A 576,716-nucleotide genomic window follows, 5' to 3' on the forward strand; every position below is an offset into this window, starting at 1 on the left:
ACTCTTCCTGAGATTGTTGCGCCGCAGAATTATTCGTCGTTGATGCTGTTTTCGAATGCTATACCAAAAAAAGTGAGTAAATAAAATTTTAAATAAATTTGTTTACGCACAGGCTATTCTAATTGTTCAATTCAAAGTGCAAGCTTGTAAAGTACCTGATTTGGGTAGTACCTATACATATGTATTTCAGCGGGTGAAATATCGCTCTTAATGTCAATTTGATGATAGCTCGTTGAGTGTGAATACCAGGAAATTCTTTTTGTTATTTCCTGTTCTCTTGTTTATATTTTTCCTTTCTTTTTCTTCTTTTTTTTAAGGGAATAGCAAGACGGCGTGCTGCACAGCTGACCTTTCCCCTTTCTTTTTTTATTATTTTTTTCTGCCAATAAATCCCCCCCCCCCCCCAGGAAATTCTTCCATCTCGTTTTCAACTAATTTGGTTGGCGACTTCGGTGCAAATTACTGTCATATCTGTGTGTGTTTAATTCTTGTGCCGAAGATTGCATTGTCCTGTATAGGGTTATGTGGTTCTTGTGCAATGTTTTCAGCTGCATTTATAATACGGATTGCTACTTCTTTGATATTCCAAAGATAGTTACATGTTGCTATGCGCTTATTTTCGCGGGCATTCACCTGGGTGGTTGAGGACAGTAAATGGGGAAGGGGGGTGAGACGTCGGGAGAGAGTGTTAGCAGGACATAGCACGGCGCATAGGACGTGCGCAACTGCTTTTAGAGGACAATCCTGGAAATTTATTTCTTCTTGTCATCATTTTCAGTTGTTTATTTTGCCTCGTTTATGTGCAAGTTCACATTTTCAACATTTGTCTGCCGAGTTTCGGGAAGATTTTTGTCATGTCATGTTATGCTTTCGTTAAGGTGCTTCTGCCTTCTGCCGGAGACTATACTGACCTGTAGCATTATTTGTCCCCGCTATATATCCCAACAGCATTTATAATGCGTATTGCTTCGTTCTGATCACTCTTTATTTCCCGGCAAAAGTAATCTGTTGCTAAGCGTTCTTTTGGCGGGCTCATTCCTGATTGGTTGAGGGTATAGTAACGGGGGACGGGGGAAAGTGTCGTGACAGAGGGTCAGAGAAACGTAGTGTTTGGGCACGCCCTGCTTTCGTTATATTTATTGGCCATCATATTTTTGTACTAGTTGTTTATTTTGCCTCGTTTATGTAAATTATATATGTAGGTCGACAATATAACTGAACACATTATTTCCATCCTTTCAGGCACGAACAACATGGCAGATCCACATCAAAATTTGACAATTATTCCCAAATTTCACGTGTTCGTTCCCAATTGGCAAAGTTCATGGTGCACAGTGACAAAGTTCACAGTGCGACGAAACTGGACATTGGAAGCAGCTGAAAACATCTACAGCATAATGTACGTTGTGGTGCTGCACATAGTGATATTCGGAAGATGTGTTTGCCATCTCCACCATCGTCTTTCATTATCTACAATTCGGACTTGGTCAGCTCCCAGCCTGTTGGACAGCATCAGCTCCATCTCATCAGCATTTCTGTGTGTGTGTGTGTGTGTGTGTTTGTGCTGTGCTGTGCTGTGCTGTGCTGTGCTGTGCTGTGCTGTGCTGTGCTGTGCTGTGCTGTGCTGTGCTGTGCTGTGCTGTGTTGTGCTGTACTGTACTGTACTGTACTGTACTGTACTGTGCTGCGCTGCGCTTGTGCTTGTGTTAGTGCCACCTCGAGCTACGCGTAGAAGATCTGTAAGTGGCTTGTACATTTTATTAGATGTAGCATTCAGTGGTGATGCAGAACCCGACCGGCCTCTTCGGCTTTCTCGCACCTGATAGAAGTGCATGTCAGCTGTTAGTATGTGCTAAGTCACAGGAAGTGCTTATTGGGAAAGGGGGAAGCCGTGACCCACGGGATTGGGATTTGTGTGGGTTGGGTTCTAGCTCCGGCTTGTGTGAGAGAGTTTGGGGTGTCCGGTCTGTAGATAACGGATCACATACCGTTAAGGTTACTATTATTAATGTGTAGTGGGTTCTGTGTTTTCCACTGGTCAGGATTGATGTCTTATATTGTTTTGTGGATTTGTTTAGTGAAGAATTCTGCTTCGAAGAAGAGTTCGGCGCAGGACACCTTCGCTTCGCTGTGCCTGAGGTGTTTACTGTTTAGTTTTTAGCTTCAGGACTTCATTGTGTTTGTGTCCTGTAATTCAGGGAATGTAAGGCTAAGGGAATGTAATTGGACCCAAATTGTGGGCATCACTATACCAGTAACCACCAGTAGGAATGACGTAAATGGGATCTTATAAATGATCTGATGGGTATGCTCCCTCTTGGGTATAACTTACATACTCTCGTCGAAATTATGTTCCTGCGATAACTCAATGGCACAGGTTTCGTAGCCTAATGTATTATAATTAATACGGTAAATGTTATTTAAGAGAAATCTTCCGTGTTGCTGAATTATATTATTTTCCCCTATAATAAGAACATTCCTCCCTATTCTCTGTGGTCTCGGTCTTCCCTGAAATGCACGGCATTGATTGACTGATGTGTTGTGCTGGTAAAGGCGCGTGAATTAATTTACAATATTCGTATAATATTACCTAGCTGATTAATTTTAATGTAGCACGCTGCTGCGCGCAGTAGTTAGCAGTCAGGAACGTTTGCAGCAGTCCAGCCGGAGGAAGCAGCTGATGGTGTCGCAGAAGCTGAAGAAGACATAGCTCTTGTAGGGCATAATTGCCAGTGCCGCAGCAGTTAGAAAACCGCGCTATTAATTTTAATTTAGTACGCTGCTGCGTGCAGTAGTTAGCTCTCAAGAAAGCGATCAGCTAAGCCCTTCCTGCAGTACGACAGCCGTGCAACCAGCTGATGGAGCAACAGTATACAGAGCTGATGAAGACATATCTGAGTGCCGCAGCAGTTAGAAAATCGCGATTCTAGTTAATTTAGTACGCTGCTGCGCGTAGTAGTTAGCAATGGGGAACGCAATCTGTCAAGCCCGTCCATCGGAGGAACCAGCTGGAGTGGCAGCATGCAGAGCTGAAGAAGACATAGCTGTTATGGTATAATTACTAGTGCCGCAGCAGCTAGAATATCGCGCTTATATTTGATAGTAGTACTTGGTGTAGTAGTAATAGTATTTGCATAGTGTCGGTTAGGATAATCTCTTAGTGGTAGAGAAAACGTTCAGAATTCAGTACCGCAATTGGCATCTTTCGGTATTGAGGACTTCTTGGTTCGTTGGTGGGAGTCTTTTGGAACTATCCGTGTAGGTGCGTTCCAGTATATGCTGTGTCTGAACGTTGAAAATCGCCACTGGGAGAATTATCAGGCAGGTTAGTGAGGTTTATATAGGCAGTATATGTGATATATGCAGGTGTTGTGTACCTGACTACGATATATAGGAACACCTTGGGCACAGTGTTGTAAGCATGAGTCTTGCACATACTCTGACGTGAGGCTTTTTTATGTGAGCCTGGAATAATCATAAAACCTCCAATTAATATGCATAGTGTATTAAACGTAATATAATAATAATTACTAATAGTTGCTGCACGAATGTGGCTTCTTCGGATATATTTTCCATTACATTTTATATATTGGCCTTACATAATTTAGGAAAAAAATTATAAGGACAACAAAGCCCTATAATGTCACGAGGGATTAGTTCTACGTTCCTTCTCACAAAATCATTTTATTACAATTACATATTTGTGCATGCTGCAAGCCTCATGTTCTTGTCTATCTCAATAGTGTGTCTGGCTCAGCTATGTTTGAACTTACTTCTTGTGATGCACGCGTACTGGGAAACGAACAGGGTGGTGTGAGCTGCTGAGAAGAAGAATAAGGTTAGGGGTCAGCTTAGGCTATCTCTAGCATTAGCTTGTCTACAAGAGACGAAGAAAAGAAGACACAAAGGGTCACGGCGCGCGGATAATGGGGACTGCATCTTTCAATTTGGGAATAATGATGCCAGTGTTCTCATATAGTGTTTGTGTAATGATGTTGCGATCCCTACTCCAGCTTTTAATGTAGTCTGACACGCGTGGTACTCCCAGGCAGAACACCTTCGCGCTCGTACGCTGGTAAGTATATGGTAGCCTGGGACGCGTAGGATGCTACCGGTATGGGAATGGAAGGACCTGCCACCGCTGATACCGGGCCCGTCCGCTGGGAAGGGTAGCGAGGCCGATGGGAGAGGGCGTTAGCGCTAGCCGTTTAGGGTAGCTGTCTCTGACCTTTAGGCAGCTGCGAAGCGGACGGGTGGTGCCGGTTAGCTTTTACGATTGTGTAACGACAGCCGTGGCGGTGCAGGTCCGGGGTGTGTCTGTTTTGGGAGTTACTAGGGAGTAAAGAAAGCGCGATGAGGGAGTAAAATTTGCTTCCCTGTTTCTCGAAGAGAGAGAAACACGCGCTTCACACCAGGGCTAATGATATGGGAACTTGTGTGAATCAACGAAGTTATGCGTAAGAGTGAAAACAGTATGTTAGGGAAAATGCCAAACTCTTACAGGCAGTGATTTATCCAGATCCACCCCTCCTCCATACACCCCTTTATATCTGCCAGCACCCCCTCCCATTTCATGTGCATCCCCTTGCAGAGGAGATACACGTAATTTCAGCTTTTAAACACGTCCCCCACCCTGTAGTCTCGAATCTGGATAAACCACTGCGTCATGGTCAAAACTGGTGATGAACACAAAAGTAAGTTCCAACAAAGACTTCGATGGATGGACATCATCGAGGGATGGACGTAGCTAACCCTTCCGTCGCTGGACCGGTGGGGATCTAGCTCGGACTGTCGGTCGGAGTGTCCGCGTGGTCTCCGTACACCAGCGCGTGATATACCACAATATTCTTATCGTGTCGCATTGGATCAATCTGAACGCCAAAGAAACAGCAACGATTGCTATACGAAGGGAAAATGTGACCGGTATGACCAGGCCGGCGCACAGTGAAGCCTCCCCTATACATTCAGAAATTGGTGACGGAGTCTTCGCAGGCATTCGAGGCCGGCGGCGGGCGGTTAGCAACTGATGTTAACCGTCCGTCATACCATGTTGCCAGACGCGTGGTTATGCCTCTCCATTGTGTGTTAGAGGAGGGGGTAACATCCTAGATTGCGCACGTGTTAGGCTTAGCTCGTGCACGTTCTCTTTCAGGGCGCACATTTTGCTTTCTTGTGATGGAAATAAAATTTTTAAAAGGTGGCGTTCGTGATGCAAAATAAATGTAATGTGTGTCTGCGTGTGTCTCCTTTATTGTGTCCGTGTCTCTTATTGTTCCTTTTTTTATGTGTCTTGACCGAGGGGTCAATACACGTCAAATATATATATATATATATAGCTTACTGGTAGTCACTGCAGGACGAATCATGTGGTGACTGGACAGACGATACCTAACCTCGATAACCTCGATACTTCCTCGATACCTCCTCGATACCTACCTCGATAACCTCGATACTTCCTTTTCGGCATTAACCACGTGACCCCTATTCTTTTTCAGGCATTAATCCCAACGTTTCCTTTTCAGCAATTTCTAGCATTTGTCGGTGTGGTATTTTAATCGTTCTGCTTGTATTTTCCAGGGATGCTGTTTGGCGTCGTCCTCAACGCTTCCATTTTACTGGACGTGCGTTAATATGTTTTTTTATTGCAGGGTGAAGTTGCATGTTCAAGCAGTATACCAATGTATCGCACGCGCTGGTCGTGGTAATATTTATGCAGTATTTTTAAAATGCAGCCTGTCTTCATCTTCGACTGTTTCAGAAGGATATGACCCAGAATACGGTCTCAGACCCCATTTCCTGGCTTTGAAGGCCTCATCCATTGTGTTTGAGCCAGTCGAATAGTTATGTCAGAGCTGGTTGCAATAGTATATAGCGACCTGATCCAGATTCTTTTTTAATTTTGCGAGCAGATAATATTCTGTTAGTACTAACCCAGACAGAAAGGTCGTTTTTCGGTTGCAGCACCTTCACTGGTGAACAAGAAATAACTGAGTTTAGGGACTCAATTTCAGTAGTCAATAACTAAACTGTATAGCTGCATGGTACGGACTGAATAACGAAATGGCTAGTTTAAGTATCGGACCTCATTCTAACTGCATTGCCACGATGCCCTTTCTTGCACTTTTGCTCTCTTTGGTTGTTTCTGTTTTTCAGCACTCCCCCTTTGAATGGAATCTTGGATATTGACACCCAAAGCTGCCTCACAGGTCATTAAGCCTCGCCGACTGCTCCTCCTGGCTATAGCAGTACTGGTGATATGATTTTCATTATTTTATAATGTTGTGAGCATATATGAGAAGACAAAGTAAAGATAGGTGTAAGTTACTTGCCTTTTAAGAGAGTACTTGCCTGAGAGACTCCCCCGATGGACCTGCTGAGTGATTTATGTTTACGTATAATTAACCGAGCATGATTAAGATAACACTGACACTGATGACGATGTGACCATATGGTGGCGACTTGTGCCAGCATTAGAGTTATAGAGTTAATCAGCACAAAGCTGTATCCGGTAAAGAAGAGCCAGAGCAAATTGCACAGAACTAATTTTGTATCGAGAGATAGTTTCTATTCCATTCAATTCAATTCAATCTTAAAGTGGCACTTGCTTCGTGTGTTCTGCCTCTAATTTTTGTCACTGTTGCAGGAAAATATTTCGACGCAGCTTCTGAGCCCCAGCGTCCCTGACTATATGCTTGGCTTCTTCCTTTATCACTGTTCGTGAGATTGTGCCTCAGAATTATTCGCCATCGGTGCTTGTGGATGGATTGGAAAATTGGTTAGAACGTTACCTAAAAAGTGAGCAAAGAAATGTTTAGATGAATCAGTTTATACATATTGTAATCGTTCTATTCAAAGCGCGACTTTGTAAAGTACCCGCTTTGGGTAGTATATGTTGTGGCGTGCCACGCTCCCCTATCTTATCGGGTGAGCCACCACGAAAGCCGCCAGGGGGCCGCAATCACTGGGAGGGCGTGGCGTTAAGCTACATAAGAGGCCACATGCCTCTTCGGAGGCTCTGTTTGTTCCCTACTGGGAATTGAAGCTGTTGCTTGCGAATAAAGCCGGTATGTTAGTTTGAATTTCTGGTTGGTGCTGCTTGTTCCTTTGCGCGCGGAACGGACGGGCTGACGCCCCGAGGTTGTGGGAACTTACGTTTCCACAATGTATAGAATGAAAATGTAATCCGTCTCGTGTAGCATTTACCATATTTGCTCGCATAATTTGCGCACTTTTTTTAACAAAAAAAAAAAAAAGAATGACGCAAATGTTGGGGGTGCGCAAGTTACGCGTGGCATTAACAAAAAGACTTGAAAAACGTGTGCAAAATCTGTCAAAAGATGTTAAGTTTCTGTTAAAAGATGGGCATTCGGGTGAATAATGCAGTAGAATTTCGATGACACGAGTCTCGCGGGGTAGCGGAAAACATTCGTGTCGTCCGAAATTAGTATCAAAAGGATTACACCAAAATAAAAATTTAGGCAAGAAAATAGACGGTGACTGTTCATTTTCCATTCCTGTCAGTGAAACAGGTCGGTCGTACCAATGTTCTCTCTTCGTTTTTGGCCAGTGCTGCCGAAATTTGCGAGATAATTTTACCACGCTTTTTTCTAAAGCGAGCTTCTCCTAAAGCATGCAAGCGTTAGGTGAAGCCGCTTTGCGGAATGCTGACGTGTATGTTGCCAGAAGCTTTCCTGATATGTTCCTTCCATTTATTCAGGTCGTTGTTTACCTCCAGTGCGATGTTGCACAGCTTCGCTGTTTATTGTTGCGAGGAGGGTAAAATGGTCAAAACAGAGAGAAGGTTCCATGCCGTGTAACCCCTTTGATGTTATCTCCTCCACCAAATGGAGAGTCATTGCTTGCATTGCATTGTACTGTGCATCTGTGACGTCGTCAGAAATACTAGCATTAAATAAATACCAGTCGCGGGATAACGCGACGATGTCGCGTACGAAAGTAGGAGTGCGCAAGTTACGAAAATTTTTATTTTCACAACTTTTTCAAGGAGAAATATGGGGGTGCGCAAATTATGCGAGTAAATACGGTATTTACGTTACTGCTCGTCACTGAACTAATCACTGCTGAATTACCTTTCAGTAACTCTGATTATTTTCTCGCTAAATACAGGACCAAATTGTAATCACTCTCAAAGGCATATATTTGCAATGGGTGTGATTTTGCCCTTCAGTGCATATAAAATGACGAAACATGCTGCCCCCAACTCAATGTTCGATGATAATCACTATCTTTTTTTTCTTTTTTTGTATTAAGGATCACTGCCTTGCAAGTTGTGAGCACCACCTGTCACCAGCACCCACTATACCACCACCGGCTCTTATCACCACCACGCAACACACCCCTGGTCTCGGAATGCTGCACCTTCGAGAACGTCTACTGCGCAGCTTCGCGTCTTCACAGCACGCCCCGGTTGGGACTTCAAGAACTTCACGCAGACGACATAGGACCACGGACATTGCACTCTGCTGGATTAGACACTGGCCTCTACTGAATTTGACAGAGGACTCAACTGGATCGCACATTGAGCCGTTTGCTTGTACCCCGAATGTCGTTTTGTTAGACTCTGCTTTTTACACAGCAAATGGTGTCAGCATTGCAGGCATGTACAGCTTTAGCCATGTCTGTCCTAAGATACAGCACTTGTCACTTGTTTTCCGTTTTGATTGTAATTTCTTACTGTAAATTTTACTGTATTTTTTGCTGTATATTTTTATACATAACTGTATATTTTTTATAACAAACTCGTAACTTTTCTGTTCGTTCTTTGATAACTGTTTGTTTCTAACTGTATATATACGTACATGGTAACTGTAACATTTTGTAGACTTTTGTAAATTTACTATAAATCTTGACTTTTTTTTGTATAGTTACTTGATATTGGACTCTACAGGATTGGACACTGCTGACCAACTGACGTTAATTTTTACGGTATATTTTTATAACTAACTTCACTGTAACTTTTTGATAATTGTTCGTTTATAACTGTGTTTTTGTGTATTTTACTGTACTGTCAATTTTATTGTATTTTTGTAAATTTACTGTACATTTTGACTGTAATTCGGCCCTATTAAATCTCCTCCTACGAAGCCACTTTGACTGGCACTCCGTCCATTAGTGTGCAGGTTGCTGTTGGCCTGCTTGCATGCCATATATGTGAATGTTTGTATGCGTTCATCAGAGCCCAAAAGAAAAATAAATTGTCGTCACACTGCAATAACTGAGCTCATCTCAAATTGGTATCCCTTTTGGTCTCTCGATGTGCGACGTGTGTGCTGCTCTCCGTGTGAATGTTGTGTGTGTGTGCGTACGTACGCAAATGTATGCATGACCTTGTTCTCTGACTAACTACTAACACTTCCTGGTCGACGGCAACCCACCAAATGGACTGAGTGCAGCGGTGAAAGTAGCACTAATTAATTCTCCAAATAACTTTGCAAGATCTGCAGACACGTTTAGAAAGATAATTTATTGTGTTTTGTGGGTGTTTACTGTCTGCTGTGCCACTTCTGTCAGCATTGCCTATATTACATATAATGCTTCATATGTAATATGTGTATATAATGTATAACATATACGTAATGTTTGTGTAGTAAAACTTTATAGACTTGACTGATTTGATTTAAAAAATGTTCTCTGACAACTGTGTGTTGTGTATATTTACATTTGCTCATTTTGGATAAATCTATGTTTTCTGCATACATATAATGCTGTGGTAAACAAACGGTTCATCTGTGTCTATTAAAATTATGATGTATAGCAAGTGGTTGTTTGATTTTAGTTTTAAAATATCCTCTATTAACTGTATGTTGTGCTATTTCATATGTGTGTACTTTAGATAAATGTGTTATTCATCAAAAACTACTTTTTTTCATAATTTAAAAACTCGACACTGGGATTGGTTTGTTTTCTGCTTGAGGTTATTGAGGTAAACAAATTGTCTGCCTTAAAATTTCGAATGTAATAAATACATTTAATATGTTTGATTTAATAAATGTGTTTGATTTGATTTTAAAATGTTCTCTAATACCTGTGTTGTACATTGTTGTATGTGTGTATTGGATAAATGTTACACGAGTCAAATACCGTTTCTGTTCGTACATTCTGCATGTGTACAGTGTAATAATAAACATGTTATCCACTTTAAATTTTGAGGTATGATACATACCTGTTTGGGTTTATTTCAAAAGTGTTTTACTCCAGCTAGTGCATTTTGAGCATTCCTGTATGTGCATATTCTACATATAAATATCTTGAATTAAAACTGTTTTGGTTTGGTTTGCATTTGCAGCTTGTGCATGTTTCTGTAGACAAGTCTTCTGTGTACGCCTATCCACATTTTCATGTATAATAAATGCTTGCATTTTATTTGTACATTTTTCCTTTATATTTTATTTCACATTTCAATGTTCTGACAACTTGTGTATGTTTCACACATATTGTAATGAATATGTTTGATAAATGTTCAAGAACTGGTTTGTTTTGTTGTTGGCTATGATGTAAGACAAAAATGGCAAACTTGGCAAATATTGCACAAGGTATACAAAAGATACAGAGCTGCAAGCTCTTGTATGTAGAATGGCTTGCAGTGGCATAGCCTGGGGCAGGAGTTCAACCCACATCCCTCAAAATCAAGGCATTTTGGGAAAGGGAAATGAGGGTGAAATCCTCCACTCCCATATAAAGTCCCTAATACAACCCACCTCCAAAATATTTTTCTGGCTACACCGCTGACAGCTAGCGCAAGCGGCTGATTGTGTAAATATCTGCAGTTCCCTGCAGCACGCACAAGCTAGCAGAGACTTCCAATACTAAAAGAGGTACCAGTCCAGAGCTAAACATATTGCCAGAAATAACAATCCAATCAATCTAATCAATAAAACATTGGTACCTTAACGAAAAAAGTCTGAGCATAATCACAAATAGAGCAGGAGACACAAATCACGAGGAACGCAGACGACAAGGTAGAAACGGAGCAGAAGACAAATCACTATGAATGCAGACGACAAGGTGGAAATGGAGCAGAAGACACATATCATGAGGGTTGCAGACGACAAGGTAGAAATTGACGAAACTGTTGGTGTTTTCCCTCCTGCACACTGTACCATGCCTTCACTTTATGTACTAATATCTCCATTGGTACGCACACATTCAACATCAACTGCCATGACTTGCAAACATAGTCACATCTAGCCCTGGCCAATCTCTCTTGGTGGAAGAAAACGAACGCCAGAGAGTGAGGAAGAAAAAGCAGAAGAAGAAGAAGAAAAATGAACCGAAGGAACAGCACTGTTCCGCTGTCCAAGTTCTTTACATCTGACCAGATCACCGAAATTCAACGAGCATTCTCCCTCTTCGACCGTAATGGTGATGGTGTCATCTCGAAAAACGAGCTGGAAATCGTCCTCAGAGCCCTGGGTGAGCGGCCGACACCTGTGGAGATGGTGAGAATCGTGCGGCAGATCGACCGCAACCGCAATGGCAGCATTGACTTTCAAGAGTTTCTCAGCTTCATGGGCAGGAAGATGTCTGCGCAGTTGAGTTCACCCACCGACATTATCAAGGCCTTCAAAGTGTTTGATCCTGAGGGAACTGGATATCTTACGAGAAAGGAGCTCATGAGAATTCTTACCGAGGTAGGCCCATCAACACAGTCATAGTCTCCCAGCCAGGGCATCTAACCAAACCAATGAACCGGATTAGATCATTGGTTTTTGGTTGTGAGATAGAACATGAGCTCGGTCGACGTTCGGTTAGTTGGACAAATACAATTTTTGTGGAAAAGAAGAGCTCGCCAGATTCAGAACCAGAAAAGTTGGTGTTATGTTCGTAACCTTTCTTACACACGACCGTGCACCTGGAATCGACACCACACAGCTGAACACCCGGTTCAACCGTCATACTCTTTTATAGAGAGGGGGGAGAGAGACAAAACGTTAACGCGTACGTCCCAAGACAGATAGCGCCCAAGGAGAGCAGATAATACCAGCACAACAGTGGGTGACATAAACTGTGTGTTATTTTAATCAGCACATGCCGTATTTGGTCTAGTACTGACGTTTAGCGGACATCCTTGGGATTTCCAACTCGTGACGAATCACAAAATTACAGGAAGTCGGAGGATTTTTGTCTGATGCCTCGTCCTTGTGAAATAACAGTTTCCACATAAAATTCACTAACTCTTCCAGGTCGGCGAAGGCATGAAACAAGAAGACGCTAACAAAGTCATGAGCGAGATCGAAGGAGACAGCCACGGCAGGATAGACTACAAGAAACTGGTGCACAGATTAATGTCTGATGGAGAACAGGTCAAGGGATAGAGTCGTTTAGGCACTGCTGGAGGTTCAAGAGAATTGTAAAAAACTTCAGTTTATCACTTGTTGTCAAGTTTAAAAGTTTGCGAATGGCTTGTTTATTGGACATGCAGAGTTTGAATGCTTGTATATAAAGACAGAGCCAGAATATGAAAAGCATAGAAATCCACCAAGTTGAAGTTGGCATCAACGGATAAACGTGAGGACATCAGTGCCTTAGAACATCGCAAGGTTGAAAACGAGGCAGACAAACGTCAAATTAAGACGTGTTTGTTCGACGTCTGCCGGTCTCTGACTTTTTTCCACGTCTGCCTTATTTTCAACCCTTCAAAGAAAGCGTGTCTTTCAACCCTCCATATTCATGTTACTGAGCACAAGAACCATTTTATTTACATCTCATCGTTTGGGCCACGAGGTTGATGTTCCATGGCCTTTACAAGATTTGTTACTGTAAGTGTGGCTCTTGACTTGCTTCTTCGTCCTCTTTCTTCCACCCTGAAACAATGAAGAGTTTCATGATGTTGTGCAACAAACTCCGTAAGGGTCTAGTACGTATAGAGCCTTTGTAGGCCCACTTGGTGTCACTGCCAATTTGGGCCCAAACACAGAAAGACAGGAGAGCCAAACCCACTAGTGCGCGAGCCACTTGTACGAGCACGGGTGAATATAAAATAGTTATAGGACTTACCTTCATGTCTGGTCCACCTTGCTGCTGAGGATTAAATGTCCACTTCTTCTTCTTTTTGCCTAAAATGACAAGATTGGGTACATTGTAGCGAAAGATACAAGAACGTCGACAGAAATTGAATTCTACCCGTCGTCTGCGATTCCGTAGCTTGAGCATCGACTGCTGCCCCCTGGTAGTCGAATGGATGAAAACCGGCATCGCCGCTCCCGGGTCCGACAGCCTCGGCATCATCCTCTGGTTTCTGGTTCCTCGCGGCATTGCTTTCCCCATGAGCTTCGTCTTTCGAGGGTACCTCCGGCTGTGATTTCCTCTTGGCTGCCCTTCTTCCTCTTCGTGTCTTCGAAGGAGACTTGTGAGTGTGATGGAAGATTAAATGACAATTTTGCTTTGCAACAGTGCAGCAAGAAACCAGATGTACCAGTACCGGTAACAGTACCGGTTTGGTAAAGCGGTAATAATAAAGATGGCTATCAAATAACGATGTTCACTAACGTACCTGCTGTCTCAGTGGCTCTGTGAGCTCTCGTTCTTCGTAAGACATCTTCGGACGTTCCTTATCCGTCTCTTTGTCGGTGGCCGTCGTCTTCCCGGGGTTTTCAGAGGCTGCTCCTTCCGCCTCTTTGTCAATGCTTTGCTCAGTTGCTGGCCGACTGTTCACGAGGGATTCTATGTGCTTGTGTACCTAAATTTATTTTCAATTTCCGATTTAAATTTATTGGTTTACCACATTACATGGTGGGACAGCGAAGCTAAAAGTTACTGGAAGTAACTTGATGTCAATGTGTTTCAAAATATTTCTCGCAACTGTCACACTTGCCATCAATGACTTTCTTCGTGGCACTTGAATACAAAAGACATTCACTTTTAAGGCCTTAAAGGAAGACCCTGTCTTGAAATCGGTTTTGAGGTATTTCCTTGGAGGGCTCTGAACAGATGGTTGCTCGTTGGATTCATCTTCAACATTAAGCAGCAAAGAGAAACAGACGACAAGGGGAGATGTGAACGGTTCGTGCTCTGTTGCCAGCATCTCTTTACTGTTTAGCGTCAAAGACCTGGGACAGACTTGGGAGGAAAACTCATGTGACAAAAAAAAATCTCTGATCGAATCACGGGGTGGTCTCAAAAGACTTCTTTCTTGCCCAAATGGGAACTTCCCAGCAAGGACCATGGCCAGTTAAGCCCCAATAAGCACGAAGTTCCCCAGTTTACTTTAGTATGCATGCTGGGCTGACTTCAGAAAGAACAGCAGGTGAAAATTCGTTGAGGTACAGAGCCTTACAGTGCCCAGAGATGTTTAAGGAAACTTCAGGGGGAAGTTTTCTAAGCACAGCACAGCCGAGATTCAAACCCTTGCTGGTCTCATTGTATCTGCTACATGCTTTCAATTCAGATGAAGCTCGGGAAAAAGATTCTTACCCTCTCTGCGTGAGAGCTGTCGTCTGCTTTCGCTGTCTCTGCTTTTTCGTTCTCCGCCAGTTTTGCATTAGCCAATGCAGTCTTGTACTGTAAAGCAAGTGAACAATGACTACATCTTTCAACCCGTAACTGCATGTCATCGTACAATGAAAAAAAAAAAAAAAAAGGCTAGTATCCTGTGGTCACAACAGAGAATCCTAGAGAAATGAGTCTGTGAGAACATACCCTTTGGTATGGGAGTACAAAAACGGGTCTTCCCGCTGGTACCTGTTGCTTTTGTTGCGACACTGGCTTCTGTGAATGGATAGGGTGGGAGGTGAAGTATCGTACGGAGCGGTGGAGAAGGCAAACTTACTTGTGTAGATGAAAGTAGTGGTGCATGCGTGAGGACTGACAGTATAGGAGCTTTTTTCAGGCTTAATCCTACAGCCTCTCTACAGCTTGTGTCTTCATGTGCCATCATGGCATCGTCGTCTGCAAAGAAAACCACCAGTTTCTAATGTGATTGTGGACAATGTGCGAAGCAGAAAGTTCAACTTGAGTTGACATTGGTAGCATCAGTCTCAGTAAGGTTAGCTTAGCTTAGCTTAGGTTAGGTTAGGTTAGGTTAGGTTGGGTTGGGTTAAGATCTATTTCACTAAAGGAACAATGACGTGACATTTAACATGACTCGGAAAAAGAAAAAACTTGTCTTATCCGTTAAACCGTACATCAGGTGGCACCATGTAAAATAGTTTTGCTGTGCAACGTATATTGTCACCTTGCCATCAAACTTACAAAAAGAGCTTCAAGAAAGGAATTTACGACGTTCCCGTCGTCACAGCAAAAAACTAATAACAAAGTTCTTGGGGGAGGGGGCCTCACTTGACTTTTCCTCTAAGGTTACTGGCATTGAAAGGGAACTACGCAGGTAATGGTGATATGCCATTGATATTGATTGATCGTGATATTACCTAAGAGAGTGGGCAGTGACAGTGTTGGATCGTGATGGCGAGGTGCGTCGTGGACCCTGTGCAAAATGCTGTCCAGATCGACCTCGTTTTGGAGCACTTCAAACACTGGCTCCGATGCCTGTTCGCTTTTCTGAAAATTGTGTCACGAAAGAAAAAGTTTAAAACGTGCGTATGGTCTGACGCTGCACCGACATGTTCAAAATTTCATGAATGAAATTCAGTTTCTGAATACTGTACTCTCTCAAGAGTACCTCAAATGCCTGTACCGAAGGTTTTAGCACATATAGCGACTGAGGCAACATTGATGTCCTGTTCAGACCAAATTCAATTGAACACACTGGCATGTTAATTTTTTTTTAAATTGAAACAGATGCAATATTGAAAGTTAATTCACCACTACCAGTAAAGACACAGAATATATTTATGTTGCTCGTATACTAATTAAACTAATTTTGGACATCCTTTGTCTACAAACATATCAACCGGCGCACAAAATCCGATGGACATCTCAAGGAAATATAATAGATTTTTGCATCATGCAAAACAGGCCTACATTTGCGATAGTAGTGTAATCTTGTGTCTCCTCGATAAAATATAACACCCTGGTACTGAGTTCAAACAGAAATATATTAGGTAAATGTTCGTACAGTTCAACATAAAACTGCAATTCCGACATCGACGTTGTCCTAATTCAATTATCAAAGCATCTTCAATAGAGCCCCTAGCTTTCAGCAAAATTTTGCAGCGTTGGTCATGTCTAGCAAAACCGATATGTTACAGAAAAGTGTAAACATTTCAATCGATCTACAACATTTTCACGGGTTAAACCTGCCCACTGGTAACGCCGGCACTTACACGGCTGAACACTGTGCCACGCCGAAAGAAAATTTAACAACAGGAGAGAGACTGACAGAGTTCAGTCCGGTTTTCGTTGTGCACTGAAAAGTTACGAAAGGCTGGAAAAGAGCGCAGGGCCACTGAGTGTGCAATCCTGGAAGAATGCTGCATCTTTTTGTTGCTTGGTTTCTCCTACCTGCAGAACCTCGCAGATTTGTAAATCCCATCTTGCGGAAAAGAAAAATCTCTCGCGGCAGAAAGCTAGGGGCTTTAATCGTCGCGTGAGCAGGGAGGATACAGATGAAACGTACCTGTCTTGCACCCGTGAGTTCCCTCGCTTTTCGAATGATCGTGTGGAGCTCGTTCAGGTTTTGCCTCACCAACGGCGGACAAGGATTGCAGCAGGCGATAATTCCCTGGTGGTCCCTGGACGTGAGCCACAAAGAAAACATAATTTCACACTAATGCTTTAATTAATTAATTCTAACACTTAATTAAACACTATGTATAATTTATTTATTTATTTATTGGTATTTTTATGGTGCACACGAACAGCAGTTGCCTACTGATGGTGCACCCCCAAACTGAAACACAAAAAACAACATAATAGAAACTAGTAAAGGTAATAGTGGCACATCTAGAACATAGAAGATACTCAAGTGGGCAATCACAACATAATGAAGTCGAGAGAAAATCATACTAGAGTCGCAATTGTAGAGAAAAAAGATCTAAAGTTAGCAAAAATGTCCAAATCGCACTCACGAGAGACATTATGAAAATTAGTCACGACACACGATAAAGGACAGCTACCACAATGCCTATCGACGTGAAACGCGCATAATACGAGGCACAGTGTGACATTAAAAGGGCACCAAACAGCTCGACGGACATTCTCCAATTATTATGCTCCATGAAAGAACGTGGCTCGCGATATCCAAAGATGGAATTCATTTACCGCACATGAAATGGAACATTGTGGGCTTTTGTTACCGTTTCATCTGGCTACCTTGGCGTTGACATGTGGGAATAGGTTTAGAACTGACCTCACTTTCCGATGTTACAACAAAATCAATGTCTAAACAGCTGATGACGCGCGACATCAAAGTGACGTGTGGCTATTGTCACCGGGGCACCACAGGGCAGGGGCATGAGAGCGAAAGAGTGGAGCGGATATTCGGTCTGTTTGAAGCCATTATTTACTTTTTTCGCAACAACAATTTTTGTAAAACGTCTACCGTAGACAATGAATCGCACTGGATTAGAAAAAAGTGCACCTTGTATAGCTGTTTATTGCCCCTTTACGCGATAACACATTTTTGCGTTGGAAAGCAAAATCTCACCTTGGTAGAATTTCGGAGATCTGAAGCAACATGTGGTTGGGTAGGACGTACCTAAAGTAATGAAATATTGAGTGAGACATTGTCAGTCACTCTCACTGCAAGCACAAAACTGAATAAAAAAGGAAGGGATAGCAAAAGGAAGGGATGCAAAACTTCAAATATTTAAAATGTCTACAGAATATGATGAAGCATTCACTACAAGAATATGTTTAACCTATGGAAGCACCCTTTATGAATCTACCGTTCACACGGCCCTGTCATTGACACAACATTACGGTAATTCACTAGAGGACTTGATGAGAGCTTTGAGTGTAAAAAAAAAAAAGCCTAATGCAATGAAATTCCTTGTGCCCTTCGAAAGGGTTCATAACATTTTTAGGGGAAATCATTATCTTATAATAATGACTTGCACACACTTTAAATTTTTTCTAGCTCCATTGTAATTTTCAACCAGTTCATCCACATCTTTAGCGCAGTTTGACAAATTATAGCCACAGTTGACTTCTCGACCAAAAAAAAAGAAAAATAAAGGAAACATGCAAATCAACATCACAGTGAAGCTGTACAAGTGCTTGTTATATGAAGTGCAACTCAAGATTCAAAGGACATCCGTCTCAACTGAGACAATCAATAAAGCAACAAATGAAACTGGGTTGCTCAACATTCAAGCAGTTAAGAAGAGCAAAATGTATAATTGGATTAACTACCCTGTGCTTTCGTCTTCGAGTCGCGCCATTCGATCCCTCCAGCTGTAGAGATGCTTGAGGGCATACTGCTGCTTGCTGTTGAACGACTTTTTGCTTTTCTTGCAGAGGTCCAAGTACCTGTCTTCGTCAAACAGGGGCTTCTCGTACCTCTGCAGTCGGAGTTTGGAGATGTCAACCGGTTAAATAAATGCAGCAAAACAAATAGAAACATCTGGGAAACAACAATAAATGCGGAAAATATTCTCCAAGATAAATATGTACCCTTCCTCAAGTCATATCAAGGTGTGGCTTCGGAACTTGGCAAACATGTGCCTTTCAAATTGTGCGAATCAATACAAGAGGTGTGCAAATATTCGAAATTTCGAATATGAAACAAATATCTGGTACTATTCGAATGCTATTTGCAACCTATTTTCGGTATTCAAAATTTTCCAATATTTTTCGAATAGTACTGAAGCGAAGTATCGTTATTGCCATTCTGTAAGTGGGCTTTGCCTCATTACATACAAGAGTCATACATACAATATCATTTCAGATGATGGTTGGGTAGGAGTGTGCTATGCGGTGAAGTTCATTTCTAAGAGTGTGAGCACAACGCCACAAAGTATATTTCATCACGAGGTATTCAAAATTATTCAAATTGGGCCTTTTCTGATTATTCGAATTCCTCTGCTGTGTAAGTGAAATATTCGTAGGCTATTCGCAAGGAAAATTTTGCGATTCGCACAGCTCTAATAAATACTCTAGATGCAAACACGTGCACAAAAAGCGTGACGACGACATTGTCTTCTCACCTTTAGGCAGACCTGTTTGCTACGCTGAAAAACTGACAACAGTAAATTCTTCTGCGCATTGCCCGCGTCGAGGAGGTCTTTCCTGAGTCGATCGTATATATACAGCAAGTAATGGGTGTCCTCCCGAGCATAGCGCACCATCTCTCTCGGTAACGGCCTGCGGAAACAAACAAACGATCCATGACGAAAAACCCGAGACTGGGAAAAAGACGAAAACAGACGACACGACACAAAGTCTCAAAAACTTCAACCATTTTATCTGTATCATACAAACGAGTTAGATTTCAACAACAATTAACGTGACATGACTAGGGCCTGACTTTTTCGGGGGGTATTTTTGGGGGGTATTTGGGGGGGTTTTAAATTCGGGGGGTAAATATCGGGTGATATTTTTCATTCGAAAATTCGGGTGTATTCGGGTTAAATCCCGTTACGGCATATTCTGTCGTCAGGAATTCGGGTGTATTCGGGTGATTTTTTTTTGTTTAATAAAAATTTGTCTTAACATGGAACTAATGTTTAGCAATGTTATCAAACTTTATTGTAATGCACGCTTATGAGTGTGCCACGCGACCCGGATGTTTTCGGGTAGATTCGGGTTAAACCCGAATTTTACAGATTTCGTTCGGGGGGTAAATATCGGGCGGATACGGGTTTAACCCTAAAAAGTCAGGCCCTAGACATGACTAGCAAGTCAACTATGAGGGCTTCCCCGACCCTCTCTTGAGTCTCAGCTCGGCTAAATCCCTAACACAGCCAGGAACTTTGCAATGTACTCAGACACTTGTGCTTTCTGGTTTTCTGCATTTTATGCCGGTTTTATGACAGATGCTGCAAAACAAGGTAAAATCTGGTGATATCACACACAAAAAAAGCAGATTTCTGGATGGAAAAGGTACGCGCGAATATGAAAGAATACGCAAGTTTACGAAAAGGCAGCACCGTGTGCGAAGTATTTAGTGTCTGCCTGTGCTGTACAAGTGGCTGAGTTTACACTTTGGCAGGTTTGGATTTTTCCCAAGTTTTAACCAGAAATGACAGCGATGAAAATCCAACGTTAAAGCAGGTTGTACGGGGGTTTAACCCCGGAACACGAAGCTCTAATTGTAATGAAGCACAGCATTATGCCCAAAGTTCCTATCTTTCTGCAAAGAAAATTTACTTTTCCGCAAAGTTGGATTTACAAGTCCACGGTGTCACGATTCCCATCAATCCAAACACCATTTTCATTCAAGTTTGCGGTTGTTGATGGTTAGCAGATTATGATCACATTTTTTGTCGTCATTGGCTATGACGTCGCTAATTTGGCTCCTCAGAGAAGGTGGCGACTGGACTCCGTTACATCACCTGATGCGCCAGTCAGCGAGTTGGAACTGCTTGTCTGGCTCAATTCCGCAGTAATGCCGCAACAGAAAGGCGAGCGAGAAATGTGAAAAGTTGAGAACGCGGGCCGCCTGTCCCGTGTCGAACAGTCCCACCAGGTAGATGCCAAAGTCCCTCTGTAACCACTGTACGTCCATGTCTGCACCATGAAAGACCTGAGACAGAACGTGAAACACGACGTGAGGATCACAAAAAATATGAAAGTGCGAAGCAGCATTTTCAAAAAGTGTCCTGTGGTCAGGTTGTTCGCTTATGCATCGAGCCCGAAGTTTTAGGGTTTAACTTCGGATTCTTCCCCCCAAATTTGCACCCCCGAATCGAAGGTTGCCTCATTAGGGTGAAACCCAATTTTTACCCGGCAAATTGCCCTCACTGGGACATCTGTAACTGAGCCACATTTCTTCCCTAATTTGGCTGGAAGTTTTTTTCATCCAAACTTGCATGAATTTAGAGCACACGTTTATTTACCCAATTTTTACCCCTGAACTTAGAAAAAAAATATATATATTTCCCAAAAACTTATGGCTCTACTTATGCACAACTGGAGATGGCTTTGCACTTGACAGCCTCTTAGTTGTGGTAGGACCAGTCTCGATGGATCAGTTAGTATCACGTGTCCGCCTCGCAGGGTTTCCCATTCGGACCTGGCTGCCGGTAACATAGTGGGTACATAGTGGGTACAAGCTGTGGGTACAAGCATATGGTGTGCCCTGAGGTTTCGGCACGCATTAAAAGACCCTCAAGGGGGCAAAATTAATGCTCAGATCAACCACTCTGGAGTCACTCATAGTCATGCTTATTAATAGCTGCCTAAATCTGAAAGTAGTTGGAGATGTGGGTGGAAAGTTTGCACTAATAATGTGAGTAAAAGTCTAATCCACGCAGCCTAGCAGACGACAGTATAAGAAACCCTGGTGGAAATGTCCGTAAGTCTGCTATTTTGGCACTCAAAAACGTGAAAGTACATCTTGGAAAAAGCCTAAGTCACGTTCTACCGTTTCCTTTGACTGTCGTCTGCTACCGAACTTGAACGGACGTTCTGTACGTTTCTACCAATAACATTTCTCTTTCCATTTCCAGGCACAACCAGCTTTCCCTTAGACCAAAATTACCGCATAATTACCGCGCACAGCAAGTTAAACGCGGGAATCTTTCAAAAATCGTGCCACCCAGAAGGGTAACGGTCGTTAGAAAATATCGTTTCCTCCACCTTAATTATCTTGGGATGGGTAAAAATCTCGTTGAGTACGTGCAGCTCGTGTCGCAAGGCCAGGGTGTCTACGATGTAGTCTGTCTGCCTCGTAGAGATTTGCACCAGGCAGGTGATGCCTTGGAATGTCCGGTAGGAGTGGTGCTGCAGAGAAACAGAAAGAAAAAGAAACAGAAAAGGAATGTAACATTAGCTTTCTTAAAATTTTCTTTACAATATTCTTTAAAAAAAGAGCGGTAACATTTAGCATCCTAGATATATAATCTAATTCAAGTCGTCTTTCCCCCGTGGACTCCCTGTGACATCTGCGTTTATTTCAACTCATATCATAGTCTTATTTATCGAATCATAGTCTACATCGTATTTCTTGTCTTTCCTGTAAGGGTGGTGAAGATGTTGATATCGATTTTTGGGTGGAAGAGTGACTACAACTATGATGTACCACTCAGTGACAAGCAGGAGCGTCAAATAGTAGTTTAAACATTAAAATTATCAACATAAAAGGAAAAAGAAATAGGATTATGCATGTGCTACAACTCAATGTACATCTGTAACAGTCACAATGGCAGTCATTACCATTATTGTATTGAATTATAAATCACATATAAATTCATGTTCAATTAAAAATGGGATATAACCGATATCATTAAAAGCTCCCCATAAAGACGAAAAGCACTCACTTCGACGTCCACGGCAATCTCTTTCTGCTTCATGAGGTCCTTGCACATCTTCTGCAGGTCCTCCACCGTGCTCACAAACATATACGGCGTTTCATCCAGCGGAGGGGGAATCTAAGTAACGGAGGACATAAAAAAACACGTAGTAACACTTTCTTGTAAATTCGGATACCGCGAACTATAAAATTTTTGCTGAGCTATAAAAAAAAAAATGCTGAGCAAAGGTGGCATATTTTTAAAGAAACAGGTACAACATATTCGCTCAGGTAACATCCACTAATCCTCTATCTGCTGTACATGTCTAATCTGTGCAAAAAATTTTACTGTGGAATTTCTTTTTACCTATAACAAATTTAAATATCTAGAGAATTTAAAAATTAAGACATCAAAATCTTGAAATAAAAAATTTCAAATAAAAAGAAAAACACAAAAATATGGAAAGTATTAATTTACATACTTTCTCAATTTTAATGTAGTATAAGGATACGTGCTGCAATATCTAAAATATGTATTTACGTATATATGTTGTTGTACGATATGTAAGATATGCGGTACACATGGTCTCCTACACAGTAAATACGTTTGGAAGATTTTTAGGCTCATTCTTAATGTACCTTTTGATGCACCTCAAGCTGTTCAGGAGTTGGCTGAAAGTGCTCTATCTCACACTCGTACGGATGACTGTAGCTGGAACATGTGAGTAGAAAATTAATTAAAATCAATTACAAATAATAATTACAGATGCACCACAAACGGCACACGGCACCACAAATAATTTCGATGCTTCGAGCGTAATGCAATATATCAGTCGTCCTCGACGTGAAACCGTGTTGAGGTTATACTTTCAATTACCATTACTTACAATTACTTACACTTACAGTTACTTACAATTCTTCCGATCCATCCTTCTCGAGCAAGATGGCAAGGGGCTTGATGGAGTTTGGCTTATCCGCTATGATTGGCACAAATGGTGTATTGCTGTTGTCAACCTTGGTTTTGAAGGTCAGCTGCGGCCTCAGGACATTTTTCGCCGCAAGCAGATGGTACTTTGCTGCAGATTCGTTGTCCTTGTTCGTCTTAAAAGATAAAGGGACAGGCATATGACTAAAACGAGTTTCTGTTCCCTGTCCTTACTATCCCTCATACTTACAATGATCTTTATCTTAAAAGGTGAATTCCTAAAGTTTATTTAAAAATTGATAATAAATCGACAATATACCTATAAATGAAGACCTAAATAATGTTTCAAAACAGAGCATGGCAAACAGAATACGAAAGAAGATGACATCCAAAATGTTGACGAATGATTGATGTTGTTTTCTCTCCGAGTGTGATAGAGCAAGATAACCACAGACAGGAAAGTGATATAATGATTCATGCAAACATACTCCTAGTTAATGTTGAAAAAAATGAAAATGCACACTGATACAGACATGGGTACGTATTTTTCGAACCCGTTTTATACAAATAAAGAATTTAATTTAGAAACCCGATACAGATGGTGCAGAAAGCAGACAAGTTCAGCAGGTTGACAATGCGGCACTCAAGTAAACCCAGTTTATCACGAGTCAGTTCTAGATGGGTGACGCCTAGCAGGGTGTCACATCCAAGCACCCTCCATTTATTGGAAGTTGCTTCCTCACCTTTTTATTCCAGCTCGTGTGTATGGGCCGGCTGGTGCTGACTGTGGTGAGGACAACGTCACTCTGTTTCTTTTTTATGCCATCCGCTTCATCAAGGTTGTTACCCTGGTGTAGTATCGACGGGTTGAGGTCAGGTCAGTTGTCACCGTCGGGTTTTCGGATTCATCCACTTACCACTCGCTCCAGAATCATGTCATTGACATCCGTGAGCAAATCAAATTTCTCCTCCAGGTCAAGTCCTTCGTACCTGCCTCGGCCAACTTGCTGAGCAGTCAAGGACGATATTCTGTAAGAATCAGACATCATGCTCACATGACGAGTAGACTTTTTTTAAATATATATATATATATAAAAGCTTACAAGTTTAGTATGTCTTTTCCTTCTGCAAGCATCACTTGGCGGAAGCTAGAAAAGCTGCTGAAAAATTCGTAGTCCTCTCCTGATGCTGGCATCGCGTTGGATGCCTTAGTGGCATCCAGTACTGCACGCAAGACATTCTAAAAAGTAAAAGAAAAATTATCAGTGATCCGAAAATGATACTGCCTAGACGCTACTTGGGGCAGCTTCGAATTTGATTATGTCACGGACGTTCAGACTTATTTCTGTACAGGCTTCTTGATTTTGAACGACGGCCACTACTCAATACCATTCACCCCTGATCACTCTTGAATTCTTCAACAAAATTTGTACTGGGATCAACGCACAGATTGAACGTGCTGATGCTGTTATTTCGCGGCATACGTGATACGCCGTGGCGATACGCACCTCTGCATATTCATTTGAATCCTTATAAGAGTCTAAGAAGATCGGCGGGCGTCCCTGGACACTTATTTCACTGTTTTCTTCACTCATAATGCTCAAAATATTCTTGAACGCACGGGCATGGACATGCTTTCTGCTGTAGCACTGCGCACTGCCGCGTCGCCTGTCGGTGTTCCGAGATGTCTTAAAATAGTTAAAAATAAATTTTACACCGACTAATTGTTACCACATAACATTTACAGCAGCTCTCAATTAATTTAAAATCATAATCGTGTTTGTTGATAGATGTACACCCTAAAAAAAAAAAAAAAACTGAAGAGGCTCACGGTCACGGTCATCAACTTCAAACATGGCTGCTCCCATGTAGCGCAGAAATATCGGAAACATTCTTCGAACCGCAACATGCAGAATATCTTGCGGCATCGTAAACAAACCGTTGCACAGGGCGCAGGAATGAAGCACAACGAGCAAAAGTCGTCGTCCGATCGGCTACCAGAAGTGTTCAACGTACAGTTTCCACGAACGGTTTACTACATATCGTCTGTCATATTGGTCGGTCTGCTACTAATCCTCGTGGGTGTGCTTGAACTGCGAAAGCTCACGCTAAACCACCAGCTCATACTGCAGAGTTCGTTGTGGAACTCGGGTGCGGCGTCCCACGAGAACCAGTCCTGTGATTCTCGGCCAGTTGTATGGGTACGGGGCAAGAATATCGAAAGCGGGTACTTGAAACATGTTATCGCTGTGTTTGAACAGCTGGGATACCGCGTTGGTGATAAGACGGACGACTGGTCAGTTCTCTGGTCTCACGAGTACCCTTTTGTGGACTTGCCGCACGAAATGACTCATTTAAAACCGCACCAACGTGTCAATCACTTCCCGGGGTCGGGGTACATCACGAACAAAGTCAGCCTGTCGACGGGATCTAACTCGGAGCACGTACCCAAAGCCTTCAAGCTGCCCACGCAAAAAGAAGACTTTTTATCGGAAGCCCAAGGGCATCCGAGCAAGTTGTGGGTTCAAAAAAGCAACCACCACCGCGGAATTCGGGTAAAATCCCTAAAAGATCTTTCACTGGACCAAAACGGGACGTTCGTTCAAGAATTCATTACAAATCCGTTATTGATCGACGGGAAGAAGTTCGACATCGGCGTTTACACCGTGATGACTTCACTGAACCCCTTACGAGTTTACACGTACAGCGGGGATGTACTTTTACGGTTCTGCAGCAGGCCCTACAATGACCCCTTCGATCCAGAAGACGTCGACTCCTACGTCGTCGGCGACGATTACACTCCAGTTTGGCAAATGCCATCTTTGAAGAACTTCTACGTAAACGGCAGCCTGTCCATGAAGGAGTCTTTGAGTCTGTACCTGAGAAAGTCGAAGAAAGACGAAAAGAAGATGTGGACGGAGATCGAGAACGCAATAGCCGACGTCTACTTCGAGAAGGAACGGGACATGATCAACGCAGCTTCGAAGTACAAGGCCTCGGGAGGAACGGGACATTTTTTCGAACTCGTCCGTTTCGACTTCGTCGTCGACGAACACCTCAGGGTGTTCCTCATGGAGGCAAACATGTCTCCGAACCTGTCGTCCGCACATTTTTCGCAGAACAGGATACTGTACGAGCAAGTCGTGTACAACGTATTGAGCGTGATAGGCTTAGGAAACAGGGCTACGAAAGGCACTAAGGACCATCACGACTCCGTCGTGTCCGACAAGAACATCATGGTTTTTCCGGACGCGTGTTTCGCTCATACTTGTCAGAAGTGCGCGTCAGACGTGAGGTGTAAGCTCTGCCAGAAGTGCCTGACTCGTACTCAGAAACAGACGTTGAAAGACACGTTTGTGGAACATCTTAATAGAGGAGACCTGACGAGAATCATTCCTGCAATGAATAAAGGTGCCTTGAGTCCCGCAAACGAGTTGTTGTGGACGTGGTTCGAAGGGAAATGTCAGCTTGACCCCCATTTTTGTGCTTAGATCCGAGAAAAGTACCTCGGAGGAATAGCGTGTAATTCAAGTAACTCGAGGGGGAGGTGCTGATGCCAGGACCTAAACACAGAGCACCTCAAGCACCTTCTTCCCGAATCACTGTAATTTCACGCGTATTAGCCGTGGCTTATGCGTGATTTTCTTTTCAAGCAGCTTTAACGAAAGTAGTGGCAGTGATTCGTGTCTTCTGGAAGGCCACTGACACATCAATCAATGAAAAATGCCCAACAAGGGCACAATCCGATCTTGGCAGAACACTAGAACTGACCTCCTTTGCTGTACAGCATGCATGACCTCGGAGTAGGGACCACAGGGTTTACGGTCTTTTTTTGTCTCGCAAATCAGTTGCGTCGTATGGCCCGCGACTTATCTGCCGAAAAATGTTCAAAACATTCCTAAAAACGGGCCCTGCAGCTTATCTGCGGTGCTGATTATTCGCGTGAAATTACAGTATTTGAATTGCGTTTGATGTTGAAGGATATGTTTGTGTTGTCCACGTTTGTAGCCTGCCTTGACCCTTCTTGTTGTGTACAATGACATGTATTTTTATACTGTTTTACATGCTGTTTAACATTTTTGTACATATCTGCACGTCTAATTGCGATGTTTACGTGCAGTCTGAATGATTCTGTTGTAGCTATTTCTTATACAATTTTATATTTTTTATAACCTTTAGACAATCCACAGTTCTGTACTCATATTTATTACACTTTTTACTCTACGAATACATCATTTTACATTGTACCGTCCATTTATGTAACTTGAAAGGGAAGAGTATATACAAGCAGTTCTTATCGAGTCTAATATTTCCACTGCCACGGGTCATTGACATCATTAATGTGGTATTGGTACTGTGATATGAAAATAAAATTATTGTGTTTTGCCTAATGTCCTGAAGTGAAGTGCCTGTATGAACTTTGTCAGAATATTGTCAAAGCTGTGACCTGAAGAGGCAGAGTCGTTTCATCCCCAGATATTCCTGGACGTTTTGAGACATGGCTGGGACGAATATTGGCTCAGTTGTCCATGAAGTCTGCCCAGGATGCACGGTTCCACAAAGGCACACTGCAAGATGCGCAGGAGTGACTAGTACATTCACAGGCACCATGAAAGCGCGTGAAAATTGCAGAAACGCGAAACAACGTTGCTTTTTAGGAGGCATTTTATTGATTTTTTTTTCTTTTTTGTGGTGTGTGTGAAAGTTATGTTTGCCGTCTGCCTTTTGGCCTGAGTTTCTGCTTGTAATGTCGAAGCGTGTGTCGGCAGCAGCCGCACTGAAAGAAAAGAATACGCAGAAAAGGTCCGCATAATAATAAGCTCCAGCAAGCCATAGCCTCCTATAGGAGGCTATGTTCTAGCTAGCGACTACTTCGTTTCCCAACCATGTGCTTTATGTAAGCCGATCATATCCAATCCGATCCAAGCCACTATTCCTCGGAAGTTCGTTTGTTTGAGAAGTCAAGTTTGGGTGCGTTCATGTATCTTACGAAACTCATCCTCTGCGTGAATGAAACCGATGGCTGTGCAGATAACAGTGGAACTAAACGCCGACCCCGTCACGGCGGAACTAAAATTTCCCGTCGGACTTCCGATTGGATCGACGCTCAACCTCATCTTGCAACGAACGCCGAACTTTCAACCGCACACCAGATGCGAGAAGGAGTTTGTATTACGATACGCCTACGTAAACGGCAAACCCGTGCCTGTAGCTAGAAGACAGTGCGGTTCAAAATGCAACATAGCAAGGGCTATCAAGATAAGTTCGCCGGAGGTGAACGGAAGAACCGTTTGCGTCTTAGACACCAAGTGCCGTGTAAACGATCCTAGTTCACTACTCAGCATCTTTGGAAAGGTACCTCGGTACCGGGGCGAAAGTACCCGCAATGAAAAACACGAACTGTTAGGGGACAACGACGACGATGACTCTACCCCGGTTTATGGTGAACCGTCCCCATTTGATCCCACACTTCACCATTCTTACAGTTCACGCGCACCACCGCCGACGATCCAGTTTGTGGAAGCATCGGACCGTCATAAGAGTTCCGATGAATGTGAGGAGACTCCTACGCCTCAAATAATAAATGTGATGTCCGTCGCTGTTAACGCTTGTACATCCATCACTTGCAAAATGTGTCATAGTGACTTCGAAGGCAAGGAAAAATTTCTAGAACACGACTGTCCAAACGCACCAGTGTGGTGTTTCAAGTGCACGCAGTGCACAGAGAGTTTCGACGAAAAACGTCTATTAAGAAGTCACATGGAAAACGTTCATTGCATAAAATACAAAGACAGAGCTTGGTCTTTGCAAGAACTCGTCTACATATGCGGTACGTGCAGGTTCCAGACACTGGGCAGAGAAGATGCCGTTCAACACTCGAAAGAACACCTTTTGGATGACGTAGTCGACGACGAGCAGATCAAGCTCTTCGCCGTTCTCCGACAGGAACCAAAACCTTGCAGGGAAAAGCCTCGCGTGCCAAAATCGTCCGAGATGCGTCAGCCAACCAATTGCGCGCCGGGAGAAGGCGTAACGGAGACGGTCAACCTAGGGGCGCGTAGATGCGACGTCTGCAACAAAGAATTCAGTTCGAATCAGCGTCTTCAGAGCCACATGTGGACGCACAAGATAGACAAGCCTTACAAGTGCGAAGTGTGCGACTGCAGTTTCGTCCGCAACAAACAGCTCGCGGCACACATCTACGTGCACACGGGCGACTGGCCGTACAAGTGTGCCGCGTGTCCGCAAGGGTTTCTCAAAGAAGACCAGCTGGCCGTGCATCAACGACGCGCGCACGGGGCGTCGTGCTACGTCTGCCACATCTGCTCGACGAGGTACCTCTACGAGGTGAACCTCGAACAGCACATGTCGAGGAAACACGCCGAGTGCGCGCTCTTCCGCTGCGCGATCTGCGAGAAGCCGTTCTTCAACGAGAGGTTCTTCAAGAAGCACGAGGAGAAGTGCGTCGAGGAGTGCAGCAGGATGACTTCGAAAGAGGATGTGCGCAGCTTCCTCTGTTCGTACTGCGACGGCGTGTTTTCGACTTACAAGGAACTGTGCGACCACGTCGCAATACATCCCGAGGCGACGGTGTTCAAGTGCCAGACGTGCGGAAAAGTGTCGTTGCACTCGGGGATCCATCAACAACACCTCCTGTCGCACAGGAAGAAACGGGCGCAGCTGAAACCCACCTATCCGTGCGATTATTGCGACCGCCAGTTCAAGAGCCGGAAGGGGATTCAGTCGCACATGAACTTCCACGCCAACATTCACCCGTACAGCTGCACGCTGTGTGCGGCCTCGCTGTCCTGCAGGAAAAACCTGGAAACGCACATGGTGAGTATCCACGGACATCCTGGGGACGACGCGAAATGTCCGCACTGCCCAAAGGTCTTCAAGTTGAAGCGTTCTCTCAACATCCACGTCAACACAATGCACGGCCAGAAGTTTGAGCACAAGTGCGACGTGTGCAGCAAGAGGCTGGCCACGGAGCGCAAGTTGCAGAAGCACAAGGCCCTGGTCCACATGAACGACGCGGAAGGGCTGAAAGACGGGGAAGAAAACCCGTTCCCGTTGCTGAAGCTCCTGGCCTGCGGGCAGTGTCCGTTCAGGACGTTCAGCTACGTGCGCATGGTTCGCCATAGGTGTGTGTTTTTGTTGTTCAGCTTAGGTATTTTTGCAAGTGCAGCACTGGAGAGTGAAACATCCCGAGAATGCGGCTAAGGTCCAACACATATTTAGGGAGTGACTTTTTGGGGTTAAACCCGATTTCGCCCGGTTATTCCCCCAGAACTGACCTCCGACCAATTCTGGTTAAACCTGATTTCTCCCCGAATTCCAGTCACTATGAAGTCCTCAAGCGACGTTTCCACTGGAGACGAAAAAAGGTTGCCACGTGTAACACGTATATGAATGGGTCACATACGTTCCCAGCAATACGCCCATGTGTGTCAACACTGTTTATGCCTTCGGGGATTGCCACTGGAAGGCACGATCCTGCAAAAAAACAACAACTAAAGAACAAAAAAAAGAGGGATTAGGAAAGGACTTAATAGACAAGAGGAGAAACAAAAACACCCGATAACACCTGAAGGTACAATTATCGCTCAATTTCTCCCCGAATGACAGATTCAAAAATAGTGCCCGATTTTAACCCCCCGAATCTGAGAAAGGCATTTAACCCGAAAAAGTCACTCCCTACACATATTCTAGGAACAAATTGTGATTTCTTAAAGGTACTGTGAAGCAGCAGCCCCAACAACACTGAATATCCTTAGGATGTAGGAATAATACCCCTAACGAATTCGTACGTCCTATGGATATCTGAGTTACATCCATCGGACGTATGAATTCGTTACAGGCATTATTCGTACATCCAGAGGATATTTACACATGTTTATACATGTAACAGGGTACGCGGATATTTTTAATTTGCTAGTTAAATTTTGGTAAAACTGCTCCGGGCAACGTCTGGTGGGAAACAATCCCCAAATTGACTTTCTGTTCATGATGACTATGTAGCCGAGACATAGCCGACTTCTTTTGTTTTAGACACAGCGTTATATGCGTCGTATTTGGTCAGCAGTGAGCAGTTGGTGGCGACTTCAACACAGTATTGGACGTAATTTTCAATTCCAATTTTCTAAAAAAACTGCGAGCGCAATCGGAACAGAAATTGTGACAAAAGAGAACTGATGGGCCATCAAATAAATTTTCAGGGATTGCAGCTCTACTTACGGTAGCTTTAGTGAGCAGTGAAATGCTTTAAAACCATCATGATCATTACATTTCTAGGACCAAGAGTTAAAACTGCACCTGCACACACCTCCAACTATAATGACACTCAGCAGTTCCCCCTGATATACAAGTCATTAGTCCCGAATCGCTCGTGTAAATCTACAGAATCCCTCGGTTCCCTAGGGCACCTCGACCGTCCCTTAGCTGCACCCTCAGTGGAAACGTTAATGTTCTGCCGTGTTCTTCCAGAGTCAACCACACCGGCATCTACCCTCACCAGTGCACTGAATGCGACAAGCAGTTCGTCTTCAAGGACCAGCTCACCCGCCATGTCAGGCTCGTCCATCGACGCGGACGCCTCTCCTGCCCGCACTGTCCGCGGCACTTTGTCGCGGAGCACCTCTACCAACAGCACCTCGAGGTGCACCGCACCAACCAGGGCCACCCCTGCACCGTCTGCAGTCACTACTATGAGTCTGAAGCTGCGCTTGAGCACCACAGCCAGTGCCACATAGAAAGTTTGCCATTTGAATGCAACACCTGCAAGCAACGTTTCAAGTTCTCGCAGGGCCTTTCGGTTCATCAACGGTTCCGCCACGGTGGTACAGACAAAAATGATTTCGTGGGCGACCACTCGTGGACGTACTCCTGCAACGTCTGCCGAACGCGCTTTAAGTACCAGAGCAGCCTGGCAGCCCACCGACTCAACAAACACTCCGCGGAACGGAAGTTGGAGTGCAACTTCTGCGGCAAGGCGTTCAACTCGCAGTGCATCCTGTCGCTCCACATAAGGACTCACACTGGGGAGAAGCCGCACGTCTGCAAGCATTGCGGGAAAGCCTTCAGGATTTCGACAAACCTGAAGAACCACGTCGTTACACAGCACACGAAAGAGTTCAAGGTGTTCTGTCCGCTGTGCAACAAAGGGATGGTGAGCAACATGAAGTTGAAGCAGCATCTGGTGCAGTCGCACAAGGCAGTCAGCGGACGTAGAGGTGGAAAGAAGGACAGCGCAGCGGCTGAAGATAAGATAGTGTGCGCCCCAGGATCGTTGATGCACGTTGCAGTAGAGGATCCGGGGGTGTTACTGACGCAGATGATTATGTGATTGACAAGGGTGTCTTGGGCCTCTTATACTTTGCTTACGTAATAAATACTTTTGCACGTGCAGTAGAGCCAGGAATGCAGAAAATGGCAAGAAAGAGCAGAGACAAGCATGTATGTTGCAGTGGCAGCTTGTGGAAGCAATTTTTCGTAGCTATTAGAACAGCCGCGACATCAGTTGGGCTTCTTGATGGAATTGATTATGGAGGAAAAGTTGAAATTTTGTAACTTTCATTTTGCTTTTTTTGACAGTAAGTCGGACGTCAACGAAAAACAAATTCTGGAATTAGCACACAACTTGCTAACTCATACTATGCCCCACGCACGTCAAATTCAGAGGTCAACTGAGTGTGGGCCCTCTTCGAGGATCTTTATTGCCACAGATAAGTTGGAACATAGCACGCGTATACTGTTGATAATTTTTAGTGCAATCATCAATTGCTCTCCTTTTCTTCTTCTTTTTTTCGTTTTAGCGATTACCTTTCCAACCCGTTTTGTTGAAAACGGGGATTAATACAGGAAACGTGGAGCCTGGGTCGCGAGCAGGTGAAGTCACTTTACAAGATCGGGTGTCCGTCACAAACATATCGTTGCTAGCGCCCTCTCATAACGCGCCGCCATTTCCCTTTCAGTATCGCGGTTGCGTTGGCATTGCGCTGCCATATTGTTTTTTGCTCTCTTATGGTCTGCTACTATGTACTATCCGAAGAGGGAGGATTCTGAATACAAGTTTTGTGTGGTTTTGCGTAAAATAATGCGCACGTCATAAGTCCATTAACATTGCGATTGAGGGCACATTCGCTTCTTCGTGACGTCGCAGTCTGCAAACGCAGACGAGCTTTCGATCATGGGTGTGAGCATCAAAGTTGATTTAGACATGCGTCCCATGTCCGTGGACTTGGTGTTTCCGAAGGGTATCGAGGAAGGCGGCAGGGTGAGTTTGAACTTTTGGCGCTCGTCGTGGAGGTACGGATCACTCGGAGAAACTACGCAGAAAACCACAGACCGCTCCCTGTGTAGAGGCAATCAAGTAGCGGTCGTACGAAAACGATCAGCACCGGAGCGTTACGACCCAGCGTACGTGCGCGAGAAAATTAAAGTGGTCAGCTCAGATGACGACAATGACACGCTGTGTTACATGTCCGAAAGTGCGGAAGTGTCAGCAAAGAAACAGAAATGCTCGCCTTCGGGTGACGTCCAAAGCCGATCAGATGGAGACGACTCTGCTTCGAGAGACTCGTGTTATGACGCTGGCATGGACGCTAGCTTACCTGATATTCTGTCTTCTGACGAAGGCGAAGCAGCTCCAGTGCTTTTGGAGCAACAGCAGGAAGTGGAGGTCCTGGCAGAGCCCGAGGAAGTGCCGATAACGCGAGCATCTTCAGGCGCGCAATTAAATCTTGACGCGCTGGTACAGTCCTTGCTAAGCAATGAGTCACAACAACCAAACGAGGTACCGGTATCACAGTCACTGCAGAAGGGTACAGAGCCACTTGAGGCCACATCTGTAGAAGTAGTGGAATTAGGTAATGTTACACCCAGTGAGCAGCCAGTGGTACAGGAGGAGGTCGAAGAACCCAGTCCAGTGAGTACAGAACCAGCTCCGACTCCACTGAACGTACTTCCCCCTACCAAGACTGAAAGATTGAAACTCCCAGATCCAAAGAAATCTTCGACGCCACCGAAAACGACCAGCATAATATTCGTGTGCTCCTACTGCTCTTACAAGTGTAATAACAGGGATGCGGCCATCGAGCATTGCAAAGCGCACATTGGCCAGGGCAATCACACGTCTACAGTTTCGGCGGGACCCAATATAGTCACGCTGTCCACGCCTAAGTTGAAGTCTTCTTCAAATGTGACCAACAAGCCGCAGAACGCCGATTCGGCGGTACCGCTCATAAGCAGCACATTTTCCCTGAACACTCAAGCGAAGGTTGAGGTCACTGCCGACACCTCGGGGTTGATTTTAGCCGGTGACAGCGGAAAGTTCAGGCTCGTAAAATCGAGCAGCACTTCTCAGGGAGGTGCCATATTCATGGCAGTGCCTCTTTCCGACACGAGCAGCCCTGCACAGAAACGCGCTTCCCCGTCGGCCTCTCCCGCAGCTGCGACTCCCCCGAAATCGACGAAGTCACCGAAATCTCTGCTGACAAAACTGAAAACACCTTCGCGGGGCACTCCCCCAAAAACTCCTCCGCCCAGCACGAAAGTTCTGTTCAAGTGCTTCAAGTGCGACCACCAGACTTTCGACCGTGCCGTCGCGATACAGCACTTGAGCTTTCACACGATCGAGAAGAAAGCCGACCCGGCTTCCTCCGCCAAGCCCAAGACGCAAGAATCCTACGCCTGCGGAAAATGCGGGAAGGCCTTCAGCGTTAAGAACAGCTACATGAAGCACATGCGACGCCACATAGCTCCCAGGCAGCTGTTGGAGTGCACGTACTGCAGCCGTCGCTTCAACAACCGGGCCAACCTGGACGTCCACGTCCGCACCCACACGCAGGACTACCCCTTCAAGTGCGACCACTGCGCCAAGGGCTACATGACGGAGCAGCAACTCGAGAAGCACCGGGCGCGGTGCCACTCCGACCCCGTGTTCTGCACGGACTGCAACCTGCCCTTTAAGCTGGAGCGTAACCTGACGTACCACATGATCAAACACCACGAGCTGCAGACGTCGTTCAAGTGCGACAAGTGCTCCAACTACTTTCCCGACCAGCAGGACCTGACGAGGCACTCTGAGAGGTGCGGGAAACCGAGCCGGGCCGACACGTTCCTGCGGTGCCTCTACTGCAGCTTCGAGGGGCCGACGTACGCCGACCTCACCGGCCACGTCGTGCAGTGTCACCAGGACGCGACCATCTATCAGTGCAGTACCTGCGACAAGGTCTTTGTGCACTCCGAGAAGCTCAAGGCCCACGAAAAGAGTCACCGGGAGTCTGGGTCGTCCAAGAAGACCTCCTACAAGTGTCCGGTGTGCAGCAAGCAGATGCACACCCAGATAGGACTTCAGTCTCACCTCTGCACCCACAACCAGGTGCGTCCGTACAAGTGCACGGTGTGCAACGCGGCGCTGACGTCGAAAGGGAACCTGCGGCTGCACATGCTGAACACCCACGGCACGAAGAAGTACATGTGCGACCAGTGTCCGAAAGTGTGCACCTCCATGATAACGCTCCGGCGGCACGTGGCAAAGACGCACACGCAGACGCTGTCGCACGAGTGCGACCGGTGCCACAAGCGCTTCAACAGCGGACAGCGTTTGCAGAAACACATGGCCCTAATCCACATGGGCGACACGGAGATGATAACCAAGGACCACAACCCGTTCCCGCTGATAAAGCCCTTCACGTGCGACGAGTGCGAGTTCAGCACGTTCAGTCCGTACAGGATTAAGGCGCACAAGATAATGCACACGGGAATCATGCCGTTCCAGTGCACCACCTGCAGCAAGTCCTTCGTGGTGCAGGACGAACTGACGCGGCACATGGCGCTCTCCCATTCCCGCGGCCGCGGTACCCACCCCTGCACACAGTGCAAGCGCGTGTTTGTTGCCAAGCAACGGTTCGACTACCACATGCAGCTGCACGAAATGGGGGGCGGGTTTTCCTGCCCAGACTGCGGGTACCTCTACGAGTCGAGGTCGTACCTCGAGCACCACATGCAGAGCCACTCCGCGGTCGAGAGCTTCGCGTGCAACCTCTGCAGCCGGACGTTCAAGGTGTCCAGGGGGCTCACCATCCACATGTCCCAGTCGCACCCGGAGACGAGGAAGTGGCACACGCTGACCGTGCTGCGGTCCCTCAACTACCCGCACCCGTGCGACCAGTGCCTGATGAAGTTCAAGACGACGGCGGAGCTGAAGGCGCACAAGCTGATACGGCACCTCGGCGTGCGCCCCCCGCCTCCGCACACGATGAAGCGCTACTCCTGCAGCCACTGCCCGAGAATGTTCGCGTTCAACTGCGAGCTGACCCACCACATGCGGATCCACACCGGGGAAATGCCCTACACGTGCGAGCACTGCCAGAAGAAGTTCCGGTACGCGCACTCGTTGCGTAAGCACAACGTGGTCGTGCACACCAAAGACTTCAAGTTCTTCTGCCCCCTCTGCAACAAGGGTTACGTGGACAACGCCAAGGTGAGACAGCACTTGAAGAGCGCGCATAAGGCCGTCGGCGGCTCGGTGCAGTCCAGGAAGAGGTCTTCCGCAAAGATGGTTGAAGACGAGAACGGTCCTTCCGAGCCGCAGAAGTCGGCGGGGGCAACGAGAAGAAGGGTGTCGAAGACGCCCAAGGGATTGCCGGTTGCGATGCAGGGCGGCGGTGTTACGGACGACACGGAAAGCGCTGTGGCGTTGTTGAAGACCCTGTTCTGAACCAATTTTGACGCGACCGCGGAAAGACTTTCTGGAAGTGCCATGAAAAGTTGTGTCGGGTTATCAAAGTATTGAAACAGTTTCGATATCTATTACAATTATATCGAATACATATCAACATCGACATACGTGTCCGGATGCGGGCAGTTGCATATCGACAGTTCCCTCTACAGGGATCGTCGCGTTCTTTTATTAACAGGTCGGCAACCTTGCTTCATACTGGGTGTGACTTGCGTCAAGACGTGCAACTTGAGTTTCTGTTGAGCAACTTGAGCAACATCTTCCAGTTTTATGGTTTTGCATTGCTGCACGATAGAGTGTCATACTCACGATGCCGTCAGAAAGTTTGCATGCACATTTTTTATGTGTGTGAATCATATGGTTACTTCATGGACTTCATGGACTTCACTTGGACTTCATGCTTGAAAGTAGTGGAGCCTTACGTTGTATGAGATGTTTCTTTGTTTATTAATGAGACAGGATGTCGCGTGGCGTACAGTTTGCTGGAAGGAAATGACAGTTCAGTTTTGACCGTTTTCTATGAAATGAATGCATAAATAATGTGCTTCAAGCATGAAACACTTGAGAAGTGCCTCCTTGTTGCATCTTGAACTGGTGTACCAACATAATTGGATGCTGAAGAAGTGTTGAGTGGAAGGTTGGATAGGCTTGTATTGAAGCAAATACAGCTGAGTAGTTGTTCGCTATCCTTTTGACATTGTCCCAATGCCCCATGGTCCCACATTGATATCAGCAGTCAAGAGGGCAGGTTATATATTTGAGCAAATATGCACATTTATTTGCCTCGTGGCGATAATATCAGGAAGGTGTTCTGATCGAGTGCCAAATTATGGCAGTCTCGTTTGTACCATAACCCGAGCAACATCCATTGTTTTGAGACCATTCTCGGTTGTTGGGAAACATTCGTTGTAGAAAAAGAGGATAGAGGTAAAAGTGGATATATTACTTTTGGATTCCAACACTCCCACAGAATGTGATATATATTTCCTTTGGTGGTGAACCTTTGGTATGTAAGGAAGAACAGCACACATCACATCTCCACGATGAAACCCTGAGACTGGGGTAGAAACACACAGATCTACCCCAATTCCACCCCAGTCTCGGGGTTCGCTATCGAGACCAGATATATCACAAGCTTGCCTGCTTTGTAGCCGCTATTTACACACAAAATATTACGTGGATATGATGATTTTGTTATTTATGTCTCGAAATATAGCTTTTAGCTTCTTATACAAAAAACCTCGGTGTCTTTTCATTGGCAGTTATTGGAGAGTTTATAGAGGTAGGGTGTCAGACTTGAGAGAAAAGTGGTGGAGCTTGCTGGATGAATCCTGTTCATCTGAACTGCACACATACGTTGACTAGCACTCTAATGCACCTAGTTTCCAAATAAATAGCAACATTCAGACAAACACAGAAAGAGAATGACTCGAGTAACGCAATACCGCAAACGTTTGTGGAACGTCATCACTGTCTGCAGTAGCTTGAATGCGTCCCCATGTGGAGCGCTACCGCGGTGTCCACGCACACACTTCACTTAGCACTTCGGAGCACGCTCTTTCTTGGAGCATCCGTTGAGTGAGGCGGGAAGTTTCTGTTCACAACACCTTGGCCTCGATGAGGATAGCAACCGTCAAGTATGTGGCGTAGACGACCAGGAGGTACGCACCGAAGGCACGTCTGACCGTGAACCGCAGGATTGTCATGACGACCAAGGTGGAGACCAAGGTTTGGCATATGGTTCCGTAGAGCACAGCAATCATGTTGCTCCATCTTAGCTGCAAAAGGAAGAGGTGTTTCTCAGCTCACGGGGACATGCACAGTTGTGAGGCTTACCCTTAGCACGCCACCGGTTTGTACCAGTTTTAGTGTGTATGGTATGCCAAATCCTAGGAGTAAGTCTGAGGACGTTTGTTAAGAATACAACTGGGCTTAGGGAGGGGGGGGAACTGCCGATTTCCGTTTAGAGCGATCCCGCTTATTGCGTTATGTCGTAAAGTCGGCCAATCGCGGAAGACGATTTTGAAACACAGGCTTTTTGTGGCTGGCAGTGGCTGCCCATGCGGCTGCTGACGCCTCGTTTCCATAGCACGCATAGCTGAAAGCACGGTCGTGATTGGCGGACTGTTAATTGTTACGTCACGTCGCTCAAGCGATCAGGCCTTGTCTCTAGGTGGCATTGGCCGTTGCTAGGAGACAGACACCCGAGCTCGCGGTGACGTCATCTACTCTTGGAGAATCCGAAACTATGAAGTCTTGCGGGTTCTTCCGAAATTTCGCAGACGCGCGTAGTGCTCACTGACGGATTTATATTTTGAGTTCCGAGTGTTTGAGCGACGTTGAAAAACTGGGCGGGTATTTTTTTTTTAATGCAGAGTTTTTAATGCATTTAAGAGTTTTTACAAAAAAAAAAACGATAAGAGCGCATGACCCTTCCGACGGAGGCTTATCTGGGCTAGAGTGTACTATCTTGGCCGCAAAGTGGTCGAGCACGTGGCCTTGTGACGTGAAATGAGCGCTGTACTTGTTGTGCCCCCAGGCCATGCTTATTGCCTCCTCTCCCATCTTCGCTGCGTGAACATATAAAGTCAGAATTCGTCTGCTACCGCGAATCGCCGTTCTGCGAATTCAAGAACTCGCAAATGATTGCAGCTAACTTGGAACCTGTAGACCTGAATCTGTAGACAAAGAAATGCAAGACGCTTTCCGGAAAATCAGTCTTGAGAAAGATATGGGTCCGTTTTGCGCTTTATATTAAAGTTTTCCCATTTAGTACGCGAGGACGTTCAATCACAACTCGCAGACGACGGTGGCTCGTGTCCACGGAAAGCTCTTTCATGATTGGCTACCGCCGTTGAAAACCCGACCCTGATTGGCTGACTCATAATTGTTACGCCACGTCGACGAGTAAGCAGGCTTTCTCTATCTAGGGGGTGTTGCCCCAGCGCTCCCGATCGGCGCGGTTTTGGTTTCGACTCATTTGCGTAACAAAGTTCGGCGATAGATATTTCAACGCATGGTGTGCGTTTAACGATTATTTAATAATGGAATGGCCTTCAACGAGGATTGTCTCCCATTCCGCTATATCGCTCTTGCTCGAAATCCCCTAATTAAAGAGTTAATTAATGAATCGTAAGTAATTAGTCATCTTGGGGTTGCATGCTCTCTTCAAGAGGATCTCCGCCTGGCCGAAAAACTCAACCGCAAAAACGACATTTATGCTACTCTCACAGTTGTTGTTTTTTTTTTTTTTTTTGCAAAAGATCTGTAAAGGACTTTAAAGAAGGACGCTCTGCATAATTCGAAATAAAATAAATAGCTTTCTGCAGTTCGGAGAGCCAATCCTAAACGAACATCCACAACCATAGGTAGACACGAAAAATTCCTAGGTCGTAGATAAGGTTACTAGCACGGAAATTTCAGTTTCACTTCTACTTGGTCACATTTCATTTCCTATTATTCTATCAATAGGAGAAAGGATACTAAGAAGAGGTCCGCCATAGCAGGCTGATATGGCCATCCTTGGGTAGCCTTGCCTGGCTACCGCCAAATTAGATATAAAATCTACAAGAAAAGAAAAAGCATAGAGTCAGCAGCGTTGTTCCATCAAAGTCATTTTTCCTACAAGGTATTTATTGATAGTTCTAAATAAATAGTTGGAACAGATGAAAGTACGCGTGGTGCCGAACCTGGAATTTTCTGGAACTACAATAATTGGATGGTTTTAATGTGAGACAGAAGCATCAAAATGATATTGCGCCTTCTTTCTTGTGTCCGTCAACCAAGCATAATCTATGTTGCACAAAAAGCTATGTTGTTGACAACGCTGCGAAAATCACATAACAAAGGTACGCACTAGAATTCGACTCGCGGGAAGTGCCGATCCGGCAAAGCAACGACAGAACTATCGTCAAACGCTGTCCCAAATACTTTCGTGTTATCGCTTTCACAATTGACTTGACTCGTATTGGCCAATCGTGTGGCTGCGTTTCCGTTCTCTACGCGCCGTCCAGTGACGCACTTCCGTCTATCCCTTTGTCTGAAAAGGGAGAGGGTAGGATAGTGCTTTTTCGAGGATGATCGTACGTACCTCCTATGCTGTTTCCCCAGGCAAGAACAGTCATTCCCAAGAAGGCATCGCTTAGGCCTATGACGATGCCCACGGTCTGAAAGACGCGAGGGAAAGTGAAAAGAACGGATACGTCAAAAACTTTGTTTTATAAAGTTTCCAGCACAAGTGAATGGCAGAAGTAAAAATGGTTCATCCGGGATAATTACTCCGTTAAACCCATCTATGAAACAGATACTACAATGTTCAGCATCGGCCGATATTCAACTTGCCGTGACGTCACTCCCTAAGAGGAGGAGTGAGAGGGTATCACTCAGAGGAGAAAGGCGCCGTCCAGACACCCGCACCGACGCGGCCGTGGAGGCCGTGCTCTGATTGGTGGTGTGGGGAACGACATTTTCGCGCCTTTTTCCAGAGAGGGAATTCCGGCACACTCTCAACATCCGGAGCAACATCTTTTACGCAGTCGAGGCCACGTGGAAAAGGCGCCAAGGGAACGCCCTCATGTCTTCACGATGTCGTCATACTGACGTCACGCATACGCCTCTCTGCGCGGGAACTTGAAACCGCGTGGATTCCAATGAGTTATAATGCCGAAGATCGAAAGCAAATGTTGGCGAAAAGTAAAGCAGGGACTCGATAGATACCGTATTTTTTTGTCCATAACGCGTACCCCTTCGAATTTGTGTTTTTTTTTTTTTAAATCGGTGTATAACGCGCACCACAGTCACGCAATTCCCAGTTCTTTACTCTTGAGGAGGAACTAGGCAGTGTACACCCTCATTGCATACTACATAGCAACAGAAGCACGCACGCCGTGTACAAGTATCCTTTATTACCTATTATTATTATTATTTATTATAATATTTTTTTCTTATTATTGTTAGCGTTTATTTACCTACAAGGTACAGCCTCTATCTTAAAGTACAGGTCCACCACCCGAGTGGTCATCTAGAGAACGTTGAGCTCGCGTGAAAACACCAGGACACACCACTAGTATTCCGAAGTCACCTGGGGTCCCTGACTCCCAGCTGACTCATGCATGCTATGCAGCTGCAAAGGGAAGCCGCTATCCACCCAGGACCCAAATAGCCTAGCGTCCTTTTTTTTTTTTTTTTTCTGTGGGAGGTCTACGTACCCCTCGTAACCACCTAAGAGGTTTCGTATTGACTAACCCCACGCGCGGCTATTCCTAGGCTACGAGTCGCTTGACTTCCTCCTAAAAGTGGACCTTCCGGGAAAAAGCTCCGATGTGTAACGCGTAGATACCGCGGTTGCGCCTCTTCGCGACACTTTTTTCAACGCATAGCGCCGTTATACACCGGAAAATCACCTCTCTCTGTCTCTCTTAAAATTGCTTGGTGCCTGGCCAATTGCAGCTCACGAATGCTCTGCCCTCAAGGCTCTTTTGACTTTTTTTGGACACCATAGGACTTCTATATCCTTATTGTGAAGGGGCTCATTATTTCATTCCCCACATCATCACCAGCAATGGGGCATAGAGTATCGTCTCTGGCGATGAAACTCCTCGCATTCATCATCTCAAAATAAAGTTGTTCTTGTACACCGGAAAGTCAGAAAAAAAATTAAGAAAAAAATCTTTAAAAATTCAGAAAAAAATTTCTGAAATATCAGACAAAATTCAAAAAATTTAACCAACACCGGAAAATTTAACTTCAGAAAAAAAAATTTAAGAAAAAATCTTTAAAAATTCGGAAAAATTTTTTCTGAAATTTCAGAAAAATTCAAAAAATTTTAACCAACACCGGAAAATTTAACTTCGGAAAAAAAATTTCTAACATGCGAAAAATACGGTAAATCGGAGTGCACTACCGGTGGAAACAGAAATTTACGAATTGGTGCTTGGAGGTCGAGCTATCCTTTTTAGCAGCAAGAATTATCGCCATTAAAGTGTTACACGTTATCTCATTTTTGGCGTTAGGAAACACCTTAAGAAGTCTTCCGAATCTCTAAAAGCTGTTATCACGAGCATATGTGATGCTTTCGTGATTTAGGCTTTTAAGCTTACAGAATCGATTTTTTTTCTCTCTCTCTCCCATTCATTTTTATTGCTTTCGTGTAGCTTCCAAAAGATACTATACCTTGAGCAATGACACCACTTCGTTGGCAAGTCCGTATATCCAGAAAACTGCTACAAAGAACCCCAGGTAGGCAAAAATCCAGTGGTACTTCGGAGGCTCATCGTATTTGGACGTGAAAAATACAACGAGGGCCAAGCATGCAGCTACTAAGAAGACGATCACTGCGATTGGGAAACCCGCTACTGTGATGTTCACAACTGTGGGAGAGAGAGTGGAAAGAGTGTGTAACGATTTAAATACATCGTTGTATACGTGTGCTTCGATATACGGAAATTCGTTGTAGTGGAATGCTAGCGAAATTATTCGTTATATGCGTTATTTTTTGAATATGCAATATGCGGATTATACCGTGTCATGCACGAATCCGCATCTGGCGTGCTTTCATTACCTTGAGTAACGAGCAGAATGAACATGGGACTGATGACGCAGTGAAGGCTGTTCAGAAGACGGCACCAATTGTTTTTATCGTTTTCATAATCCACAACGGGAGTAGTTAAGGTCAGGATGAAGTAGATGGGAGCCTGTAACGATCAACAGGTGTTCATACGTCAGCACGTTAACGTTTAAAAGAAGTAATTACCTTGCATACTTCGTAGAGTTTTCCGTACCACTTTTTCTCCGGCCACTCATTCAGATCTATGGGCAACAAGTGAAGGCCCAGTTCTCGAAGCGGCGACAGCTGAGGTGCTTCGAGGTCTTCGACAGATGCGGCTATGGATACCAGGGCGGAGAGGCTGGACGCTGCCTGCGGGCTAAGCATCACTGCAGGCATCCCATCTATATTACGGCGGAAATGTGCACGTATCGTTAATTGGTCAATAGATAACTATGTTATGTGAACATATAGATCTTAAAGGGACGGTCGCATCCGTTCTAGACGATTTCGAAATTATGTGCCATTTTATTCCTCGTTGAGCACACTCTTAAAAAGTGAACTTCACCGCATAGCACGCTCCTAGCCAACAATTATCTCGAATGATATCGTTATCTGCTCTGATTTGTTGAAAACGGGGGGCGTACGCCATTTCTGTGACACTTATGCTGTTCATAATTGTCACAGAAAAGGCGTACGCCCCCTGTTTTCAACAAATCAGTGCAGATAACGATATCATTCGAGATAATTGTTGGCTAGGAGCGTGCTATGCGGTGAAGTTCACTTTTTAAGTGTGCAGAGACCATATTCCACGCGATATAGTGGCGTAGTTTGACTTCCATTCGGTGGAATGCATGGCGAAAGCAGATGCCGGATGTTGAGAGTATGCAAGATTCCCTCTCTGGAAAAAGGCGAAAACGTCATTCCCTACACCACCAATCAGAGCACGGCCTTGAAAAAAAAAAAAGACATATGCCGCAGCGGTGCGGGCAATCCCTCTCAAGCTACGTTCCCACTGCCGAGCGTGCGCTCTCGGAGAGGGGAGAGGAGAACGGCGAGAGTGTCCACACCGAGGTTCGCCATTCTCTCGAGATTAAACCGACGAGGAGCGAGGAGAGCGAGACTATGGTGGCTAGATGAATATTGTATATATTGTATATATTCATCTAGCCACCATAGCGAGACTTCCACGCGCGCTACGAGGTTTGATTGGTTGGTCCCTGCAGTCCGCCGTCGTCAGTCCTGCAAGGACTGCAAGCTCCCGTGGCTCAGTGGTTTGTGTGCTAGCTATGTCACAACGAGACTGGGAGGTACCCGGGTTCGAATCCCGGTGCCGGCTGTCCTGTCTGGGGTTTTTCCTGGCTTTTCCTCAGACGCTTTCAGACATATGTCGGCACAGTTCCCCTAGAAGTCGGCCCAGGACGCACATTTCCCCAGGGCGTCAGTCGGCTGACAACGGCAAGCCCTTTCACCATCACCACCGCCTGCAAGGAGCAACTGCTTGAACGGTCCAGAGAACGTGCCTCCGGCGGCCTCCAAGTGACGTTTCTGCCGTTGCGGGCGTCTTTCTGAGCGGTGGGAACGCGCCTTCACTCCTTCTGTTAGGGAATGACGTCACGCTGACATCGTTGTTGCCAGAGCCCCCGCAGCTGCGGAAGCAGCGCTGATCTTTAAAAAATTCGTTTATTTAATCGAAAACATTTGCCAAGTAGATTGTGGGTCAATACCGAACATAGCTGGTTCACAGATGGGTTTCTGGACGCCACCGTCCCTTTAAAGAGTAGAACATATTGTCTGTACTCACTCTGATTGGATACACTGTCACGTCGACTAGATGCCTTACTTGACGCGCGGCTTCGAATCTGCGCCATACGCTCCTGCTCCGAGGCGGTAATCATGAAGATGGAATTTCTTCTGTGGTTGTGCAGGTGAACCCCCGTCACTGTGGGCCTCCTGGTACGATGAGATATGCTTTCACGGAAACTAAAACCTGCACGCGCATAGAAACCCAGCAATAATGCAAGATGCAGCAAACGCTATATATATATTCACGGGCCTTACGTCGTAACATGATGCCCATGTCTTCTGGTTCTGGTTCTGGTTCTTCGTGGGCAGCCTTGCTGAATGTGAGTGGCACGGGCGGTGGAGCTTTGGACAAAATCATATGGACAAAATCATATGGACATGGACATGGATATGGACAAAATCATATGGACAAAATAAAAAAAAAGTCAAAGGACAAAAAAAAGACAAAAAAGACAAAAAAAATCACATGGATATATGGATATGGACAAAATCATATGGACAAAAAAAAAAGTCACCTCATGGTTGTGAAATAGAAAAAGCTGAAACTGGAGTTGATAAGGTGTGCAAGAGCGGCTTATAACACGGAGAACAGTAAACACGTAAAAATTGTGCTATACACCCACCAAGATAGTTTCCAGTCTGATCTCCATTCATCTGTTGATGAATGGTGCTAATATGCTGACTACATTTAGATAGCTTTGCTTCTTCGGCCTTTGCAAGTTCTTTCTCTTTCATGTGTTGATAAACAACTCGACTGGTCACCACAAAGGCAATGAACATGATGTACAAGATGATGAACCCTGAAAAGATAAAGTTTATGAGCGGCAGGTGTCGTTTTCTTTCTATGTCACTACCCGGTACACAACTACCCACTCAACTACCACAGAGCCGTTTATAGGGAGAGTTTGGCCATTCTGTGATCTTTTGCCGCCCGGAGATTGGGGAGCCGCCGTGACGTCACAGACGTCATCGCTCCGCCCACTTGACCGGCTGTACCGACTTCAAGGCTGTGCCTCTGCTCCAAAATGGCGGAATGGGAGATTTCAAGGCGATAGCCCTGATCCAAAATGGTGCCACTGGTCTTGGCGCCGCCCATCGTGTGACGTCAAATGGCGCGCTTTGGGACAGGCTCCTCCCAATGGCCAAACTCTCCTAATAAACGGCTCTGAACTACCATAGCTGATAGCGCCACCTGTAGTGGCTTGGGCGAAGTGAGTGAATGGTCATGCCCTGCTGGGACTACTTTCGCACTCTCCGTGAATACCCTTACCTATCGAATGATACAATGTCATCTTCTGCGTATAAAATATGTAAAATGCCCAATAGGTGGCGCCTATGTAGAAGATGATGTCCCTCAAGAATGGACGTTCCATGATCTTGAAGTCTTGCGTCAAGCATATGGATCCGGCCACCACGCATACTACGTAGATGCCAGCACCTGCACGTGCAAAAACATACCGACTGTGTAGAAGAAAGACTTTACGTAACGCACATAGACGATGTTTGAAACGCACCAAATAGTTCACCGATGACCAGATCAGGCCTGGCTTGCTGGATGCCGGCGAGGGAAGATATGATGTCCGGTGCTCCGTTTCCAAACGCTAGAAATGTGATGCCCTGTGCGATATGTTGGTTAAGGACTGTGTTGTTGATGTGATTGAATCAAGATGAATGATTGAATCATAATCAGTCAGTCTTCCAACATGGCGTGGAGAACGGAGACCGGGAAGGTGTCGATGACGTCGTTATTGGAGAATCCGAAACTGTGATGTTTCGCAGATTCTTTCGCAAATTCGTGTAAGCCAATAATGTTCACTGATGGCATTTTTGTTTTGCGTATTTACTCTTTGAGTGAAGTAGATTTCTAGTATGAAATAAAATATTTTTTTTAGTCCGCAATGCAGCTTTAAACCAACTTATTAAACCAATAGACCTCTCCCTGTTTGTAAACAAAGACGTCATAGTGTTCGACAGCGCCACCAATTTGGTAGAGTTGAACTACGTTCAAAGCTAGAGGCGAGTAAGGTCGCGCCCGAAAGCCACGGTCTTGGGGGGATTACGATGGTCCCTGAAAGGGACGCGATTCCATTCGTGGAACCCGGCCCTCCCCGTCTGGTTTGTTTCGGTTTCGGTTTTTCTGCCAACGTCATGATGACGTTTCTTGGGTAGAGGTTTATTTAAACTACTATAAATTTTAGCACATTTGGATTGGCATAATTTTTCGCGAATAACGATTTACAGATATGTGCTTTATTGCGCTGTGTATGTAGACGTGCAGGTCCAATAGACCTCTCCCTGTTTGTAAACAAATGACGTCATAGTGTTCGACAGCGCCACCAATTTGGTAGAGTTGAACTACGCTAGAAGCTAGAGGCGAATAAGGTCGCGCCCGAAAGCCACGGTCTTGAGGGGATTACGATGGTCTCTGAAAGGGACGCGACCTTCGGTCCTACTTTTCTTTCCGATCTGTTTCGGTTTCAGTCTGTCTACCAACGTCATGATGACGTTTCTCGGGTAGAGGTGTATACGGCTCTCGCTAAAACGTACCTATGAACAGAGTAAAGACACACAAGGAAAGGATACGGCGATGTTTTGTGAAAGACGAAGTGTGTCAGAGATGACGATGAGAGCTGGAGCGAGACTGTAAAGCAGGAGTTAACATTTCTCTATCTTGACTGTGGACGAAAGGGCAGAAAACTTACAAGTCGTCCGCAGTAATTCCTAGGCCTACGAACATGGTAAGAAGGGCTATTACCTGCAAGAAGGACATTAACATATAAGAGAAAAGAACGTAAAAGATCGGAAGGAGCGTGTAACATTGGCTAACGTGCACGGGGGTCTAAAAAAAAAACATGGTGCGTCATAAGCGAATAAAAAAACTACAGAATATTGTACGACGTCGCGTGTTCCAACCGCCTGTATTTTTTCATTGTGGCCGACTAATTAATTAAGCGCAATTAATTGGCTGACTTTTCTTTTTAATTGTACGCGTCTAGGGACCGAGATGTGAATAGACGGTTTTAAAAAGATGCGCGCGGCGCAAAGCAGCATGGGAAGTTTGAGGGACACTGCTCCGTCGTCTGCATCGGTTATGGTTCACCCCGGCTGACGCTGCTGCTGCGCACACGGGAATGTTGTTGTTCTTCTTCTACCTCCGCCTCTGGCCGTCTCGGAATGCTCTAAGGCGCTCCAAGTTCCCATGATCCCTTGCATGCCACAGGTGGCGCTTGCATTTGTAAAAAGGTATTTTAGAAAGTTGCAGAGCGTGTCGAGAAATACCCATCGCAAATCTTTCCTACAGCGTACGCCATGTGTGGAGAAAGAACTACATCCGTTATCTGCCGAGAAGCGACCTTCAGGTCAGAGCTCACTTGAAGGTTGCTTCACGGCAGATAAGGTAGTAGTTCTCCATAGTTCTTCTGTACGCTTGAGAGCTGTGAAATCGAAGCGCGCGCGTTGCTGCGCTCCCCTCGTGTCACGTGGTACACTTTCGGGTTTCGCGGGGCCAGTAAAAGCACTCCACACTGCGAAGGAAGGAAAAATTTGCCATGGGTATTTCTCGACACGCTCTAAAACTTTCGAATCCACATCTCGGCCCTGAGACGAACAATTAAAAAGTTTGTCAATTAATTGCGCTTAATAATTAATAGGCCACCATAAAAAAATACGGGCGGCTGGAACACGCGACTTCGCGCAGTATTCTGCAGTTTTCATTCGCCTATGACGCACCGCGGTCTTTGTTTTTTCTTTGACCCTGGTGCACGTTAGCCTGGACACCCTGTATAGGAGTACTGGTACACATCGGAACATCCCGAAGACGCAATGACGGAACGGTTTCTTTAATTCGGCTTTAAGACCACGAAACAGCATGCAGTCTACAGACGTGGATTTCGCATTTGTTTTCAGAAAAACCCTTATTTTCGAGCTAGCAACATTTTTAGTACAAGAAGAAGAAGAAGAAAAAGCGATTGTTATAGAGTTTCCGGAGCCCCTCTACCTACTCCTACCGAATTTTGCGCTTCGCGCTTTTCCATCGTCCAGAAAGTTGACTCTAGGGAGCGCTCCGTTCGCGTGTGGTTACTCGGCGTGCAGATGTGGCGTAGCTTTTTCTCCGCAGCACAAAAGGCGGAACGCGGAACTGAGAGTTTTACCGGTTTTGTAACAAAGTCAAGGCTCGGATCCCCCTGCATCAAGCATACATGCGCGAGATCGTTATTGACTGCACCGGAATAAACACGGTACCAGACTTCTGGGCCCGCTATGTCGAAATCGCTACGCCGATGGGAGCTCGTGATTTCGGACGCAATCTGGACGCCTTCTGGGATGCCGTCGAAGGTGGAGGCCCTGGCTATCCCGGACCTTGCAAACTCGTCTTTACCAATACGGACTCCCTTATTCCTCTACGCCTACTCAACGGTGCGTCGTTCCTGGAAGCACTGAAAGAGATTGCCCGCAGTGCGACATGTGATGTCCGTGTGATCATCCTTTAAGTGTCGTTCATGGTATCGCTCCATTCCGTGGCCGGCACGCGACGGCCACGTGGAAATAAATATTGGCGCTGTGATCGCATCTGCGGCTGAGGGTGAAGCATTGTCGTCTGCTAAGATGTCGTCTGCGTGGCGGCCGCTAATAAGACTTGTACACGCTACACTAAAAAAGAAAAAGAAGTAACTAAATACCGTTACTCGTTACTAACGAGTTACCTTTCCGTTACAAAGGACGTTGCAGAACGCCAAATTATGAAGTCAACATGCCTTTATTTTCATTTACACTTCATACTGAATTTATTCTCGGTAGCAGTTGTTGCTCAAAATGGCCAACGGTTTTATTTATGCGTTTTCTCGAGAATACATCGGCGGCGAAACTGAGCAGGCGCTCAACGGAAGCACTTTGAAGGAACAGGCGTGTTCAGCATCAGAAAAAGTTCATGCACACGAGGGAAGTGGGCTTTCATTGCGGAAAGGTCCCCCGTAGTTTCAAGAAATTCCGCCAGTTCCTGGTCATCGCAGGCTGCGGTGCAGTTGCGAAGCCCTCGCGCGCAACAACAACAACAACAACAAAAAAAAAAAATATATATATATATAAAAAAATAAGGGTTACATAGGAGATCGCCTGTTTCAGCAGGTGCGTCACCTGGCGCGGGTTTTACAAAGACATAGAATGTCCCCATAAGCTCGAAAATTGTTAAAAATTTGGCTGTTCGGTATTTCATACTTTAAAAGGGTAAAAAAAAAGGGCTGTTCGATGTTTCATACTTTAAAAGTCTGTCAATAAAAATTTTGTTCGTCAGTCTATGCTGTGTCGTCTTTCTGTTTGTTTCCGCTTTTTTATCGCTTCTAAAGTATGTCCATAAGCTCATTTCTATCTTGCAATGGGTCAGGAAGGAAGACCACTACGTGGCTTTTCCGGAAGGGTGTACATATGTCAGTGACGTGGATGCCGGGAACCTGCTGACTCATCATCCAGGTCCGAGCACCACAGAGTCACTCTAGTCCATATATAGGCGAAGGGGAACGGCGGGAAAAAAGTAACAAAATAGCTTGAGGTAACGGGATACCAATTTTTGTAACGAAATACGTTACTAGTTAGTTTTTTGGAAAGTAACTATGCCGTTACTTCGTTGCCAAAAAAAAAGAAAAAGTAACGCATTACGTACAACTCTGCCGCTAATACATTGACCTCAAGTTTATGACACGGATTATTAGTTTTCCCGTTGGATGAAAGCTACCTAAATTATAGGAGCTCGTACTATTGAATGTAAGTGTGATATCTTTGAGACAATGAGGTCTCCACATGTTTTGATGTTTTTACTTGTCTGTTCAGTTCTATACGAAACTACTGCCCCTTATTTCAAATATTGGGGAGCTTTAGGAAGTCGTAAACGCCCTCTGACTCCGTATCGCTGCCAGTCCTATCGGCAACGTGACGTCACCCAGTCCAAATGAATCAGGCGGAAACGTTCGACATTATCGTGAAACTTCAACGTTTTCCTGAAAACTATTTTCTCCCCTGTGTGACTTCCACCATAACAAAGCAGACGACCACCCGTCAACGCTTCGTTTCGTGTTGCGCCTCTCGTAATGAATAATACATAACACGACACGATTTTTGGCTGACGCAGAAAACGGAACTGCGTGACTGCGCACGGGAAAGTTTTGGCAGGAAAGCTGCAAACACGGACATTTCTAACGCATATGTGTATTTTTCTGCGGGTTCATACAAACGGGCAATCGGGCTGCGAACGTGACAATTTCCTTGTTGTTGGCGGCTGTATATGCAGCGTGATACATTGTTGCGCTGTGTACTCTGCAACGCGTACATTGCAGCGGAAGTCCTTTGGAGACGGTAAATTGTGTTCCTTGAGCTAGTCTGGCCGTGTATTCACACGAGCGATATCCTCGCGGAATATTCTAGTGGAAGAAAAAGCAAAAACACTGCTTACAGTGACGAAGTTCCGACCCGTGTTATGTGAGCATTCACGCGGTGCAGAATATCGGGCGTGCCGTACTGCGCATTTAGCAGACGACACTTAGCAGACGACACCGTCAGCATGCTTTCCTGTCGTCTGCTACGGAATATCTTGTGCCGTACTGCGCATTTAGCAGACGACACTTAGCAGACGACACCGTCAGCATGTTTTCCTGTCGTCTGCTACGGAATATCTTGTGCCGTACTGCGCATTTAGCAGACGACACTTAGCAGACGACACCGTCAGCATGTTTTCCTGTCGTCTGCTACGGAATATCTTGTGCCGTACTGCGCATTTAGCAGACGACACTTAGCAGACGACACCGTCAGCATGTTTTCCTGTCGTCTGCTACGGAATATCTTGTGCCGTACTGCGCATTTAGCAGACGACACTTAGCAGACGACACCGTCAGCATGTTTTCCTGTCGTCTGCTACGGAATATCTTGTGCCGTACTGCGCATTTAGCAGACGACACCGTCAGCATGTTTTCCTGTCGTCTGCTACGGAATATCTTGTGCCGTACTGAGCAATTAGCAGACGGCACTTCGCAGACGACACCGTCAGCGTGTTTTCCTGTCGTCTGTTACGGAATATCTTGTAGCTGTGTAGCAGGATATTACCCATGGTTAGCAATGTACGTGAAGACACGGCGTTGAGCGCTCGCGCACACGTGACAGCAGAAAGCTATGACGCTTTTCGCATCTTCCGCTTCTGGAGGAATGTCGCTCGTGTGAACTGAGTCGCCACGGGGTCGCTAATAAGTCCGAAACTATCGGATCCCCGGCCTCGATGTATGTTCGTACGCTAATTACTTGAAGCACAATTAATTGCTGTACAGCGGAATTACTCTAATACATACTCGGCATTTACTTGGTGCGTCATAGGAAGTGTATTTAATTACTAACACGGTTCCGGAACAATCAAGCTTCTCAAGTATGGATGCGCAACGAGAAGTAACTACATACTGGAACCGCTGCTCAAAAAAGAAGCGCATTTCAGTAATGAGTTACACAGGGCAAATCATGTTACAGTGTTGACGCTAAACTTTTAAAAGTCATAGCCGTAATCATGTACAGCAACTGCAATACTATAATCTTTTTCTGTTTTTTTTTTCGTGGTTATGCTCATGAATCAGTTGCGTTTTCCTTTATTTTTCGTCTCTTGCGCATGAATCGAGAATATTGCAACGAAATCGCTGTTTCACTACGGTTGACTGCTGGGATATCCCAGGACTTTCAACTCGTGGTGTGTTTGTGTGTGTGTGTGTCTGTGTGTGTGTGTGTGTGGGGGGGGGGTGACACCCATATTTGCAGCTTTTCTGGCTATTCTTACCCTTCTGGCACGCAAGTTGGGGGTTGCAAGATTATTGGGGGGGGGGGGTGCTGGGAAAATCCCTGGCTAACTGGCAGTCAAACAATGCAATCACGTGCAAGAAGGCACAGCTCCATTTCCAGGTGCGTGATCGAAAATTGTGTTTCTTACCGTTCCTGTTCGATAGCTGGTCGTCATGGCAACGGTACGATGCAGTGAAAGTGAATAGGGAGAAACACTGAATATCTGTTCTGTATAGTGTTTGTTGGTTGGTTTAAAACAGGGAAAAAAATATGGGCGTATAGTGCTAGCTATTGGTTGGTACCGTAAAACCGAAACGTCAATGTCCTTCTGGGGGCACCCCATGGGTATCGCACTGATGTCCCAATACTCAGGACGTTCGCGACCTTGTACGGACGTCCTAGGGATATTAATGGTTCACTGGTCAGCGTCTGTAGACAAATTATGTTCACGCAGTAATCCGCTCTGTATTCTTCACGTGAAGCCCTGCCTATGTTCTCCTTAGTTCATGTTCATGTTCTCCTTTAGTCGAAGCTACATTAGAAGTTCCAGACAAGAAGCATCGCGTCGGGCCGCGAAGTGACGTCCAGAAATCGTTGCCTGTGGGTGGAGTCACCGATATTCCGCCAGGATGACGTCACGGGTTTTGCGTGAAGAAATCACCATACGCAGTTACCGCTTACGTGGCATAACGGTCAAGGTGAAAAATCTTGAGATACGGTGCGCCAATATCTCGATAAGAAAGCGAGCAGGCTCCAAATAGCTAGCGCATGGTGAAAAGCCTGTCCACCGCGGGTCTTCAAGAACGATAACAGTGATAAAGACGGGCATCGCGTGTCTATACGTTCAGGAGCTCGCAAGTATTTTCCATATATGAAGAACTGCTGAATTCGCATAGCGTCTGTAGCAATGGCACCGTCGGTCTGTGGACCCAACCTGCGTCGAAATCTCTACGCACCGACCTTCACGGAGGATATGGCCACCAGCAATAGAGCTCTTGGAGGTGTAGCTAAAATTCAATCTAAAAAGCTAGGTGTAGCTAAAATATATTTCAGGAGGTGTTCTATGGGGACTTCACATTAGGGAGGAAGATTTCCTCCTCTCCCAAATGCACTACCAAAGGTACGATTTCGGAAGGGGGAGCCTGTCAGCCGACGCGTTTTTCCCGCTTCAAAATATAACCTAGAACCAGTTTTCTCGTGACGTCACATGTTTGTCAACAGAGGGTCGTCATAGTCAGCGACAACTTAAGCCCTACACTCTTAAAAATGAACTTCACCGCATAGCACGCTCCTAGCCAACCATTATCTCGAATGATATCGTTATCTACCCTGATTTGTTGAAAACAGGGGGCGTACGCCTTTTCTGTGACAATTATGAACAGCATAAGTGTCACAGAAATGGCGTACGCCCCCCGTTTTCAACAAATCAGGGCAGATAACGATATCATTCGAGACAATGGTTGGCTAGGAGCGTGCTATGCGGTGAAGTTCATTTTTAAGAGTGTACAATTGGAACCGCCCAGTCATTCGTGGAAGGCTCGTGCGATTGGCTACCAGCCTTTGCACGACGCCCCCGCTCCGCGATGTAGTGCTCTCTCTCTCTCTCTAGTCGCTACCCCCCCCCCCCCCACACACACACACACTCGGCCGCGCGCACTACATTCGCGCGCGCGGAGCGATTCTTGTGTGGGGGCGGGGTCTAGTGTATGACTTATGTTGCCACTAACTACACTCTTAAAAATTAACTTCACCGCATGGCACGCTCCTAGCCAACCATCATCCCGAGTGACAACGTTCCCGCCCCTGATTTGTTGAAAACGGGAGGCGGAGCATATTTTGTGTCATTATGCAAGGCACAGAATAGGCTCCGCCTCCTGTTTTCAACAAATCAGGGGTGAGAACGTTGTCATTCGGGATGATGGTTGGCTTGAAGCGTGCTATGCGGTGAAGTTCATTTCTAAGAGTGTAAAGTCGTGTTCAAGTTAAGAAGGAAAAGGAATCTAGTCCGTCAACTAAATACGCCCTTTGGAGATAATGAGGCGCAAGAGCGCGCCAGGAGAAATAGTGCAGCGCCAGTCAATATACGGAAGCAGAGTGAGTATGATGGGTTACATTATCTCACAGAGGAACGAGCGTGACCTCTCTGTGTCGAGCCGTCCTATTCATGCGGCGCAGTAATATTTTGAGAGCTGACGGACTAGATTTCTTGTCCTTCTTCAGTTGAACACGACCATAATTTTAGTAAACCGTTGATAACGTCACCGTGAAGTTATCGCATCTACCGGAGCCATATCCGCTGATTGAGTGCAGTAGATCCGGTTATACTTCGAAGGCCACGTTATCAACTCTCTACCAAATACCAAATACTCCAGTAGTGCACGCAGTACTGTTGTATATCGCCGAAAGTTGCAAAGGTTGACAAAACGTCCACTTACGAGACATACTAATGCTGGCGGCGTATTTCCCGATCCGAAGGCACAATACACGAACGTCATGTAAGGGATGAACTGTTCGTCTTCTTGACACTGCTCGCATCCTCGGACGAAGGCACACTGCTCGCTGGAATTGAAGTGATGCACGCGCTCACACTGGAAAAGACACAAAGAATAGACGTTAGTTGCTGTTTCAGAGTATATACAGAACAACAACAGCAACAACAACTAAATCATGACTATGGCCTGGGGTGATTCACCGCTTGGGAGCAGTACACTACCCCATTACACGAGAAGTGTGAGATGTGAAATATGAAAATGAAGTTATGTGCAAGTACAACTCTTGAACTCCCGTCCTCTGGTTGCGCAACGCTACGTCACACAAAAGGAAGAAGCACATGAAAGAAGCGCCAATGGTCCTTGAGATGCAGGGGAGGACCCTACAGCGTCTGGAGCAAGCCGGTAGCCAAGAGGAATTCCAAGAACATCAGAAGTCCTCGACGGTGTTGGACATGGCTCTGACATGGGCCAAGAATTGCAGCCAGGTTGATATACAGAACAGATATCCATCATCTGGTAGAAAATAGATTTCTTCACCTCTCACGGAATGTCTTATTTTTGTTCTTCGGTGAACTAAATGCCATTTACCACACATATCACTTCCGTACGTTAAAGGGAGACTTCGGAAGGATTCGAAAAAAATTAGGTGAGCATCATACCGAACACGGACTGCTCCCTTGATACCGAATACAACATTCGCATTCATTTTGTGCGAGTAATTATTTCGTACAAATGATGAAAATACCAAACCGAAACCAACATGCAAAGCGCACAGCGGTTCGCCCGGAGGAAGATACTGTGACGTCATCCGGCATTGTCGTCTGCTACGAAGCTTGCATTCTTCCATGCAGGATGACGCCGGCAGTGTTTCTTTCAGCGCCCTCTAGCTTCACAGAGGCGAAGCGCTCACTTCGTAATATAATTCGTTCGAATAAAAACTGCGCACTTTGTGAACGCAATACTTCGTATGTATGTTTCTGACACCGCAAGGGTTACTGCTATGTCACCATCGTTGTGGTGATTTTGTTGCGGAGTCCGTACAGTCAGCACCGTACTTAGCTTTAACAAGGCTGTAACCGTGCGTTCCCTCACAGTTCAGCGTTGTGCTATAATATTCTGCTCTTTTCTTTTCTTCTTTTTTTTCTTTTTTCTAGCTCGAGGAGGAAAGGACGTGTAATGAAGAGAGTAGCATGCAGATTCGAGGACATTGGATGTGCTACGACTACGAACCGAAACGAAGCAGCCACAGAGCTTCAAAATATCATGCCTGGACGTTGCACGTTTTTAGCCACCCATACAATAAACGGGCATTCATGTCCACTTTATTTACGTGTATTAAACTTGCTGGTGCTAGAACGCTAGGGACGAGCCCGAGAAAAGATCTCGTTCTTTCCGCGTTGCGATAGCCACAGTCTCACAGTCTCCCCAAGGCCAACAATTTTCTTTCAGAATGCTTCCGACGGCAACCGCCCACGTGAATTACGCATTTGTCGTTCTTTTGCGGAGACAGAAGTCATCACTGCGTGTCCTGATGTCATAATTGCGCCTTGGAAGATGTCTTTGTATATCACAGAGGTTCTTATATGTAGTCGGACGTTTCGGTTGTGCAGTTCGGTTCTTTTGTGACACAAAAGGGTTATCTTTTCTCTCAGAGCGCCTTTGTAGTGCAGATTTTGTAACCAGTAAGGCAAGACCGCATGGACCGGCTATTCTTTCTATAGAACCTCCCCTAAGGACATAGACATTACTTGAAAAGGGCAGTATGGCCACACTTTGTACTGCACGCTAGTGTATTGAGGGAAAGGAATTATGTTTATCTACATATACTACTTAGCGGTGTTTCAGGAATATCCCCCTGTTGAATAATACGTCACCAGTATGCGCTATCGAAAAACTTTTGTTTTCACTGAGCATCCCTGAGACATCGGCCAAGAACTGAGCAGTGAGCAACTCATTTGCGTACGCTCATTAATTTAATAAAGGTACTAAATTTTGAATTTTACTTCGGGCGCTTTCGGAACCCCCGTTTTACGGGGGTTCCGAAAGAAAAAGAGAAAGAAAAAGAAGAAGAAAAAGAAAAATCCGCGCCGGTCGTGCTGTTATCACTTCTATAAACGACACAAGGAGGAATACAAATAGTAGACGAATATGACCTGCAAATCAATGTCATGCCCTGGTTCCTTCGCCTAGCGATGCCAGCGACCAGATGTGCAACTGTGCCACACATGTGAACAGAGCGGTACCGTGGATGGCAATGTATACGATCAAGAGCAAAGTGCAAGTGTCTGCTGTGGAAATGAAAAGGATATGCCAGAACAAAACAGAAGACCGCATAACGGCCAGAGTAATAATTTCTGGGTATATATTTCTCATTTATTTCGAGGAGGGGGGGGGGGAGGGGGTATATGTATATATGCATTGGTAGCCGAGCTAAATGTATTGGGCAATCTCAGAAATTTCAGTGGGTGTTGAGAAACAATAAAAAATAAATATAAAAAAAGAGAAGGGAGGGATGTATGTTGGGGAGTCACTGGGCTATAGGGCAGTATATACCCACTTGCTCATCTTTGTTTGATTTGTGTGTCAGTACGCTTATTCTAATGACATTGACATGACATAGCCTCTAACGTTTAACCTTGAGCAGACAATGTATTTTGCCATGACACACCGAGTTCCCACCACATGGGCTGTCATGGTGCACGCGCATAAAAAACAAACAAAAAAGAAAACACGAAAACAGGCGGCGCTACGTTTCTAGAATTCAGCCTGAGGTTGGGGTGGAAATGAAATACGTGTATGGTGTCGCTTCTTTAGGTTATGAAGTTGAAGGGGGATTTGTGACTCTTTGATGTTTGTGGTCCATTACATCATTCACGCATTCTATACTGAACGACAGGGTACTCATTACTCAGGAAAAAAAGGACCATTTGCCTGGGTGTCGTCGTTTGCGAGCTACAAACAGACACTGAACGCACGCTTTCAACTGTTTATTCACCAACAGGCCCAAAAGGCAGTTTTACATACAAACCTTTGGACAAGCTTCCCCGTTCAGCTCTGACGCCAGAGGATTGTGAATTGTGATAACCCCATTCTTATTGGTTCTCGTAAACACGTGACCTCGGCCCGCGGCCGCCTCACTGGCGTATGAGTTTCGGGGTACTTTGTGCCGATTTTCAAGCGTCTATACTCACACTTCTTACATTGACATTTATACTGCAAATCTTGGGGCCAAGTGTAATAAGCGCTTATATCCACAAAGAGGCCACCGTGGCGTCGATTATATGCATATATGCTCTGCAACACAGCACCACGAGGCAGCGGCATCTGGTGAACACGGCGGAAAGTAACTTGTCTGTTATAACGACCAAGTCATAATCGGCAACCCCTATGAGGAGCCTGTCCGCGCGATCCGCTAGGGGCGCTACTCATCGGCCCGCGAGATCTACAACATGATTGGACAATGGAAATTTGAATTTTGAACGCGCAGAAGCGGACGTATATACGACTACCGTAGCAGACGACAGCAACAACTCCTATGAAAACGCGTAGAATGAGTGATGATCATCAACTATAAAATGAGACATCTTCCGTGGGACATCCACCGCTTGTACACAAATACTAAGGTAAGCTGAAGTACAAAGTATTGTAGAAGTTGAGGAAGCAATAACCGAGCCGATGAGTGGCGCCGCCGCTAGCTTCCAAATGCGGCGCAGGGAACGAGTCCGTATGACATGGTCGTTATAATCTGGTAGGTTGTGGTCTGGGGCTGGGGAACACAAACAGACGACCACAAGCCTACGGTGTAGTGTTTAGCCCGGCAATCGAGAGGTACGTGGTTCGACTCCCTCCGCTGCCTGGCTTTTTCGACGACCGCCGTATATATTTCAATCTTCCATGGTTTCGGGCGTCTCGAGATTTGTGTGTTTGTGTTCCAGACTGAGAACAGTTACTTTCCAACAAGTCGTGTGTTCAGCTTCGATAGTGTTATCAACTGGAGAGAGGGTTGACTACACGACTCAAAGGTCTTCGAAACGCATACAATAGATCTTGCAAGTGGCGCACCTCTACGAGTACCTTGTATGTTTTCGCTCCTTGATTGTCGTTGACTCGTTTCTTATCTGTACCCGTTATTGTTATAGAAGCACTGGCTTCTTTATTTTGGAGTACGTTTTCGCACCGCGAAACAGCAGTGGCTATGCGCCGTGGACATGACCACTTTTGCACACCGAGACTGGGAAATGACACTGGTTCGAATCAGTGGCGGATCCAAGGAGGGGGGGGGGGGCGATCGCCCCTTAAATCGTCAGTTTATACATTGGATTTCCCTCTCTCCCCTCCCCCACTGCACCCCCTCACCCCACCCCGAGCAACATGCGCCACACTGTGCCAGGCCAGGCAGACTGCTGAGAAATGACGTCATGAAAGTGTTGGACGAATGGCCTGCGATTCTTCGTCAGGGTGCAGGGTGCTTTTGTCGTCTTTCCTCCCTTTTTCACTCTCTCTCTCTACTAGATCTGGAGTTGTCTTGTCGCGCTGTGAGCGGGCTCACATCTCCATGAGTATTTTTTCTCCTACCATCATAATCATCATCAGCAGACACAACAGAACGGATCTACTCCGGTGGTACAGAAACCCTGTATAGAAATATACTCTCTCATGCCGTAGAAGCGCTATGGAAGAACCCTTTGTTGCCAGACAAGCTGTGGCTACGCAGCATTCTGCCAGTACCTTATACAGTAGTATTGTTCGTCGCATTCCAGTTCAATCGAGTCCCCAATCCTGTCACTATATATGCATATGTCGTTCGCGCGCGTGAGCTGATTGTTCTTGAGCAGCAATAAATAAAATTCATTGGACGTGCTCCCAATAGCAAACGTCCGCATTGCACGATGACCTTGTGACGCGCACTTTGACAACATTCGCAGCTGGACGAGACCCGTGACATAACGTTATGCTACGGGGCTACTACGCCAGCGGCACAGTAAACACAGCATCCACTCGTTCGTGGAACCTCCAAAGTCACGCAATGTGACCGTAACCGTGTATTCGCACGAGCGACGTCCTCACGGAATATTCTAGTAGAAGAAAAAGCGAAAACACTGCCTCACTAGAGCCAAGTTCCGTCCCGTGTTATGTTGAGCATTCACACGGTGCTGAATATCGCGAGTGACGTACTGCGCATTTAGCAGACGACACTTAGCAGACGACAGCCGTCAGCGTCTTTTCCTGTCGTCTGCTACGGAATATCTTGTGGTTGCGTCGCAGGGTATTCTCCATGTGGGTAAGCAGTGTAGGTGAAGACACGACGTTGTGCGCTCGCGCTCACTTCACAGCGGAAACCTATGACATTTTCGCATCTTCCGCTTCTTGGGGAATGTCGCAGGTGTGAATACACGGTAAAGAACGCAATCCGCCTATCTGGTTTACGGTGCCGTATTCATTGGAAGGCGTACCTTTGTTCGCCTCACCAGAAAGCGTGGCATTTAGAGGTAAAGGGACCTGTACGAAATTGAATTGAATTGAATTGATTCTCATTTAACTTCACCGCGATTTGCGAAAGAACATTTTTCCCCCTTTGGGGAAGATATCTAGAACAGGGAAGCTGCTAATGATGACATCATCGGTGGAAAAGCAACGGCCGTAACGTTCAATTAGCCTGTGAATTACTGAGCGAGATTCTTTAATTATTAATTTGCCGCAATTACACTATATACTATATACAGCCTATACGAGCTGCTCGTGTTCCTATACGAACTGAAACCTCCCTCGGTAAAGTAGTGTTGTCTGTGCCCAGTACTGACTCTTTCGTTCCGTTACAGCATATAACGGCGCACGATTGAACATATCGGAGGGGGGAGGGAGACGCGTATATACTTGCCCGTTAACATAACTCATCGTATAGCTCCTCAACACGTGCTACATGCATGTGCATGTACATTTGGCGAACAGACTGCGTGTAGGCAGGTGATGCAGAAAACGACAACAGTCACGTTTCTATGGGGCAAAAGGCACAACAAACTAAATGTATTCTCTGACGAAGCGGACGAAGACCACAACGCCGGCTCTATGACTTCTAGTAGTAATGCAATGACTGCATGCTGGTATATATACAACACTCCGCTTCAGTTAGATTCATTCAATTAAGGTCGATGGTATGCACCACAAAGAATCTGTCGCCTTTATCGTTCATGCACTCTTAAAAATGAACTTCACCGCATAGCACGCTCCTAGCCAACCATTATCTCGAATGATATCGTTATCTGCCCTGATTTGTTGAAAACGGGAGGCGTACGCCTTTTTTGTGACAATTATGAGCAGCATAAGTGTCACAAAAATGGCCTACGCCTCCCGTTTTCAACAAATCAGGGCAGATAACCATATCATTCTGGATGATGATTGGCTAGGAGCGTGCTATGCGGTGAAGTTCATTTTTAAGAGTGTGGGTCAAGTTGGAAACATATACGCTCTGTACGAATTATAATTAGGGCCCGGTGATGGTGATGTGACAAAGAAGAAAAAAGGGCCAGGGAATTTTAGTCATTTGCCTATAAATGTATATAAACGCCTAAATGCAGAATTTTCGGGGTTGCCTGCCCTCTTATGGACTCTATTAGATTGTGGCCTTTTTTTAGCGTTTTTAGATGCTATAATAGCCTTTTTCGGAGGTGCAAGTGCGCCATCCACATCATCATCATCATGCATTCATCTATGTTGTTGTTGTTGTTGTTCAGGCTCATACTGACGAGCTGCATTTTGCTTGTCGTTTCTGCGTGTTTGCGTCTTGTGTTCCTTTTTTGCGTTTGGTTTCTTTCAGTACCTTGGTTTGCTAGAAGGAGTTCGTGCATATTTGATCGAAAGATTTGGCCTTTCTTAGCCTTTCAAGATATTCGAGGGCGGAGAACTAAAAGTATTATTCGATACAGCGTGGTTCTTGGCCGCCTCGGCATTCCTGTACACTCTTAAAAATGAACTTCACCGCATAGCACGCTCCTAGCCAACCATAATCTCGAATGATATCGTTATCTGCCCTGATTTGTTGAAAACGGGAGGCGTACGCCTTTTTTGTGACCATTATGAACTGCATAAGTGTCACAAAAAAGGCGTACGCCTACCGTTTTGAACAAATCAGGGCAGATAACGATATCATTCGAGATTATGGTTGGCTAGGAGCGTGCTATGCGGTGAAGTTCATTTTTAAGAGTGTACCAGAAGAATTCCTGAAGAATTCCCGCGCCATTCTGAAACACCAACCAGAGCAAAAGAGCGTATACTCTCTAAAAACTGAACTTCACCGCATAGCACGCTCTGCGCCAACCATTGCCACGAATGATAGGGTTATCACTTCTGATACGAAGACAGATGGGGGCGTACGCCTTTTTGTGTCAATTTGGATACATGATAATTGACACAAAAAGGCGTACGCCTCCGTCTCTCCTCGAATCACAAGCGATAACCCTATCATTCGTGGCAATGGTTGGCCCAGAGCGTGCTATGCGGTGAAGTTCAGTTTTTAGAGAGTACGCTCTTTTGCTCTGGTTGGTGTTTCAGAATGGCGCAGGAATTCTTCAGGAATTCTTCTGGTACACTCTTAAAAATGAACTTCACCTTTCACTTTTCAACCACTTTACAGAGTGTACCCGATTAACGTGCCCATTTTTACATTTTATTCCTCATTTTGGTGTTTTTTAGGGCCGTTCAGGCTCTCCGTCCTGCCTATTCCCGTCCTTTCTAGCATAGATTGAGAAGTTACCCGTCAAAAAGAGTTCGTTACGAGTTAAGTTACCCTGTGAAAAATGTAACTAAGTTAATAACGAACTTCTTCAGCCTGAAATGTATGTAACTCGCAGTGACGGAGTTACTCTAAAAAGAAAAAAAAAAGGACGAGTTACTTCCAAGTTACTTCGGACACAAAATAGCATTACGCAGGTGCAGCGCGCGTGAGCAGCTGAGTTAGACCTTGAGTTATTCTCTGCGGAGGAGTCGTACAACACGCTTATATCGTTTCCGTTGCTTTGCATCTTACTCCCTGTGGGCGCACAATGGTTCAGCTTCATTTCAATGGCAGCGGTTCTTACTTCCTGAATAAAATACTGTCATTGATTGAATATCACGTTTTATGGCAAAAAATGCCACGAAGGAACCGGAGAGAAAGCAAGAAAATATGTGGACGTGAGTGAAAAGCAAACTAAAAGTAACTTGGAACTTAAGTTACTTTGGCAAAGTTACCTGAAAAAGAAACGAGTTACTCTGAAAGTTACCACGGCGCAAAAGCACCGATTACCAAAAGTTACCAAAAAGTTACCTAAAAGTTACAAAAAAAAAAAGAACTTAGTTACAGTAACGAGTTACCCCGAACTCTGCTTTCTATAGAGCCTAAACTTTCGGGCCTTTAATTATAAAAATAAATTGGAAACAGTCACTGCTGGCGAGTACAGCGATGCAGCATTAAACAGTAAAACTAAGATGAAAATATCACTATATCTAAAGAGACCGCAGCAAGGGCACAGCAGTCACGGTTCTGCCTCGTCCAACGTCTTTGCTAAACGTTATGACGATGTTTTCTTTCTTTTTATGCGAGATCTTCTTTCTCCGTCTGGGTTCCGGCTTGGCGTATTGATCATCTGCCTCGGTATACCTCATGTGCAAGCTACCTATATAGCTATTCGGCTGTTTTAATGCGCGTGGAGGTACATAGGCGACACGGAACTGGTATATCTCGGACGATAAGCGAGCATAAGACGGTCTCTCCTGGTTGTAATGTTCTCATCGAGGTTACACCTTGAGATATAGCTACTGGAGAGACACTTGCACATATATAGTTCCAGTATATGGGTCATCATAAAGTATACTTCACATAAACGAAGAGGCAGTATGATCTGTTCAGTGATATACGGTAAGACGGTCGCGGACGGCTAACAGTGACGTTGACACTCTTAAAAATGATGGTGGTGGTGGTGGTGGTGGTGGTGGTGGTGGTGATAGGGCTTGCCGTTGTCGGCCTCTTAAAAATGAACTTCACCGCATAGCACGCTCCTAGCCAATCATCATCCAGAATGATATGGTTATCTGCCCTGATTTGTTGAAAACGGTAGGCGTACGCCTTTTTTGTGACAATTATATGAACAGCATAAGTGTCACAAAAAAGGCGTACGCCTCCCGTTTTCAACAAATCAGGGCAGATAACCATATCATTCTGGATGATGATTGGCTAGGAGCGTGCTATGCGGTGAAGTTCATTTTTAAGAGTTGTGACGTTGCCCACATACGTGAGGCCGACAACGGCAAGCCCTATCACCACCACCACCATCATTTTTAAGAGTGTGAAGCTATCCGGAGTCTTAAAATGTTCTTAGAAATTTAATTTTTTAAAATTTTTTTAAATTTGAAATTTTTTAAATTTTTCTATATTTAAAAAAATTAAAAATATTTTTTAAATTCTGTGTGAGCGCCGCGAAGCAACTGTGGCCATGAGCGGCGTACAGACTGGGACAGATGGAGAGAGAACAGCAGGAAGGAGTGGGGGACAGGGGGGGTTAGTATATGCATCCTGGGCCGACTTCAGGGGGAACTGTGGCAACACATTCGTCAGGAAAGTATTCGGAAAACTCGGGGAAAACCTCAGAGACAGCACAGTCGAACCAACCACTTCCCAGTCATATTTGCAGTTTTTCTGGCTTTTTCTTTTTTTTTTTTTTTTTTTGCCTTTCTGGCAGACAATTTGTAGGGGTGTTGCCAGATTGTGGGGGTGGTTCTTAGGGGGGGTGTAGAGGGGGTTGCTCGGAAAATCCCCGCCGTACTCTCATATTGTGACGCCAAAGATACATACGCCGAAATGTGTCGTACCAAGAAGAGTGACGTTCTATTTCATTCCCAACGCAGGCAGAATTCTAGAAAATTTTTGCAGCGCGTATATATACCATGAAATGCCATGCAGTGGTGGTATGGACCTTGGTGCACATGATAGATAACATGAGACTGCGGGAATCAGGCTGTGTAGCACCTGCTAGCACCTGTTCCAAGAATGTACTTGACTGTGCTGACATATGCAACCAACTGTCACGCGTTGCCGAAAACATCCTCTGGTTATAATGCAAAAACCAGCAAGATGCATGGTTAAAGGGACGGTCTCGTACAGATCGAGCGATTCCGAAACTTAGCTGAAATTATATTTCCATTCATTCATTTTTTTTTTCATTCATTTCATTTTATTCATGTTGTATTCATTGTATTCATGTTTTATTCATGTTGTATTCAAGAGTGCTACAGAAACACAGTCGCGAAGTTTCAACCAGAACAACGAAGTCGTTTTCGAGAAATTTGATTTCGAGAAACAACGCACCACGCACGACAAAAACCCACCACCGACTTGCGCTGTCAGAGGTTTCCCTGTCGACTTTCTAGGCAGATGTTGGCCCCCGAAGCCGGCCCCGGACGCGTACTAACTCCACTTATCTCCTTCCTGCTGTCCTCTCCGTCAGTATCTGTAGCCGCTATATTATCCCAAATGTACCCAATTTGTTCAAATGTCCCAATTTTCTATGTACTTGTACCGTACAGCTCCGGTCAATCTTAATAATAACACTGGAAAAAAAAATGTGGTCTCGTTCCCGAGCGCGATTACAGCAACCTTATTTGGTGCCGTGAGGAAATCTTAATTTAACAAAATTATTCTGTTAGTTCAACGCGAGGTGTTTGTCCATTTACCATTCCCCCAGTGCTCCAAGGGCAGCTGTTATCGCGCTGGGAAATGGGACCGAATTTTTTCCAGTGTTGTTATCAAGATTGACCGGAGGTGTACCATTTCTAAGCAATAATAAAAATTTTTAAAAATGCGGTAACGCGAAAACTTTCTGACGGAAAACGTGTTACCAGCAAAAGCGCCACAAAAAAAAAGTTTTTCGAAAAAGTATGAACTCAATAAATAAATTATAAAAACTACACTCTTAAAAATGAACTTCACTGCATAGCACGCTCCTAGCCAACCATAATCTCGAATGATATCGTTAACTGCCCTGATTTGTTGAAAACGGGAGGCGTACGCCTTTTTTGTGACCATTATGAACAGCATAAGTGTCACAAAAAAGGCGTACACCCTCTGTTTTCAACAAATCAGGGCAGATAACGATATCATTCTAGATTATAGTTGGCTAGGAGCGTGCTATGCGGTGAAGTTCATTTTTAAGAGTGTATACAAATTATAAAAAATGATAAACTGAAACATTGTGAGTAAATTATAGAATCATGTAACGCATATATATGTATGTACGTGGTATGGGTGACGCTTAATTGCAGATACGGAACACTTCCACTGCAACTGATCAGCGTTGCCAGGGCTTTCTGACTCAAAACAAAAAAACAAAAAAAAACCGTATCTTTCTGAGCCCCACGTCAACAATATGACAGTTGCTTTGGCGTGTTGAGGGCAAGGAGGTTAAGGGTGAAGCTCGTTCCTCTTTCCTATATAGCACTGTACGTCGCTTCGTAAGATTGGTTTAGTCTTTAGTGTCTGTCTTGCAACCAACACTCGTTTGTGCTTCTACAGAGTTGGAAGTACACGCTTCAAGCACTTCTCCTTACGTAACTGTTACACAAACAACAAAAGACGTGACTATGGAACACCGAGTTCATATTCAGAAAAGTACAAATACAGAAAACGAAGTGTTAACTTTGGGGACGGGAACTTCTAAAGCAGTTCCACAGCTTTTTTCCCCCCATCTCCACATCGTAATGATGCAATTGAATTTAATTGAATTGAATTGAATATTCGATAGTAGTACTAACGCGTAGTATACGGCATTCCGCCTATATGGACGACCTCTGCAAGCTGTACTTGATTGTCACTTGCGGTACAGACGCGGCGCCTCTTAAAGCAACTTGTATATCAGTTTAGTGGCTTCCGGTTTCGAACCCGCAACCTTGGGTGCGTAGCCTGGGTTTGGAAACCTTATCGTAGCCGTGCCCCACTGATAAGGAACTTCCCGCCTTTCAGGGTAGTTTTCTCTTACCGGTGTTGAAGGAAATTCCATGGCTACCGGTGTCTTTGCCCGTCCGTGATAACAGAAATGACAGCTGGTCAAGGATTATATAAAGTTGAGAAGGGATCTATGGAACTCATTCATGGAACTTGAAGTGCTTTAAAGGGGCAGTGAAAGCCTTTTTAGGCTGCGTGCAAATTAGAGAGAGAGAGAGAAAGAGCGTTTGGTGAGCAGCGCCGCACCGCGTCCGTATAGCGAACGAATTAAGTTACTCAAAAAAGTAAAGTTACTTTTTTGAGTAATTTAAGTCCTCCCATTTCATCGAAAGCCGTTTCATCGACGCCTGACCAAGATTATAGGTCAGGGGAGCCTTTTACGTATTTCACACGTTGCCGCAAGAAAACATCCATTTTTCGACGAAATGGCGTACACTCTTAAAAATGAACTTCACCGCATAGCACGTTCATAGCCAACCATCATCTCGAATGATATCGCTATCTGCCCTGATTTGTTGAAAACGGGAGGCGTACGCCTTTTTTATGACACTTATGCTGTTCATAATTCTCACAAAAAGGCGTCCCCCCCCCCCCCCCGTTTTCAACAAATCAGGGCAGATAACGATATCATTCGAGATGATGGTTGGTTAGGAGCGTGCTATGCGGTGAAGTTCATTTCTAAGCGTGTGGGAAATATTGCCTTACTTGAGTAACTTAGTGACATTTTACAGTTACTTTAACCGGTAACTATAGTTACAGTTACAAGTTCCTTTTGTAGAGAAGTTGCTATTCAAACAAAACAGCGCGAGGGGCCACGAAAGGGACAAAGGACGAGACAAACACAGCACTGTACCGCCAACCAAAAACTTTTATTTGAACTGGCTAGTAACTGGCTACTGCAAAAATTAACTATAGTTGGTTGTACAAGTTACTTGTAAAAGTGACGCGCAAGATTACGATCTTTAATTTTGGAAAGAGGCTTTCAAATGAGGCTCAAGTACAGGAAGCCACAGCTGTTACCGATTCTGCAGCAAACATTGGCGATAAGGTCGTAAGTGCCCCGATTTCATCACGTCGGAGTCAGCTTCTTGTGATGTAACCAGCGACGTACCGTATACCCGAAAGCGTTTCATCGCAATTGGTTCCCAGGCTCTTTCGGAAATGCATATTAATTAATCTATAGAAGGTGGTGATGGAACCGCTTATCGTATAGTCGCGGCCGCGCTCAGGAATCTAATCTAAAGAAATTATTTTTATTTTATTTTTCGATCCAAGTGCACATCCGTTTATGATCACTAAAGTTTTGTGACTTTTCTCCAGACGTCACAGTTGGGCTGCGTACAGCGCCTTCTAGTGTTCATTCTATAAAACACAACACAACCGCGTTCGAGTGCGCGCGCAGTGTCTGTGCTTAGAAGAGTCCTGGACATGTCAAGAACGTGTCCTAGCTTCTTTCTCGCCCCTGGCAAGGAGATGGGCTCTGTCCTCGTAACAATGGCGGCTTGAAATCGAAACTAGATTTAAAACTGGCTTCCCCCTTTCATTTTTGACAGAACAGGCCATTGGCCTCATACTTCTGTATACTGTCCACATAGTTTTAGGTACTCGCACTAACCTTAGCTATTTCCTATCATTTGAGGGTTAATTTCAGCAATATCCTTTCTTTCTTGATTGATTGATTGGTAAAAGATTTCTTTCTTGTCATTTACATTGCGAGTCACCGTCAACTGAACGCGTGAAAAGACCAGCTCAGCATACTGCACAAGTAAATGATCGATGAGCGTTCTGATCACGACCTGCTACATTATAACGACCATGAGATCCGCACCACGATTGGACGATGGAAATTTGAATTCAGAACGCGCAGAAGCGTATGTACGACTACCGTAGCAGACGACACCAATAGCTCCTATGAAAACGCGTAGAATGACGATGATAATCAACCTCAGAATGAAACATCATCCGTGTAATATCCACCGCTTGTGCAGAAATACTAAGGTAAGCTGAAGTACAAAGTATTGTAGAAGTTGAGGAAGCAATAACTGAGACGATGACTAGCGCCACCGCTACGCTCCGGAAATGCGGCGCTGGGAACGAGTCCGTATGACATGGTCGTTATAATCTAGTAGATCGTGGTTCTGACACAGCTAAACAGTAAACACCGACTTCGTTTAGAACAAGATTTGCCGCCAAGTCAGTCTCGGCACCTGGAATCGGGATCTCCTCTCAAATGACGAGGATGTCCAACTGGAGAGCCTGATATGAATTGACCATATCTGTCCGGGCATCGATTACCTAATGCCTACACGTGCTCAAGTCGCTCGTGTAGAGTGTGCATCACGATGCGCGTAACGGCGAAATTGGGAACGCCGATCATTAATCGTCTTTATAATCGTCAATAATAATCGATAATATAATGTGGTTAGCTACCAAACAGTAGCTCATAATTAGCTCTGGGTCACGTGCACCGTGCGCATTAGTTTTAGCGATTTTAAGAGGATGACTGATGATATATTGTAAACAAATAGATGAAGTAAATAAGTTTGTTTCACAGCAAACGGCGTTACCACAAATGCCTGTCCCTGGACTATTTTGGGACTTCAATCAACGTTAGCAGCGGTTGATCCTTGTAAAGGATATCCTTGGTTTACAAGAGGCGTTGCTATGACAATGACGCGCTTTCTTGAAAGCAATGCTCCGAGCAGCAGGAGTAGCAGTTCTAGTTAATCGCAAAATTTCATTCCTTTTTCTCGAAGGAAGCGCTATCGGCTCAACATCAAACTCTACGGGGATAAGCACAAGACACGGCTCTGATGGAATTACACCAATAAACTCGATTGCTGGAGTCCTCATATAAGACACAGAACGAAAATGACTTTGACTTTGGACGACCGGAACTGTACAAAACAATTAGTACAGAGGTTACACGCCGTAAAAAATGGGGAAGAAATCTACGCGGTTCTTAAAAACAAGCAAATAAAAATAGCAGAATGGATAAGAGCGTGTGTAAAGTCGGTCGGAGACCCGTCCTGGAGTAGCCAGTTCCGAGTAGTTTGGGACTAACATCTCCATTTTTTTTTTTTTTTTTTTACCAATCAATGAATGGAGACCAGATAATGTCTGTCGCTTGTATACCTGTAAAACAGCCAAGTTCTGTTCTTTCTTTTTTATTATTGCTATGCAAAGGCGAGGAACGCTAGTCGTTAAACGTAGCCAATAAGTCACTCGTGCCAAAAACAAGGTTACGCATGCCGCGCAACCTTGATGAACACTCTCCGCTTCAGAAAGTTCGTCAAACCACATTGAAAACGAAACCAATCACCCCATTCCAAACGAAGCAGACACCACACACTACCCCCCGTCGTGACTTCGCGTAGCAGAAACCACCCCAAAAAACGAAGCAGACGACAGGGACTATCCGCAGTGACTTCGCGTAGCAGAAACCACCAAAAAAAAAAAAAAACGAAGCAGACGACAGGGACTATCCGCAGTGACTTCGCGTAGCAGAAACCACCCAAAATACGAAGCAGACGACAGGAACTATCCGCAGTGAGTTCACGTAGCAGAAGCCACCCAAAAAACGAAGCAGACGACAGGAACTCTCCGCAGTGACTTCCCGTAGCAGAAAGACACGCGTGCAAAAAGAGAAGAAAAAAAAGATATACGAAGCTTACCGGATTCACGAACTCCTCCATGTTCACTCTATAAAATCTTCACGTCGATGTCTTGCAGTAAAATCACGCAAGCGGATAAGAAGGGCTTTGCTTTTCCAGCACTTCGAAGCGAGACTTTGCAGCATTACCGATATGGTCTGCTCAAGCGGCTCACTGGCACTGATCTCGTCTGCTCTAGCTGCGCACACGGCTCAATAGAGAGATCTCATTCAGACGCACGTCTGTCACAGATTTCAGGGTGGGTGGGGGTTATCGGCGAAGCACATCCACACGATTCGAGAAGGCCTTTCGTTGACACTCCATTGGTGGCGGGGCGCTCGCCAGATTGGCTACCGGTCGCGTTCTCATTTCACAAACACAGAAAAAAAAAGAGAGAGCGCTGGCAACATCAACAGGTGTGTGTGTGCGTGCCGCTGTTTCGACTCGCGTAGAAGCATGCCGCCCGCACGACAACAACAACAACAAAAAAGAAAAGTCGCTGTCGATAGCGATAGTTGAAGCGACGTCGGGCTTTCCGGCGTTTGCGCCGCCGTTGGTTCCGTCTTGTTGGGAAATATTGCGATAAACAGAATCGTGGAGGGGAAGAGAATTTTTCGTTGTGTAGGCATGCGCGAAAGAAAGGAGATGTTGGAGCGTGACGATATGTACGCGCGCGCGTCAGTTACAGCGTATCGGCCGGTGCAGTTCTGTGTCGTAGCTTAATTTGTGAAGGCTAACCCTGACCTCGTGAGGATACATTTGAAATGCGTAACGCTGGACTGTAGAAAGTGAGGCTTGGGGGGTTGCAAATTCCGGGCAAAGCGGTCTGATGTTTGCTGCCGTCAAGTGATTTATCCAGAATTCCAAGCACGGTGAGAGGGGGGTTGCAAAACATCAAAACATTGGAGAGTGTTAATTCATTATTACAGTGACGTCATAACAGCCTAATGTATCATAACCAACATGTTTCTAAAGCTGAAATAACAAGCCCCGCCCCCCTCCTGTAGGGGGTGTACAGGTAAATAAGTTAGGGGTGTCGTCAAACATTTGAAGGGGTGTAAGGTGAACAATCGCCCAAATTGACGCGTCCTTGCCAGCACAATGCAGTGCGACGCCCCTGAAGCTTCCAGCCTCCCGTTGGCAGCTGCCCTGGTAAAGGTCAGGTGCTTCTGAGGACAAATAGGAACGATGGAAGCCTCTCCGTTGGCACTGCGCGGAGCTGTAGGGTCTGCGGGCCTGCCTCGTTAGCTACACAGCTACGTGACACAGAAAAAGTCATCTTTTCGTACTCATGATTCAGATATCATTGCAGCCCCATGAAGTTACAACTGACCATAATGAAATTATTTTTTTGTCACTATGTCACAACTCCATCAACATCTGTAAGATCTTTAATTGTGCAGCTGCAGCCGTAAACGTAATGCCGCTCCACGTTTCTTTTACGTTACATTCCATTACATTTACGTTATAATCATGATGATGGTGGACGCCGCGACATGAAACAATAAATTTTTTAAGGATTCTGAGACGAAAAAAATCAACGAGAACAATGACCGATTATCGAGATACCTACCATAATTTATCGGCAAACCAGGGTGTAGTGGACGCGAAATTCTCAGCACTGGCACAGGTTACTTGAGCGTCATTGTTGTATTTCGCGTCCTTCGCTTCATTCGGCTCCTTGTATATATATATATATATGTGTGTGTGCCCGTCTTCTCGTCCGAGGTTTTCCCACCTTATCATTATTGCACCGTCTCTGTCCGCAGACATATATAGGGAGAAACCTTCGGGTGAAATATTGCGAATGGAACATTCTCTATAGCTTGCAGTGCGGAAAGATAAGTGTCGCAATCACAGGACAAATCACAGGACAAATAAGAGGGGAGTTGGGCTATTAAAAACACGGGCAGTGGTTTTTCAAGAACCCAAAGCACTGGGGGTGTTGCAAAAATATCGAGGGGGGGAGGGTCATTAATACGGTTTCGTCATAACAGCTTTACGTACACTCTAAAAATTGAACTTCGCCTCATAGCACGCTGTGCGCCAACCATTGCCGCGAATGATATGGTTAGCGCTTCTGATTCAAAGAGAGGGATGGGCGTACGCCTTTTTGTGGTAATGATCATATATCCAGTTTGCTACAAAAGGCGTACGCCCCCATCTCTCTTCGAATCAGAAGCGATAACCATATCATTTGCGGCAATGGTTGGGGCACAGCATGCTATGCACTCTTAGAAATGAACTTCACCGCATAGCACGCTTCTAGCCAACCATCATCTCGAATGATATCGTTATCTGCCCTGATTTGTTGAAAACGGGAGGCGTACGCCTTTTTTGTGACAATTATGAACAGCATAAGTGTCACAAAATAGGCTCCGCCCCACTTTTTCAACAAATCATGGACGAGAACGTTGTCATTCGGAATGCTGGTTGGCTAGGAGCGTGCTATGTGGTGAAACTCATTTTTAAGAGTGTGCGGTTAAGTTCCGGTTTTAGAGTGTATGTCATTCCTTACCGACATGTTTCTAAAGCTGGCACAGCAAGGTCCCCTTCTATGGGGTGCACAGCTAAAAAAGTTAGGGGCTGTTGGGCGGGCGCACTCTATAAATAAAAAAGCAGTAATTTTCAGAAAATTACTCCCTATACGGAGTAAATGTACGGGACTATAGATGAATGTCACAGAGTGGGGTCCGCGCATAATTCGTGTGTATATGAATGAAAGTACTTTGAATTAAACCGTCAACCGTGATATGTCGTGTGATGTAAAATCTTGCGATTAATTTCCGCTTTGTGTGTGCAAAATTGCTAAGTTAGCTAAGTTATCTAGCCGAAGTTCACTGACTATTTGCAGTCCTGAGGAGTATAATTGAAACCTAGGGGACTGGGAGCTACAACTACTTCCCATTTTACTCTTTTTCTTCTTCTTATATTGTACATAGGGGGTGTGGATAAAATCACTGAAGACGCGTTGCATTTGATTGACGGGCTTCCATAAGACTATAGTGTATTTTATTGCATAAGCAACGCGAAAACTTCTCTGGTATTTTTTTATTTCTTTTTCACGCGTCGCTTTTCACCGATAATGTTTCTCGAAATGACGGTGGTGCAGTCAAAATCTTCGCTGCGCGCAGAATCGTCGTGTATTTTGTGCGCGCGGTGTCAGACGCCATCCATCAATGCTGTTTTTGACAGCTACGTCGTAACCTAAATCGGTGTCGCGTAGCCGTTTTAGGACACTGCACGAATTGCAGTGTACTGTTATTTGCGGCGCGTAAGTCCGTAGAAAATACGCACGCACTTCAGGCAGGTGAACGCATGCGCGCGCACGGCGACTCCTCGCGCGACTCGTGCGACCTGCGGCAACGCCACCTAGTCAAGCCAATCAAGATGGTGCTTTCAGCGGCCGTAGCCAACCACGAACGTGCTTTTAGCTGTGGTAGCTGTGGTAGTAGACGAGCCGCCGTAAGCCGCTTAGGCAGCCACTGTCGTCTGCGAGTAATGAACATCCCCCGTGTGCTAAATGGGAAAACAAAACGTAGCGCAAAACGGTCCCATATTTTTCTCGAGACTGATTTTCTGGAAAGCGTGTTGCTCTTGTCGACAGGTTCAAATATGCGGAGAAAGCCTGCGCGGTCAGCGACGTGACGTAACAATTAAAAGTCAGCCAATCACGAACGTGCTTTCAGCGGTCGTAGCCGTGCAGACGAACCACTGTCGTCTGCGAGTTGTTATTGAACGTCCCCACGTACTAAATGGGAAAACTTGGAAATAAAGCGCAAAACGGTCTGAATGTTTTTAAAAACTGATTTTCTGGAAAGCGGCTTGCGCTTTTGTCTAAACAGTATTTAAGTCTGCAGGTTCCAGGTGAGCTGTGGTCATTTGCGGGTTCTTGAATTCGCAGAACGGTCTTACTCTATCTATATATATAGGTGGTGTTGGTTGAGTCCTCTCGTCCGCTAAATTTGACGGAAAATCCACTAATGTGTTTGTCTGCCTGTTTTTCGGAAGTTCTCGTAGCCAGAAGCCTGTGAAGCGGAAAACAAAGGAAACTAGCTGTTGGAAGCCGTCTGCCAAAAGGCTGTTTCGAGATTTCGAACTCCGGGTTTCGAATCGAGTAGTTAATTTTTTTTCTTTCTTTCTTCTGTTTTGACGCGTTGTTACTAACTCGATAGGAAGAATGAAAGCTTGAACACAGGGTCACTATGCCCATCTTAGCTCTTATACCCTTGCTCCCATTTCATGCAAGCACTGCAACAACTATATTATGATCGCTCCAGTGCAATACGTTATCTTTATTTGTGATGCGTCTCCTTTAATGTTCAGAGCTGAACTGCGATAACGGGTTACCTTTATGGGTTCTAAAAGGTCTAAAAGCACGTCTCACGGATCCTAGACTGCAATGTCTACAGAATACTGGGCGCTTTTATGTCAACGAACATTGTTTGTGGGACGAATTCCAGCTTTCTGAAAGCACGGTCACAAGGATAAATAAATAAAATGTGCGGCAGTCCCGCATAACCATGAAAATCATGGAATGAGAGCTGATATCTTTGCATATGTGTACCGCTTGCCGCACAGCCTGTTTAGTGGTAGTAATATTGATATCTGAACTTTGAGAGGGAAGAGTATATAGGTCGTAGCAGACGACAGCCTGTGGCCGGAGACAGGGTGGTACAGAGGGTGGGACGAGAGGGGCGACCGCCCCCCAGAAGGAACGCTGGAGCTGGACGACAGGTTTCTTCACAGTAGAATTAAAAATTTAGAACAGTCATGCAAATATGCAAACTGTTATGTGCACTTGGCTAAATTTCAGAATGGAACAGCTGGGTACATGACTAATAAAACCTGGAGCTCGTGTAGTCTTGCTCCTTGTCGTCTGTGTTTGCCTCGCTCCAGGTTTTATGTATCGTTATATTTTGTGTCAGTGGATCCCCCCCCCCCCCTCGTTTATTGTTGTGCAACTCCTTTAATTCTGCGCTGGGGGGGTTCACACTTATCCTGCCTATACCAGGACATCAGCTATAGCGATAGGCTCACCCTCGTTCAGGAGGCGGCGCTTACTCGCATCGCATCGGTAACAGACGAATCCATTGCCCAATGAAACCGCGTCTTGTGTTGACGTCACGGTAGTAGCATCCTGACCACGCCTCCCGGGTTTCGCCTTTTCGGGGCATACAGTCTAAAAACAGAACTTCACCGCATAGCACGCTGTGCGCCAACCATTGCCAAGGATGATAGGGTTATCGCTTCTGATTCGAAGAGAGACGGGGGCGTACGCCTTTTTGTGTAATTTTCATATAACCAAATTGCCACAAAAAGGCGTACGCCCACCTTTCTCTTCGAATCAGAAGCGATAACCCTATCATTCGTACGTGGCAATGGTTGGCTCACAGCGTGCTATGCGGTGAAATTCTGCTTTTAGAGTGTACTTGTAAACTGATTGCGCGGTGATAAGGGATGCAAATTACACGGTCGCTGAAATTAGTAGGAGGCTTCACTGTTGAACACCGCAGTGCTGCGGCGAAACCATTCTGCAGAAATTCCAGGGTGGAGGCCTCTGAGGAATGTTTCCACTTCTACAGAACAGCAACCAGGGCCAGACATCGGCCTAGTTTGCCCAAGTTTGTAGTCAAAGCCCGTCATGAAATTGAAATGCCCAGTGGTATTGCGATACCGAATGAGTCCAGCACGTATTTTCGTTCATTGGGCCATTACCGACCAACAAGCATATAACGATCCCGCTTACGGCGACATATCGCTTATAACGAACATCCTGCGGTTAACTCAGATCAGTTTGCACGGTCATCTGGGAAGCGTAGGCGTGAATTGATGAGTATTTGTAGTTACTTGTTTCTGTTTGTTTCAGCCATCTCTACACTCTCAAAAGTGAACTTCACCGCACAGCACGCTCCTAGCCAACCATTATCTCGAATGATATCGTTATCTGCCCTCATTTGTTGAAAACAGGAGGCGTACGCCTTTTCTGTGACACTTATGCTGTTCATAATTGTCACAGAAAAGGCGTACGCCTCCCGTTTTCAACAAATTAGGGCAGATAACGATATCATTCGAGATAATGGTTGGCTAGGAGAGTGCTGTGCGGTGAAGTTCATTTTTAAGAGTGTACAGGAAAGCAGCATGGAAACATACACATACCAGAAAATACATGTACTGCTATGCTCTATGTCTCGTTTACTGCATGTCTCTAGTCTATCCATCGCGACCTCTGGCGTAGCGATAACAACGTTATAGTGGTCTAACACAGTCGAGCCCGTTTATAACGATATTGACGGGAGCGCGAAATCCGATCGTTGTATCAGGGTGTCGTTATACGTAAACTTTCGCGAAATCGCCGGTCAGGATCACGTCAACGAAGTAGAACGCCTCTGAACATGCACGTTCGGGAGCACAAAAGCATTTTATCTAGCTCCAGATTAACGCAGCTTTGTGTCTAAACCAACAACTTTTCCACGGACAACATAACCGCCTATACCACGTGAGTCTTCGCACATCTTGAGGTCGACGACCTCCATTGCTCGTCATCATCCTCGCTGTCAGCAATTGTCCAATACAACGTCCAGGGATAATTCGTCGACACGTGTTTAACTGGACGGTAGAAGGCACGGTACTTCGCATCGGTACAAAATCCGTCGAGCACGTGCAACCTCCAGTGGAGCCATGTGCCTTGCCTGATCAGCCCCGGGACAATAATAATTGTACCATTATTACTGTTCCGGAACAGCAGGCGCCATCGTAGTACGCAGCAAACCAAGAGAAAACTTAAGGGTGAGAGAACGAAGTAGAGAGGGAGCAGCTTTCTCTACTTCTCGCGAGCGCCTTCGAAGTCACGCGCGTCTAATACGGGCTGCCAGGTATGCGCGAATGAAAATGACTCAATTTGTTTTCCCGGTTAAGCAGCATACGATTACGATTTTCACGCGTTTTACCGGCCGCCGGGCTGACCGCCATACGCGAGCGAACGCCTTTACGACGATCGTTATATCGATGTCTCGTTTACATAGCACTTCAATGGGTGAGATGACGGGAACCAGCAATTTCACCGTAATACGGGTGTGTCATCGTTATGTCCAAGATCGTAATAAACGGGCTCGACTTAGTCGGTTTCCGTAAGCTGTGTGCAGTTATGTACATTAAAAAAAAAAAAACATGACCATCGTGATAGCTGTCATGAAGAACTGAACTGCATACAAAAATGACACAGTCGCTGACTTGGTTCAACATAGATTTCACCACTGGCTGAGGTTGAAAGAAACTACTTCTACTAATTTGTTTCTACAGTCAAACTCCTTTACAACAAAAACTCAGGGGACAGCGAAAAAAAAGAAAAAAATGCAGTAAAGGTATTTTCGTTACAAAGGATGTCCATTGTTGGACCTATAGGGCTCCAGCGGGACCACAAAAAAATTCGCTGCAGTGGTATTTTCGTTAAAAATGCGTTCGTTATAAAGGAGTTTGACTGTACTTGAAAATGCTTCGCAAGCTCGCATGCAATGACACTTGCTATAATCGTAATACGTTTCCCTGAATATCTCCAAAAATGGGCCAGACTGTACACAGACTCAATCCACATTTAATGCTTCATACATTAGCAACGTGAACAGCAGCTCCACCTTGTGCACGTCCACTCCGCAACGCAGTCTCGACATCAGCTTATCAACAACTATGTACATCACCAGCGGCAGTGCACTGCCGAACTTCGACGGAGACGAAATATATATTAACACCGAGGTCCTAAAATGACGAGAGCAACACTCCGCGACTATGCCACGCTTCTCAGTAGTCCTGAGCCTGCAGTTCTGCACCCAGAGACACAATTTCTCCCGTCGTCATCTGCCATCCGCGCTGCGACAGGCTTCGGGTGGCGCGTGCCCTCCGCGAGAGGGCCGACCGTCGTCCCTCCTCCTACCGTACGACCGTCCTCGACGGTTGCTGTGATGTTCGTGTCCGCGGGCATCCCCTTCTTGCCTCCTCTCCGATGCGTCGTCTCCAAAGACGCCGAAGCCCGGCCCCGCGGACCTCCGCGTAGGGGAGTGTGACTTCTTCGGGCGCGGTCGACTCCCTTCACCATTTTCGCAAGCCGCCGGTTCCGCATGTCTGGAGGGTGGGCGAAAGTTGTTTTGTTGCCTCAAATTATCGAAGGCCCTCGGAGGTTTGCTGGCCACTCCATTCCATTCGTGCGGCTTGCTTCCCTCGAAACCGGGGAAGTCGTGCCTCCTGCTGTGCGCCGGTTTAAAGGCGGACTGTCTGTACCCTCTCCCAAACGGTTTGCGTGGCCTGTACTGTCTGTCGCTCCTCCGCGACGGCCCCTCTCCTTCCGCGGGACTGGTCGAGGAATCGTCGCGGTTGCGCTCCGCGCTGCTGCTCGTCGTCTCGCCGTGTGCCGGCCCCTCCTCGTGACTGCGGGGCGGAAGGTTACTGCGGTGTTGGTGACGCGGGTGATCTCTCCTCGGCGGACGTTTCTGTTGGGAGGGGTAACTCGAGCCGCTCTGGAGGGGTCGGTCGGTCGTGGAGTAACAGGTGGCCCTGTCTTCTGACGAGAACAGGAGCGTGGGAGTTCTGACCGGGTTGTGGTGGCGGTGTTGGATTTCTATGGTTCCTCCTGCACTGCTTTCCGGTGCCTGTTTGTTAAGAGGATAATAAGTAATGCTTTAATACAAGGTGGGGTGTACCTAGCCTCTCGGTAAGTGACAGTGGTGGAGTAGTAATAAGTGCCCGTCCTTGCAACAATGAAACCCTGTTCAACCACGTGCCCTAAAGAAGGAGTTCCATGAATATGCAGCTTCAGTGAGCTCCAGCATTTGTGTGCAGGTTTGGCATTTGGGGGCCTGGGGCCATTTGTGTGGCACTTGCTAGAGATGCAAAATTTTTGGAAATTTTGAATCGCTCGAAAAATTGGAAAAAATGTCATCAAACACGGTTAGTGCTGAGTCGAAGCATTGCCGGCCAAGCCACAGCATACAATGTGCTAGAAACTTTAGTAGTGTTCACCATCTAGGCATAAATGCGGAGCAGAGCATCCCATGAGACTGCTGTCTACTCAGCGATAGGTAATTGGAACAACCTGTCCACTCCGACGAGAAGTCCGACATTATGTGAACGCGACGGCGATCGCTTGGAGCGGCCAGACGGAGCACTAAGTTGCTGGTTGTTGGCGGATTAGAGGCACCTAAGGCACTGTTGGCGGGTTGGACCGAAAATTTACATTTTTAAATTTTGTCACCTGGAAATTTTTCCGGAGACGAGAACCCCCCCCCAAAAAAAACCTATTTTTCCCCAAAAATTTCCGGGTTTTTTTCGGGGCATCGCATCTCTAGCCGCACTTCACATGACATTTCACTTCAAGTATGCGTAAAGTGGACATATGAACTCACAGGCTTTCTTATTACCTGAACTATAGTTCCGATTCAGACCCTTGGTTTGTCCAAGTTCCACATTTCGCATTTCGTTCAATGTCACACAAAGACCTCTACAGCACTGCAGACGCCAATATTTGAACTTTAATGAGTCCTGGTATATGAGACGGAAACTCGCAGTTTTAAGCGTTATTCTCAGGCATCTTTTTCAAACAGGCTGGAAAAGCCTAACAGTTACTTCTATCTCTCCTTCTCTAGGTCTCTTTTACATACAGCGCTTCCTCGCTCTAGACGCTCTTTACTTACGGCCGAGATTTCCAAGAGGAACTTGTTCTTCTCATCATCCACGTTGATGATGCCGCCTTGATTCTGCTGCCTTAAGTAGAGCTCCGCCATACCCTGCTGCAACTGGAGCATTTCTGGAGTGAGAGAAAAATTGGGCTGCTTGGTCATCTCCACCGGAGGGGGATAGTCCTTCTCCGCCATGTCTTCCGGAGATATTGGCAGACGGCAGACCGGACACAGAACCTGGAACAGCCAGGGGGGCCCACACTTAGCACCAGGCGCAAAAGCGTATCCACGAAAATTGAAGCGAAGCAACACGACACAGGCAACTCACGTAAGCCATCAAAGTTCTAGTACACATAAAGCTCTAGCTTTCTGGGGTGGAAAATTAACGTTTCCGCAAAGTGGGATTTACAAATGTGCGGGATTCCTATATATTATATTCCAATAACTCATTAAACGCAGTCATTTTTGAGCAACTAGTTTTATATAATATAGAGTGTTCCTTCTACTCTTATGTATTTCTTCTTTCTTTCCTTTTGTTCAAGATGTTCCAACGATTTGTATCTGGGGAATGCCCTTCCTTCTACAGCATTATATGCCACAAGTATCATAAATAAAAAAATTAAAAAAAAGCTAAACCTAAGCAAAATTTAAATAGTGTGCCGCGTCTTTGATTGCACCGTCGAAGTCAAACAGTGCCGTCGTCTGCTTTGCTCTCCCTCTGTTCATACTGTAACTCCTCCCCAGCATGCCTCTGAATTGCTGGCAACCTTGTCTCGCCAAACTTGCGGCCAACACGCGGACATTTTGCGCCGAAAGGGACGGAGGGACGGCTTACTTCGGACGCTGTCGTCTTCTCCAGGCAGGGCGGCCTCTTTGAACCTTCTTCTTCTTCTTTGGAGATCTGATCCAGTGCGTGCCGTATGTACCGTGCTAAGCAGTGAGAGTGGAAGTAGTGGTAACACTGGGTCTTTGTGAACACGTCGCCTTCCACGAATCCATACAGGCAGATCGTGCACTGGCAGCAGGGAACGTTCTCTTCCGTCAGATGGTCTTTGGCCACCTGGTGACAAAACCGTGAAACATCTCTGAGTTGCTTGACATAACTGGTGTAAGATGTGACCCAATCAGGTACTGTCACGTGTTCTCCAATTATGCTCGGAGCTACTATGGAAAAATATTTACCTAAGTTTGTAGACAATTATTTGTAAATTCAATATAGATTTATTGTAAATTATATTGATCCATATAAATTATATGGATTATTGAAATTGGGATTTAACACAAAGGAAGGAACATGCGGTCCTATATTAAAACAGTTATGCAAAAAGATCGTAAAAAAAAATTGAAATTTTGTTACTGCAAAGACTATTCACAAGTAGCCTTTGTTAGGAATGAAATGCTACTTCATCAAACAACATGAAGAATGTTCACTAAAGAGCATGTTCCTGTGCAGGTTAGTGAACATATGGTCCTAGTAGTGAAAATGTTGCATTATCTAGTGAGAAATAGTTCTAGCAGTGAAAAGAGTGGCGTGTCATGTGGCATTTCATTCTAAAGTGAACCTCGCATACCTCAATGAGCTGGTACAGCATGGGACAGCCGACATTGCTCTCCGCTGTCTCTTGCAGCTCTGTCCGTATCTTCTCGATCTTCTCGTCCGACAGACCGCGTGGGTTGCGGATGGCAATGTCAGGCAGGGTTTCAGGATACTGGACAGTGTCATGTAAGTATTATTTGTTAGTACGGCACACTCCACAGCCCTCAGGACGAGTTACCCTGGCTGGGACGTTGAAGACGAGATCCAGTCGTACATACTGTTCGTCTGCATTGTCCGCTGTTGCCGGATGAAGGGAGACCTTAACGCTTGTCAGTTGGTTGCTAAAAACGCGAGACATTTAAAAAACGAGCTCAAAGGTGCAAACACTTCACTGTCCGAATAAATCTCACCTCTCGCTTCGGTCAACTGTCAACTCGTGAATGTAAATTGCCTTCAGTGCCTCAATTTCTACTTCGAGGGGGCTGAAAGCGATAAAATACATGAGGTGGTACATTTTTGTAGCGATAACACTGTAAAGTTAATCCCACTTTTTTCCTTTCCACACACTCCATCACACACCTGCAGACCTTTAGGTCTCTGAGTACAAAGATCTCGTGAAATCGACGAATTCGATTTTGACGGGAACGTAAACTTTGGCACTTGTCCAACATACGGGGCGTAAAGTAAGCCGTAACACTTAATGAGTTTCATGATTGCAATGTTTACAGCAATTACAGCTTCGCAAACTGCCAACGAGGCAGTAGATTGGGCACGGATCTACAGATCTATCGGCAAAAAAATGAAGCAATTCTCGATGTGCTCGATGAATGCGATGGTCCGGACATCTTTCGCATAACGGTTATAAGAGCACATAGGTTGTATTTCATACAAAAATTTAGCTTAACAGTCACCTTTCTTCTTCGCTATTCATTTTGCTGGCCGTCGACTAGATTGCGCCTGCAATCAGCGCATAGGACTGGAGGATGAAATGTATTTGACGTCTTCCGCAGCCCAGTTCGCGATACCAACCACACGCAAAACAGAAATGAAATAAATATTATAATGCATCCTCATCCGTCATCTGTTTTGTATGACGCCGCATCGTCATTATACAAGTCGTTTAATATTTAATTTGTTCGACAGTTTTATGAAGAAATAAAAACATGGAAAACGTTAACTTGACATAACTGTATAGACAGTCATATTATAGAGCATGTAAAATCTAAAGAAATAAGATACTAGATTTTAATGCTCATGCAGGCACTGTAAGTCGTTTGGATGGAGAGCATCAATATCAACGTCAGGCAAACTGGTATTAAATGGAGCTAATGTACTCGTCATTAATGGCGTTGTAATAGTAACAATGAAGCCTAAAAAACCGCAATTTCGTACCCTGTTTTATATTGTTGACTAAAAGTAACTAGTGGATGGTCGCTGCAATTTCCGTCAGGCCTACCATCTGCCGAATCACGTTTTCGAGTAGCCACGAAGTAGTGCCGGTTTTGTGGTTGTGTCTGCTCCACGTGAGACTTTATTAATCACGCATAAGAAAGGACTTTTCATAGTTTTTATTAGGAATCGACTAATTTAACAACCCAATATGAGCGGAATACTCGAGAAGATCGCTGCAATTGAAGCAGAAGTAAGTACAATTGCAATTTACGGTGCTCTGACATGGCATGCTTCTTTCTCAGCACTGTACGACTTCACTAGATCGCACTGCGATCTTACTCTAATGCTTTGCTACTTTAACGATATGCATTTCGTACATGCATTTCTAAACTGAAGGAAGCCACGAAGCGAATCAAAATGGCTTATACCCACGTCAGTGAAGCAAAAATCTTGGCAGTCTGTTTTCACGTAACGTTTCCGAAGACGAGATGATCATGGAACACTGTGGAATGTTTCAGATGGCCCGTACTCAACGGAACAAGGCCACGATGGGTCACTTGGGTCTTCTGAAGGCCAGGCTGGCGAAACTTCGCCGAGAGCTCATCACTCCGAAAGGTGGAGGTGGGGGACCGGGTGAAGGGTTCGACGTTGCCAAAACAGGAGACGCGAGAATTGGTTTTGTAGGTGAGTGTGTCAGCCACGTTTCATTTGCATTCGCCTCTCGTTATAACTGAGACTTTGTAGACAAAAACATGTTGACATCGCCGAGAAAGTAGGTCATTTTTTGCAGATAGGCACCTGTGACCGCACAATTCTGATCCCTGAAAAATGCTGCTACAGCAGCCATAGCACCTTAGACAGATCTTTCAGTATCTTACACAGATAACAGACATATCATAGTGTATTGGATGCTCAGCATCAACTCTTTGGTAAATCAGTGGCCTTATTGGATCAGTGGTCAGTGTGTCTGTGCACTGACCCAGATGTTCCAGTTGTGAACGTAGCAGAGTACACAACTACTGTACACCACTGATAGCACAATGTACGTGGCCCAACAGGCCTCGAAACGTAAGATGCATATTTAAAAGGTGAACGCACGCAGCAGGCTGGAACGAAAGACACCAAAACAAAACCGCGGCACTTCCTCACGTGCATTTGTTTTCAGCTGGTAGCAGACGACGTTCGAGAGGGCGCCACATCTCACGAAAATGGTCCCTTAGTCCGCAGGCCAAGCACTATAACGTCACTAATGATCAGAATTGTCTCACTTGGCAGCACAAGAAAAAGATATTTGCAGAGGATTGTAGAAGGGTTTTTTTTTTTTGCAAAAACAGCCGATGTTGCCATATTGCAAAAGGGGAGAGCACAACACACAGCAGACGACACTGACAAGCTTAGCTGTCGTCTGCCGTGTTTTGTGATCTCCCCTTTTGGAATATGGTCCCATAACAACATACCCGTCTCTTAACTCTCAGAACCGATGTTGCCTCAGATTTTGAAGAGTCTCAACATATTTATAATGGCTGGTGATTTATAAAATCAACATCTGCCGACCTCTTGACGACCTCGAAGCAAGTTGGTCTGGCAACACCCGTTGACAACGTCCGCTCCTTTGCGCAGGGTTCCCATCCGTGGGCAAATCCACTCTCATGAACACTCTGGCCGGCGTGTTCTCCGAAGTGGCAGCGTACGAATTCACGACGCTGACCACAGTTCCCGGCGTGATCAAGTATAAGGGCGCCAAGATACAGCTGCTCGACCTGCCTGGAATCATAGAGGGCGCAAAAGACGGCAAAGGTAGAGGTCGGCAGGTCATTGCAGGCAAGCACAGGTTTTTCTTCTTCTTCTTCTTCTTCTACTACTACTTTCTTTCAGACCTCGTCGAAATCGTGCTTAAAGCCCCTAGCTTTCTCCGGTGGAAAGTCCGCGGGATTCCTTCCGCTGGCAAGAGAAAGAGAGAGAGAGAGAGAAAAAAGTGCATCATTCTCTCAAGATCGCGCGCTGACTCATCCCGGATGCTTTTCCAGCAGTTCATAACTTTTCGGTGCACAAAGAAAACTAGACACGATCGCGCTGTCAGCCTCTCCAAGGGTGTTGCTGTCGTGAAATTTCTTTTCATTGCAGCGCATTAAGTCCAGTAAAAGCCGGCATTATCGGCGCTGTCGGACATTGCTGCTGCAGCAGGTCGGTTTGAATCGCGGAAGTGTCACAGCTCGATTGAAATCCTTACATAATCCTGTAGGATATCAAATTTTCTGAAAAAAAAAAAAAAACTGACGATTCTGACGGAAAACAGCAGGTTCCGCGAGACGTGGCCATTTCCGCAAAATTTCGTGGATTCACGGAAAGCTGGGGGCTCCGGTTATGGGTGTCTGCAAAGTTTTGTGAATTAAATGTGCGCGACACTGTGTTGAATAGTTGGGGCCTTTTTAGAACACCTAGGCCTTCTGATTACAGTGGCTCGAGTGGAATGGTTCGCTCCGCTTTCAATACGTACGGAGTAGCTCAGTTGGACACTTGTTGTTTTCTTTCAATTCTCCAAACAGTGGCACGAACATGCAGTCTCATTTTCGTCGTCCTGGACGTGCTGAAGCCTCTTCAGCACAAAAAGATAATCGAAAGGGAAGTGGAAGGATTTGGAATTCGCCTCAACAAGGAACCGCCAGGGATCACGTTGAGGAGAAAGGACAAAGGCGGAATCAATCTCCAGATGCTTGTAAGCTGCTTTGACGTATTTATATCGGATATGTTCAAAAATCTTTACCAGAAAATGGTTTGCTTTATAGCCTTGTGTTTTGAGGTAAATAAATGTAACATACATAATAGTATCCTAGAATGGTATATAACAACTTCTGTTCTGCACAATCTATTTGCAAAATTTCTTTAATGTCCATAGTTTAATAGTAGTCTTTTGTTTTTAGTACTTATTTCTAGTGATTTGTCTTTAATTTGTGTGGCGTTTTATGTTTACGTTTTGGTTTCCATGGTATCCCGTCATACACGTTACAGTGTTGCCTCATACTGGTATCATTTGTATTTGAATTAAAAAAAAATTCTTTAATGTCCATAGTTTAATAATAATTTTTACGTTTTTAGTCTTTATTTCTAGTCATTAGTCTTAAGTTTTTGTAGCGTTTTATGTTTATGTTTTAGTTTCCACGGTATCCGGTTACATGCCTTACAGTGTTGCCTCATACTGTTAGCGTTTGTATGCACAAAAAAGTCAGTGAAAAGGATGATACATATTTGTTTTCTAATAAGGTGAGCCAATCAGAGCTGGACCTGGATACCGTCAAGACGATTTTATCCGAGTACAAGATCCACAACGCGGACGTGACGCTGAAGTACGACGCGACGTCTGACGACCTGATTGACGTCATAGAGGGCAACCGCATCTACATCCCTTGCATCTACGTCCTTAACAAGATCGATCAGATATCCATAGAGGTCAGTGGGTGCCCTTTAAGTTTACGGGGATTGGAACCGTTTTCTCCTTCTCCGTGTTCCATTGCGTTTCCAATCCCTGGCTGTTAAAGTGCTACTCTGGAAGTAAGAAATGCAGTTCCCTTCCTTTTGTATTGTAAAAAAAATCAATCAATCAGTTTTGCGTCACAAACCAATCTATGTACCATTCATTATCAATCTCCTAGCAATATTGCAAGCCAATTTGTGTGCACCAAACGACCTCGTTGCTCGGGACAAAGTAGTATACTGTGTCTTCAAATTAATTAATGTGATTAGTCAATTAATTTTATATTATATCAGTCATACTGATTGATTGCAAAGTGACACCCGAGACAAGGAGAACGGACAAATTCTTGTCACACAGCTGGGTAACGAGAATTTGTCTGTACTCCTTGTCTCTGGCTTTACTTCGAAGTCATGCACCAGCTCGTCAGCACTAGTTTGCTTTGATTGATTGATTGATTGATTTTATCTTATATTAATCTTAATTTCAATTAATCATATCTTACTCATATCACAACAATATTTGAAGGCAGAAGGAGATTCAATCTTTGATTGATTGATTGATTGATTTTATCTTATATTAATCCTAATTTCAATTATTCATATCTTACTCATATCACAACAATATCTGAAGGCAGAAGGAGATTCAATCTTTGATTGATTGATTTTATCTTATATTAATCTTAATTTCAATTATTCATATCTTACTCATATCACAACAATATCTGAAGGCAGAAGGAGATTCAATCTTTAATTGATTGATTGACTGATTTATATTAATCTTAATTTCAATTAATCATATCTTACTCATATCACAACAATATCTGAAGGCAGAGGGAGATTCAATCTGGAGTGGCACATTCTTGTTGACGCATTTCACGAGGGCGTGGCATTAAAATGGCCCCTCTTTCCTTTTTCCCCCCACCCCCAACTGTGACCGAGCAGGAATTGGATATTATCTATAAAATCCCACACTGTGTTCCCATCTCAGCACATCACAAGTGGAACTTCGACGACCTCCTCGAGAAGGCTTGGTCCTACCTGAAGCTCATCCGGATGTAAGTGCCCACAAAATAAGTTTTAGTAGTACATATATGGTTGTCTGAGTGCAAAGGATGTCCGCCGCCATACGTACCATTGGCCCTGTTGCCTCCCGCGGAATGTGTCGTGTTTGAGCTGCAGCATGCTCCCCATAGTTAGAAGAACGCGAGAAGATGCGACTTTGAGCGGCGGAGGAAAACCGTAATAGTATTTTGGCATCTTCCGCTAGAACATTCTGAGAGATGTCGCGCACGCGAATGCGCGTTGATGCCTCGGAAAGCTCTACCAGAAAAGAAAAAAAACTCTGGGAATGTTTGGGACCTACATGTTACGCGATGCACGCAGATACACGAAACCGAAGGGCCAGCTTCCAGACTATGAAGCTCCCGTAATCCTGAGTCAGGACCAGAAAACCGTGGAGGACTTCTGCAACAAGCTGCATCGCACCATTCTCAAGGAGTTTAAGTAGTAAGTCCAGGATGAGTGGAAGTCCGGGAGTAAGAGATGGGTCCAGGAAACGCCTTCGTTTCTAAATTCGAGTCTTTAATCCTTCAATTTCAGCGCCCTCGTCTGGGGATCGTCCGTCAAGCACAACCCGCAGAAGGTGGGCAAGGATCACGTCCTCAACGACGAAGATGTCGTGCAAGTAGTCAAGAAGTAAGTTTTTTTTTTCTTCTTTCTTTAAAGAATAATAGTCGCTCTGTGCATCTTGTTTTTTTACAAATTTGGTGGGATGATTGGTGGGTGATGTCAGTGTCTGACAAGAAAAAAAAAAAAAGCCAAGTACTGTATTGTTGCAGAGTTATCGAGTAATTATGTTCTCGTAAGACTTTGGACTGTTCATGGTACGTTTTATTGCTCTTATCGCGACTCGTAGGGATTTATGAATAGAGCCTGAAGTTTTGGGGTCTAACCCGATTCCTCCCCAGATTTGCGCCCCGAATTGGAGGTTGCCTCTTTCGGGTGAAACCCGATTTTTACCCAGCAAAATCGCCCTCACTGAGACATCTGTAGAAATGCACACTAACTTGCTTCGCAGCAAATGCAGTTACATCACCAATTCACCATATGTACCAAGCCAGTAGGGTTAGTTTCTTTCCCCCTGTTAGAGCCCGATTTCTCCCTGAATTCGGCGTACGAGAAGTTTTTTTCACCCGAATTTGCACTAATTTTGAGCACACGTTTATTTATAATACGAATTTTTACCCCACCAAATTTAGGAAAAAATATTTCCCGAAAACTTCAGGCTCTATTCATGAACGATAGTGCTCGAAACAAGTCCAAAGCTGTTATTGTGCTAAATATTAACGCAGATGTAACGTAACAATTTGTGTTGCATGGCACGTCTTACATACCGTGCTCACACGTGGTCCCGTCTCGTCTCGTTTTTCCGCAGGGTATGACAGCGGCCTTCCATCGCCAGTCGTTCAGTGGAGATTCACTGTGCTGGGTCCATCGATGGTAATCATGTACATACGGTACTTTGGTTAAGAATGAAGTGTGTCTTAAAACTGACGCCTTTCTCGATATTATTATGTCGTAGTGTCGATTGGGTTATCAGGTGCACCGCGTTTTCGAAGCTGATCGAAAGAGGGGAAAATGGGAGAGATGTCTTCTCTCTCCTTTGTGTCTTCTCGAAGGTCGGAGCGGTTGTGGATGATATGTCACCCGTATATGTGGCTCATATATACGGGTCTTGTACGGGGCATATACGGGACATATATGGGGCTCTGCTATAACAGAGTGCAAAAAGTGAGCACTTTTTCTCTTACGTGCTCATTGAACATTCACACACGTTCCAATTATTGTTAGAATGTAACTCTTAGAAACGCGTGCTATAAATAGCTATTTGATTACCCTTAAACGTATAACATTTTACGCTTGTTGCTATCCAATCACGTTGTCACCATGTCCGGCCATGCAGCCAGTGCCGTTGCGGTAAGCAAGTAAGCTGAGCCGGGCACAACTTTTCTATGGGACCGTTGTGAAGCTTTCTGACCTGGTGTAATACACGTAGGCCTGGGTTTAGCGTTCTCCACTGCCCATATGGGTAGTCGAACTTCCACTTTGACAGGTTCGTTATTCCCCCCCCCACCGAGTCTTACCAGAGGTGACGCTAACACAAGTGGGGGTGGGAAGCAGGTTTTAGCGCAAAACATGAGGCTCAGAGAGTAAATCGTTTATTTGTGACAAAGATAGTAAACGAGAGTTTCTTTACAAAATATTTCGTACTCATTTACAACATTTACCGTCAAACCTTATTATAGCGAAGCTTTGTGGTAACTACAAAATTGTTTGTTACATATGATTTTCATTGCAAGAGTACAGTACTGAAAACAATAAATGCTGCTCACAAATTCCGGAACATAATGCCAGCCATATCGGCAGCCGACATGAAGCCGACAAATGAAAAGAAGCGAGAACTTAAAAAGGTCTATCCAACCAGCCTTCTTTTCCTCTTTCAGCTGATGATGCTCATCTATGGTAATCGGTCATTTTTGACATCGACCCTTTGGCCGATGTAATCTCTGCTGCAGGAAAGGGGAATTCTCTAAACAATGTTATCAATAGTATATTCAACATGTCGGCTTTTTTTTTCTCTTTTTAGGGCACACTCCCAGGTGTTGCATTAAGTTGACACGGTTGGATTCGGTAATTAAGAAAATTGAAGAACGTGTTAACATCGAGGTAATTCTTTTGTCCCCGCATAAATTAATTACCTTACGCGACTGTGCACGTATGTTATCCAACTACTATTCTACTTTCTTCCTTTACTAGTGGTTTTAAGTTTTTGAGGGGCATTGGAATTTGAAATGTTCTGTAGTTTTATATTCGCAGTATCAGACATCTTCATATATCATCTCACTAGCAGTACTTAATTTTAATTTGTCATATTACTATCAGTATTTTGGCGCATTATGACCTTTGTCGTCGATGAGCCAGCAAAAACTCGAATCATCATCATCATCATCGTCCGTCATTCAAATAAAGTTTTTTTTTTTCTGCAACGAAACACCGGACGCAGGCAAATTCCTTGTCCTCACATCTTCAAGCCACCACAGGAGGGCCCCCCTCCTCAAATGTTCAGGAAACAAACATTAGTGTTCGCCGTAACGAGGTTAGACTGTATTTGACATGATATGTGTGTAACTGGACGTTACAAGATTATAAAAATTCTATGTTAACAGCGGCGACGACTACATTCACCTAAATATTTGTCGCGCTAACGCTAGTGCTTCTATGATTGGGCATTTATCGAAACCTTTTATGGTGATAGAAGCACCTCTTCCACATTAATACTGCAAGTTGATTTGCGGTGCTTCAGGTACCTGCACCTGGTTTTCCGCTTACGCTTTGCCTCTCGAACAACCAGATTTTTCTATAGTTCTACTACTTTGAGAAATCCCAAATCTTTCAGGTTCGTCGTCTGAGTGCTATACAGAAATTGGAGGATATGTCACAGGTCGCGGATTAATGTAAATGCCTCGTACTACATCTTGTAATGAGCCCCTAGCTTTCAGCGACATTTCGTGGAATTGGGCATGCCTGGCGGAAACCTGCTGTTTCCCTCAGAATCGTGGGTTTTTCGCGGAATATTCGATATATTACGGAGTTACGTGGGGATTTCAACCGAGCTGCGACATTTTTGCGGGTTAGACTCGATCAGTCGCGACTTTGCTGTCAATTATGGTGCTCAACGTGCCGCAACTAAAAAAATTCGACGACAGGAACGTCCGGAGTGACATTGTCAGAGTCGAGTCAGATTTTCTCTGCGCGCTGAAAAGTGGAAAAGCGCGCGGACGACTCACTAAGCGATCTTCGGAGAACGCTGCCACATTTTAGTAGCTTGGGTATTCTTACCCGCGGAATCCCGCGGATATTCGTAAATCGGAGTTCGCGGAAACGTTACTTTTTCGCAGAAAGCTAGAGGCTTTCATCTTGAAAAACATACTCATTCAAAATTAATCACATACATAATGGACATGACGCAGTAATATGACATGACATAGTGCACCCATATATTCTGATGAATATATATATATATATATATATATATATATATGAGATATGAATTTTCTGTATTAAGCTCAAAATTTTGCCAACTCAAGTTAATGTTTTTGTTGCCAAAAGTATACAGTCCATGTGGGAGATACCCCAAACCATTAAAAGATACAATGTAGATACATAAGCCTGGGAGGATGAAAGATCAACACATGCAAGACTCAGTCACATTCCCTATTGCACTGGCATTGGAAAATAATCATTCTGTGTATTGTCCGAAGTCATGTGTTAGTTGCAACTCTAGTTTGAGGTCGTAATGCCCCAACAGGGAGTTTCCATTGCAGCGTTGGCAGCAGTCATATGTGTAGCTCGGAAACTGGCCTCGTAACTTTACAAAATAATGAGCTCCCTCCAGGTTGCCGGACAAATTAGAGCAGAAAATGACACTTTGTCCCAAGTTTTGAGAATCCTCAGTTCTTACACATTGCATGAGACGCGAAGACAACTATCTCTGAGCGCTCCGTGTAAATAGAAATTTTTGTGTCCCTGTAACCGTGTATTCACACGAGAGACATCCTCACGGAACATTCCAGTGGAAGAAAAAGTGAAAACACTGCTCGCAGAGCCGAAGTTCCGTCCCGTGTTATGTTGAGCATTCACACGGTGCGGAATATTGGGAGTGGCGTACTGCGCATTTAGCAGACGACACAGTCAGTGTGTTTTCCTGTCGTCTGCTGCGGAATATCTTGTGGCTGTGTAGCAGGATATTCCACACTGTTAGCAGTGTACATGAAGACACAGCAGAAAGCTATGATGCTTTTCGCATATTCCGCTTCTGGGGGAATGTCGCTCGCGTGAATGCATGGTAATGGATACATTCCGTTTTTCCGGATTTTTGTCAACCCTGTACAAAAAATTTAAAAAAAATACTAAACGGCGATGATAATCATAATAACCAACCACTACATCCAGACTATCAACAGCGGCAGTGTGCGCTTCAGAGTACCATCCGCATGAACATCTCCTTTAGCAACTTTTCGTCAAACTCTAACTGTAACTTGATGTGCGGAACCTTGTTGTGCCAACGATAGCTGGGCCTCTGATCTAACACCAGCATCCCCCTGGTGGTTGCCCCGTGCAACTCCACCCAGGCGGGGTAGCTCTCGCTCCGCAGTGTCACCGACGGATCCAGGACTGTGGCCATCGCCTGCAGGTCGCAGGACGTGTAGCCGTGACGCTTCAGCGTGTCACGCCGCCATTCTGCAGACTGCGCAGTGATCTTCTTGACGAAGTCGGAGTTTTTTGTTCCGCAGGATGTCCACTCTCTGTAAGAGTCCTGAGATGAAGAAAGCGGTTTATTGAAGAGCAGACCTCAGCTCTTAAACTTCTTCGCAAGACAATAGAGAAAGTTTGTTCGCACAGCGCTCAGAAACGGCGTAAAATATCGTCAAAACAGAAGTACTGGCATGTTCTCCTTGTATTACCCTCGTCAATGACACATTTTGTAGAATTCCAGGACTCCATCCGTCGATTTGTATCGAGCCCGAATTCGCAAATATTTTAGTGTTCGACACACTATCGAGGTGGCAGCACATGTTCAAGACGCACCAAACTTTAATTTATTAAAAATCTACGGCTCAACCTCATCTCCTAAAAAATATGTGATTGACTAGGGAAAAGCTAAGAGAACACGCCAGTACCAATGCTATGATGATCGTTTAGAGCATTCACGTGTCTTGCACGAACGAAAATCGCCCATACATTTCTGAAGAAGTGATTCCGCCTTCAGAATGAATTGCTTCCGTCGTCAAGAGCGTGCTTGACGCTTTAGTGGACGGTATCACGACTCTCTTGGCCCTGGGGCTGCTACTTAACACCGATTGAAGCAATACTGAAACTACAACAGTGTGTTGCTACCATCAGACTTGTCGGAAGGGGTAAGAATCGAGTAAATGAACACGTGCTCTAAATTTGCGCAGTTTGGGTGGAAAAACTTCCAGCGTGCTAAATCCAGGGAGAAATCAGGCTCAGTTAGTGAACCTAACTGTACTGGATTGGTACAAATGATGATGTAACTGCATTTGGTGCAAACACAAGTTAGTGTTTGTTCCTACAGACGTCTCAGTGAGGGCAATTTACCGGGTAAAAATCCGATTTCACCCTAAGGAGGCAACCTTACCATTTCATGGCACCTGAAATAAAACCCGATTTTTGCACCCTGCCTCGATGTATATAAAAAAAACACACATAAAACCCTAACTAAACTTGAGATGTGGGGTAGTTGGCAGCTGTACAAGCTTAATAAGATGCAATAATCCATTTCCTTTTTAAACATTGTCTTACGTATTAGACTTACGCAGTCGTCCTGTGTACCTAGTCCTTTTCACACACACACGCACACAGAAAGTGCAATATTACAATATATTGGGCTAATATTAGCTGAGTATCAGCAGTACTGGTGTAATATTGGCCCTATGTTGGGCCAATATCTTATATATAGTGAAAAAATTGGAACCAGAGAAAGGGACAGAGGAGGGACCACACGACACGTTCTCAAGCCTGCAGCTGGCCTGTACCCTTGCCCTTTTGCCATCTTATATATATACTAGTTGACAGTCTTACAAAATGACCAAGCCTACTGTAGACACGGGGCCTTGCCCCAAGCAGCACAACGTTTTTGGCAAAATGTTGGCACGATATTGGCCCAACATAGGGCCAATATCGTCCCAAGATTTTGCCAAAAATAGTTTCTCTGCACGCAGCCTAGAAGCCATATTAATCTGTAATTTTTAATTTCAAATATGTCTAGTGTCATTTACTTGTTTCTTTAATGGCTTTTTTTCCCCCTTCATTATACATGTATACGATATTGGCCCAACATAGGGCTAATATCGTGCCAAGATTTTGCTAAAAAAAGTTCCACTCCTCGTGCAAGGCTACAGTAGGTTTCGCCATTTTCTAGGACTGTCAACTTTGTTATACACTACGTATTCTGTGCACATACCCAGTCCAGCGAATGTTTCAAGCAGGTCTCATAAGGCACGAGACGCGTCTTGCACTCCTGTTCACTGAGCACGATGCTCGCAGCTTCTGGGTCGCAGGCAAAGTTGAATTCTGCCGCAGGGTGTTCGTTCCCCTTGCCTGTACAGAGAACGTGATACGGCGCACAGAATCAGATAAAAGATCAGACGAAATTTAATCACGATCTAAGCACTATTTTCATGCACGTGTCGTACGTCCGCGAAATGTACTCGTGGAAATATTCTTCAATACACGAGTCGCAGCGGGAAAGGCATGCGCAACTGTATCCGAGGATCCGTTGCGGATATCTCATCGTCACGGATATTGGCATTGCTATCCGCAAGTAAGCACTGGCCGGAATGGACAGCACTCAGCGGCGGCGGCCGTGACGTTCTCGTGCATGCAAGACAACGGGGTGACACAATTTTTGCGTGCTCGGGAGTAAAAACGTTTGTCACCTATCACCGAAGTGTTTCAACATTTATGAGTGGGGGTTGCACTGAAATTAAAACGTCGGTTGGAAGTGAGTTCCCCTTCCGTGTCCTGTCTCCGTCGCACTGTTTTATCATGCATGCTGGTTCAAGGTCAGCCCCAGTGACAAGAGGACCAGGGCACCGGCGAGGTGCACATTTCTTAACGGCAAAACTCGACATAGAAGGAAGGCAAAAAAAAAAAAAAAAAAGCGTCAGTGTTTCGACCGTATCGGTAAGACCGGGGGTGTCGTTACCTTCCACCGTACCACCCATGACGACCAGTTCCTTGAGATTGGGAAGGAAATTGGGATCCAGCCTCTGTGCGATCGCGACGTTGGTCAGGGGCCCCAGTGCTACCAGCGTCACCGCACCGGGATGTCTGGCAACAATGTGCGTCATGGCGACGGCGGCATGATCGCTGGGGACCTCTAGGTCGTCCTTCGGCAGAGGGAAGTCTTCGGCCACACCGCCGAAGCCGTCGTGCCCGTGGGGTGGATGCGCGTTCTCGTGGAAAGGAGTTGCATGATGGATGAGCGCTGTCTTGCAACCCATGTACACGGGGATGTTCTGCAAAAATATATCCCTACATATTTATATATGTATGAAAGTATAAGTTAAGGTTGGATACGAGTGTTTAAGCGCTTGTATACTGATAAAAAGATTCCCGATTTAAGGGACACAGGTTTTGATGAGAGAGTATAATGTAAAACGACGATAACACCTGAGACACGGAGCAGGAAAAGGCGATACGACAGAGAAAAGTCGCACGGAATTACTTTAAGGGAAAGTGACTTACTTGTACTTGCCCGCAGAAGTTGAGTAGCCTCAATACATTTGTGTAAACCGTGCTCAGCCCAACATTGCCAGCTACGCAAGTAATCGCAACGACTTTGCACTTCGAGGGATTGGACAGTGCCAGCAGAATGGCCAGAGCATCGTCAACGCCAACGTCGGTGTCAATGATAAGCTGATTTTCACTCATCCTCCTGATCTGGAGAGAAAAACACAGACTACAATCATCAACAGCTTGCTAAGCGGCGCCAACAAAGCGACAACTGAGCTGTTAGTCTCAAGCCGTCTTATGTACCCCACAAAAACTTCTCCCGTCGACGTGTTCGCGGATATCGCCTTTCAGTTCAAGCAGACGACGCAGCCACGCAAGTCATAAGGTTACAAAATGAAAACCGTTTTAGATTAGTCGCTTGTCTCACTTTGATCGATGCCACCGTTTATAGCGCATGCGATATCTTGTCTCGTTGGGGTATCTTGTGAGTGTTGCGCAACGCAGATTTGTGTAAACAAGGCCCTCCCAGCGGCTGTGCACGTGCTAGTCTCCGGCTGGCTGGAGTCGGCTTAAGACGTGGCTAAGACTCCCAGCGATAGCGATGACGCTGCTATACCCACGAAGAAGTCTGCTATATTCTTTCATGCGTCTATAATGCGTTCCTGCGTCTCATGCTGCGTCTCCGTGCGTATCTTTCATTTCGGATTTCGACGTGCGTGATTTGAAATCGTGAAATTGAAATTATTTAGAAGAGCGGCGTGGCTCACTTTGTTTTTCTAATGGTAGGCGACGCCACAAGGACACCACGCACGAGAGATCTGACGTACACCACGCTCCACGTCATTCTACGTCATTGGCGACATAATAAAAAAAAGAGAAGGGTGATTGTATGTCTTTGTACTTTCTATGTGTTCCAGCCTCAGTACAGCAATACCCATCAAGAAATGGGTGGCGTCCTCATTCATTGGTTCAGCGCCGGAGGTCACGCGAACATCCCTCCACGATAGGCTTCTATGGCAGCTTCGTACGCCTGGCCACACATCATAATAGACCTCTCCCTGTATGTAAACAAATGACGTCATACTGTTCGACAGCGCCACCAATTTGGTAGAGTTGAACTACGCTCGAATTTTAAAAGCGCTAAAACCACAGTGCAGGTGTGCAGTGTTTATCGCTTTTTAACCTACGCACGAACAAGGTCGCGCCGGAAAGCCACGGTCTTGAGGGGATTACGAGGGTCTCTGAAAGGGACGCGACCTTCGGTAGTGGAATCTTCCCTTCCTATCTGTTTCGTGTTGAATCTGTCCACCTACGTCATGATGACGTTTCTCGGGAAGAGGTCCAGAGAGGTGTGGACACGTCGTATAGCGCTTTCACAAAATAAAATAAAGATCAATAATCTTTTGTCCCCTAATTATAAAGAGTTTTCATTAATTAATTTTAGGTAATATTAGTCATCTTGTCGTTGCATATCCTCTCTTGGAGGGGATGTCAGCCTGGCCGTAGAACTCAACTGCTAAAACAGCACCTATTTCCCTCTGCTAGTTTTTAATAAAAAATTATGTAACGAATAAAAATACATTCCCTTTTATATATACTGCAAGACGAACATGCTTTCGAAAAGAGTATGTAACTAATAGATGACCAATTGCCTAAGATTCATTTAATTGACTACTTTCGGGAGAAAGTGAAATGGCAGCAGAATTGGAGACAGTCATTCCACTTAAAAAAAGAAAAGAAGAAAGAAACACCCTGAAATGAGCATGTAATTTCCATCGTTCGATTCTGTTTGAAAGTCACCCCACCTTTAAAAAAACACGCACGTGCGCGAAAATATCCATCCCTGGATTTCGATATGCACGGGAGCACAGCTAACGCCAATCCAGGCGAACGTCCCCTTTCGTGGGTACTGCCGTCCCCTCCGCTCAAAAAAACTGATCCGTTTCATTCTTAGAACTGTACTCCACACGCGTAATACGTATAATGTCGTTGTGATAAACACAAAGATAACACTCGCAAAAAAAAAAATCCTTATTTATTGCGTTTTATACAGCAACCTGAAAAGCGATGCCCGCTGCGAGCAGCAGACATAAAAATCACTAACGAGAGGATAGAAAGGTATCCAGCAAACCGAAATGGGCGAGCCGAAAAAAAAAAAAAAAAAGAAAGAAAGAGAGAAAGAAAGAAGAGAAAGAGAAGAGAAAAACCATAGTAATCGGTGATGTTTGGATGATCGGTGATGTTCGGTCTGTTTGGATCGACGATGAAAGATGAAGAATGTTGTTCCAGCCTCAGAACATCAGTTATCTCGTGTGTTTGCGCCAATTGGGCGCGGAATGACACATGTCCCATTTACTGATACAGTGAACCCTCGTTATTATGACCATGGTCGTTCCCAAAAATTTTGGTCATAATGCGGAATTGTCATATTAACGGGGGGGATTTGCAGAGGTTTCACTGCATTGTTCCCCAGGAGTATGGTCGTAAAGCGCGTATGTCAGATTATCGGGGGTCATATTAACGAGGGTTCACTGTATATCTTATACGTCGTGTTTAGTTTCGTAGTTATAGTTTTCGTTCGTTTCATTCAGCTTTTATTTCGTAAGTGCTGTAAAGGATCGGAACAATTCGGGTCCCCGCACAATACCCGAACGCGGTTACCGTAAATAATTTTCGTTTCCCTTTATGTTTGTGTGCGACATCCGTTTCTGTTACCGTTACTGTTATACCGTCATGTTTTCGGTACGATACCATTCCCGTTTCTGTTACCGTTACTGTTATACCGTCATGTTTTCGGTACGATACCATTCCCGTTTCTGTTACCGTTACTGTTATACCGTCATGTTTTCGGTACGATACCATTCCCGTTTCTGTTACCGTTACTGTTATACCGTCATGTTTTCGGTACGATACCATTCCCGTTTCTGTTACCGTTACTGTTATACCGTCATGTTTTCGGTACGATACCATTCCCGTTTCTGTTACCGTTACTGTTATACCGTCATGTTTTCGGTACGATACCATTCCCGTTTCTGTTACCGTTACTGTTATACCGTCATGTTTTCGGTACGATACCATTCCCGTTTCTGTTACCGTTACTGTTATACCGTCATGTTTTCGGTACGATACCATTCCCGTTTCTGTTACCGTTACTGTTATACCGTCATGTTTTCGGTACGATACCATTCCCGTTTCTGTTACCGTTACTGTTATACCGTCATGTTTTCGGTACGATACCATTCCCGTTTCTGTTACCGTTACTGTTATACCGTCATGTTTTCGGTACGATACCATTCCCGTTTCTGTTACCGTTACTGTTATACCGTCATGTTTTCGGTACGATACCATTCCCGTTTCTGTTAACTTTTTCTTGGGTGTGTCAACCTATATTTGTGCCGCAGGGAATAAGACGCGGACAATTTCGACCAACCGCCAATAACTAATTAATTAGTTAATTAACTAGCAGGGACACTCATGATAGTTCGCCTTGAAAACCTCACATTTTTTTCACTTCCTTTATTTATCTTATTTTTTTTGTATATATTTTTGACGAGTATTGGTCGCACGTTTCGGTGGTCGTGGTTTCGACAATGACGACGACGAAGAGCACGTGAGGCAGAAGAGTGAAGAAGAAGGAAGCATCACACCGCGAGCTAGGTCGTTCGAGAAGCGTCGTTTGTTCGCAGCTTTGGTCGTCCGTTCAACCTGTCCGAATCATCATGGAGGAAAGTTCAATGATGTCCGGAATTGGCGAGTCTGCCATGTCGGAAATGTCAACAGTGGACGCCAAGGGAGAAGGGACGCAAGAGGACAGTTCGAAATGGAAGCGGCGAGCTGCCATCCTACTCGTCATAGTGGGACTTCTGCTTTTGGCCGTGGCCTTGGCCACCCTCATGCTTTCTGGAAAGTCGAAAACGGACGAGGAAAAAGAAGATACTGAAACGGAGACCTACGGAGACGTCGCGCAGGCTTACACAACGACGGAGGCCGCGCAAACTGCAGCGCCGACTACGTCACAAGGAACGACATCAACACCACCCACAACGGCCCCGACGACGTTGGGTACTACCGCCCCCGCCACGGAGAGGACGACGACGTCCACCACCACCACGAAGCAGACGACGACGTCAACGACGACGAAGCGGACGACGACGCCCACGACCACTACGACGAAGCGGACGACAACGACGAAGCGGACCACGACGTCCACGACGACGACGACGACGACGACAACGACGACGACGACGACGTCCACGACGACGACGACGTCCACGACGACGACGAAGCGACCGACGAGGAGGTCGACTACAACGACAACCGAACCTCCACTGCCGCCGGGATCGCTGAAACGAAAGCGTCTACCAGGGCAAATCATATGTGAAATTAACATGACAAATCCTATGGACTTCATGAGGGAAGTGCAAGTCAAGCTCGGTTCCTGTGATGAGCCAGGCCCCGGCGAAGACTACGGCGATCCCCACGACGAAGACGGCGGCGAAAGTGCCCTGTGGTGTGACCCGTACAATCCAAGGATGAATATTATCTCCAAAGTTCCACTCGAATGCGATGTCCTCGTTGTTGACAGTGGCCTAACCCTGATTCAGAGGGCAGTGCCGTTCATCCCGTCCCTTGACGTGTACGACCTGGAACCGCTCCTGAGGCCGACCCACAAGAAGCAGCTGGGCACACTCATATCCTGGGGGAACACCTCGGTGCTGTTTCGATACGTCATGTACGCTGGCGGCTTCTACGGTAACATTCTCTACGACACCCAACGCTTGGTGCGCTCCTTCCGGAGAGTGCTGACCACGTCGTGGAGAACGGTCGACGGCATCCTGCTCGAGTTCAGGAAGCACGATTTTGACTTCTACTACTACTGCATGCCGTACGATGCCGACTACCTGAGAAGCTGTCACCCGGACGGGCAGATGCACGACAACGCCGTGCGGTTGTTTCAGGATCTCCGCAACGAATTCCAGACGTTTCGGAACGCCCACGGTCAAACGATGAAGCTGTACTATATTTACACCTTCGTGTGTACAGTGCGCGATCACCTTGCCATCCTGGGGGAAATCGTGGACAACGTGGACTTCCTCGTGAAGAGCATCTACGGCGCGAGCACCAAAGAGATCAACAGCTTTTCGGAAAGGTTTGCGCACCACGAAAAGGGCCTCTCGCTGGACGAGTTCCTCGACGACGTGCAGGAACTGAATCGCCGCGGATACGGTCTCCGCACCTTCGGAGTGGCCGTTGGGGTTACAGCTTATTCCTGTTACAAGGACCCGGTCACTGACCCCGAGGCCACATGCATCAGTACCTTCAACGACAACGACGGGACCATCTTCTGCTACTCTGATAACGGTGCCCAGTGGGACAACTTCAGCATGAGGGTGTCCGGAGACTACTTCTGCTCAAATAATTATGGAGACGTTGTCTGGGGCTTGTGCTACCCGAGGGAAGAGATACACAGATTTCAACTGAAGCCAGATATTTTGGGTAGGCAAGTCAGATCGGCCTACGCGAAGGTACGGCAGATGGGTTTCAACATGGTGCTGCACTTTAGAGACCTTCGCAGGGACGATCCCGATGCGTTCACGCACCCCATGTGCCCCGACGACGACTCTCTGTCCACTGTTCAATTCCCTTACATGCTCGAACTGGTGAAGGCGGTGCGTCCCTGAATCTTGAGCTCTGACCCCCGAAATTAAAAGACCTCAGTACCACCTTCAGGGATGTGTGTATACTCTTACTCTCACAGGGCAGCACAAGCCCTTTAAAGTAGCACAGAAGATGCCAGTAACCGTGCATTCACACGAGCGACATTCCCCCAGAAGCGGAAGATGCGAAAAGTATCACAGCTTTCTGCTGTCACGTGAGCGCGAGAGCTCAACGTCGTGTCTTCACGTGCACTGCTAACCGTGGGGAATGTCCTGCTACACAGCCACAAGATATTCCGTAGCAGACGACAGGAAAAGACGCTGACGGTGTCGTCTGCTATGTGTCGTCTGCTAAATGCGCAGTACGCCACTTCCGATATTCCGCGCCGTGTGAATGCTCAACATAACACGGGACGGAACTTCGGCTCTGTAAGCAGTGTTTTCGTTTTTTTCTTCCACTAGAATATTCCGTGAGGATGTCGCTCGTGTGAATACACGGTAAGATGCACAATGCGAAGCAGTTCACACGACAGAGTCATAATTATCGCGGAAATTGAATTCAAAGTACGCCGCCGTGCGCAACGGTATAGTGAAGAGCAGTACCAGCCTGTGATCTGCCTGGAACCTCGCGCTGATGCTATAAGGAGAACGCTCGCTGATTGGTCTAGTGAAATGTCTGCTATTCCGCTGTCGTCTGCTACTCGGGGTTCTGATAAAGCCTTCCTCCTGGCTCGGTAATGATTCGGCCCCTCCTCCTATCCCCAATTCTCCGGGAGAACTGGCAAAACTGGTTTACGGCGGCAAAGGGAGAAGGCGCTCCCAGAAAACTCCCGCTGACCGGCGTACCAGAACTCGTTCTCCTTATAACGTCATCGGTGACGTGGCATCATACCTTCTCATCCTCGTTATACCTGGAGTGTTTACCATGTTTATGTGAGTTTTTTTTTTTTTTTTGAAACAAATTGCACATATCAAAACCTTTCGCGCTATTCGGTAAAATGACACACACACTTTCATCAGACGTCTTAACCTGAAATTTTTTTGGATGGCCCTCCGTACTCCTTTAAATGGGTTGAATCGTTGGCAAACTGCCAGTAACACAGAACGCAGTAGAGCACTGTCAGCATAGCTTTCTCAGGTCGTTGGCTCTAGGTTACAAACTGCAGATTTCTAATATTATTTTTTGGGAATTTGCTGCGTCATAACCGAGCCGTTGCCATATGCCAGACTCAAGACCTGCGAGCCGATGGGAGGCCGCCTAGACTTGGCTAGCGAGGTTAATTACGGTGGCACCAAGAGGCTCCATCCCCGACTGCCTGTGCAGTACCCATAAGTGTGTAGGCTGGTCAGCGTATAGATTCCTTCTCAAAGTAGCCGCAGGCATTCTCTACCCAGTCGACAAATTGCAGCAAGCAGATGCCCTGACGACGTCTGCAGGATATCCCATCTTGGACAACAGGACGTACCTGGGAGCAGCTTGAATATCCCATAGACAGCCATGCGACATCCGGGAGACCAGGATACGGTACAAACGGTACGGTTACGGTTTGAACGTTTCGGGTACAAACCTACGCTGGGGCAGGGCCGAATGGTGCAGGACACTGTTTACACTTTTACTGCTTCTCCCCAACTTGTGCTTGCACGTGACGTTTCAGGCAAGCGGGTCGAGTGAGTAGACCATTTTAGAAAAGCAAGCGCCACCTGTGTGTATTGCCATCAAGCAGGAGAGCTACCTATGGAGGTAGTCCCCTTTGGACAGACTTCACGTTACAATCCTACGATCTATAGATAACAACAAGCGCCTGTGCGCCACCTGCGGCACGCAAGTAAGGTTGGTCCTTCACTGATGCGTTTTGACGCACGGGTATCCCGGTATCCGTCAGTGACAACGAGCTAACGGAGAGCTCCCACGCACGGACGTACAAGAGTTGGCAACGGCTCAACTTTTACGCACAGCAGTGCGTTCGACGCGGCAAGGAGACCAATCAGAGGGGCGAACCTGACGCATGCGCAGTTTGTGATTGGTAGGTAAACAGCAATGGCGGTCAACGGAGCAGCCATGAAGAAGACCGAGAGACACGGACACAGTGGTTTTATGTATCTCGTGATGCCATAGGAGTTGCAGTGCAATGAATGCTTTGCAGCAGAATAGACGGGGCTAGATTATAAAAAGGCAGTGCAGCGTGTTCTTGTCTCCTTCCATTTGTGCTGCAAGAGCAGGGGCGCCTAGGAATACTGGGCCACAAGAAATTCAGCGAAAGCATCTCTGAGCGTCACCACAGCACGCAAAAAAAAAAAAAGCCTTTAAAAAACGATGTTCAATCGTAAAGCCTTCGTCTGTGCTGTTGTAGGGGCATACACTGAACCCACGTTGGTGCGCTTCGTCGAGCGCATGTGTCAACCGACGGACGTAGGTCCGTGGCAGTGAGAACATGCACAAACTGCGCACATCCGCATGCGTCAGTTTCGCTGCGTCGAACGCACTGCTGTGCGGCAAAGTTCAGCCGTTGCCAACTCTTGTACGTCCGTGCGTGGGAGCTCTCCGTTAGCTCGCGTTGTCATGGTAACTGACGGATACAGGCCAACGGAACGGATGCCTGTGCGTCAAAACAAAACGAGAAGACAGATAAGACTTCAGAAGAAGTACTTATAGAAATCCTGCGTTGTAATCATGATCATCTGAAAGACGTCTCTGGCGGTATGAGAGACGGGGGATACCTGCTATAAATCGCATGACTCGATCGTTTTCGGTGAAGAAATAAACCTATGTTGTTTTTCGATGCGGATGACAATAACTGATCCATATTATACCATTAACGTATTGTAGACAGCCATCTTTACACACTTTGGGAAGATGTATCGACTTAAGATAGCAATGGCTCTCATGGGTTCCCTTTAAAGATAATGCGCATGATCATCTCACGATAAGAACCCTTCAAGTATTCTTACTCTTTTTGCGGCTTGGACTGACTGACCAACCAGTTGTAATGAGGAATGAGATTCCAACACGATTCAAGCCGGGTTACTAAATTAACGGGATAGAATTTCCGCTTACTGAAGTGTGGCCCTAATAGCACTTTCCAACTATAGAAATTGGCTGACGAGATTCAGGTGCCAAATTCATCGCGTTGGACATTGCCTCGGCGTATCGGTCAGATCAGTTCCAGGACGTTCCAATGAACAAACCATTTAAAATAATAAAATTGTGGCGGTGTGTGCCGCTAGAGGATCGAGTTTTATTTGGGAGCGGCCACTGTGCTCATAGCTCGGAAATAAAATTTTAAGACTGGCCAAGAACTACATTTACAAGAACAATGTTGCAGTATCTGGTGACAAATAAATATAATAACTGGAAAGAGATGAGTAAGGGCAAAATGCGGAAAATTTAATGAGTCAGTCTTTCGCTTGAAAGTATAACGATGAAAGCCAAGGAAACGATATTTTGCACTATACAGCACTATACACGGCCGTGAATGAGCTCCAGAGTCTGTAGTGTATGGGCCGCAGACAATTTTTCACGCATTGCAGATCAGAAAGGAAAAAGGAAAATGAAAAGGTAAAAAGTGAAAACATCACCCATTCCCTTTCCCCGCTTCCGATACAGCAAAAACGAATATATATATATATATATATATAAGTTCAAAAAAAGACGCGGAAACAGATTTTAGGGAAGTTAAAAACACTAGTTTATTACATGGGGAGACGTTAAAAAGAAAAATGGGCAAGGGGTCGACGTTTCGACAGTGGCACTGTCTTCGTCAGGACAAAAGGACCTTTTGTCCTGACGAAGACAGTGTCGAAACGTCACTGTCGAAACGTCGACCCCTTGCACATTTTTCTTTTTAACGTCTCCCCATGTAATAAACTAGTGTTTTTAACTTCCCTAAAATCTGTTTCCGCGTCTTTTTTTGAACTTCTGTAAAACTTCGTGGCCGTTTGATAATCCTTTTACCTCACCCTATATATATATATATATATATATATACGCGGGTACGTAAATGGGTGTGTAAACGGGTATTAGCTAACTTCGTTTACTGTTACATCTTTCCCCGCAAGTTGTACCATAAGAAATGTTATTGTATCGACATCATGTTGAAAGATCTATCGTTTGAAAACTTTACGGTTCTCATAGTGTTTGATGCTCCACAAATCATGCTCATCGCAGTGTACACCTCCAATAAGGCTATTAGCGAACGTTTTGTATTTATTCCCGTATACCAAGTCATCGCTGTTTTTGTAGACAAAGAAAAAAATACTTTCATTCACTTCTCCTCAAGTCGAGGCTCCCCTTCCGCGAGGAATATAGTCGTACCAAAATGCTGCGTGCTCGTATCGGTCTCCTTCATCTGTGTAGATCATTCTTACACACGATACAGAGTGCAAAGATTGCAGTAAACTTCGAGGATATTTAAAAAAATGTCTCCCTTCGAACGCATGGAACCGTTACTTTTTTCGGTCACGGTTTAACCGGTTCATGGGCAGTAATTTTGAAACGTGAAAGCGAGCTTACGCTCACCGTACGCGGTTGTAAGAGAAAGGTGTGAGATAACTGTTTCGGGTGAGTAAAAAAAAAAAAAAAAAAAAAAAGTCGGCCAGTAGTGCAATGATTTCACCTCTGAACCGATTCCCGAACCGGTAACCGTACGCATTTTTTTCGGTTTAGTTCCGGTTCGGTTCGGGACAAGCAAAAAAATTGTTCGCACAGATGATGAACTAGACACACACACATACGAAGCTCTACGAAGTTCGGTTTCGTCAGAAAATGACGTTTTCTTCCGGTTTTCGGTTCAGGTTCGGTTCCGGTTCCGATCCCTGCTTCAGAGACAGTGCTTTTAAAAGGACGTGCGAGGCGCAAAACTCGTTCGTTGTTTGTGCGTGCGCTGGAGGCGTTGGCTGCTTTTGGTAATAAACCTTCCTTGTTTGTTCATTTGCTGTGTTGTGTTTTCCCCTCGTTGCTGAGGATTGACGGTCCTCAGGGTATCTACCGCTGAGGGTCCTCGGAGAGTGGGAACCTTGGTTCCTATACGACGCCCGTACGGCTTCCCTCTAGTAGGTGCGTTCACGTGTGATAGTTCATGCCATGAGAGTGACTCAATGTTGCAGGGCAGATTTTCTCACTTCTGTGCCTTCTCTGCAGAATGTGCGTGCTTACGTGTGGCTTCCCGGATGTGCAGAATGAATGAATTGTGCTACCCATTGTTAACACTTGCCAGTGTGTGCCTGAACGTGATATTTCAGATGTGCAGAATGAGTGAATTCTGCTCCACAGTGTCTGCACTTGAACGGCTTCTCTCCAGTATGTGTTTGCGTGTGACACTTCAGGCCGTTAAGAGTTATGGAATGCTGCGGGGCAGAGTACGCATGTTTACGGTCTCTCTACAGTGTGCGTTTGTGTGTGACTTCTCAGATGTGCAGACCGAGTGAATTCTGCTCCACAGTGCCTGCACTTGAACGGCTTCTCTCCGGTGTGTGTTCGTGTGTGACGTTTCAGGCGATAAGAGTTCCTGAATGCTGCGGGACAGCGTTCACACTTGTAGGGTTTCTCCCCAGTATGTGTCCGCATATGATATTTCAGGTTTCCAGACACACTGAATGCTGCAAGACAGAGTTCACACTTGAATGGTTTCTCCCCAGTGTGCGTTCGCATGTGACATTTCAGGCTTCCAGACATACTGAATGCTGCGGGACAGAGCTCACATGTATACGGTTTCTCCTTGGCATGTGTTTGCATGTGACATTTCAGGCTGTAAGGCACATCATATGCCATAGGACAGAGTTCACACTTGTATGGCTTCTCTAGAGAGTGTGTTCGCATGTGACATCTCAGCTGTGCAGGCTGTTTGAAGTCTGCCCCACACTCTTTGCACTTGAACGGCTTCTCTCCCGTATGTGTTTGCGTGTGACGTTTCAGGCCGTTAGAGTTCCTGAATGCTGCAGGACAACGTTCACACTTGTACGGCATCTCTCCGGTGTGTGTTCCGATGTGCCCCCTCAGGTTTGCGTACCGAGCGAATTCTGCTCCACATTGTTTGCACTTGAATGGCTTCTCTCCTGTATGCGTTCGTGTGTGACATTTCAGATTACCAGAGCAACTGAATGCTGCAGGACAACGTTCACACTTGTACGGCTTCTCGCCGGTGTGTGTTCGCATGTGTCTTCCGAGACCTGCAGACTGAGTGAATTCTGCACCGCAGTGTTTGCACTTGAACGGCTTCTCTCCCGTATGTGTTCGCGTGTGACATTTCAGGACATGAGAGTAGTTGAATGTTGCCGGACAGAGTTCACACCTGTATGGTTTCTCGCCGGTGTGCATTTGTGTGTGACTTTTCAGATGTGCAGACTGAGTGAATTCTGCTCCGCAGCGTTCGCACTTGAACGGCTTCTCTCCCGTATGTGTTTGCTTGTGCAGCTCCTCTAAGGTATGTGCTGGCATATGAGGCCTCAAATCTGGATCTTGCATGGTGCATCTTTCTTGCAGTTGATCCTGTCCACTCAAGAATGCAGTTGGCTCAGAGGGTACCTCTGAGACGTCATCGTTCACTCTGCCCGAGGTACACTGATGGAGAGAACTGTCCCTGAACTGTGTAGTTGAGGAGCTGCAGCTTGGGTTGAGGCTGCCGCAAGAGTCCTGACATTCTTTTTTAATTTGAAGCACACCTCTGGCCACTACCTGTCCTGAAATGAGAAAGTAAAACTCGTTGGAAGAAACTGCTTTGTCTAGGGGCAACATACGTAGTTGCAATGTCTTCAAAGGCAGGGTCACCACTATCGTAAGTTTTGAATAAAACAATGCCCCACCTTGAACGCCGTCCGTGATAATTTTGCCACTGTGTTCATGATGGTCTAGAACGGGGTAGCTGGTGTTGTAGGGTTCAGTCTTGACACAGATGGAGACACCAGCACCTACTGTGGTTCCTGAAAACCAGAAAAAAAAAAACGCTTTTTACATTTTCCAAATTTGAAAAACACAGCCACGTATTGAAGATGTGCGCCACCGCAAAGTTCACTTTTGGTCGAATTCGGGTGGTCGTTTCGTAGCAACCTTTTCTGCCAGATCCAGAGCAGTCATGTTCGCTTGGTCAGAACGAAGCAAATCTCGCATGTTTGCGTGGTGCTTTCCGAGCGCTCAGAATTTGCCAGCTAGCACTTTTTTTTTTGCCCGGTCTCAAAACGATCGAGCAGCGGATCGCTCAACTATATCCAGTGTCGTGGCCCGCACGTCGAAATCACGTGGTTTAGCAGACGACAGAACTCGAAGACGGGCAACCACGATGCCCCTGGCGTTACCCAAGTAAACTAAATCCGCTAGATCCCTAGCGCTGATGTTCGAGTGGCAACGGTCACGTGATACAGCTTGGCCTCCGACCTAGCAATTTCCCGAGCGCTAGGCCATGTTGCCACGAAATGACTGCTCGAATTCGCCCTTTGAAATCCGAGTATTTTGTATGTCTGCGTATGTGCCATCGGCTAATATATTACCATCAAGAGGGTCCAGACCTCGACTGTCACTGACTCGCATGTGGCTATGTAATTTATGTATAGATGGGCCGCCGGCATAAATGAGAAATTTGTATACACTACAATTTGTTACAGCAAAAGCTTCTTCTCTACAATAACATTTTCGTGGTGTTCCAGTGTTGTATTCATATGTGCACTTGTATATCATAGCAGGTATCTTTACATAAAACTTTGCATTTTCCTTGATGCGCACTAGGCAAGCGTGCACTTGTCCATTGAGTTACGACTCTCAACGTGTAAGATTATGAAGAGCTGTACAGCACACATCAAGCAGACGACGCCCTGTCTAAGCTGTCGTCTGCTCGGATCTCCTAAGTCCTGTGGCAGCACATTCTTGGAAGCACACCGTGCCATGTAAATACATGTAATATAATTTCAATGGCCATTATAACCACTTAGAAAGTACTCCAAATATATTTCACGTCAAGATAAGCAGATAAAGTGTTTGGGAGGGATATACTATCCAGCACAGCAGTTTTCTATCCAGCAGTTTTCTTCTTACAATAACGACGAGGCTGCGCAAGAAAGTTGTTCCCATTTCCGTGGGTTGAACTCCCAATTTTCATCACTACCAAAACATTACGAGACTGAAACGAGATCTATAAATATCTCACCCGAGATGTAATCTGCTGTGATTTCCTCCATAACACGGACACCAGGCACAGATGAGAAATGCGAGCGTTTTCGACAAAGATTGAGTCAGTACACTGCCTACTCCAAAGCTAACTGCATCTTATGGGCATATTGCGTCAATCATTTGGCACAATACTTAGCAGTCTATTCGACTGGTATACAGCTTGCGCAGCCATACATGTCACAGAGAGATTTGTGCTTGTTCGTTGTCATAGCAGAAAGTAGAACAGCTTCAGAAGTCGAACTTACTATCGATGGTCTCTCTCTTGACTTCCATCATCATCACTACGAAGCGAACAAACATCTGATCGGTAATGTGAATGTCTTGCTTTCAAATTCTTTCTTGAGCGAGATGAAATCGCACGCTTATATTCTAAAAACAGAGCATGGCGTTGCTGTGCGGACTAATTACGAAGCAGTGTTCGTTCAAAGAACTAAGAAATTACCGAAAACACAACTCAAACTACAGCGCGATGAAGTACGAAACGAAACGACGAAATCATGAAGCGTGGCGTAACCAGCGTAACTGCGTAACTATACGTGGCGTAACCATGCGTAACAGGCACCCGTATCCGTGCACTGTTGCCGACCCAAAAGTGCGACTTGGATGTTTCCAAAACTTACAAAAACAAAAAGAAAGAAAGAAAGGGCAGAGGAAATGAAAAACATAAAGCGAGTGTTGTGGTCCGTTGCCACATACTTGCCGAACAATCGCCTCTCCCTGTTTATAAACAGATGACGTCATAGTGTTCGACAGCGCCACCAATTTGGTAGAGTCGAACTACGCTCGAAGCTATAGGGGGCGAACAAGGTCGCGCACGAAAGCCAGGGGATTACGATGATCCCTGTAAGGGACGCGACATTCGGTCATTCTTTTCTTTCCATAGGAGGCAGCGAACAAGTGTTCATTCGTGGAACCCCCCCTCCCCCCCCCTTCCGATTCGTTTCGGTTTCAGTCTGTCTACCAACGTCATGATGACGTTTCTCGGGTAGAGGTCCATTCTTCGCGCGTTTTGCTTTCGTTCTCCCGAGCACCGTTCAACACAAGCGTCATAACCCGGAAAGCGGTTTTGAGTAGTTTAAGTGGTTTAAAGTTTTGATTTGACCAATTGATTTTGTTTTTAAGTTCTGCACTCTGTCATCTCCCTTTGGGGCCTCGTTTCCCACTTCGGGAAAAAGACCGAGCCAATTTCTAAAGAGGAGTGCGGGTGCGGGTATACTCGCGGATACCCGCCCAAGTTTGCTCTTCGCGGGTACACATATTTCTGTGTCGTCGCGGGCTGCGGGTAAGATGCGGGTAGACCCGCACTGCCTTCGTGGATTACGCGGGTATACCCGCGATACCCGCAGGCGCAAGTCCGCCCCTCCGGCTTTTGGTGCACGACCCGACTCATTGCGAATATTTGACCCAAACTACTTTCCAAGACGTTCCATATCCAGACCTTCCGTGGTGCGTGAGATGATGACAACATTGTCTGTGGTAACCTAGAATGGGATGGTATGCTGCGCGAAGGATGAAGTCGTGTCGGGACGACGGGCCTGCCGACAGGTGGCTACCACGGGCTGCTTGCGCGGTCGTTTCCAGCGCCCTCTCCGTCACGTGATACTGTGAACAACATCTGAGCGCGTTCTCCGGAGTACAGCACACGAGAAAAAGAGGTGGAATCTAGCGAAAATAGAAAATAAATAAAAGCGAAGTGTGCACGTGCTCATAGCTGTCTTATACGCACCTGCTGGGGGTCGTAACAAACTACACCAAATGCAACAACTGGAGGCGATATTGTCTGGATTCTTCTTCTTTGTAGGGGGTGAGAGTTGTCAGCCACAGTCCCACGTCGGTGCCGGCGGCAACGAAAGGGCGGACCAGCTGGCGTCCTCGGCACACCTGGGCTGCAGCAATATTTTGCCAACTCCGGACGACACCGACAGGCAGATGGTCGTTCAGCAGCTTGTTGAACTGCGCAATACACCCTGGGATCCGGGACATCACGCACCATCATCGCCCCTTTCTTCCCACGAAAAACCTTCCTCGAAGCATACAGACCATGCTCCATATAGGCTCCGCACTGGGTGTGCGTTCACCAACTCTCAACCATTCAAGATCGGCTCTAGGGGTGACGCCACTGTCAACAACCCGAAACAATCGAACACATCCTGCGAGACTGCCGAGCATATACCATTCTGCGCTCGAAGCCCATCTCCCTCGCTCCACCTCGAGCACGCTGGCGGACATGCTCTACCCCCGGTGGTTCTTCTGCCGAACGTTCCGCCAAAGCAAGAAACCTCATTCTCTTTCTGCAGAAGGCAGACCAGTGCTCAACGACCCTTTTAACACTTTGCTCTCCCCAACGAACTCATGCACCCTCTACACATCTCTACCCTTCATCCTTCATCCTCTATCCTCCATCCGTCCGTCCTTTCTTTGTGGTTTGTTTGTGTTTTGTGTTCTTTTTTTTTTCGCTATAGTCGTGACGACGCCCACCTCTGTGTGGCCAACAACGACGAGCCTATCCTGCCGTTACCCCCCCCCCCCCACCCGCCGCAACAAATGCACTTGCAAAAGACAAATCGTGTGTCCTTCAAACATAAGCGGAAACGACAACGTGCGAACATCATTTGCACGACTGGTGAAGCACACAAATAGAAACTTTACACTCTCGCACGGCTTTTTACACACACACACACACAAAATTATGCTGCGTATCAATTGGGTGAGTTAGTATCGATGTGTACTGTGATGAGCGGCCTTACATTTGCAGCTGAGGCAAAGGTGCGTATCGCAAATAAAGAGTCATCATGAGACATATTGCATCTTTGGAACAAAATTTTGGTAGAGCATCTTCGTGTATACGACGAAACCGATCAACACGAGCTGACAAACTACTCGGTAATGGAACGTGTCCCACGCAGTACATCTCAAAGCGTATCAACGGAAAGGGTTCGTGTAGAGCTCTCACGAAAAGGCACGATTTAAATGGTTTTCCCATCAAAGAGAATCGAGAGGAGGAGGAGGAGTGTCGTTGGGAGGAACCTGAGAGGTCTGCCTGCCTGATTAGGCGGCATGTTTCTCGGGAAGGGAAAGGTGGTGGAGTGGAGGAGAGGAAAGGGTGAAGTGGAAGACCGAGCGGAATCCGCTCGGGGGGAGGATAGCTGCGTCCATGGGCCGACTTCAGGGGAACTGTGCCGGCATACGCCTATTACACATCTGAGGGAAACCCAGGAAAAACCCCAGACGGCACAGCCGGCCCGCGGATTCGAACCGCGGACCTCCCAGTCTCCAAGCGCACGCGTTACCGCTGCGCCACCGGAGCTGGTAGAATCGAGAGTGATGAAGAATAACGAGCATTGTGTCCTGGCCTAATGCGCACAGTGACAGTGCAGATACAGGTGTGTGTTACACATGTATGTTAAAAAACAACAACTTTATTACCAGATGATGAATGGGGAGTTTTATCTTCAGGGGCGATGCTCTACCACATTGCTGGTGGTGATGTGGGGAATGAAACAATGAGCCCCTTCACAATAAGAATCCAAGTCCTATGGTATCCAGAAAGGCGAAGAGAGCTTTGATGACAAAGCGTCGGTGAGGCTGGATGTGTGTGTTTCAGGTATTGTTGTCAGGCGATCTTAATTTTCTCGTCTGGCTTCTACCTAATGTCTCGCCGAAACTGCAAAGGATGAAAATAATGATGATGGTCACGTGCATGTCGACGTGGACGCTTCATAGCAATAGCAAAGAAGCCAACCGTTCTTCTGGGTTTCCCGACCAACCGTGTCCCAATAAGTACGCGTACATATTGGGTGCACGCTTAGAAATGAACTTCACCGCATAGCACGCTCCTAGCCAACCATAATCTCGAATGACATCGTTATCTTCCCTGATTTGTTGAAAACGGGAGGCGTACGCCTTCTTTTGTGACAATTATGAACAGCATAAGTGTCACAAAGAAGGCGTACGCCTCCCGTTTTCAACAAATCAGGGCAGATAACGATATCATTCAATGTTATGGTTGGCTAGGAGCGTGCTATGCGGTGAAATTCATTTGTAAGAGTGTACGTATACATATTGTACGCGTACACTTACAGGTATACCTGTCGAGCCGAAATGGTACAGATGGCAACAGGTAATTGAAAATGAGGGAACACAGAGACAACAAAAGTGAACACGACTAGAGTAATTGTCACGAAAATGTTATACCCATCTATACCACAAACTTGTATTAGTTCAATTTCTACGTTCAAAGTGATCCCCTTTGTATTTGCAATGGCAGCTGTATAGTCTTTCTTGAATGTCACGGCATTAACTAGTGGCCATTGCCGGCAGAATTTAATCAAACGCTCGGACGGGATCTCATTTTCTGTATATCGTGTCGTAATAATAGTTTCGGAAATCGTGACATTCCCAGCCAGTTAGACAAAAGAGCACATTGAACGTAGAAGTATAATCAACTTTAATTACAATTTATTTATTTATGAGGTGCCCGTGAACAGCCGGTAAATGGCCTAGGACGCGTGCAAGCAAGTGGTGTATGTTGCAAGAAGGTAATCATATCTTGAGAACGGCTCTTGTCCTATTCACTTTGTGTTCTTTAATGTCCCTGATTCTCGAGGAAAAGGCTCTTGTACATTTATTTGCCCGTGCACGTCACTTGAAACCTTGAAGAAAACAACGGTTGGCTTCCCTGCTATCAACTGTCCACGTCGACATGCACGTTGCCATCATCGTCATCATTGTCATCCTTTGCAGTTTAGGTGAGATATTGGGTTGAAGCCAGCATAGGAAGTTTCCGTTCAGTAAGTACGCAGTAGTAGTAGTAGTAAGTTAAGGCGGACTAATTTCTTAAGAAAGTCTATGGGGATTTTTTTGTTCGCAGGGTTCTCGTAAACCTCGTTAGATTTCTACACGAAATATCTACAGGCGTGTTCTGCTCGCGTTTATCTAGGGAATGACACATTTTTGAAGGTCTGACGCGATCCACTGATTTTTTTTTGCGAATTAAAGTTTGTCAAATTTTCAATACGTGGGAGATGCAACGAAATCGCTTCTCTCGACCCCAGCGCTTCATATTTAAGCCAAAATGGTGTCATTCCCTAGAGTAGCGGTCTGGGTATTGATTGCAGTCAACAATTTCCACAAGCTTGCTGCGGTTTTCCCGATCCCTGCGAATGAAAATAACGGGTTTGTCGTTTGCTAGCGCGTTCTGCACGCTGGCACCGATTATATTACTTCATTAGAGCGCTAGAGAAAAGCAAAACTAAGAAAACAATTTTGAGACGGTGTAGCCAACAATCTCCGGAAGCGAATGTTGACTATATATATCGCATGAGTCCGCCTTAAGCCACCCAAAAGATAGTGTGAACTTGCCGGATAAGCGATGGGTTGTTTACCGTATTGCATGCCGGGATTGCACCGCAACGTATATAGGGGAAACAGGTCGAAAGGTAAAAACAAGAACGAAGGAGCATAAATATCATATAGAAAGAAACGCGCGAACAAACGAACAGAGTTATGCGAGCACGTTGAAAAGACCGGTCATAGGCGGTTAACCTATAGATAGCCCCGATATTCTAGCTCGTGAAGGTCGCTGTGGAGTAAGGAAAAATCTGGAATCCTGGCACATCAAAACAAGTCCAAATTGCATCAACAAGCATCCAGGACCGCTTTCCGATAGGTACGCCCCCATGTTTAAATAGCTGACGCGTGACGGATGAACCTCATTCTGATGATGAGGCCTGGATAATGGCCCCGAAACGTTAACACTTACTGTATTTTAAGTCTTGTTTTTATTCTGTTGTGCTGTCGGTAATGAAAGTAAGTACGCATCGTAACCAGCCTCCTCAACATTTAGGCATCTTTTCAGATGTGATATTGGTGGCAGGCCAAAACTGTAGATTTCCTAATGGTAAGTAGTAGTAGATTACGTTACACTAGCAATTTTTCGTGATACCGTTTTACTGCGGTATGTATTGCGTGCTGTGATTCAATACATTTAGGGTCGCACCTTTTCGGGTGAAATGCGCTTTTCCCAGTGGTTTATCCAGAATCTCAAGCACGGAGGAGTTGTTGTGAAAAAATTGCACTCATTGTGACCCCAGCAGCGCTCTCGGACATTCTCACCATCACGATCACGATCAGGATCTCCAACGCCGCTCCGATCATTCCCGTCATCTCTCATCGTCATCGCTCATCATCGTCACCACGCATATATGAGACCCCCTAGCTAGACCCCAACTCCTGAGTGGAAAACCTCCCCACTTCATCATCAGAATATATATGTTGTTGTTGTTGTTGTTGGAAAAAATTCGGGGGGGGGGGGTCATCATTATAGTTACGTCATTACAGCGTAACGTATCATTACCGACATTTGTCTAAAGCTGAAATCTCAAGGGCAACTCCCATAGGGGGTACACAGGTGAAAAAGTTAGGGTGATGTCACTGAACATTTGGGAGTGTTGGGGGGTGTAGGGGGGGGGACGGGGGGGGGGGGTCTGGATAAATCGCTGGCCTTTCCGGATGGACCGGAAGGAGCGACCATCAGGCGTTACTTCGAAATGTAATTCGTGATAACAATTGTCGGATGTTAACGTCCGCAGTTGAAGGTGCATATAAAACATGCATTCCTCGCGAATTTGCCCCAAGCGTCACATGATATTTGAAGCGTACGTTTGAATGGAAACATTTGGCTTCGTGAGTGGGTGCGTTAAGTAGGCGCCCCCGTGCGCGAGTGTTTCAGCTTAGGGTCCAGTCCAGTCCACTGACATGCGACGCAAGCGCCACTTGCGCGCCCGGAAGTGTAAGACCCCGTGCCGCTTTTCGTGCTCCTTTTTCATTTCGGTGCATGCTGTAGAAGTGATCAACGCAGCACGCGAGGTGCCCCTGTTCTGCACACGTTCAAAGATCCTGCACTCGTAAGAAGATAAGGATAAGATAAGATAAGGAGGGATAGTCGTGACCTATAACGTGGTCCCCAGCACGTGGCTCATGAGAGCGGAACGGTGCGTGAGATGGAGAAGAAAGCAACCAAGACAAATGAATACGATACCCTCCAAGACTTTCGTATGAAAAGTTCCAAAGTAAACAAGGTTGAAACTGGTTGCTACGCTTGCAGTAGCTCTCGTAGTAACAGTATCTCGACTTACACTTGTTACAATGTTCTCTTATCGCAAGATTGTTCACAACGGAATCTGGAAGTGGCTTGCCAGTATGGCCAGACGGAATCGTGGTACCGAGACAATGACAAGTCAACATGTGTGCAACGTCCATACAAGAAGTGTGGATCCAATTGCAACAACTTCAAGACAGCAGGCCAATGTGAAACATCGTGCAAGCCCGTCGGGTGGTGGTGGAGGCGCAAGTGAGACGAAAATCACCAACAGACGGCCGCACCTGCGGTCGAATCATGGTGGAAAGTAACAAAACGTATTAACTGAATGCGCGAATAAAAAAAAAAGTGTGAATTATTGTGTAGTAATCTACTCTGTACCCCAAAGGAACACATCTCCCGTATTCGCAGGTGTTAGCCTAATTGTCATTCGCCGATATAATTAACTTAATTCATACGTGGTGCTAGAGCGAAGTGTTCGCTCCAGCCCCTTTTACGACGAGACTGCACTCTAAAAACAGAACTTCACCGCATAGCACGCTGTGATCCAACCATTGCAATGAATGACAGGGCTTGTAGGGTTTGGGCTGGTTGGTGCATGTTTAGGTTTTTAATCATCTTTAATGATAGTCTTATCGCTTCTGATTGCAACAGAGAGAGGGGGCGTACGCCTTTTTGTGGCAATTTTCATATATCAAAATTGCCACAAAAAGGCGTACGGCCAGCTCTCTCTTCGAATCAGGGTCGATAACTCTATCATTCGCGGCAATGGTTGGCGCACAGCGTGCTATGCGGTGAAGTTCTGTTTTTAGAGTGTGGGAAGCGACATGGGTTCGAATCCTCGCACAGGCTGTGCTCTCTGGGTGTATTCCTCCTCGAACGGTAAGACAAAATGCTCGAGTCCTACACTCTTAACAATGAACTTCGCCGCATAGAACGCACCTAGCCAACCATTATCTCGAATGATATCGTTATCTGCCCTGATTTGTTGAAAACGGGAGGCGTACGCCTTTTTTGTGACAATTATGAATAAGTGTCACAAAAAAGGCGTACGCCTCCCGTTTTCAACAAATCAGGGCAGATAACGGTATCATTCGAGATAATGGTTGGCTGGGAGCGTGCTATGCGGTGAAGTTCGTTTTTAAGAGTGTACAGCTGGCTAACCTTTTCAGTGACGTCCATCTTTCATCATCTTTCGTCTTTCACATGTTGTTGAGTTCGTTATACGTGGAAATGTTACACGAATATTTATTTACGCAATTAATTGGGCGTAGATTGCGGAACCATGTAGTAATCCATCACTTCTCTAGAGCTCTTACGAAAACCGACGACATGCATTCAGAAGATGAGATCCGTAGGAGCGTATAATATAATTGTAAATTATTTCGGCAATCGCTAGTAAAGCCGTGACTTTCAAGTGATATATACAGCTGACACGCAAAGACAAAGGAACACGTTTGAAAGTAGGATGCATGCAAGTTAGTGGTAGATCCAAGAAGGTATTTCTCTTTCTCTCTCTCTCTCTCTTTCCCTTCATTTGCAATTACATATTGCCATCTGTACCATTTCGGTCTGACAAGTACCTGTACCCGTTTGCTGAGACACAGCTCGTCACGGGAAACCCTGAAGAAAACAACGGTTCGCTCCCTGCCTCTCAAGCGGCCATCACATCGACATGCACGTTGCTATCATCATCATTTTCATCCTCTGCAGTTTAGGTGAGATATTAGGTTGAAGCCAGAATAGGAAGTTCAAGCAGCCAAATTTTGGCACGGATGTGTCTGTGCTGTTTGCGTGCGTATATAGGTTCAGATACCAAACTGTTCACGCCCAGGCGGTACTCCAGTATTGACCCAATATTGACAACAGCCAAGACTAGCAGTATTGGCCCAATGTGGCAAATGCAAAAGGGGAAAGGACGTTGGCCTGCTGGCGCATGATGAACGAGGGTCCGAGGATTCTGTTTGTCGCAGAAAACAAGGATCTGGCGTGTCAAGACAGAAGTTTTAAATTGTTTCCTTTTTTTTTATTTTGCGGGGGGGGAGGGGATGGGGAGTCCTGGAAGCAGATGCAAATGGTGCCATACCGACCTCGTCATTGAATCACTTTGTGTGCCTTTGTCCTCCGTGTCCTTCCTTTGTCCTTCAGTGCCTTTGTTTGTGCCTTTGTCAAGCATTTTGGCGCTTTCTTGATATTACGTAATCATGATGTACCAACTACCAGCAGACCCAAAGGAACGTTCTTCTTGAATCTCAGTGTCCTCCTTCACCGAGTTTTTGGCGTACTGTGGTAGTAACGACAACAATAAACGAAGGAGAAGTGATGATGCCATTGGACATTTTCCCGTGGTAGCTACAGGACTCTACCCCACTTCACAGCGCTTAATATGAGAGGATGAATTATGGTGAACGCGAAGCGACGAGAGGTCGGAGTTCTGTTTAGAGATCTGCGAGGAGTCCAGTAGCTTGCATGAAAGTAAAAAGGCAGCGAAGAGTCCCGCGCACTGATGCGCAGGGGAGCTTCATGGGCCAAGTACTTTGGACAAGCTGAATGGTCTATGGTCAAGGAGCTCAAGTTGGCGTCGAAACACCCGGCGCTCAAACGTGTACCCGGTCACAGTTGTCGATGATATGGAGGATCGTAGCTGGGTTGTGGCAAGCTGGGCGCAAGGCTGTTCATAATTGTCACAAAAAAGGCGTACGCCCCCCGTTTTCAACAAATCAGGGCAGATAACGATATCATTTGAGATGATGGTTGGCTAAGAGCGTGCTATGCGGTGAAGTTCATTTTTTAAGAGTGTAGTGTTGGACGGTTACTCTTCGGCGGGGGGCAATCGATAGGTATTTCTCCGGCATCGGCGATCACCATACGCGTCTCAGCGCTGCGCACTGCTTTACAGATACAGGCTGTCTGACATGATTAGGCCGAACATATTTTGTCTGCCACCACTTGGATGTTGGTAACGACCGCCTAATTTCACAGGTGTTTTTGCCCGCTCCCACCTGGCAATGTTACATTTAGTGAGCGGCAGGTCATGGTTCAATTCATTTACGTGAAACCGTTATATCTTCCCACTGCGATCCATTGAGATCCGTGTCCGTTCAGTTAGTACGCATGGAACCAGCCTTCTCAACATTTGGGCATCTTTTCAGAAGCGGTACTGGTGGCAGGTGTCATGTGTAGATATCCTCATGGTAAGTAGCCCGCATGATTACGTTACACTCGCAATTTTTCGTTGTAGACTGTTTTCGCGGCATGTATTGTGTGTATAGTCATTCAATATATTTAGGGTGTGATCTTTTTCGGGTTAAATGCCCTTTCTGGATGCGGAGGGAGGATCGGGTGCTATTTTCATCTCTCCACCCGAGAAACGTCATCATGACGTTGGTAGACAAACTGAAACCGAAACAGATCGGAAAGGGAGCGCTGGGTTCCACGAATGGGCATTTGTTCGCTGCCTCCTATTGAAAGAAGAGTAAGGACCGAAGGTCGCGTCCCTTTCAGAGACCATCGTAATCCCCTCAATATCGTGGCTTTCGGGCGTGACCTTGTTCGCCACTAGCTTTTGAACGTAGTTCAACTCTACCAAATTGGTGGCGCTGTCGAACACTATGACGTCATTTCTTTACAAACAGGTAGACAAGTTTCTTTGTGAACCAGGTAAAAAGCGGTGTTCTGTCATTCTTGATATAGTGTCTCGACTGAGATCTGCATTTTATCTTATCTCTAGACTGTTCCCATCGGAATGTGGAAGTGGATTGCCAGTATGGCCGGGAGTGGACGTGGTACCGCGACGGTAACACATGTGTGAAACGTCGACGGTGGAAGTGTGGATCAGGTTGCAACTCTTTCAACTCAGAAGGCCAATGTGAAACATCCTGCAAGTCCATCTGGTGGTGGTGCAAGTGAGACGAAGATCACCAACAGACGGCCACACCTGCCGTCGAATCATGGTGGAGATTAATAAAACGTATTAACCGAGCGCGCGAATTAACGACCCTCTGAATTGTTGTGCAGTACACTCTAAAAACAGAACTTCACCGCATATAGCACGCTGTGCGCCAACCATTCCCAACAATGATACACTCTTAAAAATGAACTTCATACATATGATGATGATATGATGATGATACATATGATGATGATGATACACTCTTAAAAATGAACTTCACCGCATAGCAGGCTCCTAGCCAACCATAATCTGGAATGATATCGTTATCTGCCCTGATTTGTTGAAAACGAGAGGCGTACGCCTTTTTTGTGACACTTATGTTGTTCATAATTGTCACAGAAAAGGCGTACGCCTCCCGTTTTGAACAAATCAGGACAGATAACGATATCATTCGAGATTATGGTTGGCCAGGAGCATGCTATGCGACGAAGTTCATTTTTAAGAGTGTACACTTGAAAAATGAAAATGAAAATGGGAGGCGTACGCATTTTTTGTGACACTTATGCTGAATTGTCACAGAAAAGGCGCACGACTCCAGTTTTCAACAAATCAGGGCAGATGACGATATCATTCGACATGATGGTTGGCTAAGAGCGTACTATGCAGTGAAGTTGATTTTTAAGAGTATAGGGTCATCGTTTCTGATTCGGAGAGAGAGCGGGCGTACGCCTTTTTGTGGCAATTATCATATACCCAAACTGCCACAAAAAGGCCTACGCCCCCTGTCTCTTCGAATCAGAAGCGATGACCCTATCATTCTTGGCAGTGGTTGGCGCACAGCGTGCTATGCGGTGAAGTTCTGTTTTTAGAGTGTAGTCTGGCTACTACACTGTTAAAATAGAACTTCACCACATAGCACGCTCCTAGCCAACCACCATCCCGAATGACAACGTTCTCGCCCCTGATTTGTTGAAAACAGGAGGAGGAGCCTATTTTGTGCCGTGCATAATGGCACAAAATAGGCTCCTCCTCCAGTTTTCAACAAATCAGGGGCGAGAACGTTGTCATTCGGGATGGTGGTTGGCTAGGAGCGTGCTATGTGGTGAAGTTCATTTTTAAGAGTGTATCTGGGACACATTATGCTTGTCCCAGTAGGCCCCTCCTCCTCTTTTGAACGAATCATATCACACAGAATTATATCATTTGGTATGGTGGTTGGCCAGGAGCGTACTATGTGGTGAAGTTCATTTTTAAGAGTGTAGGCGCCTCCAGGGCCATTTTCAGCAAACAAGGACACATAATGATATCATTCGGAATGCCGGTTGGCTAGGTGCGTGCGATATGGTGAAGTTCTGTTTTCACAGTGTATATACCGGAACGAACACGTTATCTCGTGCATTCGCAAGTGCTATCTACAGCTAACCGCTGACATAATTTAATTCATAGGAAGCGTTAGCGAAGTGATCGGTCGAGCCCTTTTACGACGGGACTGCACTCTAAAAACAGAGCTTCCCCGCATTGCGCGCTGTGCGCCAACCATAGCCAAGAAAGATAGAGTTATCGCTTCTGATTCGAAGACAGGTGGGGGGGGGGGCGTACGCCTTTTTGTGACAATTTCATATATCCAAATTGTCACAAAAAGGCGTACGCCTTCCTCTCTCCTCGAATCAGAAGCGATGACCCTATCATTCGTGGCAATGGTTGGCGCGCAATGCGGGGAAGCTCTGTTTTTAGAGTATACGACGAGGCTGGGAAGTGACCCGGGCTCGAATTGGCGACTAATTGACGAGTTCAGAAAATCCCAGAGTGCTTAGCGTGGCATTGAACTGTGGGAGTTTACTGATAGAAAAGAAACGGACGGCCTCCAAACTATTCCAATTTGCCGACGGTGACGTGCCCGTTGGCTCGTCCGTTCTATCGGCAACGTCCATGGGACGAAGCATTCGGGTTGAGTAGCTCTCCAGCACATCCGGGACATTCCGTCATCGCCGATCAGGAGTCATACATAGGGGAACACTAAGTCATCTGCAATTCCACGATGAAGAAACCCCCGAGACAGGAGAGACGATGAAAAACGGTCGTCTTTTTGTCGTCTCCCTATATACAGTAGCCCCAGTGTTGTTTCATCGATGTATTCTAGTCACCAGCTCGCCTGCTTCATGGACATTCTTTCATAGATGGGACGAATCCAGACTCTTCCGAATCCAAACAAAAAATTCAATCCAAAGAATACAAAGAAGGTTCTGCGAATTCACAAATCTTACGAATCCGAAATTTTTCGAATACCTTCTTAAAAAAGAGTTGAACAAGCCGAAAAACAAACAAACAAACAAAAACTGCTGAAAGGCGTTTTGAAGCAGAATTTAATAACTTTGTATGTAATACTATAAAATAAAACTTTCTAATAATAATTTAATAACGAAACACGAATTAAATAATATTTCACTTTCGGAAGAAAACATACCGATATACATAATGTAAAAAAACCCGAGACTAGGGAACACATCTTCATCAGCTCGCTTGCTTCCTAGCCATTTTTTCATTGTCATATACCGGTATACTTCTTAAATATAATTTATTTAATACGTTGTTCATCGACAGTACAGGAAATATTCTCGAGCTCACCTCTTATCCTGACGTCACTTGCTCCACGCTTCTCTCCTCTCACTTGTTTATCGTCCTCCTCCTCCTCTCTTTATCATCATCATCTCTTGCACACTCACCATAGTTCTGGCGCTCTTCGGCCTTTGCCGCCTTTGTGCCATTAAACATAACCTCTCTCTGTCTCCTCTGTTAAAGAGTCGTACACTCTTAGAAATGAACTTCACCACATAGCACGCTCCTAGCCAACCATCATCCCGAATGACAACGTTCTCGCCCCTGATTTGGCGAAAACGGGAGGAGGAGCCTATATTGTGACTATTATGCACGGCATGGACTAGGCTCCACCTCTCGTTTTCAACAAATCAGGGACGAGAACGTTGTCATTCGGGATGATGGTTGGCTAGGAGCGTGCTGTGTGGTGAAGTTCATTTTTAAGAGTATACACTGTTAAAACAGAACTTCACCACATAGCACGCTCCTAGCCAATCATCATCCCGAATGACAACGTTCTCGCCCCTGATTTGGCGAAAACGGGAGGAGGAGCCTATATTGTGACTATTATGCACGGCATGGACTAGGCTCCACCTCTCGTTTTCAACAAATCAGGGACGAGAACGTTGTCATTCGGGATGATGGTTGGCTAGGAGCGTGCTGTGTGGTGAAGTTCATTTTTAAGAGTATACACTGTTAAAACAGAACTTCACCACATAGCACGCTCCTAGCCAATCATCATCCCGAATGACAACGTTCTCGCCCCTGATTTGGCGAAAACGGGAGGCGGAGCCTATATTGTGACTATTATGCATGGCATGGACTAGGCTCCACCTCTCGTTTTCAACAAATCAGGGACGAGAACGTTGTCATTCGGGATGATGGTTGGCTAGGAGCGTGCTGTGTGGTGAAGTTCATTTTTAAGAGTATACACTGTTAAAACAGAACTTCACCACATAGCACGCTCCTAGCCAATCATCATCCCGAATGACAACGTTCTCGCCCCTGATTTGGCGAAAACGGGAGGCGGAGCCTATATTGTGACTATTATGCACGGCATGGACTAGGCTCCACCTCTCGTTTTCAACAAATCAGGGACGAGAACGTTGTCATTCGGGATGATGGTTGGCTAGGAGCGTGCTGTGTGGTGAAGTTCATTTTTAAGAGTATACACTGTTAAAACAGAACTTCACCACATAGCACGCTCCTAGCCAATCATCATCCCGAATGACAACGTTCTCGCCCCTGATTTGGCGAAAACGGGAGGCGGAGCCTATTTTGTGACTATTATGCATGGCATGGACTAGGCTCCACCTCTCGTTTTCAACAAATCAGGGGCGAGAACGTTGTCATTCGGGATGATGGTTGGCTAGGAGCGTGCTGTGTGGTGAAGTTCATTTCTAAGAGTGTACTTCACCGCATAGCACGCTCCTAGCCAATCATCATCCCGAATGACAACGTTCTCGCCCCTGATTTGGGGAAAACGGGAGGCGGAGCCTATTTTGTGACTATTATGCATGGCATGGACTAGGCTCCACCTCTCCTTTTCAACAAATCAGGGGCGAGAACGTTGTCATTCGGGATGATGGTTGGCTAGGAGCGTGCTATGTGGTGAAGTTCATTTCTAAGAGTGTACTTCACCGCATAGCACGCTCCTAGCCAATCATCATCCCGAATGACAACGTTCTCGCCCCTGATTTGTTGAAAACGGGAGGCGGAGCCTATTTTGTGACTATTATGCACGGCATGGACTATAGGCTCCACCTCTCGTTTTCAACAAATCAGGGGCGAGAACGTTGTCATTCGGGATGATGGTTGGCTAGGAGCGTGCTATGTGGTGAAGTTCATTTCTAAGAGTGTACTTCACCGCATAGCACGCTCCTAGCCAATCATCATCCCGAATGACAACGTTCTCGCCCCTGATTTGGCGAAAACAGGAGGCGGAGCCTATTTTGTGACTATTATGCATGGCATGGACTAGGCTCCACCTCTCGTTTTCAACAAATCAGGGGCGAGAACGTTGTCATTCGGGATGATGGTTGGCTAGGAGCGTGCTGTGTGGTGAAGTTCATTTCTAAGAGTGTACTTCACCGCATAGCACTCTCCTAGCCAATCATCATCCCGAATGACAACGTTCTCGCCCCTGATTTGGCGAAAACGGGAGGCGGAGCCTATTTTGTGACTATTATGCACGGCATGGACTATAGGCTCCACCTCTCGTTTTCAACAAATCAGGGGCGAGAACGTTGTCATTCAGGATGATGGTTGGGTAGGAGCGTGCTATGCGGTGTTGTTCTAGCCTCAGAACATCAGTTCTTTCACGGGATGTGCTCGTTCGGGTAACAAAGTAGACTACTACACAACAATTCAGACGTTCGTTAATTCGCGCATTCAGTTAATACGTTTTATTACTTTCCACCAGGATTCGGCGGCAGGTGTGGCCGTCTGTAGGTGATTTTCGGCTCACTTGCCGAACCACCGATACCACCAGTTGTAGGGCCCGCACTTCATTTCACATTCACCTTGTCTGATGAAGGTGTTGCAACCGTATCCACACCTCCACGGTTGACGCTGCACACAGTTCCAACCGTCGAAGTACCACGTCCGCTGCAGGCCACACGGACCCACTTCCACATTAGGATAGGAACAGTCTAGCGATAAGATAAAATGCAGATCTCAGCCGAAACACTGTCAAGAGTGACATGGCACCACTTTTTACCTGGTTCACCAAGAAACTTGTCACAATAAGGCATTGAAGGGTAACGTAACAAATTAAAGCCGAAACTATACAAAACTCGTCTGTCCTGTATCCTGTATTCGACGTGAAACCTCGGCACCTTTCTGATCATATTCATCGAGCGAACTTCAAGTGCAATTTTGAATGGTTGCCACCTACTATCCGGACAATGCGAAAAGTCTACACTCTTAGAGTGAATGAAGAAAATGACATGACCCGCTTCGGGGGCAGTCTTTTTCTTTCAAGTAGAGCAGAAGTCATTTTTAACACCCTGTTTTTCTTCCTATAAAATTGTTAAGTAGGCCAGTAAGATGCACCGTGCGAAGTAATTCACGCCACAGTCATAATTATCGCAGAAATTGAATTTAAAGTACGCCGCAAAAAGCGACCGTGCGCAACGGCTGTGAAGAGCACCTGTGATCCCACCTGTGATCTGCCTGGAACCTCGCTCTGACGCTATAAGGAGAACGCTCGCTGATTGGTCTTGAGAAATGTTGCCTGCTACTTCTCTGTCGTCTGCTACTTGGCTGTTCGGGGATTCGGCCACTCCTTCTATCCCCAATTCTCCGGGAGAACTGGCAAAACTGGTTTAAGGCGACACAGGGACAAGGCACTGACCCCCTACTCATCTATAGCCACCATACCCCCACTGACCGGCTAACCAGAACGAGTTCTCCTTATAACGTCATCGGTGACGTGGCATCATACCCCGAATCTCAGAAAGGGCATTTAACCCGAAAAAGATCGCACCCTAAATATATTGAATGACTATACACACAATACATACCGGGAAAACAGTTTACAATTAAAAATTGCGAGTGTAACGTAATCATGTGGGCTACTTACCCCGAGGAAAGGCACACACCAGGAAAGTCGCCAATGTCCCTTCTGAAAAGATGCCCAAAGGTTGAGAAGGCTGGTTCCATGCGTACTAACTGAACGGAAACGGATCTCAATTGATCTCAGTTGAAAGACATAACGGTTTCACGTGAATGAATTCAACAATGACCTGCCGCTCACTAAGTGCAACATCGCCAGATTGGCGCATGCAAAAACAGCTTCGAAAGCAGTCACTATATCATCACGAAACTGTATTGTGACAGACATAATGTTTTCGGCCTAATCATGTCCTGTATAGCTCTAAAGCGCGAGCATGTTTACTCATGCACATTACTCATGTTTACTCAGCACACTACTGATGATTTTCACATACTACAAAGCCCCAGACACAGGTCTAGCCTCCTAGCGGCTGTCCAGCGGAACACGATGTGCGCGCGCCAAAGCACAGCCAAAGCAAAGCACAGAAGGGTTTGTTTGCGTCATTGCTTTTTTCAAAGTAAGTGTATAATAAGTGCGTAATTCCAGTGTATATAGCGTTCATGCAATTTCTAACATACACACACACACAGGAACATATGTTTCCTCGCATTAACTTGAGCTCTCTCTCTCTCTTTTCCTGTGTGCGCTCTTTCATCCCTCACCCACCTCCCTTCCCCGCGAGCCTTTCCTCATTACTGTCTATTCCACCTCCTCTCCCTCAGCCAGTATTTTTCACTACGAAAGGTGACAGTGCCCTGGAGCGACCTTGGCTCGAATGCCGCTCCAAAGCTGCCATTGGAATACTCCAGAACTGTTCCCAATCTGCCAATCGAACAGACTTGCTCTCGGCGGAGCAACAAAACTTGCTCCGGAGGCGCTCCGAATCTGCCATTGGAATGCAACATAAGTCACCAAGAGGCAGCACTACCATCTCCGGTGCTGAGACAGTCTGTCTACGATGGACAGCCATTGTTCTATAGGATCCCAATTTTCACTGACCGGTCGACATTAAAGTCTGTCTCTGAATTTGTTGTACCACGGCAGAGAAGGAATGGCAGGGCTGTCCCGTACAGAACATCGTCGACAACAGCGGAATTAGTAGCCATACACTCTTAAAAATGAACTTCACCGCATAGCACGCTCCTAGCCAACCATCATCTCGAATGATATCGTTATCTGCCCTGATTTGTTGAAAACGGGAGGCGTACGCCTTTTTTGTGACACTTATGCTGTTCATAATTGTCACAACAAAGGCGTACGCCCACCGTTTTCAACAAATCGGGGCAGATGATGGTTGGCTAGGAGCGTGCTATGCGGTGAAGGTCATTTCTCAGAGTGTGGCTTCTGCCTAAACTAACTCACCTAAACTGCAAAGGATGAAGACGATGACGATGGCAACGTGCATGTCGATGTGGACACTTGATAGCAAGGGAACCAACCGTTGTTTTCTTCAGAGTTTCCGACGAGCCGCGGCCCAGCAAATATATACACGTACATAACTTCCAAGCGCCTATCGGGCCGAAATGATACAGATGGCAACATTTCCTCGAAAATGAGGGAACAAAGGTGTTTGTGTTCTCGTCAGCGAAGAACAGGGCACACTGTAGCATTATCCTCCGTACCGAAACAGGACGTTCCTTCTTAGTCACACAGGGCAGAAACTAGCGTTATTCCTCCTCCTCCTCCTCTGCTGTCGTCCATTACCATCTCGTCTACAAAATAGAACACAATCGTAATGATATTTGGAGTAGATTTAGGCGTAGGGACAGAGACAGAATACAAAGTAAAGAAAAATGTACATATTCTTGGAATCTACCATCAGCTTGCACGCGCCTTATCTTCTACGTCTCTGCAATGCCAGCTGTGGCTTGAATGTCACTTCTTCCCGACAGAACAACAGCAGCGATTCCCGGCAGAACAACAACGGCAGAGAGAGAGATGAGGATGAGAGATGACATACACGATGACGATGATATGGGGATGACTTCCGCTCATTGAGCAGAATGCCAACCCACACTCTTATGCGAATTCGGGTGGTCATTTCGGAGCAACCTTTTCTTGCCAGATCTGGAGCAGTCATAGTTCGCTTGGTCAAAATGGAGCAAATCTCGCATGTTCGCGTGGCGCTTTCCGAGCGCTCGGAATTTGCTAGCTGGCACTTTTTTTGCCCGGTCTCAAAACGATCGAGCAGCAGATTGCTCAACTGTATCCGGTGTCGTCACATCCGCACTGCAACGGTGGCGAGTGCCCTCATTGGCCCGCATGTTGAAATCACGTGGTTTAGCAGACGACAGAACTCGAAGACTTGCGACCGCGACGCCCCCAGCGTGATCCAAGTACCTAAAACCGCTAGATTCCTAGCAATCATTTTCGAGTGGCAACGGTCACGTGATCCAGCTCGGTCGCCGACCTAGCAATTTCCGAACGCTCAGCCGTTTTGCTACGAAATGACCACCCGAATTCGTTATTAAGGCTACGGTCCCACCCACTGATCTCTATAGTATAGGCTGGACTGCGCATAGGGTGCTCCACAGCGTGGTCACCGGCCGCCATATTGGTGGGCCCATCGCATCCTGTCGTCTGCATTTAATTCAAGCGGTGCTGCCCGTATTTTTAAAATTTTCTTTAAAATTAAAGGGCGTGTCATGCCAGTTTGTTGAAGCTTTGAGTACACTTCACGCGGACAGAGAAAGAGGGATAATTTTTCACAAGTAAGCTCTTTATTTTGAAGAAAAATATGTTTATTCGTATCGCGTGCATCTGACGACTCGGACTTGTTTGTATTTCGCTGGTGCCATTGCGTACTAAGAAAGTATGTGTGACTGCTCCTACAGATCTCAAGGCTATGTATTTTCTATAAAGAATGCGCTTGTGCTTGCAGGTTCCTCTCACAGTCGCTCAGCTGTGCCGAAGAACCGGATGCAGAACCTACGCCGATATGCCAATTTGTTCCACTGTTCTTTTAATCTGTGAGGTATACAGTGGAAGCAAATAAACTGCTGTGTTAACCTCGTATTTGCAGTTGCTCCTACAGCGTGTGTGATAAGTCATGCATGTGCATGCGCTTCGAATTTCTGTAATGAAATACGCTGACAGCTGAACAACTGCAAAGCACTCGTGACAATAACGTTATTTTCAGATGAGGAATGGGGAGTTTCATTGCCAAGGTCTAACCTCATTGCTGGTGGCGATGTGGTGAATAAAATAACGATCGAGCCCCTTCAGAATAAGGATCGAGGTCTTATTGTAGCACACACACACAGACACTCGTAGAACATAATACGATAATGGAAAAAGTCAAACGAAAACCGTACAATACCAAATCACATAACAACGAACGAGAACCGCGGAACAGCACACGAAAACCGAACAACGAACGAAAACAAACAAAAATATAAAAACGGAGGTACCTTACAATAACAGACAGTGTGAAACCTTTCTGAGTAAAAATAATTAACCTTATAGGTTGACGTTCACCAAATTCACCTTCATGCGTACGCGCCCTGTGCACGACAGTTACGACCCCTATATTCGGAATACATATGCAGCGGAGAAGAAAAAGAAGGCAATTACCATTAAAAACTAGAGGAACACGGCTGAAGCACGTTTGGAATACATCAGCACATTGATTCTTAAGAAAGATGCGTTCTAATCAGCAATGAGGAGCGTTTAAAGCGCAATAAATACTCCAAATCAAATCGCTTCCCATTGTTTCCTATGGGAGCAGCCGGCGCCAGTGGGCCCTCCAACATGGCGGCCGGTTGCCGCACCTCTCTCCCACGAGCCCCTCTCCTATGCGCGATCCAGCCTTTATACATAGAGATCAGTGGGAACAGCAACAACAACTTTATTTTGACTTGGGAGAGTGGGAAGGTTCATCGCCAGATGCGATACTCTACCTTATTGCCTACATATTGGGGAATAAAATAACGAGCCCCTTCACAATAACGGTAGAAGTCCGATGGTGTTCAGAAATGTCAAAAGAGCTTTGAGCTCAGATCGTTGCTGGGCTGGATTGGGCCATCAGGGACCAAGCAATTTCGATAGGGAGAAGGGGCGAGAGTCCAGCTGGCGAAGAGACTCGGAGAGAGCGGTTCGGGAAGGTTGGTAGTGGGAGAAGAATGTGCTCCAGATCCTCAAGAGCACCACACTGGCAGCAGGTGGGAGAGTCAACTTGTCTCAAGCGGTATCGCCACTGGGCTGTAAAGGCCACATCGAGGCGCATTCGGTGGATTAATGCAGCATCTTGACGGGAGGTGTTTCGTGGCATGCGGAAAGCGAGCGTTGGATCAACTCTGCTCAACATAGGGGGGGGGGGGGGGAGAATGTCGGTTGTCCATTGGTGGGAAGCCAGGGGTATCACGAGGCGTCGCAGAATGGAACGGCGGTCTCCTCTCAGCAGAGCAATACTGGTCCGTTTCCGATACGAGAGCGCTGCTTCTGCGGCGCTCTTTGTAGGCGGAAGCATTGCATGCAGCAGTCGTATACCAGCGACATGTAGGAGAGCGGGTATAAGCGCTCCCGCTCATTGGTTCGCTGAAGTCTGGGAGGTGGTGAGTTCGAATCCAGGAGCAGTCTTCACGTCAGCACAAATCTTCGAACCCGCATGGTGGAGAAGAACAAGTATCTGTGCCCCTTCGTGCAAACAGAAGGTAATGCAGGTATGTATATGCAAGGCAAGCAGCTCAGATAAATTGGTGGTTTGTGTAACTCAAGGCACCTTTTATATGTCCGAAATTGGTAGTGTGTGTGTAAGAAACCATTGTTGCTTGCTTGATACTATGTTACTCTATCGATTTGAATCCTTGTTGTCTCGCTGTCCCTAGTGTTAGGATTTGATACATTCTTAGGAATGGACTTCACCGCATAGCACGCTCCTAGCCAACCATCATCCCGAATGACAACGTTCTCTCCCCTGATTTGTTGGAAACGGGAGGCGGAGCCAATTTTGTGACTATTATGCACGGCATGGACGAGGCTCCACCTCTCGTTTTCAACAAATCCGTTGGCGCTAGGAACTTGCTATGTGGTGAAGTTCATTTCTAAGAGTGTACTCTTAGAAATGAACTTCACCACATAGGACGCTCCTAGCCAACCATCATTCGGAATGACAACGTTCTCGCCCCTGATTTGTTGAAAACTGGAGGCGGAGCCTATTTTGTGACTATTATGCACGCATGAACTAGGCTCCACCTCTCGTTTTAACAAATCAGGGGCGAGAACGTTGTCATTCGAGATGATGGTTGGCTAGCAGCGTACTATGCGGTGTTGTTCCAGCCTTAGAACATCAGTTCTTTCACGGGATGTGCTCGTTCGGGGTACAAAGTAAACTACTACACAACAATTCAGACGTTCGTTAATTCGCGCATTCAGTTAATACGTTTTATTACTTTCCACCAGGATTCGACGGCAGATGTGGCCGTCTGTTGGTGATTTTCGTCTCACTTGCGCCCAAACCACCCCCACGAGCTGTAGGACTGGCACTTTGCTTCACATTCACTTTCTTTCATGAAGTTGTTGCAACCGGATCCACACTTCCATTGACGTTCCACACATTGTCCACCGTCGTAGTACCACGACCGGTCCCGGCCACAATTCTCTTCCACATTAGGATGGTTACAGTCTAGCGATAAGATAAAATGCAGATCTCAGCCGAGACACTATCAAGAGTGACAAGACACCACTTTTTACCTGGTTCACCAAGAAACTTGTCACACCAAGGCATTGAAGGGTAACGTAACAAATTGAAGCCGAAACAATACAAAACTCTGTCCTGTACCCTGTATCCGACGCGAAACCTCGGCACCTTTCTGATCATATTCATCGAGCGAACTTAAAATGTACTTTTGAATGGTTACCACCGATCCGGACAATGCGAAAAGTCTACACTCTTAGAATGAGTGACTGAAATGACATGACCCTCTTCGGGGGCAGACTTTTTCTTTAGAGTACCGCAGAAGTCATTTTTAACACCCTGCTTTTCTTCCTATGAAATTGTTAAGTAGGCCAGTAAGATGCACCGTGCGAAGTAATTCACGCCACAGTCATAATTATCGCAGAAATTGAATTTAAAGTACGCCGCAAAAGGCGACCGTGCGCAACGGCTGTGAAGAGCACACTCTTAAAAATGAACTTCACCACATAGCACGCTTCTAGCCAACCATCATCCCGAATGACAACGTTCTCGCCCGCGATTTGTTGAAAACGATAGGCGGAGCCTATTTTGTGCAGTACATAATGGGACAAAATAGACTCCGCCTCTCGTTTTCAACAAATCGCGGGCGAGAACGTTGTCATTCGAGATGATGGTTGGCTAAAAGCGTGCTATGTGGTGAAGTTCATTTTTAAGAGCGTAGAAGTTATGTCCAAATTACGTCAGCCAGGATGACGTGTGGACTCTTCCAGGATGTCTTGGGATGTGACACCGGGAGGTCCAGGGTACGTCCCACAGACATTATAGCCCATTCCCCAGGACGTCCTGTAGCTCCCGTGGTGGACGCCTTTTGAAGTCCCCTGTATATCATTGTGTTGTTTGGGTTATGATAGTTCGCGAGCAATGCATTTGACCGTGCACCTAGCTTTGTCTAACTGCGAGCGCTTGTTTTGCAGAAATAAATAAAAAGAAAAAAAAGAAAAAGAAAAAAAAGTGAGCACCCCAGTGTACGTAAATAGATATAGTTTTTAGGAAACCGTTAAGTGCCCCCCGATTCATTGCGTATCGCTGTCACTCAATCAGATATCAACAGCGTGACGTCACCCCTTCCAAGGGAATCGCGCAACAGGCATATCATGCTTTTTGGGGGAACGTTATCGTGCAACTTCTACGTTTTCCTAAAACTGTCCAATAGCACCCGATTTCACCCCGAATTACAGGGTGCAAAAGAGCACACGGTGCCTCCTCCGCATCCGCAGAAAGGGCATACCCGAAAGAGATCATATCCTAAGTATATTTAGGGAGTGACTTTTCCGCACGGTTATTCCTCCCCCCCCCCTCTCACCGAACTGACCTCTGACCACTTCGGGTTAAACCCGATTTCTCCACAAATTCCAGTCACTATGAAATTCTCAAGTGACGTTTCCGCTGAAGACGAACAAAGGTCGCCACGTGTAATACATGTAAGAATGAGTCACTTACGTTCCCAGCAATACACTCATGTGTGTCAACACTGTCTATGCCTTCGGGGATTACCGCTGGAAGATCACGATCACTCAAAAACACCACAAAAAAGAGAGAGAGAGAGAGAGAGATTAGGGCTTAATATACAAGAGGAGAAACGAAAACACCCGATAATACCCGAAGGTACAATTATACAATCGCCCGATATTTCTCTCCGAATTACAGATTTAAAAATGTCGCATGATTTTTACCCCCCAAATCTGAGCAAGGGCGTTTAACCCGAAAAAGATCGCACCCTAAATATATTGAATGACTATACATACAATACCTACCGCGAAAACAGTTTACAACGAAAAATTGCGAGTGTAACGTAATCATGTGGGCTACTTACCCCGAGGAAACGTACACATCAGGACAGTCGCCAATGTCCCTTCTGAAAAGATGCCCAAAGGTTGAGAAGGCTGGTTACATGCGTACTAACTGAACGGAAACGGATCTCAAAGGATTTCGGTGAGAAGATATACTAAGTGTTTCACGTGAATGAATTGAACGATGACCTGCCGCTCACTAAATGTAACTTGCCAGATGGGAGCGGGCAAAAACGCCTGTGAAATTAGGCGGTCGTTACCAACATCAAACTGGTGGCAGACAAGACATGTTCGGCCTAATCACGTCCGACCGCCTGTAGCTGTAAAGCAGCGCGCAGTGTTGAGACGCGAATGGTGATCACGACGCCGGAGAAATACCTACCCATGCCTCCCGCCGAAGAGAAACCACTACGGAAGAGGAACTATTTACGGTTGCTCGCTCGCCACCGCCGTATACCCTCTGGTTCAAAAGCTAAGTACTGTATAAGTAGTAATTTTCGCGAGGACCTATTTTTCGGGAAATTCGCGAACGCCCTTTTTTTTCGCGAATTTGAAGTCCCGTGAAATATTCGAACCAATGACAGAAAAATACGTGTACGAAATATATAAGAAATTTGACCCAGGACGCGGAGGCAACTTATGCACACGGGGTTTCTTACGCTATTACACTGCATTGTCTCGCAAAGTGCTCTGTTCGCCGCTGCAAATGGAGACAGTAGTCCCGCCTTCCCGTACGAATCACGTGGAGATGTAGGCGTCCCATGATTCCAGTTGCTTGTCAGCATGGATCATCCAGCAAGCGTGTATACACTCTGCCACGCGCAGAGTAATTGTATTTGTAAAAGTTGTCGCATCACTATCGAGCGCCAATCGCACCTGCTCGATGCGATGACAAGAATGACGGAAGACAGGGCAGTTCGGGCAATGGCAGAGGTACAAGTCGAGTAGGACCCCTAATCGCAGCCCTTTCACTCAGAACTGCTCAAAAGGAAGACAAACTGAACGAGTTGCACAGTTGTGATACCTTTTATATAGCTTCTTCCAGGAAGTTCAAGGTGGAGGGCCATTGTCGACGCACCGCGGTACCGCGAATTTAAGGTTCCGCGAATAATTGTCTGATCCTGGCTTCTCACAAATTCGCGAATTATTGAGCCCGCGAATTTAACCACTTATACAGTATATTGTATAAGTAAGTAAAAAGCACTGCCAGTCTTGGCTGTCAATACTGTAGACGAAGAAAACAATGAAGAATGTCGAAGTCACAAAGGTACGCTTGAGAATGGAAGACGTAGGAAGCATCCAAAATTTAGAGGTTTATTACGAGCTTTCAAGCAGAAAGACTGCCCTTCTTCAGGTGCTGTAGACCTGACCTGACCTGAGAGGGGGAAAGAGCACACTGTCGCCTCTTGCGTCCTGGTAAAAGACTAACAGAAAATGTAGTCCAAGATAAGGGCAGTTCCGATAGCGTCGCCCGATACATACATGTGTTTTTGTTTTCTTTCCGCAAGTTAAAGCTCATCTTGGACGCATGAGTCTTCTTCACCATTTCACGTTGGGGGGGGGTGAAGGAAAGACGGGTCTCCGAAGATGCGCATTGAACAAAATAAAGAAAAAAATGGTGTTCCTTCACGATTTTTTGCGGACGATCCACCGAAAGGAACAGATGTTCTCATTGGGACAGCTTCGTAGCTTTTATAACTAAAAAGTTAATTAACGATTTTTAGATAATTAGTGATTAGACGATTGAGTAGCATATGGCCAAGAACGTCCGCTGGCCCAGAGAGATGATAGAAGTGAAAACAGCGTGTCTATAACCCTTATACTTTTTTTATGAAAAATCTGTATCGCCTAAAAAAAAGACACCCTGTATATATGCACGCAAACAGCACAGACATCCGTGACAAAATTTTCACGCTTCAACTTCCTATTCTGGCTTCAACCTAATACCTCACCTAAACTGCAAAGGATGACAATGATGATGATGATGGCAACTTGCATGTTGACGTGGACAGCTGATAGCAGCTAGGAAATCCCAACCGTTGTTTTCTTCAAGGCTTCATGCGACGTGCCCGTGCAAAAAAACGTATACAAGAGCCTCTATATATGGCGACCTTTCCTCGAGAATCAAGAACATGAAAGAACACCGAGTGAGGAGGATACGAGTCTTTCTCAAGACACGATTACCTTCTTGGAACATACACCACTTGCTTGCCCGCGTCCTAGTCCATTCACCTCAAAAATAAATAAATTGAAATTGAATACAATATACTTCTACGTTCAATGTGCTCTTTTGTCTATACCTGCTGGAATGTCACGATTTCCGGCATCATTATTGCAGCAATTCAAAAAATGAGATCCCGTCCGAGCGTATAATATAATTGTAAATTCTGCCAGCAATCGCTACTAATCAAAGCCGTGAGATTCAAGGAATTATATACAGCTGGCATTACAAATACAATGGGATCACGTTGAACGTAGTAATTGGATACGTACGAGTTGGTGGTATAGATGGGTATATAACATTTTCGTGACAGTCAATCTCATCATATTCACTTTGCTGAAACAGAATTTCCCCACATAGCACACTCCTAACCAACCATCATACCGAATGATACCATACTGTGTCATCAGTTGTTCAAAACAGGGGGAAGGCGCCAATCTGGGACAAGATAATCTGTCCCAGATTGGCGCCTCCTCTCATTTTCAACAAATCAGCGCACAGAATGATATCATTCGGAATGATGGTTGGCTAAGGAGCGTGCTATGTGGTGAAGTTCCGTTTTAACAGTGTACACTCGAAGAAGATAGAACATTCTCTACGTTTTTTTTTTTTTTTCTTATAATGTAGCTTTCATAGTGAGAAGGGAGAGCTTCATGATTTCGTCTACTAGTTGCGTTATCCGTGCTCGCACAGGGCCCCGCAGTTTTAGTCGATCCATGACTGGTGAGATCCTCTATCAAGGAAGGTGCGGCTCCCGGGTTTCGGCACCAAAATGTTGGGAAAACGTACGTTGGAAAAGAACTTCACTCTTAAAAATGAACTTCACCGCATAGCACGCTCCTAGCCAACCATCATATCGAATGATATCGTTATCTGCTCTGATTTGTTGAAAACGGGAGGCGTACGCCTTTTCTGTGACAATTATGAACAGCATAAGTGTCACAAAAAAGGCGTACGCCTCCCGTTTTCAACAAATCCGGGCAGATAACGATATCGTTCGAGATGATGGTTGGCTAGGAGCGTGCTATGCGGTGAAGTTCATTTCTAAGCGTGTGCCCCAACTGGACCACACGAAGGTTTACTGATCTGACTGTTTAGGGACTATATGGAACTATAGCAACTAAACGAAGAACAACACGCGCGCAGGAGCAGGGGGTGGCAGGGGCAGGGCCTCGTTGTGTTCCACAGTTCTTACGATGTATGTACAATTAATGGAGTGTAGATTGCATGACACGTAATCTATCACTTCTCCAGAGCTCTGCGGAACCGATGAGATTCAAAAAATTCCGAGCGTAATTGCAAATTCTGCCGGTAATATTCTGCTACCCCTTGTTGACCTGTACCTATGTTTCGGTCTACCGCAGCTGGTGCCCTGGCATTCCAACACGCGAGAGTGCAGAACAACCACGTCCACTTCGTCGCTTAGCGGTGCCGAAAAAAGGATTGCGCTGCCGCACCTGCAGCTCGGTTTTATTTCCCCCCATAGAAAACGAAGTTATGTACAATATATACAGGGTTGCCAACGTGGCTACCAACACTGGACGGTCATTTTGAACTTCCACGTCGGATAGTTTGTCCCGTCCAGCTTCTCGGTGAAGGTCGTGAAGGTCTGCACTGGAGCTGCCATCCCCTCTGACGACATTTCTGACGGCGACTTTTCACGTTCTCTTCAGCGATGAGGTCCCCTTTCCTGGACAGGTCCGAAACGAGCGATTCCTGGGAGACATTTTCGAGGATGCTGAAATTGCTTCTATTACCCTGCAAGGCTTGCCGCGGCCGTACCATGGAGTGGCAAGAAGTTTCGATGCCTGCCCCATGTCGAATATCACCCCGGAAAGGGTGAAGTATGCCCTGCTACAGGAAGAGGCGCGCCGTGGAACTTCGGCGCAAGATGCGGCATGTAAAGTGAGACTTGCTCCGAACAAGCCGCTGGACCGGAAAGGACGCTCCTTCAACTGCTATCAATGCGGAAAACCGGGACATATAGCTCGGGACTGCTATGCCAAGAGAGACCACAGAAACTTTGCCGGAAGCAGCGGAGGTAACAGGTATCGACAGCGGGACCTGAGGCAAGAAGGGCTGAGGCAAGGAGCGAGGTTCGCGCAATCATCTCAGAACCCTGAGGTCACGGAAGAGTACTTCGCCTTCGGCGCAGCCATGGATAGCATGGAGCAGACAGGGATTGACTGGTCCATTGATTCCGGCGCGAGTACCCATATGACCGGAAGAAGAGATCTTCTGAGAAACTTCAAGGCGGAGGCTCCGAGGAAGGTGACGCTTGCAGATGGGAAGACCATGGAGTCTTGCGGAACCGGGACCGTGACCTTTAAGGTCCAGAAAGGAAGCTTCCTGAACACGTTAACTGCCGAAGCAGTCTTGTACGTCCCCGGAATGGCGGACAATCTACTATCGGTGTCGAAACTGACTGACAGTGGCATAGTGGTAACCTTCAGCGACGAAGTGGACGTGGTTGTTCTGCACTCTCGCGTGTTGGAATGCCAGGGCACCAGCTGCGGTAGACCGAAACATAGGTACAGGTCAACACCCCTATGGCAATGCACTCTTTTTTTTTTAAAAAAAAAGGGGTGTACTTTAACTCTTTTTTCTTGCCACATATATCACTCCCTCTTGGAGAGAACAATTACTCTGAAAAAGGAGTCTAACTCTACTGCTACTACTATTACTCTACACTCTTAAAAATGAACTTCACCGCACAGCACGCTCCTAGCCAACCATCATATCGAATGATATCGTTATCTGCTCTGATTTGTTGAAAACGGGAGGCGTACGCCTTTTCTGTGACAATTATGAACAGCATAAGTGTCACAAAAGAGGCGTGCGCCTCCCGTTTTCAACAAATCAGGGCAGATAACGATATCATTGGAGATCATGGTTGGCTAGGAGCCTGCTATGCGGTGAAGTTCATTTTTAAGAGTGTATACCCTAAAAACAGAACTTCACCGCATAGCACGCTGTGAGCCAACCATTGCCAAGAATGATAGGGTTATCGCTTCTGATTCGAAGAGAGTGCAGGAGGGTGTACGTTTTTTGTGGCAATTTGGATATATGAAAATTGCCACAAAAAAGGCGTACGCCCCCGTCTCTCTTCGAATCAGAAGCGATGACCCTATCATTCTTGGCAATGGATGGCGCACAGCGTGCTATGCGGTGAAGTTCTGTTTTTAGAGTGTAGTCTACTCTAACTCCTACTGGAGCAGTGGAGAGTAATATTACTCTCCGGTAGGAAGCAAGGGAGTAATGTTACTCCCTTGTGAGAGTGAGGGGAGTGAGTTTTTGAGAGTAATTGTACTCTCCGAAAGGGATGCGTATACGAAGAGGGGAGTCAAGTCCTGTAGATCACATAAACAAAATACAGAAGCCGACACTGAAGATTTTTGTTTAAGTTTAATTTGTACAAGCTTTCGCGTGGAGGTCCACGCTTCCTCAGGTACAAAGTGAAGTGGTGACACACATAAGTATATATAGTATAGACACTGCTGTACAAAGAAAGGGAAGAGGAAAGGAGATATGGTGCCACATGTCTGTGTACAATGAATAGCTGGGCAGACGGATAAGTGACCTCTAACCGTTTAAGAACAGTAAAAGGTGTTGTGAACAACAACACCTTTTACTGTTCTTAAACGGTTAGAGGTCACTTATCCGTCTGCCCAGCTATTCATTGTACACAGACATGTGGCACCATATCTCCTTTCCTCTTCCCTTTCTTTGTACAGCAGTGTCTATACTATATATACTTATGTGTGTCACCACTTCACTTTGTACCTGAGGAAGCGTGGACCTCCACGCGAAAGCTTGTACAAATTAAACTTAAACAAAAATCTTCAGTGTCGGCTTCTGTATTTTGTTTATATCTCCGAAAGGGAGTGATATATATGGCAACGTTTTTTTTTTTTAAGAGTGTGGGGTAGCATTCTGCTCAGTGGGCGGAAGCCAGCCCCATATCACCGTCATTGTCATCTCTCTGCCGGTAATTGTTTCCGGTCGTTGTTGTTGTTGACAGAATTGTTGTTGTTCTGCTGGCAATCGCTACTAGCAAAGCAGTGACATTCAAGCCACAGCTGGCATTGCAGAGACAAAAGAACATATTGAACGTAGAAGAATAGGATGCGTGCAAGGCTGATTGTAGATTCCAAGAATGTGCCAATTTTCTTTACCCCCCCCCCCCCCCCTCGTGTTGTCTATCTATCCTTACGCGTAAATCTACTCCAGTTACCATTACCATTGTGTTCTCTTTTTGTAGATGAGAAGGAAGTAAGGGTAATGAACGAAAGAAGAGGAGAAGGAATAACGCTAGTTTCTGAGAGGAACTTCCTGTTTTGGTACGGAGGATAATGGCTAAGCTACATGCGGAGCTACACTTATATATATACGGGGTGTTCAAAATTTCAAAGCTTTCACGAGCACTACGCACACACAGCGATGACAGGAAACCGGATGATAACTTTACGCTACATGTGTAAGAAACAGGTGCTGCTAATTATGTAGCACCTGTTTCTTACTCAAGGAACAGAATAAATAGCACCAGTTTTCTTTTGTTCGCCTATTTATAAAGTGCTAGTGAAAGCTTAATTTTGAACACCCTGTATATATATATAATATATATATTTATGATGATATGATTTATGAGATGAGCGTGCTATGCGGTGAAGTTCATTTTTAAGAGTGTACCTTGTCAAACATACACACTTAAAAATGAACTTCACCACATAGCACGCACCTAGCCAAACATCATCCCGAATGACGACGTTCTCGCCCCTGATTTGTTGAAAACGGGAGGCGGAGCCTATTTTGTCCCCCCCTCCCCCCCCCTCAACATTATGCACGGCACAGAATAGGCTCTGCCTCCCGTTTTCAACAAATCACGGTCGAGACGAACGTTGTCATTCGGGATGATGGTTGGTTAGCGGAGCGTGCTATGTGGTGAGATTCATTTCTATAAGAGTGTACACTCTTAAAAATGAACTTCACCGCATAGCACGCTCCTAGCCAATCATCATCTCGAATGATATCTTTATGTGCCCCGATTTGTTCAAAGCGGTAGGCGTACGCCTTTTTTGTGACACTTATGCTGTTCATAATTGTCACAGAAAAGGCGTACGCCTCCCGTTCTGAACAAATCAGGGCAGATAACGATATCATTTGAGATGATGGTTGGCTAGGAGCGTGCTATGCGGTGAAGTTCATTTTTAAGAGTGCACTCTTAAAAATGAACTTCATCACATAGCACGCTCTTAGCCAACCATAATCTTGAACGATATCGTTATCTGCCCTGATTTGTTCAGAACGGGAGGCGTACACCTTTTTTGTGACACTTATGCTGTTCATAATTGTCACAAAAAAGGCGTACGCCTCCCGTTTTCAACAAATCAGGGCAGATAACGATATCATTCGAGATTATGGTTGGCTGGGAGCGTGCTATGCGGTGAAGTTCATTTCTAAGAGTGCACTCATTACGAGAGCCGGCTACTCCAGATCACTTAGGAAAGCACAAATGGCTATCTACAATAAAACCAATGAGTGACAAAGACTCTCAGTCAGTCACTCACACACGCTGCCTACACACGCTGTCAGTCACACTGTGTCCACCAACTTGGACCCTCGACGAAAATTTGACTAAATCCGACTTTTCTCGTAATATTGCCGATTGCCCCATTGGCAGGCAAATTTCGGATAATTCATGGTTCCTTCAGATTCTTCTCCAGCAAGGGGGAAACCCACACCAACGGGGACGGGCACTTTTCGCCGACGATAACGCCTTCCGGATGGCTGGTTTCGCTCAAACAAATCAGAGGTCGCGATTAGAGAAGCTAGATAGCGGGCAATGATCACTTCTGTCAACATAGTCATATGTGTGCGACAAGCAGGGCAGTCGTCAAGACTGCTGTCCAAGTTTATTAAGCGTCCCGATAACTGAGAAGGTTCGTGGAATCCGTTCTGCCGTCATATATCGTCGCGGCCAAGGTAAGATATCTCGCTATAATTCCAACTTGTATAGATCGTGGCAAGACACAATTTAAGGTCGAAAAGCAACACCGGGCTTTGCTTCCATCCGCTGACCCTTGATGCGGAACTGTAAGTATATGGAGCTCGTAGGCCTATATATTCTTGCTTCAAATTCGCCCTGGTTAGACTGTTGGCGTCGTGACGATCGAGGCGGTCCTGAGAAACAATTACAGTGAACACTCGTTAATATGACCCCCCGATAATCTGACATACGCGCTTTACGACCATACTCCTGAGGAACAATGCAGTGAAACCTATGCAAGTCTCCCTCCGTTAATATGACAATTCCTCATTATGACCAAAATTTTCGGGAACGACCACGGTCATAATAACGAGGGTTCACTGTACGTGTATTCGTTGGCAAGAGATTCGAAGGTGCGCGTTAATAATGTTGCCGTCGTCCGTTAATTGCGGTGGCCACAGTTCGGAGACAGGTCCATCACGTAACTGCAGTCGTCAATAATGGAACCAGATGTTCACTTTCGACAATAAATTCCGATTATTCGGAACAGTGGAAAACAGCCCGAAAAACTGAACGGAGAGAACAGACACGTACAGACAAATAAACCAGTGCCCGCCCGCTGACTCACGAGTGAGGGTTTTATCCATCTCCAAACACGAGGACGGGAAGAACTGAGGAAGAACGAGAGAGGTAAGAGAAGCACACTCAAAATCTGGTCAAAAACGCCGCCGAGAAACGGAGGTCCAGTCCATGCTGACGCATTGTCCTCCAGGATTGTGAATGATGTAGACCAGCGAACATCCACAGTCACGGCAACGTAGCGCGAGATTTTTCCCAGTGCCTGACCCAACTCTGAGCCTAACTTTCAGGCAGCGGGCCGTCTCCCCTATAAGTAAGTTTGTCTACAAGTTAATGGTATATGTCATACACCCTGCCGACATTCAACGAAGTACTTCGTGTGCTTCTTTTGACACGCGGTGGCCGGGGGATCATGAGAGCTCACCCTTCATACTCTAAGAAAAAAAGGGTATGAAAAGGTGCTAACTTCTATATAGTTATCACCTACACTCTTAGAAATGAACTTCACCGCATAGCACGCTCCTAACCAACCATCATCTCGAATGATATCGTTATCTGCCCTGATTTGTTGAAAACTGGAGGCGTACGCCTTTTTGTGGCAATTATGGACAGCATAAGTGTCACAAAAAAGGCGTACTCCTACCGTTTTGAACAAATCAGGGCACATAGCGATATCATTTGAGTTGATTGTTGGCTAGGAGCGTGCTATGCGGTGAAGTTCATTTTTAAGAGTGCACACACTTAGAAATGAACTTCTCCGCATAGCACGCTCCTAACCAACCATCATCTCGAATGATATCGTTATCTGCCCTGATTTGTTGAAAACTGGAGGCGTACGCCTTTTTGTGACAATTATGGACAGCATAAGTGAAGCGGTGAAGTTTATTTCTAAGAGTGTAGGCACAAGCGTCTAAGAAAGCGAATTGGGAATTTTTCAACGAGAATTTTTGTGAAACTCTTCCCAATGCAAGTGTTACCAATTTTTTTCCTTTTTCTTTTCTTTCCTTCCTTTTCTTCTTTTTCTTTTTTTTCTTGTCACATAGCCGATGACTATGACTCCCTCTTATTGTGAGCCTTATTAATGCCCTAGAAGTATTTTCGCGAGGAAGTCAGAATAAAAATGATTCTTATGGTCGCCTATTTCTTCCCTATTATAGTTCCGGAAAACTGTCAGAGTGTACATGCACACGTGCCCATCTCTGAGCACGAGCTCCTGGAAGCACATGGTGCACTCCAGACTTTGTTGTCATATCTATCGCTAACAAGTGCGACGCGAAATCAGCCGTTTTTGAGCAGTAAGCGTCAGAATAAGCACTCCTTATCGAGAGTCCTGCGATCGGCGACAGTCTCTTAGTAGTCAGACAATATGCTAACTCTTTCAGAGTTTGCGCTTCAAGTGTTGTTTGAAAGGGAACGCAGAAGTGCTGAGCCGGCTTCTCACGACGGAGTCGAGAAAAACAAAAGAAAGAAACCTTTCCGAGATAGACGTTTAAGCGAGCTCTCGGTAGCAGACGACAGTTTCGATAAAGACACAGGTTCAAGAAACCGCAGGAGAATCGCTGGTGAACTTTATTATCAGCTACCAGCTCAGCTTCACGAGCTCCTATTATTACTATAATAATAAGGATAACAACCTTTGTCATTATCCTAATATTAGGAGCTCGCTTAACCTGCTCATCTATTCCTGAAGATTACAAAAAAGGGGTCTAACAGCATCGAAAATGAGAGGGGCACAAGAAACAACGAGACAATACATCTCCACCCGAGAAACGTCATCATGACGTTGGTAGACAGACTGAAACCGAAACAGATCGGAAGGGGAGGGCTGGGTTCCACGAATGGGCACTTGTTCGCTGCCTCCCATTGAAAGAAAAGTACACTCTTAAAAATGAGTTTCACCGCATAGCACGCTCCTAGCCAACCATCATCTCGAATGATATCGTTATCTGCCCGGATTTGTTGAAAACGGGAGGCGTACGCCTTTTTTGTGACACTTATGCTGTTCATAATTGTCACAAAAAAGGCGTACGCCTCCCGTTTTCAACAAATCAGAGCAGATAACGATATCATTCGAGATAATGGTTGGCTAGGAGCGTGCTATGCGGTGAAGTTCATTTTTAAGAGTGTAGGACCGAAGGTCGCGTCCCTTTCAGAGACCATCGTAATTCCCTTCAAGACCGTGGCTTTCGGGCGCGACCTTGTTCACCTCTATGGCTTCCGGCGTAGTTCAACTCTACCGAATTGGTGGCGCTATAGAATACCATGACGTCATTTGTTTACAAACAGGGAGAGGTCTATTGCCTGACGAGCTCCATTTACTTTTACCTTCATGGGTAGATGCGCGTGTGAAACTCGAGCTCCGAATATATTAGGATAATGCTAACTATCGCTGCCTCGATATAGGCGAGGTACGATTGCATTTGCAGGACACAGAGCGTACGAAAGACAACATGCGGCTCGTCCTGGACAGACACCTGATCATCGACACCGACTGCGGTATCGACGATGCCCTGGCCATCATGCTGGCTCTCAACTTGCCCACGTCGGTTGAAGCTGTCACGTGTGTGGCAGGAAACACGGATGTAGACAGCATCTGCGAGAATGTCTTCAGGGTCCTGCATCTCTGCAGACGGTCAGATGTACGGTTTCTTTCTATGTCCTTTGTCACAGTACATGCTTACAGGTACCATGTAACTTAAACTTTACATGGCACTATAGCGTCCACGCATTCTCTTTTTGATCGTATGTTCAATCAACAATGCAGACATCTAGAAACCCCAGGAAAGGAAATGCATTGGAGTGATCCCTCATTACAACGAAATCGCTTATTTCGAATGATCGCTCTATTTGAAGTCATTTGTTGTAGCTGAAGATTGAAGGAGCTTTATGAACACAAACAAAAACTAGAACAACTTCGTTGCATGATTTCTTGTGAGTCAGTGTGCAAAGTATTTTTGTTAAATTCGTAGCGATTTGGCGAGCCGGCGGAAGGCCGTACGAAAACAGCGCCAGCTTACGTCTTCGTTAAATTAAATTAAAAGGATCCCAGGGCGCTCACCACCAATATGTATTTGCTTAGTTGAATGATTAATTGTTTTAGGGCCCCTGTAATGTTTCCGAGCGCCTTCCGATGCTACGGTCACTGTGTTTGTGGCACTTCCGCTTTTATCGAATTTCCGCTTATATCGAATTTTTCCGGCCCCATCTTTCTTCGTTATAAAGACATTTTACTGCATTGGCTTCGCAGTCATATTGAAGATATACCCGGATTAATAGACATAGCGATGAAGGAGTCATGGAATACGGTAGCGCCACACGGTGGCGGGTTATCGAAATGCACTTTGTTGTCCCTCAGTGGAGTGTGCCTCCTCGAAAGTGATTTGCGCGCCTTTTTGCCTTGTCCTTCATACCACGTATATGACACGTCCTATACTTAGATCCCTGTGTACCGTGGCTGCGAACAACCCCTGGGAGGACCTTACGATCATGCTCATCACTACCATGGCACCGACGGCCTGGGAGGAATCGCGGAGGAATATCCCACCGGGGAAATGCAGATAGAGACAACGCACGCAGCTGTGGGCTTGGTCTCTATGGCCAAGCGGGATCCGGGGAAGTACACGCTGGTTCTCTTGGGACCCGTCACCAATGCAGCAGTTGCCCTAACGTTAGACCCCGGATTCACCAAGAATCTAAAAGACATCTTTGTGCTTGGTGGAAACGTCGCAGGTACGTGTGCAAACCACGACCTACTAGATTATAACGACCACGTCACAATTAGCAAACCCTATGAGGTGCCTGTCCGCACGATCCGCCAGGGGCGCTACTGACGCACCCTGGCAGACTGGCGCACGATTGGACGATGGAAATTTGAATTTTGAACTCGCAGAAGCGTATGTACGACAACCGTAGCAGACGACAGCGATTGCTCCTATGAAAACGCGTAGAATGATGATAATAATCAACCTCAGAATTAAACATCTGTGGAAGTCCACAGCTTGTACAGAAATACTAAGGTAAGCTGAAGTACAAAGTATTGTAGAAGTTGAGGAAGCAATAGCAAGGACGATCAGAAGCGCCACCGCTGCCTTCCAAAAATGCGGCGCATGGGAGGGGTGCGCCTGACGTGGTCGTTATAATCTAGTAGGTCGTGGTGCAAACACATTATTTGGGCTCCTGAATGACGTAATTGTGACGCATAAAGAAGCGTTCCGCGCCATTTCGTTTCCGCGCCCAAGAATGTTGGTGAAAGAGCCATCCATATAGAACACAGTGCGGATAGCGAAGTCGGCAGCGCGTCTGATTAGTCTCCGATTCACTTCGCGGATTCACCTATAGGTAGCGCTAGTGTGACACCAAGTTAGTTTCTGCTAAAACGATTGTTGCCCTTTTCAGGGAGAGGCAACGTTCTACCCGGTGCAGAGTTCAACTTCAAAACGGACCCACAAGCCATCCACGTGTTGCTTGCACGTGCAGAGTGTCCCATTACCATCGTGCCTTGGGAAGCCGTGGTCAACTCTACAATTCCGTGGGTGAGAAAAACATTGACGAAAACAGCGGATGAGCGAACTACCTGTTACAAATTTAAACGGGGAAGTGTCACTCAAGTTCGTGGCACGTTATAGATATCGGCAAGCCATGGAGCTGACTGATAACATCGTAGCCCTCATAAAGAAAGACAATTGTTGTCCCTTATGTCCCCGGCACACTGCAAAGTGAATGCCATTTCCAGCGTGTACGACATTCAGTTCACGCCATTCATTCAATAGACCTCTTCCTGTTTGTAAACAAATGACGTCATAGTGTTCGACAGCGCCACCAATTTGGTAGATTTGAACTACGCTGGAAGCTAGGGGGCGGACAAGGTCACGGTCTTACGCGACCTTCGGTTCTACTTTACCTTCAATAGGAGGCAGCGAACAAGTGCCCATTCGTGAAACCCAGCCCTCCCCTTCCGATTTGTTTCGCTTTCAGTCTGTCTACCAACGCCATGATGACGTTTCTCGAGTAGTGGTCTATTCGTTTTTTCTTCTTCTGTTGCTTTTGAATATGACATGGCATTCGCTGAAAATTGTATTCAATTTCCAGTTGGCACTTGAAATATGACGTCAAAGGCAGTATAGGGATTGGTTCACACGAGAAGCCAATACAGTGCCATTATTCAATTTCAAGTAAATACACCTTTGCTTTGCATGCAGGACATATTCGAGGAAATGTGCCGTCGAGAGACGTCAAAGAGCAACTTCTTCAAGACTGTCACACGTCATACTTTGACGTACCACGACGAAGTGTCCAGCGACGGCTTCCAGCTGGGAGACATCTTGGCCGTCGTGGCTGCCCTCGTGCCAGACGCCATTTTGGAGTCCAAGAAGACTCGCGTTGCCGTGGAACTCTCGGGTACCTACACCAAGGGCCAGTTGGTTCAAGCCTGGACGCCAGATATGTTGCCAACAGTGAAAAGAACGGTAGACATCGCTAGTCGGTTCGACAAGCGTCTGCTCTCAGAGTTGCTTGTCCGAATGCTGGTGTGACGTCATGTAAAGCTTGTTTTTAGAGTGTGTTGCAACGTTTCAATATAGAGGGGTGTTTCTTGGGGAATCCAGTTTTGAATTGAAGAAGGACACTAGAGAAAGCTTTGGGCAAGCCTGAGGGACAAGACGCGAACGCATCATTACACACACGAGCGTTAAGTTTTACATTTCAGTCCATGTTACTTGATTATCCGAGAGAGAGAGAGAGAGAAAGAGAGCACTCAAATTTAGTCGTATAATTGACGCACCTCGAACTTGTGCACCCAAATGTTTGTACTTTTTCTGACATCCGTGGGCATTTAGCAGCGTCGGATGCCATATCGACACGGTGGTGGTATCGAGAGGACTGAAGTATAGGTCCCCGACGAGACCGCTGGATGTTTCTGCCGAAAGCTCCATCCATAACTTTTCTCTTCTTTTAATCGCACCGTTAATTCCAGTTGGCATCACTCTGTGACACATATACAGTACGTAGAGTGCTAGTAGAAAAAGTCGTTTTTTTTAAACAACAAGAAAACCGCTAGTTTTTCTAGTGTTCCAAGAGTACACAACACAAGTAGCGCTGCGTCGTGTACGTAGCGTGCGAATTTTCTGTGCGAAATGAAACCTGATCGCACCTGACTGGCTACGGCGCGTCACACTAATCGACGTCACCTCCAGAGATGAGGACACTTCTAGTGCAGGGTCATTGGTATGAAAGCAACCTGCGTGGCACCTGGGAACTCAATAAACTTCTCATCACCTTCACAACATTTGTGTTATTTGGGCACATCACTGTGTGTTTATTTTCTTTGTGCCTGGATGGGAAAGAGAATGATAGCTGGGAACGATCTGAAACCAGCTTGGGGCATCGCTGATTTGGTGTACGCCAGCTGTGTCCGACTGAAAAAGAGAGTACAAAAACAATCTCGAAATTCAGATTTCATTGAGATGTGCTGGCTGCTCAGTACCGCGTACAGCACCACGTTGCATCATTTGAGTCGTCTGCATTTCGGTTGCGTCTGGAGCAGAAAATATTCTGCGTCTATATTTCTACAAAATAAAAAAGAAACGATCTGATGAAACAATACAACGTCTTTAGCAAGATTTATCAAACAGCAAGACAGCGCAAGTCAAGATGGAAAATAAGGATTCCCATCGCGAGTGGCATTGTCTCTTCTCACAAACATGGCGTCCTCCATGTGATGGGAAATGTGATGTGATTTCGAAACACGGAATAGTTCATTCAGCACATGTGGTGATATGTATAACTCGGCTCTGCGAAGATGTAACCACACCCGTGAGGACATCCTTGCTCTTAAAAGGCTTCTGCTATCTTCCACGTGTCCTGACAGGTCCTTTGGTAGCGAAGGCTGTTCGCTTCTCGCGCGGAGGTCAATCCCGGCGCTCTCGTTAGGTATGCAAAAAAGTGACCTTCCTTAACGTTGTCAGCTTTTTCACATCACGAGATTTAGACTTTAAGAGAGATTGAAACATAACGTCAATGCGCGTAACATTGTACGAAATATGATATCGTTTCGTAAAACGTTTCAGAGAAGAAATACCGACTACGTATACGCTTTCATGCGCGTGTGTCGGCTCACGATCGTAATTCGACTATCTTCATCGAAATGCAGGGCAATGCCAACCGGCTTCGCGATATTCCACTATTGTGGAGCCATCTTACAAGATTCAAGAGCGAAGGACGAAGGTTGGAAAGCTACGGAGCAGCCAGTACAAGCAGCTAATGAAAGGTAATGCTGGACACTTCGAAAGAGGTTACAGTTTGATGTTATTTGTTGCTCCCACACTGAAAAAAAAAAGAAAAGTGAAGTTCCAGATTTGTTCCTGTAAAATAAGGTCGACTAAACGATCACACTATCCTATGCATTGTCAGTTACTTGCTCCATCATCCTTCTGAGCCTTCGTGGTATTACTGTTGCCATGATATGAACTCTAGATGGCATATTTACTCGCAGTGAAACAACAAAAATGTGCGTTATATGTTAATAATTCACACTGTTACGAGCCTAAGGATACCCAGTGGATAAAGTTGGTTGTACTTGACTCTAAACCAAGAGTGAGGACACAATAAACAACAAGCCGAAACAGCAGACAACGCTTGTTCGGTATTGTTTATTGTATGCCCTGTCTTAATTGAGAATGAACAGTCCCGTGTGCATATGAAGCTTTGCGGTTGAATTGTTAAGAGGTTAGCGTGTTTTTTTTAACATTCACAATTTGTATGAAAGGGGAAATAAAACAGTTGTCAATTTTCTTGCAGATTTTGACTGTCGTATCTTCCAGTGTATGGATTAACAAGCAGCCTTTCAAATGTATTTTTTGCAGTCAGAAACACTGTGCTGTTTTTTTCCCCATTCGCTCGTAGTTCGTTCCAGTGGAGTAACAGTCTCGTATTTGTCTCTACATCTTTCTTGCACTATGTAGTAATGTTATAAGTTCCACATACGTCAATGAAGTGCATCACAGCACAGCACACTGTATGCTCTCGCAGTGCTAGAGGCCCACAGAGTCCAACTACAGGGTGCAGCTAGCAACTACCAGAAGAATGAAGTGATTCTGACCATCCCTTCAACCTGCAATGTCATCACACTCCCATCGACCGATTTTGTTCACAAGATCACGTGCGAAAGACCGGATGAGTCCTGCCAGCCGTCGCCCTCGGACAACTTTCTTCACGTGTCTAAAAGTCAACCGAAACGGTTCTCCGCAGGAACTAAGAAACTGGCAGCAGGTAAGATTTAAGGAGTTAAGAGTTAGGAGTTAAGAGGAGTTAAGATTTAAGGAGTAAGATCTAAAGGAGTACAGAGGGCCGCCCCAAAAATTTTCAGATTAAGGCGTCCAATAAAAGTGTGTGTGCTATTTTACCAAATAGTGCGAATGGTTTTGATGTGTGCAGGTTGTTTCTCAGAAAAAAAAAAAAAGAAAACTCACATAAATATGGCTCCACGCGTTCACCCTGAACTCCCCACCGCAGGTGTAACGAGGGGGAGAAGGTATTATGCCACGTCACCGATGACGTTACAGGAGGAGCCCGTTCTGATTCGCCGGTCAGTGGGGGGTCAGCGCCCTGTCCCTTTACCACCGTAAACCAGTTTTGTCAGTTCCGCCGAAGAATTGGGGATAGAAGGATGGGCCGAATCATTACCGAGCCAGAGCAATGTTTTTTTTTAGAACCCCGAACAGCCGAGTAGCAGACATTTCGCTGGACCAATCAGCAAGCATGTCCCCTGTAGTGTCAGCGCAAGGTCCCATGCAGATCGCAGGCTGGTTCTGCTCCTGACCGCCGTTGCGCACGGTCGTTTTTTTGCGGCGTACTTTAAATTCAATTTCTCACAATTACAATTAATCTTGCATAACACTAGCATCTTATAACCTTTATAATACTAGTGGAATGGGAAAATGCGGTAACGCTCGCACTCCAAGTTGTCCTACTGCTAAAAATAGCGAATCATCAGTCATGATTTCGTTACAACCGAAATACTAAAAACACTAACGAAACGTCCCACGATTTAGGCACACCCGATGCCTGCATCGAGCCAGTGGAGGATCTGCTCTGCTTCGGGGACACTTTCGCGTCTGAGTTTGGCCTGTCCGTGCACCACTTGGACACTGAGCATTTGGGAGCTGCGCTTCTCGAAGAAGAGAAGCAGGAGGCCCTGGAGGAGAAGGTTGTGCTTCCTGACCTGAACATCGCGCAGAGTAAGAAAAGAAAGACCAAGAAGTCGGGGCTGAAGCTCTCGGCGTCACAAATGGAAGCCGTCGCCAAGGTGAAGAAGGAGGAACTAGAGAAGATGGCTAAAGCGGCACAGTTGCAGGCGGCGCTGAGGGCGTACGTCGACACGTGCATTCAGGCCAATCTGGTGAGATGAGACCTGCTGTATAGCAGCGCCCCCTACGTTTGATGCCCATGGTGATTATGTTGCGCTTGGGTGGCGGTAGTTATAGCAACTTGACTTTTTCAGCGATTTGTTCTAGAAAAAGGGAGATGGTGTACGGGGTAGTTAACGTTACTTTTAAAAAGTATCTGAGTTACAGCTACGGATACCTCCAAAAATGTACTCAGTATTTTTACAGTTACTTTTTCCATTATTTCGATCGAGCCAATTTAGCGAGCCAGTGTGAGTTGCACTACGACTCATGAAGCAGGTCACATTGGGTCACCTGGTGTTATAAACGCGTAACGCTTTTTATTCATTCTTTTCTTTTCTTCATGGGTTCTGCACGCATCCTAAACATGTATCTATATTCCAAGAAAATAGGCTCGGCACCAACCAGATAACACACACGATCAAACCAGTAACTTATCTCATCTGTTTGCTTTCTTTCTTGACATTTCTCTTCATTCTTCTTCTTCACTTCTGCTATATTTGAGAAATTCAAACTTCAGCACTGGGAATGATTGCAAAGCACTCAGGCCAGGTTTCCTAGCCAAATTGCACACCTGTTCATGACAGTTGTTGCTCATGTTTTCTTGTATAATGAGGAAAAAAAGGAACTTTGAAAATGACTAAAAGTTACTGAAAAAAAGTAACAGAGTTGGAGATAAAAGTGCCTTCATGAAAGCAGCCTATCGGGAGCATTATATAAAACCTTATAACCCTTATCTGTGTTTTATCTCCAGCTGGATCAAGCCCATTCAGCCTTGCATTTTCATCGCTACAAGTCCAGACACCAAAACAACGGAATCTCGGTCGTCGACATCCACGTCTTCAACAGTCTCATGCGGGGCTTTGCTCTCAAGGTAGAGGAACTGCTAGAAAAACCTCTGCGTGTCTCATATTGTATTTTTACATGATACTGCTTCTCTGTGTGACATGAAAGGTATGCAATATTTAATTCTGAGAAGGAAGATGACGTGGTATGATCTGGGCAACACTGTTGCTACAACAGTGCCACCACCTCCAAAGTCTTGCGAAACCAAAACTAGTTGATGCTTCCTAGTTCCTCTTTAGTGATTGCGTGGTCCTCATCGTCCTGCTGCATAAAGCCATGCAGTACCAAAAACAGTTCGACTACCAACTACCCCAACTTCATACTCTTGCGCAGTTAATTTCGTAGTTTTGTCAAATGTCTGTAGTGAATTTTTAAAAAACTAGCGTCCTTTAACTTGTACTGGTGATTCTTAACCGACCTTTCCTCCACTAGGGCAAACTGTCTCGATGCCTGGAGCTGCTGCACACAATGGAGCACGACAAAGTTGAGCCAGACTTGCATACGTATCGGAGCCTCTTGGAAGTGCATGCAAGGCAGGCAACCATTTCAAAGCAAGAAGTGGAGAAGTTAGTTCAAGCACTTGAGGGCAAGGTCAGTACTTGTTTATTTATTTATTTATATGTGTCTACTAACAGCCTAAAGCCTTACCAGCAGTACACAATAAAAAACACACAACATAGGAATGTATTAGTACAATAAAATTAAACATTCATGGCACAATGAAAAAGCAGCTCGCATTGGCCATACTTATACAAACATCAGAGTTCACATGCGCGACGAAGAGCTGATTGGACGCTTCTCATATTACTATTAATTGCTCGAATATATTATTAATAATGAATTAATGTGAATTAATTACTTGGAACCAATGATCTCGGAAAGGAGTGTTGTCGGGGCAGGTTTTGACGGCGATTCACTTTGTCCGGCATTGTAGTATGTACCGTAATACTATATAACAATATGCAGTTGTGTTATGTCACCTTACATGATCTGTTTAGCGACTCTTGAACTGTTGAAGTATTTCTGAATCCGGCTGTGCTTGAATACAGATTTATTCTCTGCACTGTAGGGCTACACACTCGAGCAGCTGGTCACCGAGGGCAGGTTCCTCGGCAATCAACGAGAAAAGCTTTTGGAGGTATGCTTCGTCGTCAGTTTATGGTAACTTAAATATATACTTACTTATATAAATATATACTTAAATATATACTTACTTATATAAAGGTATTCAATAAAGATCAGAAGTGGAGACGGTGCTTCTACAGGACAAGGAATAAAAGGGGAACTTTATTAAAAACTAAGAGGGGGTATTCGACGTTTCGACAGCAGCGCTGTCTTCAACAGGAATGGGATATTATGGCGACGCCACTTACTTCTTACTTATATAAATATATACTTAAATGTTACTGTGCGACTTATCTGAGTAAATGTTCTTCCTGGAAACTTTTTCACACAGTTCCAGCAAGGACTAACGAACCCCCTTTTTATGTGACCATGCGTCTCTGAGGGCAACTCACCTCATTCCGTCATTCCCTTTCTTCTTCTGGGATAGCTAAAGCTCCCTGTGTTGTGTTTATGTAGTATTCACTTGCACATTCCAGGCCATTCACGTTGCGGTACCAGAGTTCGAGCCTGAGCCAATGAAGTACCCGAGAGACTACGTTTGTTCTTTGCTCAAGAGACTGGAAAAGCAGGAAAAGGCAGTGAGTGGACTGTATTTCACCGAACATTCTCTGTGCCATGGACATTTCATATTCGGTCGCCATATTTGCTTGACTGCAGTGGACACACGTGAACTCAATCTTTATTGAACGACAGAATTAGGTAAAAAATTATTAGGTCAAAAGTGGTCAACTGATTCCTCATTACTTTCAAAACAAAGCAAAAGATAGCAAAAATTTAATTGCGCCTCGTGTGGTAGTACCTCACGAAAATGCATACAGGAGAGGCTGTGGCAGGTTGTTTTCAAGAGGCATTTTATGTAGAAATTAGGCTCATATTAGCTACGTAAAGAGGAGATAATGCCATTGCAATCACAAGCAAAAAACACGTCTTTCCTTAAAATTGGATCATTGTAAAGCGTGTCAAGATTGCAAAAAGTGCAGAAACACAACAAACTTTGTGTCCTCGATTCGGCTGCACTTTGTGAACAAGTGCAAACTGTGCAAGTTCCCACAGTAGATTCAGTGGAGGTGCAGCTTTTGCATTACACTTGACCACATTATTGGAAAAAGTGCCACAAGTGCAGCACGTGTTGATGAAAATGTCCAACGTCTTCCGACGTCCATGCAACATTTTGTGCGCCGCTGAGCAGACAACGTATATAGGGTAGCTGTAGATTACGGTGCTTGTTGGTGATGTTTCACCATTGACCTGGTGTATACTGGCAATCAGTTTTGTTTAACAAATAAATAAATGAATGAATAAAAATCAATGAATCAATCAATTTTGGCAGGTCCTTGCTCTTGCAGACATCTGTGACAACTGATCTAATAAGGCCCACACTTTTCTATTCAATTGATACTTAGCGTACTTTGCATGAGGGAAGTGCATGCCATGGATATGGTTTGCGCTCCTTTGCACTGCCCTATGCACTTTGTCTCAAATCGAAGGCAGCTTTTATCTCTGCACACCCTATGTGTTTATGTGTAAACCTGGCGTAAACCGCCCGTCTGCATGCTGCACCGCTATAGACAAGTTCGACTTTATTTTCCAGCACGATGCTTACAGTAATTCGAAAGGGGTGATGTCCATGGAAGAACTACGCAGATGCGCCTCCGAGCAGCTGGCCTGGGAGGTTGAAGGACAACTGACGGTCAAGTCTGTGGCAAGGGAAACTAACCCTTCAGAGAAAGTCATCTTTCTTGTAAGCGTTACTCTAATCAGGAGGATTGCTGTTACCTAATGCATGACCAAACTTCGTAAATGCCCATGTTTCTTCAGATTAAATCAGTGTGTCGCCAGACCAATTGTGATTCCCTAAATTCACGTAATTGAAATGCCCTAAATTACCACCAATGTATATCTCCTTGATTGTTGTCAAGTCACTGCCATTCCCTAAATTCACTCAACTCTTCAGCCAAATTTTATCTGCTTGGCGGTTGCCACATGAACTGTCACTCCCTAAACTGACAAGATTGTTCCCTAAATGTGTGTCTCTTTTATTGTTGTCAAATCAGCTGCCATTCCCCAAAACTCACTAAGTTATTCTCCAGAATCATGTCTCCTCACTAGTTGAGTAATTGTTGGTCGGCTCTCAGTTTCTAGATTCCCTAAATTCTTCCCAAAATTTTTACCTGAAACAGGAAATCTGCTTTTTGACTTAAGCTGGACTGTTAACAGAAAGTTTTTGACATTTATCTGCAATACTTAATACTTAATAATATAAAGAAACATGAGACAGACATAGTATAAGAAAACAAACTTGATGACCAATACTGGTTTCAGTTGTATACATGTTCCTCTTGTGTAGCGAAAGCAAGTGGAGGCCACAGAAGCTGCCTGGAAAGTGAAGTTGCGAGAATCTTTTCTTCAAAACATGAAGGCTCTCTTCAGCCATTCTTATAGTAAGCGATCTGCCCTGTTAACAGTTGCTTACTTACGTAATTAAATTAATCAATATATTCTTTGTAAAATAAGTACTGAGTATCGCTGATTGATTCGCATGCTTCCAGTGATACGTGGCATGTCGCTTTACCCGTACCTGAATGTGCTCGAACCTGACTGCTACGTGAACATCATGCTGCAGGTAGGTGCAAGGCATTTCGAGAAAACGTATTTCGCAGTTTTTAATGTATATTTTATGTATATTTTACAGTTTTTAACGTATATTATATTTTACCGTTTTTAATATATTTTTATGTATATCTTATAGTTCTTAACCTATATTTTGTATGTATATTTTACAGTTTTTAACGTATATTTTATGTATATTTTATAGTTCTTAACGTATATTTTTATGTATATTTTAGTTTTTTATGTATGTTACGTAACATTTTGTACGCATACTTTTACGTATATTACAGTTTGCAACGTAAACTTTAGTTACTAAGTATTGATGTGCGTTTCTCGGTACAACACAGGAAATGCGTGCCTTAGCAATGTCCTCGGAGACGTTCAGCCCGGCCATCGGCGTCCTTCATCACGGCATAGGAGCCAAAGTGATGACAAGATATATGACTGCCGTCAAACAGAATAACGGAATCGCAGAAAAGGTAGCCATCTTCCGTGCAGTACAGTGCAATTTCACTAATTTCAAATCATTTAATGGGACGGTCACATGCAGAAAATTTTTTTTTGGTTGCAAAGACTAATTGATAAAACAAATACAGAAGTAATGGGCACTCGGGTATCAGTAGCTGAGCATTAGCTTGTTCATGTCACAGACCTGTTCTGTGTGTTTAGTGCGAAAGGTCTCCTATAGAGGGCATGACACTCACTAGAAAATGGTTGCAGATCACAGCGCTGTACGAGAGGTATTTGGAATACTTCACCACACCTGAGCTGCGGAGCAGGTACACCCCTCGGGAGTACTGGCAGACGCTGAAAGAGCTGAATTCCTCAGGCCCTTCACTGGTAAGGTGGACATTTTTTCTTGTTTAGTTGTTGGCAGACGATCGTCTGCATCACCAGCTTGATGTTTGTTGGCAGACGATAGTTTGGAAGTAGCAATCGCAATTTATCTGCTGCACAACATGTGTTCTCTGAGGTGTCTTCTGCATACGATTTAGTGCCATATGTGAAGGTCAAACTGTTAAGTCAGCTAATAAGCTGACAGCCGTTGTTCTGAAGGGCGCTGTGGCTATCTTTGGTAGAATATGACTCCTGTCGCATAGGTTGCAGCATCTGCCTTTAACTTAAAGGGTAACATGAAGTTGGGCTTGGCAGTGTGATGGGATGTGGTCCTGGTACTGCCCAGCTTCATGACAGGCATTCATGAAACACTTTTCTATTTTGAAGCAAATACTTTTTATCTTTTTTTTTGTAAAGCCTAGACATGTTGTAGTAAATGAAGTGACATAAAGAAGGTTGTACCTTCGGTTTTAAATAGGACGGAGAAGTCAGCCCCTGGCCGTATTACACTCTCCTTGGGGTACGTTTCATCAGTCTCTCTCTCTCTTTTATTGCTCAAGAAGAATTTGCTCTCTGCAAGAGGTTAAAATTTCACCTCTTACCTCTTAGGTTGGACGTTTCCTCTACGATGTCATCATCCACGAGGCCAAGATCGACATCAATGTCACGAGGCATTCATCCTCAACAAAGTATGCGCGTTAAAGTGGAGTGCCTAATAGTGTCTATATAGTGTGAGTGCACGCTAACCTTCTCTTGTTATGCAGAAAGATGATCCCAGCGTTCTACAACATCTACAGAACGGTGGGACCTCGAACAAAAGAAGAGATCAAGGTACAGTCCTGTGTTGATAGTACAAGTGGAACATGAAGGCTGAAACTGAAACTGAAACTGGAGATATTTGTCTCAGAGAATTTCTGACAGATCCAGCACTGTGGGACACATGCAGGAAGGGCACCACGGCATGTAGAGTTGTGTGGATGGCAAAATTTCTCTTGCGAATAGTTTGCGAATATCTCACTTACACTGCAAATATGTAGTTTACAAATGTTTCACTTACACTGAGAATAGTTTACAAATATTTCACTTACACTGCGAGTCAAATACAAATAATTTCGTTAGATGGCGAGTTAGATGTCGAATAATCAGAAAAGGCCAAATTCGAATAATTTTAAATACCTCATGGTGAAATATTTTTTGGTGTTGCGCTCATTAAAATGATGCTCTGCTCCAAACATGTGAGCCTTTTCACCCAGCATAACATATCGTGAGAAAAGGGTCCCTCTCTGTTATGTAAGGTAGACTGCATTAGTGGGATGAACTGCATTGAGAGTTAGTGAACATGCTCCATGCAGCCTGCTTTGTGTGCATCTCCTCATTTCTATGTTTACATCGTGAGTATCCTGTGAGATCGTGAGAACATAACTCTCAAATTTGGGAGTACACTTACTGGAACTTGCAGTGCCCAGAGTATGGTGTTGACCATGAACTCACAAAATTTGTAGACGTTAGTGACAGAATATTGTAAACAATGTAAAGCGGGCTTCACCTAACGCTCCAGAGCAATGAGGTGAAGCCGACTTACGGAATGGAGCTGCCCGCACACCAGTTGAGCAATGGCATTAACGTGAAGTGGGCTTCACCTAATCCTTATATGTAATGAGGCGAAGCCCACTTGCAGAATTGCAGTAACTATACCGCGCTTCAGTGCTATGTATTCGAAAAATATTCGAAAATTTCGAATACTGAGCATAGGTTGCAGATCGCATCAGATATTCAGTTCATATTCGAAATTTTGAATAGTTGCACATCTCTAACAGCATGTGATTCTGTTTTAAACAGCGTCATTAATATGAAATTAATATGAATTTAAATTGATTAACTCTTTAATTAGAGACTTTCGAGCAAAAGTGAGATGGAAGAATGGGAGATGGTCCTCGTTCAAAGGCATTCTATTCTTTAAATGTCCTTAAATAAGCGCGTAATTTGGAATATCCATCACCAAATTTTGCCATGTGAATGAGCCGAAACCAAAAAATTTCAACATACATGCTCATTTCAGGATTTTGGGATCTCATTTCAGGATAACCCACATGCAAAAACAGCATCAATGCTGCTCTCGTAGCTTTTCTTTAAAAATCGGGTGCAGCTAAAAAATGCTATATATCTTTTAATGTAAATGCTTGGTTATGTGATCAAGTTGATTGGTTTAGGTTTGTGTGTGTTTTGTTTTCACAGCCCCATCCCCTGTTGGCCAAACTGTACAGAGGGGCTTTGCTGGAGGAGTTGTCATTCGACGTTGGAGTGGTACCCATGGTGTGCCCTCCGTTACCTTGGTCGTGCGTGCAGAGCGGAGTTTTTCTTCTCACACAGAGTAAGGGATGGTATTGCATTCTGTACTGCTGTGTATATAGTTCAGTGTGTATAGTTTTATACTGCATAGAATTGACAGACTGCAGCAATTAATGTTAAGCCTTGTCAGCAAGCCTGGCCTCCTGAAGCTGATTCAAAACTATCAGGGCTAAGCAAAGTATATATATAAACTAGAAAATGTCCAGATATGTGTCCCATCTGGTCATTGGAGAGTTGTCAAAATAAATTTGTGTTCAAAATGGGTCGTGACATTTTTAATACCATCTTTCTGCTTATGGCACACACCCATTGACATCTGCTGTCGTCTGCATCTTTTTCCTGTCATATTTTGTGACTCCCAATTTTCATTGGATGCCCGTGTTCAAATTTCATGAATAACAAAGTAAAAATCAATCAATCAATATCAATCAAAGAAAATTTGGTACAGACATGTACATTGCTAAAGCAAATATGCACGGAAATGTAAAGACAGTTACAAAAGGGAGTGTTCCGTACAAGACACCAAAGCAAGTACCGATTAAAAACAAATGGCAGAGCACATTTATGAGATTCCAAAGCGATTATGATTGCACATTATTCAACATTTCAACCCACAGTCACATTTCTTGCATTGAATAAACATAGATCTGACTGCATTTGTTCCTCTTGTCATTTCTGTTTTCGTATCATTTGAAGCATCTGATTTTCATCCTTTTTTTTCACGTAGCACCATTTGTCAGGCTCCCAGAAACAGCTCAGCAGCAGAAGGCAATCCTCGAGAATACTCCGCCTGAGCAGCTTTACCCATCCTTTGATTCACTCAACATTTTGGGGATGTGTCCATGGAAAATCAACAAGCCAGTGAGCATAACAGTTCCAGTGCTATTGAACTCAAATTAGAGTACATGTACTCTAATTAAGGTCCCTGGTTTTCTGCTGCACAAATTCAAAATTCCCGGCACCGACTTGTAAATTCCGCGATTCTACGCTGCAAGGAGTCGACGGCTGCATGAAACGGGAAACACTTTATTTTCTTGCATAATGTTGGAACAAAAAATATTTTATAAACTCACAGATTCAAAGCACTGTTGTGGCTCAGCATTACATGATATCTTGTGTTCTCCTCTGACAATGAATGCCGTCTGTCGCCTACAATCATTTTATACCTGCTGAAAGATCTTTCAACATCTACAGAGTTTATAGGAATTGACAATGGGTGTGCTAAAGATGTAACTTACCCAGGGCATGAATTGTGAACTCCTGCCTATAAAGTTCCTATAAGCTCTGTAGATGCTGAAAGATCTTTCAGCGGGTATAAAACGATTGCAGGCGACAGACACATTGGTGACATCTGTCAGTAGTGATTGTGTCGGTAGTAGACCACGAGATCTTTTTCTTTCGTTTCACTCGACCCCACTGTGTGCTTTTTACCTTGTTCTCCACTATTCTTCATATATTTCACACGTAGTGCGTAAGTATGTAACATAAACGTGTTTCAGATGCTCGACCTGGTCACAGAAGTTTTCCTCAACAAGGGAAGCAACGAATTGGACATCCCTATGCCACCTTCAGAGTGTAACGCAGCACCAAAGTTTCACCCGTAAGTGCATTTATCTTCCTGGCCAGCTTGTTGTTTTCGTCTCGCTCTCTTTTGTGTCTTGCGTGCGTGTGCATCGTCGCACATAAATAATGTGCATCATTTGCGTGTCCAGAGGCATGAGCAAGACCGAGAAATTAAAGGTTGCCCGCGAAAGGATGTTAGTCAAGCGAAAGAAGGCAGAGATGTACAGTCTTTGGTGCGACGCCCTCTACAAGCTCTCCATTGCAAACCACGTAAGTTCCGCAACCTCGGAAAAGGAAGGAAAAGTTGAATGTTCAAAAGTTTAAAAGGAAACCTATCATGGAACAAGTTATGGAACTTGTTATTCAAGCTGCCATCACTTTTTAGGACAGTCTTTGACCCTTGTTTTTTTTTACATACACAAAAGAAGAATTTGATACAATGGCAACCCTTCCTCGATAATTTTTAATGCGTGCAGAATTGTGCCATGCGGTAGATATAAAGTGTGCCATAAGCTTTACTCCAATTTCTCTAGCTTGCATCTCATACAGAGAACAATTTTGTGCTCATTCTACATTCAGGATGTTTTAAATCTGCATTTGTGCCATTCCAGTTCAAAGAGAGAACCTTTTGGTTCCCACACAACATGGACTTCAGGGGGCGTGTGTACCCATGTCCGCCCCACTTCAATCACCTGGGTGAGCTTTAACGTCTTTCGATCTTGTGCCCTTTTGCAATAAAGGGCTTCCCATTTTTATTCGGTTATAAGTCGCATAATCTTTCTATTGCCTTCATAATGTTATGTCATAATGACTTAAGTTTGTTTCAACTGTCCCACGACTGCCATTTCGGGATGTTGGTTATTCGTCGGACATCCACTGGACCACACATGAAACAATTGGGTGGCTTATACCCGAGTAAATGTGGAAACTTGTACCGCTTTTAATTGCCTCTTTACTCTATTGACTGATTGGCTACCCACTTTTTTCTTTTTTTTGTCCAGGTAGCGACGTTGTCCGTGGTATCCTCCTTTTCGCCGAGGGGGAGCCGTTGGGCAAGAACGGCCTCGATTGGCTCAAGATCCACCTGATCAACCTTACAGGACTGAAGAAGAGGTGATAATCATTATGATTAGAGCCTGAAGCTTGAAGGTTTAATCCGATTCTTCCCCGAATCGAAGGTTGCCTCTTTAGGGTAAAACCAGATTTTTACCCGGCAAATCACCCTAACTGGGATGTCTGTAGGAATGCACTGACTTATTTGTTTGGCAGCAAACGCAGTTACATCACAGTTTGCACCAAACCAGTGCAGTTAGTTTGAGTAACTGAGCCCGATTTCTCCCCGAATTTAGCAGCATACTGGAAGTTTTTTCACCCGAATTCGCACGAATTTAGTCCACACGTTTATTTACCCGATTTTTACCCCCCGAATTTTTGAAGAAAATATTTCTCGAAAACTTCAGGCTCTACAGTGATGTAGTAACGTTGGTGGATTTCCTTTCCAGGGACCCGGTTGAGGAAAGGTTGAAGTTTGCCAACGAGGTCATGCCGTTGATCCTCGACTCTGCGGACAACCCAATGAACGTGAGGCCCCCCCGTCTCTAGATTGTTCCAGTCTAAAAATATACCTTTAGGGTCAGCGGTGGTGGACGCTCTCTGAGAAACCCTGGCAGACGCTCGCCTGCTGCAGGGAAGTGGCCAATGCTGCGCGGTCGGACAACCCCGAGGCCTACGTCTGCCATTTCCCCGTGCATCAAGATGGCTCCTGCAACGGACTGCAGCATTACGCCGCGCTCGGGCGAGACCACGACGGTGCAGTGCAAGTGAACCTCCATCCCTGCGACTTTCCGCAGGATGTGTACAGCGGGGTTGCAGCTCTGGTAGGCATTGAATCAGGGAGCAGCTTTAAATTTAATTTAATTTAATTTAATTTTAAAATTAATTTAAATCAAATTTTGCTCACCTTTTAGGGCACAAAACCAGGTGCACGATTATTTTTGTTTCGAAGTTTGTCCACTAATATGGGAACCTTCATTGCATCATGTACATGCATGAGTATGCAGTTCTCATACTGCATTGCTGCAGTTATGGTTCCACAATTTGAGATGTTGAGACAAAGGATCAAAGTATTGGTAAAATTTATAAAAAAATAATTGTTTTTGTGAAAACCACAGTTTCTTCATGATGACTTACCATGCTGTGTCCAACGTGCTTTAATATACAGTTGCGCTTAATTTTTTTTAATGGATGTTTTTACTGTATTGTGTGTGTTACGCTTTATAGTACATTTATAGTGCATGTTACTTTTTTCTCATTTCAATGTTTTTACGTGTCACATTGATTTGTTCCAAATCAAAATTGCTTGCACGTTGTGTGGTCGGTGCCAATGCCCAACACGTACAGCTAACACTGCCAGACTTCATTGTGGGAGTAATACACTCACTCACTCTTAGAAATTAGTAGAAATTAGGAACTCTTAGACTTTCTGCAAAAATGCAAACTCCGCAAAATGTCCACTGAATCTGGTCGGAAATAAAATCAGCAAAATTCCAGCCCTTGAGGCGAAAATGATGTGCAAGTCCTCGACGTAGAGCACACAAACTGAACCTAGCTGAGATATGTTAGGCACCTTAACAACTGTTTCCAGATTTAAAAAAAAAAAAATTTAAATTTTTTAGGTTGAGAGGGAACGAACGAAAGATGCAGCTGGTGGTCTCGAAATTGCCAGGGTCCTGGACGGCTTCATCAAGCGCAAGGTGGTGAAGCAGACGGTGATGACGGTCGTGTACGGTGTCACACGTTTCGGAGCACACCTTCAGATCATGAAGCAGCTCAAGGACATCCCAGACTTCCCTCAGGAACATTGCTGGAGTGCCGCTCACTACCTTGTGCAGAAGACCTTCTTCTCCATTCAGGAGATGTTCACTGCCACACGCGAGATACAGGTACGAATGCACGTAACTAGAGCCCCTAGCTTTCTGCAATTCCGTGAGTAAGGCCCCGGGATTTCCGCAATTTCCGCGAGATATCACGGAATCCATAGTTCATTGCGGAATCCGTCATTTGGCATGGAATTTCATGGAATCCCTTATTTTTAGGGGTGTCAGATATTCGAGTTCTCGAATTCAAATTAGAAAAATTGCAGAATTTTCGAGTCTGTGCCGCAGAATTTTGAATTTGCAGCAGCAGAAAACCAGGGGCCTTATCCGTGAGTTTTCGCGGAATTGTCCCTGTCTCGCGGAACCTGCCGTTTCCTTCAGAATCCTGTATTTTTCGCGGAATGTTTGATGTACTGTATTACAGCATTACGTAAGGATTTCGATCGAGCTGCGACATTTTCGCGGGGTAAACCCGATCAGTCGCAACTGCAATGCCTGACACTACTGATACTGCTGACTTTTACATTGCTGAATGGATTTTACACGGATTTACACGACTGAACGTGCTGTGACAGAAGAAGCTTTAATGACAGGAACGTCCCGAGAGAAACTCTCAGAGAGTTTAATCTAATTTTCTTTACGCACTGAAATGTTGTTATAAAAGGCTGGAAAAGCATGCTGCTCAAGCCAGTAAGCAACCTTGGGAGAATGCCGCAACGTTTACTTGCTCGTTTTCTCTTACCCACGGAGTCGTAAATCCCGCTTTTGCGGAAACGTTACTTTTTCACCGCAGAAAGCTGTGGCTTTGTACGCCAGCACTACAAATGTGTTTCCGAACTGCACACATCATTTGCCCGCATCTCAGGTTCCCTATTTCCTCTCAGTATGTGCACTGCCCTAGACACCATTTTTGTACTATAGTTTGCTCTCTGTGCTAGTAAGACAAACATAGGGGTATGCTATTGTGCTTGTCTGTTTATTTGCTCTTGTTTTTTGTACAGATTTGTTTTTCTTTTGCTCTCTCTCTCCTGTGAACTTACAGGACTGGTTTACCCATTGTGCAAAGCTCATCTCTCAAGTGTGTGGCCAGCCCGTGGAGTGGGTCACCCCATTGGGACTTCCGGTTGTACAACCTTATCACAGGTCAACCACAAGCAAGAGTCCCATTTCATTTGTAAGTTCGCTGTTTTCTAAAGCTTCAGTTCAGGTAACTTTGCAGAGAGCACTTTTAAAGCTTCAGTTCACTCGAGTTCAGTCTAAAGCTTCTCTAAAGCTCTAGTTCAGTTCAGAGAACTCCGCAGAGAGCACTTTTAAGGTGCAGTGGCATCTCGATATGGTGGAGAATTCCGTGGCACGTCAAAAGTGTCGGAACCCCTTTTCCCAAATTTTGCCATTAATCTCCCAAAAAAATTTGTAACAGTGGAAAAAAAAAATACAGGCATCAGAATTTTTGCACCAAATGAGTTTTAACGAAGTTGAAGTGACACTTGCGGCGCTCTCGCTACTTTAGTTATACATTTAGTACGTCTGACTTAACTCGATTTTTTATTTTGATTCAAGTAACGAGGACAACTTTTGACTGCACTCATTCTGTGTGTGTGAGAGACAAAGCCCTTTTTTAATTTGTGCAATGTTCTTCTTTCTTTCTTTTTTTTTCAGGGTGACAGAATACCCCAATCGTACAGCACAAACTTTGAAATGTACCAGTAAGTAGTGTTGAAGTGTTGGTGCTTCCCTTAGTTCTTTAGTATTTAACGGTATTATTCCCTAACCCCGGGTTCTGTTTCTCTGTCTCTGCACAGGAGGCCAAACATCATGAAACAGAAGAACGCATTTCCTCCAAACTTCATCCATTCCTTGGACTCGACACACATGATGTTAACTTCACTCTACTGCCAGAAGTAATTGTTTCACAATACTTTACTTTTCCTACCTAACATATGTGCCTTTGCTTCATTTGTGGCATTGATCTCTTCTTTTATATATTTATTTATTTATTTTTTCAGGGCAGGCATAACTTTTGTGTCTGTGCATGACTGTTTCTGGACCCATCCAAACACAGTGGATATCATGAACAAGGCAAGCCCTTAATTTATTTTACTTTATTGCTTAATAGTTTATAGTTATTTAATAGTTTGCTAAATGTTAAATAGTTTGTTCAATGTTAATAAATAGTTAGTGAAGGTAACATGCCAGTGGTTTGTTCTTTGGTTGCAGTGACCTTCTTTGTAAGCTGGCTGGGCCTGAAGTGTACTATATGTAGTGTAGGGGCAAGCACACTTTCACAATCTCAATCACATGTTGGCCCATGTTCTTACACACATGGAAACATTGGACACACGTTCTTAACACAGCACATGTTTCTTACGCAGTTTAAAATTTAACCACGTTACTTAGTGTAGATGCTCACTATCGAGATGGATTTGAGCCACGCTGTGCCTGCAGTATGGAAATACATCAAATTCAATATGTGTATGCCTATTTTTGTGAAAAAATTCCCTCTACCCTGCATTTTATTGTTAGTAAGAAGAATGTAAAAAATGATTCGCAACATACTCTTTTTGCATTGGCAAGAAGTAACTTTAACCAAATAACTATTAAAAATAACAAATTATAACAAATTAATAAATGAATAAAATTAAATAAAAAATAATAAAAAATATAAATTAAATAATAAATAAAAATAATAATCAAAAACAAAAATAACAAATAACAAAAATTGATTCTGCATCGCCGGAAACTTGTACATTGTTTTTTCTTCACGTTCTACAAATAACTATTACTTAAACAGTTTTTTAAATTTCAAATGGCACATATCTTTGTGGAAATCGCAGGTGGTCGGCACGCTTTTTTAAAATTTTGGAATGTGTGAGTTGCCGTACAAAATTGTATCGAATTGAATAGTGATTCTTATTACTTAAACTTTAGGTATGCAGGGAGCAGTTTGTAGCCCTGCATAGTGAGCCAATCCTGGAGAACTTGTCTGCGTTTCTGGTCAAAACATTTGGCTACAAGGACAGGTGTGTACTGCGACTGTTGAGCATGATCTCTGGTTGGGAGAAATATATAACCATCAGAGCTGCTAAGTAACTAAGCAAAAAATTACAGTCATGAATTGCATTTCGAGTAGATAGCTAAGGCAGGAAACAATCATGGACTTGTTGGCTACATTTTGCTTGCCATGTATAATGGATGCATCACACTTCAGGAAAGCACCTGCTGTATAAAGAAGCTGTAACATTAGTCTAGTTACTTTTCTCAACCAGCATTTGTTACTTTTACTGTTGCTCTTTGGTATCGCAGATATTTATTTGAGCTTTTGCTTGTTGTGTTTTTATTTCTGATTTTTTTATCTTTATTTTTTTTCTTCCTTTTAAGTGAGTTATCGCGCGATGGTTCCCTGGGAGACCTGGCAAAGATAAAGCTCAATCGGATCTTGACCCAGATACCGCAGAAAGGTATAGAGTCTTTTCCTCTTTCCGTTTAGTTAAGTGTTGTCCTTCCTGTTAGAGTAGTTAGTCACTGTGAAGGTTGCCTGACTGACTTGTGTTTATGGAACTGGAGCAGACTACTACGTGTACTCGTTCCTACAGTATTTTCTGTGAAAGATACAATGTGACGCGTCAGTCAATACCGTTAAAATACAAAATTGCAAGAGCGACCTGTGCACAGGGCTCCAGTAAATTATAAATAAGAGTTTTTTTGCCTTGAAACCCGGTGTTGCAAAGAAATATAAAAAATTCAGGGTTTGCCAACCGCAGAAAAACTGGCCTTAAGGGTGCATTTTTTAGTGTAGTTTTAAACCCTTAGTGAGCAGTAAATGTCTGCAAAATTTTTACGACATTTTTCTTTTTGTTTTTCTTTCAAATTCTCATTTTTCCAGGTTCTTTCGACCTGGAAAAGGTGCTGGACTCTGTCTACTTTTTCAGTTGAAGCCTACAAAGTAAACTGCACATAAATAGAAGTGTGTCAAATGTACCATTAATGTAAGTATTGTATCATAGAAAAGAGCCTTAGAATAATAAAGAAAGAAAGAAAAGATAAATCACGCAGAGGCAAACATTTTCAAACTAACGTGCATTTGCCTGCTATGTACAGAAATGTTGTGACTATGCAAAGACTTCAGAACCACGAATCTCCCTTGGCCTTCTTGTACTTGATGTGCTGCAGATGAATGGCGTTGGCTATTTGTTTGGCCGTACGGTTTTGCCCGTAGTAATCTACGAAATCGCCGTCGGGATCCACCAGGTACATGATGACGGTGTGGTCGACCTGAAGCACAGAAAAAAAGCATTCTGTAACTCTGCAAGTCATTCGAATCACGTTCTTGGATGGACTCTGCGATAAGTCGTGCTTGGTGATGAAAGGTGACCTATTTATTTAAAGGGGGTTATGAAACCATTTTCCAAACTTTTGAAGTAGTGACATTGTAAATATTGAGTTGTGTGTACTAAAGCTATTGCACTCCCAAGGTCACTATAGAACTACAAAATAAAATTCTGATAACAGTCCTGTCTGTACCCGAGGCACACCTGCATGAAAAATGATATAATCGTCTAATTGCATTCGGGTCCACAAATTACATTATTTACGTGTTTCTTTGTAGTAACATTAAATGCCATGATATTGATGCAGCCTACTCACGAAGTAAAATATAAGTTAAGCTGCTTTAAACATGTTGAAAACACACGTAATATCCTCAAATATAATTATCAAGTTGGTCTTCATGTGGAGCAGTTCTAATGTACTTGAAAAACATGGTCAGTCAATGTATTTGCCAACCGGTGCCGAATCCAAAACAAGCAATATGGCGGCACGGCCACCTCAAGATGAAAATTTCTAAAAATTTGAGACTTCTTTTGTCAAAAGATGGTTAAGCTATGCTGAAATTTTTCAAATCGCATTGTGTTTACAGCAGAAAGTGGTTTTATGCAAACTAAAATTGTTACCGTGTGCTAACAATGGGAGAATGATTTGTGGCAAACTCAGTAAGCATAAAAAATGGCATTCAGAGAAGCGTCGTTACATATCTCCACGGGGCACCACACAAATGACATTAAGGGTGAAGCCATTAAGCGCTTAATGTCATTTTCCTTGCGTGTCGAGGTTCTGGTGATGCTTACAATGTAATCTTCCTCCTCGTCCCTCGGTCCGGCGCTGAAGTACACCCTGAACGACCTGGACGCTTTCTGTACTTGCTCTATAGAACCCGTGAGTCCCAAGATCTTGGGGTGGAACTCTGAAAGGTGGGTACTCGCAACATGGCATAAAATCCGCAACGAACGGCGCAAGTCCAACACTTGCCTTTCACGTAAGCTGCAACCGCCTTGACGTCGTCCCGCTCTGGGTCGATGCTTATGAACAGGGGCTGGATTGGAAAGTCCTTATCTTGTTCACCTGAACAGACAACACAATGCATCTGAGAGTACTGTTACTTTTTTTTGGGGTGGGGGGGAAGGGATAGATAGATATAATTGTCGCTTGTCGCCAGAGACCGTTGCCGAGCATGTGCCCAAATCGGCTAGATTCGGCTGATATCTAAATGGAGCGATCTTCGAGCTCCATCTTGGAGCTCAACTGGTCTTGGTTCTCAACTGGATACTGGTTTGGGATACCGGTTGGTGTGTGGTGATGCTTGGATACGAAAAATGGAAATAAATGCATAAAAAAAAAAACGTAAGTAGGAGACCTTGTATTATTTTTAGTGGCTACCTCTAATTTTGTAGCATATTAAAACCTTGAACCCGTTTACAGCCTCTGAACCGGTTAATCGAACTCGAATCAAATATGTGAACTCCGGTGCTGAACCGCAATCTTAACCTTTATGGTAGAACACGAAACAAATCGGAAAGCGTTTCGGTTCGACACTCTGGTTTCACCAGCGACAGAACCCGTAGTGTATTCGCTTGTTATGGGATATGCCCTTTATAGACACAAAGAGACGCGGTCGGCCTCTCTTTCATACTCTGAAGTGTCCCTGATGTAGTCGTTCAGGGCAATCGCATTTACCTAAGGTGTCAATAACCTTGCCCAGCTTCTCCAACTCGTCGGGACAGATGTCTGGGCAGTGGGTAAATCCAAAGTAGATGAGGAGCCATTTCCCAAAGAAGTCTTCGCTCTTCTTCGGCTGGTTGTTGTGATCAACAAGTTCAAAGCGGCCTCCAATAGAAGCCTTACCTAGTGCTCGTTTTCGTTCCTTCTCGATCGCTGAAAAAAAAAAAAAATTGAGATTTCGTGCGTAAACGCGGATTCATCGATTGATTGATAAACGCAATTGATCGAACGACAGTCGAGGTTACCTAATCGTTTTTCCCTCTTCACGTACATCATCCAGGCTAGTATGACGCCCCCGACAGCGCAGGTGTAGCCCAAACTTTTCCAGGTCACCGGCTGGGAGAAAATATGAGAGGAAGTAAATATTGTATCGTGAAGGCACCACGGAGATCGTGTTCGGATACCGCCGAGTTTTTATTTTTTCATTTTTTTCGAAGTATGATCAACATACCACTTTCCACCTTTTGTTTTTGTCGGTGCTTTGATATCGTCGACATTCGCAGAAAGCTGTTTTGTTCTCGACTATTCTTAAGACTTCCGGCTGAAAAGACACGAAAATTTTGTGTTCAAAAAACCCAGCCCACACTTTGCGATCGCCCCAAGATGAGGCCAACTGCGTGTGATACACTAATACGCACCCTGTAAGCTGCTTTATGAGAGGAACACACCGCTGACGTATAAAACCTGGGAAGAGAACGTGATAATAACTTAGATAACATGCTTTTTCTGTGAAATAATGTGTCACTTCGCTGGTACCGAAACTGAAAAGTTTACGAGCGCGTGGGTACGTAGTTGCCAGACTGCCTTGCGGGCGCCGCTAGTGAAACTATTGCTGAACGCTGATCTTTTCTCTAAGCCTGCTTTGTTTATTATTAAAAATATCTCAACACGTGCACCTAAAAATGTGTGTTAATAACAAGTGGCTCGTTCTAAGTAATTCCTGTTCTTTTAGAAGGCACTACAGAAATGCGTCCCTGAACTGTGGTTGCGTCGTCTGCACGCAGTTCCTGTACAAGAAATAACACCGTGGTACGCCAGACGCGTTAAAGTCTGAACAATATTTTGTGTAGTCGAATTTTAAAAGTTTAAATTGTGTCTTTGCGGCTTGGCGGTGTTGCAAATCGTGTTTCACACTCGACCTGTCTTGACATTCTGGAACATGAATGAAGAAGTGCAGTTCACTAGAGAACTCCCACTCGTGGGCAAGGACTTGCTGCAGGATGTGCTATGTACTCTTGCAAAGAAAAATGATTACGCTGTGAACCACCCAGAGGAGTTTCAGGTAAGGCAATGACGTGTGTCTGTTTATGGAACATGGAAGGAAAGAGGGTTGTAGAACGAAGTAAAGTTGTTTGGGAATTGGCAGTTTTCGTCTTAGGGCTGCTCTAGACAACACCTGATGGAGGAGAAGCACTTTGGCAATACTGTTTTTTTCATTGAATGCCTCTTTTGTAACATAAGAGGGGCGAACGCCCCTTTGCTTCCTCCCTTTTTGAGCAGCGAGCGTATAGTGATGTACTAGTACACGTCTTTCTTTTTCAAACAAGGGTTTTTTGTTCCACGTGCAGGACCATCTGTCACATGGCCAGACAGTGGAATTTATTTTCCAGGCATGTACCAGATGGGACCTACCTCTACCTGCCCACTTTCTTGCTGTTGAGTACTTTGACCGGTAAGTTTTCATTTTGTTTATGTATATAAGCTCAGAAATGTGTATAGCCATAGGATTCTCAGGCAGTTATGTTGACGGGCAGCTTTACTTTGCTGACTGCCTTCAGTTGAATAGCCAGGAGGGTTCCCCTCCCCCAAACTGTACCTTAGGTATATAGTGTTTTTGGGAAAGGTAAATGAGGGGTGAAATCCTCCTCCCCCATGTGAGGGTCCCATACAACCCCTCCGCCCAAAATATCTTTCTGGCTATGCTGCTGGCTTCAGTTACATTTACCTGGAAGCACGTACGTGTGCACCTTTAAAAATCAGACTTGCACATTGCATGATGACAGTTCCTCGAGTGTCAATACAGCTTCACAAATTCCCTATGAAGCTCATAAGAAATACTGTGCATGGCACCATCTGTGCTTTGTGCGTTATGGTCAGAGCGTCAAACTGAACCTGAACACAAAATAGAATGAACAGTAACTTTTAGCTGGAACTGAACCGGAATTCACAGCGCCATCTTGGAGCTGAACCGAACCCGAAACAAACCGATAAACGGTTCGGCTCGACGCTCTGGTTACGGTGCTCTAATCGTGCCTTACAGGCGTAATAAAGGCACACAGTTATTGATTTGCCTACGTTTCTTTCAGGTTCCTAGTACGTCACATTCGGGACCTCCGACAGGACGTTGCTACCTCGAATGGACCTCGTATCACTTGGGAGAGCGTGATGGAACGTGTGTCTGAGCAGGTGGTTCTTCGAGCCCTGTCGTGCATTCAGATTGCAAGCAAGATGGTGTCCAGTGGCAAGGTGCATTTATTGTAGCACATTAAGTGTTATGCTTCGCGAATGTACTGGGGACCAGGCTACAGGGTGTCCAGGGTTTCTGTTAACTCTCCCGCAATCTTCGTGCAATGATCGAACCCGGAAAAAGAAAAAGCTCGTTTGCTGCTTTAATTTGGGACAAATTTATTTATTTATTTAAGTAGCTAGTTAAATTAATTTAATTAATGCCGTAATTAAATTAAAATAATTAGATAATTAATTTTTGATAAATTTAATTTTTATTTTTTGAATAATTTTAGTTAGTTTAGGTAATCAGTCATCTACTAGTTACACATTCTCTTTGATAGAATGTCTGCCTGGCCATAGAACCCACCTGTGAAAACTGTATCTTGCTGCTCTCATACTTAAACAAAAACAAAAAAACTTATGCAGCGGAAAAAAGCGTGTTTTTTGTCCAGCGGATGTATAGGAACACGAACCGCTAGATCTTGTGACAAATCCAGAGTTGAAGCGTTTCACTATTTTCCAGGCAGTGACCCTAAAAGACGTGCATGCCCTGGTTAAGTCATCAGGACACGTCTATTCCATGAACAGCGTTCTGATGTCGGAGTTGCGGGTCCTTCGTACCCTGGACTACAGGCTCCAGATTGATTCTCCCCTGGACTTTATTGAGATCCTTCTCGATATCATTAGTAAGTAGAGTCTTGCATTACAATTTTGTATTTTGTGAGTCAGTGAGATCCTTGAATCTGTTATTCTCATCTCTCTCTCATCTGGAACACACTGTACATTGGAAGAAATTTCTCCTAAGTGCATTTTCCTTCTCTGCTGCAGGCTGCAATGATGCTGATTTTTCTCCTAAAGACGTGTATCCTGTTGCCCTGCAGTTGCTTCGTGCCTTTTACTTCATGCGAAAGGAAATCTACGCGAAGACTGCAGGGCTACTGCGCTTCGAAAGCTCGCAGGGTAGCCAGGATTCTTCCAGGTACTACAGCGATTTTATCCACATGTGACATATGGGAGTCATTTCTAGTAATGAAAAGAGTAGAAGAAATTGTAATTTGAGTTTTTTGGTACTTATTGCCAAATGGGCGTTACAAAGCCGTTTCTGTTTAGACGTGACAAAATACATTTATTCTTTATACGCTTTGCTGATTAATGTGACAGTCTGTCTATTCTCTCAAAGAACTGCCTCGAATACATTTGCATCGGACAAACTTCTCTTGGCAGCAGCGATACTGGTGACGGCCGTCAGACTGCGCACACCAAAGAAGCATGCACAGGTATGCAGATAGGCATACGATAGGGATACGATAGGCATGACGAAATTCGGAACTTGCGAGATCGTAAGGCAAAGATACGAATAAGTCTGGAAATATGTCAGTTTCGAGCAAAATGCTCACACAAAAGTTGTGTTATAGACGCTCCTAACCGACATATTTATTATTATTTTTATTTATCTATTTAGTATTTTTTATTTATGTATTTATTTGTACTTCTGGGCAAAATCTCTTTCACGTTCACTAGCTTCCAGTAAAGATGTGCATTTTGTCTAACCCCAACGTTTCTATGTTTGTTACCCCTTTGCACCTCCTCTCACAAGCGCTATGGTGCGAATGCCCGCGCCACTCTGTCCACCACCCCTGCAGAAGAGCGTGAAAGTGGGGCGTAGCCCATGTCACTGTTACTACAGTCGAAACCCGAATAGAGTCGAACCTGTTTATTATCTTTTTACCCTTGTTATCTTACACGGAGAACTCTGATCGCTATACACGAGCAAACGTTTTTCGTGGCGATCGTTATGTCGATGTCTTGTTTCCCCGTACTTCAGTGAGTGAGCTGACGATTTGATCAACGATTTGATCGCAATATCGGGAGTTATCGTTATATCGAAGATCGTAATAAACGGGGTCGACCGTACAACGATACTCTGGTATAGCGATCAGATCTCTCATTGTCGTCAATATCGTTATGTATGGGCTCGGCTATATATGAGATGCAATGGAAGTGACAAGGACAACCATTGGACCTGTATACCACTTCAGTAGCACAACACACACCCATAGAACTTTGGTTGTGTGTTCAGGTTGAACTCCTCTTCTCAAAACGTACAAGAAAGAAATCGTTTCGTAGCCCCTTTAAAACTTGCAGCCTGTTTCTCGCATTTATTTCGGGGGATATGTAGCCCAAATGTCCTAATGTGTTGGGTACTTTTTCCCGCAGTTTTTGGCCAACGTAACAGCTGTCACACGCTTTGTCGACGATGAAGTGGAAGATTTCAGCGTCGTCATTCTGTCCGTTCTCTACAACGAAAGTCCAACCGTTTCCGAAACAGTTTTTCCGCACCATAGCGGTTAATAAATGTTCACAACCAATGATCTGCAAGGTTTTCCTATTAGATTGTGATACCACATTGACCGTGGAATACGGCGTAGTGTTCTAGACTGCGAAACTTCACGGAGAAAATTCAGGATGCGCTTCATGTTGTGTTGCCTGACGGGAGATGGTGTAGCGTTGTTTGATGTCTGGACTTGAGTCCAAATTGTAGTGTGCTAAGTATCTATGCTGAACGTCAGGTGGATTTGGAGGCTTTCATTTTTTTTTTTTTTGCTTGAAAAAATGGTAAGACTTTCGGGTCTGAATGGTAAGAGGTGACGCGGTTTCGAATCCCGGTACCATCTGTGCTGTCCGAGGTTTTCTCTGGGATTTCCGGCAGACTTTACCGGACGAATGTCGCTACAATTTCCGGTGAAGTCTACCCAGGACCCCCCTTTGTGTGCCACTCCTTCCGTGTGTCCCCTCTCCATCTAGTCCCAGGGGCAGTCCCAGCGAAGTACTTTGGGGGGGGGGGGGGGGGGGGGCGACGTCTGCGAGCCTTTAGGCAGTCGCTATCCATTTGGGTGCGTAGGGGGGGGGAAGGGTTCTGGACACTGGCTCAACCTTATCTCGCACGAAATCCTATCACTGGTAATCCATTTTAGGTCCCATTTAGGTCTCTCTCATTGAGAGTGTCACAGGGAAAGAGATGAAAACTGGACCAGGCTATGCTTTGCCCTGAAATTAAGCCCTCGTGCTCAGTGAAACGAGCTCTTTATTCTGCAGGTGGAATGGGACAGGAAGCAGGACAGTCGAAGTATGACCTCAGAAAGCACCAAGAGGTTAGTCTTGCCTTCTTTTCCATTGTCAGTGAAACAGTAAAAAATGCTCTTTGGCTGAAATTAAGCTCTCGTGCTCAGTGGAAGGTGCTCTTTATTCTGCAGGTGGGATGGGACAGGAAGAAGGACGGTCGAAGTATGATCGAAAAGAAACCAGGACAGTGGGGTGTAAGAAATGTGACCGTGGAGACTTCAAGCTTCATGTCAATTCGTTTGTAATGGTTATTCAGTTCTATTCATGTAATTAAAAGATATCTCTCTCATCTAACGTTTAATAAAATGGAGAGAATGTAAAGCATGAGTCATGATGGAAAAGTGCAAAATGTATGGTAAACTCTGAAAGTGAATTTAACAAAACAGTGCTGGTTGTAGGAAACTGACTGGACTTTCCAAATGGCTAGAGCTTCGCGAAACAAATTGTGTAACGTCTACCCCGTTACGAAACTGCAGCACCGCCTCTCATGAAACTGCTGCAAAAATTCTAGGTTAGGTTGGGTTGGGTTAGGTTAGGTTGGGTTAGGTTAGGTTAGGTTGGGTCGGGTTAGGTTAGGTTGGGTCAGGTTAGGTTAAGTTGGGTTAGGTTGGGTACGTACGTTGGACGACTTCATTAATGGACTCGTCCGGGGGGGGAAAGGACACCCCTTCGACGAGTTCATTAATGGACTCGCCCGGGGAGGGAAAGGACACCCCTTCGACGAGTCCATTAATGAACTCGCCCGAGGGGTGTCCTTCCCCCCCCTGGACGAGTCCATTTCCCAGAAGTCACCTTGATTGACCTCTACGTGACCTCTATTTCACCTCTAAAACGACCTTCAAACACCGAACATTTTGTCGAAAAACGGCCCAACAAATTTAATCCCGTTTGACCTTGATTGACCTTGTTTGACCTTGGGCAACCTTGTTTGACCGCCAACGTGGCCTTGAATTAGTTCCGGACGTCCCCGCTAGGGGGCCCTATGCGGTTTGCACGGAAACTGCAAGATTTGGGCGCAATGAGTGCATGTTGTGCATATTCTACTGAGCATATCAATGGACACGACCAAGGGGTGTCCTTCGGCTCCATGCTTGACGTCCCTGGATGGATTTAAACAGGGGGGTAAAGTCTAGTTGTCGCAACGTGGGAGAGGTGTGCCTATCCTCCTCGTCCTTGTCGTAGTTTTTGTTTCAAGTATTTTCTTTTTTTAAATGTTTTTTTGCATTATCTAGGCTAGTGCCGCACACCGTTTTTGATTATGGATGTTTTCTTCAGGAATAGTGTTATTAAATTTTATTCCACAATACAGAACAGGGTGTACAAATTTTAATAGAAAGACATTTTTCAGAGACAGACATTTTTCATTTTTGTCTTCACTGATCCTTCTTCCTGCACCATTCCACCTGTAAAATAGGTTCTTCTACCGCCTTAGCTCCACCTGCAAAATAAAGTATACTTCTACTGAGTATATGTGCCTAATTCCAGTTCATTCTGAGCACTTTGCTGAAAATGAAAAAAAGGTAAGACTAACCCCTTGGGGTTTTCTAAGACCAAATTTCCGAGGTTCTTCTACTGCCTCAACTCCACCTGCAAAATAAAGAGGACCTTCTACTGAGTATATGTGCCTAATTCCAGTTCATTCTGAGCACTTTTATTTTTTTGCTGAAAATGGAAAAAAGGTAAGACTAACCCCTTGGGGTTTTCTAAGACCAAATTTCCGAGGTGGTTCTACTGCCTCAACTCCACCTGCAAAATAAAGAGGACATTCTACTGAGTATATGTGCCTAATTCCAGTTCATTCTGAGCACTTTTATTTTTTTGCTGAAAATGGAAAAAAGGTAAGACTAACCCCTTGGGGTTTTCTAAGACCAAATTTCCGAGGTTCTTCCACTGCCTCAACTCCACCTGCAAAATAAAGAGGACATTCTACTGAGTATATGTGCCTAATTCCAGTTCATTCTGAGCACTTTTATTTTTTTGCTGAAAATGGAAAAAAGGTAAGACTAACCCCTTGGGGTTTTCTAAGACCAAATTTCCGAGGTTCTTCTACTGCCTCAACTCCACCTGCAAAATAAAGAGGACATTCTACTGAGTATATGTGCCTAATTCCAGTTCATTCTGAGCACTTTTATTTTTTTGCTGAAAATGGAAAAAAGGTAAGACTAACCCCTTGGGGTTTTCCAAGACCAAAATTTGGAGGTTCTTCTACTGCCTCAACTCCACCTGCAAAATAAAGAGCAGCTTCTACTGAGCATATGTGCCTAATTCCAGTTCATTCTGAGCACTTTTATTTTTTTTGCTGAAAATGAAAATGATGCTGAAAATGAAAAAAAAGGTAAGACTAACCCCTTGGGGTTTTCCAAGACCAAATTTTCGAGGTTCTTCTACTGCCTCAACTCCACCTGCAAAAGAAAGAGCTGCTTCTACTGAGCATATGTGCCTAATTCCAGTTCATTCTGAGCACTTTTATTTTTTTGCTGAAAATGAAAAAAAGGTAAGACCCTTGGGGTTTTCCAAGACCAAATTTTCAAGGTTCTTCTACTGCCTCAACTCCACCTGCAAAATAAAGAGCAGCTTCTACTGAGCATATGTGCCTAATTCCAGTTCATTCTGAGCACTTTTATTTTTTTGCTGAAAATGATGCTGAAAATGAAAAAAAGGTAAGACTAACCCCTTGGGGTTTTCCAAGACCAAAATTTCGAGGTTCTTCTACTGCCTCAACTCCACCTGCAAAATAAAGAGCAGCTTCTACTGAGCATATGTGCCTAATTCCAGTTCATTCTGAGCACTTTTATTTTTTGCTGAAAATGGAAAAAAGATAGGACTAACCCCTTGGGGTTTTCTAAGACCAAATTTCCGAGGTTCTTCGAGGCTATCAATTCTGGAAAACGCGATAGGCCTCCATTTTGACAAGAAGTTTGACGCTGTTGATCATAATAAAGTCGTGCTACCTTGTAAAGACGCTATTATCTGTAACACATGTTATAACACATTCTTTGCTGAAAATGAAAAAAAAAAAAAAAGGTTCAGACATGTTCTAACACATTTGCTGACGAGGAAAAACACAAACACGCACTCAACGCGTGATGGGGTCAAGGCGCTCCAAACCCTTCTGCTGAGCATCTGTGCTTAATTTGAGCTCGTTCTGGGCATATTTTTTCCCCGAAAATGCGAAAAGAGGCAAGACACTTTCGTCTTTTCTGATGTCAAATAGTTATCTATCAACCCTGTAACATAGAGTGGGCCGGGCTATATGTCAAGATTCTCGATTGATTAATTGCAATACTAGGTTAATATTGAGGCGATGAACCTCCCCACTCTCCTTCTCAAAATAAAGTTGTTGTTGTTTGACTTCTTGTAGGTTGAACAGTTAAAAAGAGAAGGACAAAAATATCAGACCGTCACTTAAGAAACTACGGCATTTATTTATGACAATAATTTAACGAAAACAAAAGACAATTGTGGCGATGAGGATGATGTTATACACAGAATTAAGATGCCAGTTTGGGACCATTTTCAACGGCACACTTCACATGTTCAACAGAAATAGGAACAGTTCTTTCTTTGCACCCGATGGCTTTCTTCCGTGGAGCCCGAAGCTGTAAGGAACCCTTAGCAGACATAGTGCAGGTGACAGATTCCGGGTCCACCTCTTCTGGCAGGACGATACGTCTGGTGACCTCTCGATGGAAGTAACCACGGTCATCCGACTTCTCTTCGTGCTTAGCATGGATCTCAATGCAGTTGTCCACAGTCTTAACAGAAATCTCTTCCGGAGAAAAGTTCCTGACGTCCATGTTGACCGAGAACTCTCCCGACGCGACTCCGTCCGATACGACTGATTGGTTCATTTCCACGTTTTCCTTTTCATCCGGGTTTCCTCTTAGCGGAGCAAGGAACAAACGGTACATGTGTGGAGAGAAGATGTCGCCGTCGTCGATGGAACGTTCCCTGAGAAACTGTTCGGCGATACCCATAGCGTCGAAGATAATACCACGCGGACAAATGGCCACGTAAGGGTGAAGTCGCTTGCGCAGAGAGCAAACACTCTTCGGCATTTTGCAGTCAGGTTTCAAATTGTTGCGCTTCAACAGCGCGCCTCGCCTTTTTATACTGCTCGTCAAGCTTTCCGGGAGGGCGGAGAAGATTCCAGAAGCGGCTGTTCATTGGTTGCAAAGGGTCACGTGCTCAGAGCGCGCGCTTCGCAAGAGTGGAGAAACTTCTCGAATCTTCTCGGACTCGTGTCAAGAAATATTGTCGTACCGTGCAAACTCTGCTTGTAACACCACTTTTATTGTTCGATTCAGCAGCGCTTACATATAAAAATGAAATTGTGCTATTTTATTAGGCGACCTGACGTTGTTCTACGACCGCTAGCAGACGACGCGGAGATAAGGTCACGGCGCGTGGATCATTCAGGAACAATCTAGCGCTTGCTCGTCTGCTCGTCGTGACGTTAGACAGTAGGCGGCATGTGGTTCGTCGATTCCATTCTGGGCGGTTGCCGACGGTTCGCGAAGGCGAGAGCGCTATATAAATAGCGCTAGCTCGCCCTGGCCAGCAATCATTCAGAGAGTAACGCAACGCTTTTCAAAGCGAGTTCAACGTTATCCACGCACACCACAGAATGCCTTCACGAACCAAGAGTGGAGCCCCGGCCATTGGCATCGACTTGGGAACCACGTATTCCTGCGTCGGTGTTTTCCAGAATGGTCGTGTGGAAATCATCGCCAACGATCAAGGCAACCGGACGACTCCGAGCTACGTCGCCTTCACCGACACCGAACGGCTCATCGGAGACGCTGCGAAGTCACAAGTCGCCCTCAACCCTGAGAACACAGTGTTTGACGCCAAGCGTCTCATCGGACGCAAGTACGACGACCCCAAGATCCAGGGGGATCTCAAGCACTGGCCCTTCAAAGTTATGTCAGATTGTGGCAAGCCAAAGATAGCCGTCGAGTTCAAGGGGGAACAGAAGAGGTTCAATCCCGAGGAGATCAGCGCAATGGTCCTAACAAAGATGAAAGAGACGGCTGAAGCGTACTTGGGTCAAACAGTGACTGACGCAGTCGTCACCGTCCCAGCCTACTTCAACGATTCCCAACGTCAGGCCACGAAAGACGCGGGAGCCATAGCCGGACTCAACGTACTCAGGATCATCAACGAACCAACAGCTGCTGCTCTGGCTTACGGTCTTGACAAGAACCTCAAGGGCGAGAAGAACGTCTTAATTTTCGACTTGGGCGGTGGAACTTTCGACGTATCTGTCCTCACCATCGATGAGGGCTCCATGTTCGAAGTCCGCTCCACAGCGGGAGACACTCATCTAGGAGGAGAAGATTTCGACAACAGGATGGTGACCCACTTCGTCGAAGAGTTCCAGAGAAAGCACCGCAAAGACCTTCGTAAGAGTGCCAGAGCTCTACGTCGTCTACGAACTGCCTGCGAGCGAGCCAAGAGGACTCTATCCAGCAGTGCAGAAGCGAGCATCGAAATCGACGCCCTCTTCGAAGGCGTCGACTTCTACAGCAAGATCACTCGCGCTCGCTTCGAAGAGCTCTGCATGGACCTCTTCCGCAGCACGCTCGAACCGGTGGAACGGGCCCTCAACGACGCCAAGATGGGCAAGTCTCAGATTCACGACGTCGTCCTCGTTGGCGGCTCGACCCGAATACCCAAGATCCAGAAACTGCTCCGCGACTACTTCAACGGCAAAGAACTGTCGATGTCCATCAACCCGGATGAAGCCGTCGCCTACGGAGCGGCCGTCCAAGCTGCGGTACTTAGCGGAGACAGCAGCGAAACGATCCGAGACGTTCTTCTGGTTGACGTCGCCCCTCTTTCCTTGGGCATCGAGACTGCCGGTGGCGTCATGACGAAGATCGTCGAACGGAACAGCCGCATCCCGTGCAAGACATCGCAGACCTTCACGACCTATTCGGACAACCAACCGGCAGTCACGATCCAGGTGTACGAAGGCGAACGGGCCATGACCAAAGACAACCACCTTCTGGGAACCTTCAACCTCAACGGTATCCCTCCGGCTCCCCGAGGAGTTCCGCAGATCGAAGTGACGTTTGACCTCGATGCCAATGGTATCTTACACGTCTCTGCTCGGGACAAAAGCACGGGAAAGCAAGAATCTATTCGCATAACGAACGACAAAGGACGGCTGAGCAAGGAAGAGATCGATCGGATGCTGAGCGAGGCCGAAAAATACCGCCAGGAAGATGAACAGCAACGAGAACGTGTGGCTGCCAGGAACGGACTGGAATCCTACGTGTACTCCGTCAAACAGGCTGCTGAAGAGGCAGGAAGCAAGTTGGACGCGGCTGACCGGGATAAAGTCCTGTCACTCTGCAAGGACGCAATCAGCTGGATCGACTCCAACACACTGGCTGAGAAGGAAGAATATGAGCACAGACTGAAGGAGTTGCAGCAGGCTTGCAGCCCCATCATGAGCAAGCTTCACCAGAGCAGCGGGGATGGTCCCAAGCATTCGAACTTCAGCAGTCAGAAGTCTGGCCCAACTGTTGAAGAAGTTGATTGATGAGTGAAAGTTCATTTGAGAAAATCTGAAGGCCTCTGCCGTTTTGTCAAGAGGTGGTTCAGGTAGTAATTTATTTGTGAATATGTAAATATTGTACAAACCACAAAGTATTTATTTGAGCAATAAATACCTGCTGTTACCTGATGACGTGGCCTGGTTAAACTCATACTTGACTAACGGCGTGCAATCGCTTCAGATGATTGCACGCAAGCATAATAGCGCAAGCTGTCCATAGGGCATACACTAAAGCTCTCCACTCGCACTGCTTGCTACTAGTATGCTAGATAAGGTCTACTGTGACGCTTCCAGAGCCTCGGTCAATGCCTTTGTCAAGAACCCCCCCCCCCCTCCTTTTCTCTTTCTGTGCACTCCCTATGGGGGTGCCCTTATTTCAGCTCTGTTTATTTCAGACACATGACAGCAACGAACACATGTCGTTAGCTGTAATCGTGAGCCCATCCCCAACTTTTTATAAAATACCCCCGAGTTAGCGATTCTAATCCACAAGCTTCCATCTTCGAGGATCACTCTGTGGATCAGGATAAAGTCGTGTCTGCAAAGACGCCATTTTCTGTACCGATTCCAACACATTTGCCGAAGCAACACATACTAAATGCGGCCTTGCAGCTCCCCACGATGAGCAAGTTCCACCAGGACAGGTATGATGGACCAATTTCTTCTTTTTGCTTTGCGGAAAACAGAAAAAAAAAAAGGTAATACGAACCTCTGTGTTTTCTGAGGCCAAATTTCTATGGCCTTTCTTCCCCTGCAATCTTCTTCTTCTTCATCCTCGGGGAAATGGCCGTTATCCACTAAGGGCGATTGGCCAGTACCAATCCCTGCAATCCCTCCTGCAAAGTGATAAGAACGTCATTGTCTTCAGCTCAATCTGAGCACTTTATGTCGATGAAATAGCATAAACGCAGGTTAGCTGGTGGGTTTTCAATTTGTCGCTTGTAACTATCATCGCTTTAAACGTACTTTCTTCCGCTTTTGTAATGCAAAATAAATAGCAAACCGTCACGACAACAACAACAACATAGATGAATGGATGATGATGATGATGTGGGATGTTTGCCTGCGTTGAGTGCAGGACCCTACCCCATTCCAAAAAGTTCACAACACCTTCACGAAAAACTGCCAAAACTATACCCTGTCTAGGTATGTCTGAGACGCAGAACAAAAAGTTCTATATTTTTCCCCGGCATACGGTGAGCATAACCGTGGTGAGCATTGTGGAGAGGGCGCTGCAGGACGCACCTCAGACCGGGGGCTCGGCAGGGGACCCGTGGGGGACTTACTGAATACCCTCCCCCCAGGCTACCCCCTGCCGTTGCCACCTGACGGTCCTATCTTACCCACCCTCTCCCTAGGCTACTTCCTGTCACCCCTATTACACCCCCCCCCCTTAGAGCTATCCCACGCGCCCCTAACCTTACGACAGAGAGATCCCCTTTCGAACCAAGGTCTTTCTGTACAGCAGCCAAGCCCTGAAGCAACTGAGCTATCCACCCGCGTGACAGGAATCCCTTATTAATGCAGCGCTTGATAGCACACCGCGTTGTATCTCAACGCTTTTCGCTTCACATAAGAGATGGCGCTACTCGTCCTCAATGCATTACACAGCAACTGCACTTGATTATTAGTAATGATTAAAGTAATTAAAGTAGTATGGCCGCGGGTGGCGACAGCAGGCAACACTACCCCACTGCGTTGCATTGCATTGTTACTGCTATTTATAACTTTCGCATTTGGGCTACCCCTTCGACTATTGTCTTTAGATGGTTTTTCTTTTATATTTCTACAATTTGAGCTACTACTTTTGCTTTCAGATTTTTCTGCCAGTTCATATTGCCTTTCTGGTAATTTTTTACGTCTATTTCGTGATCATTATGCATTATCTAGCTGCGATCATTTGTGCAACCTTCCGACACTTCTGGCTATATATATATATATATATATATACGGGTTGTGACCGATACTCCTAGTTTTTATTGGTTGCGGTTACCTTTTATGAGCGTGCTTGTTTTCCCAGGTATGGTCAGGAGAGGTACTATTAACGTGGTCCACAGAAGACTTCCTGAAAAGGGGCGACAACGTTGATATGTAATATATGTTTAGGTTAGGCTTAGTTAGGGCAGCACGTGGACAGAGTATACCTTTTCATAACGCTCGCCGACCTCCAGAAAGCCTTGTCCTTTAGGCAAAAGCAATAATGGGGAAAATACCTCCAAGCATCAGTGCTTTTCCCACAGAACTGGGAAGTGCCCCCCTTGTAGGCCTGCAGAAGATGCTTCTCTGTGCTTTCCTAATTGGAATCATTCAATTCTGGGGCATGTGTGTTCAAAACGCTTTGCCAGGCTAGGAAAAGAAAATAACCGGAAAAACGCCCTGTACAAATCAAGGTCACTCACACCTTGATAACAGCCCGATAATGTACGTGTCCTATGAAACTCTGAGCTGATGAGCCGCGCCCCCCAAACAGATATGACTTTTTTCTTTTTCAGCGTTGTGACCGACCACACCTTCCTCTGGGGTATACCTTGTGCTTCACAAGCGATAAACGGATAAGGTTCTGTAATGTGGAGGGAAAGTGAACTGTGGCTTGGTTATCAATAAGCGTTATCAAGAGCGAAGCAGCGCTGTCTGCGCAAAGGGGAAACACGTGCTAAACGTTGTGGGGGCGCTGCGATACGAGAGCCCTTAAAAGACCGCGCGCTGCTATGCAGGGGGCTCTTCCTTGTGATCTTTGGCGGCGGTGAGTGGATCTCTGCTAGTAAGGTATGAAACAAACCTTTGTACTTGCAGGAAGGGAGTTGCCTCAGGACAGAAGCCGCCGATATTTCTAACAGAGGCTGTTCTTCTTCTGAGCACCGTCCTCATCATTGGCATGGTATTTAAAGGGTTAGGTGTGACGTGTTTAAAGGTTTACCTAAAAAACCTTTAAAGGTATAAGGTTAAAACTTTAAACACGTCACACCTAACCCTTTAAATACCATGCCAATGATGAGGACGGTGCCCAGAAGAATAGTCTCTGTTCGAAATATCGGCGGCTTCTGTCCTGAGGCAACTCCCTTCCTACATTCTACCGGTTCGCTGGATTTCTACCCATCTACTTTGTACTTGCAGTGTGGCATCTTCCCTTGTTACTTGACGGACGGGCCGACGCCTCGAGAGCGAGAATCCGAGTTCCAGCTTAATGGATACAATGCCACGACCTTCCCGACGAAGACCCAACACTTCGCTACGACGGAGTTTGTCAGGACCACCACTGACAAGGTCGTCACACAGGGCTCCGGCCCCTCCGCGACAGCGGCGATGTGGACCAACGTCCACGAGTATCGACCTTTAGCCTGGGCATCCCATAGACGGTGGACCGCAGGCTCGCCCTCTTCGAGGTGTTAACCCCTCGAGGACCACCCATGACGGACCGCCATCCCGGTGCACCAACCCTTGCCATTCACGGAGGAAGAAACAAGGATCCTCTGCCCTGTTTGTACGGTACCCCAGAACCATCGGACCACCCACCGGCGGGGCGCCCGCCACCGCTCGAGGGTGGGTGCAGCACGTTCTACGGACCCCGACGTGGCTTCTGCGCTGGTCACCCACATCTTCTGCGGCAGGACCCCCTCCGCCCCTTGACCAGAATGACGCGAGGGCACCACCCGAAGACATCATAGTAGACATCGACGACAGACTACTCGTAAAACACTGCATGTTTTGAACTGTTTTGGTTAAGGAGTGCGTGGGGAAACTGAACACCGGTTATCAATAAACGTTATCAAGAGCAAAAGAAGGCGCAAGGTATGCAATAAACCTTTGTTTGCACTTGCTGCGTTGTCTTCCCTTCCTACTGGACGGAGGAGCCCACGCCCCCGAGAGTGGGAACTCTGCATGGTTCCTATACAATATACGAGTGATGAAAGTAACTGAAAAGGTTAGCCAGCTGTAGGACTCGAACCCACATCTTCTGGATTACCTTTTCAGTGACTTTCATCGGTAATTTCTTAGGCAACTTGAGGCCTTGTTTGTGATTGTCCCTTCTATGTTGTTCCCAGCCTCAGAACATCAGTTCACTCATATACGAGTGAGTTTATTGCAATGGACATAAGAATTTATCAACGGGCTGCTCATACGGCTTTCTCCCAATATACTAACTCGATCTAAATCGAAGAAATCCTGAGCTATCTTCCCCATTTTATTTGTACTGTATTTTGTTATGAACGGAATCTCAACATTAAGATGCATACTTTCAACCGACAAACAAGACTAGCACCTTGTCTCACGAAGCTCAATAAACACCTAGCAACCAACGGCGAAGGACAAGTGCAATTGACCTTGAGAGCGCACACGAGGCCTTTCTTCGGCACACCGAAAAAAAAAAAAAAAAAAAAAAAAACTCACGAGGGAACATCCCTACGTGACGCGAAGATCGTGTCGACCGTTCGCGTCTGTTGGATGTCGCCTCATGGTTCCTTTAAAGTTAAACAGTCGGACCAAAGAACTCTCGATGCTAGTCTTTCCATTCAGCTGGAAATATGCAAATAATGCACAAATTATTTGCGCAACAAATATACTTGTGCAGTTTCATGCTCGTATGGCATTCGGCATTAGAGATTTGCTCTTCAGCTGAAACCATTACACTTGCAATGTGAAGCACATTGGACAGATGGGGTAGTGGAAGGTTAGTATGCGTCTAGGGCAGGCTTCAAGGGGCACTGTGGAACTCTGGGAAGCACCAAAACGGGTGGGAAGAGTCAACATGTGTATTAGGGACTGGGGGCAGTGTTTTGAGACCTGGGCCCACCGGTACTGTACGTGGAAGGTCTCTCTTACTTTTCGCTGTACAGCCGAGGTAGGGGTTCACAAAGCCAAAAACCCTCGCATTTTATTGTACTACAACTTGGGCCCAACTAATGAATTAAAAAAAATAATCTAGACCTCAAATCTATTGTTGATTCATCCAACTCCTAGAGCCACTGCTGAAAAAGTACTAAGGTACAACACAGGATATCCATTGATATCCACAGGATATCCGGTGGTTTATCCAGAATCAAAAGCAAGGGGGGGGGGGTCATACATTGCAATAGTTATACATGTATCATTTACTGACATCCCTCTAAAGTTGAAATAACAGAGCCCCCCCCCCCCTATGGGAAAGTGCACAGAAAAAAGTTGTAGGGGGGGGGGGGGGGTCCAAATATATCATTGGTAAGACATTACAGAGACAACAGTACCTGCTCTATCCCCAGACCATTGCTCAAAACAGTTGATCTGATGCATGCTTTACTGGAATCTAGCCTTGTCAGTGTCAAGAGTTTAGTAACCACTGTTCAAATGCAAGACTTGAGATACTTGAGATACTTTTCCTACGCAACGAAACAGCTGCGAGATGCTTTGCAGCACTTCAGCACCATCATTCATTCTGTTCTCCTGTCAACGACAGTTCCCGAAATGACTTCTCAACACCACAGTGGTTAATACCTGTTTGCAATAAATAATCCACAAGCTGTCTACTCTTTGACCCGGTACCCTGCCCAATTACAACGCTGCATGGTGTCCGACTGCCTGTCAACTGCTGTGACTAAGCAATTTGTACCATGTCAGCAAAGTGCTACGGTTGGGTTGAAATATGGAGGGCCGAGAGTTGTTCAATGCTTTGTGTCACAGGTAATAATAATAATAATAAAGGACGAGTCCGCTGCCAAAGGCTAGTAGTGCTTTTATTACTTAATTCCTTCTAAGTTTTCTTAAATATATCAACAACATCATCATAACATCACAGGCATCTTCCAAGTTGCGAAGCCTAATTCAAACCCATGGAAACTCGTGAAACACTCCGAGAGAGAATGGTGGATACGAGAGTAGGGCTAGTGGTACATACCTTCCGACTGTATTGTACACCAATATATATATATATACACACGTGTAATATGTATATACATATATATTTACACACATATGCTGCTATACAATAGTTACCATGTGAAGAGTTTATATATATATATATATATAACGTTTTCCAAAGAGCAAAAGGGGAAGTAGGGAGACGTTTTCGTGGACACGGGACACAGCTTTTTTTTTTTTTTTTGTTCCTACTGTTCACTTCACCTATAGTGCTTTTTTTTCCTGTGTGCTGGAATTATAGACATCAGTTACAAGCCTGAATACAAGACGACCACAGTCGAATCAGGAGGCGCACAAATCGTTTCTCTGTAAAAGAAAGTCCGATAAAGCAGGCCGAAAATGCAGTCACGTTCAAACATATCTAGCTCTACAGAGAAGCTAAACATTTTACTGGTACAGTGTCTCAGGACCGCTAGGGCAATCGGGGTGCAATGGAATAAGTTATGACTTATCGGCCACAATATCCGATTGCTTGTAGTACGGGCAAAGAGAGCAGTCCACATATACTGGTCTCGGCACTATTCTTCGTGCTGTGTAAGGGTACGATTGGTATACAAGCCCCATGATGCCTACGTGTGATTTGTCTGTGTCAAGAGAGGGCCCCGCAACAGTGTGCCTGCTCGATTTACACCTTCATAGAGATTTAATCAATTCATTAACTCATGACTTACAATGGAAGGGAATTCTATAAAACGAAAAACTTCACAATAAATACAAAATGTACACGAAGTAGCTGGAAAAGAAAAAAAAAGAAAATAAGAAAGACCCATTTTCTAACACTACAACCAAGCAGCAAGCTAGCCGAGGCTTCGTGTACGACGTTCTCACAGTCTCCAGTCCTGTAAGCCGACTGACACAGTCCTGCCGCAGCTAATAGCATCAAGAAATGGCGGCACGGCCCCTCACGAAAAGCGCAAAGCAAGGCGGTGGGTGGTCATCTGCTGCTCCCTGGTGGTCATTCTTTCTTTTTTGTGGTTGTTGTTACAGAGTAGACTGAAACACAAGCGCATGTTACAACTGTGTGCACACAACGGCAAGTCATCGTGGTGTACGCCCCCACACCGAGCGATAAACTGACTCTGATATGTGCGCCGCACCAGTGCACCGCTGCTGAGATTCAAGCCGCGCAAGAGGTATTTTTTGTCAACAAAAATAAATTTTGAAATCAATCGGAAGCGAGTCGCAGACCTGACGTGGCTGCAACAGCGGGGAATGTATCTGCCGCACCTGTCCATTGTAACATATGCTTTCTGACAGAGCTCGACGTAAGTAACAGAGCAGAACAGAAACAGAACAGTTCCTCACAATAAGCAACACAGAGCATGGTGTGCTAGACAGGTTGCACCATCAAGCCTGCATCACCGAACCGCGCAATGTCAGGGACCTACTCGAACAACGTCGAAACTTAAGGCAGCGCCCTGTTTCTCGAAAATTCGCAATTTGTCGATTACACAAAGCCCTCCGAGCACTACATCAAGAGAGTACTGTCTAAACTGCCAGTGCTTCTCGTACCAAATATAGCCAACAATACCTTGAAAACTATTCAGTTCAGTTCAGTTCAAAAAAAAATAAAAAATTGCTGAACTTTGAACTGTGCAAAAATTATTTGGTACAATTCTGCACAAACTCTGAGAGAAGAGGCGAAGTCTGACCAACAAAACTTTCAAAAATGGCTTTTTGCGAGGAGACAAGATTTACACAAACTATGTTAATCTGTGCACCAAAAAGACTACAACATAAACTAGCAAAAGTATACACATACACAAAAGTCTAACATTTGCAAAATATATGTCACTGCCATACTGATTAAGAAAATTGTGTACAGCAACTGAACACCACTGTGGCAGAAAGCCGGGAATATCTTAACCTACACAATAGTGTAAGACTCCTTCAAACAGCCACACGTCTGCATTCACACCGGAATCCAAAAGTAACAAGTATAGCCATATTGCACACCACGTTCGTACAGAATATGAACGGCAAGCAGACGACAGGACCGGACGTACCAACATTGAACAAGATGGACAAGACCTGACCTTAACATTCTCTTCCTGAAAATGGAAAATCATAGGGCATAAAGTGTTTCTTTCTTTCATTCATCTTTTTTTTTTTTTTTTGAGGTGACATGTCGTTTTTGTGCTCTTCCGCTCTTTGGGTCTTTTGTTCTAAGAACGCCGTCTGCTTTCGTCATGGCCGTTCGACAAACATACTAGTGATGAATTAGCCGCTCGCAGCCCAGGCTGTTGTGGAACGGGGAGAAAAAAAGAGAAAAATGCTATATGGAACATAAACTGCAGAGAAAGTACACAAAGAATGATAGCGATAACAAGAGACGAGTACATGTGCACATTTAGACTGGCAAAACATCTCTACATGCACGCAAGTCATTCTGAGTCACTGGACATTATCCCTACAGAACAGATTCTAAACATACATATTGTCTCACATGTCCCAGTATACCACAAAAGTCCAAAAGACGTCCAGGTCTCACCTTGTGTAGGATATTTTCATATGCAGATTATTTTTCGTGAATGACTGTTCTGAGCAATTTCGCTGACTCACATTCACCAATCGGGTATTTTTCTGATAGAATGCAGCCTGAACGTGCACAGTGACTCGCATATCCCAGCAATCCCATAAATGTCCAAGACAGATCCGGGCAACGTCCAGCTCATTATATTAAGTGTGAATAATCAGATTTGCTTCATCTGCTAGATGAGGCAAAGGCCCAATATGGGAAAGACACTAAATTTGCAATGAAAACTTTAACATTAATGTCATAGTGGTGGACCCAACACAGATGTCTGGGCACAACACTCTGCTTTTATGCCTCTTGGACACTTATGGTTTACAGAGATATCTCTAGCACTTCCCTAGACAAGTAATCCACACACCTTCACATAGCTAATGTTGAATCCATTCACTACAATGTCAGGAACACTAAACTTAACTGTATGAGTTGATGTTATAAACTTTTCCTTCACACAGCCAATGAGGTAATGGTTAAGAAGCAGTACTAGGCAACATTAGTAAGGACTAGGTAGCATTAGTGCATAAATTTTGCAACACACACATCTTAAGGTTGCGCACAGGTACAAACCACAGTTTGTGGCACAACCTATTTTTTCACACGCACGCACACACGCAATCACATGCTCCAGCAAGCAAGGTGGTACCAGACGTACACAAAAACAGTGATACAGCTCGTAAAGTCGTATACATTAGTTACAAGCAAGTTAAGCCCCCCCAGCAAAAATAAAGAACGGGAACTAACAAAAAAAATGCAGCAGCAGACACAACGAATTGTCATCTGGTCAGAATTCTTGCAAGAAGCACCTATACCGATACAGGATGCCGACAGCCAAGTGAGAAAAGCGCGTACAACACACACCGGCAACCCCCAATTTCCCAGTCGACAGTCACCCTGCTTGTCGGTAGGTGGCGCCAACAGTTAGGCCTAACATGAACAGCTAAGCAACCTTTATGACACTGAAAGATGCAAATAATAAAGTGCTCTGTTCAGGAATTCTTCCGGCCGTCCAATTTCAATCAATTAACTTTCTTCTTCAATCCATTTGCAGGATGATCCAGTAGCAGGAATGATTGATTGATTGGCTAAATTGATAGATTTTGAAGAACTGCATCGCACCGATACAAGAGCCAATCCAAGCCAACTGAATATCTACGCAACCCAATCTGTTACGCCACAACTCACATTTACTGTCTGTCACTGTCTGTATATTTAATATATCGAGCGTAATCGAGGTCGTCGTAACAAAACCGCAACTTTTTTTCTTTTCCCCTTGCGACTTCCTTATTGCGCCAAACTTGCACTTCGAGTGTCTTCGGCTTCCCCAGGTCTCAAGGGAACAGGCCTTTTTCACTGAACAGAGCACCAAAAACGTACTGCACTGGGCAGCAACATACAGACAGAGCTTGACAGTGGTTAGTAGAGAGGGCGCCGAAGTCAAACGAAGAGAGTCAAACTAAACATTAAATAAGAGAAGTCCGAGGGGGTGTGGCAGCGATGGGCCTCGGATGCTGGGTTGGGCCCACCGAAGCAATGTAGCCCCTCGGTCGTTTACGTCATGAACCACGCTGCGACGGGAGAGAGAGAGAAAGGGGGAAAGGGGGAAGAGAAGCATAGGACAGAAGCTCCATTGAGACACGTTGGAAGGCAGCAACACTAACCTATTCTCGACGGTCTTGAGCAATGACGAGGACACGTCATCATTGTTTTAAGTATTGTTTCGGTCAACATGTTTAGAGCCTCTACTAGCTCTCTGCGAGTGCGCAAAGTTTCGCGGAAATTGGTCGTATATCGCGGAATCCTGCAGTTTCTCTTGAAATCGTGTCCGTTTTTCTTTTGGAATATTCGATATACTACGGAATTACGTAAGGGTTTCGATCAATCTGCCTCATTTTTGCGGAGTAAACACAATCAGTTGCGACCGCAGCGCCTGACGCGACTGATTCTGCTGACACTTACACGGGTGAACATGCCGCAACGAAAGAAAACTTAATGACAGGAATACCCGGAGAGAAATTATAGTCTAGTTAGGTTAGGTTAGGTTAGGTTAGGTTAGGTTGGGTTGGGTTATGTTATGTTATGTTGGGTTGGAATAGGACAGGACAGGACAGGACAGGACAGGTTAAGTATAGGATAGGATAGGATAGGATAGGATAGGATAGGGCAGGATAGGACAGGACAGGATAGGAGCTACGAAAGGCTGGAAAGACGTGCGAGGAGAGTCCGAAAGCGATCTGGGGGAATGCTACAAAATGCTACAGAATCTAGCGGATTTGTAAATCCCACTTCGAGAAAATGTTAGCTTTCCACCGCAGAAAGCTAGGGGCTTCAAACATGTTGGTGATAAACGGGAAACATTTTCACACAACCGTGATGGCAAAAGTGAGCAGAGAAGAGCTGATGAAACGCTTTTGCGTCGTTAAGAGGTTGCCAAATATTGAAATGCCAGATTCCTCAAAGGTGCGTCCAGTAAGACTGGACGTTTTCGTGCAAGACTGACAGAGAGTGCTCCGTTTCGGATTCCTAACTCCCACTGTTGCATCAAAGGGCTTAGTCACCACGGTGTGTGCTCCTGTGAGGGCCACACCACTGAAAGTTTCGTTTCAGGCAAATGCGATAAAATGCACAAATTTGTGAACAGTGCCCATGTCATGTGCTCAAGAACAATCAAGATCCACAGAAGACCTATGCCTCAGAAAGCACACACAGAAAGAGAAGGAGAAGAGAGAGAAAGAGATGGAGCAGAACACATTAAACAACATCAAAAAGCACATGCTTCAACATGCTCGAGGTGGTCAGAAAGCATATACAATTGGTGTAATGAAATGCATGCTTACCGTGTCCGGAAGCATCATGCAGAGGTTACTCAAGCTGGTTGCAATAAAGCCTCATTATAAGAGACAGTGTTGTTGTTGTCACGTTCAGATATTGGCAGACATTTAGACGAGGCTTAGAGGCATTAAAGGTTGCAAAGGAATGTCCTTAAATCACAACTAAGCCATTAATCATTAAGAGATGCGAACGCCAATTTTAGAAGTCTCTGGTCACGTTAAACAGAACTGAAATCAGAGTTTTAAATCTACCTGCCATATCTCAAAATTTTGCATCCTTAATTTAAGTTTCTGATTATTAACGTATTATAATTTGTCTCTTATACCGAGGTGCAGCATATTAGCAGGCTATGGTGCATAAGGGTGTGGCCAAATATTAAAATGTTCATGCAAGAATACGCTTTCATAAAGCAAATGGCGTCATCGATCCATCTTCAGAGCAATCAAGTAGCTTCACAGCCATTCACGCGTACAGGAACGTGTCTGTGTCAATAGCGTGCACATGAACATTTATTTCGTTCCATTACCATACTTTGATGATGATGATTGAAAAAAAAAAAAAAAGGGATTGTAGCCCTCATCACGAGGGCCGGCACGCACATACACGAAAATCGGCGGAATTTGAAAAATGACCAGTGTGTATAACGCACATCCATGCATAACGCGCACCGTGGAGATGAAAATACGTCTCCGTTATTGTCCACGGTAATTGGAGCATGTGCATCGACTGAGTACTTTTTACGACAGCTATCACCGACACGGTGCAACATCTTGGTGGGTTAAACCCGACCGGTCGTGACTGATGCAGCTGACACTTACACGGCCGAGCGTCTTGTGACGGAAGAAAATTTAACGACAGGAATGCCCAGAGAGAAAGTGTCAGAGTTGAGTTAAATTTATTCTTTGTCCACTGAAAAGTTACGAAAGGCTGGAAAAGCGTGGACGAGTCGGTAAGTCATCTAACTGCAACGCATTTTTGTCTGTGCTCTCTTACTTGCGGAATCCCGCAGGTTTGCAAGTCCCACTGCAGAAAGCTAGGGGCTTTACTCATCATCCAGTTTTCCTGAGCATGACACTCAGTTGAATGAGTACCTGAAGTAGTAAGCAACTGGACCAAGGCACGAGGCTAGTACTTCCTTGACATCTAACTTGGGAGCAGTAAGGAGGAGTAAGGACAGTCTTACGGGAAAAGGTTTTATGTATAGCTCGCACCAGCAGATAATGCCCACTGCGTCCTGTCGACTCCTTATAGTACAATGCATAACATGTGCGTTATACACTGGAAAATATGGTAAACTATGCAGCACTTAATCGTAACTTAATCGTACATAGCAATTGTAGGTTTAGAAATCATTACAAATGTAATTTAATGATAAAAATTGGTAATACCAAAACCAATGTTACAATGTGTTTCTGCACCGTAAATGACTGTGAATCCACTTCAAGATGCTAGACACACTTTACCATAGCACCGCATTAACACGAATGTGTGCAGAGGCATTTTCTCTGCAACTTGTGGCCTACAGTCACACTTCTACTGGATTTTGACTTATAAAAGACAAGTAAAAAAAATAAACAGTTGCGCGTTTCCATGTGGACTGAACTTAACATTCCATACTGAATGAACTGAATGACCGTTCAGTGAAAACTGGTTATAATGCTCCCAGCAGAGTACCAGCAGAGTATTCAAGGAGTACCCACTAACAACCCTGTGCGTGACACCCTACACCAATTAATTTAGTCTTTCTCCCATGCATCTTTGTTCGCTCGCACATTTTCACAAAATATCCTCCTGAAGATAGCCCATTCAGATAAATTATTCCTCCCAGACTGTCTCAGCTCTTTTATTTAAAAAAACTGGTTAATAAAACTAAATTTAACGTGTGACAAAACAAAATACTACTAAAATACATACTACAGAGCAGGCACTCTCTACAAGTGTGTCTATGGTAGTCTTATTCATACCTACAAAAGCACATTAACAATCTCAATACGCAACCTATAACATTAACCAGTTTTCACTGTAGAAACTATGCGACCCTTAAACTTACACAAGAAGTGATCATAAATAAAAACTTGAGAAATGGCAAACTATAATCTGAAAGAGCAATTTTGTTTGAACCAAAAGGCATAAAAACCAAACAAAACTTACCAACAATAATGATAATAATGACCACAATAACACCGATTAAGATTGCCCACATCTGAAAACCAAAAACTCAATCAGGCAAACTGAAAACTACGCTCTCGCACCCTCAAATGTGTTCCATCTAGACCAGACAGTTTGGGAATTTTTGAGGGAATAAAGGGGGAGAAGAGATGCAAAAGGAGGAGGCATGCACAAAGAAGGGCAATTACTTACCGATTATAATCACTACAATAACTACCCCAATGCCTACCATAATGGCAATCATCTAAGAGCCAGCATTAGAGGGAAAGACAACACACCAATAGTTAGGTTAACGTGTCAATACTTCGGACCTTCATTTTATGCTGCTGTCCCACGGGCATTTCAGTGGCATCTAATACGTCCAAAATTAGAAACTGAATACCCTCCATCCATTTGTGATCCATTTCAAGATTATCCCATCAAAAAGTTGGAAGGCATACAGAAACATGCAGCCAGATCCATTTGTTTCGATTATTAATCTGATACCCGTGCATCTAGGCTCTAAAATGAAAGATGATTGAACTGAATGGTGATTGGTCGCTGCTACACTTTGATTTTCGATCACGATCGAGTCTGACGCTCCTCGGTTCGATGGAGGATCACGTGCTTTTGTTTAGGGCTTAGTTGTTCACTCAGCATGATGCAGTGAGTGTCACTCATTCCAGTACCCTTAACTCTCATCTCCATTCATTTCAATCGTTCATTTCAATCGTCACTGAAGTGCACGTGTGACAATCGTTATAACACATTCACCAATGTAACAATTGTTTTGTAGCAACAATACGGGGCTAGTCTGAAGGAAGACTGCCGATTGCACATTTATTTCTCGAGATGCTTAGGGTTGCCACCCAAAGCATCGCAGTGAAGCCAATTACACAACATTATGCGTAGAGCTATACGAATAGCAAAATTTCAAAGTCAAATCCAATACAAATAGATCACAGACACTGAGAATCAAATCTAAATTGTTCGTTCAAATTGAATTCAAATATTCCCCAAGGGCCCAATTAGAATATTTCGAATGTCACACTTCGGAACATTTTTGTTAACTTTGTGCCCATTAGGGGAACTGCTGCTATTAATGGGGAAGCCCACAGCTTTTCAGTCGGAATAAACTATAGGAAAAGAAGCCCATTACTTCAGATGTTGGCACACACATTACATCGCTCGGATGTGCATTCTCTAGTTTGTTTCCATTTGTACTTTGCTCTTTCTACAAACTGCAAATATTTCCCTGTGTGCTACTGTACGTGATTCTGGAAGTTGTGAATACATTACAGAGTAAGTTAGTCTGTATACAGACTAACCCAACTAAACTGATCTAACCCGATAGAAGTGTTGTTGCCGTACGCGTTGAAGTACGCTATGCTCCTGGTTTCAGTTTGAAATCTACTTTGAATTTTTGTGGCTGCCTCGTGTCCACAATGCTGACGTAAAAGTGCACCAAGGAAGGCACAACACCTTATTTCAGCAATATTCAAAAATTGCAAATACTCAAAATCACCTACGAATACTGTTGAATAGCATTACCTAACTCATCCATTATGCACTCAATTCAACCCACCTTGCAGTTTTTCCACCAGAACTTCCTCTTCAGTTTTCCAGCCTGTTGCTCAAACTGTGAAGCACCTTGTTGCAGAGCATCTGCAAAAAGATTTGGTGAATACAGTATATTAATGCCACGGACATGTCACTGCAACATTCTGACAGGGTAGGTATGTATTTCCGTAAACACAATTAAATGACTGGTTGAGGAAGCTCTTCACAATGCCTACAGGGATTGAGTGTCTCAAGGGAATGAGCCTGCAGCTGATTTTTACTGCACTTAACGGTAATTTTATTTGTGGTGATGTTCATTATGTGCTTTCTTCAAACAGTCCTGTAGCATTGTGTGTACGTGTATGTACGGCACAGCTAGCTACTAAGGGAATAAATAAATAAAATAAAGAAGGGATTACATTTGTTGTACTGGACAGAGAAAAAGCTATTTAAACCGTATGAGGCAGCAATAAGACACACTGATTGGTTGTGGTCTATTCACGGTGTTTTTGTATGTCACTACAGCGCATGACACTCTTTTTAGGACACAGCATCTCCATAGACATTGTGAAGAGGATGGAACTGGACTCCAAAACGTGTTCCTGTTTGCACTGAGGCGAGGCACACACCTTGGTTCAGAGAAACAATGCTCTGAAGTATGAACAACAATGTTCATCACAGCATTACAGACATTCCCAATGTTTTTAATATCCTTTTCCGTATTGTATTTTAAATGTTAATATAAGAAACACCCCACTGATACTTCTGAGTTTTGTCTCTGTAACAAGGTGCTGGGGGAGCTCTTTTCAGAAAAAGGAAAAACATGCAGAACAGCAGCAACTCGGCAACCAGAATGACTCGAAAAAAGCTTAGTGGGTGGGGAGGTGAGTAGGTGCACACATTTAGTGGGTCAAAGGATCGGCAGGCACACCACTGCACTTGTTAAACACCGCAGAAAACATTGAACACAGTGCACAGGAAAAGGCAAACTTGCGAATGGTTAGGGACACAGTCAAGACTGGCACAAACTTTTGTTTGTTCTTTTTTGCTTTAAATTCACCACTAAAAAGCATAGAGGGAGTTTGTCATCTGAAGAAGCAATTAGACCAAATTTAATTAGTTGCAACACTAAGCTTGCGAAAGTGCACCTGGTAATGCCTTGTTTAGAAACACATGTAAGTGGGCGATTCCATCTCAACCCAGGCAAGGACATCAGGACAAGCAACAGCTTAAAGCATGAGAAAAGCACAGCGTTGTGACTCAGAGGCATCAGGCGCCCAGTCAGTCATAGCCATCTTTAGATTAGATTGATTAGAAAGTTGCTTTATCATGTAACAATTTTCCTCCCAGCTTCCAACACTTGCATGAACAAGAAAACAAGAGCACGCCCACCGAGAGGTGATTTCGCATTGCAGACGACAGAAAAAAGTAAGGTTTATCTTGGGCACCTCGTACAGACAGCATGCATGAATCTAAGGAGGCCGACTTCAGAATTAATTAATTAATTAGTTAATTTGCCAGTGTTACGGGATACAAAATTTCATCGGAACATGCAGAAAAGGTAACACGTCCTTTACCTGCACGATCATCCAGCTCGGACAACTTCTGATCTCGTTCCAGCACCTTTTCCACGTTTGTGCGCATGATATCCACGACCTTTTCCCGAGCGGAGGAGGGGCAAGGGGGAAGAGGGTTGAGAGAGACAGTGAAAGAGGCACGTCAGAAATCGTCACAAACACAACCACGGGACATCGGAAGAAAAACAGAGAGACCTGGACCTTGCGGGTGAACAACCGACGTGGACGAGGGGTTCACAAAATGAGAGGACGTTGTGGTCACATGACGCAGCCATGTTCTGGTTGGCAGATCGATGCTGCTGCTACATGTACGTTATGTATGTGCGACAGAGAAGCTCCTTTCGCCATCTGCTAAGCTGGAAATTTCATTTCGTTCACAAGATGCGGCGTACGTAGGGTTGCCACTTTTCATAGTGAATAAATACCGGCCGAGGGAAAGGAGGAAAGGCTCGCGGGAAAGGGCGGAAGAGGAGCTCAAGACAATACAAGGAAACGTGTTCCTGTGTGTAATAATAATAATAATAATGAAACAACTAATGACTGCGCGGAGTTGGGTCTGTGCTCCAGATTTATTCAAGCTGTAGTGGAATGTTGAAGGGAAAAGCCCCTATGAAAGGTCTTGAGCCACAAATACCGGCAAAAGGTTGCACCGGTATCACCTTCCTACCGGCAACCGGCAGAGCGAGCAAAAAACCGGCCGTGCCGGTATAATACCGGCCTGGTGGCAACCCTAAGCGTACGTAAGTCAACCTTGTAACATAAAAAAAAGGGAAAAAAAAGAAAAGGTTGCGCAGCTCGAGGAGCTTTTCTGTCACAAACCAGAGTTGTTTTTTTTTTGTTTTTTTCCAGTCTGCCACCTCACCTGCTCGGTCGTCCAGGTCCGACAGTTTCTGGTCTCGTTCCAAAACTTTCTCAACATTGACGCGCATAAGTTCCTTCACCTAAGCCAACGAAACAAGGAGTTAAGCTAGACACTATGCTTTGGTAGATGCTATCTTATCAGGGTGCTATCTTATCTGAAACATTTGAGAGCTAACATAGAGCAGGATAGCCATTATTAAGAGTCCCTAGCTTTTTCCCCAATTCCGCGAACTCCCACAGAATCTGCCGTTTTCCCCCTGAATCATCTCCGTTTTCTCGGCTCTGCCGACGCCGGGGACTCTAACGATGGCTGTAGATAAAACGGTGAAGAAGCAGGAAAGCCGGTGGTTTCGGTATTTGTAAAAAATGTCTTTCGGAAACCGGTTTCGGTGACTTGGAATGCCACCATTCCTTGTTTGACCACTTTGTCTCTTGCTGGTAATGGTCGTAAGCTTTCATCTTGAGTCACGATACAAGATAAAAGGCTATCTCCTACGGTCTCGTTAACGCTTTCAAAATTTATTCACACATTTGTGGTTTCCACTTGAATCACCCTCGTATATCTGCCCTGCCCCGAATGAATGCGAGACAATGCTTACGGCAAATTTTTGTAGTGCGCTATTTCATCTTAGAACGCGATTATCAGAACCATCACTAGATTAAAGTTGCTTCCCGTTTGTTTACGGTTTGCAGAATGCTGTATACTGTAGCCAAAGATGCTGCTGATGCTGAGAAAGTAGCAAATATCAACGTATCATTAATGTGAACTGCTATTGTATCCAATGTGCTGGCACAATTATTATCAAAGCTCTCTGAAATGCCCAGTTCATTTCAACTCGTCCTGTCCCGAGATGTGTCGTTCGAAATATTTGACGTGAAAATACACTTGTTCGATGGAATGTCGGATGGTGCCAACAGTGTTGTCCCATAAAAAAAAAAAAGCCAGATTCCTTTTGTTAGAGGAAATGGTTGGAGACTGCACTGTAGGCTACGCAATGTCTGCCTTCCATCAATACACGAAATTTGTGTAATTGTCCGTGTCTCGCGGAACTTGCCGTTTCCCTCACAATCTTCCGTTCCCCGTGGAATATTCTGTATCTTACAGAATTATGTGGGGGTTTCACCCGGTCTGCAGCACTTTTGCAGGTCAAACCTATTCAGTTGCAACTTACACTGCTGACACTTACACGGCTGAATGTGCAACATCGAAAGCGAACGGGTAATCCGCGAAAGAGCCAATGAGTGCCAGCGCCAGGGATTCAACCTGGACCCTACGACGACAGAAAATTTAGCAACAGCCCAGGGAGAGACTCACAGAGTTGAGCTGAGTTGAGTTTTCTGCTGCATTTTTTTTTTCTAGTTTTTCTCTCGCACGCCGATTTGCAAACCCCGCTTCGCGGAAAAGTACGTTTTCCACCGCGGAATGCTAGGGGCACGGAGCAGGAACGACAGCGGGTGAAACTTAACTCTTTCCCGCAACAAGACGGGGAAGGAGGGGAGGACGGAAGTGCGCCATCTGGTGGATGGAGCGGGAAAACCTTTCCCTCGATGTTGCTGCTTGGCAGTCAATCACCACACTGTCCGTTCTCCTTCATTCTCAATGCACTCCACAAGCTATGCTTATACACACACTACTGCCTGCCATGAGAAGAGAAAAAATGATGACGAGATACCGCACCTCATCAACCTGCGCCTGGGTCTGCTGTATCCGCTTGGAAGCGGCCTGGTGCTGCGGATTGGGAGGCCTCGCGCCCCCTTCCTGTTCCGCAGCCCCTGTTGCTGCTCCTCCGGGCTGGGACCTCCGCGGAGAAACAAAATTCGCAAAATTACTCGAGTGTGCTGAGCGCCGCATTATCAGCACGTCCGCAAAATATTCGCAAGGTCAAACGTAAAGTTTATAGCTAACCGAAGGTGTGGGCTTGACGCCCTTTTCGTTCCGTGTCTTGTGAAGTGATTGATTGATTTGAACGCGACGAACAATGTACTTAAACTCTGTAAGCCTTACAAAAAAAAAAAAAAGAGAGAAAGCGCAGCAATTTGCAATGCACACACAAATGCTAAACTGTTGGAACCTTTTAATTCTTTGTCATGCCATAATACCCCTACTTTACTGTTTATTAGTATGATAACTGTCATATGTTTCCCTTTACAGTTCCATAATGGCACATTGCTAAATGAAACAAGGAATAAGAAGAAACAAGGAAGTAAGGAGCAAGGGTTGTGTGCATGTGCACACTTGCCACATAGTACTTCACACTTCCTGATTAACTGCAGGCTATTGTCTCCTAGAACTTAAGGCATTATCACGGAGATGTTGCCTTAGCTTAAGTAGTGCTCCAAGATGCAGGATGCAAGATAAAAAGCTATGTATGCTGCGTTTGCCAGCGTTACCAACATACATGAAACAGGAACACATGTATTGCACACGGACAAACGTGACATAGTATTATGTCGTGTTGGAACTATAAACTGCATGCAAAGGGTTAGTATAAGCGCTGCAATAAAGGAAACACATTTCACGAGGTCTTACAAGACAACTGATGTTAGTGGGTCTTCATTTAATCTGACAGAAGTCCAAGTAATTAGATTTGCACAGTACAGGCCACATGGACAACATGAATGCGTGTTTTGTTTTTACTTACGAACGATACATTTTGAACTGTCACTTGTGCGTTTTTGTGAGCCGATTCTGTGATGAAAAAAAAATGAACGTAAGCAACACAAGCAAACAAACAAAATAAACTGCCCGATCGTAGCAGACGAAAATAATCCCGTCCGAAAAAATGAGTTCTATCATTTTCGATGAGTTTTACTGGTCCTGCTTACGCGGTATACTTGTAAAAAATCGTGAAACCAAAGAGACAACTTCGCCCAAAGCAAACAGCTACCTTACAGCTACCTAGCTCCCATCTGACGGAGCAGCAAAACCCCTGACGCGAACTTGAGTGTTATGAGGACGACCACGGACTCATCAATTCTCATCAAGTAGAGCGCATAACCGCGAATCTTACAACAAAACAAGCCATGTAGCATACGAGGCGTTTCAGGGAAGGTTGCCAAAAATTGATGTTAGTGTACACAGGCCTATCTGTCTGTCTCCTATGAAGACAAGAGCTGTCGCAGCTTGTAATACAGAGCTGTTGTATTCGTTCCAATACGGAAACACAACCACCTCGAATAAATAAAGGGTGCTCGAAACGTATGACTAATGCATGGAAGACCCCATCGATGTTATCGAAGAGCACGTCAAAATGGAGAGACGTTCCATTTGGATGAAGCGAGAGACGAATGTCGTAGCTTTCACGCGAGTTTATTTGAAACTCTGAACGGAACGATTTATAAGGCACGAGATTTTAATATCTGCGGCAACTCGCTGTTCTTGGTCTGCTTGGTTACAACAGCGAAAGAAGCAAAGGCGAAAAAAAAATTGCGGTGGGCAGGACCGGCGGACGGATTAGCGGAAGGTCGGTTGCGGGGACCGTTTCTGCTGGCTGGAGCCTACATCCGAGATTATACTACGCCAAGAGCCCCAGGAAAGATTTCAGAAGGGTTACTTACATATTTCCTTGTCGAAATTTGAGGAAATGTAAGGCTTCAAAGGGCAATAAAGCTAAATGATGGCGACAGTTCTCCGAGTGACGTCACACATCCGGGTTTCTAAAAGGGAGATGCGTACGTTGCGTATAAAAAGTACGAAGCGAGGCGCCACTGTTCAGTCATATTGGCAAACTATCACTACTGGTCGGACTGGTCGCGATCACATGCGTAATAGTTATGAATGTAACCGTGTACGGGTATCAGTCGATACGTTGTTCGTGCAACAAGGAAACGTAGCTGTCGATGTGCACGCATCAAAGACGTTCACTCGTAAATTGCGGTATTCCAATCGATATTGGAACCGAAACAAGAGCGGGCGGAAGTTCGCCATCTCCCATCGAAGTCTGTTCTTTTTTTCTTTGCTTGCCATTGGCGCATAATCAATAATAAAACAACTTAGCGAATAATAAAACTGGTTGGAATTTAGAAAACTTATTTTACGATTAAAGCACGTAAAAAATCAGTTCTTATAATAATTGAACATGGGAGATGGGAGCAGACGACACGCAAAGAAAGTGAAACCGGAACTACTTTCTCCGACACGGCAGCGTATCTACGTCAATCTGGTTTCCAGCTCTTCAGCGTTGCGCTGCCTGCATTAACTGACATGATGGGGAGGAAAGGGAATTAGCGTGTGTCCAGGGACGACTTTAGTGGGAACTGTGCCGACATTCGTTTGGAAAGTCTGCAAGAAAACCCAGGGAAACCCTTGGACACCACAATCGGTGAAAGATGAAAGTCACAGAAAAGGTTAGCCAGCTGTAGGATTCGAACCCACATCTTCTGGATTGCCGGTTCAGGGCTCAGTTCTCTCATGTACCACAATCGGTGTTGGTATTCGAGCCCACCACCTCTGCTTACCTTTGTAAGATCTCACAAATCACTGTCGTTGGTCCTTCCAATTCGTAATCTTTAAAATGTTTCTGCGGAACAAACTATAATATTGCACTAACGTGCGTGCTGCAAATGAACTGCCATCCTCTCATGTGTCTCAATAAAAAAATACTCCAGACTGCATACATAAATAACAAACAAATGTGGGCGAGAAAAAAAAAACTTTTCATTTTACAATAAATTTATCCTATATGCATATCACAAAAAAATCACATGGTGATCTTTTCTTCCTCCATGAGGTTGACCACAGGACACCAGCGACAGAGTCATGCTAAAACTAAAATGTGCTAGCTGAGACAGAATCCAACTGCCAGCTGAGCTCTGTAGTTTGAACTCGGGGACTGCCAGGCGGTCCTTCAGTGAACAAGTGCCAATGCAGTTAACTGTGAAGTTGGAATAAGACGCATGTAAAAAAAAAACAACAAAAAAACTATACGAATATTTGAGCAAGGATGCCGGTCAATATGGCGGTGCAAAGGCCGCCATTTTGGAGCCTCTTAAATCAGACAGCAGAAGGGAATGAACTCTATGGGAAGCACCGGGATTTCAAAATGATAGAGACAAAGTGAACATGAAATTAGTACAAAAGGGCCGGCTAAATGATTGGTGGGGTAAAAATACAGGTCATTATTCCAATCACCAGTTTATTATTATTATTCACAACCCTCTGCTCAAAAGTTGAACCTAAACCATACTTTCTAGAATGGCTTCCGCTTCTTCGTGGAATCCTGTAAGAGAATGAGTGGGGATTGACGTCACTCCGTGACGTAGCGGAACCCGACGGGAATGCGCCGTCGCGCAGCTGGTACGTCACAGCCTCCAAGGTCAAGCCGCTCCACAGATGTCCGATCTTTCAGGGGATTTCAAGGGATTTTCGTGTGTGTGTATGTTTGACATTGTTCAGCACTCTATTTGGGCCTCCGCAGCTGGGGCAGCCTCAGCGGCAAAAACATCATGGCGACGTGTTTTTGTGCGCGCCAATCAGAGGGCAGTGCGCAGTCGGCTGGTTTGGCAGACGATTGTTTGCGAGCTCGTCTGCTCCGCAGTCTCCACACGACAGCCGCTCCTTTGTCAATGGCGTGTCATCATTGATTGGTTGCTGGTAAATTACTGTGTTACTGTTTAACATTTTCGCGTTTTTCCAGAGAAGGAATTGCGCCAAACTCCCAACATCTGACGTGCGCTTTTGCAGTGCATTTCATCACATTGCACAAAAACTATGCCATTAATCCGCATGCATGGGGTTTTCGGCACCATGATCAGTGATCAACGAAGAATAAAATGACACCATATAGTTTCGGAATCTCTTTTAAAGGGGCGATCACGTATAGATCTGGTGATTTCGAAACTGAACTGAAATTATATTCGCAGGTGTATATTGGTAACGCAAAGGTTGAAAATTTCATTCAGAATAGCGAAGTAGTTCCAGATAAATTTGCAAAGACAACCCTCGATCTATGAACGAAAAAAAAAAAAAAAAAAAAAACGTTCATAAATGGAGATTTGGAATAAGGAAGGGGCAATGGCTTGTCCCGAAAAGAGAGCGCCGTTCACAAAACGTGGGAATTCGTAAATAGAGAGTTCTTAAAAGCTTGACTGTGCAGCGCGCCCAAGAGAATTCGAAGCATATTGTTCTGTTTCTCTACGTTTTCTCAACATTCACATGATTATTCCATGTTGCCAGCACAGCTCACAAGAAACTCGTTGCTCTTACTACTTTAATTCCTTGATCTAATAACCGTGGCCTTTTGGGGGCAACGCTTGAAGAACAAAATGGTGTGGCATTCTAAGTAGGTCACAGTGTACGAGACAGTCCCAGATTTTAGGGATTTACAGCTCACCATGAGAAGATATGCCGACGCAGATTCCAGGTGCTATGACGTGATATATAAACAGGAAGCAGACATAATAGAGCAAGAATTTATTTGTAAATATCTTAATTTATTGTACACTCTTCCTTGGAAAACCTATAGTTATCGCATCTCCATTCGCACTCGACCACTGAGACAAGATGAAAGTAAGGTATGCACATGAAAAAGGTGATGGTTTAGAAGGGAAAGATTGTTGACAGGCCATGTCTGCTGCTCTTCACCATTCCAGTTCAGGAATATCTTACCACTATCACACTGTACATTATCACCCTATTTTATTTTCTTGTAATTTCACATCAACGATCTTCTTGTATACCGCAGCTAGACGATGGTGTCTTCAGAAAATTTCAGAATACTGTCAGCCAGCAAGATATAATAGTCGGATGATAGTCAGATTTATAGTTCGCATACTGGAGCTTCTTTTCATCTTTTTTTTTTTTGTAGGCAGTATTTAGAATAAGAGATAATAACACTTCTTGTTCTTCAGTCCTGCCTCAAAGCGTCCGGGGGGGGGGGGGAAGCAGAAAAGATAACATCCACACACTTGACGAAACAACGCTATGTCTGCTAACATAGTCTTTTTTTTTTCATCGTCTGCAAGCTTATATACCCATTTTTTTTAGAGACACGCCATACCGTAATATACAACACATGTATTCTGATTCATCCTCTAATAACTTATGCCTATACATGTTGTAACTATCATACAGTTTTACATGCCAAGAGCTGGAAGCAAATCTTAGCTACAACAATTTCTTTAAAAAATATCCTATGTGTGCCCATTCACCATGTCTTAGCACACACAAGGAAACAGACTACAAAACAAAAAGAAGCAGATGCGTGCAGTAAAAAACTAGAATTCAGTCGTTGCGTATCACAAAGCAAAGCTCCATCCAGTTTGAAGCTGTGTCAAAGAAAAAAAAACAAAAAAAGTAGGTGGTGACAGTCTCGAAACAGTCACAAGTACAATAATTATGAAAGTAGTATTTGAATTTGTGGTTGATTATTTTAAACGCAATCATGTTACAGTCACACCTGGCACCCATAACTGACAGTGACTATGTCAGTGCAATTACGATGTGACCTCTGTGTGAGGTTTCTGCCTTTGCTTGCCAATCTTATGGTGTGGGTACAGTTAAAAAAATATTGAGACATTACTATTTCTTTTCCCATTACTCGAGACCGCCACTAAAGATGTCTGCACTGCCATTCAAATTTGATTATTTTTCTGTACACACACACAGCATACCATAGCAGTATAGATTGTAACAATCCATGGGTATCTTAAGGGTGTTGGAAGCAGCCTGGTTGCACTCGAAAAGCCAGCAGGTTCAAGTATGTGTCTGAAAGCTTTTTTTTTTTTAAAAAAAAGCCATACTGTCCTTACAAGAAAAACAATACAGGTATCACAAAAACTTAAAAACTTAATAAAGCTTCCATATTATTAATGAACCTATTTTGTTCACATTTTCTTGCTATGTACAAATATTCACAGCTGAAGCTTTGGATTAGAAAACATCAGATTCAATGTGGGATGTCGAAAGATTAGGTGAATGTGGCTTAGAAGTAGCATGACATAACATATTTCAACATTACATAACTGCAGTCATGAAAGGTGGCATACAATGTGAGAGAATCACAACTCCACATGAGTCAGAGCAAGTTGTATGATTCGATTTTTTGTTTTGGTTATCTGGTGCAACCAACCGTAGAGCTTGCTGACAGGTTGGCCTTGTAGTTCTTCACTATTTCACAACAGTACCTTCAGTAATATCTTTTTCTTGCTTACCACTGATCAGGTAAGGTGCATTTCGCATCAGAGCTGTGGCCTAGGAATGCATCAACAGCACACGTTTTACACAACATCGCCCATAATCTCGATGCCCATAACCTCGTGATTAATTCTGGATTGTGATTGGTCTAGAATATGTTATCATGTGTGGAACGTGGTTTCCACGGCAAGCCCTATCGCCATCACCACCACCACGTGGTTTCCTAACTAAGGCTGCAGCAGTTCAAATCTGCTACGAATCCGTTTATAACGATATTGATAGGAATGCGAGATCCGGTCGTTATATCAGAGTTCGTAAAATCGCCAGTCGAAATTACGTAATGGAGGTGCCACAGTGCATGCAGAATGTAACTGAGCATGCACGTTTGTTGAAACAACAGTTCAAATTGTAATCGCTATATGCGACTAAGAGCTTTCACGACAATCGTTAGTCGACCCCGTTTATTACGATCGTCGATATAAAGATAACTCCGATATTACGATGCTGGCTCCAGTCAGTTCACCAATTGAAAAACACGTAAACAAGACATCGATATAACGATCGTCGTGAAAGCGTTGCTCGCATATAGCGATCAGAATTCTCCCGGTGACCGATAAAACGCGTGAAAATCGAGAAGCAAGATTTCATTTCTGTTCACTTAAAACAAAGGTGGCATTTTCAAGAGCCTTAGCCTCCGTGAGCATTAAAGTGAGAACGCGGCGAGTTTACCCGCGCAGAACTGACGGGGATTAGGTGCGCGCGTTGCAAGGCGAGCAACCTAGAAAGGGCTCGCGAGAAGTAGAGGAGGTTGCTCCCTTTCCACATCGTTCTCTCGCCCTCAAGTTTTCTTCTGGTTTGCTGCGTGCTACGATGACGTCTACGGTTCCGGGATGCGTTTTGATTAGGAAAGGCGAAGGCGATTGGCTCGACTGAGTTGAAGTTGCACGTGCTCGACGGACTTTGTACCAGTGCAAAACCTCGTTGCGAAGTACCGTGCCTTCCAAAACGGGAGTTGGCAGTTGACTACGGCACTGGATGACGAGAAGTCGATGAAGTCGTCGATCTCAAAAGGTGCGGAGCCTCAAGTGGTCCCTGGAAGAGCTTTCGGCACAAAGCTGCATGAATTTAGAGCTAGATAAAATGCTTTCTTGCATGTTCTGCGGCGTTCTACTTGTACGGTTCTACTTTGTTGACGTGATCCCGACCTGCGATATCGCGAAAGCTCGTATATAACGTAACTCCGGTATAACCATCGGATTTCGCGTTCCCATCAATATCGTTATAAACGAGCTCAACTATATCAAAGTCCTGGTTATGGGTATCTTAAGAAGAGAGTTGATGGGATTCAGTTATGTGATAGTTATTGTTGTATGTTGCCGATCGTGATAAATATGCTTGGCTATAATTGCATTGGCTGTCAACATATAACTAGGGTTCCGGATTTTCGGAGTTTATTTCTGGGCGTTACCGGAGGATGTGTTTCGGAGTTTTTTATTTTATTTTAAGAAACCGGAGATTTTCGGACTTTATGATTTACAGCTCAGCTAATATCCGAAAATCAGGGTACGCCTCGACGTAGTCGCAGGGCAGCTTTCGCTTGCGTCCCATCTTGTTGTCAGCACTGTAACCTGTCGCCCTTTCAAACACACCACTTCGTATCACCTCGGTTCGATGCTTATTTTAGTGCTTAGGTCACGTGTAGGATAAGGAAATTGGGAAACAAACTGGTGAAAAACCCGGGCGGTGAACTCTCGAGATATGACCGCCGAAGAAAAACGCTAGGTCACGAAAATCATTATTATGTTGCCGCGGGGCCGGTATCCGTGGTCTAAAGAAACCCAGGACGCAAAAGGAGTCCGAGAACGATAACCCGGTTTTCAGGGAAAACATCTGCCTGCCGAGTTCCAGCCTACTGGAACCTTCAAAAGCGGAGTTTTTCGGATTAATCCGAATTGCTTAAAATTTTACCGGAGCACGTTTTTCGGATATTTTTCGGATAAATCCCAAAAGCCGGAACCCTACATATAACACTTCGGCTGTGCTGCATTAACGGGTATGTCGGTCATTTTAATCAAGTGCTGCTATGGTTACCACCTCATGTCGCTGTCGTTTCTATCCACGAGGGCTGAGTATTCACCAACTTCCATAACTTACATGTGAGACTTGTAACCCAGGTGACATTGATCAGTTGAGTTCACGAACAATATAGTCAACATGTTGATGAAATCTGCCTGTCATGCACGTCATTATATTACTTTTTAGAAGTTGACACGAAGAGAGCATAGAAGAGACTCTAAGGAAACAGGAGCATCTATCGCTAAAAATCCTGCGTTTGCCCGAAAAATATGTTCAACCAGCTGTTGCGCGCATGATCATAGTCATTGCTAATAAAAATTAAGTTAAATTAAATTATTACAAATTCGACACACGGCTTTCTTTTGAACTACAAGGTCACACGGGTGAAGTTACTTTCGGACCCGTGCTGAAAGCACACCGCTGAACACCTGCAGATCTTGCACTTTGACTAGATGTTACGCTTATAGTAGAAAATGACGCGGGTCGTCGACCTCTGATGCGTCATTTTGGCTCGTCACGTGTTGTGCCACAAACACTGACTAGGATTTCCACCTCGGACTTGTAGTCAGTTCTTGCCCTAACCAGAAAACACCGCTGTGAGATGACTTCTGTTGATGCGCGTGCACCGCCGCCATTTTTAAGTGAGTAAGAGGACCTCTAGTGAGTGGCCCTAGAAGTTAGGCGACGGCAATTCATCGCTACCGGTGGCTCACGACAGTGGAGGAACGTAGACCTCTCTGCACTAGCAGGTTTCTGAGCTTCTGAAGGTTATTCTGGGTGATGGGGTCGTCCGGTTTCAGTCGTAGCGCCTCTAGATAGCTGGATTCCGCTTCCAAAAGCTTGCCGTTGACATGAAGCATTGCGCCGAGGTTCATATGGCTGGTTACTTCCTGCAAAATCAATTCAGTTTGTCATAGTTAGGGTTCTGTGTTCTTGGCAGTGTCCGAAAAATCCCGAAAAAAAACAACCGCGGAATACTTTTTTGGAAATTCGTCACGTTCCGACAAACTCCGAATTACAGTCGCCGACCGATTTTTCGGACCCCGATTTTTCGAACGTGCTCGATTTTTCGGACGTGCTCGATTTTTCGGACTCGTTCGCGGAACGGCCGCGGGTCCCATAGAGTCGATGTGTTGAGAACGTCCAAAATTTCGGACGCCGTGCAGCCCCGTCGCTCGATATTTCGGACTCTGTTTGCCCAACCAGCGAATTTAATCTCTTGGGGTGACGGAAAATATTGGTATCATCCGAAATTCGTATTGTAAGCAATCAGCCAAGTAAAATATTTAGGCTGAAATATAGACAATGGTTGTTCGTTTTCCATTCCTCTGAGTAGAAGAGGTCTGTCGTAACGCTTTTGCGTCTTCGTTTTTAGCCAACGGCTTGATCCAAAAGGCCAACCACGTGCTGTCCGCCCGTGAGTCGCGCGACAGCGCTGTAAAGCGATCTTCACCTAAAGAACGCGTGCGTTAGGTGAAGCCGACTTGCGGACTTGATGACGGCGGTGCTTGCCAGTGTACAGCAACTTGCAACTTGCAAGTTGTGACGACCCTGCATGCTTAGATCAGTAATCGTCTTTTTGGGTTGGAAAGCGATTATAGCTGCCGCTTTTTGTTATGTATTTTTGGCACAAATGATTTAAAATGCCAGAAATATGCAAATTTTACAAAACATATAAATGCCAAAAAACACCCGCCTAATCTTCCCAGGAATAAATGCCGAAAGCTCGTAACCCTAGTCAGAGTCAAACCGCGGTCAAGGGTGAACAGCATCCTCAATTTGCCACACACAGGACTCAGTCAACACCTACTACAAGGGTTCCTACTTCCCCCTCCACCGCTATGTAAAATAAACAAGCCACAGCGTCTACTACGGTGCTGCCTACTGCTTGCTAAACAAAATGAGTGCACCAGAAAAGTGGAAGAGATGCATTAAAAACATGTTCAAGCTTACTTGAGGTCTCAGCTTCACTGCTGCCTGGTAGAAAGCTTCAGCTTCAGCATTTCTCCCAGCTTGCCTGAAAGTTATGTAAATCGTTATATACGTAGTGTTACGATATAGTTATTACATACAAGGCATTCTGCGAGAAAGCGTTATTTATTCTAAAAAACAGGCTACACGACAAAGAAAAATTGAAACCTCCTGAGTGGCACCCATAAAAGCTTTCGCCACAAACTATGGTAGTTTGTATTTGTGTCATACCTCAATCAATATTCAATCAAACTTGAAAGTTAGCCAAGCAAAAACAAAATTTTTCTTCAGGAATTTCGAAGCCAGCGGCCACAACACATTGTTCCAATCAAAATCGCAGATTATTTCATAACAATTCCACAAAAATTTGACAATAGAAACTCTGTCGGTCACTGAAATTTGTGCTTGTATAACTGTTACAGCGTGAAAGTATAATAAAAAGCTATTTTTAAAAAGTTTCCATTGGCTAAATTTGACTATCATTAAGTAAGGGCTTTCGTGCAAATTTCTTGGAATGTGCATAAACCTGTGTCAAGCTCACCTCAAAGTGTTTGCAGTATTGAAGATGATCTCATACTCATCGGGAGAGAGCTCCGCGGCACGCAGGTAATTTTCTGCAGCTTCCATGTGTCTGTCCGACTCAGACAGGAATTGTCCTGCACAACAAAATGATGAAACATTGTTAACAACTTCAACAAAGCTGAGTAATACTTGTTCAATATGGCCAGCATGGGACATCCTAAGAAATACGTAGAAGACCATGTCAGTTGCACACAATGCATCTGCATCAGCACAGCACAGCATCAGCACACAATGCATCAGCACATTTGAACTCAATAATGCTGTTGCCCGCTTCAGTTCATTTTTTGTTCACACCACAACACTGAGGTGGCAAAATGTGACAATGAATGTGAAATTTGGTGGGGTGCACCACCTCATTTAATCCCCCTGAACATAATGCCACTTTGCCCTGAGGAGCATATCGGAACATCAGCATACAAGCTTCTCATTAAGGTAACATAATCAGAACATATATATCTATGTACACTCACCGTAATGTTGGTAAACGCTGGAATCATTCGGCGCAATTCCCTTGGCCCTCAAGAACCACTGTTCTGCCTCTGTTGGACGATTCTGCAACACGTAATGTGTCTCAGTATGAGAAACTAAAACAATTATTTATTTCATTGTAGCATCACTGTCAGAAAACGTGTGAACAGGTAAGACAAGTGAAAGGTGCTGCAGATCAATAGCACAACCAATGAAAAAAATGGCTAGGAAGCAAGCGAGCTGGTGAAGATGATGCATAATGCAAAACCCCGAGACTAGGGAACACGAAGGGACAGACACAACATGAACTGTTTGAACTGAACAACATGACAACATGAACAACAAACTGAACATGAACTGAACACAGACACACACGTGTTTGAGACTTTGTGTTGTGTCTGTCCCTTCGTGTTCCCTGGTCTCGGGGTTTTTACATTATGTAGCATAACCAAGCCAGCAGCTAGTCAATGAGCAGTCATGCTGCAGGTTAGTCAAACGTCAACATTTATACAGTCGACCCCCGTTTATCCGGACGGTGCCGTTCCCTGCAAAATCGTCCGGATACCGGGGCATCCGGATAAATGAAACGACCGAATAGAGACCTCCTACAGAGCAAGGTTTAATTAAAACACAGAAATCTCGTCAATGACAGCTGTTACATAGTAGTGTAGGCACTCGATTCCTGCAAACTTTTGCTAATTGCATAGAGTTGAGCCACGCTGTTGCGCTGCTCGAAGAATGTCAGTGCGGTCGCAAAGTGTCAATGTCCGAGCCTTGTTTCTCACTGGCGTCATCGGCACCGTCTTGCTGCACATGATCGGAGACAACAGCAGCAATCACACCGTCGTCCGCCATAGCTGCACACGCGTCATCATCCTTATCAACGTCAACGTAGTCAGAAACCGCAGCATCATCTACAGCAGTCGCAGTGAGTCTCTGCATCAGGAATCGCAGCTCAACGGGCCGTAAGCAGCAGGCCCTCGGGTTGGAGTTTTCCCCTCTAGAACCGGACAGTTCCTCCAGATATTTCCAAATGACTCGATTGGTCAACGTGACGCACACAAATAGAAAAGGGGGTCATCGTGCACGGTTGTCTCCCCTACGGAGGAATGTAGGTCCCTGACGTGTGACGGGAATAACCCCAAAACAGTGAAAAGGGTGACGAAGTGGGGTCAGCGTCTCCTCTTACTCACGGTAGTCCGGATAACTGAAGCTGGATTACAAGAATTTTCGACTTTCGTTCCCTGGAATTCTTGTCCGAGTCCGGAAGCTGAAGTCCGGATAAACGAGAACAAAATACATGGAGGAAAATCTGTTCCCGTGCCTTTTGTCCGGATACCGCGGGATCCGGATAAATGAAGTCCGGATAAACGGGGGTCGACTGTACTACATCGCGTTTATGTGTTGAATTAACGTTCTGACATTGACACATCCAGAAAGGAGAGACACTTACCCATTTGGAAAGCAGTTTGGCATATGTCAGATGAGCTGGAATGTGGTCGTGCTTTGCTCGCAACGCTTCTTTGTACCAGCGCTCAGCTTCCACGTACTCTCCCAGCTTGAAATAGGCTTCTCCTGCAGACAATCATAACAGCTTCATTAATAATCTTATCTTATATATATATGTATGTATATTAATCTTATCTTATGTTATATATATATATATAAGGGGAAAAGAAATTAGCAGGAGTTCTCCATATACCGTCATCGTGGCATCACACCTCCTCATCCTCATTATAGCTGGAGTGGCGAGTTAAGTGTGAACGCGCGGAGCAATGTTTATGTAAGTTTTTTTCTGGGAAACAAATTGCACAGATCGAAACCTTTCGCGCTATTCGGTATAATGACACGCACACTTTCATCAGATGTCTTAATCTGAAATTTTTTTGGATGGCCCTCTGTACTCCTTTAAGGCTGTGCTAAGACGCACAGTTTTGAAATTACGTTGCGATTTCTATTCAACGATAACTGCACGGTGAACCACGTACACACCAGAAAAATCACCGAAAAACGCAGATTTCATGAAAATAAACAAACACTGAAAAACATACTCCGAATCCGCCGTAACATAAAAACCGAAAGCACGGAACCCTAACTGTAACACATGCTGCGATAACGGCACTGGCACGAATGCATAAACCTCACCTGGTGGCACAGAAATTTGTTGACACAAGTACATATCCTGGGTATAATGATTTTGTCACAAATTTTTATTTAGTATACTCACCCATCATGTTGTAGAGAGACTGTGGTTGATAGTGATCTGGCATCTTTGCAACTGCTTCTTGGTAAACTGTGATGGCCTCCTGGAAAAAGGACACAAGATTAACCATTGTGAAATAGTATTTTTACATGCCACGAATCAAATGTACACATTCGTGTAAATGGAACTTGACGTCAATTTAAGGTAGTCAGCAATTGGCCAACCTTGTATTTTCCTTCGTCGGCATACAGCCTACCAAGGTTGAAAAGGGCCGAGATCTTTGTGCTCTCGTGCATCTTTGGATCCTTGAGACCTGCACTGTCCAGTTGTGCACAATGCCTGTAGACCTTTGGAAAATTAAAAGGAATTAATTATTTAGTTATCATCTAATTATCCTATTAATTGCTGGTTGGTAAAGAATTTATAACTGCATTAATATAATTATAATTTTTTTGCTTATTAGAAGAGCAATCAACTGCTGATTTATCTACATGTAACTAAGGGCAAAAAGTGGGGTCAGAGCGCATGATATTACAAATTAAATCACAGAATTCGCAAAAGGTATAGAGAGCGTACACTTGACCATACTAATCAGAAAGGCAAAATACACTACATTGTGATGTGAAGTCTTGTGTTGCGAAGTGATGGAAGAGGTCAAAATTGTGTGGTTGGTGATGCTGACGGTGTTCTCTGGGAGGTAATTCTGCTCGCCAATGGCAGTGAGAAAAAAATGAGTACAAGCCAGTACGTTGTAGGCGTAATCTGGTCATTAGATCATTCGAGAGAGCAAAACGATTTTCACTGACCATGGTATAGCGGAGAATTTGCATAATAATGACTTACACTGTGCATAATGTGTTTGTACATATTTTAGGCTCATAGCTAGTGCCTTAAGGTCCTCGTGAAAGGGTTCAGCAAGCCCACGAGGTCTTGTACGCGAGACGATTGACATCGTGAACGCATGAGTGATTGTGTACTTTAAGGTATTTTGAAAGTCTCCTGTAACCACATTAAAACCTACATGCACACACCGATGCAATACCTGGAGGCAAGTGAGACATGCTTACCTCTATAGCCTCGTCTTTCCTCCCCATGATTCCGAGTACAAGACCCATGTTGAGGTGAGCCACTGAAAGATGGTAAGATGGAAAAAGTTAAGAATGTACTGTGTACCAGTGATGGCCAGTAGTTAACTACATGTAGTTAAACTAGTAGTTAAACTACCTGATTGTAGTAAAAAGTAGTTTTCAACTACTTGCAGAAATGTAGTGGCAACTACTAGTTAAACTACTATTTCAAGTAGTTAACTACAGTAGTTAGGTTACTGCAGGCGCCTACTACTTCCGATTTTGCCGCAAGCTTTACGGGACGACTGTGCTTCCGACTTTTACCTCGAGCTACTTGTTTGATGAGAACGGAGGTGCAGAACAATTGTGCCGTGCACATGTACTAAATCTTCACTTTTATCGCTGCTTGTGATTCATATTTAGGTGTCCAAGGACACTATAGAATGGGATTGGTGTTGATGGACAACGCTAATTAGTTATAAATGTAATTAAAATACACTGCAGTAGTTAAAGAAGTAGTTTTAACTACCTCCCCTGAAAAGTAGTTGAACTACTAGTTAAACTATTCCATCGTAGTTAGTAGTTATAGTTCAACTACTGTAGAAGTAGTTAGTCGCCATCACTGCTGTGTACCAAGTAGTGACTGGCAATAATACAGTGTGCTTGATTACACATATACTTTGCAATTTGAACTTGCCATACTACCAAAGTTACTTTTGTAATTATAATCAGACTCAACGTACTCGTAATACTAAAATCACAATATTATAATACTATATGATATTCAGAACTTTCTAAGAGATTGTATCTACTTAATCCCATAAGAGAGAGAGAGAGAGAAGTAAACTATTTTTAAGTGTTTCACTGGCATATCCACGTTTACTATAGTTATACAGGACTATGTATCGTTATGCAACAATGAGCAAACTTATAAAAGAAGGTGTAACACATTGTGATTCAGTTAGAATGTTGACTTACTTGCTAACCGGGGCCTGAATTGTATCGCCATCTTATAACTTTGTAAGGCTTCTTCTAAGCGATTCTGTTCTTGTAGTAAAATACCTCTGAAAAAAAAAAAAAAAGAAACATGTCATTTGGTGACATTTCCAAGGACATTAAAATGTTATCTCATGCAGGAAAGCCTCAATTGTCAGTCCAAAGCTTAAAATAAAAGCATTAGCACGTATTAAAGCAAGTATTAAAATATCTTCTAGGATTCAAAATTTGCTTCATCCGAATTTTAAAAAAAGTTCATGAAAATAGACCTTGTGTGGTGTGCATTTCTCACCCTACAGCAGAGCGCTGGATTTTATATTAGCAACAGCTAATGGCTTTTGGCTTAAGCTACCAATAAAAAAAAAATTACAGTCCTGTACAGTACGGTACTATTATGGAAAGTAACTATTCCGAGGCAGAAACACAACACAAATGCCATATTTCAATCTTAGAAGCACGGTTCTACTTTTGAGTAGAGTAATCAACTCCAGGAACTTAAATTTGTTAGTATTTGAATGATATTTTTCTGTGATAAAATTTTTTCTGTGACTGATACTTTGACTGAAACTGATATTTTTTCTCTGTTGATTAGTGGATGAATAACTGGCCAGTGATGAGCCAGTCACATGTAACACAATGATTTTTATGGGCAACATAATGGAAACAGTATTTCATTGTACTTCGAGACAGTGTTGGAAAGCTTTCCAAGCGTCCAGCCTATTAACTAGGATATCAGTAAGACATAATAATGCTTACAAGTTGTAATGCACGTCGGCCATATTGGAGCGATAAGACAGAGCTTTCTTGTAAGCCCACTCTGCTTCTGTCTTGCGACCCCGGGCGCTCAAAATATTGGCTAGGTTGCCGTACGCTGCAAAGAAAGAGACACGTATGTTCAGTGGAGCTCGACACTCTTGCAAGGTTATATGCAAGTCATATGCTGTTGACACAGCACATAATCGTTCCCAGCAGGTTATCTACATGTATGAATTTTTTAAAGAGTTGCAGTGAATAATTGTAGTTGGACACATAGGCGTGAAACACTTCTGGAAGTAGAAATTTTGACTCTTTCCTTCCCAGACGTAATGCAGGGAAATCGAAAATCGTCCCCGACAGTATTCACTTTTGGCGTCTCAGACTGGATACAGAAGCCGACACTGAAGATTTTTGTTTAAGTTTAATTTAAGTTTTAAGTTTTGTTTAATTTTAATTTAATTTTTAATTTTAATTTAAACTTAAACAAAAATCTTCAGTGTCGGCTTCTGTATTTTGTTTATGTGATCTACAGGACTTGACTCCCCTCTTCGTATACGCATCCGTCTCAGACTGGCTAAAACGAGCAGGCATCTTCCATAATAGGAAGTGCTCATGTAGAATTTAACAAACATAGCAATACAATACAGCGTACACAATACAATACAATACAATACAATACAATAGCAGCGTTTTGAACGTTCTGCTAGGAGCATTACCGAACACTTGCGCGCATTATAATGTAGCGTTACGCGCCTGTAAAGCGTGCTTTGCCTGCCGAGTACAGGAGTGCTGCAGTGAAGCATACTTAAGGCAATACTGTGACAAAATTTTACACATTTTGGGACTGATTAGCTTCAGATAACGTCTTTTTTTTTAGTCATAAAAGAACGTACGCAAACAAAGCAAGTTAAAAACACCTGCCACAAGAATGAACCACACTTTCCCCACAACCCTGGAAATACTGTACGTGATGCTTCCCCCTCCCGCACTTTGAAAAAGAAAAGAAAACATTGGGCGCTGCCGTAATTAATGATTCAACTGTAATTAGCTGTGATGCGTTCGTTTATCAGGAAGCTTTGTAGAGGGCACCATTGTTCCACGAAAATAATGAAGTCCCGAAGGCCAGTTCAGCTGTGAGAGACAATAGGGCCCATTATACCCTGGCAACAATGGGGAACGGACTGCGGGAATAGAAAAGGAAGACCCATATGTCACTCTTGTACGTGTCACAATTGACGCCAAATTTGGGCGAAAATGCAGCGAACACAATGGGTTCAAACTGTCGTCTGCAACGTCTGAGTCGCCATATTCCCTCCCTTGGCTATGTATTTTTCTTCTTTCTGTTCTCGGTCGGTTAGTCGTCGTTTATCTATGTAAACACGAATCGTTCTAGTAGGTTCTTATTATTATTCTTTCTAACGTTTACTCATGTTTACTCATGTTACGTTAACACTACTACACACTAGTTGTACTTGGGCCACGCTTGTTTAGGCTAGGATGTCTCGTTGTGTGGGCAAGGACATACAGCGAGGTTATGGCTTTAAGCAACGCTTAGAAGCAGACACGTTCATAACGTCAAAAGTTTGTCCGCTACTGTTCCGGTATAAAAATGCTTTAGAGGTTACGAGTAGGGGGGAAAAAATCAGAGGGTGTTGCGGTCCATGTGAATCATATCCATGAATCCACGCGAACACGTGATCACACAAAGTGACTATCTCGTTCCCATATCCCTGTCTAACATACAGATAATACGTAACACTATACGGACCACCAATCAAACCAAACCAACTATACGGAACATATGCTGGCAATGCTACAGAAATGTAATATGTTGCTTCTTTGCTTAAACTATGCTTCCACTCTGCTTTACGTGTATCATCGCACGAAGGTACTTTGAACGTTTTTTTTTCCTTCTTATTTCGTGGTGCAGAAATCAATCCGAAACTAAAACGGAGATCCCACACCGCTGTCTTCTGCTTTCGCCTCACGCACATTTTACGGACGACAACATTCAGAAAGGGCAATGGTAGTGAAAAGGAAAACCTAAAGGAGAGAAAGAGAGAGAGAGAGAGAAAGAAACAAAAAGGCAGAAACCTAAATCGAGGGCGATGATAAATTTCCGCTGGCTCTCGCTTGCAGACGACAATATAAAAGGAATAAAGACGCAGAAGACGAATGGCGGGTGGAGTTTGATCCGACGTTATTCTTCGCATTGTGCCCATTGCGGCTTTATCGGTCGCCCGATACCCCAAGAAGATAGCCGAGAGAACCAATCAGAGTTAGCTTTTGTAAATATTGAGAAAACGATCGCGTATGAAATAGGGCGTTAGAAAGAAGCGGAGAACAGAGGCAGAGGCCTCCGCCCGTGGCATGAAGGCGTGCAGCGTGCTATACGCCGTTCGGATCAAGCAGGTCAAAGGTAACGTCCGATGGACAGACGTTTAATCACTTAGCCTTTGTTCAGAATGTTAATTGACTTTTTATTACCCGGAGAATATAGAAATTTTCTGATGCATGTAACAAACGTAGGGTGACAGGAACAGTATAAGTAGCATATAGCATACAAAGTAACAAAGAGTAACAAAAATGCATCCCCTGATACCCTGGTGTACTTAATTACTAAATTAAACTTGTGTGCTTAATTACAAGTAAGAAGATTACAAGAATTATTAACTAGCTCATTTACAAAAACGACTTGGATCACCTAAGCCGCGCAACGCGCTTGCATTCTACGATATATCCTGTAAAGTATGCTCCACTGCAGTAATGTTGTGAATTAGGGAAAGACGACTTTGTGAACGCGCTCTGCACGCTGTGCACGCTGTGCACAGCGTGACACTTTCCTCAAGGCAAAGACAAGCAGTGCATCTTGTTCCCAGGAACCGCGCTCAGTTATTGAAAAAAAAAAGTAAGAATTAAATGTTCCATTATAGGTATTTCCCCGAATATATTTCTTAAAGGAGCAACGAGGTGACGTTTAACGTGGCTCGAAATCTTGTCTCATCTGTCAAGCTGTTCATCAGGATTCACCATTCGAAACATTTTCGCTGTGCGCTGTGTGGTGACTGCGAAATGGATTTTACAAAAACAGTCGGAGAAACCAGCCGCGGACGGGCCGATGGGATCCTCCCGTGACAAGGTTTCCTTTCTTCTTTGTTTCTTCCTTCTCAGTTCACGTGCAGCGTCGGTCTACGTCACGTGTCAGGGGAATAGGCTACGTCATGACGTTCTCTCATTCTCCGATACGCTCTTTACAAGAGTGGAGGGTCTTTGAAAGGTGTGCGAAACAGAGACATCGCTCGCTCGCGCGCGCGGTTTAGGACACCCGCGCACGCCGCAGCAGAGTGAAAGGATGTCCAGATTGGTGGAGGTGCGGGTCTTCGGGTCTGCCTGCATTAGAGCCCACCGGACTGGAGTTCCTGGAGTTCAGGAACGCTACATTCGTCACGGAAAATGTCAAACGTGTTCGCCCCCAGGTGGACAGGAGACCGGCCTACACAATTAAGCTAGGCATTAAGGGGCAGCTTTTCTGGTCATCTATAGATTCTCATGCCGATGATTGGTTCGACGGTTATGATCGCGTCAGTGGGTCGACACACTACGACTCGCGAGTGCAAGCTTCTTATCTGAAGGACACGGTGTGCACGTGATTCGACAACCACGAGGATGATCTATCATCATGGGAGGTTTTCAAACAACAATTTAGGAAAGTTTTCACTCGTCCCGACGACCGCCGAACGGCTGCTAAAGCCAAGCTGGATATACGAGCGCAACTACACGGTGAATAATTTGCCTCTTACGTCGAAGACATGCTAACACGCCGCGGACAGGATTGGGGGGGTCACTTTATTACTCCTTCAAGAGAGAGAAACAAGCGTGTATCAATAGAAAGTTACATTCCAGAAATGCAATTTCACATTTCCCTACTTGATGTCAATACACACAATATCCGTAGGTTGGTTCCCTACTTCATGACAATACACATGCTTCAATCTCCCATCGGGAGCGTTGTTATCTGGTATGTAGGATAGAGTTTCCCTCGGTGTAAAGAGGACTATCTCCAAAGGCAGTTCTCCTACTTGATGACAATACACACTTCCCCCAGTCTTCAATAAAAGTCAAGCATATGGCTGGAAGTGCTCGAGAATCTTCAAGGCAATTTTTTGGCAAGGCAAGAGTAGTGGCATCGGTGAAAGTGATGTGGTTAAAGATTGTGTATTGGCCACACTTTGATACGAAAAGAAATTGTTTAAAACGTATATTTCGCGAATGGTACGGGAGACATCTACACATTGAAATGGCGTACGTTGTCCCATTTCACTCGTCAGAGACTCACAGAATGACCACAAGATGCCTCTGTAAGTGGCACTAGGTCGCACTGTAACCGCGCTAGAAGCGAGATAGCGCCGGTCGCACGCTCTGAAGCGACGCTTATTTAGAGAGTGCCCACGTTGTATTGACATTGTAGTTGATATTGGATGCGTGTCCAGTATTCAAGGTTCGAATTAGAGCCAATTCTCGTTACACTATACTACATTCAGACATGTTCATGACATCCCATTTGTGGTATTTCCGGGATGTTTCTGGGATATTAATAGTGCAAGGGCAATTCATAGGGGGAAAACTGCCTTAAGAATATTATGAATTTATGATCTTCAAAAAAGATTCACTGTGCATGGTTGCATTACACAAGTTATATATCCCGTTTGGGACGTTGCGCGGATTTGTTCAGGATATGATGCATTAACGTGTGTCTGACTTATGGACCAACCCAATACGTATTATCTGACATGTACAGGCGCCGTCTCACTTAACAAGAATGCGCGACTACGTGATCCATTCATCATCTCGCAATAAAGTTGTTGTTCTTGACAAGTCATATCCCGTTTGGGACCTTGCGCGAACTTGTTCAGGATATGATGCATTAACGTGCAACTGACTTATGGCCCAGCCCAATGCATATTATGTGGCATGTACAGGCGCTGTCAGACTTAACCAGAACGCGCGACTACGTGATCCACTCATCATCTCGCAATAAATTTGTTGTTGTTGTTGACACGTTCACTCTCTGCACAGTCCAAACTAGAAACTCAGAAAAGGGCGCTCCGTTTTATACTCAATTTACGTCCAAGAGAATCCGTAAGGTTTGCTTTTCCACTTCTTGGTGTCTTTAACATTTTCGACCTTTTGAAGTACAAAGTGTCTCTGATCATGCACGATCTCTTTCACACACCTGCTAGCAGGCACCAGATTCCCGTACAAAATCCTGCTCGGCCTTACCCGCCTAGGCACGACACCAATACACTGCATTTTCCCACGCCTCGAACTAATTATGGCTCACTATCATTAGCATGTTTTGGCAGCCAGACCTGGAATAATCTGCCCCAAAACTTGCGCACAATTACCAACTCCACCGCTTTTAAGTGCAGTATTAAATACTACTTCCGCTCATCTCAATAGATCGCAACATGTTATTGTAATTTTTCCTGTCTTTGTCTTCCCTCACTCTCCTCATCGACTCGGATGTGTTAATGCATTTTTTTTTTGTATCCTAGTTTCCAACTGTACTCATGACAGTGCTCCTCGCCCAGTGTGTTTCATTGAATTGTGTTCCTGCCTGGACTGCATCACAGGGCTTGCCCTCGCAGTCCTGTTTATTATTGTATGTTGTTTTTCGTTGTTTGAGAGCAATAAAAGAAAGAAAGAAAGAACTATGAAGTTGAGGTAACCATACTCACATTTTGGCGGATTAATCTCGATGCCCGACCTATAGAGGTCTTCCTCCGTCGACCAATCCCTATTCCTTCGCACTGTCCGCACAGAGAGTGTCACAAGCACGAAGGCAACGCACAGGAGAAGCACTTTCGTCCTTCTACGAGACTCCCTCTTTCCACACAAATTGTCCGCCCCAATGGCCACTAACATGCAGAAGCCCATAGAGGGCAAGTACAGGACGCGCTCGGCGACCACAAAGCCCACGTAGAAGAAAAGGTTCGTGGCAGGGACGAAGGGCAGCACTAGAAGGGCCAGGGCAATGACGCTGGCGTCCAGATGGCCCGGTATCGGAAGTGACGTGCTACTTCCGGTTTCGGAACAGTCTGAAGATGCGGAAGACACCGACGAAGAGTAAGATGTCGCACAGACGCACGAGTCGAAGTTGTTGTTCAGGGTGCGTCGCGTGGGCTTATGCCAGCTGGTCAGCTTGTGCAGGCACGGGCACGGGAAGCCGCCGAAGGCACTGCGGTGGTCTGGCTGTAAGGAACAATGGTGAGACGGTTTACGTGGGCTCGCCAGAAACTAGCGCGCCCAAAAACGCAGCTGCATGAGATCTTCTGCTCGCAAAATTGTACGGGACACGTCATGGAAGCTGTTTGTTATATTGTGGATAGACATGCGCAACGCTAGTCCGAGAATTTTACTGCGCGCGGGAGAAGACAGTTACCATGTGAGCACGTACGCCTTGCAGCTTCCTATGAAGGGGTGCGTGCGTCGCCTTCAAAGCCAACCCGCATGGCGCGTTTTTGCCCGGGCTCCGCTCGCGTCGGCGCGGCGAGGTTTTGACGCGTGCGCGCAGATTTTCGCCAAAGACTGACTAGAAAAAATAAATAGATAAATAAATAAATAAAAAAACCATCGCCACGCCGCCGGATGCGGGAAGCGGCTGAATGAAAGCTGGCTCAGTAATCACGTGACTGCTGGAGCTTCCGTCTAGTCTGCTAGTCCTACAAGCACGCAGAGCGCGCCAAGGATTATTTTAATGCCTTCGTGCTTAGCAGATTTTCTCTGTGCTCTCGTAGCGTCGGCACGAATGAGAGGTTTTTCTCTTGCCGCATGCGGGAGCACTCGCTGGCGTCGACGGCGCGGAGTTGGTCGCGTTTTCGCGTGCAAAAAGTGGCGGAGTTTCGGTACGCAATACCTTCCTACCGCGGGTTTGCACCGGCATAGGACTTTGCTCGGTATATTCGGGAGGAAAGTCCCCAACAGGATACCTCCAAAAGTGGGAGAGACGTTTCGGACGTTCTAAGGACATTACGGCAATACAAACCTGTGAGGCGAGCGTAAGGCGCTTCACCAACGTAGCGACTAGGTGCAGGAGACCCGCATAGAAGGAGGCACTGATTAGATTCCGAGGGTCCGAGATCCGCTGCACGAGTGGTATGGCCTCCATGGACCAATCGAAACTCAGCCACCGAGGGCACAGCAGCAACCAGGCGTTGAACGCCGGCAAATAGAGGAAAGTAAGCGTCCGAGTCAGCAGACTCTCGCTGTCCGCCGTCGGATTGTCCGCCGGGGCGAAGTCTGGCGGCCTGGAACCCATTAGATGGAGCCGAAGGCCCACCAGGGCGGCACTCGCGCACCCCAGGTGAAGCAGGCCCTCCCACAGGCCTTGGTGCCGCTTCTGGAAACGGATAGAAAGCAGTCGTGAGACACAATGCCCCCAACAGCAAGCTTCCCCAACATTACCGAATATCCTATGGATGTACGAATAATGTCCTAACGGATTCGTACGTCCGAGGGATATCCACGGGATGTATGAATCCATTGGGACATTATTCGGACATCCAGAGGATATTCGGTATTGTTCGGGTTGTGTCATATGCGTCTCGCTAAATGTCCAGGGAATGCCCTTCTCGGGATATTCGCACGTAGCAGGGCCATAATGCGGATGGAAGTTCCCGAACATGTTCGGCTTCTGAATACTGAAGACTATTGCATGTACTATACTTTTACGATGAATAAATGCAAAGACGAGGAGTTGTTAAATTCTTAACGTATGACGTCGAATATCTATGCCACACACTCAAAAATATGATCGTTCACGTGTACATAGACTGCGTTGTGAACAGGGATACGGGATGACATCCCGTTGGTGGTATTTACGGGATGTTTCTGGGACATTAATAGCGCAAGGGCAATTCATAGGGGGAAAACTGACTTAAGAATATTATGAATTTATGATCTTGCAAAAAGAGTCACCATTGCATGCTTGCATTACACAAGTAATATCCCGTTTGGGACCTTGCACGGATTTGTTCGGGATATGACGCATTAACGTGCATCTGACTTTTGGACCAGCCCAATACGTAATATGAAACATGTACAGGTGCCATCAGACTTAACCAGAATGCGCGACCACGTGATTCGTGCATGTGTGCCTACTCGCGCGTTCCGGTTAACTCTCAATGCGGCTGCGCATGCTCTTAACGACTTACACACAACACGTGCAATGCTTCGTACGACGCGAATCGAATGATGGGCATGACGGGAACTTACGCTAACAAGCAGAGCGGGCAGGTCCCGCGGCGCAACCCTGTGGTTAATGAACACGTCGTAGATGACGCAGACTGTGAGCACCGTTATGCCATGCTCCTTGGTGAGCATGGAGCACCCCGCCAGCGCCAAAGACGCGTACAGGTACATCCATCGCCAGCCGTCGCCCGCTTTGTCCCGGTACTTGCAATACTGCATGTACGATAGTAGCGAACCCAGGAAAAAGAGGCACGCCCCGATATCGGCTCGCCCAACGATGCCTGCCACGGCTTCCGTGTGGATAGGGTGGACGGCGAACAGCAGTCCTGCGACCAGAGTTGGAAGCGGCTGGCCTGTAAGAGCGAAAGCGTAAGAAACGTTGAAACGACCGCTTGCTAATGATGCTAAGGATCCGGCACGTTGGTATAGAGTATGTATAATTCATGGTTCGGCAGTGCAAAAGTAGACACGAGACAGAGGGAGACATCGGACCGCCACTCGCTTTCACCTGATTTTATTACAAAGGCATAAGAAAACATGAAAGATGAAAGTCACTGAAAAGGTTAGCCAGCTGTAGGGATCGAACCCACATCTTCTGGATTACCGGTCCAGGGCTCAACCAATTGAGCTAAGCTAACACGCCTCTCCAGGGACTTTCGGGGTGCGTCATCCGAAGGGGCGACAAACCAGCCACTCACTCTCACTCACCCTCCTTTCACTCTTACATTTTTTGCTCACTCATACACACATTCATATGACGGAAATCGACGCAAGCGGCACCTGTTGAACAAGAGAGAAACTGATGTTCTGAGGCTGGAACAAGATAGAAGGGACAGATACAAACAAAGCCTCAAATTGCCTAAGATCTTAGGCAATTTGAGGCTTTGTTTGTATCTGTCCCTTCTATGTTGTTCCAGCCTCAGAACATCAGTTTCTCTCTTGTTCAATAAGAAAACATGTTAGGAACCTCCAATCTCAAACTGGTTCTTAGCACCACGAATTCCCTATACCGGTCATAGCAACAACAACAACAACTACACGAATGACTATGGGATGAGGTGATTCACCGCAACGACCGACCCATTGCTGATGCAATATTCTGATACCCTCGATATGCGTGCCTTCAACCAGTTCTCGTTTTATCGGACTGCTAGATTCGTGGGACACCTGGCATTCATTGAGCAATGGCCGGTGACCACACGTAGTCACATGTTACTTTCAGGTGAATGGTAGGCTACCTTCCTGGATCCGTTGGTGTTCCCTCACCTTCCAGGGTCTCTTGGGTTCTTTTACATGGATAAATGTTTTCTTACGTCTTTGTAATGAAATCAGTTGGAAGAGAGTGTCGGTCCGTTGTCTCCCTCTGTCCCGTGTCTGCTTTTCCACCCCCCCCCCAAACCATGACCACTTAAAGAAGTCCGTCTACAAGACTGGCAGCGATTCCCTGAAGTCAAATGATGTGGATATTCACATGCATCACAAATAACTACCAAAAGTACAACGAGCCATATACCGAAATTCGCTAAATTTAGCTTCTTCTTCTTCGTCACGTCTGGCAACGCTGAGAAGCCCGACTCACCGATAAAGAATTTGGCGACGAGGACAGTGAAGAGACCCGAGACGATCCCGTGCAGCAAAACGTTGAAAAGGTGGTACCCTCGGGGATCGTAGCCTCCGAGAAGGTAATTTAATCGAAAGGAGAGAACGCACAGAGGCCGATAAGACTTGTGACTGCCGCTGTGCGTCAGGGGAGTGCCCCAGAAGTCGTTCCTGAACAGTGACGTCAGCGGCGAACTCGGCAAGAGGTCCTGGTTTGTCCTGATAGCTCGGCTGCAAGGAAGACACAGCGTGGGTTAGGTCTCATTATACGGATGAATCTCGTTTATAACGAACTTGACAGTCGTGCAAAAATTTTGTTATACAGTCAAACTCCTTTACAACGAAACTCAGGGGACAGCAAAAAAAAAATCGCAGTAAAGGTATTTTCGTTAAAAAGGATGCCCATTATTGGACCTATAGGGCGCCAGCGGGACCGCAAAAAAATTTGCTGTAGTGGTATTTTCGTTAAAAAGGTGTTCGGTATAAAGGAGTTTGACTGTATCCGGAAGTTTGTTATAAATGGAGTCTGTCTACACGTACTGAGTTAAATATTGAGCGTCGTTTGCGACGTGTTTGTTATAACCGGAAGTTCGTTATAAGTATAGGGCTGTTATAACCGGGATTTACTGTATTTCCCCTGATAGCGTGCTTCAAATGGCATATCGAGAGTTTGAAAGAGGGCTTGTTCATTGCCTTGTTCATTCGGGATCATTGTCATAGTCGGCAATGATCAAAGTCACCAAAATCATCGCTATGGAACTGACAAGGACGCAGTCCCTCTTGCTCTGGGATATTTGGATAGTCCAAGAGAACTGCCCACCATTGACAGTCGCTATAATCTAGTAGGTCTCGCTGCAAACAAATGCGACTGACTGCTCGCGTCGAAAGATGGCGCTCCTATGCAGAGGCTGGGTTGCCGTCTGCTGCAACCGCTTGCTAACGTGCGCCGAAAACCTCGATGTACAACTTAGTACGATGTACAACGTTCTACAGCGATGTACAACGATTAGAGATGTACAACTAAGTGCTAGTGATATCAAGATGTGTGCTCGGTAAGATAATATGTTTTAAGCGTACGCCTCGTGCCCCCTCCGGGCGTTTCTGCGCTCGCTGCGTTCATGCCCTCGAAACTCGCTGCAAGCAGGATGACGAAGTGGTATCGCCATTTTTCAATGTCACGTGGGTACAACTTCCGGTTCCGGCCAGCCTTGCAACCACTTCCGGCTCGCCAGCCATTTGTTCTCTCTCCACTTCTAATCTAGCGAACTACAAGCGAAAAGTGGCCGCTGATTTATCCAAACCCGTTTTCTTTCCAGCCATGCTTCTACACGGATGAAGATTAATGCAATTCCCGGTCGTTTTACGGTGACAATAAAGCGAAAATAAATGCAATATGCCACTATACATCAAAGATGGGCGACTGAGTAATATGTTTGAAATGGCACAAGGCCGTGGGTTACTATTAGGCTTATAGAAGAAGCTATTCATGCATACCAGGCTGGCTTCTTTCGTTTTACCAAATATAAGGTAATATTATATTGAAATAGATATATAATTTTTAACTTTAGTATTTAATTTTTAATTTTAGATATATAATTTTTATTAAGTGTTTGCAATTGAAATTGCACTGAGATGAAATTCACGTCAGACATTTGGACAAAACCTCGATATATCAGTATAGTGCATAACACAAAAAAGTTTATGGTACATGAGTTTTCAATTAGACTTTTTAGACGTATTAGACTTTTTATGACTGCTTACGTACCACACGAGATTACGTCCGCTCTCAGTCATATTAGTGTTACATATAATGTTTTTAATATGCCTTATGTTTTGTGTGTGTGCACAGCATATTTCAAGAGAAGAGGTCTTGCTTCGATCAGGTCCAAGGAATGCAATAAAAAAAAAATCATAACCAATTTTGTCGTCATTTGAATAAACGCGCGAGAGACTGACCCCTAAAATAGGCACTCGCGTTTTTCGTGACCAGAATTGAATTTTAGATACGCTGAGGCAAAACACACCTGTCGTTTGCCGTTTTGTACATAAAACAAATTTTCCGAAAGCGGTTTGCCTTTCATCGTGACGGGAAAATGGCGTGATCCACATTATACGTAACATTTTATAGCAGAAACAAGTATTAGCGAACGAAGGGGACACGTTGCAACGCGGCGACCACACTCCCAGCACTATGTTTAGCAAAATTATGCGAACTCGGACCTCCCTGCGTGCATATGCGCTGCAGCACGCGAGAACGCCATCCAATTCAAAGTGATTCGAAAATGTGGAATGCTATTGCGGTAATTCCAGTTGGGTCTCGGGTCACGGCAGTTGCGTCGTAGTCTGTGACACATTAAAGCAGGAACAATATGTGGCCCATGCAGTAATACAAGGTGGAGGACACCCAACACTCAAAGTGACGTATATACATAAAGTGTATGTTGTGTGTAGCTCTTTTAGTCCGCGTAACTCCAAGATACGAGCTCGAAGGCGTACTTTTCAGTTCGTCTGACAAACAGACTACATAGGCAGACTATAGACGTATAGACGAGGAGCATATAGACGTTTGGTTTGCTGACTATGTACGAGCTGTTCATCAAGCCAGTGTGCAGGCACGGTAATACTAACTGGCGTGTAGTAAGAAAAATATATCGGGAGAGGGTTGTAGAGGGACTTTACATGGGGAAGGAGGATTTCACCCTCGTTTCCTTCTCCCAAATGCACTACAAAAGGTATGATATTAGGGGGAGGGGGCTTGAAACCCCCCCCCCCCCCCCAAAACCCCTCCTCCGGCTGTGGCACCCATGACACTTACTTTTTTTATAGTTATAGTAGGTCATGTAGGAACTACTCAAAAATTATTTCAACACCTATTCCGGGCAATTCGGCATTGCGAGTACAGCGTATCAAGCGTATAATCAATAAATAAACAAGTAAATAATAAGAATCAATAAAACAGCGAAAATAGAGCACCCACAAATCGCAATTCGTGTACACTTGGGTACGTGCTAACTACTACTTTCGTTCTTACGAATTTTCTCTCCTCGCATGCCACATACTGAGCGATCGCTGTGGCAGCCTGTAAGGTAGTACTTCCATTAAGCCAAAAAGCACAGTCGGTAACCTGATCACCGATGCGTGAAATACGGTAGCACAACTAAGGGCACACACACACACCCCAAGTTAGGCACGGAAAGCACGTACGGAGATACTGTACAACGAGAACGGATGATAAATTAAGGCGCAGTGCGGTGGCTATACGGTCGCCACCGAAAGAAAAGAAGTCAGTTTCATAAATTAGCCGCAAGGGCGGCGCCACTAGGCGTCCCAGGTTGCCCGCTGCAGAAGCCGCGCGAGACGCGGAGATCGTCAATTATAGGCCCTTCAACGCCCCGTCGCTCTTACCACGGAAAACTAACACCTACATTATTTTCGCTTTATCCACACCTTATCTGCTAGATATTTTATCATGCGCTTGATTTTTGTTTACCGATCATGTTTCACTATAACAGCTAACGATTCGTTTAGAGGAATTTGAAGTTTCGGTTTCTGGGCGTCGCCTGCTTCCTGTTTCCCGTCGTCTGCTTTCGCTGATTTCTTGCAAGGAGTGATGGATGTGGTAAGAAGCGTTTCGTGAAAGCTAACACCTTGAAAACTTTATTGTCTTGTTGGCATTTCGTAGCCGAGGTGCTCAATTACCTTTTTTTTTCGAAGCATTTTAATTAACATGTTCTCGCACGGATAAAATTTCGCAGCTTTTAGAAGAATTTTGAGCTTCCGTTTCGAAGCGTTGTGAGACGCTCCCCCGTCGACTGCTTTGTTTCGTCGTCTGCTTTGTTTTTCGTCTGCTTTCCTGAGAGGCTTGTAAAGAATGACGGATGTGGTTGGGAAGGGAACGGGAAAGGTAACACATAGTCTCCTGCTGCTTGCTTGACCTTTGCGTCCTACCATTTCATTATGCGCTTTAATTATTCCGATCATGCCTTCCCACACCGATTAAATTTCACGATATTTTGGCGCTTTTTAGTTCCCGACTGTCGTCTGCTACATCTTACTGTTTCGTCTGCTTTCGCTGGTTTCGTGTTGGGAGTGATGGATGTGACTGGAAACGGAATACTTTTTTTGTTTTATCCACATCTGTCACACGTAATCGTGTGTTATGTGCATATTGAATTGTTCGGAATGTGGATAGTGCTCCCAAATGACTTACTAACTTTAGTGGAATTTTAACTGTTGCTTCTCGACATTGCATTTCTTCACTTTTTATCGTCTGCTTTCGTTGGTGGCTTGCTTGGTGTGACATTTCCTTTTTCTGTGTTGATTTCCTCACCACCTTCGAAGCGCATTTCAGTATCTCATTCCTCTCGTTCGTGATCTTACATTTTCCAACAGGAATAAAATTTTGTTACAGTTTGGAGTACGCTTAGGAAGTATATTCTTCCGCTTAGAACAGAGTAGCTAAGACAGTCTGCTACTTGTTTTCTTCATCAGGTCCCGCGAGCTGCATGCAAGGAGTGATGGATGGGGTTGAAAACGGTTCGGGAAAAGTAACACCGGCGAAAAATAAATAAATACCAACCTCGCATTCTTTTCTTGGCTCTCGCTCTCACATTTTTTTTAACAGTGTGCAAAGCACTATCTCGTTTCAAACCATGTACGAATTTTTGGTTGTTTGTTCCTGGAGTTGGGGCAACCATGCCAACCGAAAATCGCTAGTTCGTGACTTTTTTCGTCGCCAGACAAACCATGATCATGCGCGACGCCACAGTGACGTCACGCTTGGTCACGTGACATTGGAAAGCATATTGCCGCACCGGAGTCACAGTAGGAGGGAATGCCGTCGGTTGGTGCGGTACGCGTGCAAAGGATGTGCGTGACGTCATCAGCAGGAGAACACTGACTGGAGGAAAATCTCCGCACATGGCACACCGTGTTTGTCGTTCATCACGGCAGACGGCGTGTTTGAGCTACTTGTATATCATGCCTCCAAGTTGCTGATCCTTCGCCAAACCTTTGTCAGCCTGTAAAACCGTTGGTGGTAAAAAAAATTACTTCTGAACTATGGGCGGTGTACAGACGTGCACAGATGGGGAGAGGACAGCAGGGAGGAGTGGGTGACAGGGAAGATGGGGGGGGGGGCTCACATTATGTAATTTGTAATGTAATTTAATTACATTTCGGCAGTAATTTTGATGACATTACTCATTACTTTTTACAAAGGAATCGAGTGTTCAGGTTAACGGTTTGTGGCATTGGGAGAATCATTTTTTTTTGCGGGCCCCACCCTCCGGGCAGTCTTCCTGTTGCCGTGATACATTGTGTCATCTTCGTCTCTACATTGTGGAACGATGCGTCATACGTGGCACCCTCACATGTAGAAGAGACTAATTGAAAAGCGTGATTAAGCTCGCAGTAACGTCTTAGTAATGTCATTACTTTTTCGTAATGACGTAGTAATTGTAATGTAATTCCACTACATTTCGATTGCAGTAATGAGTAATGTCGTTCATTTAAGTTCTAACTAGAGTGATGAGTAATGTAATTTAATTTAATTACATTTTAAAAGTAATTTACCAAGGTATGGCGATCATCCGAACCACTATACGCCACGCTAGTTTTTTTTTTTTTTTTTTTCAAACGTTTATTATGGTTCATGGCGCCAGGTACAAGAATGACATGAGTGAATGAAAGTGAATTAGTGAGTGAGTGAGTGATTGAGTGAGCTGGTATAAAAACGTGGTAAAAAAACTGGTAAGAAACACACACACACTAAAATATCGCCAAATTGTGGTGTTACAAAAAAAAAAGAAAGAAAGAAAGAAAGAGAAAGAGAGAAAAAAGGACCCACTCATCCTCCACCGAAACCAGACATTTCAATGCCATTTACTCAGAGTGAACTTTTTCAGAACCAGACCCTCCCTTACAGAACGCGACTGCCCGATAGGGAGTTATTAAGGCCGACGCGTCCGCATCCGTCACGTGATTCCGCCCACCATTTTGAAAGCTAAAGTCGGGTGTGAGCCGAATAATTGATGAGGGCTTCGATAAGGGCCAAATTGGAGACAAGACACAAAACCATTGGCAAGCAGCGCCTGCCCGTCGTATTCAATCGAATTTCTTTCTGCTTTCATTTTACTATTTTTTTTTCTTGTTTCTTCAGGAGCGCCGATAATACGTGGTTGACTTATGTGCCCTATCAGTCGCTATCCAGCTTGAGTTTCAGGATGAGAAAGCACTCCGCTTTCAGTGCCGCTTATTTTTTATTTTATTTTTTTTTTCTATTATCGGACACATGCTTCGCGATGCCGAAACGTCACTTCGATGGATTGGTCTATCGCGAACAACCGAATATGATAAGGGTCTATATACGTCGAGGAATGTATTCGAGAGGACGAGGCGTCCGAAAATGTTTTTGCGGGGCTCTTTGGGGAAGAGCATTAAAGAAGCTTAATTGCGTGACGCATTTGGTGCGACGGAATGTTTGCTGTGATAGCCGGTATCTAGACTGTGGTGGAAAACATTCGAACGATAAGACGGCGTATGTTCGCGTTGCTTCTGGCCGAATGGACATCGTGGATATATACAACATTCGCTCGCTGGTCATGCTGATATGACGGCGGGAGGTGCTCGGTTCGAACCGTACCGACGGCTGAGGCTTTCGCTGGGTTTACCAGAAGCAGAATTTCGAGACCATGGAGGAAGGAAACACGGGAGCGGCCCTTCGCATAGTTTTACATGGAGAGCCGGCGTAAAGGAATAGCAAGTTGGCCTACTACGCCTGACTAACCTTTCCTCCCCTTTTTTTTTGCAATAAACATATCCCCCCCCCCCCCACACACCGCTCGCACGTAGGATTGTGGGATAGTCCCGTCTACCACGTGATCGCACACGTGACCTAAGTAACAAGGCGGCCTCCATGGATGAGAAGGAATCCGGGTGAATTTGGTGTTGTCCGGAGGTCAGTTTTGAAGAATCCGAAAACAAAAGAAACAAAGAAAGAAAGAAAGAAAGGAAGGAAGGAAAGAGTGGCCCCTGCAAGACGGCTATCGGTACGCAGGGTACCCTCGAACAGGGGCGTATCTGGGGGGGGGGGGGGTCTAGATGTCCTGACCCCCGTCAATTTCTCTCGTTACATAGAGGTTGAATTGACCTTAGTCGTGTAATAGCATGCCGTCCAAGGCAGCCTTCCCCCCCCCCTCAGAAAAGTCCTGGATCCGCCTCTGCCCTCGAAGTCGGCCCAGGCCGCACACTAACCCCCCATGCCTCCCATTCTTTTTCTCCATTTGTTCACGTGCCTGTAAACCTCTCGTAGCCACAGTTGTTTCACGGTGCAAAAGAAGAAGGAGAAGAAGAAGAAGAAACAAGATCGAAAGGACATCCCCAAGCAGCACGATGTATTGAAAATTCAAGTACCTACACGGTGTTGGCTTGTAAGTGTCTTATCTGCTTCGCTTCGCAGATCTAAAAAAAAGAAAAAAAAAAAGCGTTGATCCATCCCTATGCATCGGCACTTTTAGTACATTGCCTCGGGGACACATGTTGACGATAAGCACGAAAATATCACCTCGTTTTACTCAGGCATCATCACAACAGAGAAGATGAACACGCTATAACCATCTTCCCATCTTCTATCGATAACGACCCGTCCCGTATTTACAGGGAGCAGCGACAGATGGCGCGGAAGTCACAATTTGGAGCAGTCGATAAGTGTTTTCTCCTCGCGGGCAGCATTTAGAAGGTGAAGTACGCGCGGCGGAAAAGCTGCTGCCATCCGATGCGCGCGATCAAAAAAAGCCTCGTTCCGATGGGAGGGGGAAATCAGTACAAGGGATCCAAGGAACAGCAGCGCCATTCTGCGCTGCCACTGAATACCCAGTATCCTTTATCTTAGCGTCAAACTGATTGCGTGTACGCGGTCGCACGGCGTTGTTGAGCTTGCGTTTCGTTAAAACAGAAAAAATTCGTTCGTTAAAAAAGTTCGTTGCGTTTCGTTAAAACAGAACATGACGGGACGGGACGGGGTTCTGCATTCGGTTACCGCTGTCTGGGTTTTCCCTCATTTTCTGTTTTTCGGTGCCATCCGGCAGGCTTTCCAGGTGGATATCGGTATAAATTTCCCTGAAGCCGGCCCAGGATATATATTAACCTCCCTCTCTCCCGCTGGTCACTGCTATCCTTTCTCCTCTTCTACACTGCTCACCGCTACGGTTGTATCGTGGTGCTAATGCGGAATGTAAAAAAAAAAAAAGAAAAAAAGAGAGAAGAAAAGAAAGGAAGGTTTGGCAGGGGCTGCTGAGATATCTACGCACACGAATTGAGCGAGTCTGTTATTCGAATTCGATATAATGCGATATATTTTAAAGAACGGAAACTCGTGAAAACATTCAGACGTTTTGTGGAAGTAAGCAAAGCACGATATACACGTGGCTTAGGAACGATAACGCACCTCAGCGTTTTGTGCAGCCCCTCGGTATCATATATCTCAGTACTGGTCGGATTTGCACACACAACCTTAGTTTTAGAGGGACAGCGATTCACAATGCTAACCACGGTGTACTGTGTGCGTCCATGACTATATGGCCTAAATAAGATGGACGACTGAGCTTGTTTATAGGACAGCTTATAGGGCCGACCACCACGTGACAGCCTATGACCACGTGACGTGGTCACGTGTTACGGCCACGTGATGACCGCATAAAGCTACCTCATTTTTACGCATTCGGCGCAATATCCGAACACTACGTACACGTATTGTTTACGTAACTGTGGGTATGAGCGGTGTACAGTCGCGTCCATAGACATAGAGAGTATAAAGGAAAGGAGCGGGCGACAAGGAGCTTAGTATGCCTCCTGGGCCGACTTCGGGGGAACTGTGCCGATATCCATCCTGAAAGTCTTCCGGATACCGTGTATTCACACGAGCGACATCATCACGGAATAATCTAGTTGGAGAAAAAGCGAAAACACTGCTCACAGAGCCGACGTTACGTCCCGTGTGATGCGGAGCATTCACACGGTGCGAAATATTGGGAGCGGCGTACTGTGTATTTAGCAGACGACACTTAGCAGACGACACAGTCAGCGTGTTTTCCTGTCGTCTGCTACGGAATATCTTGTGGCGTACTGCGCGTTTAGCAGACGACACTTAGCAGACGACACCGTCAGCGTGTTTTCCTGTCGTCTGCTACGGAATATCTTGTGGCGTACTGCGCATTTAGCAGACGACACTTAGCAGACGACAACGTCAGCGCGTTTTCCTGTCGTCTGCTATGGAATACCTTGTGGCTGTGGAGCAGGATATTCCCTACGGTTAGCAGTGTACGTGAAGACACGACGTTGAGCGCTCGCGCTCACGTGACAGCAGAAAGCTATGACGCTTTTCGCACCTTCCGCTTCCGGGGGAATGTCGCACGGATAACGTAGCGAAAACCTCCGTAAGAAGATTCAGGCAGGATTCGAACGCGACACCTGCGAGTCTTCAACGTGACCCCGGAGCAGCCACAGATGACAGCGGATGCTGCAACCTTATTTAAATCACGCATTACAGCGCCGCGCGACGAAAGGTAACCATAGAAACGAGAAATGCCACGCGCATCAATAAGCAGCAGGAAAAAGAACACGTGACGCACAAGACGTGTACTCCCCTCAATATATTTCCAGTCCCTGTTCTCTGCGGACGATGGTGATGTGTATGTACAGCCCCAGAGGGAGTGTTATTCGCGGTCAGCTCTTCGGGTCGAGTGAACAAAACAGACTGCCCCTCTCTCCCTCTCTCCACCGCTATGCATATTACTCGATGCAGAGAGAGAGAGGGTTCAAGAAAAAGGGGAAAGGGTTGGACCATTGAAATGGAGATGAGTTTCCCCCCGTCTCGGGGGATTAATTTCCGAATCGCGGTTCTACGTTCAGGGGAGGGCAGCCATATTGGATCCTTCTTCTATACCGCCTGGCTCGGCTCTGCTCGATTCGTTTTAGAGAGGGAGAAAGGAAGGAAGCTTCGAGAAGACGCGCGGGAGGTCGCAATGCTGGTCACGCGGTTCGAAAGGATTTAACGGTCCGGTGAAAAATAAAAATAAAATAAAATAAAAAAAAGTAAAGAAAAGATAAAAGCAAGCGTGGAGACGTAGTCGCATTTGTGCTATTCCGTGTTGAATATCATGGTGTACGGATTTACTGTGCGGATAGTATGGCTTCTGTTGCTGAAGTAGTATACTATATGGGTGGTGGTGGAATTGGTTGAGGTAGTCGGCCACGCTCAAGCGGGCAACGTCACGCGACTATCGTACGTCCTGGGCCGACTTCATAGGGAACTGTGCCGACATTTGTCTTAAAGCGTCTGAGGAAAGCCCAGGAAAACATCCAGACAGCACAACCGGCGCCTGGATTCGAACCCGTCATCTCCCAGTCTCGGTGTGGAATGCTACCATCGCTACGGGATGTGGGACAATATATGGGTGTTGGTGGCCGTTGTTCTGGAGTAGCCAGTCCTGACTGGGTTGGGACTAACCTCTCCATATTTTGTTTTCTTATCCAATCCAATCCAATCAGCCTCACAGAGGTGGGCAACGTCACGACCAACGCTCTTGGGGGAATGTGCGTCCTGGGCCGACTTCTAAGGGAACTGTGCCGACAATATGGGACTGGGTATTGGGGCATTCACTTTCAATGTGGTTGTGAAACGCCCAATCAATGTGCGTGTCCATGAATCACGCTGACACGCTAGCCTGCATTGAACGCATACTGGTGCCGTGCATCCCCAAACAACACCGAATGTCCTCTGGATGTACGAATAACGTCCTAACGGATTCGTACGTCCGATGGACATTCTGAGGATATCCAGCGGACGTACGAATTCATTAGGACATTATTCGTACATCCAGAGGATATTCGGTGTTGTTGGGGATAGAATCGTCTATTTTCGAGAAATAAATGCTTACGTCTAAAGCGGCGACGAAGGAAAAAAAAACAAAAACGCCGGCACATCTCGTACAGCACCAGCGTACCTCGCGAACACTCAACGAAACAACTTAAAGACGCTAAGAGCAACAGGAAGAAGGAAGAAGCGGTTGGCGGCCGCGTTACGCCCCCGAAAGCCCCGCGTCGTATACCTTCCTCCGAAATCCACTGAGGTACTGTATCAGAAAACACATACCCCTTTCTTCTCATACAGCACGACAGTCATAGGAGCACTACGGAGGGGAAAAAAAGGAAGCCCGAGTCGTCGAACCTTACCGAAAAGAAGAAGAAGAAGAAGAAGAACAAAGAAGAGGAAAGAGGATCAGCTCCGAATCGCCACTCGAAAATAAGATAAAAGGAACGGCCGTCAATGGTTTGCGAAAAGGGGGATCCCCCGCTTCATCCCATCCATTTGTAAGGAACCGAGTGAAGAAACAGAATGAAAAACACATAGCAACAACGCTCGCGTGTATTATACACAAAAGGATAGGAGCCATCCCAATTACGTTATGATCATCTTGGGTATCGCTTTTGTGTTGCGAGGAGGAGGTCATCATCGAGAGGGAAAGAGAGAGAGAACGCTGCGCGGAGAGGCTGGAGAGTGAGGGTAATGGAAAGGAAAGACCAGCATCATCGTAATGTATGTGGAAGGAAGAGTTTTAATAAGAACGCCGCGTATTATGCGGGGGGGGGGGGAAGAAGAAGTGTGCGAAGAGGTATGCGGGTCATTTGGGCTCGCGGGCATGGGGGAGTTGGGATAAGGCGGATAAGGGATATTGGTGGCATGGGGAAGTAGGGATAAGGCTGGGGGGAGGGGGGACAAGGCGGGCTTCGCCCTCTAGACCGGAAGTGAGGTGCCCTCTAGCGGTGGTACGTTAACCTTTACGCGGAGCTTACGGTGAATCCGGAACTGGCAGGAAACAGTCCTTTTTTGTTTTCGTGTTGTAGCGACATGTTTTCAGTGAGCTACACTCTTAAAAATGAACTTCATCTCCTAGTCACGCTCCTAGCCAACCATCATCTCGAATGATATCGTTATCTGGCCTGATTTGTTGAAAACGGGAGGCGTACGCCTTTTTGTGACACTTATGCTGTTCATAATTGTCACAGAAAAGGCGTACGCCTCCCGTTTTCAACAAATCAGGGCAGATAACGATATCACTCGAGATGATGGTTGGCTAGGAGCGTGCTATGAGGTGAAGTTCATTTTTATGAGTGTAGGTAGTTGTAATGTTAATTAGGGGTTGTACTTCTGCTCCTAAAACTCACGGAAATTCATTCTTCGTCCATAAAGCAGTTAGCTTGCCTACTTCTTGTCTCGTCTAGGGGGCATTTGTTGACCGGTTCACAGAAGGAACACCTTGAAATGTTGCTCGTTGCCCCTTATTTATGAGAGTGACCAATGAGGTCGCTCGGCGGGTAATAGGGGAAAGTGGGAACTGTGGAGCTGCGCAGGCAGGTGACACACTTGCGTAGCGTATACCGATCGAGCTCTGGCGACTTCCTCAATAAGGCAGCGCGGAGGGGTCACGTGCTTAGGACTATCAATGGGTATGGCCGTAGCTCTCACTTCTCAAACGTCAGACCTTGAATGCGTCCTGCGTTCGACGTTCGTTGTAACCTTCCTCGCGAACCACACTTGAAGCGTGAAAAAAAAGCTCGGAAACACAGACTCAATGTGAACAAATGAACTTTTCATGCCAGCGCCACCTATATGTGCAGACGTGCAAAAGGCGAAGCGAGTCGCAGACGAAATAAAGAAACACAGACGTCCGTAGCTATTTCCTTCCATCTGCGACATAATTAGGTGACTGCGAACAAGCTGAGCCCATCCTACCGATCATCCATCATCTGGCACGGTGGCCGCAGTGCACGTCATGGGTCACGTGAACTCGTCAGCCTCACCCCAGCGACCGCCAGGTGGCCTCTCCCTGGGAAGTGATGACGCACGCGAAAAATGTAATTGCGGGCGTCCCGAACTATGTGACATCACGTGTGCAAGTACCCGCATGTATATAACAGCGTTTTTTTGTTTTTTTTTACACCGCCGCGGTGTGAATGAAAGCGGTCTCTGGGATAAACAGAACAGAGGCTCCAGATGCCAGAGTGACAAAAGAGGGTTTCGATTGCGTTTGAAATGAGTGTGAGTAGTGCGTAAGTAAGTGAGTAATGAGTAGTGTATTTGAAAAATACTTCAATGTTATACTGAATGATATACTGCAACGATCATGATAAACGCTTTGTAAGACACAGAAAGACAAGGACCACGAACACTCCACCGAGTGCTTGTAAGGGGGTTTGTAGTCGTCCTGGGCCGACTTCAGGGGCAACTGTGTCGACATCCGTCTGGAGAGCTTGCCATAAAACACGTACAGCAAGAACCCCCAAGTCTTTAAACGTGATCATACCGTCATGCATCGCAAGCCAATGTTGATGCACACAACAAAGTCTGCTTCCCTGCCGTTTTCGAACCGTCTGTTTAGACAGATATGGGCACAGCTCTCCGTGAAGTTGGCCCAAGGCGCATACTAACCCTCCGTGTCTCCTACTTCTTCTCGCTGTCTTCTTCCATATACCGCCATGTGTACACGGCTCATAGCTACAATTGCTTCGCGGTGCAAACACGAAAACCGGGAGACCAGTTCGTCTCTTTGACACTGCAAACTTAATCGCGCACACGCCGCCATTTTCCTGCCTTCCCGGGCCGACAACGTTCCTGCTGACACCTATGAACAAGAACGACGCCGGACAAGAGAGAAAAATGTCGCAGTAAATCAGGAAGAAAGGCGCCAGGAGTTACGTACACTATTATATGGGGCGCGACGAGGGTACGAAATGAAAACAAACATGGCGGCACCGCAGAAGCGCGCTCAACCTTCCTAATCCAATCAGAGCGCAGAAACGAAGTGGCCACGTGGATCAGCGAAATAAAAAGAACACTAAAAGACGGAAAACAAACTGGAAACCGGCGTCATCTCCGGCGAAATTGGGCTATTTGGCATCATCGGCTTTTATATATATAGCAGTTACTTCCTTCTGCTTTCCTTTCCTTCCTGTTATATTTTGTTTCTTTTCTTTTCGAAAGGTGGACACCCTTTCCGTGAGAGAGAGAGAGAGAGAGAGAGAGAGAGAGAGGGAAGAGTTATCAAGCAACGCAATTGTCTTCTCTTTTCATTTATTTGACCCGCTACTTCTTTATGTCTTCGTATGGATGTATGATGGTAAAGCGAGGGCAGAGAGTGGCTTGATTGGCATGGAGACTTGACGTCACTCGAATTCGCCGCCGCATTCCTTGCGGAATACATTCGACACATACCACGTAACTGTCATAAAAATTATCATCTCACCCACTTATTTGTGGTCCAATCAGAACAGCATGAACACCACCACATTAATCCCAAACACGAATCCCTCCCCCCCCTCCCCCCCAAAAAAATCTGCCCGTCTTCTGTCCGATTGAGGAAGAATATTGAACTACGCCCCTCACCCTCGAACCAGCGGCCTTGCTACTCAAATTCCCCGTGATCACGCAACGCCGGGAGAAAGAGTACAGCAATCCAACGTGGCGGCGCAATCCACTATTCGAACAACGGACGGCTCATTTGGAGCGACGTCTCGCGGCGCACAAAGGAAACCTACATGGACTGCGTCGTCTGCTATACGAATGTCGGCCTCGTGAAAGGAATTGGACAGGTTGCAGCACAAAGAAGGCCAAAGGCCTGCCTTGCACATACAGCGCCATTTTCTGCCTTTTTCCTTCTTCATTTTTTTTCTCTCTCTCTTCTCTTTGTTCCGCTTTTGAGTCTCGTCTTTTGGATCGTACGCCTGTAATGGCAGCTGATGGATGGGAAGATTGCTGCGAGACCTAATCAAGCGTACACTTTTTCATGTCGTCTTTCTTTACTTGTGTATATATATATATATATTGCTTTCTGTAGTTTCATGTTTGTGATCAACGTTATTCGTACATATGGGGTTGGTTCCGAGCCGCGTACGATGTCGAGCTTGGATTTTGGATTGGCTAGCGGCTCCGAATGTGCCTCGAAAAAATAGATAACAATGATTGTGTTTGCATCAATGCGGACGTCCGGGCATGAGAGCTGGCTGACTGCATGTAAACGTTAGCTACGTGGACATTAAAGGGGAAGTTCCGCATTATTCTTGGAATACTTATCCCGAGTCTTGGAACGCTATAGTCGACCGTGACGTAGTTTCTGCATTTTCAAGTCGTCTGCGACAGTTCGCTGAAGCAGACGACAGCGTGACTCTACGTGTTCCTGTTGCGAAAGACAGAGAGGAGGTATCGTAAGAGCAAGGGTTGCCAGGTCAAAGCCCTTGAAAAGTCGCCAATGCGCCGTGAGAAGGTAGCCAATTTCCCTTGTATGTAGTCGATACTGTAGCCAGTGGTGTGCAAGCGTCATATTATACGGAAGAAAGGACTCTAACGAATGACAAAACAGTCCCAAGGACATCGTACCGACTGAAAGTTATCCGATCATCAAGGGGAACAGGAGTGACCGGACTGCTTCAGCATTATAGGCGGTGCACGATGGGAACTTTAGGAACTTTAGGAACCGATTTAGGTGCGCAGGAGTCTCAATGGCAGCGAGAAGAAGTATCCACAAAAGTAGCCAGGAAATAGCCAAGTCGCCAGTGCCCAAATTTCGACGCCACCACAGTGAGAAAGTAGCCAACTGGGCGCAAAACAGCCAAATCTGGCAACCCTACACTCTTAGAGAAAAGGGTGGAGCAGTTAGACCTTTGAGGAGGTAATAGTCGTCGCATATGTTGTGCCTAAAAGGTTGCCAAAGTTCTACCCGCTACCTCATTCTCACAACAGAACTTCGCCGCAGTACACGTTATCCGCTAACCAGTGCCACGAATGATAGGGTTATTGCTTCCGATTCGGTGAGCGACGGGGGCGTACGCCTTTTTGTAGCAATTTGGACATACATTCTTAAAAATGAACTTCACCTCATAGCACGCTCCTAGCCAACCATCATCTCGAATGATATCGTTATCAGCCCTGATTTGTTGAAAACGGGAGGCGTACGCCTTTTTTGTGACACTTGTGCTGTTCATAACTGTCACAGAAAAAGCGTACTCCTCCCGTTTTCAACAAATCAGGGCTAATAACGATATCATTCGAGATGATGGTTGGCTAGGAGCGTGCTATGAGGTGAAGTTCATTTTTAAGAGTGTACGATAATTTCTTTTACCACCCTTTTACACCCTTTAACAGACGCTATGTTGACCTATGTGGTAACTATATAAGTTACCACATTTTCACATCCTTTTTTTCTTACAGTGTAGCGAGAACATAGTCCAGAAAGTGTCGCCTGGCGTTGACAGTGCCTAAGCTTCCACCGCACAGGAAATTCCCAAAACGGAAGTGACGTCATACATAACGAGCCCTGCACGTCACGCATGTTCCGCCGAAGCTGGCATTCAGCCGTCTCTCTGTTGTCGTCTAAGCAACCTGTCTCTCGATCTTTTTCTTCTCTCTCGTTGTTCGGAGTGATCCATCTTCTTCACTTCGGCTTGAATAGAAAAGGTGTCTCTCGTTCTCTATACGTATTGTGAACTTCCCAAAGTTTTCTCCTCAGCTTCGAATAATAAAAATTAACGAGGAAATAGAAGAGTGTCGAGAAACACTTATGGGCTCGGTGTACACGCGTGACGAGTTTTTGTGCAGCTCAAAAGCCCTCGCTATGAAGGGCACACATTCTCTGGCGCATTCCTGTAATGTTTAAGAAACTGGAGTGTTCCGGAAACAAAGAAACTTTTTAGGCGTATGGTTCTTGTCTTTTTTTTTGTTTTGTTTTGTTTGTTGTTGTTGGTGGTTTTGCTGCTTGATAGCAGACACGATAGATAGATAAAGGTATATGATTACGGCTGATGTGTGCGCCATTATGGCATGGGCTAAAATATCCTGGTCGAGTGCCTCTGTCGCGAAACTTTGATTTCCCAGTCAGCAGAATGTGACGGGAGAACGATCGAACATTGAAGTTGCTAAGTAAACTCATATCAGCAACCGTCAGATTATCTACTATATTACACTATGGTTTAAGAGTGTTATCACATATTGAAAGACCGTGGTGTTATGTTTTGGCAAGCTCCACAGAGGACGCGAGAGAAATAATACTTTGTTGTTGTTGTTGTTGTTGTTGAATTGAAGTTCCCTCTATTCAAATTTGATTTACGCTCATCAATCTTAAAAATGAACTTCACTGCATAGCACACTCCTAGCCAACCATCATCGCGAATGATATCGTTATCTGCCCTGATTTGTTGAAAACGGGGGGCGTACGCCTTTTCTGTGACAATTATGAACAGCATAAGTGTCACAAAAAAGGCGTACGTCTCCCGTTTTCAACAAATCAGGGCAGATAACGATATCATTCGAGATGATGGTTGGCTAGGAGCGTGCTATGCGGTGAAGTTCATTGTTAAGAGTGCACGTCTTGCAGCTCAGGTAAGAATATTCGTGCATATCGTGAATATTTCCACGTTTCTCAAAACGACATCACAACGTGTTATTGTGCACGTCTGTCAGTCCAAGAATGGAAGATTGAACAAGAAGCATCGCGAGCAAAATTATTAGCCCGTTCTATAAATGTCAGAAAGTACGCCCCCTATACCTATACTCCTTAACAAGTGACGTCACAGTAGAAACGCCAGTCAGTCGCAAGAAGAAAGAGAGACAGAGAGTGTATATATTTTCTCTACGCTTACTCGAACGCGCAGCATACACTCAACCGTGCTTTTAGTTGGAACCATCGAGTTCAGCCAATATACTGTGTTTCCACACACACACACAGAGGAAGGAGAGCTACAGCGCCGCCCTGGTGTCTCAAGCGCGGAACTTTCAATATCCCCTCGGGCGATACGAGAAGAAGGTGGAATGGGAAATGAGCTCGTCTGCAAGAAGGGACATATTGCGATTCCGCAAGAACCCAATCCCGGGGACCGATCTGAGCAGGAAGATCGCTCTCGTATATACTCCGTGCCGCCTATAAGAGTGGGCTTTATTTGGAACGCCTGCATAGTAATTCCGTGTATTTTACTTGGGTGCCTTTTTTTTTACGCGAAGCTATGGAAGCTGCGCGGTGATACGCGGTAAGTGGGTAGTTGAATGTTGCTCGGAGAGAGATGGAAACCGGGACGGAGGTACGTTTAAATGTTGATCGACTTTTTTTTTAAAGGGGTTGCGACATTTTTATATTTTATTTATTTATTTATTATTTATTTAGACAATATTATCGGATGATAGGGCCACAATAGGAGTGGTTACACAGCCATCAACACTCCTAGAAATGAGCTTCACCGCATAGCACGCTCCTAGCCAACCATCGTCTCGAATGATATCGTTATCTGCTTTGATTTGTTGAAAACGGGAGGCGTACGCCTTTTCTGTGACAATTATGAACAGCATAAGTGTCACAAAAAAGGCGTACGTCTCCCGTTTTCAGCAAATCAGAGCAGATAACGATATCATTCGAGACGATGGTTGGCTAGGAGCGTGCTATGCGGTGAAGTTCATTTTTAAGAGTGAAGAACTGAAGACATTTGCACAAAAGACCAGGTCTACCGAAGATACAACTCTAAAGCTGATGTAAAAGCATCAATGTTGCAAGAGCTAATGACACTCAAAGGCAACTGGTCCCACTCCCAAATAGTGCGAGAAAAAAAAAAAAAAAACGAAATCTTGAAACAATCTGCGTAAAATCTGAATTCAGTGAAAACTCTGTCACGGGTATAGATCGCAATGCACGATTTAAGTAAGGTATCAAATACTTCGAGTTATCTATGTGAAATAAGCCTTTATCGAAAGTTTTAATCGATTCACGTCAAATATTTTATCCCACGGTAGAAAAAACCTGCAAAGAAGCGTAGAGAAGAAACCAGACACAGTTGAGCTATACTCATTATAAAATAAAACGAAGAGCCTTATTTCTTCAATTCTTCCAACTTCGTGGATCATTGCACGCTGTACTGCGCACCACAGTACCGAGGAGGAAAACAAAACAAAAAGTCTACACTCTTAAAAATGAACTTCACCGCATGGCACGCTCCTAGCCAACCATCATCCCGAATGACAGCGTTCTCGCCCTTGATTTGTTGAAAACGGGAGGCGGAGCCTGTCCTGTGCCGTGCATAATGGCACAAAATCCGACTCAAAAGGTCCGACGACATTATTCGTGGGGAGTGGCAGGAAAACAAGGCAATCGCAAATATCATAAACAAAAACACATAAACGACGATGATGCGTTTAGTATAATAAGAAACAATGGACAATACAAAACAAATTAGTGGAAATGATATCTGTAAATGAACTAAATGATTAATAATCGAACAGTTAATCGGGTGCGAAACGACTGGTGATCCAGTATTTCTGCGACTTCCAGGGGGAGAGCGTTCCAGTCTACTGCGGTCCGACAGAAGAACGACTTAGAAAAGTTGTCTCTGCGGCAGTGAGAACGTAAGATTTTAAATTGATGGCCTATTCGGAGCAAAATAATAGAGGAACGAGATATCGGAGAATTATCAGGAGGAATGGCGGATGATCATAGGCGAAGTGCCACAATTTCTTTCAGAAGTGCAGAGGCTCTTAGTAATAATTACTTCCTCGTTTTGCACCTCCGAACCCGCAACCTTGTTATCAGTTAGAAGCACACGCTATCCATCTATCCATCATTACATCTATTGAACATCTATCCTATACTCTGTTAAAAAAAAGTACTTCACCGCATAGCACACTCCTATACACTCTAAAAACAAAGCTTCACCGCCTAGCACGCTCAGCGCCAATCATTGCCGCGAGTGATATAGGGTTGTCTCTTCTGATTCGAGGACAGAGGGGGCGTACGCCCCTTATGTGTCACTTTGGATATATGATAATTGACACAAAAAAGCGTACACCCTCCTCTCTCTTCGAATCAGAAGCGATAACCCTATCGTTCGTGTCTGTGGTTGGCGCAGAGCGTGCTGTGCAGTGAAGTTCTGTTTCTAGATTGTAGCCAACCATCATCTCGAAAGATATTGTTATCTGCCCTGATTTGTTGAAAACGGGAGGCGTACGCCTTTTTTGTGACACTTATGCTGTTCATAATTGCCAAAAAAGAAAAAAAAAAGAAAGAAGGCGTACGCCTCCCGTTTTCAACAAATCAGGGCAGATAATGATATCATTCGAGACGATGGTTGGCTAGGAACGTGCTACATGCGGCGAAGTTCATTTCTATTAGTGTAGATATAATAACTATACTGATAAGCATAAGGATATATTATTAGTATTACGGTCACAGGCGAAGTATTATGGTGCTGCCTCGGAGGCGTTACTCACCGTGAACTCAGCACATAATCAGGCGTATATTAAGGGCATATCCGAACTTTCATGCCTGTATATACAGCCGAGCTCATGAATGAGTTGTGTGTTACTTGCATACATGATCTCTCATTATACATAGACGGCGGCGGCGGCATGCATGATGCATGTGTATAGTATATACCGAAGCGGAGACATGTATGCATGCAGACGCAGGCGGCCAATTAAGTAGGGCCCTTCATCACGACTTGGTCGTTACGCTTCGAGGTCGGCCAAAAAGGTTGTCCCCCTCGCCACGTTCCATCTTCCTTTATGGCGCGCTGATTGGCCGAGCGTGGCCATTGTTGTTGCTCGTGCCTCGTAATTTTCGGGCCTTCTATTCCTTTTTTTTTTTTTTGTTGTTGTTCTCGTATGCGCCCAACATGGCCGCACGGCCAATAGCCAAGTTTCCTGGGGTGCTCGCTATATCTTCTGCGCTGGGTTCTTTGTTCTGTGCGGTGCGATTTTGTTCTGGTGTGACAGGAGCAATCCCGAGTGGCGTGATGTTAAAAAAAAACAAAAAAACACTACAATGAAATGTCGTAGTGGTGGTTAACGCCTTGAGTAGTTACCTAGAGTACACTCTTAAAAATGAACTTCACCGCATAGCACGCTCCTAGCCAACCATCATCTCGAATGATATCGTTATCTGCCCTGATTTGTTGAAAACGGTAGGCGTACGCCTTTTTTGTGACAATTATGAACAGCATAAGTGTCACAAAAAAGGCGTACGCCTCCCGTTTTCAACAAATCAGGGCAGATAACGATATCATTCGAGATTATGGTTGGCTAGGAGCGTGCTATGAGGTGAAGTTCATTTTTAAGAGTGTAGAGTAGTTTCTTGCCACAAAAACGCGATTCAAAGAATGGGCGCCGCCATTAGTCCTGCCACCCCGTGGTAGTCACAGGAACTGCGCTCGTGTGAACTGCCATTTGCCGAGTTTCTTCGTTTTCCCGCGTGTTTTTTTTTTTTTTTCGCTCATTTTCGTGCCCGTTCATTTTCTCCCGCTCGGGAACCGGTGTAGAAAAGATATCGCATCGGCAAGGCACGCCTCACGTGAACAACAGTGCATATCGCACGCGGAAGCAAGCAATCTTCATTTTTCCTAGAAAAGAAGAGAAGAAGAAAGAAGAAAGAAGAGGAAGAAGAAAAAAAGGAGTAATTCTTCACAAAGGGAGCAAAGCGTTTGCGTTAAGTGGGTTGTGTATCGTTCCCTTGTACGCCATGATCATCTAAGATCAAGACCAACTATATAGGTCGCATCCACGTTCTTACGAGGAATAGAGACCTCTACCCGAGAAACGTCATCATGACGTTGGTAGACAGACTGAAACCGAAACAAATCTAAAGGGGAGGGCTGGGTTCCACGAATGGGCACTTGTTCGCTGCCTCCTACTGAAAGAAAAGTAGGACCGAAGATCGCGTTCCTTTCAGGGACCATCGTAATCCCCTCAAGATCGTGGCGACCTCGTTCGCCCCTATAGCTTCGAGCGTAGTTCAACTCTACCAAATTGGTGGCGCTGTCGAACACTATGACGTCATCTGTTTACAAACAGGGAGAGGTTTATTCTTCTAGTCATTTTGAGGATTATATGCATCGCGGCAAACATTAGTCCATTTCGGGACTACATGGAAAGGAACCGTATGAATTTAGCGACTATATTGGCAGCGCTGGGGAGTAAATTTTAGGGAGTAGGGAGCAAGGTAGGGGATAAAATCTCCTCAATTTGGCCCAGGGATTTTCCCAGGTACCCTATGCACCTCTACACTCTTAGAAATGAACTTCATCACATAGCACGCTCCTAGCCAACCACCATCCCGAATGACGACGTTCTCGCCCCTGATTTGTTGAAAACGGGAGGCGGAGCCTATTTTGTGCCATTATGCACGGCACAGAATAGGCTCCGCCTCCCGTTTTCAACAAATCAGGGGCGAGAACGTTGTCATTCTTGATGATGGTTGGCTAGGAGTGTACTATGTGGTGAAGTTCATTTCTAAGAGTGTAGCCACACCCTTCCAAGAATCTTCACGATGTGACAAAAAAGGTGAATTTACGTGGCAGCATAGTCAGCTGATAAGGGCGTCGTACCCCCCTTATGGAATTCCAGCAGCGCCCCCTAGGATGGAAACCCTGCGCACATCCCTGGCTAGCTCTACCACGTCCATCTGCCACACACAAACAACGCTAGGAAGAAGTGCGCTGACTCGTTAATCTTTAAGTACCTACCAACCACTCAGCGGTACTTAAACGGGCGTGGCTACAAACAAGGACACCGGGAAATGCATTACATATTGCAGCAACCTCCGTATAGCGAACAACTTATACACGCAAAACAAACCACGTACTGGTAACGCCGCACAGGCGTATAGAGGGCGCTGCTTTAACCGTTCGACCTCCCAGACGCAGCTAAAACTGAACATGTACGAACCAACAAAATATATTTATATATCGTCTATTACGTTCACGGTGATGAAGCTATACTTTGACGCTATTGGCGTTACCGCTGTATATGCGGACTATTTTTTACGACGCCCTCTCGCGGCAGGTTCTTTTTTATTTTTATTTTTTTTCGAACGCAAGAGGATGGACAGCCATAAAAATTTCCCGTGTTTGATTTTCGGCCCCTTTTGAGTGACCGGCTCTCCGGAGATATTTTTAAGTAACGAAGTTGTAAAAAGGAGGGCATTAAATAAAAAAATTAGCACATCAAAGCGGGACGCCGCTACTCATTTGCTACGTTCTGCGCGTGCGCCGTGTAAGCCACGCCTCTTTTCTTTTTTGTTTTTCCCCTAAGTGTAGCAATTTGGAGTGCGCGTAGTGTTTTTGTGACCCGGCTTTTAATGGAAATTAGGCTCGGAAACGAGAGGTCTTTGAGTCGCTGCTGTTGCTTTTTGTTGAGATAATGGGGAAACTTATGCGCACTATTTAATGGCGCGGCATTCGGTCCGAGAGAAAGGCATCTTCTCATGAGACGGAGGAAAGGATTAAGGAAAGGAGGATAGAGGATTAAGGAAAGGTGCATTTTATGGGGCTTGAAAGGGTGAGAAGGACTGGAGTAAGAGGGCAAGCGCGAGAGGACCAACGGCAAGATTATTTCATTTTAATTTATTTCTCCTAAAAATTAATACGACAATCAGAACGTGAGCGTCAATGGAAGACATATCGTAATTGATTTTTGCGTCCCATGCCACGAAACCGTAGTTGGAAAATTGCAGATACTTTATCATTCGGTCATTATCTGACTGTAACCATAGTTCGAACTAAGCAGTCCCAAGCAGCGAAGTCAGTGGTGAGTTTTTGTGCATTGTACGCTACCGCAATGTACGCGATGAACGAAGCTCTCTTTTTTTCTTTTGCGCATGCGCAGAACAGCCAACGCTATTCCTTACGTACGCAAAGGCGGTAGCGTGCGGTGCACTAAATCTCACTAGTCAGTCAGTCAGTCGAAAAAGGTCATTTTTCGCAGTACCTTGAGGATGAACACACTATACTTACGAATGATACAAAATGGCGTCATCGATAAACTCATTAAATTTGTGAAGCACGAGGAGATGATAAACGTACGATTCTATCGTCGGCTCGGTTTGTTTTTTGCTTTTCCCTGTTTGTTTGCTCTCTGCTTAATTTCAACCAGCCAAACCAGTCAACGCCGTTGAGCACGCTCGCCGATGACGTTAAGCGATAAGACCGTTAAGACGAGACGCGAGACAGACGACGCAGATGGACCGATGCGACGACAGTGGATCCATCTTTGGAAGTCCTATAGTCACGTGACCGGAGATCCTGTCTCAGATTAGACAGCTTGAAAGATGGATTGCACGAATCTACAGACGCCTTCGCTCTGGCTAAAAGACACCGCCGTACTTACACCGTCGCATATACGTAGAAGCCACATTGATACATGCGTGTACAGATTATGTGCAGCCGATACAAAAAGGGTGGTTCCGTTCCAATCATTCGTTCCCAAATACAAGTTGCCAAAATTAAGTTGTTGCTGTTCCGTCTATATTATTATTATTATTATTATGTGGCGTATGTTCGTTAAATAGTATGGTACACAGCAAAAAAAAAAAAAAAAAAAGGAAATTTTTCTAAATGGTGTATTCTATACAAGAAGCAATATTTGAAAGGGCAAACGCTATTTCAGGTGTGTGTGTGTGTGTGTGTGTGTGTATACTATTTAAAACACTGTTTCTGATGGGTATTTGGCAAACACCTTTCTCAACTGGCAAAATGCGACAACGGAGGAACAAAGGATACAGACGGGACGGGTCGCGACCTTAGAACGACCTTTTTCAACACCGTTATTAATACTTTCCGCTCAATCAAAAGGGTATTTGATTACGGAAACACTATTTTTACGCTGTGAATGATGTAAAGAAGTACTGTGTAGCTACAATAACATTAGTATTCTATAAAAGATGGATATTACCAGTCCAGAAGTTGTAACCTCGGCACGAGATGCAGGGGGAAAATGGGAATCTTACCTGTAAGGAAAGAAGTACCACTCTTAGCATTCCGTAGCATACAATTTCGCACAACGACATATGCAATGAACTTTCATAAAATTGATTGGGGGTCACCCATGCAGCTCCAGTGCTTGTAAATAAACAGACATTTCCTCCTCCTCCTCAAAAACTTAAAAATGAAATGCGAAAAAGAGGAAAAAGACACAACTACACTCTTAAAAATGAACTTCCCCGCATAGCATGCCACTAGCCAACCATACTATCGAATGATATCGTTATCAGCCCTGATTTTGTTGAAAACTGGAGGCGTACGCCTTTTTTGTGACAATTATGAACAGCATAAGTGTCACAAAAAAAAGGTACGCCCCCCGTTTTCAACAAATCAGGCCGGATAACGATATCATTTGAGAATATGGTTGGCTAGGGTCATGCTATGCGGTGAAGTTCATTTTTAAGAGTGTACGATGAAGCACGGCCGCCGCAATGGCGATTATAAGAGTAATTAAATCTTAATAAAAGTATAAAAATAACGACGGAAATTGATGTTCTGAGGCTGGAACGCCGAAGGCAGGACAACACACAAAGCCTCAAGTGCAATCAAGGCATCGTTCTTTTGCGGTGCACAAATAAAATTCGAATATGTTTAATAACCAGTTTATTAATTTTTTAACTCATGTTTATTTACTCCAGCAGATTGGACGTATACGTATACAGGGCGCAGATTACGCGAATTAAATTAGCAGTAAATCTACGCCCAATTATTATTATTATTTTAATTATTATTATTACACGAAGATTTCGCGCACTCACAGACGCTTCGTGACAACAAACCGCCAACTAAAACTGTCACACGCCCGACGACGCTGGCATGTTCCCATTCCAATCTCACATATTTCCACTACCAGAAACGCACATTTTCCCAAAATATACCCGCACACCTGGACAAGGCATTTAATTTTTTCCTCCCCATAAAAAAAGAAAAAGAAAGAGGAAAAAGAAGGGAGAAGAGGGAAAAAATCCAATCTGAATGGAAATGTTCGCTCGTAAGTCTTGCGCGCTTTTAATCTCGGGCTTAAATAATCAGTTTATCGTTATCCTTTATTTCTTCGCATATATATATACTTGGCTATTTCTCTCTCTCTCTCTCACCCTATGTCTCTGGCGGAAATCTCATTTCCAGCCGAATCCTGCCGACGTAAAAGAAGAACCAGCGAACGCAATTCGATACGAGAAATAAAAAGGCAAAAGAAGAAGAAGAAGAAGAAGAAGGAAAAATATCTGGTCGCATACAGGGAAAGAATGGCATGTCGCCGATCGATTATTTAAATGAATCGATATTTAACTATCTTTTCCCGGTCTCATCCCCCAGCACCGCTGTCGTTCTTGCGCATATTGATACCTCGGCCATCCCCGTTTTAACAGCTCAGATTGATTTTTCACCCTTTTTTCCCCATTTTGTTTTTTTCTTCTCGTCTCTCGAGGTCGAGAAGAGGAGGGGGAGAAGAAAAAAAAAAGGTAAAGATGGGGAGATTTACATGGAGGTTTAAGTATTCCCTCCACGTCGATGTATCTAAGGTGACATCCCGAAGGGGAGAGAGTGACAGAGAGGGAGAGTTCCACTAAACGGCAGATTGGGAACACGGGTAACGTCAAGTGTTTCGGTCGAAAGTTTAAACTTAAAGAGCGGAGAAGGATGCAGAACGGCATTTCATGACAGGAAGAGTCAGCGGGGAAACTTAGGGAACACCGAGGGGAAAAAAAAAGTGCGTTGTGTCGCGGAGTATATATATGTTTGCGCGATGGGTGTAATTTAGCATCTTTCATCATTTTTTCAGAGGTTTGGATATACTATGTCGGTTCTTTTCTTTTCTGTTTCTTTCTTTTTTTTTTTTTTGTCGTTTACGTAATTGCTAAGGTGTCAGGTTTTCTCGAGGGTTGACGTTTAAAGCGAACTCCAACTTTAAGCGTCAACATTGATACAAATACTTTGATGTTTGATGCTTTGATGACTACGTGAATGACTTACACTTACCATAATGCCGTACGTTTGTATTGAATTAATTAATTAATTTATTTATTTGTCATACAGTGACTTCGGCGAGCCTACTACGTCACCGAGCACCTTTTTCTTCGACGTACGCCATCTTCGACACCCTCGTGTTTTAGCAGAACCTTTCTTCGACCTGAGTAGTGAGTACAGTACATCATCTTTTTTTTTTTTTCTTGGTGTACCCTGTTACTGTATTCAGCATCGCCGCCAAAACCTGACCACGGTACGTTTTAATACCTTGCCATTACTTGTTCTAACGTGTCGTGTGCACAGTGCAACTGTGTTTGACGTACCATATCTTCAGCACACTGGCTACAACGATTTCAAAATGTTTCAAAATGTGTTTTCAAGTATATTACGAGTTTATCCCACATGACACGATCAAGGAAAGCCAAAATCGAAGCCAAAGTCACAATCGAATCCAATGAGCGAATCCGAAAGCACTCTTAGCGAATGATCAACGGTATTGTTGTGAAGGAGGTTGGGGAGGAGGAAAGGCCTCCTATTCGGGGAGAAAGAGTAGATAGTGTTATATAAGATACCCCTATTGGTATATCTCATTAGACGAACGCCGGTCTGAAAGCCCTGCAGAGAACGTGACCCATGCCTTTGTTTATTTTTTCTACTGTCTATGGACGTGCGTGTTTGATTCGCTCGGCTCTTGTCCGAGGAAGAGGTGTTTCCTATTATTACGGTAAGTAGGTCTGATGCGAGACTGATCGTGGTGTTGTGAAGGGATATCTGCTTGTTTTGGCTGACGGAACCAATGAGAACAGAACGATGCCGCTGAGGAACAATGGGAGATAAGGAAGCACGCTCCTGTTAGTTTATTGTATTTTACAATCGCGATCGTGTTTACTGCCAGTATCTGTGTATTCGCACGAGCGACATCCTCACGGAATATTCTAGTGGAAGAAAAAGCGAAAACACTGCTCACAGAGCTGAAGTTCCGTCCCGTGTTATGTTGAGCATTCACACGGTGCGGAATATCGGGAGTGGCGTGCTGCGCATTTAGCAGACGACACTTAGCAGACGACACCGTCAGCGTGTTTTCTTGTCGTCTGCTACGGAACAATGGGAGACGGAAGCACGCTCATGTTGGTTTATTGTATTTTACAATCGCAATCGTGTTTACTGCCAGTATCCATATATTCACACGAGCGACATCCTCACGGAATATTCTAGTGGAAGAAAAAGCGAAAACACTGCTCACAGAGCTGAAGTTCCGTCCCGTGTTATGTTGAGCATTCACACGGTGCGGAATATCGGGAGTGGCGTGCTGCGCATTTAGCAGACGACACTTAGCAGACGACACCGTCAGCGTGTTTTCTTGTCGTCTGCTACGGAACAATGGGAGACGGAAGCACGCTCATGTTGGTTTATTGTATTTTACAATCGCAATCGTGTTTACTGCCAGTATCCATATATTCACACGAGCGACATCCTCACGGAATATTCTAGTGGAAGAAAAAGCGAAAACACTGCTCACAGAGCCGAAGTTCTGTCCCGTGTTATGTTGAGCATTCACACGGTGCGGAATATCGGGAGTGGCGTACTGCGCATTTAGCAGACGACACTTAGCAGACGACACCGTCAGCGTGTTTTCTTGTCGTCTGCTAGGAACAATGGGAGACGGAAGCACGCTCATGTTGGTTTATTGTATTTTACAATCCGGTCGAAACGTCGACCATTCTTTTTTTAATCTATGTGTTAAACTGCCCATTAAATAAATTAGTTTTTGTTAACGTTCCTGTAATCTGTAGTCCAAGTCTTATTATTTCACTTTTATTCAACTTCGTAGCCGTCTGATATATTAACCTATTTGTTCTATATATATATATATAAAGTGAGCAGTAAAGTGATAAAATGAAAGAAAGCAACGTTTATGACGCGAAACGCAAAAATACATTCTATCTCAGCGTCGACCCGTATATCTTGATCGCTACACCTGGTCAATGATAGAACAAGAAAAGGACGCTTTTGGACTGCACTCAAACATTTTCTGGACTGGGTTGAATCGGAATTCTTTTTCTATCCAATTCAATCGAATCAAATGCACTCAGACGTCACTTCTAACAACACAGCCAATCACGACAGAGCCGAGTTTTAGCGTTTCGTTAAATGAAGACTTCGCAAGGATTCGAAACAAAAAAAATTGATCCGTAAATGATGACAATATACAAAACCGAAACCGATATGTAAAGCGCACAACGGTTCGCTCGGAGGAACATACTGTGACGTCACCCAACATTGTCGTCTGCTACGAAGCTTGCATTCTTCCATGCCGGATGACGTCAGCAGTGTTGCTTTCAGCGCCCTCTTGCTTCACAGAGGCGAAGCGCCCACTTCGTAATAATTCGTTCGAACAAAATCTGCGCACTTTTGGGAACACGATATTTCGTAGGTATCCTTCTGGTGATTTTGTTGCGGAGTCCCACTTTAAGGGGAACTAAGAAACAACAACAACAAAAAAAAAAAAAAAAAAAAAGAAAAACGCTACCGTCCGTAAGTGGTCTTTGTTTCGCCATTTCCCGCCCCTCAATACATCATTACCGGACTATTTTTCTGGCCTCATTTAACCCATTGTTGCCGGCCTTACACCCTCACTTTTTCACACCTAACCGTCATTAGAGTCACATTCACACGCGCTGTCTTTTCATTTCTCACAAAGAGCATTTCATTGTTGCCAACTTCAACTTAATAAAGATATATATATATACAGGAAAAAAAAAAGTGAGGCCCTCCTCCGGCTGGCTGTGTTGTTACTAATGGCAGTCCAAATTGCGGGTTATAGGCCCCGCACATCCTTTAGGGACCCAACTAGGTCCTCCCTTTCTCCAATTAAGTCTCTCTCTCTCTTTTTCTGGAGGGGATGGAGTGAGGGGAAGGGTCTGAATTGCCCGAATAATGACTAGTTAGCACGCGGTTCGACCCCTGTATCTTTCGAGGTTGAAGGTCAGTTCAAGGACGCACACATACAGAGAGAGATTTCGCCGGTCAAAGTGCATTGGTGGCCAAATTGTACAGACCAGGTGGAATAAGGGAGGTCTTTGTGACTGCCAAAGCGTTTAATGGTATTTCTAAACAGCGTTTAATAATGGTCGGGGGGGCTCCACTAAATGCGCATGAAGCGTTTTAAAGGAAAGCCTTTTGACCTTCATTGCGGGAATTCGTAACAACTTCGCGCTCATCTATCAAAACAACGTGTAATTTAAATCTTATTTTCTTTACCAATGTACGAAAACTGCGCATCCCAAATAGACATAATCTATATACCGAACACACGCGCAGTAAATATACCGCACGCACCGAATATACATTACGTAATAATTCCGGGGAAAATGGCGTCCGTGTCATTCAAACGAAGCGCACAGGGTTTCCAACACAAATCCTCGTTCACAGCCACTTCATCATGAAAGCTTCCACCTGTGTCCTTACCAATAACGATCGAAACTCGTCGGAGCAACTGAGAGAGGGAAAATAAAAAGAATTAAAAAGGGTTGATAATAATAAAAAAAAAAAAGCTAGACAAGAGATAAAGGAAAACATACTCTAATGAAGGCGCAGAAATTGTTCGTCGAATAGAAAATATGCCCCGCCGCACAGACGCTGCTCTTCCAAATTATCGAGCTTCCAAAGTTGAGATAAGAGAATTTAAAACACACACACACAAAAAAAAGTCATAGTTTCCGTTATTTATAGGGAGAAAAAATCGAACGGACAATGCGCGTTTATCGGCTCACAGTTATCGGCCAATGTAGCTTCCCGCCCTAAAGCCATTTACGGCTTATCTCTTGACAGCTTGGAATATTTTCCTCCCCCTTTTTTTCTCTCTCTCTCTCTCTGCTAATAAAGAAAGACAAAATTGAAAGATTAAAGAAGGCTCGAAGGAGAGCACAGAAAAGCACATACTGACATGTTTATCATTGTTTTTCCTTCATTTTTTTTTCTTTTTCTAAATGGGCTTATATCGTTGTGGTGGAGTGATAGAGGTAAATCGAACACGCTTCTTGGTTTCTGTTGGCGAATTGGCCGCGTGGAAGAAAAGCTAGCGAAGCTGATCTGCTTTAGGGCTCTTTCGCACGTCTGTTTTTGTCGTCCGTTCGTTAAAAAAAAAAAAAAAATAGAACCTAAGGGCAATAGAGCCCCCGTAGGTTCTGATGGGTCCGTTTTGCCTCCGTTAGAAACACGAACCAGAAAAAAAGTTCATGCGAAACACGCCTTAGGAGCAATCTTTCGAAAAACTAGCTGAATGGTCATGTGCCATCTTTCAACCGCAGCAAGTTCTTAAAGATATTCTGTGACAGTTAAACCTTCCACAGTCGGGTATTTTATGTTATCGGGTTTATTCACATGATGTCATCCGCAGGAGACCGCCACTGTCGCTAGCAGGCAGATGTGCTGCAATCGGCAGCCATATTCTATGTCCCATCCGAGTAGTTACCCATATCGCAATAACCGTATATTTGGTGTTTTAAAGTTATTGTGCTGTGTGTGATTTGTAGCATATCAAAGCAATTTCCATGTTTTCATAGTCAATATAGTCATGCAAAAACCATAGTGGCAGCGAACGAATGCGGGAACTAACTTCGACGGACCTACACTCTTAAAAATTAACTTCACCACATAGCACGCTCCTAGCCAACTAACACCCCGAATGACAACGTTCTCGGCCTAGATTCGTTGAAAACGGGAGGAGGAGCCTATTTTGTGCCGTGCATAATGGGCAGAAAATAGGCTCCTCCTCCCGTTTTCAACAAATCAGGGGCGAGAACGTTGTCATTCGGGATGATGGTTGGCTAGGATCGTGCTATGTGGTGAAGTTCATTTCTAAGAGTGTACAGTATGACGGCGAGGTGACATCAGTGAACAAACCCTATGTGAATAACCCCACTCACTGAGCACCTAAAGGTGTACCGTAAAGCAAGCAGACAGACAGGTTGTGTTGCCGACGTAGTTAAACAGCTTATTGCTTGTAAACCCTGTACAACAAGTTATACGTGTGACAGACAAGGAATGTTAAATATTTCTAATTTTAGAGTAAAATTGCGGCAAAACTGCTCGGGGCGACGTCTGCTGGAAAATAGTTCCCAATTTGTCGAGCAACAGTGATCTATGTTCCCGACTGGCTTGTTGCTTATGATGGCTACGTAGCCGACACGTTTAGCCGACTTTTTTTGTCTTAGTCACCGGACCCAGAAATTTACTTACCACGGCTGCAAGTACTCAATTTAACCTTCGCAGGCTACATAATATTTTTGTCCTGACGAAGGCGGAGCTTCCGCCGCAACGTAGACTGAATGTAAATTTCCCTTAGCACCTTTTAATGAACTAGTTTAATTCACAATAAACCTGTTTTTTTTTACTTACTACTCCTACTTTTGTTGTCCACGTCTCGTTTATTTTGTGTAAATATATGCAACGAGGTGTTCTGCGATGACAGCCGCTGCAGTGTGGGCTGGAGAATATTGTGTCAAAACTTTCTGTTCTTCGCAAAACCGTCATTTTGATTGCTCCTGCTTAAGTTTCGCAACTTTATACTGCGATTTATTTATTTACGTTAAGGACCCATGCTGATGCGTACTACATGACGGGTTGCGCTGAAAAGGTGCCGTTCCAACTACTACATTGAACGGAACGGAACAAAAAGAAAAAAAAAAGAAAAAAGAGAGAGCGAAAAAAAAGAACAGGATTAGTCAAAGTGCAACTGCCGGGATATCATCACCATATAAGCATAGTATAGCATACATCATATCAGAATACAACAACCAAATTATATAAGCCAATAAAGCAAAATAGATCAGGAGGATTTCATGAAGCATCAGTCTTAGCTGAAGTTCAGTGCGTTCAGGCGTGAAGTTCAGTAGTTGTCCACTTTTTTGTTTAAAAATCAATCAATCAATCACAACAAAACTTGGCACCAAAAGCAACAGTGCAGGAGAGTCCACGTGCGAAATCTCAATGCACAAAAAACAAAGAGCGTCACAAAGTGTCGAAGAGGTCCGTCGAAACGAAAAAATTGCACAAGGGCGCGCATGGCAAGTATGAGCTGACTTGCGAGCCAGCACTTAAGAACCTGTATTGATAGATTTAAAAAAAAAAAAAAAAGAGATGTATTGTTTTCCTTCGTTTCAAACCTATAGTCTATACATCGAAGAGTATTTCGACTCACATTTTCGTGCTGCGTGGAGCCGCAAGATGCGAGCCCTTTTCCGAGGAAGAAGATGGCCTTTATCGTGCGGTACGCAGGCATCCCGTTACCATGGCGACAGCTTTCCGACCGCGCCAGTTGTCATGCCCGTCTGAGATGCTTAGACAACAATACGGCAGAAGAGAAGGCACTCCCTCCTCAACGCAGCGAAGAGCGTAGCGTTGCACCGGTAAACTTCAGTTCCAAATCATCAGTTGCCGACCGCGACTCGGAGAATTTACATTACCACCGCGAAGCAACTGAGGCTACAGGCGGTGTACAGAAATCGAAAGATGGAGAGTGCGCGGCACACTCTTAAAAATGAACTTCACCGCATAGCACGCAACTAGCCAACCATCATCTCGAATGATATCGTTATCTGCCCTGATTTGCTGAAAACGGGAGGCGTACGCCTTTTTTGTGACAATTATGAACAGCATAAGTGTCACAGAAAAGGCGTACGCCTCCCGTTTCCAACAAATCAGGGCAGATAACGATATCGTTCGAGGTGATGGTTGGCTAGTTGCGTGCTATGCGGTGAAGTTCATTTTGAAGAGTGCAGGTTAGTATAGCGTTCTTGGGTTGACTTCAGGTGTACACCCTTAAAAATGAAATTCATCGCGTAGCACGCTCCTTGCCAACCATCATCTCGAAGGATATCATTATCTGCGCTGATTTGTTGAAAACGGGAGGCGTACGCCTTTTTTTGCGACAATTATGAACAGCGTACACTCTAAAAACAGAACTTCACCGCATAGCACGCTCTGCGCCAACTACTGCCAAGAATGATAGGGTCATCGCTTATGATTCGAAGAGAGAGAGGGGGAGTGTCACAAAAAAAAAAAAAAAGGCGTACGCCTTTCGTTTTCAACCGATCGGGGCAAATAACGATATCATTCGAGATGATGGTTGGCTAGGGGCGTGCTATGCGGTGAAGTTCCGTTTTTGGAGTGTAGAGCAGTGCCCACGCTCTAAAAAAAGAACTTCACCGCATAGCACGCTGTGTGCCAACCGTTGCCACGAATGATAGGGTGATCGCTTCTGATATTCGAAGATCGAGGGGGGGGGGGGGGGCGTACGCCTTTTTGTGGCAATTTGGATATATGAAAATTGCCACACAAAAAAGGCGTACGCCCCCCTCTGTCTTCCAATCACCAGCGATAACACTATCATTCGTGACGTCGGTTGGTGCGCAGCGTGCTATGCGGTGAAGTTCTGTTTTTTTTTTTTTTTGTGCACGTTCGACTACACTCTTAAAAATGAACTTCACCGCATAGCACGCTCCTAGCCAACCAACATCTCGAATGATATCGTTACGTGCCCTGATTTTTTTGAAAACGGGGGGCGTACGCCTTTTTTGTGACAAATATGAACAGCATAAGTGTCACAAAAAAGGCGTACGCCCCCCGTTTTCAACGAATCAGGGCAGATATCGATATCATTCGATATGATGGTTGGCTAGGACCGTGCTATGCGGTGAAGTTCATTTTTAAGAGTGTAGAAAGATTCCAGGAAAACACTGAGAAAAGCCTCACCCATCACAGCCGATGGGATAGGATTCGAACCCAACTAATTGCACTGTCAGATTTAATGACACCTTGACTACGACTCTGCTGGCTGTCGTGGATTGTTTCTCGCCAGGTTCCAGTATAAGCTATGGTGTCATATTGATTTCTGCGTCGCCTTGTACAGCTATCAAACGAACCTATAGGTGTGTTGTTCACGCAATGTTGCAATGTTGTTCACGCACCTTCCTGAGGTTGCAGACACCTTTTCCGTCCTTCAAAAATGAAAAGTTCTGCGCAAAACTTTCGACGCAAAGTCCCACGTATACGAGACATCCTTTCAAATACCCAGTGAAACAAAGTCCGTCTGCTCTTTAGCGCAGAAAATAGCTCAAAATACGTTCACGTTGTCAAAAACCAACACTGCAAAGACGCAGAGAGAACGCGTCTTAAAATTGCAGCGAACCCCCGGCGGCAATACCAAAAGATTGCCGCCAAATTGCCCCCGCGTATATTTCAAAAACCGAGGATACCTAAAACATTCTGTGTCTGTCCCTACGCGGCGGCTTAATTGGCGAGAACGATTACAGTGGCCCTGCTTGGGTCACCGTCGTGCATAGTAGTTGCGCGCATGCGCGGAATACTCGTTTTTATAAATGTGTGTCGGTGAAGAAGCCAGGCTATAATAAATAAGGAGTGCCTGTTAAACGGGGTGCTCTTCTGTCGTGGCCTAACCGCAAGCTGACCGCTCGTACCTTCGGGGCACGGCCGCTACGGGGTATTGTGGATCACAGGCGAGCCATATATATCCGAAGCGCGAGGAGTCACAAGAACGATTTGTTTAGCTTTGACAGTTACGATTCGTGGCTTTACATCTTGAGACGGCTAAGATCGTGGTCGGCCCGTATATACATTATAGCCCTCCAATGTTGGGGACTTGAGGAAACAAATTGGATTTAAATGAAATCCGCATTTTGCAGAAGACGCTAAATCTATTCCATATGAAGTTCGGATTTAAATCTGTTCTAGTATATATGAGATTACTTTTTAGATCCGGATTTTTCAAATCCATCACAAATCTGGAAGAGGAACTAACAAACACTGCTGAGCAGCTGTGGAATGGTTTCAGAATCGACCGCAGTTTTCGAAGCTCGGGTTTTTGCAGACAATGCCGAATTCCTAGCAGTTGCATACAACTATAGAAACAGAGGCGAAACATGGAAGACATTTACTTCAGTGGAGCTTAGTGAGTATATACTGCGGCAAAAATAAATGGTACCCAGGCAGCACAGCACCTTGGCCCAATGTCGGCAATGTTGGCCCAATATTGGACCAAGATTGGGCCAATACTGGGCCAGTATTGCCGATATTGGACCAATATTGGCAATGTCGGCCCGATATTGGACCAATGCTGAGTCAGCATTGTCAATATTGGACCAATATTCGCAATGTCGGCCCGATATTGGACCAATACTGGGCCAGCATTGTCAATATTGGACCAAGATTGGACCAGTACGGTGCAAGTATTGCCAATATTGGACCAATATTCGCAATATTGGCCCAATACTGGACCAAGATTGGCAATGTCGGCCCGATATTGGACCAATACTGGGCCAGCATTGTCAATATTGGACTAAAATTGGACCAATACTCGGCTAGTATTGCCAATATTGAACCAAGATGTTGTGCTTGTGCTTGTGCTTGGCTAACTTGATTGCAGGACGAATATTGTGCAATAAAGTAATATTTGGGCTGGCTGCGACTGTCTCTTGTTTCGTCGTCCGTTTTCGTCCACTTTCCATCGCTATACTATGGAACATTGTGCTGCGGGAAACGCCGTGTTAAGTAGTACTTCCTTGTTGCTGGTCTTGGTACGGTACATCTACCACATGATACATTTCTTGCTGTGCAGCATGTACACAACAAAACACTGGACAAAACTGAACTCAAGTGTGAGTCAATCCAAACCCGCCTGCTCATAATGAAGAAGCCAATCAAATCCAAATCAAATCTACCAGCCTCCTTCGTAGATTTAAATCCGGATTTAAATAAAACCCGGTATTTCAAATCCCCAACACTGGTTCCCGCTTGTGATTGAAGCGATGTCGCTTGCCGCCGCGGAAGTAGACGTCCGGAAGTATACACTCTTAAAAATGAACTTCACCGCATAGCACGCTCCTAGCCAACCAACACCTCGAATGATATCGTTACGTGCCCTGATTTGTTGAAAACGGGGGGCGTACGCCTTTTTTGTGACAATTATGAACAGCATAAGTGTCACAAAAAAGGCGTACGCCCCCCGTTTTCAACGAATCAGGGCAGATATCGATATCATTCGATATGATGGTTGGCTAGGACCGTGCTATGCGGTGAAGTTCATTTTAAGAGTGTAGACTTTCAGCCAAAAAGCAGGAAATAAAAAAGCGTGGCATGCGTAACTTTCTTGACGGCGTTCGCGAGAGCTTACGAGACTGATGTTCCTTCGATAAAGGAGATGACGATGTCCGTACTACTGAACTACGCCTGTTCGTTTTTCGTCCGCTAGCTTTTAGGCTATCGGTCGCTTCTTCTTCTGCGTGTTTCCTCGATTATCTGACGCTAGAACCATTAAGAGCGTTAAAAGTAGAACGTAATCGAGAGCAGACGCCCGGAAATAAAAGGAACTCAGCGCAATTACAGGTGCCATTGGACTGGCATCTCTTTGAGCGATTAAAGGCTGATTCACATCTGCTGAGTTTACGGTTGCGCGTGCGTTTACGTCCTCTGACAGCGAATCATCGCAACGGAACATCCTTCCGGATGGAACGAAGGTACACGTAAAACGGTGTACGCAGCCGTAAGGACAGTATAATGTGAACCAAGGAAATATTCCGAACAGTCAAGTCAACCGCGAGACACAAGGAAGTAGGCATAGGTTTGTCGATGTATCGAACTGAATACTTTGAATAATTAACAATCCTTTCCCTTTCAGTAAACAAAGCGTAACGAGACACTAGGAACTAGGCATGTGCGTTTGTCGATATGTCGAATTGAATACTTCGAATAAGTAGCAATCCTTTTCATGTCAGTAAACAAAACGTAGCGAGACACTAGGAACTAGGCATACGTTTGTCGATATATCGAATTGAATAGTTTGAATACTTAGCAATACTTTCCATTTCAGTAAACAAAACGTAGCGAGACACTAGGAACTAGGCATACGTTTGTCGATATATCGAATTGAATAGTTTGAATACTTAGCAATACTTTCCATTTCAGTAAACAAAACGTAGCGAGACACTAGGAACTAGGCATACGTTTGTCGATATATCGAATTGAATAGTTTGAATACTTAGCAATACTTTCCATTTCAGTAAACAAAACGTAACGAGACACTAGGAACTAGGCATACGTTTGTCGATATATCGAATTGAATAGTTTGAATACTTAGCAATACTTTCCATTTCAGTAAACAAAACGTAGCGAGACACTAGGAACTAGGCATACGTTTGTCGATATATCGAACTGAATACTTCGAATAAGTAGCAATCCTTTTCATTTCAGTAAACAAAACGTAACGAGACACTAGGAACTAGGCATACGTTTGTCGATATATCGAACTGAATACTTCGAATAAGTAGCAATCCTTTTCATTTCAGTAAACAAAACGTAACGAGACACTAGGAACTAGGCATACGTTTGTCGATATATCGAATTGAATAGTTTGAATACTTAGCAATACTTTCCATTTCAGTAAACAAAACGTAGCGAGACACTAGGAACTAGGCATACGTTTGTCGATATATCGAAAGGAATACTTGGTATAATTAGCAATCATTTTCACTTCAGTAAACAAAGCGTAGCGAGACACTAGGAACTAACTAGGCATACGTTTGTCGATATATCGAATTGAATACTTTGTATAATTAGCAATCCTTTTCGTTTCAGTAAACAAAACGTAGCGAGACACAAGGAACTAGGCATACGTTTGTCGATATATCGAACTGAATACTTTGTATAATTAGCAATCCTTTTCATGTCAGTAAACAAAACGTAGCGAGACACTAGGAACCAGGCACACGTTTGTCGATATATCGAATTGAATACTCTGTATAATTAGCAATCATTTTCATTTTAGTAAAGAATTGGTAGAGAGGTGTCGAATATAAACGTTGTTTCTTGACCATTATCTATGCTGGGACACATAATGAAATTTCAGTTACACTGATTGAAATACACTATATAAACGCTGTTCCGAAACCATGCTTATACGAAGAAGTTCATAGGTTCAAGTGTAGAGGAGACGGGACAAAACACAACTGACGCGGACAACCGCTGTTTTGTCTCGTCTCTCCCGCACTCAGCATGTATCTGCATTACTAACGCACTACTTCTATTCCACTACTTATAGGAAGAATACTGTAGAAGTGTTTTTTTCCGCGTGGAAAATATTTTCGCGTTTTCGAGCAGAGCTGCTTTGAGGATTGATTCGCGAGAACTTAAATTCGCGACACAGGTTTCCGGGAGTGCTTTGCTCTTGCACATCGCGCCGCCGTCAATACTCGGGCATATTTCGGCACGTACTAAGACAGTAGGTTAAAAAGCGATAAAAACCGGGCTGTTTGGTGGTACATTTAAAAGCGATAAAACCCCAGTGCAGGGGACACAAAGCGACAACACAGACGAAGCACTGCTTGCAGTGCTTCGTCTGTGTTGTCGCTTTGTGTCCCCTGCACTGGGGTTTTATCGCTTTTAAACGTACTAAGACATCCGTTGTTCACGTGGATTGCGGCATTCTAGGTCTATTCCTTTCTTCTCCTCACAGAGATAGGAGGAAAGGTCCTGTCAAATGGCCTTTAGGGACCCTGTAGGAGGCCATAGTACTGGCCGTGTGCAAGTTAGCCAGTTTATTTTAGCAGTTCTGATTAATTATCACTCGGGGCACTGACCAGTTCGGTTGAGATGTGGTACTATCATTCAAGCTGGTTTTGAGAATGCGGGGAAAGGCATGTTCTGGCTTCGTGGTATAGTGGTATATTGCATGTATAGTGCAAAGCATTTATAGGAGTAACAAAAGCATGATGAATTTTCATTTCTTTTCATCTTGCCTGATGGAATAAAACAATCTTCTGCGCTTGCTTAAACTGCCTATGCTATATGGAGTAGGAGTAGAAAGGGTCAGGTAGTCGCAGTATAGCGTCGAACGCCGAACGATTTTCGCCCTCATATGGCCAGAGTTATTCGCGGGAACTTAAATTCGCGATTTTGGAGGTGTGCGCGAAAAACGCGAAAAATAATTCCGCGCGAAAAAAACCACTTCTACAGTATGTAATTTAATATCATTTAGTTGGTCCTAAGGGCCCTACTAACGCATTGCACTGGAGGTGTACAAGGAACAAATACACAAAACGCGGGAGAACACATATTGAAAGACACATGAAAATGATCTATTATGCAGCAGGGAGAACGTAAGAAAAATCCACAAGAGTATGTTGGTCAGAACATCGTGAAAACGGTCAATGGATTGAAAGGGAGATGATTTGTTGCGATCTATCACAGTGCGTGGAAAGAAGGAATAGCAAACGTTCATGTTTTACAATGGCAGCGTGAAACCTTGAGTTGACGATCCATACCTGCAAAGAGTGAATGGGCCGGAACGGTACATGGCAGAGAAGTGCTTGGATGAGTGGAATAGCTTATGAAAAAAGAGAAAGCCTGGAAACGCTCCTTCGATTGGACAAAAGAGGCAATTTCAGGTTTTGTTCAGGCCTGAAATATTGGTGGAAGTGTGTGAAATCGAAGACGATATTATGTCCGCTGAGATAGAACAGATAGCAATGTGACGTACTGAACAATAAAGCTCCTTATGTACATCACCCCCACCAATGCTGAAACCGTGGTCAAAACGAACAAACAAACAAACAAACAGCTGTCTGATTCTGTTTGTAACATATCCTGCACCGCGCAGAACACGTTAGATGACGTCATGTATCCCTAAAAAAAAAATAATAGCTTTATACCCAAATCACTGAATCAGTCAGTATATCGAAATCCGAAACGCAAATCAGTGAATCATTTCGGATAACTGCTCGACAAAATACCAACCGACGCGGCTGGGCGGTCATGCTTCGCGTTGGAAAGTGTGAAGAAAAACTGGCCACCACAGCAGGCGTTTCCGGCGCCCCCCATTCTGGGCGGGACCCCCCCCCCCCCCACTCCGGGGGGTGCCTCGAGACGGACCGCCAATGCCAGAACGTCTACGCCCCCCGTCCCCCTCTTCCTTCGTCCAGCCTACCGAACCGGCTGTGTGTCACGCTACGTTGCGTGTTGCTCCTCCAAAACACCCGGTCTATTCAAATGCTAGCTGCTGAGAACCACCGACGGCTGGGATGATAGACATGCGCCTTCTTCATTCCAAACGGAACGGGTACAGAGTTGCAATGCACATACATTGGAAATTGCATGGAGTGGTTTATTCCGAGACATACTCCGTGTATTCGCTGGAGCGACATCTACACGCAATATTCTATCGTGGAGGAAAGGGGGCAGAAAACTACTCACGGAGCAGCAGTTCCTTCGCGTCCTATGTTGAACGCTCGCTCGATGTCGGAATATTTAGAGGAGTGTACTGCGCGCTTAACAGACGACACCGTCTTTTCCTGTCGTCTGCTACGAAATATCTTGTAGAATATGGGAGTAGCGTACTGCGCGCTTAACAGACGACATCGTCTTCTTCTGTTGTCTGCTACGGAATATCTTGTAAAATATAATAGGGAGTAACGTACTACTCGCTTAGCAGACGACACCGTCTTTTCCTGTCGTCTGTTACGGAATATCTCATAGAATACCGCGAGTAGCGTACTTATCGCTTAGCAGGCGACGCCATCATTTCCTGTCGTCTGTTACGGAATATCTCATAGAACACCGCGTGTAGAGTACTTATCGCTTAGCAGACGACGCCATGTTTTCCTGTCGTCTGTTACGGAATATCTCGTAAAATACCGCGAGTAGCGTACTTATCGCTTAGCAGACGACACCGTCTTTTCCTGTCGTCTGCTACGGAATATCTGGTGGAATATCGTTTGAATACACGGACTACGTGTAATAGGTACCTGAGGAAATTGTTGTACTTTACGTGGCATGTGTATTGATGAAAGGGGGGCTGCTTTTGTACGTGCCGTTGTTGACGAGATACGAACTTCAGCATCGAACTCCCTGAACTGAGAGAAGCGAGAGCCTCTGCCATTTCCTATTGGTTCCCATAAGCACGTGACATCTTCCGCGGTCGGAACACTGACCTGCCGTGATTTCACAGACATATTCCGCGTTCGCAGTGACAAAACAGATAGCAAACTACTGCCAGATGAGATCTCGCAAATATCAACCAACAGAAAGTGTCACGTGACAACCACAGTCGTTGAATTAGGTGACACGTACCGTTGAAAAGTCGTTCCGTTAGTAAGCTTGCTACCCCGAATATGCCTTACGTTGCGACCCCTAACCAGACCCAGCTACTTGAGGACGGCTTCAGAATAAAGCAACAAGAACAACATAAACCGCTTTACAGTACGACGAAGGCTTTCCTTTATAACGATTCTACAGTACGACGAAGGCTTCCCTTTATAACGATTCCACTTTCCATCTGCCAAAAAATCAATTCACCGCCGATTCTGTAGTTGTCTAAAATACGAACCTAGTTCTATCTCTCGTCGAACAGGCACTGCGCACCCTTCGGCAAACTCTGCCCTACCATTACCTCAGCCACACACAGAGGATGGGACGAATAGCAAATCGATAGTCTACTCGGTACACGTGAATCGCTATATCCGTACGTCCATATTCTCTGTGTCCGCAGGGCACTTTCTTCCCTATAGAGATGTGTTTGCGGACCCCCTTGGACTGTGCAAACATTGATGACTTGCTTCATCAGAGCGGGTGGCCGGCCGAGAGCCAACACAAAGCGACAGATGGCGTTGCTACTGCCATAGTTATGTGTCACTCATCGTGTCCCCTTTATGTCTATGTATATGTTTCCGTGTGTATGAGTGGTGTTCGTGTGCGGGTAGCCCGTTCCAGTGGTAACTCTACATGGGGTCCGGTGCCACCGTCAGACTTGGCGGTAAGTGTGGTGGCAACTTTGGGCATAAAGATGGCGGACTGCACGTTGGACTCAACCTTATCAGGAACCACAGCCAAATATTGGCCATATGATTGACGCCGCCATTCTGTGACCCAGTGTTGCCCGGCTGCCGGCTGGAACCGGTGAAACCCGCCAGTCTTGGCGAAAGAAATCCCAATGATGTGATCGTTTCATATTTATTGTTTTCCAATGTTTGTACCAAATGAATGTTTCTAAAATGAGTAAAACGATTACGGACAACGTACAATCGTGTGACGTGCTTTCTACTGTTCCGCTGGAATGTTTCAACCCTTTCAACCGATCGTGAAACGGTCCTGGCTAGTTCTGGCTACGGCGGCTGCGGTTCAGACTGGACTTGGATTGGATTCGTAGCACACTACAATCCGCTATAAGCCAACTTCGGACCACAATGTATACAGACAAGTTCTACTTCGACCCAGATTTTTGAGCGCGACATTTTTTAATGCTGACAACAATTGGTCAGCGTATGACTGCCGCCGGAGTTTGACGCACACAAGCGTGAAATGGAGGTGACAAAATGGAGGTCACAAAAGCGTGAAATGGAGGTGACAAAATGGAGGTCACAAAAGCGTGAAATGAAGGTGAACCAAAAGCCGCAGGGTGCGACATGATGACACCCACCTCCCTCCCATACAGATATACAGACCGCAAAACGACTACATGCCTGAAAAACATTATTTCCGCGGGGTTGTCTGAATTTCGTACTAACCGACACTCAGCAGCATATAGACGGGCCACGATGAACCATTATTCAAAGCGCGTTTATACTAAAGTTGTTATGACAACGACTGAGTTTGAGCGGCTTTTAAAAAGGCTAGCCTTAATCCCATCACATAAAGCTTATAACGAAAAAAAAATAAAAATAAAAATAAACTACATATTCTTCCAACGAAGAAAGAGGAACAACACGAGCGCTCTAACGATTTTTCCCCTAAGTACTCGAACAAATTTGCGTCGGCTGTGAAGACCTTGCAGCTAATTATTGCTATTGATTGTATTATCGATCCCTTTGTGAACACATTTCAGAGGGGAAAACTGCTAGGCAATAGTATGCGTCAGAGAGAGAGAGAGAGAGAGAAAGAAAGAGCAGAGTTTTCTTTGGGTGATGAGCAAATTTGAATGGTGGAAGCGAACTGGTGTATTGTAGAAGAGGTAACATTTCCCTTGAGTTTTGAGGAACACACGATAGGTGTGTAGTCCGCTTCGTCTTGCGTGTTACTCAAACTCAAGGAGATGTTACCTCTTCCTTTGACTGTCTGCAGCTTACTTGCTCCACGTTGGAGGCTGACATGCAGGTTGGAGACGGCGTTTATAGTTGAGAAACATTGTGGTGATGAAAAAACAAAACAAAACAAAACAAAATGTACGTGACAGTTGTGTGAATAAAACGTTTAAGTTGAACGTTTGCTCATCTCATCTTTCCGCTAATGTCATAAATCGGTAATGGTGGATTAAAAGCAACTTTCTACACGCGACATAACATTTTCTAACTTTCTACACGCACATCACAAACGGATGCCCACCCGGGCCATGCCCAATCTACGCTAGATCTGCCACCTACCGTCTCATCGTTCAAACACTTGACGGAACTACAAACATGCCCTACAAACCCTTCAGCACCGTCATCCCCCTAACCCCCCCCCCCCTTCTTGTGTCAACACATCTCAAGAACTTCTCGCACTGAACACAGCGCACCACAGCGTATATTCGCAGAACTGCATTTGGCGGCCTGCCACCAACATAACAGCAGGAGAGTCAAGCAGACACACCGCGGTGTGACCCCCAACCGCTATTCACGAAAGGAGCGCAGCAGTCGGCAATTGTGTTTGCGCTTTTCGCTGCACACGAGAATATATACTCTCACTCGCCGTGGTTCTAGAAGGAAACATTTTCGCAGAAAAGAATAAAAATAAAAAATAAAATAAAAGGCACGATGATGGCGGACTGTCAACAGCCCGTCGTCTGCTTGCTTATGGGAGTGTGGAGACACGAGTGTGCCTCCGGGAGATAATATAGATGGCGCTCGCGGCGCTTGCGTTGCGACGGGTCGTAGAGGGGCGGAAGTTATATGTAAGCTGCGAGTTTGCGTTTCGGCGTGGGGGGATCAAAACGAAACTAACTCTTCTGTTTCAATCACACGGAATAGTTTAGATTCCTTTTGACGGCCCTCCGTGGGTTGGTTGGCAACTTCGTAGCTACTCATCCAAAGGTTTCGGGTTCGAACCTTAGCCAAGCAGCGTAGACGCGTCATATTCTGCGCGGGAGCGCTAAGGACGATGTGCCGTGTGCGGAGATTTCGACACACGCAGCGACCGCGTCGGTCACGATCATTGGTGCCTCACGGTGTAAAGTAACAAATTACAATTACCAGTTTCAATTCCATAATGTTTTCGAGAATCGCTGTATCACGGTTGTTTGTACTGACTTCATGATGGCGTCTTCTGATACAGGATATGGAAAATGTGTGGATATGATTTCCTTTTTTTTTTCTTCTTATTCCGTGTTAGCGACAGCAGGAAGGAGTGGGGGACAGGGGGGTTAGTATGCGTCCTGGACAGACTTCAGGGGGAACCGTGCCGACATTCGTCTGGATAGTCTTGGGAAAACCCAGGGAAAACGTCAGACAGCACAGCAGGTGACAGGGTTCGAACCCGTGTCACCTCCCAGTCTCGGCGTGGAAAGCGATCATCCTAACCTCGACCATGCAGCTGGTGGATATGATTTCCCGGCTGTTACTAATAAGGTAGGAAAGCTAGTTTCACAGGAGCGTACACATACGGCTTAGCTACGCATAAATAAATAAATAAATAAACGAACGAAAAAGATAAACGTGATGCCGTATACGGAGACAGCAATCACTTTGGTTGGCACCCATTAAATAAAAAGCCAGCGACCGGTCCACAACTTTCTACGAAAAACACTATAGATAAGCCACTGATAAGGATTGGAGACCCGAATTTTTAACACCGGCACTTAAGATGCAGCCCCATCTCGGAGCGAGTTTGTCTCCGGTACTTCGACTCTCAAAAGTTTCTCGTGTCATAAAAGCAGTGACCATGAACCTGTCTGCCCGCCAGCAGGCGAATACATAAACACTTCACGACCAGCATCCAGAGTACACACTTGTTGTGGACAATGCATTCTTTTTTCTAGCGTTACGTTTCACTCAAAAGTGGTCACCCAGACAACAGGCAGAGCGACCGAGGCGTCGTACCAGCTTAAGAAAAAAATAAAATAAAATAAAAACAAATAAAAATAAAAAGAAGAGAAAGGCCACCGGTCTTCGGCTTCCTTTCCACCAGGGAGACACGAAAAAAGGCACGCTCACTTCTCTCCCACAATCTAACTCCGGAGCAAACCGAGCGCGGCGCTCGCGACTTGTATTTCTCGCGTCGTTGCCAGAACACAATGCGGCTTTTCTCCGGGTCCAACTCCCCGGAGCTCGCGTTTTTGTCGGAGATAAGGTCAACTCCCGCGCTTTCTCCCCCTCTCGAGAGAAAAAAGGAAGTAAAGAAAAATAACATTTTTTTAAAAATAAATAGTAACAAAAAAGGACGTCTGAAACGGAAGAAAATGCGGAGAAAGAGAAACACGCCACAGTCCTTTTTTTTTTTTTTTGGGGGGGGGGGGGCAGTGAAGGAGGTGGTGAGTTTGCATAAGCATACGCTGATACTACTTATGCGAGAAGAGCTTTCGATACAAACCGCCATGTTTGCTCTTTTTTTTTTTTTTTTAGTTCCATGGTGCTTCTGAGTAGTTCTTCTGCTCGGGAGTTTTTAAAAGGTTGCAAAAGGATTTTTTTTTCCTGGGTATTTCTGCGAGAGTATCGTGGTACGGGCGGAAGGTTATATACGTATAGATGCGTGCAGTGCAGAGCGCGTAGCTGCATCTCGAATGGTATTGAGGTGTTTCATGTATCATGGAACGCGAAGGTATACCATCTTAATGAATACACTTATGATTGAGCTAGTAACCTGCCATGGTCGGCGGACAAGTCGTTTGTAAACAACGCGATTGTTGTATCTGTTTTGTATACCAGTGCTAAGATTTACTCAGTCGAAGCGACTTCGTATAAGCTACACCACGTCGAGTAAAAATCACCGCGCAAATTTACGCGAGCAAAATACGCTCATCTGGTCGTTTGTATACTTGCGGGCTGAGATGTAGAAGATATTACAGAAAAGCATTACATAAACTATGTAATGCCACATGTACTAACTGTATTATGCTTATCAATTCATTTTTATTTGTTTTTTCCCCCTTCATATCCCATGAGTGCTATAATTTCATTTTGTTACTAACAGAAACTAAGCACAGTAAGCTGCTCATTATCATAGATATCAACATGGGGCGCCACACTACCTTGCTATGGACCCTTGACTGTATATTAAGTTAATTATGTATGTACATGTCACAAAAAATGAACAATAAATGATTATAAACGATTTAAACGTTCCACAGGAACGGTAAAAGGCACGCCACAAAGAATCAACGTCGTCTTAAGTAGTTTGATTCACTCATTGTAACTTTTATTTGTTACAAACACTGGAAAACTCCGTCGGGCAACTCTGGGACACAATATGGCGGCTTCCGCCATTTGTCGGCGGCTCGCGATAAGCTGGAGGCACCTGAGTGCATCCCTGCACTTCAACCGAAATACGGCCAGCACAATGGCGATGTCAATTACTCCACGCGAGTCCAGCAACAAAGAACGAAATAGAAGTTAGAAGAAAAAAAAAAAAGTGAGACAGAGACAGGGTTCGATGGGGCCATGTAAAATCGGTCACCGTAAAAGACGTAATAAAATGCCATTTTACGACAACCGATCCCAGTAAGCTATGCAAATGAAGTTAGGGACACTCCAATAAAAGTCTCGTCTCGCCGCGCCGCCATAAATAAGGAGACGGCATAAAATGACGTAAGAAAGTCACCCTGGCTCCTTCCTACGTATGTTTGTATGCTTTTTCCCCTTTGCTTATTGCGTGGAAGAAAAAAAAAAAAAGGTTAAGGAAACAGTTCACAAGATGGCATCGGTGACGACGATATGTTCTTGCTAATGGAAACAGTTCAGATTTATGGCGTTATGTTAATTCTAGATAATGCGTTGAATCGAAGATGTTTCTTCAGATGAATGCGATAAGCACAGGTGTGACCGTCGTAAGCAAATTTAAAGGCGTTATGTGTGGCCGGATATAACGATATATGTCTTTGATTGCGGTGCGATCACATGACAAAAGACGAAAGCAAGAAGAAGAAAAAAATCGAGCGCCGGGCGCACATACACAGTTCACGAATGTGTACGTCACGAGGTCACATGGACACACACGTCGACATGGTTCAGGGTCACGTGTGCGGAGGTATCTCTCGGGCAAGTGAGGTGCCTTGGCGGCGGCATTAAATAGTTAGATGTCCTGTTCACACCCTGTGTTTCAGGGAGCTGCGGGCTGACTTTTTGCTTAGACACTTTTTTGGAATGTTAGTTGCACAAAACCGACGTCTTACAACAATGTGCAATGCAATGTGAAGTTGCATTTTCAATGATTTATGACAAAAAAAAACACACTTTGTAATACAATTTTTTTAATCCATTTAGTTAAACGAGTACACTCAGCAACACTCTTGATAAGGTCGGATCTCTGGTATTTTATTCGCATATCACAAAGATCACACAACACAGGGGGACGGAAGCACAAAACAAGTGTGCTCTAAAGTCATCGGCGCCCAATCATCATTCAAATAGAGTTCTTGTTGTTGTAGCCAAAGTCGAAGTCACAGCCCGAGTCAGCCGTAGTCAGATCCATTATATTTCCGTGTCATACGTAAAATTACTTTGTTTGCAATCTCCGTCGTGTTAAACTTTTTTGTATCAAACAACATGGAGACCACGTAGTAGCTGTACTTTAACCGCCTTTTCTATCCTTCATAATCCTGCTGAACGCCACAACAACTGCAGGCCACGACACTTCCCAGTCGATGTATATATTTCCAGTTTTTCTCGCATTATCCACTCGCATTATATCTCTGGAGCGGTTCCACGTGCTATAGTTATTTTCGGAAACCTTTCTTCCAAAGCACGACCCTCAAAATGGAAAGAGACAAAAGCGAACAGATTCTCTTTGAGCAAAAGCCATCGAAATGTCCGCCACCAGGGACACATGACTCTGCGGCGACCAAGCCACGACTCCCCGAAGCGATGTACCTACAGGGCTCGGGTTAATTGCAAAATCGATTGCTCCTTCCGCTGAAAAATTCCGCTCTGGAACTGCCGGGAGTTTCGTTACAACTGCGCCATTTGCGGAAGTGGTCGACTCGCGTAACAGTGTCTCGGTTAATAAAGACAGACGACGGCTTCGAAAGTTTTCGATTTGAATAGCAATTTTATGCGCGAATTAAAGGCAGATGCAGGATGTTTCATTCAAAATGGCGTGTATGTCACTGGGCTATATCGGATGCAGTCGTGGGACAAGTAACTTTAAAAGTAACTAGTTAGAGTTAATTTTTCGATATAGAACTACTCGTTACACTTCAATTAGTTAACTTCGATTTACTTTACATCGTAGCGAGTGATGTGTGTACTGCGTTATTGACTTCCACCCCAAGCAGCACAACATCGTGTCCCGATATTGGACCAATATTGGCAATACTAGCCCAATATTGGTCCAGTATTGGGCCGACATTGCCAATATTGGGCCGATCCTGGTCCAGTATTGGGCCGACATTGCCAATATTGGGCCAATAAGTTGTGCTGCTTGGGACGTTTGAAATCTGTGTACCAATTAAGCACCACCTATTTTCATATTGCATATGTGCTGCGTGATATGATAAGTCCTACATAGGCACCCCGCAAACCCCCAATCACTCCCGCAACGAAACGCGCTTCATTGTTATGTATCTGATGTACCATAAAAAAGTACGCGTCTATGTAACCTTTTTCTAGGTTTAGCATTGGCTTTCCGGAGACGAAGTAAAAAAAAAAAAGCAACGAAACCTGTTTCAGTTCTGCAGAGCCATTCTATACAACTGTAAATGTCGTTAGGAGGTACTGACCTAGTATTTAAAAAAAAAAATACCGCGACGAGACTGCAGCTATAAGCGGTTACAGACGTCGACAGGTGGAGCGAGATGGAGGATGGAGATGGAGGATGGACAGATGGAGCGAGGAGCTCGAGGTAGGACACTACGCATCCTGGGCTGACTTCAGGGAAAAAAAAAACAAAAAAAAACAAAAAAAAACAGACAGCAATCCCGATCTAACACACGTCGGCTTGTCCTTCTTCACTAAATGCATACATTTAAATGTGATTAGGTTTCATTACGTCACAAAGGCAAACCTGTCCCATCGAAAGCACGGGGGCATCCGTAACAATAATTTCACGCATGTCACGTGTTCGTATGATTACGCCTTATCGTGCATTCTCATCTCTGGCTGCCCGGTTCGTCGGCGCATCGATGACATTCGCACTCGCAACAAAAATATGCGTCGTCCATTTGCAACCCCTCTACCATTATCGCCGCTTTGCATAAAAATCCCGGGATAAAAAATGGGCAGAGAAACGTTAAACTCGGTGGAGCGCGAATATCTCGACCATCTCTACAAGGTTACAGGATTGGGAGGCGACGTTATAGAACGAGAAAAGTATAAAGACATTTAACTGAGCGCGCTCATGTACATATATTAAAGGGATATCCGCGCGATTAGAGTTTTCCAGGTGATTATATACAAGCAGAGCATAGTGATACTGGACGGAGAAATCAATAAAGATGCGCAACCTCAACATAAAGAAGGAGTATACGCGCAGTAATTTTCTCTTAGTGTCAAACAAGAAGCGTCACAATAAGCGGAGTGTGATCGTATCGGTGTAGAATTATACGAGCGATATACTGAAAGGGAAAACGGCTAAAACGTGTTTGCTCACTTCGGCATGTTTGAGCCATTTATACTCTTTTTTTTAAAAAAAACCTAACGATGAAACAATAGTATGGGGGTATACATTCCATGTCATCATCACTTCTTCTTCATTTATTGTTGTTGTATTGTATATGGGTAACTTATAATACCAGGTAATCCTGAGTGATCGTTCTGTTATTCTTTTTTAAACTTGCAGTCATTGCCAACATGTTCACGTCACTTAGGAGATTTTACAGTTACTGTAAGACGCACCTGTAAATGGAGATCTGTCTGTAGGATATATCTATATAGAATGACATCTGGTACGGGGTGGTTTCCATGGGATAGATGGCATGACACGATGACACCTATATATAGGACCTAGTTCGATTCAAGTGCTAGAGAAGATTTTAGAAATGATAAAGAAAAATATCGTGCGGCGGGTAAGAGATCAAAGCTGCAATTAGGTCCTCCTAGGGACCATATACTTAACTATAATAGTTCTGACCACACAAGAAAGTAATGAACTGGCATAGTCAAACAACACAACGAAGTGCGGTTTTATATAGTTGACCTCGACGAGGTTACAGTTACACGCGGTAGAAACAAAAAAAAAATAAATAAAAACGAAGTGTGACTATACACGCAGACCATATCGTCCTGTGCCGTCCGGCCAGAATATCCCCCAAGCGTCTGATTACAGGTCTCCCGAGGCGCATGCGCACTAATTGAAAAGGAGTGGTCGCCTCGGCTATATGTATGTGTATAGTTTTATTACTCGTGAGCATGTCGCCGTGGATATACTGGAATGCCGAGCTTCTGTTCTGCGCCTATTACATGCCCATGGGAGAGGAAGCGGTTGGTTACGTGTGAATGAGACGGGAATGCGGCACGGATGTTTGCGTTTGTTCGGTAAAGCGAGGCCTATTTGCGGCCCGAAAGAGGGCGCTGAATGTGTGTGTGTGTGTGTATGAGAGAGCGCTCGCTGATTGGCCGGATTGATGAGTTGTGTTTATGGCATCTTTCAGGAGTGTTTCTGGATGGGAGGATTCGAGAAGCAACTGCTGCGGTCATCTGCAAGCCTTGATAAGGCGGTGGTTACCTGATAACTTCAAGAATTGATGGACGTTATATCAGCGAGTACTTTTACGAGTGTTATCTTAGAAATGTAAAATGTTTGCTCCACTTGAAGCAAACATGAAATGCTAGATGTAGTTTGACAATTTGTAATGGATTCAAGGTTTCATATCAAAGCACACCTTTAATCATCTTTTTTTTTTAAACCAGCAGTGCAATCGCGGCAGTTTTTTGCCATATCACAAAATCGCTAGCGTCCTATTAACTCACCGGCCACCTGTAGTCCTTCACCTACACTCTTAAAAATGAACTTCACCGCATAGCACGCTCCTAGCCAACCATTATCTCGAATGATATCCCTATCTGCCCTGATTTGTTGAAAACAGGGGGCGTACGCCTTTTCTGTGACAATTATGAACAGCACAAGTGTCACAGAAATGGCGTACGCCCCCCGTTTTCAACAAATCAGGGCAGATAACGATATCATTCGAGATAATGGTTGGCTAGGAGCGTGCTATGCGGTGAAGTTTTTTTAAGAGAAATTTTTAAGAGTGTAGTTGTTTGCTGATACATATACATTGATGTATTTTCCGATTTTCTCAGCGTGATCCTTCGCCCTCCAAAAACAACCTTTTTCTGTTATTTTCCTTATCATGGTCGTCTGCGATCAGTCGACAACTTCGAACCAACAATAAAGAAGGATAATAAGCTGCTGGGGGGATTTTCGAAGGCCCATACTAAAAACATGGACATCATCGATAGGGCGCTCATATTCACGCAGGTGGCCCATCAATCTTAATCATTCTTTGTCTGCATATACTCTCGTTCCCTTCTCATCTGCATGCGGCCAAATATTTTCATGCCCGGCCCCTCAATAGAGATAACAAAAGATCGAAATGAGTGAAAAAAAGAAGAAGAAGAAGAAGAAGAAAAAAAAAGAGAAAACTTCACGATTCATCATTCAGCGTTACACAAACGAAACGCCACGGCGGGAATCGCGATCCTCATTACTTTGGATTGCGTCGTCTGCTTTCTCTGTCGTCTGCTAGCTGTTTCGCTTTGCATAGCAGAAGGTCTCACGAGGACTGTGTATCAGGGGAGAGCATAGAAACGTTGATTTGTATATCTATATACCGCCAGAACTGCTCGTTTATGAAGCACATGAACCTCCTTCAGCCTTGTAGAATAACTAGGACTTATTCAAAGCAGAAGAAATTGAAAGTCGACGGCATCATGCAGCTCTCGCAACTCTATCATTACGAGCGAAAGCGACGACGTGCTTGTGGGGACTTGCATACGAATCCACTCGGAAAGCCAGTCATTCCACAGCTCAATCACGGTTCGCGTGCATGACAAACTTCCATCTCGCATACGACAAGACAAAAAAAAAAAAAAAAAAAAAACGCATGCCGTGCCCTTTCTGCAAAAGCATTAGAGGGCCCCAAATGACGGCGAAACTCACTCGCCGAAGGAAATCCGCATTGCTAGTGCATCATCAACTCGGCATTGTTGTTATGAAGATTTCGTGCTCGGATGTAATGACAAGCTGCAGCCGTTTTTGGCAGGCCCTAGCTCGTCTGTGAGGATAGAAAAAAGGAAGGAGATGATTTTTGTCACGGCTGCCGTCTGCGAGCTTGTTTTTTTTTTTTTTTTTCATTCTCGCAGTTTCGGTTTCAGTTTTGCTATTGCAGATGTTAAGAGGAAAAATATGTGGCATTGATACCAAAAAAAAAAAAAAAATAGCGAAATTCTTTGCCGCGAGGCGTCGCCGAATCGTCCGCTGTATACTGACACCTGCTATAGAGAACGGGCGAAGACGAAACTGACCTTAGGGGACGTTTGAATTAATAAATCATCATCGCGATCCTGTTTCACTGGCTGCGTTTCCGCAAGCTTGGCGACAGCGTGGCTGCGATAGATAGCAGACGTGAGCCGAATGCACGATTCAGAAAGGCATTTGTCTTATTCGCAAAAAGGCTTGTCGAACACTGGGGAATACAAAAGTCAAGCACAGCCTTACTAAGTGGAGAGTATCTTAAGCGTATTAGTTCTGACACACAAAAGGACTTGCGCAGAAGTTTCCCTTAATATGCCATCAGTAACCTTGAAAGTACATGACACTTTTTCCTCGAGCTTTTTTTTTCGATTTTTTTTTTATACCGTTCTTTTGAATAAAGGCGCGAGAAATCTTGCAAGATAAATCGTTTCAGGAAGAAGCAAAGGCGCAGACACACGAAAGCTCACACCGAAGTGCTAATGACCGAAAGACGTCCACACGTAATCCAACGTCGGGACATCTTAAATTATGCTTAACGGTGCAATTAAAAATATATTCGAAAATATCGTGGCTTATTAACAATAAAAGGTTTACTAAGCATTGGCCTGAATACGAATAATGTTACATTGATTTTGAAACTGCTTTAAAAAAAGACAAACAAACGGAAACGTAATACTAGTGATGTCGTCGTCAAGGAAATAGATGTCACGTCAGACGTTGTTGCAAAGGCGTAGTACAACACCGTGGAAGCGTTTTCGTCATCGATCAATCAATCAATCACTTTATTTTTTCATCATGTGATAAAAGGAGGACCGAGAAAAAGTCATCATCTTGAAGAATACAGTTTGCTATGCTGACTCATACCGAAACCATACCCTACTAGAACCGAAACTCATCACGGCAAGCATGTCGGCCAGTGAGATGGCCACGGGAGAAGTCACGTGCACTGGATAACCAATACGAATGGCAGAAATCTCTCTCCTCTGATGTCAGAGCTCGAAGCGGTGGTACGTTCAAGGGTCTGCATCTCGCTGACTATATATGCAGGAAAATAACACTCAATCTTCCCCAGTACTTTGGCGCGTGCATGATGCAGTGAGCAACATTTATGTGAGTGTCAGCAACCCCTTTCATGAGCATGCGCAAGTCATGTGGGCCTTAACGTTAATAGTAAGAAACGATAGGGTAGTCAGGTACATCCAGTTCACAGACTGTGCGAGATGCACGCGACAAGGAAGTTGCCTTGACGGAAATAGATACACGAGGAAGATATATACCAAGTATGTACTATATGGGGCCCCTCGAAACGGGAAAGTGATAGATTACACTTTATTTATTTCTTGGGAGGTTATTATTTTCCTTATCAGCAAGTATAGACAAAACTGACATTACCACCTCGTTTTCTTAGCGACACGTCCCTGTCTTTACATATTTTTCACTTACAAAACGAGACACAAAAAATTCTGCAAATATGACCGCGGAATCGAACTCTCTCGGAGAAGCATGCCTCTCTTATTTCATGCCCCCCCTCCCCCCAAGCACCACCAGCACGTAACAGCCCCCCTCAACCCACTGAAGGAGGCGGCCTTCGAAAACTTCACTCTCAAAAACTACTCCTGACTCCCCCTCCGAGTCAAACTCCCTTCTGACAGGCAACATTCCAGTATTTAGAGCTGTTCGCTGTGCATCGCCGCAGCCTGTACTTCTGCTATATAAAGACTGGCTTTCTTGTATTTTTCGGAGAAAAAAAAAAGAAAAAGAAAGAAGGACTCGGGCGCGACGTTGCCTATCATTAGACGCTTCCCTCCTTGAACTTGGCTGTGTAATTTGTGTCGATTACGCGTTGGAGAAGTCCAGCACGGTTGCCAACTCAGCGTAGACCGGGCGGAAGAAGTAAAAAAATAAAAAAATAAAAAAATAAAATGAAAGTGAAATAAATAAAACAGCGGAGAAGAAGAAAAAGAAAGAAAGCGGAGGCCCTGGCGATCGCTGGCCAGAAATGCCGGCAGAACGCCCGTCTTTCTCGAAGCAGACGATAGATTCGCGAGAAAGCAGACGAACTGTGGATATGTCGTCTGCTACGAACAATGTAGGCATTCTGTGGATGTGTCGTCTGCTACGGAAGGGGAACAATGTACAGGCATTGTGTTTCTGAAAACGGTTTCAGATTTTGAGCTTCATGCGTGTGTGTCTGGGTATTGGTATGTATGTGTGTTGAAATGTTTGAAGTATTCATAAGGTTGGTTTCAGTTTCATGGCGACAGTATTTCACTGTCTGTTTGAAGGGCAGGGCAACTCTTCATGTCGTCTGCGAGAAACGGAAAAAGCTTTTTTGCCAACTCGTTTTGCGTTTGAGGTGAGTTCATTTTAGTCCTTCGGCGTTGAAGTAGTCTTATTTCTTATTATGATTATATATCGTTTCCGTATACTTGTATCGTATTATGTATCTGATTCTTTAGAGATAATAAACAAGGAAGCAAGCAATGTCGTCCTCTAATCATCAGTGCAGTGCACCGCTAGACAGACGGCAGCCGTGCTCCACGTAGTATCCACCTCGCCGAGGGTGTCATAGGTTTCTGATATATTTGCAGCGTTTGTGGAGCTAGTATGTAATCCAATAGGCCTGTTTTAACCCCAACCCCAATCGAACAAAGGTGAAGCCAGATTAATCCAAGTCACGCCAATCCACAATAGTCGTCCATATTATCTAGTAGCCCATCTCTTCCAAGAACTAAGACCGCTCTCCTTCTCTGACTGTACATTCTTTTTTTTTTTTTTTTTTTTCAAGCACTCTTCTGCGGTCAGCCCCGTAACCCTAAACGCCCACGTGTGCATTCCGGTTTCTGCAGCCATCGAAGCTCACATATTTTCGTCCATGTGAGCACACAACAACGAAGCCCGTTCAGTGTTTTATTAATGCTGGCGCAGGCGTTTACGATTATCGCCCCCGACCATAAAACTGGCTAAGCGGAAATAGTCACCAACGATGCGCACCCTCATCAACTTACGAGGGAACGCAAGCCCTTCCCTTCCAAGTAGACGGGAAAGGATGGATGACGTCACGGTACTGCGGAGGCCTGCGGATGGTCGAGCGATCACGCAATCGTGGAGAATAATAGCTCTTGGCTTTGCGATTGTGAGTTCATTCGTTAATTCGTGAGTTAATTCGTTTGTTAATTCGCTCACCACATTACCGCCAGCAATGGAGCAAAGTACCCCCCCAAGCGAGTAAACTTCCCGATCATCATCATTCAAATAAAGTTGATTGATACGTCAGGTTTCCTCAAACACTAGATGTACGAAAAAAAAAAAAAAAAAAAAACATTCTGCAGGCTGACTTATGCCTTGATTAAATTTAAGTAGCTCTGTCTCTGACAATATAAGAGCTTGCATCGCCTATCACAGATTTCTCAGCCTCACCTATTAGAATGCAGAACGCTCTTTAGAGCATCCGGTCGCTCACTTGCAGAAACAACTGGACAGGCGCGAGGCTTAAAGCGATCGTTAAACTGCAAATGATGATTAACGAGGGGGCACACCCAGAACAGGAGCGCTATCCTGTGGCCGAAATGCAAACCAACCTATAAATGCTCCGTGTATCATTTCACACTTACCGCCTCACTCTAACATCAGCCATTTCCACACTGGTTTCATCGCAATCCGGTTGCGTTATCACAACTGTGGTCTTACCTGCAAGGAAAATAGAATATGGTTAAGTACTGGGGTGTGTTAGTGTAGTAGTGTACGGAGCAGTTGGTTTGACAAAACATCTCATTCAATGTCGCCGAAATGAAGTCGTTGTTATTGTTGGTTGGCTCAATTTGGATTATTTTTCCAATGATTACTACTGCCCATCAATTAAAAGAACTGATCCATTTTGAAGAACTACTATTAACGGATCGATTCAGAACCAAAAGGGTAGTTTAGAACTTGCAGTAATACAGTTAATGCAATTATTACAGTGTTAATACTTACACCATTATAGCGACAGGATACATTTCTGCCAACTATAGAACCAATTGTTTGAAGAATCAATTGTACAATCATATCGTAGTCATTCGATATACCTTAGGGAGCATTAAAGGGGAAATGCGTACTAAAAAAGCGCCAACAATAAGAGATGGGTATCACACCGAATCACTGAATAATCCATTTCAATGATTACGTATTTCTATTCAACACAATCGTCGACCCTTCATCTCGAAAACGAATTATTGTTTGACAGTGAGTTCCGGGCTACGTTAATACAGGGTTTTTGTAGATCGAACGCAAAGACGGTAGCGTACGTAAGGGAGAGCGTACGGTACACTAAAACCCGCTATTGTCACAGCGGTTCTAACACCGTAACAGGTGTTACAACTCTGTCACACGGGCAGTCTCTAATGGGCATTGAAACCAACGACCATTGATAACGCGCGTAGCGCCATCAAGTGGGTAACGCGTCAACTTCTCAACGAGCACTGGATCCAACGTTTCCTGATAGGCTGACACATTAAACGCTAGGGAGTGCTACCTCCATTTTTTCAATGGTCGTCGATCTCAATGGTCGTTGAAGACTGCCCGTCTGAAAGTGCTCTTACCCATTTCTGAGCCAGAACACTATACAGGGCGTTTGCTCTAACGTGTCCAGAGATTATATTTAAAGCGAGCGGTAAAAAAGAAAAACAAGTGGTACTTTTCTGCTACTTGAGTAAGAAACAGGTGCTGCTTCACTAGTAGCACCTGTTTCTTAATCAAGTAGCTGAAAAGTAGCTGAAAAGTAGCGATCGTTTCTCTTTTATCGCTCGCTTTCAAGAAAATTTCTGGACACGTTAGAGCAAACACGCTGTATGCTCCGCGTATTACGAATATCTATTAAACAGACCATTAAAACTGTGCACAGACCCTTTTTTTTGTGTGTGTGTTCCCCTTACCCTTTGTCTCCTTTAGTCCACGCAATATAGTCTCACCAGACATAGCAGAAACCCTACGCCGTTCAAACATGGAAACATGTCGCGATCTTCCGCATTAAACCGCGGGAAAAAAAAAAAACTCGCGTCATCGAACGCGCGTAGCGATATGATCGTGTCTGACTTTAGCAGCTGCCAAAATGGATCACAACTGACTTCTGCCGCACCGTGGATCAATAGTATCTTCATCTGAACAATGGGGGAAAAAACACATATATATATGGGAATCTGTTCTCTGCGAAGATGTCATATCCACGCCACAAGGTTATGACAACACGTGGAGGCTTGTTTTTTGTTATATCGATGGAAAGATATGATTATTACTTCGGTATGTATGGTAACAGAGACTGTTCTTTTTTTTTTTTTTGTGAATGGCGTCCCTGCTGTCAGCTCGGGTTTGTCTCTCGGTGGTGGTGCCGTGGTGCGGAAAAGCTGACATTCACAGGCGCTTCGGTGTGGGTTCGAATAAAACATATAAGAAAGATGACGCGAGCATTTTATCAGCGCGGAATTTATCCGCTGCGTTGAAACAAAACAACAACAACAACGAACTAATTATCGCTTCAAAACAGCTTGAAAAAACAAAACAAAAAATTATAAGACTAACTAAAGTATAGAATAGGCAGGTCTCATAAGTTACTACGAGGCACGTCAAAGGTGTTTGAGTGCAGAGTTTTGGATTTTAATTGATATATTTAATATTTTGTTTGGGGACACTTCGTATGTTTGCGACTTTGACTACTGGGTACGAAAAAAAATAAAAATAAAAACTAATAGGGGCAGTAACTTGCGAAGTGGCAGATGACAAGCGTCACGCGAGAGTAAAAAGAAAAGGAGAAATAAGCACGAAATGGAATGCGAGACAGCTTAGGAGAGAAACATTAGGAAACATAATTGAAGAAATTAGTTCGAAGGAAGTTAGGAAGCGAGCTGGCTAGGTTGAGCCATCAATACGAAACGTACGAGATATGAAATAAAAACTACGCTTCGAAAACGAAACAAAAATACTTACGAATAGGAAGGAAGAATAATAAATGTGCGCGAAGGTACGAGAATAGCAAAAATTAATTGCCCTCATATTTTACGAGGTCCGATTACCCCAAATTGGAAGTAACGACCGAGATAACGCGTATATAAGATTTCCTCTTTTCCCCTAAAAGCGGATATCTTCATTATAAAAACTTATCTTTACCCACGAGGAGACAACATCTCCGTCTCAGTAGGGAAGAAGCATCGAAGCAGGGGCACACAAAACGGGGCATCCTTAAGAAAGATGCTCCTCGGAACGAGAGTATATTTGTATGTAGGTATCTGTCACTCGGAGCGACCTCTCTCTGCAGCAGCGGGAAACGCCTGGAGACACGGGTCCCCTCTCTCTATCAGCATCCGTCATCTCGCTCATCTCGCGATATCGAGCTTTAGCGCAAATAAATCATCGGGTCTTCTCGCAAGACGTTTAGGACTTTTACTTCTTTTTCGGTGGGGGGGGGGGGGGGGGACGCCATTCGGGGCTGAGAGTCTCTCAGCCCTGCGGCCAGGTGTCGCGACCGGCGACTACTTAAGTTGACTGGCGCGTCTCCAAAATGGTCGTCCGCTTTATTTTAGAGCAGTCATAAAACGCCAGAGTCGGGTAAACAACCATACAGTCTAAGAGGTTCGTGGTTTCCTTTTTGTGTGTGTGTGTGTGTGTGTGTTGCATGCAGGGGACGAAGTTCAGAATATGAGCAGGGCACTCTGGTGGCGGCCGCGTTCAGAGCAGCAGTTTCACTTTTTTTTTTAATTTCAATTATGGCGTGTGCAATGTAAAAAAGAAACTGTTTTCCCTAAGGAACCTAAAAACTAAAAAAAACCTAAAAACCTTTACTACACCACCTTTACTAACCTTTACTAAAACAACTTTACTAAGGAACCTAGAAAAAAAAGGAAAAGAAAGGAAAAAGGAACTAGCACGCTCTGCGCCAACCATTGCTGCGAATGATGCAGGATTATCGCTTCTGATTCGAAGCGAGAAAGGGGCGTACGCCGTTTATCTGTTTTTAGCCTGCCGACTAGGTTTGGGTTCTTCGTTTTCGGGCTATTAAACCCGATTTTTCGCGATATTTGCACCCCGAACCAATTTTCCTGAAATTCGTGCGTAACCCGATTTCTCCACGAACTTCCGCGGGGTCTTTCAACCGCACATGGCTTCACGGTGAGCCACGAAATAGGGATAAATCACGTTATCAACCTTGATTCTTAAGCACAAAAAAATAAAATAAAAAATAATGAAAGAAATAAAAAATAAAAAGAAAACACCCGAAGGTCCTCCTGTCAGTCACCTCCTAGGTAGTTCCAAAGGCCTGCTTTTTTTTTTTTTTTGAAGACCTGTCGGAATTGTTCATCCCTGCAGCTTGACTCTCACGATTTTAGTTTCACCCGGAAACACCCGACAACGTAAAACACGTTGACAGAACACGCAGGGTTCTTCCCCAAACTTCCTTTCGACAGAATCACCCGATTTTTACTCCCGAATTTCAAAAATAATAAAACCCGAAACCGAAGAACCCTACCTATACGATATTAGCACCGCAAAGCATCTGCGACTACAAACGATGCGCAGCTGTGCAGCGATGGAGAGAGAGGACAGCACGAAGGAATGGTTAGTACGCGTCCGGGGCCGACTTCGGGGGAAACTATGTACTCACACGACAAGAATAGTGCATATAGAATAGAATAGTGCAAGATTATCAGCATCGGCGACAGAAAGCAACGGGACTGATAAAAAATAAATAAATAAAAAGAGACAGATATAAATCGTTCAAAAACAAACAGATGCTAGACGATTTGTCACGTGACCAGTCACGTGACATCATTATGGAGTTCATGTTTCGCGGACCGCTTTCAAACTATACACAACGGTCAATATTCGAGCCAGTCAACTGTGGTGTTGCGAAGGCGAACAACAACAACAACTTTATATTTGGCTTTGGAGAGTGGGGAGCTTCATACATGGTTGCGAAGGATAGATGAGAGGCCCTAGTATATATATCGGACAGAATGACAAGACGATTGAAAAACAAACACCCCTAAATACGTCGCTTCTAATATAGATTAATTTCGTACGATTTGGACGCCTACTAATCTCCCGTCACGTTGCTTCTCATCCCCTGCAATCCATATCTATATATGTCAACAAGATTCATGCGTTTTCATACAAACTCAAGGCTAGACCGCATTCCGTCAGCCACCGAAGAGGACATACGTCAAAACGGACTATACACACCCAGCTCTGTCAGAACCGAAACAGGAAACGACAAAAAAACGAAACTAGAAAAGAAAAAAAGAACATCGCCTGCACGCAAAGTCTATAAAGCGCACACCTTCACTTTAGCGAGATTAGCCATCAATTGATAAATGGCCGAGGCAGTCCCACACGTCCTCCCTACTATATCTACGAGGAAAACAAACAGGCGGAAAAGGAGCGAGGGAGAGAGAGAGAGAAAAAAAAAGAAAAAAAAAAAGAACCGAGAAACTTCGCTCAAAAGCTACGTCTCTCCTCAAAACGCACGCACAGTCGATGCGACTATATATGACGGGGAGAAAAAAAAAAGTAGAAAAATAAAAAAATAGAAAGTAAAGAAAACCAAAGAAGACAGACATGGCAAGTCAGTGTCGTCTGCGTGTTTCGACAGCATTTCTTGCTCGCGTGTCAGAGTTCAATCAGTTTTTCGTCCATATATATATATATATATACGAAACAGTTCTGAATAAATATTATCCGCAGATATAGTGATGTGTGTTTACAGCTACTGCGTGTCGTTCCACCTTTTTTTTTTTTGTTTCCCGTAGAACGGTATATTTGCCCTCTCTGTTTGTACAGATACAGGTATAGACACAGGGTGTTGTCCCCCACACTCTTAAAACTGAACTTCACCGCATAGCACGCTCCTAGCCAACCATCATCTGGAATGATATCGTTATCTGCCCCGATTTGTTGAAAACGGGAGGCGTACGCCTTTTCTGTGACAATTATGAACAGCATAAGTGTCACAAAAAAGGCGTACGCCTCCCGTTTTCAACAAATCGGGGCAGATAACGATATCATTCCAGATGATGGTTGGCTAGGAGCGTGCTATGCGGTGAAGTTCATTTTTAAGAGTGCAGCTCGCGCGGTGCGTTTACAGGTCAGGACGAGAGCTTTCCACGCTGAGACTTGGGAGGTAACGCCGGTCCGAATCTACCCACACCGGCTGTGTTGTCTGTCTGAGGTTTTCACCGAGGTTTTCCAGAAGACTTTCCAGACGAATGCCGGCACAGTCACCCACGAAGTCGGCCCACACTCTTAAAAATGAACTTCACCGCATAGCACGCTCCAAGCCAACCATCATCCCGAGTGACATCGTTCTCTCACACGATTTGTGGAAAACGGGAGGCGTCCGCCTTTTTGTGACAATTAACATTTCTGCATAAGTGTCACAGAAAAGGTGTACGCCTCCCGTTTTCAACAAATCAAGGAAGGGAACGATATCACCCGGGATGATGGTTGGCTAGGAGCGTGCTATGTGGTGAAGTTCATTTTTAAGAGTGCAGGACGCATACTAAAACCGCCCGTGTCCCTCACTCTTTCCTGCTGTCCTCTCTCCATGTGTGTACGTCTGATACGCTCTTCATAGCCACTGTTGCTCCGCGGCGCTAACACGGAATATATATATATATATATATGTACAGTCAAACTCCTTTATAGCGAACACCTTTTTAACGAAATACCACTACAGCAATCTTTTTGCGGTCCCGCTGGAGCCTATGGGTCCAATAATAGACATCCTTTTTAACGAAAATACCTTTACAGTCAAACTCCTTTATAGCGAACACCTTTTTAACGAAAATACCACTACAGCAATTTTTTTTTTTGCGGTCCCGCTGGAGCCTATGGGTCCAATAATAGACATCCTTTTTAACGAAAATACCTTTACTGCGAATTTTTTTTTGCTGTCCCCTGAGTTTCGTTGTAAAGGAGTTTGACTGTATATAAAACTTTCGCGAAGCCCTGGCCCGCAGAGTACATTCAGAACAGCGTACAATACAACTGCCATACTTTTGCTGGAGGGAGCAACACAAAAGAGAAGCATAACGTCGAACAGCGTGAGGCAGTAAATAACATCGCGAAAGAAGGCACATGGTTGCTTCTTGCGGAGAAGCAGCCATAATCAGCTCAAATATCAGGCATGACAGCCAGCCGACAACCCTGTTGTCTCTGTTTTTTATCCGAGCTGTCATCACCATATGCTACACCCCGGCAGGAAGGAACCTTGTCATTGCTTCTGCTTCCACCAGACAAGGTTTGCGTGGTCATCGACGAAAAAGAACCTGGATCAGGGCGCCGAGACCTCCGGCTGTTATTCTGGGAGGCGAACACATATTTTCGGCGAATTTATTACGAATTACTGTCGTCGCAAGGCCATATCTGGATTTGAACGCTAGAAGCAAAATGCAAGCGAGCTGGTGTATACTTGACGTTGACAACATGTCCCTGAGCTTGTCTTTTCTCTTTCTCCCAAGTTCAGAGACATGTTGCCAATACCAATAAAACATCGATAACTCGACCCCCGTTAATTCGGAAATTCGGATAATTCGGACGAGGTGCTGTGTTGGAGGACTTTTGCTGCAGTGCCCCAGGCGGTGCCGAAGCAGTAAAAGCAGAAAAGTTGTTTTAAAGGCTCAGACATCCGGCACAGTCTCGCAGTTTTTTTTTTCACGATAAAGGTACGTTAATAACGGCCAGTTCATCTCGTATTTTGTTGCCCGTTCGATAATTCGACATTCGGGTAATTCGGACATTTGCGTCGATCCCGCGTATGAACAAATTAACGAGGTTTTACTGTATCTTGGTTATTCGGCATGATCAGAAAACCTACCCGATCGAGCGTCATCTGCCATCGTCTGCATTGACAATTTTCTTCAGTGGGTACCACAGACTTTTATAAGAATGCTTGCGGATGCTTAAAATTCGGTTTCGAACCTTTCGTGTGTGTTTACACCGCGAAGCAGCTGTTGCTAATGGTGCCCTAGAAGACAATCCCTGTTTTGTTCTTTTATTTCTCACGCGGTCGACATTCGACAGAAGTAAAAGCAAAAGGAAAAAGAACACTTTTATAGCAAGACATTTATGATCATAAAGCGACGCAATAGTGCATTATTCTCAGTTGTCTCGCGACGTAAACCCCAATTATTAATTAATAGTGCATTATTTTGGCTATGGATTAATTCCTCAACCGACTGCACTTTACTGCACGAGGCTGATGGCGGCGGTGGTGGTGGTGGTGGTACTGACGGAATTGCTTGCCGTACACACTGCACAAGATTGATCCCGACTGATCCGTATAGAGGTTGGTTCATTGAAGAGGACACAACGTTTTGATCTCAGGTGAGGTGAGGTCACTGGGAGGTACCCGGGTTCGAATCCCGGTGCCGGCTGTGCTGTCTGGGTTTTTTTTCCCTGGGTTTTCCTCAGGCGCTTTCAGACATATGTCGGCACAGCTCCCTTAGAAGTCGGCCCAGGACGCACATTCCTCCCGGAGCGTTAGTCGTGACATTGCCCACACCTCCCCACCACCTCGACTTCTTCTTCGTCCTCGTCTTCTTCACTACTTCAGACTATGCTAACTGTCGGGACGGTTGGACTACATAGTTGCACCTCCTCCAACGCACTTTGCGTGAAGGCGAAAAAAAAAAGAGCGAGTCTATACAAGAACGGAAGCTCCTGGTTTCCCATCTGCGTGGCGCCCCGGAATCCCCGCTCGTCCTAATTTACGAGCCCTAACACCTAACAATAAACACCACAAAGCAGAAAACTCGCACGAAGTAAAGATGAAGAAAAGAAAGGAAAGTGGCGCCCCCCTGTTAGACAATCTTCCTTCCTTAGACAAGCAGAAGACCGTCTTTGCGAGTGGGTATACGGATAGGCCAGCACTTCCGCTGCATATGAAGACCCGACGACTCCGGCATTCTTCTAAGGGAACTTGGATAAACAACGGTATACACCACGTATACTGGTCAATGCGCTGGATAAACTACCCTCGATTGTACCCTGCACCTTTGTCAGTGTACCGAGCAGAGTATAGCGCTGGAGGTACATACGATGAAAGCGCAGGAGGTACGATAAAGGGGGTGAAGTTAAATAAAAAGGAACGAAATAAGTTGACGTTTTCCAAAAAGTGACGTATGTTTCATAGAGACAAAAGTAGTGTTCCGTAATTTAGATGCGATCGACAAATCTGCAAGGACTCGAGAAATGTTGCTTTAAGCGCACTGCTATAGGCTAGGTATGATACGTTCATGTATGAAGGAATGACTTGTGGGTACGACATACGTACAACTATGTAGGTACCATATGTTATTCGTGGTACTTTCGGTACATTGTATACGAAAAATTTCCATAATTTTACTGCACAAGTGACTGCTCTGCACTGTCATTCTTATGGGAGCTGTGCACTGTTCACTCCAAACGATTTCTTTGCAATACCTAAGTTACGGCACACATGCCGGCAACAGAGTGGGGATGCCACGATATTCCACCGTTTAAAATCCCAGATGTTCAAAATCCCAGATTTCTAAATTAAAGCTTTAATACGAACCATGGCTGAATGATAGTGTTGAATAATACATATTACTGACAAAGCTCGCAGTATTGCGCGATTTTGACGCCACTTGAAGTCATTGTCGCGAATAAAAACCAGGTTTTTGCCGACCATTAGGCTTAGCAAGGCGGTCACATCGGAGCAGCAAAATTAAATTATTAGAATTTGGTTAGGTTAGGTTAGTTTAGGTGTTTTTTGACAGTTCACCACGCCGTTGGAGGGCTTCCCACAGTTTGGCACGCACGCAACGTATATACGCTAGCGCCGTTTGGGATTTTGAACATACGAGATTCTAAACGGTGGATTCTTAACGGCGGCATTTCGGGATACACCCCAACAGAGTTAGCGGTCACTTTTGAGTAAAATTAGTTTTCTTTTCTCTCTCTCTCTCTTTTGTTTTTGTTTTTTTACAGTGTATGTGATGTGATGTGATGTGATGTGAATAAAGAAAAAAATGGGGATGTGAGTTTCGACGAAGTCAAACTGGCTACCCCAGTACACTTAATACAGAAAGTTCAATCCGATGATGAGATGATGAAAACGCAAAAGGATGATGTCCAGAGACGAACAGAGATGATAATGGAGTTCAACATGTAGGTCAAAAGTTCAAGAGCTGCGCCCAAGTTAGAGTGTATGCCGCGGCTCACGGCAAGATGAGGTGTGCTATGCCATTGATCTAGGTATTTCCTGGAGAATTTAAAAATTTCTGAAGTGTTTAGTCATTAAAAAGTCATCACTCTCCAACCGACCTTCCAGTGGACGCAGAAATGTGTGTCCAACACACCTTCAGCGCCAGTTATTCGCATCATTCCAACGACATATACGACGGAAGGCGACTGATGACAGGTTGCGGGCACTATATATATATATACAGCAAAGCCATTAAGAAAAATTCCGAACGAAAGACACCTTCTTCTTCTGCGGCCCCCCCTTCGCGGTAGCGGAGCCACAGAGTCGCCGAGTTCGAGTTAGCTGTGTGTGTGTGTGTGGAACAGTTTCAAGACGTGGCAGGTGGAAGGTCCGATTCCAGAGGGCGCTATTACCCGTCCCACTTCCTCCGCGCTTCCGTGGAAGTCCCACCGGCGGCGGCGGTGGCTGCGGCGCCCCGATAATCGGTTCTCCGAAGGCTGTTTCTCGGTGAGAGCCAGCAGGAACGCTTCCGCATCGAGTGCATGGCCTTCGGAGCAAACATCGCGTGTGCACATTTTCTTTTTTTACTCCGTTTCAGCGCCGCGAAGCAACTGTGGCGGAACACACATGTGGAGAGAGAGAGAGAGAGAGAGAAAGAGAGAGAGAGAGAGAGAGAGAGAGAGAGAGAGAGAGAGAGAGAGAGAGAGAGAGAGAGAGAGAGAGAGAGAGAGAGAGAATTGTTTTAGGTTCAAATGAATTCGGTTAGGATTCACAGCAAACGTACTATTCGACTATGGTTTAATGATTGTTTGATTGATTAATTTTGGTTCGATAATTGGCCATTGGTTAATGTTCCCCCACCTGAGCCTGCCGGAGAAGGAATGCAATTCCTTCAATTGTAATTCTTTCAATGCAAAATTCCTTCTCCGTAACCGGAGAAGGAATTCAATGAAAACTTAAATGGTTTGAGCTATACTACACTCTTGAATATGAACTTCACCGCATAGCACGCTCCTAACCAACCATCAGCTCGAATGATATCGTTATCTGCCCTGATTTGTTGAAAACGGGAGGAGTATACGCCATTTTTTGTGACACTTATGCTGTTCATAATTGTCAAAAAAAAATAAAAAATGCGTACGCCTCCCGTTTTCAACAAACGGCAGATAACGATATCATTCGAGATGATGGTTGGCTAGGAGCGTGCTATGCGCTGAAGTTCATTCCTAAGAGTGTGCGCTGAAACTTCAATACGACTACACGGAAGACGACGTACCTAAGCGACTTGTACCGTGCCACCAAGTTGCTGCTTCTTGATGATGGTGATTATGATGATGATGGCTTCTTCTACGGAATCCGAACGCAGAACTTACGTATTAACAGGCGGACGCAATATCAACTCATCCGCAACAAAGCAAAATAAAAGACAAATCGTAAGGCACTCACACACAAAGAAAAACAAACACTCCTGGAATCACTACCACTACTAGGTGACTTCCCACTTGTAGGAACACTCTCAACGACAATCGTCATAGCAACAGCGCAAACAACACATGCGTATACGACTGAAGATGTATACCTCAATATTGAACCCTGGGAGCGATACGGAAAGTACTGGGCAGGTTAGCCTTTTATGCCGTGCGCACACAAGGGGGGTAATGAAAAAAGAAGGTTTCATTACTGCCTGCGCATCAACCGAAGCATAAAACACGAACGACTTCTGAAGGGGGAAGGAGGAACACAAAGGGGGAAGTCAATGAGCTTTGACTGGGCAAACATAGAGTCTCCGGCAATAAGAGGAGAGCCCCCTTTGGAAACAAATCGAACATCCGTTGCGATGGGGGACTAACAAAGACAGCGGGGAATTAAAACAGACGTCAGGTTGGAGTGTCAGAGTGGAGTGCTACATACGGGACCTTCCTGTTGAGATTTAGGAGCATACATCCAACGATTTTTTTGCGCTGTGTTCGGGACGCGACAAAGATAGGGGCAGAAAATAAGTTTGTTTTGTTTCGATGTACTTGCAACAGCAATAGTTTAGTCTTGGTGGGTACACCATTGCTGAAGTTATACAGTCTGGTGAAAATGCACTGGCGAATCTCACAGTGGGGATCGAAGTCCTATACAGTCAACCCTCGATTTATGAACCTTCGATTTATGAATTCCCTCGTTTTATGAACACTAGCACGAGGAACGAAACTTTTTACATGCATTTTTCCCTCGTTTTATGAACCTTGATATTCGAATAATGAATGGAATTTCTGGGAACCAACCAGGAGTTGCCCAGCGTTTTTGCCCTCAATTTATGAACGGATCGTTCCGAGGCCAACAAAAACCTTCTAATGGATTATTCGTGGTCTTATGAATGACGCCTGAACAGACAAAACGTTTTCGAGGTGTTGCACCCTCGGTTCTTAACCCCTCGAAATCCGAACAACAAACGGGTTTTTGCAGAAGTGTTCCTGACCTCAATTGACACAGCGGAAGGCATGGTCCAAAGCGAAATTACACAATACATTGCATTATAAACACAATATCAACTCGGAAATACTGTTCCATTTGCTCGATAGTACTCACTTAATGGAATTTTCGATTTATGAATCCCTCGATTTATGAACGATTTTTCGGGGTACCGAGGGTGTTCATAAATCCAGGGTTGACTGTATCTGTTCTGGAAGGAAGATTGGGAGGTAGTGTGTTCGAATCCTACCGCCGGCTGTGATATGTGAGGCGTTCTCCGGGTCTTCCGGCAGACTTCCGAGACGAATATCGGCCACAGTTCCCATTGAAGTCGGCCCAAGACGCCCCTGTCGTCCACTCCTGCCTACTGTCCTCACTCCATCTGTACGTCACTTATAACCACAGTTTCTTCGCGGAGTTAACACGGAATAAGAAGAAGTGCTTTGAAAGCAGTTCGTTGATGTGCTGCGATATATATGCAGCGACATTATTATTATTATTATTACATCCGGTAAAGTTACTGGTACAGTAATTTATAACTTACAACAAAGTCGCAGATAAACTGAAACAGCCTATATAGATAGAGAGTACGATGGTTCAAAGTTTATTTTACCGCCCCTCTGCAAAATGTATGCGTTCTTCGAAACTCCGTCTTGCGCGTGAACCCATCATGGTAAATTATATTCCTCAAAGTATGACGGCGATTTATTTCCTTATGCTGGCTACAATGTGCAGCGTACTGCAGCGCTCTCTGTATAGGGCGAAGCGGCCAGACGATCATCCATCAAATTGGAGAAGGATGAAATTGCACCGAAAGCTTCTGAAAGCCCCAAAACGGAAAGTCGAAGGGCGATCGGCTGCCAGCTCAGAATGCGAGTCTTCAGTAGCGGCTTGGATCGGTATTAGGCACAGTCATGCGCGGATGATAAGGTACCGTATTAGAACTACGTATTTATCTGACTGATTGATTGATTCGTTCGTTGACAGTTGGCTGTTTTTGCGCCGCCCGACCGCTACGATCACTAGCCACGTCACAGTAGTCGGTCTGCGGAATAATTTTGCCCGCCAGAGGGTTCTTGAGCAGACCGTATTTATCCTGTACCAAAGTATACTCTCTTAAAACAGAACTTCACCGCATAGCACGCTCCTAGCCAACCATCATCTCGAATGATATCGTTCTCTTACCTGATTTGCTGAAAACGGGAGGCGTATTTTTGTGACAATTATGCACTGCATAATTGTCACAAAAAAAGGCGTACGCCTCCCGTTTTCAACAAATCAGGGCATATGACGATATCATTCGACATGATGGTTGGCTAGGAGCGTGCTATGCGGTGAAGTTCATTTTTAAGAGCTGTACGACGGGTATCCAAGCAACTCGTACAATGGCGCTAAGCTGCTGCACTCTTAGGAATGAACTTCACCGCATAGCACGCTCCTAGCCAACCATCATCTCGAATGATATCGTTATCTGCTCTGATTTGTTGAAAACGGTAGGCGTACGCCTTTTTTGTGACAATTATGAACCGCATAAGTGTCACAAAAAAGGCGTACGCCTCCAGTTTTCAACAAATCAGGGCATATAACGATATCATTCGAGATTATGGTTGGCTAGGAGCGTGCTATGCGGTGAAGTTCATTTTTAAGAGTGTGGCGTCCTCGGCCAACACCATCTAGAATCAACAAAGCCTGATAGCTTAAATGGTGGTAGCGGTGGTGGTGGTGATGATGATGATGATGGCGAAGGGGCTCTCCGTTGTCGGCCTCACAGGAGTGGGCAACGTCACGACTAGCGCCCTGGGGAATGTGCATCCTGGGCCGACTGCCGGCTGTGCTGTCTGGGGTTTTTCCCGGGTTTTCTGATTGCTTAAATGACGTGACGTAGTCGTTAACAGTCCGCCAATCACGACTGTGCTTCAGCGGCCGCAGCGGCGGTAACGCGCTGCCATGAGCCGTATATGGACATCCACTTGTAGCCAGAGAAAGCCCGTGTTTAAAATCGTCTATAGGTGACGTTACCCCACCAGGTTTTGTGGTGATCGCAGCGGTGTGGTTGTTCCTGTTGCAGAGCCCGTATATATAAGTCTCGGTGTCAGTTAGCGGACACCTTTACAAATGGGAGCTCGTTGAAAGGACCGCTCAAGAACGGAGGATATATCATCGTCTCGCTGAAGGCAGCTCGAACGTCACGCTAAAGACTCGGGGGGCAGGGTTGCCAGATTTGGCTATATTTTGCGCCAAATTGGCTACTTTCTGATTGTCGTGGCGCCAAAATTTGGCCAATATGGCGACTTGGCTATTTTCTGGATAGTCTTGCGGATACTTCTTCGCGCTACATTTCGGACTCCTGTACACCTAAATCTACATAGGATAGGACAAGGGATAGTTTCTGTCATTCACCACATAATGCCGAAGTATACGCCACAGTGCGCGCATTCCCGTTTCCCTCGACGATAGTCCTTTTTGCAGTCAGTATACGTATTTTTATTTTTATTTATCTTTTTTATTTTTTTTTTGGGAATAGCAAGCCGACACCCTGTCTGGCTGACCTTTCCCTCGTTCCTCTTCTTTGTTTGTTTGTTTGTTTGTTTGTTTGTTATCATTAAACATACCCCCCCCCCCCCCCCCCCCAGTATACGATGTCCTTCTGACTGTACTGACTGACTGACTGACTGACTGTACTTCTGTCTGCAGTGTTGTACTTGCACATAACTTCATTTTCATATCTCACATCTCATGTTTCGCGTGTAATGGGGTCGTGTGCTGTTCTCCAGCGGTGAATCACCCTATAGGCCATAGTCACGATATATTTTTTGTTGTTGTTGTTGTTGTTCTGACTGTTAAGTTTGTGTGCTGGCGTTTCGCACTCATTAAAGAGCCTTTCATCGAATACATGATGCCTGCACACCACTGGCTATACAGAATTGGCAACATGCGAAGAAAATTAGATATACTTTTGGCTACTTTCTCATGGCGGGCGACTTTTCAGGATTTTGACCTGGCAACCCTGCTCGGAGGTGTTAGACTCGAAACCCACTACCTGCCGAGCTGCCTGGTCTGAGCTATCCCCGGTAGACTTTCCAGACGAATGAATGTATCGGCACACAGCCCCCTTTGAAGTCGGCCCAGGACGCTTTCTAACCTCCTCTCCACCACCGCAGTTGCCCCACGGTGACGACGCTGTATGAAAAACGTACAGAGCATTTTTTTTTTTTGTTCTTCATTCACACGTCAGTTTACTTTCGTAAATTACAGCGCCTACACGAATCATTGATCATCCGGGAACCGTGACACCTTCCATTCGATCGGCGCCTATAGAAGCCACTTGCACTGTACACAACCTCTTCTCCGAGTTGGAAATCACAATCTCGCTGTGTTTCCGTCGATACGAGCAGTATAAAAGGCATCGAGTCGATCAAGCAGTCAACGAAGCCCAGATATCCTTCGCTGAAAATCAATTTCGTACGCGAAGCCGGTAGAAAGGGCGATACGATAAGAATAGACAGGCACGGGCTGTAGATCAAGGCGGATTTCCAAATCAATGATATCCCGGTTGGTGCTTTTTTTTTTGTGTGTGTGTGTGTCGTTGAATACATTTCCCTTTGGGGAAGCTTGTTAGGAAGACAAAAATGGATGAGGAAGCGAAGCTCATGCGCAGTCATAATACATAGATTTTTTTTTTTTTAGTTCAAGGAGAGTTTGTTCATCGACAAACGGAGCTATAGGCGTGCTGTTTCGGGCTGAATGAGATATGATATCGCGCCGGTAATGTATAAGTACACTCTTAAAAATGAACTTCACCGCACAGCACCCTCCTAGCCAACCATTATCTCGAATGATATCGTTATCTGACCTGATTCGCTGAAAACGGGGTTCGTACGCCTTTTTTGTGACAATTATGAACTGCATAAGTGTCACAAAAAAGGCGTACGCCTCCCGTTTTCAACAAATCCGGGCAGATAACGATATCATTCGAGATTATGATTGGCTGGGAGCATGCTATGCGGCGAAACTCATTTTTAAGAGTGTACGCGAGAAAAGACAACTGGCGAGTGTTCTAAACGAAACTGGCCATGGGGCACGCCAACAATCGACAGCCGTGCATGTCCGTCCCTAAGAGCTGCGGATAAAAGAAAAAGAAAGAAAAAAAAAAAAAAGAAGGAGAAGAAGGGGGAAGGGAAGAGGGCGATAGAAGAGAAGCGAAGTATCAGGACTGGGAAGATGACCACGTGACAATGACCACGCGATCTAAAGTTTACCGCAAAAAAATGGGGGGAGGGGGGTATATGTTTATTAAGAAAAAACAAAGGAAAGGTTAGCCAGGCAAAAAGCCGACTTGCCATTCCGAAAAAAAAAGAGGAAAAACCATGGCTCTTATCAAGCCACTGCCTTTGAACGCGTTTGGCACAATGCCCAAAGGTGTAGACATTTTAATTTTTTTTTACGTATTGCATCCGTCCGCCACGTCTTCGGATAACTGCCACCATTCAGGTAACTATGTTCTTGCAATACTATGAAACGCTCAAGGTAGCGGGTTCGAAGCTGGCCGAGGACGCCAGAAACTTGGTGGAGTTGCCTAGACATTTTGGCTCCTCGCTCATAATCTTACTTGTCTCGCGACGTAAGGTCACGAGTTATCGTTATAGTGTTATTGCTATCATAGTTCGAGGTAACTCGTTACTGTAACTAAGTTCCTTTTTTTTTGGTTACTTGTAACTTAACTCGGTACTTTTGCGCCGTGATAACTTTCAGAGGAACTCGTTTCTTTTTCAGGTAACTTTGCCAAAGTAACTTAAGCTAAGTTCCATGTTACGTTTAATTCGCTTTTCACTCACGTCCACATATTTCCGGTTCTTTCATGGCATTTTATGCCATAAAACGTGATATTCAATCAATGACAGTATTCTATTCAGGAAGTAAGAACCGCTGCGACTGAAATGAAGCTCAACTATTGTGAGCCAATAGGAAGTAAGATGCGAAGCGTTCGACTTGTTGGACATAGACGAAAAACGATCTAAGCGTGTGTCACTCCTTCGCATGCAACTCAAGGTCTAACTCAACTGCCCACGCGCGCCGCACCTGTGTAGTGCCATTTTTATTTTGTGTCCGAAGTAACTCGGAAGTAACTCGTTCTTTTTTTTTAAAAGTAACTCGGTAACTGCGAGTTACATTTCAGGCTGAAGAACTTCGTTATTAACTTTGTCACATTTTTAACACTGTAGCTTAACTCGTAACGAGTTCTTTTTGACGGGTAACTTCTCGATCTATGATTACTATTAAACGAGAACAGACAAACCCTGCCACATTCTATATACTCCACAGTCGGACAACGTAAAATGTGAGACACCTCAACCAACAAACGCAGGTAAACAATGCATCGTGAAGTGCAACTCTTTTAAGGTAAGCCATTAGAGCAAAAAAAGAAATTGAAGAAACTTATAAAAAAGAAAGAAGATGAAAACACACCAGTAGACACAGCAGGCGATAAAGGCGGTCTTGGGCGTTCTCCTCCACAGTCATTAATCCATTAACCTCTGACAGCAGATTAGTATCGGAACACCCTTCTCTCCTCCAGGTGTTCCCTCTCTCTTAATCCCATCGAGAGTGAGGGATGTTCCTTTCACCTGCGGTTTTGTAGGATTACACTACGCGATATACCAGAATAATAGGCTACAATATGAAAATAACATTTCACATGTAGCGGTACAAAAAAAAAAAAAAAAAAAATAGAAAAGTCTCTGTCGTTGTCTTTTTGCTACCGTATGTGTCCCACATCTCTTTTCTGTGCTTCTTGTGAATCACTTCCATACCGATATGTGTTGGCGGGTAAGCTATATTTCAGGAGAACAAAGCCCAGTAATTACACATCCGTGTAATTTCACCGTATAGCACGCTCTTAGCCAACCATAATCTCGAATGATATCGTTATTTTCCGCGATTTGTTGAAAACGGAAGGCGCACGCCTTTTTTGTGACAATTATGAACAGCATAAGTGTCGCAGAAAAGGCGTACGCCTCCCGTTTTCAACGAGTCAGGGCAGGTAACGATATCGTTCGAGATGATATATTGGCTAAGAGCGTGCAATGCGCTGAAGTTCATTTTAAAGAGTGTATACTCTTAAAAATGAACTTCACCGCATAGCACGCTCCTAGCCAACCATCATCTCGAATGACAACGCTCTCTCCCCTGATTTGTTGGAAACGGGAGGCGTAAGCCAATTTTATGACAATTATGAACTGCATAAGTGTCACAAAAAAGGCGTACGCCCCCCGTTTTCAGCAAATCAGGGGAAAGAACGATGTCATTCGAGATTATGGTTGGCTAGGAGCGTGCTATGCGGTGAAGTTCATTTTTAAGAGTGTAGGATAGCTCAAATCATTTAAATTTTCATTGCATTCCTTCTCCGGTTACGTTTTTGAAGAATAAAAAAAAAACGTGCGACCAAGTATACTGAACCAACAAAAACAACGCTATATCTTCAAACAGCACTTTTTCTTCGTAGAGAAAAAGGAAAAAAAAAAAAAAAACGACCGCATCACCTTTTATGATCACACACGACCTGCGATTGCAGCGAGATGTCGTCCCGCAGTACGAGGATCATTTGTCACGTGTGACCGGCGCTGCGCGAAGGATTAGCAGCGCTGACGGAAACGAAAAAACGGGGATATCATGGAGGAAAAGAACGTCTGAACGCCGCAGACATGGTGGGTGCGCGTGTGTGGTAAGACCAAAAGGTTTAGGTCATATAAGGTTCCTTTATATTCGGTTTCTCTGCCTTTCCTTCTCGACTATATATAAGAAGGACGCGAACAAGCTTTGCGCGCGTTTCGCGAGACCCTTCCTCGTGAAATTAAAAACGAAGTCGGGATTTCGAAATGGACTTGTTCAAACAACGACGAATCGTGGCTTTTTACGTGTATTTCAAATAAAAGCAAACTACAGTCAAACTCCTTTACAACGAAACTCAGGGGACAGCAAAAAAAAAATCGTAGTAAAGGTATTTTCGTTAAAAAGGATGTCCATTATTGGACCTATAGGGCTCCAGCGGGACCGCAAAAAAATTTGCTGTAGTGGTATTTTCGTTAAAAAGGTGTTCGCTATAAAGAAGTTTGACTGTATTGATTTCCAAACGTGTCCCCGGAGCTGAGGTCAAAGCAGTGGGTCGGGGATGATGATGTATATCGATATCGATATATATATAATCGAGATTATAGAGTAGTCACCGAGCACACACTATTGGACAAATTATAAAGTAGTCACTGAACGCGCAGTATTAGACTCATTACAAAGTAGTCATTGAACACATAGTATCACTCTAAGAAAAAAAGGTGTGAAAAGGTTGTAACTTCTATATTTACATAGGTCAACATAGCGTCTGGTAAGGGGTGTAAAAGGGCGGTAAAAGCAATTATCATAATTGCTACGAAAAGGCGTACGCCCCCTCGCTCACCGAATCAGAAGCGTTAACCCTATCATTCGTAGGTAGCAGGTAGAAATTTGCAACCTTTTAGGCACAGCATATGCGACAACTATTACGGTACCTCCTAAAAGGTGTATCTGTTCCACCCTTTTTTTCCAAGAGTGTAGTATAGGCAAATGATAAATACGTAAGTAAAAAATGCTTCGAGAGATTTAAGCGCGAACTCTCAAATATAGTCCAAAGGCCGGGGGTAGGGGTGGGTCATGTTTTTTGGTAAAAACGCACACCAGCACTACAACATTAAAAAGAACTAAAAATCTTTAATAGACAAGTAAACAATTCAGCCAAGACACTTGTTTCTGATGATGGGAGCAGTACACTCTTAAAAATGAACTTCCCCGCATAGCACGCTCCTAGCCAACCATAATCTCGAATGATATCGTTATCTGCCCTGATTTGTTGAAAACGGGAGGCGTACGCCTTTTTGGTGACAATTATGAACAGCATAAGTGTCACAAAAAAGGCGTACGCCTCCCGTTTTCAACAAATCAGGGCAGATAACGATATCATTCGAGATTATGGTTGGCTAGGAGCGTGCTATGCGGTGAAGTTCATTTTTAAGAGTATACTGTTTCGGAAACGTCAAGCTTTTAGTTGTTCTTAATGTTGTAGTGCCGGTGTGCGTTTTTACCAATAAACAGAGCTGTCAAATATGTACACATCTCGCAACGTTCGTGTTCACCAAAAAGTACATTCGGTGTACCTCAGCGGTACATGTACTCTCATCATACTTCGTGCAGGTGATCCCCTCCTAGCCAAAAAAAAAAAAAAAAAAAAAGAACAGCAAAAAATAAAATAAAAACTATCCCATGTCTTCCTACGCAACGACTTCTATGCATGCAGGCATTTGAACTGCAGCATACAGAAGTACCCTACAATTAGAGACGCATCGATCGTGTTTACTATACCATAAGAATACCGCCGACAGCGCCCTCTACATAATTGATAACTGGACATGTACCACAGCACCGCGCGCTATTTATGTAGCGTGGATATGCGGTCGCCGTACAAGGGGCGTAATTTACAGAACCGGGTGTACATCATATAGTCTCTGTAGTCGTCAGAAAATTGGGGAGTCGCTTCGTTACTGTAACAATCGGACTGTCGTGAAAGTAACGAAAGTATGCCGATGTATTTTGCGCATTAAGGTTATTTTATAACGAGAAAAATAATGCGATATTTATTCTACTTTTTAGATAGTGGATATCGAAAAGATACCAGTATAATGCAAAATACGGGTAATACAATAGTTGTGCGTTTAGATCCTCACGCAAGCGGGATATACAACGTTTATTTCACTGAAATCACAAAATGGCAATCCGCTGGGATAACCTCTGTCTCTTCACAAACTACTACCATGTAGTGTAGTCACCAGCAAATCAATAAAAACAGCACATGAACAGAAAGTCATGTATGTCACACATGATCAGCCTACTCAAAATAGTTTCTCTATATAGAGTGTTAGTATCAGACACAGCTCTTGCTTCGAATGATGGAGAGTTATTAGGAATCAGTATAGGCAGATCTTTGGCGCATATACAAGATAGTCTTTGTAGCATTATCCAGCAGTTTCCTCGTAGCACCACTACAATTTGTTAGTACTATTCACCTAAAGCCTGCCTGATTGGCATCAGTACCGAGCTAAAGTACCTCACCACCCCCTCCTCCCATGTTCGACTCCTTTTCAGGTATGAAAACATCAAGAGGGAGTTTTAGAAGAACGTCGAAGTTTTACGATAACGTTTCCGAAAACATGATAGGTCAATCGCATGATTCCTTTGCAGTGGCTCACGGCACATTACTGATATATGATTGATTGACAGCGATACGGAGTCAGACTTGGAGGGCACTTACGATGCTCTATAATAATAATAATAATAATAATAAAATTATTTATTCCTTGTCATTCAGATCAAGATACAATAATAATAATAATAATAATAATAATAATAATAATAATAATAATAATAACGTAATAAAGACAATGACACCATATACACCCTCTGCATCCATCCTGGCTTATTACCCGCGCTTGTCTCGAATATTTTATCGCAAATTCGCTACGGAGGAGCAACACTGGGGAAGAAGAATACGGCAGCGATTACGTTCTTAGCGGTACGACTTGTCTTTAGGCTATGTAGCCGGACACGTATGCATTACAGCGTAGCTAATACAATGGCCCGGCTGTCAGTTGTAGATTCCTCGGACAATAGGTGATGTGAACTCCAAGAATGAACTTCGGGGCGTTGGCAGCATCCATTCCTGACGACGTGTGTCAGGACGTGACATGGTGCCACAGTGCATATATTGCAGGGGCTGTGAACAATGGGATGTCGCGCGTGGATGTTGATGCGTGTCGATGATGATGATGATGATGAGGTTAGTTTTTATGGTGCATAAGCGACTATGGCCATAATGAGCCAAACAAGAATGCGTGTCCAGATTTGGACGTTAATACTACCAGGGGTTTCTGTAGTGTAGTCAGGTATGTGGCTATGTTCTACGTGAAATGTGCTTTTTTATTTCACTTCATATAGTTCTTATATCTTAACTCTTTCGTACCTCACACTCTTAGAAATGAACTTCACCGCATAGCACTCTCCTAGCGAACCATCGCCTCGAATGATATCATTATCTGCCTTGATTTGTTGAAAACTGGAGGCGTACGCCTTTTTTGTGACAATTATGAACAGCATAAGTGCGACATAAAAGGCGTACGCCTCCCGTTTTTAACGAATCAGGGCAGATAACGATATCATTCGAGACAATGGTTGGCTAGGAGCGTGCTATGCGGTGAAGTTCATTTTTAAGAGTGCACTTTACCCTCGGTTTGTGGTCGCTACTTAATAACACCACTAAATATGTGTAAGTTTAGTTGAAGATCCCGTTGTGGAGGCCGCACAAATATTAAACATATCTCTTCGAGTTCCCATTTTTACACATTCGTACGTGGGGAAATTTGTTCAAGGCGCAGCCTATTGTCATCCTCGCTTTCCATGTCATATGGTCCGCGCCTCCCGCAATGTTTCTTCACAAGGTCATTCAACGTTAAAAGCTTCGAAATTAAATGGCATTCACTAAAACAGCTCTCAAGCGAAAGTACAATATGTCACGCATATACTGCCTGTCTCCGCTTCACAACACGTTGCACCAAAAGTTCCACAAAGGCAGGAACCAGATGGAATACAATACAAATAAAACAAATATTCAACAGCAAACAAAAATACCCGATAAATGAATCGACGAAATAAAAAACAAAACAAAAGCAAAAAGAAAAGGAAAATAACGCAACTAGTACGTAGTAGTTGAGAAAATTTATTGACAAAAGTGCCACCATGTGGAAAGACTGCCATGTTGTATACTTTCACAGTTTGTATACGCGCAAAACACATCGCGAAGCGAAGCAAAGAAAAAAGAATATTTCTCAGCCGTATATATATATATATATATATATTAAAAGAAGCGTTATTTTAACGGTGAAAGAAGCCATCACGTCTTTATTAGCAGAGAAGAGAGTCTGCAGTCATCGCCTGCTGCGAAAGCGCTTGATTTACGTCCGCAGGTAGACAACAATGGGGAGTGAGATGATGAGGCCGCGGCGAGGTGCCAGCTAAATGTGCTAACAACCATTGTGCACGGAGGACTACCAGGGAATGGCCTTGTAAAACGCTCGTAACCGTGTCGCTGTCTTCGCAGTTAGAACGCAACTGGATATATCAATACGTTCTTCGCCGACTCAATGGGTTCCTGGGACATATATACAGGGTGTCCCGTATATGCGGTACTTTCCTGTCAAGTACTCAAGTGATGAAAGAAGGAAGTACTCAAGTATACCCAAGTAACGGGAAAATATACGAACAAATAAATTTTGTGTCTCGAAGGGGCATTTTTGGAGACACCCCATGCATCGGTGACAGCAGGGGCGATTCCAGACCCTCACTTTGTGGGGGTGGGGGTGGGGGGTTTAAAGCGTGTTGCCAGTGGAGGGAGAGGGGGAAACCTAATGCTTTGGGGGCGTTGGGGGGGGGGGAGATCGCGCAACCGCCCGAACTCCCCTGGGTCTGCCACTGGTTGGTATCATTTAATTCCGACTTCATCGTCTAGGTTTTTAAGAACTGAACTCCGAAATTTGGCAAGTAAAAGCTTTTACTCTTTAGCGTACGCCTTTTTTGTGACAATTATGAACAGCATAAGTGTCACAAAAAAGGCGTCCGCCCCTTATTTTCAGCAAATTAGGGCAGATAACGATATCATTCGAAATGATAGTTGGCTAGGAGCGTGCTATGCTGTGAAGTTCATTTTTAAGAGTGTATAGGGACGTGCTATACTTTTCTGCGAGTATACACTCTTAAAAATGAACTTCACCGCATAGCACGCTCCTAGCCAACAATCATGGCAAGGTGCTGGGCCCATGGTCCAGTCCAGCTCATACACGCCAAGGTCTGCGTCACCTCTGGGACTTCTTGTCATCAACAGGCCTCTCCACCCTGCTTTGATTACCGGACCCCTTATCATAATCATCATCATCTCTCATCACGTACAAGTGGCACTGGGGCAGCGCCCAGCCTGCTGGCCGGCATCAGCCCCATCTCATCATCGTATCTCTATTTGTGTGTGTGTGTGTGTGTGACAATTATGAACAGCATAAGTGGCACAAAAAAGGCGTCCGCCTCCCGTTTTCAACAAATCAGGGCAGATAACGATATCATTTGAGATGATGGTTGGCTAGGAGCGTGCTATGCGGTGAAGTTCATTTTTAAGAGTGTGTGGTGAAGTTCTGTTTTAACAGTGTAGAAGGAGAGGAAGGAAAGAGCGGTGGGGAGAAAGAGGGGGTGGAAGAATTCAACTGATGAGAGACACGAGGAGAGAGAGAGAGAGAGAGAAAAAAAAAAGAAAAGAAAAGGAAAACATGCCCACCGCACGACACAAGCCGCACAACTTTTCCGATCTCGCACTTGTTTCTTGCGGTCATTTAGTTGCCCCTGCATTTCTTCGTAGAACAAAGTCCTCCTTATTCTCTATATAGCCTCGCGGGAGGAGACCGGTCAATATTTTCTGCTCGAGCGCTTTCCGCGTCCAGCGTGATTGCTCCCATGGGGACGACGCGACGAAAACTTAAAAAAAAAAAAAAAAAAAAAAAAAGAGAGGGGATTTTCAAAGGGTGGCGGAAGCGCGTTAAGCAACCGCTCCTAATGATGGCGCGCGACAACAACCAAGCATCCCACAAAGGCTTTACCCTTTAATCCTGCACTGGCCCGTGGGATATGGAGCGGACAGCATAGCGACACCTCAACAGCCCCCCCCCCGCCCCTTTCCCTAAACCACAAGCCCCAGGGTCCCCTGCTTTCCTTATATCCCGCGAAATCCCGCAAAACAAATTGGTCCCTCCACGGCGAGAGACACAAAGCAGCTTCCGTTCGGCTCATTATCTGAGCTCAGGGAAGCAAAGAGGGCGCTGCCGTCGTTGGTGTTGCTTGCCTGTTTTTGAGGATACGAAAGTAGGCGAGTGGGAGTCAGTTTTCGGGTCTTCTGTGTTTTTTTTTTTTTTTAGCGTACAGTATAGAGTACAGTGTGCGAAGTCAAAACTGTATATGGTGTAGTATATGTAATGCCTGGCTATAAGGAAGTCAATGGGACCCGGAAAAATTCGATATAAGGGGCTGTTCGATATAACCGGAAGTCCCTCAAAAAGAGTCACAATGCATCCGGAACGAGCGGAAACAGAGAGAGAGAGAGAAAGAGAGAGAAACCACTCCAGCAAGGAGATAAATATTGGTGATCAGCAGTTTGGCATCCTTTTAATTTAGGTGAAAAAGAAAAACAAGAACGCGAGCTCGTTTTGTCACACTGCCTTCCGTCGCCCCCACACCTCTCTATAAGTGGAGTTGGCTGGCAGCTCAGTTCGAATAATCCGGTTCGAAACGCATGTATCTCGGCCGGGACTGCGTAAAACTTCGAATACAGCGATAATCGGAATAAAGCGGTTTCGTTATAACAAACTGCACGTAGCCAAAACAGTATTAACGTATTAACAAACTCCCTTCCTCTTGGGCCGACTTCATGGGGAACAGTGCCAACATCTGCCTCCTATAGTGCCTGTGTTCCCTTGGATCGCTGTTGTCAATTACCAAGATTGAAATGACTACACGACATGTCGACCTCTCTTTTCCGCTTTAAAAAGAGTTAAAAGAAAGGCGCGCTAAAAAGTGACACTGTCCTCCTGTAATATAAACCGACGCCGCGAGCGTAAAAGCCCCCGTTATCCTCCAGCAACGGTAAGTAACACGCAGCGACGCTTAAAATGCTCGCACTACGGGAAGTTAACGCCAGAAACTCTTCCGCGACATCAACGCGTGTCCCTCGGGGAACATACACCAAGTAGCTTCAAGAACGCTCAACATAAAAAAAAAGAGAAAAGAAAATAGAAACAAAAGCATCAAGAAATAGAAAAGGGAAATACAAGCAAGGCGAGGGAAAAGGAGAGCGGAAATTAATGTGCGATTTTATTTCACGCTTACGCGGGCGAAACAAAATTCTGCGACGATCCGATGAAGCAGAAAGACGAGAATAAGGGTTAGCTATATATATATATATATATATATATATATATATATATATAGGAACTACTTTCTGGAGCGGATGAAGGAGGAGGTCCCGAAGGAGCAGGAGTGATTTGTGGCTTGCGTCGAGCTCCAATTTGGAACCATTTGCTCGCTTCCGTTTTTTTTTTTTCGCTGTCGTCTGTTTGACGTGTCGTCTGTTTCAGCGACCGACGTGTTGCCGTCGGTGTTGTCCGTCGTATCGAACGCGTCCTGTTCACGCGAGTTGAGTTAGTGTATGTCAAAAAACACATTTCACTGTTTCGTCCTTATTATTTGATGACACTGTTGATTGCTAAAACGTTCAACGTTCGTGCGCGTTTTTTGCCGTGTCTTTGTTGTCGTCTGTTTGAAGTGTCGTCTGCATTGTTGGAAAACGTATCCGATGCTATGAGTACAGTGCTGGCGTATTTAACGTATATTTAACCCATTCCAGAGGAGAAAAGCGTTGCGTGTACGCGCGCTTATTTGTGAAGTATGTCCGTATGTCCGTCCGTCCGTCCGTCCGTCCGTCCGTCCGTTTTTGGTAATCAACCTTCTGCTTTTACTTCATGTTTTAAATGTCGTCTCACTGTGCGTCATGTCACATCTTCTGTCACTGAATAACTATATTTTCCGTGTATTCTCTTTATTTGGAACATTCGAAGTATATACTCTATACCCTAAAAGATAAAATCAGAACATCAATCAATCACAATGCACCGTAGGGCCCTAAAGTTATCGGAGCTTCATTATTTACATACTTTAAGTTATTGATTATATACCTGCCATACGAGTTACGGAAAAAAAAAATCCGTTGTGACTTTTAGCTGATAAAAATTTCAAGCAACAACATCGCTATTTTCTTTGACCTATACGAATAAAGTTGTCTGCGGCCACGCAGTCAGAAACAGGATAAAAATAGAAAGCAGGATATAAATATGATAAGAAAGCGAGAGGGCGATTTTGAATCGCAAATGAATATAAATACGCTTCTAGAGCTACAAGATGGATGGGACGGGTGAATAAAAGCGACGCTCCGTGACCATTTCTCAAACTTTGAAACGAACGGCATCAGCGAAAAACGTTTGATAATGGGAAAAGAAATTCGATAGGCGGTGGAAACTCAGCCATATAGCCAGTTTGAAGAAAATATATCTACGTATATATATATATATCATAACAACAAATTACCTTAATGTAAGGAGAGACTTCAAGCTGGTCTCCGATGACGCACGGTTTATCAAATATACACTCCAAGAAAGACAAAAAAAAAGGAGTAAAATGGAGAGTAATTGCAGCTTCTAATCCCCTAGACTGCAATTACTCCCTATTTTAGTCCCCTAACGCCGACATTTACTCCCCAGGACTGCAACTTGTCACTGAACTTGGCAAATGGTCTTCCGATTGCAACAGTCTACGTAAATATGTGCTCTTGATCAATTTGATGGCATAAGGCTGTATAATTCAGCCAATTTAGCAATTTTCCACCCACGCAGAGTAATAAACAGGTATCACTTCTTTCTTATATCTATGTCACCCTATCTATGTCACAAGATTTTATATCACTCGATATATCACGGCTGACGGTTTGACTCAAAGTATTTTCACGCATGCACACGAATTATATGTACCTGGTACTCTTACAACAGCGCGTGAAATGCAGTCTCCACTCTGTGACATTCATTTACTCCCGTGCATTTACTCCCGAGAGGGACTATTTTTTGTGGCAATGCATTTAGTCAGCAAAAGGAGTAGAACTACTCCTTTTTTTTTCTTACACTCTAAAAACTGAACTTCACCACATAGCACGCTCTGCGCCGAAACATTGCCACGAATGATAGGGTTATCTCTTCTGATTCGAAGAGAGAGGGGGGCGTACGCCTTTTTGTGTCAATTTGGGTACGTGATATTTGACACAGAAAGGCGTACGCCTTCTCCTCTCCTCGAATCGGAAGCGATAACCCTATCATTCGTGGCAATGGTTGGCGCAGAGCGTGCTATGCGGTGAAGTTAAGCTTTTAGAGTGTAGGGTGCAGAGATAAGGTGACATGAAATATATAGGTGGTGAGTCATGTGACTTGCGGCTGACGTAAGGTTATTGCTGAGTGATAACATTGTAGCAACGCCCCAACACTCCCGCTCTTTGGCATCCTTAAAAGGATGCCAAAGTGCTGATCACCAATATTTATTTCCTTGCTGGAGTGGTTTCTGTTTACTCACCACTGTTGTCAACGCTATAACTGAATCATTTACGAAAATCAATTTTACATGAACATGTTATCTCCGTGAGGGACGTTGCTGTCAAATCACACTTTCGAACGTGTGTACCCTATAAGGACCACCACGTCCCGATTGCAAAGCAGGAACCAAGACTTGTCCTTGCCCGAGGGCCGCCATGACGAAATTACTGGGCCAAGAAGGAAGCTACGCTTACCCACCAATTTAAATTCCACCGCAATTATCACCGTCCCTCGGTATAAAGAGAGAGAAAGATAGAGGATATACATATAGTATTGAAAAATAAAAGCGCGACAAACAAGAACAGAGGGGAAATAATTAATTTTTCTTGTAGTAGCAAAGCTGCATGGAATCGAAAAAGTACGGGGTGCAAAATATTACGCAGGATGATAACATCTTGTATCTTCTTCTTCATCTTTTTTTATAAATATAGCCGCATTCTGTTCCACCGGTTCACTTTTTGACTGATTCTAAAACCGTCCAATGAGACGGCAGATTGAGACACTCTTAAAAATGAACTTCACCGCATAGCACGTTCTTAGCCAACCATCATGTCGAATGATATCGTTATCTTCCCTTATTTGTTGAAAACGGGAGGCGTACGCCTTTTTTGTGACAATTATGAACAGCATAAGTGTCACAAAAAAGGCGTACGCCTCCCGTTTTCAACAAATCAGGGCAGATAACGATATCATTCGAGATGATTGTTGCCTAGGAGCGTGCTATGCGGTGAAACTCATCTTTAAGAGTGTGCAACTCTAGAATATTATCGAATATCGACAAAATTAAAAACTTCCGGTTCCGTAATTTCGGGAAATTAAAATAAATCACGTATAGGTCAGATTAGATGCGATAAGAAAAGAAGAACCTAGCTACCGTGACTACACAAGATGGATCCGAGGCACAAATATCCTAATATTGTCCATATTTCGACATATTAAGTCTCCAACTGGCAAAAAAAAAAACAAAAAAAAAACACCATAATCAAATACATTTTTCTAAAAGATTCGATAGTGAGGAGGAGAAGGCAAACAGGATAAAAGTAACAAGTTAGAGTAGAAAGCAAGTCTGATGATTACGCAGACTCTGTGACAGAGAAAAACAACAACAAAAAACAAAACAAACGAACAAAACAAACAAACAAATATGCGTGAAGATCCACAGACAGTACCACAATTCATAACTACAGGAATCCACAATAAAAACCACATACCTATATTTTAAAAACAGTTTTTTTCCCGGCAAATACTAACCCTACTACAATTACTAACACGACAGAGATTAACAGTGCACTCAAGCTGTCAGATTGAAACATCTCCATCCTGACCGCACGGAGAATACTCCGTACACACACACAGGGATGGAGGGCCTTTTCTTGTCGACCTCTTTCGATTTTGTACTTTAAAGTCCGCGTGGAAGATCAACAAAGGGGAGGCCTTTGAAGAGTCTCTTGCGTAAAGAGTCATGTGGGTACGCGGGTCAAACACTAAAGTATCCCCCCATCCCGATGGATAAGTGTGGTCGACGACCTCTTCGCTCACACGGGCACAAAGGAGGTACTATATCGACTCCACATGAACCACGTGTGTATAGGAGTGGCGGGAAAAATGAAATATCCGCGAACGCATATACATTCCGAGCGTGACCCATACATGGAGAGCGCGCTGTTCCTGGTATGCTATACGTGGGTTATTTCAGCTCAAAAGGGGATCGCTTATTTCAACGCTGTGCTATGCGAGTCTTTGACTAGCAAACGCTAATGTTGATGATGATGATGATTGAAAGAAAAAGAATGGGGATAATAGCAAACGCTATTTACGCCGTACCATACACTCTTAAAAATGAGTTTCGCCGCATAGCATGCTCCTAGCCAATCATAATCTCGAATGATATCGTTCTCTGCCCGGATTTGTTGAAAACGGGAGGCGTACGCCTTTTTTGTGACACTTATGCAGTTCATAATTGTCACAAAAAAAGGCGTACCAACCCCGTTTTCAGCGAATCAGGTCAGATAACGATACCATTCGACATAAAGGTTGGCTAGGAGCGTGCTGTGCAGTGAAGTTCATTTTTAAGAGTGTATAGTTTTCTGCTTTCGACGACTAAATAATGCACCGTCAGGTTAACATGATCAGGGTCATCAGCGTACGCTCATCAAACAGAGAGGGTGGGGTGGGGTATGTCAAAATAGGCTTGCCGTTGAAGGCCACACGCGACAGAACAGAACTTCACCACATAGCACCGTGAAGGCCAACCATTGCACGGAATGATACCGAATATCGCTCTTCATTTGTGGAAAGCGTGGAGCGTAAGCCTCTTTTTTGTGACAATTAACATAACTGCCCAAGCAGCAGAACATCTTGGCCCAATATTGGTCCAATATTGGCAATACCGGCCCGATATTGGCCCTCTATTGCCAATACTGGACCAATATTAGGACAAGGTGTTGCGCTGCTTGGGTGCATAAGTGTCGCCAAAAAGCGTACGCCTCCCGTTTTCAGCAAACGTACACCCTTAAAAATGAACTTCACCGCATAGCACGCTCTTAGCCAACCATCATGTCGAATGATATCGTTATCTTCCCTTATTTGTTGAAAACGGGAGGCGTACGCCTTTTCTGTGACAATTATGAACAGCATAAGTGTCACAAAAAAGGCGTACGCCTCCCTTTTCAACAAATCAGGGCAGATAACCATATCATTCGAGATTGTGGTTGGCTAAGAGCGTGCTATGCGGTGAAGTTCATTTTTAAGGGTGTAGTCATTCAGAAAACATAGTCATTCGGGATGATGGTGATTGGCTGGCTAGGAACGTGCTATGCGGTGAAGCTCTGTTTTTAAAGTGTAGGATCAGGCGGTGTCATATAGGACATTGAACGTGTGTACTCTCTTAGAAATGAACTTCACCGCATAGCACGCTCCTAGCCAACCATCATCCCGAATGACTATACGTCGACTACTACGAATGACTACTGAAAACGGGAGGCGGAGCCTATTTTGCGCATATTATGCACGGCACAGAATAGGCCCCGCCTCTCGTTTTCAACAAATCAGGGTCGAGAACGTTGTCATTCGGGACGATGGTTGGCTAGGAGCGTGCTACGTGGTGAAGTTCATTTTTAAGAGTGCAGTCTAAAGATAGAGACTTCCGTCACTGGTGTAAAAATTTTACCACCCATCCTTGAACGCAGACAGACGATTACGCGCGCACTCCAAAGAAAATCCCATACGATCCTCGAACCCCTCACCAGAAACCGGCACCGTGCGTAGCCCTCTCCCCATCCAGCCGAAGAATCCATCAGATCGTGACGTCCTAGCATCTGCCACTCAAAATGCGGACTCCTTACATACCTTCGCACCATCAACGCCTCCCTTTCAAAAAAGCATTGTTCACGGTCCCACGTGATCCAAGTTGTCACGTGATTCCGCGGCCCAGCGTTATAATACCTCGTCTATTCGAGCCATAAGCATTGTTGTTGTTTTTGAACGCCGCGGGTGTATATAGTGTTTGGAGCATGCCCTTTTTCGGAGCCGTCTTTCTGGTTATGAAATTCTGGTTCGATTTCGATATTGAAATATGCGCAGAATTTCATGCGACAAACCCTGGTATAGATATTCGCATGAGCAAGAAGAAGGAACCAATCAATAAAATCAATCAATCAATCAATCAAGGAACCACATATGCGTGTCCGGTTCTGGTATTGCAATGCCAGGTATTGCAATGCCAACCGACTTATATGTACTGCAGAGCAGTAGAGTTGCAATCTCAGAAAAATCATCTATTCCATAGCCTCAGCCATCAGAAACTCAAAGTTTAAAATTTTCGTCCAAAACTGCGCTGATAGATTTTTAGAAAATTAAAATTGAAAATTACGGCCAACACTGTGTCGAAGTCGCCACCAACTCGGCGTAAAACAACATTGCATGCGCATGTCGGCTATACGTAGGGAGCAAGCAAGCCAGTAGAGAACATAGATCACCGTGCTCGACAAATTGGGGATATTTTCCCACCAGACGTCGCCACCAGCCGTTTTACCGCAATTTTACTATCAAATTAAAAATATTAAGGCACAGTATGATTAATGCAACCAATTTCAGCTTCGCAAAATAAAACAGTTCCAAGTATCAACACACACACACACACAAAGTTATATTAAACGATTAAAATACTACATCAACTTGCCGAGTACATAACCAAGAACAGGCGTTTCGCACGCCTCAAAGAAATCTCGTTCAATTTGAGAGCTTTCTTCCCGAGACCCTAAGTGGATCTTCCTGACCCCCCCTCTACCGGACATTCTTCCTGCGGTCTCTTCCTGGCATTGTGAAGAACAATCCAAGATGTTTTGCTCTCTCTTGACCTCAGATACTAATGACGACTCGTGCCGATAAAGAGTATACGCGCATAAATGTAATGGCAGGAGTATTCGGAGCTTGGAAAGCAAATTAGCCGGAGCCTCGTCACGGTCGTTTTAATCAGCGTTCCCATGGCAACGTGTGTGCGCCTTGTAATTTTAGCGTCTTCTTGTTCCCGACGCGAAAACCGCGCTACTGAGGCTAACAATGGGACGAGAAAGGGGTTCACCTTCCTCCGTGTTCATCATGCAAGCGCTCGGAGAAAGACCTATTGTGATATCTCTGTTCCATGGGCGCCGTCACGGGGGGGGGGGGGCAAGGAGGGGGGGGCGTTGCTCCCCTGGCTTCCAGAAACGTAGAATTTCTGAGCAAAGACAATGTAGTTGCGGGCACAGTTGACGAGCCACGACCCCAAACATTCTGCCCCCCCCCCCCCCCGCCGAAAAAAATCCTGGCGGCGCCCCTGTCTCTGGCAACGTTACCAACGCTATCTGTTACGCATGCACCAAATAGAGTCGATGCTCATTGGCTACACGCCTGCACCGTAAAATATGACGTTAACAACATATTTTTGGGAGGTGACCTGGGTTCAAATCTGGCCGCCGGACGTGTGCTGTCTGCGTGTTATCCCTGGGCTTTCCTCAGACACCCGTGAGACAAATGTTGGCACCGTTCTCTGTGAAGTCGGCCCAGGACGTACGATACGCCCCCCCGCCCCCCCTTGAGATAGCAGTGACGTTGCCCGACTACGTCAAGCAGTTCCATGACCAGCACCACCAGCACCACCAACAGACCTTTAAAATTCCGAATAAGGAAAACAAATCGATAGCAAATGAAGCGAGCTGACAAAAAAAAAAAGAAAGAAAAAAAAACATTAAAAATAAAATAAATAAATAAATTGCGAGGAAAAACTTAAACATAGCCCCTCGCTTTTTACGCAATTAGTTAGCAGTCAGGGATTGAAATCGAAATGAATATCGGTTCAGTTACGGTTACGGTTCAGTGTCAGAACCCTGAAAACGGTTTCGGATACGGGATTTGCCGTTTTAATAGTGAGTTTTAGTATACCGTTGATAAGGTTATCGTGCCTATCGGAACCAATCGCCATGGTGCGTGACTCAGAATCTTATCCACTGATTGGTTCCGGTTGATATGGTTCGACGCAAGCCACGTTATCAACGTTCTGCTAAAACTCTCTAATATTTGCGGTTACCGGTAACCAAACAGTTGAACAGGTTTTTTTTTTTTTCGGTTTTCTCTAGGATGGTATTTGCAGGCTGCGTGAATGTCGCAAAATGAGCTACAAAGTGCAAACGGGTGAAAATGAACCTATTTATATCTGTTGTGCTCCGAAAGGGTGGTGCAGTGCCGTCTGCCATGTCGAACATACCTGGGTAGTAATGTCATTACTGTAATGAAATTACAGTAATAAATTACTTTTGCTATTATGTAATTTGTAATGTAATTTAATTACATTTTGGCAGTAATTTTAATGATATTACTCATTACTTTTTACAAAAGAATCGACTCTTTGTTCTGTGCTGGCACTTGGCAGAAAGAGAGTTGCCCACTGGTGAGTTAAAAGAATTCCAACGCCCACTATAAACGGTGACGCACTCAATCGGCACAGAATAAAATGTGTCTTCTTTTTGTAACTTAGTGTTGTCTGACAATGAATTTCCACATCCTCAATATCATTGCGATTAAACTCGCAGTAATGACTTTGTAATGTCATTACTTTTTCGTAGTAATTGTAATGTAATTTCATTACATTTCAATTGCAGTAATGAGTAATGTAATTTAATTAAATGCTAACTGGAGTAATGAGTAATGTAATTTAATTAAATGCTAACTGGAGTAATGAGTAATGTAATTTAATTACATTTTAGAGGTAATTTACCCTTTTTTCGACGCACTTAGGCCGCTTGCGATATTCGCCGTGAAACAGTTTGTTGCGGTCTCTATTATCTCGCGCACATTCATTTCTCTCGTGCCGTAAAAAGATACAATGGCAAGAAAAACTGCGCGCGGTCAGCGGTTAAGCAAACAGATATGGAAACAAGAGAGAGAGAGATACATGATGACGATGATATGGGGATGACTTCCGCTCACTGAGCAGAAACAAACAACGTGCAATGATGAAAGATGAAAGTCACTGAAAAGGTTAGCCAGCTGTAGGGGTCGAACCCACATCTTCTGGATTACCGGTCCAGGGATCTACCAATTGAGCTAAGCCAACACGCCCCTCCAGCGACTTTCGGGGTGCGTCATCTTTCATCGTTGATTTCTTTGGCAATTTGAGGCTTTGTTTGTATCTGTCCCTTCTATGTTGTTCCAGCCTCAGAACATCAGTTTCTCTCTTGTTCAACGTGCAGTGCTTCCGTATCTTAAATGATCACAATAATACGGTTCATAACTCACAAGCGACGCACGCAATGCATTTCATACGAAGCGTATGTCGTCCCATTATGGTTCCAAGCGCATAACATGGTACGTTGTCTTCTGAATGAAAAACACATGACGAAGAGATCGACTAGAACTATATAAATAAATAAATAAATAAATAACAGAAGCACGTACTAGACCACTAATCAGAGTTGCAAAGCAAAACAAATATCACATCCGAGGTCGTTCGCGTTCAGGGCTGGCTCCGATTCATATGAACCGGTAACCGCGAAATCATATTTTTCGGTTCAGGTTGCGGTTTCGGTTAATTGCCGATGGTGAATTGCGGTTACGGGTCTTGAAAAAGTTTTGGTTCCAAGCGGTTTTCGGGTTCGGTTCCGCTGTAGTCCCGGTTAGCAGCAGCGACATAGGCCCAATTAATAGTCCCCATGCCAGTTACAAGGCGGCCTGAATATGAGATACCTTATAGTTAGAGTCCGACTACTTCGGGTTAAATGTCCTTACCGGATTCAATCGAGTGTTATCGGGTGACATTTCTTTTTTTTTTTTTTTGTCTGCCCAGCATGCGGCGCGTATAGTTGGAGGAGCACATATTGGTCAAACATGCGTTCCTCGCGATTTATAGTCACAAATACCACATAATCTAACGTTAGATGTGCTTCCCATAGTTTATTGATGCACTCAGATAATATTTTCATCAGACATGTGCACAGATTGCTACTAAATCTTGGACGTGATATACAAGGTAATAATACGTGATTATAGGAATCAGTGAGAAATCGCGGGTTTAACCCGAATTAGTGCGGAACTGATTCGGGAGGGAACAATCGGGTTTAACCCGAAAAAATCAGACCCTGCTTATAGTCGCACCACACATTTCGTCGTTATTGGGAGAACTTCTTCGCCTGTCTTTTAACTTGGAAAATATCTTAACGGAGAGGTTGCCATATGAAACGCATGCCATCGTAATTCATGTATTTCTTTTTCTTCTTGCCATATGAACGGATATGTTATCGGAAACCTAACAGCCCTGATTTAAAGTAGTTGTTTGAGTGTGTTTCGCGGATGAAACGAAAAACGTCACGAATGATTCCGGGCAAAAAAGAAAGAAAGAAGAAAATGATCCGTCACATTGTTTACTATTAGAAGAAGAGCTGTTGTGATCATGTCAACACAATTACGCGACCAAAGAACCCTACTGAGGTTGACGCGTGACTAGAATTATTGTCGCAGGTGACCCCGTATGGACAAACCTCGAATATGGCATGTGAAATAATTATTCTATTCAACTTCAGGTGACTACGACACACACGCACAGACAACATAAACCAACAACAACAAAAAGATAATCAAGTATATGTAATCGCCAATCGCACGTACAAATGCATATGAAAATGTCAGCGCTCGCAGATAACATGTTACATGTCCAAACCGTTTGAGATATGCACTGAGTAGCAAATGTGTAGAAACGTATTCTTAGGTTGTATGATCGTCAGCACTGTAAATTTCCAAAGCACATAAACCACGTTCAAACTCCACCAATAAAGTTTGGAATCGTGCTCTGAAACGTTGGGGAAAAATATAGGCCGAGGATTTGCAACGACTTTTCCGTCCCATTGCACCTATCGGATTGAACGAAGCTTTTGAGCCAAATTTCCGGTTTCTCGGCTGTTTCTCTCTCACTTGAACTTTCCTTATCCCAGTACTCCCCTTCCCTGTAGATCGGAAAAGAGAAATCGAAGCGCAACGGATCCTCAGCAATCCCCGAGATTAACTCAGCGAAGCAGAAACAGCTGTTGACACAGCTCAAAGACAATCCACAGGGATGTGAAAAGCAAATGCGATTTAAGCCGGGTCTGGTTGAAATTGTTCGAAGTATGCCACATGCGATTGCAATTTATGCGTTATGTGCGACCGGTAATTGTAAATTCATTCTCATCACACAATTAGGTCACAGACTAGTCAATTTTACCCAGAATGACATACAAACTAAAGTTGAAAAAGTATAGTGAGCGGGAGAAACGATTGCAGACGACAGCACGTCACAAGCCATCGGAGGAACGATTGCAGACGACAGCACGTCACAAGTCATCTGCGGCCACTGCGGTTTGTTTACATGCAGACACCAACTGAGAGCCTCATCGAAAAAACAAACCTCCGAATAGAAATACTTCGACGCACCGCAAAACACTTCCGAAAGACTAATTTTTAACTTCGCTCACCGAGCGGGTAGGTCTCAGAACGGCGTTGTACTTCGCGGCAAAACAATTCGCCGTCTGCTTCTTAGCAGACGAGAGGGGATCGGCGCCGCCGCGAAAGCCAATCGATATCAATTAACACTGGCAAAAGTTGGACAGTTCTGGAAAGCATTTGGGACACGACTTACCTGTCATCGTATGCGAAGTCGGCATCCAGTGTGTTCCAATAGAGCAGACAAGCCAATCCAGAAACAAGTGCAACAGAACCGTAGTACTCCATGTCGGTGAGTTTGCGGCTCGAACGTGTCTGGTGGCCCGCGGGCTCTCGGCGAGCCTGCGCACGCGCACCGCGCGCCGTCATGACTCCACCAATCAGAGCGTCTGGAAAGAGGAAAAAAAAGAGTGACGTTGAGGGGAGGGTTGTGATTTTGGAGAAAGGGAAGGTGCTACTCTCGGGAAGTATTTTTCGATAAACAAATAAAAAAATACATCGAAGGCAAGTTCTCCGCGCGTCATCTTGGTGTTTTTATCGTCGAGCAGAGAGACAGCACGTTTGATTTTTATCGAGGTGTTTCTGTATCAATTTTTCTGAAGAACGTCACATCGGAAATGGCAATTTTGTTTCGTTATTTGTCACTGCGCCGTTTGGTTTCTTTAGCGGATATGATTATTTTGTTTGCTGCTTCTAATTCAAAATTAAGAAATGTTAGTCAAAGATTTTTGCGCGATTTGAGAACGTGCAAGGGATAAGTGGATAGGAGGTAGACTAGAGAACACGTTTTTTTTTTTTTTTTTCATGTGCGTCTAAATGTACATGGTAAAACAACAAGAACTAAATAATCGTGATACCTGTTGGCCCCTGTTGGTGCTGGCAGAGAGGATCGAAGTTGTCTCGCGACGTAAAGCCCCGAATTATTATTATTATTATTATTATTATTGTTGTTGTTGTTAGTATTATTATTGGCAGAGAGTACCCTTGAAGCTTGGAACCAATAAACAAGCAGCCACTCGCAAATGTCTCAAGTCACGCAGAAGGAACAGAAGACAGCAAGGGTACAGGTGATACTTGTAATAATTTGAAAATAATGTAAGAGTGTTGCGTGACGCCAACCAGACCAGACCCATATCTCCTTCTTCAGCTTTCTCTACTGTCTACTCAACGTGAACAATGTTCATTCGAGCTATCATAAAACCATGCCAAACGATTTCAACTTTTATTTCCAGACAAAATACTGCCGCGTCGCTTTAATCCCACTGTGTATCTATCACCTGTACTCACGGCAAGCCAAGCCAAGCCAAGCCAAGCTATAAATACAACCGTGAAGAGAGGAGACAGAGCGACACCTCGCGAGCAATTTTCTTCGGGTGCTGGGGCGAAAGCAAATTACCGTAGGTGTGATGCTGATAATCTTCCTCCTGTAATCTCTCGCTGGTGATCTCTCTGCCCTAATCCCGACGATAATCTCCTCCTTTGGAAGAAGCACTCAGACTGGGAGACTCCAACACCGGGCAATCAGCGAACAAAGCCGGGGCTTTGTATTGCGCGCAATTGAACGGCAAAGCCACAGCGATTCCTCGTAGAAATATGGACATGCGTAACTGATGAACTCTCCACACGCGCATATAATTTTAGTACGAGGAACTGCAGGCGTTTCCTACGAAATAGTTTCCAGAGTACATTTGGGATCAAATTTTTTATTTTTTTCCCCTGGGGTAGTGAGTCTGCCTTGTAATTTGACCGCCCCTCGGCAAGCGTGCTGTTTTATGTAGCAATATTTATTTATGCATACACAGGATTTCCCAACGCAAAGTTAAGGTATTTCTACCGCTGCGTAGAAAAAAAAACAACACAAAAAAACAATAAAAACCAGAAGAAAAACAGAAAACAATCGCTGGAACTTTCGCCAACGATGCATGGGATATAAAAAAATTGGGTCAAAATTTTCGACTTCCAGATTAATTTCAGTAAATTATGAAATATTAAATATTAAATAGTAAATAGTAAATATGAAATATGCTATTTCTAATAGCATGGCCAATACACTTTTCCGAAATTTCCCTAAACTGTCGGGTAGCGGTGACTCTTTGAAATTAATTAATTCTAGAAAGCATATTTACTACAGGTGCAAGAGCGGAAGAGCATATTACGTATTAAAATTGTAAAAGCGCGGCAAAATAAATATTTTGCCACGCTTTATATAAATATTTCTAAAGTTTCTCCTGATACGAAACTACGCAAAGCCGGGTACGGACGAGGCTTAGCAATCAGTATAGGCTACTATAAATAGAGCACAACGTTTTTTCCCACCCCCTAATTTTCACGATTTATCGAAGAAGCGAAGAACTGGACCAAATGACAATTCTTATTTCAATTATTAGCGGATATGACGTCATCCAACGTATAGTGTGCCACTCAAAAGCTACTTTGATCAATTTGTGTTTCATTTGAGATCCATTACGTAGATTATCTTGGACCAGCTCGCGTGACGTAGTGGATAGGATGATTGATCGCGTTCCATGCCTTAACTGAGAGGTGACACGGCTTCGAATCTCAGCACCGGCTGTGCTTTCCGAGGTTTTCCCTGGGTTTTCCGGCAGACTTTCAAGACGAATGTCGGCACAATTCCACCTGAAGTCGGCCCAGGACGCACATTAACCCCCCCCCCCACACACACACACACTCTTTCCTGCTGTGCTCTCTCCGTCTGTACGCCGCTCATGGACACAGTTGCTGCACATGTGAAGTGTTCATTTTGCCTCCAGGGGGCGTTGCTAAAATGTGCTCTCTAACCCTAGTGCTCTCTTTCTTCGCGACAAAGTAAGCTTCTGAATCCGCGGGTGTAATTTTCTGCGCACTATATCTTTTACACGTCCGTTCAACGCAATCCCGCAGTGTCACAGCCCTTTTTTGTCGTCAGCTCTCTGTGTCGGCAACGTTCTGACACGTCGTACGTTTCCAGCTGCCGACACCATATCGCCTTAGAAGCACAGTAACAGACGAACACCCAACTCAAAAGCACATGGACGCAGCTTACAATCACACCGGTGAAGAAAAATATGAAGACACAGGATGCAAAGAACGCCTCTGCCGATCGTAAAAGGACGAAGCACTTCGCGTAGCGTGCGCCCTCTGAGCTGTTCTGTTTATGTCGTCTGCTTGCTATTTCGCGTCGTCTGCGTCTCTCATAATTTCAGAACGCAGGCGAGCGAGCGCTATTTCAGCGAAAGCTCGCGTCGGACAGAGGGATCCAAAATGAATACTTCGGGAAGTGATAGCAAAATATATATACACAAAAACAGAAAAAAAAGAAACTTCCTGGAGTTTCGTAAATTACGAAGTTTCGCATCTTCGCCAAGAGGGGGAGTTGCGCGGCAAGGCTACAATTATACGCCGCAGAAGTACAGGTTTCGTCTGCCACTTTTCCTTTTTCTTTTTTGTTTCGGTTTCGGTTTCGCGTTCCTGCACGTGGAAGTAACTTTATTATTATCATTATTTGGGTCGTTTCGGCAGGTATTCTGGAAAAGAAGGGGGAAAGGATGCGGTTGTAAGTAGCATGAAAGTATAGTGGTTGCCTAGCTCCCGACTGTCTCTCCACCGCCGGAGAAAAAAAAAATATTCGTTCGCGTTCAGGTAACGCTGAGGTGTTTTTATGTCCTTCTTACTGATGAGCAACGTTTTTCTTTTTACCTTCAAGTCTTGTACTTTTTGTTTACGTTATTCCTCGTCCTTATCCATCATATGCACGTCTTCTTGCGCTAAGGCGGGAGTGTAACATGAAACTTTGGAAAATCTGGACGTGACAAGTCTGTTTCGTTCCTTACAGAGACGATTAATGACTGATTTTTGTGAATCAACCTGTTAAACTCCATTCGACACTCTTATTAAGTAACATTGTTACGACATTACTCCTTCTTTGACCTGAATCGGAAACTAGAGAGGGTATATAGGCCTTGCAACTGTTGCAAGCACCCGAGAGCAGCCTTTTCCGTGACAATCCAGCCTGTTTCCGACGTGTGTATACACCACGAATGAAGTATTTTGTTCAGTATTGAATAACACTCTCGCCCGCAAATTATTGCTAAATCGTTAAATACCCACCGCCTGCATATCTATACTACGTCCTTTTTCTTTTTTTGCGGCGAAACTGTCATAAACTTTGGTGGTATGTGTAGCGCCACAATAGTGGCGTGCGGTGAAAATTGTGTCGTAAAGGCTTTTGCTGCAACAGTAAAAGTAGTTATAGTTAATGGTAAAAAATTAAAGTAAACACGTGAAATTTAAACGAAACTGTTACATTTGTAATACTGCACCGCTTGCTTACGCCTCTATTATACCTCCGGTGCTGAAGACTAGAATTTAGAGATGGCTAAGAAAAAAGCGAGCGAGCTGGTGAGACTTGGTGTTCCCTATACAGTCTAAGAAAGAAAAAAAAAGGTGTGAAAAAAGGTGTGAAAAAAGGTGTGAAAAGGTGTGAAAAGGTGGTAACTTCCATAGTTACCACCTAGGTCAACATATAGCGTCTGATAAAGAGTGTAAAAGGGTGGTAAAAGCAATTATCATATATCCAAATTGCTACAAAAAGGCGTACGCCCCCCACGCTCACCGAATCAGAAGCCGTAACCCTACACGCTTAGAAATGAACTTCACCGCATGGCACGCTCCTAGCCAACCATCATCTCGAATGACACCGTTCTCTCCCCGTGCTGAATATGGGAGGCGTAAACCATTTTTGTGACACTTATGTACTGCATAAGTGTCACAACAAAGGCGTACGTTTTCAACAAATCAGGGCAAAGAACGATGTTATTGGAACTGATGGTTGGCTAGGAGCGTGCTTTGCGGTGAAGTTCTTTTTTAATAGTGCGGCTAAAGGCATACATATGGCCGACAAGGCCATACCACCCTACTATTTAAGAACTATTCTGGACCATAAGACCCGCACTTCTCTCTCTCTCCTTTTTCTTTTTTTACAGCGAAACATTTTACGTCTCCTTCGTGAGGAAAGATGTCGCTTAAAAAGCATTTTGAGTGGCGCAGCTAGGAAGAAGAAAAAGCTCCTTCCAGGCCCCCCATATGAGAAGACTTAATGAGGATCCGTTTCTAAGAAATAAAGTGGAAGCTCAAACAAGCTCTCTTCCTGCTTCGTCATTACCAGACCTGCGCCGCTAATTGGCCGAATTAATTACAACGCCCAAACCGATAAACAAACAGGTGGTAAAGCGAATTAGGAGCCTCATTGGTTCGTGTTTTTGATGGGGGCACGCGTGTACGAGCGCGTAGGCTTTGGGTCACGTGGTTCAACGGTGCCAGCCAATCGAAAGGACAGCGCGTGAGATTTGTTGTATTTATGGGATTTTTGTTTGGAAGGGCGTTTAGTGGGCTTCATAGGGTTGGAATGAACGTCTATTGTGATTTTTTTTTAAATTCCATGTTACTGTAAACTGTGTCTATACACTCTTAGAAATGAACTTCACCGCATAGCACGCTCCTAGCCAACCATAATCTCGAATGATATCGTTATCTGACCTGATTTGTTGAAAACGGGGGGCGTTATGCCTTTTTTGTGACAATTATGAACTGCATAAGTGTCACAAAAAAGGCGTACGCCTCCCGTTTTCAACAAATCAAGGCAGATAACGGTATCATTCGAGATTATGGTTGGCTAGGAGCGTGCTATGCGGTGAAGTTCATTTTTAAGAGTGTATGTACGGGATGCAGACGTGAACAGGTGGAGAGAGGAAAGTAGAAAGGAGTAGGAGACATGGAGTCTAGCGTGCGTCTTGGGTCGACTTCAGATGTCACCGTAGACGTGCGGACATCCGTTTGGAAACCAGCCGGACACGACAACAACAACAACAAACACATTGAAGAAAAATGTATTCTCCATCTGACTTCCGCCTTGCAGCTACATTGTTAGGTGTGCTTTCCAGTTTTTGTTTTTTTTACGAACCAGTTGTCCGTGCATTTTCTAGTCGCTACCAAACAGGGCATGACAATACGAAAAGGCATCTTGCTTTCAAAAACCTGAAGGAAGATGCAACAAAAAGATGAGAGACAGAGAAGATAGAATCGCAGCAGAAGCGTAACGTTGAAGCCGAACCGACCGTCATTGCTGTATATACAACAATGCCTCCCAAAGACACAACAGAAAAAAAGAAGAAAAAAAAAAGAAAAACAAATCCAATGTGGTCAAAGAACCTCTCTCTGTACGTGTAATAAAGGTGTGCGTGCACGGCTTTGTGCTCCGAATGGAATGTTATCGAAGCCTGTTTTTTTTTCTTCTTTCTTTCTCGTAAGCATATATACACTTTCTTTCGACTTGCTACTTTGTCTATTTTTTTGATATCGAAGCGATCTTCTTTCTGTTTGTCTGTCTACAGGAATCTAGCATTTTCTTCGGGGCCGCAAAATTGCACGCGGCGTCTCCCCCGCAATTATATGAGAGAGAGAGGAGGGGAGAGGGGTCAGAATATACGAAACGGACAAAAACGGAAATGGTGCTTATATAGTTTCGTGTGTGTGTGTGTGTGTGTGTCTCTGCGATTGAGACTACCAGTGCAAGACATCTTTCTCCCTCTCCCTTTTTTGATATAGAAAAAAGAGGGAAGCATCCGATATGAAAAGAAAGGCAGGCCAGGAATGAAATCTTTTGGAGCGAGCCGATAGTCTTCTTTTTTTTCTTTCTTTTATTTCTTTGTCAGTGTGTGTTCTTTTAGTGTTTTCTATCAGAATGGTGAGGAATGCGGACAAGAATGAAAAAAGAAAAAAAAAAAGAAGAAAGAAAAGGTGGATTCGGAAGAAACTCCTGTGGAGTTTTCTGGAAAGCATGTTCCTCTGTATCATTTCAAATTGTGCGTTTCGGGTTTTATATTTTCCGTTTCATTCTTTTTTTTGTTTCCCTCTCTCTCAGCGAGGTGAACGTCCGGTCCGAGCTGTTCCTGAGTTGGAATTGGATCACGGATGTGGTTTGAGCTGAGTATTTTTCCCGGCGTGGTAAGTATATAAGCTTATTTGTTTCTTATCTTTCTTTTCTTTTTTTTTAATTCCGTGTTAGCGCTGAGCAGTAACGGTGACTATGAGCGGCGAACAGATGTGTACAGATGGAGAGAGGACAGCAGGAAGGAGTGGGGGCACACGGGGTGTTAGTATAGTATGATGCGTCCTGGGCCGACTTCAGGGGAAACTGTGCCGACATTCGTCTGGAAAGTCTCGGGAAAACCCAGGGAAAACCTCAGACAGCGCAGGCACGGTGGTAGGATTCGAACCAAGCACCTCCCAGTCATTCAGCACGACCTTGGCTAATTTGTTTGTTATCTATTATATCTATCTTATCTCCTTGTTGGAAAATCGCCTCGTAGGTGCGCAAAACGCAACGTACTATTTTATGCAGTGAATGTACATAGTGAAGTTGCGTAGCTCATGCGTATTGGTATATATACGACACAACTGGGTACGTCATGTATGGTATACTACAGAGCTGTTCAAACCACGACCACCACCACCACCACCACATTGTGCTACGGAAAATATACCAGTCATTGTTTTATCATAAAGTATCGTAAAGTATCATATCAAACTGCGCTACCACCGCATCATCATCCCATTTATGTGTGTGTTTATGTGTGCGCGCGCGCACTACGAGGTTTGCATCAAGCACCACACTGCCCCTGAGAGTACTAAACTCGGTAATAGGAAGGGAGTTGCTTCAGGACAGAAGCCGCCGATATTTCGAACAGTTCGAAATATCGTTCTGTTCGAAATATCGGCGGCTTCTGTCCTGAGGCAACTCGCTTCCTATATCTCTACCGGTTCGCTGGATTTCTACCCATCTAAACTCGGAGGTGCAAAACTCTTGTACCACCTAAAGTACCGTTGAAAAATACCACGTGACTTAACGAGCTCCGTGCGCGGCGCACGAGAGTGCGCTATCACGCCGTATTTTTCTGCATTTCGCACGCATACTTTCGCCTTGTGCCAAAAAAGTATTTTAAAAAGATACACAGCCTAACCTTGTCGGAAACACCTCGCTCGGGTGTTCCTCAAGGAGCTCTAGTATACAGCTTTTCGGTCTGTACATGCCGGCCTTCAAACCAATATTTAGGAGGGTTAGCTAATCAGTCCGATCTAATTAGCTAATTAGGCACAATGAAAAAATGCTGGCGAGCACAACACACGTCGGCTGACAACACTGAGTTTGTTTCATTTCTGTGAGGGCGCTCAGTGAGACCCCTCCTTAGGACACCCTGAACGCAAACACATATTCGTTGTGGAGTTTCTTTCCCCCTAACAAAAGCATCTCCTTGTAATGAACACAGGAGGATTCTAGCTCCCTCGGTGTTTCTGGGGATTCCGCTACAGGTGTCTATTCACACTCCCCCAGCGTGTGTCGTGGAAGCGTCTGACAACACTGTAATTTCGGACCGACGTACGAAAGAAAGGAAAAATAAAGCGACCGGGGCGCCATCAAGGTCACCGGCTGTAGACTGTACCACGGTCCCGTGACTGCTGCACGAACGGGAAGAGACAGAACCACTCTTGCGCTCATTTCCTCGCTCGGTCGGTTCGTGGCGCCACCACGCGTCGTGTGTGGGTACTAATGCGACAGGGGGAGATGGTGATGATTGATTGATGCAGCTTCCGCGGAAGACAGCGATGCTTCTTGGGTGTATGTGCAGTGTGTTGAGTGTGTTGGAGTTAGAGAAGCATTAGGAGAAAGTGAGGTCACTTAATGTCATCGCTGCCGACCCCATGTTATGTGAGGTTTTCCTTGGGTTTTCCGGCAGATTTTCATGACCAAAATGGGCTCTCTCCGAGGCCCTATCACGGAATTTAAAAAGTATTGGACGTTTCAACACTTGGAGATCACCTCCTTGGAGTTGCTACACACACACAAAAATAGGAGTGTATTGAAGTAAATTTGCAGCTTTGTCTCCCAGCGTCCCATTAAAACCTTTTTCGTGAATACATATCTTTCATTGATCGGTTGATTGAGGGGCAATTACGGCTTCTAATGCCCTACACTCTAAAAACTGAACTTCACCGCATAGCACGCTCCGCGCAAACCATTGCCACGAATGATAGGGTTATCGCTTCTGATTCGAGGAAATCAGGGAGGTGCACGCCTTTTTTGTGTCAATTATCGTGTATCCAAATTGACACAAAAAGGCGTACGCCTCCCTCTGTCTTCGAATCAGAGGCGATAACCCTGTCATTCCTAGCAATGGTTGGCGCACAGCGTGCTATGCGGTGAAGTTCAGTTTTTAGAGTGTAGATTGTGATGACTTCACAGAACCGCAAATAGTCTCTAAGCTTCGCACAAACTACCGTGCATTTAGTTTAAAGTGAACTTATAGTTGTAGCCATGCGATTACACTCTTAAAAATAAACTTCACCGCATAGCACGCTCCTAGCCAACCATTATCTCGAATGATATCGGTAGGTGCCCTGATTTGTTTAAAGCGGTAGGCGTACGCCTTTTTTGTGACACACTTATGCGGTTCATAATCGTCACAAAAATGGCGTACGCTTCCCTGCTTCAGATAATCAGGGCAGATAACAGATTGATGTACAGTGCCAATGTGTTGCAATGCATACGTGCTCACTCCCTCATGTAATGGCATAAAGGCCCCTTGATGGATCAATAAATAATAAATAATAATAATAAGATAATGATATCATTCGAGATGATGGTTGGCTAGGAGCGTGCTATGCAGTGAAGTTCATTTCTAAGAGTGTATAGACCTCGAAAAGGACTAAAATTACTGTATTTGTTCTTTTTTGTTCTCTTACAGTATATACCCAACAAAGTCTACGACAGCCAGTGCGTCCGAGCAAAAGACGCAAGCGTCGAGCGAACGTCCACATGTATCTCGCGCGAGAATCAAAAAGAAAGAAACACCACGCTGGGACGCAGGGAGACGTAAACAGAAAAAGAGCTTCGTCGACAGGAGCTGCAATCCATTTCCTAGGCGACAAATTCGCGGCACGGCCGCTGCATGGCAATGGGCGGTCACTGGCAGCAGAAGGAATCAAGGAGAATATATATTAGGCGATACCCGCGAGAATGAGCGTATACGTTAATATAGGGACACCGCACCGTACAGAGTGGTTTGCCGTAGTCAAACTATACTAACTATACTAACGGTATAGTTGCAGAAGAGATGGGTTACGGCTATAAGGAGGATGTATATACGTCGTAGGTTTGTAGGAAAGTGAACTTTGAATTGAAATTGATTGCAATAATAGCATTGCATAGCGATAACCACGTGCAATAGCTAATCACCATCGGTGTGACCGAGCGGTGTACTTGGTGATAGCCTACACTCTTAAAAATGAACTTCACCGCGTAGCACGCTCCTAGCCAACCATCATCTCGAATGATATCGTTATCTGCCCTGATTTGTTGGAAACCGGAGGCGTACGCCTTTTCTGTGACACTTATGAAGAGCATAAGTGTCATAAAAAAGGCGTACCCTCCCGTTTTTCAACAAATAAAGATAACGATAACGATATCGTTCGAGATAACGATATCGTTCGAGATGATGGTTAGATAGGAGCGTGCTACGCGGTGAAGTTCATTTTTAAGAGTGCCTGTCATGCTGAAGATTGAGAGGTGGCGGGTTCGAATGCTACACTCGTAAAAATGAACTTCACCTCATAGCACGCCCCTGGCCAACCATCATCCTGAATGACACGGTTCACGCCCCTGATTTGTTGAAAACGGGAGGCGTAGGCCTTTTTTTTGTGACACTTACGCAGAAATATTAATTGTCACAAAAGGGGCGTACGCCCCGCGCTTTCCACAAATCGAGAGCAAAAGAAGCACCACTCTATACAACGGTTGTCCTTCAACGTGCGATGTGGTGAAGCTTTATCTTAAGAGTGAACCACCGGCTGTTGCTGTCTGAGCTTTTCCCCAGGGTTTTCCGAAGACTTTCCAGACGAATGGAGTTCCCATAGTTCCCCGTTAAGTCGGCCCAGGAGGCATACTAACCCCACACTCTTAAAAATGAACTTCACCTCATAGCACGCCCCTGGCCAACCATCATCCTGAATGACACGGTTCACGGCCCTGATTTGTTGAAAACGGGAGGCGTAGGCCTTTTTTTTGTGTGAAACTTATGCTGTTCATAATTGTCACAAAAAAGGCGTACGCCTACCTTTTTCAACAAATCAGGGCAGATAACGATATCATTCAAGATTATGGTTGGCTAGGAGCGTGCTATGCGGTGAAGTTCATTTTTAAGAGTCACTGTCCCCCACTCCTTCCTACTGTCCTCTCTCCATCTGTCCACGTCTGTACGCCTTCATAGCCACAGTTGCTTCGCGGCGTTAACGCGGAATTTAGAGAAAAAAAACAACATCCGTACCGGTATGGAAAAGTGGAAAGGATTGATTTTGCGGGCGACAACGTCTCTAGCAGGATTATCCTCACGCCTCGGCTGGATGAATGAATGTATTATGACGTCAGATATGCGTAATACCGGACGACCATTTGAGATGCGGCCCCCTAGAGTGGCGGGGACGTTGATGACGGCGGGTTGTCAAAACACGTGCCAGAGCGTTCTCGGTCGAGGAAGTTCAAAGGTGTTGACGTTTTCTTGCGTGTTCAAACGTTTGTATTTCTTTCTTATGTTTATAAACATTATTTAAGAATAAAAACATCGACAGTATTATGTCGTAAATATTATACAATATGCGTACAGTGTTTGTATGTACTGTAATTGTGTAATTTGTGTATCGAAGTAGTTGCTATTATGTGCGGTTGGATAAATGTAGCTTTTTTAAAGCGACAGCCTTATAGTGCCAACTCCGTCCGTAACAGCTGTGGAAAGAGTGAAGGAAGAAGAAGTAGAAGGAAGGAAGTTACAATGGCACAGCGACGATTGAAGCTATGAACTATCTATGAACTATGAAGCTAACAAACCAAATTTTTGCCTATTATTTCTAACACCAGACCTCAATATTCTGTACGCATCATAAAAAAAAGATTAGGGCCTTACACGTCTCAAACACAGCGCACGAACCCCACCACCTCTAACCGCGTCAACGTGGACACAACCTACGTTTCTAAGGCATAGAGGCACAAGGCGCCCTGTCGTTACAAAGGATTGGATCGCAGTCTTCATAAAGCACGCTATCACACTGAACGGGCACTCTCCTTATATATACCGGGTGTTTCAGTTAAATCCCCGGGCTAAATAATTCGCGAACCGGTGCACCAATCGAATAACTTTCTTTTTTACAAGTATCTGTCCAATACCGCCTACAAGATGCGCACCGCGTGAATGAGCGGGAGGCGCTCATTATTTAAATAAAAATTCAAATGAGTTTCGCGAAAAAATATAACTTCTAAAGCAGGGCGCCCTCGGCATTAAAATGGGTACTACCCCTTCTGGGACCTTCAGTAGATACCTTTTAGAGAAAAATCTGCAACCGAAGCGGGTCATTTGTTGCAGTAATTAATTGGTTTCGGTTTACGTATTTTTGTCGCGGCTGGTCGCGGTGAAGCGCAAAAAGACGCTCTTTCACTCCCTTATCCATCAATGAATTACGTTCTTACACCAATGAATTACACCAATGAATTACACCAATGAATTACGTCCTTTTGCGCTTCGCCGCGACCAGCCGCGACAAAAACACGTAAACCGAAACCAATTAATTACTGCAACAAATGACCCGCTTCGGTGGCAGATTTTTCTCTAAAAGGTGTCCACTGAAGGTCCCAAAAGGAGTAGTACCCATTTTAATGGTGACGGCGCCCTGCTTTAGAAATTAGCTTTTTTCACGAAACTCATTTGAATTTTTTATTTGAATAATGAGCGCCTCCCGCTCGTTCACGCGGTGCGCATCTTGTAGGCGGTATTGGACAGATACTTGTAAAAAAGAAAGTTATTCGATTGGTGCACCGGTTCGCGAATTATTTAGCCCGGGGATTTAACTGAAACACCCGGTATACCATATACGCTACGTCTAGCGCGTGATGCACACAAACCAACGCGTGCATACATATATAGAGAGGGCAATTTGGGAACCCCGCCGTGGCTGTGAATTCAAATTCTCATTTCAACAACGACTCTCATATTCTCGGAGGCCATCTCACGAAAATAAAGGAAGAGAAAGAGAGAAAAAAAAAAAAGTTTTACGCATTGCAGCGGAGATATGTCGTCTGCTTCGTAAGAATTTGCGCAAGGGGACATTCCGCGCGGTATATATACGCGCGCGCGCGCGCGATCTATACACACGCACATACGTAGGGCGTTTTGTACGCGCGAAATATGGCGAAAAAATAAATAAATAAAGGCAGGGAAACGATGTGCCCAGGGATGGGTCCATTTGCTGCTCATGGCGTATACGAGAGAGAAAATATGCGAAGCGCCGAAAGGGAGGGAAAGGGAAACGAAACGCTTAATGTTCACTCGTTTTTATTGCACTCACGCAAGGTTGACAACGGCGGCTGCGTGTTTTTCTCTTAAAAAAAAAAGGGACGCGTAGCTTTTAAGGTAAAAAGAGGGAGAAATGGGAAGATGTGAGAATTCGGCGCACTTTTTTTTTATTTATTTATTCTTCTACTTTGTTAAATCGAGTTACGGAGGAGGGTTCATTTTTTTTTTTACTGGCGACGGCGAAATTACGGTTTTTAGGTGCGTAATGGGCTTTGAACAAAGAATTGAGATTTACAACGTTAGGAGGGGAGAGGGAGTGTGTGTTATGTGTCTGCGCATGCGCACTTGATGAGGTGGGCTAACAAAGCGTTAGAAGGAGAGAGAGGTCCAACGGGTGAGGGAAGATGGGCATTAACGCGGCAGCCATGACAATCAGTTGCGAAACAATTTGCACAATGATTTCCAAACATCTGCGCGGACCAATATGAAGCATTCCACTCTGACGGAAACATTAAAGGTACTCTAAAGCAGTACACTCTTAAAAATGAACTTGCCCGCATAGCACGCTCCTACACTGTTAAAACAGAACTTCACCACATAGCACACTCCTAGCCAACCATCATTCCGAATGATATCATTCTGTGCACTGATTTGTTGAAAATGGGAGGAGGCGCCAATCTGGGACAGATTATCTTGTCCCAGATAGGCGCCTCCCCCTGTTTTAAACAAATCATGACACAGAATGATATCATTCGGTATGATGGTTGGCTAGGAGCGTGCTATGTGGTGAAGTTCTGTTTTAACAGTGTAGTCAACCATCATCTCGAATGATATCGTTATCTACCCTGATTTGTTGAAAACGGGAGGCGTACGCCTTTTCTGTGACAATTATGAACAGCATAAGTGTCACAAAAAAGGCGTACGCCTCCCGTTTTCAGCAAATCAGGGCAGATCACGATATCATTCGAGATGATGGTTGGCTAGGAGCGTTCTATGCGGTGAAGTTCAGTTTTAGGAGTGTAGAGCTGCAATCTCAGAAAATTTATCTAGGCGATAGCCCGAGCTCTCAGTAGTCCTACGTCACAAGTTGTCGTCCCAATTGCGTTCATAGTTTTTAGAAAATTAAACTTGAAAATTACGGCCAACGCTGTGTCAAAGTGGCCACCAACTGCGCACTGGTCGTCAAGTAAGGCGGCAAAACCACATTGTATGCTCATAACGCTGTGTCTAAAACAAGAGAAGTCAGCTATACGTGTCGGCTACGTATAGTCACCATGAGCAGCAAGCCAGTCGGGAACATAGATCACTGTTGCTCGACAAATTGGGGATTATTTCCCACAAGACGGCGCCCTGAGCCGTTTTATCTCTTTTATTATAGCCAATTAAAAATATTTAGCGTTGCTTGTCACACGTATAACTCGTTGTACTGGGTTTACAACATAACCTGTCTCTATGCTGCTTTACGGTACTTGCCACCAAGACACCCTGGCTCCAATAGCTCGGCTTCAAAATTATTACTCGTGAAATTATTAAATTTTGTGTCGAAAACAAAGTTGTACACTCTTAAAAATGATAGTGGTGGTACTGGTGAAAAAGCTTGCCGATGTCGGCCTCACAGAGGTGGGCAACGTCACGGCTAACGCTCTGGAGCAATCTGCATCCTGGGCCGACTTCTAAGGGAATTGTGCCAACATATGTCTGACAGCCGTCTGAGGAAGACCCGAAAAAAAAAAAAAACCCAGAGAGCACAGCCGGCACCGGGATTCCAACCCGGGTACCTCCCAGCCTTAAAATGACCTTCACCACACGGCACGCTCCTAACCAGCCATTGACTGACCAATGTCGGCACAGTTCCCCCTGAAGTCGGCCCAGGACGCATACTAATCCCCCTGTCCCACACTCCTTCCTGCTGTCCTCTCTCCGTCTGTCCACCTCTGTACGCCGCTCATAGCCACAGTTGCTTCGCGGCGCTAACACCCAATAAAAAAAATAAAAATAACCAGCCATCATTCCGAGTGACATCGTTCCTTCCCCTGATTTGCTGAAAACGTGGGGCGTACGCCATTTTTGTGGCATTATTCAGTCTATAATTGCCACAAAAAGGGCGTACGCCCCCCCCCCGCCTCCTTTCATGAAAACAAGGGAGAGAACGTTGTCATTCGAGATGATGGCTGGCTAGGAGCGTGCTATGCGGTGAAGCTTTGTTTTTATAGTGTAGGTTCCGTCTTCTGGTAATTGTAACCACACAACCTAACGTAACCCAAACCCTAACTAACATACACACACACACACAAAAAAAAGAAAACAAACGCAAAATAACGTTTACATTCTCATCGAGCTTTGCATAGCGCGCCACGGTCACGTGACCAACATCCACCCGCAAAACGTTCTTCTTGCAGTACAGATTCGCGTTTAATTTCCATCTCGAGGTAATTCCATCTTCGTTTGGGTCACCGCAAAAACGGAACCGGAACCTACGTCACCTTTTTTTCCCCCCCTTCCTTTGTTGTAAAGCAAACAGACTATGGAGCGGATGAGTTGAAGTATACGCTTCGGGGGAATAAACAAAAAGTAGTTTTTGCGAGAGAGCGCTCATCCGGCTAATTAAGTTAATAATCAATTATTACCGCAGTTCTCATTATCTATCCGCTTGCTTGGCACATCATGTCGTTGAGGAGAGAAGGAAGAAAGGATGAAGGGAGGAAAGAGGGAAAAAAGGGAAAGTTTTCCCGAGTGCTCCTTCGATTTTTGACGCAGAGACGACATGGGAAGTAGAAAGAGAAATTAGGGAAAAGTCGTGTTCGCTGGTCAGTTAGGTGAGCCTTAGGTTAAAAAGGTGAATGATGCCGCCGGTCTCGTAGGCACGTTGACTGCGAAGAAAATTATCGAAACATCGATCCAAGGCACTAGAGATTTTAGACATTCGACGGTTATAGAGCTACGATCAAGAAAAAGCGCCACAAAGAAAAATACGCGCTACTCACAACTTTAATTGTCTTCGTTCTGTCAATTAAATTTGTGAGCAGCGCGTATGTTTGTCGTTCTTCGTCCTTGTGTTTGTGGCGCTTTCTCTTGATCATGGTCCATGGATAACCGTTACCAGTTAGCCCAATTCGCCACTTTAGCGCATTATAGGGCCTGTTATCGGTGGCGGTGTCCAGTGGGTACAACGTCAGATGATTGGTGACAATTACAAGGTCATGAAACTGCAGTCCAGGGTCAAACTGGAACTTTGTTCGGTTTTTTAGTATAACGGGAAGAAATCAATGCGAACAAATATTAGGCGCGGAGCACCATTCAAAGCGCACTCTAAAAACAGAACGTCACTGCATAGCACGCTCTGCGCCTACCATGGTCACGAGCGATAGGGTTATCGCTTGTGATTCGAAGAGGGAGGGGGCGTACGCCCTTTTGTGTCAATTATCATATACAGTATCCAAATGGACACAAAAAGGGGTACGCCCTCCTCTGTCCTCGAATCAGAAGCGACAATCCTATCATTCGCGGCAATGGTTGGCGCAGAGCGTGCTATGCGGTGAAGCCCTGTTTTTGTTCTCTCTTTGCTCTCCCCGACGAACTCATGCACCCTCTACGCATCTCCACCCTTCATCATCTATTCTCCATCCGTCTTTTTCTTTCTTTTTTTTTGCTATAGTTGTGACGACGCCCACTTCTGTGTGGTCACAAGTCGATCCTGCCGTTACCCCACCACCCCCCACCCTCTGTTTTTTAGATACACTAGATTTTTTTAAAGCGTGTTTTAGGTCTTGGGATATTTGTCGCACAAACTAAACAGTGGACAACCCTTGCCGTATACTTCAGCACGGAAGCTAGAACATGAAAGAAAAAATTTAACATAAAAAAATAAAAGAAGGAAACAGTCCCGCCGCCCCACCACCTTCCTTGTCTCTTTTCAAACACAAAACATTAAAGAAACAAAACAAAAAAAACTTTCAAAGCAACACATTCTGTTCGTCTATATCAGCGCACTATGTGGGAGTGCGAGGCAGGGCGCACGGGCCATTGTTCTAGAGCTACAGCGTTTCTGTATAGCCACAACGGCCCCTACCAAATGCGTGGCCATTGTCACTTCTGCTCAATCGAAGACAAAAGAATGTCCTCTCTTTCTCTCGCTCTCTCTTACAGAGGCCACAATAACACTCTCGCACTGGGAACTGCTTTCAAAATGGCTGCTCGTATGTCAGCTGTTCTTGCCCCGGGAAATGGTGCATCCCAAATTGGTTCAATTTCTAGGCGAGTCTTCGAAAAACTCACGACTGGAACTCGGTCGTTTTCGTTTCGTTTTTGGGGGAGAACAGTTTGACGCGTGTCGAGTATCCGTGTGTATAGTGTGGAATGAGCGAGGAACGATTTTGTTATAGGATACACTTGTGTTGTTCGGGCGAGGCATTGTCAGACGGTTGGTTGAGAGGGTGCACTTTATTGCCGAGCGGTCTGCCTGCTGATACGTATTTCGGAGGTCGTATAGTTGTATAGTGACACGCAGTTGAACTGTAGAGACTGGGCATCGGAGCAACGGTCCATTGCTACATATATGTACTAGACAATCGTATGAAGAAGACTATCTTTGAGTATGTACAGCTGAGACGAATTTAACAAATAATAATAATAATAATACCTTTATCAGTGTGTTAATAATAATAGTAATAATAATAATAATATTTTATTATTGCTCAAGAATGACTGCAGGGGCCTTAATGTTGGCGCATGTAACATCAGACACATTGTGTCACAGGCTGCACATTCAACAGCCAGCGAGCAATATCACACGAAGAAAAAAAAACAAAAACAAAAAAAAACACCGGCATGATGTATGTTAAAGTATAAAAATCAAAAATAGGTAATATGTAAGACACAACAGATAGTAAACTTAGTAATAGTAAAATTAATACATCGCGAATAAAAATACGTCTACAGTAGTCGTTGTTACGACGAACACATGATCACATTTTTGTTTTGTTTTTTTGAAGGACGCATAGGAAGGTGAAAAAAATGTTTATACTTTGTATCAGTGTACGAAAAAAAAGTCTCCGATATAGATTCTCAACACTTTATTACACACCATTTTAGTGATAACGAGAGGATAGAGAGGTAGCAAGCGAGCTGGTGGTATAGATCCCCCAGTTCATCCAAAATATCCACAAATATTATTATTATTATACAAAGTTTATCCACAAAGAACCGTAACAAATGATAATTTTGCGATTTTTCGGCGTATATATTACGACCCGCAACGCGTATAGTTTAGCTCCCAAATGCTTCTTTTCATCCATTTAATCCTCCGTTACAAACCTCGTACATTATCTCGGGCAACTTTTACTAAGCTCCTATGAGTCTCCCAGCAGCACGGAAGCTTGCGTAGCAACAACACACGTTGCATCAGCTTCATTCCAAACGAACCGACAAGCAGCGCTCCCCTGCGTTCGTTTGTCCAATCGATTAGCTTCCGAGTAATCTCCGACACTGCTTCAAAGGGACTGTTCGACGTAAACACGAGCACCTATTGGACCTAATGAAAAACACTCGTTTGAAACGAGTGCGAAATAAGTTAGGGCGACGCGAAAGATTACAAGACAGGGGCGGCGCACGATCGTCTGTCTACAATCCTGGAACTATCCTACTGATTAGCGTGGATTACTAGGAAGAGTCATTACAGGGGAGGCTTTGAATGCAGGGAACGCTCTCTCTGCTCAGTTCCCACATGGAACGGCATTACGTTTCACCTTCTGCCGTGAGGGCTTTTTTAAAGTGTTCTGCGCCGTCACCGCAACGCATCTGTGACTGTCTCGGGGTTTGTACCTTGCCGACTGCACTCTTTTAAAAAATGAGTTTCACCACACAGCACGCTCCTAGCCAACCCTTATTCCTAATGTCAACGTTCTCGCCCCTGCTTTGTTGAAAATGGGAGGCGGAGCCTAATTTGTACCTATTCTGCACGTGCATAATGGATACAAAATAGGCGCCGCCTATTCATGTGTTCACTTACTTCACTAAATGTGTTCACTTACGCTGGATGCACTGAAACAGCAGCAGAACTTGAGGCTACGGGAAGAGTGTAATGTGTGGCCTTACCTGCAAGGAGAAGATAAGACCAGTGTTAGCTGACGTACCTCCAGAAACAATCGCAAAAAAGCAATGTCTTGTCAACAACACATATATACACTGTTAAAAATGAACTTCACCGCGTAGCACGCTCCTAGTCAACCATCATCTCGACTGATAGCGTTATCTGCCCTTATTTATTGAGTACGGGAGGCGTACGCCTTTTTTGTGACACTTATGCTGTTCATAATTGTCACAAAAAAGGCGTACGCCTCCCGTTTTCAACAAATCTGGGCAGATAGCGCTATCATTCCAAATGATGGTTGGATAGGAGCGTGCTATGTGGTGAAGTTCATTTTTAAGAGCGTAGACAAGATCTGACTTATTTCGGACTAAATGCCTTTCAGAAATTCGGCCGTGACGCCAGGGGCTGTATCTTTTGTCTGCACTCTTAAAAATGAACTTCACCGCATAGCACGCTCCTAGCCAACCATTATCTCGAATGATATCGTTATCTGCCCTGATTTGTTGAAAACGGGGGGCGTACGCCATTTCTGTGACACTTATGCTGTTCATAATTGTCACAGAAAAGGCGTACGCCCCCTGTTTTCAACAAATCAGGGCAGATAACGATATCATTCGAGATAATGGTTGGCTAGGAGCGTGCTATGCGGTGAAGTTCATTTTTAAGAGTGTGTAATACGTAATGGGGACGAAAAATCGGGACTATTTCTTTTACATAGAACCATGGGGGTAAAAAAAAATAGGGTTTAATTGCGTTAGCGGAAAAAGTTTTTAGTAACATTTGCACCAGATCACGCAATGAACGAACATACATGGAAAAATGCATGGGGTATTTTTCATTTCTTATCGTTCATACATTATCTTGCTTATCACTTCTTTTCTTATCGTCATTCAAGTTCACGTTTGCAAGTTCTAGCGTTGTTAGACTTATTGAAAATCGTCCAGATGCTCGTATCTTTTTGCTCCGTTTTAGCGCGGCGACGCAACTGCAGCTATGAGCAGGAAGGAGTGGGGAATAGGGGGTCAGCATGCGTCCTTGGGCCGACTTCAGGAGGAACCGTGCCAACATTCCTGTGGAAAATCTGCCTGAAAACCCAGGGAAAACCTCAGACAGCACAGCCGGACGTATGATTCGAACCCAGCACCTTCCAGTCTTGTCACCGACGAGCCGACGCATTTTGCAGAACGAGCCGCGTAATAGTTTGTTGCGCGGCAGTTGTAAACTGAGTGAAGAGGCAAGGCTTCATCGCTCTGTATACGGTTAGAAATGAGATTGCCCAAAATGATGAAGGATGAAGGTAATCCAGAAGATGTGGGTTCGATCCCTACAGCTGGCTAACCTTTTCAGTGACTTTCATCCTTCATCGTTGATTTCTTAGGCAATTTGAGGCTTTGTTCGTATCTGTCCCTTCTATGTGTTCCAGCCTCAGAACATCAGTTTCTCTCTTGCCCAAAATAACTGTAATAATAACCCTCACAATAAAAAGGGAAAGCCGTGATCGGTGGGCCACGAATTGTATAGCGCTCTGGAAGACACTGGAAACTGCGAGAACTGCCATGAAAGGGACCTTTGAGCGTGGCACTTTCGCTTCTTTTTCTTTCGGCTTTCTTTCCGAGTTTTGTCTAAGCGTCTGTTTAATAGCATTTCCTCTACACGCGAGAGAGACTCACTTCAGAGCAGAAGAAGAGAGGCACTTCACCGTTTTTTTTTTCGCCCTCCAGCCTGTCCTTTTTTTTCTTTTTTTTTTCTGCCGTTAAGTTCAGGTTCCATCATGGGTACTCGACTGTTAAATATAGAGACGACGCGCGCGCTCGCGCGCAGGCGCGCGTTAGCCGGGGTGATAGAGGAACTGGCAAATTGCGCGCGACCAAGTTCCACATCTTTCGAGGGAAAGTAAGAAAGTAAAAAAAAAGATAACACGCAGAGGGAAGAAGAACGAATTGCTGGCAACCATCTGACATGGTTTTTTTTTTTCTTATTGGAGTTTATTTCTGATCCACGGAGAGAGAGAGAAAAAAAAGATACATCAAACCGTGGAAGACGAAGAGGGAAAAAAAAAAAAGAAAAAAGATGTTGGCCGGAAAAACGGAATGGATGCCGGCTTCCTTCGGTACTAATGGAGGAACGTTTACTTTTTATCAACCTCTCTCTCTCTCTTTCTCTCTCTCTCTCTCGTCTTCGCGTGTGATTTGTTCCTCCCGCTTTTTTTTTTAAGTTTTATTTTAAGCGACGGAGGTGTAGAAAAAAAAAAAAACGGCAAGAAGTGGAATCCATCTCTCCGAGCCAAGGCGAAAAAGGTTGATTACGGCATGTGCCGGAACACCTTTTTTTTAAAAAAACTCAAACAAAATATGAGAAAGAGCGAGCAAAAATGTGAGAAGGAGCGACAAAAAATAAGAAAGAAATGATTAGTGTGGCGCGCAGCATGAATATGGCACCGTTTGAGTGGTGGAGCTTTCATCCGTGGAGCAGGGGCGGCGTGGAGCTGCAGGGATCGGTGGTCTGCAAGCAACGACTTTTTTTGGCACGCAGCGTTCTTCCGTTTTATTTCGCGTGCTCCTAGATTTTTTTTTACGTGGTGTTATTTTGTTTAATAAATATGAGCGCTGTAAATAAGGCCCGCGATATTTTCGGTGGGACCTCATTCCTGGATCTTTCTGACTAGCGGATAGCCTGACCAGAATAGCCCAAATTACCTCGGAATGAATGTAATATACAAACTAGTTCACGAGAAAGATTTGAAGGGACTGTCGAATCCAGAAACCAATTCACTAAAAACCGATACCACTGTGTTCGGTCCACTACTGGGCCGGTATTGCCAATATTGAACCAATATTGGGTCAAGATGTTGTGCTGCTTGGGCCATCTATGAACGCAGATATCACTATGTTCGGCATCGGCCGACAATCTACGTGCATAGATATTAAATAAACGAATTAAAAATATCAGTGCTGCTTCTGCAGCTGCGGAGGCTCCGGCGACAGCGAGATCAGCGTGACGTCACTCCCTAACAGTAGGAGTGAGAGGGCCTCGCTGAGAGAGGAGAAAGGCGCCGTCCAGACGCCCGCACCGCCGTGGCATCCCTTTCCTCAAGGCCGCGCTCTCATTGGCGGTGTAGGGAATGACGTTTTCGCCTTTTTCTGGAGAGGGAACTCCGGCGTACTCTCAACAACCGCCGTGTGCTCTTGTCAATTCCACCGAATGCAGTCGAACTGAACCGCTATTTCGCGCGGGTTTTTCGTCACCGTGGTCGGTAGTCAACGAGGAATAAAGTGTTTCGAAATCGACTGCAACTGGTGCGACCGTGCCTTTAAAAAGACCGTTCAATGCAAAAACGTACGAAGACATCAACATTCGAGAGCGAGCATTTTTCTTTTTTCTTTTTAAATCAATCGAACGCACGTTCCCGCAAGACATAGAAAACAAGCAAATCACCTTCTATATCTTACGCAACACAGAACCTTCAACGAGCGAAGCTCCATCGAGAACATATTCTTCGAGACCGTAATTCACAGCTCGCGAAGCCCCCTCCCCCAACGTACATATATTACACGCATATCAGGACAAGGAGGGCCCGTTAGATCTCTTCCATTAAACGCTTACAACTTCTTTCCGTTTCAAAATCCTTCATTCGCTGGGGAACATTCTTTGCACACTTTTCCATACTCGCGTGTGGTGGGTTAGGCTTTTTGAGTATATGCTTCACATTTCTCTATAGCTGCTTTTCTTTCGGATTTTTTTTTACCCTCCTTTATCTCTGCTGGGTTACTTCTTTTCGTTGTTGTATATATATATATGCCTGTATTTCGCTTTTCTTTTGTCGTTTTATTGCGCGCCTTGGCAGCTAGGGTGGGGTATTATTTTTCCGCCGTAAGGAGCTGGAATCTGCGAGCGATCGGAGGTCAAATACGAGCGCGCTTGTATCGTTCCTTTTTTTTTTACTTGTCCTATAGGGATTGAGGGAGAAAAGAAAGGGATGAAAATGAGAACAAAAAATGACTCGATGAAATGGGAAAAACGGGATAAATGTGGAAGATACTTAGACTAGCCGCTACGGAATTCCTTTCCTTAGGTGATCTGGGATAGCCGGCCCTCGTGATGAGGGCTACAATCCCCATTTTTTTCTTTCTTTCAATCAATCAATCAATCACTAGCCGCTACGTATGCCGCTCACCGTGTATTCACACGACCGACATTTCCTGCAGAAGCGGAAGACGCGAAAAATGTCGTAGCCTTCCCACACCTTGAGTGTGTAATAACTAATAATAAGTAAATAAATAAATAAATGGCTCTAAAACGACAAGCGGAATTCGCCGAATGATGAAACTAAATAATCTGTATATCACTCAGTCTTCGCTGTTCTTTATAACGAAACAAGCTCTATCCCGGCAGAGGAGAAGCACGAAAAGAGAGATAAGCGCCTTTCATTTGCATAACTGCGCACATAAATATACGCGTCCCTAACGAGCAGAACAACGCGACAATTGCACGTCATACGACCCGCCAGGAAGGGCTTTACCCATCGCACGCATGTATTGGGTTGGTTTAGTCCGAAACGGTTTATGTCAGTCGTTCCAGGTATAGTAATAGTACCGTTGAGGCAGATCTTGAGTGCGCTTCGTAATTGGGGTTTTCGCGTTTTTGGTTTTTGTTTATGAATGAAAATTGATGCGTATGACTTTGGCGTTCACGATTCTGTCATTTCGACTACTTATTTCAAACGAAAACCGGCCCTTTTTTTTCAGGGATGTTTTTCGAGTTTTTCACACTTTATTCGTTCAGTTAATTAGGACGTGCAGGATTTGCAAAATACTGTTCGAACTCGTGTAGCGAAAGCCTAGTCTCGGGTCTGTAAGACATAAGACAACTGTAGATACATGTAAGACATCCTGAATTAAACAATTCTACAAATAGCGTAGCTGTGTATAAACAAACATGTACATAATCATGTAAGAAGAAAAGAAAACAGCAGCAACAATAACATCAACATGGTTAATAGGCAATGTTGACAAATGTACAGAAGACAGGTAGAAGAAACTAGAAAAACTGGTAGCGGCCCCTGGATTTTTGTTCAAAAACAACAATGTCAAGAACAATAAGCGATGTGTGACGTGACATCTACAAAGAATACGTGACTCCTTTAAAGCAGTGGGTGTTGCTTTTCGTGCTCTAATGTCACACTCACGAAATTTCCTTTCGTTTGTGCTTAGTCTCCGCGTTGTACAGATTTTAAATGGTACGCAGTTGCTGCTGAGTGGCACAAAATCATGGCGTAAAACGGCATAATATGGAAGCTGACTACGTTTATTAAACATCCCGCATGTGGATAATGTGGGGAAGAAAGGAAATGAATAGGAAGGAAAAATGGGGTAAATGGGCGAAAAGGAATTAAGAATAGACGAATTAACACGAATTAACAATAATTCGTAGTTTTACATCGCGTCAGAACAACTACTATACAATAAAGTCAATCACCGCCTTCACCTATTCACCTTCATTCACCTATTTACAAACTGCGTTTTGCATGGTGTGCCAATCTAATTTTCAGTAGTGAGCCGATATTAAAAAAAAAAAACAGCATTAATACAGTAATGTCGGCACTCTACTATTCCAGCTAATTCTCTGAACGATTAAGCACAAAAACGCACAGAAGACTGCCGACTGTTCGCTCCATCAAGAGCGAACTAAATGAGGCACACTGTGAAACAGCGCAGTGTACAATACAATATAGGCTCGATTAAAGTCAGCCCCGGGGGAATTGTAACAGCTCGAGCGGTGACGTCATCAACGACTGCGTCATCCAATCAGCAAAGAGCCAGCGTGTGTGTGTGAGGGGTATGCAAATTAGAGGGATTTGGCCAAAGGGGATGTTGAACAATAACGGCTGGTCGTGTAATGCGGGGAAGCCTGCATGATGGTCGATAGTTGCGGAGCTTTGTAACGGGGAGATGGTTAGAGTGAGTGAGTGAGTTGGGGGGGTCGTAGAGTAAGAGAGGAATGTGGATGAATGTTGGGAGCATAAAAGGAGTTTTAGGATGTGCGTTGGGAAAGGAAGGGTGAAGAGCGGGATTGGGGAAGACGGGGAAGAGCTTAGAATGCCTGCAGAGGCGAAGCAAACGGTTAAAGGGTATATCACACTTCGTTCCATGTTATGAACGTCGTCCGAGCACCACGCGCCTCCTGTAACGCTTCAAGTTTCGGTCTAATTATTCGGTTTCAATTCTTGATTTGCATAAATTATGTGGCATTTAACTGGCGAAAGTGCAACTCTCATAGAATTACAAATGTGGAATAGCAGCAAAGTATACTCACAGTGAAAAGGATGAAATGGTAGAACGCCATTTCGGTATATTACTTCCCTCTTATCCGTTTTCATAGCCGGTTTTATGAGGATGCTCTGTTTTACATAAAATGATATGTTGTCATTCAATTTCGTTTAAAATAACGAACGACTGTTATCTATCTCTTATATGAATACGTTTTTGTCACTTTATCGGCCACAGGAAGGTCACGCACAATCTCATCTGAGGGAAAGACACCAAACGCCGCAACGTCCGAACAAACGGCTTTCCCATACAATCCTTCGTGCTAAGCCGCAAACTCCATACAAGAAAAAGGGAGTGAAACAGAACGCCGACACTGCCATCTGTCGTCGTAATAATCTCTCCGATTTTCGCCATGCACGCTGCCGGCCAGTCGTTCAACGGCACGAGCGTAAAAGGACGCCACATCTGCTGCCACACTATACCCAATTCCCCCCTTCTCTCCCACTTCAATCCGCCTCCCTTCCACCGCCGCCGAAAATGTATGAACCGCGTTTTAGCATCGTTTCTGCGTGTGCGTGTTTTGTCGTCTGCTACGAGCCAGCGATAGTCGTCACTGCTAGGCGACGCGTCGTCTGCCACGCTTAGGGGGCGCTGCTAGCCTTGGTTGTCGTCTGCTGCCATGAATATCGAAGCGTAATTTGGGGTAGTTTGCTCGCAGGGCAACCGAGAAAGAGAGAGAGAGAGAGAGAAAGAGAGTCATGTGGGGGGATTGGACCGCGGCGACTATCGGCTTCGCACAGCTGGGCTGCTTTCCCCCTGCGGGCGTTGCTGGAAGTTAGGCTCCGCTGCAGCACCGCGAAGCTGTTTGGGGAAGCTAGCCCTAGAGGGAGGCGTATTTTTCCTTTTTTGGTCCCTCAGATTAGCCGAGCAAGTGGAAACTGCGATCTAAGCGGTCGTTTATAACTTCGTAAATAGTTTGCGTGCGTGTCTGTGTATATATTTCTTATTTCCTCCTTTGGTTAGCAACACAGGGCGACCACGCTTCCTGCGTTCTGCGGTACAGCCTAGCTGCAATTGTAAAACATCAATCAGAACTGCACAAATGTTCAGTGACATTAAAATTGGAAGAAATATCTCACAATATGAACCCTCTTTTGTTATTGGCTGCTTGTCACAGTACAGTAAACTGTCCTGTCAGGGTCGCCAGCATTCTTTCTGTTGTCATTGTCGACACATCACATCACAGTTCATCATGAGACGACAAAAAAAAAAAGTACTTTCGAAACAAAAAAAGAGCAAAACCATAACATAAGGATTGCTGCGGGTTAATAACCGTTGATAACTCCGATGTCGATGACGATTGGTTAGCCGACCCTCGGGGAGTTCCATTTGCACCGCATCACAGAACGTGAGTAGAAATCGCGCGCTGGCGTGTGCAATTTGGCGGCGGTGCACTGAAGCGTCTGTGGGTAGTATAGGGCTCGGAGGAGGATAAGCACAGCTCGACGTTTTGCTGTTCGGTGCACGCCTGGAGGGAATGAACGCGCCACCGGTTCATGAGCACTAACGGAGGGGAAAATAGGCCTTGACGCCCAGCTCATTTTTTGTGCTAGAGGTCCGGGAAGAAAGAAGGGAGTACTCTGAGGAAGGAAAAAAAAATAAAAAAAATAAAATTATAACCGCACAGACATTCAATGATAAAAACGAAGTTATTATCACTACTGCCCGTCGACTGTAAATTGCGGTTTCTTGTTGGTTGCAGTTGTTACTGATTGGTGGTATAAATAGGATATTGGTCTTAATCATTATCTGGGCTGAATAAGTGCGTAACTAGTTCGAGTGGGGGGTACTCAGGAAAAGGGTGTCGACGCGAGGATGCGAACCCAGACCCTCCTGAGGGTCTAGGTCTGAATTATGCCGTCGGCATCCTTCACTTTATTTATTTGAATGTAAACGTTCGTGGGAGTTGGAGGCTCTTTGTGTTCGTACCGTCCTTGGACTAATTCGCATTGTTTGCATTGAGTATCAGATTTGTCTAAGTGATCAGATGGTCTCAATGACTAGACAGACCTAAAGGGAGGTACACTTTTCGGTTCAAGCGACTCGTTGTCCCGAATGAGTTAGCTTCAATTCTTATACCAGAGCGAGACCTACCGATCCTTCTAAATAATTATTTGGTCTAAACGAGCGTGTGTTACATTGGCCTTTAGCCAGAGTCCTATAGTGCTTGTGAAAGAAAGAGCACGCCTCTCTAGACACGACTAGCTCCATGAAAAAAATAAAATAAAAGAATTAAAAAATAAGGAACAATATACTTCGTTCGTTCGTTAAATAGCAAAACATAGGAGATGTGAAGAAAAAGAGAAAAGAGGCTAATATAAAAAAAAGATGTAATATAAGGCAGCGGTCCGTGTTCCCAAACAACAACAACAAGAACCTCAAAAACCTATCCAAGTGTATAGTAGTGCACTTGCCGTCACTCGGTCTCAGGCAAGAGGAAATTGCTTACCTAGCGATAGCGAAGCGCTTAACCTGAACGGCCAGTTCCCGAAGCATTTGAGAGAAAAGGTAAAAAGAAAAGGAAAAGAAAGAAAGGAGGAAAGAAACGAAGAAAAAGGCTGCGGGGGTTGCGATCGAGAGGGATCAATCTGGACACGGGAAAAGCTCCCTGGGATCAAGATCACGCGCCGCTGGAGTAATTTGCTCGCTATCCGCGTCTCGCTGTGTCTTCTTCTTCTTCTTCTTCATCCGTCGATCCTGATCTAGGTTGCATCGTGTTTTTCTTCCCTTTCTTCTCCACTCGCATTTTCCGAGCGCCACTTGAGTCGGTGTAAATTGTTTGTGACAGGGAACGGAAGAAGTTGCGCGAAAGCAGTTGTCCTGGTCCTTGTTTTGTGATCCTTTCGTGCTATAAGTCAGTTTAGGATTGTGTATCCTGTGTTGCGAACTTGCGATTCAAACTGCAGAGCTAGAAGTTCCTTGTTCATTCATTGTTTGTTTTTCATTGTTCTACCGTTGCCTTGTTCTGTTACTGTTTGTTGTGTCTTGTTCCGCACCTTGATGATTCTAAACGGCTGGGGCTGTCACAGACTACTTTATTGATGTCAGGAGGGCCACTGAAGTACCTGTTCAATTCAATGCACTTTATGGCACTTGACAACTTACTGTAAACCGCTCCCAGCTAAGCAGTATATATTATATACTCGGTGTCCTCTGGCACTCTACATTGGATGCGGTCTAGAGAGGGAGCTATCCCGATACGGTATGCAGGGAACGAGGGGTTTAAGGGGAACGTCCAACCGGAATCGGTGGAGTTAACGATTCCAGTGCTCTGGGCGTCCCTGGAGGTATTCCATATGTGAGTAAGGATCTATCCTATGGAGCAGCAGAGCCGGTTTCTTCACGTTCAACCAACCACTTTTATCGGTTACTGTATGTTGCTGTTGCGCTATTAGAATCGAATAAAGGGACTGTGAGACCTTGATATGAGTCGCCCATTGCATTATGCACGCATTGTACTGCACGCAAAAATGCTGACAAAAAAAAAACACTTTTTTTTTGTATGTGTCATACAGTGACGGCACTGAAGTGGTGGTGTCGGTCTCACGGAGGTGGGCAACATCACGACTATAATGCTCTGGGGGAATGTGCGTCCAGGGCCGACTTCAAAGGGAAGTACGCCGACATATGTCTGACAGCGCCTGAGGGAAAACCCAGGAAAAGCCTCGGCCAGCCCAGCCAGCACCGGGATTCGAACCCGGGTACCTCCCAGTCTGGATATGACATGATGGCCAGCGCGCTAACCACTGTGCCACACGAGCTGGTCCGGGGCCCCGAAGCATTTGGGTGCCTCACCTTGAAAGTATTTACACTCTTAGAAATGAACTTCACCGCATAGCACACTCCTAGCCAACCATAATCTCAAATGATATCGTTATCTGCCCTGGTTCGTTGAAAACGGGAGGCGTACCCCTTTTTTGTGACAATTATGAACCGCATAAGTGTCACAAAAAAGGCGTACGCCTCCCGTTTTCAACAAATCAGGCCAGATAACGATATCATTCGAGATAGTGGTTGGCTAGGAGTGTGCTATGCGGTGAAGTTCATTTTTAAGAGTGTAATAACGGAATGGCTACTTTTTTTTGTCTTCTTTTATAAAATCACAAAGACGCGCAGTGCAAAAACATTGATTAAATTTGTCGGAGCTTCAAGGAACACTGCGAGGAGTCGAAGAAAGAAAGAAAGAAAGGGGGTGAAAGATAGGTACATCCATCGACAAGGCGTCCTCTGGTACGGCCTTTTAGCAGCAGCACTCGCGTTGTGCTAACGAGATTACGCGACGGAGCGACGTCAATGAGCGTTAAGAACAGCAGCAGCGACGCTAAGCGACACAGATAGACTGGAAGGAAATGGAGCGGGAAAAGACAAGGACGACGATCAAGTTTCAGGACTACGGGAAGGAAAGCAAAATCATCGCCGAATTTTGCCGCTCCCATGACGATGTTCCTGCGCATGTTTCTTTACGGTTGCGTGGGAACACAAAATGTGATTTTTTTTTCCCTGAAAGAACACTTTCATAAAATCGTATATCCCTCATTGACACGTCGACGAGTGCAATATTCGAGTAATAGAGTATTAATAAAAGCACTTCCTCGAAGAACCAGTTTATTATTATTATTATTATTATTAACAACTCTTAATTATTAGCTCTTAATTATTAGCTCTTAATTAATTATTAGCTCTCTCGGGCTTAGGCAGGACTGTTATGATTCCATGTACCTCGTCACAAGTGTAAATAAACATTGAATTGAATTGAATTGAATTGAATTAAATTATTATTATTATTATTATTATTATTTTGCGCTCTCCAAAGCCATAATAAAGTTGTTGTTATTATTATTAAATTCGGTGTTAGCGCAGCGGAGCAACTGCGGCTATGAGTGGCGTACAGACTGGGACAGATGGAGAGACGACAGCAGGAAGGAGTGGGGGTTAGTATGCGTCCTGGGCCGACTTCACGGGGAACTGTGCCGACATTCGTCTGGAAAGTATTTCAGGAAAACCCAGGGAAAACCTCCAGACAGCTCAGCCGGTGTTCGCGGGATTCGAACCCACCACCTGCCAGTCCTCAGCATGACCTTGGTTACCACCAACGACCGGACGCTTTAACCCATTGAGCCACGCTGCTGGCGAAACATAATTTTCGTGTGTGCTGAATTTCCGTCCTAGAAAAATTTTCCCTCCCGAATTGCAGTGCCATCGTTGGCATGTTGACTAGCGCGTGATTCGCGTAATAGAACATAGATAAAAAACGTTCCTTCGAAGAACGTTTTTATTAAAGTGTTCTTTGTGAAAAACTCGATTAAACATTAGATAAACATTAGATGATAGATTAGATAAAACATTAAATGGCTCTTGGGAGAACCCTTTCATGAAACAGTTCCTAGAGCTCGATTAAATATTAAACAAATCTTGCAAAAGCAATTTTATAAACAGTTCTTGACGAAGAACTCGATTAGACACTAAACAACGCTTGGAAGAACCATTTCATGAACAGTTCTCGACGATGAACTCGATTAAACATTAAACAGCCCTTGGAAGAACCCTTTTATGAACAGTTCTTGATTAAAAACTCTATTAATACATTCAACAACTCTTGGAAGAAAAATTTTATGAACAGTTCTTGATGAAGAACTCGACTAAACCGTTCTTTCAAAAACCATGTATTCAACGGTTTCCGATGGACAACTAGACCGTAAAGCTGGAAACAGACAGGTTATGTTATCGGCTTAGTTTAACAGCTTGTTGCTTGTAAATCCAGAACAACAAGTTAGACATGTGACAGGGAACGCTAAATATGTTTAATGTGCTTGTAAAATTGCGGTAAAACGGCTCGGGGCGACGTCTGGTGGGAAATAATCCCCAATTTGTCGAGCAACAGTGATCTGTGTTCCCGACTGGCTTGCTAGTCATGATGACTACGTAGCCGACACGTAGCCGACTTGTTTTAGACACAGTGTTATGCGCATGCAATGTAGCTTTGTCGCCGTACTTGACGAGCAATGCGCTGCTGGTGACCACTTCGACACAGTGTTGCCCGTAAGTTTCACATTTAATTTTCTCAAAAACTATGAGCGCGATTGCGATGAAAATCGTGACGTAGAACTCCTGTGGGCTGAGGCTATCGAATAGATCAATTTTCTCAGATTGCACCTCTCCAGTTTCGCAGTACCGTTAGCATTTTCTTGAAGAACATTTATTTGGATTTACCTGGGATGAAACTTGGATTTACTTTTCAAGAACCTTTCAAAGGCAAGACATACGACCCTAAAAAGTGCAACAAGGTGTTAGCTTTCGAACAGTGTGTACGTGAGAGTGACGACACACGGAGGATTGGAGACTCTCACGGGGCTCGTTAGGGAAATCGCTTCCCCATGACCTTTCTGGCGGCGCAAATGAGGCGAACAATGGGGACAACGAGTGACCATTGATCATTTCCGATCGTTCTGCCGACTGGCGAGAAAACAAGGCAGAAAATTGCGGCCACAAAACGAAAGCACTGTGTCCGACCGTGCTGTGTGCCTGCTCAATCAGCCGTGTGATAAGGCCTCGACGGATTGGAAGCCACGGAAGCGAGGTGGTCGTGAAAAACGACTGCGGAGGTATTCCGTTAAATATGAATGAAACACATCGGCCCCAATAAAAAAATAAAAATAAAAAAAGAGAGAGAGAGAGAACCGTGCAGCTTTCGGTTGTGCCATTCAGAGTACAGTGAACCCTCGTTAATATGACCCCCGATAATCTGACATACGCGTTTTACGACCATACTCCTGGGGAACAATGCAGTGAAACCTCTGCAAATCCCCCCGTTAATATGACAATTCCGCATTATGACCAAAATTTTCGGAACGACCATGGTCATAATAACGAGAGTTCACTGTATACGCTATAAGTTACATCTGTACCGTCGAAAATCCACGAAGCTTTTCGGATCTTCCATTAAAGGAGCAGTGAAAGCCTCCACCGCGAAGTTTAAAGTCTTTAAACTGGAATGGGCATTAGAAGCTCCGGAATCTATTGAGGAAGCCCGTAAGTGATGGAATGATGCTCACGTCACCCCGTGACGTATGGAGTACAGAGGGTGGATGATTGGCCTATCAGGTGGTTATGCTATACGTCATGTGGACATACGTTGGCACGGTTCCCTTTGAAGTCGTCCCAGGACGCACTTTCCCGCAGGGCGTCAGTCGTGACGTTGCCCACCTCTGAGAGGCCGATAACTGCGAGGTCTTTCACCATCAACCGCCACCACCATCACGTGACCATCACGTGGACGCCATGCGATCGGGTTAGGCATCCAATATGTCACCGCGCATGCACGATTTTGGGTGCAGTTTTGTAAATTAAGTTGCGCAGTGACGCCGCACCGCTCAACGAAAATGTTTTTCACTGCGGCTCCCAACAGAGTGCTTGATGAGCGAAGTGAAGCCTGAAGCAGTGCTAAAACCCCAAATTTCATTTGTCATTTCATTGCTACTTTAAAAAGTCATTGAGAAACATCAATTTGAACCCTTAGTACACCAACAACCCCGTGAAACCTTTCCACGTCTAAGTCAAAAATGTAACACTGCCTGCCAGCCACCCAATTAAACCGGCGGAGGTTTCCGATACAGTCAACCAATACAGGAAATCAATCTTGAAATCTCGGCGCCGAAAGCTCTAACAACGGAACCAAGTATTTCGACACAAGAAGCAGCGAGAACGGGCAATCGCAATATCACCGTCTTCTTTTCTTTCCGTTTTTTCACATTCCAATCCAATCCACTTCTTTTTCTGCATAGTTTTTGAATCCAAAAACCAGCGTATAAAGCAGACGCGTTAAGCCTAGCAAATTGGCCCGTCGTCTGCTACACACACACACACACACCTGAAGAGAGCTCTTGCCGGGGCAGAGATCGTCTGCTTCTTCTTGAAGAGAGCGACATATCGAATAGAAGGGATCGAAGAAAAGGAGGCAGCGAGCGCTCCCTGGGGAGGAGTGCAGAAACCAGAGCGATTGTGATGGCGAACAGCTCAGATTGTTTCTCCGCTTGTCAGCGCGCCGGAGAAACGACACCTGACAGCGCTCTCACAGGAGAGCTTGGTGTCAATGCTCTAGGAAAGATCGTTCCATTCCAGTGGGTTCGCAGTTATAGATTTTAAACTCCAACTTGACGCATAACAGTTGACGGGTTTTTTCCTTTCCAAAGACTAGGCCCGTTCGTTCGCTAGAGGAAGCAGCTGTCCAAATAGAAGGAACAAGAGACTTCAATATCCGTTAGGCAAAAGTAAGCTAGTCATTGGATTATACGCAGGCGGGTCAGGATTTCGTGCTGAATCATCGCGGTTCGATAATACATAGATATATATACGTCAATACCCGTAATAATACCCATAATACGTCAATACCCGAAGACAATCTTTCAAAGACAAGTGAGTCTTCTTAACAAAAAAATAAAAAAAATAAATAAAATAATACTATAAATAAATATAAAAATAAAAATAAAAAATAAAAAATACATATAAATCCCGTGGCATAGTGGTTAGAATGATCGTTTCCACGCCGTGACTGCGAGGTAACACGGGTTGGAATCCCGGCACCGGCTGGGGGCTGTCTAAGGTTTTCCCCGGGTTTTCCGAAGATTTCCCAGACGAATTTCGGCACAGTTCCCCCTGAAGTCGGCCCAGGACGCATACTAAATCCGTTTACCCCACTCCTTCCTGCTGCCCTCCTCCATCTGCCCACGTCTGTACGCAGCTCATAGCCACGGTTGCTGCTTCGCAGCGCTAACACGAAGTTAAAAAAATTCGTTGATTCGCACTGCCTCTGCACTTAACAAAGCCCCAGCGATAGTAGCATCATGATGACGTCGGTCAAGCACACCAATGGGATCGCAGCGCTGGCGATTGTCCCCAAGCTCGTCTACTTCGCGTACGCATGGCAATATACTAAGTGAAAAGTCCACCGTAAATACGCCGACTTCCGCTGATGAGTGTGACTTCTGACGCGACCATGTCGCGTGGAACACGGTGTAACCTTTCCAGCTGTACTTACACGTCCAAACGCAGACCCAGAAGCGACATTCCACATTCCGATAACAGATTTCCACGACTTGCGGGCGCCAACCTGCCTCGCCGGGCGTAAAAGAGCGCTCCCTGATTGCACTTGTTCGCGCGACGCTTTCGCCGATATCCAGAGAGCGAACTCCGCCGTACTCTCAACATCCGGCGTCTGCTCTCGTCATGCATTACATCAGATCGCACAGAAACTATTCGACTAGTTCGCGCCAGAATTCTGGTATTGTTGTCGGTGATGAACGAGGAGTAAAACGACGCTATAGTTTCGAAACTATTAACTAACTACTATTTTGAAATTATGGTGTCATTTTATTGCTCCTTGACCATTGACCGCGGTATCGAAAACCCCGCGCGAAATAGCGCCGCAGTTTGACTGCTCTTCGATGGAATACATGACAAAAGCAGGTGCTGGATGTTGAGAGTACGCCGGAATTCCCTCTCTAGAAAAGGGCGAAAACGTCATTCCCAACACCACCTATCAGAGCACGGTCCTGAGAAATGGGATGCCGCGTCGGTGCGGGCGTCTGGACGGCGCCTTTCTCCTCTCTGACCGAGGCCCTCTCACTCCTTCTGTTAGAGAGTGACGTCACGCTGATCTCGCTGCCGCCGGAGATTCCGCAGCGGCGGAAGCAGCTCGCTGATGTTTTAAATTCGTTTATTTTATATCTATGCACTTTTCGGACGAAAAAAAAAAGAGAGAAAAAACTAGCCAAGTGGATTGTCGGCCGATGCCGAACATAGTGGCATCTGAGTTCATAGATGGCCCAAGCAGCACAACATCTTGGCCGAATATTGGGCCAATATTGGCAACACCGGCCCAATGTTGGACAAATATTGGGTCGCTATTGCCAATATTGGGCCAATGTTGGTTGGCGATTACCAATATTGGGCCAAAATAGGTTCGCTATTGCCAATATTGGACCAATATTGGTTCGCTATTGCCAATATTGGGCCAATATTGTGCCAAGATGTTGTGCTGCTTGAGGGTTTCTGGATGCGACTGTCCCTTTAAACGACACGGCTCTCCCTTCACTTTATTTACGCCGCAAGTACAGCTGCCGACGAGACATCGATAAGACGGAAACACGGTCACACCATTGGCCTATATATCGTCCTGCCGTGCGACGTTGAATGATATCAGCCTCTCCACGGTCTTACGTACTTCCGCAAATCAATTTAGACGACCGCATCGACGCAAGAGGACCAAATCCGCCCCACGGGCAGCAAAACAAACAGTCGGGCTCCGTAATAGCTTTTATTGCAAACGTAGAAGAAGAATCCCCATTCGGGAGCAAACAGAGAGAGAGAGGAGGTAGAAGGGATTTGCGAGGATTAGAAGATTATCTGGATTTCGCAGACACCAACTCCTGCGAGGCATCTCTGCGTGTCCGTTCAAGTGGATGGCATACATTGAACAACACGATGGGAACGTATGGATACGGTCAATAGTGGTATCGATTATGGAACATGTCGGGAAGCAACTATGTTTTTCGTTTTTATTTTTTTATACTTTTTAGCGAGAGGGCGGATTTGTAGAAGTGCTTTTTTGGGGGGTATAAGGTGCACTGTAAACTGAAAAAACACCCTTATGGTTGAAAATGGATTGTCTTATAACTCACACCACTTTTTACACCGTATGGTCTGGAACACCCTTTTTAGAGTGTGTATTCTGTGTTAAACAGCCTTTGAAAGGGTGCATTTCCTTTGAAAATGCCTTCTTTTGCACCCTTTAAACACCCTTCTAGGAGGGTGTAAGATTGTTAAACACCCTCCTAAAAGGGTGTTTAAAGGGTGCAAATGAAGGCATTTTCAAAGGAAATGCACCTTTCAAAAGATGTTTTACACAGAATACACCCTCTAAAAAGGGTGTTCCAGACCATACGGTGTAAAAAGTGGTGTGAGTTACAGGACAGACCATTTACTACCCATAAGGCTGTTCTTCAGTTTACACTGTGGTGCAAGATGTGAAGCGTGGGAGGAGACGAAGAGAACGTCTTCTTTTTATTCCGGGTTCGCACCACGTAGCAACTGAGGCACGTTTGAACGTGGACGGACTCTATAGGTGAACGGGTCAGTGTCCGGAGTCGTATCACTTCTGAAGATGTATTCAGCAAAAAAAAAAAAAAAAAAAGTGCGGATAATCAGAAAAAAAAAAACGATCTGCATTTTCTCGTTTGTCAAGCTCCAACGTCATGCTGAAGACTGAAAGGTAGTCCGGTTCTAGTCCCATACCGGCTGTGCTGTCTGAGGTTTTCCTTCGATTTTCCGGCGGACTTTCCCGACGGATGTCGGACCAAGACGCACTACTAACACCGCTGTCTCCCGCTCCGTCCCGCAGTCCTCTTTCCCTCTGTCCACGCGTCTGCACACTGCTTACAGCCACATTTGCTCCGCGGTGCTAGCACGTATAACACGACCCGCCATTGGACAAAACAGCTAAGAAAAAAAATAAAGCCGCTTGTTCGGTCATTGTGCCAAACGCGTTCGAATGCTGTAGCTTTATAGCGCTATCGTTGGCGGTAAATTTGTGGTCACGTGGTCACTGTCACGTGCTCGGACGGAAGCTACGGACGGACCTACACGGTGGTTATCCCTGCGCTCCAAAAACAGAGCTTCACCGCATAGCACGCTCCTATAGCAAACCACCATCCCGAATGACAACGCTTTCTCCCTTGATTTATTGAAAACGGGGGGGGGGGGGGGCGCACCATTTTTGTGGCAATTATGAACCGCATAAGGCCACAAAATGGCGTACGCCCCCCGGTGACGCGGGTTCCAACACCCCCCCCCCTCCCCCTCTCACCGGCTGTGCTGTCTAAGGTTTTCGCTGCGTTTTCCGGCCAGACTCCATAGATAAATGTCGGGACAATTTTCCCCAGAAGTCGGCCCAGGACCCCACCATTTCCTGCTGTCCTCTCAGTCCTGTGGTCTGTACGCCCCACATAGCCACAGTTGTTTCGCGGCGCTAACGCGGAAAAATAAAATAAAAAATAACATACTCTAGTCCTCAAACTTCCTGCCGTTGGTAGGCACCCGAGAAAAAAAAAAGAAGCAAGAATACAAAGTACGAGACATTGAAAGACATCTTCAAACACGAACTTGTATTCAGACGACATCCATCTCAGGCGCGGCCCCACACGTTATACTGACCGAACCCAGGCTATTCACAAGACGCCGCCCAACAAAGTCCGCGCCGAGACTCTATATAAAAGTCACCGCACGCTTCATCGACTTTCCGCGTATTAAACAAACAAAGAATAATGTAAGAAGACTATTTCCCTTTGAAGCTTTTCACTCATTCCTGCTCTTCGAGAGATTGGCCTCTTGCGTGAAAAGAAGGAAATACACAAACATAGACACGAAGAGAGGTCAGAGGAGACATAATCCCGGGCTGGGGATCGGAGGAAGAAGAAGAAGATTCGACAGACTGTAAAATCGAGGAACCTGGCAAAGTCGCAGGAAAGGCGGTTTTGAAACGCAATCCTCTTTAATCGTCTGTTGCACTTAAAAGAGTGTCGAAAGCTGCAGAAAAGACGGCGTTCTCCACGACAGGGCGCCGACAGTTATTAGCTTAGCATATATGGTAACTTAGCCATGGTTGCGGTAGTTAGAAGCCTTACCCGGGGATAAATGTGTGGTTAGGCTTAGTGGGATGCAGGATGTACGGGGGTTTACAGGGCGTTGTGAAGGCTGGGAGTGTTCGCGACAATGGCGTGTTGCGATGAGGAAGAAAGTGTGTGTGAAATGCAGCTGCAGACTGTAGAGGTAGAGATTTCATGATAGAAAGAACGTTGTTCCTTTTGGCGCGTGTGGCGAGGGTAATACACTCTTGATGCACGAGGCGTGCTCGTGGCCTCCCATCGCCATTCTTTGCATCATCCGCTGTCGTCTGCTGAAGAATCTTTGTTCTCTCTTTGCATCGTCTGCAAACGAATGCGCTGCTGCTGAACGCTGTATCTGCTTGCGGACGAGCACGATCATTCGGCATGTCCCCTATGGGATGGATTCAAAGTGATGACGTAACAAAAAGCAGTCCTTGCCTGGCCTAGATGGCTCTGGGACTCAGATGTATATACCTTACACCAACCATTCTTGCAAACACTTTCAAGCGGCCATGGCAAAATCATCATCTTGTTATGATCATGGGCGCGGCCATCCCTATGGTCACGTGACACGACGTCCTGACGACATTTTGCAATCACGTGTAACCAGGGCCTGCCCAGAGTGCATTGCGTTCGTCTATCATATCTATCACGACTTTTTTTAAACAGGCAGGTAGGACACTCATGGGCTGATGTATCGCGCAAACGACTCCACGTATACCTCGTACGCTTCAGGACAGATGACAGAAAGAATCGCCTTGTAATCAAATCTATACTGTCAACTGTTTTTGCACGACGTAACTATAAACGTCTCCCTGTTTGTAAACAAACGACGTCATAGTGTTCGACAGCGCCACCAATTTGGTAGAGTTGAACTACGCTGAAAGCTAGAGGCTAACAAGGTCGCGCCCGAAAGCTACGGTCTTAAGAGGTGACTACGATGGTCTCTGAAAGGGACTTACTTACTTACTTACTTACAGTGAACCCTCGTTATTATGACCATGGTCGTTCCCGAAAATTTTGGTCATAATGCGGAATTGTCATATTAACGGGAGGGATTTGCAGAGGCTTCACTGCATTGTTCCCCAGGAGTATGGTCGTATAGCGTGTATGTCAGATTATCGGGGGTCATATTAACGAGGGTTCACTGTACTCTTCTTTCAATAGGAGGCAGCGAACAGGTGCCCATTCGGGGAACCCAGCCCTCCCCTTCCGATTTGTTTCGGTTTCAGTCTCTCTACCAACGTCATGATGACGTTTCTCGGTTAGAGATATACATATTGGCAATATCAAGTTCCAAACACTAATTTATTTACGTCCCACGACTGCCAAAATCACGATCTAAGAGGGACATCAAATGGTATAACTAATCTCGCATCTCATCAAAGCTTACAAGCCTGGAACGGTTACAGGCGGGGGAACAAAAATCGATGGATGCAGATATCAAGCTGCACCGTAAACAAAGTTAATACTCCCTTGTTCCGGCACAGTAATTTCGACTCGTGTCAAGCGTGTATTGACATGAGGATGACATCTTCGCGTGGCTATATTGTAGCCCTGTTATTACCCCCCTCGAAACTAGATATCTTCTAGGTCATGAGGAGGAGCTTGCAGGTGAAGCTGCCTTTCAGACTAGACCATTTTGTGATCGATACGAGGACATATCTGTTCGCCGTCTCATATCGTTTTTTTTTTCTTTTTTTCTCTCTTTCGTTCGGAGAAGGAACTCGGACCTTAATATTGAAAAGGTGAAAGATAAAGGCTATGTTATTTGTGGTGAATTGTCACTGCAGATTCGAGAATATGTTTGCATGTCTGTGTATACGAGTCAAAAGCTGCTACGGAAAAATAACGCAAGGAGAAAGGATAATGGAAAGAGAAAAACTGTAAATAGCGCTTGTCGCCAAAGCAAAGGGTTCATGCATTTTATGCGTAGTATTCCTTTTTTGTCGAGCCAAAAATAAACACTTGACTCTGTAGAGTAGTCTCGGTAGTCGCTACGGTCTGTACATAGATCTCTATAGCTACAAAGATAACGATGATGGTAAAGGTATGGCAAGATGCTTCCCGCATTCTTGCAAAAGTTCAAGGTCCCACATATACGTGGGTTATTCTGTTCAGCGTTAGTACCGCAAATCAACTGTGGCCACGAGCAGTATATGTGACGTAAACAACGAGAATTAGCCGGGGCAGGCCAACAAATATGGACGACACGAACACGTAGGCCTCGAACGCCAAGAAAGAAGAACGGGCGGGGGGCTTAATCGCTTGCACGCGTTACGAGCTAACGAGGGGCGGGGCACTCGTCGAGAAGGGCACGTGATAAAACACGTGCACGGCACTCTTCGCGCGATACGTGAAGGGCGTGGTATACGTCACAAGCAATGTGTCACTTGCCCATCTTTTTTTTTTAACTTCCCGCCCGCCTTTTTGAATTTCCCGCCACTCGTTAGCTCGTAACGACCGTAACGACGATGAAGCGATTAAGCTCCCAGGTTCGATTCCTGGCGTCACCACCTTTTCCTTGAGTTGCTTAATACGCGGACAGATAGAGAAAGGACACACGGAAGGCGCGAGGTACAGGTGACTCCCTCAAGGTGACCCCAAGGTGACCCCAAGGTGGTTACAACACACACCAACAGACGCCAACCAACGCCAACTAGATACAGAAGGCCTGCTTATTGCCTCCTCGCCCTCCTTCGCTGCGTAAGTCAGAATTCATCTGCAACTGCGAATCGCCGTCTGCGAATTCAAGGACTGGCGAATGATTGCAGCTAACATGGAACCTGTAGACCTGAATATGCAGACAAAAAGCCGTTGAAAATACGATCCTGATTGGCTGACTTATTAGTTGTTACGTCACGTCGACGCGTAAGCAGGCTTTCTCTATCCAGGTGGTGTTGCACCAACACAGTGACCAATTTTCACACAACCATCAACACCACGCCGTCGTACCCCGAGAACCAAAATCAAAACCGAAACTGCACACAAACACCTCAGCTGGTCACACGCATCGTTGCGCGTCTCTTCATCGGCAGAAGGCAGATATATACACCGCTTGACCGCGCAGCACAATCGCCATCGCCACCACCCTCAGTAAAGCAGACGACGACAAATCGCTTCAATCCCCAGAACGCCTCGGTGCGATACATTTCATCCACCTTCCCGCGTATCTTCCCCAATTTGTCCCTTCGGATGAGTTAGGAGACGACTCTTCTCCCCCTGTCTGCGGTGGGACGCTAACGAACGAGGTTGCTATTCTAGGGTACTCGTTAGCGCTACCAAAGGCGGGATCAAGCTCAGTGAAAAGGGAAGGTTATGAAGAGGGTAGTGCTATGGCTGGGGCGTTGGCGTCACTCGTTAGAGGGAGGTAGGCCATCTTGTGCGGCCCCCTGGTGTCTGGTGATGAAGTGACGCTCGTGAGCAGTCCGCTCCGTTGGTGGAATTGATGTAATATGGTGGTGCCGTTGAAACTCCGGCGTAACCAGAGTTCGAGGTAACTCGTTACAAGTAACTCGTTACTGTAACTAAGTTCCTTTTTTTGGTAACTTATAAGTTATAACTTAACTCGGTACTTTTGCGCCGTGGCAACTTTCAGAGGAACTCGTTTCTTTTTCAGGTGACTTTGCCAAAGTAACTTAAGCTAAACTCCGAGTTAATTTTAATTCGCTTTTCGTTCACGTCCACATATTTTCTTGTTTTCTCTTTGGTTCTTTCATGGCATATTATGCCATAAAAAGTGATACAGTCAAACTCCTTTATAGCGAACACCTTTTTAACGAAAATACCACTACAGCAATTTTTTTTGCGGTCCTGCTGGAGCCCTATAGGTCCAATAATGGACATCCTTTTGAACGAAAATACCTTTACTGCGAATTTTTTTTGCTGTCCCCTGAGTTTCGTTGTCAAGGAGTTTGACTGTATTCAGTCAATGACAGTATTATGTGTTTATGTGATCTACAGGACTTGACTCCCCTCTTCGTATACGCTTCGTATACGCTTCTCCATAAGGGTGTTATATATGTGGCAAAAAAAGGAGTGAAAGTACACCCTTTTTTTTAAGAGTGTGGGGCAAGTTGCCTTTGTAATAAAATTTGAAATAAAAGTGCTTTCCAAAGCGACGAGGAATTTTCCTGCGGAGGAGCAGACGGTCACCATAGCAACACGTACGCCTCGTCCTTTCCCATATGAAGAGGCGCGCGCGTCGTTTCCTCGTAGTGGCAGATTCTTGCGATCTGCAATCACAATCGCATCCTGCATAGGACTTTCTCAGTGTATCCAGGACCCAGATCCCCACACCGGCCGCACATGATTCCTCTGAGTGGGGTAAATAGCTTCACAACCCCCCTTTAAACTTTTAGAAGAATACACTCTCAGGAGTAGTTTCACGAACGAATTGTGAAACCGTACTTGTGAAGCCTCTGCCCTATAGGAAATAGTCGGAAACTTGCTCGGAGCACTACGCGGAAGACTGCTCCGCAAATAACGTAACGTATTTGAAAAAATACCATTTATACACAAAGCGCCGGATGAATAACAAACGCCTTCCAAGAACAAATGTTTCCCCCATTATCAATATTGCTCATCATCTCAAGTGTCATTGTCAATCGATAGAGTGGATTCCCCAAAGCATCATGCGAGGGACCCACCGGAATATTAAACTTCGTAAATCACGCGCCGAAGCACAGACTTCATTTCAAAACGCTCGATCAATAAAAAAAAAACACAACGACCCTATTATAACAAACAAAAACAAGCAAAAGAGAAGGACAGACCCAAAAGAGAGAGAGATTGGAGAGTATCCGATGACTCACGCGTAATGACATAAACCTTAGTTGGATTACTCTCGTCCCCCGGAACTGTACCCTCCGGGAGCGACGGCTGCTCCGTCTGGCGGAGAGAACCGCAACGCATTCGCCGTCGTGAATCAGTGAATCGCGCCAATAGTTTGACTTCCGCCGGGTAAAAGCATGGGAAATGACGACGGCGTGGGAATATGAGAAAAGCTCTCGCTTTGTTTGCATGTTTTACATGTATGCCGAAGGGTGAGGGAGGTGCTGATGATGTGTGTTTTTATAAGGCGTTATTTTACGACGCCTCGTTCATTCGTAACACGCACCAAAAGTGTTGAGGGTGACTGTGTGCGTGTGTCCGATCAAGTTTACTTTTTCTGTCGGATTGGATTTTTATGCTACTTTTTTTCTTGTCGGTTAAGCTGACATTATAGCATCTTGTCAATCACAACCGCGTAACTTATGTTTTAATCAATTCCAAATTATCTTCTCTCTCTCTCTCCCTCTCCCATAGGACATTCTCGCACGCCCTCTTGCGGAGGATTCCTCGCCATCTTGCTACTGTTCGAAAGCACCCCAATCTATAACTACAACTCAACTGCTACTTTTCTTGCATTTCTTTACCTTTACCAGTACCTCTCACACCAGAAAGTACCTTTACCACACCTCTCAACTCCACACACTTTGCCACTTGCACTTCACCACACACCGCTCCGTATTCCTTACCCCTGAACTCCCGAAAAGTCAACACAGGAGCCATCTTGGTTTTTTCTTTCTTTCTTTCTTCTTTCTATCACTTCCTTGAAGTCAGCTCACGTTTCAAAAGTACCACGCTGTTCTTCGCTCGCTATTCTTCAGCAATCGTGTTGGGGCTGTGTGTAGCTTGTTCAGCTTTACTCACAAAAAGATAACAGAAAACACAGAAAGTGAGAGACAGAAAGAAAAGAAGCAGTAAAAAAAAAAAGTGGAAATCCTTTCTGCTTGCAGAGTCGCGAGGCTTAGCGTTTCGAATTGCGTCCGATCTCCTCTGCGTAGTGTTGCCACCGGGCGAATTTTCCTCCCAAGTTGAAGCGGTGTTGACATATGCGAGGTTCGTTGCTGCTATGGATAGGGCAACATTTTCTCCGTTGTTTGCGGCTTTCTACTGTTGGAGAGATGCATATTCGACGTTGTCGTATGATATGCGCCGCAAAATTCGTTGGTGGGACACTTTTTTTTTTTTCACGCGTCCAATCCAATCCAATCCAATCCTGTTCTTTATTTTGTTGCGGGGTGTTATTTGTCTATAGTCGGAGAGGGATTTGTGATTCCGGTGAGCTTCTTGTCTTCTTTCTTGGGATTTAATCCAACCTTTTAGGGACTTTTAGGAAGTTTCATTCCGAAGGTGACAAGTAGCGGTATCTCACATTACGCCGTCGTATCGGTTTAAATCAATTCGTTTCGAATCGGTTTAATTGCGCCGTTCCACATGAATCATTAACGCACCCCTATTTGCAGAAATTTCTGTTATATCTTATCTGTACCTCCGATGCCTGCTTAATTTACGTAACGCTGGGAGGTGTACAGTCCTTCAAACGATACAGCGTCAACGTTACTGCCCGACTTTTGTGCAACAAGAGGTACTTCAAGAGGTACAGAGGTACCAGAGGTACAGTATACAGGGTGCACATGACACCATATCATCGTGTCAGGCAGTCCGAGGGGCTCGCTGCATGACGACCACATCAAAGGCATTAAAGTTGCAGGTCAAGTGAATTAATTGTGATCGCGTTGTATTGTTGACTGATTGTATATGTGTTCTCATAGAATATTTAATTGACCGTGCTTTAACAAGAAACGGCGGTGTCTAAACGTCAGCCAGTGTGAACACGTTACCTAACCTAACCTAACCTAACCTAACCCTACATAACCTAATAGTAATCCCACCATATCTCCAAACACTGTCCAAGTCACTATGCCACTATATGGGCTCTCACAACTCGCGGTTTCACTAAATGACCTTAGGTTCAAAGTATTTCTCCAGGTTTTTAATATTTTTGTCGCTGGTGTTGTCACGTGCAGCCCTCGTTCACTCACTCGTGTGTTAACCCCCTAGCGGACTGCGCGGTAATCACAACATCGTTCCCGACAAGCCATTTCTTTTTTCGTTTTTAGTGGCCTCAACACGAGCTTGTTGCTCGAACACATCACTTTAATTCCATCTTTTCTTTTTACAAAATCCCTTTTTCGATACACCAGTGCCTTTAATTACCAATTGAGTAGTAACTGATACTATAATTACTAATTAGTAATTGAACTCCGCTACTTTTTAGCACCTATAGCCCACAGAAACAAAAATGCGCACACGAACCTCCTCTATACACTTCCTTCTCCTTGTGACGAATTCTTCTTCTTCTTCTTCGTCTTCTTCGTCTTTCTCCGCAGTGGCGCATATTATCTTCTCTCTCTCTCTCTCATAGGACATTCTCGCACGCCCTCTTGCGGAGGATTCCTCGCCATCTTGCTACTGTTCGAAAGCACCCCAATCTATAACTACAACTCAACTGCTACTTTTCTTGCATTTCTTTACCTTTACCAGTACCTCTCACACCAGAAAGCACCTTTACCACACCTCTCAACTCCACACACTTTGCCACTTGCACTTCACCACACACCGCTCCGTATTCCTTACCCCTGATTCCTTACCCTAGATTCAATATCGCTCTATCATTTTTTTTTTCGTCAACATCAACATCAACATCCTTCTCCTCTTCCACTCCATATACTAACATGGTTGCTTTTCCGGCCCAGCATTCTCTTCGCAGGCAGCACCAGGTGCGGCAAGTGCTTCGAAAAGTGAGGACGTGTCTATCCGTTCGCCATGGCGTCGACCTCTGGGGTGAGATCAATATGTTAAGTCGGCTGCGTTCACGGCACGCGTTATTTTTTTTATTTTTTTATTTTTATTTTTTGCTTCCTCCACATTTTCCTTCGTGTACGATTTGGACGCCTGCTGTTGTATTTACATTCGACCAGCATGCATAAACGCAGTCGTCGCATGCAGCATATCTCACGCATCGGCGCTAGGTATCGACCCGAGGTTCTTTCGCGCGCGCGCTTCTTCTATGCACAAGAGGGGAGGATAGAGTAAGTTGTTCTCGGTCTAGAAGGATTCGACGCTGCCGTTGAAAGCGGGATTTTGAAGTGTGTCTATGCGACATATATACCACCCCGAGAAGTCTCGTAATATTTTTAGAAGCACCGGTTTTTTATTGAATATATATGAGAGAACTAATGTTCTGATGAAAGATGAAAGTCACTGAAAAGGTTAGCCAGCTGTAGGGATCGAACCCACATCTTCTGGATTGCCGTTCGATCCTGTAGGGTTCGATCCCTACAGCTGGCTAACCTTTTCAGTGACTTTCATCTTTCATCGTTGATTTCTTAGGCAATTTGAGGCTTTGTTTGTATCTGTCCCTTCTATGTTGTTCCAGCCTCAGAACATCAGTTTATCTAATGTTCTGAGGCTGGAACAACATAGAGAGTAATACAAAGCCTCAAATTCCCTAAGAAATTAACGATGATACAGCTGCCGCTTGCGTCGATGCCGTCGTATATGAATGTGTGTATGAGTGAGCAAAGGTGTAAGAGTGAAAGGAGAATGAGTGAGAGAGAGTGGTTGATTTGTCCCTTCTAGAGTCACTAAATAAGCTACGCTTCAGAGTAACGACACTGAGGCAAAAACAGCCGCCATGTTGTTTCGGATGACTTCCAGCCCCACCTCTATTTTGGCAGTAGAAATAGATGAAGATGAAGTTCAGCAGTGGAAGAAGACAACACTTCGAAGAGCGCTAAATGGATGGCGCTGGAGGTCATCCGAAACAACATGGCGCCTCAGTGTCGATACTCTGAAGCGTAGCTTATTTAGTGACTCTAGTCCCTTCAGATGAGGAGGTCGCTGAGGAGGCGCGTTAGCTTATAGCTCAGTTGGTAGGGCCCTGGACCGGTAATCCAGAAGATGGGATTTGGAGTCCTACAGCTGGCTAACGTTTTCAGCGACTTTCATCTTTCATCGTTATCGAATATTTTTTTAAATGTTCCTTTCCCGGAATATTAAAAAATATTCAAGAAAAAACCCTGTCTTTCAGGTTTTTTCTTGAATATTTCGAACAGGTTTTTTTTTATATTTTTTTTTAATATTCCGGGAAGAAGTTTTGCACAGACGTGGACAGATGGAGAGCAGGAAGCAGCGGGGTACTGTAGGAACAGTATGGGTACTGGGTATATATTTTTGAGAACTGTACCGGTCACTAATCTGGAGGGTTTGCGGGAAAACGTGAGGAAAACCCAGGACCGCACAGAGGCTGGGTATAGATTCCATTCCACTTTCCTCGCAGTCTTGATTCTTCCTTGTATTCTTTGTTCTTCTGAATGTTTTGGAACAGGGGGGGTTAGTATGTATCCTGGGCCGACTTCAGGGGGAACTGTGTCGACATTCGTCTGGACGGTCTGTCGGGAAAACCCCAGACGGCACAGCCGGTGGGAGGATTCGAACCTGTGTCACCTCCCCAGTCTGGTCGTGGAAAGCGTTCATCCTAACCACAATGCCACGGAAGCTGGTAATCTTTTCGGTCATGCGCTTTGTGTCTTTGTGTTTGGGTAAGGCCACAGCTGTGAGCCGTGTTTCTATAACTCTGAGCGTACTTTGTTCTCGATTATTGACTCAACGTGTCCGTGGGAAAGCTTGCATCCTGTCCCGTACGCCCCATTGCGTTACCAGAAAATGTTGGCACAGCTTTTTTCCGCAGTGCGCCGAATCGTTATGAACCCGAATAAACCGGTTCAAAAACCGTTATTCGCGCGCTTTGGAACTGAACCAGAAACGAATCAAAATCAATGAAGCCGTCCCGCGAACCCGTAAATTTCTCCGTTCGACACCCTGCTTCTCGTATACGCACACTCTTAAAACAGAACTTCACCGCATAGCACGCTCCTAGCCAACCATCATCTCGAATGACAACGTCCTCGCCCCTGATTTGCTGAAAACGGGAGGCGTACGCCATTTTTGTGAAAATTATGCACTGCATAAGTGTCACAACAAAAAAAGGCGTACGCCCCCCTTTTACTGCACGTTTACTGTACGCCTCCCGTTTACCCGCATACTGCACGTAAAATATTTCATTTCATTTCATTTATTAATCCCAGGGGCCCGGAGGGCATTACATGGGAGAGTGGCAGAGGTGGCAACGAAAACGGCATATTAATACAATAGAAAATAGGCAATAAAAAGTACATAGACTGCAACATATCAGAACATAACTGAACAAGAGAACAAACATAACAGAATAAACGAAGGAAAAATGTGCTAATTAATGCAGTAATCGATATGTGACACACAAAAATATACACACAAACATTCACACAAGTATAGACGTCGAACAATAACACACACACTCTCTCTCTCCTTCCCTCTCCCCCTAACAAAATAAACGAAAGAAGAAGAAGAATAAACAACCGTCAAGGACAAGGAAGGAAAATACCCACCCGCCCGGTACAAGACAAATGAAGTGTTCGCAATAAAACTGTCACTTACAGCTGCGACAGACGGACAAGATAATACCCTCAAGGTATTACCGCTCCTCTTCTACTCTATCACTACTTTGTTTTCCAATCTCTCGTACTTTACGCCCACGCAGTATTGTACTATGGGACCTTCCACTCAACGAAAGCCCACACCGCGCGCAGATGACTTTAACCCAAATCCCGTCCGTGGAGAGTAACACAAAACGCTCGTCCGCACAGCTTGCACGGCGTCGTGCCGGGTGCCCTTTCGAAGGTGTCTTCTCGGGACCGTCAAGTTTGACGGGGAGGCTGTCACATCGGATGGCAACTAATAAAATGCTCCAGCGAGAGGCAGTACAGTGGCTGTCGAGGGACCTGTCACGGGACCTTTATTACATTTTGGAAAGCTAGCCGAGTCGCTGGAGAATCATTTCGACTTTTCTTTTTTTTTTTCTTCCTCTCTCTGTTTTGTGCGTGGATGCTGTTTCTCCCAAAGTGCGAGCGGTAAAATGCTTCCAATAAAAGCTGTTATTAGAAGAAGGGACTTGGGCATCCCTTTTTGAAGAGGTGTCGGATTTTTTTTTTTTTTTGAGCCGGAATCTTTGCTACCGCGAAGCGACTGTGAACTATGAGCAGTGTATGAAAGTGCACTCTTAAAAGTGAACTTCACCGCATAGCACGCTTGCTAGCCAATCATCACCTCGAATGATGTCGTTATCTGCCGTGATTTGTCGAAAGCGGGAGGCGTACGCCGTTTCTGTGACACTTATGCTGTTCATAATTGTCACAAAAGAAAGGCGTACGCCTCCAGTTTTCAACAAATCAGGGCAGATGACGGTATCGTTAGAGATTATGGTTGACTACACTCTTAGAAATGAACTTCCCCACATAGCACGCTCCTAGCCAACCATCATCCCGAATGACAACGTTCTCGCCCCTGATTTGTTGAAAACGGGAGGAGGAGCCTATTTTGTGTCATTATGCACGGCACAAAATAGGCTCCTCCTCCCGTTTTCAACAAATCTAGAGCGAGAACGTCGTCATTCGGGGTGATGGTTGGCTAGGAGCGTGCTATGTGATGAAGTTCATTTTTAAGAGTGTAGGAGCGTGCTATGCGGTCAAGTTCATTTCTAAGAGCGTGGAGAGAAGGAAGGACTGGGTCATGGGGGATTGCATGTGTCCTGGGCCGAATTTAGGGCGAACTATATTTGTTTCGCAAAAAAATATGCAAATATGACTACTAGAAGTTGAGTTTGCACACGGCTCGCAGAAAGGAGCTTCGCTCCAAATTGTGGACGTTCCACGCGGAAAGCGGTGACGTCATGGCTGACGTAATCGGACACTGCGACATTTTCACCCATGAACGCGTTTTGGAGTAGCCATTTCTGACTGGGTCGGGACTAACCTCTCCATATTTTTCTTTCTTTTTCCAATTCAATCCAATCCAATTACCTACCGAGGAAAACGTTCACTTAAAGAACGTAACACTTCAGTTGTTCAGGAACGCATCTGCTCCGAAATAAAATCGAGAACGAAACCGTTTCGTGATCCCTAACAACATACAGCGAACCCTCGTTAATATGACCACCGATAATCTGCCATACGCGCATTACGACCACACTCCTGAGGAACAATGCAGTGAAACATCTGGAAATCCGCCTCCCCCCCGTTAATATGACAATTCCGCATTATGACCAAAACGTTCGGCAACGACCATGGTCATAATAACGAGGGTACACTGAACAGCGAACCCTCGTTAATATGACCCCCGATAATCTGCCATACGCGCTTTACGACCACACTCCTGGGGAACAATGCAGTGAAAGATCTGGAAATCCGCCAGCCCCCCGTTAATATGACAATTCCGCATTATGACCAAAATTTTCGGGAACGACCATGGTCATAATAACGAGGGTACACTGAACAGCGAACCCTCGTTAATATGACCACCGATGATCTGACATACGCGCATTACGACCACACTCGTGGGGAACAATGGAATGAAACATCTGGAAATCCGCGCTCCCGTTAATATGACAGTTCCGCATTATGACCAGAATTTTCGGGAACGACCATGGTCATAATAACGAGGGTACACTGAACAGCGAACCCCTGTTAATATGACCCCGATAACCTGACATACGCGCATTACGACCACACTCCTGGGGAACAATGCAGTGAAACATCTAGAAATCCCCCCCGTTAAAATGGCAATTCTACATTATGACCAAAATTTTCGGGAACGACCATGGTCATAATAACGAGGGTTCACTGTACACGCAACAACGGCAAACTCGCAATAGACCCTGTAGCGGGTACGAGCGCGGGTTTTATGTCCAACATCTCCCACAGAGGATATATACGTGACGCAAGTAGACAGCGGGCTGATGGAGTTCATTCTGACCAGCAGAAGAGAGCGCACCCTGGTGGACATCGATCCTTAATTAAGCTTCTGTTGGACGGCGAACACGCGGCGATGCCCGTGTAAAGAAGGCACGACTTAATGAGACTTTAATGCCGAACTTCGCCGGCTACAAGCGTCTCGACGTATCCTGTCTTATTCGCCAGCGCTCCGGCGATACACGACCCGCGTCTAATGGATTTTTATTTATTGATTGATTTTTGCGACGGCGGTTATGGAACACTACACGACGTATCCAGAGGTCGCTCGCTATAGTCGTAGACCGCGATTAATGAGCGAGCGCGAGAAATCGATTCCTGGAAATCTTCTACGTGCATGTATTAAGGATATACGTGCCGCCGACGGATAGCTATATGCCCGCGTTGTTCGATGAGAATACGTTGAGGGCGAGATATGTAAAGCGGGCTTCGCCGCAAAAGGTCACTGTGTGCGGTGAAGGAAGCTTTAAGGAAACGATCAACTCGCGGAAGTTGTACCGCATAAAAGGGGTTCTTTTCGCAGGTACAGCTTCCGACAAGCATAAACGAAGGAGTACAGACTGAAAGTTTCAAAATTAGGTTTCCATTTTTTTTATTTCTCTCTCTCTCTCTCTGTGGTAAGCGGATGCATATAACCCATATAGTGGAAGGGGAAGTTTCTGACACTGGTGGGTCGATAAACTTCAAAAGTTAGTATGTCTTCACCAATTTGAGCGCTGACATGCTTCTTTCTACACTCTTAAGAATGAGGGGGGGGGGGGTAATGGCAGGATCGGCTCGCCAATGTTGGCCACACAGAAGTGGGCGTCGTCACGACTATAGCAAAAAAAAAAAAAGAAAAAAAGACGAAGAAGAAGAAGAAAGAAAGAAAGAAAGACGGATGGAGGATTGAGGATGAAGAGTGGACATGAGTAGAGGGTGCACGAGTTCGTCGTGGAGAGCACAGTGTTAGATGGGTCGTTCAGCAAGACCTGCCTTCTGCAGAAAGAGAACTTCACCACATAGCACGCTCCTAGCCAACCATCATCCCGAAGGACAACGTTCTCTCGCTTAATTTGATGAAAACGGGGGGGGGGGAGGGGGCGTACGCCATTTTTGTGGCAATTATGAACGGACATAAAGCCACAAAAATTACGTACGCATCCCGTTTTCAGCAAATCAGGGAAAAGAACGATGCCATTTGGGATGAAGGTTATCATTCGGGATGAAGGAGGAGCGTGCTATGTGGTGAAGTTCACTTTCAAGGGTGTATAGCCTCTATCGGCATCTGTCTTCTTTTTCAGACACCAGAGAAAGCAATACAACAAAAAATGTCACAGCCTTTTCACGCTTATGAACCAGAGCTGTCGTCTGCTACGCAATTTGTATTGAAATGTCCCGTTTTTTTTCGTTCGTATCTTTTTCTTTTTTGCTCGTATTTCCAGCGACAAAAAACTGTACGGTTTCCGTTTGCGTAACTCCCGCGCACCGCACAACGAACACGGAATATCTTTTGGAAGTTTCCTGTGTAAGACAAACAACCTCCAAGGTTTTCGTCTGCGCCTTCCGGCTTCAAACACGGACGTCACATCCATTCAGTACACGTATATTCCATCCACATCTAATGCAATTTCTCTTGTGTCCGCATTCTATGTCAAACCTCGATTTTCAAGAATGCCACAGTGTGTGCTTTTAAAAAGGAAAAAAGAAAGAAGAGTTGAATTCAATATCATTACAATCCCAAGCAGCACAACATCTTGGCCCAACATTGGCAATACTGGCCCAACACTGGTCCAAGATTGAACCAATATTGGCCCGGTATTGCCAATATTGGTCCAAGACTGAACCAATGCTGGCCCGGTATTGCCAATATTGGTCCAAGACTGAACCAATACTGGCCCGGTATTGCCAATATCGGTCCAAGACTGAAACAATATTGGCCCGGTATTGCCAATATTGGGCCAAGGTGTTGTGCGCTTGAGATATAACTCACTTTCAAGGAACACAAAAGCAACACCGTTTTTCTTGTGAGCATGGATTCGAAATTGTGCTAACCGTACAAAATTTCATAGAGCGGCGAGATTGTAACACCACAAACAATCTATCGCTCCTGTCTAGAGACATCGCATTTCAAAAATCCCCTATTGGGACAAATTCCAGCTCTCACTTCCTCTTTTTTTGTGTGTTCCATGTCCCTTTAATACCTCCAGGCTGAGAGCCGCTTGGACCTTGACCTACCCTGAAAATGACGCGCTTCGCCGGCTGCTCTTCACGCGCATAATGGCCAGCTCTATTGAGATGTAACTTTAATGAAACGGCTTCCGTTTATATTAGACTGCTCGACTGGAGTGCCCGTTTCAAGGAGAGGAGAAAGCGGACATAGAAGAATTGGCCGAATTGAACGAAATTAGAAAGCTATTTTTCTCTCTTTATTCCGTACATGACTCTACTCTTTTAATATCCGCTTTCTAAAGCGTTCCTTTCTCACTTCTGTCACCGAAATAGTTTTTTTTTGTGTGTGCGTGTGTGTGTGTGCCAGCGCCGCGAAGCACCTGCTGCAATACGAGCGATATCGGCAGATGCAGAGAGGTGGAGAGAGAGGGCAAGTATAGTGGAATAAAAAAACAGAAGAAGAAAAAACTCTATTAGGGGCAGGTGCCATCAATCCACAGAGTACACTCTTAGAAATGAACTTCCCCGCATAGCACTCTCCTAGCCAACCATACTCTGATCTCGATCTCGAATGATATCGTTACCTGCTGGGATTTGTTGAAAACGGGAGGCGTACGCCTTTTTTGTGACAATTATGAACAGCATAAGTATCACAAAAAAGGCATACGCCTCCGGTTTTCAACAAATCAGGGCAGATAACGATATCATTCGGAATTGTGGTTGGCTAGGAGCGTGCTATGCGGTGAAGTTCATTTCTAAGAGTGTAGGCATCGTAAAATACGTAAGAGCTCATGTTCGAAAACAGGAAGTGACACATTATTTGTTCTGTCAAGTGATAATCGACGGGCACTCATCTACCGATGTTTTATACCAGGTCAATTCATTTTTGCAACAATATGATCGATTTAAATCAATGCCAGTGTCAATAATGCGATTTCGATGAATTCCTTTCGTTTCATGTATTATCCACTCAGTTTATAGTTACTAACTGCTGAACCTGAGCGCTGCTATGGGAAACAACTTTGTAGCAGAACATATGTAGTACATTCTAGATTCTGTATTCGAATGTACTTTATACTAAGAGTCGTTAACTCTCTCACTTTCGGAAAGCTCAAAGGCATGTCAGTAGGGTTGCCACCAGGCCGGTACTATACCGGCACGGCCGGTTATATGTTCGCTCTGCCGGTTGCAGGTAGGAGGGTGATACCGGCAGCGTTTTGCCGGTATTTGCGGCTTAAAAACGTTTCATAGGGCGGGCTTTTCCGGGCTTTTCCCTTCAACATTCCACTATACAGCTTGAATAAATCTGGACCACAGACCCAACTCCGCGCAGTCACCAGTTGTTTCCTTAGTTACTCATTATTACTATTATTACTGTTATTACTGACCCCGGTTAGCGAATGCTGCCCTTCTAGACGCAGGCGGGTTAACTTTGTTGTGCCATTTGCACGTACAAAATACGGATTCTGTCGCAGGCAATGCTACGTACCTCGTATCTTCAATGAACTCCTTGTTGACATTTTCTGTTTGGAGTCTAAGTACAAACTAAAAAAAGCCCTACGGAAACTTTATCATAGGATGTAGTTCTTCTATATGTTCGTATATTGTCAAACTGTATGCTGCTGATTGCCTCAGGCCCAGTGGCACAAGCCTTTCGGCTTAGACGGGCCCGTTTTGTTATATATCTATTTTGCTTTCTTGAATAAAAATTATTATTATTATTATTATTATTATTATTATTATTATTATTACGCACAGGAACACGTTTCCTCTTATTGTCTTGAGCTCTCTCTCTCTCGTTTTCTGCGTGTATTCTTCCACCCCTCACCCACTTCCCTTTCCCGCGAACATTTCCTCCTTTCCTTCTATTCCACCTCCTCTCCCTCAGCCGGTATTTTTCACTACGAAATGTGGCAACCCTACACTCTTAAAAATGAACTTCACCGCATAGCACCCTCCTAGCCAACCATCATCTCGAACGATATCGTTTTCTGCCCTGATTTGTTGAAAACGGGAGGCGTACGCCTTTTCTGTGACAATTATGAACAGCATAAGTGTCACAAAATAGGCACCGCCCCACGTTTTCAACAAATCAGGGGCGAGAACGTTGTCAATCGGAATGATGGTTGGCTAGGAGCGTGCTATGCGGTGAAACTCATTTTTAAGAGTGTAGATGTCAGTGACGTGAGATAAGTAGATAAGGATCTATCCGGAATGAACTACTAAGATGGCGCGAATCCGACTGAACAGGAAAAGAACAAAATAAAAACGCAATGCAGATACACCAGGAGACAAAAAAGGCGAATCACAAAGAAACACAGACGAAAGAAAGGCAACGTCTACAGTTGGTCGAGTAAAAGCAGGAAAACGAGATGGGGAGGGAAACACTGATTAAATCACATCGAGAGAGAGAAAGAGAGAGAGAGAGAGAGAGAGAGAGAGAGAGAAGAGGCAGAACAGTCGTGGCTGAGTGGATGGATGGGTACAATGTAACAGCAGCGCGGGTATTAGCGGGTATATCAGTTGTTAGGAGGCTGACAGGCTAGTAAGTCAGCAGGGATAAAAAGGATGAGGGCGAAAGCCCAGGCGGTTGGGTTCGTCCTAGTGGAGCCGCGGCTGACCCCGCCGCAGAAGATGGTTAGCAACGCTACGATGTCAGTCTTGCGTAAGATGTCATTTGCTGTTGCGTAAGACGACTATGAGCTTGTGTTTGTGAACGTTTTGACTTGTCGAGCAGGATTACTTTTATTCGATGTTTGTTAGCCCCCGCAAAGCAGCTATACGATATGAGACCGTTACAGACGCGAACAGGACCGCAGGATGAAGTAGCAGACAGGGAGGGGGGGGTTAGTATGCCTCTTGGGCCGACTTCATGGGGAAGTCTGTTGGAAAACGTCGATAAATCTCAGACAGCACGGCCCGTGGTATGGGACTCGAACCCACCACCTGTGCCACCAACGAGCAGATGGTGTATGTTCACTAAACCACGCCGCTGTTTCGAGCAGCATTCAGTTATCTGCAGGTCCCCCAAACTCACCTCGGAAAAGCGTGCAACGAAGAAGGCCGCCACTAGATACCCCACTGTTGCCGTTCCGGATCACTTCAGCGCGCTAAGTTTAGCGGCAAAATGTTTTTGTTGTTTCTGCGAATGAATCTAGTCTTTATATGTCCAAATAAAACGTGTATAACAACTTTCTCTGTCGTGTTTCACGTTTTGGTCCCGTTTTTAAACGTGTTGAGCGATCGGAAGGATCTAGCGCACGGCTGCGTGCATCACATAGCGTACCTGTCGTACCAGGCGCCGCAGGCGCTGCAGTCGTCCATTTCTCCTTCGGTGACTTGGCCTAGCTTGGATTGTGCTTCAACTGGATCTTTAGCGCGCTACAATCCACGCAAGCCAACGTCTGGTAACAATGGGGTATCTAAGGGCGGCCTCCGGCATTGCACGCATCGGGATAGGAACAAATACATGGGAAAATGGCGACCTTGGGGGACCTGATTATCTGTCTGTTATCAGTCTAGTTATCTAGTTAGGACGTGACTATAGCGCCATAATGCTCGCAGTGGAGAAAAGTAGCATAATGAAAACGAACGCCGCCAAAAGCTACAATATGACTAGAAAAAGGAGAAAGCGAAGAAGAGTGGCGCAGCAGTATTAATGCACGCATTCTTGAACAACTTCTCTGGCAGACGCAAAAGAATTCGAAACATTCTATCTTCCCTCTCTCCTTCATTCGCTCGGCCGAGGTCGAGACAATTCCTACAAATGCGCTGGGCCGACTCTCTCTGTGTGTGCTTCTATGCCGCCGTGGGAAAGTACAAAGAGGGGAAAAAAGGGCTCCAGTGTTCCCCATTTTTCCACTACAGCAACTCCGCACAAAAGGGAATGATCGGGAAAGAAAGGAGCTACGGAGGAATTTAATTTATGAAACCATGGCTGTCCGGCAGAAGAAGAAGAAAAAAAAGGGGGGAAATGGGGAAGAGTGTCCACGCTTTGTCGTCCGACCGTTGGTTTTCGTGCTGCAGCTGGCGGGGGAGGCATTACGTCATTTTGAAGTGAAACAGCGGGAAGACATGGGAAGGAAGAAGTGCCACGTTTTACACCTCTCGAGGATCGTTCATGATGAGTTTCGTTCGCTCGTAAAGCACCATGCTGAATGTACCGGTTCTCGTCCGATCACATACCGTGTATTCGTACGAGCGACATACTCACGGAAGATTCTAGCGGAAGAAAATGCGAAAACACTGCTTACAGAGCCGAATTTCCGTCCCGTGTTGTGTTGAGCATTCTCACGGTGCGGAATATCGGGAGTGGCGTACTGCGCATTTAGCAGACGACACTTAGCAGACGACGACGCCAGCGTCTTTCGCTGTCGTCTGCTACGGAATATCTTGTGGCGTACTGCGCATTTAGCAGACGACGACGCCAGCGTCTTTTCCTGTCGTCTGCTACGGAATATCTTGTGGCGTACTGCGCATTTAGCAGACGACACTTAGCAGACGACGCCGCCAGCGTCTTTTGCTGTCGTCTGCTACAGAATATCTTGTGGCGCACTGCGCATTTAGCAGACGACGCCGTCAGCGTCTTTTCCTGTCGTCTGCTACGGAATATCTTGTGGCGTACTGCGCATTTAGCAGACGACACCGCCAGCGTCTTTTTCCTGTCGTCTGCTACGGAATATCTTGTGGCTGTGGCGCAGGATATTCCCCACGGTTAGCAGTGTACGTGGAGACACGACGCTGAGCGCTCGCGCTCAGGTGACAGCAGAAAGCTATGACGTTTTTCGCATCTTCCGCTTGTGGGAGAAATGTCGCTCGTGTGAATACACGGATAAAGTAACACAGAAGTGTAATAGAACGAAGAAAGGAGGACCACAACACTTAAGCGTGAGACTTACCACAACGTCAACCAACATTAGCGTGACATACCAGCAGTTCCCGTTGCATGAAAACGTTAGGCTTACCTGGAAGAAAAAAAAAATAACAACAACGACGTATGATCAGTTCAGCGGCCACGTAACTGATACTGGTGAAACACAAGGGCCAATTCTCGCTTGGCCACGTCCGACGCGACGGCGTGAGCGTGCGGCGGAAATAGACGCGCATTTCCGGCGTTGGGAGAGGAGAGACTTCGAGCCAACAAAATTGCCAAGCCGAACTTCTTTCACGACGTCGGCGAGAGCTGCCGAGAATGATATACTACCGACCAATAAGGTGACACAGAAAGGCCACGCCTCCTGATTTTTCGTCTGCTTTGGACGGCGGAATGCCACAGTGGTGGGAACATGAATATCGTGCTGACGGAGCGGCGGAGATGCGTCTCTACTTCCGCCGCCCGCTCACGACGTCGCGACATTACTTTACATGTCACACACATAAACATGCCAGTCATCATGTATTTCGAGCAAACAATACAAACATGACAACCGTTTACGCTTACTCTTAAGCAGTTAACTTTCTGGTGACTTGCGCTTTGTTCGAAGTAATTATTACAACGACGAATTATTCTATAGGAGGCAATTAAAACATGCATAATGCAATTTTTGCAAATATATTGTATACCCAGAATATATGGAACCGGTTGGTATACATGACTTGGAGCGAGGCGACTACACGGGACGAGACAAAACACAGCGACGTCGGTGTGTTTTGTCTCGTCTCGTGTAGAGTCGCCTCGCACCAAATATTGTATATTACGGGTATAGAGTCTGAGAAATGTTGCAGTTAGGCATCACTCTAACAGACTCTAGCCGTGCCCGGATAGTACCAAGACGGCAGCCCATAGCAACAACCAGCGCCATTTCTGAACGTCAAAGTTGTCGTCTGCGTTGTTGAATTTTGTGTCGTCTGCTCGGATGGTATTTCTCGCTGTCGCACTGTAGCTGAAACCTACGGTACTTTTCTTACCGTCGCCCTTCAAGAAATCCTGATCTGAGAAAGCACAAGCTCTAACCAAAAACTCACACGTTGACCATCCATTTTCGCTGTTATGAACCCCATCATAAGCGCCAGCACCCTTTCTTGCGGCGAGAATGCATTACAGAGCGGAAATTGAAAGGCGGACCAGCGCACGCCACAACTATCGTCTGCTGAGTCATTCCGGACGCAGACGGCAAACAAACCGCAATCCAAGCCGAGATGAATCCACCAACGGGAGAAGAGTTATCTCTGGGCCAACCCCATCCTCACAATTATTCGCCGCAAGCTCCGATCTCGATCAGGGACTATGCGTTTCTGCCCGGGGGACCGGAAATGAAAGCGGAACCGGAAGTACAGGGTTGGCAGATTCCCGTATACTCTCGCGAGGCTAGACTGCGCCTGGTGCTTGCTCGGCCACACACCTCAGTGTGAAGAGATATTGCAGAGGCGTTCGCAGCGGAGTGCCATTAGGGTGTTTCATGATGCCGGGCATGCGCAGAACGCACGATTCTAGCCGTCATTGCAGTCTTGGGGGAAATATGGAAAAGTCTGGGTTGCTCGCATTGCAACAAACTTATTATGTTTCTCGTATGGAAGGTACACTCTTATAGAAATGAACTTCATCGCATAGCACGCTACTAGCCAACCATAATCTCGAATGATATCGTTATCTGCGCTGATTTGCTGAAAACGGGAGGCGTACGCCATTTTTGTGACTATTAAGAACCGCATAAGTGTCACAAAAAAGGCGTACGCCTACCGTTTCGAACAAATCAGGGCGCATAGCGATATCACTCGAGATTATGGTTGGCTAGGAGCGTGCTATGCGGTGAAGTTCATTTTTAAGACTGCATACGAGGAGCTTCTTTGCTGAGATCGAACATGTGGACACGATACATCAATCAGAGATAATAAAATAAATAATAATAATAATAAAAACCGTAGTGATTATCGCACGCCGTACGCATATTTTCATTATCTCGGTAAGATTTCCCGAGTCACGAAATCTACAGTCGGCGTGCGACGTATACGATACCTATATACGCAACTGACGTGCGAACCGTCTTGATGGAGAGTGTGTCTTGCAGTGAAGCTGCCTTTATAGAGTGCCGACCATTGATTAATCGACTCTCAGCAAGCGAAGCGTGTCACCGAGAGATAAAGTCCAATATTGATCCCCTCCCCCTCCCTTACACACTCCCCCGCCCGACGAGCGGTGTCGTTCTTAATTACTGGCCAGATCCTCGCAGTATATATATATATACGTACGCATGCATAAAGCGTATTCAGAGTAACAGTACGTGCGGCATGCTTCCAAACAAGCAGCGTGGATCAGATATGCAATGTCCACTGGTACGGGCAGTTCAGCAGAATGGATTTGTGTCGCACGGTATAGGCAGAAGTATATTTGCCTTTGCGACAACTATACACTCTAAGAAAAAAAGGAGTACTTTTACTCCTTTTGGGGAGTAATTGCATTGCCACAAAAAATAGTCCCTTTTCGGGAGTAAATGCACAGGAGTAGATGAATGTCACAGAGTGAAGACCGCATTTCACGCGCTGTTGTAAGAGTCCCGGGTACATAATTGGTGCGCATGCATGAAAATACTTTGAAGCAAACCGTCAACGGTGATATATCGAGTGATATAAAATCTTGCGCCATACTAGGGCACAATTTGCGAAGAAAGATGCGCTAACTGTTTCTTACTCTGTGTGGCTGGAAAGTTGCTACGTTGTCTGAGTTATACAGCCTTATGTCGTTCAAATTGACCAAGGGCACATATTTACGTAGACTGTTGCATTCAGGAGACCATTCGCGAAATTTAGTGACAATTTGCAGTCCTGGGGAATAAATGTTGGGTTAGGGGACTGAAATTGGGAGTAATTGCAGACTAGGGGAGTAGAAGCTGCAATTACTCCCCGTTTTACTCCTTTTTTCTTAGAGTGTAGGGTTTGGCTACACACGAGCTGTTTTCTATCACTGGAATGACAAATATCATGACAAGCTACCTTACAAGAGGGAAGTGGACTTTTAAGAGTAAGAAAGGGAGGCCCCACCTCTAGCTATTCTATGGGGCCCTCACTGCGTACTCTGTTTGGCAAATACTACTAATAAAATTGAATAAATAAAAAAAGAGACGATTTACTCGTTCATAAAAATTGCACTATGATACACACGTTCACGCGAGCCGCACACTAAAAAAGTGGGTAAAAATAGATATAATTTGTGTGTGACTTGACGGAGGTCTCTGGTCTCATACAACATTATACCTATATCCATGAACATATCTATGGTCTAGGTGTCATTTACTGATGTAGGTGTACCTCGAAATAAAGTGAATGAAAGCCTCGCTGCAAAATAAACTACTGGAAATGAACGTTATTTGACTATAAAATGCACAGTCGCGGACTGCCAACAGCAAACTTGGACTTTAACCGGATAGTACACTAGCCAACGCGGTGAACCGTTGTGCCTGTCCCGCTAAGCCTAACGGCCGCTAAAACTTGGCTTTCGTTCGCTAAAACGACTTGGACAGACATTGAAAACCCGTGGATTTGGGTGGTTAAATAATAATACCGTGTTGGTAAAACGCGGCATATATACCATCTTACGAAGCAATAGAGCATTCTCCGAGATTCCCCTTGCTTCGAGGTAGTTCTTTTGCTTGATGACAATACACATTGTTTCTAGAACGGGAATTTCCAGATCGGGGATTTCGCAACCGGGAATATCGAGGTCCGCCCACTGAGGGTAACACACGACACATACACAACGCATACCGACTCAAATATTGTGTATGTGTCTGTGTTGCCTCATACACTCTTAAAAATGAACTTCACCACATAGCACGCTCCTAGCCAACCATAATCTCGAATGATATCGTTATCTGCCCTGATTTGTTGAAAACGGGAGGTGTACGCCTTTTCTGTGACACTTATGCTGTTCATAATTGTCACAGAAAAGGCGTACGCCTCCCGTTTTCAACAAATCAGGGCAGATAACGATATCATTCGAGATGATGGTTGGCTAGGAGCGTGCTATGCGGTGAAGTTCATTTTTAAGAGTGAAGGATATCACACCTAGCTTGCATACTTCTTTCATGCTTTCAACATATCTGGTCCCATACGGTTTAAATTAAATAACCTCCTTATCCCTGACACTTCACCTCAGCACCTCCTCGAAGACCCTCCTAAGGAACACGCTCGCTCAATATCGGCGGAATGAACAGATGAAGACCTCTAAAAAAAACAAAAAAAAAAGAGAGAGAAGCCGGACTTTTCCCCGTCCCTTCAGCAAAAGGGGAGCTTTTGGGGAGAAGGGCCATCACGTAGAGGTTGCGCTTTCCGCTTGTCTGGCTATGGACCGTCCAGATTGGATGGTCCTCGTTATCCTTTCCCCCTCTCCCAAAGAGACATACACGGACGCCACGAAATTCCCAGGCTGTGACGAAGAAAAACACAGGAAATATAGACCCCCTTCTTGCGGTCATTTTGTGGATCCCAGATTGGCAACGTTATATCTCGATACTGCGAGGACCCCGACGTATAGATGACGTACGTTATATTGGTTTCGCGCCAGCGGATGACACTCCAGTGAAGGTGGTCGAGGCGGGGAACTCAGGTGAGATTGTCGGAGGTTCTCGTATAAAAGTATACGTGCAGTGCAGCGGCTATTTTGCTGCGGAATTAGAAAAGCAATTTGGGTGAAGAGTGTAAGGGTATAAGGTGAAAAAGAAGGAAGGCCTCAACGATTTCTTCTCCTGGAGGCGCAGAAAGAAAGTGGTCTAGAATTGCAAGGTATGTAATGGGATAATGGATATATAAAGGTATATATAAGGAATCGGCCGGAATCATGTTAGCAGAAGTATCTGTTTCGTGGCCAGCACCAGCGTCGTCTGCTAGACGCTTTGCGCTGCAGACGACACGTGCACAGACGATAGCTTTGCGTTAATGCATTTCAGATGCATGAATTTCGCTCTCTTAGGTTATCCTATAGACTAACTAAATAAACTTATTAGATTTGCGAAGCTTATTTAGTGACTCTGGGTTATTCTATGTAAGCCAAGTCCGTTCATTTGGCTTCGTTCCCCGTTCCGCCCATTCCAACCTATATCTCGGCACAGTTCCCTTAGAAGTCGGCCCAGGACGCACATTCCCCCCAGGCCGGTAGCCGTGACGTTGCCCACCTCTGTCAGGCCGACAATGGCGAGCCCTTTCATCACCACCATCACCACCACCACCACCAACCTGCTCTTCTTCCCTCACCCGTCACGTCCTATAGGTTTATCTTTGTTACACTTTGTTACACTTTGTGGATTACCTTTGTTAAAGAAGGTAGTGCCCAGAATACATTTCACGCGTTAAACCGAATCAATCAATATACTGCACTTTTTTCGACCCGTGATACTGCACTAATTTTTGGCACGTACAACACCATGCGACGAGGCACCGGGGGTATACAAACGTACTGAAACCTTCAGAGAGATCACGCAATAAGAAAAATACCCGCAGTATATCGCCCCATGATTCATCGTCTCGGCCTCGAATCTATACTTAATATCTCCGACCACATCGCATACTTCTTTACACTGCCCTTGCAAAACAAGGAGAGAAGAAAAAAAAAGAAAAAAAGAAAAAGTAGGAGAAAGAGAGACCCGGTAAAAAACCACAGTTGGTGCAAGCACCACGCATGCACTCCCCACACGCCTTGGAGAAAAAAACACTGGGGCGAAGAAAAAAAAATATCCAAGAAAAATCACGCTTTTCCAATAAACAGGACGATGGCAAGCGGACCCCAGAATAAGTGTGCGTGTGTGTCCCATAATAAAAACCTTTCCACTTCTGTTATATGCGTTGCGTTCTCTCCCCTAATAACCATAATAAGGACCGGCCCGAAGAGACGGCCCCATTTTCCTCACATACTACGCGCTGGTAGACGTAGAAGAAAAAATTAAATAAAAACAAATAAAAACACCGTCGGCGGCGGCGGCGGCGGCGGCAGCGGTTGTACCACAAATGCGATACTAAGCCTCGGACGGTCTCCAATGGCTGTTGGGAGGAAAATGACATGTTGCGCTGAAACCGCAAGAAGAGGTCGCACGAGAAGAGGAAATGAACACGTTCAATTGCTGAAAACTATTTTTTTTTTCTTGTTGTTGTTGTTCTAAGAAGGTGAGACGGTTTTTTTTTTAAATAGAGCTGCGAGTCGGCGATGTCAGATGTGTGCACGAAGTTTCGAGGAATTTTCCTGAAGTTATTCTTTGTCTTCGTTCTTTTTTGCGCGACGCTTTGGGATTTGAAAGAAGAAATGCGAAGCATTGTGGTTTAAAAAAATCGCCGCAAAAAAAATCCCGGACGAAGCTGTGCTGTGGCTATAGTGTGTTGAGCAGTCACCCTGCTCCAGCTGGTGTGGACTTGAATGGTGCGCTTTCTTTATTTTTTATTTTTTTAAGTGCTAAGGAAGGTGGTCGTGCTTCAGAGATATCTTACTTTGGTATGACAATGTACACCGAAATATTATCTCGCTAGCCCTATTCGTCTATAGGAACAGCGGAGGAACCTTTTCCTTTTGTAAGCGGGAATAGCAAGTCGGCTGCTGGAGCCAGGCTAACCTTTCCCCTCTTTCGTGTTTTTTTTCTGTTTTCTTTTGCAATAAACCTATATCCCCCCCCCCCCCCCCCACTGGAGCGGAAGGGCTTCGAGGTATACAGCGTGTTTGCTCTAACGTGTCCAGAAATTATATTTAAAGCGAGCGATAAAAGAAATGAAAAGTAGCTTCACTAGTAGCACCTGTTTCTTAGTCAAGTAGCTGAAAAGTAGCGCTTGTATTTCTTTTATCGCTCGCTTTAAATAAAATTTGTGGACACGTTAGAGCAAACACCCTGTATACCATGAAACATACATATGTACATGTATGTATGCCACTTTTTTCTTTTTTTTTCTTCAGAAATTGTTATGCGTTCTAAAACGCCTATTACTACCTTTCGTCGTATATACACAGGTTCGGAAGAATGATATGGTTTCAGGAATCACACACACAAGATAGAGAAAAAAAGAAAAAAAAAAAGACATCAGCAAAATGTCTGGACGTCTGCAAAACGAATTGACAGATAAACACGGAACGAATAATTACCTGTCCTCAATCACACATGCAAAAAAGCGAGCTAATGACTGCGCCAATAATAGGCCCCTTTATACAATCACCCGCATATAGAGCTTTTTCTAATCCCTACCCTTGTGCGTCATGGTGCGAACGACGTCTAGAGCAGCCTTCGTTTGACATTCGTCACTGGAGGGGGGGAAAAAAGTGGTGAAAAATGATGCATTGTCCCGAGGAGGCGAGATGAATGGCACTGCGACAATTACACCCTCCGCGAGCACCTAGTACCCGGAGTCATTAATTTTCTTGGCAGTTTATATGTTGGAAAAAGAAGATAAAAAACAGAAAAAAGAGTCATATCGTGAAGAGTGCGCTTGCGACGTTACTCTGGAACTACGAGTCAAGTGTCGGACCAACGGACTTGAACGTTCTGTGGTTTGATGGTTGATTGGTTGGTTGCTGGTTGATTGATTGGTTGCTGGAGAGCGTGAAGAGGGCCGACTACTCCAGTTCCCGCAATGACAAGTTAGAAAAAAAAACATCAAAGAAAAGAAGCGGCGGACGAGAGGACCCCAAAAAAATCACGTTCATGGTCACACTAGTATCCCTGCTACACGGACACGAAAAATGACATTAAGTGCTTAAAGCCTTAAGCCTTAATGCCATTTGAGCGGTGCCACACGGAGATATTCAAGGAGGTTTGTTTGAAGGGCAGTTTCCGCTTAATGAGATCGCCACAACTAATTCGCCGATGAAATGCGTACTCTCGCTTCCGTTGTTTGCGCGGGTAAGAGTTTTATTCTTGCATATAAATGACTTTGTATCGTGCATGACAAATCTGAAGTTACACAATTCTTCTTTGATGAAGGGAAAACCTGCAGATGTTTGAAATTTTCGCTGACAAAATCAAAAGGACGCATGACGACGCAAAAGAGGCGGCATCGACATCACGCCGTTTAATGTCACCACAAACTGACGTGTTGCACACGACCGTCATGGATAATGCCATTCGTGAGGACCCTAATGGCATTAGACGGTAATGGCAGTGTCATGCCCGTCTGGCACAGGTCTACCAATTTTATGTCAGTACAAAAAAGAAAAAAAAAAGAAAAACTGCACAGAAACGGTAATAAAGCTGCATGACCTTGGACATGTCAGTTAGCAGGCCGTGGACTCAGTGGATTGTCAACGCTGGTGATACCGTCGGCAATACAGCAACAATGTGTTCTGTATCCTCAACAGTCATGCATATACACACGCGACCAGTTAGGGGAGTCCGCCTTCCTAAGTCTATACACAGTTGTCGTTGACTGTATAGGGCACATTCTAGCGAAGCCGGTGGAACAGTGCTGTCAACCGGTTGATTGGTTAGTACAAGACACGCGCGCCTCTGTAGATCATTTGATAAGGTATCCTCATACTGATGACGTCAGCAACTTAAGTACCAATGGTATGGAGTTCCACAGACACGTCGTCTTCAGCGAGGGGCGTTACATGCAGGATGGCGTGTGCTTCGCTGTAGGCTGGCCCCTTCGTCGATTATTTTTGTCATGGAACGCGTCAAGGCATCAATAGAGGGAAATATATTCCCTGACATACACTCTGGCTCGTGCAAATGGAATGGAAAACGTAACATCTCATGTGTTTCACACAATAGTCAGCAGCAGCTGGCAGAAGTAGACAAGTATACTTTCCTTATATGGATATACCTCTCCCTATATCCTGCCCTCCAGATGAGACTCCGAGTAAGCGAACTTAATTATGCCAAATCGTGCTGTATTTACGTAGCACGAAGAAATCAGGTTTTACAGCGCTGTGCCGGGAAGCCTTCGACAGAGCTATATGACACTGCGTCAACTCATGTACAACGTTTATGCGTCACCATATTTACGAGTACGTCACTATATCTGAAGAGAAAAATACGTACAAATATGTCGAAAGCTGTGTATGCAATGCACAAAAACCGGAAAGCTACTTTGGCCTGCCTGACCACTTCCAGCTTCTACACAGCTCAACACGTTGTACGACGCTGGCTACACAGGGGTGGCACAAAGTTCAGATTTTGCAACCACCCTCAAGCGGTCGCTTGTGGCGAAACCGCCATCTTGTCCTGACCCCCACGTCACGGGAAAGGTCATCCTCAGGTCACGTGACATTGTTTATGTTCCATCTCGGCGCCGGCCGACATTTCCATGTCATATAGAATCGTTAGATGAACGTATTTTGCTGATGTAAGTTACACGCTGCTTTTTACTCTACGTATGGTCAGGTACGGTCACGTGTGTATGATGACGATTGCAATGACGTCAGGCCAGCACCTGTCCAGAATGCGCTGCGTTCCTCTGGCACGCTATCTATCATCCATGGAGCGATATGTGGATAGGTACCAAGACGACGTCCATCAACCCCTCTGCCCCAAAAAAAACTTCTAGACGAGTGTCGCTACGAATTATCACGATGAAAAAAATACACAAAAAGAAAGTCGTAACGAGACGCTGCACGTAAAGACGGTAACTTAAGACACCCTCATTAGCCGTTTGTCCAGAAACGTTTTAAGCGCAAAACGCAGCAGGTTAAGAGAAACAAAACTTCGTCCGGCAATTATTCGTAGGAAGCTCTGTGTGTGTGTGAGAGAGAGGGAAAGTTGTCTTTTCGTGTATTTCTTTTTTCTCCTTTTTTTTCGAGGGAGAAAAATGAAACGCTTCGAACCGGCTTGACCTTCACGGGCACCCAATGGCGGATGGCCCCGGGGGCTCTCGCGGGGGCCCCCCTTTTAATGTCCCTCCTCCTAATGAGGGCCAACCAATCATCGAGTGCTTCCACCGTTGTGGCGTCGTGCTTTGACTCTTATCAAGCGCGCCTTGTCTGAGCGGGACACGCGGAGAATGCGTTCTTTTTAAGATCGTTGGAGTCGCTGCAGAATGGCTCTGAAGGAATGAGAATACACGTCTACAAAACGTTAGTTCTCGGGGGTCTTGGACGTGATCCTTTTGATTGCATTTCGTAATCTCCAGCGTTTGCCCCCTGAATTTGATCCGCAGATCGCTCGCAGGAAAGCTGAAGGAAATCTTCAGTGCATGAGCTTCGGGCACAGGCTACCGTTCTCAACGTTACTCGTTCGCAGAGCACTGGTAAAGCTACCAGGGACGGCTCTGACGGATTCTCTCAACGTCCGTGCAGGCGAACGTCCAAGTCGTCCAAGTCAACGTCCAAGTCCAAGAAGGTGTAGAGCATGTTGGTTGGGACTGGACGTGGTGGCAGAACGCAACAAGGGGCAAGGACGACAAACACGGACAGCCCAGGACTTTCCTGAATGTCCTGGACTTTCGTCCAAATAAATCTGTGCGTGTTTGTCGTCCTTGTCCCCCTGTTGCGTTCTCCCACCATGTCCGTACTAAGTCCCTTCTTTTCTGCTGTCCCCTCTTCATATGTACACGTCTGTTGTACACAGTTCATTGCCGCGCGGTGAGAACAGTGAACTATAAGTGAACAATAACAGCACCATTGTGGAGGAACAAATTTTCGGAAACAATTTCTGTGCACGTACTGCTCGTGCGCTACCGCACCACAAAGACAGGACACAGCCTCTCCTATTTCTGTGTCCTAGCACACGACCAGTATGAGTATCACAAATTAGCCGAACGTTGTGCTTTACTACCTGTGCTCGTCGGTCAAAGGCGTTAAGAATAATTAACACGCATGAAAAGTAGGCTGTAAACTGCTTGTTCAGCAAATATGTCCAGTGTCACCAGAATTAGTGGTACGTGTCCTGGAACTGTCCTGGAACCTGTCCTGGAACGTATCACGTAACATAAACAGGAGACTGGCTTTCCTGAGAACGAAGAAACTTTCTCAGAATAGTTCTAGACATAATGGGACGTCTAAAAGACATTTTATTCGAACATCCTCGTGTGGAATCTCCATCGACGCAAGGTAGAAGGAGAAGCCTAGTCCTGTCACCAGACGAGAGGGGAAAAAAAAAAGAGCCATAACCTGTTTGACGGATTGTGACTGGTAACCATAGCGACGTCAACAAAGACTACTGCTTCCGAGAGGCCTCGAAGTGTCGTATCAGTTTGTGACTTGTCCAAAGTAATTCGGTGCGGCGTTCAAAGAACGAGGAGGCTCCGACATAATTTTCGCACGTGGCGCGGAGGAAGCAATCAATCAAAAGTAATCCATAAACGTAATGTACTGCTGGTCCGCAAGGAAATTGGAGTGTGTGAGAGAGATATGAGAGCTCACGAGGAATAAATATAAAGAATTTGCGAGAAACACGATAAGTTGCTGTCGTTCCATTGGCTCTCCGGTGCTGCCTATGGAAGGACCGACAATTTATTTGTCGTCCTGCTGTTTGCTGTTGCTCTCGTAACTCATTGCCGCGCTGTACTATTTATTGATTGTGAGTAGCGTCGAACTTCGCGTTACAATCACCAAAAATCCGTTGATTTGAATCATGTGTAGCCATTTGTTACACAGTATTGATTAATACAACGACAGATGAGGGGATACCTTATTGACTACCTACAAATCACTACCGTTGTCCAATCCTTTAGTTACTTCGTTCAGTTTATAAGTTCACTTTAATCCAATCTAGATACATTCGTTCCGGACACATACGAGCTGGCTGCAAGGAAAAGGCTACCCGTGACCATACCTGGGTAAATTACTTCTTAAATTTAAAATTAAATGTAATTCAATTACATTACTCATTACTCCAGCTAGAATTTAATTAAATTACATTACTCATTACTGCAGTTGAAATGTAATGAAATTACATTACAATTACTACAAAAAATAATGACATTACAAAGTCATTACTGTGAGCTTAATCGTAACTGTGTTGAGGATGTGGAACTCGCCAGTCGCAAACTCTCTTTCTGACAAGTGCCAACACAGGCTCGATTCTGTTGTATAAAGTAACGAGTAATGTCATTAAAATTACTGATAAAATGTAATTAAATTACATTACAAATTACACAACGTCAAAAGTTACGCATTACATTACAAATTATCCGAGAAAGTAATTCATTACTGTAATTTCATTACGGTAATGACATTACTATACCCAAGTATGCCCGTGACTGTCAAATTACAAGTTCCAGTGACATTTTAAAGAGGTTGTGTCACTGTAATCGCCTGCCGTGCTTTGCCTTATGTGTGTAGGAAAATGCCTCAGGACGACACTCAGCGACTTCTTCAGGGCACCGTCCTCATCATTGCCACGGCATGATAAAGGGAACAGGGATAACTGTGGCCCTCTTTTCTAATAAGACGTAAAGCAATCAACTACTTCATAATCAACAGTATTCTAAAGAGTGATACACTACGTGGCCACCAAAAAGGTGCGACCTTTCTTGGAGAAGACCAACGCGACCGTTTGATGCATGATATGACCGGTAGAGGCGCGCTGTTGCCGTAACGGGATGCGCCGATTTGTCAACAGGGCGGGATCTCGTTTCTCAAGCGAATGGAGCCGCTCTGAGGACGTAACAGAGTGCGCTGTCATCACTCTGTCAGTCGGCAAAAGAGGACACTGCTTGCAATGCCGTATAGTCTGGTACACTCCAAGAAAAAACAGAGTACAGTCAAACTCCTCTATAGCGAACACCTTTTTAACGAAAATACCAATACAGCAAATTGTTTTGCGGTCCCGCTGGAGCCCTATAGGTCCAATAATGGACATCCTTTTTAACGAAAATACCTGTACTGCAAATTTTTTTTGCTGTCCCCTGAGTTTCGTTGTAAAGGAGCTTGACTGTATATACCCAACTCTTATGCAGTGTAAAATCTTTGTCACTGAGATCACTCTTTTTTAGCGTAATGTTCACTCGTTTTTTTGTTTTTTTTTCGAAAGCGTGTTACACTGTCGCACAGGGGTGTAAGTTAACCCTACAAGGGAGTAAAAATTACTCTGCGTGGATGCGGGGTAAAATTATGTTACTATCCTTCACTTACGTTACTTTGTTGCCGCTTTTTGTTTACTGATGAGGAGTGGCCCTTTAACGTTAAGGCCCTGTGCATGACGTCGCCCTGGACGTATACACACAGAAGGATTATATGGACGGGCGTACAGACCTTGAGACTCATACTAACAAAGGATGGCTCACTAACACGGACATGCTCTAGCGATCACTCACAAGCCGCGATTTTAGAGCACAGGTAGTTAACGAACGCGAAACTGCGTATTCAGCGGTGTATATGGCAACGTCACCGTCGTCTTAGCAGAGTACAGAACTACTATCAGTACTATCTACAGAGTACTATCGTAGTCCTCTCTCTTCACTAGTTTAGCACTGTATAGGTTTTCTTCCTCATAGTTTCAGTGGTTCATTGGATGTAATGTAATGTAATGCATGTAATGTAATGTAATGTTCTTCACTGGTTCATTGTATGCACTGTTCTTCACTGTCTCTTTTTATCTACCACAGTTTGTTCATTGTATCTTATTAACGGGTTACTTTGTATATACTGCTGTTATTGATGATGATGATGATGATGATGATGATTGAAAGAAAAAAATGAGGCTGTTATTCATTCTATGCTATCTATACTGGTTTCTCTGTATATACCACTGTCATTCGTTGTATGTTATTAACCGGCTTCACTGTATATACCACTGTTATTTACTGCTTACACTGTACATATCATCAAGTTAATGTAATAAATTTTCTTTATATATATACTATCGGAAGAGCATGGACGGCGTGATTAGAGGAAAGATGGGCTAAAAAAGTGTATTGAAAGAGTGTAAAAGTCATAATTACGCTCCATTTGCTCTTATTTACTGTTTTTGTTTTCTTAGAGTGGGTATGTGGGCGGGATGCCTATTCAATATGCGGTCTTCATTATGTGCCAGTAGCGAAGTATTTGGTGTGATTACGTAAAATCCGCGTGACACACAAATTAAAAGCTATTTTCTGGTTTGATTTCATTCACTCCTTATTATTTTTTGAATTCTAGCAGCCGCTGTGCCGCAGAAAGTTTTCCCTGCATTTTTTCTGCATACTGACCAGAGGAAAATATCGGCAGAGTTCCCCCGAAGTCGGCCCACGAGGCATACTTGACCCCCTTCTCTTGCACTCTTTCCTGCTGCCCTCTCCCCATTTGTCTACGTCTGTATATACGCAGCCACAATTGCATCGTGGTGGCGACACAAACCCACTCCATCCATCCACTACGCGTTCGCACACCGTAGCACACACCCAGCCGCTTATGAGAAACAAGAACGAACACCGTAATCCTATAACAAACCACGTAGCAGTCTACACAACGCGAAGTCCTTCGGTTAATGCGCCATTTGGCTGCATCATGTAAGAGGCGCTCTCTTCAAATCAATCACGAAAGACGATTCATCACGCTGGGGACCGTCCCTTCGCAGCCATTAAGAGATAGGATCACATCTCATCACACTGGGTTTGTTTACTCTACGAAGTTGACTATGGTACAAAATATACGAGATCAACATGTTACGGAGGCTGCACTCGAAAGAGAAGACGGATGCCACTTTGACCGAGTACTTTCATTGATTGCTCGATTTGTTTATGTCGCATGTACTGCGATGAATCACTCTGTATATAATGCGATGCGTGGCTTAGGATTAGGAATTAAAGGCACCGTAAGGAAGCAGACGGGCAGTTTATGTTGACGGCGTATACTTTAACAGCTCGTTGCTCGTAAACCAAACACAACGAGTTACAAATGGGACTATAAGGCAGTAGAGGTGCAATCTAAGAAAAGTCATCTATTCGATAGCCTGAGGCCTCAGTAGGCTTACGTCATAATTTTCATCCCCATTGCGCTCATAGTTTTTAGAAAATTAAAATGTAAAATTACTGGCAACACGGTTTCGAAGTCGCCACGAAACTACGCAATGCCCGTCAAGTACGGCGGCAAAACTACATTGCATGCGCATAACACTGTGTCTAAAACAAAAGACGTCGGCTACGTGTTGGCTACGAAGTCGTCATGAGCAGCAAGCCAGTCGGGAACATCGATCACTGTTGTTCGGCAAATTGGGGATTATTTCCCACCAGACGTCGCCCCAAGCCGTTTTGCCTCAATTTTACTAGCCAATTAAAAAATATTGCTTTTTACGGTGCCTCTAATATTTTTAATTTGCTAGCAAAATTGAGGTAAAACGGCTCGGGGCGATGTCTGGTGACTAATTATCCCGAATTCGTCAAGCAACGACAATCTATGTTCTCGACTGACTTGCTGCTCCAGATGGCTACGTAGCCGACACGTAGCCAACTTCTGTAGTTTTAGACCTAGTGTTGTCTGCATGCAATGTAGTTTTGCCGCCGTATTCACGAGCAATGCGCAGTTGGTGACCACTTCGACGCAGTGTTGCCCGTAATTTTCAATTTTAATTGTCTAACTACGAGCGCAGTTGTGACGGAAATTGTGATGAAAGATACTGACTCTACTGTATTTTTACTAATTTACTAACTAACTAACATTTTAATCAGTCTGTACGCCGCTCGTGGCCACAGTTGCTTCGCGGCGCTAACACGCAGTAAAAATAAATACATAAATAAACTACTGGTGATAAACGTTATTTGACTACAAAATGCACAGTCACGCGCGGGAAACTGCAAACAGCGATCTTAGACTAACCTCGACAGAAAAATGCAAACCGTTGGACTAACCTATGATATAAACTAACCAACGTGGTGTTCCGTCGTGTCAGCCCCACTAAGCCTAACGGCCGCTAAAACGACTTGGACAGAAAACCCGTGAACATGGGTGGTTAAACGGTGATACCGTGTTCTTTTTAAAAACGGCATATACAATCGTACGAAGCAATCGAGCATTCTCCATGATTTTCCTTGTTTCGAGAACGGGAATTTCCAGATCGGGGATTTCGCAACAGGGAATATCGGGGTCCACCCCATTTTACCTCGAAGGTCTTAGCTAGAGATGCGAAGCCCGGGGAAAAAAAAACCGGAAATTTTGGGAAAAAACAGTTTTTTCGGTTTTTTCCGGAAAAATTCCTCAAAATTTTCAGGCAACAAAATTCAAAAACATAAATTTTCGCGCCTTCGATGCGTTCCAACCCGCCAACAATGCCTTAGGAGCCTCTAATCCGCCAACCACCACCAACTCAGAGCTCCGTCTGGCTGCTCCAAGCGATCGCCATCGCGTTCACATAATGTCGGTTGTCGGAGTTGTGGTCGGAGTGGACGGGTTGTTCGAATTACCTATCGCTGAGTGGACAGCAGTCTCATGGGATGCTCTGCTCTGCATTTATACCTAGTGGGTGAACACTACTAAAGCTTCTACATCATTGTATGGTGTGTCTTGGGTCGGCAATGCTTCGACTCAGCCGTAACCGCGTTTGTTTCCATTTTTTCCAATTTTTCGGAAAACCCCCCGAAAGAAACCCGTTTTTTTTTTCGAGCGATCCAAAACTTCCGAAAATTCTGCATCTCTAGTCTTTAGCATTAATAGAATCTAGCGAGCCCCGCCTCCACGCCAAGAGCGCAGCTCCTGCCCGAGATGTCGGACGAAGAGGCACGTAGGCGCGAACAGTGGCTCCATCTGCAGCGAGCCGCCGCAACTATATCCTCCCGCGCCGGTGTGTCGTTCACATCGAGCTTTCCCCTCACGCAGCTCTGGATTGACGTCGAACACGCAAATAACGCCTCGGGAGTACTACGCTGAAGTGAGGCCGAATTGGGGTTAAGCAATACGTGCGTTGTCACGCGTAGCTCTGCGCTAGAATTGCTTGCCGACACGATAATTGCAGTGAAGTGCGGGCGCGAAGGGTTTATTTCCGCCGTCAGCACCGCGAAGCGACTGCGGCTATGAGCGGTGCACGGACGTGGACTGATGGAAAGAGGATATCACGTGAGGGAGGGTTAGCACCATGGTTGCGGAGTTGCCAACTCCGGAGTTGGAATTATTCCAGATTTATCACAGCTCGGAATGGAACTGAAATGGAATGGCGGAAACTGTCCTAGGAATGGAATGGGAATGGAAGACGGCAGTTTTGTCACAGGAGTGGAATTGGAATGGAATGGTATGGAATGGAATTGATGGGATTAACGGAACGGAATGGGGTTGCCAAGCCCATTGCAGGAGTGGGAATTTGGCCATACCTTTTTATTCCGAGGAATTGAAAGGAATTGAATTATCACAAATCTCCATTCCTCGGGATGGAATTGGTGGCCCCGTTCCGCAACCCTGATTAGCACAGCGTACGTCTTGTGCCGGCTTCGAGGGAAACGGAGCAGACATCCGCCGGAAAAAAAAACTGCCGGAAATCTCGGAGAAAACCTCAGACAGCGCAGGAGGGTTGTGGGATTCGAACACACGTCCTCCATGTCCTTAGCACGACGCCATAACGAGCGAATGCTAGATAAAGTGGGCGGAGTCAAGGAATGGATTTACCGTTCCCAACGGGAGGCCTACGTCACTTGAGATTAGTGACAGTGGAGACAAAATCTCCGATCGGAAATAGACACATACTTTACGTGCGGTCATATAGCTTCATATACAGTGAATCCTCGTTAATATGACCACCACCGGTCATAAAGCGAATTGTCATACTAACGAGAAAGGCACAATTCGCTAACCTCAGAGACCGCTTTGTTCCGGCCATTCTTAGGTGCACAACAGCAGCACTGTTGTCACTGGTCACTGCTGTTTTAAGCACCGCAGTGGTTTGGCAGTCCGAAAAGAGCTACGAGTAATTCCGAGGTCAACAACGTCAGGCGTCACCCTAAACCTTGGCGCCCTACTCCAACACGTGTCATCCCTCTGCCTGAGGGATGTGTGTAGAGCCTCTCCCTGGGGCTACTTTGCGGGTCACGTGACGTGGTCATAATAACGAGAATACAATACCTGCGTTTAACCCTACTTGTGACAAAAATCTCAATCATAGTCGGATAAGCGGATTGCCATATTGACGAGATGGATTTATACATGGCGGTGGAACGGTTCCCAAGAAAAACGGTCATAAAGTGGGTATGTCATATTATCGGGGGTCATATTAACGAGGGTTCACTGTAAATACAACAACAACAACAACAACAACTTTATTTTAAGATGATGAACGAGGAGTTTCATCGCAAGAGGCGATATTCTACCCCATTGCTGGTGGTGGTGTGGCGGTCGCATAGGTTTTTCCTCTACGTACATACATATACAGTGAACCCTCGTTATTATGACCATGGTCGTTGCCGAAAATTTTGGTCATAACGCGGAATTGTCATATTAACGGGGGGATTTGCAGAGGTTTCACTGCATTGTTCCCCAGGAGTATGGTCGTAGAGCGCGTATGTCAGATTATCGGGGGTCATATTAACGAGGGCTCACTGTAGATCTCTAGAAGTTACCAGCAGACAAAGAGCTTGCAGGTAAAGACACAAGGCAATGAGGTTTATTAGCACTGACTGGGGAGATGGTGTCGACGACGTTTCGGTAGGCAGCGCTGCCTTCAGCAAGACCGCGGGACGTTGACACGAACACGTGGGAATATGGGAAAGGGAAATTGCGCAACGGAGAGGATAGGCACGCGGCTGCGGCGCCCAAGTGATTTTTCTGGGTTTTCGTCTGGAAGTCAAGTCATCAGGCAGGTCTAAGGCGAATGTAGACTTATAGTTTGCTGCGAAGTCGGCCAAGGCCGCACATCCTTCGAGGAGCATGCCGCTTGTATCCGACAGACTCGGTAGCGAGGACATTAATCACAACTACTAAAAGGTTGCAATAGGTATACACTAAAGGGGGGGGGGGGAGGAAGGAGTAACCTTAGTCCTTTTGAGAGTAATGATTTGGGCTTGTTGGTGGGACATTCTAAGAGATGAATACGATCTGGGGTCCATCACTGCTATTCCCCTCTTAGTCCTTTTATTGATGACTAGACGCCTTGCCAAAACCATTGCCATAGTTTCAGGACTGGATTCACGAAAGTGTATGAGAAGTCTAGCAACTATTTATACAGTGCTGGGGAGTATATTTGAGGGTCACAGGTTTGAAATGGGGAGTAATTGGAATCCAAGGGAGCGTTAGTTTAGTTTATTATTAGTTCCTTAGTTTGTTTTTAGTTTATTTTTCTTAGAGTGGGTACGACGACTTCACGGTGACGTTTGAAAACGGTTCACTAATACCCCGCCTATTATTACCCCTTATCGATCTATGGGAGCCAGACGGACACCCTCAGTCTGGCCTGGATGCATGCATGAATTAACTCAGCAAGCGAGGGGTGGGGGGGGGGGGGCGATGCTTTTTAACAAATTACTCTCTGGTTCCACGAAATTCGTTATTAATCCCCGTGTTAGTTCGCCCACAACGGGAAAGTTAAAGAGATTAATTTTGGGGAGAGGAGCGTTGCCCTCTTCGCCAGAAAAAGAAGAAGAAAAAGAAAAGATTACCGAAACAAGGAATTTCTCCTCCGTCGGACAGCGCGTCATTATTTCATGTGTTTTACTCTAGGTTTACGTTTTGCGTTACGTTTTAAATTACTTCGTTTTACTTTTTGTTACTTTGTTCGAGTCTCGCTTACACGCGTGCAAAGACTGTTTCACATAAATTAAAGCTGTTATTCGTAAGCGTGCTTGGTGTATGCTGTTGTTGTTTAGTCATTATTGTATTGTAATATTATCCCGTTTTGTGTGAGCAATGAAAACACGTGGGGAAGGGTGATGTGGGGGAGAGGGCCTGGAGCTTACGAACCGCAGTCGGGACGGTGTAAGAGCTGTATGTGCACATATCGCGAAAGTCGGGTAACTCTGAATTACGCGAAATTAATTTACGAGCCATTTTTATGGAACCCTGGTTAAAAATAAAATATCCCCTCAAATGGATCAAATTTAAACAACCATATGACTATCATGGCTTACGTGACTCACATGTCCATCGTGGAACATCATGCACCATCACATCACGGAGAATGAGTGATGGTATGTGAGGTGGTGTGATAATGACTTCGATGACGAACGATGGGCAATGGTGTGATATGGGCGATGATGATGACGTTCGATGCTGGAGTAGGTGGGTAGTGTGTTGTGTAGATGGCGTTATGATACTGTTACGTTATGATACTGATGTCGAATGATGTGCTGTGAGTAAGGCCCATCGTATAGTGTGATGATGATGAATGAACTGCTAGAAAAGTGCCAACCGATTATCTTAGCTTCATAGGTACGACCGCTGAAAGCATGATCGTGATTGGCGTGGTTCTTAATGACGTCATTTAAGGGATCAGGTTTTCTCTACCTATATAGGTGGCGTTGGTGGAGCTTTGTACGCGTTGATGTCGCGCTAGTTTTCTCCGAATAAGCAGCTGGGAGGTTGCTCCTATACAGACAGGGAGCGTGACTCTTGTGTAACAACAACAACAACAAAAGTAAGCACACATCTACTGCGGTAACAGTGAAATAAAGAAACAAATCAATCGATCTTGCAACTGAGAAATATGGCAGGCTTAAAACCCTCGTCGCTCACAATCATACACTCTTAAAAATGAACTTCACCGCATAGCACGCTCCTAGCCAACCATTATCTCGAATGATATCGTTATCTGCCCTGATTTGTTGAAAACGGGGGGCGTACGCCATTTCTGTGACACTTATGCTGTTCATAATTGTCACAGAAAAGGCGTACGCCCCCTGTTTTCAACAAATCAGGGCAGATAACGATATCATTCGAGATAATGGTTGGCTAGGAGCGTGCTATGCGGTGAAGTTCATTTTTAATAGTGTACACTCTAAAAACGGGACTTCACCGCATAGCACGCTTTGCGCCAACCATTGCCACGAATGATATCGCTTCTGATTCGAAGAGAGAAGTGGGCGTACGCCTTTTTGTGGCAACTTTCATATATCCAAATTGCCACAAAAAGGCGTACGCCCCCTTTCTCTTCGAATCAGAAGCGATATCATCCGTGGCAATGGTTGGCGCAAAGCGTGGTATGCGGTGAATTTCTGTTTTTATAGAGTGTAGTTATCACGTGGCGTGAAGGAAATTATTATTATTATTTAAGACGAGGCTTCGATCACCGGTTCTATAAGCATGGCGTGCGTTAATGCAGTAAAGGTTACGCAACGGGCTTTTATAAACTGACTCGTTGAAGGCGAGCACATATTGCAGGCGCAAATAGCGTTCCATAACATTGGCTCGAGCTAATCGCATGCTCTTAGAGCGCATAATATAATTACCAGTGTGTTGCGGGTTATTTCTTTATGTTGCCGAGAATACCGTTTAGCCGCAACTTTGTTATATAGTAACAGCTTTCGTCGGTACGATATAGAAACAGCAAGATATGTCGGTGTCTACGATAATAATACGCGGGTGAACAGGACAGAAAACGGCCTCGGTGGTTCAGTGACCTTTCTACACCGATTCCAAGGTCGCGGGTTCGAATCCACACGCCGATAATTTGGTCAGACAGAAAGTTTCTATAGGTACCGTGGCCTAGAGGTAGGGGTCAGGCCTTCGTATTGCCAACTGTAGGATGGGACAAACGAAAGCTTACCCAAATCACATTTCAAAAATAGCACTGCTCTCGCCCTAAAATCGAAGAGCAGGATCAATCATCACATAATGAATAAGCTTGCCGCTGAAGAGGTGAATGTGAATGATGTGATGTGATGTGATGTGAATAAAGAAAAAAATGGGGATGTGAGTTTCGACGAAGTCAAACTGGCTACCCCAGTACACTTAATACAGAAAGTTCAATCCGATGCTGAGATGATGAAAACGCAAAAGGATGATGTCCACTTATCATTGTCTTCGTTAAGAACATTATTTGTACAAGGTTTATGCTCCTAATTCGTAAGTAATCACCATAATGCTATGCTGTGAGAATTTAGTTACTAGTTCTAAGCGTCAGACCAATTTATGTACTCTTTGCCAATTAGTCGCCCTGAACTTAAGCGTTGATGTCGATTGATCATCAATTTCAATTTATTTTGTTACTGTACATTTTGTACGCGTACAGTGTTCTTTCCTTTCTCTTGTAGTAACGTGATGAGTGGTAGAAGGGTAGCTAGTGACCTAGTCAAGCAGCTTCGTGCTGCTTCTTGGCCGCCATAAACGATATCAGATAATTAGTGCTAGGCAGCCAGTCCCACGGACCTTGTATTGCCAACTGTAGGACGGGACAAGCGAAAACTTGCCCACATCACGCTTCAAAAATAGTACTGCTCTCGCCCTAAAACCAAAGAGCAGGATCAACTATAGTGCTAGGCAGGCAGTCCCTGCCAATGCCAAACATCCCTCAGATGCCTTCATTGGGACCTGTGGCACGCGAGGTCTCATGGGAACTTACCACGGACCTCGTATTGCTAACTGTAGGATGGGATAAGCGTAAGATATTCAGACCTTTTTCAACTTCAGACCTTGCATTGCCAACTGCCTTCAGACCTTCAGACCCTTTTTAGAAAAGCAAGCGCCACCTGTAGCACGCAAGGGCTCATGGGAATTTAGAGCGCCTTTAGGCCAGAAATAAAAAGGAGGGCGGTCAGAAATAAAATTAGGCGCTAACGGGGAAATGTTAATGCTAATAAATTGTGCCAGTAATGTAATGTGAGATAAATCAAAATAAATATCTCGGAGAAGTTTTAAAGGTGCCTGGTGCATTGCGCGCCTTTTTATAGTCAGGCAAATAATTGTTTGTAACAAATCTTGCTTCTTGGTTTTGTATCCTCTCTAATTTTCCAACGTCAGAAGGGTCCCACACCGCAACACGAATATTCTAACGTTGGTCGGACATGCGACTGAAAAACGATTTCCTAAATATATCTGGGGGGGGGGGGGGCTCCCTTAAACTTAAAATTAAATTACGTTGTATGAAACCAAGAGTTTTACTGGCATTATTAATAATTTTATCAACATGTTTATGTCATTTCAAATTTTCGGAAATAGTATATAACGTCCAAATATTTACAGCCACACTCTTAAAAATGAACTTCACCTCATAGCAAGCTCCTAGCCAACCACTATCTCGAATGATATCGTTATCTTCCCTGATTTGTTAAAAACGGGAGGCGTACGCCTTTTTTGCGACACTTATGCGGTTCATAATTGTCACAAAAAAGGCGTACGCCTCCCGTTTTCAACGAACCAGGGCAAATAACGATATCATTTGAGATTATGGTTGGCTAGGAGCGTGCTATGAGGTGAAGTTGATTTTTAAGAGTGCATCTCTAAGGCGCTCTCACCAACATACCAAGGCAACTTCACCGGCAAACAGAGATGCGTTGGTCAAACGCCCACCAGGGGCACTGGAAATCTCGTCCTCGGAAATCATTGCAATTTGGATGATTGCGAGGTTTACGCATTGCGGTTGTCCTAACTGTTAATGTATAGCTCCTACGTTCAGACCTCGTAACGACAGTATACTGCGCAAGACGTCACATAAAAGCCGCATCCCACGGACGCGGACACTATATGCTTGAAGATGACAAGAGTTGCAGAGACAGACGCTGTATTAATTGTATGGCCGTTGCGCAGTACCTTATTAAGGCATCACATCAGCTACCAGTGGAAGTCAGTGCGCACTGAATCACTTATCTACGACGTCTTAATGCATCTTAACGCTCGACCGCGTACGAGACTGACGTAATGAGGGAAGACTATGTCTGGAAAGAGTGTATCTATATATAGTCAGCTGCAATGAAGCACCGACCAGAACATCCGACACTTAACATGTCCGTGCAAATAATGGTTCGTCCATTGCGTCCTGCTCGTTGGCTCACTGTGCACTCCGGGGCTTTCGAAATGTTACGAGACGGTTACGATGTACAGCTCGCATCAGAGTTAAGTTGAACGCCATTGCGGCCAGCGGACCCTGGTGGTGGTGAGTATAGAAATAACGGCAGAGGGTGTGTGTACATCGTGTTCTCTATGTGTCTCTCTGTATATACCTTCAAACTTCGTGGAAATTTTACCGTCTCCCCAAGCAGCACATCATGTTGGCCCAATATTGGACCAATATTGGCAATACTGGCCCAATATTGGCCCAATCTTGTGCCAACATTGGGCCAACATGCTGCGCTGCTTGGGTCCATACGATGTACCTTCCAGTCGGGGTGAGGTATTAGGTAAATACGTCACGCGAAAAAACAAACAAAAAATACAGAAGGAAATAAACCGTTCTCACGTCTTCGCACAGACAGCGCGGAAACCAGCGATGATGATGATGATGATATTTCGCGGGTTCACATTGCGATACAAATACGAAGATTTTTTGTCAGGAGTTTTATCTCAAAGTGGGTGTGTTGGAATGCAATAATGGTTCACACTCGTACAGGAAAAAAATAAAAAATAAAAAAGATATACGTGCGCGATACATGACGTCCGTCACAGCCACAGGAAAACGATTCCATTGGTTGTGCACTGTTTGGCACGTAGTACGCTTGGTCGACCACCGCTTTCAATCAAAGTTACAGAAATTGTGGACTGCAATACCAAACGTCCCGAGGTCCCATTGGGCGATGATTGATAACGGCGTAGATCATTTCTCATGCTGTTTATACAAACATTTCGATCTGAGCGCACTCTTGCGTGCTTCATGTGGCTTTTGAATGTCGTATTCTGTTATAGGGCGGTCATCGGAACGCTCGAATCGCGGCGTAGCTTATAGAATGCAATATTCTATACGCTACGTGCTATAGCTATAATACGCCATAGAATGAATACACTTGCGTGTTCACCCAAGGCTTGGTTGTTTGTTTGTTTGTCCTATTTTTCGTAGCTGACCTCTTTCTTTCTTTTTGTTTACCCACAAACGCGTTTTGGAGTAGCCAGTTCTGACTGGGTCGGGACTAACCTCTCCATATTTTTCTTTCTTTTCCAATCCAATCCAATGCAATCCAAGGAAACTGCGGACGAGAGAATGGTATTTCGTGTGCCACGTCTTTTCATAATTTCTTTTTTTAATATTTATTACGCGTTAGCGCCGCGATGCAACTGGAGCTATGAGCGGCGTACAGATGGAGAGAGGACTGCAGGAAGGAGTGGGGGACAGGGGGTTAGTATGCGTCCTGGGCCGACTTCAGGGGGGAACTGTGCAGACATTCGTGTGGAAAGTCTGCTGGAAAACCCAGGGAAAACCTCAGACAGCACAACAGTTTTTTTGCATCTTTCGCACAATTGTATTAATGAGTTTGCTCAAGTTCGCTCGCAAATCATTCATTCATCCAGGATTTGAAATGCATTGCCAGTATATAGACTTCTGAAACATGTTATCTTTTCCCTCTTTCAAAAATGATTTATTTGCATTTTGTTATAATTGATTTATGATCGATAACGCTTTCGTACTATAGTATAATACAACTATAGTGTATTTTCGTTTGTGTGCTATGTTTCGCTCTGGCACGTATTTTATTTAGCCCGGAATTACTCAAAATCTGCTCTCGATTAGTAACACGTGCTCTCCAAAGTATAGCTTTAACTATGTGGTACCTCTTTCGGTATATGTTTTGTAACTGTAATATCTTGCGAAGTATAACAATAAACAAATGTCAAATGAGGCACGTACAGCATGGATGTGGAAGAGGAGTAGAATCTTTAAAAAAAATGTTTATACAACAAGAAGCTAAACAAGAAGCCTAAAGAACGAAATATATATTCATATGCGGTGTATATTCGGAGGTAAACAAGCCGGAGCTCGACAGCTATACGGAGAGAATATGTTTACCTATACTTATTTACGTATTGATGATATTTCTAGCACATGCTGTTCTGTATAGAAAGACGGGCATTTACGTAACCCCGTGTATATTTATTATCGCAGGAAAACAGTGGACAATTCGATTTGTCAGTCACTAACAGATGAATTAAGTTACAACAATGCGAGAAAAACAGACGTCAAAGCAAGATATACAGCAAGATAGATAGCAAGATATAGAGAAGTAAGAATAGCGAGGCTTTTTTGGTGAAAGTTTAGTTTAGTAAATTATTATAAGTTATAATAAGAACTTAACTCATCATAAATCACTAATGTGAATGGTTCTGTAATGAGAACAACGTGATGTCAGCTCTTCTAAAAAAACTATCAATAGGTATATGAAAGATGCGTAACAGCAAGGTACACATGTTACGCGTTTGTTCGTAAAAATAATAAATAAGGAATAATACAGAATAAACTGGAAGAATACTCTATTTTTCGAATAAAGCAAAAGGAAATAAATGGGCAGCACTTATTGCATTGAGTTCGCATCGGACACTATCGACTGCTGAGGACAGTTATAACAGTCATCCATTACAACTGTCCAACGGCCATCCGTTGTGTTATGCATCACGCCTATTCGCAACTGCATGACGAAACCAATGTGCAATTAGGTAATCACATTACAAGATCCCTTTGGTAGACGTAACAATTTGTCAAATACATGGCAACGCTGTGTCGTTCGCGACCCGACTGCCGATTGTATGACAGCCGACTAAGCTATCGAGGCCTGTCAAAGCCTCAGAGACGCCCATAAAAGGCACAGGAAGCGATAAGATGCACTCCTTATCACGAGTCGTGCCGTATCTGCAGTGTCATCTTGCTGATATCGAGCACCTGCCAGAAAAGCAATCCCGCACTTCTTATTCTTTGACTCCGCCTTGCATGACACTGATGGACATGCGTTTGGTCTTTTTCTGTTGGGATTGTGCAAAATAAAGGAGTTTTTAAGTCGACGGAAACTTTCTTCAAATCGTTACAAAGTGGTAAGGAAGACAGTTGCGAGAAAACACACACATGAACTGGTGGAATCGTCACAAGGCAGTTTGCGGCACGCGTTCAGAGGCACAGGACAAGGGATGGAAACAAACCTCACCTGACTCAAAAAGCAGCTCGGATGCTAGCGCACATCAGCTGGGGCCAGTCACGTGCCTTCAGGCGTATCCTAGCTAATCATTCCAGTATTAATCAATTCCACCACAGCACTTTCACGTGCAGAAGCACAACACACTTTTTCACAGCCGAAAAACACACACGCAAATTCCGCCTGCACGGCGAAAAACTTGGCAGACGAGGAGAAAACAGACGATGCTGCGTTAGCAGACGACGGGCAGCACAGTGTTGCCTGGCGCCGCACCGATTCAAAACTGGAGAGCAAACTCTTTCGGGGCGGTCGTTTTTTCCTGGGATGGACCGGAGGGAAGGAAGCAGGGCGGAGAGGTGAGGTAACGTTAGGCCTAAAGAAGAGCAGGGTGGGAGAGAGCAGGTTCGGAGGAGAGGCGGAGGCGGAGACGGGGCTCGTGGTCGTGTCGCCGGCTGGCGGTGGGAAATGGAACTTGCGGTTAGTTTCGGAAGCACGCACAGGAAATCGCAACGGTTGGCTTCCATTCTGAGTGGTGTGCTGGTATTTTGGCGTGTTGAATGTTACTGATCAATATAGTTGCTGTTTGCTGATCCGTAATTTATGGATGAGTTTCCGAGGTATTCTGGCCACTCGGATAGCGTTCTGTAGTACTCCCAACATCTCGTTCTCAAGAGGTTAATCTTAGGTTGTGATAAGAAATTCAGCAGTAAGCATAGCTGGCTCGTCTGCGACTGTTGGAACCAGGCATCTCTACACCCTGCTTCGTGCAATTTAGCTCCTGCGGTCCCAAGACGTCTTATTTTGTTCATTGTTGCTAATAACTGTCACGAATAATTAGCGTGTATATTATCAGTTTCTTCCGAATATTTTTAAGTGATCAATATATCAATGATTGATAGCCCTTAACCGCCATTCTTCCGTACAGGTGACAAAGTATGACATGCTAATCTCTCTCTTTTTTTACACCACAACCACTCTCGACAACGTAAAACTATTCGAAATTTAGTTGTCCAAAACCGGACTATTTGGAGTTCTGTCACTACTTGGTGGAAAGTCACGGTTCTAAGTCTGAAACACACAACATACGAGCACAACACACGCCTCAAGGTGCCCAAGAACACGAACAATTGAAAAATGGCAGCCGTCAAGAAAGCCCCAAGCAGCAAAATATATTGACCCGATATTGGCTACATATCGGCAATATTGGTCAAAGACTGGACCAATATTGGGCAGGTATTGCCAATGTTCAGCCGATATTGGGCCAAGATGTTGTGCTGCGTGGGGCCAGACAGCAGCGGGATTTGAGCCACGCGCAGCTTAGCGTAATTGGACACGCGACCGGCCATCGAGAGGTGCGCGGTTCAAACCCCGTCCGTCTGTCTGGCGTTTTCGAGGGCTGCCATTTTTCAATCTTACCTAGGATCGAAATCCCCTATTTCTTGAAAATACGCTAGATGCGGCTGCGCACATGAAAGTGAAGGGGATTTATTAGTATATATACGCACACTTATGAAGAATATTGATTAGGTTAGATGGGCGAAGAAAAACATGAGGATATTGGATCTTGCATCGGAGGAACCGGCCGCTCTAAATAATTTTTACATGACAGTATAAGTATCATTGTACACGTATATGGTACGAAAACAAAATGAGCTGTTATGGTATGACTTTTATGGTATGATACAAATATATGGTAACTGTTATATATGGTATGGTTATCGTATAAATTAACTGTTACGGTATGGCAGGAAAAGCAAATATCACGATGTAGAAGTAGCCACGGTGCCACGATAAAAGAAATTTCAGCCGCCTCGTGCTCAAAGTTCTCCAGCTTCAAGTGCTCCAGCCGCACGTCGACATAGCTCAACCGACCCCAAGCAACTTCCTCAAGTCCAACGGCCGAGGATCCAGACGGTTTACTGTGCATTATTTACGTTAAGCATCGATTACATTTATTAACGCGCAATTATAGCAGCCCTTTGTCTGCAGTCTGCAATCGCAGACAAAGTCCTTTCGAGCGCGTCGCAAATTGACGTGATGACCCTAATTCCACAACAGCATGTTCGTATAGCACGTCACATATAAACGTATCACCGAAACGCGGCAGCTATACAGCAGCAATTACATTACCACCAGGGGACGCAGTCATTCACAGAACAGGTATTCACGAGTACAACTCATTTCGTATATAGCGTTACAGCCTCCGAACATCTAAACCGTATGAATAGAGGAGGGGCCGGATGAAGACGTAGAATAGTATATATACGCAATTAAGCCGTGTTTACTTGGAGAGTTGACGAGCTACCTGGCTCTGGAAAAGAGCCTCTATTTAAGCTCTCCGGTTACTGCGGCCCTCAGGATCATTAGCAGGGTCTTTGGATGAAATCTGCCCCAGCATTACGGTATACGCAGCTCGAAGCCACAGCGAGGCTTACGCGAAAGTACCCTGGGCTCGAGAATGTATGAAGCTCGTCGGACGGCCACGGCTAACAGTATTTGGAGGGCGGTATATACACGGTTGTCTCTATCCGGCGAACAATGTATTGTCTTAATGCGGGAGAGAAGTAATCAAGGTATATACTGATTTGTTGTAATTCATTACAAGTGTTATCTGGCTCAGTGGCTGGATCTGGCAGTGGCTATCTGCGCTCGGTGGTTGGGTGATGTGACGCATAGGTTTGTATCCCCTCCCAGGTAAATACTACGAGTTTTAGGTTTCGTCATTATTAGTCTTATTAACATTATCGTACTAATATGTCTCTTCAGGGTGGCGTGACACTTTCACATTTACTGCTCAATACGTCATGCAAGCATTGTTCCGCGCGACAGATTGTTGAGGAAAAAAGAACTATTATCTTACGTGACACATCGGTATCGTGATACAAGCCCTTCAACAAAACTTCGGCGCCGAGCTCTGACGTCACAGGAACCAGAGCTTCGGCAGTTCCTATTGGTTCTCAACTTCTCATAAGCACGTGACCTCTCCCGTAGACCCCCTCAGTGGCTAAGATGATTGTCGTGACGTCATAACTCGATGATTTTTGGTATTCGCGGTGCCAATTTCTTCTTCTTCTTCTTCTACTTCTACTGCTTCTTCTTCTTCTTCTTCTTCTTCTTCTTCTTCTTCTTCTTCTTCTTGGGATAACTGGGTGGTTTCTCGAGCTATGTGGTCTCTATATGGTGTCTTGAACGTGCGACGCTCTGACATGAGCGTCACAGTTCCGTATGTATCTATTACTCGATTGCCCGTAAGATACAGATGTTCACTTGAAATTACGATTCACATCAATGCATATAATTGTTTTACATTTATCATTTATATCTTGGAGCGAGGCGTCCCGGACACACAGACAGACAGACACACACAGACAAAAAGAAAAAAAGACTCTCCAGAGATTTTGGGGCTAAATCCTGTAATTTAATTCACTGCCGCGTATTGTCCACAGGGACCAAAGAATTGCTCTGATTGTGAACTGTTAAAGAGGTGTCTAATGTACCGCAATAAAAAATAACTTTCGCAGATACGACCAGTATTCTAATAAAGTATCCTGCTCTGACGTTGCCATTGGATCGCCGTCCCCGAAGACGAAGTTGGGGCAACCTCTCGAAATAGCGTCGATGCAAGTGAACTTAGCCACGCGTGCCATTCCGGTTGGGAAATACTTTTTCTTCATTCGTGCTTGATGTTCGAGGAGCATGTTGCCAAGAGGTCGATGCTGTCGCAATAAACAACCACACACATATATATGCAGGCGCAAAGGAAGGGACGCAGTTTCCCGGCTGAAATCGGCTGCAAGTACACATGCCGGACTAATCGATAAGATGTAATCGATAATCGGTAAGAGGTGTTCGAAAGTGCTAGTAAATCGTTGATAACGTACGTCACCGTGAAGATTATCGTGCATACCGTAACCAATGGCAGCGCGCGTGACTCTTACCGGTTGATTGGGTGCGGTAGTGGACAGGGTGGTCCTCGATATTCCTGGTTGCGAAATCCCCGGTCTGGAAATCTCAAATCTGGATCTGGTCTGGTTCAAATCTGGAAGAGGAACTAACACTGCTGAGCAATTGTGGAATGGTTTCAGAATCGTCCGCAGTTTTCGAAGCTCGGATTTTTACAAAGAATACCTAATTACTAACAGTTGCGTAACTAATAAACAGAGGCGAAACGTGGAAGACATCTACTTCAGTGGAGCTCAAGGAGCATATACTGCGGCAAAAATAGTTATTGTTGTTGTTGTTGTTTTTGTTCTTACTGCGGTAAAAAGAAATGGGAACTTGATTGTCGGACGAACATTGTGCTGCGGGAAACGCAGTGCTTACTACTTTCTTGTCGCGCCACAGCCGCGCCAGCATGCACATCGCTCATGCATATAGGCTGAACTTCATGGCAAATTTTGTCCAAATCCAAATCTTTGAGAAAAAACGCAATTCAATCAAAATCCAAATCTCTAAGCAAAAATTCGATTCAATGCAAATCGAAATCCCGGAGCAAAAGTGTGATTCCGTCCAAATCCAAATCATGTTCATAATGAAGCCGCCAATCAAATACAAATCAAATCTGACGGTCTCTTTTGTGGATTGAAATCCCGATTTAAAACAAATCCGGGATTTCGATTGATTGATTGATTGATTGATTGATTATGTGTTTAATGGATTTCGAGTTCCCAACAATGACACAATACACGCCTTCTGGCGCTATATCCGCGCGTTTTTTCACTTCGCTGTTGGTTTCAACTGTCGTCCAAGGCTGCCCGTGTAACAGGGGTGTAACAGGGGTGTAACAGGGGTCTCTCCCTTAAACGTTAACGCTGCATACATACGCGTGGCTAAACCTTTATTTTTTAGCGTACATTACTCGTTCGAATATGAAGTTGAGCTCCCTAAAACTCCTTTTATTAATTGTACCCTACTTGCAAAGCCTGTACTTCAGCTTGCGTAACTCTGTGCACACATAAAAGAATGAAAATGCACACCCAACCGATACTTATGTAACAAAGTTCCCATGTTCCAAAAAACTCCATAGTTTTCACATACACCCTCTCACTTGAACACAAAAAAAATAAAAAATAAAAGAACGAATGAAAGAGATTAAACGTTTTCTGAACCTGTCAATCATAAACTTCGATTACTAAGAACCCATCTTGCACGCACCTGTTTTTCAGGCACGCTTTTATCCAACCCACCCACGTATTAAGATAACTATCGCCCTGCTATTACTTCCGCCCCCTCACACAAAAAAGTATATATATGTACTGCACGCGGCCCAAAACAGCCTACATCCACAGTTGAACCATATCATTACTTCCCGCGCTATCTAGGAGAAAGTATCTCTTCCAACTCCCACGCGATGAAGATACAAAAGAACATTGCACTTCAGCGTCAGGATATGCTTTATACGCGTATAAATATGCATATTTGGGAAAAACGAACGGCGGACGAGTACACAGCTCACGCAGTTCCCGAATATTCCCAGAGCTCGCTTAGACAAAAGCACAAAGGGGAAGTTGGGGAAGGGAAAGGGACGAGTGGTTTTGGGGAGTACGCGTACAGCGCGCAATATAGGGAAGACCGCGGCGTAGGTATGATAATACGGACCCAGAAGAGCGCGTTCTCATTCCACGGCCTGCCAGCTCATTTGAATATCACCCTCGTATATATATATGCCGTTCGTTTTCCGATGCTAATGAAGCACCCGTCGTCTTGTGGGAAGAAAGGAAAAAAAAGAAATTGCGCACTCGGACAATGTGAGGAAATATGTGGATAAAGGAACAGGCTGTTTTTGAATGTATATATAAACGCGCGAAGAGTGACAGCGGTGATGTGATGCGGTGGCGATGTCGGTGGGACATCGTGGTTTGTGCGACACGGACGTGTGGGGGGGGGGGAGAGGGAGAAAGAGAGGGAGAGTTTATTTTTAGAACTGTTTCGTTGACGGTTGTCGGCTAGTTCTCCCCATTGAAACAGAGCCGGATAGCCTCCTGTACTTTTACGTTCATAATGATAATACTTGTTCGCGATACTTGTCATCGTTTGGAACATTCGAGAACATTTTCTGCTCCCTTAGAATAGACCTCTCCCTGTTTGTAAACAAATGACGTTATAGTGTTCGACAGCGCCACCAATTTGGTAGAGTTGAACTACGCTCGGAGCTAGGGGCGAACAGGGTCGCGCCCGAAAGCCACGGTCTTCAGGGGATTACGATGGTCCCTGAAAGGGACGTGACCTCCGGTCCTACTTTTCTTTCAATAAGAGGCAGCGAGCAAGTGCCCATTCGTGGAACCCAGTCCTCCCTTTCCGACTTGTTTCGGTTTCAGTTCGTCTACCAACGTCATGATGACGTTTCTCGGGTAGAGGTCTGTTGCACATGTGAGTAAGAGGGAGAGGAAAAGCCATACATTGCACTAGTATAAATATGTAAATAAAGAAAGAAATATGTATATATAAATATGTAAAGAAATAAAAAAAAGAGATGTCAGCCTAAGTCGCAGAGCTTTCATAACCCATGTTGCGCCCACGCAGACACATCTGAATCTGTCGACCACCTCAGCTGCTCTGCCGACGCGCCTACGCCACGTCACCGCGTCACGCTCTCCACGCGCCCTCTCCTGTCTTCCTTCCCTCTTCACTCACCGCGCATGCGCGCCGCGCCGTGGCTACAGACAGACCACGCCGCGATTCTTTCGTAGCGAGGACTCTAATGCTGACGCATTAATAAATATCGCACATCAGAAACAACACGAACAGTCGATGCTATGTGACTCCTTTGACGTCAGAACCCGAAGCCAAAGCATGTTAAAGTGTTTAACGATGTTTGGATTGTGATGGTGGTGGTGGTGAGGGTGAGAGTGCTCGCCGTTGTCGGCCTCACAGAGGTGGGCAACGTCACGACTGACGCCCTGGGGGAATGTGCGGCCTGGGCCGACTTCTAAGGGAACTGTGCCGGACATATGTCTGAAAGCGTCTAAGAAAACCATGAAAAAACCCCAGACAGCACAGTCGGCACCGGGATTGTGATGATTATAGATCAAAGGCATCACCACCCAGTCAACCCGAGACGCTGTTTTTTTTTATATTTATTTCGTGTTAGCGCCGCGAAGCAACTGTGGCTATATGAGCGGCGTACAGACGTGGACAGATGGAGAGAGGACAGCAGGAAGGAGTGGGGGACGGGGTGGGTTAGTACGCGCCCTGGGCCGACTTCAGGGAGGAAATTCTTCAGGCCGACATTCGTCTGGAAAGTCCGCAGGAAAACCCAGGGAAAACCTCAGACAGCGCACTGCCGATGCCGGGATTCGAACCCGCTTCACCTCCCAGTCTCGACGATCATCCTATAACCGCGGCGCTATGCAACGCGAGCTGGCCAAGACGTTGTACAAATGTTGCATTAATGTTGCATTAATGTTGCGGCAATGTTTCATGCACAAATGAAGCGTTGGCATAATGTTTCTGTTTCAATGTTGCGGTGTAATATCTGGGCTAGGGTTCCGGATTTTCGGATTTATCCGAAAAAATCCGAAAAAGTATACTCCGGTAAAATTTTAAGCAATTCGGATTAATCCGAAAAACTCCGCTTGGCAGATGTTTTCCCTGATAACCGGGTTATTGTCCTTGGGCTCCTTTCGTGTCCTGGACTTCTGACCACAGATACCGGCTCCACCGCAACATAATAATGGCTTCCGTGACCTATAGCATTTTCTTCGACGGTCATCTCTATACCACTTGAGGATTCACCAACCGGGTTTTTCCACAGTCTGTTTTCCAGTCTGTGTCGGGACGCAAGCGAAAGCTGCCCTGCGACTACATCAAGGAGCACCCTGATTTCGAGGAGTTCACATTCTCCCGTGATCGCGATGCAGAGGCTGTCGTATGTAAGTACTGCCGCATAACAGTGCAGAGCACTGCACACGGAAAGGGTGCATCCGTAATTCCGTAATCCGTAATCCGGGTAAACACCTCAGTGTTCGTCGCACGAAAAGCTTGTGTCTCTTAAATATTCAAGCAATAAACGTGACAACTGCGTTTTCGCTGCATAACTGTGCGTGCGTCGTCAAGTTTCGTCTCCGAATTTCGGATATTAACTGAGCTGTAAATCATACACTCCGAAAAACTCCGTTTTTTTAAAAAACAAAACAATAAACTCCGAAAAACATCCTCCGGTAACGGCCAGAAATAAACTCCGAAAACCCGGAACCTTAAATATCTCAGACGCTGCGTTTCAGTAACATTACGGATACCGTTGCTGAGACAATTATATTGATGTTGGCGGGGGGAAAAAAAATACCCATTTCAAAAAAAAGAAGAAGAAAGAAAAAAAACACGCCTGGGACAATGTTTCACATGATGCGCTGAGCGAACGCTGCAATGAGATTGCAATGCTACTGGAGCAATATCGTAGCAATGTACTTCAAGTACTATTTAATGACACATACTTGGATATTTTACTTTATAAGTACAACTTTGAGGTACTTATTTGCCCATCCCTAGAACGAATCGGCAGAGCACTAACAAATCGTTCATGTTGCACAGAGGCGTTCATAGAATATGGGGGGGGGGGATATGTTTATTGAGAAAAAAAAGCAAGGAAAGGTTAGTCAGGCAAAGGCCGACTTGCTACTCCTTTCGTAAAGAGGAACAGAAAAGGAAAGGGGACGAAAAGATAGGAAGAAAACGAAGAAAAGAATAGAATAGAATATAGATTCTGCATCGTTGCCGCCGCGTATAACCCACGTATCAACACACATTGCAATTGCTTCGACAGCCGTTGCTTTCGTCGCTACTGAAGGCGAACATCAGCAACAATGTTGATGCAACAACTGGTGCTGACTGGGTACCTTCTCCTCTTCAACCTACCAGAAGCTCCGGCGTATATACAAATGACTTTAACCCAATACGTCTATCCGTTCATATTGGACCGTTTTTTTTTCCTCGCAGATAATGCAACAACCATGGCAACTGAAATGAGAGCTGCCTTCCAATATTAGCAACCGAATGCCAAGCAGAATTTAATTACATCTCCCTACAACCCCGCTCCGGTGGCGTTCCGCTCTCGAAGCGCGATTGTGTATGAGACGGAGGATGGGGAACCGAAAAGTTTTTTGGCTCCGGTTTTCCTTTCGGTTCAAAGAAAAAAATAAAAATAACAATAACGATTCGAAACTGGTTCGAACCGGTTCAGTTTCGCATGGTGCAAGGGCAATTGATTGCAGCGAAACTAATCCCCTTTATTCTTTCCAACAGAGAGAGAAATAAAGGGAGGTCACAAGGTCCTACCTAGGTCCTACCTAGGTCCTACCTAGGTCCTACCAAGGTCCTACTAAGGTCCTACCAAGGTCCTACCATGTGACTTATAGATCAAAAACAAGGAGCCACCTTGCGCTCTGGCACATTGTTGTAATGTGAGTTTTTTTTTTTTGAATTTCCTACCCAAATACGGATTAATTAATTTATTTTGCTTATTTTATTTATATAAAACTGCCAGCCCTTGACAGGCCGAATCAGGGTGGTACAAGATAATAAGAGAAAAATAACAGCCCCAGTTATAAGAACAGAGAACAAAATCAAAAAAATGTGTTTCTGTCTAATCTAATACTCAAATCTAATCACATACATCTAGATTCACTCAGCTTAATACACCGATTAATGCCATGAATTTTGCACTTGAGGTCTTGCGTTACGTACCCTTAAGGGCCAAGTAGTAAATTTTCCATTTGAACCGAAAACCGAAAACACATTTTCGGTTTGCCTCCGGAGCATAAAATTTTGTTTCGGTTCGCTCCAGAACCCTGGTGAGACGGCGCGTGCTGAAATATATATTTCCATGGAGCTTGCGCAGTTTTTAGATATAGATGGGTGTTAGATATGCAAAATGTAATCGAAGCAAAGCTTTAGTGGATCGGAAGCCCCTACACTCTTAAAAATGAACTTCACTGCATAGCACCCTCCTAGCCAACCCTCATCTCGAATGATATCGTTATCTGCCTTGATTTGTTGAGAACAGGAGGCGTACGCCTTTTTTGTGACACTTATGCTGTTCATAATTGTCACAAAAAAGGCGTACGCCTCCCGTTTTCAACAAATCAGAGCAGATAACGATATCATTCGAGATGATGATTGGCTAGGAGCGTGCTATGCGGTGAAGTTCTTTTTTAAGAGTGTAGGAAGACAAAGGAAGCTGTCAAATCAAAGATAAGCAGCGTAATATCAGCCTCTTCAAAGGAATAAGGCGATCGACTTATCGTGTTTTCGAAACCGTTATCGTGAACATCTTTCGGTCTACTCAATCTCCCCAACAGCTTCGCATTTTCATATATTTTCGGATAATTCGTTATTGGATAATTCGTGTTTTGGCGTCGTGAGACTATCCCTCGATCATGAGCGACGCGGTCTGTGGATTAATTTTGCCCACCTGAGAAGTCACGTGACCTCTGACGTCTGTCACGTGACCTCAATATCTGAGACCTCAGCGTGCGCTGAAACCTCAGTACATCAACACTTCTGACATGCATTCTTATGATGAGCGGTCACGTTGGAGTGTCGTCTGCAAGACGAAGCGCTGCAACCTCTCTGGCCTTCCATTTTAGCGTTATATAACAAGAGCAGATATATAAGCGCTAAAGAGCACTGTTGTTACTCAGAACTTCCTTCCCAGAACTTTCAACGACCCGCATGAGAATTGCGAAAGAAAGTGCAACAGAGCCAGAGATGCGAAGCCCAGAAAAAAAAAAACTGGAAATTTTTGGGGAAAAAACTGTTATTTTTTTCGTTTTTTTGCTCGTCTCCGGAAAAATAGCCCAAATTTTTCAGGCGACAAAAATTCAAAAATGTTAATTTTCGTGCCTTTGATGCGTTCCAACCCGCCGCCAACAGTGACTTAGATGCATCTAATCCGCCAACAACCACCAACTTAGAGCTCCCTCTGGCCGCTCCAAGCGATCGCCATCGCGTTCACATAATAACGGAGTTCTGGTCGGAGTGGACGGGTTGTTCTAATTACCTAACACGCTTAGTAGACAGCAGTCTCATGGGATGTTCTGCTCTGCATTTATGCCAAGAGGATGAGCACTACTAGCTTGTTTCCATTTTTTTCAATTTTTCGGAAACAAACCCGAAAGAAACCGTTTTTTTTTTTTTTTAGCGATTCAAAATTTCCGGAAATTTTGCATCTCTAATCCGAGGTGATCTCGCAGTTTCTAATGCCGCGAAAACGGCGGCTCTGCAAGGCATCACGGTATAGTGTCTCGCTTGTGCTTTCATGTATGGCTTATCCCGTTTCACGAGCCGGCTGAGTCTGAAAAGGTCCTCGCAATTGTTGCTTTTCTTAAAAAAAACTCTGTGTTAGCGCCCCGAAGCAACTGCGGCCATAAGCGGCGTACCGAAGTGGACAGATAGGAAGAGGACGGGTACCAAGGTTGAGGTGACGGGATGGAATCTTACCCACTTGCCCTGCTGTCTAAATTTTCCTGTTTCCGGAAACTTTCCAGACACCGACACTGGTTCTTCTGAAGTCGGCCCAGGACGAATAACCCCATTAACTCCTATCTCCCACCCTTTACTGCTGTCATCTCCCGATTTGTTCCCATCTGCGAAATCGTTCATATAGCCACAGCTGCTACGCGGTGTTACCTTGGAATGATAATATGATTGATTGTTGGATTGAAAAATAAAAAAAAAATGGAGACGGTAAGATGGAGGAATGATAAGAAAAAATACCTTCATACAATTTACTTCCGATTGTTGATACTTCACTCGCTTTGTTTTATTTCTATCGACAGGGCAGAAAACATGTGACGTCAATGAACCTTTCCTTCTCTGTTCATACATTCCCTTCGTCAAAGAGGTGAAGGAAATACCAAATTTATCCGGTCTGTTTGCACTTCGTCGCGACGTCTGGGGAGGGACCACTTAGAGCCATAATTGATTTTTGTTCCTCCACATTTTGCTTCCCCTTTTGTTTGCACGTTTTCCCTTTCCTTTGACGAAAAAAAAAAGGAAATATAGGACTCCGGGAAATGAGTTGCTACGCAGGATTACAAGAGCCAAGAGTAATCTCTTTGCCTGGCTTTACAGGTAATGTTTGAATGTTGCCTTTTCTGTTCTCCTTTTCTTAGGGAATGTGTGCGCGTGTAATGTTTCCCCATGCGGGAAATAAGGAATCTTATTGCAAAAATACCTGCAGGGAACGAACCTATATCGCTTCACCGCGGAGCTTCGTTGATCAGGAGGCTAAAAGAGATTTTTTTTTAAAGGGATACGCTTTTATTTATTTATTTTCTAGGGATTCATTTGGATTATTGTGCGTAGCTACGTTTTAATAAAGCGAACCTTTCTTTCTGAAATTACATAAAGTGCAACGAGGGGAAGTAATAGCAAAATTCATTATACGTAGCGCCCTCTTATGGTCTTTGACCGAAGTGAGTGTCTTTTTCATTTTATTTTTTAAATTTTTTCACCGCCTGCGAACTTTTGGTGTTAAAGGGGTAACATGAAACGAAGCTTTTTGCTCAACACCGCATCGGACCCTAAACGAATTTCCTTTTGTGTGAATAAACATATACCCCCATACATACATACCTATATACCTATATATCATACCTATATACTATATACATACATATATGGGTGTTTCGTGTAGCGGTTCTAATCTTACTGCACGCGTTGTACAGCTACGGTACAGCTACAGCGATACTTGTTGCGAACGTTCCAGGTGTATACGTGAGTTGCAAAAGGTGCAGCTGGCTACTGCCAGCTATCTGCTTCTCTTCTTCTTCTTCTTCTTCGTTTTTTTCTTTGTGTTGACTCTCTTCGATGCTGTCACTGCTGTGTTCTAAAAGATCTATAGAGCACATCCTTGTTCATTGCCCACACTACGAACCTTCCCGAACCGCACTCTCCCGGTCTCCTAATCAGCTGGATTCTCTCCCCCCTCTTTCTCTCCCTCTCTCTCTCTCTCTCTCTCTCAAAATTGCTTGATGCCTGGCCAAATGCAGCCCACTAAAGCTCTGCCCTCAAAGCTCTTTTGACATTTTTGGACACCATAGGACTTCTATCCTTATTGTGAAGGGGCTCATGCATTTCATTCCCCACATCACCACCAGCAATGGAGTAGAGTATCGCCCCCTGGCGATGAAACTCTCCATTGATCATCTTAAAAATAATGTTGTTGTTGTGAGTTGCGGCAAGGACACGTTCGATGCGTCGCGTGCCGGTTGTAAACCGGCACGCGATTGATTAATTTTAACTATCTAATTTTAATTAGATTAATTAATTTTCGCGAGTCGTGCATTCGCGAGTGCATTTAATTTCGCGATTCCAGGGCTGTTTCCTTTCGCGGGATAAACGTCAAGCTGTGTTCGCGAGTACAATTTTTCGCGACTTTTTTTTTAGCGGTCGCGAAATTCGCGAAAATTAACAAAAATCGCGAATAAAAATAAGTTTACAGTATTTCTTGAAAGAGGAGCAGTAGCACAATACATCTTTCGCACATGTGCATACGGTATGTGTGTATGTGTATGTGCATATCAATGGGGTGGGGTATCGCGCATGGCGATGAAACTCCCCAATCATCATCATCATCATCATCAAATAAAGTTGCTGTGCATATCAACATATATGTACCAATGAGAAAGACGAGGACCGAGGAACAAGTGTGATTGAAAACATGTATCTTATATAACAACTATCGTAATTAATAAAAAGCTACATTATTTCTGTTCCGACCAAGTGAATGATCAAGATGTGCGGGTTCAATTCGTGTCGCTATTTCGCATTTTCGAGGGCTGCCATATTTCGAATCCAGCCTCGCCGAACGATCCTACAAAATGCCTCGCCCTGCAATGCTCGAGGTTATATCATTTCATATCTCATTATCTCATTAATATCTCATTTGTTGCACGATCCTTTCGCTATTTATTTTCCGCCATCGAATTCATCCTCTATATATATGTTTTGAAAAGCCGAGCACTTTTCTGGCGTTTCTCTTGGAGCGTCTTAATTGAGGGCCTGCATTACCAGGAAAAAAAAGAAGAAAATAAGAAGTTACAGTATGGTTGGCAAATAATTAAGTGTACGTGTACACAGGAGGCGAACGAACAAGGAGAGGAATTAGGATGGGAAAGATATATCCTAAATGCTCGGGGCAAAAGCAAATATGTCAAAAGACAGGGGATCATGAGAAGTCATTAGCGAAGAAGGTATCACGTGACTGAGGGAGCTTCGTTTGCTTTCCCTCCCTTTTCTCTTTCCCTCTTGGAGCGACTTTGTTGGCATCAGGAAGACATTTTTTTTATTCTGTGTTGGCACCGCGAAGCAACTGAGGCTATGAGCGGGGTACAGGATGTGGACAGAGGACAGAAGGAAGAAGGGGGGGATAGGAGGGTTAATAAGCGTCCTGGGCCGACTTCAGGGGCAACTGTGCCGACATTCGTCTGCAAAGTCTTCGGAAAACCCAGGGAAAACCTCAGACGGCACAGACGGATGAGCAACATAGGCATATACACTCTTAAAAATGAACTTCGCCGCATAGCACGCTCCTAGCCAACCAACATCTCGAATGATATCGTTATCTGCCCTGATTTGTTGAAAACGGGAGGCGTACGCCTTTTTTGTGACACTTATGCTGTTCATAATTCTCACAAAAAAGTCGTACGCCTCCCGTTTTCATCAAATCAGGGCTGATAATGATATCATTCGAAATGATGGTTGGCTAGGAGCGTACTATGCGGTGAAGTTCATTTTTAAGAGTGTACTTCATTGCACAGTTCTAATCTAAACGAGAGCTTATTTTTTTTCAATCGAAGTCAAGTATAAGACGTTGAGGAATTTCGAGCTTTCCACTTTACGACAATTATATACTAAGCGCTCGCTCGTCCCGATATGCTGATGTAGTGCGCTTTGCCGGGAGCGCAACCACTGAAAGAATAGACAAGGCAAGCCAATTTCGTAGCCGCTGTCGTCTGCAATTAGTCGCGTGAAATGGAGCCTGCACGAGAGGCCACTCTATGTCCAACCGTCGACGTCCAGACACCCATCATTAGAGTGTCCTTTCCACGGTTCCGCTCTCGCGGCGACGGTCTCTTTGTGGCACCTATAATAATGGACGCTCTTTATGATATAGGCGCATTGTTATGCGCCTTCGACGTGATTGGCTGGTCCTAATAATGACGTCGTATTTCACAGAAAGAGAGCGAGGTGCTCTTCTGTAGGTGCGTACGCATCAAGATTCACTCGATGACAATTATTTATTTAGTGGTTTTTATAATATATCGATTGGGGATATAATCGATTGGTTTTATTTCATTTCAATTCATTTATTAAGACCCTTAAAGGCCCGAGGGCATTACATAAGGGGTAAAGAGATAGCAGAGCAACAACATATAAATAAATAGGAAAAAAAACAGAAAATAAATTAGTACTCTGAAGCAAATACATACAATTAATAAAGCCATGAAAGGAACTCAACACATAGATAAATGCGTGATCGAGAAATATAAGAACTGCCGAGGAAAAAGGTATTACGTTAAGGTAAAGGTAAAGGTATTGCGTAAAGATATTATTTATTGATATAAGTCGGCAGTGAGAGCTGAATGCTTAAAGTTACCATGAACCATTAGAGTAGCACTGTATATTCTACCACTTGCAGAGTGCAAAGTAGCGGGCATTTTCATTGGTGCTTTAAGTATCGTATTTCGTATTAGTATTTATTTACTTGTTGCTCTGCAATTAAAGCAGCGACAAATCCGAGGCAAAAGACAAACAAGTTGCCAGATGATAAGGACCTGAGCTCCGTAAGGACACTGCCCTACAAAGTGCCGCATCGCAAATGCACTGCACTCACCAGGAAAGTACATGGCAGGTTTAGTCTGTATATCGGAGTATTGGATGGGAAATTGAAAAACAGGAAAGTGGTGAGTACCTTATAGTACTCAAATGATAACATACACTATACGTGTTTCGATGCGAATGCCTAAATCGGCATTGGTTTCACATATGCCGTCATACTTTGGTAAGGAGCCCTTTGGCCTTGCCCTATTAGCAGGCACACCGAAAGAGTAAATAAATCAATCAATGAGTGAATGAATTGCGTCACAATCAAAAAGGAAAAAAAAAGGGGGAAATAAACACTATCTCAATGTTTGTTGCTCAAGCGGCTGCCTGCCATATTTTTCATTGGGGATACTGGGCCCTGGGTCAACTTCACGGAGAGACTTAACAGGCAACATACCCAGACACCACAGTGATAGCCAGGATTCGAACTCGTGTCATCTCCTACACTCTTAAAAATGAACTTCACCGCATAGCACGCTTCTAGCCAACCATCATCTCGAATGATATCGTTATCTGCCCTGATTTGTTGAAAGCAGGAGGCGTACGCCTTTTTGTGACACTTATGCTGTTCATAATTGTCACAAAAAAGACGTACGCCTCCCGTTTTCAACAAATCGGGGCAGGTAACAATATCATTCGAGATGATGGTTGGCCAGGAGCGTGCTATGCGGTGAAGTTCATTTTTAAGAGTGTAGGCTTGGCGTGAAAGGCGAGCCCCAAATCTACCTTAAATTCGGAAAAAAAATTGTATACTCCAAGCCATCCAGGACAACACGTCTGCGACGTTTTTTATAGAAGGCCATCGTAAAAAATGATCCCGCAAACATTCATCACCGCGATGCATCCTCACATTTTCCTTCCCGACTCGATTGAGGTGCAGAAGTCATCGCCACACACACTCTCAACCTCCCCCCCAGTGCTCATTATCAAAACACTTTCCCACTCGCCTTCTCCCAGTGCCGTTCCCTCAAGATTCGATGATATAGAGCTTTCTCGGCGATCGGTTCGACGAACGCCAAACGAGCATACATTAGAATGTTTTTTGCCTTCGTGGCCCGGATGTTAGCCGGCCTATCCGCCGCCTGTGTTCTATGTCGGTACGAGGCGAGGGCATTTTGATGGCGAAAATGGACGCGAAGACGGGATTGGCTGGCACGGTGGCGTACACGAGGAAAAAGGCTGGCTATATCTGAGTAGTTCATGGAGAAAGTGCGGACGATGGAGTTTTTGAAAGCTTGAGAACGTGCCAGTGTAGCGTAATTGGTTAGCGCGCACTGGGCTGGCAAACCGAGAGGTGCGTGGTTCGACTCTCGCCGCTGTCTGGCTTTATCGAGGACTGCAATGATATTTCAATTTTTCATGTTCTTAAGTACCTTGAGTCCGATGTTGTGTTCCTCTGTTGTGTTTTTCAGCCTCAGAACAGTTACTTTCCATCGCGAACCCCTTCATCAACTTTTCACCCTTTCATTGTTCACCCTTTCACTCTTTACAAAGTGAAGGCACAACCGGAAGTTGCCAAGGGTTCCCAGCGTCAGCTGCTGCATGTGGCGCCACCTCCCGTCACTCATTTCAGCTAAATCCTTTCACTATCTGTAAAAAGTGGAATGGTTTAACTGAAATGAGTGGCACGGCGTGGCGCCACATGTACTCGCTAAACGGTTAGGGAATAGCAAGCCCACACCGTGGCTAACCTTTCCCTTCTCTTTTTCTTACTTTGTATTAAACATATCCCCCCCCCCCCCCCGGTTGTACCTCCTCTTTGTAAACAGTGAAAGAGTATTCCCCGATAAGCACGAAGAACTGTAACTCGAAGCCAAAGTTCTTGATCGACGGTCAAGATGCGTACAGTTACATTTTACAGCTACTTTTACCGGAACTATGAGATAAATACAGTTTCTTATTTTCGCTAAAGATAACGACATATAGATAGCGCTTCTGAACTACTCGCGGGACAGCTGGTCTCCTCAGCAGCCTGGGTCATCGTGGTGGGATAGCGGAACACCTTTGACCCCAGTTTGCCTAACTCTGACTACCCGAGTAGCATTAGGGAATTATTTACCGAGGAATAGCAAATCGTTCTTTCTCGCTGACTTTTCCTCAACAATAAATAGACCCCCCCCCCCCCCAAAGAAGAAGAAAAAAAAAAAAAACATTAATTCGCTGCTGCAACTAGTTACAGAAAAGGTAACTAGTTGTATGTTACTTGTACAGTCGACCTCCGTTTATCCGGACTTCAGTTATCCGGATCCCGCGGTATCCGGACAAAAGGCACGGGAACGGATTTTCTTCCATGTATTTTGTTCTCGTTTATCCGGACTTCAGCTTCCGGACTTCCAAGAAGAATTCCAAGGAACGAAAGTCGAAAATTCTTGTAATCCAGCTTCAGTTATCCGGACTACCGTGAATAAGAGGGGACGCTGACCCCTCTTCGTCACAATTTTCGCTGCGTTTGGGTTATTCCCGTCACACGTCAGTGACTTACATTCTCCAGAAGCGGACACAACCGTGCACGATGACCCCCTTTTCTATTTGTGTGCGTTCGGTCACGTTGACCATAACCCAAGAGGGTGCCGATGACGCCAGTGAGAAAGAAGGCCCCGTTGAGGAAGAAGCCCTCGTTGTGACAGTTGAGAATGCGAGATCGGCATTAAGGACTGCACTGACATTTTTCTAGCAGCGCAACAACGTGGCTCACGTCTATGCAATTAGCAAAAGTTTGCAGGAATTCAGTGCCTACACTACTATGAAACAACTGTCATTCACGAGCTTTCTGTGTTTAAATTAAACCTTGCTCTGTATGACGATTCTGTTCGGTCGTTTCATTTATCCGGATGCCCCGGTATCCGGACGATTTCGCCGGGAACGGCACCGTCCGGATAAACGGGGGTCGACTGTAACTTAGTTTATATCCGATACTGATACCACAAATCGCATAGAGAACTTTCGCCGTCCCAAACTTTGAGAGCCCGTATACAGTTAGTCCTAAACCTCTAAAATCCTTCACTGGATTACGCCCGTATGCATCTGTAGCGGTCCGTCCGAAGCTTTAAGCCTCCAGGCTGTTTGTCCAGCCTGTATTCCTCGCAAAAGTTCGTGGCGCGAATGGTTGAAGCAGTCTAACGTACACCGTCAACAGTGTTGAACTTCGTAGAAGTGGTTTAGTGTTGAGAGAGAGGCGAACACAGTGTTGAGCATAATCATCACCATAGTTGACGTTATGTACGGCCTGATATAATTATGAAAGATTGTGCCCTTAGATCAGTAAGGGTCACGTTCCTAACCGTGTATTCACACGAGCGACATTTCCCCAGAAGCGGAAGGTGCGAAAAGCGTCATAGCTTTCTGCTGTCACGGATATCCTGTTACGCAGCCACAAGATATTCGGTAGCAGACGACAGGAAAACACGCTGACGGTGTCGTCTGCAAAGTGTCGTCTGCTAACTGCGCAGTACGCCACGCTCGATATTCTGCACCGTGTGAATGCTCATATAACACGGGACGCAACTTCGTCTCTGTAAGCGCCGTTTTTTTGTTTTTTCTTCCACTCGAATATTCCGTTAGGATGTCGCTCGTGTAAATACACGGTAAGAAGAAGAAGAAGAAGAAAAAAAAAAGATTTGTTTCCGTACACCTTGTATTGGATTGGATTGAATTACTGGGGCGTTATTGTTATCTTTAAAGTTGGCATAGCCAGCGCCCGGCTGGGTTTCGGTTTCGGTTTTGGAACATGAAAAACGTTTTTGGCAGGCACAATCAGCGGTGCGACTTGCCCGTCGCGCGATAGCACGTGGAGAATTACGGGCGAAGTGTTGGAGCTAACGCGCGTTACGGGATAACGACAAGTTAAAGATCACGTCGAAATATATTCTTTCGTTACAGTGTCACGCTCCTCAGAGAAAAATATATTGCTTCGTTACCATTAGTATAATGGTTACGTTCTGAGGGAAGCGAAGCAGAGATAAGGCACACAATTCTTCCCGACTCTATATACTATCCACATACACATCCGAGACACCACTTCTAAGCATCATCAATTTAAGAAAGTTCCATCTGTCTATATAGGGGACAATCCTCTGCCCAGCCGCAATCTTCCTCTTGTATAGAAAGAAAAAGGACACTTTCGTCGGTACGCTCGATGATATAGTCCGCAGAGACAATAGAGGAAAAAAAGAAGAAAGAAAAAAAAAAGAAAAAGAAAGAAAGGCAACCACGAGGGCGGTCCCGATGAAGAGCTGCTGGAAAGACAAATGACCCGCTCTGATCCGAGCACTGAAGCTGGAATTAGAGGAGAAGATGAATCGGCCTCCTTCGTCACATGTCAAGAGGACAGAGACGTTTCCCAGTGTGTTCTTCGGTTGCATGCATGTGGTGTATTGTTTCCGGCCCTGTGGTTAGAACGTCATCCGTGCTGAGGGTTAGACTCAAAGAGCACCGAGTTCGAGAAAGAAACAGTGAGAAACTAAAAAAGATATATTTTTCTTTAAAAAAAAAAAAGAAAAGAGGGAAGGGCAAGATGAGGGACAGATGCGTGACCTTTTGTTTTCTGTCACCTGAATGACGCGGAAGTCGCGGGTTTTGAAGCTGGCCGAGGACGTCACCACTTTGGTGGCAGGGTACAAGTTGCTTATACACTCTTACGAGAAAAAAAAGGAGTAGTTTTACTCCTTTTGCGGAGTAAATGCATTGCCCCAAAGAATATAGTCCCTTTCGGGAGTAAATGAATGTCACAGAGTGGAGACTGCGTTTCACGCTCTGTTCTAAGAGACCCAGGAACAAAATTAGTGTGCATGCATGAAGATACTTCGAATCAAACAGTCAACAGTGATATGTCGAGTGATATAAAATCTTACTAATGGGGAGTAATTGCAGTCTAGGGGACTAGAAGCTGCAACTACTCCCCATTTTACTCCTTCTTTTCTTAGAGTGTATAGGCACTAGGTACATTATTATATTACGTATTTTACTACAGCTTAGGAAGATTGATCAGATTTCTCAGGTAATGAGGATCATAATATTTTTTGTTTATCTGTAAGCTGTCGGCATTAAAATGGGTGCTACCCCTTTTGGGACCTTCAGTGAACACCTTTTAAAGAAAAATCTGCCACCGAAGCGGGTCATTTGTTGCAGTAACTAATTAGTTTCGGTTTATATATTTTGTCGCGGCTGGTCGCAGTCAAGCGCAAAAAGACGCTCTTCCACTCCTTTATCCACCAGGTATATGCTTTTACCTATATACTTTTACTACCTATATAGTAAAAATCATGTATGGCAGTCCTATGTCTACGACGCAGTCAAAATCATCCGGCGTTAACGCGAGCACAAAAACCTCGCCGGTATATATATAAAGAGCGAGCACGAAAGAACGATCACCACAGCACGAGCGGAATCGGAAATGGGCTCCTGAGCCGGATTTTTGCTCTCGAAGGCGCCATTTTCTTTTTTTTTTTCTTCTTCACAATACGTGGCCCGTGTCTCACCTTGGAAACATTACTGCTCAATGAGACGGAACCAGAAATACTCGAACGCTTTCTTCGCGAAGAAAGGAGCCGGCATCGAAAGAAGGAAAAACCTCGTATCACGAGTCAAGCAGGACACGGTCGGGCATTTCCAGTATCGGTACCGTACAGCTGTAGATGTGTAATCTCGGCAGATTTATTTATTCGAAGGCCTAGTGAGGCCCAGTACTCTTACGTCACAGTTTTCCTCTCAATTGCGCTCATAGTTTTTTTTTAGAAAACTAAAATTGAAAATTACGGGCAACACTGTGTCGAAGTTGTCACCAACTGCACATTGCTCGTCAAGTACGGCGGCATAACTACATTAAATGCGGACAACACTGAGTCCAAAACGAAAGAAGTCGGCTACGCGTCGGCTACGTAGTCATCAGGACCAGCAAGTCAGTGGGAAACACGGATCACTGTTGCTCGATGAACTGGGATATTATTTGCCACGAGACGTCGCCCCGAGCCGTTTCACCTCAATTTTTGGTGGCAAATTAAAAGTATTAATCGTTCTCTGTCACATTTGGGACTTGTTGCACTGGGTCTACAAGAAGCTGTTAAACTACACCGTCAACATAAACTGCTGTCTGCTTCTGTACAGTACCTTTATAACCCGCGGGTCTCAAGAGGAACTGAAGCTGGTCTGGAACACATCCTTCTCCATAGCCCGTATACTACCAACTTTACAGGACTACACTAAATCAGCTAGACCCACGGTTTCTCACGATAAATAAGTTGCTTGATCCGTGGTCAAACCAGGGGAGGATCTAGACCCTCGGTTTGGGGGGGGGGGGGAGGGTCGGTTTCTTTGTCGGAGCGCCTAATGGGTAGGGGAAAGAGGGAAATCCAATGTATAAACTGACGTTTTTGGGGGGCGATCGTCCAACCGCCTCCCCCCTCCCTGGATCCGCCACTGGATCAGACCCTGAGCTCAGCAACGTCAATGGGCCTTGCCTTAAGAGCACTGCTTACCTTGCTGGACACAGCAGGACCTCAGTCCTTTAGATTTCACCTCTCTCGACGTGAAAGGCTCGAAACGTGACGGGCTATTATCTCTCTTTCCACTTTCCAGTGCCAATAAGCGGCCTCCGGGATTTTTTGAAATATAGTCTAATTGCTGGCGCCCTCTGCATGTTTCAGCCCGCAACCCTGAGAGGACTCGAGACACGGCGCAAAATTATTCCACGGACCGACTACCTAGTGGACCCCGTCAAATATTAATCTCGAATTATTAATATCATTACTCGCTCGTCACGGCTAACGTGGCAGCTTGGAAGCTTATATACGTGCATTCCCATCCTTGCTCCGCGAAGCAGCTGGAACCAATGCACGCCCCAGTGAGCTGTACAAATGAGATGAGTCACAACGCTGGGCCACGCTGCGTGACACGCTGCTGGCTACAAACGGGGCGGTGAGGCGCGAGTCACGTGATTGATGGCACGTGGCGCCGCTGACGACTACTATAGGCACCAGCATCCGCACAACGAGGCATAAACTCGTCGTCGTCGTCGTCTCTGCTCGTTACCATGACAAAAGTCTCGGACCCAGGGCTCGGTCCCCAAGGGACGGAAGATCCATTCGTCATGAAGTACGGGGCTCGCGGAATCGGAACGGCTGAAATGTATTCAGCACGATAGTTGTTATCGTGCGGCATTCACGTGGAACAGTTGGGCAAAGTGGAAGGGAAGTATATACGTGTACCGTATGACTGATGTGGCTGCTGGAGAGGAAGCAACGACGTGAGGTTTATCCGTGGCGTTAGAACCCTTTAATAGAGAGTTTTAACAGACCGTTGATAACGTGGCTAGCATCTCACCGTATCAACCGGAACCAATCAGTGGATAAGATTCTGAGTCACGCACGAGTGCGATTGGTTCCGATAGAGACGATAACTTTATCAACGGTATACTAAAACTCACTAATTTCGCGAACGCAGTATTTCGCGAGTCGGACGCACGACATGTATATAGTCGCGCCCACAACGTTTCGCGAAATCTGGACGGCTAAAAGTCGAGGCTTGATTGGCGTATACCATAGATCGAGAAGTTACCTGTCAAAAAGAACTCATTACGAGTTAAGTTACCGTGTGAGAAATGTAACTAAGTTAATAACCAAGTTCTTCAGCCTGAAATGTAACTCGCAGTTACGGAGTTACTTAAAAAAAAAGAACGAGTTACTTCCAAGTTACTTCGGACACAAAATAGCACTACACAGGTGCAGCGCGCGTGAGCAGTTGAGTTAGACATTGAGTTCCCTGCGCAGGAGTGCAACACGCTTAGATTGTTTTCGCTAAGTCCAACAATTCGAACGCTTTGCATCTTATACCCCTGTCACACGGGCATTTTCGATCCTGCTCGACCGAACCTGCTTGAACCCAATGCAGATCGGATGGTGCTACACGGCCGCTTCCAAGCAGGATCGAACTTTGATCCTGCTTGACTCAAGACAGTTCCCATAACAGGATTGAGAATTTCAAGACTGCTCGACGGCCGCCATTTGCATCCTCGACCCCGGTGAACTGTCATAACTTAAGACGGACATGTGCGCGAAGCTACAAATGATGCTTACATCGGTATACGATAAATTACCACTAATATCGCTGTTATATAGGAAACGCGAAATTAATGGGTTCCGTTTATTCATTTGCACAGGTCAGCCATTCAATGCGCATTGAAAGTGGCCGTGTAGCAGCGTCAAAACTCGAGCGTGCTCGGGAAGTTCGATGCAGATCGGATTCGAGAAGGATCGAAATGTCCGTGTGACAGGGGTATTACTCCCTGTGGGCGCACAATGGGTTAGCTTCATTTCAATGGCAGCAGTCCTTATATATCCTGAATAGAAAACTGTCCTTGACTGAATATCACGTTTTATGGCATCAAATGCCATGAAAGAACTGGAGAGAAAGCAAGAAAATACGTGGACGTGACTCTGGCTAACCTTTTCAGTGACTTTCATCTTTCATCGTTAGCTTAAGTTACCACTTTGACAAAGTTACCTGAAAAAAAAACAAAAAAAAAAACAACGAGTTCCTCCGAAAGTTACCACGGCGCAAAAGTACCGAGTTAAGTTACAGGTTACCAGAAAAAGAAACTTATAGTTACAGTAACGAGTTACTTCTAACGAATTACTTGTAACGAGTTACTTGTTACCCCGAACTCTGCGCACGAGATTGTCCTTACCACATGTACCTGCCCCGCAAAGTTGTTCTAATTAATCTGTACAGCTAACCGCAAAAATTAAGTCGCAATTGCGGCAGCCGACACACGCGCCACTTTTCTTTTTCAATCTTATATACGTCGCTATCCAACAACTCATAAATCACGCCGACCTACCACAGAGAGCAGCACAGAAGCTCCATCATGCTAAACGGCCATCTCAAATCACCATCTGGTCCCCCAGCCACACCCGCCGCCACAGGTAATCTATGACCATCTTCAGATGCCGCACCCGTTCTTGTTTGCCGTCCGACCACTATAGCCACGATATGGCGCTAAAGAGCCTGTAATTGTATGTCACTGATGGCTCTTTTTTTTTCTAATTGAACGCAGACGCGCGCCACCGCTACCGCCATATTGCATCCTGTTAGGCTTAGCAGCTGGACGTGTGCATGTATGCGGGTATATAGCCAGGGAATGTGGGGCTATACTATATAGCAGTGGGACTTACGGCTTTTAAAAACTGGTGCGTGTGTTTAAAAGCGAAGTTTTTTTTTTTTTGATTTCGCGTTAGCGCCGCGAAGCAACTGTGGCTATGAGCGGCGGACAGATGCGTATAGATGGAGAGAGGACAGCAGGAAGGAGTGGGGAAAGGGGGTTAATATGTGTCCTGGGCGGACTTCAGGGGGAACTGCGGCGACATTCGACATGGATAGTATTCGGAAAACCCAGGGAAAACCTGAGACGGCACAGCCGGTGGTAGGATTCGAACCCACCCCCTCCCAGTCTTTCAGCACGACCTTGGCTACCACAAATCCAATCCAATCCAATCCAATATAAGAATTGTGTGGTCTAAAACTTTTTTTTTCATACGCATTTCAATAACACCATCTGAAGCACTTCTACAGCAAGAGAAACTGAATAGCTTGGCGTGGATGTGGACGGAAAAATATGAGTCACTATTTAAAACGTGGACTTTCTGTTCAGTTGCTCCTCGTGACAGTCACATCAACATGACAGAACATGGTTCCATGCAAAAAGTAAGAAAATACTTGTCTCGGGCGTGTGTATTTGATCGATATACAGGGTGTTCAAAATTAAGCTTTCACGAGCGCTACGCAAACACAGCGATGACAGCAAACCGGATGATAACTTTACGCTACTTGTGTAAGAAACAGGTGCTGCTAATTATGTAGCACCTGTTTCTTACTCAAGGAACAGAAAAAGTAGCACCAGTTTTCTTTTGTTCGCCTATTTATAAAGTGTATAAAGTGCTAGTGAAAGCTTAATTTTGAACACCCTGTATAGCCGCGATTCGCAACCACATTATTATTGGTCACAGAGCTTCCACACTGATTCCGGCGACGTTTCTCCTTTTCACAGTGCAAGACACATACACAGTATGCGTTAGTATCGTTATCGTTAGTATTGTTGTAGAGTATATTAATATTATTCGTTTTGTGGGTGTCTGGCTACGTTGCCTTGGACTATACAGGCTGTTTGCTCTAACGTGTCCAGAAATTTTATTTAAAGCGAGCGATAAAAGAGAAACGAGCGCTACTTTTCAGTTACTTGACTAAGAGACAGGTGCTACTAGTGAAGCAGTACCTGTTTCTTACTCAAGTAGCAGAAAAGTATACCACTTACTTTTCTTTTATCGTTCGCTTTAAATATAATTTCTGGACACGTTAGAGCAAACACCCTGTATATTCCGTGTTCTTGTTTGTGAGTGCAACGTCTGCTCATTGCAAATAAATAAATAAATAAAATTAATAAACCCCACTGTTTCTCACTGCTTTGTCTGTCCTCTGTTCACGTCTGCATAGAACCGCTCATCATCATTGTAGCTTCGTGATGTGCGCGTACAGCACTACATTCTTCAAAATGAACTTTACTTTTTCTTTCTTTTTCCAATCCAATCCAATCCAACTTTACCGCATAGCCTATTTATCATCTCGAATGATATCGTTATCTGCCCTGCACTCTCAAAACTGAAGTTCACCGCATAGCACGCTCTTAGCCAACATCATCTCGAATGATATCGTTATCTGCCCTGATTTGTTGAAAATGGGAGGAGTACGCCTTTTCTGTGACAATTATGAACAGCATAAATGTCACAAAAAAGGGTACGCCTCCCGTTTTGAACAAATCAGGGCAGATAACGATATCATTCGAGATGATGGTTGGCTAAAAGCGTGCTATGCAGTGAAGTTCATTTTTAAGAGTGTGGTTTGTTGAAAACGGGAGGCGTACGCCTCTTTTGTGACACTTATGCCGTTCATAATTGTCACAAAAAATGCGTGCGCCTCCCGTTTTCAACAATCCAGGGCAGATAACGATATCATTCGAGATGATAAATAGGCTACGAGCGTGCTATGCGGTAAAGTTCATTTCTAAGCGTGTAAAATGTGAACTACGAATCAGGGAGCTATCTTTTCACGAATCACGCTCCAGAAAGAAACAGCTCGTGTAAGTTCTTCTTACAGGATCCGTCATCAGAGCGTTATCAATCAATCTTCCCGCGCCATAAAAGAAACTATTATCAACAGCCGGATTAATTGATCTATCATGAAACGCATCTCATCCTCTCAAGGTGGTCCATCATCATTTAGCTTTGGATCACGTGACTTAATCACGTAGGGGAAGAAAAAAAAACGCGACTAAGTTGCCAAGAATTCCCGTAAAAACGCGCCTCGTTCATTCTTTACTGAAAGAGAGGAGACTGGGGGGGGGGGGGGGGGGGGTTCGAGGGAGTACGTGCGGTTTTATTGCCGCGCGGACGTGAACTCGTAAATTAAGCCATCGGCGCGAGAACAGCTGTGCGGCTTAAAGTCCAAGCTGGAGCTATTAAGCGGCAAATATGTGGACGCTTCCAAAAATGGACTGCAGTTAATTGCGAGCAATGCTGAAACGCTATACGCCGTATCTCTATAGTTCGAAAATATGCCATTAACTCACCGTGTTCGTTGCGTTTGTGCGTTAGCGCCACGAAACAACTGGGGCTATACTAGCGCGACGTGGAGAGACGTGGCCGGATGGAGGGAGGACACCTCCCACAGTCTCGACGTGGAAGGCGATCATCCTGTAACCGCTATGCCGCGCGAGCATGGTTTCGTTGTTGTTGAAACAATGCTGCTGTGCCAATGCCACCTAGATATCTGTTATCTATACGCACCACAGGTTTTGCACGCCTCATTTCTTCTTCTTTTTCTGTGGCGTTATGAAGACATTCGAAAGGTACAGCTCCGGTCAAACTTAATAATAACACTAAAAAAAAAGAAAAGAAAAGTGTGGTCTCGTTCTCGAGAGCGATTACAACAACCCTTGGGGGCCATATGAGGAAATCTGAATTGAACAAAATTATTCTGTTAGTTTAACGCAATGAATTTTGTTCACTTAACATTCCTCCAGTGTCCCACACTCTTAGGAATGAACTTCACCACATAGCACGCTCCTAGCCAACCATCATCCCGAATGACAACGTTCTCGCCCCTGATTTGTTGAAAACGGGAGGAGGAGCCTATTTTGTGCCCATTATGCACGGCACAAAATAGGCTCCTCCTCCCGTTTTCAACAAATCTAGGGCAAGAACGTTGTCATTCGGGATGATGGTTGGCTAGGAGCGTGCTATGTGGTGAAGTTCATTTTTAAGAGTGCAAGGCTGGCTGTTATCGCGCTCGGAAGTGAGACAGCATTTTTTATTTTTATTTTTTTTCAGTGTTACGATTAACTTTGATGGGAGCTGTACGCTCATCGCTTGGAGTTCGTGGAACATAGTCCCGTAAGTTATATATGCACAATACTATAATAGACTACTATATAACACTACTACGCATTGTAGACTACACTGTAAGAAAAATATGCGTAATCTTTATTGTACAAGTGACTGCTAACTCTGTTGCTGGCATATGTACCGTAACGTGCTGCAGAAAATCCGTTTGGAGTGCATACTGCGCAAGTCTGGACTGGGTTTTCGCAGTTTAGTATCCCTTTAATGTAGGTGGCTCTCTTTTCGCTTATGGTAGGTGTGAAGTGTGCACTGCAAAGATTTTTTTTATTTTCCATAACTACTTCACGGCACATATGCCGGCAACAGAGTTAGCAGTGTCACTTGTGTGTCAAACTATAAAAAAAATTTTTTTACAGTGCATGTACACTGTTAAAACAGAGCTTCACCACATAGCACGCTCTTAGCCAACCACCCTACCGAATGATATCATTCTGTGTCATGATACGTTCAACGTAGGGGGAGGAGCCTATCTGGGACAAGCATAATGTGTCCCAGATAGGCGCCTCCTCCCATTTTATGCAAATAAGGACACAGAATGATATCATTCGGCATGGCGGTTGGCTAAGAGCGTGCTATGCGGTGAAGTTCTGTTTTAACAGTGTATAGAGCTATACGAAGCTGCTTGCAATAAAGCTGCAACATAAACTTGAACAAGCTTATCGATAAACTGTAAGCTGTACGCAAACTATACATATATATATATATATATATATATATATATATATATATATATATTATGGTCCTGTCTTGACGAAGGCGGAGCCTCCGCCGCAACGTACACTCTTAGAAATGAACTTTACCACATAGCACGTTCCTAGCCAACCATCATCCCGAATGACAACGTTCTCGCCCCTGATTTGTTGAAAACGGGAGGAGGAGCCTATTTTGTGTCATTATGCACGGCACAAAATAGGCTCCTCCTCCCGTTTTCAACAAATTGGGGGCGAGAACGTTGTCATTCGGGATGATGGTTGGCTAGGAACGTGCTATGTGGTGAAGTTCATTTTTAAGAGTGTAGACAGTCCTCCTATCTAAATACGTTAAATGCAAACATATAACCCCCATTTTTCTTACTTCCTGTACCTTCGTAGTCTGCGTCTCATTTTACATTTTGCCAACATATAAGTTCGCAGTCGTCCGAACCTCTTTCTGCCAACATTTTATTTATGGAGTATATGTAAACTTTAGAACAGTAATTACTCAACAAGGCATTCGAAGCCTGCATTCTCGCAGCGAGGACGCTAAAAGCAACAGCAACAACAACTACAACAATAGATGATGACGAAGAGATGGGGCACGCGAGATATCTACACGGGACCCCACTCTGCGTACCCGGCATTAATTGCGCCGCCAAAAATATGCCCTCACCACTCTTCCCCGAATCAGCGGAGAGAGTAGTTAAAAATCAGTGCCCCAAGTTGATTCACTGTTTCATCACATCTTGCCCTCCTCTCGTCAATAAAATAAAATAAAATAAAATAACGCTCTTACACAAATCGCATAATATACATAAACACAAAGCAAAAGGTCCCACGAGGCGTATCCCGCTTTTAATGCGCCGTGTTTTACGAGCAAAAGTTTACGAGTCCTTTCCAGAGCGAAAAAAAAAAAAAAAAAAAAAACTTCCCAGAGCTGGACAGTGCGACCATTTTCTGTTGCCATTAGATTTACTACCGGCGACAGCAGTGGCCCTGAATAATGATGCGTCCTGTATCATACGCCCGCATTTTTATTTTTTTATTTTTTCCTCTTCTACATATCCTTACCACCACACATGTACTGGTAATGACCGGGTCGCAGCGAACGTGTATATATACGCTATAGTGGTAGTAGAGAGGTATTGGAAAAGTCGGAGAGGCATATAAAAGCAGAAATCGTTTTTAATATGCGACACAGGTTGCCAACCGCCTTTTACGGTTTTTGCCTTTTATCGCTGCGTAAAGTGGAGATGGAACAGTACGCGCAATTTACGTGGAGATGAAATGGTGGAGAGAGAGAGATGGAAAAGGGGAGGGACGGAGTGTGAGAGTTGATGATGATGGTGATGATTCAGGGTATTTATGGCGCACGGACAACTGAGGTCAGTGTGAGGTGAGGTGTGTGAGGTGAGCGTGAGAGTGAGGGGAGGAGAGCTTAATGACGCGTTTAATAATACAAGTAAATTTCGCTCCGTCTTTGCACATTGTGCCAAACACGTTTGAATGATGTAACCTTATAGGGCCGTCACGTGACCACGTCCTGTGGTCATGGACGGACCTACACGGTAAATGGCCTTTTTGTTAGGCTTTCGCTTTAATAAATTCCTAACCAGCGATAGCTAATTACTACGGAATACCAAAAACAGAAACAACACAGCTTTTACTTAGTTTACAAAAAATGGCTTCACTCATATAGTTATACAGCACTAAAAATTATGTTAAGCCATGCCTGTCACTCCCACAAACTGAAAAATGAACTTCACCACATCGCACGCTCCTAGCCAACCATCATTCCGAAAGACATCGTTCTTTCCCCCTGATTTGCTGAAAACTGGGGGGCGTACGCCATTTTTGTCGCATTATGCGGTTCATAATTGCCACAAAAATGTTGTACGCCCCCCCCCCCTTTTTTTTTCCATCAAATCAAGGGAGAGAACGTTGTCATTCGGGATGATGGTTGGCTAGGAGCGTGCTATGCGGTGAAGTTCTGTTTTTAGAGTGCAGGACGCTGAAAGTACTAAGCGAGACAAAAAAAAAAAAAAAACAATAAAAACTACAATGCTGTTTTATCACATAACATGTATATAAGAAATACTGCGTGTAGGAGACGGACTGCGCTCCACCATTTAAGCCTCGCCTGTTAGGGGACACGTGATGGTGGTGGATAGAAAAAAAAAAAAAAAATGGAACACGTATAAATATACAAATACATGACTTGCATAAATGGTGACGCAGAACGCGTGCATCTATATTTAACCGTAAAGATACGTATACAGTGGCTTTTTGCGGACACGCGCAATCTTCCATAACGAACACGCGCGCTAGGAATTGCCACAGCGCTGGACAAACACAGCAAAAAGACGCGACACGTAACCGTTCCGCTTAGGTTTGCGAAAAAAATATTTCCTTCCGCGGTCTGGGAACGTACACAAACACACGGCGGGAAAAAATACGTTTTTCTTTCTCATTTCGGACAAGATGGGACGGAAAAACGAGAAGAAATAAAAGACAGCACACCGCATAGAGCAAACGGCGCAGTTAAATTACATTGGGTGTCGATAAAAGTCGGCATCTCCTGCGAGGAAAAAGGACTTTTCCCGTTGCGGTGTTCGAGAGGAGGAGGAGGAGGAGGAGAAAAAAAAAGGTCCCCCGAGGCGATCGGTTCTAGGAATCCAATAAAGATTTCATTAAGCGTCAATTGCGAAGGGACTTGTTTTCTTCTTCCGTTTCTGTAACCTGCAGCTGAGATGAAGTTTGTTCATATTTAGAAACCGCGTGTACGCTTTGTAGTGGGTTGTGTCTATGGATGCGAGAAGTGGAAGTACAGGGTGTGTGCAGATAAAGTAGCCCCACATTCACGAACTTCCGGTGGCGGTCGACCAACTCATTTATGATATGAAAAGAAAAAAAAAAAATTCGTGGTCACCAAACTCTACGTAATGAAAGTGTCAGAATCCAGACGTGTAATCCAGAAGATGTGGGTTCGAGTCCTACAGCTGGCCAGACTTGTGCCCGTTACTCCAAAAAAGTAATTGATTACCGTTACAAATTACTCGACTCAAAATGTAATTGAGTAACGAGTATAAAAGTTGCGCGTTACTCGGGCCGTTACTTTCAATTCATGCAAAAATTTCCGCTCCTATGTGCTTCGAAAAAAAGAAAAAGAAGAAAAAAAGAAAAGAAAAACAGCTCCCAAGTGATTGTGACAGCTGAAATAGCGCGAAAGAATCACGTGCTATGAAGGACTCGCGCGTGAGACGTAGCAATAATTTTTTTTTCCCGCTTACTACAGTAGAACAGCCGAATAAAGACACAGGAAATTTGTGACAGAGCATTGTTATTTGGAGTCAGACTCTACTTCTAAAGTAATTGATTACTCGGTAATTGATTACTCAAAATTGTAATCGAATTACTTAAAAAATTACTCGTTCAAAAATGTAATTGATTACTCGAAAAATTACTCAAGAAACTAATTGATTACAAGTAACGAAATTACTTGTAACGCGTTACGTACAAGTCTGCAGCTGGCTAACCTTTTCCAGTGACTTCCTTCTTTCATGGTTAATTTTCTAGGCATTTGAGGCTTTGTATGTATTTTTCCTTTCTGTGTGTTCCAGCCTCAGAACATCAATTGCCATCACGTAGTATCCCAGGCTTCGCTCTCCGTGCATGTCCAGTGGGGCATGACGGTGTTTGGCATATAGTTGCGTCTCGCCATCGCTAGGTGCGCTGTGCCATAATTACGCGCCAGAAACGTGCCATAATTATTACCAGAGAGACATAGAATCATCTAATTAAACGAAATAACACTTCGTTGTGCGTAAATATTCCAAAGTGTCCCGAGTTTACGAACTTCCATAAGCGCATAAGCATCCACCATGAAACCTCATTTCGGTTTCTGCACCGGTGGCACCCCTAGCGGTAGCTGGACGCAACTGTGCCGAGAGCGCCATGTTGACATCGGTAAGTAGTTCATTCGGGATGCACGAAGAGGACGCCACTTAGAGCCGAAATATTTTGCAGGAATGTAAAGTGAGACAAGCAGATTTCAGTAACATAACTTTGATAGGGCTCTGAAGAGACGAGATTTAGTCCATAGTGGCACTTTAAAGAGCGCACAGCAAACACAAAAAAATATCCACACCGATATCTCCTTTATGAATGGAGACAATGGGGGCTGCATGCGGATGACGAAGTTTTGTTACATTAACAAAAAAAGAAACAGAACAAAGGTCCTAGATCGCTTCAGTGTGAAAGAAAATGTGGCAAACTCAAACACAGCTTCCCGTCTCCCCTTTTGTCATTGAAATGGAGCCGACGATATAGTTGGAGTTGTATAATTCGCGCACCAATGTCCTCCTGCATATATAGACACTACACGCATTTGCATTTCAAAGTACGCGGAGCTCAAGCGGCGCTGCGGTACGTTAAGCACGCTGTGCGTTCTTAGCGTCATTCCCAACGTATTATTTCGCTGTCCATGACAATCAGGAAATCTGAAAACATTGTTTGCGCTGTGAAGTCCATTGCGATTTCTAGGCGTTAAAGGCACTACTATATCTGTATGTAGTATAAAAAAACAAGAGAAAAAAAAAAGAAAAGGAAGTCGTCCCGAGGTGGCAGCCTCATCGCTCATTTCTGGGATCACCTTCAAAATCATTATGAAGTTGAGTTGAAATTTAAATTTCGCAATGTCTGTTCTGACCGAGCATGACTGGTATGACTCGATAGACTGTGTATGACTTTCCTTTGTGCTTGCTTGCGGGTCGAGTACCTGCTCTAATCAACTGATGTAACATGTTGTGTCTATAATAAATAAATAAAGAAAGAAAGAAGAAAGATTTTCCGCTGTTTGTATCTTTGAATGTCTGGACATAACACCCCCAAGGCCCCCCAAATATTTTGCGACACCCCCCATACTTGCTTACCTGTGCACCCCCTACAGGCGGGGCCCCTTGCTATTTCAGCTGTAATGACAAGTCGGTTGTGATACGTTGTGCTGTTATGACGTAACTGTAATAATGACCTCTCCCCCTCCGTTCTCTTAACCCCCCCCCCCCGCCGTGCTTGGGATTCTGGATAAACCACTGTTACCTGGACAAGAAGACCACGACAAAAAATCAGCTCTCATGTTGGTCCCTTTCAGAGTTAGCTTCATGCGTGGATACGTATATGTGCCTCATTGTAATTAGCTCGCTGCAAATCACCGTTCGGAAAAGAATGGGTTCTCATGGGCTGTTCGGGCTTGTCCAGACTTTCAACGCTTCAGCGCACTATATACAAAGAACCAGAAGTTCTTCACGAAGAACCCGGAAAGAATTTCTTCACATAACCGAGCAGTGACCTACGTGGAACAAGGTTGGTATCAGGAAGTATTTACAGTGTTGCAATTATCAGTCATTTAATTGTACACAAATGTACTCAAAGATTTCATTACCATGTTACGAGCAGTGAATTACTTTCGTCGGGGACAGCTTTCGAACACAAGACCTCTGACTTACACTATCACCACACCACTCGAGATGCTGTGTCAGATGCTGTTTCCTGAATCACCAATTTCTGCTTGACAGCAGAAAGGAGACGGAAAGTTCTCGGGACGAAAAGGTTTTTTCCAGAGGGTGAAGAACTCCCGAAGAACGCTTTTTCCCCGTTAGAGTTTATCCTGTAAGGCGTGCAACAGGATTATTCAGTGAATAATTCATTAAAGCACACTGCATGCGTAAGATAAACTGACGTACTTTTAGGAAGAAAAAAAAAAGAGCAGTAGAAAATGTTTTACAATATCTCACTAACCTTCCCCTAAAACCTCAAAATGCCATGTGATCGAAGGAGTAATCCTTTAACAAACTCCGCAAGAGCATCGTCTAATTTCAAAGCAATCGCAGTCGATAACTTTTTTCCTCTCTCGCAATACAGGTCCGGGTACAAACTATCCGAATCTCCAAAGCTCCTACAAGAGTCACACATTCGAGCAGTAATGTCGTATGATACCGAAGTTGGTCCTTTGCAATATTGAGAAGCAATCTCGCTAAAGTAATAATTAAGCAGTTCGGGCATCACGTTGCGTTCGTTCATCTGAACCAATTCTACAAGAGAAGAGCTGCTTTCATTGCGTATTTATGAACGAACTCGCTTAACAGCGACTCGCCTTCGGTTCACCCCGTCGGGATCGTTCCTCAATTATTCTACACATAAAAGTTGCAGTACGTTTAGGCTTAGGAACGAGGAAATGAGTTGACATACCATACCATGATGTCGATGCTGCTCACGCTGCCGTTTGGAAAAGAACCATTGGCGGAATCTGTGGGATGGCATGCGATGAGACGTGGGGATATAAGCAACATTTACTATATCTGTACTATTATATTACACTCTAAATCTTTTCACACCTTTAAAGGTGTAATAGCGTGCATGGCGCACGCCTTCTTAGGTGTAATTTTGGTAACATCATAATGAAGCACGGTTTCGCACAAATTTTCTTTACTCGAGTGTTGTCTGTCCTCCAAAAATTCAGTCTTGCAATATCTCAACATTGTTAAACAGTATTGTAGACACTTGCGCGTGCTCGATTATCGATAGCGATGCATATATGCATTAGCTCGTACCTAGGATATCCAAGACATAATGAAAGCAAGATTTGCACTGACACTTTATCTTTAGTAATGCTTTCCGAATTTTGTAAAATATCATCCTGGAGATGCAATGTTACGCAACCAGATTGAATGTGCATAGCGCACACCTTTAAAGGTGTGAAAAAGTTTACAGTGTACTATACTGTAAATTACGGTATATTTACTATTCATGTATGTGGAAGCGAGGAAGCTTAAGTGATGCGCAGTTTCTTCACCTAGTGGCATAGGTAGCGCATATGTAGTAATCTTGTCGATCTTTGGAAAATGACGGTCCCACACGGCTGAATGAAAGATGGATTTTTTTTTTTTTTGCCTTCTTGGACGTATATTTAGTATACCGTGTGAAGATGCGAAAGACGTCACAGCTTCCTGCCGTCACGAGAGCACGAGTGTTCAACGTCATGTTTTTTCGTGCACTTCTAACCAGGAGGAATATGCTGCGGCTCAGCCACAAAATATTTTCGTAGCAGACGACACGGCAAACGGTGTCATCTGCTACGTGCGCAGTACGTCACTTCCGGTGTCCCTGCTCCGTGCGCTGTGAAACTTCCGACCGATGAGCAGTTCGTTTTTCTTTCTCTCTCTCTCTCTTTTTTTTCTTCTACTAGAATATTTCGTGGGGATGTCGCTCCTGTGAATACGTGGATTGCTGGCTTGCTGCTCATGATGACTACGTAGCCGACTTATTTTGTTGTAGACACAGTGTTATGCGGATGCAATGTAGTTTTGCATCCGTACTTGACGAGCAATGCGCAGTCGGAGTAGATTTCGAAGCAGTGTTACCTGTAATTTTCAATTTTAATTTTCTAAAAAAAAAAAACATGGGCGCAATTGTGACGAAAATGATGACACAGGAATACTGAGAGTTCAGGCTATCGAATAGATTAATTTTCTGAGATCGCAGCTCTATACTGCTTCACAGCACATTTAAAAAGAACTCTTTCTGGCTAGATATAACTACAGATGAAAGATACCATTCATAACGAGTTCCGAGCCCCATTTCCCCGCGGCGAGAGACCAGCTTTATAAAACATTCGCGCTAAAAGCCTTAACTTCCAAGCGAGCACGGAACGAACTTGTCAACGGCGGAACATTACAACGCCGTCCACGTTTATGTATAGCCCCCTGCCAAGTAAAAGCCAGCCTATTACATATGCATGTTTGAATTATTCGTCGACGCAGTGGTGATTAAGTATTTATGCGTTCACCCAGGAACGGTCGCCATGCATTTCTGAAAATCCGAGCGCACATGTCTCAAATCGCCGTCTGCGGCGCTGCTGCAGCATTCATGAATTGTGAACGAGATTAACGTATAGACTCCCCCCCCCCCCCGCACCAGTGCTCGAATAGCGGAGTTTGGAAGGGGCTTATATACGACGGCATTCGTGTGAGCGATGATAGCAACGATATCGGTCGTAGTTTGTCTAAATAAATCAGCATCCAAATAAGTGCAGCCATGCACGCCGTGCAGGCTGGTTTCCGGAGTTTGTTCGTGAAATATTCGGCCCTTCAGAGGTACCCGGATGGTACGTGCTGGTCACGTGGGTTTTTCCTGTGGGGTATACACTCTTTAAAAAAATGGTGTAATATTACTCCCCGGCAGAAAGAAGGTGTTATGCCACTCCCTTGAGGGAGTGAAGAGACACCCTTCTGAGCGTAATCGTACTCTCCAAAAGGGTGTTATATATGTGGCAAAAAAAAAAAAGGAGTTAAAGTACACCGTTTTTTTTAAGAGTGGAGAGTTACGTACAATGAAGCCTAAATTATCAAGGCTTGGGATTTTACTTGGCGAGAACAATTGCGAGGAAAAAGCCGATGCTACATTGGTCTGTCTATATAGTGAACGACACTTTAAGAATGCTACATGAAAACATTAGAAATCGCCGCAAAGCGTTTGTGTATAGACACGACAAAGTATGCAAGATACGTATACGATACTATCCGTCACATCCTATACCGTCGAATACTACGTTCGTCCGTCGTATATTACGCTCTGAGAAAAAAAGGTGGAGTTTCATATCCAGGCTGGTGGTGGTGGTGGTGGTGGCGATAGGGCTTGCCGTTGTCGGCCTCACGTATGTGGGCAACGTCACGACTGACGCCCTGAGGGAATGTGCGTCCTGGGTCGACTTCTAAGGGAACTGTGCCAACATATGTCTGAAAGCGTCTGAGGAAAACCCAGGAAAAACCCCAGACAGCACAGCCGGCACCGGGATTCGAACCCGGGTACCTCCCAGTCTCGATCCAGGCTGGTAGAACGACAGTTCATCTACCATTTCGGACCAATCCACGCGGACCAATCGGAACTCTCAGAGCGGTCTTGCTCCTTGAAACTTTTCTTATGTTTTTAATAGCATATTTCTTTTTCTTTTTTCTTACATGGGGAGTAATATGTATACGAGCTTTACTCTCTAGTTCACACCCATGTGCGTTTGCGCGTGTTTATAGTGTTTGTATGTGTGTGTGTATGTAGCTTTTTTTTTCTTCTCTCCAAAGGTTATTTTTCTAGTTGCCTCTTCTAAAAATGTGTCGCAAACTGAATTAGAATATACCTTTGCAGCGGTATAGTTTGTGTACCCAAGGGGTATAAATTCTAGACCTCCACTATAGGGTATAAACGATTTATACCTTTCGGAAGGTATAGATTTATACCCTAAAACGTACGAGTTATTGCACGGGCGATTTATACTCCGAAAGGTATAAATTTTCCTAACAGTGTATAAGCGGTGGCGTCCCTTTCCCTTTCCCCCTGCTCCTCTCTCTCACGTTAGCTCCAAGAAACAAACGGTAGAATTCCCTATACGCAAGCTAGAAGAACGACAGTTTCTACTCTGCAGTTATACCCAAAAGGTAAAATTGGTTTGAGTAGAAATGTGGCTGCAACACAGCTCTACCGAGATGGGTAGAAAATTCTTAGCTTTGTTTCTTAGAGTGTAGCATCAGTAGCATCAGTGTGGCCCCTGTAAATTCGGCTTCACTTTTCGCACTGCACTCTTAAAAATGAACTTCACCGCATAGCACGCTCCAAGCCAACCATTATCTCGAATGATATCGTTATCTGCCCTGATTTGTTGAAAACGGGGGGCGTACGCCATTTCTGTGACACTTATGCGGTTCATAATTGTCACAGAAAAGGCGTACGCCCCCTGTTTTCAACAAATCAGGGCAGATAACGATATCATTCGAGATAATGGTTGGCTAGGAGCGTGCTATGCGGTGAAGTTCATTTTTAAGAGTGTGGAACAGGGCGATTTCTCTCATTGCTTCCTCCATCATACTTTGCAGTGACGTCACAGGAGAGAGCGAGAGAGAGAGGAGGCAACGAGGAGGAAACCTTGTGTACGTAAGTTGTGTACTACCTGGGCTATATATCACATTTTTCTTTTAAGCCCTTACTTCACGTGGTATCCTGTGACTATATAATGTACACCGTGTGCCCCGTGTTTTTCACACCTGAAGAAATGTAGTCTGCTACGTGAAAGCTTGTGTCATTAAAGGTACTATAAAGCAGTCGAGGTCAAACCTATGCAATCAGCATGACGTGAGAGTGCTAGACTCAAAGGTTCAGCACAACATGTAATATGCGCAGGAGTTTAATTTTTAATTGGCAAATAAAAACGCAGTCAATAATGTCGGGGCGACGCCTGGTGGGAAAAAGTCCTCAATTTGTCAAGCAACCCTGTAAACAAGGAGACCGATAAACAGATGGCTTTCCTGTTGGTATTTGCAAATACTACCTTTTGAGAAAATGTAATTCGTGTGAAAGAAAATAAACAAAAGCTGAATCTTGCACTCAGTAGCTAAACATCTATACCTGAGCCTTTTTTCAGCACCGTGGCGCTGCTATCGTACGTCGCTCTGTTTGGCCCAGAGTCGTGCGCATGAGACATTTTCGCCGCCGTACTTGGCAGAGTTGGCGTTTCGTCGGTCTGCTTCGCCACAGTGTTGCCAGTAGATTTAAATTTGCATTTTTTCGGGAGCTATAACGTCTATGTGAGAAAATTTTGCGGCATTTTACTCCTGAGCGCGTACCCAATTCAGGGCACACAAAACATGAGGTTGCACCTCGACTGCTTTATAGTACCTTTAAATAAGTTGAAAACTTCAGCGTTGGATTTTTGTACCGTTTTGTGCCTTCCGTGGACGTCGACGAGACCCTTCATCTTTCCTCGTCTGGTCTCAAAGAAGACAGCACTTGATTCGCTGCCTACACTTCGAGCTCAACCCACTCGTGCCACGCCGCACTAATTCGCTTCCGGCACGTCCTTTATAACAGACGAATCCCTCTACGATCGCAGAAGACAAAGAGACAAAAGCCACTTCCCGTCTCTCCCTAATATAAAGGGAAGCGGTCGCAGAAAGCTGTCATTCCATTTGCATAAAAGCCCAGTTAGGATCACTCGAAACGGACGTGTTCGCTGCCAATAAAACGAGCAACAATTGGGAGATGTGCAAATAAAATGCGACGCACTCCGTTAATCTTATCAGGAGAGAATCTGTCCTCTGCTACGGAAGGAATTGGATTAGTTCAGATGCAAGTAAAAGGACGGCCGACTCCTTTCTTGTGCTAATATCACCCATGAGATGGAGGGGAACTCCCTGAACGTCTGTCTGTCTTTCGGATCGTGCGCCCTTTTGTGTAAGGGTGTACCCAGTTATAAAGGGTACTAGACGTGGCGGCGGCGGCTGTGTAAGTATAGAAACGGTTCTGTCGCGTTAATTGGGTTTGTGCGACAAGCGCGCACGTGTTTGTTCCGGATTGAATTTGGTGAGGACGGTGTCTTTGTGCGCGGGACAGAACAGAAAACAAGTCTTGAATGCGCCGTAAATTCGTTGATGACGCCTTTGTCTTAATTTCGTTGCAGCACCGCGAAGGATCTGGGGCTATACGAGTGACGTACAGAGAGGACAATAGGAAGCTGTGGAAGACCCGGGGGTTATATGCGTCCAGGGCCGACTTCAGATGGAACTGTGAAGAATACAGTTCGGGGAATCTGCCGGAAGACGGAAGGAATATCTGAAACAGTACAGCTGAGCACAGCGCCTTTTGAGACATTATTAAAAGTTGTCAGCAGGTTACGTCTGGAGTGGATTGCGTGACTGCTTGGCAGAGCAAAACTGTGACGTCAGTGACTGTGACGAAATATGTGACAGCATTGTTTTAGCCATATAGGGGGGGGGGGGTCCAACCGAGCCAAAGCAAAACAAGGCTGTCACACGATCTCGTATCGTGCAAACAGTTACCCTGCAAAAATATTTCAGTTAAATTCGCAGCCAATTATTCAGAATTGAATTTATCAACGCTGCCACAGTCATGACGCCATTGCCAGTAATTTCCGGTTTCGTTATAGCGGAAATTACCGGAATATATATACCGAACATATAAACCGAATATATAAATACTGAAACCGTTTATTTCGATGTAGTTACGCGTTTCGAGGCGAGAGCTTACTGATTACGTTTTACCGCATCTCAAAACAACCCTGAATCGCCTTCATCTCGGTCGCACGCACTCGTGACGTCCGCCAGGGAGTGATAGCTCCCGCCTACGTCATAGTTAAACCGAAACCGAAAGTGAACATGATGTTCGATTTCTATTGTTTATCGCTCTGCTGGACAAAATTTTGCAATTGGCTCCTGAATCAGTGAACTGCTGAAGGCTGTCCCTTTAAAGGCATCGTAAAGAAACAGAAAGGTTATGTTGCCGGCGTAGTTTAACAGCTTGTTGCTTGTAAAACGCAGTACAAGTTATACGAGTGATAGAGAACGGTAAATATTTTTAATTTGCTAGTAAAATTGGCGATAAAACGGCTCGAGGCGACGCCTGGTGGGAAATAATCGCCAATTTGTCAAACAACAGTGGTCTGCGTTGCCGACTGGCTTACTGCTCCTGATGGCTACGTAGCTGACACGTAGCCGACTTCTTTTGTTTTAGACACAGTGTTATGCGCATGCAATGTAGTTCTGCCGCCGTACTCGGCGTGGAATGCGCAGTTGGTGGCAACTTCGACACAGTGTTGCCCGCCCGTAATTTTCAATTTTAATTTTCTAAGAAACTATAAGCACAATTTTAACGAAAATTGTGACGCAAGAGTATTGATAGCTCCGGCTACCGAATAGATAAATCTTCTGAGATTGTAGCTGTGCTATACTTTACAGTATCACTCTTAAAAATGAACTTCACCGCATAGCACGCTCCTAGCCAACCATCATCTCGAATGATATCGTTATCTGGCATGATTTGTTGAAAACGCGACGCCCACGCCTTTTCTGTGACAATTATGACCAGCACAAGTGTCACAAAAAAAAGCGTACGTCTCCCGTTTCCATCAAATCAGGGCAGATAACGATGCCATTTGAGATAATGGTTGGCTAAGATGGTGCTATGCGGTGAAGTTCCCTTTTAAGAGTGTACCTTTGAGTTGTTTTTACTCTTCACTCTAAAAACTGAACTTCACCGCATAGCACGCTTTGCGCCAACCATTGCCACGAATGATAGGGTTATCGCTTTTCATTCGAGGAAAGAGGGAGGCGTACGCCTTTTTGTGTCAATTATCATGTATCCAAATTGACACAAAAAGGCGTACGCCCCCCTCTCTCTTCGAATCAGGAGCGGTAACCCTATCATTCGTGGCAATGGTTAGCGCAGAGCGTGCTATGCAGTGAAGTTCAGTTTTTAGAGTGTTCGACAAACTCGCCACGAGCTAAAACCCAAGTTCTCCATGTATATTTACTACAGGTGGGCAACAACCTGGCACTTCTTATCGTCAACGCCGATTCAAAGCGTTAAGCACCGACGTGGACGAGGAGTCGTGCATGAATAATCCATGTACAGGCTACACAACACGCCATTGTAATCGAACGAGACATCAGTAGATACCACCAGATGGGCGTGTGTCTCCTCTTTCATTGACGTGTCTTCGTCATTTATTTCCGTATATCTACCCGCGGACATTAATATTTCAGGCACCCGAGTCGGGCAGGACCGCACCCATGCTCGCGGAGTCTTCCCTTCTTCCCGTGTACACATTTCATTACGTTATGTGTACGGGAGGAGATTCTTCTGCCTGTACTTTCCCTGTGTGTTCTCACAGTGAGAGAAGAAACACGGATGGTTTGTGGCGGTGACGCGTGTCCGTGACTTCGTCGGTCGTCCACGGGACGGCACGGTTGTTTAACAACGGAAACGAAGTTAGTCCTTGTATAGACTGGGGGGGGGGGGGTATGTTTATTAAGAAAAAGAAAGGAAAGGTCAGCCAGACGAAGGTCGGCTTGCTATTCCAAACAAAAAAAGGCAAGGGGAAGGAAAGAAAAGGGGACGAAAAGAAAAATAAGAAAAGAAAAGGGGAAGAAAGAAGGAGAGAAGGGGAAGAAAAGAAAAATAAGGAAAGAAAAGGGAAGGAAAGGAGAAGAAGAAAGCAAAGGAAAAGGAAATGAGAAGAAATGAAAAGAAGAGGAAAAGGGTATGATGTACAGACTTGGTGCAGTGGGGTATGTAAAAGTAGGGAACAGTCTTCTCCGCTGAAACCCGACTCGATCCGGTATCTGCCTCCACGAATCGATTATGGTCTGTGTCCCGTTAGACCGGGTTTTCCTCGGTTCTTGTCGGTTTCGTAGTCCGAGGTCGCGTTGCTGGGCGCGTTATAAGCCGGTAGGAAGTGTGGCAGGATGTTACGTCACAGGAACCCAGGTGCACACGAACGAGGGTGTGGTGGCGTGGTATTAATTATTATTAATATAGTATAATTGTATAGTAGTATTGTTGTTATAGTGTAACTGTTTATATATATATATAGACCAGTTTCCGCAGGTGACGTCAGAAGGCCGGTGTGGGCAAAATAAATTAACAGAGAGTCCGGGATAATGAGAATAATGTGACACAGTTTGCCAGAAATTACCATTCGACAACACCTGAATCAATCTGCAATTACATACGGCAATCGGGAGTTGCGCTCGTGTGGTTGCCCACACAACAATGGCGTCTTTTGTTTGTAAACGGAAAGAGGCCTATATATATGGTATTAATCCTTATACCCTCAGGACGTAAGCAGTGGTCACTTATCGACGTGGATCAATACACACACATGAAAGGCATCGTTGTTAGAATATGATAGCGTCAACCCATGCATATACCAGTTGCTAGAAAACACATCCCGTTACGCAGCAGCCGTGTGGCTTGAACTGGATTGGCTATATAGTTTATGTCACTCACAGCAGCAGAGAGCAGACGGGACCCTGTCTCTTTTTTCTCATTTTGACATAATCCATTGTTCGACGTCGATGCTATCATCGACATCGTAGCTTATAGAAGCAATGACATCAACGTAGCTTAGTGTCCCGCTAGGGGGAGCCACGTACCGCCCTAAAAAGGAACTCTTCAATAATTCAGCGGCTGCATCTGCAATGTACGTACGTCGTCTGGCATCGTCTATGGCCATGGAACTTTCGTCCTTCCTTTCTCCCTTTCTCTCTTTTTTTGGGTGGGGTAGGCGGAGTGGAATTGTGGGGTCGAGTGCCATCTCTCCCTCTTTTTTTCTTTTTCGTTGGTTTTCGAGGGGTGTCAGGTGTGTGTAACGACTGGCGTGACTCTGCCGGGCTACGTGATTTCGCCTGTCCGAGGCATTAAACTGATGATCATGCTTTTGAATCGATATGGCTCGTGAAAGATTGAGGGGCGTTTCAGAGATTTAAGCAGGCGCAGATCGCATAGATTCTTTTTTTTTTGCGTCTGTTCCATAGATATACACGAAGGAATATTAAGAACGATGTGAAACATTGTTGGAGTTGAACGGCCGGTTTGGGAAGCGGTGTGGAAAAGGAGAGTCTATACGTGGTGCGTTGTGAATAGTGTGAAAGGAATGGCTAAAAGCTTTAGGTAACGTTACCCTAACGTTGCCAACGTGTAACAGTAACGGCCTTGTGTATAGAAGCCTTAGCTCCGATATTACTGACGGCCAAAATGTCGATACGTTCACAGTTGCCATCAAGTAATTAATCTGTTGTATGAGACGATGTGTAAATCTAATCCAATTTATTAATTAATACGATGTTATAGTACCTTCATCTCACGATTAGCTGTTTTGCGCTTCATGTTTGTTTGATGCTCTTGATACTTTCTACTACAGATACTTACAGATACTATAATACTAATATACTAGCTGTTGTTGTTAGGAGTAGCAGAACAAGTCGGGAGACGAGTTCAATTTCTCCTTGTTTTTTTTTCTTACAAACAAACAAACTAATATACTAATACTAATACTACTAATATAATACGTACTATAATACTTACAGATTGATACTTTCTGTATCAATCATTGTGTACGATGTATTTGCTCGTACCTGTAACGGTCCCGTCAGAGACCAACAGTACGTCAAAATAAGTGAATAAATATACAGAGCGGAGTTGAACAATTGGATAGTGGCAGTTGAACAATCGCATTTTCTTCCTAGACTGCCATTGTATAATGGGTTGGGCGGAAGAGAGACCTTCGTTAATGTATGATTGAGAATGCTCGAGTGGCTTTCATAGCGCACGTCAGGAGGTATTTATGCAGATTCATATATGAATTATGCACATCACATGTACAATGTATTGCATACAAGATTGCAACAGGCGGACATGAGAAAGATGGCGTGAGGTGTTTGTCAGCAAGCACGGTGGCTTTTACCAGCAGGCACAGAGAAGCTTGACATCAAGCACGCGGAGCTGATTGATTGATTGATTGATTTTAAAAGAAAAAAATGCACGCGGAGCTCTCTTACCAGGAAAGCTTGCATTCAACTTATTAGAATTTCGCATAGAGGAAATGTATGCATTTATATTACATTTTATGCATTTATATACATTTTATTTATTACATTACATTTATGAACACGTTAAGAATGACTCAAAAATGTATGAAGCTTGTCTTGCATCTGAACATATTTTTTTACCTTTTAACATACTTTTTACATGACATATTTTTAAACCTATTTTTACCTAAAAACGATATGATAAAGTTGTAAAATGTATTGTAATGTTTCGATACAATTTAAAAACCTCGATCAGCTACACAACACCCACGGCTCAAAACTCTAAGCTGGGCACATTGATTCCCTTATCGTGTAGAACCTACAACATCACTCTTTAAAAGATAAGCTCTAAGCGATGTGCATATATACTACAACATATATTTCAAACCTTATCCTTCCAACAAACAGATCTAGCTCCCACGTTACAATTAATATCACGTATATCAGGAAGACGTTCGTGCATAATGCATAATCCAGAAACGCAGCACCGCTTAAAGAACGTTTGCGACAAGGATCGTTGAGCATGCTGCAATGGAGTCTGGCAACTCTTCTGGCGTCGATCGCCCTGCCCTCATTAGGTGAAATCATTAGCGAAGCTCCTCTCCGGCGGTTAGATACCGCAGCAGCCGCGCGGTAGCAATAAAAGCACCAACAAAAATGATGTTGCTATTGTATGCTACAAGCTGCCTCCGTACCGTGTGAGTTGGCCAAGAGTTCTTTACTTGGTTTGAGGGCCACGATTAAGCGATGTCGCTCAGTGTTGCTGGATGAGGAAACTGCGAGTTCAGATCGTTTAATGAGACAGTGACATGTAGGCAAGCGTTGTTTGTGCTCGCGCGTGCATTCGTCGTGTGTGGATATATTGCTGGGTTACGGATATGGTATAGTGGAAACAGAATTGTGTGGGTTTCTGCGTGTATATTTTATTACTCTGAAGTAAGTAAGTTGAGAAAGAAGACATCTCGGTGTTTTGCCTAAGCGGGAATGCTACATAGGCCTTGGAAGACGGAATGCGGTTATCTTTAGACCAGCAGGTTGGTTCTCCACACATCTAACCTCAGTTGCTCACGTGTTCGTAATTCGTGCACATTACTTTCTTTTTAACATCTATCTATCGTGTGGTCGCATAATGCATTCGTGTAATACATTATGTGCAACGCATCAAAAACCTCCGTAGAAGCTGGTCACAGCACGAAAATGTGAAATAGAAGAAAATCAAGGCAAGGATTCTCCCCCTACAGGCAGTAGACTCTTAAAAATGAGTTTCACCACATAGCACGCTCCTAGCCAACCATCATTCCGATTGACAACGTTCTCGTCCCTGATTTGTTGAAAACGTGGGGCGGTGCCTATTTTGTGACACTTATGCTGTTCATAATTGTCACAGAAAAGGCGTGCGCCTCCCGTTTTCAACAAATCAGGGCAGATAACGATATCATTCGAGATGATGGTTGGCTAGGAGGGTGCTATGCGGTGAAGTTCATTTTTAAGAGTGTAGGAAAGGCTCCTGACCTCTTACTCCGAATCCTCGAATAAGTCTAAGACGACCTGAGTTCTCAAATCGTATAGAGTCGTACAGATTTTACGACATACTTTGACAAGCAACCATCCTTGCGGCAAAGATCCCCAATGTAATAACCGGATTATGTTCTAGGACCGCAGTGTATACGTGCACGGTAACTCGTATAAGACCAGCGACTATTCCCGAGCGCACGCGAAAAGAGCTCCGAGAACATTGTCACCTGCCCACCCATTTCCGGCCATATTTATTGTTTCGTCGCGTTCCAGCTGCTCGCACGCAAAGGCCAATCACGGCAAGTGTCGCGACCGCTTAGGTTCCATCGTCAACCAATCGGCGCCCTCCTCCCGGTAATTTAGGGTCATCCGAGCCCACTTAAGAACATCCACCAGCATTGCGTGACCCCCCGCCATCGGAACAAAGTCACCGCGGGTCCGGAGGTTACGTGTCGATAGTTCAGGCATACGCCACTTTCGCTATGGGTTCTCCTTCTATTGGGTCTTTGAGTGGACATCACGTGTTGAGGTCTTTGGGTACCTATATAGTGTCCGGCGCGGTAATGATTTTTGAACAGTGCAGGGACATAATGGAGGGGTATCACGTGTCCAATGTGGTCTAGTCACGGAATGGGTTGTCACTGTGGAGTGGTAGTCTTGTTTTGCTTTTCTTTATGGCGATTTTTCTTCGTTTTTTTTTTCTTATTTTCAGAAACTTTTATGGATATCCAGCAGTGTGTATTTAATAGACCATCGTGTAGTTGCGCGTGTTGAAAGGTCAGTTACTCGGGAGGGGTGATTTTTTATCGAAATTAAAGTTTTTGAAATAATTTATTCGGGTCTATACAAGTAGTGGTCTATCGTAGCAGGGACCACTCCCAAACAGGCGATAAAGACACCGGTGCTATGACACTCAGCGGATGCGGTGCACTCATAAACTCCACAGAGGAACAAGTTGAGTTATCACCTGAGAAGGATCGCATAATACACACTGCAGGGAACATAAGTTCATCTAATCGTTTTGTGCTGGCAGTGAAATGTCGGGAAGCGTCAAAAGTGAATATAAACACATTCGCATGACGTCGAAGTGATGTTACGTTAGACGTGTGACTAAGACAAAGTGGAGATTTTCCTACAAAGCGATCGCTTGAGGGTAGTTACAAATATGGGGAGTGTTAGGATATCTCTGTGTCTATGCCAACATACATTACTACCCATATGGTGAGCTAGAAAGTGCGCCATATACTGAATACATGTACGAGTGGTAGTGGTGGTGGTATCACGACCGACTATACACTTGTATTTCTACTACCGAACAACAACTACAACAACATGTATGACGATGTATGCGATGTTTCACCGCAGAAACTGCGGTACCCTATCGCAGCACAGCAACCAAAAGTAGCTATATAGCATTATACAGTCAAACTCCTTTATAGCGAACACCTTTTTAACGAAAATACCACTACAGCAAATTTTTTTGCGGTCCCGCTGGAGCCCTATAGGTCCAATAATGGACACTCCTTTTTAACGAAAATACCTTTACCGCGAATTTTTTTTGCTGTCCCCTGAGTTTCGTTGTAAAGGAGTTTGACTGTAGTAGTTACTATATACTATATGCTATTTATACAATAGAGTTATATAGTTGTATGTATACAGTTGAAAGCTAGGCATAGTAACAGGTTGTGGGTGGTATACTCGTAGTACACGTATGCCTAGCGATGTCATATTAGTGCGATGTCGATAACGATGACCCCAACTACGCTCGTATTTGTCCCAACAAGCCTCAACACACGTCCGATCGAACGGCCCAACACGGCGAGCAAAAACCACTCGGCCAGAGTGAGATCGGGCGTTACTGAGACGTGCTGGAAAAAGTGGAGTTGCGTGACAGCGATCCATCGGACGCCATTGGCTCACGTTGGTCGATCGCACTTTATATAGAGGGACACGGGGCGTTAAGCCTTGCGCACAGAGACCCCTTTCTTCCTAATGCACACGACAAATGGGCCGTCGTCGTCGCTCAGAAGCGCGCGCGTGACAACGCGTGACAGGGCAGCGCTCATGCGTGATTCCTCGGCAGGCACGGATGATTTCGTTCGCTCAAAGTGATTACTCGAGGGAAAATATTGGAACACGCTAATCACGATATATCGGAACGCGAGACTGTTCGTGGAATTTGGCTCGGAAAGGGTGGAGAATGGACGTCTACTAATCGCGATATGTTGCCAGCCTTGCTATGCGGTACGTGTGGAAAGATTAACGTGAGGACAAGTTAAATGAAGATTAAAGGAGTGTACCGCAACAACACCGAATATCATCTGGATGTACGAAGAATGTCCCAACAGTACGTATTCGTCAGAACATTATTCGTACGTCCGATGGATATCTGAATATCTAGATATCTGAAGGATATCCATAGGACGTACGTATTCGTCAGGACATTATTCGTACGTCCGATAAATATCTGAAGGATATCCATAGGACGTACGTATTTGTCAAAACATTAGTCGTACGTCCGATGGATATCTGATGGATATCCATAGGACGTACGTATCTGTCCAAATATCAGTCGTACGTCCGATGGATATCTGATGGATATCCATAGGACGTACGTATTGGTCAGGACATTATTCGTACATCCAGAGGATGTTCGGTGTTGTTGGGGTACGTTTTGTTATTCCATTTTTGTGGCGTGCAAGCACCGCGAAGCGACTGCGGCTATATGGGGAGGTGTACGGACGCGGAGAAATTTCGGCAGGAAGAAGACGGAGACTTGAGGGGGGGGGGGCGCAATGGCGTAAAAGCAACTGTTCCGGGTGTGGAACGAACAGATGGACAGACAAACACAAGACAATCCTCAAGTTGCCTAAGACCATATTTCAATACTCAGCATTTGAATTGCATTCTTTTCCATTCAACTTAGCTGCACTTCATCGGTCCCTACGAAGACCCTGTGGTCCATCGTCGGGTTCTTCACCTGTTCATAGACTCCCTATCGTCCGCCATCCAGATTTTTTTTAGTGCGCGCGCGTGTTTTCTATTATTATTTCTTCTCTCATCTTCTTCGTGTACTGTTCCACGTACAATGGGGCAGGGCATCGCACACCGCCGCGGTGAAACACCGGATATCGTCACACCGATCTTGTCGTTGTTGTTATTCCTGAATATTCCTCCATTTCAATGTCCCAATTGAATATTTCTATTCAAAAAAATAAAGAAATAAAAGCCAACATCAATGTTGCAGCTCACACAAGTTTTTCGAATGGCTCTTATTGTGGAGGCGACACATAATTTCCAAGATGAGTTCGTGGACACGCGTCATTCTGAAGGTGAAAAAAAAGAAAAAGAAAAGAGAACAACAAGAAGAAAAAAAATGCGAGGAACAAAACTTTAAAAAAATCACCCATTCCTCGCTCGTCCCAATTTTCCGCTCGCTTCTAATTCGAGCCCACATCAAAAGAGCGTACCGCGGGCTCGCAAATTGGAATCCCCTTAAGTTTCCGGAACGTTAAAAGCTATCTCCCTTAATAGGCTTAACTAAGGTTCTCATACATCCATACCTACATTCGTTCCCTTATACGAACCTCTCTCTCCGACCGTGCCTTTTTCTCGTCCCTGAAAGTCGTTCTTCGCCGCCCCACTCAGAAAGCACTTGGCCGAGTGGCGATGGACCTCCTCTAATTGGAAGGCGATTTCAAGGAGGACGCTTTTAGTGCCTCCTCTTTTTTGTTTCTTTCCTCTCCCACACAGAGAGAGAGACTATCTTCCCGAATAACCATGAAGAACATATATAGCAGAAGCTTTTGTTTCCCCCCCAAGCGATCGATTCATGCCGTAAAAGACTTCTCCTAAGAGTAACTTCCTGCGCGCTCCTTACTTCCCGACTACACTTCAACACAATGCCTCAAAAAAAGGCGGAAGAAAGGAAGGGAAAGTCCCGAAATGATGGGTGAGGGGAGGGGAGGGGAGGGAGAGAAAGTTCCGTCGATGCGACTTTTGCTAGGAATTAAACGCGTTCGATGTTGAAGGGACACACCACTTATACCCCTGTCACACGGGCATTTTCGATCCTGCTTGACCGAACCTGCTTGAACCCAATGCAGATCGGATGGTGCTACACGGCCGCTTCCAAGCAGGATCGAACATTGATCCTGCTTGACTCAAGACAGTTCCCATAACAGGATTGAGAATTTCAAGACGGCTCGACGGACGCCATTTGCATCCTCGACCCCGGTGAACTGTCATAACTTAAGACGGACATGCGCGCGAAGCTACAAATGATGCTTACATCGGTATACGATAAGTTACCACTAATATCGCTGTTATATAGGAAACGCGAAATTAATGAGTTCCGTTTATTCATTTGCACAGGTCAACCATTCAATGCGTATTGAAAGTGGCCGTGTAGCAGCGTCAAAACTCGAGCGTGCTCGGGAAGTTCGATGCAGATCGGACTCGAGAAGGATCGAAATGCCCGTGTGACAGGGGTATGACATATAGTTCACTGACTTTCGGGGTCTTTCGGTCAGTAGAAGTGGCGAAGATGGTAATCCTCAACGTCTTCCTCAAGGCGCTGTATAATGCCAATGTTGGCCGTGTTGGCCGCGAAGTCGGCCCACACTCTTAAAAAATGAACTTCACCACATAGCACGCCCCTATGGCCGATCATCATCCCGAGTGACATCGTTGAGTTCCCTGATTTGCTGAAAACGCGGGGCGTGCGCCATTTTTGTGGCACTACATATATGCAGTTCGTAAATGCCACAAAAATGGCGCCCGCCGCCCACTTTCATCAAACCAAGGGAGAGAACGTTGACATTCAGGATGATGGTTGGTTCGGAGCGTGCTACGCGGGGAAGCTCTGTTTTTAAAGTGCGAGAGGCGCGATCCCTCCTGAGCAACACATACAGCTACACCGGCAGGCAGATGGCTCGGCAACAAAGCTAGGCTATAAGGTTAAAAGCTAGGCTAGTGAAGCCAAGTTGTCTAAGGCTGTTACGCGACATAGTAACCAGGAACATTTGCTATGGCGCCCATATTTGCGAGGACCAACGCACATAGGAACAGTTTCTTTTCCATATCAGGGGCTGAATGGAACTTACTGCCATCGAGTGACTTTGCTGGTGACAACAACAACAACAATTACTACTACATGGGATGAGGTGATTCACCGCAACAATTAGCCACCACCACAACCATACCTCAGTGCATGAACTCCTGCATGAACTCCTCTGAGGTAAGAGGAGTTCAAGCAGGCTAAGGAGACGTCAAGAACAGACAGAATGAGTGCAGGCATTGACGGTTAGAACAAGGTCCCGAGATTGCTGGCGAGATTGAGCATATGTGGCGTTAATTTAGGACGGTGTTATTTGGCGGTCAGTGTTGGTTATTCTAACACTCGTTGCTGTCGTATCGATAGGTTGTATTTCTATCGTATTTGTATTATGTTCCACCCCTGCTTGCGCCAGGAAGGCTCGCAGTGTGTATAAATAAATAAATAAATAAAATAACGCACCAGTCAGTCAACTTAATGATCAGCCACAAGCGTTCACCTGCATCGACGTCAACAGTTTTTTTCGGAATCCTTGACAAGCGCTATAGGGCTGAAGAAAGAGAGCTCTTTCTTACGGCTGGATGGACGACGACACTAATCCCTCGCGAGTTGTGGCTGCTGTGACCTCCCGATAGGAGCAAGACATAAGTGTTGATCGCCTCATAAGTCCGCACTTAATCTCGCCCCACTTAGCGGCTTTACTGCTCTCAATGTTGCCAGCTTGCTCTTCAATTAGTGCCTTGCTTTCAGCGGCGCCACCTAAGAATGTGCGGGATTTGGCTGACCCTTTTACAGCGTGCATAAAAAGGCTACAGAGCTATATAGATAAAGCGATAATCAATCAATCAATAAAGTGTTGCGTGTAGGAGAAAAGCACTGTAAGGATAACGTATGGCGAGGCACGCGGTTAAGTTCTCATCGTCGCCTGGCTTGTATAGTATAAGGTCCGCGCAAAAGACACTCGGTAACTGTTGACAGTCATTTCGTGCCCACAACAGTTCAATATAGTGTAATTTTTGAGAAGCTACAGCACTACAATTCACTGCCACTTGAGTGAGGTAAGAGAGAGTTTTAGTATACGCCGCGTACGCAATCGCCTTGCGTACGCAGGGAAGTAGGGGTGCATGCTTCGCATGCGCAGGACGTGACTGACGTGAAACTTACTGCTCTAGTACTGAAGCTCACTGCTGGAGCGCTGACAACAACAACAACAACAAATAAGTAATGATGATGAAGTGGGATATTTCGCCGCTGAGGCAGCACCCTATAGCCCATTGCTTGAGGGGGAGAAGATGGTGAGTGCTGAAACTAACTGGTGTAGTACTGAAACTAACAGCTGTAGTACTGAAACTAACAGCTGTAGTACTGAAACTAACTGCTGGTAGCACTGAAACTAACAGCTGTAGTACTGAAACTAACTGCTGGTAGCACTCAAACTAACAGCTGTAGTACTGAAACTAACAGCTGTAGCACTGAAACTAACAGCTGTAATACTGAAACTAACTGTTGTAGTACTGGAACTAACTACTGGTAGTACTGAAATTTACTGCTGTAGTACTGAAGCTAAATGCTGTAGCGCTGACAACAACAACAACAACAAATAAGTAATGACGATGAAGTGGGATATTTCGCCGCTGAGGCAGCACCCTAACCCATCGCTTGAGGGGGAGAAGATGGTGAGTGCTGAAACTAACTGGTGTAGTACTGAAACTAACAGCTGTAGTACTGAAAATAACTGCTGTAATATTGAAAAGAACTGCTGGTAGTACTGAAACTAACAGCTGTAGTACTGAAACTAACTGTTGTAGTACTAGAACTAACTACTGGTAGTACTGAAACTTAGTGCTGTAGTACTGAAGCTAAATGCTGTAGCGCTGACAACAACAACAACAACAAATAAGTAATGATGATGAAGTGGGATATTTCGCCGCTGAGCAACACCCTAGCCCATTGCTTGAGGGGGAGAAGATGGTGAGTGCTGAAACTAACTGATGTAGTACTGAAACTAACAGCTGTAGTACTAAAACTAAGTGCTGTAATACTGAAAATAACTGCTGGTAGCACTCAAACTAACAGCTGTAGTACTGAAACTAACAGCTGTAGCACTGAAACTAACAGCTGTAGTACTGAAACTAACTGCTGTAGTACTGAAACTAACCTCTGGTAGTACTGAACGTAACATCTGGTAGTACTGAAAGTAACATCTGGTAGTACTGAAACCAACTGCTGTATTACTGAAACTAACTCATGTAGTACTGAGACTAAACTAGTACTAACCGAAACCAACTCTGCAACAACTAAACGGATAATTCGCAAAAAAAACTCGACAACATTTCTCCCTCGTATTCCGGCACACGCTGTCTCCCGTCATTTTCCCCTCGCGCTCCGAACGAAGAGAACGAAGGAACAGGAGCGTGATATCGCCACTTCTTCAAACATCGGGGACACATAAAGACGTCCCATCAATGGATTCGTGCCTCTACATTGTCTGGCGGCGGGAAAGCGGAACGGAAGACATCAACGCATTTCGATTTCTCGCTTCTCTGCCAAAGTACACATCGGGTGACAAACGCCCCCCCTCTCTCCCTCTTCACTGAGCAGCCGAGAACTCTATGACGTGGAAGGCACAGCTGGAGCAATGGCGCGGAAGGCGCTGCAGTTGCAGAGATATGCTGCATTTGGAAGGAGAGCACGTTTCTCTATAGCTGAAGGAAGGTTATATGCCATACAATAAATTCGCGACGATATCCAACAATAAACTTTCACGGTGATCTCATAGATTGAAGGACAGTATAGAGCTCGAACACTCGGTGCTGTTTTACTGAGCGAAGAAGATTCAACTGAAGGAAACAGAACTGTGACAGCTTAACAGAAAACAAAGGACATAGAGGAGGAAAGACGGCACCGAGAGCTGGTAAAAACGGAACACATCGTGGGCAAAGCCTCGTGCCAGTTATAACGAGTCGAGACACTAAAATCCAATCCAATCCAATGCAATCCAATCCAAGAAACACCACTTTGCTGAGTCACAGAGCCAAAGTGTAAGTCAAAGTACACTTTGTTGTCATTTATGACGTGCCATAAACCCCTTTGGCTTACTGGCTACGATGATCCCCTTCCAAGCCGAATCTTGGGAACCTGAGTTCGAATGTCGGCACCTGTCGTGCTGTCTGCGTGTTTCTCTTGTTTCTTAATGAAGTCAGCCCAGGACGCATGGTTCCCATCTCGAGCAGGCCTGCAGAAAACGCCACCAACCCGCAACCAACCAGCATAAACACAATGCTAAAAAAAAAAAAGAATTGCTCGAGCGACATCTATCGGAAGCAATGGAAACGACACCGCCTTGACAGAAAAAGTTTCTTACGGCTCTGCTACTTTTATCTGCATCCCTCACCATCCATTCCTCCCCCCCCCCTCTTCTCGAAGCGTCCCATCGGCGCCCGTCCCTGTGACGGTCGCTCACACACACACACACTCCTGGCGCGCGTCTTTTTCTCCCCCTGTCCCGTTTGTCTCTAATGGAAAAATCAATGCAGGAACACACAACTATCGTCCTACTCCATTGCTCTCCTCGTCCTCACATCCATCTCTCCGTATCCTCCCGATATATATATACTTCGTCTGTATATTTTCACCCTCAAGAACCCATGTTTATTCTTTCTTCTCCCGGGCCATCTTTGTGTTGACACAGCAGATGCTGTATTTGGTACTTCGCGCTCTTCTTTTTTTTTCCTCTTCTTTTTTCTGCGTCACTATATGGCCTATTTGGTAGCTCCTCGATGCGTAGCGACTCTTACGTATGTGTGCCGATACATGGCGGAGTCGAGCATCACTTTTGTGCGACGTCCGCCAGGGCGGCGCCGGTGCTCTCTGCGTCTTTTTTTTTTTTTTTTTTCGATGTGACAGTCTATTTTTCGTGTCCGCTGCAGAGTAGACAGACGATGATGTCGGATATGACAGGACTCGGGAAATCTGTCTGGATTGTCGAAGAGGGGATGTGATTCGTGGATTGCTGCGTATATAGTTGCGCGATACTATATCGATCATAAAAGAGTTACGCAAGCGAGATTTTATAAAGATGACGTGTGATGAAAAATAAAACGCAACACGCTTCAGGAACACTCTAAAAATGTTCATCAAATATGTATGGTGTGCTCAGAAATATTTTAAAGGGTCAGCGTTCTTCCTTTTAATTTTCAAGATTTTTATTTTCTTTTATCGCAAATCCCTCCCTCCCCCCGACCCCGTCCTGCACTCCTTCCTGCTTTAGTCGTACCTCTAGTCTATAGTCTATATATAGTCTATAGTCTATAGTGTAGTATATAGTCTATAGTCTGTAGTCTACCTCTGCACGTCTGTGTGCCACTCATAGTTACAGTTGCTTCGCGGCGCTAACACGCAATACAAAAAAAAAACACACACTGAAGAACTGACCTAGCAATTATGTGACACTGATACGACACTAGGAAATTTGAGCCCCTAACACGTCTTCCAGCGTTACCTCCCCCCCCCATAGACCAACCTCTCTCATTCAGTTTCTTTTCATCCGGGATCGGAAGTTGCGCTAAACGTCAACGATTGAAGGGCCATAAAGACAGCTCACGTGAGGTAACAGCGATCTTCTTTCCCACGCTCCATTCATCAAAGTGACGCGTCGCCGACCAATTGCCATGCGTCGCACAGAGCAGAGCCTTGCGGTAGAAGAAAGCGTTAGGACGGAAGACCCGCGGAAAAAGAAATAGATTATCGCGGCTGTCGCGAAAGAAAACCTCGTCTAGAAAGACTAATACTTCGTCATACTGCGCTGACAGCCGTCCTAATATTTGGTCGACGACGTCCCCTCGCGGCCATCGATATAAACAGAAATGGGGGGGGGGGGGTTATTCGACGTCATCGTGACTGATGACGTGTGCGATTGTGGAAGCGCAAAAGTGGGTCGTTGTGGTGGAGAGGGAGATGGTTAGGTTAGTCTAGGTGCATCTTTTGTTTTGTTTTTTTAATTTGGCGTTAGTGTCGCGAAGCAAGTAGGCTATGGGCGGCGTACAGGTGGAGAAATGATAGCAGGAAGAGAGAGCGGTGGCTGAGCGTCATGGGCCAGCTTCAAGAGTGACTGCGCCGGCAGGTCGTCTGGAAAGTCTGCATTGAACTGTGATTCATTGCTGTGGTAATGTATCTAATCCCTAAAAAAACTAAAAATACTCTTTTATCTTTTTCTTCTTCTTAGAGGGTGGATCAGAACGTGTTGACGATGACAGTTACGACAACATGACAAGCTAATCGCAATCGCCTGGACCCTTTGAAGCGGCTGACATCGTGTTAAGGCTCGACATGTTTTGCTCAAATCATGTTAAGGTACGAAGAGGGCACACTTCCTTGAGCTTGAAGAAGGAATGACAGAGAGACTAGATGTGATCACACATCAGTCCCATAGCATGCCATATGGGGTACATGGGATCCTATACCAAACTCTTATGGTGTGATATATGACATATGGAATCCCGCGTCAGTCCTATAAATGGAATGTGATCCCACCAATCCCATAGAGACCCATATAAACCTATATGCCTTTTTCCAATAGGGATAGAGACATGACACAAACAGGCTTGTTCGTGTCGTCTCTCAAATCTCTGTGTCATACCATCTTTAAGCTCAAGTATGTTGCCCTCATGAACTCACACCATATTGATAAGCTTGATAAGCTTGTTAAGCTTGATAGCTTGATAAGATTGATAAGCTTTGCATAGCGCAGCAAAGCGGGCGGCGGACAAACACATAGGAAGACACAACGCGACCACTGCGACGGTTTTCGTGTCGTGTCTGCCTCTGGCTTTGTCCCTTGTTTATACTTTGCTGCGCTATGCCAAGCTTATCGAGATATCAACTACCCCCCCCCAAGTCTCCAAGCTGTCACATCACCTCGCTCATCCTTCCTTTATCTTATCTGTTTTCGTAGTGTGCTTCTCATCAACTAAAACACCCTAATATTCAGTGATGGCCAGTAGTTAACTACATGTAGTTAAACTACTAGTTAAACTACCTGATTGTAGTTAAAAAGTAGTTATCAACTACTTGCAGAAATGTAGTGGCAACTACTAGTTAAACTACTATTTTAAGTAGTTAACTACAGTAGTTAGGTTACTGAAGGCGCCAACTACTTCCGATTTTGCCGCAAGCTTTACGGCACGATTGTACTTCCGACTTTTACCTCGAGCTACTTGTTTGATGAGAACGGAGGTGCAGAGCAATTTTGTCGGGCATGTGTACTAAATCTTCACTTTTAATGCTTGTCTAGTGAAGCCTCATTTGCTGCGAAATAATTCTGCAACTTAGTTTATCGCGTAGGCACAGAAAGAATTTCGCCGCAAGCTTTGTATTTGACGATCGTAGCAATGGCTGGAGCCAAAGTTTATCATTGCTTGTGATTCATATTTAGGTGTCCAAGAACACTAAAAGGGATTGGTGTTGATGGACAACGTTAAGTAGTTGTAGATGTAGTTAAACTACATTGCAGTAGTTAAAGGAGTAGTTTTAACTACTCCCCTGAAAAGTAGTTGAACTACTAGTTAAACTACTCAATCGCAAAGTAGTTAGTAGTTATAGTTAAACTACTGTAGAAGTAGTTAGTGGCCATCACTGCTAATATTACATCATTCCGTCGTCCCTTGCATTGGGAACGAGAAATTGCTGACACGGCGTTACGCAAGGAACCTCGCCAAGACGCCCTTTCGGCGAATCTAATCTCCGCGAGGCCCATTTTTAGTTCTCATTTCTTCACGACACGGGATTCGAGGGCACGGTTCGAGTGCCGGCGACGACGAAATTCAGCACATCCAGCGAATTTTCTCTGCTGGGGAGGCCCTAATTGCCCCCTTCCAGATGGTTCACCTGCTCTTGGCAAAATTTCTCTGCCCCGAAGCGCGCCTACATGGAAAGAGAGAATGCCAGCAATAATTCACTTCCATGCTTGTCGAGCGATTTCGTTCTCGTCGGGGGTTATGCAGAGCAGGGGCGATGGAAGTGTGGGGGGCGGCTACGCCTGTCTCTTCGGCCCACCCCCTTTTCATGCATAAAAGTAGGGCGAGGCGTCTGCTACTTTTACAGCATTTGCACGTTCACATGCTTGAATTTCGGTAATTGCCAGGTAATTTTTGGAGCAGTAAGGAAAGTATATTAGTTGGCATTTTGGCACGTTCACTGGGCATCGGCCACTGGATCTCTGACTTGCAACCGTTATTCCAAACCTACACTCTTAAAAATGAACTTCTCCGCATAGCACGCTCCAAGCCAACCATCATCTCGAATGATACCGTTATCCGCCTTGATTTGTTGAAAACGGGAGGCGTACGCCTTTTCTGTGACAATTATGAACAGCATAAGTGTCACAAAAAAGGCGTACGCCTCCCGTTTTCCACAAATCAGGGCAGATAACGATATCATTCGAGATGATGGTTGGCTAGAAGCGTGCTATGCGGTGAAGTTCATTTTTAAGAGTGTACACTCTTAAAAATGAACTTCACCTCATAGCACGCTCCTGGCCAACCATTATCTCGAATGAGATCGTTACCTGCCCTGATTTGTTGAAAACGGGGGGCGTACGCCATTTCTGTGACACTTATGCTGTTCATAATTGTCACAGAAAAGGCGTACGCCCCGTGTTTTCAACAAATCAGGGCAGATAACGATATCATTCGAGATAATGGTTGGCTAAGAGCGTGCTATGCGGTGAAATTCATTTTTAAGAGTGTAAGGATGTTTATTTCTGCTATTATACACACTAAGATAACAAAATGAACAAAGATATTGGAGAGCAATTGCAGCCTCGAATCCATTATATAGCAACTACTGTACTTGTAGTAACCCTGTAGTCCTCTCACCCCGAAATTTACTCCCCCAGCACAGCAAATAGTCTCCAAACTGCTCATAAAGTTCCGTGCATGTATAGTCTGGAGAGGGGCTAATCGTATAGTGGCAACGTATCTAGCCCCGTCCCTGACCCTGTCCCCATCCCACGTTCCGAGTCATATACAGTAATATCCGCGTGAGGACAAAGTGGCACTCAAAATCCCCGTGACTCTCTGTAGATGAGACTTTGCATCCGCAGGGTCCCACTTTTAATTTCTCACCCTCTCTGTCATTTCTCTTTTACTCTCCCCTTCTTCCCTTCCCCCTTTCCCAAACGAGTGAAACTTGCCGCCTTGTCTAAGCCGGCAGACCTCTCTCCCTTTGAACACCGTACCACAACCACCACAAGACAAAGACAGTCCTGCCTCATTCCACCAATCTCCACAGTGGGATATGTGCCTGCGTGGCATTAGTGTTGCATTACGTGGTGAATCACTATGCTCGGATACTACGTGGGGTGGATCACTTGATGTGCATAACTTGATGTTCGTTACGTGATTTGGATTACCTGATATCTATCGCGTATATAACGCATGCTCCCATTGCCATTCGTATAAGCGGCATCTTCCAAAAGACATCTAGCAAAAAATATTGGTACGAAGGAAAAAAAAAAAAAAAGAAGAAGAAGCTGAAGTTGCGCACGTAATGTATGTGTTAATAAGTACACTGTAAACTGAAAAACGCCCTTATGGGTGTAAATCGCTTGTCCTATAATTGACTCCTCTTTTTACACCGTACATGGTCTGGAACACCCTTTTTAGAGGGTGTATCCCGTGTAAAACGCCCTTTGAACGGGTGCTTTTCCTTCAAAATGCCGTCTTTTGCACCCTTTATACACATTTTTAGGAGGGTGTTTAACGATCTTACACCCTCTTAAAAGGGTGTTTAAAGGGTGCAAGAGAGGGCATTTTCAAAGAAAAGCGCCCTTTCCAGGGGTGATTTACACGAATACACCCTCTAAAAAGGGTGTTCCAGACCATGTACGGTGTAAAAAGAGGTGTCAGTTATAGGACAAGCCATTTACACCCATAAGGGTGTTTTCCACTTTACAGTGTAGGTGCTCGAACTGAACGAAGTAATATCGAACACTCTCGAGCGCGCAGGCAACCCGTTGGCATGGTACATGGTGCGCGAAAGGATTCCACGGGCTAGCCCAGGGGTCGGGAAACCGTCGGCCCGCGTGCCGCTTGCGGCTCAGTCGCGCTGCTGTTGCGGCCCAGCGCATACCAAGCGCGCGACAAAAAATCCGGTGCTTAGGAGTTGTTGTTGGTTATGGGCGCTTGAGGAGAGGTTATCCAAAGACTGGGCGTGGGCTTGGGACTGGGCTTGGTAGAGGGCGCGGGGCACGCCGAGCGAATTCCTCAGGCAAAAGCGAGCGTTCTGTGTTGCCTTTCCCGCTCTTAATAATGTTAACAAGAGGTATTTGTTCTACCATCTTTGCAGACTTTGTGTATGCCACAATGCGAGCTTCCAGTACATTACGCTTAAGAGGTAATAGTTCGAGGAATTTTCAGCTTGTTCGGCCGCTTAAGAATTGCAGCAGGCTCATTTAGACTTGCTCTGAAATGGTGAAATGTTCTGCGGCCCCTGAAAAAATAAAAAATGAAAAAGTAAAAGTAAACGACGAGGGCGGATGAAATGTGGTCCTTAGGATTGCAAAGGTACCCGAGCCCGTGTCCTAGCCAGAGTGTTGTCGCTCCTCGCGACATAAAAACATCGAATTATAATTAGTCCCACGTTAACACAAGGTTGCCAGTGGCAGATCATGCTCATCTTACCACATCTACTTGTATATAGTTTCATACCTCCCAAGCAGCACAGCATCTTAGACCAATATTGGCCTTGCCGGCCCAATGTTGGACCAATACTGGATATACCGGCCCAATATTGGACAAATATTTGGACGGTATTGCCAATATCGGTTCAATATTGGGCCAAGATGTGTATCGTCATCAAGCAGGAGAGCTACATATGGAGGTAGTCCTCTTTGGACAGACACTAACTTCACGTTACAATCCTATACAAGCTAGATGACAACACTCTCCAGGAGAGATGTTGTGCTGCTTGGGCTGAAACCACATTTAAACATCCCTACAAGAAACCACAAGACGAAAAGGAAGACTCAAGCACGAAACACTTCTCTTCCGTTTTTTCTACACAAGCGTCGTTTTATTATTATTTTTTTTTACCACATTGCGCAGAATTCCCAACGCTAACATAATCAGCCTTTTTTGTCAGCTTTTATCGCGACTAATTTATTGCGCGCCAAAACAAGGGCACGTGCTCCATTCTCGGCCGAGCCCCAAAATGAACGAAACGAACTTCGAAAAATCCGCTTCCCTCTCTGCTGTACATTGCCTAATGGAAGTGAAACACGCATACCCTGTTTAGAGCGCGCGCAAGAAAGAGATGTTGGGAGGATTTTTCCAAGCACGGTTTTTCAGTGGAGTGCTGCATATACAGTAAAAACAAAAACAAAAACAACAACAACAAGGAGCACGAAAAGAGAAAGAGTCTGGTTTATGAAACGGGAGATAGAGAAAAAGGCAGAGGCACTACAGGAGTGATAAGGCATAGTAGGTTTTCGTGTTCCGAAAGTTTTGGCTGTGCAGATAAAAATGTGCTGCGGGAGCGTAGGAGAAACAAATGCACTTACATCCCTGCATTACGGGCAGCTCAGCTCAAGAGGGGGGTCTGTCTCTCTTTATTATGTAGTTCGGGGTGCGTTGTAACACGTCAGTGTGAGGAGAGTACTTGTAAGGATTGAGGTATAACACACACCGCTTTAATGCGGTTGGCAAGTTTTACTTGTGTGTGTTGCTGGGGTGCAGAGACGGGAAATAGCCCGGAATAATTTCGACCGTATTACGTTCCAAGCATGCACACCGGATAAGATGGCATGGAGGCAGGCAAGCTAGTAGACGAAATCCATTGAAGACGAAGCCTGAGCCTCGACGAACCACGGGGGACAGAGTTGAGCTATTTGTATCTTTTTTTTTTTCCTCCGTCACCATACCTCCGTGTCCGCCCAAGCTCAGACGCCATCTTCAATGGACACCGTCGAAAACGTGTCGTGTGGAATTAAAAGCCATCGCCTGTTTTCGCGTTTATTTCGTGTTCAGAATGTTGTTTATAACCCATGCGTGTTTCCTTCGTATCTTGTAGGACTGTAGGACTTTCCTTGGTTATCTAGCTTGTAGGACTGTAACGTAAAGTTAGTGTCTGTCCAAAGGGGACTACCTCCATAGGTAGCTCTTCTGCTCGATGACAATACACACCTTGGTAGCTTGTCTGGGCTTGTCACTTTGGTGCGAACACATGTGCAGGGACAGTCCCCATTGGTAGTATTTTAAATGATTGATTGATTGAGAGATGTTAAAAACATGTAGCTCAGTATCTACTCCAGTGCTCGTGAATAGAAAAGAAAGTAGAAAAACGAACCTAAGATCATCAAGAGTCATTAAAGAAGAAAAAAAAGAAGAGAACTACAAAAAAAAAGCAAACAAGACCAGCAGGATCGTCCACCTGATGAATGAGTCCAGTAAACTAACTAAGAGTTCAAATCAACGTAGACTAAATATACCATCATACATATACCATGACGAACATGACATACGATGCTTGCAGTTGTTCTGTTTTATTTGAAACAACAATGCCTTCCATCGGTCTCATTTTCGCATTTCCACACTCAAGGAAACGCAGCAAAACTTATCGCTTTTGTAACACAGCCACACAGTTGTAAGATGCTTCCATATACTGTTTGAGCTCCAGAACTTTTTGAATCTTACAGCGCGCGATGTTAACGCCAGACGCATGCGTAACATGACATTATCCTCCGCGCGCACCTTGCAAAAAAGCGATGTCGGTCACGTTAGTCGTCGACATCATCTTGCTGACGTCATCAGGAAAGCGGGAACGACGATGATGTGGTCAAGAAAAAAATGGGAACGAAGCCTTTTGCATTCGTGTTTTCGCATATTACTTTACGTTTTTTTCGCACTAATTTAAGAGAGGGGGAAAAAACACAAGGTGGGCTAGAATTATGGGGACAACTTGCACTTTCAGATTGCGAGAGTAGATCGTCTCGTGGCGCTTCGAGAACCACAAGATGCAATCATTTCGAGCGGACATAAATCGTTACCTCCTATTGTTCACCAACGCTACAGTCTTTGGAGGCGGCCTAACGTACGTCCTAGAATCATAATAATAATAGTAGTAGTAATAAACTACAATTCTACACGGAGCGAAAAAACGAAAACTAACATCCAAACCGTTGCATTCGACACTTTCTCCGAAACATTTATAAATACATCCTCAACCCTGAAGAAGCGAAGCAGACGTTGCTGTCCTTCAGCCGCCACAACATAATTGCACCGTGAATATAGTAGCATTTTTGTTCGTCTTATCCTATACCTTCGTATATTACGGCTCCTCCTTTTATTTTTTTTTTCCCGAAACCAAGCAGCGACCTCTATCGTTGACGACGACGCTACCGCACCAAATTTATGTTCCTCCCAAATTATCCTGTAGCCGAGTCGGCAACTGAGTGTGCGTTTTTACATGCATCCGGGCAACCGTGTGTATAATGGCGGAGATTATAGGAGGAGCAATGCTCCGCAAGAAGGTTTAAACGCTACAACAGGAGTAATTTACGCTGTGGTCAACCGCAAGATTACGCCGCGGCTCGTATAAACGGTGGCTTCTATAGAGTATAATATACACACCGGTGGGAATATATATCGGCTCTTTAACAACACGATCGCAACGGATATCGAAAAAGGGGAAGTCGAGAAGAAAGAAAAAAGTATGTATTCTGAGGGAGAGGGTATTTTGGGCGCGAGATCTCTTCTAATCGAGAGTAGGCTGGAAGGAGTTAGGATAACCTGGAGGATTATTACAGTGCCTCCCTTCGTGGTTGAGTGTTTTATATATATATATGTGGAACCTATAGGACAAAATAATGGCAGCAAAATGAAACGGAAAGAAGGTCACGATTCGCGATAAGAAAGGAGAGTTTGATAAATGATAGGTGGTACGATCAGTGAGTGTGGGATGTGATGGGGCACGATCGCGCGGAGACCGCCGTAGAGCTTCTGGAAGATAATACTGGTTTGAAGAAGGTTGAATTCTGGTACTTTTTATTCCGTGTTTGGGTACCGCGAAGCAACCCAAGCCGCACAATGTACTGAAAGTCGAGTGCAATGGGGGTGGACGGTATGTGTCTTATCAACGTTCCTTAGTTTCACAGGTCTCTTCAAGGCCTTTCACCTACCCGTCCACCCCCAGTTCATTGTGCTGCTCGGGAACTGTGTATGTGAGTGATGAACAGACGTGTTCACAGAAGAGTAATCTGCAGTAATATGAAGTAGTTTGCAATCGATACCAGAGAAACAGTACCCTTTTAGAAGCACTCGTAGCGTTTCAGAGGCCAAACAAGAGTAGGTTCAAAACTTGCAATGTAAGCAAAAGGAAGCGTAGTTCTGGAGGCAAAGTAGAGTAAGTTCACAGTTTGCGATCGAAGTCAAAGGAAGCGTGCTTTTTTTTAGAAAAACCCCTAAAGCTCTGTATAGGAAACGCCGAGAAAGTTCAGATCTTCCAATTCAAGGCAAAGGAAACGTGTCTTCTTGGAAACTTCTAGAGCCAAATGAAGCGTACCTTTTTAGAATAGCTCCTATAGTTCCAGAGGAAAAACAGAATAAGTTCAGCGATTATTGCAATCCAAGCCAAAGGAAGCCCAGAGGCAAAGAAGAGTAATATGTCAGAGCTTGCAATCGAAGCCAACTGAATCGTAACTTTATGAAACACCCCTAAATCTCCATGGGCAAAGCCAAGTAACTTGAGAGTTTGCAGTCGAAGCCAAATGAAGCTTGCCTTTTGAGTAACATCCCCAAAGTTTCAGAGGCAAAGATTATGATGATGATGATGGTAAGAGGCAAAGAGTACAGAGCTTGCAATCCAAACCAAAGGAGACACATAGTCAAGGCAGAGTAAATTCGGAGGTTGCAATCGAAGCCAGAGGAAGGGTGTCTTTTTGTTTTTTAGAAATACCCTTAAGGTTTCAGTAGCAAACACTACGTACGGTAGAGCTTGCAATCCAAGGCAAAGGAAGCCCAGAGGCAAAGAAGAGTAATGGCAGTGTGCAATCGAAGCCAAATCCTTATAGAAACAACCCTAAAGTAAAGTAATTTCAGCATTTGCAATCAGGGCCAAAGGAAACATCCCTAAAGTTTCAGAGGCAAAGAAGAATAAGTACAGAGCTTGCAATCCAAGCCAAAGGAAGTGTTCGTTTTTTAGAAACCTCCGAAGTACCTTTTTGGAAGCACTCCTAAAGTTCTAGATCAAGGCAGAGTAAGTTCAAAGTTTGTCATCGGAGCGAAAGGAAGTGTATCCTTTTAGAAGCCTTCCAAAAGTTTCCTAGGCAAAGCACAGTATTCTCAGGGTTTGAAATCGAAGCCAAAGGAATTGAATTTTAGAAGCTCTCGTAAATTTCCAGAAGCAAAGCAGAGTAACTCCAGAGCCTGCACTCCAAGCCATATAGGAAGCGGGCGACAAACTTAGAAGCACTCCTAAACTCCACAGGCAAAGAAGAGTAAGTTTAGAGTTTGTAATCGAAGCCAAAGGAAGATTACCCTTTGAAAAGGACTCCTAAATTTCCAGAGGCAAAGCAGAGTAAGCTCATAGTTTCCGATCAAACTATAAGGAAGCGTGCCCTTTTAGAAGCATTCATAGAGTTTCAGAAACGAAGAAGGGTAAGTTCAGAGCTTGGAATCCAAGCCAAAGGTGCACATTTGTAGAAGCACAGACCTCAACTTCCAGAGGCAACTTCACAGTAAGTTCACAGTTTGCAGTCGAAGCCAAAGAAAGTGTACCCTTTCATAAGCACGCTTAAAGTTCCAGAGGCAAACAACAGTGAGTACAGAGTTTCTGATCAAATTCAAAGGAAGTGTACCCTTTTAAATGCACCTTTATAGTTCCAGAGGCAAAGCAGCGTACGTCCAGAGTTTGTAACCAAAGCCGAAGGAAGTGTACCTTTCTTGAAGCACGCCTAAAGCTTTAGAGGCAAAGAAGAATAAGTTCACACTCTTAAAAATGAACTTCCCCGTATAGCACGCTCCTAGCCAACCATCATCTCGAAGGATATCGTTATCTGCCTTGATTTGTTGAAAACGGGAGGCGTACGCCTTTTCTGTGACACTTCTGCTGTTCATAATTGTCACAAAAAAGGCGTATACACCTCCCGATTTCAACAAATCAGGGCAGGTAATGATGGTTGGCTAGGAGCGTGCTATGCGGTGAAGTTCATTTTTAAGAGTGCAGTTTATAAAGCCAAAGGAAGTGTGGCCCTTTTAGAAGCATTCCTAAAAACCTCAAAGGAAGCGGTATACCGTTTAAAAAGCACGCCTAAGGATCCACAGGCAAACAAGAGTAAATTCAGAGCTTTTAACCCAAGCCAAAAAAAGAAGCATGGCTTCATTTCAAATGAGTCAGTTTTCAGGAATTTTCAGGAGTTTTCAGTCAAAGGAAGCGTACACTCTTAAAACTGAACTTCATCGCATAGCACGCTTCTAGCCAACCATAATCTCGAATGATATCGTTATCTGCCCTGATTTGTTGAAAACGGTAGGCGTACGCCTTTTTTGTGACAATTATGAACAGCATAAGTGTCACAAAAATGGCGTACGCCTCCCGTTTTCAACAAATCAGGGCAGATAACGATATCATTCGAGATTATGGTTGGCTAGGAGCGGGATCTGCGGTGAAGTTCATTTTTAAGAGTGTACGCTTGTAGAAGCACACCCAAACTTCCAGAGGCAAAGTAATAGAGTAAGTAGAGTAAGAGCGAGAAGCCAAAAGGAAGCGTACCTCCTAGAGTTCCTGAGGCAAAGAAAAGCGATGGAAAAAAAAAATTCGCCTTCAGCAAACAAGCACATACATAGTGGGAAAAACACGCCGCCTGTTCCTGAAACGCCGACTTCATTATCCCTATCATTGCCCCCTTACGCATTAACCGACGACATCACAATGGTTGTTGCCTCTCAGCTACACATAGTACTTTGGGAAGGTGTACTGACCTACACGGGCTACCTTCGTTGCACGGGGCATCGCTGTGGGGGGAAGTGTCCTAACGACGAGCGGCTTCTGAATCCCCGCCTGCCGTCCGCCATCATAATCATTCCGGACATCATGAAGCCATTGTTTAGACGGAGGGCAGGCAGCGACGAAGGCGGTCTTTCGTCGTGAGAAGTCACTTTAGAGTTGCCCGTTTGATGCGGGGAAAAAAAAAAAAATGACTGCTTCTATGTATAGATGATGAGGATGTAGGCAGAGTCATTTTACGGAACTCTCTCCGTCTATTCTCATGGTATGATGATCGTAATGATGTTTTTGGTTTCTTTTGTGTGTGTGTGTGTGTGTGTGTGTGTGTGAGAGAGAGAGAAATTCAGTGTTGAAAATGTGAGATGCAGGAGGCGGAATTACGAGTCTTGTTGTTCCTCAGTCTGGATTAGACTCCGTGCTGTATTTGTGATGGCGCTTCGGCATCTAGCGAATTTTTTGAGTGTGTACTCGCATTTCATCAAGAGATATCGTGGGAGCGTCTAATGTATTTATTTACTTGTATTTTTTTGTTTTGTTTTTTAGACGAGGGTTCTTTCTTCGATGTAAGAGATGGTTCTTGAGAGAAAAATTTTGCTCCCTTAAGGGACTAACTCTTACATCTCATTTTAATTCTCTCTTTTTAAAGTGGCACACTAGTATATAAGGAATGAAAACATAATACATTGTATTATCGGCACTAACACTCAAATTATGTAGTAGGTTAGGTTAGGTAGGTTAGTTAGGTTATTAGGTTAGTTAGGTCACTTCGAATGTTAAAAAAGAATGTAAACTGTAGAGTTCTCTTTTCTTGTGTGTTCGTTCTGCAATCACAGCTTGCGTAGCACACACTTCTCTTATCTTTCTTTATAGTACGGCGCAATTCTTCCAGTTCCATATTCTTCCAAATTACAAGTTCTTTCAAAGTACCATAATTCTAAAAAATACGTAGCACTTACTTACACGGCTTCCAACTCGAAAGTAATGCTCATCAGTATTTATCTCTCCCTATAATTTTTTTTCGCCAACATCAACATCAACATAATCGAATGTACACTCTAAAAACTGAACTTCACCACATAGCACGCTGTGCGCCAACCATTGCCACGATTGATAGCGTTATCACTTCTGATTCGAGGAGAGAGGGAGGCGTACGCCTTTTTGTGTCAATTTGGATATATGATAATTGACACAAAAAGGCGTACGCCTCCCTTTCTCCTCGAATCAGAAACGATAACCCTATCATTCGTGGCAATGGTTGGCGCAGAGCGTGCTATGCGGTGAAGTTCAGTTTTTAGAGTGTAGGGTAATGATTATTCTATATCTCTTCCTTCAAAAGCCCATCACGTGTTGCTGCGCCGAGACAGAATCCCGCAGTGAAGTTCTCTACTTTTGAAACAATGTCCACACGGCCATCTCCCCACTCCAGTTTAACTTTCCTTCTCCCCCCAACATATTTCTCTTTCTCTGTCTCAGAGTTCGAGAGAAGAGAGCCATTGTAATTGCTGGCGCGACTTCCATTAATTTCCGTCTCCGGTGAAAAGCCATAAAACTTGTTTTCGAGGCCATTTTCCAAGTCTTTCGGCCGATGGGTGCGATAAGTGACACACAGAATGTGACCGGACAAGCGAAATACACAGACGGTATGCCTTCCCGCTATTTGACATTCCGCGCACCGCGACATTCCTACCCTCGCTGATGGTGTTCTAAAAGCGTCAAGCGCTGGTGTCCGAGATGTCGCTCTCCCAAGTAGAACTAGCAGAACTGTCGGACGGACTCTCCCTCTCTGTACCTGCGAGCGAGTAACGCCACCTCGTGGCGACGTTCCTTGTGCGTGGCAGATGTCGTTGCGCCCAATACACGAAAGGCGGAGAGCAGCAAGTGTAATGTATCGAGGTTTGGGGCGTACTTAATCGTGCGTTTGATGTGGTCATTCTGCGGAATGGTACGCCCCCCAGCGCTCAAATGTGGTAGCACCTGTTGTTAGCGTCGGGAAGGGGTTGTGGCTACGAGAAATGTACAGACAGGCCTTGCGCTGTCTGTCGTTGGGCCACCGCGTATAAAGGTTGATATTATTATGATTATTATATGAATAATTAATTTATTATTATTTCGTGATAGGCGCCGCGAAGCAACTGTGGCTACACTCTTAAAAATGAACTTCACCGCATAGCACGCTCCTAGCCAACCATCATCTCGAATGATATCGTTATCTGTCCTGATTTGTTGAAAACGGGAGGCGTACGCCTTTTCTGTGACACTTATGCTGTTCATAACTGTCACAGAAAAGGCGTACGCCTCCCGTTTTCAACAAATCAGGGCAGATAACGATATCATTCGAGATTATGGTTGGCCAGGAGCGTGCAATGCGGTGAAGTTCATTTTTAAGAGTGTATGAGTGGTGTACAGATGCGCGGGAAGGAGTGAGGGACAGGGGGGTTTATTATACGTCCCAGGTAGTAGGGGCCGCTGGCAGTTCAGGGGCGCATGCGCAGACATTCGTTTCGAAGTACTGCGCGAAAAGCCAGGAAAGACAGCGCAAGCGGTGGTAGGACTCGAACCCGTCACCTTCGAGTCTTTAGCACGACCTTGCAGAGAGGCGTGGAAAGGACAGCAGGAAGAAGTGAGAGATAGGGTATTTAGTTTGCATCCTGGGCCGACTTCGGGCCGTATTGTACCGACGTCTCTCTGGACAGTCTAGCTGACGGAAGTCGCAGGAAGAGTAAGCTCAGAAAGCCCGCCTGAGTTTTCAGCGTGACCTTGTATTCCACTCGACTATGCATTAATGGTTCGACAGTTGGAGTATGAGGGATGTACTGATAAGCGAAACAAGTCTTGGGGTGGCACATATTATTCTGTTCAGCCCTCTTCTTGTCCTGCTTTTTTTTATCAGTTTCAGTTAAAATACAATTTCAAGGCCCCCACGTGGACAAGCAATCACCGCGTGAACTGCGGCAAAGTACTCAATGCATCCGCAGTGCGTCAATGTAATCTATCTCAATCTGCCCATAAACAGTATCTCACCGAGGGTGATGTCTTAAAAGCAGCAGGTGCTCATGAATATGTCACAGGTTTTGCGTCTCCCACTCACCTTTCAGGTTTCCCTCGCCCTCTCCGCCTGTGACGCAACTAGGGGATTGACATCGCCGTGTGTAGCAGGTGCCGTTGCATTATAAAGAGGCGGAACATGCGAGGCAGTATGGAGTGCTTAGGGCGTGTCAGGATCGACTCTACATGCGACTAAGATAGCGCTAGCAACGCCTCCTGGCGACAAGTTGTGGCGCTAGGTGATTATAATTTGTGCGCGTGATCCGCGTTTTAAGAGAGACAACCTTCGTGATTTGAGGTCTTGTGGTGGCTTCTTTGTCGCCGGTTTTGCTTCGGACTAGCAGACGAGACTAATCGCAGACGACATTAACAGACGAGACTAGTCGCAGACGGCATTAGCAGAGATGCAGACGACATTAGTAGACGAGTCTAGTCGCAGACGACATCAGCAGACGAGACTAGTCGCAGACGGCATTAGCAGAGATGCAGACGACATTAGCAGACGAGACTAGTCGCAGACGACATTAGCAGAGATGCAGACGACATTAGCAGACGAGACAGTCGAATGACTTGCAGACGATAGTATACGTGATTTCATACTGCACACTCTTTTGTTGGTGGCATCTGCGCCTATAGTGATCACAACGTTGCGCGTTGGAACGCGGCCGATGACAGCTGCAAGCTGATGACAGTCTATAAGGTGCTTACACACGTCAACTTCATCCAGAGATGTGTGCCGAGATTTCGGCGCGACACTGGAGCGGGCTTGTATATTGCAAAACAGCTGACTGCGATCCCAGCCGCTTGAGTGTTGTGCGTCACGGCGCCGTCTGGGGAGCAGCGCTTCAACTACCTCTCGCAGCACCGCCATTTTGATTTTGTTGAATACGGGATTCGTACGTTTCGCATTATAACTTTGCGCTTCGATGGTCACTGACTTTAAAATTTACCAGTATTAAGCTGCTTGCAGATCATTATACTCTGTTATAATTGGTGTCGCATTCACGAATATTCAGGTATTCAAAGAATTCATTCAGGTATGATGCTAACTTGCGCACGCCTGCCGGTTAGTAGACCATTATAGACGTCACCGTATCGTTATCGTCACAGTTATCGTACCTACTGGAACCAGTGGTACCGGGGTCAGAATCTTATCCATAAATTGGGTCGGCTGGCTAGATATGTTATCAACGGTCTACCAACACACTCTTGATCACATCACCATCATCTTAATAAACGGATTTTGATCTTCGCACACGAACAGTGTGCACTTCTTCGTTGCTCGAGCTTTTCTTCGACTCTTGGAACGCATCGAACGCTACAGATAACGCAATAGACGCTTTCAGAAAATCCCAGAGAGCTTAGCGCCGCTTAGAACGATGGGAACTTGCTTATAACGAACTGTTTCAGTTCCTCCTCTCTCGGCCGATTGTCCGAGAGGTGTCAAGGTCAGCGAAAACGAAACGCGAAGGGCTGTTTTCCCATTTCTTATTTCAGTAATCTCCCAGGATGCAACGCGTCCGCAAAGAAAACTGGGACTTCCTCAAATCGTCTATTCTCCACCTGCACCGAGGAACTGCTGAGCACGACCATCCGGTAGGGACAGACTTTTATAGGTTGCTACCGTGTAGACATGCATGACGCCCTGTGTATCAAATATATTCTGGACAGGATGCTATGGTTTCTGCTGCAGCATTGAATCTATATTGCCAGCAATGTGTATAAGCCTAACTAAAGTAAGTAAACCTAACCTAACCTAACCTAACCTAACCTAAACCTAACCTAAGTAAACCGCGCAAAATTATCTGTCCTCACACCCCATCCGAAGCAGCACATACACCACAAATCTAGCCATACCAACAGAAGCGTGTGACCCTTCTTTGAGAAAAAACAAAAAAAAAAAAAAAAAAACAAAGAAAAATCCACCTATTGCTATAAAATCTCCTCTCTCTCTTCTCGTTCGCATTCAGCAGCAGCAGCAGCAGCAGAAACAGCAACAACAGAAGGCACATAAATATAGAGGATATATTGCATCAAATTACATCCAGCACAATCTACAGCCTCGTGCTCCCATGCAATGTTTCCAGACGACGTATGCCTTTTGAGCCGAGCAAGGGGATACATATAACTAGCTCGGGATTATTATTATAATTGCTATCGCGGCCAAGCTCGGTTCATCACTTCCTCTCCCCCCTTTATAGCCCATGGAATAATCTCACATATCTTACGTAGGCATCGACTACAGACCAGGATTCTTTTTCGTTTTCTCTTTCTCTCTCTCTCTCTATCGTGTACGGTCGTTATAGTGTCGACCGCAGACTGTGCTTTTTTTTTTTCTTGTGAATCATTTAATTATATAAGCTGTTTGCGGTTGAACCATTTCGCAGTCACGTCTTCTGCATCGACACATCCCACGGTTATGATTGGTCCGTACCGGATCTCGGTGCACGGGATGTGTTGTTCGTGAGCTGCGGTCTCGAAGATTTCGCTATACGTTGGTTTGAGTGATGCGAACTGGGATAAGGGTGCTGCGCCCGAGTTTCGAGTTTGAAGGACAGGAAATGAAGGGAAAAAAAAAGCCTCAAGAGCTTAAAAAATTAAGAAAATAAATGCAGAAAAGAGAAGTAAGTGTCAACGGAATCAAGGGGCTGAAAAATCACGTCCTGCACTCTTAAAAATGAACTTCGCCGCATAACACGCTCCTAGCCAACCATCATCTCGAATGATATCGTTATCTGCACCGATTTGTTGAAAACGGGAGGCGTACGCCTTTTCTGTGACACTTATGCTGTTCATAATTGTCACAAAAAAAGGCGTACACCTCCCGTTTTCAACAAATCAGGGCAGATAATGATGTCATTCGAGATGATGGTTGGCTAGGAGCGTGCTATGCGGTGAAGTTCATTTTTAAGAGTCAATATGCACTTAAAATAGAACGTCACCGCATTCGCACAGTGAAGGTCAACCATTAAACAGAATGACACTTTTATCGCTCTCGATTTGTCGAAAGTGTAGAGTGTACACCTTTTTGTGACAATTAACATAACTGCGTAAGTGTCACACAACAACAACAACAACAAATACACTGATGATGGTGAATTGGGAAATTCGCCGCCTGAGTTGTGGCCCACTACCCCGATGCTGACGGGACACAAAATATCTCATAAGCGTCACAAAAACGCGTACGCCTCCCGACGTTTTCAACAAATCAGGGGGTTAGAGAACGATGTCATCCGAGAGTATGGTTGGCTAGGAGCGTGCTGTGCGGTGAAGCTCAATTTTCATAGCTTAATGGCGGCTGAAGCTCTCTGTGATTAGTGTAGCTAGAAACATATTTCGGGACGGAAACTTCACGTGGGGAGAGTGTACACCTTTTTGTGACAACACACAGGATTTCAGCCCCGTTCTCTCTTCCCCAAATGCACTACCGAAGGGGGGGGGGGAGGTTGAATCTCTGAAAACCTCCTCAGGCTATGTGTCACTGTGCAAGCCCAGACACGAAGCATTATTTTCCGCATAGCATTACTGGCTATCACATTACCCATTACCATGCTTCCGTTCATGACGTCACGCTCTCGGCGATCAGGACTTAATATGAGGAGGAGGGTTTTGAGTTACAGTTTTGAGAAAGGTAGACTGCAGCGCACAATCTCGAAACTTGGATGATGTGACTTCAACTCCATCTGCAGACTATACAACTGCACCAGCAGAACAATGTCTTGATGGCTTCATTGTGTTGGGATGGATGGGTAAAGAAGGCAGGAAAGTAATTGGAGTAGATATACTCGTAAGAGGGATGGCTAAAACAAGTTGGGATCTTTCACGTACATTCTTTGCATAAAATAAACGCTGTGAGACATCAGATTGCAAACCTCTGTCTCTTGTTTAAAATCAGACTAAAAGTTGACTGTAAGTACACATCTGTCAATGAAATCTGAGCAAATCTGCCAGAGGCTGAGTGTGCTTCAGCGACATACCCGTTGCCACACGACCAGGTGGCGCTGTTGCATAAAACGCTTGACGAGAATAGTTTCCTCGATCAACCACTAGAGGGCTGCTTCAAGTATGACGCATTTAAGCGAGTAACAGCTCAACGCAGCCATCAATATAGGAGCAATGCACGGAGAAAGAGAAAACGGAAAGAGAAGACACGATGAGGGTCGTAAAACTGAATTATAAAATTATATTTAAGCGATTTAGTACCCTGATAAGTGAAAAATCCGGACACTGCCATCGAGACTACTTTTCCAATCTCTCTATACAAGGATTCTGCAACTGTATATACGCAATCAACATAAAACCATCCTTTGCTGAAAGACGTCGCGCGAGAAGATATAGAGTAACGCCGCCATTTTTTACGAGTATGCCGATATCGTTTAACGATGATGACGAGGCTGAATCTGACGAGGCGTGTTTATCCTCATGGCGATCGCCATCATTTTGACGCGATAAAAAAAAAATGGATAAAAAAAGAGTGAACGAGACTCTTGTCCCTCGATGTCGGACTGGCGGGCGCCGCTCGTTCGCATAGAAAGACGAACATGAAGAAAACGCAAAAGAACGGCGTGAACCCGTTCGAGACGCTCCCGCAGCCTTTTTTAGCCAATCACCGGCCTAGGCTCCGCCCAGGACAATCACGCATGCGCACTGAGTAGCTGCCTGCCCGGCGAGTCCTTCCGGTTATTTCTTTTTGTCCTTGATCAAGCTCGCCGAAAAAAAAAAAAAAAAAGAGGAGTTCCAGCATGGTTTCTCTGTCTCTCTCTTCCATGCAGTGCTTTCGCCGCGCCGTTTGCTTTACGGCAACGCAACGCGGTGGAAAGAGAGAGAAAGAGAGAGAGAGAGAGAAAAAGCAAAGTGTCAGACTCATTGAGAATCGAAAGTAGTGACGGGTTTGACGTTCGTGAAACGTGAAACGATGCGAAAAACTTTATGCAGAACTCGTAGAAGTTGAAACAGTAGCAGGGTTGGAATGCAGGTGAAAGCAATATTAGTCGTCTACTGTGAAGTTAACTCGTCAACAACAACAACAACAACTTTATTGTTAGAACTCAAATCGAGAAGATAGTACACACGTTTAAAACAGAACTTTACCGCATAGCACGCTCCTATATAGTCAACCAACATCCCGAATGACAACGTTCTGTCTCTTGATTTGATAAAGAACGGGGGAGGGGGGTGCAATTACGAACTGCACAATGCCACAAAGATGGCGTACCCCCCCCCCCCCCCGCTTTCAGCAAAAGAGCGACGTAACTCGGGATGACCGTTAGCCAGGAGCTATGTGGTGAAGTTCATTTTTATGAGTGCAGCCAACCGTCATCTGGAATGAGATCGTTCACTCCCAGGATTTGTTGAAAACGAGAAGGCGTTTGCCTTTTTGTGACGCTCATTCAGTTATGATAATTGTCACAAAAAAAAGACGTACGCCCCACATTCTTCATGCACAACTCAGGAGTGATAATGCTGTAATTTTGTGCAATTGGCTGGCCTTCAGCGTGCTACACTCTTAAAAATGAGTTTCACCATATAGCACGCTCCTAGCCAACCATCATTCCGAATGACAACGTTCTCGTCTCTGATTTGTTGAAAACGTGGGGCGGAGCCTATTTTGTGACACTTATGCTGTTCATAATTGTCACAAAAAAGGCGTACGCCTCCCGTTTTCAGCAAATCAGGGAAGATAACGATATCATTCGAGATTATGGTTGACTAGGAGCGTGCTATGCGGTGAAGTTCATTTCTAAGAGTGTATGTTGTGCAGTTCTGTTTGCAGGCGAGCGCGAGCCCTTTCATTAGCACCACCACCACCATCTGTTTCTATAGGGTGTACCATAAAAGAAAAGAAATAGCCAAGGACTCGTGACCTTTTTGGCAACTCACCATGGCTACTATATGATGAAGACCACACATAACCGCGTGTTCTTTCATAAAATGGAGTGTTCATTATGAATATTCGGAGCATCTAACTGAGTTCCTGGTTCCTTTAATCTTGTTTTGACATATTCACAAAAATCCAGACACCGTTTTATCAGATAATACCCTCGACATTTCATAAACTTCAATTTCACCATTCTGCTTGTCCCATTGCGTTGTTCCATGTCATCAGCAGTTCTCCTTCATTTATTGTTGTTCTCGTTACGTCTTCCACCCAGTTCTTTACTGCTTCTCTATACTAATACTTTTTCTATTACTAGAACTACTTCTATTACTAGTACTATTTCTTAGTACTATACTGCTTTTCCACGTGAGAATATTCGTATTCATGCGCATAGCTTTGCACATACACTCTTAAAAATGAACTTAACCACATAGCACGCTCCTAGCCAACCATAATCTCAAATGATATCGTTATCTGCCCTGATTTTTGAAAACGGGGGGCGTACGCCTTTTCTGTGACACTTATGCTGTTCATAATTGTCACAAAAAAAGGCGTACGCCCCCGTTTTCAACAAATCAAGGCAGAAAACGATATCATTTGAGATTATGGTTGGCTAGGAGCGTGCTATGCGGTGAAGTTCATTTTTAAGAGTGTAGAAATGCATCAATATCATGTACGCACAGGTTTTTGCGTACGACTACACGTATGCGTAATATATCTATGTAGTAGTATTAATAAATATCGAAAGGTCGTAGGAAGCCCATGAATAGCAACGCTTGCGTTTGCAGGCTGAAACATTGAAACACCAGGTGCCGTGACATCTGCTAACGGGACCAGGCCGAGTCCCATGCTCTCCGCGAACTTCCCGTAAAGGCTCCATTAAGGCCTTCTGCGAAGCAATCGGAGGCCCTATACGAAGGCTCTCAGCGTAATTGGCCCTAATTGCTCTACATAAGCGTATATCCGTCTGGCGGTCACGAATTTCAAATGGCTGTATATGTGTACATGCGTGCAACGAGCGCCCTCGTGCGTTCGTTGTACAAATCATTGAGCCATCACTCGCGGTATACGTGGGCGTCGAGTCTTTATAGTACACATTTTGCACGTTACTCTTTACTCTTCAGGGAAGCGAAGCGCATTGCGATTAATAATAATATTAAACGTGCTAACTGAAGACCCTATCGTGGGAATTAGTTTAAGTTTCCGAATATTCGGTTGGCAACGCTGAGCTGAAGTGTTCTCACCGGAAGTGTAAACCATTGTTCTATATCTATGTCATACTACTATGAGACACTTTGAGCACTGTTACAGGTATACTGTAAAGCAGCAGATCTGCAATCTCAGAAAAATTATCTATTCGATAGCCTGAACCCTCAGTACTACTTACGTCACAATTTTCGTCACAATTGTGCTCGTAGTTTTTAGAAAATTTAAATGGCAAATTACGGGCAACACTGTGTCGAAGTCGCCACCAACAGCGCATTGCTCGTCAAATACGACGCAAAACTAGATTGCATGCGCATAACACTGGGTCTAAAACAGTAGAAGTCGGCTACGTCTCGGCCAATCACGAGCAAGCATGCCAGTCGGGAACATAGATCACTGTTGCTCGACGAATTGGGGATTATTTCCCACCAGACGTCGCACCGAGCCTTTTATTGCAATATTACTACACTAAAAATTTCACGCAAAAAACGGACACTTTACACTACCTGTTCCCGTAAAATTTTACGGGGCCTAGGCGTTATCGTGAGTTTACAGAGCAAGTGGGGTAAATCAACTTAGCCAGCACACTCTAAAAAATTTCACACACACACACACAAAAAAACGGACACTTTACCCTACCCGTTCCCGTAAAATTTTACGGGGCCTATAGGCGTTATCGTGAGTTTACAGAAAAGGTGAGGTAAATCAACTGAGCCAATAGCGAAGTAGCGTCCCCTGTCACATTGATTGATTGATTTTAAAAGAAAAAATGTCACATTTATAAGTTGTATTGTGCTTGGTTAAGAAACAAGCTGTTAAAACTATATGTCGCACACATAACTTGTCTGTCTGCTTATTTCGTTTATCTTTAATCGAGTATCTCCGTATAGTTGCAGGCACGAGAAGTAAACGTTGATGAATTAGGTGGTCTAGCTTGACAAATGTGTGGTGGTGGTGGTGGTGGTGGTGGTGATAGGGCTTGCCGTTGTCTGCCTCACGTATGTGGGCAACGTCACGACTGACGCCCTAGGGGAATGTGCGTCCTGGGCCGACTTCTAAGGGACAAATGTGTCACGTGTGCGACGCTGCATGCCTTCTCAATCATGTCCAGGCGACGTTTCTAGGAACGTAAACAAAAACGAACGCAGCTTATCAGAAACTGAATCGATATACAAAAGTGAGGTGCATTGGCTGTACATCAGCTCTGCTACTTTCGGATCATTGAGGGAACATTTTCTATAAGCCTCATATACCACATCGTTTCAAAGTTGCGCATCTCAAGATGTTTCGGAAATGCGACTTAAAAAGGAGTTGCGTTTCAACCTGCATTCCAAGTTTTACAGCATGTTGAAAACGGGAGGCGTACGCCCTTTTTTTGTGACACTTATGCTGATCATAATTGTAACAACAAAGGCGCACGCCTTCCGTTTCCAACAAATCAGGGCAGATAACGATATCATTCGAGATGATGGTTGGCTAGGAGTTGGAGGCGGAGCCTATTCTGTGCCGTGCATAATGAGCACAAAATAGGCTCCGCCTCTCGTTTTCAACAAATCGGGGGCGAGAACATTGTCACTCGGGATGATGGTTGGCTAGGAGCGTGCTATGTGGTCAAGTTCATTTTTAAGAGTGTAATTATGATATATGAGAAAAACCATGAGCACCTACACTCTTAAAAATGAACTTCACCACATAGCACGCTCCTAGCCAACCATCATCCCGAATGACAACGTTCTCGCTCGCGATTTGTTGAAAACGAGAGGCGGAGCCTATTTTGTGCTCATTATGCACGGCACAAAATAGGCTCCGCCTCTCGTTTTCAACAAATCGCGAGCGAGAACGATGTCATTCGAGATGATGGTTGGCTAGGAGCGTGCTACATGCGGTGAAGTTCATTTTTAAGAGTGTACGGATAAAGTGTGCGCAATTTTCGCAAGCGACTTTAAGGCTCCTGAGGGGGGGGGCGGAGGCACGCCCCCTCTCCCCCGTTGCCCCCCTCTCGGTTACATCCATGGTGTTGAAGCAGAAGCACGCGACGGTCGAATGCTTCCCGCAGCCCTATACGCGTGCTACACTCTATCCTGGCTTCTTCGAAACGCGATCGTAGAGCTCCAGATCGGCGCGTGTAAATATAGGCGAACAAAAGGATGCCACAACTGGAATGCCGGGACGAAAAGAAAGCGGGTCCCCCGGCCAGTGCTTCCATTCTCGATGGTTCCGCTACTTCGGCAGACAAAAGCGGCACCTGTCCCCTCGACTGTGACATCGGAGATGTCGTGGCACTGCCGTGAGGTGCGTCCCACGATGATCTCTTTCAGGCTTGATTACGTCGACCGTTGCCAAGATCGAGAGAGAACACACACGTGCTTTCTTTGAGAGTGACTCTTTTGTCTCGAACGACGAGCGCGTGCCAGACGTGGAGACGCTCTACTTTTTTTTTAAAAGGTACTATAAAGCAGTCAAGGTGAAGCCTATGCAATCGGCATGACGTGAGAGTGCTAGACTCAAAGGTTCAGCACAACAAGTAATGTGCGCAGGAGTTTACTCTAAGTATTTTAATTGGTAAATAAAAACGCAGTCAAGAATGTCGGGGCGACGCCTGGTGGGAAGAAGTCCTCAATTTGTCGAGCAACCCTGTAAACAAGGAGACCGATAAACAGATGGCTTTCCTGTTGGGATTTGCAAATACTACCTTTTGAGAAACTGTAATTCGTGTGAAAGAAAATACACAAAAGCCGAATCTCGCACTCAGTAGCTAAACGTCTATACCTGGGCCTTGTTTCAGCACCGTGGCGCTGCTATCGTACGTCGCTCTGTTTGGCCCAGAGTCGTGCGCATGAGACATTTTCGCCGCCGTACTTGGCGGAGTTGGCGTTTCGTCGGTCTGCTTCGCCACTGTGTTGTCAGTAGATTTAAATTCGCATTTTTTCGGGAGCTATAACGTCTATGTGAGAAAATTTTGCGGCATTTTACTCCTGAGGACGTACACAATTCAGGGCACACAAAACATCAGATTGCACCTCGACTGCTTTATAGTACCTTTAAGATTACGTGTTAGCGCCGCGAAGCAAGTGTGGTTATGAGCGGCGTACAGACATGAACATCTTGAGAGATGAGAGCAAGAAGGAATGGGGCACACGTGGGTTAGTACGCGTCTACGCGACCAGTACCGACATTTCCCCGAAAATAAAAAAAAAAATAAAAAACTGCCGGAAATCCCAGAGAAACACTCAGACAGCACAGGCGGTATACACTGTCAGAAAAAAAAAAAAAAAAAGGTGGAGCAGTTATACCTTTTAGGAGGTAATAATTGTCGCATATGTTGTGCCTAAAAGGTTGCACAGTTCTACACTCTTAAAAATGGACTTCACCGCATAGCACGCTCCTAGCCAACCATCATCTCGAGTGATATCGTTATGTGGGAAACCTAAGTGAAGTAATCCCAAAACGGTAGCGGAGAAGGCTGTTTATTGTGTGGCCGTCAGGGCCAGACTGAATAGTCTCATGGCGGCCAAAACCGTCGAAGAATTTTAAAGCTCGCGCCTTGCGATGTGCTGCTGGTGGCGCATCAACTTCATCTTCTGCTGTGAGTCGCTACAGTTATTTGCCCTGATTTGTTGAAAACTGGAGGCGTACGCCTTGTTTGTGACACTTATGCTGCTCATAATTGTCACAGAAAAGGCGTACGCCTCCCGTTTTCAACAAATCTAGAGCGAGAACGTTGTCATTCGGGGTGATGGTTGGCTAGGAGCGTGCTATGTGGTGAAGTTCATTTTTAAGAGTGTACCTGCTGCCTCACCCTCAAAACAGAACTTCACCGCATAGCACGTTGTCCGCCAACCAGTTCCACGAATGATAGGGTTATCGCTTCTGATTCGGTGAGCCAGGGGGGCGTACGCCTCTTTGTAGCAATTTGGATATACGATCATTTATTTTACCACCCTTTTACACCCTTTATGAGACGCTATGTTGACCTAGGTAGCAACTATATAATTACCCCCTTTTCACACCCTTTTTTCTTAGTGTGTACCGGGATCTGAACCCGCGACACCTCCCAGCCTCGGTGTGGAAGATGATCGTGCTAACCACTACGCCAAGTGAGCTGGTCGCACAACTTAAAAAAAAAATAAGAAAGAAAGAAAAAACGTCGAGTTGTGAGCTTTTTGTAGTATAGTTAACGGAAATGCCACGTATAAGATATTGATTCTGCACATTCTTAAAGGTTAATAACGGCAAAGAAGGCTAATAAAATCGCGGCGTACGAGACAGAAAATAACGATACAAACACAAGGTGCATTATTAACCCTATAACCCAGCACCCGCAGTGCGCAAAGTAACGCCCATTTTAGCTGCAGTAGCTGTTCGGCTGCGAAAACATCAAAGAGGGGAAATTTCGAGCGTTTGTTGCTGACCTTTCCACGTAGTCCAGTGTACACTGTAGCGCGCCCTGGAAGCAGAGCCATTGAATAAGGATATTCAGAGGCTCTACGTGGGGAAAGCACAGGCGCATTGCTACTACACTCTTAAAAATGAACTTCACCGCATAGCACGCTCCTAGCCAACCATAATATCGAATGATATCATTATCTGCCCTGATTTGTTGAAAACGGGAGGCGTACGCCATTTTTGTGACAATTATGAACCGCACAAGTGTCACAAAAAAGGCGTACGCCTACCGCTTTGAACAAATCAGGGCGCCTAGCGATATCATTCGAGATAATGGTTGGTTAAGAGGGTGCTATGCGGTGAAGTTCTTTTTTAAGAGTGTACATCGTTGTATATAGCTACATACACTCTAAAAACTGAACTTCACCGCATAGAACGCTCTGCGCCAACCATTGCCGCGAATGATAGGGTTATCGCTTGTGATTCGAAGAGACAAGGGGGCGTACGCCTTTTTGTGTCAATTTGGATACATGATAATTGACACAAAAAGGCGTACGCCTCCCTCTCTCGTCGAATCAGAAGCGATAACCCTATCATTTGTGGCAATGGTTGGCGCAGAGCTTGCTATGCGGTGAAGTTCTGTTTTTAGAGTGTATACGGGGGCAGGTTCACTACTTGATGACAATACGCATGTATAGTGGGGAGTCAATTGTAAAAAGTAAATTAGAAAAGTAACCCGTAATCGTCACACCAGAGTTGTACGTAACACGTTACTATTAATTGCGTTACTAGTATTCAATTACTTTTTCCGGTAATTTTTAACGTAATCAATTAATTTTGTGAGCAAGTAATTTTCCAAGTCATCTGATTACAATTTTCGGTAATCAATTACTGAGTAATCGATTACTTTTTTAGCCTTCCGTCAACAATGGCAACCCCTTTTCAGCAAGCCAATCTGTGCTTCTGTTCTGTACCACGAGTTCGACTGAAGCAGTGACGCAGAGGACACTGTGATGTTTTCGCGCAGTAGTCACAGTAATTGTAATCAATTACTTTTTTCGAGTAACGTGTACAACTCTGAGTCATACTTAACTATATAGCTACGCGTATATAGCTCCTTAGCTTGCCTGAATTGGCACGACGACTGCATTACGTTCACGTCAATAAATCAAATCAGTCAACCAAAAAGAAACGAAAAAGGAAGGCTGTTGTTAATTTCGTATAACAGCTGCGGAGGAATTACACTGGAGCTTGAGTGATCGCATCTGGACAACAATGAACTTGGTCGTCTTTGTTTCTGCTTCTTCTTCTTCTTGTCTACTTTATTCTGTCTTCTCTTGTCGGCCCAGGGTTTAGATGGGATAAGAATGGAGCTCCAGTACCGCGGAGAAAAACTTCAGCGTGAGTTACTATTGAAGAATACCAGGCCTCGTCAAAGGCTATACTTAAGGGCGGCAGAGCGGCTGCAGACCCTTGGAGTCATATCACCCTGTATCTCCCTCAGCTCATGCATCGCCAAGCTCACCCAAAGGATGCTTCACAGACGCTTTATGCTGGTTGGAAAAAACATAACGCTACCGCACATATTTCAGGCGAGTTGGCATCAGAACAGCCTCGGCACCTTACTATAAGTACTTCATTTCTGACTTTGAGGAAGCCTGTAAGAACAAATGCAAAACAGCAGCTGTCTCCTTTGACATCAAGAGCGTATCCAAGAGTATATCACGGTATCATCGGTCCTGCGTGGCCTTGAAGCGCGCAGCATAATAGATAAGGTAAGAAGATATAACACTCTTAAAACAGGACTTCACCGCATAGCACGCTTCTAGCCAACCATCATCTCGAATGATATCGTTATCTTCCCTGATTTGGTGAAAACGTTTGACACTTATGCTGTTCATAACTGTCACAAAAGTGGCGTACGCCTCCCGCTTCCAGCAAATCAGGGGAGAGAATGATGTCATATACGAGATGATGGTTGACTAGGAGCATGCTAAGCGGTGAAGTTCTGTTTTAGCCCTTTCGCCATCACCACCACCTGGTATCTGTTTTGAGAATGTACTTTGTACCCTCCAGACAGCGTTTCTTCTAAAATAAATACTTATGTTACAGTTACAGCTAATTTGCGTACATAGTAACCGAATTATAATTGCAGTTATTTTTAAATGTAAACACAGTTACGGTTACCAGTCCCGTTACCATGTTAACATAACTTGGCTCCTTCGCTGGTACTTATTAAGAAACGGAATGAGAGCAAACGCAACTTTCAAAAACTTCGTTTTAGTATTCGTACTCTCCAAACTCATTTACATGGCATGCCTGTTGCACTTAAGCTGTACTTGTTTTTCCAAGTTATGATCAGTAAGCGTCCATCTCTTCAGTTCAAGCATACATATCCCTTCCCACACAAGTTCAACAGGATAGCTGGAAGGAATCCTCTTCACGATAAGAAAGTTGTTCATATAGCGTGCAAACATATAATTACAGCTAAATTTTACTTACTTTCACCATAAAATGATAACTCGTTTTAGTTACAAGTTATTTTCCCATAAGAGTAACTCGCTACTGTATAGTTACAAAAAAAAAAAAGAGTTACAGTTACTCGTACACTCTTAGAAAAAAAGTTGGAGCAGTTACACCTTTTAGGAGGTAATAGTTGCAGCATATGTTGTGCCTAAAAGGTTGCAAAGTTCTACCTGTTACCTACGAATGATATGGGGTTACAGCTTCTGATTCGCTGATAGCGAGAGGGGCGTACGCCTTTTTCTAGCACTTCGGATATGTGATAATTGCTTTTACCACCACTTTTACACCCTCTATCAGACGCCATGTTGATCTAGGGGGTAACTATACGGATGTCACCACCTTTTCATACCTTTTTTTTTTCTTAGAGTGCTATCCAGTTAGCACCAACGAGACCGCGACTGACTCCTTGTGGAACTGGGCACATAACGAGCTTGAAACTCACACATATATAACCCCACCGAGACGACCCTTCCATACACGGCGGTTACATACAGAAAAAAGAAAAAAAGAAGAAAAAAAAAGCGTGTACGGTAAGCATATGAGGCTGGTGGAACTACTACGCTGCTTGCGTTGCATCTCACGTGCGGCTTCGAGCCTCGCCCGAGTGCTCTGGGGCGAAGCCACATCTCCAGGCGACACGTGGAGTCACGAACTGCATAGAGATGATGGATTGAGTGTATTTGCTGCTGCCGGCCTGCCTGGGAAACATCTACATTGCCAGGCACGCCATACCCAGTCGGCAAATGGGAGAGTCGCGATGTTGAAGGAATATAAGTAAGTTCGATACGTAACTACACACGCAGTGTTCACGGTTCTTTTATGGTGGATTTCGTGATGCGCGTGTGGACATGTTTGGTAACATGAGAGACTTTTTTTGAATGCGTTATAATGAGAGAATGATTCAGGTAGATTCAGGTCGTCTGATCGTGAAGAATCACTGCGAAAGAGAATATATTGTGTGACTGATTGATGCGAGACTCACCTATCGTGTAAATATACTCAGTGATTATTAATATTATTATGTGACCGATTTGTATTTATTTATTTATTTTTAAATATTGCGTTGTACTCGAAAAAACAGATGGTGGTGGTGGTGGTGGTGGTGATGATGAAAGGCATACTTTAAACACACTTTAAAAACAGAACTTCCCCGCATAGCACGCTCTGTGCCAACCATAGCCACGAATGACAAGTTATCGCTGATTCGAAGAGAGAGGGGTGTGTTCGCCTTTTTCTGTAAATTATCGTATATCCAAAAAAAAAGGCGTACGCCCCCCTCTCTCTTCGAATCAGAAGCGATGACCCTATCATTCGTGGCAACGGTTGGCGCAGAGCATGCTATGCGGGGAAGTTCTGTTTTTAAAGTGTGTTTCTGGATTATATGGGGCTTTCACGTGACATCGTTATATAAGAAACGTACGCTGTGGGAAATTAATTATCTGATGATGAGGAATCACAATGATAGAGGTATGGTATGTGACTGGTATTTTCAATGTTTTTTTTTTTTTGCGGTGTTGTGTGTTTATGGATTATGTGTGGCATTCGCGTACTAAATGAGTTCGTTATAAAGACACGTACGTTTCTATAAATTAGTTGTATGGTGCCGAAGAACCCCTGCGATGGAGAATATGTTATGTGACCGATATATTTGTAATGTTTTCTGTTTTCCAATGCTGTGTGTTTATGGATCACTTGTGACCTGCGTGTGTTTAGTGGGATCGTTATATCAGGAAGGCACGTTGTGGTAAATAAGTTCTCTGACGATAAAGAGCCACAGCGATACAGCACTATTCAAGTGACAGACACGTTTGACGTTTATTTTGTTGTAATATTGTGTGTTCCCGGTTGATGCGTGGCATTCGCGTATTAAATGGGATCGTTATGCAAGGAACATTAGTTGCCTGACGATGAAGAATCACTGCGATAGAAAATATCTGACGCGCTGAATTAGTTCCACAAACGGGCCGAAATTATATCACCGCGCTCCGCAGTGACTCACAAATCACATCAACAAGAAGTTGTCACCAAACATGCCATCACTCTTAAAAATGAACTTCACCGCATAGCACGCTCCTAGCCAACCATTATCTCGAATGATATCGTTATCTGCCCTGATTTGTTGAAAACAGGGGGCGTACGCCTTTTCTGTGACAATTATGAACAGCATAAGTGTCACAGAAATGGCGTACGCCCCCCGTTTTCAACAAATCAGGGCAGATAACGATATCATTCGAGATAATGGTTGGCTACACTCTAAAAACTGAACTTCACCGCATAGCACGCTCTACGCCAACCGTTGCCACGAATGATACGGTTATCGCTTCTGATTCGAGGAGAGAGGGAGGCGTACGCCTTTTTGTGTCAATTTGGATATATGATAATTGACACAAAAAGGCGTACGCCCCTCTCTCTCCTCGAATCAGAAGCGATAACCCAATCATTCGTTGCAATGGTTGGCGCAGAGCGTGCTATGCGGTGAAGTTCATTTTTAAGAGTGCACGCAAACGTTTGCGCCGCCCCAATAAAACGAACCTCTAACACTTAATATCGAAGAACACACACAGAAGGGGAAAAAAAAAAGCGTGTCATATATATTTATCCTGTCGCTTCCCCCGTTTTTCATTACATCATCGAGGAGATAGTCACCGGCCGGAAATTGGGAGGCACTCCATGGTTTCCGGTTCCGGCGGCGCTGCACTGGCAACTACCTCCGTCTGAGGTTTTGCACTTGACTTGCTCTCAAAGCGTCTTCATCACATCGACGCTTGGCTGAACAACTTCAAAGGGGAGTGTGAAAGGTATTCTCCGCTGCCGCAACTAGTCGTGCTGCACAAACTTTCCTTTGATACACACACAGCGCGCGTCCCTGAAGACCTTCATCTCCCAGGTGGGCGTGTATGCTGTGAAAGGGCGCATCCAAGCAAGATTCGGAGTATGAAGTCAGAAGAACGCGCACCCGAGCAAACATGCTTTGGATGAAGCGCAGACTCCGTTTATTCGGTATAATGGGGCATTGTTTTTGGGTGCCGTGAATGATCATTGAAGATGAGCGAGGTGTGTGATATGCACGGTGAGGAAGTTTCTTTGTGGAAATTGCGACGACCCGATACACTCTTAAAAATGAACTTCACCGCATAGCACGCTCCTAGCCAACCATTATCTCGAATGATATCGTTATCTGCCGTGATTTGTTGAAAACAGGGGGCGTACGCCTTTTCTGTGACAATTATGAACAGCATAAGTGTCACAGAAATGGCGTACGCCCCCCGTTTTCAACAAATCAGGTCAGATAACGATATCATTCGAGATAATGGTTGGCTAGGAGCGTGCTATGCGGTGAAGTTCATTTTTAAGAGTGTACGTGAAGTATAGTAGGTGTAATAGGGGTTAACGAAAGAACGTAGATAACGGTTGAGGTAACAACATGAGTGTTATATGTTCATAGTTACTTGTTTTTATTTGTTTATTTATTTTGTGTTAGCGCCGCGAGGCAACTGTGGCTATATGAGCGGCGTACACACTCATAAAGATGACCTTCACCGCATAGCACGCTCCTAGTCAACCATCATCTCGTTATCTGCCCTGATTTGTTGAAAACGGGAGGCGTACGCCCTTTTTTGTGACACTTATGCTGTTCACACCTATGCTGTTTTTGCCACACACACAAAAAAAAAAAAAATGGCGTACGCCTCCCGTTTTCAACAAATCGGGGCAGATAACGATATCATTTGAGATTATGATTGGCTAGGAGCACGCTATGCGGTGAACTTCATTTTTAAGAGTGCAGATTTGGACAAATGGAGAAGAGACAGCGGGAAGGAGTGGGGGACTGGGAGGGGGGGGAATAGTTACTTGTGTTTGTAAAGTCTTGCGTTGTATATGTGTATTGTCCGATACAACCTGATTTTGACCCCCCGACTTGGTACAACCATCACGTCAGGTAAAACCAAGAAAAACCTGGCAGCGCGAACTGACACGTGTATACACGCATGTATTAATAGTAAATACTTTAATCTCGTGCGGCCACTAAATTTCTTGTGTTACAGTCTCACGATATCTCAACAGATTTTACACTGTTGTACACGTTCTAATATGAAACCCGACTTTCGTCCCTGAAAATTAGTTGCGGATGTTTCTGTAAACTGCAAATACAGAACCGTCCTGAAGGCACACGTCTGAGCCATTTGAGACAACGAAGGCCCTCAACAAACGGACGTATAAAGCGCAGGCGGCCGGCACTGCGGTCTCCGCTATGGGGGTAAGCAGGAAATTGAATGAGTGACAGCGAAAAGTTGGTTATCCTTTCGGTTCAGGAGAGGAAAGTCGTAACTGTCAACGGCCGCATAAATTGCCGGAAACGGACGGCGATAAGATGACGATATAAATTACTTCCTAATCAGAAGCATTCAAGATGTCTCACGCACTCACTCACGCGGGGAGATCTATACGCAGGCGGTGCCTATTCACCGGCCTGATGCCTCGGTAGTTCCCAGAGAGCGGTAGTTAACCATACGAGAAGTTCCTTCAACCCTGAGAGATAATACTGGCGTTGGCGGAGATATGCTGGTGGATAAGCTGGATGATGACAGAAGCCATGGTCACGCCTTGGTGCCCTTCCTGAAAGACACAGGTGCTGCGGCCATCTTCTATAGGACTCATAAAATCATAGGTGGTTTCTGCTTCAATCAATCTAAGTGCTTCTGGATGAGAAGCTTGCTTCTTGAAGCTTTTCAATTCGGTTCTGTATATAGCTCTCATACAAATGCAAACTGGGTTGTATATACACATACACTCTTATAAATGAACTTCACCACATAGCACGCTCCTAGCCAACCATCATCCCGAATGACAACGTTCTCGCCCTAGATTTGTTGAAAACGGGAGGCGGAGCCTAGTTTGTACCCATTATGCACGGCACAGAATAGGCTCCGCCTCCCGTTTTCAACAAATCAGGAGCGAGAACGTTGTCATTCGGGATGATGGTTGGCTAGGAGCATGCTATGTTGTGAAGTTCATTTTTAAGAGTGTGGCTTTCGGGCGCGACCTTGTTCGCCCCTAGCTTCGAGCGTAGTTCAACTCTACCAAATTGGTGGCGCTGTCGAACACTATGACGTCATTTGTTTACAAACACGGAGAGGTCTATTGCTCGGAGTATCAACTCACCAACAAGATTGGTCTGTGTTTCTTAGTGGTCTTGGCACGAGGGGAAATTAAGACTCACTGTATTCGGTATTCATTTTCCATTAGAATGCTTAAGTTTTCGCTCTCACACCAATAGCCACAGATACACCTACCGTACTGCACTCTGCAGCGGCTCTCCCGTGTTTGGATTGTTCGCTTGGTATGGTCAGTACGAAAAGCAAAGTCACCAAGAGAGTGTTGTTATCTAGCTTGTAGGACTATAAAGTAAAGTTAGTGTCTGTCCAAAGGGGGACTACCTCCATAGCTCTCCTGCTTGATGACAATACACACCCTCAAAATCGGCCTCTGTAACTATTGCCACACGTGGCGCTTTATTTGTGAAACGTGATGTGGGAAAGCTTACGCTTATAACCATATATAGCTATTATGACGGGACGGTAGACGGGACGCGATTGCACTGCCGCAGGGGATTGCGGACTTTGACTGGAAAGCCTGATGGGGTATACTTCCAACAAAAGATCGGCTAGTCAAATGGGGAACTACAAGGAATTCTACTTGCCCTAATTGTGGTGCAAATGAAACAAATACACATGTTCTACATGAGTGTGTTGTAGTGTCGACATTGTGGACTTTAGTGCGCCGGCGCTTCGCGGTAAGGCGTAACGTTGCAGTGAGCGCTCGCAGTAATTTTGACCACCTAATCATAATAATTGTGTCATTCGTACTCTGGAAGTTCCGATGTCGGGCTGTAGCTCAGAATCACCGTATTCGAGCAATGCATCCGAGACTTACCCTTGTTATGTGTTTGCTCCGTGATTACCTTGAGCACCGCCTCTTTTCGCTAGGGGAGCAGGAATTCCTGCGTCAGTGGTCCAATCGGTATATATGCGTAAAGCATGGGCGCGTTGCTCTGAGGAACCTGGTTTTCTAACAAGGGATTCAGATTATGTAAATAGTGTAAATAATCACAACCAATTTTTCAGTCGAATTTTGCCTGATATGTGTACATACGAACGGTAGATTGTACATACTTTTAGCAGTGTAACATCCTTGTAACGATAGTTCACACGCAGAACATCTACGTTGTTATGGTGTTACTTACAAGCAAAGTGTAACTTGAGAAATAACTTGTGTACTTAGATAATTATGTTAAATAAAATATTCTGATCAGCTATTATGACGCGGGGCTACCTCCATAGGTAGTTCTCTTGCTTGATGACAATACACACACTTATATTACATATATAATGTATAATAATAGTATATACCATATTATATAGCTTATATAGCTATTGCAGCCATCTAACACCCTCCATACGAACTTATTTTCCCCAGAAAGGTGCAACAGGGGCGATTTACGCCCAAATTACACCGCATTTCACCAGATAGGGTGTTCAGAATTTAAGAGTGTGTATTTCGCGGAATCAAATCGTATTGACATGGTGTGGCAAAACAAGGAGCAAATGAGAGAGAGAGACAGAGAGAAAGAACAAACAAGAACAGACTGGTGTGTTACAGAAATAGAACTGTGCCATCAGTACGTCTGCATGCTTGATCAAACCCTGGAAAGTGTTGAGAATGCACCATGAGGTCGCCATCATTGGCTGGGATATTAGTCTCAGCTCGTGCCATAACCCCCCACTTGGATTAAGTTGTTACCGACAGCTCTCCGGCGTTTTTCTTTTTCTTCTTTTTTTTCGTAACGAAACCAGGTGCGTTACACCGAGGGCTACGATGACCGCTTTTATGCACCTGCCTTAGAATGGTGTCTATTGCCGTCTTCGACTGTCTATATGCAGTACAGTTCAGATTGAACGACGACAAGGTGGTACACCCCCAACATTCCGTCAACACCCCCCCCCAAAAAAAAAACAAAAAAAAAACAGAAAGGTCCTGGGAAAATCCCAGCACAAAATTCAACTGATAAGAAATTTACATTTACAATAGAACGATTGCATTGTGGAAGAGTGAACCACAGCTGGTGGCAAGTCATTCCACTCTGTAATTGTCCGTTGCGGGTTTGAATTGCCAATTGTTTGAATTGAATTTCAATTGCTTGACCGACGTGTCCCCCTCCCTCTGAAAAGTTGCAGGTAAGCTGACGTGTCTTATCTTAAACTTTTGATGTGCAGCAAGATAGAAAAAAAAAAAAACTTCAGACGATATTTCTCTTTCGGCTTGTTTGCAATAACTCCAAGTCAGCTCTGCGATACAGTGAGATTGTGTTCTTTATAGCCTGTTCTTTGGCAGTGTATATGAGAAAGGGGAACGAGGGTGAAATCCTCCTCTGGTTTTTACGCTTCCAAAGCACACGGCACTGCGCCTATATGCAACCCATTGACCAGGAACGCACTGCGAAGAGACTAAAAGAATACGAAAACAAAACTTAAGGGACCGAAGAAGAAAAAAAAAGAAAAAGCACGATGATTTTACTTCCTGTTCTCCTTAGCACGTCAAGTCTGTGACCTTTCTTGCAGAAAGTCTCACTCATCACAAAGTCCAGCCCTTTGTGTCTTTTCCTTTGTGCCAGGATATAACAGCGAGAGGACTGCATGACGCTATCATATGCTTTCTTCTCCAGGCAAAACAAAAAGATAAGAAGTAAAGGCGGTAGCTAGTCCTTTTTCTGTTTCTTTTTTTTTTCTTCGTTTTTGTTCGCCGAGCGCAACTCTTAACCGCTTCATGGCTCGCTGATTCCCAACTGTCTTGGCTCGGAAACTTAGGTTTTATGAAGATCACTTTTCTTTCTGTCGCCCCGCCTGGCGTCCGTTTGTCGCGCAGTTGCGTAATGGGAGTATGTCAGGACGCGCTGTCACCGGGTAAGTGCACTGTAAACCGGAAAACACCCTTATGGGTGTAAATGGTTTGTCCTATAACTGACACCTCTTTTTACACCGTACATGGTCTGGAACACCCTTTTTAGAGGGTGTATTCCGTGTAAATCACCCCTGGAAAGGGCGCTTTTCTTTGAAAATGCCCTCTTTTGCACCCTTTAAACACCCTTTTAGGAGGGTGTAAGATCGTTAAACACCCTTTTAGGAGGGTGTAAGATCGTTAAACACCCTCCTAAAAAGGTGTATAAAGGGTGCAAAAGACGGCATTTTCAAGGAAAAGCACCCTTTCAAAGGGCGTTTTACACGGGATACACCCTCTAAAAAGGGTGTTCCAGACCATACGGTGTAAAAAGAGGAGTCAATTATAGGACAAGCGATTTACACCCATAAGGGTGTTTTTCAGTTTACAGTGTGCCCTGATCTTCGGCAGAAGTCATTTAAGTACTCTGCGGATGGCGTTTAGAGCCCCCGAGGTGAGGACATCATTCCACCCTGATGGGTTTCACGTAGCGAGTGAGATACATAGATGATAATGTTATCTAGATGGAAAGTAACTGTGTGTAACATGTGATTATTGGTCAAAGAAGCTGTTCTTGGGCTATATTTGCCGACGCACCGGAGCAGCAATCAGCAGGTGCACGGTTCGACACCCGCCGCTGCCCGGTTTTTTTTTTTCAACGACTTCCATCTTCGAATATAACATACAGTCAAACTCCTTTATAGCGAACGCCTTTTTAACGAAAATACCACTACAGCAAATTTTTTTTGCGGTCCCGCTGGAACCTATAGGTCCAATAATGGACATCCTTTTTAACGAAAATACCTTTACTGCGAACTTTTTTTTGCTGTCCCCTGAGCTTCGTTGTAAAGGAGTTTGACTGCCCTTTATGAGGTATAGTGACCACGAATACAGTTTCGGCAAAAATGGTTTACTAAGCTTTGCTGATACACCGTCGAGATATTGAGATTTGTCTTGGCGGTCAAGGGCTTGGCCGCGAGACCGACAGGTCACGATGTCTTGACAGACGACGAGCCATTCCATAAAGCATCCATATCACCAAACATTCCGTATTCCGTGTTCGTTTTGCCCAGTTGGGCAGCTGGGGCTGTGAACTGTTGACGAGACCTAAAGAGAGACGCAGAGAGGACGGCAAAAAGATGTGGACGGCAGCGTGATATTATCCCTCTTGGTCAGACTTCATGGGAAGCTGTCCCCTGTGGAAAGTTGCGGAAAAAGCGGGGAAAAAAAACACCCCTCAAACTCCACTGCTGGTGATGGGGCTAGAACATATACCACCTACCAGTATCCCGCATACAAGGCAGCGTGGCCTTCGAGCTAATACTCACGATAGATGCTGTGTGCACTGCACTATGTCCTGGTGAACATCCTCAGTTATCACGAAGATATTCGTGCAACTCTTTCTTATACTATTTTCTAATCAGGAACTCCAGTGGTCAAATCTGAAGCACGCACGTGAGACCAGGAGCTTCACATAGAGCCCATAGTTTGAGATAATTCACGCAGCACTGGGCACACGACCTATGAAGGTGGTGTTGACGTTATGCTCACCAGTCTGCCAATCAGGAGCCTTCCTGTTCGCCTCGGTTTTCGGCAGTTCCTGGCTATCACCGGCTTCTGGTTTTTCACGCATGACGCCCCCATGGGGCAACATAACAGTTTCATACAATGTGTCAGCATAACAGTATGATGATACTGGCAACGAGCATTTGTCCGCCTTGGGGTTTCAGCAAATGTTCGGTGAGCAATTGTCCGGGACCCGCTGGTGGTATAATGCGGTGAGATGGAATGATGAGTTGTCTCAGAGTGAGTACTGAAGTCTTACGGTGTTCAGAAAAGCTTAGGAGTGCGCATAGGGCAGGCCGTTAATGGGCTTTAATTTGGCCATGGGCCGAGCAATTAAAAATACAATAATAATAATAATAATTAAAAGTAAAAGTAAATCAAAGTAAAATAATTCTTGTAACAAATAAATTTTCATTGGCCGTCACTTGTATTTTTTGTGATTGATTGTTTGATGATTGTTTGATGATGATTTTGTGATTGATTTGCTCGCGAAGCGAGCTGATCTGAAAGGAGCAGCGGAACACACGAATCCGCCCCGGGTCGACCCCTGAAAGAGGCATGCTCCGCTGGTCGGGGAGCAAGAAAAAAAAAAAGGAAAAAAAAAAGCCCTCTACAGATTCGCCAGTGGAATTCGCCGTAAGTGACATTCGATGGAATGACAGATGACCTAACAGTTTCCTTTCATTTCTCATTCACTCGTCAATGGCCGTGTCATTGGCCAGTCTCTGGAAGGTGGAAATGAGTCAGGTCACGACGCGGAGCTGACATTCTTTGGCTGATTAATGGCTCTCAGACCTCGTGATTCGGTCGGGGCGAACCGGCGGTGATTACAGCAACAGGGATGGCTATGGAGCTCGTCTGGAACACAGATTCAAGGTCGTTCCTCTTTAGCCCCTGGTCATTGAGGAAGGTCGTCTCTACAGACCTCGCGTGGGCTACCAACCGAATCGGCGATTATGCTTGAACAAAATCGACCTGCGCTCGCCGCCATTATTTATCGAGCGCTTCCTCGTATATACATTCCAAACTTCCTGTTTTCTTCGTTTGTCTCGTAAATGTTCCGGAGCATGAGACGTGAACAAGAAAGAAGCTTCAGTGTCCGTGTCTCGATTCTCTATACCAGTATACGACGTTTTTTTTTCTTCTTCTTCTTTAGATGGCGCCGCGAAGCAACTATGGCTGTGGGCCACGTATACAGTCGTGGACAGACTGTGACAGCATAGCAGTATGTGGAGAGGGAGACAGACAGAGCGGGTTAGTAGGCGTCCCGCGCCGAGTTCTGGCCGAACTGTGGCGATAACCGTCTGATAAGTCTGCCAGAGAACCACAAGCACAACCGGGTGTGGCATTCGAACCCACCACCTCACAGTCTTCAGCATGCCCTTGGAGTTACCATGAATCTTCGAACGCTGTATAGGTTTGCTCGGCCGCTGGTACACTCTTAAAAATGAGCTTCACCGCATAGCACGCTCCTAGCCAACCATTATCTCGAATGATATCGTTATCTGCACTGATTTGTTGAAAACAGGGGGCGTACGCCTTTTCTGTGACAATTATGAACAGTATAAGTGTCACAGAAATGGCGTACGCCCCCCGTTTTCAACAAACCAGGGCCGATAACGATATCATTCGAGATAATGGTTGGCTAGGAGTGTGCTATGCGGTGAAGCTCATTTTTAAGAGTGTATGGCATCCTCAGTGAACTCCTGACGAAGAATATACTCTCTCTCTCTCTTTCTGTCTCTCATCCCCCTCTCCCCTTTCTCTCCGCTCTTTTGGTGCTCGCGGCTTTCAAGTTAGCACATCTTGCACATCATGGAGCAGGGGACAAGATAAACAATTGATGCACGTGTTGCCATTTTGCAGGCTCCGATACGTGCATATCTTGAAATCTTACACTCTGACACTTAAAAGACAACACAGACGATGATGTTGAATTAGCACCTCTCCTGGATGGTGTACTTCCCCGTCAGGGTGTCGATTCATACAACAAAAAAAATGTAATCAGTTATAGGATATCATCCAATAGACCTTGTTTTGCCAACTGTAGGACGGGACAAGCGTAAGCTTCCAAAAAAAAAAAAAAAACAAGCGTCACCTGTATTGCCATCAAGCAGGAGGGCTACCTATGGAGGTCTCTGATGGATGTAGGCAGGAAGCCGCACGCAAGGTCTCATAGGAACTTCGACCGCCTTCGAGGACCAGAGGTGGAAGTAGAAGAAGAACAACAACACTCCCGGCACTCTCCCTACACTCTTAGAAATGAACTTCACCACATAGCACGCTCCTAGCCAACCATAATCCCGAATGACAACGTTCTCGCCCCTATTTGTTGAAAATGGGAGGAGAAGCCTATTTTGTGCCGTGCATAATGGGCACAAAATAGGCTCCTCCTCCCGTTTTCAACAAATCTAGAGCGAGAACGTTGTCATTCGGGGTGATGGTTGGCTAGGAGCGTGCTATGTGGTGAAGTTCATTTTTAAGAGTGTACTTAGGCCTGATGACGGCCAGTAATATCTGTTAAAATTCGTGCAGGGGGGGGGTGAAAATCCGAAAACCCTTTCTGGTTACGCGACTGGTAAGAACTGTGCAGAGATGCTGCACAATGCTCTTAGGCGTAAGACAGTCGTCGATGAAGCAAGAATGCGGTGGATTCGAACCCACTTTTACTGATGTGTGTGTATGAGAGAGCGCTTGAGAATGCACATAGGAGGAGGTACGAAGAGTGTGAAATGCGTTGCCCTCTCCATGTAGTATGTCGTCTGCACTCTAGGTGGTGGTGGTCTGCACCCTAAAAACACCGCATAGCACGCTCTGCACCAACCATTGCCACGAATGATAGGGTTAGCGCTTCTGATTCGAAAGAGAGAATGGGTCGTACGCCTTTTTGTGTCAGTTTGAATATATGATAATTGACACACACAAAAAAAAAGGCGTAGGCTTCTCTGTCTCTTCGAATCAGAAGCGGTAACCCTATCATTCGTTGCAACGGTTGGCGCAAGAGCGTGCTATGCGGTGAACTTCTGTTTTTAGAATGTGATTATGCCCTCCGCAATGTAACACAATAAAATAATTTTCTGTCTCTTAAGTCCAATCTTGTCGTGTCTTCTGACTCAATTTTCCAGTTTCTTGTTCACATCATAATCATCATTATCATCAATTTCCATCAACTAATACACACACGCACATATTCATTCGCGTACATTCCATGACGGGACCTTGAAAAGAGATCGTCGCAAAATTGGGAGGGGGGGTAGAAAAAGTAAAGCAAAAGACATCCTCTAACAGGGCGGGGCCCACATGGCCTTCGAACACGCCTATTGGCTACCATGAACACACGCCTCACACAATTACCATTATCGAGAACGACCATATACACCAACTTGACACTTCCCGCGATCACGCCAATGCAGCCGACTTCATAAAACAGAACACAAAAAAAATCATGGCGAGAGCGAATAAGAAGGCTGCGAGCAGAAAATGAAGTCGCCACCCAGCCCACGAGGACGTTCCATCAGCCTTCCCATAATGTTTGTGCGTACTTATTTATTTAAGTTATTATTTACGGGTACGCTCAAGAGGAGGCTCAATAATACGCCACAGGGGCTGCGTATCCGACAGCCGTATCCTCTCCCATCGAATCGCGTGTCGTCTGCGATTTTGTCGTCTGCGATTATCCGTCTGATCGTCTGCCGAACGATGCCAGAGAGGGGAAGTGAATATTCTACGTGACCGTTCCCGTTCATGCGTCGGACTCCGAGGTCCAATTATTATTATTATTATTATCTTTTTGTTATGGAACCAAATATGTGCAGCGAGATATACAATAAATAAATAAATAAATAAACGCGTAGCTAACGATGGCGGTGCCTCATAACGCCATCTGACAACAATGGCAAACGCTGGAGAAAAGCTTCCTTCATTTCTGTCTCTGCTGTGGTGGTTTACCAAGAAGTTCCCAGAGACGATAACAAATGCGAATTGAAAACACCGGAAAAAGAATTGAGAACTTTAAAACTCGTACAGTGGGTGAGCTTAATCACACGTAATTCACTCGATATTTTCAATACATTTTCAACTTCGATAGTGGGTCCCATACCGGATTCGAGACTTCGGTGAACGCAGAGAAATGTAGAACAAGCTGGTGTATAAGCTTGTTGTTTGTGACACTTGCAGAAGTCTGGGGAGTTATGAACAAAAGATAAAAACAAACGACGAGTAACGAGATTTGGCTGGACAAAAAACTTTGTAACATTTCAGAAATGAGCATTCACAGCGAATTAGGCATTTAGGCAACCCTGTTCAAACCGACAGATATCTCAGTCATGAGCCGAGTTAAATTGCTCCAGTACACCTGAACCAAAAGCTCACGAAGAGATAATTTACTATGCCCTTCTTGAACGGGCCATTAGTGCATTTTTATGCTAATAACGGCGGACAAATGATTCAAAAATTTCATAAGCACTATATTATCGGACACGATTGCTAATAGCCATGTTTGAAGAAGCTGCTGTAAATGCAACATGGACGTGCAGTTTTGCGTGGGACGGCCGACGCACCCCCAGCGCCATCTATCGGGGCGTAGAGTAATGCATGAAAGTAGCTTATCCGCACCCCAGCTGACAACGGGTATGACTTTTTCGGAATAGGTGCCGATAAAAAAAATCGTTCTTTGTTCAGTATGTGGAGAAGGTTAATGCTGCTTCTTATGTGACGTTCTAATTTTTCTAATCGGTGTTTTCCTTCAAATTTTTGCGAAGCCGGCCCAGAACACATATTTGCTACGTGGTGCTAAGAAGAAAACATAAAAAAGCAACATTTCTCAGGGTGTAACCAAGTTGCGTGAGCGATAAAACGACAGAGATGCAGGCAAGCTGGTCGACCAAATCCATTGAATATCTAGCCTGAGCTTATGCGAACATCGAGGGGCACAACAACAACAACAACAACATAGATGAATGGATGATGATGATGATGTGGGATAGGGGCACAAGGTAAACACCAAGCGATTCAAAACCAGCAATTGCCTTTTACTTAGCACACCACAAAATTATACACAGGTATATACCGTGTGAACACGTTCTTCCCCTTTTTCTTACAGTATGTACTACAGTGAACCCTCGTTATTATGACCATGGTCGTTCCCGAAAATGTTGGTCATAATGCGGAGTTGTCGTATTAACGGGGGAGATTTGCAGTGGTTTCACTGCATTGTTCCCGTGGAGTATGATCGTAAAGCGCGTATGTCACATTATCGGGGGTCATATTAACGAAGGTTCACTGTATATATAATTTATTGTGGTGTGTTAAAGCGGAAGCCAACTGCAGGTTTGAGCTGCTAGGTTCTTGTCTCGCATTCTTTCGTGTTCGTCCAAGCTCATAGGCTAACATCATAACATTCTGAATAGGCTGCCACAAGTCGTTCGGAATTCGAGTCAAATACACAGTTATTTTCTTTGGTGGTCGAACAATAATAATCGAAATATTCGCAGAGCCCTCTATGAACGACATAACAACGTAAAACAAAAAAAAACAAAAAAGAACTCCCGGCTAGGTCGGCGACGACAACAACTTCTAGTTTCCACTTTGCAACCTGAAACATTTCGTCAAGTAATGAAGAGTTCATGTAACCCCGCACGTGTGGTCTCGTTATAACTGCATAGGACACAGTGCACTTCGTATATACAGAGAGATGATCTAAAAAAAAAAAAAATGCCTACCTCATTCTTCGCATTTCTGTTCATCGAAAGAGGGCGAACTTTGCAACACATCCGCCCTTTATCGTCAACGAACGGCGACTTCTGAATTTTTGCGATACAGAAGCTCTATGCTTTTTTTAATCAGCTTTGTTTTGTTTTTTTTTCGCGATATTGCGACATGCCGGTTCGCCTGGAATTTAATAACAGTCTCTATTCTTCTTTACGTAATGCGAGGTGGAAAGCAGATCTTTCGCTCGCGAAATAAAATCTCCGGGCTCGTAAAATCAAAGTTCGGCAACGGCGCAATTGGGGGCAGAAACGAAATTAAGTTCTGAGTAGATGATACGGGGTACAAAGATCTATATATATATATATATATATATATATATATATATATAGAGAGAGAGAGAGAGAGCGTGGGTAAGGGTAAAGTGTGTGTGTATCTGTGTGTATGTGCCAGCCGACTCCCGCTCGGTGTAGACGTATATGTGCATGAGAACCTTATAAAAGCAAACATTGCCATGGCTGACAAACAAAAAGAAACAAAGTACGCAGATGTCGTGATGATATCAAAATAAAACACGACTATACTCGTTCACAAATTACAGCTATAAGTGCACGCTCGAATATCCCCGGATACACCTACCGCATTCCTTCGAAGCAAGGAAAAAAAAAAAAAGTAGGACGTAAGAGAAACTGAAATAGCTACGCCGCATATAGTCTGCTTTTATGTATCTTTCTCCCGCGAAAATAACCCGGTCCTGAAAATCGCTGTCATCAAAGAAACGGGAGCTATGGTTGATCTGCCTCAATTCCTCGCAGAAGCGTAGCGTGCAGATGACAGTGCCTCCGTGATGACCAGATTCTCGTCTGCTATCGTTGCGCGATGTCGTCTGCTACGACTCCTACGCCGAAAGCAGACGCAAATCATCTGCCATTACGGAATATCTGTCTTTATTAGGGCGGAGCAAGCGTCATCATGTGAGTGATCAAAAATGTCGTTGCTCTGATGTGTAGGACGATGACGACGACGAGGGGGGTCAAGTTTTTGAAATTGAGGTGGGTGGGAGTTCGCTGTATAGGTTTATGGCGCTCTAAAATTCATCCATCATCTGCGTGTGACAGGTTAGAGGTGTTCGTCTGCTCTATAATTTCGCCCAAAAGCGAAATTCGAGCTGGTGTAGATCAAAGTAACGCCTGCTATAGGTGGAAGTAAGCTCACGAGAGGGTGCTGATGGGTCACAGACCTTTATTACAGAGATCATGATCGCCGCTATTGATATCAGGAGATTGATGCGCTCAAAGAAAGCGACGTGTAAGTTTTATTAATGATGATAGGTGTACAATGGGAATCTGTATAGTGTGCAAGGGATGTTGCCCTGGCTGTGGAGATGCAGGGTATATACCAAAGGACGCATCATTATCGGAAGCAGGATGGGAACCCCTACTGTTAGGCGCAGTTTCGAATCACCGACATCGTTACTTCTTCAATTGGTGTGAGACAATGTAAGTGCTACTTTGCAACGAAATCTTCAGAAACGGGAACCGATCGTGATAAACGTTCCCAATTCCCTAAGGTTCGTACCCCCATGTCGACCTCTCCCAGCCTTCTCTATATGGACACTTGACGTCAAGTGCCTCACGCGTCAACACCGCGTAACAAGTATGGCTGTGTGATGTCCAGACTTGGTCAGGTGGAGAACGGACAGCAGGGAGGTGTGGCATGCAAGCATATTAGTACCCATCCCGTACCCACTTCATTGGGAGCAGTACCACAACCTCTCTGGACAATATGCCGCAAACTCTAAAGAGAAACCTAGTAGTATATATAGTGTCGTGGACTAGGAAGGTACGACCTCATCACCACGTAGCCTACAACATGGTATAGTATTTATAGTATAGTATTTATTTTCTAGTGGCCGCAAACAGCTAGCAGCCTAAAGTGCAGTACACCGTCACACGTAAAATGAACGAAGAACAACACATAATTCGAGCATCAATTAAATCATGTGTGGTTCTTTGTTCATTGTAACAGGTGTACCGCACTTTTGGTACTGTATCAACTTCGCTACGTAGTTGGTATTGCCGTTTCAACCGGCCGGTGCTTGAGAAAACAGTCAAGTTCAATATTTTTCCCTTCCTATAGCCAGGATGATTAGCCTTTCTGTCAACGTCAGCAATGTCCTCCTCTATTTTTTTTCCCCCCCAGCGGACGTAGCCACCCGAAAAGTAAACTTGCAACCAATAACGCTGCTTCCCGCGGCAGCATCGATTGGCGCTCCGCCCAAAGTCAAACAATGTGCTCTTCTCGTTGGAAAAACAAACAGTCCATTGAAGATCCCTAATCACGGTGAGTTTACCTTCACCGAAAGTGCGCTCCACAAAAGGAGCGAGAAATGTCGATGCAGGGATGTCCCAGAATGTGGCCTCGTTCTGAGGACGACACGACGACGTCTCGCTGGGGAGCCCATCCCGTGCTCCGGGGGATTCTTGTGGCTCATGGGTAAAGATGCGAAGCCCCGAAAAAAAAAACCAAAAATAAACGGAAACTTTGAAAAAAAAAACAGTTTTCTTTTTTCTTTTTTTTGTTTCCGGAAAAATTACCCAAAAATTTCCAGGCGACAAAATTCAAAAATGTAAATTTTCGTGCCTTCCATGCGTTCCAACCCGCCAACCGTGCCTTAGGTGCATGCTTAGGTGCCTCCAATCCGCCAACAACCACCAACTTAGAGCTCCGTCTCGCTGCTCCAAGCGATCGCCATCGCGTTCACATAATGTCGGAGTTCTGGTCGGAGTGGACGTATAGTGGACGGGTTGTTCCAATTACCTATCGCTGAGTAGACAGCAGTCTCGTGGGATGCTCTGCTCCGCATTTATGGCTAAGAGGATGAGCACTACTAAAGCTTCTACCTCATTGTACGCTGTGGCTTGGCCGGCAATGCTTCGACTGAGCAGAAACAGCGTTTGTTTCCATTTTTTCCAATTTTCGGAAAAGAAACGGGGTTTTTCGAGCGATTCAAAATTCATGGGTGGCGTGCCCGATCATGGCCTCCTAGGAGGCTATGGCCTGATGACGTCGTCACATCTACCGGAAGCACGAAGGAACGAAGAAGAAGAAGAAGAAGATGCATCGCGCCAGAACCGCTTCGTACCTGTAGCCAGCCTGGAACCACCCTACCATACTGTCACAATGAGTGCAACATCGAAGTCATGCATCGAAGACGTACGAGCATCCCGCCTGGTACGAATGGGACAATATGCCCTCGTAACACTACTCTCAGCTCTAATGATCATGGCTACACTGTTCAGTGCTCTGATGAGACAGCCAGCTGAACGTGAACCGCTTCAGCAGGTAAGATTGGTTGAAAAATTTCCTGCACATCAGACAGTGTGTTATATAGTATATGCTGTTCTTCTTCCTATCCACACGCAATAGACGAGACCTGCTTTTATGTATGGGGACTAGAGTGTGGCCAAGAAAATTGCTATCACGACAAAACGGGACCTCGACGGAAACCTCAGAGATAGTAAACAATAGACTAGAACACAGAAGGCTAATTTCTCCTTTTCCATACACGGTTAACGAATAAGTCACGTCATGAACTGTCGTTCCAGGCCAGACGGCTCGGCTATCCGTCCTGCGTGGTCGATGAACCGGACGACAAACCCATCATCTGCATGTACGAGCAGTCCCGAATTTCGCACTACTTTCGGGTCAGCAAAATCCCAGCTCACATTTGCAGACACGTCGTATTCTGCTGCGTGCAGACTCATAACCGAAAATTCACGGTTGAGGACACCCAGCAGGCCATGGACTTCGGATCCCTCCTGGGGCGCCACATGCCCAGCGCCCGAGGCTACTTGGGAATCGGCGGCCGCGACGTGGACTACGACGCGCTCAACCTCGAACTTCAAAGCGGGCGCGCCGTAACCGTCTTCATCGAGAGATGTATTACCCTTTCCCTAAACGCCAAACTCGGCGGTGGCATAGCGTACTTCATCCCTGACTTCTCGAGATTTCGGCCCAGAGTGTCGTTCGAGGCGCTCGTCATGGACACCGCCGTCGCCTTGGCCACCAAAGAAGACCAAAGGGTAATCGTCGTCTTACCAGAAAGCGCGGGTGATGTGGTTCGCTACTTTCACCCGGGCATTTTTAGGTTCCCTAATATATACACCGTCGTCCTCAGTCACGAAATGGATCCGAGGTACAGAAGTCCTCCGGTTGCGGCATGCGCCACCCCGTATTCCGCGCCTACCCTGGGCAGGTCCCTGGAAGCGGCGTACCGGGACATGAAAGCGCATTACCGGAACTATTGGCAGACCGTGGAACCTGGTCTCCTGTTCAGTTTCTCTTTGGCCTGGTACCAGTTCTTACTTCCCTATCCGAACGCGTCTGATGGAGCACCGGCCCGCTACGTCAGGGCCTTGCCGTATAGAGATATCTGCCATAACTTCGGACACCGGGCGTACGAGACGCACGTCGATCCAGTGACGGATTGCGTAGTAGTACGAGACGGGCAGCAGCTGTATTCCGGCTTTGGACTGTCCAGCGGAGAGAAGTTCCTCAGGAAGTACCGGAGAATTCGCGGTATCGCCGTGTTTGATATTGATATGGACGATTTTGATGGGAAATGTGAACACTACAATCACCCACTTCTACAGGGGTTAGCTGACGAGCTTGCCGAGGACCCTTAGATATAAATGGGTGGATATTGCGATAGCAGTATATATTGTAATAAATTGTGAGTCTTTTTTTCTACCTACGGTACACCTGGTCGTGAGTATGGACTTGAGTGTGATTTAAACGTGAGTGGGCAGCTTGCTCTGCACGACATGGCGCCTTCAGCGAATCTGCGAACTCTTGACATAAAAACGTTTGATGGTCGACTAAGCATTTGAATTACCCGCCTAAAGACTGACCCGCTTATGCTGACCTGCTTATTGTACATGGAAGCTTCTCATCAAGGCAGCCCAGAGCGCACGATACATCTTGGGGACATATGCATCAACACGTGAGCTGTAGAAGATGGAGAAACCACTTTTCTGGTAAGATGGTTGCCAGGTTGACATGTCACTGACAGTTGGCTAGTCATTGTGAATAAGATGACCGGCTTTGTACTTCGATATAAGGAAGACATCACCTGTTCGAATCCCGACACACTGGTTTTGCTCAACCTATATAGGTGGTCGTGATGGGACTGCTTGACGTAGTCAGCCACGATCACGCGGGCCACGTCATGACTATCGCATGGGGGACCGTGCGTCCTGGGCAAACTTGTAGTCTCGTAGTCTCGGCGTGGCAGTTCCACCACCACCACCACCACCACCACCACCACCGTGGAATCCCATCGTGGTAGCCAGTAGGCCACGAGAGCTGCTAGGACATTTACCAGCCGCGTGTGCTCCATGGGAGAACAAAGACCCTGAAAAATGACCTGAAGAACCTGGCCTTACAACTCTTTACTGCCACGCAGATGTTCTTACGCCAATGTTCTGGCCAATCTTCCTTAATGTCTCACGGCCATCTTTTGCTTGGACGACGAAGAAGAAGAACGAACGAACGCAACCGCCATCTTGCCATAACCGCCACTTCTGACGAAGAACCATCTCACTCTTTAACCACTGAGCCGAACGCAAGGTGAGTCAACAATGGCCAAGTCAAAGCTGGTCCAAGGTAGGGTGGAAACAGTGAAGTCCGAAGCGGCGAAGAAACCAGAGCAGGCAGGAAAAGTCTGGACTGCAAGAAGGCTCAGCTGGCGAGCTGTACTTGTGGCTATCCCGACAGTCATGGTTGGCGTCATGATCAGCATCTTTCTTACGCCCAACAGAACCCGACCGGTCGTCGGATACTCGCGCAGTAGGGTAAGTCACACTTATGGAAGTTGTGTCAGTTTCTGTGTTTCCAGAAATGCAAAGTCGGCGATGCCTAACGTCCACGTAATCCGCGGTCTCATGCGAGCAGTCGTTTCATGAATGTGTAATCCACATAGAGTTAGAAGTACGCGATGAAGACCTCCAGAAAGCGACAGCTTCGTGTGACCAAGAGTTTCAGCTGAACTATCCTGCGTGCTGACTCCTGCCATCACTAGGAATTATGCCACAGCGCTTTTTCTAGTTTAGGTTCATAGGGTGGACTTTCACTTTAAACCTCCATATACTAACCGAAGCACTTCACCGTTTCAGGCACTTTACACGGATAACTACAGCGCATGCAAATTCAAGTACGCCACCGAAAGACCCATCATCTGCGTCTACGAAAAAGATCGCATTAGTCCGCGCTACACACCCGAAGACATCCCGGCCCACTTATGCAGACACATCGTATTCTGCTGCGTCCAGCCAGTGGACCGCGTGTGGAAACCCACTGACGTCGAGAGCGTCCAGTCGTTCAGCTACAGACTTGTCCGCCACATGCCGAGCTCTATCCGGTACCTGGGCATCGGCGGCCGCGACGCGAACTACACCGCATTGAACCAGGACACCGCTACGACGCAAGACCGTGAAACCTTCATCGAAAACGTGATAGATTTCGGTACCAGCATGAAATTCACAGGTGGCATAGCGTACGTCCTCTTGGAGCCCAGTCGAATGGGCCAGGGACGTGCCCTGCAGAAGCTAGTGCAGCGCACGCTGAGGCGACAACGCAATCGCAACGTGATCGTCTTGTTACCCAGACGCGCCGCAACGGTGTTCAGGGAATTTTCTGCTCCATTATTCTCCGAGAAGCACCTCATAATGGTACAGCTTACCCATGCGCTTTCCTCTTCGATGACGCGCTTCGCAACGTGTTCCTCGCCTTATAAGAAGCCGTCGTCCCACGTACCCCATTCTATGGAAACCACCTATAGATATTTAAAAGGGCGATATGGAAAGGACTGGGACGTGGTAGAAAGGGGCCTGGTCGTCACCTTCTCGCTGGCCTGGTTGAGGTGTCGGTTGGTGGACTCGACCGACGGAAGTCCCGGGGCGTCGGCCGTGTGCGACGGGTCAGTGAGGTACCGTGATGTGTGCAAGAGCAACGGTACAGTTTACGATCCCAGGTCCGACTGCGAATACACGAGGCAAGGAACCTTCGGTTGGATGTCTGGTCTCGGAATGACAAGCGGTGCCTTCTTCAAAGCGCATCCTAAAGTGCGTGGCTTCGCTGTCTTTGATCTGGACCATGATGACTATGAAGGAGAGTGCGTTTACCATAAGCATCCTCTCTTACAGACACTGTATGACTCGTTTCACGATGTGCTGCTGTAGTTACCCTCGTAAAATTGTGGAGCTGCGTTAGGTGCAAAACTTATCAATATAATGAAATATAGCTTAATATATAGGCATCAATGTGTTTACATGATGTAAGGCGACAGTACCTTATGTGAGATTCGTGGAGCAACTGGTGGCTTATTCGTTGCCCCGAGGAAAGCAGTAATAAGCTTGCTCGGACAAATAAAAGTGACTCTCGTAAGTCTTGATGACTGTTGCACTTTTGCGAGAGTCACCGGTAGGTCGTCAACAAGAATCCTACCACTTTTCGTCTTTTTTTTCGCAGTGGTTACGGCACCCACTCATTGGGAGGGGGGGGGGGGGTAAGGGGGGGGGGTAGGATCAAATCCTATACCATCACTGGGTGTTCTCCCTGGGGTATCAGGGCACAGCTCCCCTCCGAAGTCTGTCCAAGACGCCACACAAGTCTGCCGTTGTCTTCCACTCTGTGCTAGCGCACACTGTCCGCGTCTGTGCACCGTTCATGACCGCATTTGGTTCGCGGTACTAATAGAGAATTAAAAACAAAAATTAACAGTTTACCTGTACAAAGCACGTACTCATAATCAGGGTTGGTAAGTATATATAACTAGTACGTGCATTCAGATACTTTTTGTGTGAGTGAAATATTAGATACGTTTTCATGAAGGTACTTTTATCTCCAGCTCACTTACTTTTTTCAGTAACTTTCACTCTTTTTTTTAGAATATTCGTTCTCATAAAACAAAAAGATAAACAAAACGTGAGCAACAACCGCCACCAACAGGTGGCGCAACTCGTCTAGGCAACGTGACCCGAGTGTTTTGCAATCATTATCAGTACTGAAGCCCGTATTCCCCAAAGATAACACTGGGTTGCTACGCAGTGCCGCGGTAGAGCAGTTATTTACTTGGTGTGGTCTCGTCAGCATCAATCTTCGAACCCGCATTATGGAGATGAACTTTGAAATGACTCGCAAACAGGAGATATGCAGCTGAAGAGAAACGTTACGAAGGGAAGCAAACATGCCGAGTACTGTGCACAGTCTCTCTGTACAGTCTATTCTCGGAATAAAGGTATTTAACGGTTCATATCTGGACTGTGTGCAGGATCCATAAGAAAGAATGAGAAAAAACATTATGAGCTATCACATCATCGTCCCCAAGGTAATCTGCTTTAGCAATCGTACTGCGGATAATAGCAGCTCGCTAAATCAACCCAATTAATTTAATGAGAAAAGCAACTGTAAAAGTATACTGAGTACTTTTTTTTAAGTATCTGTAACAGAATCAGTGTATTTTGTCCCACGGGGTATCTGTAGTTGTACCTCAGATACATTTAAACCCATTTATCTGTATAACTGTGTCTCGGATACGTATTTAAAAGTAACTTTAGCAACTCTGCTCATAATCCAATGCGTCGAACACTAACGGCCGCAGAACTATTACTATAGACACCTTCAAACCTTTCCAGAGGATCGCGCTCGATCACTTGCACCGTCGCTCCCACAGTCTTCCAAGAGACGACAGAATTTCCACCCACTTTCTCCGGCCCTACTTCCAGGCGTTTCCTGCACCGTTCCTGTATTATGTAACATAATCACCCCGCTGTAATTCAGAGGCTTTTGTAGGCTTTGTGTACGGGCTTCCACTCACCCTCCCGAAGGAAGAAAACGCAATTTAAACCAAATTGCCGCTGCGTCTCTCCGGCCTTTCCGAGTTCCGTAACCGCAATTTTCGCCGGCCACCATCCTGCGTGCGCTGAATTCCGAACCGGCCTGCTACTATTGTCAGTTACGAAATGGCGCGGCAGAATGCAATCATGTATGAAGAGGAAAAAGAAAAAAAAAAAGTGAAACGGCCTCGCACTACTGCTCGAAACGTATTTTCGGTCGTATTGATATTATTTTCTTAAATTGGTACCACGCGAGAATGTATTGTTGCAGGTATTCTTCCTGTCCGGACATGGAAGATTATCTCTGAGATGCCTGGAAGAATCCTGTAAGAAAGCTCTGTAATATGCGGAGGTGTCAATTGTTTTTTCTGCGTGGGAGGAGGAGGAGATGAAGTACGTGATATGAATGGATGAAGTCTGCTGTCATTCATTCCAGTCGTATATAGCCAAGGTTATCGGAGAATATAAATCTTCCGAAATTTCGTGTCGAAGTGGCACGAATTACGGAGCGCGGCTGGTTGTTGAACTGTGCTGGAAATTACAGCGTCAGCATCGTCCGACTGTTCAGTCGTTGCCGAGCCTCGGTCAGTCTATATGGATCAATGCTTAGGATTAACGACCTTGATGGGGGGAGTGATTTGCCTACAAATGGAGGTGTGTTGCTCGGTTAGGATCGTTGCTTCCTGGGTCGACTTCACGGGGAACTGTGCTGACAGTTGTAACGACAGTGTCCCCTGTAAGGGTGGATACATTCAAAAAAAAAGAAAGTGTGCGCGAATGTTTGTGAAGCGCGAAGTAGACTCGCTGTTCTATACTCCAAAAAAGTGAACTACTTGTGGTTCCGCACTAGTTCAGAGACTATTTGCGAGTTCTATGTATCTCAGGAAGAGGAATCCTGCTTTGGTACACAAAAACGCGATTCAAGGAATGGGCGACGCCATTACTGCTGCCACCCCGTGGTAGTCACAGGAACTTTGCACGGGTGGACTGCCGTTTGCCGAGTACCTTAATTTTTCTCGTGTTTGTGTGCGTTCATTTTCGTGTTCTTTCGTGTTCATTTCGTGTCCGTTCATATTCCCCCGCTCGGGAACCGGCGTAGAAAACATATCGCATCGGCCAGCACTCCTCACGTGAACGACTGCCCATACTGCACTCGGAAGCAAGCGATCCTCTTTTTCCTTGATCTTTCGAACATTGATACGCTACTGAGATGTTTACCGCGTGACTATAGTTCTGTGGAATGTTACGTTATCGTCAGTCATATACTCATTAAAGGCGGCGGCCGCCAGCATCCATCCCAACGGGAAGAGGCGATTTTGGCAGTCCACCCCTGTTTTGTCGTCGCTGGGAACGAGGCTAATGAGCACACGGAGACTGGTGGTTTGAGAGTAACGCGACAAGGGATGTCGTGGTGTATGCTTCGCCCGCGACTACCTGATCCAGAACGCTCTCGAGTCAAGCTAAACCAGACCAAACTCAAGCCAAGACAATGTAGATCGAGCCAAACGAAATAAAGCCAAGCCAAGGCACGTGCACTATTTGTGGCAACGCAGACAAAATCACTTTGCCGATCGTTGAATGCGAGGCTTGAGGAGGACCGTAATGACAATAAAACGTCTCCGAGAAGAAAGTCCCCAACAGAAACTATATTGGTCGTAAAGTGGGGGCCGGGGGCAATAAAAGGGAACTTTTTCTTCTTCTTCTTCTTCTCCAACACGGTTTTATTGTCTTTGCCCTCGTCGTAAGGGGGCGACCGCAACCATTCCAACGGCATTGCCTAATTGCAATTTTCTTCCTTTTAAGGTTTCCTGACACAATTTCTTCTTACACAGAGTGCGCAATCTTTGCTACGAACATATGTCGTTGTTAAAGTACTCAATCTGCTCTTAACGTTACTGAGTTCCTAAGGTGCAGGCTTTCCCACAGTAAAGTGCTAAGGTAGCCTGCTACAAAAGTTTACCCATACCATAAGCATGCCGTGCACAGCGATCACTCGAGAGCATATTGTGTTGTCTGCATCTGGGGCTCTGATGCCGATTCAGTCCCGGTAACTTCCAAAATGAATGATTGATTGATTGGTGCAGCGTTATAATGCCAAATGCACAAAATAGTCAAAACAATCAAACTGGCGGTGCTGAGACGATCGTATAGACGACCTGCAACCCTACGTCATTGATGACGTAATGCCGCCGCGCAAAGCATGCTGGTCGGCACTATCAGCTTTATCAGCCTATCGGCCGGCGCGTTTTTCTCGCTTCTTGCCCACCACAGCAAAATATAACCTCGAACCGGCTTTCTCGTGACGTCACATCTTCGTAAACACGCCACCTCTTCCACAGCGGCCTTATTGGCCGAGACGCCTGCCGTCATGTCGCAGCCGGATGAGTACCGGCTACGAGTGGCTAGTCTAGTGGCTACGGTGATGGTATTCCAAGCCGAGGCTGGGAAGTGACCCAAGTTCGAATCCGGGCATCCGCCAGTGCTGTCTGGGTGTTTTTCCTGGGTTTTCCTCAGACGCTTTGAGAAAAAATGTCGGCACAGTTACGTGTGAAGCCGGACCAGGACGTACGATCCCCTCGAGCAACATGCCGCCACACCGGCAGGCAGCTGGTGTGGCACCGTGGCACCGTTTAACAGCTTGTTGCTTTGAAGCAAAGCGCAACAAGCGTGACAAGGAACGCTAACTATTTTTAATTTGCCAGTAAAATTGCGGTAAAACGGCTCGGGGCGACGTCTGGTGGAAAATAATCCCCAATATGTCGAGCAACAGTGATCTATGTTCCCGATTGGCTTGCTGCTCTGCTCATGATGGCTACGCAGCCGGCTTCTTTTGTTTTAGACACAGTGTTATGAGCATGCAATGTAGTTTTGCCGCCGTACTTGACGAGTAATGCGCAGTTGGTGGCGACTTCGACACAGTGTTGCTCGTAATTTTCCATTTTAGTTTTCTGAAAAACCATGTCTGCAATTGGGACGACAACTTGTGACGTAGGAGTACTGAGGGCTGAGGCTATCGAACAGAAGTACATTTTCTGATATTGCAACTGTACAGCTTTAATGTATCTTTAAATTGCTAGCGATTCTTTGTTGTTTATCCGTCATTATTTCTACCTACTCCGTCCTACACAATAGCGACAAACATATTATTATTGTTTCGCGAAAAAGCGAACCATGTTATACGGCGGAAACTTCGGTACGGACGGACCGATTCAATTAGGACATCCGGGTTACTTCTCTTTACTGTAGCCAATGCGCCCTGGGGGCAGCGACAACACGGAGGTCGTTCGGTAGAGTACAGGGAAGGGCGTTTCTCGAGTTCCAAATTTCTTTGGCAAACTCTAATGTCACTTCGATCTATCCTTTATAAATATATACGCGGACCCAGAAGAGATACGGCCTTTCTCTCCCACCTTTTCCCTCCCTAATCCTTCCCTCTAGTAGGGGAGGAGAACATTATGGCGCCAGGGGTTCCAAATATTATTGGATTTGTCCGTTAGAGGATGGGGGGGAGGCATTGGCTGTACGGTTTGGACAGCCGCATCGCCGATGACATCGTTTGTCGTTAACGTAATTTGGCTGATGTTGAAGACAGGCTCACCGGGAAGTCTGGCAAGTATTTTCGAGATTTCGGAGGTGGTCGAAGGGGATATAGCCCGCCATCTGGTAAAGTTTTCGTCGTCAGTTTGACGATTGGTCTCCAGTTGTGCTTAAAGTTTCGCTATATGCTAAGCGCGCATCGTTTCGTATGGACAAGCGGTAGGGGACGAAGGACGTCTTATTAATATATTTATGTTTTGTAAAAAGTTTATATTTTTTACCGCATCGTCCTAGAATGGAATGACCTTCCAAGCAAGATCGCTACAATAATACAAACTCAAGAATTTCATCATGTCATCTCTGTTCTGTTCTCATAGTTGCTCTCCGGTTACCTTTGTATGGGCTATCCAGGACCTGTTACATACCGATTAAAGTATATCACACGATCCATTTTCATCGTAGCTGATGATGTACCACATTGCTGATTCATCATGCATAAAGTTCATTGTATGATACCTTATTACCTTACATCATCACGGCTTTGTATTTTTTTTTTGTATTTTTCTATGTACACTCGCTATGCATTACACTACTGCTGTAACCCACACCCTCATGTAACGTTCCTCAAGGGACCTTTTGAGGTATATTGAAATAATTAAATGAATAAATATGTCTCACACTGTTGCTAGATTTAGCGTGCTTCTCTGCTCGCCGTTATGCATATTCAGTCCCGCGAATGGTGAGGACAGAATATGAAATCACATTTCATCACGTTCTATGATCGGCATAGTCCTATCGTTCGCACAATACATCTTCCAACTAACTCTTTTGGTGACAAAGAAATTCAAGTTACTTCAATAACAGAAACGAGGGAATGAATAAACGAGCGTATAAATTGTGCCGGCTCAGTATGTTGATGACCTGAACACATTTTAGAAGTTGCCAGCATATAATACTTTTTTTTTGTGTTAAATATAGCATAATTTTTCGAATACCCACACTAGACATAAAATTCGATTAATATATCCACTTCGCGAAGAAGGCTCCTTGATCTATATTCGAAACCTTTGCATGTTTCGACAAATTTCGACTCCAAAATTTACTATGTTGCAGCCACCTTTAGTATTAATTTTTCAGTTAATCTTGCTTCTGCTTGATTAATATTACTTAATTTTTATCCCCCGTGTCACTCCTTTTTTTTAAGTATTCGGTGCAGTCAGTAAAACTTTCTCTTTCATGTTTAAAAAGTGCTGGTCTGATTAAATTGTTTCTTGTTTTTCAGTTTCTGGCTGGCTTTCCAATCAGATTGTGCTTAACGACGATGATGACGATGATGACGATGGTGATGATGATGACACTAATAATAATACGTATCACGAGAAAAATACACTGCAAACAAATCTTGTAGAAGTGAGCAACGATACAAGCACGCATAGATTCAAGACAATGTGTGTCTTGCTGCGTTTGTCTGCTTTGTTATTCTAAAGCCTTCCTTGCATGCCCCGGATGATCCTGCCGGACTGTCGAATCGTTTGCATTTCTATCATTGCATGAAGCCTAGGTCAGCAAATGGTGATAATGTTGCAAACGCGCCGGCGCGCCCACCTAAGATAAACCTGGCAACATAGTTCACAGTCGACACGTCATAACCGGATAATTTTTTTAAAACCTTACTTCTTCAACATGAAGAAGTAACAACTGGGCCGGTTGGTACATATCCTTTGCAGGCGACAGAGCGGACACACAGACTAATACACTATACGTGTGTCTTTAGTGTATTAGTCTGTGTGTTCAATATTCTCCCGCAAATTCTCTACAATAACCTTATTTCACGCAGAGTATAGCGAGGACAATATTCAATAAAGGAAGAGGTCTTCGCGGGACGAGATTGTGATCTCTTCATCAGCGCCATCTAGGAAAGCGCACGCGAAAAGGAGCGACGGAAATGTCATCGTTTAGCCCAATCCATCACTTCAAAATTAGGGGGCAGTCATATCCACCGATTATGTGTATATGTACTGTAAAACATAGCCATATCCTCATATTCTCGTATGATGAAGTAGAAGATCACGTTTTGTGTCCCATTCCCGCACACGTTTATTTACTTATTTTTTTGTTCGGCAAAATATACACATTGTTGTGTCATCGCGGTCTTGCGTGCCCTTCTGAGTTTTCATTCTTCACGGCAAGATATCTGTCATCTCAAGTTTTTGTTTCTATTCTTCGTCTTCCTTTTTTGTCTTTTTTTCTGACGAAAGCAACGAGACTACATGTAATTCACAGGGAAGACGTCGAAGGAAATGCGCATGAAAATGTTGCATGTCTCCAGTCCACGCCCCGACAATTTCTTGCGAGATAGGGCCAGGTCATGCAGCAATAATAATAATCCACAGCTTTAACGTCGTGACACAACATGACCCTGTACGAAGGCACACTGCGAATTAATTTTGCCCACCTGATGGTTGTATAACGTGCGCCCTTGAACGTGCCCTTGAACCAATATTTTAAAACTTAGGTAATTCGGCACAATGAGATTGCGGTACACGACTGCTGGAAACCTCGAGTTGGTTTCATTCGTGTGGAGCCCAGCGCCACCTGTATCCAGAAAGTCTGCTTAATGCCTCCTCTCGCTCCTTCGTCACGTGAACACATAAAGCCGCGATGTCGTCTATGTCGTCTGCTTCAGCTATGTCGTCTGCTTCGGCTATGTCTTCTGCTCCGGCTATGTCGTCTGCTTCGGCTATGTCGTCTGCTTCAGCTATGCCGTCTGCTTCAGCTATGTCGTCTGCTTCAGCTATGTCGTCTGCTTCAACTATGTCGTCTGCTTCAGCAAATCGCCGCAGACGATTTCAAACACAGTCTTTCTGTGGCTCTCAGTGGCTCCCCATGCGGCTGGTGGCCACCGAAAGCACGTCGTGATTGGTGGACTCTTAATGACTACGTCACGTCGTTGAGCGATCACCCTTTATTTACTCCAGGGGGCGCTTGGTAGAGCGCCCCGACTTCTCTCTCTCTCCCTCTCGCTTTGTTTTTTAATATTGATGCCTAATCGTCGGGACACGCCGAATACCACCAGGTCTTTCCAGAAATGACATTGAAGCGTTGGTGGCTCGGGGCCCCTTTGTCACCGCGTGCACCTTCATACCCATCCGACATGCACCATTCGACCATACACACGAAAAGACCCAGTAGGACCTTCCTGTAGACTGGTAGTTGTGCTGGTCGTGACTGGCTTCCCGTGACCCCTGCGCTCACGCGAGGGAGCGTTTATCGCAGCCAACCATCGACACCAAGTCTCAAGATGAATTCCCGCGGAGATGACTAATAAATTTTCAGCGCCGGAGACAGCATAATGACTGATTCCCATCCGAATGCCATTAAAGTGATGGACAACGGCAGAAAAAAACCTCTTCTTCGCTGCCTCTGACAGGGGTATCAACCATTAATCCCAATTTGCCTTTTCGCCTATTATAATATTTTTGTGCTGCTCCACCGTGGAGCTTAATGTTGCTTGCACGCAGCGCGACTTGGGCTTCAAATTGCTCGCAATTTGCTCGAATAAGATAAAAAATGTCTATACGGGTTCGGAGTACGATTACGATAGAAGTTGCTGCGGTTTACCAGCGGTTTCTTTTCGTCCAGCCTCGTGGCGCGTTTTTGATCGTTAAAGAATCGGAGGTTTTATGTTACATGAAGTTAGACAGCGAGCTCAGAGAATGAAGTTTGAGACCAAGTTATATGTCAACATTCATGGTATGTATAGTTGGTGTGCAGAAAGAAGACTTAAGGGCGTATATAAAGGTAAAGAGAGGACAGTTTTGTAATGCGAGTGTGCAAGGGTGGCTTCGTATTCGGAGAGGTTGAATATCATGCTTAGCTCGGTGTTTACGGAGGAAGAATGAGCTCAGTGTTGAGTTCAGCATCGAGAGAGTCTAACAACCCGAAAGTCTCTAATAGTCGCTTGTGTCCTTCGCAGATGAATCACTTACACTCCAAGAAAGAACAAAAAAAAAAAAAAGAAAGAACAGCAAACTAGGGAGCAATTAGAGTTTCTATAGTCTTCGGATTGCAATTACTTCCCGTTTTAGACCCTTGACCATGAAATGTCTTCTCTAGCGCTGCAAATAATTCATATAAGCTTCACATAAACTTCAGGGAATATAGTCCGGAAGGTGACTAACAATTGTGGCAATTCATCTACAAGAGTGGAGACTTTTATTTCTTCAAATACAATATGAAAATCCGGGAAGCACCAAACTATACGTCAGTTTTTGGAAGTATGTTCAGCGTGCGCATCTAGACAGCGCTGTCATCGCTGTGGAAACTCTTTGATGCCAGTATGTGGCGTGGAAAGAAGTGCGCTGCTGTCGTAACCACTGCAGGACATCTTTCCGGAGGGCTTCCTTCATCTGTGGGGATCGTCTTTCCTCCAAGGTGCTCTTTAAGGGGCCCAAAGAAATGGTGCTCGCTCGGGGCTAAATCCGGGCTGTTAGGGGCATGGGGCAAAATGCCCCATCGCATTTCGACCAGGATTGCTACCGTCCTATTCGCCGTGTGATGCCCTGCACTGTCATGAACAAGAATGACCCTTCCCGGACAACATCCCACGGGCCTTTCCTTGCGAATTGCGTTTTGCACGGCTTCCTCTATCATCGTGGAGTAGTATGCTGGGCAGTAATCGTGACCCCTTGCTACCCCATGGCACCCCGCATGTCCTAGAAGACAGTCTCCAAGGACTTCTCAGCAGACGGCTGCATCTTGCTTTTCTTTTGCGGCAGGGAAGCATGTCGCCATTCCATGCTGTTTCTTTTTGTCTTTGGGGTGAAATGATGCATCCAGGTTTCATCACAAGTGATGATTGATCGCAAAAATTCGTCCCCCTCGGATTGAAACCGGTTCACAGCTGCTCAGAGACTGCCATGCGCGCTCCTTTCTGGTCACAAGTGAGGTGTCTGAGAACCCATCTTTCCCAGAGTTTTCGGTACAGTAAGTGCTCGTGAATGATTGTCTCCACACTGCCGAAACTAATATTACGCTGGGCTGGCAATGTCCCGAACTGCACTGGCCCGCGTTTCGAGGATGACTTGCTCAACGCCTGTGATGTTCACTGGCAAACTGGTTCATTCGTCACCATATCCACCATATCCAGTCCTTCGCCAAACTGTCTGCACCAATAGTATACACTCTTCCCCGTGACGTCGTTTGTTCCCCATACTGTGTCTGTAATGTTTGCAAAATCTCAGCTGGTTTGACGTTCTCCTTCACCAGGACATTGTTTATGCGTCGCTGTTCCACAGCTAGAGAGTACAGACGCACTGCTCGACGCCATACGACAGCTGCCGTTGCTGCACGTGCATTGCTGAACGTGCCGCTGACCCGAGAGAGACTATCACTCTAAATCTTTTCACACCTTTAAAGGTGTAACAACGTGCATGGCGCGCGCCTTTTTAGGTGTAATTTTGGTAACATCATAATGGAGCACGGTTTCGCACAAATTTTCTTTACTCGAGTGTTGTCTGTCCTCCAAAAATTCAGTCTTGCAACATCTCAACATTGTTCAACAGTACTGTAGACACTTGCGCGTGCTCGATTATCGATAGCGATGCATATATGCATTAGCTCGTACCTACGATATCAATACATAATGAAAGCAAGATTTGCACTGACACTTGATCTTTAGTAATGCTTTCCAAATTTTGTAAAATATCATCCTGGAGATGCAATGTTACGCAACCAAGTTGAATGTTCATAGCGCACACTTTTAAAGGTGTGAAAAAGTTTACAGTGTACAGTTAGTCCTCCGAAACTTTTATTCGATTACATTTACTCACTGATTTTTCTAGAACAAAAGTCTCTGTCAACTTTGAACGACCTTTGTACAGTTTCCAGAAAGGCTATATATACTTACTCCAAAATTTTTTTCTTAGACTGTACTACTCGTATGCGCACGTGTGCCTCAAAACGCCTGCACGCATTTATTTTCCATTCTCCCATCTTCCTTAATTTTTCCTCCTCGTCCTCTTCATACGGTTCAACATATCCCGTCGCCAACGCTCCGCTGCAACAGCAGCAGCAACGCCGTTTTCAAATTAGTCCCTTGTGAGGCAAAAATTTGCTACCGTATAACGCAGCTGCTCAAACATTATGCAAATTGGTGGGCTATGTTCGGCGGACCTCGTCCTACATCCATGTTTGCATTTCCTACGCTAATGAGTCCGGCCCTTGGTTATCCTAAATAGGGGCCCCGTCGCATATTCACAAAGGGAGAAAACCAGAACAAGTTTACGGCGCGTGCGCTTTGATCGCGCACGTTCTTTGTGTGTGTGTGTGTGTGGGGGGGGGGGCGATATATACAGGGTGTATGCTATAAAAGGTCAGTGACATCTTCGCGCGTTACACTATATCTATTTGAGAGACGGACTTCTGCTGCCATACAGTGAATCACTTACGCCAGAGAAACCTACGAAAAAATTGTGGTTACCATTCACTGCGTAATAAAGTAAACACGGCCACGGAAACTTTCGTCTTCATGCGTTTCCTATATGCGCAATACCGATGGATGGAGGTGAAAGTTTGCATGGTCATATTTATTTTGTTACACAATGCTAGGTAACCACAATCGTTTCGTAGGTTCCTCTGGCATAAATTATTCACTTTGAGGCAGAGAAAGTATTTTCGTGATAGAGGTATAGCATCAAGGAGGTATCACTTTTTGCACGAAAATGTGACTGACCTTTTATAGCATACACCCTGTATATTAGACGAATAGGAAAAAAACGGGAGAAAGGTGAGCCAAACGGGACGTCGGCTTGCCATTCCGGAAAGAAAGAAATAATAAATAAAGAAAGAAAATTAAGAAATAAGAAATAAATGAAAAAGAAAAGGGAATTATGAAATAAAGGATCAACTAACAAAGGAGGAAAGAAGGATGGGGTAGATTAAAGACAAAGATGACACGAAAAAGATGACTAACAAACGGTGAAAGAATGATGAGATGGATCACAGAAGATGACTTGAAAAGGAAAGCATGAGGTTATAATGCGACGTTCTGTGGCGTACTATAAAGTCGGGGTGCGCGTTATGTATAAACACGAAGAAAATATACATAAGCGTTCACGAAAATTATTGGCTCCGCTTTTATTTATTTCCTTTGTTTTTAAGAAAACATTTTTGAAGGATATGTGCAGCACGAATATCTCTGCGGATGATTTTACCTCGTTTTTACGTTTACGCTACGCTAACTTTTGCGGCGCGTCACAAATATTATGCCGCACCGTGTCGCCACGATAGGTATTACTTTTTGAAGTGCTCCTCACCAAGGGCGCCGCAGTTTCTAGAAAATTATGTAAAAACTTGTAATTAAATTTCACGATTAAGGCTATATTAGTACTAAAAAACCTAAACGACAAAGAATATAAAGCACAGTGAAAATTTAGAATGTTCGTCGTCCGGAGCGTCTCGGTTGATAAAAATCACGCGGAATATAATTAAAGCGTTAAAAAAAAAGAAATACACAAGCAGACGCAAATGAGAGGGGTAACGGCGATGTAAGTAAAATATTTAAAGTACTTGCTTAAATACTGCAAGCAAAATTGTGAACGAGATTCCTGCAAGTACCTCCGTGTGGCGCACAATCACACACAAGACGACATCAGTCTCAAAGTTTGAAGATTTTTAAAGCGAGATATTTATAGGGCGAACCATCGTGTATGTCCGTCCGTAGCCTTATATACATCACGTGGTCAGTGCCACCACCACGCGATCCATCGCGTTTGGCATAATATCCAAAAACGCAGCCACTTTTTTTTCTTCTTCACTCTAAGAAAAAAAGGAGTACTTTTACTCCTTTTGGGGAGTAATTGCATTGCCACAAAAAATAGTCCCTTTCGGGAGTAAATGCACGGGAGTAAATGAATGTGACAGAGTGAAGACCGCATTTCACGCGCTGTCGTAAGAGTCCCAGGTACTTAATTGGTGCGCATGCATAAAAATACTCTGAAGCAAACCGTCAACCGTGATATATCGAGTGGTATAAAATCTTGCGCCATACTAGGGCACAATTTGCGAAGAAAAATACGCTAACAGTTTCTTACCCGGTGTGGCTGGAAAATTGCTACGTTGTCTGAGTTATACAGCCTCATGCCCTTCAAATTGACCAAGGGCACATATTTACGGTGACTGTTGCATTCAGGAGACCATTCGCGAAGTTTAGTGACAATTTGCAGTCCTGGGGAGTAAATGTCGGGACTAAATGTTGGGTTAGGGGACTAAAATGGGGAGTAATTGCACACTAGGGGAGTAGAAGCTGCAATTACTCCCCGTTTTACTCATTTTTTTCTTAGAGTGTTCTTGTAATCTTAGAGCTTAAGGCAAAGTTCTACCAGAGTTCAACCTCACAGCTATACTAATGAAGGTCGCCCGCATACCGTGTAAACAAGGACATCGTATGAACGTTGAGCAGCGATACTTCTTCCCCGGGGGGCCCACGATATTTGCGCAGGTCGGGGGGAAACGTTCGATTTAAATTAGACTGCCTCGTTCTCCGTTAATTAGGATCTTGTGACCGGCCGCACCTGTCAGCAGCGCCGCGGAGACCGCGGCTCCAGCCGCACACTGGGAAAACATACGGGCACTTTCCGAAACCTGGTCCATGCAAATGGCGAAGCCTCAGCGAAATGGGGAAGCGTCGTTCCCATCAAACGGGAACACGACGATTGCGTCACGAGCGACCGCAATTGGCTGAGCTGTTGCTGCCCACGGAGCTGCTGCTAGGAGCGTGCTACGCGGTGAAGTTCATTTTCAAGAGTGTATATTATACCAATGAACCTTGAGGGTAAATAAATAACAAATAAATGTGTATATTAAAATTAATTGAAACTATAATATGAAACAACCAAAGCTGTTTCTCCCTGACTTCAACTCTGGAATTCAAACAAATTCAACCGGACAACAAGCCATGGTAAGCGCAAACATCCCACTTTTACAGCAGGACGGGAAATATATTTTAATTTAAAAAAAAACAGCTTTCGCTTCTCAGCTCTCTATTTATTTCGGAGGAGATGAAACAGAGAGAGAGAGAGAGAGAGAAAAAGAGAAAGCAATCACACATTACGAATTGAAATCAGAGACGCCACCCGATTTTCTCCTTCAGCAAGTCCGATTTCTCTCGAGCAAATTCCTTCTCGCGGAAGAATGAAAGATTTCGTTCTCAAACTCCGGCACAAAGTTGAAAAAAAAAAGAAACACAAAGAAGACGACAGAACAAAGTTTTCTTTTGCCAGCGGTTCAGCGAGTGTGAAAAGCGGCCGATTAAATTCAACTATTTGCATAATTTCCTTCGCCCGATATATTTTTGCCTCCCCAATTCCTCTTATTTGTTTACGGACCTCTTCATCTCGCTTCCCTCTCGCCCTGCAAATCCTTTCCACTTTATCCCTCGTTTGTCGATTTTTGTAAACTCTACTACACAGCTTGCCGTCAACGGCGTTACATATTTTTACGCTTTTTTTCTACGTCTTTTGAATAGTGTTTTCGAGTGTACACGCGCGGCTTAACCAATTTCCATTTAGTCTAAAGCAGAATGTGGAGAAAATAAAACTCGCCTGCAAAGAAATGCTCGAGGAAATTCAAAAAGAGGAAAAGACCAGAGAAAAGTATAAAATAGATAAGATACAGACACAAAGGAAAGGTACAGAAAACCCTTAAATGGAGGGAGCAACCTAAACGAAAAGAGAAGATGAAAGAGGGAAAGAGTACACGATTATTCTAGAAAAACGAAAATGAAAAAGGAGGAGATGAAACATCCTACTTTCCGCTCTGAGGGACCGAGAACAATTTGGAGCTCACGAAATGCAAAGTGCCTGTGACTGAAGAACGATTCTCTCTTGTTCTCTCTCTCTCCCTCTCTATTATTTTTAAATATGGTTGGAAAGCAATCGTTGTGCATGTTGGCATACGGTTGCACGAGTTACATCAGCTTCTGTCAGCAGTAAACGCGTCATGTAAATCAGGGGTAAAGTTTTGCAAAACTACGGTATGGACTATATACAGTTTACGGTTCTGAACAAATTCACTGGGGTCTCCTCACTATATTTTCCCTCTGCAGAAAATATTCTTCTGTCCAGCCTCTCCAGATGTCCCCTCTAACTTTTCAACGGTATCTATTAATCCGCATATTATTCGGACTCTCGCGTCTTTGCACCGCCGAGCGACAACATTTTGAATGGTATAGGGCATGACAGACTGCTTGGTGGATAAAGCAACGTCTCGAGCAACGCTAAGTGTCATTTCGGTGCTCCTGTAAATATAAAAGGCCGTGAATGTAGAAAAAAACGTCTTTGAAAGCATAGGAAGGTACCATATACATTCCGAAACTCGTTCTTTGGCTGCACCGCGGTACTACAAGTGTTTGTTGCTATACAGCACGAACAGCTGGTCAAATGCTTCGCCATCAGTCACTAGGGCAGGTTTCGGGTTTTGAACGCTATCAATCGTTGCCCAGATAAGGAGCACCTTTGAGTTGCCCAGGTGCTCCTGTCACGACATTTGAGTAACAAACCGTTGAAAGTGGAATTACTTTCTTCTTTGTTTTGTCCATCGTGCATGGTACGGACAAAAGAAGGACTTTACCAGCACATTTGGAGAGAAATATAGTAATATCCTTCGCTCTCTACTCGTTCTTCGCAGCCACTCTTTCCTCTAGGTTGGCTCGACGCCGAAAAATAAAAACAAAATAAAAAAAGAAAACGTTGCACACAGGAGGTTCGGTAGAACGACCGCAACGCTGTGCCTAAGATTACGTAAACATAATCTTTCAGCGGTCGTCTGCCCTTACATAAACGCATCCCCACCGCCAACTAAAATGCTTCTTCGTACTTAGTAACCTTACCCTCGACGCCAGCCATCATTTTAGGCTACGTCGCGCAATCCGCAATTTGACCATGCAATAAGATACCCTTTAGAAGCTCTCTCTCAAACAACGGAGACATTAAGACCACAAAATGGCTGCCAGCGAAATGACAGTGCTCGGTGCTCTCCTATTGGCCAAAAGAACGTTAAAAAAAAACGGTCTCTGTGTACTAGATGTAAGGTGGCGCCTTTTTTTTTTTCCTTTTTTAAGCCTGCCTTCCTCGGTATCCGCTATCCGCAAGACGAAACAATGGACGATTACAGAGTATGGAGATATTATGGCGTTCGCCGAAACAAAGAAAAATGATGAAAAGAATGAGGGCACTCTGTTGTTCAAGGGTGCCATTTTCTGGAAAGTGCTCGGAGCGGATGATTACAGACGATTGTTTCGTCATCAACGTGACGAACGCAACGTACGGAAAACAAAAACGTAATCATAGGAATGGACGGACGATTTCTTCTCTATACATAAAAGGCTGGGACCGCGACGCTCAGATTATACTGTAAGAGTGTCTCGGCCCCTACATTCAAATCGATGAGTGTATCATTGAGAGGTATATATATAGAGAGCGAGGGATTCGAATGGTTGCCAGACCAACTCGTTCCGACGAGTGTTCTCCGCGGTGGACAATCGTGATGGGAGGCTTTGAGAGAATGGTCGCTCAGAGAAAGAGAGAGGAGAATAATACGACCTGACTGAGAGTATAGACGCTGTGGTTGGGTGGTCGTTACGGCGGAATCGCTTTCAGAGTGCCATAGGTGCGAGACTTCGCGATGTCGGAAGAAGTCATTGTAGAGAGTGTAATGCGTTTGGATGCACTAAGAGGAGACAGACAGGTTTCAAAGAGGTATAGTTGGTTGCTGTGGCGTGACAGCCGGTGCAATACACTCTAAGAAAAGACTGAGAAAATTGGGAAGCATGCATCGGCATGTTTTCTTAATATCATTGATGTTGAAAGATGAAAGATGAAAGTCACTGCAAAGGTTAGCCAGCTGTAGGGCTCGAACCCACATCTTCTGGATTACCGGTCCAGGGCTGTGGGTTCCAGAAGATGTGGGTTCGAGTCCTACAGCTGGCTAACCTTTTCAGTGACTTTCATCTTTCATCGCTCATTTCTGAGGCAATTTGAGGCTTTGTATGTGTTTGTCCTTTCTATGTTGTTCCAGCCTCAGAACATCAGTTCTCTCTTTATCATTAATGTACTCTCGCTTGTATGAAGCGAATATTAATAATATTTATTCAATGTTCTTAATAATGTATTAACACGTACTGTGTTTTTGTGTTCTTAAATACGTAGTAATTCGTGTTCCTAATGATGTATTAGCATGTAGTGTATTGTGTTTCAGTTTTGTATCACCCATGTATGTATGTACATGTATGTATCCACTTTGGGTTTCTGAATAATAAATAAATAAATAAATTACTCCCTTCTTTACCAGCTTTCGTGGCATAGGGGTTTAGGACGATCGCTTTCCACGCCGAGACTGGGGAGGTGACGCGGGTTCGAACCCTGTCACCGGCTGTACCGTCTGAGGTTTTCCCCGGGTTTTCCGAAGGCTTTCGGGACGAATGTCGGCACAGTTACCCCTGAAATCGGCCCAGGACGCATACTAACCCCCCTGTCACTCCTTCCTGCTGTCCTCTCTCCATCTGTCCACGTCTGTACGCCGCTCATAGCCACAGTTGCTTCGCGGCGCTAACACGAAATTTGAAAAAAGATTCTCTTTAAAAAAAATAGAAGAAAAGGAACCAGCAGTGGGATTCGAACACACGCCCTCTGGTTTCCGGTCGGAGACGCTACCAATTGCAGCATGCTATAGCTGCCCTCTCTTCAACGTACGAAGCCACGCTAGGAAACACGAGGACGTATATACACTCGTCCTCAACGCATTCTTATCTGACACGTTGCAGTTTGAAGTTTGAACAATTACAGCTTCTACTCCCCTAAATTGAAATTACTCCCCATTTTAATCACGTGACCCTAAAACTTACTCACAAGAACTGCAAACAGTCTCTAAACGTCGCATAAGCTTCGTGGCATTTATTCCCGAAAGGGGCTAATCGTTGTTGCAAGGTATCTAGTCCCAAAAGGATTCCCTTTTTTTACCTTTCTTCCTTAGAAGGTAGGTATAAGGTACGTGCATTTCCTTTGAGATTGGTTCCGTTCCCTTTTTTTTTTTTAAAGCCAGCATTTAAGAACGTGGTGGATGGGAACACAGGTTAGCTTGACACCTTTCCAAAGAAAGTTAGGGAACGTAGGTGCCCTGAATCCTCGATCGAACACACAAACATAGAGTGTTCGCTTACAGTACACTCTAAGAAAAAAAGGAGTAAAACGGGGAGCAATTGCAGCTTCTACTCCCCTAGATTGCAATTACTCCCCATTTTAGTCCCCTAACCCATACATTTAGTCCCGACATTTACTCCCCAGGACTGCAAATTGTCCCTAAACTTCGCGAATGGTCTCCTGAATACAACAGTCTACGTAACTATGTGCCCTTGGTCAATTTGAACGACATAAGGCTGTTTAACTCAGCCAACGTAACAATTTTCCAGCCACACAGAGTAAGAAACAGTTAGAGCATCTTTTTTTCGCAGATTGTGCCATATGTATGGCGCAAGATTTTATATCACTCGATATATCACGGTTGACGGTTTGCTTCAAAGTATTTTCATGCATGCGCACCAATTATGTACCTTGGACTCTTACAACAGCGCGTGAAATGCGGTCTTCACTCTGTGACATTCATTTACTCCCGAAAGGGACTATTTTTTTGTGGCAATGCAACTACTCCCCAAAAGGAGTAAAAGTACTCCTTTTTTTCTTAGAGTGTAGAGGTAATAGTTTGACATACTATAATATATCGAACCAAAGTATTATGTGTTACGCAGTTAGTCCTTGTTCTTTTTAGCTGAACAATAATATGAAACGCATCCACTTGTACCTCCCCTTTCTTTGACCTCCCGATAGATAAGTCATCCTCCAAACGCATAAAAATTTACCATGCTGGTGTTTGTCAAAACCCCTCTCGAACTTCGTGGCTCCAGTACTGTATCGGTGCAAGTGGTTCTACAGAAAAGCTTTTATCTACACTATACGTACGGGCCTGCTCTTCTAAAACTTTTGCCCCAATTAATAAGACACACACACACACAAAGCTGAAAGGCAAGAGGGGAAACCGGACGGAACGCTCAGAACGGAAAATTAAAATTATTTCTGCCACTGAACGAAAGAAGAAAGCTGGCCTTTCAAAGTTCATTTTAAGAGAAACAGCTCAAAGAGCGACTTGATCCACTTTGTCCACCGTGGAAGTCTTTATTAGCGTCCCCAGCCGAAGAGGAACACTGGCTAACTGAAAGGATATCCACTTAAAATACTTTGCTTTTGGACACTTTTTTTTTTCGTCTTCTTCTTCTTTTTTTTCTTTCTTTTTTCTCTCCCGAAAGAAGCTTCTCCTGCGCCTTTCACTTCATTTCCGATCGTCCGTAGAGGTTCTCCTCCTCAAAGAACCGGGGCTCCATTTTACGCTCAATGCCTCGTCGTCGTTAGAGTCGTACCCACCCTTTGAGACGATAATGTCTGAATTTTGCGAGCGATGAAGCGGTGTGCAAAGTTAGAGGACTTTGGAAAACTATCTCGGGCAGATCTGTATCGCCACATTGGGCAAGAGAGCAACAGTGCCGCCTAGTGACGAAAAAAAAGAAAAAAAGAAAGACGTAGTAAGTATACTTATTGTTCGATGCAAGACTTATGCATGAAGGGACCGCTTGAAGTGAATGAAGACACGGATGAAGCTCCGAAGAGGTAGGTCCTATCTATACTCTGTGTCAGCTCGCGCTCTGTTAACCTTCTGCATCCTGAAATTGGGTACTGGGTACATTGCACTGAATGCACAGCGCAATGTGTCTGTGTTTGTTATTTTGCCTCCCCGGCACTGGGGTTTTAGCGCTTTTAAATTAAGAGCAACTTTTTTCTGCATATCGCCCTTTCGGTTTACGATAATCTGTTGTACTTTATTGTCCTGCGTGCTCAGTCTAGTCTTTTAGTTATGAGTACAGCTGCTGTGTCTTGCGTTTTCACTAGTGTCTCTTCGTCATTCGGCGGCTTATATGCAACTTTCACCATCGTCGTATCTACCCCGTCGACATACCTTGGAAAAATACTGAGAAGAAAATATATATCTTAGGTAATGTAAGGGCACGTGCTGTACAACAGTTGGGGTCTTAGGGAGTTATCTATAAAGCTTTTTTTCACCCTTAGAACGACACCCCTTGTATAGGAAAATATTACCAGAAATAGAAAACACCACAAAATGGTGTAAGTCTAACACGCTCATCCTATCCTATGCGCAAGCTTATTGGAGCATAAACCTATAGCCTGAACCTAACTTAACCTATCCATGGGCGGATCCTAGACTTTTCTGAGAAGCCTATCCCTAACCTATCCTCGACCTGACGCACCCTAAACTTAAATTTGTCCCAAACGTATCAAGATCCTAAGCCTAACCTAACCCAAAAAAAAAAGAAACTTTCACATTACCACCAGTCCTATATACCTTACACCTAACCCAAAACCTCTAAACCTAACCCTAAACGACGCCGAACACAAAGCTCCGCGACAACAACAGTGTCGAGCCGCTACCGATCGAAAATTTCCCCCAGCATGATAGGTTACTTTCCATCAGGAAGTTCCATCAGTCGGCAACCTTTTGAGGCGAACTTGTCACGAACAGACGACGAAACCGAGAGCCGACTGAAAACGGACGCCCCCAAAATGCACCTTTCCGATCCACATGACACGCGGCCGGCGTCGTCGCATTGAAAGCAAAAACGGAAGCAGGTTGAAACGAAAGCCACACACTGTGCCTTACCTTCTATGACAAAGCGGATGGGGGAAAATTGGGGAAGTTCTTTCAATATCAGTTCCTCCCTTTCTATGAAGCGTCGTCGCAGTCGGAATCTGTTTCATTGTTCGAAAACTGGAGCCAGACTGCGACTGACACACAATGGCGAGTACTGGGTCTTACGTAACGTATAACTGCAGAATGAAAATAATAATAATAATAATAATAATAATACGCGGGGAGGGATAAAAGAAACCTCCCGCTGACTTTTTTAATGGAAGTCTCCTGTCGTCCTCCGGATCACGTGTCGTCTCTGAGCATTGTTGACTTTCCGATGGGTTTCGTTACCGCACAAACGCAGTATTAGGCGCAAGGAGGCAGAACACAACGACAAGAAGACACCGGACAGAACAGAGAAGATGTCGTGGCCTGTCTTGTGTGTCTAGCTTATCTCCATCTCGAGAACACGTTACTTTATCTTACCTACATCAGCACCTGGCTTGCAACCAACGCTCGTATTCCACGTTTCAGCCCTCCTTCTTTTTTGAATTCTATGTTAGCACTGCGAGGCATCTATAGCGCGAGACGGGGAAGGCTAGTAGGGGTACTGGGCAGACTTCATGGGGAATTGTGCCGCAATCTGGGATAACCTGAACGAACACAGCCGGTTATGGGTCGGATCCTCAAACTTTCCAGTCTTTACTATATCATTGGGACTTCGGCTCGAGGCAGCACTTCTGCCTTTAGCGTATACGAAGAGGGGAGTCAAGTCCTGTAGATCACATAAACAAAATACAGAAACCGACACTGAAGATTTCTGTTTAAGTTTAATTTGTACAAGCTTTCGCGTGGAGGTCCACGCTTCCTCAGGTACAAAGTGAAGTGGTGACACCCATAAGTATATATAGTATAGACATATACACGACTAAACACACTGCTGTACAAAGAAAGGGAAGGGGAAAGGAGATATGGTGCCACATGTCTGTGTACAATGAATTGCTAAAAATTGCTGGCAATTCATTGTACACAGACATGTGGCACCATATCTCCTTTCCCCTATACATACTATACTATAGATACTTATGGGTGTCACCACTTCACTTTGTACCTGAGGAAGCGTGGACCTCCACGCGAAAGCTTGTACAAATTAAACTTAAACAAAAATCTTCAGTGTCGGTTTCTGTATATCACTTCTGCCTTTCGAAATCTCTTCATATATGTCTACATCTGTACGCATTCTACAACAACAGTTACTTGGCTGTGCTGGGCCCAAAGTTTGAAAAATTGAAAGTTTCTGCGTCTCTTCCACAGAGGAAAACGTTGCCCCTTCGTTTCTTCCGAGACTCCATCGCAACGCGGGAGCACTTCCCGAAAGATTTCCTCGTCACCTTCTTCACTCCAAACCACCTCCTTACTCCATGCCCTAACTAGAGAGCAAAAGGTCTAATTTATTACCTTATTTATTCAGGCAATCTCGAAGCAGCGCATGCGCCACGACGTCTCACCCCCCCCCCCCCCCCCCCCATGCAGCACGTGAGTGCCGCCCGCGCGGAATGCAATTTGCAAGAACATGCCGCGCGTGCGATTTGCATGTATAATTAATCACTCTCTCGCAGGAAGCAAATAAAGGTCCAACTATATATACGGCGAGCCTCTTGAGCCGGGAATAACAAAAATCTACTTTCGGGAGTCTGAAAGTAGGCGGGTATGTTGTATAAGAACCGGAACGGTAGAACAAGGTTGCCAGCAAAGTGGGTAGCAGGTTCTCATTAGAGAGGTCTGAAACTGTCGGGACATTTTTTTTTTTTTTTCCTTTTCTCCCTCTCTCCTCTGTTGTGGGAGAAATAGCGGCTGTGACGGCTGGAGTTGGGAGACAGTTTAATACATTGCCAAACTGTTAATGACTGGGAGAGAGTCATTTAGTCTGTGCTGCACGGCTGTACTTGATGAACGAAGGATTTATAGGAATAGGCTTTCGAGGAAAGTGTGGCTCACGAAACAAAGGTTGCTAAAGTACCCTTAAAGTGCAACCAAGTAGAGAGGAATTCGTTTCTCATGCGTGTTTCTATGAGTATTTAACTGCGAAAAATATACTATTAGTTTCAACCGCGCAAGGGTGCGTTGGGAAATATTTTTTTTTAACATTTACTTCGACGAGGATGAGGACGTTGACTCAGCTGGAGATTTCAAAAGCACTCAGCAAACAAAAAAGTGTACAGATATCGTTGCGGTACACAGATATACCGGGTGTCTCACGAAAAATTCTTCAGCTGAATAATTCGGAAATGGCTGATGATATCGTATAACTCTCTGTTTTGGTAAAACTTCCCTGAGACATCTGCCCATATAGAGCTGGTTAGTGAGTAGCTCATATGTATACGCTCATTAATTAAATAAAAATCCTGATATTTAAATTGTACTTCGGACGCTTTCGGCACCTGTGCCGTAACGATCGGGACCTTCAGCAAAATATACATATATATACAAAAAGGAAAAATCTATTTTTTTAGCTCCATGTTAGCGCTGCGAAGCGACTGTGGCTATGTGAGCGCCGTACAAACGGGGACAGACGGAGAGAGGACAGCAGGAAGGAGTGGGGGTACAGGGGGTGTTAGTACGCCTCCTGGGCCGACTTCAGGGGGCACTGTGCCGACATTCGCCCGAAAAGTGTTCGGAAAACCCAGGGAAAAACCTGAGACGGCACGGCCGGTAGTAGAATTCGAACCCTCCACCTCCCGCAGTCTTCAGCACGACCTTGGCTACCACCAACGAGCCGCTGGTATTATGGGATATGCGGAGAGGTTAGCCCATCCGACTCCCAGTTCGTCTGGTCCACACATGGGAGTGAAGGTAAAGGAAGGAACAGCTGCAAGAGACGCTTTCGTGCGTATGCACTCTTTTAAATGAACTTCACCACATAGCACGCTCCTCGCCAACCATCATCCCGAACGACAACATTCTCGCCCCTGATTTGTTGAAAACGGGAGGCGGAGCCTATTCTGTGCCGTGCATAATGGCCACAAAATAGGTTCCGCCTCTCGTTTTCAACAAATCAGGGGCGAGAATGTTGTCATTCGGGATGATGGTTGGCGAGGGACTTTTTACCCTTTACTAAAGGGTACCGAGTTAATTGTGTGGCCAAGTCCATGCAGTTTATTTCGATCTCTCGAAAGCGTTTGACTGTGTAATTCATCAATGATTGTTGCAAAAACTGTCTCCCTTTTTGGTTTCAGTGTCAACCAACGAGCCATGCAGCTGAAGAGGTGCTTCAGCGATTACTTGACTGTCCAGTGGAGGAAGACTTGGCAGAAAGCGCGTCTGTTCAGAACAAAAGTACACTGCCAGTGGGTGCGCTGCACACGTGACATCACGAAGTACCCTTAACAGAACATAGCGTGCTATGTGGTGAAGTTCATTTTTAAGAGTGTGGGCACCGCTCCGTTGTTTCTCTGATAGACCGTCGAACTTAAAGGAGTATAATCGTAAGGTATAATTGGAAAGGAACCGTAACAACAGAAAGAGTGCCAACATCACCTTCTTCACTCCAACATCGCTAGAAGAACAAGTGATAGCAAGATGATGACGTGTTCGAAGAGATCAAAACCACAGGATACAATTGCAATAAAAGAGAGAGAGAGGAGGAAAGCAAGGGTAATTGCTTGGTCGATATTCGCCCCCCTGCAACTCCATTATATTAGCAGGAAGGGATCCGTGCGTCAGCGAAACTTGCTCTAACGATCCGATCGGACTGCCCCCCTCACAACGCTTTCCACGCCATCTGTCTTCTACGAACTATTAATTGGATTCGGAGTATGCCAATATTAGAACACGGAAAATTCGAGCGCAATGTGTTCGTTGTAGGAAAATCATGAGCAGCAACTTTTATCGGTGTATGTTTTTATTCATTTGCGTGTGTGTGTTTTCAATAAAAAAAAACTCGGGACCGTACGTACCGATACTAGCCGATACTACTGAGCATGATAATACTTCCCTACAAAACAAGAAACAAAGCACGTGGGATACGTGGGGCGCAGTGTTCCATAAAAATCGAGGATGGAATGAAAGCGATTCGTCAGTGACTTTCCGCGTCGTCATCAGAAACCAGCCAATAGAGCGGAAGTTAACTTGAGTTAACAAGAAACATAGGCAAGGGTCAGGGGAAGAGGATGGGGGATTAATTCTGCCTAGCTGAATGAGGCTCACTGCTACTTACTGGTACCCGACACTGTTATCGGATATGGACACAGTAGATGATTGCGAACAGGAAGGCAAAATTGATGGATTGATTGATTGAAAAGTAAAAATATATAAGGCAAAAAAAGCGTGGTATGCCTCACGGTGGTACACTTCATGCATCAAGAAGCGATGTCCTGTAAAGCGTGCTTTCTCACATGCATAGTTCTACTAAGGTGAAGCCTACCCAAAGTGAATGCATTCCAATGAAGCGTTGCCCGGAACATGTTTTCATTCATCTGTTTATTGTACCTGTAGAACGTGAAGTGCTTCCACGGTGCTAGATATCTGTATCATGCAGCTTCTTGGCTGAATAATTTGATGCCACATACTCAAAAATTCAAAGTACGTATACCTATAAACTCAAAAAGGAGGAACTTCTGGAATATTTCTTGAACCCGTCTTAAACAGTAGATTACAGCGGAATGTCGTTTTTGTTCCCTTCAAGTCATCCATACGCACATAAAAAAAAAAAAAAAAGAACTGGCATAGCCCGATATCACATCCTGGTGCTTCACAAGACCGGTGATTATGATTTTGTCCGTACGGTAAAGTACGGTACGGTACGAAATCGACCTGCCCATCCCATTCATGGCCTACAACCTATAAACAATTTTTGCAAATACTGACCGGTATGCTTTGAATCACGCGCTGTTCTTCATCCGTAAATGCTGTAAATGCTCAACAGAGCCACTCTCTCTGTACACATATTTTTATTTATGTAATTTTTAATTTTTATTTTATTTGACCTTTTTCTTATCATCGACATCGTCGGTACACATATACGAGTAGCGTTTCATGCTCCCTTCCCTGAATCCACTTCGAAGCACACCCCGCTCCGATTCCATTAAAGCGAGCTCTCTCGCGCAGGCACAGACTGCTAACACCGGCCGTTAATTCAACCGAAGCAGTTACCATTCGAAGTAATAGCGTAGCGTTTACATGACGTTCCATTTAGCGAAGTCGTCCGCAACACGAGGACGGGACAAGCGGGTTTCAGTCGCACGAACCAACTACACATTGCTGAACACGACACTTCCATTAGGGACTATGTATAGGAAAGACAGGAAGCGCTGCTGCATACGCAACGGGTGCCCATGTCGCGGGTTGGACCGACTGTTTAGTGTCCACTTAGTGTTCAAATTTAGCGCCGCCATTCAGAGCGCTTCAGAGGGTCATGCTGTGTTATGCGAGTTACTTAGCAACATGTGCGCTGGAACATTCCCGGAGGATAGGTACGAGGTACTTTATTGATATGGGTCCCAGCTGTCAACATAAATATGGTGATGAATAACTGTCAACGTAAATATGATGAATACGCTGATTATCCATCGTTCTGTAATCGCATGTCAGACTTCATAGGCATCTATTAAGTTCATATGTGCGAGTTCGGAGACTGTTGTAAGCAAGATATTTTCGTTTTTGCTGCGTCAATTCATGCACTATTCTTGTTTCCAAATATTGTATTTGGTGTTCTTTATGTTAGGTATGCGTGTACATGTGTATACCAATCGCTTAATTATGTAATTTCACTCACCTGTGTAATTTCTCTTGACCTTTGGGGTACCTTGAATTATAATGAATAAATACATAAATAAATATGTCTCCGTCATGTTCTTGTTTCATTTACGTCAAATTCGACGGTGGCATAAATTGGATTTCCTCCGATCAAAATGATGATAATTCGTGACTTAACACGGCGATGCAACTGTGATTACGAGCGACGCCACACTGGTTGATGAGGAGATTATTATCTTCTATGAGGTTCTTTTCAATAGGATTCTATAACGGTACAGTAATAAAAAAGAAATTAACCGATTGAATCGTTAAAAATGACCTCATTAAAAACTACGACTAGTGTTCTCGGCGTTCAACGTTCAGTCTATTAACTGACGGCAGGCCATCCCGATATTTTTATCCAGCGTTATTACACATGTGTAAGAAAAGAAGAAGCTAAAGCTCTTTGGTAGTAGGTAGTATGAGCTTATAAACTCGAAACGTAGCCATACCAGCATAAACAGCTGTTCAGTGCCGTGATATCGCGACGTTTGTGTACTTATAAACATATACAGGTGCCAAAACGCTTCGGCTTCCGTTTTTTTATATATATATATATATATATTGTGTTATACATATACGGTTATCTAGAAACCTCGTCTACCCCCAGAAACTACGAAAAATTCATAAAGTCTATGAATGGCTTACTGAAACTACATTTTCAGTTGTAGTCGATCCTATACCATTATCGAGCTCCTTCTGAAAGACTACGCACCATGTTTCCACGTTCACTTTTCATGCCGCAGGCAGCTAAACTCTTCTGACTCTCCGTTCCTGAAAATAGTAACTGTCGCTCGCGCGCACATTCCCAATTCTTGACAGCACATTCCCGGTACAATATGGACTGGATTGAATCACAACCGGATATGGCACCAAGTGACGTCTTCATGCTTCATTATATGCGACGCTCGGTACGTTGATGTCGTTGTTCACAAATGAACGTGACATGCTTGCGTATATTGATGAGCTCGAACACTATTTTCGCATTCAAGAGCAAGCATGCATTTCTCTATCGCTCGGTGCGTGAGAAACTTGGTGTTGCATTTCATCAAGCGTGTGTAACTGACAGGGAGTAACACATAGATTCCGAAGTGGTAACGGCAGACTTCCGTTGTACAAGGCTATATCAAATGATCAAATTTATCTTTCAGACTGCTTCGATTATGTTGATATGGACAGTGAGAAAGATAAGGCCAAACACAACTGTCTTTAATTACCTCTCTTTACCTACCAACAATTTCCTACCTTATACCTCTCTTGTGCTGCTTTGAGCAGCACAAGAGAGGTAAAAACGAGGGTACTTCACAGGACAACTGCTTACTTTACAACTAAAGACGTTTACTATGACACGAGGTTCTAAAAACGAAGAAAAGTTCGCTGGAATGTGTTACGTCATACACAAGCATCCGAACTGCAGCAGTCAGGCAGCTTCTTGCTCACGTGGACTTCTATCGGAGCCTCGTAGGTATCTCAGGCAGCACAATGTACTGAAAGTCGAGTGCAATGGGGGTGGACGGGTAGGTGGAAGGCCTTGAACAGACCCGTGAAACTAAACAACATTGATAAGACGCATACCGTCCACCCCAATTGCACTCGACTTTCAGTACATTGCGCAGCATTGGTGTAGTATCTCTACAGATAATAGGTAAATTGATTGGGAGCTCAGGCACGTCTTCTGACTTATTGACTTGTTATCTCATGAGATACCAGTAAACATGAGTACCTTAGTAAACGTCTTTAGTTGTAAGTAAGCAGTTTTCCTTTCTTTTTCTTAATAAACATATTCCCCCCCCTAGTTGTCCTGTAAAGCTTTCTCGTTTTTTCGTGTCTTCTGTTGCTTCCATGATGCACCGTTACCAACTACACCACATCGCAAGTGTCTTCAGGTAACATATTGCAGACAGAAAAGAGGATTTTTTTCTTTTAAAATCAATCAATCAATCAGAAAAGAGGCAGACGCACGCTCAGACACATGGATGTGACGTATGAAGGTAACTTTTTGCAAAAGATATGTTAGAGTCAACCAAATGCAATCTTTCTGGATTGATTGATTTTTCGATCAATCCACAATCTTTGTGGAAAGCAGCCCTGTCTTCGCTGTTTATGCTGTTTATGTCTATGTGTATGTCTATGCTGCATACAATCCATCGCCAAGAGTTCACTTCTGTATCACTACACTATCATATTCCGCATGTACTACACTACTTCCGCAGAGACTATGTATGAGACTACTATGTAATAGAAGTCGAGTAACTACTAGGGTACTACGTCCCGAAGAAGGTGATGTCTTCGCCGTAACGCATGTTACCAACTATCTCACTAACTACCTCACCTAATTCACTTCCCTCAGTTAACCTTCAATACGCAACTTTTTTTCGTAGTTTTCCTACTTCTGTCGTCCCCTTCTATTGATTTTCTATGTACTAAAAACAAAGCGATACCCTGCGGTCAGACAAAATTTTTATTGCGCTGACATAAAATGACGCAATACCGACAACCGTCCATCCAACAGTGATACACAGCCACGACATCATGTAGCAAATGCACTGTCGTATAGTATTCATGCCAAGGACTTGCTCTCCCTGTATCTAACCGTCAGAAACCAACATAGTGATTGAAACGTTGTACTTTTGACAGATAATATTTTCTAATAATAAATGCAATATTTATTTTATTTATTTATTTAACTGGTACTGTTAACCCTGTACTACACTCTTAAAAATGAACTTCACCGCATAGCACGCTCCTAGCCAACCATAATCTAGAATGATATGGTTATCGGCCCTGATTTGTTGAATACGGGAGGCGTACGCCTTTTTGTGACACTTATGCTGTTCATAATTGTCACAAAAAAGGCGTACGCCTCCCGTTTTCAACAAATCAGGGCCGACAACGATACCATTCGAGATGATGGTTGGCTAGGAGCGTGCTATGCGGTAAAGTTCATTTTTAAGAGTGTACACTGTTAAAACAGAATTTCACCACATAGCACGCTCCTAACCAACCATCATACTGAATGATATCATTCTGTGTCATGATTTGTTCAAAACAGGGGGGAGGCGCCTATCTGGGACAAGATAATCTGTCCCAGATAGGCGCCTCCCGCCTGTTTTGAACAAATCATGACACAAAATGATATCATTCGGTATGATGGTTGGTTAGGAGCGTGCTATGTGGTGAAGTTCTGTTTTAACAGTGTAGGGTTGTTACAGGAGAGGTACAGAAAAGTCAAAACATACACTCTTAAAAATGAACTTCACCGCATAGCACGCTCCTAGCCAACCATTATCTCGAATGATATCGTCATCTTCCCTGATTTGTTGAAAACGGGGGGCGTACGCCTTTTTTGTGACAATTATGAACAGCATAAGTGTCACAAAAAAGGCGTACGCCTCCCGTTTTCAACAAATCGCTGAAGATAACGATATCATTCGAGATGATGGTTGGCTAGGAGCGTGCTATGCGGTGAAGTTCATTTTTAAGAGTGTAGCACTCAACAATTCACAGCCATGCATCTAGCTGTTTTTTAATATAAGCAATAAGAAAGCGTTATTAAAGTTCTACTTCAGCGCCGTAGACTCCGTTCTTACGGTGATCACGACCATAGCATACATTTCCCACGTATAAGGATCAACAACCCAACAACACAGTCACCCTCGCCTCCTTCTGCTTTACAGCTCATCTTCGCTGTTACGAAAGCGTCTCGCGAATTACCATCTTCCGAGAGACATCTAAGCCGAAAGGCGAAAACAGCTCAAGTTGCCCCGGCATACATAAAAGTGTCACGTATGCCCGCGGTAATGCTCTGACACGGGGGATAAAGTATTCTGGCAAAAACACGCAATGCGGTCAGAGCTTAGTTTCATCGGGAGCCGCGCACAAGATCCCATTACATATTACAGCTTTGACGCCCGGCCAATGTTGATGCGGAGACCCCTTTTTACGATCGAATATCCGAGAAAGGACAAACTTTAAATTGTTCCTCCGACTGTATGCCAGGAGAAAGGGTGACAAAGGTCGGTCGGAGACGGAAAGGAGTTGGGATCTGCTGGTTGACTGGTCGTAAAAGAGAGTGTCCACGTTGGGAAGTGGTTGTGGTGGGAGGAAGAGAGTTGAGATGTGGAATTATGGTGATCGGTAGAGACCATGGGACCTGGATGATGGGGGGGGGGGGGGACTTGGCGCTGAACTCGCAACGAACACAAGTGGAAATCAAGAACTGTCCCAAGCAGCACAACATGTCGGCGCAATGTTGGACCAATGTTGGGCCGGTATTGCCAATATTGGTCTCAGATTGGACCAATACTGGGCCGTTGTTGCCAATACTGGTCTAAAATTGGACCAATACTGGGCCGGTATTGCCAATATTGATCCAATGTTGGTCCAAGATTGGACCAATATTGGGCGGGTATTGTCAACATTGGTCTAAGATTGGACCAATAGTGGGCCGGTATTGCCAATACTGGTCTAAGATTGGACCAATACTGGGCCGGTATTGCCAATGTTGGTCCAAGATTCGACCAATATTGGGCGGGTATTGCCAAGATTGGACCAATGTTGGGCCGGTATTGCCAATACTGGTTTAAGATTGCACCAATACTGGGCCGGTGTTGCCAATACTGGTCCAATATTGGTCCAACATGTTGTGTTTCTTGGGGTACGTCCGAGTTCCGCTGCTGTCTGGCTTCTCCGGCGACTGGCCTGGTTTCGTTGTTGTTGGGCGATGGGTGGTTCAGAGGATCCGAGGTTATGGTATTAAACAATACGCGAGACATCGAAGCGTGTCCTAAAATCATGTAAGAAATTAACAATGACTTCACAAAAAATTCAAAGTTCCGAAACGGCTCATTCCTATAGACAGTCAAGAGTCAACAGCCTACATCGTCGTTCCCTTCAGATGCCGGTGAGTTGCTTCCGTGTTGAAGTTGAGTCTACGTAGAACATATTTCCAAAAGATGAAACATCAAAATTGTGACACGGCAGGAAAATGGACATCGTAACAAAGTTGACGACGCTACGAATACGAACTAACCAAGCTCACTTACACACGAGGCTTCCCTTATAGTAGCCTATACGTAATTAGAAAGTTTTTTTGTTGTTGTTGTTGTTGTTGCTGGTAGTGGACGTGTTGCTGTTGTCGTCCTAATATTCATAATGTATCGGTAGGCAGCATTCACGTATTTAAACACATATTACGTCCTCTAACATTTGTTTTATTTCCCAAACTGCTTTCTTTGTTAAATTTTGTTTCATTGCAAATGGGACACTTTATGATGAGAAACAATAAGCAATGCATGCACACATCGCTTCTGCGGTTCAACAAACAATGTTACCATTATTATACATGACGAAGGCAATAAGCGTGCGCCTGCCAAGCTCTCTGTTCCTGCAGCGTCACGTTACTTCAACGCAATAAGCTGTTCGAAAAATTCCGATGGCGCGCACAAAGACAAAATCCTCATCACGAGCAACAGGAAGCATTCCAGTGTTGGAGCCAAACAGGCGGAAATTCACAATCCGCCATTTCAGCTTCCTTGTTACATTCGCCGTTCAATATGTCAAGGCATATAATTTCCTGTTAAACCATCGAATATTTCGGAAACGGGAAAGACAGACGCTGCAGAAAACGAACGCTGGCTGTTGCTTCGGTGCTGGAATTTGAACGACGTTCAAAACAAGCACAGCCTAAACGCGGAGCGAAATTAAATGTTGCGGGGCATTTATATGTATATCCCTCGCGGCGTTTCCTGCAGAAACGCGTAGCATTTGGACACGGCTTGGCTGAACACGTTCGCGTATATCGCGACTCAATCTTTTGAGTAAACAATGTTCAGTACGCGCCATTCAGCCCTTTGCGGTTTAGCACTTTCTCAGAGAAGTTTCCGAGCCAGATGACATGCACTTTAAAAGCCACCAGGATTGATTTCATTTTTTAGGAGGCAAAGGAGATTCGATCGTTTTGCAGTATCAGGGAGGGTAATTGGTGATGAGAGGAAAAAAAAAAAAAAGAGCAAGAACATGAGATGAGCACGCAGTGAATTTTTCGTGAGGCGCAGTCATCGCGTCATATCTGTCTATTCCTGGATTGCACAAGCATTGCACTCGCTGTGCATTCATCTTCTTGCTCTTTCGATTGCGTCATTGATTATCTTCTCCTATAGTGCAAGATTTGTTGATGCCCTGAAGACGAAATCTGTCCTGTGCTTACAAAATAGTATCACAAAAAAAAAAAAAAAAATCTCGAGTGCTCATTATTACATAAGCTCTGAAGAAATGGCACGTGTTATTCTCGACTCTATTTTCCTTTTCTCCTTTTTCTTCTTTTTTCACCTGCGCTTCAAAATCATCAAAAATCTGCGCGAGACACTTATTTTCCAATTACCACGCACGGAAATTTTTGTACAACGTCTTCATCGTTAACGAACATAATCCGCGACAGTGAGCAAAAATAAAAATGAAAACGTAAAGAGAGAGAAAGAAGCTACGTGCGTACTTATCTTGCAAGGTACGCACAAAACATGGGACTCTCGCCGTATATATCCCTCGCAAAAATTCTAACCTCATTTCTGCCTGCCGCGATGTACTTAAATTGCGAGGCGGCAGCAAGACGAGAACACACGGCCAGAATTATGCTTCAGCTCGACGTTATATGAGGTTTGAAACGCTCGCACGCGCGACAAATAAAAATGAAACAAACACGCTTTCGGAAGTCATATATATATATTTGGAAAATTTCATTCGGAAAATGTGACATTCTGCAAAAGTTGCGAGTCGCGCCAAGCAGAAATGTTGGAATGCTGGCAGCAACGCAAGCAAGCCAGAGGGAAATGTCATAAGCATGAAGCTCCCTCCTCAGAACGACCTCGCGGAATGTGTGTGCGCGGGAAGAAATTGCAGGGAGAGTCGTCGGCGTGTTTTGAATTTCGCCAACGAATATTATCTACGATGGAGGGGAATGCGTGCTTGAGTATGTATGCAAATTTGCTTCCAGTTCGAACCGATAGGAGTCGCCATGTTTGGGCGATTGCTATTTTGGGAATGCAAATTGCAAACTTGTTGTACTGCTGGTGTGATATGTGAAGAGTGGATGCGGTGTCGGCGTGTACCTGGACTTCACTCGGAGCTAGTACTAAAGTATGAATTAAAGTTATAGAGTTAGTACTGACACGTTGTAGGACCCAATGAAAATTATATGACGTACCGTAGAATACAATGGATATTATGTGGAGTAATATTCCGGGTTGTTTTTGCAGACTTTAGTACAAAAAACGGTTGGTATTTTTGCAGTTGACTTTTACGGCGAGGTGGACATTCTCTCGCAGAAAGTGTGGAACTACAAGATGACTAATTACCTGAAATTCAGTAATTAACTCGTTAATTAGGGGATTTCGGGCAAAAGCGGGATAGCGAAATGGGAGACTATCCTCGTTGAAAGCCATTTTATGTCCTAAAAATCTTTAAACGAGTGCGTGCCGAAAAGCATCCATCGTCGAATTTCGCCAAAACCAAAACCACCCGCCTAAGAACGCATGAACTTCGCAGACGAAGGCGTATCTGGTCCGCAAAGTCTTTGATCTGGCCAGCAGATGAGCGCCTCCTCCAATCACCTCCATCCCTCCAAACCACGTGGCCCTCTGACGTGGAATGAGCGCTGTTCTCTCTGCGCTCCTGATCGGCGCGGCTTCGTATTCGGCTCGTACGGTTACGTTTCAGGATTTGATTTGTGCTCGTTTCGGGATTATTTTTAAGGAATGAAATGGCTCCCAACGCACTCTAAAAGCGGAACTTCACCGCATAGCACACACTGCGCCAACCATTGCCAGGAATGATAGGGTTATCGCTGCTGATTCGAAGAGAGAAAGGGGACGTAGGCCTTTTTGTGTCAATTATCATGTATCCGAATTGACACAAAAAGGCGTACGCCCCTCTCTCTCTCTTCGAATCAGAAGCGATAACCCTATCATTCGTGGCAATGGTTGGCGCAGAGAGTGCTATGCGGTGAAGTTCAGTTTTTTAGAGCGCGGGGTACGCCACCCATTCTTCTATATCGCTTTTGCACGAAATCGCCCGATTAAATAATTAATTAACGACCTTTAGGTAATTAGACATTGTCCGCCTGGCCGTATAACTCAACTGCAAAAAAAATACATCTATGCTGCTCTCATAGCTTTTTTTTAAAGACCCGGAACCAATATAAGAAAACACCCTGTATAATGTAATAAGTGAACAGTGTTTTCGGTTTTAAAACAAAAAAGACGATATCGGGTAAAAGTGCTCCTGATAAACGCTACAACGCCTCGACGATCCTATATACACCGTGTAGAGGAGTAAGTACCCGAAGTACCCAAAGTACCCGTTTTGACAGGTTATTCTAACTGCTACCGTCGAACCCGGTCGGGAGCCAAGAGGAACCTAACAACACGTTTCCTGAAACCTGCACGAAAGCGGTACTTTAACTTGTCAAACTTCAGAGTTCAGTTCAAACAACTAATTTTTTTTCCCATTAAAATTGAACTGACTTACTCATAGTACCTGGCAAAAGTTCCCCGTAGATAAATACCGTTGACCCCATAATTTTAAGAAACGGAATTTTTTTTTAATGGGCCCTTCATGTCTACTTAAACTTCAGCCTGCACACACATAACACAAACCTAAACACACGAAAGACTCACCCGGAAACAGCCATCTTGGCGTCAGAGTCTTCCTTAGGTCGATGTGCACTCAACAGAATTGAGATGCTTTTCCCTTCCGTCCATTACAATAACAAGAAGAAAAGTCTCGTAGGAACGACGGCCATCATATGGACCGTCTCAAAGCAAAATGCCATTTATGCTTTTATGTCATTTCTCCTCTATGTCCCGTATACACCCATATTCCTTCCGTAGGATACTCCTTACAAGCCGAGCGCCGCATGCGACAAAACATTTGGTGCGCATCGCTGCTTTTCATACACGAGACTCAATACTGGACACACATATGAAAGAAGAGGCCTCCGAACGATTTAAAGATGCCGTTATGTCTGTTTATTACGACTTTCGGGAGATGACGGGTGATGCGGACGGTTTCCAAAAGATGAGCTGGTCAGGATGGAATTTCTTTATAGTGAGCTTTGCAAGGAGGCAGAGAGTTAGGTTGGGATCGGATCTCGGGAGGATTTTGACGTGAAAGTTGAACCGAAGGTTTGTTTATCCTGGCTGAACAGTCAATTCGAGGTTCCTGGAAACGAGGTAGCGCGAAATTGGGGATAAAAATGGTTGGGTAGGTGCACGTATCTAAGAAAGAGGATGTGGAAGAAGTAATTTTTTTTTAATCGTAGAAAAAAATCGTGCGGAATAAACGGTGTTAAATAAAGCTAAAACTCGGGTGGGTTGGTATGTCATACTAAAATCAATTAAAAACCCCAGTGCAGAAGGCACGACGGGGCACTGTACTAGCAACCTAAAACCTATTTGATACAATGCCCAACGTCTATTTGTACCCATAATGCCCTTTTCTTCTTCTTCTCCCCATTGAACCGGTAATTTTAACGACGAATTTTTCTATTTTATCTGTCAAGGTGACCGATGGAGTGCTAACCCAAGCAGCACAATGTACTGAAAGTCGAGTACAATAGGGGTGGACGGTATGTGTCTTCTCAGTGTTCCTTAGTTTCCAGAGTCTGTTCAAGGTCTTCCACCTACCCGTCCACCCCTATTGCACTTGACTTTCAGTACATTGTGCTGCTTGGGTGGATGGGAAGGTGGAAGGCCTTGAACAGACGCCTGAAACTAAATAACATTGATAAGACACATACCGTCCACCCCTATTGCACTCGACTTTCAGTATATTGTGCTGCTTGGGAACAAACACTTCCCTCAATTTCTTCATCTCGAGAGCTTCTAGAAAAACCAAGCCCCCTGCTTCCTGTTCTTAACTGTATCTACCTATGTACCGATGTATGTACCTTCTATAAACTGTGTCATTGCTGGAAAAGTGGATACTCTCGGGTAAAGGCTTTTAATGACTGTGCTATACTAAATCGATAACTCAATGGGGCCAACCACCGCGGCGGTCTGCCCGTGACTTTAGGGTCACGTGAGACCACCGCGTGACCGCCAGACTCTGCATGCGATACGCTGAAATTTTGTTGCCACCGCAGTGACAATACAAAAAATACGAACAAGAACAAGGACATTCAATAAAAATTTAATACCATTTCAAAAATACTGTCCCGAAAAACGATTATCAAAGATAGCCCTAGATAAAGTATAACTAGGGCCTGACTTTTTCGGGTTTTATTTTTGGCCAAATTCGGGGGGTAAATATCGGGTGATATTTTTCATTTGAAAATTCGGGTGTATTCGGGTTAAATCCCGTTACGGCATATTCTGTTGTCTGGAATTCGGGTGTATTCGGGTGATTTTTTTTTTGTTTAATAAAAATTTGTCTTAACATGGAACTAATGTTTAGCAATGTTATCAAACTTTATTTTAATGCACGCTTATGAGTGTGCCACGCGACCCGGATGTTTTCGGGTAGATTCGGGTTAAACCCGAATTTTACAGATTTCGTTCGGGGGGTAAATATCGGGCGAATACGGGTTTAACACTAAAAAGTCAGGCCCTAAGTATAACATGTAAACAAGTTTGGCACAATACCCAAAGACTGAGACAATTTTCGCGCTCCGAACTGTGTCACTTCTTTCGATTCTCTTGTTCAATAAACTTTATTGCGGTTACCGACTGTTGCTTTTCTTGTCCGCGTACGAGTGGAGAAAACGAACCGGGTGCTTCCTAAACACTTTCTCTAATGAATCGCACCACGACGCAAATCACTTTCTGCGTCACCAACTTTCTATACTGCCGCCTCGTCCCATCCTTCAACATTGCGCAGCCCCATACGCACATATTCGCAACATTCTAACCAGTCCCACGCAGCACACAAGAGTCCGAGTGTCCCCAAAGGAACTCACTCTTGTGCACACACACACACACACATGCAGAGCCAGCAGAGGCGAACTGCACAGCGTCTGCAGCTGACAGCTCTCCTAATAACTTGGCTTCCTTTTCAACACAATCCACACACACACACACACACATACACACACACGCGCGCGCGCAGGGAATGAAACGTACTGCAACAGCGATACTCGAGTGACTGTGGCGCCTCTTGTGGCCGCTTCCGAGAGTTTCTCCCTCCCGCTATTTTCCGAGCGTAAATACTAGGCTTTCCTGTCACATGCCGCTCCTTCTTTGTATATTAATTCCTGCATCGCGGCACATTATATCGAAAGAAAGTTTCTATGCTCCTTCGCCTTCCGTACGCGACGTACGTCGACAACTCGTTATCGGCAGGAAACACACGTCGAACGTACGACGACAAAGGGCGAGGTAGACTGTGTTTTTGTATTTATTTATTCTATTCGTTTCTTTTTTTTTCACCTTCTAAGTGAGTGACTTGGCAAGAAGCGCCTGCAGCATGCTGCTATGGTGCTGAATTGCGTGCTGCTCATCTTGCTGGGATGTAATCTTAGTGATAAAAGTGGATTAGTACTACTAATTGGTTTGTTCAATTGTTTATGAAAAAGAGGGTTTCGACAGATGTGATGCGACTATGCAAAATGTAGAGACCTTTGAGTCTTGTCGTCGTTGTCTCCTGTGCTCAGACTCGGGCTTTTTTTAGTATAAAATGTTGGGCCTTCCCTCAATACAAGTGTGCAAGGCAGGCAAAGCACGCTTTACAGTTACCCAATATGGAGAACATTGCCATCGGGGTTTACGAAGATTTCACGAGGCAAAAGAGACGTGGGACGACCTGAAGAGGAAGGTGGGTACGAACTTGACATGGCGAATCTTTAGGAGTCAGCAACACACACACACACAAAAAAAAGATAAGGACCTGACGACACGCATGCTCCTGAATGCTGCTGCCATGTGACGGCAGGTAGGTTAGTAATGTTGCTTTACGAGAGTTCTAGCGTTTATCAATTTCTATCGTTCTCTGTATACAGCTATCTACCTCACAAATTTCCATCACTCGATTCCTCCTGGAAGCTTCCTCGATAAGTTTCAGATTGACTTACATATATTTTGGCGTTTTATCTGTTGCATATTCGAAACTACATAGTTGATCACTTTGACTAAAAATTGACTTAAAATTTGTTTTTATGAGTAAGTCCTGAAAGCGAGAAAAAATGCCGCAGTACTACTTGGACTTTGTTATGACCTTTGATTCTGGGAAAAGCTTCTGATTTGATTGATGAGTGTTTCAAAAAAGAAGTGAGCTGCGACAAGCGTGCAAATACCTTCGAAGTACTACGCACTTTATCCATCCGCGTTCTTCTGGATCCAGCTGCCATACCAAAACAAAGCCATTGTACGCTGATCCTACTGAGCCAATCCTACGTTGACACAATTTTCGCTCTATCTACAACCTTCTCTTTCCTGTCCCATATAAGTGTCGTACTCTGTTTTATTTCGTACTGAGTGTGTTTAACTTTGTGTGATATATTTGTGTAGAGCTCAGGGCAATATGCGAGCACAAGAAACGCAGCGACGAAAGCCTTTGCAAGGTCCTGCTAGTCAAAGAAAAAAATAAAGGAATGAACACTAAAGTCTTAACCGCATCATGAGCTGTCCATTAAGGGGGAATGTTGTAAGATATATTAAGTTTTTTCTTTGTTTTTGTTTTTTAATTTTCACAACAAGAAGTTATTTGCCGTTTAGAAGCTCAGTTTTTTTTTTTCGCATTATCAACAGAAGAAACAGTGACTATAATGGTTGTAGGGATAGGAATGGTTGTGGATAGGTCAAGTTACTTCCGGTAACTTTTAGCTTTGCTGTCCCACCATATAATGTGCTAAACCAATAAATTGAATTGAATAGGTCGAGAGAGGACAGCAGGATGAAGTGGGAGACAGAAAGGGGGAGGGGTTAGTATGCATCTTGGGCTGACTTCATGGCGAACTGTGCCGACATCCGTTCCACAAGTCCGCCGGAATAAAACCCAGGGAAAAACTGAGACTACATAGACGGTGATAGGATCCAAACCCACCACCCACCCGTCTTCAGCCTGACTTCGAAGCTGTCACACCTCACACAGCCGTGCCGCTTGTTTTTAGCAGCTAAATACATTTATTTTCTTTCCGCAGTGCATACGCGTTGTCTTCCTACCTTCCTCTTCCCTCTCTATGCCAAACACTCTAACGCAGCAAAGGCGCACGAACAAACACTTCAAAATAAAAAGGCGTTCACTAAACTTCACGTAACGAAAATTTTCGTGTAAACAAAACGCCAGTCTAACAGAGTGAGCTCCACACACAAACTTTGTGGCCCTTCTTCCAACGTTTATAATCAAGTTAATCCTCGCAGGATAATCGGATTATGCTTCGCCTGTAGAGCATAAATTAAGCATTAACGAGAGAAATCGGATCAGAAAGAAAAGGTTGGGGGATTTTAAATCGGGTTACAATAGCCGGAGAACGAACTACACAATCTATAAAAAAATTTAATCATCCGGAGAAATGTTTTACTTTACTCACTAATTACTCTTTTAATTTTAACTCGTCACGCGCCAGGAGGTGATTTCTTCATTATCCTTCCTTCCTTGTTATCACTAGGTGCTCAGATGATGAAATAACCAATGCGCTTCTGTTCTCAGTCCATACGAAGCATGACTCCCCCAAGGCACAAGCGTTATAACCTTTATCAATTTCTTTACTTCCATTTTGAGCGAACATCTTCCTTACAAATGCGGAGTACAATATCTTTTTGTTGAAAACACGTGCTGCCATAATACCCTCGTTACGACATCCTTTGTTACATGTTTCAAAAGAATTCGTTAATGTATTTTCCGTTGGAATGTGTTCATTCGTAGTAACTGAGTTAGTGACGGCAGGCACGCATGCGCAGTACCCGTTCGCGATGACCACCCTCGAGCACGCTGAAGGGTAGAAGCAGACATGTGCGCAACTTGAATACTCTACTCAAGTTAGACGATCTCAAATACTTTTGGGAGTAACTTGGTATGTTAGAAATACGAGTACTTTGAAAATGCATTATTTAGTATCTTAATTTAAACACTTTACTCAATTTACTAGACTTTTTAAATACTTTTGGGAACGGGGAGCCTCAAAGGGCATTTAAACTAACGGCCATTGGACATGTGTGTTAGCGCCACCTAGTGTATAACGTGTCAACCCCTCAAGAAGTATTGGATGCATCGCTCCTTGAGAGGTTGACACGTTGCACACTTAGTGGCGCTAATAAGGCACATGTTCAATGACCGTTAGTTTAAATGACCTTTGAGACTCCCCGTGTGGCCGGCGTATACCTGGAATGTGAGAAATAATTTTAGAGGGCATTATTTAGTATATCTTAAATACTTTCAGGCAGTGACTTGTACTCATTCCCTAAGTTACTCCAAAGATACTCCCTTTCATTTATCTTTGGCTTCTTTTTAGCGAGGAAGGTCCAGAAAAAAAGATCCACTTCGTCTGCTTTTTGGTCGAGCACTTATGCACACGTTTCGTCTCAGATATTCCAAGCAAACTTGTACGTATACAGTATTTTAAATACTTTTTCCGGTGTTTCGGTACTCTACTCAATACTTTTGGCGACAAGAATTTTTAATGTATTTAAAATACTTTTTTCGCTATTTGCTACTCAGTACTCAAAATGCCTTCCTTCCTCGTCAAACCATTTCCAGCAAGCTCACTTCCCGCCGTGTCGAGATTTTCAGATCACTGGAACTTAACACCCCCCCCCCTTTTTTTTTCCTTCTTTTTTCCAGGACTTCGCGAATCTGTCATTTATCCTCTTATACAATAGGCTGGTCCCACTCTTGGTCTTGCTTGTCAATAGACAACTTTGTCAGAAAACCGTTCCTAATCATATTGCCAGGTGAATCAACAGGGGATTAGGCTCAAGAATAATCCTGGCGTTTATTTCCTAGGTCAACAACGCAATAAACACGCGCCAGAGGTTGAGAGACCCGAACGGACATACAGGCAGGAGGGATTACGAAGTGTTGGGTCAGAACGTATCAACAAGGTTTACTTGGGTTCACCAAAGTTCACCAAAGTTCACCAAACGTTACTTGACACCAAGACGTTACGAATAACAGATACGCTTGAAGTACATTCCTTTCATTTGTAAGGCCACGTTCAGAATAGGCGTTTCGTCTATTACTAACACTAGAGTACTTTAAAGAGTATCTTAAATACTTCTTAGAGTATTTCGTACTGTACTCAAATTACTCTCAGTTTTGAGTATCCTGTACTCTTTTTTAAGTACTTTTTTTACGTAGAGTATTTAGTATATTACAGTGAACCCTCGTTATTATGACCATGGTCGTTCCCGAAAATTTTGGTCATAATGCGGAATTGTCATGTTAACGGGGGTGATTTACAGGGGTTTCACAGCGTTGTTCCCCAAGAGTATGGTCATAAAGCGCGTATGTCAGATTATCGGGGGTCATATTAACGAGGGTTCACTGTATATTAAATGCTTTTGCGCAATATTTTGTACAAGTCGAACTCCAAGGTACCCCCGTCATCCTACTGCCTAGCCTGCAAAGGCTGGCAGCGCCGTAGGTTAAGCGGACACGCGGTACAATGTGTTGGCCTGATGGCAAAATGTAGTCGACCACGATGTAGCTACACCGAAGCGCATCCGCCCGGTTCACTTACAGCTACGGAATAACCTCGACGGTAATAACCTAAAGTGCCCCTAAAGGAGGTAGAGGGAAGGAATCAGAGATGAACCTTACTGTGGCCAAGTAGCCACTCAAACCCCCTCTTCGCAAAAAGCCCTCGTAGGGCGAAGTAGGCTCGCGAAATCAGATCTTCAATGATTCCAAATCTTGTTTGCTTTCCCCCCAGATATCTTCCCGACTCCCTTTAGGGAAAAAAAAGAAAAAAAAAAGAATAAGGAGAAGCACATAGAATCGAGGAACGACTTCGGACAACGGAGGAATTTCCTGCGTCCTAATGGATTTTGCCTCGAGCTCATCGGGATCTGTGCTTTCTCGTAATCTCCAAGATGCGAGGCTTCGAGAATATATTTAGGGATACTCGCCGTGGAGGGACGTTAAAGCTGTTTTTTGCTTCTTCCCGTATAATGTACGCTCTGTTTACAGCAGGAAGGAAGATTTTCTGGCGTAAGTGCTACCAATCAACGGACGACTTTGCGGCAGCGACTTGAGGGAGAGATTATAGATACACATGAGCTGCTGCCTTGGGTTATTCCGGTGATAACGCCAGGGCATCGATAAAGTTGTGGGAGATATTGCGTTTAGTGGAAAGGGCAAGTAGATTATAGATTATTAAGGCGTTTTAGTATTGCGTTTGAGCCTCTTGCGCACGGGGGACGTAAGGCAGAGGACCTGCTTGTCGCAATCTGCACTCTTAAAAATGAACTTCACCGCACAGCACGCTCCTAGCCAACCATAATCTCGAATGATATCATTATCTGCCCTGATTTGTTGAAAACGGGAGGCGTACGCCTTTTTTGTGACACTTATGCTGTTCATAATTGTCACAAAAAAGGCGTACGCCTACCGTTTTCAACAAATCAGGGCAGATAACGATATCATTCGAGATTATGGTTGGCTAGGAGCGTGCTATGCGGTGAAGTTCATTTTTAAGAGTGTGGTCTCAAAGGTGAAAGGTTTAGTATACAGGGTGTCCCAGAAAATGTTTCATTGAGTTATAATTTTAAAAAAAGTACGCCATCTAGAATCATGCGGTCAACGGCATTTCTTTGTACTATGTTTTTGCCACCAATATGAAGAGCGTGCCGAATTCACTCAAATTCAGGATAAGTGACAGTGATATTCACGAGCCATCCCATCGGAAAAAAAAATGACCGAACATCATGCTTTTCGGAGCATGGGACCGTGATAGTAGAGAAAGTGATATCTCCTGAAATTCGGTGAGGGAAAGCATGATCTCAGTGAAAGCCGGACGCGATAAGCCTTGCCTGTGTTATCTCTTTCTGCGATGCCCATGTCGGCTGGGTTTCCAACCTCCTTTCGTCGGACTGACAACGATTGCGCTGAAAAATTCGTCGCCCGCTATCCTCTGGGAGCGCCGTAGAGCATGATGTTCGGATATTTTTTTCCAATGAGGTAGCTCCTCCTGAATATCCCTGTCAATTATTATTAATTTGAGTAAATTAGACACACTCTTCACATTGGTGAGGTAAAAATGTGAACTTTACTTGGCAAATTTCCGACTTCAGTTCGCAAATATTTACATAATTAAACTTACGTTACACGACATTCACATCACGAGGTGGCAAAAACCCAATAAGAACAAATGCCGTTGACCGCACGTTTCTAGGTGGTCTAGTTTTTTTTACTGTAATTCAATGACACGTCTTCTGGGACACCATGTAGACGACCCTCTGTTTACAAACATGTGACGTCACGAGAAGACCGGTTCGAGGTTATATTTTGCTGCGGTGAAGTTCGGTTCAAGTTCTGTTTGGCCGAGCGGTTGGCGTGTTGGCCGTGTCACGACGAGACTGGGAGGTACCCGGGTTCGAATCCCGGTGCCGGCTGTGCTGTCTGAGATTTTTTCTTGTCTTTTCCTCAGACGCTGTCAGACATACGTCGGCACAGTTCCCTTAGAAGTCGGCCCAGGACGCACATTCCCCTCAGAGCAGAGAGGCCGAAAACGGCGACCTCTTTCGGAAGCACCACCACAAACACCACCCATCTGTTTTAAGAGTGCGGGACACGAAGACTACCTCAAAAATATTCTCAAACTCCCCCTCATACCTGCACCGGAAGGAATGATCAGCCAAAAACATTTAGCTAATTACCTCGCGTTTCGGAAAAAAAGAAAAAAAAAGACATCATCATATCCCATCATACATAGCGGCCCTTCTTTCCACCCACGCGTCACCCAAGCAATCTTTGGTCGATGGACGATTTAAATGAACTCCGTTTTATCTAGCAACACAGAGCGCTACTGCTTTTGCTTTTCGTGTGCCTGGCGGACGAAATTAGTTTAGCCAACAATAGCTGCTGCCTGGGAGATTAACGACAAAAGAAGAAGAAAAAAAAGAGCGAAAGAAGAAGTTGCTTGGGGCGCCAGGGGAAAATTGGGTCGACCATCAAAGTTTCATTAACAAAAGACCGCTCAGCGTGTATATTCCGCCTGAAGGTGGGGGACGCACTGCGTTTCTGCGTGCAGTGAGGGTTGCTGTGTTTATGGAGTTAAAAGAGTTCGCGTATTCTGCATCCCCATCCAGGGTTGTATAGAGATAAACGGCATCATTTTGTGCCTTGTATGCTTGTTTGATGATATTAAACACGCGATTTAATTTCGGTTGGGAAAGATGTTGGCTTACGAGATAGTTTGTTGTTGGGCAATGGGTTTGGACACAGTTATAGATCGTTTCATGTTTATTCATTCATCGCATTCATATTTATTTATCGTTTCTATTAATTCATTTATCATATTTTCATATTTATTTATATTTATTCATACGTGTTCATCTTGTGTGAAGGTCTATTATTTTTGGTGTTCGTTATTAATATAGTAACCTTTGCATCATTTTATTATATTGGTGACCCTGCGTCCCTGAAATGTACGAAGGCGCCATTAACGTTCTGGTGAATACAACCCAATAAAGCTGTTCATCTCAAACGCAGAATTTAATATTTCTGTTAGAAACTACACAACAAACAAAAGTTCTAATCTGAACACTTGATCTGAAACAACGATAACTGGCCCCTAAGGCAGACCACAGTTAAGAGACGACGCAGTCAGGTAAGCCTCAAACGCCCAGAAATTAACGAATTTCAAACAACTCGGGGAAAAGAGATGGACTCGAACTCCAGCTGGAACTCCGAACTGGACTCGACTCCAGGACTCGAACCTGTGTCTTCTGAAGAAGTCCTAGAAAAGGACACAGGTTCGATTCCTAGCTCTCAGGTGGATAGCCAACTATCTACGTGGTAGAACTGTCTTTGTGATGACTTCGGATGGTGAAACGTCTCATCACAGCACAACAGCAGGTGTCCCACAGGGCGGGGTCCTCAGCCCACTCCTCTTCAATGTCGTGATGGCTGCTCTACCAGCTCTCTTGCCACGGGGCGTCAACATCAGCTTGTATGCTGACGATATATGCATATGGACATCCGGCAAGCAGTGGCCAGCGCTACAGCGCCGCTTACAGTGTGCCCTTGATGTTGTAGCTGCTTTCCTGGAAAACAGAGGCATGGACCTCTCTCATGAGAAGACTGTTTTTTTGCCTTTTACTCGCCGTCATTTGAAGAACTTTCAGCTTCATATAGGTGGGAATGTCGTGCGGCGTGTTACACACCATAAGTTTCTTGGTGTGGTTCTTGACCGCTGTCTGTTCTGGAGAGCGGAGGTTCGTCGTCTGAGAGGTAGAGCTGAGTCTCGACTGAGTGTCCTGCGATACCTCTGTGGTGCCCGCTGGGGGCTTTCTACAAGGGCATTGCTTGGTCTGCACCGGTCCCTCATACGACAAATGTTAATGTACCATCTTCCAGTGTTGCATAGTCTCTGTCCTTCGTCTGAACAAGTGTTGGAAACCGTCCTTGCAAAGAGCATGAAACAGTGCCTTGGTGTCCACAAATCAACGTCAACTGCCCCTGTCATGGCTGAAGCAAAGGAGCCTTCGCTGACCTTTATGCGGACGGCACAATCTCTTGGGCACTACATGAGGCTCTCCACTCGCCACTACCGTCACACATTAGTGCGCGACATTCTTCGGCGACCAGCATCCGGGTACTGCCAAGCCGTTTTAGCTCACCGCAGCCTCATTCCAAAGCATAAAAAACTGGTTCTACCCGCAGTCCCTCCATGGGCCCTTCAGGCACCATCTGTGCATGTCAATGTCCCTGGCTTGACTTCCAGAAAATCGGCTACAACAATTGTTCTTCGCCAACTCACCCTGTGTCTGCTTCATCGCGATGAAGGCAGAATTAAAATCTTTACTGATGGCTCATCGACACAGACCGGCTCTACCTGTGCATTCATAATCCCTGAGCTGTCGATTGAACGAAGCGCTAAGCTGTCGCACCCGACGTCGGCTGCTGTGGCCGAGCTGCATTCCATTCTTATGGCGCTTTCCTTCATTGTGTCCCGTCAACCACCGATGCACTGGACCATATACAGTGACTCCAAAACCGCCCTCCAAGCTCTGCAGTGCCCCCTGGGCTCAAGCTCCCTCGCTCCACTGGTGTGTGACGTCCTCAGGGAGTATTCATGTGCTGTCACACAGACACATAACATCACCTTGCAGTGGATCCCAGGTCATTGCGGCGTCCCTGGGAATGAGGCTGCCGACCTACTTGCGAGACGGGCTCATGTGGCACGAGGCGTACCGACGCACCGTACGTATTTCACCCAAGCGGACGCGAAGCAAGCAATTGGTGCTCTCATGGGACGTCTGTGCAGTGAACACTGGCGCAGAAGTGTCCCTTCTACGTCGTTCCTGCGCAGGGTGGACCCAGATCTCCGTTTTTATATGCCGTCAGCGCTTCCTCGACCCATCACGTCGCTCATCTACAGGCTTCGCCTCAACGTGCCATACAGTGGACGACTTTTGTTTAAGCTCGGCATGGTCCCGTCCCCCAACTGCAGTCTGTGTGATGTAGTTGAGGACGTGGATCATATACTCCAAGACTGCCCGAGGTACAGTGCACACCGATGTACCCTTGTGTCGTCCCTGTCTCGCCTGGATAATCGGCCATACTCCACCGAAAAGGTTCTTGGGTGCTGGCCAGCAAATCAGCTCATACCTGCCATGCGCGCCCTTGTGCAATTTCTCGTCTCGACGGACCTGTTTGACACATTGTGACACTCTTTGTTTTTAGTGCCTTGAGACTTCGCTTTTGGTGACAAGCTCGGTGATGATGTTCCCATTTATTCTTTCAAAGCGTTTCAAAGCGTCGAGGTTAGTGTAGTTTCCCTTTCTTTTATTAATAACGCGTCCTGGAGTAGCCAGTCCCGAGTGGCTCGAGACTACCATCTCCATTTTTTCTTTTAAAATCAATCAATCAATCAATCGATTCCTAGCGTCAACACCTCTTTATCCTGAGTTGTTTGAATACTCGATATTTACTTATTTTCTGCGAAAAACATCCTAACAAGCCGAAGTTTCAACTTACCGGATTGTTTCGTTGGGAATTTCGTCAATTTCTTCGCATCGAACTCGAACTCCTCGAATCGGAACTCACTAGCAAAGGCCACAAAAAAGAAGAAAAAAAAAGATCACCCTGAGTTACACCTCTCGCATAATTCATTCACCTCAGATCACGTTCAACAGACAAAAAATAATCGCGCAAGAAAATTTCAAAATACCTCAGGTAGTAATACGCGTATTGCAAAAATATTACTTCAATATGTATTATTCTGCACGTATTAGAATAAGCCAGGATTTTCTGTACGTCGCAAAAGCCTCAGAAAATGCTTCGTCATCTTTTTTGATCTCAGACGGCTTAAAAAAGAAGTGAGAGAGAAAATCTTGGGAAATCTTAATTGGAAATTGGAGACTGCGTCTTTGGCAATGTCGCTTCCATCGGCATAATTACGCTGCTGCTGCTGCTTTGGCCTTTGTTAATAATGCACACTCGATGGAGGTCGGGTGTCTCCGATTTGGTCATAATCATTTCTTTTATCCCGCTCGATTCATTATTAATGAAACAAAGGTGACCCATACCTCGTGGAATGAAGAACACATGCGGCGTGTTTTATTTATGGCGTGCGGACTGTCGAATGTGAAAGGTCGTTTTATTACAACTTTAAAGGGTTGGCGATGTGCAATCCTCAGTCAAAATTACTTTTTGCGGAAGTTATACGTAGCTCAGCGACCAGTGGCCTTAGCCAAGCCAAGCCTTTTTAAATGACCTGGAGTGGTATCATCGTATGGTACATTTTTAACCGTCACGATACACGCAGTTCACGAAGAGTATTTTGATAACTTTGGTACAACTTTAAATAGAGTTTGAAACTACGTTGCTGCAGCCATGTTGGCCCGAAATGAACGTAGAAAGCTGTCCTTTGCAATAACCAACGCTTCCATCCTTTTAGAAATTACGCTGCGGCGGTACACGCAATGCTTTGCTCGGAAGCCCAACTCAAACAAAGCAGCAACGAACATTGTGTAGTACTCGAGCAACCGGGCAGACGACAGCTTTCGTGAGAGCGAACAATTGGAGAAGTTTTCGGGAACTCACTCAAGTAGTTGGTTCTTTTCATTCCACGAAATCACGAACCTGCTCAGTCTTTCAGAATGTATTTCTCCGCACGCACAACGGCACTGGAGAGTAATGAGGTGAAGTGGGAAGAACAGACGCCCGAGAAACACATTCTCGAAATGTTTGAGAAGATTTGAACGCTGTCCGCGTTCAAGTGTGGCATTTTAACGCGTTCTGCGTTCTGTTGTAGAACTGTAGCTTTGCCGCCAACACGATGTAAACGCTAATCAGGAAGAGATGCCACGCAGATACGCGCATCCCTGTTTATCAGTCGCAAGACATAACGATATTAGAGTAGAGTTTCAATCTATTGTAATGTTATAAATGATGAAACATTAAAATTTGCATCCTCACGTGCAATCTTGTAATAAAACAATAATGATGATCGTGGCAATACTCGCACTCTTAGAAGTGAACTTCACCGCATAGCATGCTCCTCGCCAACCATAATAATCTCGAATGACATCGTTATCTGCCCTGATTTGCTGAAAACGGGAGGCGTACGCCTCCCATTTTGAACAAACTTGGCAGGTAACGTAATCATTCGAGATTAGAGTTGGCTAAGAGCGTGCTATGCGGTGAAGTTCATTTTTAAGAGTGCATGAGAGACACGAATGATCATGATGCCGATATCTTGCGATGACAAATCTGTCGAGACTAATATCGATAATGCGGCGCCCCAGATAGACACGAACCACTCTACTTCAACGCACGTGCACTTTCTACAAAGCATTTAATTACTTCAAATTTAGCCTAATGCACTTTTGCTGTCACTGTTAAAAATGAACTTTACCGCACAGCACGCTCCTAGGCAAAAATCATCCCAAGTGACGTCGTTCTTTTCCCTGATTTGATGAAAACGGGGGGCGAACGCCATTTTCGTGTCATTACGCAGTTCATAATTGCCAGAAACATGGCGTATGCCCCCCAGTCTTAATCAAAGCAAGGGAGAGAGTGAGAGAGTTGTCATTCGGGATTATTGTTGGCGAGGAGCGTGCTATGCCGTGAAGCTCTGTTTTTAGAGCATTGTTTTATCCGTTACCGTTCGTTTTTTTTTTGTTCCGTTTTAGAAGCTACCGTTTTGTTTACTAATATCTCTAACCTTCAGTATACGAAAACCCAGCATTCAAACTTGCAACCCTTCTTTCGCATATTTTTATTTAAAATAACCAACCTTTCCCCACCAATAAGTACTTCCTTAATCTCCTCAATTAGCGCCGCTTAAGGTATTTTAACACTTCCCCCCCCCTTCCCCCACGTAACCTATCAAAGTCCCTTCAATCCTTAATATCAGCAAACTTTTTTCCCTCACTCGCGAAAAGGCCCGAACTTTCGCTTCATCAAACACCGCCTTTCCAGCCTGAAACCATTAGATTCTTTGCGCTCTCAAATCGCCTGGCGCACCGTAGGCCCAGTTTGGCCCATTTTAAAGCCGTAAGGCTGCATGAAGAGCCATTAAAAATAACGAGGGTCATCAGAGTGGGGGGCCCTCTCGTGACGTGTCCATTAGAAGCTCGCCTGCTTATTAGCGAGTTTGGGACATAAATTACGCGGGTTCTGGGCTCGAGGTCGACGCCGGGTCGCATATTAATCAGGAACCCCAGCGAGCTCGGGAAATAATGCGCCCGAAAGGGTCAACATGGCGAGCGAGATTTTTTTTCTTCCCTTTTACCCCGGCTATATGGCGTCGTAAAGGATATACCTCTGCGTCGTGTCCCGTATTAGCTGGATGCGTCGAGCGGTTATGGTGTTAGGGTGATATTGAGGGGATTTGTTGATGGGATGTTTTAGCGAGATAGGGTGACATGTTTGGGAGATCAATTTTTTTTTTTTTTTTTTCGTTTATAGGAGGATGGGCTCCAGGGATGGGTAAGTGGGATTTATGGTGACATAGTGTCGCGATAATACTATTTTTTGCGCGTGCACCGTAAAGACGAAACAATAGCTGTGCTGCGTAGTTCTAACGTCAAGGTGACTGCGAACGTTAGAACAGTATACAGCCATACAAATACGTAACAAAGTGATACGTTTGGGGCCAATTCAGGAAATATAACGTTCGAATTAGCTGCCAGTTTCGATACTACGGACAGCTAAACAAGATTTCTCGTTTTGCCACGGCATATATATATATATATATATATGTTCGGCCGCACTTACCTATTTCGTCTTTATTGTGAAGCGAACGAGTCTATCCGTGTATTCACACGAGCGACATTCCCCAAAATGCTACAGCGGAAGATGAGAAAAACGTCATAGCTTTCTGCTGTCACGTGATCGCAAGCGCTCAACGTTGTGTCTTCACCTACACTGCTAACCGTGGGTAATATCCTGTGACGTAGCCACAAGATATTCCGTAGCAGACGACAGGAAAAGACGATGACGGTGTCGTCTGCTAACTGTCATCTGCTAAGTGTCGTCTGCTAAGTGTCGTCTGCTAAGTGTGATCTGCTAAGTGTCGTCTGCTAAGTGTCATCTGCTAAGTGTCATCTGCTAAGTGTCGTCTGCTAAGTGTCGTCTACTAAGTGTCGTCTGCTAAGTGTCGTCTGTTAAGTGCGCAGTACGCTACTCCCGATATTGCGGCACAGTGTGAACGCTCAACATAACATGGGACGGAACTTCGGCTCCGTGAGCTGTGGTCTCGCTTTTTCTTCCACTAGAATATTCCGTGAGAATGTCGTTCGTGTGAATGCACGGTATTTTGAACACCACTATTATACTCACCCCCACCCTCGCTCGTGCAACAACTTTCGGACAGTCAGAGATGAAATTTCTTTCGCAAAAAAGTTTCAGAAGCAACGTGATCGTAGCTCGCAGAAGATTCCATTCCACGCTAAACAGAGCACATAACACAAGCCTCTACATGCCTTGGCGACATGATATCAAAAAAAAGAAAAAAGATACCAAGCAACGACCCCAGAAAGTTCTCACTTTTCCAACATGAACTTCATCTACGACGAAAGAATCATTAAAAGAAAGAAAAGGAAGGAAAAAAATGGAAAGGCGATGACGATGAGGTTGGCGGAAGAAAGAAGAGGGCTGCGGATCATCCCAAGACCGGTGTTGATAACACTGGGCAGAGTCTGTAATCTGTCGCGCTGATCTTGACAAATGGTCGGCCGTGGGAGCCGGATTAGAATGAGATAGAACAGCCGAGTGGTTCGGGATGAGAATGAGAAGAAGGGGGAGAGATAGGGAAGAAAGTTAAGGGGCCGTGCGAGGCACTCACGCATCCACACTGACAGGAGGAGGAGGAGGAGAAGGAGGAGGTGAAAGGAGAGCGCAAACTCTCCCCGTATGAAAATGGCAAGGGTTGAGATACTCCTCTCCCAGAGACGTCGGATTTTCTTGGACTAAGCATGGCTGCCGAGTAGAATACCTGATGAAGACCGGAGGGGCTTACGGGAAAAGTTGAATAGGAGATGAGGGAGGATTTTCTTACCTAAAGATGATTACGTCTGGACAAGTGAGAGGGGGTGATATATATATATATATATATATATATATATAAAAAGACTGGTTAGGGAAGGGATGGCTGGGAGAGGTGTGTTTGCATACCCTCATATTCTGAGTTATGCGCTAAGAAAAAAAAATACGTGCGGTTGGCTTTATTTTAAAAAAGGTGAGCAAGAGCATTGTGTAAGTTTTTAACTTTAGTTTAACTTTAGCGGGAGTGCGATACCAGGGGAAATTATGTAGAGTGTTTCACTTCGGGAATAATGTTTGCGGTGACGCTTTGCTCAAAATTGTCGACGGGGTCGGAGAAGCAAAATAGTATTTTTCTGAAATAGCAGTAAGCAACCATATTAGTAGAAAAAGAAGCAGTGATATGGGGGGAAATAAAAACTAGAGCACGTCTAGTTGCGAAAAATCAGCATTTCAAAATCACACTAGACATCATAGCAGACGTCTTTTTAATTAATTTTTGTTTGCAATGCGCGGTTTATTGTGATTGAGCAAACTATTGCAATGTAAAGGATAAATGAAACGAAATTGAGTTTCTAATTTTTTTTTTTTTTGAATTTCTAACTGCCGACGAAAATATATTTTTCGTTCACCTTGCATTCGGCAACAGTCGAAGCTGAACAGCACTATACTACCGTCACAGTTTCGTAAAAAGGGCAGTGAATTTGCTGCAAAACCCCGATAAACTTACAGCCACAAAACATCAAACTTGTAGAAACTAAGCACTTCCTCCTCCGTACAACCTTACTGACATCGCAACTTCTTCATCCTAAATATTTCCTGACTAAGTTAGAGCAATAGATTTCCCCGCGAGATACACACACACACACACACACACACACACAGCTATTTCCAAGTCTGATCCATACATTTTTCAGGTTCCTTCCAAATACGCGCCCTCGAACAACATTCGCCGAAGAAATTAGATTGCCATATCTCTCTCCGTTGCTGCTGTCGTGTCCCAGGGAAACATACGCTCCCGTGGAAGGCCTATACGTGCTGCACTGGAAACGCTCGGAATTTCGTCTCCCATAACTCAATTTGCTCCGCATCTGTACAGCCAAGAAAAGACCTGTACTGGGAGCGCAGAGCCTCTTCCCCAATACCGGAAACACACATAACCCCCCGATGTAGCGGACGACCATTTCGGCCGCTCTCTCTTTCTCTGTTTGGCGGGGGAATTGGAGAGACAACGTTTTTCTCGAAGAGACTCTCTCACCTTCTCTCTGTTGGTTGGCGGCGTTTTGTTGCCGGGCGACCAGTCTCCACTAACTGTGTATTCACACGAGCGACGTCATCACGGAAGATTCTAGCGGAAGAAAAAGAGGAAACACTGCTCACAGAGACGAAGTTCCGTTCCCGTGTTATGTCTGCATTCACACGGTGCGAAATATCGGGAGTGGCGTATAGCAGACGACACTTAGCAGACGACACCGTCAGCGTCGTTTCCTGTCGTCTGCTATGCGACATCTTGTGGCTGTGTCGCAGGATATTCCCCACGGTTACCGTGTATTCACACGAGCGACATCCTCACGGAAGATTCTAGTGGAAGAAAAAGAGGAAACACTGCTCACAGAGACGAAGTTCCGTCCCGTGTTATGTGAGCATTCACACGGTGCGAAATATCGGGAGTGGCGTACTGGCGCACTTAGCAGACGACACTTCGCAGAGTTTCTACCTTGGTGACACTTCGCAGACGACACCGTCAGCGTCTATCCTGTCGTCTGCTACAGTGTCTTCCGCTTCTGTGTGGAATGTCGCCCGTGTGAATACACACGGTAATGGCAGCATGTTGCTCGAAGGGGACTGCGGGTGCTGGGGCTACTTCATAAAGGACTCCGCCGCCATGAGGACATGGAATGATGGAGAGACGATAGCAGACAGTGGTAGGAGACAGGGAGGTTCGTACGAACTTTGCGTCGACTTCAGGGGCGACTGTGTCGACATCTATCTTGAAACACTGCCGGAAATCCCAGCAAAAAAAACTCAGAACCAGATGTAGAACGTATGTTCCGAACGCTTTTTTGGAGCGTTCAATTAATTTCTGCGGCAATGACGTCACAATTACGGATAATGGACGAAATAATATTATCCTGACTTCATTCTCTCATCAATTCTGCTGTCAGTCTCCTTATCATATACTCACTGTGACGTGTTCTTCCCTATACAGGATAATAAATGAAGCGGATTACGACTCACCCTTAAAATGAAATATCCATTCAGTAAACTATCCTCCACCGAAAAATGTCACCTATAGTCCATATAGTATAGTCCTATAGGAAAAGTTAGATGGCGCTGCAACTGACGGCGCAGTGTGCCGAAATGAGTGAAGCCGTGAGAGTTGTGACATCACCACTCGTGCGACCGTAAATTTAACGCAAAGTTTCGCAGAAGTGGCGCTCGTCTGAGTTTGACACGTGGCAGGGTGGTTTTAAAAAGTTGTGGCACTTTGATATGTGGGTTCATTGCATCATGCATGCATCGTACTACGCGCCAGATATCGAGGAACAACTCATTATTTTCTATACACCGTAGCTGACGATAACATACAAACCTTTGGGATATACTTGTGCTTCAGGCTACGACGTTAGAAGAGCAAAAGTCTCGGTCACTCGTATTGGTTCTTGTAAGCGCATGGCCTCTCCAGTGACCACCTCCCCTCACTCGCCTCACTCGCCTCACTCATTCGATATTCCCTGCACCTTCTCCCCCCGCCCTCTGTGCCGTAAATCTTGTAATACGGCTTAACATCGCAGCGCCACATTGAATGTTTTAAAATACAGGGTGTTTCATGTATCCTGACATAAAATTATACAGTCAAACTCCTTTACAACGAAACTCAGGGGACAGCAAAAAAAAAATTGCAGTAAAGGTATTTTCGTTAAAAAGGTGTTCGCTATAAAGGAGTTTGACTGTATTTAAAAAATCTACTTGTCTGAACATTATAGGGACAACGCTATTCATCTCAGGAGAGTTTTTTTCCGTTACGTCTGAGCACTTTTACGAAATTTAATTCGGAGAAATTGAATTTTCCCAATTGAACACCGAAATTTGACAAATCAACCTCACATTTTTTTTCTTTCTTCCTTTTTATTTTTTACAGAAACAGAGAGCGCATGCAGGATTTACCCCGTTCTAGTACAAAATACATTCCCTACAACAAAGGTAATAGGCGGGAAAAAAAATTGCGAAAATCGTCCTTTCGAGGAGCGCAAATTGGCGGCCAAGCTCAGTTCTGCATTAATGCAAGATGCACTCTTAAAATAAAGGACATTAAAAAAAGGGTCAAAGGTCACCTTGACTCCCTTTTGTGAGTAACATTACTCTCCAAAAGGCAAGGGTGTACTCTCCAAAAAGCAGTAACTGTACACCCTTTATTTTAAGGCTGCATCTTGCATTATCTTGATGCGCATTCAGTAGGGAGTTAAAGGGTTAAATTTGATAAAAGTGCTCAGAACTAATGGCAAAATCTTCCCCGAGATAAATAGCGTTGATCCCATAATGTTCAGACAAGCAGATTTTTAAATATAACTTTATGACACGTTAGGTGAAGCACCCTGTACAAATCCTACAAGAGACACATACCATATGATCATTTTCTCACGCACGCGATCGATGCAATACTGACTACACTCTTAAAAATGAACTTCACCGCATAGCACGCTCCTAGCCAACCATAATCTGGAATGATATCTTTATATGCCCTGATTTGTTGAAAACGGGAGGCGTACGCCTTTTTTGTGACAATTATGAACAGCATAAGTGTCACAAAAAGGCGTACGCCTCCCGTTTTCAACAAATCAGGGCAGATAACGATATCATTCTAGATGATGGTTGGCTAGGAATGTGCTATGCGGTGAAGTTCATTTTTAAGAGTGTAGGAACTTTTTTTTGCATCCGCGAAAGCTCATATGCCACCCGAAGAGACAACAACTATCCGATTCACCACCACCCCAAATGCATTTCTGATTAGGCATTTATTCCGATAACGCTATCGTACTAAAAGCGATAAAAACCCTCAGTGGAAGGGGGGACGAGAAGGGACGACACAGATGAAGCACTGAACTGACAAACGTGAACTGACAAAAAATTGGTTTGTCAGTTCAGTGCTTCATCTGTACCATCCTTGCACTGAGGGTTTTTTTATCGCTTTTAGTATGCTTCACCAAACAGGCCAGTTTTTAAACTTATTTAACGCTATCAGTTGCGCTATCACGACAATTCAAATCGAAGATTCTCCCATTAAATAAAATTTGAATTTGACCGAATCATCCCACACACATGTAGTCCCGAAGATGATTATCACGATTTTTAAAATCGCGAAAATCCTAATAACGGTAAACGTCGAACGGTGGACATTACAGCAATCCTCAAACAGCCGCCTCCAACACTCCTATACGCCCTCTATAAAGATTTATACGCCTACAGATACGGTATATACCTTTCCTCACCTGCACGTATCTCACAATCAGTAAATATGTATCAGCCTCATGCTGAAAACGAATGGGGACAAATAGCTGCATGAATATAGCGAACTCCATGCTAGGGACTGTGGCACCAGAAGGCAATGGAAACAAATCATCTCGAGAGCTTTGGAAATCAGGATCTGCAGCCATCAAAAACCTCTTCAGAAATTTATGAGAGCATTTCATACAATTTTGATGGCGCCAGGCACGCTACCCTGTATAGAGGTTTTTCCCCCGAAGCCCGAATTGTGGTCATCATTTTAGATTGCGCAAGAGTAACTGGAATGGAAGCATAAGTTTAGCTTAGACCTATCCTGCATAGACTCGGGTGGCTGTTCAGTTTGCGTGCATTCTTTATGAAGTAGGGGCAGCGTACGTGTGGAAGTATTGTCTCGTTTCCGTGCTGTGAATATTAGTGAAAGGGCAAAGCAAGGATAGTAGCATTGAAAGGGGAGGGGGGGGATATGTTTATTAAGAAAGAAAAAAAGAAAAGGAAAGGTCAGCGAGACGGAGGTCGGCTTGCTACTCCAAAAAAAAGCTTCCACGAGGTGTTTTGCAGATAGAGTACCTCGTGTGAATACAAAGCTGTAGAAAGAAGTAGCTCGTATATACAGTGTAGTAGTAAGCGTTTTTTTTTAATTTCGTGTTAGCGCCGCGAATCAACTGTGGCTATATGAGCAGCGTGCAGACGTGTACAGATGGAGAGAGGACAGCAGGAAGGAGTGGGGGACAGGGGGGGGTTAGTATATGTCCTGGGCCGACTTCAGGGGAATCTGTGCAGACATTCGTCCGGAAAGTCTTCGGAAGAACCGAGGGAAAATATCAGACAGCACAGCCAGTGACAAGGTTCGAACCCGTATCGTCTCCCAGTCTCGGCGTGGAAAGCGATCATGCTAACTACTGCACCACGGGAGCTGGTAGTAACCAGCCACTAGAGTAAAGAAAACTGCGTAAAGTGGTGGTTACCACGGCAAAGAACCTGTGACCCTACCACCAAACTAAATGCGAACGACACAGTAATACACGCTATATTATGCCATATACGATTGCTATACAGCTCGACAACACAGTGAGGTTCAGCAACATCACACCGTTCGAATGCACCCCAGATTTCGAATCTATACCTCTACACGACCTCCAGGTTGGCTTTAATTACAGTTATGAGCGCACGTTTCGCCATAACGAGCGCCACACACGGCGCATGCGCAGTCAAGCACATCAACAAGCACGGAATCACGTATTCCGAGAACGTCCACCCACAACACACGTGACTTCTCCGAAGTGAAAGTGGGATCAGTTACGTGTTTCGACTAGAAGAAGGTACTCGTGTTTTTCTTCCGTTATCGTCTGCGAAGGAAAAAAATAAAAGAAGCAGACGATCGTCTGTTTGTGTCTGAAAGCAGACGAGAACTTGCGGGTGGTTTTTGTTGTGGCAAAACAACCGTAATGCGATTACGTAAGTTTTAATGTTAGTGCAGGAAGGACGCGGCGTCGCTGTTTGTTTACTATTGCAGGGTTGTTTCAGGGAATTAAGGTTGGAAAAGGCTTTTTCCTGGTCAGGTTTCCGTTTTGTTAGTCTTCCCGTCCGTGTACGCAAAAGCCTGACGAAGACTATTAGTTTACGTGAGTGCAATTACGTGCTCGTTGTTGACTCGTTTCTGTTGGTTTCTCTTGTCAATGTCTGCAAACTTCGTTTGGGGTGTTTCCAAAGTGCAGTGACTTTTTTTTTTTGTAATTTGGCTCGATGCGGACGAGTAAGGTATCATGAAAATGGTAGCATCAGTAGCCTTGGTACATCAGCAGCTTTTTGTTACACTAGGTGCATTTCAAAGGTGCTATACACAACGCATGCGTATAGCTTTGTTCAACAGTTCTGTGGGCAAGCTGTGAAAACGCAGTCACCGGATACGCTCGTCACAAAGGTCGAACGACCTTTGAAACTTGGTGAAAGGTGCGTTTCCGATAAATTTGAACCTATATGTTTCCTACAGGCCGATATATAGAGAGAGAGATATACGTGGCAACTTGCGTATCCGATTGATAAAAAGGTGTGCAAGTCAATCCGCGCTGGGAGTAAAAGCTCACCAAGACGATCCCTTTTTTGAGTAGGCTTGCACCCCTCAACACATTAACATATTCTTTTCGAACATAGTGGAGAGCAGAAGTGGCTTCGAAGTGACCGCAACATATGAGAAAAAAAAAATGAAAAGAAAAAAAAACATAGGTCAGATAAACACCTTCTACGACTGCTTCAAATTGAGAACGTTGGTAAGATTACTCCCCAAAGATAAGTGCGTCAACATGCATCTTGTTCGGCTCCAAGACTTACTCCTCCTTGGAACTCTACATTAGCGAGCGAATATCCACGAGACGCGAGCTCACGTTTCATTTCCCATCCCCGCCGGATTAATCCACCCCCCTCCCTCCCATTCCCTGTCTCGCCCCATCCAAATACTTCTCTATTCCTCGCGTGTCCTTAAAACCTGCAAATTCGTTCTCTGGTCCCAGCAAAGCGATACTTTTGATCCCAGATTATGCGCGAATCAAGCCTTAATCCTCCTTCTCCTCTCAGTTTTGCTTTAATATCCACTCCCTTCCCATCGTTCTCCTTTTCTGAATTGCATTAATTAGCGCCTCCCCAACCTCAGCGTCTTCGAAACGTTTGGACTTAATCCCCAGTGCTAGATGCTCCTCTTTGCGTTATTCTTTGTTTCGGGTCCTCGCGTTCAGTTCGTTCCTTCATTTCTGGTGGATGGGGGGGGGGGGAGAGGTTTTTCCCCCTCGCTCTCTTTCCTTCTGGAGTCTCCCCAATTTGCATACCAAAGGGAACGGAGGTGTATATGCAAATGCACCAATCTCATCTTCCGCGCGTCGTCATTTTCTACATGGTACGCGGTTTCTTTTTTTTTTTTTTTCTTCTTTCTGAGGCGGTTTGTTCGCGGCATGTGATATAAACAGAAGCGATAGTAATAGTACGTGATAAGTATAGTGATAATTTGTGGCTTTCCGTTCGGGAAACGATTCGTTAAAGTATTCCACGGTTAACACGTACCAATTGACGGGTTAGCTCGTCAGCCTATTCATCGATAAAGCGTTTTTCTTTTGCTAAACTAAGTAACCAGAAGGTTTATTAAGGCTGTCAATCTTATTGATTGAATCCATCAAATTCAACACTTATTTCAATCTGTCAATGTTCGTGGGTTTTGGAGGCTCTGTGTTGCGTTTGTGCGCTAGTCTTAGCTAGGTGAATTTCCAGCAATGTTCAACAGTAGTCCAACCACGATGCAATACTGACAGATGATTCACATGATTCACAGTTCATTTGTGAATTATCTTTCGCGTCTTCCTGTTGCCCAAGTTCACCGAACTCTAGGCGATCAATTAAAGTACCTCTATATCATTTTAATTCGTCGAATTCTCGCAGCACATTACAGGAGACGCAGTTTATAAGCCTTGTCACACATAACGGTATGCGCTCTATAGCACTTACACATATTCTATTTTTTTACATATTTTGGGTGTAAATGCCTTTTTTCGTGGAACCCACATTTTGGTGTAACACCTAATGCAGGAGGGGGTTCCTGAAACACACTTCTAATATTCTACATATATACATATATATCATCATATATACATATATAGGCATATTCTACATATTCTCCTTTTCAAACACTATATTATTACCATACCTGGGTAAATTACTTCTAAAAT

The 576,716-nt window shown here is 44.9% G+C and overlaps 19 protein-coding genes and 5 long non-coding RNA genes across 42 annotated transcripts; 15 read left to right on the forward strand and 9 right to left on the reverse strand.

Annotated features, from left to right (window-relative positions):
• The first annotated feature begins 11,257 nt into the window (after nt 1–11,257).
• Nucleotides 11,258–12,477, forward strand: LOC135369948 (calmodulin-A-like). The gene is made up of 2 exons (XM_064603555.1): nt 11,258–11,651; nt 12,204–12,477. The coding sequence occupies exons 1-2, from the start codon at nt 11,286–11,288 to the stop codon at nt 12,333–12,335; spliced, it is 498 nt and encodes a 165-aa protein (XP_064459625.1). The 5' UTR covers nt 11,258–11,285; the 3' UTR covers nt 12,336–12,477.
• Nucleotides 12,478–12,697: 220 nt separating this feature from the next.
• On the reverse strand, nt 12,698–24,902 carry LOC135369947 (exosome complex component 10-like). Of its 2 annotated transcripts, XM_064603553.1 has the most exons (22): nt 24,743–24,902; nt 24,338–24,474; nt 24,152–24,263; nt 23,978–24,082; nt 23,485–23,496; nt 23,223–23,410; nt 22,949–23,021; nt 22,338–22,448; nt 21,658–21,801; nt 20,412–20,602; nt 19,065–19,221; nt 18,271–18,419; nt 17,564–17,614; nt 16,535–16,649; nt 15,387–15,516; nt 14,789–14,907; nt 14,659–14,727; nt 14,434–14,520; nt 13,514–13,699; nt 13,144–13,366; nt 13,018–13,076; nt 12,698–12,824 (listed from the first exon to the last, which is right to left on the reverse strand). In XM_064603553.1, exons 1-22 carry the CDS (start codon nt 24,827–24,829, stop codon nt 12,726–12,728), a joined length of 2,604 nt encoding a protein of 867 aa, XP_064459623.1. In that variant the 5' UTR covers nt 24,830–24,902; the 3' UTR covers nt 12,698–12,725. The 2 variants fall into 2 exon arrangements, with proteins under 2 accessions (XP_064459623.1, XP_064459624.1); XM_064603554.1 differs by lacking the exon at nt 23,485–23,496.
• A 179-nt stretch (nt 24,903–25,081) lies between these two features.
• Nucleotides 25,082–27,625, forward strand: LOC135370599 (probable tubulin polyglutamylase ttll-15). The gene has a single exon (XM_064604368.1). It carries the CDS (start codon nt 25,142–25,144, stop codon nt 26,723–26,725), a length of 1,584 nt encoding a protein of 527 aa, XP_064460438.1. The 5' UTR covers nt 25,082–25,141; the 3' UTR covers nt 26,726–27,625.
• A 551-nt stretch (nt 27,626–28,176) lies between these two features.
• On the forward strand, nt 28,177–32,640 carry LOC135370600 (zinc finger protein 271-like). The gene is made up of 2 exons (XM_064604369.1): nt 28,177–30,379; nt 31,722–32,640. Exons 1-2 carry the CDS (start codon nt 28,245–28,247, stop codon nt 32,578–32,580), a joined length of 2,994 nt encoding a protein of 997 aa, XP_064460439.1. The 5' UTR covers nt 28,177–28,244; the 3' UTR covers nt 32,581–32,640.
• Nucleotides 32,641–33,203: 563 nt separating this feature from the next.
• LOC135369949 (zinc finger protein 43-like) lies at nt 33,204–37,666 on the forward strand. The gene has a single exon (XM_064603556.1). The coding sequence runs from the start codon at nt 33,424–33,426 to the stop codon at nt 36,955–36,957; it is 3,534 nt and encodes a 1,177-aa protein (XP_064459626.1). The 5' UTR covers nt 33,204–33,423; the 3' UTR covers nt 36,958–37,666.
• Nucleotides 37,667–37,727: 61 nt separating this feature from the next.
• LOC135369950 (mitochondrial sodium/calcium exchanger protein-like) lies at nt 37,728–72,907 on the reverse strand. Of its 2 annotated transcripts, none has more exons than XM_064603558.1 (16): nt 72,821–72,907; nt 55,567–55,719; nt 48,031–48,083; nt 47,912–47,969; nt 46,843–46,945; nt 46,599–46,766; nt 45,952–46,128; nt 45,584–45,670; nt 45,327–45,512; nt 43,730–43,926; nt 43,538–43,670; nt 43,150–43,346; nt 41,069–41,144; nt 40,462–40,542; nt 38,815–38,879; nt 37,728–38,756 (listed from the first exon to the last, which is right to left on the reverse strand). In XM_064603558.1, the coding sequence occupies exons 1-16, from the start codon at nt 72,821–72,823 to the stop codon at nt 38,577–38,579; spliced, it is 1,917 nt and encodes a 638-aa protein (XP_064459628.1). In that variant the 5' UTR covers nt 72,824–72,907; the 3' UTR covers nt 37,728–38,576. The 2 variants fall into 2 exon arrangements, with proteins under 2 accessions (XP_064459628.1, XP_064459627.1); XM_064603557.1 differs by lacking the exon at nt 72,821–72,907 and adding an exon at nt 71,269–71,816.
• On the forward strand, nt 71,956–81,749 carry LOC135369954 (uncharacterized). 2 transcript variants are annotated; one of them, XR_010415165.1, is made up of 3 exons: nt 71,956–72,119; nt 80,883–81,243; nt 81,660–81,749. It is a non-coding gene; the product is annotated as an uncharacterized LOC135369954 (long non-coding RNA). The 2 variants fall into 2 exon arrangements; XR_010415166.1 differs by lacking the exon at nt 81,660–81,749 and adding an exon at nt 81,458–81,558.
• LOC135369952 (E3 ubiquitin-protein ligase RNF25-like) lies at nt 78,822–83,505 on the reverse strand. The gene is made up of 7 exons (XM_064603559.1): nt 83,364–83,505; nt 82,863–82,934; nt 82,691–82,793; nt 82,487–82,624; nt 81,751–81,975; nt 80,931–81,152; nt 78,822–79,889 (listed from the first exon to the last, which is right to left on the reverse strand). Exons 1-7 carry the CDS (start codon nt 83,381–83,383, stop codon nt 79,098–79,100), a joined length of 1,572 nt encoding a protein of 523 aa, XP_064459629.1. The 5' UTR covers nt 83,384–83,505; the 3' UTR covers nt 78,822–79,097.
• A 286-nt stretch (nt 83,506–83,791) lies between these two features.
• Nucleotides 83,792–89,868, forward strand: LOC135369953 (GTP-binding protein 128up-like). Its single transcript, XM_064603560.1, has 9 exons — nt 83,792–84,094; nt 84,363–84,528; nt 85,465–85,665; nt 86,391–86,560; nt 87,106–87,291; nt 88,258–88,370; nt 88,699–88,821; nt 88,915–89,010; nt 89,750–89,868. The coding sequence occupies exons 1-9, from the start codon at nt 84,053–84,055 to the stop codon at nt 89,754–89,756; spliced, it is 1,104 nt and encodes a 367-aa protein (XP_064459630.1). The 5' UTR covers nt 83,792–84,052; the 3' UTR covers nt 89,757–89,868.
• A 649-nt stretch (nt 89,869–90,517) lies between these two features.
• Nucleotides 90,518–97,175, reverse strand: LOC135369955 (inosine-uridine preferring nucleoside hydrolase-like). 2 transcript variants are annotated; one of them, XM_064603562.1, is made up of 5 exons: nt 96,937–97,175; nt 96,646–96,840; nt 96,104–96,416; nt 95,360–95,496; nt 90,518–93,691 (listed from the first exon to the last, which is right to left on the reverse strand). In XM_064603562.1, exons 2-5 carry the CDS (start codon nt 96,829–96,831, stop codon nt 93,353–93,355), a joined length of 975 nt encoding a protein of 324 aa, XP_064459632.1. In that variant the 5' UTR covers nt 96,832–96,840; nt 96,937–97,175; the 3' UTR covers nt 90,518–93,352. The 2 variants fall into 2 exon arrangements, with proteins under 2 accessions (XP_064459632.1, XP_064459633.1); XM_064603563.1 differs by having other exon boundaries at nt 97,061–97,172.
• Nucleotides 97,176–106,476: 9,301 nt separating this feature from the next.
• LOC135369956 (zinc finger protein 235-like) lies at nt 106,477–111,000 on the reverse strand. Of its 3 annotated transcripts, XM_064603565.1 has the most exons (4): nt 110,769–111,000; nt 110,691–110,726; nt 109,089–109,205; nt 106,477–108,965 (listed from the first exon to the last, which is right to left on the reverse strand). In XM_064603565.1, the coding sequence occupies exons 2-4, from the start codon at nt 110,722–110,724 to the stop codon at nt 107,656–107,658; spliced, it is 1,461 nt and encodes a 486-aa protein (XP_064459635.1). In that variant the 5' UTR covers nt 110,725–110,726; nt 110,769–111,000; the 3' UTR covers nt 106,477–107,655. The 3 variants fall into 3 exon arrangements, with proteins under 3 accessions (XP_064459635.1, XP_064459634.1, XP_064459636.1); XM_064603564.1 differs by having other exon boundaries at nt 110,691–111,000; XM_064603566.1 differs by having other exon boundaries at nt 110,423–111,000.
• A 3,920-nt stretch (nt 111,001–114,920) lies between these two features.
• LOC135370607 (uncharacterized) lies at nt 114,921–117,899 on the forward strand. Its single transcript, XR_010415395.1, has 3 exons — nt 114,921–115,193; nt 116,303–116,344; nt 117,610–117,899. It is a non-coding gene; the product is annotated as an uncharacterized LOC135370607 (long non-coding RNA).
• A 1,075-nt stretch (nt 117,900–118,974) lies between these two features.
• Nucleotides 118,975–121,526, forward strand: LOC135370608 (uncharacterized). Its single transcript, XR_010415396.1, has 4 exons — nt 118,975–119,043; nt 119,125–119,262; nt 120,697–120,738; nt 121,275–121,526. It is a non-coding gene; the product is annotated as an uncharacterized LOC135370608 (long non-coding RNA).
• A 21,615-nt stretch (nt 121,527–143,141) lies between these two features.
• Nucleotides 143,142–149,586, forward strand: LOC135369958 (nucleoside hydrolase-like). Of its 2 annotated transcripts, none has more exons than XM_064603568.1 (5): nt 143,142–143,275; nt 146,262–146,497; nt 147,296–147,587; nt 148,254–148,390; nt 149,057–149,586. In XM_064603568.1, exons 2-5 carry the CDS (start codon nt 146,309–146,311, stop codon nt 149,387–149,389), a joined length of 951 nt encoding a protein of 316 aa, XP_064459638.1. In that variant the 5' UTR covers nt 143,142–143,275; nt 146,262–146,308; the 3' UTR covers nt 149,390–149,586. The 2 variants fall into 2 exon arrangements, with proteins under 2 accessions (XP_064459638.1, XP_064459639.1); XM_064603569.1 differs by having other exon boundaries at nt 146,285–146,497.
• A 938-nt stretch (nt 149,587–150,524) lies between these two features.
• LOC135369957 (DNA-directed RNA polymerase, mitochondrial-like) lies at nt 150,525–169,936 on the forward strand. Of its 2 annotated transcripts, XR_010415167.1 has the most exons (33): nt 150,525–150,785; nt 151,006–151,122; nt 151,884–152,123; nt 152,906–153,252; nt 154,014–154,133; nt 154,538–154,696; nt 155,175–155,243; nt 155,707–155,808; nt 156,822–156,971; nt 157,578–157,671; nt 157,780–157,853; nt 158,188–158,319; nt 158,561–158,680; nt 159,156–159,197; nt 159,287–159,366; nt 159,442–159,508; nt 160,913–161,048; nt 161,754–161,887; nt 162,526–162,626; nt 162,739–162,859; nt 163,201–163,285; nt 163,591–163,702; nt 164,092–164,170; nt 164,221–164,466; nt 165,265–165,531; nt 166,508–166,639; nt 167,125–167,171; nt 167,268–167,366; nt 167,472–167,544; nt 168,394–168,485; nt 168,844–168,923; nt 169,349–169,451; nt 169,564–169,936. XR_010415167.1 is itself a non-coding variant. In XM_064603567.1 (32 exons), the coding sequence occupies exons 1-32, from the start codon at nt 150,632–150,634 to the stop codon at nt 169,396–169,398; spliced, it is 3,921 nt and encodes a 1,306-aa protein (XP_064459637.1). In that variant the 5' UTR covers nt 150,525–150,631; the 3' UTR covers nt 169,399–169,535. The 2 variants fall into 2 exon arrangements, 1 of the variants encoding a protein (XP_064459637.1); XM_064603567.1 differs by lacking the exon at nt 169,564–169,936 and having other exon boundaries at nt 169,349–169,535.
• On the reverse strand, nt 169,524–172,329 carry LOC135369960 (protein SCO1 homolog, mitochondrial-like). The gene is made up of 7 exons (XM_064603573.1): nt 172,158–172,329; nt 171,971–172,060; nt 171,765–171,855; nt 171,475–171,672; nt 170,770–170,862; nt 170,589–170,704; nt 169,524–169,737 (listed from the first exon to the last, which is right to left on the reverse strand). Exons 1-7 carry the CDS (start codon nt 172,236–172,238, stop codon nt 169,588–169,590), a joined length of 819 nt encoding a protein of 272 aa, XP_064459643.1. The 5' UTR covers nt 172,239–172,329; the 3' UTR covers nt 169,524–169,587.
• A 116-nt stretch (nt 172,330–172,445) lies between these two features.
• LOC135369959 (cyclin N-terminal domain-containing protein 1-like) lies at nt 172,446–177,379 on the forward strand. Of its 2 annotated transcripts, XM_064603572.1 has the most exons (8): nt 172,446–172,801; nt 173,088–173,191; nt 173,826–173,985; nt 174,491–174,653; nt 174,796–174,946; nt 175,148–175,244; nt 177,064–177,119; nt 177,222–177,379. In XM_064603572.1, exons 1-8 carry the CDS (start codon nt 172,679–172,681, stop codon nt 177,256–177,258), a joined length of 891 nt encoding a protein of 296 aa, XP_064459642.1. In that variant the 5' UTR covers nt 172,446–172,678; the 3' UTR covers nt 177,259–177,379. The 2 variants fall into 2 exon arrangements, with proteins under 2 accessions (XP_064459642.1, XP_064459641.1); XM_064603571.1 differs by lacking the exons at nt 177,064–177,119; nt 177,222–177,379 and adding an exon at nt 176,185–176,339 and having other exon boundaries at nt 172,449–172,801.
• Nucleotides 177,380–178,399: 1,020 nt separating this feature from the next.
• Nucleotides 178,400–186,176, reverse strand: LOC135369963 (uncharacterized). Of its 3 annotated transcripts, XR_010415171.1 has the most exons (12): nt 185,800–186,176; nt 185,649–185,720; nt 184,365–184,491; nt 179,762–179,817; nt 179,592–179,646; nt 179,437–179,492; nt 179,258–179,313; nt 179,099–179,154; nt 178,940–178,995; nt 178,781–178,836; nt 178,622–178,677; nt 178,400–178,528 (listed from the first exon to the last, which is right to left on the reverse strand). It is a non-coding gene; the product is annotated as an uncharacterized LOC135369963 (long non-coding RNA). The 3 variants fall into 3 exon arrangements; XR_010415169.1 differs by lacking the exon at nt 179,592–179,646; XR_010415170.1 differs by lacking the exons at nt 179,258–179,313; nt 179,592–179,646.
• Nucleotides 181,623–183,784, forward strand: LOC135369961 (heat shock protein 68-like). The gene has a single exon (XM_064603574.1). It carries the CDS (start codon nt 181,718–181,720, stop codon nt 183,638–183,640), a length of 1,923 nt encoding a protein of 640 aa, XP_064459644.1. The 5' UTR covers nt 181,623–181,717; the 3' UTR covers nt 183,641–183,784.
• Nucleotide 186,177: 1 nt separating the features above from the next.
• LOC135369962 (uncharacterized) lies at nt 186,178–187,468 on the forward strand. Its single transcript, XR_010415168.1, has 2 exons — nt 186,178–186,421; nt 186,770–187,468. It is a non-coding gene; the product is annotated as an uncharacterized LOC135369962 (long non-coding RNA).
• A 1,877-nt stretch (nt 187,469–189,345) lies between these two features.
• Nucleotides 189,346–204,724, reverse strand: LOC135369964 (vesicle-associated membrane protein 3-like). 5 transcript variants are annotated; one of them, XM_064603577.1, is made up of 7 exons: nt 204,614–204,724; nt 203,698–203,744; nt 202,734–202,854; nt 201,057–201,135; nt 198,643–198,722; nt 197,061–197,112; nt 189,346–190,540 (listed from the first exon to the last, which is right to left on the reverse strand). In XM_064603577.1, exons 2-7 carry the CDS (start codon nt 203,706–203,708, stop codon nt 190,503–190,505), a joined length of 381 nt encoding a protein of 126 aa, XP_064459647.1. In that variant the 5' UTR covers nt 203,709–203,744; nt 204,614–204,724; the 3' UTR covers nt 189,346–190,502. The 5 variants fall into 5 exon arrangements, with proteins under 5 accessions (XP_064459647.1, XP_064459646.1, XP_064459649.1 ...); XM_064603576.1 differs by lacking the exon at nt 201,057–201,135 and adding an exon at nt 200,195–200,273 and having other exon boundaries at nt 204,614–204,721; XM_064603579.1 differs by lacking the exon at nt 201,057–201,135 and adding an exon at nt 200,195–200,273 and having other exon boundaries at nt 189,346–191,787; nt 204,614–204,721.
• Nucleotides 204,725–207,458: 2,734 nt separating this feature from the next.
• LOC135369966 (protein O-mannosyl-transferase TMTC2-like) lies at nt 207,459–443,834 on the reverse strand. Of its 4 annotated transcripts, XM_064603583.1 has the most exons (17): nt 381,731–381,753; nt 342,904–342,967; nt 323,677–323,869; nt 229,138–229,388; nt 227,583–227,911; nt 226,354–226,707; nt 225,047–225,560; nt 219,309–219,423; nt 218,535–218,620; nt 217,557–217,618; nt 216,714–216,836; nt 216,514–216,592; nt 215,740–215,861; nt 214,289–214,370; nt 213,778–213,892; nt 213,219–213,282; nt 207,459–212,155 (listed from the first exon to the last, which is right to left on the reverse strand). In XM_064603583.1, the coding sequence occupies exons 3-17, from the start codon at nt 323,847–323,849 to the stop codon at nt 211,964–211,966; spliced, it is 2,661 nt and encodes an 886-aa protein (XP_064459653.1). In that variant the 5' UTR covers nt 323,850–323,869; nt 342,904–342,967; nt 381,731–381,753; the 3' UTR covers nt 207,459–211,963. The 4 variants fall into 4 exon arrangements, with proteins under 4 accessions (XP_064459653.1, XP_064459654.1, XP_064459651.1 ...); XM_064603584.1 differs by lacking the exons at nt 342,904–342,967; nt 381,731–381,753 and adding an exon at nt 443,829–443,834; XM_064603581.1 differs by lacking the exons at nt 342,904–342,967; nt 381,731–381,753 and adding an exon at nt 408,624–408,884.
• Nucleotides 443,835–511,920: 68,086 nt separating this feature from the next.
• LOC135370612 (uncharacterized) lies at nt 511,921–513,886 on the forward strand. The gene is made up of 2 exons (XM_064604382.1): nt 511,921–512,227; nt 512,491–513,886. The coding sequence occupies exons 1-2, from the start codon at nt 511,946–511,948 to the stop codon at nt 513,568–513,570; spliced, it is 1,362 nt and encodes a 453-aa protein (XP_064460452.1). The 5' UTR covers nt 511,921–511,945; the 3' UTR covers nt 513,571–513,886.
• A 33-nt stretch (nt 513,887–513,919) lies between these two features.
• LOC135370613 (uncharacterized) lies at nt 513,920–516,200 on the forward strand. The gene is made up of 2 exons (XM_064604384.1): nt 513,920–514,737; nt 515,059–516,200. Exons 1-2 carry the CDS (start codon nt 514,525–514,527, stop codon nt 516,121–516,123), a joined length of 1,278 nt encoding a protein of 425 aa, XP_064460454.1. The 5' UTR covers nt 513,920–514,524; the 3' UTR covers nt 516,124–516,200.
• The last annotated feature ends 60,516 nt before the right edge of the window (nt 516,201–576,716 follow it).

The sequence above is a fragment of the Ornithodoros turicata genome, chromosome 10 (assembly GCF_037126465.1).
Source record: "Ornithodoros turicata isolate Travis chromosome 10, ASM3712646v1, whole genome shotgun sequence".
Taxonomy (NCBI): domain Eukaryota; kingdom Metazoa; phylum Arthropoda; class Arachnida; order Ixodida; family Argasidae; genus Ornithodoros; species Ornithodoros turicata.

What these genes read in the sequence shown, in the direction of transcription:
- LOC135369948 (XM_064603555.1), top strand. Translation starts at nt 11,286, where the DNA reads ATGAACCGAAGGAACAGCACTGTTCCGCTGTCCAAGTTCTTTACATCT. An exon ending in TCATGAGAATTCTTACCGAG is followed by an intron (nt 11,652 to 12,203) that starts GTAGGCCCATCA and finishes TAACTCTTCCAG; the next exon opens with GTCGGCGAAGGCATGAAACA.
- LOC135369947 (XM_064603553.1), bottom strand. Translation starts at nt 24,829, where the DNA reads ATGAGTGAAGAAAACAGTGAAATAAGTGTCCAGGGACGCCCGCCGATC. An exon ending in ACATGATTCTGGAGCGAGTG is followed by an intron (nt 24,083 to 24,151) that starts GTAAGTGGATGA and finishes ATACTACACCAG; the next exon opens with GGTAACAACCTTGATGAAGC. An exon ending in CAGAGCCACTGAGACAGCAG is followed by an intron (nt 13,367 to 13,513) that starts GTACGTTAGTGA and finishes CACACTCACAAG; the next exon opens with TCTCCTTCGAAGACACGAAG.
- LOC135370599 (XM_064604368.1), top strand. Translation starts at nt 25,142, where the DNA reads ATGCAGAATATCTTGCGGCATCGTAAACAAACCGTTGCACAGGGCGCA.
- LOC135370600 (XM_064604369.1), top strand. Translation starts at nt 28,245, where the DNA reads ATGAAACCGATGGCTGTGCAGATAACAGTGGAACTAAACGCCGACCCC. An exon ending in GTGCGCATGGTTCGCCATAG is followed by an intron (nt 30,380 to 31,721) that starts GTGTGTGTTTTT and finishes GTGTTCTTCCAG; the next exon opens with AGTCAACCACACCGGCATCT.
- LOC135369949 (XM_064603556.1), top strand. Translation starts at nt 33,424, where the DNA reads ATGGGTGTGAGCATCAAAGTTGATTTAGACATGCGTCCCATGTCCGTG.
- LOC135369950 (XM_064603557.1), bottom strand. Translation starts at nt 71,289, where the DNA reads ATGGAGGAGTTCGTGAATCCG. An exon ending in GACATTGTATCATTCGATAG is followed by an intron (nt 46,129 to 46,598) that starts GTAAGGGTATTC and finishes TTATCTTTTCAG; the next exon opens with GGTTCATCATCTTGTACATC. An exon ending in AAGTGGTGTCATTGCTCAAG is followed by an intron (nt 41,145 to 43,149) that starts GTATAGTATCTT and finishes CGCGTCTTTCAG; the next exon opens with ACCGTGGGCATCGTCATAGG.
- LOC135369952 (XM_064603559.1), bottom strand. Translation starts at nt 83,383, where the DNA reads ATGAATAGCGAAGAAGAAAG. An exon ending in TGCTGTACCAGCTCATTGAG is followed by an intron (nt 81,976 to 82,486) that starts GTATGCGAGGTT and finishes TTTTGTCACCAG; the next exon opens with GTGGCCAAAGACCATCTGAC. An exon ending in AGAAGACGACAGCGTCCGAA is followed by an intron (nt 81,153 to 81,750) that starts GTAAGCCGTCCC and finishes TGGCTGTTCCAG; the next exon opens with GTTCTGTGTCCGGTCTGCCG.
- LOC135369953 (XM_064603560.1), top strand. Translation starts at nt 84,053, where the DNA reads ATGAGCGGAATACTCGAGAAGATCGCTGCAATTGAAGCAGAA. An exon ending in AGGTCGGCAGGTCATTGCAG is followed by an intron (nt 85,666 to 86,390) that starts GCAAGCACAGGT and finishes TTCTCCAAACAG; the next exon opens with TGGCACGAACATGCAGTCTC. An exon ending in ATTCTCAAGGAGTTTAAGTA is followed by an intron (nt 88,822 to 88,914) that starts GTAAGTCCAGGA and finishes CTTCAATTTCAG; the next exon opens with CGCCCTCGTCTGGGGATCGT.
- LOC135369955 (XM_064603562.1), bottom strand. Translation starts at nt 96,831, where the DNA reads ATGAGTGAAAATCAGCTTATCATTGACACCGACGTTGGCGTTGACGAT. An exon ending in ACTTCTGCGGGCAAGTACAA is followed by an intron (nt 96,417 to 96,645) that starts GTAAGTCACTTT and finishes ATATTTTTGCAG; the next exon opens with AACATCCCCGTGTACATGGG. An exon ending in TGAAACATTCGCTGGACTGG is followed by an intron (nt 93,692 to 95,359) that starts GTATGTGCACAG and finishes TCTTCATCTCAG; the next exon opens with GACTCTTACAGAGAGTGGAC.
- LOC135369956 (XM_064603564.1), bottom strand. Translation starts at nt 110,745, where the DNA reads ATGTTTGTTCGCTTCGTAGTGATGATGATGGAAGTCAAGAGAGAGACC. An exon ending in CAAGAGAGAGACCATCGATA is followed by an intron (nt 109,206 to 110,690) that starts GTAAGTTCGACT and finishes TCTGGTTTTCAG; the next exon opens with GAACCACAGTAGGTGCTGGT. An exon ending in TATCACGGACGGCGTTCAAG is followed by an intron (nt 108,966 to 109,088) that starts GTGGGGCATTGT and finishes TTCTCATTTCAG; the next exon opens with GACAGGTAGTGGCCAGAGGT.
- LOC135369958 (XM_064603568.1), top strand. Translation starts at nt 146,309, where the DNA reads ATGCGGCTCGTCCTGGACAGACACCTGATCATCGACACCGACTGCGGT. An exon ending in ATCTCTGCAGACGGTCAGAT is followed by an intron (nt 146,498 to 147,295) that starts GTACGGTTTCTT and finishes TCCTATACTTAG; the next exon opens with ATCCCTGTGTACCGTGGCTG. An exon ending in TCAACTCTACAATTCCGTGG is followed by an intron (nt 148,391 to 149,056) that starts GTGAGAAAAACA and finishes CTTTGCATGCAG; the next exon opens with GACATATTCGAGGAAATGTG.
- LOC135369957 (XM_064603567.1), top strand. Translation starts at nt 150,632, where the DNA reads ATGTATAACTCGGCTCTGCGAAGATGTAACCACACCCGTGAGGACATC. An exon ending in AGCTCTCCATTGCAAACCAC is followed by an intron (nt 162,860 to 163,200) that starts GTAAGTTCCGCA and finishes GTGCCATTCCAG; the next exon opens with TTCAAAGAGAGAACCTTTTG. An exon ending in ACAAACTTTGAAATGTACCA is followed by an intron (nt 167,172 to 167,267) that starts GTAAGTAGTGTT and finishes GTCTCTGCACAG; the next exon opens with GAGGCCAAACATCATGAAAC.
- LOC135369960 (XM_064603573.1), bottom strand. Translation starts at nt 172,238, where the DNA reads ATGTTATCTAAGTTATTATCACGTTCTCTTCCCAGGTTTTATACGTCA. An exon ending in CTCATAAAGCAGCTTACAGG is followed by an intron (nt 172,061 to 172,157) that starts GTGCGTATTAGT and finishes GTGTCTTTTCAG; the next exon opens with CCGGAAGTCTTAAGAATAGT. An exon ending in CAAGGTTATTGACACCTTAG is followed by an intron (nt 170,863 to 171,474) that starts GTAAATGCGATT and finishes TTGTCTGTTCAG; the next exon opens with GTGAACAAGATAAGGACTTT.
- LOC135369959 (XM_064603571.1), top strand. Translation starts at nt 172,679, where the DNA reads ATGAATGAAGAAGTGCAGTTCACTAGAGAACTCCCACTCGTGGGCAAG. An exon ending in GCTGTTGAGTACTTTGACCG is followed by an intron (nt 173,192 to 173,825) that starts GTAAGTTTTCAT and finishes CGTTTCTTTCAG; the next exon opens with GTTCCTAGTACGTCACATTC. An exon ending in CACCAAAGAAGCATGCACAG is followed by an intron (nt 175,245 to 176,184) that starts GTATGCAGATAG and finishes TTTTTCCCGCAG; the next exon opens with TTTTTGGCCAACGTAACAGC.
- LOC135369961 (XM_064603574.1), top strand. Translation starts at nt 181,718, where the DNA reads ATGCCTTCACGAACCAAGAGTGGAGCCCCGGCCATTGGCATCGACTTG.
- LOC135369964 (XM_064603577.1), bottom strand. An exon ending in GGACCTGGACGACCGAGCAG is followed by an intron (nt 198,723 to 201,056) that starts GTGAGGTGGCAG and finishes ATCTTTTTGCAG; the next exon opens with ATGCTCTGCAACAAGGTGCT. An exon ending in TCTGGTGGAAAAACTGCAAG is followed by an intron (nt 197,113 to 198,642) that starts GTGGGTTGAATT and finishes TTTGGTTTTCAG; the next exon opens with ATGTGGGCAATCTTAATCGG.
- LOC135369966 (XM_064603584.1), bottom strand. Translation starts at nt 323,849, where the DNA reads ATGACGGCGCGCGGTGCGCGTGCGCAGGCTCGCCGAGAGCCCGCGGGC. An exon ending in CCGACGAAGGAAAATACAAG is followed by an intron (nt 216,593 to 216,713) that starts GTTGGCCAATTG and finishes TCCTTTTTCCAG; the next exon opens with GAGGCCATCACAGTTTACCA. An exon ending in CAGCGTTTACCAACATTACG is followed by an intron (nt 213,893 to 214,288) that starts GTGAGTGTACAT and finishes TTTGTTGTGCAG; the next exon opens with GACAATTCCTGTCTGAGTCG.
- LOC135370612 (XM_064604382.1), top strand. Translation starts at nt 511,946, where the DNA reads ATGACGTCGTCACATCTACCGGAAGCACGAAGGAACGAAGAAGAAGAA. An exon ending in AACGTGAACCGCTTCAGCAG is followed by an intron (nt 512,228 to 512,490) that starts GTAAGATTGGTT and finishes CTGTCGTTCCAG; the next exon opens with GCCAGACGGCTCGGCTATCC.
- LOC135370613 (XM_064604384.1), top strand. Translation starts at nt 514,525, where the DNA reads ATGGCCAAGTCAAAGCTGGTCCAAGGTAGGGTGGAAACAGTGAAGTCC. An exon ending in TCGGATACTCGCGCAGTAGG is followed by an intron (nt 514,738 to 515,058) that starts GTAAGTCACACT and finishes TCACCGTTTCAG; the next exon opens with GCACTTTACACGGATAACTA.